This window comes from Cupressus sempervirens, chromosome 8 (assembly GCF_028749045.1).
Source record: "Cupressus sempervirens isolate cs-2001-9-10 chromosome 8, ASM2874904v1, whole genome shotgun sequence".
NCBI lineage: Eukaryota > Viridiplantae > Streptophyta > Pinopsida > Cupressales > Cupressaceae > Cupressus > Cupressus sempervirens.
The window spans coordinates 111696340-112273055 of NC_143125.1; the positions used below are offsets into that span (position 1 = coordinate 111696340).

The following is a 576716-nucleotide window of genomic DNA, read 5'->3' on the forward strand; positions in this document are numbered from 1 at the left end:
TTTCTTCTTTATTTATCATTAAACTTTTATCTAGAAAGAGGATATCACAAACAACTTAATATTTCAAAAGATTTCTAAACTTTCTAAATAAACATTTGTAAAGAGGGCCTAATGAATGCTCAATTAAATAATGTGTCTTGTTAACGCTTAAAAAAAAAACCCTGATAGGAAACACTCTTTTCACACCAAGACATCTCTCTATAACCAAATGCCTTCATTTATTACCCACTGGGAAAAGGGCCATAACTATTATTCATTTAATACCCTCACAGAGGTCCGTATGCAATTGCTTAGCTTATTTTGGGTAGCACCATTGCTCAACTTTTTAAGGAGCAATTTGCAAAGCCACTGACCCCATGAAATTTTAATTTTACTGTATGTTTTGTATTCAGTTGTATTCCAAAATAAATTAGAAATGATTTTTTTTACAAATTGAAGTTGAAAAAAAAAAAAAGCAAAAGAAAGAGGGAGAGAAATTTGTGGTGTCAACTAATAAGCAATTGCTACTTATTTCCAGCCCCCGTATCCCTTAGTTCAATAAAGAAACCAATCATGTGATACCAAATCAACTACAACAAATATGGGTATCTCTTTTGCATGACTATTGGTCTCAATTTGTTTTAAGCTGATTTGGATAGGTTAGAAAAAGCATGCTGATGTAGTACTGAAATCTTAGTTATAAGCATAGGACTTGGCAAGCAATCTTAGTTACATTAAGAAGCACAAAGTTATGGCACTCTACTAGGTCATCTCCCCTAATATAATGAACTTTTCACATCAACATGACAAAAGACTCATGCATTGAATGGAATAGAACACTATAAATCAAGATAATGATATCATCAATAGGTTTATCTTTAGTACCAGACCAGATTCTCATCTACTTCCTGTGCAGTAACTTGGTTGTCCTCTCCTTTTTGCCATTTGAAATCACTGATTGAAGTCTACTACAATGGCTCAAAATTTGCCCTTGATTTCTTTAATTTATTGAATCCATCGATAAATTCTCCACATTTCTCAAAAAAAAAATTTAAAAATCATAACTTATGAGTGCATGACAATGATAGCTATGTCATGAATGTAATCGTGAATGAGAATATGGAATGATATCATCAGTGGATTTACCTTTTAGTTCCAGACTAGATTCTTATCCACTTCCTATGCAGTAACTTGTTGTCTTCCTCTTTTGGTCATATGAAATCACTGATTGCAGTCTACCACAATGGCTGAGAATTCTCCCTTTTATTGATTTCTTTCATTTATTGAATCCATTCTTAAATTCTCCAAATTTTCCAAAATAAATAACATAAATTATGAGTGCGTGATAACAGCATCTATGTCATGATTGCAAATATGTACGAGAATATGGAAAGACATGGAAATGTAAGTAACTAACGTACAAAATAGACAAAGAATTAACAGGATCACGTAACAAAATATTACTGGCAGTGAACAATATTCCCAATGATTACGGTTCCATAATTTGATGGAAATAGCTCGACTTTGATTATCACAAGTGCAAGAGTTTGGATAAACCATCCGTCCTAACCTACATATCAACCATTATTCAAATAAGAAATATTGGAAATTGGAATGTTCTCAGCAGATTCGCATGCAATGTATGATATCTCTAATGATCAAAGGCTTCACAATTCCATGGAAACAGCTTGACTTAGATAATGACAGTTTCAACAGCTGGGGAAAACTATCCATACATAATCAACATGGTTAACCAAGTCACAGAAATGTGAAAATATTGGGAACTGGAATGTTCTCAGCAGATTCACAGGCAATACACGATATTTCCGATGACCATGAGCTTCATAGTTCCAAAGATATAGCTTGACGTTGATAATGACAGGTGCAATAGTTGAGAAAAGTCATTCATATGTGACCAACATGATCAACCATTATGCAGAAATGTGAAATGTACCCATGTACATAGCTTGAGACTTGATCAATCATGTTTATCTTATTCACCATGTCCAATAGGCGATTACAATAAGTTTGCAGAGTGTCTACCTTCGAAGAGTCCCCCCTGAAGGTCATTGACAAATATGTGGAGGAACCATAGAACTTTTGGTAAAAAATTAAAATACAATGGGAACATTCTACCCATTGATCAAGTGTGAACTATGAAATGTATTGATATCTATCTCTTTAGTATTTGCATCATCCCTACAAGATAGATTTGAGTTTTCCATGTAGCCCCGGGCTAAATTTAGCATCAGGTCAATTTCCTTTCTGCACTGAAAATAGTAGAGTTGTGTGAGGTAAATTAAAATTGAAAATTCCAAATAGAGAAAAACTTAACTACAAAAATAGCACACCTCATTGACAGCACCAGCCTTTATCTTAGACTGCATCACACACCATTTCTTGAAGTGTGCACCTGCAAAGGGCATTACCTCTATTACTGATGGCTTTAGAAGTATCTTCTGACAAAGTCAAGGCTCACTAACATTGAAGAGAAATCCAGATCATTTGATTGAATAAATAATACATACCAACTGCAATATCTATTTTACAAGATGACTTCGATATAGTCTCTACCATCCATCTGGCGTGAACCTTCATGGAAAAATTGTTAACAATAGAGAAAACGCTACACGATGAATGATTTGTTTCAAGCCAAGAAATCAAAATATTAATGAGGATAGCAAAAACAATAAAATAAAACAGAGAAAATAGCACTGGCATATTATTTGTAAGTATTTACACCTCAAAATATGAGCCAAAAGGAACATCGTGTGCCTGTTGTACTGTCTCAAATACCTGAATAAGAAAGAAGAAAGTACTGGTATCAATCTAATGAAGCACAACTAAATTTTTGTATGTTAAATAATAATTATAAAACAATCCCTTCCTCACCAAAACACTTTGATTAGCAGTGAAAGCTGCATGTTGCCATTCTGTCATTGCAGAGTCTGGAGGGCACATAGGATTGTTACACATTGATCTAAAGGATAGTTCTCGAAGTAGGCCACCATACCGGTCAGCAGCATGCCACTTCTCCAACTGTCAAATAAAGTAGATCAGTTGTAAAAATTGATTCAGGGATTATCTGTGATATAAAGAATAACATATTTTTCTCAACTTTAGCTGGGGCAAGAAATGTTCATATGTTTTCAGATATACACAATTCACTAGCCACCAACTAATCTGAAAAACCACCACAGTACCCTAAAACTATAGTGAATAAGAAAATACTACTATGGCAAGCTTGAATTATATCACTATATGAAAATTAAATATAGGTGTTCATTATATCCAATGAATGTAACAGGGACACAAAAGATGCATCTTTAAATGTGCAATAGGATAAGGAAGTGTTGCAAGAATCAGCACTTACTCTCCAAACTCAGCAAGTTACAAGGCAAGTAGACCAAAATATGTCCCACAGACTTGGGCCAAAGTATTGGCTACCTTTTTCAAACTCACCGTATCTTGTCACTGTTTTAATTTGTCCTTTCCAAGACAACTCAAAACTGGAATAGTCTATGAGGAAGCTCACTCTTCAAATTTTCAGGGAAGCTCTCTCATTTAACCAATTAATAAAATCTATATGATAAACAAGCTTGCTACTTACCCACTGTACATTTTAATATTTAGGGATTTGCATGAAAATAAAATATTGAAAACAAAAACTGGACATTTTCTACCTCAAAACTTGAAGGACAAGTCTTGCAAAATTCTTATCACCACGAGCTTTTTCCATTTGTGCAATTAAACCACAGTTACGAAACTCAGACTCACCTTGGACTCAGCAACAATGTTTCAGGCTTGGACTTGGACTCAAAGATAAAAAACAAATGCAAAAACTTGACAAAATGAGAAATGCAAGAAATTCGGAGATCTTCAAGAATTTGAAACTAGTTCAATGCAACTCTTATTATATAACTAAGTTGTCGGTTTGGATTCTGGTTCAAGATTCGTTCAGAATTTTTAGGGTTGGGTTTGGATTTGTTTTGAGTTCATTCGTACAAGATATTTCTTATTTACTATGTATATATGCAGCAAATAAGTTCATATACCGCTATGCTAATATTAAAGCAATATAACAAAAATACACCACCATATGAATGTTTCAGTTCAAAAACAATAATGTGAACATTAATAATCAGTCATCACTGATCAAATGAGGCCAAGGTCGTGATTGTTGCAATATTGGAGGCTTCACACATTAATTATCAGCCTAGATGATTCAAAGAGAGCAGCTTTGGCTCAGACTGGATGAAGCCAAGAAAGCATCCTTTGGATCTATAATTAACCCCCGTAAAGATCTCTTCAGATTTTGTTCAATCCATAGTTTCTAAGCATGTTTGGCTATATGCACTTAGTATGGTGTATTACATACATTCCATAATAGATGCATGACACGTTTATACAACCTGATTATTCTTTTAAAAAGCATTTAATTCAACCTAAATATGATTAGTAATTTGAGTATAGTCATGTGCTTGAATCTAATTTGGCAAAAAATATTTTTTGAAAAAAGTCGATAAAAGGTGTTTTTTGACCATATTCTTTGAAATCATGTCCAGGTTCCTCTACTAGAAACCAAAGTTGCCCATAAGTTGTCTAACTTCTGGTACAGTTCCTCTGAGATAATTTCCAGCAAAACTAGATCTCTACAGCACAGTTTTGACAAAATCTGACAAGGACCAGACTTTTGAGAGAATTGTTCCTGGAATTCCAAGGTCCAGGGAAGAATTTGGGAGCTCAGTTGATAACCTTAAAACCAAACCAACATCATCAAATAGAAGCTAATTTGATCACCTATACAAGCAATAATTGAGCACATTACTATAAACACAAATTGTAGGAAATAACATGCTTAGATATATAAATATTGTCAAATGTATACAAAACTCATCAAGTGTGTATAAACACAAATATTGAAACTAAAATTATAAGACTCGCTAAAACATGGTTGCACTACTCATCTCAACATCATGATTAGTCATTCGTTGGCATTAAAGATGAGTCTTAGGTGATGATGTTTGCTTGTGTCTCAATGATTAGTGTGTATAGTCAACTTAGGAATTTATTAGTAATTTGCATTTGAAGCCTTTGATATTGCATGTTTTGTTGACAAGATCAATAACAAAGAGGAGTCACAAGTAAGAAGATATATGATTATTTTTATTTTGACTATAGCTAGGATACTAATAGATGAGATTTTTCTATTAGTTGTCTATGCAAGGCATGATTGATACATTTTGCATTATGAAAAGGGCATTTCTTGCCAACTATGACTAAACTTGTATTGAGTGGTACAAGGACTATAACATGCCAACTTTGTGAATGTCAGTTATTGTATACTTATCAAGAGTCCCCAAACTCGCCACGAGTCAGTCAAGTCTGGCAAGCTAGGTCAACCTAGTTGACAACTCCGCCCGCCAAGTTTTATGTAACTCGACAACTTCGCTCGCCAAGTTTTTGGGCAAGACTCTCCCAACTCATAGAGTCTAAGCATGCCAAACTCGGCCAAGTTTGAGCATACGCTTGCAAGTTTACTTTGCAATTCAACACTTAGCTCAGGGGGCAAGAGGATTTATACAAATATAACATTTAAGTATATGTTACTTTAAGTTATATTTGTATAAACATTGTCAAGATGTTTGAAGCCTTTAAAGACAAATCTTAGGTGATGATGTTTGCTTGAGTCTCAATGATTGATGTGTATACTCAACTTAGGAATTTATTAGTAATTTGCATTTGAAGCCTTTAATATTGCATGCTTTGTTGACAATATCAATAACAAAGAGGATTCATAAGCAAAAAGATATATGATTATTTTCATTTTGACTTTAGCTAGGATACTAATAGATGAGATTTTTCTATCAGTTGTTTATGCAAGGCATGATTGATACATTTTGCATAATGAAAAGGGCATTTCTTTCCAACTATGACTTAACTAGTATTGAGTGTACAAGGACTACAACATGCCAACTTTGTCAATGTCAGTCATTGTATACTTATCAAGAGTCCCCAAACTTGCCATGAGCCAAGCGAGTCCAGCAAGCTGGGTCAACCCAATCGAGTTATGTAACTCAACAACTCAGCTCAACAAGCTTTTGGGCACAACTCGCCCCACTCATAGAGTCTAAGCATGTCGAACTCGGCCAAGTCCGAGCATACGCTTGCAAGTTTAGTTTGCAATTCACACTTTGCTCGGGGTGCAAGAGGATTTATACAAATAAAACATTTAAGTACAAGTTACTTTAAGTTATATTTGTATAAACACTGTCAAGATGTTTGAGATAGGTTTCAGCTTCATAGGAGTCAAGATGCAAATCTAGATTATGGAGTTTTCCAAAAAATTCCAGACTAGGCCAACTTCCAAGATTTGACACACCTTCAAAATTCTAACCCCCCATAACCTATCCTGGTTTTCTCAAACTAAAGCTAGAAGAAGGATTGTCTAAAGGTTTTGAGTTTTTAACTCATTTCATCCAAAATCCGTTTAGTTTCAATTCCATATTCCTGACAAACTTAAACACAATTTACATTTTACATAAATGATGGATTTATCATTTTTGTTTCCTATTTATGTATGTGATGACAAAATAGCTTCAATTTGAAGATGTTATAGTGTCTTTAAATCTTATTCAATAAAGCACGAATGGAACAAGTTTTAAATCATTAAAAATCTCTAAATTTCAAAGGTTTTTTTCATTTTGTTGAGTCGTTGAGCCATAGCCGAGTCATGAGTCGAATCGAGTTAGCCTTGTCAAGTCAAAGCTGAGTCTAAGTTTGGGAACTATGATACTTAGATCAAATTGTCCAATATATGAAACAAGGTAGTTCTTGATTGTAGCTTTGACTATGACTATGCAGAGATCCACACCAATGGATGTGTATAATGTAGATTTTTATGATCATGATTCGATGGACCTATTACTTGCTTAGAATTACAATATAATGAAAGTTTGTGGGCAACACCAAAATAAGGTTGTGGGTAGCTACTAGTACCCCTCGTGGGGATCTAGGTGTTAGTGAGCGAGACATAAAGAGATATGTCGAGATCTTGAGGGAGAGAAAAGAGTGAGATGGAGAAAGGATAGAGAAAAAGTGATAGAGAGATAGTTGTAATGTTCCTAAGGTGAACTCGGCCTATAGGTGATCTCGATCAATAGGCAATTACCTAGGTAGCCTTGTCATGTGCTCCCAGTAGCAAACGCTTCAAGTAGTTCTCCCTCCGTGCTTTGAGTAGTCTTTCCAGTGCCTTAGGTAGTTCTCCTTCGTGCTTCGGGTAGTCTTTCTAGTGCCTGAAGTAGTTCTTCGTGTCTTAGGTAGTCTTTCCAATGCCTTAGGTAGTTCTCCTTTGTGCCTCGAGTAGTCTTTCCAATGCCTCAAGTAGTTCTCCTCTGTGCCTCGGGTAGTCTTTCCAGTGCCTCAGGTAGTTCTCCTTCGTGCCTTAGGTAGTCTTTCTAATGCCTCAGGTAGTTCTCCTCCGTGCCTCGAGTATTCTTTCCAGTACGTCAGGTTGTGTGCCATACGGTGTCAATGTGCAGGATGGAAAGGCCGTATAGTACCTTATTGGTTGTACAGTATGTTGGGGTATGACCGTACGGACAATGGGAGGCCGTACGATAGACAAAGCCAGGAAGGTCGTATGGTGTCAAGGCTATATGGTAGCTTCAGCCGAGGAGGTACAGGATCAGTCTGTATAGTAGCCTTGTTGTGACAGGGTATGTTGCAAGTCGTGGCTTGTCAGGAAGTTACTGTCGATGGGCTATGTACGATTCTGAAAATGAACAATATTTGATAAGAAATCCAGATATGCAAACAAGAGATACCAACAAAGTTGCTCCACAAAATATATCAATATTTGCCAAAATCAAACCAAGAAATACACAGACGGATTAGGGTGAGGGTTGATTCCCACTGAAACTGAGACAAGACAAATAGGGAAGGTCTTTCACTTCTAAAATGGAAAATAACAGAGAACTCCAACAGGAATTCGCAATACATAGAAAATAATCCAAAAGCATACCTAAAGACTGCCTACAATCCGTGCTTGAATACCTGTCGAGAAACTTTCCGAGGGTGTACAAAGATAGCCAACAGGAATACAAACTACGAAAACAAAATAAATATGGGTCCGAGATATATTAAATTAATCGGCCCATTAACAAGGTTTAATTAAATACATTTATTTTATGACAAGGACATTACATTCCTCTCGTCCCAAAATTTGCTTGTCCCCAAGCAAATGCACATCCGGTTCTAGGAAACCTTCCATAATCAGCTCCTTCAGTTTCGAGTCAGGCACTAAGTAGATCTTCCCGCCAAAGTAAATGATGTCATCAATAACTTTGTATCTTTCATCACGTACATAGCCATCCATCAACTCACATGCAAAAGTGTTCTTGGAATACTCGACCAATAGATGGGCCCGTCTATTATCCAAGGAATATGGTGAGGTGTTGACTAACTTGTTTTCACTTGCAGTGTCTGGGACCAAATCCTGTTTAAAAATTGCCTCAATCTTCTTGATTGTGACTTCCCTCGATCCTTTATTTGACATTCCTCTTAGCAGCACCTTCTTGCCATCTGTCTCAAATGAAAAGTCCATCCTTTTGAAACTTTGAGTGTACTGGTCAAGAGTTTCCAACCACTGAATGCCCAAAATGATATCAGTATCAACCAAATCTATCACAAAGAAATCATCTGCCCTGGTATAGTTTCCCATGGAAATTTGTAGGCGTGGAATCACATGAGTGCAAGGTAACAAGGTTCCTCCTACAACCTCAACCTCAAATCCTCCATGCTCAACTACGCGCAGGCCTTTACTAGTGACCAAAGATGAATTGATGAAATTGAGTGTGGCGCCACTATCAATCATGATTGGGACTCGTTTTCCGTGAAGTGTGCTGCGAACCCTAAAGATACCACTTCTAGTCAATGTAGTGAGGGTAGCAATGGAACCCCCTTTTTGTATCAGGGCATTTATTCTCTCCTGCTGGGTAATTTCTTCATTAGTTGCTACAGGTATTTGTCCTTCGTCATCATTAGGCATCACCTCAATGTAATGAATCTTTTCCTTCCCAAGGCAACAATGACCAGGTCCCCATAGTTCTTTGCATGTGAAATAGAGCTTTTTCCTCTGGAGTTCTTGCCGAGAATCTTCATCAATCTGAGGTTTCTTCTAAACTGTCTCCTTGTCCTTGTCTTCTTGTGGGGATGGTGTTGGTGTAGCTGAGTTTTGGAGAAAGATGCGGCCATGTCGCACACCTTCTTAATAGCTTCGTTGAGTGCACACAAGTTGAACCCTTTGATCCAACCTCTTAAAGGCTCTCTCGACCCATTCATGAATAACACAATTCGGCATCTTTCAGAGATGTTTGTGACTAGTACTAACAACCTTTGGAAATCAGTGATGTAGTTGTCTACCGTGCCCGTTTGATTTAGCTAGCTCAGGATCCTTCCCATCGAAACAATCAATGAGTCTCTCAATGAACTCAACATAAGAGGTCACTTGGTTGTGACCGAGAGTGACCAATCCATGATGCCACCACTCATACACCACTCCTTCCAGATGAAGTGCTATGAACTTGATTGCTTCCTCTTTGGGCATTGGATTGAGTTGGAAATAGGTATCTGCCTTTAGGACCCATGAATGTGCAATGATGACTCCAGATCCATCAAATGGCAATAAGTTTACTTTCCGTTCTTTCTCCTAAGATCATCATTAAAATAACTGCAATTTCCTCTGCCAGAATATCTCATTCTTAGATCAACATAGTCTCTGTAAGATATATCACCTTCCATATTCACGTTCTGCCAATCTTCCCAAAGTTTTTCTTGTATTTCCTCAAAAGTGGGCTGTCTTCCTTTGTGTGGTGCTTCCATCCTTGGAAGGAAAATGGGCACTGAGGGTCGAGAGCGAGAAGGTTGAAAGTTTGTCCTTCCCGAAACAGAATCGTCACTATGCCCATTTTGTTCTCTTGTTGTCTTTTCCCTTGGCCAAATTTTGTAGAGTTTCTTGCATAAGCCTTTCGGTTTCGTTGATTTGCATTTGATTTCTATTCAGCTCTCTTAAAAGATTCATGAGTTTTGTCGTAGGATCCTAATGATCTATCATTCTATCAATAGGGTTATTTCGCTTTCTCCGAGTATAAACTTGCATTCACTTCCACAGGCAGGTAGGACCAAAAGCTCTGATACCACCATAATGTTCCTAAGGTGAACTCGTCTTGTAGGTGATCTCGATCCGTAGGCAATTACTTAGGTAGCCTTGTCGTTTGTTCCCAGTAGCAAATGCTTCAGGTAGTTCTCCCTCCGTGCTTCGGGTAGTCTTTCCAGTGCCTTAGGTAGTTCTCCTCCATGCCTTGAGTAGTCTTTCCAGTGCCTTAGGTAGTTTTCCTTCGTGCCTCGGGTAGTCTTTCCAATGCCTTAGGTAGTTCTCCTCCGTGCCTCGGGTAGTCTTTCCAGTGCCTCAGGTAGTTCTCGTCCGTGCCTCGGGTAGTCTTTCCAATGCCTCAGGTAGTTCTCCTCCGTGCCTCAGGTAGTGTTTCCAGTGCCTTAGTTAGTTCTCCTCTGTGCGTTCGGTAGTCTTTCCAATGCGTTAGGTTGTGTGCCATACGATGTCAATGTATAGGATGGAAAGGCCGTACAGTACCTTATTGGTCATACGATATGTTGGGGTCTGACCGTCAAATAGTGGGAGGCCGTACAATAGACAAGGCCAAGAAGGTCATATGGTGTCAAGGTCATACGACAGCTTCAGCCAAGGCCGTATGACAACTTCAGCCAAGGACATATGGGATCAGTTCGTACAGTAGCCTTGTTCTGACAAGGTACAACTTGCAAGTTGTGGCTTGTCGGGAAATTATCATCGATGGGCTACGTATGATTCCGAAGATGAACAATATTTGATAAGAAATTCAGATATGCAAACAAGAGATACCAACAAAGTCGCTCCACAAAATATATCGATATTTGCCAAAATCAAATCAAGAAATACACAGACGGAATAGGGTGAGAGTTGATTCCCACCAAAATCGAAACAAGCCAAATAGGGAAGGTCTTTCACTTTCGAAATGGTGAATAATAGAGAACTCCAACAGGAATTCGCAGTATGTAGAAAATAATCCTAAGACATACCTAAAGACTACCTACAAGCCGTGCTTAAATACCCGTTGGAAAACTTTCCGAGGGTGTACAAAAATAGCCGACGGCGACACAAACTACGGAAACAAAATAAAAATGGGTCCGAGATATATTAAATCAATCGGCCCATTAACAAGGTTTAATTAAATACATTTATTTTATGACGGGATCATTAGAATAGCTAAGTCAAGATTTTGAGGGAGATAAAGAGAGTGAGATAGAAAGAATGTTGATAGGATCTTGTTGATTATTGATATTTGACTGTCAAAAAATTTGTAAGATCTAAAACTTAGAATGTGCATTATAACTCCTACGGATCTGAAATCACTCTCAAATATCATGCCAAAATAAACATGAAATTATAATTTAAAAAGAAAACCACATATTGAAATGTGTTCACATATACTTAAATGCTATATTCAGCGAGCCCTGGGGATGTGTCCCCACACCAAAACCCCCCACCACCCCCCCCCAACCAAATTTTATAGTATTCCTGGAACAAGGGCACCAGAGATGAGGGGCGAAGTCTCGAGATCCCCAACGGTGCCACCACAATTTCCGCTCGCTACCAGAAATGCAGGGACATTCTCGCTCTTAGAAAGCTGAGGGGGATGCACTAGTGTCCATCAAGCATTCTGTTAAAGTGATTTTAAAAAACAGCCTTTTTTTTATTCATTATTTGGTTCTTTTGATACCATGTTGCTTTATATTTCATTCTTTGGTTGTTTTGATATCATGCTACTGAATGTAATAATTTTTAATATTTATCATCAGATACTTTTGTTATCTATTATGATATGATATAATAGAACTCTTCCATTTTCTGATTCAACAATTCAAAACTTTATAATTATGTAATAGAGTATTCTATGTAATGTCTCTTGTCGAAACTTACATAATTTATTTCGATTACTATGACTATTAATGTTTTATCATTTTATATAACAATATTTATAAAATTCTGTTTATTTTATGATTATTAATGTTTTATCATTTCATATTATAATATTAGATTCTCATATTTTAATATTAATGTATTATGCAATACTATAATATGATTAATATTATATTATTATTATTTTATTTATGTGAATCTTATTTTGACAGGGATATCACAGTCCTCATTGAAATTTTGCTTGTCCACAAGCAAGATCATAAATTTTCTCATAGAGCCAATATACAAAGCATATAATTGGATGTGTAAAAACACAAAGTAAATGAAAGATCCCAAAAGGATCCTTTCACTAAACTTTTGTAAATTTTAATTAAAATAATAGATTTTCCTATGCTTTCCTTGTGGTCTTAGAGAATTAGACAGAAGATGGAAAAAGATTGTTTCTTCTTTTTGGTATTTTCCAGATATAAATAAAACAATAATTGACAACAACAACAAATAATATAATATTTAGTCAACAAGAATACCTACAAATCGTACTAGGCAAAATATGTATTCAGTTTGCCAACAAAGGTGTTTACAAACAAGGAATGAAGATGCTAGCTACAAGAATGGACCAGCCATGCACCAAAAAGATGGTTGACATAATCCAACCAAGAAATCACGTCCCAACTGAAAGGCAGCTATACGGTTGTTATAGTCATGCCAAGGTAGCAAGAAGATCCCAATGTGCCAAATAAGACCCTCAATGTGCAATGCACAAGCACCCCCAAATGCTGAACTTAACAATCTTGGTCAACTGCTGAAACAATACTATAGAATGTTGCTAAAACCATCTATTGGGGTTTGTGTCCCAATAGCCAGGCTCTAGGGTTTGCATCCCAACCCTCTAGAATCCCTCTTCAGAGCAAAATCGCAAATACCAAGAATGAAGATGTAAAAGATAATGAAAGAATGAGCCAACATCTCATTTTATCTCCCTCTCAAAGCCAGTCGAACCCTAAAGGGAGAATATGCCCTTCCCTTTATTATAAAATGCCATCTTAATTAAAAGGCCTTTATGTATAGGAAAAACACCCATTTCCTCAAATAACATAACTCTAGGTGTTCGAAGGTCTCCGGATGATGAAAATAAGTTACAATAATTCAAGACCTTTCCAACAAACTATAACACATAGGCCTACTTGACCAGATGAAGCCAAAATCCACTTATTACTCCAATTAGCTATATAAATAGCTTTATTTTAATTTATTTAAACGCAAACTTAGAAGATATTAAAAATATTTCCTTTTATTCAACCGGAAAGCCAAACCAACCAAATAATCAGTGAACAGGTCCTGTCACCTACCTGTGACTAGTGTTGGGCAATGTGGGTAAACTGGCAATCCCATCCCTAAAAACTCGAGATGCACCTAGAAACTAGGGAATATACCCTGTCACCTTGAAACTGAAACCATATATTGGTCCTGAGGAGCCTCAAATCTAATCACTACTGCAACCTCCTAAAATTTAGGAAAATCCCTAAATTTAAGGAACTACCCCAATTGGCACTCAAACTGACTATAGAACCAACTTTGGTCACTAAGTATCCAATATGATTCTCTATCCACCACTGCTAGCCTACAAGACTCAAATAATAGGCCAACTCTCATGACTCTGCTAGTCAGACTAGAGAGGGGACATGACAGTAAATATGTAGTGCATGAAAACACGAATTAGACACATAAATGCATGAAGACACGAAATAGACACATGAATGCATGAAGACACGAAGTAGACACAATGTCGACATAGGATGCATGCATTCTTGATTAATGCCTTACAATTTGCAATAAGTTAAGGTCAAGAAAAGATTTACAAAATTTATTTCTTCAATAGAATTCTGCAACTACAAGTGATCATTAGTACATGTGTATATGTAAGAAAATGTGAGTCATGATAAATTACTCCAAGCCAAACCCATACTAATGTTAAAACTATAACTTCAATCCTCATACTGGTCTGACTGTGCAGATCACACAATCCTCTTATTTCATATAAAATTGTTTTGAAGGCTATTAATACATTGCCCCTTGATTAGGCATGATCGGCGATCTTTGGGGTGACCATAAGTTAGCATTAAAATTAACTAAATTAGTCATGTTTGTTGTTAAAATAAATCTCCTTCTAGGTGTCGATTATGAGAAGCCATTGTGGGCCAACCTAGATAGGGTCATGTCCCTTTAAGGGACATGCCCTTTGGTTATGTTATATAAGGAGGGTATTGTTGTAGTTAAAGGACACACAATAGAATACAAGTTCGCTCCTTTAAGCAACTCTGCCACAAATCAAATACTTGTTGTGATAAACATATTTCAAAAGGACAATTCATATTGTCATCTCATTTCAAGGTCAAACATTAAGGAAGATCAAAACAACAACCAAAAGAAGGTATTATCTTAGATTTGATTATTCAAAATTTGCAAAACTTTACATGGTATCAGAGTTCTAGTAGTCGAATCTAGGCTCTGCATATTAAATAATCAGACTTGATATATATCTAGCATCATTCTTCTATCTTCAATGGCATACACAATCAAACCCAACCCAAGGACAGGTTTGATGGGAAAGAACACTTTGATGCTTGGAAATTCAGAATCACAATGATTCTTGAAGAAAATGATGTACAACAATTTGTTGATTCAGCATTCAGACAACCTGTTGTTGAACCTCATAAAACTATTTGGAGTAAAGGAAACAGGAAAGCCATACAGATCATATTAGATGGAGTGAAAAATGAAATAGTACCCATGCTAACGAAACATCAAACAACATTTGATATGATGAATGCATTATTAAATGCATATGAGGTTAACAAAGCAACTAGAGTTCTCGCACTAAAAAGGAAACTAAATCATATACAAATAAAGAAGGGAGAATAGATGAATTCTTACTTCCTAAGGGTTGCTAGTCTAAGAGATGAATTTGGAAGTATAGGAACCATAATTAATGACACAAAACTAACAATGATGGCTATAGATGGATTACCAGATTCATGGGAAACATTCGCAAAAAGAGTGATTGCCAGAGACTATCTTCCTAACTTCAATAGACTTGAGGGAGATTGTCTTCAAGGAGAAACCAGAAAACTTAAGAAAGGGGGAAAGTTGAAAACTGAAGACGAAGAACTTCATGATCTTAACACAAATTCCTATAAGAGTAAGAAGAAGCACTTCAAGAAGAGGAAAGGTAATCAAACGAGTGATAAACCTACGAAAGATTTATCCAAAAATAAAATGCTTCAAATGCAAAAAGTTTGGACATTATAGATCTACTTGCCCTGAGAATTCTAAATAGCAAGTGAACTGTACAAACATTACTAGGGAAGAAGATAACTATGACCTTGAGAATCGTGTATTGTATTCAGCACTATCAAATGAAGTCTCAAGTAAGGCCTGGGTGATTGATAGTGGATCATCTCGACATATTATAGGATACAGAGAAGCACTAGACTGTATATCAGAAAAAATCAATGGCGAAGTCACCATCAGTGATAATTCAACACATTACGTCAAAGCAATTGGAAATTACACCTTGAAACTAAAGTCGGGTAGTTCTCTTCTTCTCAAAGGAGTACTCTATCTTCCGAGAATAAAAAGGAATATAATCTCGGTTACAACACTTGAAGATGATGGACATTATGTTGCATTCATGAACGGTAAAGTAATGACCTAGGCTAAGAACTCCTCATTTAAGAAAGCAAAATTGATTGGCCAAAGAAATGGGTACTTGTATGAATTAAATTCAGAACCTAGTTGACCTATTCAAGCCTTAATGCATGAAGCTGCTGATATAAACGAAATATGACATAGAAAGTTAGGACATCTAAATTTCAAAACTTTATCAACTTTGGAGAAGATGGTTACTGGTTTACCAAAACTGAATAAAGATCACTCAAGCATATGCATAAGATGTGCTCTAGGTAAGAAAACATCAAAAGTCCATTTTATGATAGCACTAGAAAAACTAAAAATATTTTGGAATTAATTCACTCAAATTTATGTGGATCTATGTCTGTTCCTTCTCTTGGAAGATTCTGGTACTATATACTTTTTATAGATGACTTCTCTAGAAAAGCATGGATTTACTTCTTAAAATGTAAAGAATCAAAAGAAATCCTTAAGAAATTTAAAGAATTTAAAACCTTAATTGAAAACTTATTAGGACATAAAATTAGAACTCTTAGGACTGATAATGGAGGGGAACATACCTCAGATTTTTTTTAAAGAGTTTTGTAAAGAAACAGGATCTAAGAGAGAGTATATTGTTCCTTATAACCCATAACAAAACGAAGTAGCAGAAAGGAAGAATAGGACAATTATAGAAGCTGCAAGCGCTATGATATTTGATCAGAATCTAAAATATTATCTTTGGGCAGAAGCCTTTTATACTGCTATCTATATTCAAAACATTAGTAATCACTCCTATCTTAGAGATAAAACCCCTGAAGAAGTCTTTACTAAGGTTAAACCTAATATAAATCATCTTAGGATTTTTGGGTGTCCAGTATATATACATGTTCCAAAAGAAAAGAGAACTAAGTTAGAACCCTCCAGGAGGAAAAGTATTTTTGTTGGGTATAGTGAAACATCTAAAGCATATAGGATTTTCATACCTAGTCAAAAAAATATTAAACTTAGTAGGGATGTAATTTTTGAAGAAGATTTAGCATTCAAAAGAGCTCTAAGTTCTGAAGAACCCTCTCCCTTACCTAGTTCTGAAGGAAATACTGAATCTGAGTCTCAGAGGGAGAACATTGAAGAAATTGAAGATGAAATTCAAAACCTCAATCTTGAAGAAACCAAAAGTTCGAAGGAAAGACCACTTTGGGCCATTAAGATAGTAGAGGAAGCACAAGACTTCGCTACACCATCTAGAACATTCAAAGAAAGCAAAAGACCCACAAGATTTTCTAGTTATGTAGCAAACATGAATGATTTATCTAAATCAAAACTAACTAATGTTTCAAATGCTATTAAACATATAACTTGGAAAGATGCCATGACAAAAGAATTCCAATCCATTACGAAAAATGATGTTTGGGAAACTGTTCCAAGCCCTGAAGGAAAATCTGTTATTTCTTCCAAGTGGATATTAAAATCAAGCATGCTGCTAACGATAGCATTGAAAAATATAAAGCCAGATTCGTAGCCAGGGGAATCTCTTAGAAAAAAGAAATTGATTATGAAGAAACCTTTGCTCTTGTTGCCAGATACACCTCTGTAAGAACAGTCCTAGCTATTGCAGCATCGAAGGGATGGAAAGTACATCAGATGGATGTAAAAACAACATTTTTAAATGGAAATATTACAGAAGAGGTATATTCGGAGCAACCTGAAGTATTTGAAACTCATAACCCTAAAAATTTTGTTTGCAGGCTCAAGAAAGCTCTGTATGGGCTTAAACAAGCTCCAAGGGCATGCTATGAAAGAATTGATAAGTATCTCACCAACTTAGGATTCTCGAAGAATGAAGCTGATCCAAATCTATATTATAAAAGGGATAAAGAAGATATGGTAATTTTGATACTATATATTCATGATTTACTAATAACAGATGATGATCATCTCATAGATCAATTCAAGAAAGATCTAATCAAAGAATTTGAGATGAAAGATTTAGGACTCCTTCATTACTTCCTATGACTGGAAGCATAGTTGGCATAATTGCCGAATAATCGGCGAGTTTTTCTCAGATTTAATCGCCAAAAAAAATCGCCGAGTTTTTGTGAAAAATCGCCGACTAATCGCCAAGTTTTTGCAAAAAATCGGCGAGTTTTTCAGAAAAACTCTTTTTTAAATTTTTTTTTTTTGTTTTTTTTTTAATTTAATTTTTTTTTTTTTTTTTTTTGGTTAAAAAAAAAGGCAAAAAGCCTATATATATTATGTAAGATAGAGAGTTACAATATGCTAGTAGAGCTAGGAAGAGGAAAATGTGATTGTAATGATGTTTTTACTTCTAGTTTGACACAAATTATTTACTATTATGCTTCCCGCCATCAGCATTCAGCATGAGAATGTGATTTTGTACCCACTATGCATTTATATATATCTAAACTCCTGCTTCTTTCTTTTGTGTTCTCTATAATGAACTCATTAGATGCATCTTCTCATTGAAATTTGCAAAAAAATGTATTTTGAATTAAATTTTAGCGGTTTTTTTAGGTTCCCGAGTTTTCCCGAGTTTTTTTTTTAAATGGCCGAGTTTTTCCCGATTAAACTTTTGGGGGGCTCGGCGAGTTTTTGGATTTGGCGAGTTTTCCAACTATGACTGGAAGTACATTACTTCCTAGGACTTGAAGTATGGCAGGAAAGTAGACATTAGACATCTTGACGAGATTTGGAATGAGGAACTGCAGGCCTATGTCTTCTCCCATGGAGATTAATTTACATAAACTTAAGAAAGCAGCAGCAGAATCACCTTCCATAAATTCTACTCTTTATAGACAAATGATTGGGTGCCTTGTACTTGGTAAATACAAGACCTGACATTTGCTATGTTGTTAATGCATTAAGTCAATTTATGTGTAAGCCAAAGGAGATTCACCTAGTTGCAGTCAAACACATCATGAGATACTTACAAGGCACTCTTAACCTTGCTCAAGTATGAGAAGGTTGAATTGAATCTACATGGATACATAGACTCTGATTGGGCTGGAAGTGTTTCTGAAAGGAAAAGCACTTCAAGATGTTGTTTCAGTTTAGACTTGACGATGATATCATAGATATGCAGAAAGCAATCTTCAGTAGCACAAAGTTCCACAAAAGCCAAATACATTGTAGTAGTGATGGCCTCTCAGGAAGCAGTTTGGCTTAGAAAGTTACTTGTGGGATTATTTGGTCAAGCCATGAATCCTACGATTATTCATTGTGATAATCAGAGTTCAATCAAGCTTTCTATGAATCCAGTTTTTCATGACAAGTCTAAACATATCAAAATTCCTTATCATTATGTAAGAGATATGGTAGACAAGAATATTGTAAAATTAGAATTCATTTGCACTACAGATTAGACAACAGATATTCTCACCAAACCTCTCTCTCGAGTGAAGATAGATCACTTCAAAAAAAGACTTGGTATGGTTGAATTGTAATTCATTTGTATTCTTTAAATTATTAATAAAATAATTTTATTGTCGACTATTGACTGTTATGGGCTCCACCATTTGTATTTCATTATTTTGGAGGTGATGATCTCTAAGATAATGAACACTTGTACGAAAGACATTATGAGAGATGACGATCTCTCAGAGAATGTGCTAAATAGTAGAGATTTACTATCAGATCTAGATGAGTTCAAGATTACATTGTGATATAGACATTGTTATGCATATAAGTCAAAATTTGGATAAAGGAAGAATTTTATTATTCTCCGGAGTTTATCCTATGTTCTAGTAGATCTTAACTCAGGATTATGTTATATGGAAAAATTGAAAGGAAGCAAACCTACTATTACCCGGCAATTTATCAAAAAATGGAAACACAGTAGTGATTTGGTGGGGAATCAGAGGATGGAGGTTGTTAAAGATATCATAGCTGAAGCAACGGGGCTTGATACGGAGGGTATTAACTTCTACCGAGATAGGAAGCTCTCAGATCAGGTGGTTGATGAGTTTGCAGACTTGGCTAAGGAATGTAAAAGACTGGTGAAAATAGGTAATTCCTACTTTAGCCCCGATTCCATTTCACGCCCCTAGAGATTTGTTATGTTTGTGGTGATTGGGTATCTTGCCTTGGTCGTTTCAGAAAGATATATGGTCACCATTTCATGTTGGTTAATCATTTTAGGCATAGGGTTAAGATAAATTTTCCATTTTACCTCAGACAATACCTAGGTAATTCTATTTAGCCTTTCAAGATGATCTTGAGGGAGATCACACCTACCATGAGGGGTTAAGAAATCTCTTGATTATGAGACTGAAGGTAGTGAATTTGAGGAGGAATTTGATGAGGAAACAGAGGATGAGGTTGATACAAAGAAGAGGAAGAAAGGTGATCTTGGAAGCTCTTCCAAGAAGAAAAGGAAGGAAAAGGAGAGTGATTCGGAACAAGATAGTGATTATAAGGAGAAGTAAAAAAAGGATTTTGAGAAGAGAGGATCTTTGAAGGTTTCGGGAAACAAGGGAAAGAATGCTGAAAGAGATTCTATCCCCTCTGATGATGAACTCTTAATTAAGAGGGTAGAAAGGAAAAGAAAGGAGTTTGCTCAGGATGCGGGTGTTGAGAATGATATCAAGGAGGTGGATCTAGATAGGAACAAAAAGGGGAAGCATCAGGACTACTTTGAGCATAATAGGGACGAGGATGACCAAGGGTTCCTAAAGGGAATCATGGGTAACCCAAGGACAATGATGAAGGATATTGGTACCCTAAAACAGCAAATGTAGGATATATCAAGGGACTTTGATCAGCTTAGCAAGACAACAAGGGGGGAGAGAACACTGGGTTAGCACATTGATAGACTCTCTGAGGTTATTGGCAATGTGGAAGAAGTAAAGAATTTGATGAAGCATGTGCCAACAATTGAAACCAAGAATAGGAACTTAGGTTAGTTAGGCAAAGATCTTCAAAAAAGGATGGATGGTCTGGGTACTAGAGTAACATGGAGAAAACAGTCAAGAAACTGGCAAATCAAAACTACATTATTTTGAAGATTGTGGCTGACAACTTCAACACCCTCCTAAACAAGTTGGAACAGAGTTAAGGCCAAAACTCCCATGCTATGAATGAGAAGCAGGGCCCGAGCAAGTGCATAAGGGCTAATTCCAAGAAGAATGAAGGAGTAAAAGCAAAAAAGCTAGATGACATGAAAGCTTTTGTAGAAAATATGAACATCCTGGCAAACCAAGCAGCGGACCTTTTGAAGACTACGTAGCTGTCCGGGGGCTGTCTTTTTGCTTTTCTTTTGTCTTTTAATGCATAGTTGTTTTCTAGCCTCTTGTTGTTTGGCTTTTTCTGTTTGTTCTCTTTTGGCTTTGAGGCCTTCTGTTCTCTGAACTTTTATGTTCTTGCATCTCTGATACTTTGTTAAAGGTACTGAGTCCTTTAAAACCTGTTTTTATGTAATCAAAACTCGGGATCATGTTGTGATATAGGAATGCCGGTACCTATGAGTCACAACTTGAATAAATGAAGAATTTAATTATTCTCCAGATGTTATCCTATATATTGTATTCATTGCAGTATTGTTATCACTAATATGAGTGCTATGTCATATCACAGATATAGTAATATGACATAGGATCATGTGTTCTATATTATCACATGCTAAGAAAAAGATTTAGATAGATAGAGTATCATTCTATGCTTATTCATCGTAATTGATGATGCTAGATACGTTATCTCTGAGTAAGATTATCAAGTTAAGAGGGAGTGTTAAAATATAACTTTGATCCTCATACTGGTTTGACTATGCAGATCACACAATCCTCTTATTTCATATAAAACTATTTTTAAGGCTATTAATACATTGCCCCTTGATTAGGCATGATTGGCGATCTTTGGGGTGACTATAAGTTAGCATTAACATTAACTAAATTAGTTATGTTTGTTGTTAAAATAAATCTCCTACTAGGTGCCAATTATGATAAGGCATTGTGGACCGACCTAGATAGGGCCATGTCCCTTTAAGGGACATGCCCTTTGGTTATGGTATATAAGGAGAATATTGTTATAGTTAAAGGACACACAATAGAATACAAGTCAGCTCTACCACAAATCGAATACTTGCTGTGATAAATATATTTCAGAAGGACAATTAATATTGTCATCTCATTTCAAGGTCAAACATTAAGGAAGATGAAAATAGCAACCAAAAGAAGGTATTATCTCAGATTTGATTATTAAGAATTCGCGAAACTTTACAACCAAGTCCAAGAGCAGAACTTTAGGCCCCCTGGCCTCGATGGTTGTGTTTACACATCCACACGAGGTGGCCTACTTAGCGGGATACTTGTTTTGTTTTTCTCTTATTATTATTCTTGGTCGAGAAAAAAACTTAAGATGTAAACAGATTGCTTAGGTACCAAACTCAACGATTTCCCTCAAGGCTAAATAGTTCCAGGCCCTAAAGCCTTTCTTGGACATGTTCGCAAAGCACTCGAGGATTCTAATCTATCCTTTCCTGGAATAATTGATTGGCTAGATTTATACTAGCATCTCCCTGAATACACCTTTGTTCCCTCTCCTAAGACAACGTATAGATAAGTTAGTAATAAATTATATTCATGCTATCTTGGTTATAACTCTGGCCTAGAAGGAATGCTAAGATACGATAGGTAGCTTTGAGACCAAACTCAATAGTCTTCCTCAAGGTTTATGTGGATCCAAGCTCTTAAGTCTCTCTAGGACATGTCCTCAAGGCATTTGGGGACGCTGACCCTTACCTACCTCAAGATAACCTATTGGCTGGATTTATATAGAGATTTCCCATATTGTATCCCAACTAACTACTTCTAGCTTAGACTTATAATGGGACTGAGCATGGATATTATTTAAATGAATTGATTAATAAATAATATACTTACCTCAAAGATGCATAAGTCTTAATAGAATATCCTTCCTTCTGTGCTTGTGATGTAATATATCTATATATATATATATATATATATATATATATATATGATAGTTGTATATGCCATTTATGGTATTGTATTATAATCTCCATTTATTTCCTCGTAAATGATACAGTAAATATTATTCTTTCTTTTTATGATGGGTCTCCTCGACCCTTACTACATTGCCAACAAAATATACCTATCAAAAACTTTATATTTTTTCCGTTTTATACTCGGTTCCTCTTTACTCTTCAATTTTAATGCTTCCTTAAATCTTCTACACACTTTTTTGGATTCTTATAACAATGGCATTTTTTGTTATTTCCTTGGATGAAGTTACCCGTTGCTTTCTCCATTGTTTTTAAATAAGCCCCATAACTCACCATCATCTTCTTTAGAAGGCCGATTAAATTACTATTTGATGACCATTGTTTATATAATTGCCACTATTATTGGTCTCTTCTCTATTGTCCAAACCTCATTAAATCAATTACCTCTTGTGATATGTCATCTTTGTTGCTTGTTCTTTGTGTATATGGCATCTGTTAAATATTTTAATTGACTCAAATTTAATCATTGTTCACCTGCTGCATATTATGTATGGAAATTGCCACTACTACTCTCAATTACGTTATTTTTATCTCTGTTATAATGTTGATAGGACTATGATGCCATATCCAATCTTTGCTATATATTATATAGACATCTGTCATTAAGTTAAAGTTGATAGTGTTATGGGTTTTCGATATATCCATTAAGCTGTCGGATAGTGTCAAAGACTGCAAATTCTTGTTGACAAGATATTTTGTAATATTTTATTGTTTTCAACATTAGGCTGAAGCACAACATACATACTATATCAAACTTCCCTTATTTCTGGTTCTCAAAATAAGTGTATTCCTTCCAAACCAAGTTTCCATATTAGATGCCTGGAATCTAATTGTTGGTCTTTGGAATTTTTATGATCTGGATGTGTTTTAAGATGACAAGTATTTGTCTTACTCTCTTTCTTGTTAACTCTTGTTTGAATGAAAATGATTTCTTCCCCTCAGGATGACATGAATATGCTCTGATACCAATTGGAATGTCCCTTGTCGGGACTTACATAATTTATTTTAATTTCCTCAAATTGAACTTTTTGCAAACCATAATTTATACATCTCCTATCCATATTTGGCTGATTGATATTTCTTAGTATACATTGATATGCTAAAAGACGTGTATTTTCATTACATTAATTTTAATATTAATTTATTATTATGTTGTTATTTATCATTAAAAAAAATTATTAATATTAATATTAATACAATTCACTTTATATTATGATTATTAATGTTTTATCATTTTGTAATAATATTAGTTTCTCAAATTTTTAATATTAATATATTATGCAATAATATAATATGATTAATATTATATTATTATTTTATTTATTAATTATTTATCTATATTTTAATTATATGAATCTTATTTTGACAAGGATATCACATTCTAATTGATGCATGATGCTCCTGCATCCGATGCAGGAGCATCTTGCATGGGAAAATTAAATTATTAGAAAAAAAAAAAAGAGAGGGAAAAAAAAAAAAGGGAAAAAAAAAAAAAAAATTTGTGGAGGAGAGAGAAAGTGACGAAAATGGAAGGAAAATAATTAAAAATAGAAAATAGGAAAAGAGGAGAAAAGAGGAATCTCTATTTTCAAGGTGCATGGGTGGCATAAATAGAAAATAATAAAAATAGTTGTTATTCCATTAATTGAGGTGTGTAGGTGGCATCATGCATAGAAAAAGTAATAAAAATAGCTGTTATTCCATTAATTGAGGTGTGTAGGTGGCATCATGCATAGAAAAATAATAAAAATAGCTGTTATTCCATTAATTGAGGTGTGTAGGTGGCATCATGCATTTAATATTTGTTGTGATCCACAAAAGAAATGTAATTTTCTAATTGAGCCACATAGTGGTGCTTAGTTGTATTTAGGTGGAAATTCTAGAAGGTTGTAGATATTGTAGAAGGTTGTGGAGATTCTAGAATGTTGTGGATAAATCATGCCTTGGGTGGTAAGTCCCTATTTAAGAAAGGCCTATTATCATTTGTAATGAAGTTCAAGGAATGGAAGCTCTTCTAAAGGAAGTTGGAGAAATAGAAGCTCTTCAAGTGTAAGTTCTTGAATTGTAAGCTCTTCAAATGTAATCTCTTCTAATGAATTTCAAGTATTAATGGAATTGTTATGAAGCATTTTGTCATCTCTCTTGTCTCCATATTATTGCATTTTTGGTTGTTAGTTGGTACTGGTGGTGGTTGGCTCTTCATCAGTGGTATCAGAGCAGGAGTTCCTGAGTGTGCGGACAGATCGCCGAACGTGAGGCAGTTTGCACCAGGACCTTGAGTTGGGTGAAGTTTGTGAAGAAGTTCTTGATTGTGTAGACAGAGCGCCGACTGTGAGGCAGTTTGCACGAGGTTCTTGTTTTGGACAAGATTTGTCTTCTGAAGACTTGATTATGGAGAAGAGACAGACGAAGATGACTTTTGTGATTGGATGGATTCTGAGGATTCCTCGACTTGAGAAATTTAGAGCAAGAAATCAACAATCATTGCTAGTTGATTTGCAGAAGCAAGTGAATGAATTAGAAGCTGAGTTGCGGAAACAAAGAGCATGTCACCAGAAAAGAGATGTTGATAATTCCTTGGATGTGGAAAAGGAAGATGATCCAGTGGAAGAGCAAGCAGATGAAGAGGAAATCATTTGTGAACCTAAAGTTGAAGAAGATGAACGAGACGAGGAAGAGCATAAAGATGACAAGACTTACGAACCTGAAGTAGATCAAGATGATTTGAACATTGCAGCAATGGAGGAGAAGTATAGTGCCTTACTTGGAGATCAAGCAAGTGGAGTAGTTACATGCATTGTTGATGACATAAAAGAGGCAAGCAAAGATGAAGATGTCAAACAGGTAAATTCTTATGAATCATGGGATGTTGTCTTTGATATGAGTTCAAAAGATATTAATGATGGTTTGCATGAGGATCTTGTTCATGATGTATGGTATGCAAAGGAAGATTGGTATGGTGTTGTTGGATTTATTACAGGTGTGATTAATTCAACAAGATTGAATGAGGATGAGATTTATACTTGGATAGAGTTCATTGCAAAGGAGAAATTTCAGCATCGGATACTTGTTCCAGCTATGTGTTGGAGGAAGAGAAAAAAAAATATGTCAACAGTGGCTACTTCATTTTGTGAATCCATATTCACAAAATTTTCCTACCACGGGAGTCGGATGCAGGAGCATCATGCATCAGGAAAAAAAATAAAAATGTGGAAGCCTTTAGTGAAGATGAAGATGGTTCTATATCTTTCTTTTGACATCAAAGTGTGGGGCACACTTTTCTATCTACCAAGGGAGTCTGATGCAGGAGCATCTTGCATGGGAAAATTAAATTATTAGAAAAAAAAAAAAGAGAGGGAAAAAAAAAAAAGGGAAAAAAAAAAAAAAATTTGTGGAGGAGAGAGAAAGTGACGAAAATGGAAGGAAAATAATTAAAAATAGAAAATAGGAAAAGAGGAGAAAAGAGGAATCTCTATTTTCAAGGTGCATGGGTGGCATAAATAGAAAATAATAAAAATAGTTGTTATTCCATTAATTGAGGTGTGTAGGTGGCATCATGCATAGAAAAAGTAATAAAAATAGCTGTTATTCCATTAATTGAGGTGTGTAGGTGGCATCATGCATAGAAAAATAATAAAAATAGCTGTTATTCCATTAATTGAGGTGTGTAGGTGGCATCATGCATTTAATATTTGTTGTGATCCACAAAAGAAATGTAATTTTCTAATTGAGCCACATAGTGGTGCTTAGTTGTATTTAGGTGGAAATTCTAGAAGGTTGTAGATATTGTAGAAGGTTGTGGAGATTCTAGAATGTTGTGGATAAATCATGCCTTGGGTGGTAAGTCCCTATTTAAGAAAGGCCTATTATCATTTGTAATGAAGTTCAAGGAATGGAAGCTCTTCTAAAGGAAGTTGGAGAAATAGAAGCTCTTCAAGTGTAAGTTCTTGAATTGTAAGCTCTTCAAATGTAATCTCTTCTAATGAATTTCAAGTATTAATGAAAGTTTTGTGAAGCATTTTTGTCATCTCTCTTGTCTCCATATTATTGCATTTTTGGTTGTTAGTTGGTACTGGTGGTGGTTGGCTCTTCATCACTAATAGTGATTTTTTATTAGTAACTCAGTATTGAAAACTTCAATGTTTATTATTCAATATTCAATGCAATGTTCAAGTATTTAGTAATTTTTTATTTTACATATTTATGTCTTATACATATTTTCATAACTAGCATTTTAAGTACCATATGTATACTATATAGCATATACCACCCGCCACCCAACCCACTCAACCACCCACCCAACCGTCCCAAAATTAAGACCCCTTTGTCTCCCCATCCCAAATCCCTGACCCCCTATTCCAACATCCCCCCATAAATGACAATAGTGTTTCTATGCTTATATTTCATGTACATAATCTAAGAAAGAAAATTAGATTGGCTTGAACACAAGGATGGAGAGTTAAACATTTTCTTCCATGTATACAATTTGGGGCCTCTCATAAGCCAAGAAAAAATTGAAATTTTGTGAGAATTGAAAATAAAGGAAAAAGTACACAACTAAAATGTCTGAGTCTTAGGCCAAAACTCGCAAAGACTCTGCCAAATTTGACTCTGGTTCCCCAAACCCGACAAGGGTGACTCTTTGAGTACTAATGAGTCACATTCATTGAGTTATTAAATAAATTAAAAACATATTTTCCAATTATTAAAACACACAACATAGATTCACATCAATAATTGGATATATTTGAACAAAGAAAACAACATTGATAACATAAATGAACAAAGCATGAGTTTAAAAAGGAAGAACTTAGAAGCATATAAAGGTACTTTGTAGAATAGAACATGAATGCTACACAAAGTTAATCTAGGATGTTCTTCATTATTAGAATATTTTTAGTATCTTGCTATATTTAGCTAGTTCTAGATAATGTTCATTTGGGCTTTCTATTTAATTTGCTCTTTCAATTCTATTTATAGACATTGTCCTTATTAAGACAACCTCGCTTTTTTGTTCACGCTATTAATAGTGTCTATAAACTCTAATGCAACATTGGTTTCATTTTCTTTGTTCATTCAATCTAACAATTTTATGCTATCAGAGTAGGTCGATGGGGCTTAAAAAAATTGTAGCCTCTTATGATCATTTCTCTAGAAATCAGTTTTCAAAATGTTTTATAATTTTTTAATGAAAAAATATGAAGTTATCTTTTTCAAACTTTGCAATTTGGATCAAAAAACCTGAGCTACGGTTTTTTTGGAAAATTGTCGTCTATTTTTTCTTGTCTTACGATTTTTGGGGTTGTCAGAAGTTAGAAGACTAACAAAACAAAATGAAGGAGCCTACAATTTTTGGCATTTATTGTCTACTGAAAGCCACGCAACTTCCAACTCAACACAACAAACATCCAAGCAAGGTCGAAAAGCCCCAAGTCAATACCACAAAGCTTGGTTTTTTGTTTAGTGAAACCCATGAAAAAATATAAGAAGCTAAAGCCCACACTGTTCACCATCAGCAATTTTCAGACCTCATTATATGTTACCTCAGTAGATAAGGCCAAAATATTTTTGCTTATTCTGACACTTTTCCACACCTGCGACTTTCAAACAAATTCCAGACACCAAAAAATATTGTTCGATTCTTTTATTGGGAAATTGTTAGGCTTGCTACTTCCACCTTAGCTCCAGCTTTCAAGATTGGTATTTTACAAAATATTTTGTAAATTCCAGCTTTCCAAGACTCGTGCACCAACTTAGCAAAAGGATTAGATTTGGAATTTTTGTCATTCTTTCAACTAGGTCTACAACAGGTTGAGTTAGCATTTTTTTGGCATCTTCTAAGACTTTCTGTGGTTTTCTCTTGCATCAACCCTCACCCATTTTTTTTTCACCTCCAATTTTTTGGTTGTAGTCCCTGTTTTTTTCCTCAACGTGATCTTGTCATTGCCCACTATTGTTCAAATGCCATTTTTCATTTTATATTTCTGCTTGATTTTTTTTTAATTCTCTAAACATAGCCAAAATAGTGCCTTACTTCTGCAATTTCCAGATTCTTAAGCATCAATTTTTAGAGCTTTACAAATCACCATCTTTAATACCGACTCTGTGTTTTTCAAGTGTTTTCTTTCTGAGCCATGAATTTTTTTGTGCTTTTCCACTCCGCAATTTTTTATCTATTTTTCGAAAGCTATTCCTATTTTTTAAGTATTTTGGGATTATATTTATTTTGATTTTTTTGAGACTTTCCTCAACAGACCCCTTTTTTTAATGAAACCCTAATATGTCTCTTACAAACTTCAATATTTTAGGTTTAAACAGATCTGATGGGTTTATCAAATTTTTCACTAAATAATTTTGGGAGGGTTTCTAACATTTTTTTCCTAAACAAAGGTTCCCTATTCTATGATCCATATTCTTTAACCTGTATATCTGCTTCTATTTGGTTTTGATTAATTTTTCACCTCAAAAATCATGTTTGGTTTTCATCGATTTTTCTCCTCAAAACTTGTTTCTGATTTTTGCAATGTAACACAGAGACGCGTCCCCCCACCGAAATGGGAGTCGCATTGGAGATGGGGATGCACTTGAGATAGGGGAACAACATCTCGGCATTTCGAGCGATGCCACTTAGAGTGCCACCTTGGCTAGAAACAGCGAGATGTCTCGGCATCCCCTCTGTGGGTGTGGGGGGTCGCGACTGCATCCCCTTTAATGCGGGGTACGTCAGGACGTCTACTGCAGCAACCAAAAGAGGGACAGAGAAAAATAAAAAAATTAAGCCATTATTTTAATGTTTTATTTGTTCTATTTTTATTATATTGGGTTGTGAGGCCCATTCCTTCCTCCTTTGTTCAAAAGCCTTATATTCTTCATTTTTATTCACATTTGCATTTCTCATTGTTTGCAACAAGAAGAAGAAGAGTGAAGAGCTGAGATAAGAGTTTGTGCAAGAGTGAAGAAAGTGTTTGCAAATGAAAAAGGAGAGCCTAGGAGCAAGAAGAAGAAGAGGAGGTGGGTTTACCATCTTGTTGAAAGAGTTTTTCAAGCAAAAGGTAAGGTTTTCAACTTGTTTTTCTAATTTTCAAATGCATGTTTATAAATTATTGCTCAATGTTTTTAGTTCTAAATGTGTGTTGTTTCATTTTGTTATAGTTATCATTCATTAATTGAGTCATTTATAAATAATAGATTAAGATTCATAATCTTTCATTTTGCAAATTCTTGTTATTTAGTTTTAAATTTTAGAAAATTTAAAGTAGGGCATAGGCTGAAAGTTTGTTTATTTTACTTTTTTTTTTTTTTCATTTTGTGAAATGCAATGTCAAAATGAGCTCCCACGTTGATACTCATAGTAATGATAAGATGGAATTTCATTCAGATAGTGGCAGTGAATCAAAATATGAACCTGACCCTGAGGTTAGGGCTAAGGATGATGATGACACCGTTGAGAGGGGTGAGCATGAGAGTGACATTGGGGTTGGGCCAAATCAGCAAGAGGCCCAAAATAGTTCCACTTCCATGGGTACTGATTTTATACTACTCGGTACTCCATCTCCCCATCTTTGGCAGAGTGGGCTAGGGGTAAGTTTGATCCAAAATCTCCTCTAAAACAATTTGCCACTAGAATAACAAGCGGATCAAAAACATGTGGCACAAGAAAGTGGAGATGCAATATTTGTGGTGATGTATGGTATGGTAGCATCACTAGAGTGAATGTACACCTCCTCTTTTGGACAGGTAAAGTTGTCATACCATGTAAGTTTTCTACTAAATCCAAAAACTTGAAGTTTAGAATTGAATTCAACAAGCTTTGGGGAGTTTCAGAGGACTTGAGCATTCCAGTGCCTACTACCTTGGCTGGTAGGCAGCAGATTCAAACTATACAAGAGGTTCATGAGCAACAGATACAGGGGCAACAACACTGACACATGTCTTCTTCTAGACCACAATATAGAGCTTCAGCTACTACATTGGTAGGGGAAGCCTCTACACCTTCCTCTACTTATAGCTCTATGGGTGTAGCAGGAACACAAACAAGAAAGGGTAAACGCAGGGCATAGTCTAGTGACAACAACCCTATAGTAGATTCGTTTGCAGCCCAAACGAGAGAGAACTTAGATGCATGCATCAAGAGAATGTTATTTGCTAATGGCATTCCACTTCATATTGCTTGGTCTCCTTATTTTAAGGAGGCATTTCAGAATGTAGCGAAGGCGGGGTTACCATCATATGTGTCACCAGGTGAGCACAAATTGAGGACTAAAATCTTGGATGATGAGTATTCCAAGATAAGTGAGTCCATGGGGACCATGAGGGCTGTTTGGAAGGAATCAAGGTGCAACATTATCATGGATGGGTGGACGAACATTAGACACCATCCACTCATCAATGTCATAGTCACATGTACAGACGGCCCATTCTTTCTTAGGGCGGTTGATTGTTCAGGGCATTGAAAAGATGCTAATTTTCAACTTCAAATTCTTTGGGAAGCCATTGAGGAGATTGAGCAACAAAATGTGGTCCAAAGAGTGACAGATGCAACTCGTGTGCAGAGCCACAGGGAAACTTATTGAAGCCACATATCGGCATATTTGGTGGACTCCTAGTTGTGTGCATGCTATAAACAATGCTCTAAAGGACATGGGGAAGATTAACTGGATAAAGGGAGAGGTGAGTGATGCTAGAGATGTGTAGATGTATATCTGCAACCACCACACCTCACATGCACTATTTAGGAGCTTCGCCAGGAAGGAGTTCCTGAAGCCATTTGAGACACGGTATGCATCCTATTTCATTCTCTTGGAGAGAATGCTTGAGTTGCAAGAGCCACTACAACTAATGGTTGTGACAAATGAATGGAATGGGTGGGATATTTCCAAGTCAAAGCAAGGGATGAGGGTGAAGGAAATAGTTAAGAGTGATGTATTTTGGAGCAATGCAAAATACATTGTCTCTATTATTAGGCCAATCCTCGAGGTGCGCCTACACTTGGAAATATGTACAAGTGCATTGATTCTATGCTTGGGCAGATGAGGGCAGTTGTGTGAGAGAAGGACCCCACATTAGCCTTCTACAATTATCACATTCGGCCTATCATTCAACATAGATGGGACAAACTTAACACACCCTTACACATGGCTTCATATGCATTGAATCCGAAGTGGTACATGATTAGGCCTGGTAGAGTTACACCACTTCACAATGATGAGGTGATTTATACTATAAATTTATATAACACTTTAAGATGTTGTCTTCAGACTTAGATTATTATCATTTTATAAATTAAAAACATTTAAATTACTAGCATCTTGATTCTTCTAATTGCTAATAATTTGTACTTTTTAATTTTTTTAGGTGAAGGAAGGGTTCGTCAAGTGCATAGATAAGATGTATGACCTTGAGACAGCAACTAAGGTTCACACTAAGTGGACCACATTTGCTACTCTTAGGGGTTACAATCAAGCAAAAAAGGCGGATATCAAGACCATGGCACAAGAGGATCCCATTTTGTGGTGGTCAACTTATGGAGCAAAATCTACAACCACCACACTAGCTATTCATTTGCTGTCCTAGGTACTTAGTTTCTCAATTTGAACCTATTTAAGTTTTCATTGTTCATTGTTAAATGATCATTGTTCAACTTCTAATTTTTGAGTCTCACATTGGCCAATTATTTTTCATCTCAAGTTTCTAGTTCCTCAACTTCTGAGAGGAATTGGTCTACATATAGCTTCATCCACTCTCTTAAGAGGAATAGACATAATTCTTAGACAGCAGAGAAGCTAGTGGTTGTACACAATGTAGTGTATACCAATGACTGCAAGACACGTGTGTACAAGGAGAGCCCAACATCACGATGGGATGTAGAGCTTGAGGAGTCATCACAAATTGATGAGGAGGATGCTTTAGATCTAGCCACAGGGCTAGTTGGTGTTCCCTTTTTAGCTCTTGATCTTGGAGAGACTGATAGTTCCAGCAGTGTGAGTTTCAACTTGCAACCCTCAGGGGATGGTCATTGATCATTGATTTGGCATTTTGATTTGGACTCTTGGAGACTTATAGGTTTTGTTTGCATTATATACTTATTTTGATATCATGATTCATGGCACATGATACTTATTGTAATCGTCTTTATGTCATGACTCATATGATCATTGATTACTATTAGATAGTAGAATCTAGATACTCATACTATTCATTTGAAGACTGATATATAGACTAATATTTATTATTTGTTGATGTTCAATGTTCAATGTTCAATGTTCATTGTTTATTTGTCATTTGATCATAAATCATGATGTTTCAGTTGAAAACTTCAATGCAATGTTCAATGTTTAAGCTTTTTACATCTTTGTATCTTATATTGTATAATTGTAGTACATCTTTTCATAACTAGCATTTTAAGTACCATATGTATAGTATATTCACCCCTGCACCCCCCGCCACCCCCCCGTCCCCCATCAATGTCCCTCCATCGTCCCCAAATCAAGGCCCATTCATCCCCCCGTCTCAAAAACTTGTCCTCCTATCTCGCCGTCCCCCTGTCTCCCAGGGTGGTGTAACTATGGATTTTTGTAATAAACAAAGTTCGGGTGGTTTGTTATTACAAGGTTTTACCAATTTTCCATAAAAAAAATGCTTTGTAAACTTCAAATTATAGAATCTTGCAGTTTGTTTTAGGGCATCCTACTCATATACAAAGTTTGGAGAGTTTGTCGAATTTTCCTCAAAAAAATGCCAATTGTTCCCAATGTATCTTTGATTCAAGGGAAGGATATTTCAATTATCCAACATGAGGTTGATGTTTTTATGATGATTTCTGGTTAGTTGTTTTGCAAATTCTGGGAGGTTTAGTGGAAGAGTCTGTAGAAGGCTCTACTCACACCAAAAAATCATTCTGAAGAAGGGGACCACCTGCTCTATTTTTTTCTGGCTACACTTGCTCATCAACATTGTGTAGATCCAAGGAGGGTCTCAATAGCGGCAGAATGTTCTAAAGTATTTGTGACTACAAGACATGTATTATCTTGTGCAGGTTAGTTCATAAAATGACCATTAAAGGAGAGTATTAGAATACTTCTAATAGTTTTAGTATCTTGTTATATTTACCTAGTTCTAGTTAATGGTTATTTCAGCTTTCCCTTTCATTTGCTCTTTCAATTCTATTTATAGATGTTGTCTATTAAAATAAACTTGCATTTTTGCTCATGCTATCATTAGCATCTATAAACTATATTTAAGAGTTCACTATTAATGCAATATTAATTCCACTTTCTTCATTCATTTAGTCTTTAACAATTTCACGCCTTACTAATGTGTACTATTCTTGCAACTACAACACAATGATCTAGCTTCTTAGATTGAATGAAAAATTATGCGGTTGTGATCAAGACACAGTTATGCCCTCCAAAGATGGGTTTTAGGGCTCAAATAATTTTAATTTTTTTTTTAATTTTTTCTTTAAAACAATGATCATCTTATCATTTTAAAAGAGGCAATATACACTTAAAATTACTAGGTTGCAAGGGTGTCTCAATTTTGACATCACAAAATTGAGGCAACCCTACACAATTTTCACATGAATTCGTAGGTTTAGCTTCTTTGTTTTAATGTATTAATAAGGTGTCATTAAGGCAACTTGTTATCCCCAAATTGTACTCCATGTAGCTTTGTTTATGCATTTCTTTTTGGAAGTTGTTGTCAAGCTTAATCCCCAATGTTTGCAAAAAAGAGTTTTCCTTCTCTAAAGGAGCTTGATTTTTAGACCTTCACAACTTTTGTTTGTTTTTCTTCTTCTTGTAAATAGTATTGAGTATTGTTCTTGCCTTATGTTAATAGCCCTTGCAAACCCACTCGTTTTGAGCTAACTTGGGTCTTAAATGGAGTTTCTTAGCTCAAGTTATGAAAGAAAATGTGAGGTTTTTAAAGTGAAAAACACATCGTGATTAAAAAACCTCCAAAAGTGGGTTTTTTATTTGGAAAAGCATGAATAAAATTACATTTAATATCTAAAGTGGAATTTGGCATCCATTTTTAAATCTCAACTCATTCTTAGTTGATTTGGCCATAGTTTTTAATGTTTTATGAAAATTAGCCTTTTTAAGTCTATTTTCATGCTACATTATTGAAAACTAGTCATTTGATCAAATTTTATTAATGAGACTTTAAAAATGCATAAAGGTGGGGTTTTTATCCCTCGAAGCATATATCACCATGATGAACACTAATTAAAACCCCACTACCAATAAATTTAAGTCTTAAATGCATATAAGTGGGCTTTTTAAACACAAAAACATTTTATTTAATCATTTAAATCACTAAACGTGGGGAAGTTGAACACAAAAGCATGTGCTATAGTGTTTTTAAAGTTTACTAAAGTGTTTATTAACTTGAGTTAGTAAAAAAAAGCACATAGGTGGAGAATTTCAACCCAAAAACACATGCAATCGCCAAAACATGTGTTTTCCTTCCTCAAAAACATGTCTTTACTTCTTTATGAAGGGTTTTTTAATGTGTTTTTGCATATGGTGGCCTTTTTTAACTCCAAAACGTGTGCTTTCAATTAGGAAAACATGCCATTACTCGTGCTAGTGTTAAAATGCATAAGAGTGGAAATGTTTATGCCAAAAGCACATCCTAGTGGTATTATTGAGCACTTTGTCTGCAGTTCCATGCCAATGTGTTTAAGTCAGAAATAAGATCTTGTTGGATATTTCTAAAGCCTAGATTAGGTTGAAGAACTAGGAATAAGTTTTAACGTGGCAAGGCCATTATGTTTCATCATGCAATATTGATATTAATATTTCTACTGTCCAACTCCACAGCAGAGTCACCAAAATTATGTTGGCTAATAGATTTGTTTCCTATAAAATTTATACTATTATCAATGACTCATGCCCCTTTTAGGAAACATGCCTGCACACAACAGTTGGGTAAGCAATCATATATGTTTTCCCTCTAAATTTTACTAGGTACAACTCCCTGGATTGATTTCCAATAAATCAAACTTCTCTAACATTCAAGTATGCTTTTTACTAGGAAGCATGTAAGGCTTAATACATCCAACCACCAATATGAACTAAACACGTGAAATATATGGGTACCAAATTAAATCATACAAGAAAACAACAGTTTTATACAAACACATTTTTCTTCAATAGATGACCTATTAATGCTCAATCGACAATATAAATACATGTTCAGATCCATCTGCATAAACTGGAAAGTAAATGAATTCATCAAGTTCTATATGTGACGCTGGAAGATATAACCATAATATTACACTGATTTATATTATTACTAATTGAAATGAAATTAATCTAACTTGAACACTAGATGAAATTAATCTAATCTATACGGTGATTAGTCATGTGAGTGAATTAATATCCATATCATTAAGTTGATGATATCCCCATCCATATCGTCTCCTTGGCTGCCTCTGTAGCAGCAACATTCTCTGCCTCTATAGACATGTATGCATGTATTCCTCTTTGCATGACACGTGTCTCTTTATATAATATTATCATAAATGTCACTTTGAGTTGATGATGACCATAACAGTCATAACATTTCTATTTCATAAAATCAGAGATAAAGATATCACAGCTACAATATTCAATAGGGGATGGGGGTACTTGGGTACTGTTGGTCATTTTGCCTTCCCGCCAAAATCACCACATTTGAATTGAAAAGAGAAACGGCCACTCCCCATTTAAAATTCGATACCATGGAAATGCAATACCATAAGATCACAGGGCAATTTTCAAGGGTTCACGATGCTTCAACAAGGGATCATCGTAATGTCAAGGATGTGAAACATAAGGTCCTTCGATATTACAATATGGCGTAAGATTGCACAAGTGGAAGGTGGGGTCCTCCAATGCTACAATATGGTCGATAGGTTGAGAAAGTGAAGCACAAGGGTTGTGATGTTACGCCGATGCGTAAGGTCGGAGAGTCGTAAGATCGGGGCACCGTAGCATCAGGAAGGAGAAAAAGAAGCGCTTCGATGCTACGAAGGTCAGAGGATGTCGTCAAATCAAGATATCGTAAGATCAGGGATGTCGAAGGATCGTAGAGCCAAAGATGAAGACATGAGACCTTATGAAGTTGTCGGATCTCATAAGATCGTAAAGGGAATTTTGCTTGGTTCTGATCTTACGCTTGAAAAAATCTGGGGCTAGGTATTTCAAAGGGTGCTAGGTAGGTGCTGAGGTGTAATTTTGTTCCAATTGCTTTATTTTGATCGGTCGAGCCTTTCACATGTCAAGGTCGTGGGCCACATGTTTCATGTTCTACCTTCTACTGTCTGATGCAAACAGATCAAGGGTGGTCACTTTGTCGCTTTGAGATGTTGCTCGATCTTTAATTATAGTGACAAAGTGATGAGTTGCCACATGGCAGGTGGGTCCGTTCCTTTCGTGGGCCGTGGTGTGGTGGGTTGCTATCAGACAGGTTGGCAAGGGGTCATGTTTCTATTGGTTGGTGCACTAAAACGTTGGGTGTACCTTTGAAGCTGTTAGATGGAGGAAGATCGACGTCTCTCGCTTTGTCGCTATGGGAAAATGATCAACCTTTAGCTATAGCGACATAGCGAGGATTCACCACATGTCCCAGCGAGCCCAGTTTGGCAGGTCCAGTTAACAAAGGCAATCACAGTTAAAGCTAACCATTATGTGACATCACGGTTAATTTGGAAAGTTGGCGCGATTAGTAAGTGATATAGTCAACCGTGTGGAGACTTTGCTGGGGTAGCAAAAGGAAATAAGATTATTGGCCCACGTGACCCATCTCGGTTGCAAAATTTAGTTGACTTTTTTACTTTGCTGATTCGTCGAGCCAAAAGCAAGAAGGATGAACTTTGGTCCTTAATATGCTATGATAAATCATCCAATGCTGTTGGGAATTGCAGAAACACAAGCCCCAACTATAACCATACCTCATATCGTTTCCCAACTCAAAACTCTCCAAACATGGATTGAAATGCAAATTTCAAATAGAAAAACAACACACAATTCATTAGCAGTTGTGACTAATTCAAAGTGCAAATGGAATGATGGAAATTCTGAATTCCCAAACACTCAAGCCAAATCCTTGGACTTTCATCAATTTCAATAAACGTAAGTATATAATGAGAGTTCAATACTGACAAGCAATGCATTTATAACATTTTAAATAACAACTTCTTCCTCACACCAAACGCCATGAGTCTTGCATGATACACTTTTCACTCAAAAGTCTTCTACAACACACCATCAAATTAGAGAAGCCAACTAATAAAGTCATTTCTTGATTTAGACTTGGTAAATAACTTTCAATATGCATCACATTATTTAAGCCTCATTGAAACAGTCACATAGCCTGGACTTAAGGCGTCACTACTTCATTGCCAAAAATGGAAACCCCACTCACCTCACTTACGTAGCAAGTCTCACAAACGGATACCCTCAAATCTAGGTGTTAGCTCACAAGGGTCGTGATGATCAACTGAAATCCCCATGCTTGTAGGACTTGCTCTCTGGGGATATTACAATCCTCTATCCCTAAGATTTCTTATCCTCAAGCAATCACAATCTTGCGTGCTAAAGTATATCCTTCTACTCCCAAGTGCCATCTACATTTGGTAGACCTTGCCACTTCACCAAAAACTCTCTGATGATCCGTCGATGCAAATGCCTCTCCCAAGTATCCAATATTGCCTCAGGGATCAACTCTAACCTCCCCTCATCATCCAATGGGGGTAAAGTAGAAGATGGGACAACATGTCTACCTAGTGCCTTCTTAAGGAATGACACATGGAATGCATTATGCACTTTGTTGTCCTCTGGAAAATCAAGCTTATAAGAAACCTCACCCACAAATCTAACAACATGGAAGGGACCATAGTAGTGAGGCTTGAGCTCTTTAGCTCCACACTTCCTGATAGATGATTGCGTGGAAGGTTGCAACCTTAGATACACCATATCACCCACCTAGAAAGAGCGAGCAATCCTTTGTTGATCTACATACTACTAATGTTGTTTCCGAGCCTTTTGAATGTTGTCTTTCAAAGTCCTCATAACATTTTGACTATCCTGCAAAAAATCTCCTGCACTAGGAACCCTATTGTCATTGAATAAAAATCCATGAAGCTTGGAGGATCATACCTCTGTACAAGGCTCTAAAAGGGGACATCTGAATAGCCATAAGGTGAGTGGAATTATAGCAATACTCGCACAAGTATATTCATTTCAGCTAGGCTCATTGTTGTGCTAACATATAGTTCTGAAGATAACTCTCCACCCACTCATCAACAATCTCAGTCTAGCCATCAATCTGAGGCTGGTAACTGTTGGGTGGATATTTTGCAACTAACAGTTTTGGGTAAAATCCAATCATACAATAGGATGACCAGCCACAGCGTGTGAGACAAAGTCTCTCCTACATTAAAGGGAAGGCTCCCCCTTCTCACCATTCCTTGGATCAACTCAAGATACACAAAAAGTTGAGAGATTTTGTAAAGGGTGTTATCAATATTCTTTCCTCTTAGCTTTCAGGAAAGAAACAACTTACCCGTGGAGCAAGTAATGGGAAAGATAAAATCTCTAACTACAGTTCTATCTAATAGCTGACAACGGTGATACCGATAAACCAATAATAATACAAAGGCTAGCTGAAAGTGTACCAATCTAGCTCTAATTCTTGTTTTAACATATTCTATGAGAATAACCTCTACCATTGGAGCACAAAGACTTCCAGAAGTATGGAATTCTAATTGTTTATCATGAATTTGAAATGGTAATACAAGCGACAGTCAAAGCTCCTAGTATATGTATTGTCACAACAGCTCCTAATCAAAACTTTGGCTCCAATTGCTTCTTAAATCACTATGCTCTATTATTGAACATACAATAATAACAAGAATCAAAGACAATAGGCACAAATTACAATCAAAGCTTCCAATTTGCTCTATCATAATTGCTTTGAATCCAATTGCTTCTTTTATTCACTTTTCTCCCAAATTCGTACTACACAATCAAGGTTGTGCTTCCACAAATCTGGCAGAACTTTCTTGCATGCAACAAAAGATGATTTTTACAATGAGAGGACACTCCTTTATATAGGCAAAGGAGTTGAGAAAAAGATGGAGGAAAAAGTGGGAGCAACTCAACCAACTTTGACCCGGTCTAACTAAAAGAGAAATTATCGGATTACATGCAACTCGCATTACATGCAATTGCACATTTTCATATAATACATCCTCTTCAATTACAAACATGAAAGAAGAAGAAGAAAGACAGAAGAGAAATGAAACTATCCTAAGGATTGTTCTAGAGGGCCTTGTACTTGGCGACGCTATCTCGAATGATAACAGGATCGGGAGTTCCTGCATTTCATGTCGCTAAATTCACGTTGATAATCACGGTGTTGGGTCTTTTGAGTACCTCTATCTCTCTTTGATGAATTGTTCGTTGTCATTTGAAAATTTGATGTGATGAAGCTTTTGCCACTCAAGTTCTCGTGAATTCTCCTTTGCAAAATGGTACATTCTAGAATCTATGACACTTTGAAAACCTTCTTCACAGTGTCTGGATGTAAACCTGGAATAACTTTCCATCAACACCTTTAACCTTATTTTTATTTTTTTGAAAGAAAGTGCTTGGCACATTCCCACATGAACTCAGGTTCTCAACAACCATTAGGAAAATGGAGACCAAATGAATTACCGTTCTCTTTAGGGACGCCTTCTTTACTAAATGTCTTCATTCTTTATAAAAATTCTGGCATATCTTGACTTGTTGCAACATGAAAGTTCCAAAGAGATTCAATCCATGAAAGCTTTGAGATTTGAGTTACAATGACAAATTCATGAGGAGTGGGTATTCGAAGTATGGATTAGATACTTATGAAATGCGTGATGGTTGTAAATGAACCGGAAAGCATATGTATTTGGATGGAAAGGGCCAAAGTCAGACTTAGAAGAATGGATATGCTTTGAAACATGAAGGTGGAATGCATGGGAATGTGTGTAAATGAAAATTCTTGACTTTTTAAAAAATGACCTGGGCTTTCAATATGCCATTGCACAGAAAGTGGATTACATGTATATGCAACATGTAATGAGAAACGGAAAGTGAGATGACATACAAATACGGATGGAGGATGAGTTTACATGTAAGTGTGTGTGAAGGATGAGATGAAATGTTTTATGACATGGAATGATGGAATTACATGTATTTTGCTCATGAAGTGTAAGTGCATATGGAAGGAACGAATGCTATGTGCCTTGAGGCAAAGTGAGCTTTATAGATGCCTTTGAGGAAAAGTAAAGTCAAAGTTCATGGGAAAACATGCACATGACATTTTTGACCTTTTAAAAAGTGACTTTTAGTGAAAGACGGGTTTTAGAGATGCAATTACATGTAAAAGACTTTATATGTAATCGTGACATGCAATTGGGTGTGGAAAGTGAGATGAGTGAAAATGGAAATAGAGAATGAGATTACATGTACATGCAGATGATGGATGGAAATACATGTAATAATATGCGAAGAATGAGATGTTAAGTGTTGTGACATGGAAAGATGGAAATAGAATGAAATGATGCTCTTGCATGAAATAGAAAGTGGAGTGAAGTGAAACGTGCTCAAGTTCTTGGAAAAGAAATTGCAATTTCTTCCAAAAGAAGAAAAATGAAAAAGCAAGCACACAAAAGACAAAAACAAACTTCAAGAAAAGAACGCTCCTGTCGCAAAAGACTCAAACATGTCAACAAGCCAACCGCTTCAACATGCAATTTCGAATGTGGAGTTTGGGAAAAAATCAAAAACATGAAAATGAACCATTTCATCCTTTTTAAAGGAAAAAAATACACTTTCCATGGCAACAAAATCAACGAGTATAAAACATCAAGCTAAAATATGCACAAAATCAGCAAGACAAGAAAAAATTAATTAGCAAGAAAGAAAATGTCTACTTAATTGATGATCAAAGAGCCAAAATAGCAAGTTTTATAGACTTGAAGACCAATTCTCCCTCAATTCCGTATTTTCAAACAACTTTTTGACTTCTTGTGTACTTGCATGTAATGGTGGCATTCAATGGTCGAATTTGCCAAAAACATAGTCTTCAAAAGCAATAGCATGCATATAAACTAAAAAAAGACCCCACTTGATTAAAGGTATGGGCTGGAAATGCCATTTTTTGAAACTTTTTTAACAAAAACGTGACATTTTAATGCAAAAATTTGGGCCGTTTTTACAAAAACGTGGCCCGAAAATGCATTTTTTTTGGTCATTTTTGACTTCTGAATGCAAAAATGACTTCACCAAATGCTAGTACATGAATACAAATGTTAAAAAGTGGCTTCAAAATGCATAAAAGTGAATTAAAAAGCCAATTTTTTGGGCGATTTTAGCAAAAACGTGATTCATAAAAGGCATGAAATAAAGCTTTTTTGACATCTAATGGCAAAAACATGTTCTTCAATATCATATATATGAATTTAAATGCCAAAACTACTTCTATTTGAGCCAAAACGATATCAAAAATGCCCCAAATCTGGCTTTTTAACAAAAATGTGGCTTAAAAATGCAAAAATATGAGTCATTTTTGTCTTCAATATGCAAAATCATGACCCCCAAATGCATATATATGCGTTAAAACTCAAAAATGCCCCTCTAGTGATGCATTTCAAGCCATTATATGAGCAGATCAAAACAGTTTTTATGAGAAACATGTTCTTGGAGGAAGAAAACATCAAGTTTTTTGCCCTTGAATCTTCAAAAACGAATTTATGGGATGCAAATGCATATGTTATAAGCAAAACTCACCTTTTTGGTTCCATTACACATTTTAAAATTGACCTCCAAGGCAATGTTCACCTTTTTGGTGTCATTGCACATTTTTGCAATATGCATGTCTTACTTTTTTGGTGTGATTGCATGTTTTAGCAATATGCATTTGCATCTTTTTTATGCACTTACATGCATTTTCATTCAAAATCTCACATTTTAGATGCAATTGCATATTGTTGCACACAACTTTAGTGATCAATTAATGAATGAATGAATGATTTTTAATGACAAAGATTAAGCGCATGTCAATTTAATTTTGATAAAATATTACTTAAGTGGGATATCAATTATATTTACATTATCATATTAACAATATAATATGTAAATATCATTTAATAATTAATATTTAATAGAGCATTTGATTTAAATATCAAAAATTAAATTGAACTATATAGTTAATATAGTCACTTAAGTGAAAAATCAAAAAGCAAACTCAACTTTAAAATATAACATAAAGTGCACTATAGTTACTTTAAGTGAAAATTTAAATGATAAATTAACTTAAAAACATAGCATAAAGTGAATTTAAGTTATATTTTTCAAAAAGTGAATGTCAAATTAAAAATATAACATGATATTTTTAATTTGTGCAGTTGCATCAAAAAGGTTCACTTTTTAAACACTAAAATGGTCATATCTTTTGATTGCCAACTCTAATTAAGTCCTAAGATACATCAAATTGAAGGGAAAACCGAAAGCAATGACTTGAGCAGAACCAAAGGACTGAAAACCAACAAACACACACTAAAAAATGAAGATAAATACATTGAAGGCCTCAAAAATCAAGCATAGGCTCGACAAACAAAAAAATGAAAAAGACTTGCCGAAAGCCTTCCATAAAAGAATTTGCTATGTGAATTGGAGTTGATTGATCAATCAACATAAAGAAATTGAATAACAAATTCAACTTAGAGAAATGTTAAACTAGTTTGAAAAAAAATTTGTATTGTTCCCTGCATTTTGTGGTTTCAAAATGTAGGACAATAGCTGGCTCTGTCTGGGGAGTATTACTCATTTGTTCTTGGAAACAAAGAGTGACATAGAATCCAGTTCTCTAAGTGCCTTCATCCACTCCATTGGGCTATATAGTCAAGCGACCAAAAAACAAAAGCTAATCTAATGCGACTCAAGCAAAACAAATCTAATAAAACAAAAATGTGACAGCGCACTTATTGAAAACAATGAAAATTCTACCTAATTAAAAATAGCCAAAAATGCAAACTTTTAGAAGAAACCATTTACTGGCTCAACAAAATAGCTACCTTTTTCAGTAGCTTGCAATACCTTGTATGTTCACATGCAACTTCATATAGATAGAACACAAATAACTAGAGCAATGATGTCAAGGCCTGATGTAACACCTCTTGGAAGAAATAGAAGAATTCACCTTTCTAAGATGAATCATGTGTACTGTTGCTCCAAGAAAAGTTAATGAATTGAATTGGCTCCTTCAAAACTGAACATTCTTCTTTGATGTCTTCTTAAGTGGTATTTTCGTGTTCAGGTACATGTGGAATCTCTAACTTTCCATTAGCTTCCAACCAAGCAAGATGTCGAATGGGACATCCCCTTGATTGAACAAATTCTGAATTTTTCATGTCAATTACAACTTGCTTAGCTGGTTCATCAATCACCAACACCTCAGAATGATCATGAAAAACTTGCTCATGTGATTTCAGTAATGACATGACTGCACTACCTAGCTCAACATACTAGTCACATACTTCTGACATGGTAAAGTCTTTAGGGTTTATGAGAAGTTCTTTTTTAAGCTTCTAGTTAGAACATTTATGCAAAGTGTTCCCAACTTCATGACCATGAGAAACAAACATATCATTTTCAGCTTGCTTTGACCTTGCTTGCATGTCCACTTTAATGACATGATTATTTGAACATTGGAAGAATTCTTTTTCCTTCACCTTTTCATCACTGGCCTTCTGAGACTGCGTCCACCAAATATAAGAGTCGCCAGCTATGTATTCTTCCTTTTCTTGAAAGAGAATAGCAAGATCACTAGCTTAAGATACAAGATGCCTCATTGTTGTCTTTGCTAATGGTGTGTTTCAATTGCAAGCTTCTTAGATGGTGAAGATAACTTTTGTTGATTCCCAACAATATAACTATGAGGAATAGTTGGAAGAGGCGTCCTTGGTACATCTCCATGAGGAACAAAGAACATGCCTTGAACTATTTTCTTTTTGAGGGAAAGTATCTCATTTGCTAATCTCTGCACCGCATGATCCGTCCTTGTACTGGAAGAAAATGAATTAGAAGAATAATAACTTTCTTCAAACCCACTTGCTTCAATTCTTAACTTTCCAGCAAAATTAAGATCATCTTCAATTTCAATCGCCAATGCCTGTGCAGTTGCAAGAGTAGTCAATGCTTCTCTCCTTAATAGAAAACTGACTTCAGGAATCTAAGCATTGATAAAGAAACACTTCAAATTGGCAGTTGTAGGCTGAGCAGCAAGTGGGATTCTTCATGTCAATTTGTTGAAATGAGCAATAAATTCACGCATAGGCACATGAGATAACTTCTACATCTAAGCAAGTTGGGCCAACAATGCATGAGCATCTTCCGGAGGCTTGAACCTTTCTTCAAACTGGGCTATGAGGGCAGTTCAATTTGTGATAGTACATGGTGGTCAATGGTAAAACCAATCAACAGCCACGCCTTGTAGAGTTTCCACGAACAACCTTATAGACACGTCCTCATATTCTGTAATGCCCCCTATTTACATGATTTAATAGTATAATAAATTAAGAATAGAATAAACCAATAATAAATTATAATATAATTTATTATTGTATTTTATAAATATAATAAAAAATTAGTAACATATAGCATAGATTGATCAATATAATCATATCTATTATATATGATTATAATATAAATGTAATTTAATAAATGGATTAGAAATGGTAAAAATAAACTCAAGTATTATTATAATTAGTTCAATTATTGATAAACATATTTATTATTACAATAAAATAAATGATAGACTCAATACAGTAATATAATTATCAAATAAGAAGTTCATATTAGCAAAAACAAACCGGGCAATAGTATCATCACCAATAGACACGACTAACCAAAGGAAAAACTATAAATAAATAAAATAAGGAGTCGGGGAGGATACAAGAATTACCGACATGCAAGTCACGGAATGGAAAAGGAGTTAAGATGATGATTGGATAAGGGAGGCAAATAGCATTCAAGCATCAGAGGAAAGTGAATAGAAAACTACATAGGAGAGGAAATGAGTCAAAGCATCTAGGAAGTGACAAAAAGAAGGTTTCCGACTCAGACAATCTCCTCCGCTCCAGTGTAATTCCAGTTATTGAAGTAACTCAAGTCAAGGAGGTAAGAATGTCAAACACAAATGATCAAATCTAGAAGTCTAATTACCAATTAAGCAACTACCATAGTTATTAAACTATTTCTGTACCATTGGAAGGGAACCGTGCTTCACACATCAATACACGGCAGTTTGAAATAAAATTCAAAGAACATAGAGGATGGAGATCCAAGTAGGAATATATAAGTTGAGTAAATCATCTTCAATGTATACTTACACAACTATGTTAAGCACAGGGCATCGAACAGTAGCGAAGATTTGGAGAGAATTAGACAATGAACATCTACAAAGAAGAAAAGCCAACAAAATGGCAACCGAAAGTCTCAACCATAGTGGATACAGTCAGCATATATTAGAGCCCAATCAACAATAGTGATAGCAACAACGAGACATACCCATAGATGGATTCAATCAACACAAACAGCTGATAAGAAGGGTTAGACAAGGTGTGGATGAGAACTAATACAAATATACATCGTATCTATGATACTAAGATCTCAAGGATTGTTAGCCAACAGGATCATATCTGTGATATAATAAGAAGACTAGGTCATACTCATAATCATTTAGAGAAAGGAAATAGAACCAATATATGGAAACTACGAAATCAATGAACAATAAAGGATAACGAGATATCAAACATTCTCTTATGAAAGCAGTGAACCAAGAAAGGGGCAACCATCGAACAAAGGCAAAGGGATATATTCCTCTGATAGAACCCGCCAACATGATGATTGTGAAGAGAGGAGGGAGCAAATAAGAAAACAAGCATTGAAAAACCATAAAATATCAAGGATCAAAATCACATATATTAACTTACTACCATCGATCGAGAGAATCATTCAAATGCATTGAATAAGACAAGGCTTATATATATATATATAGTGTTGCAATTATCAGGAGAGGCTATTCAGAAGGAACAATCAATAAACACCGAACATCGACCCAAGGAGCTATTAAAGTCAAGATCAGAATTGAAAGACTCCAACGGATGATATTACCTAAAGCTAAGACCATAAGAGGAGTCTATTTATAGATACATAATTATACGAAGTTCATAGTCATTGAAGACAACGATAAAAAATTGATAAAAAGGAAAAATGTCTTGTAGTTGTAAGGAGAAACCTAATAGATATAGCAAAGGTCTATGTAGATGTAAAAGAGAAACTAAATAGAGATGAAGCATAAGATTGGATACTTCTCACAAGTCAAGCAAAAAGTGTTCAAGACTTCGATCCGCATATTTTCTCATATCACAATGTCAAAGACCATGACTTACAAGAACTCGATTCATAAAAAGAATAATGTAACTATACAGTTCCATCAAGATCAATTAGAGAAATGAATTCAAGTTTTTGGATTGGGAGAACTTGGAGTGGATTTTAGAGTGAATCATCTGAAAACCCAATGGTTGGAGTTAGGGACATTACATATTCAATAGCATGAACACCGCATGCAATGTAGAAACCAGCAATATGATCATCTAGATGTTGTTCATTATCACCAAAGAACTTAGGAAACTTCTTTTGCAAACCATCGAGAAGATCATGTAGAGGTGGAGATAGATTCAATGGTCCAAAAGCATTTCCCCAAGGACCTTGGGCCATTTACATGTCCTTGGTAAATGCATGCAACAAGTTCAAAAAACAAGATTACAATGAATATTTAAAATGAAAAAGGACACAAGTATGCTTCAAATAAAAATATAAGGCTCTCAAATGTGCATCATATCCCCAACGGAGTCACCAAAAAACTATTGGGTGGATATTTTGCAACTGATAGTTTTGAGTAAAATTCAGTCGCAAAATAGGATGACCAGCCACAGCATGTGAGACAAAGTATCTCCTACATTAAAAGGAAGGCTCCCCCTTCTCACCGTTCCTTGGATCAACTCAAGGTAAGCAAGAAGTTGAGAGATTTTGTAAAGGGTGTTACCAATATTCTTTCCTCTTAGCTTTTAGGAAAGAATCCATTTACCCGTGGAGTAAGTAATGGGCAAGATAAAATCTCAAACTACACTTCTATCTAATAGCTGGAAACAGTGATATCAATAAACCAACACTAACTCAAAGGCTAGCTAAAAGTGTACCAATTTGACTCTAAGTCTTGTTTTAACCTATTCTATAAGAATAACCTCTACCATTGGGGCAAAAAAACTTCCTGAAGTAGGGAATTCTAACTGTTTTTCATGAATTTGAGATGGTAATACAATACAGTCAAAGCTCCTAGTCTATCTATTGCCACAACTGCTCCTAGTCAAAGCTTCGGGTCTGACTGCTTCTTAAATCACTATGATCTATTATGAAACAAACAATAATAACATGAATCAAAGACAATAGGCACAAATTACAATCCAAACTTTTAATTTGTTCTATCAAAATTGCTTCCAGTCAAAGCTTCCAATCCAATTGCTTATTTTATTCACTTTTCTCCCAAATTTGTATGACACAATCAAAATTATACTTGAACAAATCTACTAGAGCTTTCTTGCATACAACAAAAGATGACTTTTACAATGAGAGGACACTCCTTTATATAGGCAAAGGAGTTGATTGCATGTTTTACCAATATGCATTTGCATCTTTTTTGTGCACTTACATGCATTTTCATTCAAAATCTTACATTTTAGATGCAACTGCATATTTTTCTCATTTACATGTTACACACAACTTAAGTGATCAATTAAGCACGTGTCAATTTAATTTTGATAAAATATTACTTAAGTGGGACATAAATTATATTTACATTATCATATTAACAATATAATATGTAAATATCATTTAATAATTAATATTTACTAGAGCATTTGATTTAAATATCAAAAATTAAATTGAACTATATAGTTAATATAGTCACTTAAGAGAAAAATCAAAAAGCAAACTCAACTTAAATATATAACATAAAGTGCATTATAGTTACATTAAGTGAAAATTTAAATGATAAAGTAACTTAAAAACATAACATAAAGTGAATTTAAGTTATATTTTTCAAAAAGTGAATGTCAAATTAAAAATAGAATATGATATTTTTAATTTGTGCACTTGCATAAAAAAAGTCCACATTTTGGGCACTAAAATAGTCATATCTTTTGATTGCCAACTCCAATTAAGCCCTAAGATAGATCAAGTAGAAAGGAAAACCAGAAGCATTGACTTAAACAAAACCGAAGGACTAAAAACCAACAAACACACACCAAAAAATGAAGAAAAGGACATTGAAGGCCTCAAAAATCAAGCATAGTCTCGACAAACAGAAAAATGAAAAAGATTTGACGAAAGCCTTCCATAAAAGAACTTGCTATGTGAATTGGAGTTGATTGATCGATCAACATTAAGCAATTGAATAACAAATTCAAATTAGAGAAATGCAAAACTAGTTTGAAAAAGATTTGTATTGTTACCTATATTTTGTGGTGACAAAATGCAGGACAATAGTAACTAGTGCTTGGAGTCAAGTTCATCTTGCACAACCTGAACAACTCCTATCCGAAGTGACTTATCAATCAGCTATCTCGATAACTAACAATACTATAGGCAATACCATGCAACCCAAAAACCTCTCAATAAAATAACTCAGCTACCTGAGTCATTGCAAATGTAGTGGTAATAGTAAAGAAATGTCCATATTTATTGAAATAATCCACCACTACAAAAATGCAATCTCTTCCTGGGGCTTTTGGCAAGCCCACAATAAAATCCATAGATAAGCACTCTCACTTCCTCTTAGGAATGGGAAGTGGCAATAATAAACCAATTGGATAAGTATGCTCTTGTTTGTTTTACTGACAAACAAAGCACTCTATGACATATTGCTAGTGTTGAGCATCTTACTTCAGGCGCCTCCATGTGGATCTTTTCCAAATCTATCTATAAATCTTAAACAACCTAGATGTCCCACCAATGGAGAATGATGAAAGGCCCACAACACAATCTACTAGAAACTCGATTGTGGCACAAATAAAATCCTTCCTTTGTAAAGGATCAACTCATTTACAAGAGTATACTTGCTGTCCTATGTATTGTCATCAACAATACTAGATGCCCATGATAATTGCTACATACTCAATAGCAACCAAGTGTCTCCAATCCTAAGATATCTCTACAATAGTACATAAATAAGGTCTATTTCGGTGGTTTATTTTTTGATGTTGACAGTTCTCATCCTCACATTGATGATCCTCTTTATGAAGGTAATGGTTCATACGCTAAACATTGTCATGCGCATTTGTAACTGTCGTTGCTTGTTGTGGAAGTGTGACAATTCCATTTTGGAGTATTGTCTCTCTTCTATGCTATCGGATTCAAACTTTTGTATAATGTTTTTCATGTTTTAGAGGATGTAGTGTCTGTGCTCGATGTGCTTCATATATACTTGGCTCTAAGAGTTTATCAGCGACGCTATACTTTGTGTTGTTGTAATCATGGAATATTTTGGAGTCCTATGTATTATCACACTCTATACAAGTACTGAGTCTAATATATATTTTTTTGTATTGCAATTTATGGAATTGATTAGAGCGAGATCATTGGGCTGATTCTGAGAATCATAGCACTTGCAATCAGTTTATTTAATCAGAGCCTCTGAGTTTGTTTTTTGTAATAAAGGACAGGCTTATTGATTGGAAGTATTGAAGTCTTCACTCATAAGCAAGAGCTGTGTGATTGGTTTTTATATCTAAAAAGAGTGTTAATGTTTTAGCCCAGATATGATATAAATAGGAACAAAGAATAATACACAAAAGACTCAGAATATTTATCCTCGGAAAACCATTCCACTTGAAGGGAAAAACCTAGCCACACCAGCAAAATATCTTTCATCGATCATAAAAATATTCAAGTACATGGCTTTTCACTTGATTGATTACAATATATCAAGTATTCATATAAATAGATTGCATAAGACTCTTCATCTTACACACGAAAGTCTCTGAGTCTCATAAATAAGACCTTTCAAATTTTGATATATTCAACACTTCATATTTCCATACGCATGTCTCTTTGCATTACGCATGACACATGTTGTTTTGCATAATTTTAACTAAAATATAATCACAAATATCTCTTTCAGGTGAAGATGACCATAACATTTATAACAACCATATTTATATCTCATAAAATCAAAGACAGAGATCTCTATCGAAGCTACAAACTTCAACACTCCCTCTATAATGTTCCTGTCATAAAATAAATATTTAATCAAACCTTTGTTAATGGGCCGATTGATTTAGTATATCTCAGACCCATTTTTATTTAATTGTTTCCATAGGTATGGCCATCGCGTAAACCGTCGGTAAGTTTCTTTGAAGGGTATTCAAGCACGACATGTAGGTAGTAGTAGGTATGCAATTTAGATTATTTCTTTGTATTGTGAAATCTTGTTGGGGTTCTAGATTGTTCGCCATTTCAAAAGTGAAAGATCTTCCCTACTTGGCTTTCTAGTTTCGATGGGACTCAACCCTCACCCTATTCCATTCAAGCTTCCTGGCTCAGATCTAGCAAATCGAAGCATCATCACTTTTTAAAAGTAACATTGTTTTTGGAATCTATCTGTGTCTAGACTACATTTATATCTATCATTGTTATGTGTATTGGCAAGATTGCATTCGAATTATTTCTGGCATAGATAGTGGTTAATCATTTCCGCCCTTCAGCTATCAAGCAATCATCATACAACCTCCAAACTATTCCTGTACAGCCTCCAAACCATTCCCATATGACCACCCCACCATCACCATACAACTCAATACATAACCGTACGACCACCCCATAATCACCATACGACTCAAATACATTACAGTACGGCCACCCCAACACTAATTGTATGACCTCCAAACCATTACTGTACGAACTCTACACAAGCCCCAGTCAAACACCATCAACTACCATACGGCCACCGTACATCACCCCTTGCCCACCGCACAACCTATTCAAGCTACTCCGTACAGTTTCTGTTACCTAGTGCACGCATTGTTAGGAGTTTGATTATGGCGATCGCCAAGCTCACACATGACCAAACCAATTCTTGAAGGTAAATTGGACAATCAAACATTACACCCTCTTAGCAAGAGAGATATCTTTAGACAGGCTTGTACACATAGCTACAACCAAAGATTCACAAATGTTATCTCAGCATAACATAATCCACCAAAGTTACTTCATAAGCGCACAAAATGGAGTCACACACGACTTTAACCATGCCTACTTGCAAAGGGTGGATCAAAGACTTTATCTTAAAACTTCTCTCATAGAAGGATACATTTCCACCATGCTTACTTCAAAAGGGAAGTCCACCATACCTAGTCGCAAAAGATGAACGACGGCTTTCGCCTCAAACTTCTCCCAGAGAAAAATGCATTTCTACCATGCCTACTTGCATAGAGTAGTCCACCGTACCTACTCACAGAGGGTGGAACAAGGACTTTCACCTCAAACTTCTCCCGGAGAAGAATGCATTAAGATTTTGAGATTTCTCTTAACAGAGAATCCCTCTCAACAAGGACAACTTAATAACTAACATTCCCTCTTAGCAGCGACAACTTTAACAATAGAAACTCCCTCTCAGCAGGGACAATTTTCATAATAGTGAGTCTTGAGTAGAGATAGCTTTAATAAAAGATTCCCTTTCAGCGGGAACAATTTTGACTCCCTTTCAGCAGGGACAGCTTTAACAAAAAAGACTCTCTCTCAATCATTGCTTTTCCTGTTGCATCCTAACACAAAGGGAGATAAACTTATCATTAAAAGGCATACTATTTAAAGCCAAAGTAAAAAAAAAACTCTATGCTGCTGACAATCAACAACAATTGTAGCCATCTCTGCTACAATCATTGGTGTCTCATGATATATGTAATGTCCCCATAGGTTACTAGCATCAGTATTTTAGGAATTAACCTAATATTGGATCCTCATAGACTAATGAGGATGGTTAGAGGGTCTTCTAAGGATTGGTTCATCTCCAACATTCAATGATGTATGGATTTGGCCTTTGTCCAATGTCATTTGGACTCTACTTGCCATACTTACTATGTATACTAAGTCAGGGGTAATTGAGATGGACCCTTTCTATTTTTAAAAAGTGTATTTGGTCACATGGGGAATTATGAGGAGAGATTCCTATTCCAGATGGCGTGGCAATCAAACAAGTATTTCAAGAGATATTAAAGTTTAAGTGACTTAAGTGATTTATTTAAATATTTAAATGTTATAAAGTTGTAATTTTGTGTCTTCCCTGATATCGACGCTATAAAGTGTGGAGCTACATTGGGATTAAAACAAGGAATATATGCTTCTATTCAAATTTTAAACTGGACGCTTTAATGTGATTGGGCATTTTTCCAAAGGATGAGACCCCTGAGGAAAGTAGTCAAACTAGACAAAAACCTAGTGGCTCACATTGCGATTTAAGGGACTAAAAGGTTGATATGAGTCTTAAGATAGTGTACAGGTATAAGGTGATTGAGCGCCTAGAATACAGTTGAGTTATCAGTGGACGCCAAGCAAAAGTTACATTCAAATGGTAGCCGAACAATCCTCCTTAAATGCAAGTATTGTTCCTTGGGAATTAGTATTCTGTAGTAGTAATTGGCTGGAATCAGAACAACAATCTTCTATAGTGCAATACTACCATATAAATGTGCAGATTGTGTTAAGTTGGATAGGCATATCTTAGTGGCCAGACTGCAAAGACGTATGTCACCATTATTAGACGTGCTTGGGTGAAAGTTTAAGGTAAAGCAATGGGAGTTAGACAATCCCGTGTTACACAGATCATCAAAGTTACCAGAAAGAAACTCCAGAGGCCACATACACCGAAGAGTATTCAATCGACAGCAAGTTGTATTTAGATTTGCAAACCAGTATGAGTCAACATGTGATTTGAACAGAGTCTGGCAATTAAGTGATACATTATGATATTTACGAGTATGTCTGAAGGTTGCGGGCAAAAGGATTGACTTCAACATCAGCGTTTGAAGATACTCATCAATAATAGATGGCTTACCACGTGAGACACAGCAGTCCGGTGCGGAATAATCACTAGTACGTGGAGTTCCAGTGAACGTGACCATGATAGCAGGCTTATTCCGCATATCAACAAAGCCAACTTGCTAGTGGCATACCAAGTTTTTGATCTGAATTACTAATGGATTGTTATTGAATGTGAAAGACCGTATTTTTGTCCAAACCGATATATGCATCTTGTTTGGTTCAATAGTAAATTGTTATGTGTAATGAACAGTAGGGGAAAAGTATGAAAATCCGGATTGTATGTTAAGAATTAAAACTAAACTTAATACAGTGTTTTGGAAAGCTTTATCATTTTCAGAGATATCACAATTTTACATCCAAGCTGCACACCTATTGTTTGATAAAATTCACAAGTCTAGATTTAAGCTTTTGTTGATCAGTTTTGGCAAGATCATTTCAATGGTATCAGAGCCACAAGACCTGCCATCTTGTGGGAAAATAAAATATTTGCAGACTGATTTTTATCCAAAAATGTCAGCCAGGAATGAGTAAAAGACATTATAAATTCAGCCATCCTATTGGGTATAGTTAGAGGTTCGTTCAAAGTTCAATTATGGAGTTATAAATGGAGTAATGGTGTTTACAATTCTCAAATTTCTATCAAATTGGAGTAAATGAAGAAGTAAAGATATTTGCAAATCTGTAGGTTTCTTAAAATATTTTGGGCTTTCGTATTATATCCTAGAAATTTTGAGTACTTATGTTTGATAAAAGTTCAATCCTCTAGTGCTATTATAAAGTTTGAAAATGGTGCTTAATTTGGTTATGAGCATGGAGTAAGTTTCTAAAGCAGGCAGTAGGAAAGTTATTTTATTTTTAGTTGTTGTGCATTTGGAGTGACCAGCACTCTAATTTTTGTTTCCTATGGACAAACATAGCGGGACTGGTAGTTCTGGAAGCAGGTGGAGTAATGCGGAATTTAGTACGAAAATGAATGTTTTGCAGGAGAGTATGGAAAGACTTAAGCTTCATCAATAGAGGTTGGTAGAGAGCTTGTCAGATCCAGAGATAATTGAGGACATCGAAGTATATAGTTTCTGCCTTTAGAAAGCCGACTTCGAGGTTATAGGGAAGGAAGCTTCAGTTTTTCCCGACAAATGTCCATGATGCAGATGTACCTGTATTTAGTACAAGACCTAATAGTCCTATCTGCAGTGTTGATGGTGGAACCATTTTACAGTGATCAATAGATGTGTCAGTACCCTTCGTGGATAGCGGCACTAAGCTTCAGCACGTTGAGGCCCCTCGAGTTGTTTTAGTTAGTGTAGAGACAATTGATGCAGTTATTACTAGTGATACTTTAGGCTCTCTCGAGGAGGCAGATATTATTGGAGATTTGTATGGGAGTTGTCATAGCGTTGCTCTAGTGCAAGAGGTAGTGGCTTCTTCAGGTGGGATCAATGCATGTATGGAGTCACCCAACTGTGATGGCAGTGATTTGGGGGTTACAACGGAGTCAGTAGATGTGGGTTCATACTCTAGCATTATTGATTCACAGCCTGGAATAGAATCATGTGTGTAGAGTCAGGTGACGGCAGTTCAGACTCTATTAGGTGATAGGGATGCAGACAATGTGGACACCTCTGGTGATTTGTTGGATGATGTTATGATTTGCACAAAGTATGATACCCCTTGTCAAATATTAGGTGACGACTCTTATGAGATTTTGGATGAGTCTCAGAATCAATATTTACAGGATTTTACTATTGAGATGGAAGCTGAGACATGTGTGGAGATTGAGATTACACGGGCTTCTATTTCTTCGGGGGAGTTGTTTGAGGTACATAGTAGTTGTATCTTGGATGCAGAGTTGTGCAAGGACGATAGCACATATATGAATGATCTTGTGGTGGATGATTCTAATTCAGTTTCCTATCACAATACAGTTAGTGAGACACAGAGATTGCATAGGAGTCGGGGGTTACAAAGGCATCATGTGATTTCTCAACTAAAGGTGAGTGAAAGTGACATTTATTCATCTCTTGATCATTATGATGCTATTCGGCATATGCTAGCTACATCTGGTTTGGGTGCCCTAGTGTTAGATGAGCATGGTGATAGCAGTATTTCCCTAGCAGAGGTTCATGCGCTTCAAAAGGCTGGTAGGATCTTGAAGCATAGTTACTCTCAGTTGGTTGATGACAGAGATTACCTTCTAGAGTGGGGTAGCACTTGCCATGAGGCATTGTTAGGGAAAGAGGAGGTGGTTGAGCTCACCCGGGAGCTTGAGGTGACGGTGGATTCTCTTCAGTATACTCAGTTGGCTCTTCAGAAGTCACCGTCACAGTTGGGTGGGGTTACTGTGGAGTTAGAACGGGTACAATCAACACCAGTCCCAGGCCGTGTTCAATTACATATTGTGGTTGGTGGTGAGTTTGCTTCTACGGTTGACGATGAGGGACGTGATGATGTGGCAAACACCTTCATCTAGGATATGAGTGTAGTATGTATAGAGGAAGTGAGAGCATCATTGGAGACGAGATCTCATGGTGATTTGCTTCCTTCTACTGGAAGTGAATCTATTTCTTCTTTTCATATAGTTGGTAGCATGGGACAGTTCGCATTGTCACATTTTCAAAGAGACTAGTTGTGGATTGCAGGGGAGCAAATTGATGCTTCCCCATATAATTTTTACTGTACTGAGCCATTCATGGAATACTTGCTTGAGAGCTCAAATTTGCAGGAGGTTTCATACAGTATATTTGAGGGTGCTCTCATACGTGCTATTCAACAATTGGTGAGGAAGATTGTAGATACCTTGGCTACAATGCTTCCCAATAGCGATTTGGTGGTTGGGCTTGCTCAGGAGGTTACCAAGGATCTTGCCTAACCAATAGTTCAGAGTCAGAGATTGGAGCCATCTTCTAATTTCCAGTTTGATGACGATGAGCCCTTGACAGAGATTGGGAGCTTTTATCGACATTACACTATGAGGAGTGCTCGTCACTTTTCTCTTGACCCACAGGTGGAGGACTTGGTTTTCAGTGTTATGGATGGTGACAGAAGGTTTGGTATTCATTACACCCATAGAGGAAATACTTCTCCGCTAATGGAGGGATATTATGAGACATAAGGTATTGGGAAACAGTTGGATGTGCTAGTGACCAAGATGAATCAAAATCACAAACGGCTGACCCAACTGATTTCAAAGCCAAGATTTGAGCAAAGAATGATATCACTTTTTCTAAGAGCAGAAGGTGATGATACAGTTGTGGCTTTAGATTTGCGGGACATTTCTTACGAGACACTGCATGAGTTGGGCACACTTAAGGTGGATTGTGATGAGGATTTATGTCAGATGATGCAGTTATTGGCATGAATTCCCTAGATCATGTATTTGATGGTGATGCAGTGATAGTGGGAGTACGAGCATGTGATGATACTATCATATCAGCAGCCACTTCTATGTCGCTTGAGCCATCCATTGAGGAGCTTAACCGTATGCATGTGGTCGTATATGTGTGCCCTAATGATAGTACACTTCTTATTATTGATGAGGTGAGCGATGCAATGATAAAGTCATGTTACACTATCGATCAACAAAGTGTTGACGTTCACTTCATGGATAATCCTACGTTTGACATGGATGCAACACTGTCTTATGACAATCTGTTGTTTGAGTTTGAGGTTGATCACTCACCTGAGTGGAGTGGGGCTCAATTTTCATCATCTGTAAAGATTCAGTTTTGTGTTGCGGCAGTTAGTAACGTTCTTATGTCTATAGATTTTGACATGGCTACACCTATGGTTAATAAAGTTGGCATAAATGCATATGGTTCTCCTGTAGCTATGTCTCTTCAAGGGATTGTTGATCTGAATTCCCATCTTGTTTATATTATATGGGTGAGAACTAGGATGAAGATATTTCTTGTGGGGAATTCTCATGGTGATATTCTAACTCCAACATCATTAGCACAAGTTTTGAGTGCTATACCACAGGTTATGTTGTTGGTCCTGATGATGTTAGTGGTATGCAGTTGGTTCAGTGTTAACAAGGGTGTCACGTACTACTTCATTTGGGATCCAGGTGGAGGTTGGAGTTCACAATTATTTTTGGATTGCTTGGGGGCAAGCAATCTCGGGAAGGGAGGACGATAATGTCCCCATTGGTTGCCAACATCAGTATTTTAGGGATTAGCCTAATACTGGATCCTCGGAGGCTAATAAGGATGGTTAGAGGGTCTTCAAAGGATTGGTTCATCTCCAACATTCAGCAATGTATGGATTTGGCTTTCGTTCGATGTCATGTGGACTCCACTTGCCATACTATGTATAGTAAGTCAAGGGTAATTGAGATGGACCCTCTCTATTTTTAGAAAGTGTATTTGGTCACATGGGGAATTATGAGGAGAGATTCCTATTCCAGACGGCATGGCAATCAGACAAGTATTTCAAGAGATATTAAATTTTAAGTGACTTAAGTGATATTTTAATGTTATAAAGTCACTTAAGTGACTAAAAGAAAAAATTGGCTTCTAATCCCACATTGCCTAGTTGTTTGTGTCTTCCCTCATATCGAGGCTATAAAAGTGTGGAGCTACATTGGGATTCAAACAAGGAATATATGTTTCTATTCAAATTTTAAACCGGTTGCTTTAATGTGATTGGACATTTTTCCAAAGGACGAGACCCCTAAGGAAAGTAATCAAACTAGACAAAAACCTAGTGGCTCACATTGCGATTTAAGGGACTAGAAGGTTGATATGAGTCTTAAGACAGTGTATAGGTATAAGGTGATTGAGCGCCTAGAATACAGTTGAGTTATCAGTGGACAACAAGCAAAAGGTACATTCAAATGGTAGCCGAACAGTCCTCTTTAAATGTAAGTACTATTCCTTGAGAATCAGTATTCTGAAGTAGTAATTGGCTGGCATCAGAACAACAATCTTCTGCAGTGCAATACTGCCTTATAAATGTGTAGATTGCATTAAGTTGGATAGGCATATCTTAGTTGCCAAATTGCAAAGACATCTGTCACCACTATCATACGTGCTTGGGTGAAAGTTTAATGTAAAGTAGTGGGAGTTAGACTATCCCGTGTTACAAAGATCATCAGAGCTACTGCATAGAAACTCCACAGGCCACATACACCAAAGAGTATTCAATCAACAGCAAGACGCTGTATTCAAATTTGCAGACCAGTATGAGTCGGCATGTTATTTGAACAAAGTCTGGCAGTTAAGTGATACATTATGATATTTGGGAGTACGTCTGAAGGTTGCAAGCAGAAGGATTGACTTCATTATCAACGTTTGAGGATGCTCATCAATAATAGACAGCTTACCACGTAAGATACAGCACTCTGATTCGGAATAATCACCAATATGTGGAGTTCCAATGGACATGAGCATGACAGCAGGCTTATTTTGCATATCAACAAAGCCAACTTGCTGGTGGCATACCAAATTTTGATCTGAATTACTAATGGATTGTTATTGAATGTGAAAGACCGTATTTTTGTCCAAACCGATATATGCATTTTGTTTGGTTCAATAGTAAGCTGTTGTGTAATGTACAGTAGGAGAAAAGTATGAAAATTCGGATTGTATGTTAAGGATTACAACTAAACATAATATAGTGTTCTGGAAAGCTTTACTATTTTCAGTGATATCACAATTTTACATCTGAGCTGCACACCAACTGTTTGATAAAATTCACAAGTCTAGATTTAAGTTTTTGTTGACCAGTTTTGGCAAGATCATTTCAATATATCCATAAATACTTATCTAACCATGCATACAGATATATACACAAAAGAGATTTTGATATGTGCCTCTATAGCCTATGTAAATGACTTTAAAACACATGAATAATAAAAGCACAACAATACTTATCTTCAAGTTTTGGTGATAAGTGGACAAAATGTACAAAATTATATTCTCCATGATAGATTCTCTCACTTACAGAATAACATCCAATGCTACTTCCTCTATCCACGACAATTACACACTTCAAATTGTATTCTCCATGCAATCACCTTGAACAAGGTAGAAAGAAATTGCTTCGCAAAGAAAGTGATAACTCAACAAGCCCGATGCGCTTGACACGTGTCTATACATAATAAAGCTCCTGCAAATCATATACATTGAGTCTACAATAAAAGACAAACGGAAATCTTTAGTGAAACACTCGTATCTAAATAACACAACACCAATCAATGAAGAAACCTACTGATAATTATGGTGGAGTTGTCAAATGTTATGTCAGCACTAATAGATGGGGCATGTCTTGCATATGCAAGCTGACAAATACTCCTTTGTCAGCACAAACACCAAATACAGGAAATTTCTGCTGATAGCCATGCGCAGACTTAGTTTCCGTCTACGACTCCTCCGGTTGTGATGATTGGAAAATAAGAAATTTCCTCGAGCAGAGGATACAATGGTCTCCATCATCTCGAATAACCACCGAAGATAAAGCACTTCCAAGTGATGAGCAACAGAGTCTCTAATGCATCCAAAGCATTCAATTTCTGACTCTCCTTCAACATATAGTTGCGACCTTTGCAAAGCATGTAAATAGACGCCTTTGACTCTTTCAACACAAACTTGCACTTCTCTCTTCATTGCCATGACCATCACTCGTGATCTTCCTTTTGAGACTCACGTCCAGTGTGAACTACTACCCAATATTCACTTGGGTCATCGAGCTGCAACTGTACACGTTGCCAATCTTATGCATTCAATTAAAGACAGAGCACCCTTCAATGCCATTATACTCTATTATGTACCAAACAATATATCTATTTCAGAATTCAACAACAAAAGAAGCATGTTAACAGCCTAACGCATGGTAACAACCTGACAAAAGAAGCATATGAACAGCCCATTAATCTATCACCCGAGCCCTTTGATCATAACAGACGAAAGAAGGTTAAAACGGAATATTTCAAACAGAAATACAATCCACAATCAAAAGAAGTCCAATTAATTATGTTGATACAGACCAATAAAATGTATCTTGCAACCTATTATAAACATCAAGAGTAAATAAAGGGAAAAACAAAAAAACGTATCTTATCATAGCGACGATACTAAAGATGACGACACACATGATCACCATTATGTTAAAAACTTTCTATTACTTTACCATAATCCAAGATTAAAACTCTAGACCCCAATCTCCCCGACTTAAAAGATTTTGTGGCAATCTAGGTCTCCATCTGATATAGTAGGTGATTATTGGAAGCAATTGATGAAAATGACAAAAGGAATTAAAATTCATAAATATGAGGCTGTTAATAATAATATAACATAACAGTGAATGGTTCTTAGTATGGAAGGATGCATAATGCCAAGCTATTATATGTCATGATAAATAGACAGTGGCCAGTGGTGATGCTACAAAATAGAGCATTAAAGGTGAATAACCACAAGCAGAAACCTGAACGTATGAACAAGTGTATTCACTAGCAATCACAAAGAACACCGATCATCGTAACTGATGTCTTTCAACAAACACAAGGCTTTAAAAGCTCAATAGACTCTCCTCCAGAAAGAAAATCTCCTACAGTTTCTTGATTGAAATTGCAATAAGGATCTAAAATCTTCTTTAATTCAAAAAATGTGAAAATTTTGACTTCAACTTAACAAGTCAAAGAACTCCCTTCCAAACAAGCCAAAGAACTTCCTAACACAGATCGGAGAAGGTTTATTGTTGCTTTGTCGATTTTCACAAAGCTTTTGATTCTGTTCCCAGGGTGGCTCTGTTTGAGAGGCTTAAGGAGATTGGCATTTTTGTGATGTTACGTGCCGCTACTATGAAACTATATGAGATTGTGGTTGGCAGATTCAAGACCCTCGAGGCTTTCTCAAATCCGATCCATAGCACCACTGCGGTTAAGCAAGGTTGTCCTCTCTCTCCTACCTTGTTTGGATTATATATTGATGAGCTCAAGGACTTCCTACAGAGGTCCTCGCTCCCAAGAGATGGTTGTTTTCTTCACCAGGTTTTGATCTCCATCCTCCTTTTTGCCAATGATGTGGTTCTCCTTGCTTCCTCTCCAGACAATTTATAGAGGCTTTTGGATGGCTTGGCTTCCTTCTCTGATTAGTGATAGCTTGTGGTTAACTTGAGTAAGACTCAAGTCATAATTTTCAACTGTTTAAAGACTTCACATCTCCACTTCTTCTTTTCAGGCTAGCAGATCGAGATCACTACATCCTATACTTATCTAGGGTTCATGTTTTTAGGACCACGATTCAGTATGAAGCCATCTATTCAGCCTAGAGTTAATAAGGGTATGGATTCTCTTGCTTTGCTTGAGAAACAATGTTTCAAGCACCATTTCCAGAATACCTCGTCCAAGTTATCTCTCTTGGACTCTCTTGTGAGGCCTGTTGTTCTCTATGGGTCTATGGTTTGGGGCCCATCTCTTCTTGGTTTTGATTGGGCCTTGATCGAGCGAGTTCAGAGTTTTTTTTGAGGCGCATCATTAGATGTCACAGGTTCACTCCTCATAGTATCATTCTTCCGGAGTTTGGAGCTCATTCGTTCAGTCTTGCGGCCATTTTTGATTTGGTTTGGTTCCTCCATCGTCTTTGTGGCTTTGTGGATCATGTTGGCGATTGTGATCAGTACTCCTATTTAGCCTTTTGTTTGTCTATGTCTACTGCGAGTGCTGAGTTAAGTTCTCACGCACATTGTTGGTATGCACAGGCCTCTTCTCTGCTTGGTTCGATTGGGATTGATATTGACCACCTCCCCCCCTTTCAATTCTCGCTAGATGCCCCAATTTATCTCCTCCCCTCTCGACAAGAGTTAAATGAGCATGTCAGTTTTGACATCTACAAACAGTACATTGCCACTACCTAGGTTAACCCTCCTGGCAGGTTATGCCCACAGATGTCCTTTTACGCGAAGCACTTTTTGGAGATCTCTAATGGTATTATTGTTCGTCCTAGCTACCTTTCGTGGAGGTGGTCTCATTCCATGCGTATCTCTTTGGGATTTTTCAGAGTTGGGTCTCATCGTATTTGGGTCTAGACTGACCATCATATTGACAGTGGAGAGTGGATTTGCAGGCTTTGTACTTCGGTTGAGGTGAAGACTGAGACACACTTCATTTTCTATTGCCCCATTTATTATGAGATCAGAGGGAGATTTTTCTATTTGTTTCGGAATTGCTTCTTTCTTTATGATTTTTCAGCTCCTATGATCAGCACTGTCTTGCACTTTATCTTCAAGAGACCACTATGCTCTATAATAGCATGATTCAGTCACTGCTTCCGCATCAACACTCGTCTACTCAATCATTACTGCCTTTTTCACGGCATTATCTCCTTTGTGTGGGGTGAAAAGGCCTTCTAGCTCCACTAGATCTACCAGGCATTCCAGATGTGTCAAATCCCAGACCAGCTATTTGCACCAGCAGCATTCCTCTATGAGTGGCCACAAACAGGGCAGGTTCTTTACCCATCGACATACATATCATTCAGTGACTGACTACTTTTCGCCTAGAAAGGATTCCTAGTCTCTTTCTTGGCCTCCTCTCTGACTCTTTGTTTGCTTTCTCCTTTTGTCGTTTGTATTTATTTTCGGACACCTTTGTGTGATCCTGCTACTATCAGCCTCTTTGATGTTCTCCTTCAGTCCCATAGACCTTTTGTTGTTCTTTTGTTGGACATTAATATCATTATCTTATCTTATCTTATCTTCCAGAATATTGTATCTGCCTCGAGAAGACTAAACATGAGACAAAATAGAGAAAGAACTCTTGATGAAATGCACACTAAAATAAATTCAAACCATCATCACATACATGTCTAATATAGATCAGAAAAGATTATATTTCTTGAAGCAACATAAGTCAGCATTCCTCCTGAGCTGTTGTCAACTTGGCTCTAATACCATGTTAATATTTTGGCACAAATATGATATAAACAGCAACAAAGAAGACTGAAAATAATACACAAAAGACTCTGACTATTTATCCTCGGAAAACCCTTCCACTTGAAGGGAAAAACCCAACCACACGAGCAAAATATCTTTTATTGATCATAAAAATATTCAAGTACATGGCTTTTCACTTGATTGATTACAATATATCAAGTATTCATATAAATAGATTGCATAAGACTCTTCATCTTACACACGAAAGTCCCTTTGAGTCTCAAAAATAAGACCCTTCAAATTTCCACATATTCAACACTTCATATTTCCATACGCATGCCTCTTCACATGATGTATGACACGTCTTTTTGCATAATTTTAACTTAAATATAATCACAAATATCTCTTTCAGCTGAAGATGACCATAACAGTCATAACAACCATATTTATATCTCATAAAATCAGTGACGAAGATCTCGATCGCAGCTACAAACTTCAACAAAAAAGAATCATCATTTTTGTGGGATGGGTTGTTTCCCTTAAGAGGATGGTTTTTCCAAGGATAAGTCTCAAGTCTTCATTATTTTGTGTTTTTTAATTCCATTTGTTACATTTTGATATTCTGGTTCAAATTTTAACAATTGTATGGTGTACTTACAACTAAGTGTTCCAGGTGGATTTTTGTAATAGATATACTTTATTTGGCTACCTTGTATGCACTCAAAAATGTATTTGTTGAATAGTTGATCAACTAGTTACATGAGATATTTTCATCTGGCAGATATATCTTTAGTGTTAACAAACATGGGATTTAATAAATGTATCAAAATCAATGGAGCTAAATACATATAGATTTTTTTCTATTTTGGCTTTCCCCAAATATTCTAATTTGAGAATTTCTATATTTCTAAACATTATCCAAGTCTATGCATGCAAACTTCAGATTTATATTCAAGCTTGTGAATCAATTTAGGATTTTCCTTGCTTACTGGCATTATTTATCACTTTCCATCCTTACATTTACATCTGTCTGTGAGTTCAATACAAATAGATATGGGTTGTCATATATATGATCGCTATCTCATAACCAGGAAGTAAAAAACTAATGCCTATTTTAGCCGTCTCCCCTTATTTCTATTCTCATTCCAACCACCTGTAAAAACCATCAAAATTTTGCCAATCTGCCTTCAAATTTGTGACTTTTGTCAACATATATCTCCTAGTTTCATTGGTAGATATATTCAGTTCTTTGTGTTCACTAAATGAAAAAAGCCAATGGACAGTCATTCAATGCAAAAATGGTACAAATCTGTTCCCAACTTCATCTATGATGTTTGAGGAAAAATTATTGAATATGCCTTACCTTAATGTCTGTATCTTTGCGCTCAGTACGATATTGATTAGTAAATTCAGAATCATCATTCAATAGTCTGTTAAAAAACTGCAAAGATGTACAGGGGAACTCATCCTGTTGCAAAAAAAGACAGTTTATTCATAAATTCAAATCAATATTAGACAAATTAACTAAAATTCTAAAGACATCATATACAAGCAAACAAAAAGTCCTCACTAAATCACCTTTTTTATATGAACTAAAACTTCATCTTTAATGAAAGGCTCAAATGCCTTAGAAGTGTCACTCAAAGCAATATCGCTATTTGAAGCTATTGCCAACTCACTACTTTTGTCAGTAGCCCTAATTGAGCTGCTATGTGCACGTAAAGCAGATTGTTTTTCTTCCTGCATTTTAACACCAAATGTTTGAGTAGGTATTCTCAATAGCAGAGCACAATATTGATTTGAAGAAAAACTTCTAGTTTCTCCATACTGCAAAAATGGACTTATGGCCACGGAAAAATCATAATCTTAACAATTAATATTTTATCAGTTTCTTTCCTTAGTTTCCCTTTCTTGTTTTGTTGCTATGTCCTTTACTTTATTGTTATTTCAGTGGACACCATTTGGTGCTTCCCTTACTGGCATTTTGCCTGATGTACTGTTTCCAGTCCCTTAGACCCTTGTTGGTCTCTTGTTGGACATTAATAAATTTATCTTATCTTATCCTCTAGAAAAAAAAATTGTTCTTAGGCAAGTAGAAACAAAAAAGTATACCAATATGTATGTCTCACAATTAACATTTAATTAGTTTCTTTCCTCCAGGAAAAAAAACGATGTCTTAGGCAATGACAAAAAGGCATCTATATCAAAATGTCTGTCTGTGCAACTGCATAAACATACAGGTGTGGATGTAGGAAAATTTGGTTACATATAGCTATTAGAACTCTCACATTTTAGAATTAAGAAAAACAAGAGTTGTCAAAAAAATTGATCCAGATAATTTGCAAACAAAAATACTAATTTCATAATTAATATTTTAATGTTCTCAAATAAAGATTGAATGCTAATTATAATTCAATAGAAAGTGGCAAGTTTGAAATATATTTCTAAAAACTAACTGAGATGGAATGAAGACCTCTTTTTATCCAAAGTTGAGTCAGGGTCTCAAGAGAGTACTCGATCTGCTCTCTGCTATTAATGAAGTTCCAAAGTCTTAATTGGGGAAGATAGCTCTTCTGACTTTTGCAACAGAATATGAAGATAGAAGCAGAAATTGAGATGAAATGAGTCAGAAATCATGCTATCAGAAATCCAAACAAACTCCTAGCATATGCATTACAATTGATAGATTCAGTTTAATGACAAATTTCACCCTTTAAGGAATGGTCTCTTACATGCAAATTTTTTAGAGCTTTTTCCTCTAAATAATTTCAACTTCAAGATTGCATAATGAACAAGTAGATTATAAATTGGGACCCAGAGGGTACTTCAAAATTCTTTCTGGCTCCAAGTAAGACCAAGTGGCCATTCTTCAGGAATGAAAAAATTGTAGGACAAACCTGTTCGTGAAATACTGGATAATAGGAACTAGTCTCCTAAAGGATCCTCCATTCATAACTCCAGTACCAGTTATATTATTTTAGATTATTCTAACTGAAAAAGAAAAAATATTGGGCAGCCCTCAGAAAACTGGAAGTCACACAGGACAATTTACCTAAATTAACTAGAATCTGTGCCAGAATATAAATGGTGAATCTGCTACCTATGAAAGTCCTGCTCTAACTTTAGGCACACATTTGAAATAAAAGTAGATTAAAAATGATCCAAAGGTCTGACACAAACACATATATCTATAAATAAATTAGCAGTAGCTCTGTCAACGAATACTCGAGCACAGAACTGATAGCTCCAAGCATGAAACAATGAGTCCCACAAGAAGTACCTAATGCATCAACTCCAAATCTCTTTGGGTGTAATGTCCCCAACTTTGAGTTGAAGCAGAGTTGATGGATTCTGTTTATCATTGGGTCCTTGTGGGTTGATACTACTGTTTAGAGGACCTTGTTGTGGAGTTATTAGGTTCTCCAATGGCCAATAGTGAGTTTTGACTCCGTTTTAAGGGACTTGCTATTTATAGTAAGTCAACAGTTAATTCCAATGAGCTTGAATGCGTTAGAGGAGATGAGTGATGCTCTCAATTTTTACTTTTGGCTTCTAGTTTGGGCTCCACATATCTTGTAGAGGACATCCACTTTTAGTAAGTCACCCCGTCAAGTTCATTTTTCGTCTTTCTTCATCAAGATCACTCATGTATTGTCGAATTTCGATTTTGATGCTTCTTCAATCATTTTCTAAGATGGGTGGGTTACAACTATTATTTAATTAAATACTTTAAGCATGCTATTTTTGTTGGTATCGTATATTGGCCACCATAGTGTCATAGCTCATTGGAACTAGGTTGGAAAGTTTTAAATCGTTGGCACACGAAACAATGACCTTGTGTGTCAAAGAATCATGATATTGATGAAAAGGTCATTTTAGGAGCCAAAGGGAGATAATAAATTATATTATTCAAATATGTGACTAAGTATAAAGCAAAGGGGGTTTAAATGAAAAGTGTATTCATGAAGCTCCTGGGCATTTGGCGTGTGGATGAAGTCACATTTCATTTAATGTTATAAAAAGGACTTTCTTATGAAGATTAATCATTCTCTTGGCTATTGATTCTATTACTTGGTGAATTTGTTAAAGATTTTCTACAAGGGTATTGTGGCAACTGATTGCACTTAGAACTACTGGAAGATTGCGGTCAATTGTGCATTGAATGTCTGAGAATTAATTCTGATTGCTCTGGTTGCAGAATTTGGTGTTGTTGTATACTGAATTGTGTTGGATACTTATACTGCTGCAAACATACATGCGGATGCCATTCATAACCAGGTTCCTAAATTTTGATTGCAATTTCATGATCACAGATTGTAATAAATTGCAAGTGCTATAATTGCAAGTCTTTAGCTCTATACTAGCATTGCATTGTCATTGTTAATGGTTGCAAGTTTGCACTACAACTGTTTGTAAAAATGCCTAGAGTTTGTAGGTGTTCATTGGGATGTGTGGCAAGTGTTTGTCTTAATGTCTATTAGATGTAATAATTAATTTCAGTCATGTATATGTGTGCCAAAGTCTCAAAAAGCTAGTCTATCATTTCTATAACAACCTTGCACTGTTAGAAGCATTCAATAATGGTATTTGTAGCCTACAAACTTAAAGAACACAATCTGGAAACAATTACAGCGAGATAAAGGTTGCATACAAAGTGTTTGACGAAATGCCAAACATTCAACTCATAAAGGAACCTGGTCTTTCTCAAGTTAGAACCAGCAGGGGTTCTTACAATGGACATAGAGATATAGAATTGCGGATAACTTTCACAACCAATGTAATAATTGTTAAAACTGGAGCCCAGAAAATAAAGATGAAAAACAACAATAAGAAAGAGTCAAAACTCAAACACTAATCACCGGAAATATCCAAGGAAAACCCTTCAAGAATGAAGCGGAAAACCCAGCAACACACACCAAAAGATCATTTATTGATAATAAAATTTAAGTGTACAATATTCTCTCCAATTTCCCAAAACATGACTCTTTATTACAATTACAATTACAACTCTTTGAATTTCCATGCCTCAACGAATGTCAAATGACACATGTCATTACATTTAATATTACAATTTGAACATAAGTGTCCATCTCAGCTAAAGGTGTCAATAACGGTAATAACATCCATATTTCCAGAGACAAAGATCTCTATCGCAGCTAAAGAAACATGGGTCAATGAGTTTGACTCAAAAACTACACAGTTAAATCCTAATAGCAATATCATAGAGATATCTTTAGTTGAACAATCACACAAAGCTGCAAAAAATGTCAATGATAAATCCTAATCATACAATTTCAAAACATAATTCATGGAATCACTCAACATGAAAACCCTATAAGAAAAGTAACCAGTTTTCACCACAAATTCTCGTAATGTGATAATTTAATGGAATATGTCAATATGCCACTAAGAGTACAATTTACTCATTGTTAATAACAATGGAATCACTCAACATGAAACATTTGTAAGACTCACAACTAAACCTTTAATCACAGACTCTTTCAAAGTGAATTGTCATGGAATCTCTCAACATGAGATGACATCATAGATTCTCTCAACATGATGTTCACTACCGCATAGTGAAAGAGTTATCAAAGCTGATCTTACAATCTCATTTATTCACACAAGAATAGAAGTAGGCATAACAAAATAAGACTTTGTTCCATTTAAGTCTCAAATTATACAAATACCACAAGCATCACAAACACATATGAGAATGAAGCGGATTCCATAAGCACTCCCTCTTAATTATAAAACCTCCCTCTGAAGCTCAACATCTTCCTCTAACTCATAAGCTTCCTCTAAAAGCAAATATAAATCATCTTGTTGCTTCCTGGAACAAAGAGAGATTATTAAAACTTAAACTAAACCATCATCCAAATATATATAACTCAAAAAGCATAATAACTAGTATTAGCACTAGAAATAATGTATGCAATAGTTAGACATAGGCTCTCAATCGATTCCATCCAAAGGTATACTTCCAATCAATTAATACATGCAGCCTCCTTAAAAAAAAATAGATTAAGAATCTATAAATACTTAGCTTAAAGAATTGCGCAAGAACACCTGGAGGCTTTATAGCAGAGAACATATAACTAGACCTCAAATCGTGAGCCCAAGTTTCCTCAATGCCAAGTCAAACCTTCTGCAATGATCGTCACTAGAGCTGTTGAGTCGGGCAATTGACCCACTTCGATTCTCCAGGTACAACTTTTATCATGAAAATTAATTAACCAAGCACTCTCGATATCCTGTCTTAGTCCAATATTATTTATGTGGCATTTCGCAAAGATTCTATCTTTCAGAAGATACCTTTTCTAATCTTGATAACCAATATGTAAAAAAAACAATTGACCTCACGATATATTGAAATCTTAGAGCTTGCAAAATAAATGATGCCATTTTTTCGTTACAAACAAAAACGGTTTTCAAATAAAAGATATGTCAAGAATGAATCAGCGCAATTCAAAAAATATCAATACTGTTCGATTAAAGATTCACATGAAACACATAGGTAAGACATCTTTACTCTCCTCCTTCGAATTGTCATCACTCATGGCCATGAATAATAGAAACGTTGGACTTCGATAATGAACGAGACATCATCATGTCCAGACACCATATAATGATAACAGTATACACCATATAATGAAAACAGTATTCTCCATCACAAGCACAGAACATAGTATTCTCCAATGTGGAACATAAAAAATGAAAAATAAAACCTCTAGACCAAGCTTGAATTTGAATGGGGTCTCCCGATCTACATTGGACACTATGACTTCATTGCCGGACTCAGGAGTCTTCTTTAACAAGCAATTTCTTTAAACCCAATAATCTTGCTAAAGTATTTAATGGAGAGTCAAAGCAAGAAAATGTCATTTGACAATCACTGAAACAAAAGTAACTAAACTGTAACGTAGCCTAAGAGAGTTATCGAATATAAAGAAGATAGAAAAAAATGTTCACAACAGGAGCCTTTCACCAATCAATGAAGACACAAGCCCGATGTGGCCATCACTTTCTCATCTCCTTCTAGGAACGATATGCAAAGAAGCAACCAACAAGAAATTCAACATTAATCTACATGCTTCCCTTGACACTCCTATAGTTATCATCTTGCAGCTTTAGCGTTTTGCGAATATAGCTTTTGGAATTTCCAGCAAAGGCCTCTTGAGTTACTCTGGGAACATGAGACATACAAAGATTTTTCTTCTTGCATTAAGAAGTATACCACAGGGATCTAGAAGACTGTTGTATCGGGATTCTACAAATTCTCTAAAAAATACGCTCCCTTATGCAACACCAAGCCCCTCTTTTAAAGCAACCTAATATTCTCTCCATGTACATCATTTTGACTGCCTGTAAGTATTCACAGCATCATAATTCTCGTCAAGAAGGAATGACGCCAATAAAAAATGGAGCCATGCAATGGGAAAATACTAGACCACTTCTCTCTGCAAACATGATGACAAATTTGGGCTACAAAATTAATATGAATGAATCGGGACAAGATTAGAATAAAAATGTTGAATAAGGAAAATTGAAACAGAAGTCACAGACGATAAATTAAACTCAGACAATCAAAGAGGGCATATACTACAAACGCTTTAATAAACCACAAGAATAAATGAAAGATAAGGGAAACATATTTGCCCATGGAGACTTCTCTCACAAATGTTATGCAAGGAATCATCCAGATATCCTTTAATCATCTCATTCACAAAGTATAAAAAAATCTTACTGAAATTCTGATTGGATACCTGAAGGCAAAGAACTATTCTTTGCAGTATTCTTGATCTCCTTGAAATTCGAGACAAGAAAATAGTGCCATCCATAGAAATTTGAGCAGCTTGGTGAGGAAAAGTGCGATAAACCTAACCTTCAATGTTCCCTTAATTGCTCAAATCTAACTAAGCTCTGATACCATGTTAAAACTAGAGCCCAGAAAATGTAATGTCCCATTTTTGATAGGCACCAGCTACTTATTTTTTTAGCCTTTAATTTTCCCCGGAAGCTAAAAAGGGAAGAAATAAAGGGGAAAAAAATATATTAGATTAATTACCTATATGGTTATTAAAAAATAAAATATTAAAAAGTAACCTTGTATTTAATTAATTTAATATTAAAGTGACTAAAGTAATAAAATATCAAAAAGTCACTTAAAAGAATAAAGTAATAGATTATTCTAGAAGTTTCTTGAAGTTACTTATGAATTCTTTATAAGGAGCCTTTGGGGGGGCATTAGAGACATCTTGAGTTGCATAATCATCTATTGTGCCGAGAGCTTTAGGGCCTGCAGGTTTGCCTGAGGGTTTGAAGACTCTAAAGTGCCAATTTCGGTTGTGAGATATCAACCCTAGTTGGAGGAGTGGAAGTGGTATTCAGCCATTTCAAGTTGAGCGTAATTTGTATACTCAGACTACTTGAGGGTTTGAGATTTTGAAAGCAGTCCAAAAAATAAAAATAAAATAAAACAGATTCGGAAAAGCAATCTGAAAAAAGCAAAGCGAAAAAGCAGATCCGAAGTAGCAAAGTGGAAAGGCAGGATTGGTGAAAATTATTACAGCCATTTACAACCAAGTTCCTTTGTTTATCATTCATGTTAGCATTGCATTTTAGGTGTTATAAGTTTCAGCTGTAGGTGTGCATTATACCAACATTATCATATTTTGTAATCCATGTAAATGGCAAGAGTCTTGGCCATATTTCATGAGCATTGTATTAGAAATTCCATTGCAATTAAGGAGATAATAGTTGCTAGTGTCATTTGAGCAATTCAATATCATTTATTATCAGCTAGTTAGTTTGCATACCAACTGTTTGTAAAAATGTCAATTGGCTGTAGGTTCTCTTTTTGGCATAAATAATATTATAATTTTGCATCCCAAGTGTTTGTCAAAATTACTAGTTGTTGTAGCTGCATATTGCAAGAAGTTTCAGTCACATATATGCATTGAATATTGTCAAAATAAATTGCACATTCATATTAGGTCATTGTTTAGTCAATTTAGAGTCTTCTTGCAAGCATTCTTATTGATGCTAAGTGAAGGAAAGAGCCATAAAAGCAAACTGAAATTTTATATCAGTCATATGACCCTTGTATGCAAAGTTTTTTTTTTCTTGAACCTTTATCAACATTTTGGGAACAGATTTGAGCAGTGTCATTACAGAAAATAAAGATGAAAAACAGCAATTAAAAAGAGCCAAAACTGAAACAATAAACACTAGAAATATCTTGAGAAAATTTTTCAAGAATGAAGGGAAAAACCCAGCTGCACACAACAAAAAATCATTTGTTGATAATGAAATTCAAGTGTACAATACCTTTCTCTTGATGTGATCTATATAACTTAAGGAAAGACTCTTCACATTCCAACCGAAGGTCTCTCCAATTTCCCAAAACGTGACTCTTTATTACAATTACAATTACAACTCTTTGACTTTCCATGCCTCAATGCATGTCGAATGACACATGCTATTACATTTAATATTATAATTTAAACATTAGTGTTCTTTTCAGCTAAAGGTGACAATACTGGTAATAACATCCATATTTCCAGGGATAAAGATCTCTATCGCAGCTACAATTTTCGACGATAATTCCTTCAAGAACCAAAACATCTTCAGCAAGCCATGTGCTATTTGGTCTTGTTTTAAATATCTATTTTTGCCTAGTCAGTACCCTCCACACCTATTGTTGATTTTGAAAGAAGATGAAAGCTAATCCCATTGATCAGATATTGTTGATAATTTGGAGGTCAATATTGAGTCTCTAAATGCAATCAGTTTTGTTAATTTATGCCAAAGAATTCAGGGATATTTTATTGATCTTATGTGCCATTCCATAAGAATCTATGTCGGACATAATCATATATTTTCAAATGTAACACCTGAAATAGTGTGTGTAGCTCAAATAGAATTGCATGCACTGTTGCTACTGATTTGGTCTTGATTTCATTTTAGGAATCTCTAGCTAGTATTGAATTTGTGACGACAACTTGGATGAGCTAACCATAATCTGTTACATATTCAATAGGAGCAATTAAATAAGAAATTACCTTATTACCGAAATCCATTCTTCTCTATCCACTTTGTACATTTCTGCATATTCATGTTACTTCAACTAAACAGAAATTAATGTGAAGTCCCCATTTTCACACCATGTTGTCCTATGAGTGTTGGCCAACTTTCATGGTGAGCTAGGCGAGTACCAACAGTCATGGAGAGCTCAGTTTACGGTTTTCTAAGCATCCAATGGTGATTTGGAATTTGGTTGGCTGAGGTTTACAGTGACGCTCTTTGTAGTGTGTTTTGGACTTTCTCACTTGTTCTCCACAGTTCTTGGAGGACACTACTATTTTAAGTAAGTGCCCACTTTTGCACCCAACATCATTCTTCAATGTTGGCTCCTTTCAATTTCAGTTTCCAATGCCTTGGTGATGTTTTCTGTAAAGTGGTTTAGAATATTTTATTATTTGCACAATAGTTCGCAAACTCAGACTTGTAGACTAGTCAGCAAGGCCAAAATTTTCAACTCAGCAACTTAGCAATTACTAAAAATTAAAACCTCTTAAAAAACTTTTTTGTGGTACATTTCAATTACAAAGTGTACTAAATTAAAAATTGCCATCTCGAAAGAGAAAGTATATGGTAAAATGCATCTTAACAAACATTTTACGTACAACATTTTTTTCCAAATTTTTTTGTGCCTATAAAAATGCAAGAGTTGAACTTGTGAAACTCGCCAAGAAATACGCAGCTACTAAGAGTACTCGCAAAGTTTGCAAACTATGATTTGCACTAAAGTTACCAAGTAACATTTAAAAATCCACCTTAGTATTTAGTTTATATAAAGTGTTATTATGTCCCCAGATTGGTTGTCTAGGGAAATGGCAAGACGAACTTTAGGTGTTCTAAAATGTTAGAGAGGCCTTATTGAAAGAAAATGAAGTAATTTTAAATTATAAAGTGCCCTAATTCTCTCCAACTCTATATAAAGGGATTTTGGTTTACATTTTTATTCATTCAGAGTGGCAGGCATACCGAGATGTTGCTGAAGGGGCTAAGTATTTTTCCCAAGGTTGATTGAAAACAGATGCCCTCATCAATATTCTCTGGTTTCAATGGTGAAAGATCCATCCTAGCTAGTTCGGTGTTGTCACACAAGAAACACATTGGTTTTCACAGTTCTCTTCAGAATCAAGTTTGAAGAAAATGAAAATATACAAGGCTGCACCACGTCTGGTTGACAGGTTATCGACATTCAAAGAAAACTCCAAATCTCTTCTGGATTATCCTTTCTATGATTGGGAGATCACGTTAAATCTTATTTCTGAGGTTATTTCCTGCTGAGTGATTTTATTTTCGAGGGGCTGCCCATAGAGCTGGCCACTCATGTACTAGGGTGTCGGCCTGTTGTTAAAGGTGCATATGGCTTGGCTCTCTGGCACTTTATTTTCCAAAACCACAGCATCTCAACTCTAGTTGCCGTTTCCAGACTTATGTGTAAATGTTTTGGTAGAGTTAAGTGAATTGATAACGAGTTGGTAAAACTACCCCAGTTCTTGCATCATGGCTGAATGGTTGTACAGATATTTCTGGTCATTAAAAGCAGACTTTGTGATATTTATTCCTCACCTTCTGAGTTTGTCTATAGAGATGAAGAGTGTGACCTATTGTTCTAGCTTAGCTGGAGGTGTAAATCAGCCTATGAGTGAAGATTCATGTGTTGCTTGGCCTGTCATTCATATTTGCAGACCTGCTACTATCATTGAAGAATTAAAAAAATATGTTGGGATGACAGTTCATTGTTGGTTCATCACAAATGTTTTAGTTGGTTAGTGTTCCAGTTTATAGAGGTGTTTTAGTCATTTGCCTTAAGCTGGTTGACTTGTGTTAGCACTAAACTGAGTTGGGAAAATGATGGATTTCTTTAGCAGACATGAAAACTGTTAACTATTACTCCCTTTAAACATGCTGGAAGGAGAAGAATGCTCAGAAAGTTCATAACAGCAATTAGTCACCTTTCATGGTGGATTGAAGGTCTCATGAAATTGAAAAGCTCTCATTGCTTGCAATCTACTACAACAGTCCTGCAAACAAACTGCCATTTCCTGTTTTACAAGGTATGTTTCCATAGTGTGTAAGAGATGAACGTTATATTAATATAAAAAATACTCTTTCTTGGATGCAATCTCAAACGCAAGCTTGTAACATCAGAAGGATGCATCTTGCAAGATAAATAAACCTCTGATTTGCACATATATTTAAAATGCATTTAATTGGGCATTCATTGAGGGCCATTTATTGAGGGCCCCATTTGGAAAATGAAATGCAATGCTAACCATAACACTCTTTATAACAGAAAATAGACTTCTTGTGCAAGTGTAGGTTGTGTTACCTAAACAAATACGAATAATTCAAAAGATATTAATGGGTGTTCTTACAGTTACTAACTAAAAATATGTTAAAAACAGACATATAACGTACCTTCTTTTCAGCTTCCTCCATTGCCTTGAAATTTTTCACTGCCCTTTGTAAGGCCTTCTGTGCATTATTTCGATTCCAAAAGGATGCAAACTTATATTTAGCCCTTCCTGGCATGGAAAGAAAACGAAATCTCTGTACCATCACCAAATCATTTTAAAGAAAACATCCAAGATTTTAAGTAATTTTCCACTCTTTTTCCTTAAATAAATGTTCTGAAAGCTTTTGCAGTTTTTTAAATTATCTAACATCCATTCCTGAATTATTACAAGAATCCATAAATCCATATAATCAAGTTTATGTACATTTAAATGATTAAAATAAAATTAGAAAGGATAAATGGTCAAGCACGTTGCATGTCAAAATCATACATTCTGTACACTAAGATCATAGGCATCCGAATTAGTGAAAATGATAAAATCAATATATACAGATATCAAATTAAATTCTCAAACATCTCATACTAATCATTTGTTTGCTGCAATTAAACTCGCAATTCCTCACAAAACTAAACTAAACAAGAAATAGAAAAACTCATATAAAACAAATCCAATATAAATGAATTAATATTATTATAGATGAGCAGCATATCAAGATAAAGTTTCACTAGGAACCATATCTAGAGGAATTAAACATTTCAAACGCAGGGCTATATTGAATCACAAGGCAAGTGTTTTGCATTTACATTTGACCAGTAAAACTACCAGCTTACTCAGCTTAGGGAACACAAAGTAAATTTTCAGTCTCTTCAGATTGACAACATCCCCCAATGAAAACCAATTGCCAACCTTTAATTTCATCAATTACGTATGATCAGCAAGTGTATATTTCTCAATCTTCATCTTATGTTTATTGGGATGTTCCCAAATCGTATAGTTGAATTTCCACCACATGTCACATACCACTACGATATATCCAGGGGGAAATTACCCAAGCGAAAAGTACACAAGGGCAAAGTACCCAAGGGAAACACTCGAGGTAAGTACCTGAGGGTAAAAAACCCCATGGAAGTACCTAAGGGAAAAGTACTAGAGGGAAGTACCCGAGGGCAAAGTGCCCGACGAAGGTAAACAGGGAAGTACCAAGGGCAAAATACCCGAAGGAAACACCAAAGAGAAGTCTTGAAAAAGAAATACTCAACGGAAGTACTTGAGGGAAGTAACTGAAGGCAAGTACCCAAGGGAATATACTCAAGCAAAAAGTATCAATGGAAAAGTACTTTTTACACTCAATCAATAGGACTTAGCACCTTTCGGCACACTTCCAAACACTCTGTATGACAATATTACTAATTGTAGATAATTCCTCCATCATAAAATTATTATAGATGCAAGAATGAATCAACACAGAGTATACACCAAGAGCAAAGTATCTGAGGGCAAGTACTCGAGAGAAGTACCCAAGGGCAAAGTACCTCTGACACCTTCAACTCTCAATCATTATTCTTGGCACCCTTCAACACACTTTCAAGCACTCCGTACAACAAAGATACTTCCATTGAAGGATCTAATCATAGATGATTCCTCTTTCATATGATTATTGCAAATGCAAGAATGACTCGACACAAAGTATAGACCAACAACATTGAATGGCCAAGAGCTAGATAGTTGTAATTTTATTTATGCACAGAAGAGATAGATCTAACAATGAAGTACAAAGTGAAATCTAAAGCGATGTTGAACTTTAACTCAAATTTGCAAGAAAATATCAAATTCCACATTCTTACTTGTAAAAAATTTCCTAAGGTGAAGAATGAACATGCCAAGATCTAGAAGCTCAATAGATAGCACAATAAGAGAGACAAAATGACATGATTCTCAAATGACTTAATTCAATGATAATCAATAATCAAAAATAATAATGGATCAAGATGCCCAATATTCAGATGTGTACAATGTAGATGTGTTTAAATATATAGGCAATGCATGATAACTAGGAGTGATGCAATTGATAACCTATCAATTAGACAAGGTGTGATCACATGTCTACTAAAGGTGGATCATCCTCCATTGTGTAAAAATCTATGTGCAATTTTGAGAGCATGATAATGTGATAAGAACACAAGTTGGATCTCACAAATAACGATGTGTAAGACAAAAACTAAGTAGAAGTAGATTTGCCATACACCATGTGCTAAAATAAAATGCAAACTCCATAGTGTCTCAATGACAACTGATATGCAAATACATTATCCTAAATAAACTTATGTAAAGTGTAATTAGAGAATACTTGTTTACACCAACACCCCCCCTTAAGTGCAACTTTGGGGAATGCACTTAAGCTTACTAAAGCTAGATGGAAATACATGATGGGTCCCGACTGCTAGGCCATGTCAGTTACCCATTACAATCTGTAACCGCAAAGAGATGCAATGCAATCTCTCATAAAGAAGAGAGAGAGGGAAAACCACATGGGAAAAACCCTCCCTCAAAAAGAGAGATGAAAAGGAAAGAAAGATGCATGAATTTATGGAGTACTCATGACCCCCCTATTATGACATACATCATGCATATACAATAAAGAATACCCTTATGGGAAGGAAAAACAGATACATGATATCACCCCCATAATGAATGATCCCGTGCAAGAATGGTGAGTGTTTGAAGACAAAACATAGTCCAATGCCTATAAACAACATTTATCCCCTTAGGAAGAAGATAGACCAAGTATAAACAAAAGAATGCTTCTCATCGTGGATAGGAAGAAGGAAGCAGAATCCAAATGGAAAATGAAGTATCTAAAGTTTATTGATGTATTGTCATGTTCTTGGTTGGTGAAGATGACATAAACCAATCAGGATCAAGCCCAATGGAAGAAGGCAACAAACAAGGAACAAATGATAACTGGACCAAATACAAAAGACAAGGATGTCCCCTCAAAAGAAGTAGGAAGAGAAGCAAATAAGACCCCTTTAATGTAGAATGTACACCCATAATAGACGCTCCCAGAGCAATGCAGAAGTTGCACCAAGAAAATTGAATGATGTTCCTTCATTTATGAAGAAATGATATCATAGGTGTATCGATGAATCCTCCACAATTCAAGTGAAGTTTGAGACTCGTGAATACCAATCTCCAAAGACTCAAATGTCTTCTCTGAAGTAAAAGCAACATCCTACAAATGTTGTAAGAAAATGTCCACAATCATATCAAACTCGAAAGAAGGATCAAGTGGAGGATCATGAGGATCAAAATGTTCCCTCACAACAACTGAAGAAGGACCATCCTCAACAAAGAGAAGATAGATGTCATGAATGTAGTCTCCCAAATCCTCAATATAAGACTCCACAAAAAAATGCAATGTATGTCAAGAAGTCATTTCAAGGAATTGCAACTCGTAGACGAGATATATCCTGCTACACAAAATCACGTGAATTCATAGTTGTATGAATGCAAGCATCATCATGAACAAAAGTAGACGTTATCTCAACAGTAGGAGTTGCAACAGGAGGTACCAGATCTTTTGGGAATGGAGGAACATGTAGATCTCCTTTCATCTCCCACAGATAGATCCAAATGGATGAGTTGCCTTCATGTCATTAAGTGAATCAATAACTTCCATATCTATATGTACAAAAATAGTATGGAAAAAGATGCCCATAGTGTCATCATTGTATGGAAATCCTTTCACATATAAATATGGCAATGCATTATGCTCCCTAAGATAAGTGAGAACTAATTAACTCCATGTCTTATTGTTTCCCTTTGTCAAAGTAATTACATCATCCTCATCCATCAGGTCAACTAATCAATACACCCCATAAAATGCAATGAAAGAAACCCCCCAAAATAGATATTTTTAGCACCGTTTATGTAGTACAAATACAATTGTCACTCGCTAAATTTGCCAAAGTGGACTTCTAATTCTAATTCTTACAACCAAAAAATATGAAGCAATAACAAACTCAATAAACTAAGATACCAGAGCACTCAATCATCTAATTAATTACAAGTGTCAGAATAGGCCAAAAATGACCAAATGTTGAAAGTACTATGCCACTTTGAATTGCACCAATTTGATACCAAATCTCGAAAGTAGACAAAAAATTATGCACTTTCAAAAGTAATTGCACCTAAAAATGTGTAAATATGAGCCCAAACAATGCTTTTGAAGTTGCAAAAATTGGAATTTACGATATTCAGAAAATTTTAGGAACATATATCACAAACAACCTACACCAATGTGTAGATCATGAAATTCTACCCCAAAACAAGAAAAATGCTCAACAAAAGGAGTCCAAATGAGTGAGATATTGATGTTTGAAAATGACCTTTGTAATTATTTATTCTAAATCGCCACCACCACACCTCCAGATTTCGAATGACTAGATTTTGGCCTCCAATGTTCTTTCTGGATGAAACAAAAGTCGACTTAAGGGTTTTTGGACTCCTCAATGTGATGCCAACCTCTAATTTGCACCAGCAAGCTCTAATGTTGACTTGCAACAAAATTCTCTCCAAATAAGCTATTCAATAAAAATCTTATGTCTCTGATAACATGTAAGATTTTGCCTAAGGCAAAGAATGAAAACGCCACTTGATTCAATAATGATCAAAATCAAAACAATAATGGATCAAGATGCCCAATTTTCAAAAGGGCACTATGTAGATGTGCAAGAATATATAGGCAATGTATGATAACTAGGAGTGATGCAAATGATAATCTTAAACTAGGCAAGGTGCAATTCTGTCCACTAAAGGTGGGTCATCCTCCATTGTGTAACAAAGTATGTGCAACATGTGCAATATGGGCAACAAAGAAAGGATGATAATGTGATGAGAACACAAGTTGAATCTCACAAACAATGAGGTGTGAGACAACAACTATGTGCAAGTGCATTTCTCCTACACCATGTGCTAAATAAAATTCAAACTCCTAGATGTCTCAGTGACAACTAATATGAAAATGCATTATCCTATGAAAACTTAAGTAAAATTAGTAAATACTTAATTACACCAAGAATACTACTATGCCAAACTTGACCTTATAAATGGGCTCCGAGAAGTTTCCTTAAGGCTTACAAAAAGGCCAACACGATCAAACTTATAACTGATAAATAAAGAGGGGCCCAAAAGATATTATTATCAAGTTTTAGGGCCATATTAATTTTAATTTAACTATTATATTATTATTTTGGCCCTCCTTTATTTCATATCTAAATTCATTAATTAAAAAAGTTATTTATAATATTATTTAATATTTTGAACCACTTATTTAATTAATTTCATTCAATTAATTTGGGTACATTCTAGATCATCATCAGCTAGAGATTACTTGCTCTCAAGCATTCCACCATCAAACCATTTGACCACTGCAAAGCTCTAGGATCCCAAACCAAGTGCGGAAATTAGTAGTCATATTTATCAAACTCTCCATACTACACTGTAACCGCATGCACTATAATGTCCCCGTTTTGGCTGACATCATTTTGCATGCCGGATCAGTCAATCACGGACTCTCGTAGACAGGTGGTTGTGATAAGAGAGTCATTTTGGCATTTATTTGGTGATTGGATAGCTCATTATGCTCTTGGAGATATTATTTTATTTATATTTTATCATCATTTTTATATGGGGCCTACATGTTATAATTCTAAGTTGAGTTGCACTTTTTTATAAAGTTATTTATTATAAAAGTGCATTATAATGGGATTTTACAATGGATGTTTCTAGAAGTTCTTAGTAACTTCTTAGAAAAGGATGCTTCTAGAAGTCCTTAGTAACTTCTTAGAAAAGTAAATAAATGGAGGGCTTGCGCTCTCATTTGGACAGACGGGTAATTGATGATTCTACTACCATTCTCTTTGAGCATTTGTGGCACCATCCAGGTCTACAAATATTCAGCATAATCCTTGAGGATGATGCCTCTCAACAGATTGCATAACTGAGGAAGTGAAAGACCTTCTGAAGGGTTGCACTTTGGAAGTGGTATTCAGCCATTTCAAGTTGAGCTTAATTTGTATACTCAGACTAGCTAAGGGTTTGAGTTTTTGGAAGCAGTCTGAAAAAGCAAATCCAAAAAAGCAGATCCGAAAAAGCAGATCCGAAAAAAGCAAGTCCGAAAAAGCAGTCCAAAAAAGCAGTTCGAAAAAACAGATTTGAAAAACCAGTTCGAAAAAGCAAAGCGAAAAAGCAGATCCGAAAAAAGCAAGTGAAAAAGCAGATCAGAAAAAGCAAAGTGAAAGGCAGCATTGGAGAAAATTATTACAGCCATCTACAATCAGGTTCCTTTGGATATTACATGCATTGTTCTTATCATTTAGATGCATATTAGGAGGTAAGGCTGTAGGTGAAAGTTGTAACAGATTTAAGCATTATTCATGCGGATGTAAGCCAAGAGTTTTGGCCATTTCATACTAGCATTGCAGTTGACATTTTATGTGCAATAAAGGAGACATAAGTTGCTGGTCTGATATAATATAATTGAATATGTATTTATCATTCATGATCAACTTATTAGTTTGCATGCCGATTATTTGACAAAACGTCAATTGACTGTAAGTTCTTTTTTAGCATAAATAATGTTATAATTTTGCATCCCAAGTGTTTGTCAAAATTACTAGTTGCTGTAGCTGCATATTGCAAGTAGTTTTCAGTCACATATATGCATTGAATATTGTCAAAATAAGTTGCACATTCATGTTAGGTCATTGTTTAGTCAATTCAGAGTCTTCTTGCAAACATTCTTATTGATGCTAAGTGAAGGAAAGAGCCATAAAAGAAAACTGAAATTTTATATCAGTCATATGACCCTTGTATGCAAAGTGTTTTTTTGAACCTTTATCAGCATTTTGGGTTCAGATTTGAGCAGGGTTATTACATGCACATAATTGGATGTAGATGATACAAGTAAATTGTTGTCAAGCTTCCACTACTCCACTCTGATATAAACATTGTCATGTTGAAAATCAAGATAAAACTGAAGCCAATCATCAAACACATCAATGCTTAGATATAAAGCTTTCATGCTATCAATCTCTTCTTCAATCTCATAACTTGGGTAGATCTTGTCGTTTCTGTAACAACATGATTTCCTACTAACTATTTTTCATCATTTAACTAACTGATTTGTATTTCATGTTCACATGTCATACATTTCAAACAAAAATAAACGTCTTAATAACTGAATATCAAATCTACAATCTTTTCTAACAATATTAATTTTCATGATGAGCTGAAAATAAATCTAAACTAATTACTAAAAGAAAATTTCAATTAATATGCTCATACCTAACTAGATTTTTAGGATAACATCTAAATTTTCCGTAGAAGAAACTTTCAGCTGGAAAGGAAAATTACTAACTAAAAAGTTAAAAAGAACATACTGATTTTAGCTGAGAAACATTGCAAATTGGTTGTCCAAGCTCTGACTTTGGTGAGAGAAGAAGCATTATCATAGGCTTAACCTCCCAACCGCGGACCTTTTTACTTATCTCCACAGGTTTTAAATTAATAGAACGGCCCTCCCTACCCTGAGGTCGGGCATGGGACATTCATCGATCCAACCATTAGAGTATTCAGGTGGGTTGAGGTCCCAACAGCTATTCATCGAATAACTGAAGCATCAGGACAATAACGCGATCCATTTGTTGTGGCAAGTTTGCCCAATATCACCTTGGCCAAGGAATTCAGATGTGGTATATATAACTCGATCTCCACCACTCAGCTTGACAACTAATTTTTCAAAGTGGAATTTGTTGTCAAGTCCTAATAAACTTGCCAAAGCGATTTCTAGGTCAAACCTGTAATTTCTGATGATTGAATCTTATGACCATCCCATTCCAATGACCTCGTTTCGTAATGCTTCTCCTCTTTCTCCGATCTTCATCCTGCAACCTTCAAAGCAACATTCTTGCCAAAACATCAATTCATGATTTATAATTTGTTAGATACAATCGTTAGGAAATTTCATCATAAATATTAACTGATTCATCATAAATGTACCATGGCTAAATTTAACTATCTTCATTTCACATGAACACAACGGCTAAATTTAACTGATTCAATTTCATAGGATAATTAGATCGATGCAATGGCTAAAGATAACTGCTTCAATTTCACATGAACATGAATAAATAAAACAACGGCTATAACTATCATAATAAAACAACAGCTATTATGAACTAATTTCACTTGAACATGAAAAATTATTTTGGTTCAACGACTACATTTAGCTTTAAAATTTTAAGGCAAAAATTGGGATGTAACATACCCACCCCCTTAGGTTTTTCATCATCCACGATGAAATAATATCAAACTGATTTTTTTTAAGTTTTAAAAAAAATAAAAGAAAAAGAAATATTCAGTTTCCAGTTTCTGAAAATAGATAGGGATACTTTTGAAAAATATCATGATAGTCTTCCCACATAGCATTATCCTCTGTATACTGGTCCCACTAGACCTTGCACTGAGTTACTTCTCGATTTCGTAAGCGCAACTTATGTACCTCGAGTATTTTGAGCGGTTTTACCTCTACCACCCCTGGCTCTCGCACCTACAATAGTTTCCAATCAATCATGTGCTCATAGTGACTAACAAACTTCTTAAGATAAGACACGTGGAAGACGTTATGCATCCTAGCAAGGGTTGGAGGTAAAGCAATCTTGTAGACCACTGGGTTAACAACCTCCAAAACTTCAAAAGGTCCTACATTTCTGAGGGCCAATTTAGCATTCTTGCCCAATTTAATAGTACTTTTTTGAGGCTTAACTCTTAATAACACCTTATCCCCTACGGCAAATTCTCTCAGTGTTCTTTTCGCATCTGCATAACTATTTTGGCTGTCATTAGCTTTCTTCAACCTCTAGCGGATCTACAGTACTTGTTCTTCCATCTCTTGAAGCATTTCCGGTCCAACAATGACCCTGTCCTCTAATTGATTCCAGCTTACTGGGGTTCTGCATTAACGGCCATACAAGGTTTCAAAAGGAGTCATTTTAATCGAAGACTGATATGAGTTATTGTATGCAAATTCAACCAAAGGTAAGTATGTTTCCCATTGATACTGTCGATCCATGCAATAAACCTTTAGAAGGTTCTCTAATAACTGATTCACTCGCTCTGTCTGACCATCAGTTTCAGGATGATAAGCTGAACTTATATTCAATTTAGTGCCCAAGGCTGAAAATAGTGTCTGCCAAAATCTGGAAGTTATTCTTGCATCTCGATCTGAAATAATTTTCTCTGGAACCCAGTGTAATCTAAAAATTTCTTTTATGAGCTTATGGGCTATCTCGAGTGCTCCATCGGATAAATTCCCTGGAATAAAATGTGCAACCTTAGTCAATCTATCAACCACAACCAAAATAGTGTTATGTTGATTCCGAGTCATAGGTAACCCCTGTACAAAGTCCATGGATATTACTTGTCATTTCCATTCAAGTACCTCATTTGGGTGCAAAAGTCCTGTTGGATATTGGTGTTCCGCTTTCACCCTCTGACATTCTAAACAACTTGCTACAAACTCAATTATCTCTCTCTTCATTCCTTTCCAACAATATAAAGGTTTTATGTCAGATAACATTTTTGTTACTCCTAGAGGTCTTGAATATGGAGCTAAATGATACGCCCCTATAATTAATCTTCGTAACTCAGGATGATTTGGTACATAAATCCTGTGGCAATATCTCAACAATCCATCTTCCTCTAAGTTAAAATCTGAATACTTGGGGTCCTGTGGGTCTCTAATAAGTGCCAAACTGATTTCTGCATAAAAATCATCATGCTCCAAATGTTGTAAAATCTGATCCCTTAATTGAAATTTTACCTTGGTTATGCTGAAATATGTCTTCTCCAACTGAAGGCATTAACCACCTTATTTTCTTTTCCCTTAATGCAACTTATGCCAAATTCATAATTTGCTAAGAATTCTAACCATCCCCTTTGTCTAGCATTCAGATTTTGCTGAGTCAAAATATATTTTAGGCTTTGATGATCATATCAGAGCTCAAAGGGTTTTCCAATTAAATAATGTCTCCACATTTGTAAAGCGTGAACTATGGCTGCTAATTCCAAATCGTGTGATGCATTATTTTGTTCATAATTCTTCAATTTTCTAAACTCATAGGCAACACTTGTCCTTCTTGCATTAACACACCCCCTAATCCTTCACCTAAAGCATCAGTGATCACCACAAATGGTTTCTGCGGATCGGGTACCCTTAAAATAGGTGCAGTAGTTAGTTTTTCCTTCAAAAACTCAAAAGCTGATTGACATTTTTCTGTCCAAACAAATTTCTTTCCCTTCCTCTGAAGTGATGTGATTGGATATGCTATTCTTGAAAAGTTCCTGACAAATTTCCTGTAAAATCCAGCTAACCCCATGGAACTCTTGACTTCATATACGTTTCTGGGTATGGGCCATTCCTTAATCGCTTTAATCTTAGATGGATCTACTGCTATGCCTTGTGCTGAAATTATATGCCCTAGATACTGAATTTCTTATTGGTAAAAGGCACACTTTGATAATTTCCCGTATAATTTATGTTCTCTAAGTCTCTGTAATACTATCTCTAAATGTCTCTGATGTTCTTCTTCATTTCTAGAATAAATAAGAATATCATCTATGAATACCAACACAAATTTGTCCAAGCAATCGTGAAATATACTGTTCATTAAATTCGTGAAGGCTACAAGGGCATTAGTTAATCCAAACAGTAGTCGTGTAAACTCATAATGTCCATATCTAGTCCTGAAAGCAGTTTTATGTATGTCCTCTTCCTTAATTTGCAGCTGATGATATCCTGACCTCAGATCAATTTTTGAGAACACAGTTGCACCCTTCATTTGGTCAAAGAGATCATCTATCCTTGGTAACGGGTATCGATTTTTGATGGTGACCTTATTAAGCATCCGATAATCTATACATAACCTCATAGTTCCATCCTTCTTTCTTACGAATAACACAGGGGCTCCCCATGGTGAGACACTGGGTCGAATCATTTTCTTATCCAACATATCCTGTAGTTGAATCTGCAATTCCATAAGTTCCATGGTGGTCATCCTGTACGGGGCTCTGGATATAGGTTCTGCTCCTGGTACTAAATCTATGGAAAAATCAAATATCCAGGAAGGGGGCAATCCAGGAAGTTCCTCTAGGAATACATCTTGATAGTTCTTCAGATAGGGATATTTTTTTTCAAAAGATTCCTTTAGGTTTTTGTTTAATTTCTCCATCTTCATAAATATAATCACCCCTCTATGTGGATTCCCTTGTATCTTCAACTCTTAATGCGAATATTTCACAGCCTTTTCTTCCATACCTCTTAAGTTGCATTGCTGAAATCTATTGGGTTCTAATTTCATGTTTGATCCCTGAAATACTTGTGGGTCTACCTCAATCATCCACACAATTTACCGTTTTGGCAAAGCAATCTACCTTAGCCTGGTGCTTACTAAGCCAGTTTATTCCAATGATAATATCATAAGATCCTAACGGTGCTACATATAAATTCAGTTCTGTAGAAAAGTTTGGAAAATCAACCTGGGCTTTGAACGGACATTGCTCTACCATGGCCCTTGTCTGGTTTGCATATTCCACTCTCCACGGTTTTGCCATAAAACCAGATCTTTTTGGAAATTTACTTAACAGTTTGGGTGAAATAAAAAATTCTGTTGCTCCAGTATCAATAAGAATAGTCACAGGGTTACCATAAATCTTACCCGGTGTTTCAATGGGACCTATCTATCGTTCTGCTTGTCTGTTATCCAAGGCTGTGTGAATTCTTTGCTGAAAAACCTGTTGTTGCTGCGGTAAGGAGGGGCGTTGTTACTGATTGAGGTTAGGGCACTATCTTCTAAAGTGGTTTCCTTTGCAAATAAAACAACCTCCCGATGGTCCTCTTTTCTCATTATTCCTGTCATTTTTGTTTACATGAAAGTTTCCCTGATTATCCTTGTTTTCGCTTTTGTTTTCAGGTTTGTTGTTCTTAAAGTCCCTAAATTGTTTCCTTGGTGGTCCGGATTCAGTACCTTCTGAATTCCAATTGGTCTCTCTCTTATTGTCCCCAATAGAATCATCCTTTTTAACCTTATGCTCTTGTCAAACAGCTTTTTCCAAAGCTTCTTTCATGGTTTGAGGTGCAAGGACATCTACGGCTCCCCCTATCCTATTATTCAATCCCATGATAAACTTTCTTACTTTTAGATTGGTATCTTGTTGGTAGGGTAGTACGTACTTAAGCAGCCTGGTAAATTTCTCTTAGTATTTATGAACAAACAATTAAACTCCATGAGTTTCTGGTCATAGAAGGTTTGAGGCAGCCCTCGTGTTCTAAATATGTTTACAAATTTTTCCCATGTAATGTCGGTAGATCTAATGTCCAATTCCACCTTGGTATTTCCCCTCCAAGTTGCTGCTTCCCCAGTGAATTGGTATATACCCCAAACTGCATTTGAGGTCTCAAAAAAGTTTCAAATCTCAAAGTATTGCTCCATCTCTGTCAGCCATGCTTCGGCTTCCTCTCTTGAATAAGTACCAAAGAATTTAGGAGGTTTAATTTTCTTAATATTAGCTGATAAGTCAGCCACAATTTCCTTTTTCTTTTGTTTATCAGTTTGTTTAGGGGAGGGAGTCCTATTATATTCTAAGACTTCAATTGCAGCTCTGGGTGTTTCTTGCATTTGCTTGCGATGTTGCCCCATCTGGGCTGCCATCTCACTCATTCTTCTATCCATAGCTTCTAGTTTTAGTTGTGTTTCTTGAAGAATTTGAAGTAATAACGCATTAGAGGTTTGATGGTTCTCTCGAACTATCTCTCGGTTTTCCACATTCTCGTTGTTACTCATATTGTATTTCAAGACTTTCACCTGTTAATTTGCACAGTTAAGTTTATAGTTTAGTTTTTTCTGCTCAACTAAATAAAAGAAAAGTTTTATTCCCATTGTTTGTCAAGATCGTTTTTCAAAACAATATTCATTTTCATTGCTCAACTAAGCAAATCTTTAATTACAATAATCATATCCATTGCTCGACAAAGCAAATTTGCAAATTATATCCATTGCTCGACAAAGCAAAATTACTTAATTTATATCCATTGCTCAACGAAGCAAAAAAAAATTATTACAAAATTTTATATTGCTCGACAAAGCAAAACTTTTAATTACAAAATTTATATCTGTTGCTTGACAAAGCAATCCTTTTTATAAAATTCCTCTAATGAGGTTGCCTACATTCATAGACTATGTTTATTTTTGTTTTGCAACTTTTGGCTCTGTTTGGTACATGTCTCGTACCATCCATGATATATGAAAATGAAGGAGGGGATTGCTCTACTGAGGGTTCCAAATCTGAATCAATTTGTTCATGTACGCTGCCTTCTTGGCAAGGGTCCATCGAATCCTTTCCTTCTTCATACATTGTATGGCTTGGTTCAATGTTTCATCATCTTGAGGCTCGAAACAGCAAGAATAGTTGTACTTAGTCATATTCTTAATGAGGTAAGGGAAAATAGGATGTCATGTTTTCTTGAGGGGCGTTCTACGTACTAGCATCCTGTATTCATTTTTCAACATATTAGATTTCACGAATGTGATGTGCCCTAGGTTCAGTGTTGAACCTAGCGCTCTGATACCATATGTAATAACAGAATTTCCTACTAACTATTTTTCATCATTTAACTAACTGATTTGTATTTCATGTTCACATGTCATAGATTTATAACAAAAGTAAACGTCTTAATAATTGAATATCAAATCTACAATCTTTTCTAACAATATTAATTTTCATGATCAGCTGAAAATAAATCTAAACTAATTACTATAAGAAAATTTCAATTAATATGCTCATAACTCACTAGATTTTTAGGGTAACATATAAATTTTTCGTAGAAGAAACTTTCAGCTGGAAAGGAAAATTACTAACTAAAAAGTTAAATAGAACATACTGATTTTAGCTGAGGAACATTCCAAATTGGTTATCCAAGCTCTAATTTTGGTGAGAGGAGAAGCATTATCATAGGCTTAACCTCCCAACCGTGGACCTTTTTACGTATCCCCACAGGTTCTAAATTAATAGAACGGCCCTCCCTACCCTGAGGTCGGGCATGGGACGTTCATCGATCCAGCCATCGGAATATTCAAGTGCATTGAGGTCCCAACAGCTATTTATCGAATAACTGAAGCATCAAGACAACAATGCGATCAATTTGTTGTGGCAAGTTTGCCAAATATTGCCTTGGCCAAGGAATTCAGATGTGGGTATATATAACCCAATCTCCACCACTCAGCTGGACAACTAATTTTTCAAAGTGGAATTTGTTGTCAAGTCCTAATAAACTTGCCAAGGTGATTTTTAGGTCAAACCTGTCATTTCTGATAAGTGAATCTTATGACCATCCCATTCAAATGACCTCGTTTCGTAATGCTCCCCCTCTTTTTTCGATCTTCATCCTGCAACCTTTAAAACAACATTCTCGCCAAAACATCAATTCATGATTTATAATTTGTTAGATAGAATCGTTAGGAAATTTCATCATAAATACTAACTGATTCATCATAAATGTACGACGACTAAATTTAACTGCCTTCATTTCACATGAACACAACAGCTAAATTTAACTGATTCAATTTCATAGGATAATTAGATCGATGCAATGGCTAAAGATAACTGCTTCAACTTCACATGAACATGAATAAATAAAACAACAGCTATAACTACCATAATAAAACAACGGCTATTATGAACTAATTTCACTTGAACATGAAAAATTATTTTGGTTCAATGGCTATATTTAGCTTAAAAATTTTAGGGCAAAAATTGGGATGTAACAGTTTCCATGATGAACCCCCTTACATAGAGAGATTGTGATCATGCATGCCTCATGCTCCACTGAAGGATAAACTCCATAATCAACCAACTGTAGTTGTTCCCAAGAGATCATTGATAGCATCTTTATGAAGCTAATCAACCACTGGTGGAGCCTGATCATTATAAGTGTCAACTATAGAGCTCGCATTTCCGTCGAGTTAATTGTCAGGTGCTAGTTCAACGAAAATTGTACAAGCATCTTCTTCCTCATTTTGGTTGTCTTGAAATTTTGGTTGGATTACATTTAAACAATGTCCAAATCGCCTTGTGGTTGTAGTAAAGGCTATTGTCAGTAAATTTATAAAATAGCTGACAGGTAGATTAGCATGTAGTCTATAATTGTTATGTAGCCGACTGGCCCCTTCAGGAAGGTTCTTCGAAATGGTATATGTAAAACTTTGGATCATTGTTGTAATTATCATTAGAAGCACTATGTAATCTCTTCAGCATATATGTGAATAATAAAAGGAGTACTGTTGTGTTACATGTTCTTGTGTTACAGAAGAAGGTGCCAATGAAAGAACTGTACAGTGGATTGGAAGGAAGGCAAAGCTCATATGGTGTATGGTACAAGAAGCTAAAGGAACAAAAGTCCCTATGGTAATTTGGGAAAAATAAAAGGAGGCAAAGCATAGGCCGTACTACGTACGATAGAAAAAGAAGCAAAGCACAGACTCCGTATGGTAAGAGCACACAAGCCGTATAGCATACAGTAGACAAGTTAAAGCAAAAAAACAAAACCCATACAACACTGCATTTGTGTAGAGAAGTTAGTATGGCTGAAGGAGAGGTAAAAGATCCGTACGGTCTAAGAATATAAAGGGAGAAGGACCGTACGGTATGCGTAGTAGAAAAGAGAACAAACCATACGGCCGTAAAGAAGAAATCAGAAGCAAAAGAAAACAGGGAAGCGTATGGCCAAGGCATGAAATAAAAAAATACCCATTTTCACACACCATGCAGGAAGCCACTTCAGTTGATGGCTAAGACAATCACAGGAGGAGATATCATTCAACAAGGAAATGTTGTAGCCGTACAAGAGAGGGTCATACAAATCCATACGGACACCAGGGAAGGAGAAGAATTTGTGTACAGAGGGATAACTAAGCTAATTAAGTAAAAGAATAAATGGAGTGTGCAGGAAACTTAGAGGAAGAATCTACAGCTAAAAAAACAAAAACTGAAAAACGACGACAAATCAAAAATGTTCAGAATGATTAACGCGTGATGCCAAAGGGAAGGGAAAGACATAAACAGGTAGTAAAACATAAGCAGTTGCCCCAAGACCTTGCGGGGGCACTACCCCTTGACCCCGCTAGGGGCGATGCCCCCTAGACCCTCAGTCGGTGCAGTTATCAGTCGTGGGAGGTGTGACCAATTGATGAGACCTGAAGCTGCTGGAAGCATAGAGTGTCTATGTACCAGAGGTAGAGAGAGCGCTAAAGCAAGCCTTTCAAAAGGGGTGATACGCTTTGAGGCACTTGGAGTAGGTGTTAGATGTGAAGCTGTCTTGGTGGATGCATAAAGAGCTCGGGAGAAGCTGATCATCCAGTTGAAGGTAGTACAGCAACACTTGGCTCAGTGTACCCAGGAGTTGGAAGCAGAGAAAGCAGCATGGGTGGATATTTTGTAATTGTCATCCGAAGACAACTTTTCTTTTTGGGGGAGATGATGTTGTCGGTAAAGTTATAAAAAAGTTGATGGGTAGATTAGCATGTAGTCAGTAATTGTTATGTAGTCGACAAGCCCCTTTGGGAAGGTTCTTCAGAATGGTATATGTACAACTTTGGATCATTGTTGTAATTATCATTGGAAGCACTATGTAATCTCTTCAGCAAATATGTGAATAATAAAAGGAGTACTCCTGTGTTATATGTTCTTGTCTATTGTTTATATGCATTAAACCGTTTACCCCATACAGTAAACAAAGGCATAACTTCATCCTTTATAGGGCTCACGGTGCTAAGTACCTCATTGTTGATCTCCCAATTGAATAATGTTGTAGACTATATCTCCTTTAGACAATGGGCACCTTAACCTCAACTCTATGTAGTCCATGAGGGATATGTTTGTCTATCATCTACAATCAACACAATCTTGCTTGATTTTCTTCAATGACTCAACCTAATCCTACTTGGTCCTCGCAAGGAAAATAAGCATCATCAATCTTGTATTGGTCTAACGTGTGTGATATATTGCCCTTCATTATTCTATTTTTCATGCACTTGTAAGTCTCACCAATCTACCTTTGTCCTCTTCCTAGGGTCTAGCAAAGCTTCTATTGATTTCTTCTTAGCTCCCTCAATGCATCTTCAAATCTATCACTCAGTGCCATGATTTACTCTGGATTTCCCAATAGGTTGACAAGATCACCAGCTCTCATACCATTGTGATGTTCCCAAATCGTATGGTACCTGAATTTCACCACATGTAATGTCCCCATTTTAGCAGTTGACCAAGCGTGTGTGCGTTAGCCTTGTTCTACATGGTCCTGAGGGCTAACGAAGGGTTTAATGGGATCCTGGAGTGTTTTGGCCTAGTCATTTCCAGTTTGGGCCAAAACGAAGTTGATTTACTCAGTTTCAAGCATACTTACTATTTTTAGTAAGTCGGCAGGACACAGTGCAGGTCAATTTTGGTGATTGGATTTGATACTCCTCGGTGAGAGCTTTTCGATGAGCTAACACTCGCATTATTCGAAGTCCGATTGCTAATACATTTTAATGCCTGAAGTTTTATTAAAGTAACGTCTAATTTAATTGTAAAATATTAAAGTGTTACTTTAATATTTTATTTAATATGAGAAGCATCCCATTGCATTCGAGAGTAGGAAGCTCCGGGGAGTTGAGAAGAGTTATTCTGTCTATGACCAGGAGATGTTGGCCATAATGCATGCATTGGCCAAATTTCGATCATATTTGGTAGGTGGACATTTTGTGATCAAGACTGATCACAACAGTATTAAATACTTCATGAGCCAGCGTGATCTTAATAACTGGCAACAAAAATGGGTGACTAAATTGCAAGCTTATGACTTTGACATAGAGTTTGTCAAAGGTAAGAAAAATGTGGTGGCTGATGCCTTATCTTAGAGACCTCACTTATGTGCTCTGGCAGAGATTTCAGGAGATTGGAGAGATCGGATTATAGCAGAGTATGTCGGAGATGCTTGGGCTTCTAGATTGATTTCAGGTACCATACAGGATGATCGCTATGAGGTGATAGATAGATTGATCAGAGTTCAGGACAGGGTTTATTTGATTCCGTCATCACATTTGAGAGAGGCGATACTGAAGGCATTTCATGATGCACCCACAGCTGGACATCCGGGGGTCTTCAAGACCTACAGGCAGATTTGAGAGCGGTTTTCATGGAAAGGGCTCAAGGATGATGTTCAGAGGTATGTCAGGGAGTGTGTGGTTTGTCAACAAAATAAGGGAGAGCACACATTTCCTGCAGGTTTATTACAGCCCTTGCCCATTCCTGATAGGAAATGGGAAAGTATTTTGATGGACTTCATCACTGGTTTACCACGAGTGCAGGGAAGGGATTGCATCTATTTGGTGGTGGACCGCTTGACGAAGTTTGCTCACTTCTTTGCTATTCTGTCCACTTACACAGCAGCACGGGTGGCAAATCTTTTCTTTAGAGAGATATTCAAGTTACATGGGCTGCGCAGATTCATTGTCAGCGATCGGGATAGTAAGTTTATGAGTGTTTTTTGGCAAGAGTTGTTTATGTTGTGTGGTACAGATCTTACACCTAGCACTAGTTATCATCCACAAACAGATGGGCAAACAGAGATTGTGAATAAATGGGTGGAAGGATATTTGAGGAACTATGTAACTGCACAACAAAAGGCTTGGATCAGATGGTTGCATATGGGAGAGTATTGTTATAACACCACTTATCATATGTCCATCAAGATGACTCCTTTCATGGCACTCTATGGTTATGAAGCACCTAGCTTCATGGATTTAGTTTTGGGGGACAGTAGAGTGCCCAAAGCCAAAAACTTATTGCAGGATAGTCAGGACATCCTGAAAGTGCTCAAAGAGAATATACAATAGTCCCAGAATCAACAGAAATTGTATGTTGATCAGCACCGAATAGAGCGTAGCTTCGAGGTAGGGGATATGGTTTACTTGAGGCTACAACCATATAGACAGTCATCGCTCAAGAAGAGCGGAGCTGAAAATTTGAAACCTAGATTTTATGGTCCCTACAAGGTGATTCGCAAAGTGGGCAAAGTTGCCTATGAACTTGAGCTTCCAAAGGGCAATCGAGTGCACAATGTGTTTCATGTGTCTAGGCTTAAGAAAGCCATTGGTCAAAGTGTAGTGCCTTCTGCAGATTTACCCCCTTTGGATGAGGAGGGGAAGCTTGTGTTAGTACCCGAGGCTATTCTGGACACTAAAGAGAGGAAGCTTAGAAACAGGGTAGTGAAGGAGTATTTGGTCAGATGGAAAGACCTGTCGGAGGAAGATTCTACATGGGAAAGTGAGCAGGTTATTCAGCAGGCTGGACTGAGATTGCTCAACGACAAGCAATTTCAAGGGGGGCGGACTGTAATGTCCCCATTTTAGCAGTTGACCAAGTGTGTGTGCGTTAGCCTTGTTCTACATGGTCCCGAGGGTTAACGAAGGGTTTAATGGGATCCTGGAGTGTTTTGGCTTAGTCATTTCCAGTTTGGGCCAAAACGAAGTTGATTTACTCAGTTTCAAGCATACTTACTATTTTTAGTAAGTCGGCAGGACACAGTGCAGGTCAATTTTGGTGATTGGATTTGATACTCCTCGGTGAGAGCTTTCCAATGAGCTATCACTCGCATTATTCGGAGTCCGATTGCTAATACATTTTAATGCCTGAAGTTTTATTAAAGTATAGTCTAATTTAATTGTAAAATATTAAAGTGTTACTTTAATATTTATTTTATGGGGATGTATACCCAAGGGAGACATAAGGGGTATTTTAATAAATGTTTTATATATTACACATCTTTTATCCCACATTGCCCATATGAGTTGAGCGGACCCTTGGAAATAGAATAAAAGGAAGCATTTGTGGCTTCATTAGACAGGTTGAATATGAGAAGAAATTGGTGTGTGAGTTGCAGCTCTGTTCTTGGCATTTGAGGACGTTTATCCTCTCTTGTAACATTCTAGACGTCATTCCCTTGGGGTTTGGCCTTTGGAATTCTTTGTTATCGGCTTCATTATCAAGCAATTTAGTTGCATTTCCAGCTACAGGCAGATTTGGTATTTTGCTCATATCTTCTTCACTACTTGTCCGACGCTTATGCCGTTTTGAGGAAATGATATTACGAAGGTAGTGGACTGATTGAAGGACAAAGTACTGTAGCAGCACTGTTCATGCGGCACTATTCACGCGGCACTGTAGCAGCAAGTTCGAAAGCATGGGCTGGAGTATTACGTCAATAATGCTGAAGTAATTAGTGAGTTGATAAATCTGCCATGTATTTGGTTTTATGAATTCTGAAAATAACATTTTATTGGCAGCAGTTCATTTCCACTTTGCATATTATTGTAGTTTCTTTCTTGTTTATGTTGTATGATACCAATTCCATGCACAAAACACAACAAACAAATAAACGTTTGATTTCCGGAGTTATAAGGGGTTTAAAACATTAAACGGAGAAATAAGAGGTTGAATGCAAACTATTTGACATAATTCATTTCAGCAATTTGGTTTAGTTTTTTGGGACATTCAAGGGTGCCCATTACACCACATGCCAGATACCATTGTAATGTACCTGAGGGAAAAGTACCCAAGGGAAAAATAATCTAGGGAAGTACCAAAGGGCAACATACCTGAGGAAAGTACCAAACAGAAGTTACCGAGAACAAAGTACCTGAGGGAAGCACCTGAAGACAAAATACCCAAGGAAGCAACTAAGGGAAATACCCAAGATAAACAATTGATGTAAGTATCCAAGGAAAAAGTACACAACAGAAGTACCTGAGGCCAAAGTATCTAAGGGAAGTCCCTGAGGCAAAAGTACCCGAGAGCAAGTACCCTTGACAATTTTAGCAATCAATCAATGGAAATTGGTACCCTTCAGCAAACTTCCATACACTTTGTACGACAATGTTACTTCACATAAAGGATCTAATTGCAAATAATACCACTGTCATAAGATTATTGCAAATGAAGGAATCAATCATCCACACAAAATATACACCAAAAACATTGAATGACCAAGAGCTAGATATTTGTAATTATATTCCACACAATAGAGATAGATCTGCCAATGCAGTATAGTGAAATATCTAAAGTGAAATCTCCAATGCTAGACAAGGGTGAGGAATTACTTCCATCAGAACTGCAAATATAGAATAAGGAGGATCTTACACCTTCAAAACTGCAACAATGTTGAACTCCAACTAGAATTCAAAAATACAAGAAAACATCAAACTCACCATATCTAATACTATGCCAAACTCGGCCTTATAAATGGGTTCTGAGAAGTTACCCAAAGGATTACAGTTAAAGTGATTAGATTTATTGCAGATTTAGACTGTGTATGTCTTTTCAATTTCTTGACTCTTGAATAATATGCTTATTGACTTATGTTTCTCCTTTGCAGGCTATAAGCAGAATGATATAAATATTTCTCAGTTATATAATAGATACTGAAACAATGCAAATGAGCTCTGATTATTGTATTTACAAATCAGAATATATTTACCATAGACAGTAAGTTCTCCAAGAGGCTTTCACTGATTGATTTTGGTGTTCCTCTAGGTCCGATCAGATCTGATATATATATAAATTAAATTCAAAAGAAGGGACGTGCTAATGAATACATGTCTCTAAATAGTGTCATTTCATAACTTAGAACATAGCCTGATAACTATCAGGAGTTTACACAATTGTTAGCAATAACAATTATGTATGGTTGATACCATAATCAACGATCTGTATAAGCAATGACATCAGACTCGATTTGATCAGAATCTCAGCACTATCGATCATAACTTTATAGGAATTATATTAGGAACATGATCAATGATAATCTACAATGTTAAGTATCAAACAGATATGCAGATCAATAATACACTTGGAACAAATATGATATTTTAATTTGGAAATGAATAATAATTAATTTCAAAATGAGGATCAATACGACCATAATATTTCAAGCAATTAAATATGTGTGTGTGTGTGTGTGTGTATCATGGTATTACTAATTATTATTCAAAATCATCTGACCAAAACTATCATTTTCAACACTCCCTGTTAGCTAGGGAAGATAAAAGTCTAACCAAGTATAGGTCACAACAATATCACCTTACTCGTGACATCAGAACATATAATTTAAGAATATAGAGTCGCATGATATTCTTCATAACACAAATATCCATATTATGGTATGTGCACTGACATCAAGTCTCATGATGTCTACCATAATAAATAATGGTATACCCATGGATACACAATTCACCATTATTATCTCTTTAGGTGTAATGTCCCTGGTCCTTTCACTAATATTCTTGATCTCTTGGCTAATCATCTTGGCTAATCAATCTTCAAAAGATGATTAATCCTTGCTTTTGTCAATTAGTCGTTAGACATCTGCCTGAATTTTCAAAGGAATTATATTGTTATCTTTTATCAATTTAAATTTTCTCTTGCTTACTCTTCCTGATGTCTGGCATTTCCTTGTGATCTTCCTGACCATGTTGCCTTAGTGAATGCTAAAGTAATACTGCTACATAATATTGCAATCTGAATTCAATTCTCCTATGTTTGGTAAGAGTGAATTAAGGACTATATCTCTTGTTTCTATGTATGTACTTATCTTACTTGTTGAACACGAATAACTACATGTTTGAGTTGGCACTGGTATGCCTTGTATTTGATAGTCTTCTCTGTTTTTCTCCTCTAGAAGTCTTCTTTCCTAGCTGATTAGATCGATCAATCTGCTGACTCTATTCACTGTGGCTCAGACTCTCTGTCGCCCTTTTTAGGTATTATTCTTTGTTGTTGTTCACTGTCAATCAACTGCGATATGATTATATGTGCTCTAATATGATTACCTCTAAGTTCTTGGATTTTTAACTCCATCGTACTTGATGCCTCGTTCTTATCCCATCTCTACATGGAAGCAGCCAAACAAGAAATATTTTCACAAGTGATATAGTTGCCAAGGAACAAACAATTGGTATAGTTATTATTGTGATATCCAATGATACATCTCATACTGCCAATAAATACCATTGATATTGACTTGTAATTGATGATGTGTTTATAAGATTTCCAACGTTGACTTCCAGTGCTGAATCGTTGCTTAATCTGTGGTTATTTTATTCCCCTTCATCAAAAATTATCAATGAGTAATGCATGAACGACCTTCCTGTGTTTGTTGACAGTGTATTTTGTCTCCTGTTCAGATCTCTGAACTGAGAGTCCCATGATTGATTTATGCCTAGAGCTGAGCTCACCATTCATATCTTCTAAGTTCGTCTAGAGTATCATCCATGTATTATCCTTTCAAATTAAATGCTGACTGTATAATCATAGCTCTGATTTGGATCCTTTTCTAAATAGTATTATTTCTATCTTTGTTTGTTATTTTATGCTGATATCTATAGACTCTCTTATCTCTATGTAATTCCTCTTTTGTTCTCCATTGGCACTTCTTGCCATGTTACTATCTATGGACAACTTCCTATAAAATCCTTTATTGTTCCCTCTGAGAATATTCTCCCTCTGATATGGCTATGACTGCACAAACTCATGCGTAGATTGATACTCAACTTCTATTTGTTATCGTGTATTAAACTGTGACAGCTCTGTATTGACGTCAATGAATAATTCACTGTTAATGTCAATAAGTTGTCTCAAATCTCTAATTGACCACTATTGTAATTATGGACATAGCTGTCACTTCTTTCATTGTCGTATGACTCCCTATATATATTTCGGGTGCAATCAGAGATTCCAACAGGTTCATTATTCTCAGTAGTTGCAGCTGGGCAACGTCCAGCAAGTATCTTCAGAAATTGTCTTATAAAAGAAACCCCCCATATGCTCCTCCTATATTGTTCGCTAGTCTGATGGACAGTTCAGATCAAAGTAACAAGAATCGGAATCGGATCGGAATCGGCAAGGCCGAATCAAATTGTGAATCGGCCATGAATCGGAATCGAATCGGCCATGAATCGGAAAATTAAAAAAACCCTTGAAATTTAGTGAGTAACTTATTTCATAAACCCTTTATCGCTGATTCGATTCACCGATTCACAAAAAATCGTTTGGCTTGAATCGAATCGCCGAATCGCGTGAATCGCATGAATCGCCGTGATTCTTGGAACTATGGTTCAGATAAAGAATTCCACAAGCATCCATTCCATTCTCCTTTCCCCTTCTTGCCTCATGTTCCCCATCATAATCTTATATGTATTTGTGTGCTGTGATGAGTCACGACTCTACATGTGCAACGACTTTAGTTTTAGTTCATTTAATATGTATTTGTTTGTTAGTGAACAGATTGTCCTTCGAGAAAATGTATGCAATTCTGACCCCGAATGCCCAAATGAAAGGACAAACTAGCACCAACAGTTGGATAGGTTATTATTAGATTAATAACCTTCCTCTGAATTTTATCGGGTACAACTCCCCGTGCAAGATTTACAATGAATTAATTATAGGTACTTTTGACCAGAAAGCACGAAAGGATAACATGCATCTATCCGTAAACACAGAATAGACGTGAAACCTAAAAACTAAAAAGAAAGGAAACAGAATAAAACAGATTACACAAAGTTAATCTGCCGTACACTGCATTACATAATGTAAACGAAAATGTATCTTCCATCCTCTTGAGAGAATTTTAAAAATCAGAGCTTTAAAAGACGTTTTGAAAAGATGATGCAACAAGAAAACAACGATATTGAAACGTAATTCAGAGAAAACTGAAAATGACGCAAAGTTCATGATCAGTGGAAGAAAAATACACCATAATCAAAGTTCTGATGTAATTAACCTCCAGCCTCCCTTCCCTGACTGCAAAAGATCGCAAAGTATCTTGTACACATTACAACCAAATCACTATTTCAAGAAAGACGGAAACTTCTTTCACAATGTTACATCAACCATTAAAATCCTATCTCTAAATCAGACACACAGTTCTGGAAAAGAGAAATAACCCATGCTCTGCCTCTCACAGCCTCTCAAAAAAAATGGAATAATTTGCAGAATCTCCTTCCCTTCTGGAGCACAAAGTCTACAGTCGGAAGCAGGAAGAATGGAACCAGAAAAAGAATGGGACCCCCTATAGCACAAAGTCTCAGATAAATCCAATCTTCCCCCCCTATCACTGTATTCACAGCCTTTGTTCTGCTATAGCCCAAAGTCTCCCAGCCAAAACTCAGAAAACTGGAACCCCTGATCTCTCTGCCATTGGCTTATTTAAACTTTCTCCTTCCCGTGACTTTTCAATTTCATAACTGATTCTTGCAACTATCCCCTCTTTGGTTGCTTCTATTCCCATCTTTTCAGTCCTTACGTTCCTTTAAAATTCTCCCTCTCTTTACCTTGTATCTTATTTTAATTAAGGATTACAAAAGATATACACTGCTCCTTGGCAAGTGACATATGGCTAATGACTCATCAAATCTTTTTTTTAAGATTATCAATTCTCTGAGTTAACAATCACTTTAAGGTAAAGTGACTTTTGGTTTATTTAAACTGATAATCTGCCCACTCTCTGTTGCCACGTGTTTTGTATTTTGCATTAATTTGGAAGCTCGAATTGACTCAGCCATCATGATCTCGGGTATCAAATACTGTGGATGTGTTTGAGCATTTGTATTTGAGAAAGACACAGCCTTCTCTTATAGAAGATTCAAACTATCTGCACCAGCTATTATAATGATTGTGTTTGGGCTCGAGGAGGAATATTGTATGCATTGTATTGACCATTGTGTCAAACAGTTCGCCTACATCCTTTGAGCGTTTGATCAAAATGATTGCAAGGGATTTCAAACATCATTAGTTCACCCTTCTTATTTCTATCCACTGCTCAATTAGTTTTTCACTTCATGATGTACTTAGGTGCCACAAGCTCTGAAAAGAAGTCGCCTTGTCCATCCCATCTTCACGCAGGCTCGAAGTCTTTGTGTTTGGTTTGCGGGTTCCGCTATCTCTGTTGGTTGTTTGAGTAAAGAAGTGCAGATAAAAACTCTTTTTCACCACCTTTCATGACAATTGCCTCCCGATATGTGTCGATATCCTGATATATTTTGATAAAGAGCTTCTATTGTAACAGCAAGGTCGCGACTTCATGAACCCCAGAAAGCAACAGCAAGCCTCCAGGTCATGAACCTGACATCACCATCAACTTCTAAAATGTTTATATTTTCCATCATAACAATTGTACTTCTCAGCTCACCATCAGGCTTTCGAATCTCCTTTGTCAAAATATTATATGTATCGTTCATGATATAAAAGCCATAATCAATGGTCATCCATCCCTTTTGAAAAAGGAGAGGTTCGAGCTCACAAATTGATTTATCAATGCCCAAACTAATGTTTATTTATAATCTACATCAACATTCCCCAACGATGAGTTTATACTGTGGAGGAACCCGCGGCTTCTAATACCTCTGTCACTCCTTATATTTGAATGTGCAGTCAGAGACCACGCTCACATTCGAAACTCATTTCATGTCTCCTACATGACCAAATAGCCTTGCATCAAACCATTGACATTTAATTCACAAACTATTGAGGCACCTTGTCAAATGGTCCGTATGTTTCCATTGCATTTACCACTGAAAAGTTGTTTAGATCAATTTCTTCAATCTAAAACCTTTGCAATCGGTGTTGAGACACATGATTTATATATAAAGAACAATCTTTATAATAAGTATCAACTTGAATCATTAAATAATTAAAAGCCGACTCATTATCTTTCCCAATGCATTATGGATGATTGACTCTTCTTATCAATTCAAGTCATTATGACTGTCTTCTGATTTTATATTAGCACTTTCCATGCCTTTGAATTGCAAATGTTGAATTATGAGTCCATATACCTGCGAGCTGGAAGGAATGAATGTTGATTTATTTCATGTTGAACCACTGCTTTCAATGAACTTCTTCATGAAGAGATCCAAATTGCTTCGGATATAATCACAGTGCCCCATTGAACATGTTCTTCCACAGGTGAGTGATCTTGCAGGAATTTAACCTGAGCTCTATATTTTATTATTAGGTGCTCGAAATTCATCGATCCTTCATGATTTGAATTGAATCCCAAAATAAAACCCGATTGCCTTTGATCCTCTTCTTTTTGATGGATGGTTCTTCTTTAATTAAATACCACCATATTTATAATCTGACAATAGTAACACCAAACACTCGAACTGAATTCTGAACCTTTGTAAACTAACCAATATGCATTTTGAAATACCTTGAACCACTGAAAAGAACCTTTAAGGTTTTCTATGATGGTATTTCACTTTTGGGCTAAGGGGCATCTCCAAACTATGACCTCTGAATGTTCTGTCCCAACATCTTGAATCATGGACTGGGGCCGAGCTTTGAACTTTTCTGAATTAATGAATCTACATTTTGAACCCAAGGTTTGAACTTAGCTTGCATTGAACCTGCAACCCGAGTCAACTAAACAATGGAACCACTTTGAACTACTTTGAACAACTTCGAACTTCAGTTCGAGGTGGTTCAAAGAGGTTCAACATCTAAAACTGAAAGCTTTAAAATTGTGACCATATTGAATACTAACATTGTTATTATTTGCTCTTACTATACTTTGATATGAACATTTTATATATATTAAAATTATAATATTCATGATTAAGTATATATATATATCTCTTATAGTTGTCTAAGAAATATTCGATTAAATCTAGTCAATCTTGAGTTTAAAGGATATAGTTTATTTATATCCCAATAATTACTCATTCAATATATTTTAATTAATTATTATTTTATTCTATTTATTGATTATATATTGATCAATATATATTATGTGTTACTAATCTCCTTATTATATTTATAATATATAATAATAAATTATATTTTTGTTTATTATTATTTATTTTCTTATTAATTAATTTATTGTTAAATCTTATAAATATGGGGGCATGACATAAGGATCATAATGATCTTCAACTGATATCAAGTCTCATGGTATTTACGAGAATTTCCAAGAGATACTATCATGACATGTCCATGGATATCAAGTCACATGATATCCATCATTGTAGTGAAGCAAATTATTGTAAAGTCGTTACCTTACTATGTCAAATACAAGTGTTCATTATCAAAAAGATCGTCACCTTTCAATAAAGTCTACAGGAAGCCCATAAAGTCATGGAGTCACACAAGTCACGCACATGACAACAAAAGATTTTACACATTAAACATCTTTTGATTTTTTAGTACAAATTAATAATAATTTTGAGACTTAATTTAATGTTTGACTTACATTTTCAACCATACCAAGGTTATTCCGAAAGTGTTCAACTATTACCCTACAGAGAGGCTTCGTGAGAATGTCTGTTGTCTGATCAATTGTACTAATATACTTCAATCAAATCACATTCCTTTCTACCATGTCTCTAACATAGTGATAAGAAATCTTTGTGTTTTGATCTATCACGGAACATTGGATTCACTAAAATCTTGATACAACTCTGATTATCACAATGGATAATAGTAGGATACAAGGGCTCACAAAATAATCCCACAAGAAATTTCCTAAGCCATACTGCTTCTCTTGCTTCTATAGAGGCTGCAATATATTCGGCTTTTGTAGAGCTTTAAGCAACTCATGATTGTTTCTTGCTGATCCATCAAATCATGGTTGATCCTAGACTGAAGCAACATTCTAATGTACATTTCCGATCAGTTACACTTCCAACCCAATCTAAGTCAGTGTATCCATATAGATCTAGTTAAGTATTTCAGTATTTAAGACCCTAGTTAATTACCTCGAAGGTGTCTAAATGTATTTTGCAGCAGTAAGATGTATCTCCTTTGGTTCACACAGACTAGCTAAGAGCATTCACTGCATAACATATATATGGACTTGTGTTGACAGGGTACATCAATGATCCAATTATCTATCTATAGAAAGTGGTATCTACAAATTTGTAATGTTCCCAAGTTGCTGTGCTACCCAGAGATTGCCCAAACAATGGAGCCATACGGTTTTATGCAGAGAAACAAGTACAGGAAAGCAAATGGGGTGCGGAAACAAAGCATAGATGGCCGTACGGTGGGAGTCTAGGGCCTGCCAATTAAAATATGTACAGTGGAACTCAAAGGGAGTCCGTACGGGTAAGAAAATGTTCATACATCAAATGTGAAGGCCGTACGAAAGATGAAGTTGAAATCCGTACATGGCTTGAGTCTGTACGGTAGAGTATGGGAGGATCTCAAAAAGGCCGTACGGTATTATTGCTTATGAGTCCGTACGGTGAAGTGGGAGGCAAATGAGGAGTCGTTTGGTGGTACAGTGCAGCCGTACGGTGAGAGCAGGGGCTGGGAATTTTGGGCCATACGGTTAGGAAGTGAGTATGGAAGGTTGATCACACAAATACTAAAAATATTTAATTCAATGGTAAACACAGGAACACTAAATAATACCCGTACAAGCATGTAGAGATATTTACCAGTTGAGAATTTGCAAATAATGAGAGCACTCCAATTGCCAGATACAAACCAGATGAACACCAACGGAATAGGGTGAGTGTTGATTCCCACCGAAACCGAGCAAGCCAAATAGGGAAGGTCTTTCACTTCTGAAATGGCGAACAATGCCGAACTCCAACAAGAATCAGCAGAACAGAGAAATGAAATCCAAAAACATACCTATCGACTTCTACGAGCCGTGCTTAAAATACCCATCGGGAAAAGCTTTCCAAGGGTGTACAAAGATTAGCCGACGGTGACACAAACTACTATGACAAAAATTAAATTTTGGGTCTGAGTTAAATTAAAACAATCGGCCCGTTACACAAAATAATTAATCAAATTTGTTTTTCGTCGGGGACATCACAAAATTCTAATTCTACTATTGCCAACTTTAATTTGTGCAAATTAGTTTCATGGGTGTAGACACGGGTCTACAATTCAACATTCCAAACCTCTTCAGAATATCAATAGTATACTTTCGTTGATTAAGGGTGACACCATCTAATTTCTACAAAACTTCCAATCCAAGGAAGTAGTAAAATACCTAAGTCCTTCATGTCAAATTTCGAAACTAGGGCATTACATTGAGAGGTTAGGTGATCTTCTCCTATGATTAGCAAATCATCAAAATATAAAATAAATATTAACTATTAAGGCTAAAATTTTGCACCCTGTTAAACTAAACAAGTTTAACAATCTTGCCTAACATGGGATTCATTTCTGCATATGGGAAATGCGTAACTAGAAATGAAACCTCCGGATTCTAGGCCGGTTCCTATTGGATGATCACTGATAGCTCCAAAAAACTAAGATGAAATTGTGAGGGAAAGGGACAAAAGTTACTGAAATAAACTTGAAATCTTAAACCCTAAACTAGAGAATCTTGTGATGCACCAAAATGATATGAAAGTTCAAATACTAATAACTAGGAGGGATTATTAGCATATCTAAATGAATACAAAAACACTTCCTTTCTGTATAGGCTTGCATAAATATTTTGTAATAAAGTTTGAAAATGAACCAATATAAGGAAGAAAACGGATATTTCTCTTATCAGCTTCACCTTTCAAAACATGAACTACAACCTGCAAACAAACATACTTTTCTGCAACTAGGTGTTTGGGTGAGACAAAACATGGAAAAATGATGATTCACTAGTTGTCTTTATCAGATCACTTGAACATACACAGAATTACGGAAAGAAGGGAAGGCTCCAAAATAGATTTAGATAATCATAAACTCAGCCACTGTCACTTGTATTTGATCTTTCTAAAAAACCGGGTTACAAATTTCTGCACAAAAAAAAATAAGGACAAAAAGTTGTCACATAAGCCTTTTTTTCATAACTCCAATCCCCAAAATGAGTTCAAAAAACTCCCTAAATACAATCCCAACACTTGGGTCGAATTCAGGAAACCAGGCTACAAAAAGGGAGTCAAAACTTATCACGAAGATGACTCACTTCCTATCAACTGCACTAAGTTATAATGAGACCCATGACTCATGTCAAAATCCCCCAAAATGCTCTAACTGGCCATAAAGACCTCCAAAATGCTTGGTCAAAGTCTAAATTCGACCCAAATTAAAAATCCCTACAATCCCTCCTCATAATTCAAAATATTTGAAACACCAAGTCTTCAGCTACTATTTATACTCTTTCTCCTCCTTTAAACACATGTCACAACTGACTTTGAAGAGGTCTATATATTTGCATTTAATTAAACAAGATTATAAAGTGGTTCATAAAATACCAATTAATAACCTTATTTAAAATGCAAATACTTACAAAAACTAAGTGTTAAAATACTAACACTTAACCCTTCCACACCCCATGGTACAAAACTTTATATTTTTCTCCCTTTACAAAACCCACGGCATATATATATTATATTTCATTTTTTAGAAAAGAAAACTTTTTTTTAAAAAAAACTTCTCCCATGTTGGCGGATTTCAAAGATTATCAAAAAGGAGAAAGGCATAATATCATTTTGCTACCCTAAACTCCTCTCATTTTACATTGCATTAATTCTGGAGAGCTTGGGAGAAAACCACGGCTAGGGTTTTGAAGGTATTTTTAACTTCATTTGCGGCCGCCATGACTGGAAGTATTTGTCTCTTTGCTGGAACTGCTATGACTGGAAGTCGCTTATCAGAGAGGTAATATTGTTTGTTTACAACCAGCTGGTAACTTGTTTTGAGCCGCCATTTGGATTTGTTGTAACCTTACTGTGTTTTTTGAAGATTACACTTTAATTCCTTCTTGTTGGGCTCGTTTATTTACTTTGATCTATCATGATTTTAGAGCTGCCAGTGTATAGAAAACTCTTGTTGCTCTCTCTTGACTTCTATCTACTGTTCGAATGAAGGAGTTTTCCTTTAAAGGCCGCCATGTATAAGGCTTTATGTGTATGTCTTTGAGGCCGCCATGTTTGATATCGTTGCTTTATCTACTGTGCATATACATTTATTTGCTTGTCATTTGAAACTATGACTGTACTGTTGTTTCTTCACAAAAACTGAATGCACGATTTTCTGAATTTACATATCAGTATTGTTGTAGAAACAAAAAGAATTTCTAGGCATTTATTTCCTTTCCCTGTTGAATGTCGTTCCTTCTTCGCTCACTGGTGCTGATAATGATTTTTTACAGGTTCCTTCTATAGGTCGAAAATCTTTCTCAATTCAGATATTACGACCATGATGGAGCTTTCCCTTTTGTATTTTTATGGATACACATTCTGTAGAAAAATTGCTTCTTGTTGAGGGTATATTGACTTTACTGTTCTGATTTTGTCTCATAATTTCGCCTGTAACTGCTCATTATGTAATTATGTGTTTTCAGTTTTACCTTTTCTCAGATGGTTTTCACTGCTGATTGCTTTCCATGATGGGTTTCTAACTCCAGACTTAGCAACTCGCTCAAAACTAGTCAAATAAGACCTTCAAGGAATTCTTGCATGGTGTAGGTCTTCATCACAATGCCCATATTGAGTTGCCAATAGGCCTGAATGTTCAGAATGGATGCACAGATTTTAACATATTTTCAGCTACCACTAAAAGGCATTTCACTAATTCTCCTTATCTCTGAACATATCTGATCTATTGCTTTCGGATATTCTATAAGACGCCATCAGTTCTTGATATATTCATAGTAAAAACCAAATCTATAGAAATATGTTCTTATGAGATTGGGTCTTTTACCATTTGAGACTTGATGTTTGGTTAATTTCCTTCATAGCTTAAAATTTGCAGCTTGAACTCTTTTGCTGTTTGGACCTCTCATATGTGTTGCTTTACACAGGGCTTCAGTAAGTTTTTCTTTGTTATTCCAGAGGCATCGAGTTGTAATATATATCTTTCTTTTCAATCCTGACTGATTTCTTTGTTATCATCCTTGTTCAGCAATTGGTTTTCATCCTTAAGCAGAACTACAACAACTTGACTTAGGGCAATAAGTTACAGTCCCTCCCTATGCAGCTGTAATATATCTTTATTGTTGCATTCTTCCAAGCTGAAGATTGCTTTTCCTTAATTGATCTAAACCTATCACAGGTTTCAGATGCCTCTTGTAATGCATGTTTGAAAAATTTGAAGTCAAATCCTGAAATCTGGTCTAACAGTCTGGGCCTCATTTCCAATCAGCAATTTATGAGGTTTGAACACGGGTTCGTGACACCTATAAATTACTTTATGCGATCTGCACCTGTTCCTTGTGAAATCAATATGCTTATCTATGGTTATAATGAAAGGTTTCATATTAAAATAATACGTCCCTTTGACATTATACTTTTTCTGTTTTTTGCATTTAATCACTGTCATGACCCCAAATTTAAGGATATATGCATATTTGAATAACATAGTATATAATGATAATAATTAAGAATAATAACGAATAGATATTATAATTACATTATAAAACCAAAGAAGATGATAATATATTCACATTTGAATATATATGATATTAATAACTAATGATAATTATAATAAATTGATTAATAAATTAATCAATATAATATTAAGGATACAAGAATCCATATAAATACAATATTATATATATAATAAATAAGGATGGTAATAATGGTGACAACATTATTATGTTATATAAATAGCTTATATTATCCATAATCCTAAGGATACACTACAAATAAAGAAATTTAATAATTAATAAATGTTATAATATATATTAATATATATTGTAAATATATGTTAATTAATAGCTATTAAACCTTAACCATAACAACTAGTTAATTGAAGAGATGCAATCTTTCACGACTATTCAATAGTAATAATATATATAAATAGAAGAACAAATGATAGAGAAAGACATATCAGATATGAATTATGATGAAGGCTTAGGGGAATAAAGAAACAAACCAGATGAAAATATAATGGAAACCATACAAATTGGAGAAGAACTGTAAATGTCCTAAATGGGACATTACAATCACTTAGAATACATTAACTGTTTTTATATGTATTCAAAATGAGAGAAATATGACATTTGCGGGTACGTAGTTATGGATAATCAATCATTGCTTAGATCTTTAAGATGTAACTCCGCTCTTTCTTATGCAGGAAAGCGAGAACCAGGAGCCACCAGATCAAGGACCGGACTAGGAGCAGCAACAAAGGACACTTAACCAGTCAAAGGCTCAAAAGGCAATAACTGGTTACCCCTGACTCTTCTCTCATATGTCATATCTTTCTTTTATTTTCAATATGTATAAAAACAGTTAATGAAACTCACGGCTTGTGTGAGATATCTTACTTTCAGCATTTCATTATTTTGTAAAATATCAATTGTATATTCAAGAAATGAATGATACAAGGACATTTATATTCTTTCAAATATCAAATGAAAAGTGTTTTCAACAAATAAAATTTGAATTCTCAGAACTGAATTTTAACATGTGTTAAAATTAAGTAACATTAACATAGCACCATTAATTACCTTAAAATAGACATTTAGATCTACATCATTCTTGCAAAACCCTAGTCCCAAAAGATAGTGATCAATATTCTCATACCAAGTTTTCGGGCCCTGTTTTAGTCCATATGAAGCCTTCTTTAATTTGCATACATGTGAATCAGCATTATGTATTGCAAAGACTTAAGGTTGCTCTAAAAAGACTTCTTCAATCGTCCCATTCAGAAAAGAAGTCTTCATATCCATTTGATGGATCTTCGAACCTTTAGATGTTGCAATAGCTATTATTGCTTTGACTAAGTTGTAACAGGCAACAATTACAAAAGTATCTTCATAATCAATACCCTCTTTCTGTAAGAAACCTTTAGCAACAAAACGAGCTCTGTGTTTCTCTATATTGTTGTCAATAGCATGTTTGATTTTGAAGAACCATTTTCAGGAAACAACAACTCTCCCTTTTGGTCTTGGTACTATGTCCAACACATCATTCTTACAATGGAATGATACCCCTCCGTCATAGCATCTTTCCATACTTGATGTTTGAGAGCTTCTATAGCCCAAGTTAGTTTTGGTTTGATGATCTCCCTCATCAACACAACATAGCTAGAGAATATTTGAGTCTATTACTTTCTCTAAAAGTTCCTTTTAGTGTTGCATACTTTTCAGCTTCCTCAATCATCTTTCTGGCACAAAGTGGACTCCTTTGCTAATTATTAGGTTAATGTACTAAACCTCGGGAGCACAATCCTCCTCCATATCTTAAGGAGAATCTTGTATTTCTATCTCAAGAGAGATTTTGGATCTCCTAAAAGCAATATCTTCCTCAAAAATGAAATCCCCGCTAAGTTCAATCAATCTATGTCGTATATTTTGTAGGCTTTTCATATTTCACTATAGCCCACAAATATCCCTTTCTTCCCAATGGCTTCTAACCATGTTATGGGACTCTAGGAGTTCAAGCAAAACTTTGTGCGTCCGAGGCAGGATCAGCATTACGGAGGCAAATGGCCTCTGGACTCAGACTCGACCAAGTCCTAGCAAAGTCCACATGCACTCACCAAGTCCTAGCTAACTTGCATTTTGTTGTTTTTTATAACATCTATTTGACTTAAAAAGGTCATTCCACCCTTTGCTAATGCTTGTGATAGAGAGGAAAGAGTTAGAGAAGAGCATTGAGGTTTTGAGAGGGAAATTAGCAAACCAGTTGGCTCTCCTATATTGATTGTTGATGGTTTGTGCAACTTTATAACTTGCACTCGCCAAGTCTAGAGACTCACCGGACTCGTCTAGTCCCAAACTCAGGACTCTCACCAGCGGCTGAGACCAAAAAGTGAAAAAAAAAACATTAAAATAAAAAGTTAACTTGCATTTTGTTGGTTTTTATAACATCTATTTGACCTGAAAAGGCCATTCTACCCTTTGCTAATGCTTGTGATAGAGAGGAAAGAGTTAGAGAAAAGTATTGGGGTTTTGAGAGAGAAATTAGCAAACCGGTTGAGTCTCCCATATCGATTGTTGATGGTTTGTGCAACTTTGTAGCTTGCACTTAACCATTGAGAGGAGCTTAAGGAAGCATTTGGAGGAGGCTTCTACAAACTTACTTGCATTTACATGGTTTATGCAAATTTAAAAGAGGTAATCAACAAGTTGCATTTCTTTGTATTGTTTTATAAATTGTTTTACATTCATATTTTTTACTTTCCATTTTGTTTACATTTGTTTTAGTGTCTATTATTTAGATTTATTCTAATTTATCTTGATGACAAACTTGATATGTAGGAAGGCGTTAAAGTTTAAAAATCTGATTTAATGCTAACTTTTTTCTATTTATAATATATTTATATTGCAGCAGCAAACACATTGACATCATGCCTCAGGGTGAGCCTTGTGGAAGTGGAACTAGGGCTACATTCAACCCTGATGCAGACCTAACTGCATTAGCAAGGGATAGGGCTTGGAAACATGTCATCCCCACAAAAAGGGAGTTGTTACATGTTGGCATTGTGGTGTAACATATAACAAGGGAGGCATAAACAGATTGAAGTATCAACTAGCACATATACCTAAGCATGATGCTAAAAATTGCAAAGAAGTACCCCAAGAAGTTATGCGAAACATGCAAGCTCTTTTAGAGGAAAAAATGGAGAAAAAAGAATTGAAAAAGAAGCAACAAGAAGAAATGGCACAACTAGCCCAACAGGGATCTTCTACTTTTTGCTCTCCATTATCCCCTACTCCACCGACTGTTGCTACTACTTCTACAAGTGTGACCATTAGGCCTCGCATTCGTAAGCAAAGATCGACACTTGATTCAATCTTTGTTCCACGCATGGCTCCAGGTGCACAACCATTGCCTAGGAGCATGGGTTTGAACAAGGAGAAGCATGATAATGCAAAATTGGCACTTGGAGACGACTTCATCTACAACAACATTTCATTCAATGCAGCAAGGTACTTATTTATTTAAATTTTAATATATGTCTTACTTCCCTTCCTTTCAAGTTTCAAGAGACAATAATATGTTTATTTTGTTTATTTTAATTTGTTTCAAATATAATAGTAATAACATAATATACTAATTTGTTTAACTTTAAATTTTATTTTATTTGTTTTAGGTCCCCTCATTAGCAAATTGCAATCGATGTTGTTACTATTTGTAGTCCGAGGGTCAAAGCTCCTAGTCCCAATGAGCTAGGAGGCCCTATTTTGACCCAAAGGGTTGCTGATGTAGAAGGTGCAATCAAGGAGCAACATGAGGTCTGGAAGATGAAGGTTTGCACCATCATGACAAGTAGTTTGACTAATATAAGTAGAACACTCCTCAAATTTCTTGTCTCCTCATCAAGTAATTGTAGACATTAAAAATTTAGAAGTAGAACTTGTATTTGAGTGATTAAGTTTATAAATTATGAATTTATGATTGATTATTGATCATTATTATAATTTGTTTCTTTTCCTTCAGGTGCCATGGTTATTTTGAAATCAATTGATGCCTCAGGAAAAACAAAAAAAGTTGAATATCTTTGTGAGGTAATGGATGAAGTGATAAAGGACGTGGGCATGAAGAATGTGGTACAAATAGTTACAGATAATGCAACTAATCATGTTGTTGTAGGAAAGCTTCTTATGGAGAGACACCCTTACTTATTTTGGACCCCTTGTGTTGCTCATTGCATTGACAATCTACTTCACAAGCCTATACATGCAACGGCCTACTTCCTTAATCCAACATACAATTTCAACTCACATTTCAAAGCTAATGATGAGGTGTGGAGTGGCCTTTATGATGTTCAAGAGAGAAAGAGTTGGAACAATTGTAGTCTGTGTGATTGAGTTGTTTAAGAAAGCTCAAGGGGACTTATTTGCACGAGAGTTGTGCAAGAAAAATATGATAGAATTGATGCTTGGTAAAAATCTATGATGCTACATCCTAATTTCTAATTCTATTACCATTTTAATTTGATAAAGTTAAAGTTATTGAATTAATTTAAAATTTTCTTGTTTCAGATGTATTTTTGCACTAAGGTGCCAAATTTACAGAGGATGACAATCCGCAGCTTGAGCTAGACATCTAGTGCATCAAGATGCGAACATAATTGGAGTCTATTCGAGCATATACACTCAAAGAAGCGCAATAGGTTAGCAGTGTGAAAATTGAATGATCTTGTCTTTGTTCAGTGCAACCTTCGCCTTTGCCATAGACAGATCCTGGGCACCAATATATCACTGATTGTATTACAGAATGTTGATCCACATGCAGATTGGAACGCAGAGGTTGTTGATCCTGTCTTCAATGATGAAGACGTGAAGTGAGTTGATCAGGTGGATCGGGAGTTTGAGGCCATAGCGATGGTAGTCAAGGAGGCTACAACACGAGGAGGGAGTGTGCAAGACCCTGAGGCTACGAGTGATGGATCCAAGTCTGATGATGAGGATTATGTGGGTGAGGGTGAGGATGAGGATGAGGTTCAGCCTCAGACAGAGGGAGAGAGGATGGCTCTATAGTCTTCCATGACTTATCTTAGACATACTCGTAGGAGGGCAAAGCCTACTAAGAGCCTTCATCTTCTTCTGTTCCACACTCTTCTCGTTATTTTGATATATGTTTTGAACTTTTGATACCATGGATTTCGTAATCCATGAATATTGTAGACATTTGACACTGCAATGACACTATGGTTATTACTTTAGGTTTATATTGTAATGTGTTATTCAGCTTTTTTCCTTCAGGAATTCGCTTTTATAATTATGTGATCTATGCAAAATTGTGTATGTGTATTAAGTAGCTTCTATTTATCTCAATTATTGTGTATTTGATGTTAATTGACGAAAAGATGCATGAAAATATCTTTAAATCCTTAAAAATCTTTGAATTCCATGGGATTTTCAATTTTCTAAGTCCTTCCCGGCTTTGAATCAGATTTTGACCTTCCGAGCCAGATGCAAGTCCAAGTCTTGTAACTATGGTTCTAACTTACACCTCTTTTCTTTAGGCATGTGAATATAGATAGGACAACCAAAAATCCTTAGATGACTTATGTCAAGTTTGACACCGGTGGATGCTTCTTTAGGAGTGAGTGGGGACTTCTATTTTGAATATAGACAATTGTTTTAAGAGGCTTTGGCCCAAAATGAAGTTTCTAAGTTTTGGTCGTACGACATGGCTCTAGCATCTTCTATAATGGTCCTATTCTTTCTTTCAGCAACTTCATTTTGTTCTAGATTGTAAGGTACAGTAAACTCCATCTTAATCCAAGCATTCACACAAAATTCTTTAAAAGTTTCTAAAGTGTATTCCTTCCTATTACCTATTCTCAATACCTTAAATTTCTTCCAAGACATGTTTATTGCAACAGTTTTGAATTTCTTGAACCTTGTAAGTATTTCTTCAAACTCTTTACATTAAAGAAAGTATATCTAGGTCTTTCTAGAGAAATCATCTATAAATATTATATAATATAAGAATCTTCCCATGGAAGGTACAGACATGGGTCTACAAAAGTCAGAATGAACTAATTCTAGTACATTTTGAGTTCTACTAATACTATTTCTAATCTTTCTTTCATGCGATTCTGCTAGTGTTGCTTATTGCATATGTATTTTCAAGACATTTGAACATTTGATGTGCAGTATCACATTTTGACAAAATAGGAACTGTATGATCCCTAGCTGCATCCACAATTATTTTCAATGCCTTTTTATTGTTCTTGATCCATTGAGTTTTCTCGGGATCATTCTCTAGCTCAGACGTGTTTCCTTTCACAAATGAATCTATTTCATTTTGTATCAATATATTCATAACTCTAAGCTTCCATGATAGTTGCTCCTTCAAGACGGTCCCCAAATCTGATTACACTTGACATTATGAAGAATGGAATGTAATAAAAGAGAATCTCTATTTTAAGTAATCTGAATTATCAAATCTAATCGGATCTTCCTTAGCAAGGCTCTGATACCATGTTAAAGTGATTAGATCTATTACAAATTTAGATTGTATATCTTTTCAGTTTCTTAACTCTTGAATAATATGTTTATTGACTTATGTTTCTCTTTTGCAGGCTATAATATTTCTCAAATATAGAATAGATACTGAAAGTTGAAATAATGCAAATGAGTTCTGATTATTGTATTTACAAATCAGAATGTATTTACCATTCCTTTGGGTCCTATCAGATCTTATATAAATATGAATTAAATTCAAAAGAAGGGACATGCTAATGAATAGACATGTCTCCACTTTGTAACCATTCATTAACATGTCTCTAAATAGTGTCATTTCATAACTTATAACATACCCCAATAACTATCGGGAGTTTACACAATAAATAGCAAAACAATTGTGTATGGTTGATACCACAATCAACGATCCGTATAAGCAATGACATCAGACTCGATCTGATGAGAATCTCACCACTATCAATCATAACTTGATCAGAATTATAATTCGAACATGCTCAAGGATAATCCGCAATGTTAAGTATCAAACAGCTATGCAGATTGATAATATACTTGGAACTAATATATGATATTTCAATATGGTAATGAATAATAATTAATTTCAAAAATAGGATCAATATCATGATATTATTTCAAGCCATTATATATGTATGTATAAATATCAATAAAAAATGTATATTAGTCCTGTTATGGTTCCTATCATTTCCATTGTTTCTGTTATCTACCAGCTGTCCAACGATAAGTGACAGTTCTTCTCTTCCTCTTGCCATTTCATCTCTCAACTCATGTTGCCCTCTTACAAGAGCATTAAGCATTCGTTGGGTACTGCTTTCTTCCATGAGTTCTAAAGGACTTAAGCCCTTTCTTGCCCTATTATAGAATTTATCCAAAAGATTTATGAATGGAACATTTGGAAACTCTTCACTCATAACCCGTACAAGATGGCAGGAACTTTAGCTCTGATAACACTGTAATGACCCTACTCAAATCTTATCCCAAAATGCTGATAAAGGTTCACGAAAAAAACTTTGCATACAAGGGTCATATGACTGATATAAAATTTCAGTTTGCTTTTATGGATCTTTCCTTCACTTAGCATCAATAAGAATGCTTGCAAGAAGACTCTAAATTGACTAAACAATGACCTAACATGAATGTGGAACTTATTTTGACAATATTCAATGCATATATGTGACTGAAACTACTTGCAATATGCAGCTATAGAAACTAGTAATTTTGACAAACACTTGGGGTGCAAAATTATAACATTATTTAGGCCAAAAAGAGAACCTACAGCCAATTGACATTTTCACAAACAGTTGGTATGCAAACTACCTAGCTGATAATAAATCATATTGAATTGCTCAAATGACACCAGCAACTATTATCTCCTTAATTGCAATGAAATTTCTAATACAATGCTCATGAAATATGGCCAAGACTCTTGGCATTTACATGGATTACAAAATATGATAATGTTGGTATAATGCACACCTACAGCTGAAACTTATAACACCTAAAATGCAATGCTAACATGAACGATAAACAAAGGAACCTGGTTGTAGATGGCTGTAATAATTTTCATCAATCCTGCCTTTCCGCTTTGCTATTTCGGATCTGCTTTTTCGCTTTGCTTTTTTTCGGACTGCTTTTTTGGATTGTTTTTTCAAGCTGCTTTTTCAGACTGCTTTTTCGGATTGCTTTTTTGGACTACTTTCAAAATCTCAAACCCTCAGGTAGTCTATGTATACAAATTACGCTCAACTTGAAATGGCTGAATACCACTTCCACTCCTACAACTAGGGTTGATATCTCACAACTGAAATTGGCACCATAGAGTCTTCAAACCCTCAGGCATACCTGCAAGAACTAAAGCTCTCAGCACAATAGATGATTATGCAACTCAAGATGTGTAAAATGAGCCCCCAAAGGCTCCTTATAAAGATTTCACAAGCAACTCCAAGAAGCTTCTAGAGGAATCCAGCACTTTATTCTTTTAAGTGACTTTTTGATATTTTATTATGTTAGTAACTTTAATATTAAATCAATTAAATATAAAGTTACTTTTTAATATTTCATTGTTTAGTAACCTTATAGGTAATTAATTTAATATATCTTTTCCCCCTTATTTCTTCCTTTTTAGCCTCCGGGGAAAATAAAGGCTAAAATAAAATAAGTAGCTAGTGCCTGTCAAAAAGGGGACATTACATAGTATTTTATTTATAGATGTTCTTGAAGTCTTCTTAATATGATCATTTCTTATTGCCTTATAACAGATGCGGATAGGTGAAATTGGTTTGGTTAAAGAGAAGCTTGATTGTATTTTCTGATATAATTCTTTTACTGCTGCTTATTTCCTATAAGTGAATCTTGATTTCTGACATATATATTCTTCTCACAATCATTGTACTTTTCTCATACCTGGTGAATATGATATTGTTATGTCAGTTGATTCCTTTTATTACTCAAGTGAGTATTCAGATGTTAAAGAGAGGTATGCTATTTCTTCTTTATTGATACTTTTCTATCCTCCTCACTCAATGATATGAGTCGCCATAAGAGGTAAAATACCATTGCACTTTTCCCTCCTTTTCCTTTGAACTTATTTTGATGTGCAACTGTTTCATAACCTCTGTCAATCCTTGCATTCAATGTTGTCTTTGTGAAGGTGTCTTCAAATAATCAGTCATGAGAGATTATTTGGTGTGCTATCTTTCTGTGATATTATGTTTATATTATGCCGTCCATCTTTTGGCTCGCTAAGAAACCAATGTAATCATTTCATATATATATATAGCATCAAAATAGCTATTAATTTCTATTCTATCCCAAACATCTGATAATTACAAGACTGAAATATTAGTATATATCCAGCAGGGTTCTGATTTGTTTCCTCTTGTTTTATTTTACTGGTCACTATTCCATGATGTTGACATTTGACTTGCAGAAGTATTTTCTTTCACTAAATAGTCCGTGTACACTCTCCATGCCTATGTACAGAACTATTAATTCCTCGTTCCATTCTTATTCTCTTGCTCATGGGTGCTCATTATTTTCCTTCCACTTGCTATCTCCATCAACTGTTATTCCTGATTCGATAGTACAAGTTGCATCTTTCCAGAACGCAGACTATAACATTTTTGTCACATGAGTCACGTCTTTTCATTATCCATCTACCTTCCACAGCTTCCCGGTCAATATCTGTTATTTATCATCACGTGCATTGGTTGTTAGGATGTCTTTGGATGCCAACATTGCCACTAGCTTGCCATAGATTGCCTGTTTGATCTTCTACCTCTTAGATATCTCCTCCGATAAAGTCTATGTATTATCTGCAATTTTATTCTTTTCTCCTCTCATACTTTTGTTGCCACTTAGGATTGATAGCCTCATGACTCCAACAATATGTGCTGACCAGATCATCGACTTTGCCACATCTCTAATGAGTGTCATTATCAAATAAGAAATATATTAACATGTGAGTACCCTGTACTGTCAGACTTTATCATTTGTTTGTTGAGTCTAATGTTTTTGTCCGATGCTCATCTATTCATCTTCCGTGGTAGTTATCGTGTTAGGCTTTTGGCAAATCTTTGCTCATGTCCCGCTAAATTTAAGTTCTCCATATAGGTTTGATCAAATTATGTTTTTCCTCCTCTCCTTATCAGTTTTTTAGTTTCCATTGATCTCCTCCGATGGTTCCTCTCCCCCCCCCAGATTCCTTCTTGTGTTTTCCTTCTTATAGCTTCTAGATGCGATTAGGCGTGTCTATTGGTAATGACACCATTTATATTTAAGTTTTCTTTTTTATAAACTCGTTTATACTAAATCTTTATATATATTGATGATTATATCACTACCTTATTTATAATTGTTTTTATCATTTATTGTAGTGATATTATTAATGAGTAATAATATTAAAACATCATTTTCATTATTTTTATGTTCATTTTAAAATTCATTTATTTGCCATTGAATAATATCATTTAATATATTATATCTTTATTGCATTATAATATATTCTATAATATTCTTCTATTATTATTATATTGATAATATAATTAATAAGTATTATTATAATTTATTTATTCATTATTATTATTATTTTGTTATCATTTATTACTTAATTCTATTGAAGGCAAATTGGGTACATGACACAATCAAAACTTCGAATCCAATTGCTTCTTTTATTCACTTTTCATCCAAATTGGTACTACACAATCAAAGTTATGCTTGCACAAGTTTGGCTAAGCTCTCTTGCATACAACAAAGGTGATTTTTACAATCGAGGGGGGCACTTCTTATATAGGAAAAGAAGTGAGAAAAAAGGAGTTAAAAGTGGGAGCAACTCAACCACTTTGACCCAGTCTAACTAGGAAAGAAGAATTGTCGTTTACGTGTCTGAAGGACGTGTAATCAGATTACATGCAATTGCATTACATGTGTTTGAGTTGCATGCGATTAGATTACATGTGATCCATCTTTTGCATCTACAAGGTTGGAAAACACTTGAAGAAAATGTTAACTATTGATTCTGAATGAATCAATCTAGCAGGCTATCAATAAAAGCATTGAACTTCGTGATAATTGCGGGATCAGAAATTCTTTTATTTTGCACCATTGCATTATCTTTGATGAGTTTCTAGTTGTCATTTGAAAACTTGATCTGATCAAGCTTTTTCTCGATCAAGTTGTCGTACATTCTCCCTTGTAGATTGGCTGATTTTGAACTCTCTAATACTTTGAAAACATTCTCGCTGGTGTCCGGATATAAACTCGAAGCAACTTTCCATCAGCATCTTTAACTCTTTTTTATTTTTGAAGCGAAGTGCTTGGTGCATTACCACACGAACTCAAGTTCTCAGACAACCATTAGGAAAATGGAGACCAAATGAATTATTGCTTCTTTTAATTTGAAGTACGCCTTCTTTACTGGATGTCTTCATTCTTTGAAGAAGTTCTGACATATCATGAAAAGTACACCGAAACATGAAGATGAAAACATCTTCCAATGAGATTGGATCCATGAAAACTTTGGGATTTTGAATGTGTAAGGTGGGTCTATGAATGAACAAGGTGTTTGGAGTATTGATTAGATATTCATAGAACACGTGCTGGCTGGAAACAAACCAAAAAGTATATGTATTTGGATGGAAAGGGCCAAAGTCAGATTTAGAAGGATGGATTACATGCGGGCAAATGATGGGTTTTCATTTGTATGGCCAAGAATGCAAGCTAGGTGCATAGGGATAAGTGTAAATGACGACTTTGGTATTTAAAAGAGTGACCTTTTACCAAAATCAAGTTCTCTAGAGGTAATTACATATAGTAATTACTTGAGGTATACATGTAATCGGGTTCAGGAATGTAATTGCATGTGTAGGAAAATGGACGTAATACGCATTGACATGGAAAGACGAAAGGTGAAAGGACATGGATGCACTTGCATTCTTAGGTAGAATTTCACAACTTTTAATATCCTCATTTTTGTTAGTATCAAAATTTTAGGGATTAGCCTATTATTGTTATCCTCATAGGCTAATTATTGTGGATAGAGAGTCTTCTGAAGCAATGGCATGGGTTGGGAGAGTATTATTTTTTCCACAATTCAATAAGCTACATGTTGGTCTTTGTTTGACCCAAATTGGACTTCATTTGAGCTTAGTTTTGTGTACTCACTATTTGAGGTAAGTTTGGTGTTGATTAATATGGACCCTTTCTATTTTTGGAAAATGCATTTGGTCACATGGAGAAATAATAGGTGTAACTCTTATTTTAGATGACATATTTAAATGATGAGTATTTGAGGAGTTATTATATTTTGTGGCCAAATTATTATTAAATCACTAAATAGCTTATTATAAAGTTAAATTTAACCTTATAATTTCACTTCAGGGTTGAGTCATAATTGGAAGGGGCGATTATTATATGCCTATGCCAAATATTAAATATTTTAAGTGGTGTTGTGTTGGAAACTTTCAAGAGCTGAGTTCTTTTGGGAAACTTTCCCAGTTTCTGAAGTTGAGTTCTTTTAGAAACTTTTATCAACAAAGCATTATAAATATGAGCACATTTCATTGGAAAAAGCACGCTTGGATATTTCTTTTCCTTTCTTGTCTTTGTGGCTTTTTCTGAGGTTCTGCATTTACGCCCTTGTTGAGGTAAAAGGGTCTGACTTCTGAGTAGTATTTGTGCAAGTTTGTTGCTTTAGTATAGCAAAATTGCCATCATATCTCTTATGTGTTTACTGTGTTTGAGAGATGATAAATATGGAAAGAGTTTGACTAATTTTCAGAGAGAATTTATTCTATTCATTATTTTTGAAAATCAGTGTTTTGGCCTGGTTGAATTTGTGTGCATATAAGAGGCTTTTGTTAAATCCCGAGGCAACATTTGGTCTTTTTAAAAACCCCAAGTAGGCTTAGACAGAATTACCAATGTCAATGAACAAAGCTCTTTTGTTTCTTGATTTTATTTATAATCCAGTAGATAAGATGAGTACCAAACAAATAATGACTCTAGCAATTCACTCCACATTTATTGTGTACATATATTCACGAAGGGGCAAAACATAATCTCATTACGTTTAAGGACTAAATTTCCAGAATTACCCAATGGTGAGATTATATATTATTAAATACCAAATTATAGACATATAAATCAGAACCTGGCTTGAGAGGCAACTTGCAATGGCTGAACCGAGTCCTTACGTCCAGGGTCAAAGCCAATTTGAAATGCCACGGGAAAGAAAATCGGATATCTCAGATATACTACAGGCGGCCAGCAAACACAAACACACGTGCCACTAAATTCCCCAATGAAGTTGCTGCTGGTTGGGTTGCAATACCAACTTTGGCTTCAATCAATACACCCTCCAAACGCCTGTTTAACCATAATGTTGACTCATCAAATGCCCCACGCAACTAAGAGTCTTTCATGCGGCCAATTGCAAATCTGCAGGCCCCGCCTTAAAGCCATCCAACTCCCATTCGAAGACACCACTATAAAACTCAGCCAGAGCTAAGAACATTGCCACTAGATGATATACAACACCCTTCCTGTAATACAATTTGATTTCCCAACCAGCACCTATCAGGATGAAAAGCATTTGAATCTCTTCTGATTTCAGTGTATCACCAACAGACAATCTCCAAAAATACAGTATAAATAGATAGGAGATTTTGCCAATTGTTATACCTCAGCAACAATTGCAACAATACTCAAAACAATAATACCAATCTGTCAGATACAAATAATCATAAATAGGAGATTTAAATGATGAAACCACTATACATCAATAGTGACTTCAAACATCAGAAACCCTTATACATCAGCAAGGGCTCACAATTCAGAACTCAGAAAGAATTCACAAAGGCAACAAAAGCAATTATATTTCCAAGCATATTTTCCCCAATGAAATGAGCTCTCATTTATAAGCTTTTGTTGGCAAAAGTTTCCCAAAAACTCCACTTCTGAAAACATGAAAGTTTTTCAAAAGAACTCAACACTAGAAACTTTCCAACTTGCTTTTTAGAAATATCTCTAAAAGTCATTATTATAATAATATTAACATTATTATAATAATGCAACTCAATGAATAATAAATAAATAAGAGCACATACAATTATTACCCTGATCAACCGTAGGAGATGACCAACTGCCAAGCCATCTACTACGCTATTGAAAATAAATGTCGTCGGTAGATATTGTGTAGCCAACAGGTTGATGTCGTCAGTAGATATTTTGTAGCCGACAGATAGATTAGCATTGTCATGTAGCCGACGGACCCCTTCAGGAAGGTTCAGCGGGAATTATATATAGACCCTCCGAGATCATTGTAATCATCATTGGAAACATTATGTAATCTCTTTGGCATATGCAAATAATAAAAGGAGTACTGCTATTACATGTTTCTGTTTATTGTCTGTATGCATTAATCTATCTACCCATACGGTAAACATTTGGCACCGTTGCCCAATGGACTTGAAACGAAGGCAGAGGAATGAAGATTAATGCCAAATCAACTTAACAAGGATAGAAATAAGATAAAGGGAAAAGATGGAATACACACCGCACAAGAAAATTTAATTTTGGCACAATAGGCCGAGCGTAGACGGAGGTTTCAGAAGATTGTTGACGGACACCGAAGCACCGAGGAATTGTTGAAAGAGACTCGACAATGGTTGGATTTGGTGGAAGAAGCAAGGGAGGAATTTTTGAACCTGTACATGCCAAGGGAAGAGAATTTAACTTGCACAAGCTCGGAGTGCCGAGGGAGCACGAGCATGGAGTGAACTCTTCATCCGCGATACACTTCCAAAACGGACAACTTCAGAAGATCCTTCTTCACCAAAGATCGTAGTTGTTGGAAATACGACACCTATATGAAACAACACTGGTGTGGGAGTGCAAAGCGTCAGTGTGGAAGTGCAAAGCGCTAGTGTGGGAGTACAGAACAGTGCCGGTGTTGCAAGATTGAACAACCCCCATACACAAAATCAAGTAATAATGGCAGGAGCAAAGGAGAAGCTGTCAAAGTTTGATGGTGATGGAATGACCAATCCAACCAGACACTACAAGACATGTGAAACAATTTGGATGGCGAATGGCGTAACTGACACAAATGAATGGGTGCAACAATTTCCAGCAACCCTAAGGGGTGTAGCAGTTGATTGGTTTGCCGACACGGATCCCCAAAAATTAAATACATGGGTGAACGTTAAAAAGGAATTTATCACCGAGTTTCAATTGTTGTGCAACGACAATGAAATTGTAGCAGAAATCTACACCACAAAAGGGAAAAATGAAATTGTTCATGTATATGCCAGAAAGCTAAAAGAATTAATAAATAAAATGGAAAGTAAGTTGACAGATGGGCCGAAGAAGAGAGGGTCCATTAAAGGACTACAGTCGGAGTTGAGGAAGAAAATGAAAATTGTACCATCATCATCATATACCGAAGCATATAATCAGGCGATGGACTTAGAGAGTGAACAAAAAACGAAGAAGAAGAAGAAGAAAAGTAGCTCATCCGATTCAGATGATGCGTCTTCTGAAGAAGATAACAGTGATGAAGAAAAAGGCAGCAAGAAGGTCGAAGCTCTTTAGAAGCATATGATTAGAATGATGAAGGAATCCAAGAATATGCAGAAAGAGACAAAGGGAAATGAGTTGTGGTGCACAAAATGTAAGACACAAGGACACACGAAAGGATCCTGTCCAAAGACCCAGTTCTGTGAGATCTGCCAAATTATGGGACATTCCTTAAAAGAATGCCCCTTCAATATGAAAACAAGAGGACCTCAGCAAGTACTTCTAATGCAGGAGGCTTCCGCATCAGGAGGGAACAGGAACACCAGCAACGAGGGTGCCACGTCGGGAGGGTATAGAAATAATACAAGAGGACAAAACAACAATGCCAACAACAATGCCAAAAACAATAATGGGGGCCGCAGCAGAATTCAGTATGATGCGAACGACCGACCAATGGTTCAATGCCGAGCATGAAATTTGTGGGGCCATTTTGCACAAAACTGTACATCAACAAATACACCAAAGTTGTTATGCCAATGGTGCGGTCCGGGAGATCATGAAGATGCCAAGTGCCCGAAATCAAGAGTCAATTTGATCACCATCAGGACAGACAAAGAGGAGGTTCTGGCAATCACACAGAAACAAGCAAAATTGTACACCAACCCAACGAAAGAAAAGAAGAGGCCGGAGGAAGTGCGGACAGAAATTGAGAAAGCGACACAGGTGGAGAAAGCACACTTGAGCGACACCACAGGTACCTAAACAAGGAACTGCGTGGAACAAAATATCGTATGACAGATACTACAAACTAAGGTACCCGTCAAAACAAACGATTTGCTGCTCACAATGCCTCAACTCCGATCAACACTCACAAACATCGCTCCAACTACTAAATTACCAAGAGAAAAAGGAAAGGAGAAAGAAAGTAGAGCAAGTGCAGAGGACCCAATGCTGCTAGCCCTTACATCCGAACAACATCCGGCAGTGGTCGAGATGGGAATTCTTGGAACGGTTCTAACAGACACAATTGTGGATGGAGGGTCCGGCGTGAATGTGTTATCGGAGGATACCTGGAAGAGGTTGGCACAGCCGACATTGTGGCCACCTACATTACAGTTGCTAACAGTGGACCAACACGGCATTAAACCTCTCAGCATCCTGATGGCATAACCAGTGACAATTAGAAGACAGCCATTCCTATTTGACTTCGTCGTCATTCTAGGCCGAGGATGGCTCATACAAGCAAAAGTTAAACATGATTGGAAGAAGAATACACTATCACTGGAAAGCAAAGGACGGAAATTCATCATTGCTTTACACACGCAAATGGTGGGTGAAGAAGCTCTGTCATTAGATTCCAAATAAGAGGATGAAGGGAAGCAACGAATGGAACCAGATCAGGAAGGAGTCCTACGGTTGGAAGGAGGATCAACAGACGATGATCTGTACTTAATGAATGGCCTTTTCCACTGGCAGATGGAGGACTACAAGCTATTCCAGAGCTACAACATACTAACGATAGAGGAAGAACACAATGGAGACGGATTTCCAAAAGAATTCAAGGAAATAAAAGAGGGAGATGCACCGCTGGATGAAACACCTGCACATGAATTCGGTGAAGGGAAACAGATAAAATATGATGAAGTCACAGTAAAAACCATGAATTTGGGAGATGAGGCAGAAACAAAAAACATACTGGTGGGGGATAACTGCGATCCAATACTAAAAGCAACAGCATTTAAAATATTCCTGGAATACAAAAATGTGTTCGCCTAAACATATAAGGATTTGAAAGGAGTTCTGCCAAAGCTGTGTGTTTACCGCATTTCGATGGTTGAAGATACAGTACCTGTACGGAAACAACCTTACAGGATGAATAAGAACTACGCGGTGTGAGTTACGGAATAAATTAACAAGATGCTAAAGGTTGGTGTTATCTTTAAGGTTCAAACCAGTGAATGGGTGTCGCCCATAGTCATATCCCTAAAGAAGGATACCACCCAAATAAGGATACGTGTCGATTTCAGATGTCTCAACGCAGTAATGATCAAGGACCACTTCCCAATACCATTCACTGACAGTATATTGGAAGAGGTAGCTGGACATGAGATTTATTCATTTATGGACGGGTTTTCAGGTTATAATCAGATTTGCATAGCAGAAGAGGACAAGCTGAAAACTACATTTGTGGTAGAAGACAGGGTGTACGCGTAAACTGAATGCCATTTGGCCTATGCAATGCGCCGGCTACATTCCAGCAGATCATACTACACATATTTAACAAAATATCTGTCGGAAACTTCAAGGCGTTCCTAGATGACTAGTTTGTATTCAACACTGAGGACAAATATCTAGCGGCATTGGGCGAATACATGAAAAGATGTCGAAGGGCACGTCTAGCCTTAAACCCAAAGAAATGCAGATTCATGGTTCCGCAAGGAAGATTGCTCGGACACATAGTCTGTAAGGATTGAAAACATATTCGAACAAAGTCAGAGTCATAATGGAAATGCAGCCATCCACAAATGTAACGGAGGTAAAAGTCATTCCTCGGACACAGGCTATTATAGAAGATTCATCAAAAAATTTGCCAAAGTATCATACCCACTGGACAGGTTAACATGCAAAAGGGAACCATTCAAATCAGACAAAGAACAAGATGAGTCATTTGAAGGGTTGAAGGTACGGTTGGCCATAGCACCCATATTGGCATATCCAGATTGGAACAAGGAATTTCATGTTCAAGTGGACGCATCCAACTATGCAATCGGAGCAACTTTGGCGCAAACAGGTAGCTACGAGTTAGATCAACCGGTATATTTTGTCAATCGACTATTGTCTAAGGCAAAGAAAAATTACAATACAACGGAGCGAGAGGCATTAGGAATGGTCTATGCAATGTAGAAGTTCTGACCATGGTAACGTGACTCGCAGGGAGTCACGCGAGTCAGCAAGCCGCGTTGACCCCGCCGAGTCACAAGGACCAGTGACTCGTGAGCGGTGAGTCACGTGACCTGACTCGCGTGACTCGCGCAACTCGCAAGTTAGAGTGACTCGCCTGACCCGGCAGAGCTTGACCCGACTGCAGCAGGCAAAAATTCAACCATTAAAATTTTTTTTTTTTGCAACTTTTTTAATGTTTTTTTTAAATCTTTCTCACTCTTATAACCCTAAAAGGGCTCCCGTAACACTCTATAGTGAAAAGAAGAAAGAGAGACAGAGGTAGAAGAGAGAGAGTTTTCTTATTTTGCAACCGACTGAAAGGAAGAGGAGAAACGCTTGTATTTGTGACAGTGGAGCTTGCATTTAGATCATCAAGGAGTTTATAAGAGCTCTTCTCAACACTTCCCAAAGCATTTGAAAGAGGTAAGACTTGATTGTTTAGATTTTGATGATTTTTTTCTCTATGCTTATGGGTTTTTTGCATGAATTTTTTTTAGTTGTTTATGAGTTTTGTTTACTTTAGATCTTCATAAAATACAATGTTGAAATGGTAATATTTGGTCTAAAATGTCTTATTGCAGCAACTTTTACATTTTTCCTTACTCATAATGGCTTCTAGAGGTAAAAAACCCAAGCTCTCTAAAGGCAATAAAAAAGATGAGTGTTGGAAGTTCACCATAGACTTTCCGGGTAGAAAGAGAACTCAAAGAAAATGCCTATTTTGCAAAACCATTAATAGTGGGGGGATAAATAAATTAAAATACCATATTGCTGACATACATGGTCATGATACTGAGCCTTGTGGAGCTGCAACTATTGAGGCTAAACGTTTTTGTTATGTAGCCTTGGAAAAATATGAACAAGAAAAAGAATTAAAAAGAAAACAATTAGAAGAGTAAGCTCAGATTGGTTATAGTTCCCTTCCACGCTCATCTGCAAATGTTTCTGAGTCAGTAGGCTGTGTTGGAGAAGGTTCTTCCCGTCCCCCCTATCGTCCTAGTGCTTTTGTTGCTCATTCTTCTTCTTCATCTATTCCTTGCACTTCTAGTGGTGCTACGGTTGCTGCCCCTTCTAGTAATACTGGCTTTGCCTTTCATCCTAGAGTCAGAAAATCTAGTAGGTTGGACAATTTTTTTGTACCGAGTACCACTCCAGGTGCACAACCCTCACTTGAGAGCATGGGCTGGAATAGGGAGATACATGAAGCTAGAGTAAGAGCAATTTGCAAATTTTGATTTTTCTGCAACATTCCATTTATAGCAGCCAGGTACTTCAACTTCATTGATATTTGATTGTTTTACGTTTTAAGTTTTAAAATTTATATTCAATTTTATGCTTTTAACTTGATGTTGAAAATTTGAAATATGCTAATTAAAATATTTTTATAAATGTAATAGGACTCCTTATTGGCAGGAGATGATTGATGCAGTTTCCATCTGTGGTGCGGGGTTCAAAGCCCCCACTGAAGATGAGTTGAGTGGCCCCCTCTTACTAGATATGGTTGAGGAGATGAAACTTGAGTTGGAGGACCATAAAAAGATTTGGAGCCAAAAGGGGTGTACCATTATGACGGATGGATGGACAGATAGGAGGAATAGAACCCTCCTAAATTTTCTTGTTTCTAACAGAGGTAATTCATCATGCTCTACTTCTTGAAGTCCAAAATTTAATGTATATTATTATTGAATAATAAAAATTTTGTTTTATTAACTATTGATTCTTGAATGATAATTATTTTGTTTAATTTTCACTTTCAGGATCCACCATGTTTTTGAGGTCCATAGATGCTTCCTCACATGTGAAAAATGTAACATTCTTATGTGAGACTATTGAGGAGGTCATAAGGGAGGTGGGGGAAGAGAATGTTGTCCAAGTGGTGACTGATAATGCAGCTAATTGTTGTTGCAGGTAAAATTTTAACTTCTAACTTTCTAAGTTTTACTCCTAAAAAATTTGTTTTAGTTTTTCATTAAATTTTGGAAATTAAAAGTCTTTTAATACATCAAAAAATTTCATTGTTTACTAACTAATTTAAAATTGCTGCAAGAAAACTTTTGATGGCGAGACACCCAAAAATCTTTTGGACTCCATGTGCAGCCCATTGCATCGACCTCATGTTAGATGATATTGGCAAGCTTGTACGGGTGAAATCATGTGTTACCAAGGCCAATAATCTTTGCAAGTTCATCTACAATCATGCCTTGGTCCTCAGCACTATGAGGCAATACAAGAAGGGAAAGGAGTTGGCTCGTCCTGGTATCACAAGATTTGCCTCTAACTTTATCACACTAAAATCCTTGCTATCTTCAAGGTTAGAGTTGAGGTGCATGTTTGTCGGTCCAGAATGAAGTTCCTCCTTCTTTGCCACCAGCCCTGCAGGGATAGATGTAACAAAATGCATTTATGATGATGAAGGTTTTTGGGAGCCATGTTCAAAGATTGTGGAGGTAATTTAAATTTTAAATTTTAAAAACTTAAGTCTTAAAATTTTATAAATTAATTTATCTCATACATATTTTTGTTTTATTTTCATTGTGCAACTTTACAAAGTTTTATCATTCACTAAATTGTTTTTTCGTTTAATTGTTTTGTAGATCACTGAGCCCCTTGTATCCATCTTACGAGTTGTTGATGGCGAGAAGCCCTCTATGGGTTACATTTATGAGGGCATGGATAGAGCCAAGGAGGCTATTAAGGCCAAATATGTAGGAGTTGAGGAAAACTATGGCCCTATCTGGGAGATAATTGATAGGAGATGGCAAAATCAGCTTCATAAGCCCATCCATGTAGCAGCCTATTACCTCAATCCAACATACCGCTTTCGTGATGATTTCAAGGCGGATGAGGAGGTTCTTAGTGGCCTATACACAGTGATATAGAAGATGTCTCCTAATCCCACAAATATATTGCTTGAGATGGATGCCTATAATAATGCATCAGGGGCCATTTTTTCAAGTGAAATTTGCAAAAAAGGTCATATAAAAATTGCAGCTTAAGCCTTATACAATCTAGTTTCTAAATTTTTAGCTTTAAACTTAAAGTCCAAATTTTGAAATGAGACTAATATTTTTTTGTTTTCTTTTTTTCAAAATTCAGATAGATGGTGGCAAATGTTTGGGCCTTCAACCAAAAACTTGCAGCAAATCGCCATCCGCATTTTGAGCCAGCCAAGTAGCGCTTCTAGATGTGAGCGCAACTGGAGCATGTTCGAGCACATCCACTCAAAGAGGTGTAACAGGTTGTCTATGGAGAAAATGAATAGGCTAGTCTTTGTGCACTACAACCTACACATTAGGATCAAGGAGATTTTGGATAGTGACACCTCTCTGATTACTCTAGAGGAGGTTGATCCAGAGTCTGAACGGATGACTGAGGCTTCTGATCCTGTCTTTGATGATGAGGACCTACAGTGGCTTGACCAAGCAGATAGAGAGGGCCAAGCTGAGGTTGTGGCTACGGCAGCAGAGGACCAGAGAGCTCCAGTTGTTCCTAGTCGTACCTCACAGACATTGGGAGAGCCAGAGGCAGAGACTACAATTGATCCTAGAGGCACCTCACAGGCTGATGCTATGGCTACTGAGACATCCAGGACCTACCTTAGACACGTTACTAAGAGGCATTTCATAGATTATACTGAGCCTAAGGTTGAGGATGAGGATGACGATGACGATGACGATGATGATGACGATGAGGACTCCGACTAGGAGCCATAGCTATAGACTTATAGTCTTGTTTTAACTTTTTGTTTAACTTAATATAGGATCAGAATTTGGAACATTTGAATTTGATGATGACTATTGAATCTTGATGCGTTGGATTTCATAATACATAATACATATACATTTTGATAGTTTGCATGGATTTATCATTTTATATATGATTCTATGTTTTACACTTTTTCTTTTATTATATTTCCTTTAGGCTTCAACTACTGTTTAAACTTTAAAGTTAAACTTTAAACTTTAATTACTAGTAATATAGTATTTAGCAATTTACCTTTGTAGTATTGTACTTATGTAATCGATGTTTGACTTTTAAGTTTTAACTTTAAGTATGTACATTATTATCAAATTATCTTCTATTTAATGATTTTATTGTGTCTTTACGCTTTATTCAATAATGGGTGCATGGAATGTTCTTTAAATCCTAAAAAATCTCAAAATTTTGAGGTTTTTTCATTTTGCCGAGTCACCGCCGATCCGGGTCACGAGTCAAGTTAACCTTGCCGAGTCCGAGTCTCATTACTTTGGTTCTGACATTACTTGCTAGCAACACCGTTCGTGTTCTATGTAGACCATCAGGCTCTATTGTACCTGGTGAATAAACCTGTCATCCAAGGAAGAATCAGTCGGTGGCTACTTTTGCTACAGGAATTCACCTTCAAAATCATTGTACGGGTCGGGAAGAAACATGTCAGCGCAGACCATCCGTCGCGAATTAAAACAAGTGAACCAGCGGACGGCGGCATGAACGATGATTTTCCTGATGCATAGTAATTTCAAATTGCAGTACTGTCAAAATGGTACACGAGTATTGGGGAGTACTTGTCCACAGGAAACCACCGAGGGAGATGCCAGAGAATGAAACACGGAAATTGGTATTAAAGAGCCATACATTTAAATTGATTAATGGATTGCTATACAAAATGGGGCCGGATCAAATCCTACGACGGTGTGTGTTGGAGGAGGAAATACCAAAAGTATTGAAGGAAGCGCACGACAGACCAGCAGACATATGGGACCTGACACCACTGCAAGGAAGATACTATTGGCAGGATTGTGGTGGCCAACAGTGTACAATGACGCGCGAGAATGGGTCATCAGTTGTGACACTTGCCAAAGGGCCGAGAAGCTACTAAAGAGAGACTTCATGTCGCTTAAACCCTCACATGCGCACGAACTCTTTGAAAGATGGGGCTTGGACTTCATTAGACCTTTGAAGGTGAGCAAAACTAGAAGGTGTCGATACATTGTCGTAGCAACGAAGTATCTGACCATGTGGGTGGAGGCACGTGCACTACCGGATAACTCGGCAATAAGCACAGCGAGATTTATTTATGAGCAAATTATTACCAGGTATGGGATTCCATTGCAATTGACAAGTGATAGGGAAGGACACTTCATTAACCATGTTATCGTCTGCTCACTACTGAATTTAAGATTTATCATTCATTACGGAGCCCGTACTACTCGAGCGTAAACAAACAGGCTGAGGCTACGAACAAGATCCTGGTAGCAATCATCTACAAGTCATGCGCAGTCAAAGGTGAAGACAGTGAGAAAAAACTGCCCTCTGCCCTTTAGGCATACTGCACAGCATACAAGGTAACAATGGGACACACTGTTTCAGTTAATGTTCGGACAAGAGGCAGTGGTACCAGCAGAATTCATGATACCAAGTCTGAGGATCGCACTGGAGAATAAGCTAGGCGACATGAGAAGCCTGAGGGAAAAATTATATAATCTGAACAAACTCAAGGAGAAGTGGCTATTGGCACAATGGGCCACAAAGGTGACACAGAACATGCAAAAGGCATGGCATGATAAATACTTGAAACTGAACAAGTTCCAACCAGGACAGCTCGTGTTGAAGTATGATGGACGGAATGAAATCAAACCAAGAAAGTTTAAAGTCAAATGGGTCGGCCCATACCAGATCCAGGAGGTAGGTGACAATGGAGCAATAAAGTTGTGGACATTAGATGGACAGGAAATACCAGAGGCAGTCAACAGCTTAAAGCTAAAGATGTACCATGTCAAAACGACCCCCTTGTCGTCGAAGAATGACAAAACTTGGAGGGAGAATTGAAAAAAAAATTGAGGAAAAAAGACAAAAAAAAAAAGAAACCCGAAGTATGGAGGCGGACACCTGTCCCAAGGATGAGGTAGTCCGCGGACTTTCCTTCTGCAATTTTCCTTTATCAAGCCCACAGCTAAGTCTTCCACTCCGCAACTTCCCCTCATTTCCCAGTTGAGCCTTCTTCTTCTTCATTGCTAAGTCAATGGGGCTCGCACCAGCATCTACAAAGACACATTCAATCGTGGTTACAAACAGTTATCGACAATGCCAGACACTCCCATTGCAGAAGGAATAGCTACATCTCCAAGAAATCAAAATTGAGGTCGCAATAAAGCAATTACAATATAGTGTTGATCCGCAAAAGCACAGTATTCAACTGGTTGATACTGAGACGGGTAACAAGCAATGTGGAAGAAACAGCAGAGTGTAAAGGAACCATTGTCTGTACAAGTCTTCGCCTGTGATACTTGGACTCCCATTTTCCAACGGGTTCCTCATTGTGGGAGGAGGTCTGGCTGTTTGTAAAGCCGTAGAGTTTAAATCTCTATGGAGTGGTGGCACAGTTGCCTAGCACAGGTGTTTTGCAGTTCCGTGGGTAGTTCGCGATGAAGAATTCTGCAGATAAACAGGCTGCCATTATTTGCCGCGAGAGAAGTTACAGGAAGGTAATTATTGCTGCCGTGGGAAAAGTGAAAGGATGATAGCGGTGACGGAAAGAATGCATTGCGCATACAAATTTATCTAGGGAGGAAAGCTCACCAAGGAAGATCAAGCATCCTGCGGACTCCCTTCATACACCGTGGGAGAAAAAGAAGAATTAAGGAAAGGATATTTTCGGGAAAGTTCGAACAGCTAAGTAGACATTGTCAGAACCTTTGCCGTGGAAGACAGAAGAAAAGAGAAGGAACCCTACATTATAAAGGTAAACCAAGAGACCGTTATTATGGAATCCGCAGGGAAATGGAAGCAGTGGAAGAACCAGTTGAAGACAAATATGGAGAAGAATACAAGAGTCTTGGCTTCTGAAATTCAAGTCGTAGGGCCATCAGCATCCACCAACAAGAAGCAAAAAGTAAGGGCTGAACTCTCACACTATACAGTTCAGTTTGAAGGACTCAATGGCAGGGAATGTCGAAAATGGTGGCAAGAAACTCCGGACACAGAGGTAATCAAACAAATTCTGGTACGATCACAGGTGCATTGGGCCATACAGCTTCCAGTGTTTTCCATTTGATTATTTGAATCGGTTTTGCGAACCATGATAGAATCATACAATAGGCACAGCAAAACCAGTACACTTTTGTACAAGAAGCACCGCATGACAGTTTCTTTCAAACCAAAGGATTTCACTAGGGTTTTTGGCATCCTTGGCCAAGGAGGACGGAAAGTGGAAATGAAAAACCACACGCTGTATCAGCAACGAAAAGAATATTGGGTGAAATTACTAGACCGCGATCTTACGCCAGAAGAAATGGAATCAGTGGTCAAGGGTGCCAAATGCAGAGGGTTTCGGCAAGATTTTATTTGGGAGGGTCACTAGAGATGCATCATGGATGTCATCAAAAGCAAGTTGACAGGGGCAAGTCGGGCTTCGGATGTAGCTTTGCCATAGATTGTATTCATGAATGACATCATGAATGGGAAAGTGTGTGATTGAGCTACGATCCTCACCAACAGGATGCAAAAGTTCATGACACTTCAGCACTGGACATTCTTTATGCCACACCATGCCATTGGCTTGTTTCTGGAGGTAGCCATTACCCAGATACCGCTTGATGATTTTGAGGTTCCACCAGGGGGAAAGTTGGCGCCAAGAGAGCCTCCAATATTCTATTAGAGACATTTGGACACGAGTGGAACAGCAGCTGGGCAAAAGAAGGTATTTCAAGGATTGGAGGCTTATGGAGACACAGATAGCGGATGGGAGGACACTTCAGAGAGCAGCAGGGCCAAGTCCGAGGAAGAGAGTACCTCTACGAAAGTTGGCAGCAACGCAACATGTGGCGGGTCCACATTCTTCACCCCTCAGTTGCCAACTTCAGTGCACTTGACCACTCCCACTTCACACATTCCTCTGTTTTGCCAACGTCATGCACCGATCGTTATGACCCCACCGACAGTAGCAGATGTTGTCCCACGAGCAATAGATGTTGTTGCACTAGTGACCACTACAGATGTTGCTTTCCCGACGGCCACGGCGGATGTTGTTTCTCCTATGGCCACCACTGAGAGCATGCCTTCCCAAGGTTGTTTGCCAGACCCCGTTGCACTAGCAAAGCCACCCCAAAGTTGGTAGAGTTGCCAATGTCAAAGCCAGAACCTCAGGTTTGTTTAGATGTGATTAGCTCTGATGCTGTGGTCACTATTTCATCCTCCTTGTTCGCGGAGGTGCAGCCAACACAGTTAGTACAGTCAGCACAGCAAGATGAGACAATCAAGCTAGCACAGTCAGAGCAGCCCGAGAAGATGGAGGTGATGGACAGAGCAAGCACATTTTTGCGGCAGCAGTTCCGACTCATTCCTAAAAAAATTGGTTCGTCCATCCAATCCCCAAGGAATGGAGGGGTCTCCCTAAGACCAGCCGCCGTATCGGAGCCACAGGAGGTGGCAGTTCCACAGTCCAAGAATGCGCCCAGGAAGGAGTAGGCGGCACCAGATGTGGACATGGTTACCACAGGAGTGGCAGAGACAAGTAGTGATGGGGAATGGACCATGGACAATGTGGCGAAGGAGGATTATGGGTTAGATGAGGACAGATGCAGGGACTACCTCAGAGCCATGTGGGTTGCACTGAAGAAAGGACACACTGTTGCATTGCAAGCTTTGACTCGTAGGAAAGAGTTGCATTTGGTTCGGGCTTATATCAGGGGGGTTGGTCCGGAGCGGTTTCGCTCGTGCTTTGAGGACAAGGGATGGCCAGCAATTGAGACACCTGAGATGTTGGCTGATTGGGTCATCGAGCCTAAGTTGGGGCCGTGCACCACTCTGATGGAGAAGCTGGAGCATGAGATAGTGGGGTTGTATAAAGAAGTCTATTATGCTCACAGGCATGCAGAGGCGGACAAGGCAGCAGAAAAGGTCGTAGCTGAGAGGTCTCTGACAGCAGAGAGGGAGGCTAGAGAAAAGTTAAACGCGGACTTGGCCAGCCAGCAAGCAGCGTGGGCAGCTGAGCGTGCAGCACTTTTGCGAGATAAGGAAGCAGTCGAGCAGGAATTGCGATTAGCTAAGGCCCAGGCTATGGATGCAACGCTTCTTTTGAAGGAAGTCCTAGAGGTTAATACGCAGACTCAGAAGGATTTCCGCATTCGGACAGATCAAGTGTATGAATTGCACTGGCATAAACATTCTTCAGGATCACAACCTCGTCTCTAGTATATATTCTTTCTATATTGTATGTCGTTGTCTCCTATTTTGTTAGTTCTAAAGTCACCAAGTGACGACTTTTCTTTTGGGGGGGAAGATGTTATCGGTAGATATTGTGTAGCCGATGGGTTGATGTCATCGGTAGATATTGTGTAGCCGACAAATAGATTAGCATTGTCATGTAGCCGATGGACCCCTTCGGGAAGGTTCGGAGGGCAGTATATATACACCCTCCGAGATCATTGTAATCATCATCATTGGAAGCATTATGTGATCTCTTTGGCATATGCAAATAATAAAAGGAAAACTGTTGTTATATGTTTCTATTTATTGTTAGACTTACTAAAAATAGTAAGTACTCAACTGAGACCCCAACCCCTGTCAGCTCACGAGGGTTGCTATGATGAGCTAACTATATCACCCACACAGACTTGCCAAAAACGAGGACATTACAGTCTCCCAACACTCTTGTGGGCATTCTTAGTGGCCCTGCAATCTCATTTGAGGAATCTACAGACACCATTGCAGGTCTGCATTTATATATCTTAGGGAGGGTGTGAATTTCCTATAGTAGTGATTGGGGTTTTTTCTTACACCTGTGGTTTCATTAGGATCACCAACTAGAGTCTGTGTTCGTCTCTGACAATTTGCGATTTTCTGAGACTTGTTGGGCAGTATATGTATCTGATTTAATGCTATGAAAATTTGAGCTAATATTTCAAGTTACAAAGTTGCAAAACTTAAACAAGATGGACTACATTTCTTTTGAGTGAATACAATAGTAAGGAGCCAGCAAAGATTATTTTCAGTGATAATAAGTATGCTTGACAAGTGTTTGTTTAAATGTCGAACATCTGATTAGTGAGAAAATTAGTATAATTAGTATTAGCAGGGTTATTACACAACTTCTTCCAAAAAAGGAAAACAAAACAAACAAACAAGAAAACAAAAACATACCTCTTACTATTGCCTAGGACATGACAAACTTCAAGATGTTTTTCTACGGGAAAACTCGTTTTTGGAGTGAGGGAGGATTTTAAAGCATTTGCAATGAGAAAATTTCAACATATTTAAAGATAGATTGCAAAAGATATGGCGTGCTTTTGAACAAATGGACAAAAATGAGTCAAAAAATGCAACATAATAGCAAAGAAAACAAGATATATAAGCAAAGTTGAAATCTTCTACTTACTTGGAGCTCAATGAGCCAAAAGTGGAGGAAAGAGAAGTTGAAATGAACAAGTCTTCTCCAAAATCAGGTTCTCCTAGTGCAAATATACGCAACAACAAAGAGCCTTTGAAAAGTTCAAACATTCAATGCAAGACCAAGATGTTTGTTGCAATCTTTTTTCTTCACACGTTTTTTGAGCAAATCGGATTTAGGAAGCCCAATAACATGGGTATTTAAACTTGCAATCTCCAAAATGTGGTCTCCAAACTTACTCATATCGAAAACATTTTTACAAAATACATGTATATGGGCGTTTTGATGCAAAAACATGCCCTAGAAATGCAATAATTTGAGCCATTTTTGACTTAGGAAAGCAAAAAATGGGTCCGTCAAATATATTTGCAAGAGTTGGAATGGTGAAAACGAACCCTATAGATACTTTCACATGTAAATAGTGCATTCATATCATGGCTGGAAGTGCAAATCACACTCTCATGGAGACATTGCATGTAATGTTTGAAAAGAAATGCATGTGTTGGGTGCAAATCGCACTCTTCTGACCCTCTTACATATTTTAAATATGCATAAAATAATATGCCCAAGGTGTTTTTGGCTTTGAAGTGCAAAAATGGTGTCTTCAAGGGCAATTAAACGAGTTTTGAATGCAAAATTGGATTCTCCAAGGCACGTTACAAGTAAAATTCATTAGTTAGAAGTGCATTTACATGTATTTAAGTGCAAAATCGCGCTCTCCATAGGCCATCACATGTAACATGTTTGGCTGGAAATGCATTACATGCAAATCATGGTCTTGAAGGCTCATTGGATATTTAAAAATGCACTTTTTATTTGCCTGAGTCCACAACTTGGCTTCCTAGAGCAAATTGCACTCTCCAAGTGCTATTGCATGTGACATATTTTGCATGTAAAAGGAAGTTTTCATGTAAATCGGACACTTGGAAGTCCATTACTTATTTAAAATGACTTGCCTTAGCATTTGTTTCCATTCAAGTGCAAAATCGCACTCAATAGATGCAAATGCATGTTTTATTTTGGGCTTCAAGAGCAAATCGCACTCTCCAAGTGCATTTGCATGTGTTGAAAATATGCTATGACTTTATATGCATTTCGATTGGAAAAGGTAAATCTCGTTCTCTAGATACATTAGCATATTTTAGTCATTTGCATTTGCATGCAAGAGGTAAATCTCATTCTCTAGATGCAATTACACGTGACACACTTCAAAAAAAGACATGTTATTGAGTTGCACAACTTAAGTGATCTATTTAGCATATGTCCAATTGATTATTGAGCAAATATCACTTTAAGGGGTCAAATATAATACTTAACACATATATTATATTTATCATGTGCAAATACTATTCAAAAAGTAATATTTAACTTAAATGTTTTAAAATAAAACATAAAGTAAAACTAGTGTAACCCGGGTGGGTGCACCTGGGTCAAAACCCCAGCGCACCCGGTGCGGGTGCGTCACGCACCCGAGTACACCCACCAGTAGCTTTTCCACCGCCGCACCGCTCGAGCACCCAAGTGGGACGTAGTGCTCGGGTGCTTCCTGGGTGCGCAGGTGCTTCTCGGGTGCTCGCGGGGTGCTTCCTGGGTGCTCGCGGGATGCTCCGAGAAGAGGCCCAAAAAAGTTTTAAAAAACAAGTGTTTTTGCATTTTTTTTTGTTTTTCTTTTTTAAGTATGCTAACCCTAATAGGTTGTGGGTCCCATGTGGTCGATTTGAAGGCTTAATAAGACCAATAGACCTCATTTTCATTTCACCATTTTGGAGCAGCAAGGAGCTAAGTGAGAAAGAGTGTTTGGAGGAGCTTGTGAGAGATTAGTGGGTAGTTTTGCAGGGGATTGCAAGATCAAGATGAGCAAGAGGAGCAAGAAGATTTGATTTGGCAAGTGTCTCCTCAAGTTCAAGCCTTCAAGGTAGGGTTTTTTTATTTCACTTAATTTTTTTGGTTTAAAAAATCAAATTATAATTTTTAAATTTAGTATTTAGTATTTCCTATTTAGTTTTACTAAGTTACTTTCAAGTTTCATTCTTGAATCTTGTTGATAGTTGATAGTTCTTAGTTCTATGATTTTTTATTTTATTATCTATATTTATTTTTTATTTTTTTCATTGTTCTTAAAATAAAAATATGGCAATATGGCATATGCTAAAACGTATTTACTAAATACGTTTCACTATATGCCATATTGCCATATTTTTATTTAGTATTTACTTTTAGTATTTAACTTCATTTTTTAATACTTAAAATTTTTAAATGGTAAATGCTAAAATTAAATAGTAAAGTTTTAAGTTTCAAATTATTTTTACTTGGGCTGAAATGTATCATGATCAATTTTATTTTCATTTTGTGAAATGCAGTTTTATAAATGGCTTCTAGATCCGGCCAAAGTGTAGAAGACATGAAAATTAATGAGCCAAGTGCATCTAATTATGAGCCTGAACCTAAGCCTGAAGGAAGTGATCATGGAGCTGATGTAGGTGGTCAATCTGAGCCTGAGGAAGAGCCTCCTTATGTTGCACCAGGGGTGCCTTCTACTGATTGCCCTTCAGAGATTTTGATGAAGTATGCTAGGGGTCCTTATGATCCAAAATCCCCTCTTAAACAGTTTGCTACAAAAATTACATGCCCTACACCTTTAGGTGGTGGCACACGCAAATGGAAGTGCAATATATGTGGACCAGAATGGTTTGGCAGCATTACAAGAGTTAATTCACAACTTCTTTTTTGGAGTGGCTATGGTGTGAACCCATGCATATTCTTGTCAAATCCTGAGAATGTCAAATACAGAATTGAAATGAATAAACTATGGGGCATTCCTGATGATAGTGATGTTCTAGTGCCTAGATCTTTGTCTGCTAGGCAACAAGTACAGCATATACAGCAGTTATAGGGGCAGCAAGATACATCTACTTGTATCTTGCATCAGAGAGCAAGGACTATGTCACCTGCACCATCATTCTCCTCACCTACACCATCATTCTCCTCACCTACACACAGTTCAGCAGGGGAGAGCAGTAGGGGGAAATGGAAAGCAACTCCAAGTCCTAGTGGTAGTAACCCCATTGCTCATTTATTTAACATGCATGCAAGGGACCGGTTAGATGATGTTGTTGGTGATTTCTTCTTGGCCAATGGAATCTCTACAAATATGCCTCGATCTCCCTATTTTGTGAGGATGATGACCATGGCAATGAACAAGGGAGAGTCATCATACTACAGTGTTGGATAGAGCCTATGGCAAGGTTGGGATCTTGATGAAGCAAATGAAAGCATGTCGGATGGAGTAGAGTTACAGCATTATCATGGATGGGTGGATGGACATTAGCCATCATCCACTCATCAACATTATGGTTACATGCATGGAGGGCCCATACTTTTTGAAGGTAGTTGATTGTTCAGGGCATCATAAAGATGCTGATTTTCAGTTTCATGTGCTTAGGGAAGCCATTGAGGAGGTTGGACCACAAAATGTGGTCCAAGTTGTGACAGATGCAGCACATGTGTGCAAAGCTGCAGGGAGGCTTGTTGAGACAGCTTATAAGCATATTTGGTGGACTCCATGTTGTGTGCATGCCATGAACAATGCACTCAAAGACATGGGAAAAATAGAGTGGATTAGAAAGGTGGTTAATGATAGGAGAGAGGTGCAAATGTTTATCTGCAATCACCATACATCACATGCACTTTTCAGGAGCTTTGCAAAGAGGCAATTCCTGAAACCAGTTGAGACCAGGTATGCATCATATTATATTCTCTTGGAGAGAATGATTGAGTTGCAAGAGCCATTACAACTCATGGTTATGACACAAGAATGGAATCGATGGCCTGAGTCCAGAACAGAGCAGGGGAAGAGGGTAAAGGAGACAATGAAGAGTGATCAGTTTTGGAGTGATGCAAAATACATAGTCTCCATCATTACTCCATTGTTTCAAGTGATCAGATATGGAGATGCAGATTCACCTAGCCTTCGAGAGGTTTATGAGGGCATTGATTCCATGCTTGGGCAGATGAGAGCTGATGTGCGTGAGAGAGACCCCACTCTAGCATTCTATACGAAGCACATTGAGCCTATCATTCACCACAGGTGGGAGAAGTTGAACACTCCTTTGCAAATGGCTGCCTATGCATTGAACCCAAAGTAGTACATATCTAGGCATGGTAGAGTCACACCACTTCGGGATGATGAGGTGAAGAATGGGTTCTTTCGATGCATTGCAAAAATTAATGGTACTGAGACTGCTAGTGAGATTCGCACGGAGTGGTCCGAATTTGCTAGTCTTTCAGGTAATCTTTAAATCTTGATTCAGTGCTCTAAACTCTTTATAATTATAAGTTTTTTTAATAAGTAATTGTTACTTTACTTATAACTTTATTTAAGCTATTTATAATTTTAATATTATGTTGTAAACTTTAAAACTGGTAACTTGTAGGATACTCGGATATTGCAAAGGTGGATCTCAAAACCATGGCACAAAAGAATCCCATTTTGCGGTGGAAATGTCAGGGGTCACAGAAGTTAAAGATCACCTCACTAGCCATCCGACTGCTTTCTCAAGTTTGTGATACTAATAACTAATTCCAGCCCTTTATAATCTTAACTTGAAGAGTTCTGCCTTGCTGATTTTAATTTATGATTCATTGATTCAATAATTATTAATCATCGATTTACCATTTATCATTTGTTACAAATTGTATGAACATTTGTAACTTGTAAGTTGTAACTTTCAACTTTGTTATCTCAGGTGTCTAGCTCCTCAACTGCAAAGAGGAATTGGTCCACCTATAGCTTCATTCACTCTGTTAAGAGGAACAGACTTACCTCTAAGAGAGTGAAGAAGTTGGTTGTTCTACATGGTTACTTGCGGCTCAAAGATCGCTAAAGACGTGAGTACAAGGAGAGCCCTACAGCACGATGGGATGTCGAGCCAAAGGATCCAGCTCAGATTGATGAGGATGCCAATGCAGAAGCCAATGTAGGGCTAGTTGGTGTTCCTTTAAAGGATTAGGATCTTACCCACGAGGAGTCTAGTAGTTCCAGTGATGAGGACTTCGGCATAGAGGATGATTAGAGAGCACTTGAGATGATTCCATTCTCATTATTGGCATTTTGTCATTTTGTTGATTATACTCACTTTGATATGGCTACGATACCTTATTATTATTTCACTGTTTCATGCTATTCGGCTCATTGTCATCATGAGCATCTTTGATATATGATATTCATAGAATCATATTTGAACAATGAATTTTGAATCTTGCATCTTAAACTAAGTTAATTTGTCAAATGGTCATTAGTAATGGTTATGAAATTTCAAATTTCAAGTTTGAACTTATGGTTTGTGAATCGCATTTTAATTTTGTCTATTCATTGCAGTCAACTATATTTGGTATGTTAATGTCACATTGTTATATAATATATTGAAGTATCATTTCATAATTAGCATTTTCAGTCATATATATTAATAATATTATATATATATATACTTTGCAACCCCCTCCCCACACTCCCCCTCCTCCCCCCCCCTGAACCCCCCATCCACTCCCCTGCCACCACACCCCCACCGTCCCCCGCCATCCCCAAATTGAGGCGCACCCGAAACTCGTCCCGACGTCCCCCCGCACCACCACATCCCCACGCCAAGGTAACACTGAGTAAAACTCAACATTAACTTAGATGTTTTAAAATAAAACATAAAGTAAGACTCAACTTAAAGTAAAACTCAACAATTGTAAGTGAAAACATATAACACAAATAAATAAACAAAACCCCCCTAAGTGTTTGAAATTTTGACAAAAACAAAAAAAAATGAAAAAAGAATTTATAAAATTAAATAAATAAATGCAAACGAATTCATACAAGGAGACAAAAAGAAATGAACTTACCTCAAATGATGGAGACTTACTTGGTTTTCCTTCGGCTGTGCTCTTCTTCCTTCAATTGTTCACAATTTGCCAATCTTGGAGACAGTTCCACCTATTTTGCAACCTTTACAATTTGCCAATCTTGGGGACAGTTCCACCTATTTTGCAACCATATTGGAAGCATTTCATTTTCCTTCTTTCGGGGGAGAGCAGGGGGAGGCAGGGACTGCACGTGATGTTTCCGAACAAGGACAGCCTGATTTTGGCCGAGTGCGTATCCCCTGATAACACAACGCCTTTCATAAAAGCTACAGTATTAAATGTGCTGAAAACTAAAAATTAGTCACTTAAACAGAATTGCCCTTAATGACAACTATATATTCTCCTTTTAAAAACAATTGATATTAACTAGTGGAATTTTGCCTTGTCAAAAAGCAATTATAAAGAAACAGATGTAAACATATAATGAAATGAATCTATTTAAATTTTTACATCAGTTGGCAAATATGATGTATGTTGCATGGACTATTGTTGTAACCACATTTCATTGTCCTCCAGCCCCCTTGCTTGTCATCCTTCTACTCATATGCATTACTAGCAAATGATATAAAGGGGGATCATCTTCTGATATATGTAAGGAGCTTATTGTGAAAGAGAATGTGTAGCCATGTACAGTTGTTATAGATTTATTTAAATAAATGCATTCTGATTAATTTTATTTCTGTGTAACAATACTTAGATGTCTCATATATGCATAGGTACAATTCATGTTCATGCGAATTGAACGTGTACACTACAACTGCTTTGAAAACTTATTATGACCTCCATCATGATGATCAAACACCTACATCAGTTCAATGACACTCACATATCAATTTCCATCTTATATAATCCATTAACTCATTTACGATGTGACTGACAGGCCTCTTCTAAGACCTAATCTCTCTCCCTTATCAACATAGTGCATAACTTCCAGTCTGAGTTACTTGTCTAGACTCCTAATGCTTGATATGTCATTGTTTCTCTATTGAGCTGATGATGAGCAAAGAAAGAAAATTTCTCAAATGCAAGTAGAATATCAGAAATAAATATTTAATTTTTTATTTATTTGAAGATTGCACTAAACTTCGATTAATATATTTTAAACTATGAGATATGTGTTTACCGTCTGGACTTGCTAATGGAGGTACTCCATGGCCCCCAGCGCCAACTCGAAGAATTATTGTAATTGAAGGGTTGATGACTGCATGCTGACTTTTCTTAATCTGCATATAACAAAGTTGCAGGGGGAAATGGGAAGTTTAGTGTACTACACAACACACCAACAAATGGAAAAGAGGAAAATACATTAAAAGGATTTCTGGAAGTTAAAAATTAACCATTTGTAAAAAAGAATGTAAATTATTCATACCTCTTCAATGTCTTCAAATCTCAAAACAACCTTGATTTGTGACATCCAAAAGAAACAACAGTATAAGTATATAATGATTAATTTTAAATAAAAGAATCATCAATAGCATTCTTGCCTCTACAATTCTGGAAGTTAAATATAACAGATTGTTCTCAATTCATGACCAAAATTTCTACAGCACATCAAAAAGAGCCTACAATACGCAATCTAGTCGTAAACCCTACGACCCAAGATCAATTCATCAGATAGCATTACATGCATCATTACTTTATAATTATGTCATTCACATTGTGTTAAAATAACCAGAGGACCTCTATGGGCAAGGAAGCTGAACCCTATCTCCCTATCCTTCAGCTATGTCTGAGCAGCACATAGCTACATGGAAACAGCAAGAATCGGAAAAAGAGTACCAGTTGAACTCACACCCTATGCAAACCACCTCCTCCTGCTATCAATAAGTGGCAGAGAAAAACTAGCTCCCAGAAGTAGTCTCACATTATGATGGAAAGATCGTCACATACTTGGCTGCATATTATATAAGCAAGAATGGCTTGCACTTGAAGGAACCTCATAATTTTTAATGTCATTATTGTCAACCCAAAAAAGATAACTTCATGGAGTAAGATCACTGCTCCACTGTAGAAAAGGAATTCATGTATTATATGCATAGTCTCTCATCTGAGCCTCACACCAGGAATACTTCCTTTTTAACGAATGTAATAGGATAAAGAATTAAAAGAAGGGATGTCACAGAAAAATAATGGTGAATCATAACGAAATGATCTGAAAATTCCATCTCATATTTATTTGAGATTAATACAAGAAAAGTATACACTACAATTTTCTGAAACTATTAAAATGATATTTGGTTGTCAATTGAATCTTTTGTAAAATGCATTGTTATGAATCACGATCTCTTGTAACCAAAAATATAGAGATAGAATTCCTTTATCTCTAATACATAAAATCAACCCTTATTTGGAGTTTCAAGTTGAGCTAAACATATCTCACAAAAGTGGAGGCTATCAAGAGCTGGTCTATGCCAAATTACGTTGCAGCATTAGGTAAGTAGTAAGTACTTTCACTGACACGATGTGTATGATAAGGCTTTTGAATATTGAAGGATAAGATTTGAGTTTCAAGTTGAGCTAATGAACATATCTTGCAAACGTGGAAGCTATCAGGAACTGGTCCATGCCAAATTAGGTTGCAGCATTAGTTAAGCACTTTCACTGGCATGATGTATATGATAAGGCTTTTAAAATATTGAAATATAAGATTTGCAATGCTCCAATGCTGGCCCTAGCTAATTTGCACCTGCTATGGAATTCATCTTGCTGCAAGGTGCGAAACCGATATGCTACTATTCAGGGGTCATTACTCCAGCAGTGAAGGAGTATCCGGTGAATGATAAGGAGTTGTATGCTTTAGCCCAAGCAATCAAGAAATAATGGCATTACTTAATGAGAGGGAAACAGATGCACACACAGATAATAAACCTTTACAGAATTAGCATGCTCAGAAATGGTTGTCATAAGTATGATGTTACAAAAGGATGGGCAGATTTCTATAACTTCATCAGGTGATCAAATACAAGAATGGAAGTACAAATGTGCTGCCAAACATGTCTATGCAGCCTATAGCAAAGCCCATATCAGCTATAACTCTGATCATGCAATTGGAAACATTTACTGGAGAGGCCTATGAAGAGGAATACGGGGAGAGAATTGGATTTTCTGGATAAGTACAAACAGCTCTGGAAACAAGGTTTTGCAAAAGAAAGGGAAGATTTCTTCCTCAATAATGGTTACTTTATAGGTTGGGCAAACAATCTGTATCTTAATCAGGTAATTTCTATTTTCTAGCTAGTGGAGACGGAATGGCAGTACATTAAAGAGTGTTTGGCCAACATGGATACTTGGGCCAATAACATTGAGATGTGAAATGTGCTCTCCTTGAGTAACTTGCTTGAAGAAGAAAGGATAACAAAAATTGCAGACTTGATCAAGATACACAGAAGAAGATTAAGATCCAAAAGGAAAAGGAGGTCAAGCAGGCACAATGTTGGTAGTCTTCTGGAATTCTGTGATTATCAGTGTTGTTGGCTATTTTTTCCACCATCAGCCCATCACAGATAACAGATCTGAGAAATCTTCATCATGGGCTGGAACTCTACCAGGGCCAGCATATCGTGTTTCTCAGCATTTGTGGCTAACACATCGTATTATCCTCCATACTAGTGGATCCACCTAGCTTTTACTCGTTCGCTCACTGGAGCTTGTTTTTCACCTTGTCGAGCTTTTGAGTTCGTTTTATTGCATTCACATCGGCATTTGTGGATAACACGTCATGTTACCCTCCCTACTAGTTGGTCCCATGGCGTTCACTTGTTGGCTTGCTGGAGCTTTCTTTTCACCTTGCCAAGCATCCAAGTTCCTTTTTACTGCATCAATGTCATGTCCCTTAGTTAGAACTATAATTATAATTTCCTCCTAGAAGAAAGGTTTAATAAATAATAAAGATATTAAATAATATCAACATATATTATTGAATATAATATTATTGACTATTGATATAATCATAAATGAATATAATATATTAATAAAGTATGATATAATATTATATATAATCAAGGTCACCGGGAGACGGGGAGACTTCGAGGTCTCCAGTACTAGTACTGGTACCGGTACGGCAATTTTATTTTATTTTTATTTTTTTAATAGTTTAAAGAGTCTAATACTAAAAGTAATTACAAAATTTGAAAATAGTAATACCGTAAGACTAAAGTAAATAATAATAGTAATGTCACATTAAAAATTAAAATAGACTCATAGAGTCAAAGATTTCAAAACTCACATGATCACAATATTGTATCTCATAGACATATTTGTTCTTCGAATATTGCATATGATCACCATCATATCAGATTGATAATCACTGAGAATATCATTACATATTCAAATTTTAAATTCAAAAAAACAGTTTGATGCTGAATTGCCGATATGCAAACAAAAATGAACACTTTCTACAATAAACAAAAAAACAGAAATATATCTAGTATTAGTATGTCGATGGTACTATCATCTACTCCACAAGGTTGTGATCATCCATCTCAAATTCTTCAGCTATCATGCTCTCCAAAAAATCATCTCTCCAAAAATATTTTAAATGATTTAATCATTTAAATTGTTGAATAAAAATATTTTTTTAAAGTGTTTATAATGGTTTTAAAGTTATTAATTTATTAAATTAAATATTTTAAATGATTTAATCATTTAAATTGTTAGTGGTCTTAATTTTTGTATTAAAAACATTAAAATGAGGGATAAAATATATAAAATTATTTAATATTATATTTTACATTTATATTTTACTAGGAGACTTCGGGGAGACTTCACTTTTTGGATTAGGAGACGGGGAGACTTCAGGAGACTTCGTCATGAAGTCTCCAACCTTTTTTGAGGTCTCCGGAGACGCGAAAAGTCTCCGAGACGCGACTTTTAGGGGGGAGACGGGTCTCCAGGTAACCATGTATATAATATATCATAGTATATATATCAATATATCAATAAAATAAGATTATATATTAATATACATACTAAATAGTAATACATCAAATATTATTATCATATAAAGATATTATGATAATATAAAATAAAATAATAAATAATAAATAATACTCTTGAAAATTATATAATATAAATTAATTCTCTAATAAATAGTTTAAGTAGTATTGAATCATAATATAATAAAATTAAAACTAAACTAAGGACATCTAAAGAGTCACAACCTATGTTCCCCGGGGACGCGTCCCCCCCAAAAAAGCCAGCATTTCGAGGATGGGGACATCCCCGTCTCGGGGACTTCATTGGAGACTTGCATCCGTCCCCAATTTTTTAACACAAAAAATTTTTTAAAAAAACAAAAATGTCACTTTCGTCGTCCCCATTTGCCGTCCCACGCCGTCTCCAAAATTGGCAAAAAAATTGCTGTCCTGAAAACCCGTCTCACTGTCCCCTGCTGTCCCCGTCCGGAAACTCGGGGGAACATTGGTCACAACCCTCTAGACATGATAGCCATGTAAGAGATGTCAAAAGAATTATTTTGGATTATCAAAGATGAACAGAAAATATATATACAAAATTTAGAAGGATGAAATGGGGACATTACAATATCAAAGCTTCAATAAAAATTAAATTGGGGATTAAATATTTCAACCCGATATATTTATAACACCTATACACATAGAGTTAAATTTTGTAATGTTCATATAGTAAACGGAAAAATTTGTGTGGGCCCGATTTACTGCTTGGATGCCTTGTCGTAAGTTGAGACGTCAACCTTTGGGAATTGATTTTCGGCTTATATCATTTCATTTTGAAAAATCACAAAATACATTATTTTGATTTTTTACAAACTTTGAAGCAAGAATGTATTTTGTGCTGAAACTATAGTCCACGCAACAAACTTATCAATTTGAGCATGTTATTGGCTAAGTTTGAACCAGAGAAATGGCGACGAAGATTGGAGTATTGATGGGTTGTCGGAGCTCATTGTAAATATAGAGACGAGACATTCATATTGGACGCATAGTATAGTTTGGGGCATTAATTTTTGGCAAGCACTAGAATATTGCTACCGAATGTGAACTTTTTTGCGCCGAGCCTAAGGTCATATGAAGAGAGCATAGGTTGTGCGTCATCTTTAATTTAATGCACATATATATGACACTACTACTTGGTCGACTTTTCTCTGAAGTATCAACAGTCACCAGAATTCAAACAAGAACTAATCTTCCAAATTACTTGATGATTACATTAATGAATGGAAATATGTCATAGATTGGTGCTCGATGATTGTGGAAGATGTCCTGAATCATAATCATCTTTTAAGTGTGCACAGCATTGAGAAATTTGCATTGCAGGTCGGGAGCAGTTATGGGAGCTAAAAAATAGTTCATATTATTTGAGTTTTTCATAGGTTGAATGGTTACAAGTCATGCAATTAGTGATTAATAGAAAATCATTGTGCAAACAAGGCTATACTAGATTGGGAATCGTTGTTGAAAAAACTCGAGTTCAACCATTTCTTTAATTGGGAGTTTCAATAAGAGTGATTGTTGTATTAGGTTTCAAAAAAAGGCGATTGTATTATGGGCAGGTTTTGAAACGATTGTTCTTGGCTCAAGGAAATCTTGCCGTAACTATTTTTGGGAGAACCATTTCAGAATGTTGGGCAACATGGCATCATCGATACCCATCTGCAACTTTTGCAAATTTGGAGGTAAAAATAGAGTGACGAGGTTGTTAGCTGGAAATGAACATTCTACATCTCAACATAATTGAAGAAGACAGATAGCAAAATAGGACATTGTGGTTGTGTTGTAACAGCTTCTAAAGTAACACCACCATGCTAGAACAATTCATCTTCAAAATTATATTTGACGTGATAGTGAAGTAAATATATTATTTGATAAACATTAGAAAAAAGATTCATTTTTATCGGGCCTCTTGTAATATAAAGGTAAACGACAATATAGATGGAGTTATTTGATATGTCATAGAAGAATACACAACGATGACTCAGCAGTAAATTTTGGGAGGGTTTACTAATATATTTTGTTGGGAGGCATTAGTGAATAACCTCAAACTTGCCGAGTGATATTGTCTTTGCGATGATGCCATATGCGCAAGTGCAAAAAACTCTTCCAGAGCAGGGACAAACTATATTCTCAACTACAACCATATTAATGAACTCTAGAATTGCTATTCTGTGCAAAACGGTGAGTATTGGAAGTTGCAAGTCTTCAATATTTACTGAAATTGAATTTGTGAGCTGAATATTCTAATGTTGTATATTACAGGAGCAACCTTTAAATTTGATTTGTATGTGTTTGGGGGCCACAAGCATTGAGCCAGTCTTTTCCAGCTATTCTAGTGAACTTGAAACGCAAAGATCTTGCAAACAGAAGTCATTCATTTCAGTGGCACAGAAACGGTGGACGTAATGCCTGAACTTTGAATGTTGGAAGTAGAAACTGGAAATAATTTTGCATACAAATTGTTCGAAAAATTCCTTGGAAGGAAAGGAGTGAAGCAGGGTATTTGGAATGGCCTCAAACGATTGACCAAGATGCTCTATGAATCACATGCCAGTATTGAAAATTTATATTTTCCACTATTGTTATTATTTCGATATAAGGTTTATTTGTAGAGTTGTTAGGGGTGCATTCTAGCAGTTTGAAAAATTCTTCAAGGGTATATGGTTGGAAGTAAAATTTGAGAAATGGATGTTTTGAAAAATAGTGTCTTCTCCAAGGAATTTAACAATACATTCAATGATCCTCAACTAAGAGACTTGCAGAAAGAAAAACAATTGGGTTGGCTATACATACTTGGGTTAAAACTAGAACACATGGAATCCTCAAATGATGTTCTCTCCAAACTGGAAGAGATAGAAACATATTTGACCAATGTAGAGCAAGCAAATTGTAGGCTCGCGAATTGGGCTTTATAGCCTACAATGGTAACCTTGGTCCAACTCGAGTTCATGGAACATCCACATAAAGAAGTGAGGCTTGCAGGTGCTTTATGTCTCAACGAGATTATGCAAATAACAGCTCATATAGCAGCCTATAATAATGTTGTGTTGAGGAAAGTTTTGCAATTGGCTGTGGGAAACTTAGAGGGATTACATGATGCCAAAGATTCTACTTTTGCCAAGAAAGTTAAAATTTTAGATACTATGGAGAAGAGAATCATTTATATTATGATTGATCTTGAATGCAACAATTTAATTCTTCAACTGTTAGAATGCTTCTTGTTTGAAATTGGGAAGCACCATTCAGGAAATGTAAACACTTGCATGCGCACCATTATATCCTCAATTTTTGATGCAGATAATAAAATCTGCAAGATGTTGCAGACAACCTTGTTAGCTTTTTGGAGGAGGGTATTAGAATAATCTTTATGTTTCTTTTTAATGCTTACTATTGTATCTTATTGTATCTCTATAAATATTAGAATGTTTCTAATATTTGGGTGTAGTCTAGAATAGAATGTTTCTATTCTATTCGACTCTCCTCTCTGTATATATAGATCATTTGATCTCTGATAATATGTCAAGTATTCTACCATTTACATTTGTAACATGGTATCAAAGCCAATACTTAAATTTTTTTGAAAAAAATTATAATTTCTTCTTGAAATTATTTGTTTAAATTTTTTCAATAAAAATTCAGTTGATTTTCTCTAAAACCCGCCTAGGGGTTTTTGCTGAGAGAAATCTTGAGCTAGGGTTTATTATCAAAAATCGTTTTATAAAAAATCTAGCAAAATCGTGGTCGGGACTGCGCCGAATTTTTCTCTGAAAACTGTGACCAGCAAATCACGTTTTCAGTGGTAGGATTCGGCATGTTTTGACAGCTTTTTCGTACTCTCAAAATCGCATGCAACTTAGTTTGGGTGTTTTTCGATTCTTAGTCTGTAACCCACGATTTGTTGGAGAAAACTTGTGATTTGTTGTTGCATAAACTTGGAAATCCCATGTATCTCTGCTCATGACTAGATCCCCACTTCAGAGGTCGCGTTTTTTATTCTAACATTTTTTTACAGACGGGTTTGCAATTTAAAACCACATCTTCTGCAAAATCCACCACCGTTTGGAGGTGTACTTCGATGCTTTTTGCATTTTTCAGAAGTCAAGACAAGCATTTTGAGGGAGAAAACAGCATTCCAATAACAAACATTTTTACTGGCAACCTCCATTTTTTTTGCAAATTTGACTCTCTAATTCGTCGGCTAAGATTTTGCCTAAAACCCTAATTTTTGGGGGTTGAAAAACTATTTTGAATACATATTCTTGGTTGATTTTCCGAAATATCAAATGGGTTGTCGTCAATTTTTTCTGGGTGCCTTGATTTTCGAGCAAGCAGATCCAAATTCTAACAGCATATTATTTCTAGGTTTTTCGAGCTCTCTTCTAGGTACTCCAATTTTTTTGGGTCTTTCATTTTCTCACCTCGAAGTTTGTGCCATTTGAGATATTCATATATTATGAGCATCAAAAGTCAGACTCAATTAAAAAGCAAGCCAATGCTGCCCAACACTCAAAGCACAAAGAATCTATCTACCATGCCTTTATGACCAGCATACCTGTAGATCATTTAAAATCTTCTGCCTAATACATAGATTTCGGTGCCTCCTAACATTTCACTCACAAGCATGATTGGATTGTTGAATTCACTCGCTATTCTAACTCAATAATCTTTGGAGGCGGCAAAGAATACAATATTGTTGGCAAGGGCAATGTTCAGATTCAGTCCGTAGGAAGAAGACTCGTGTTCCTCAATGTATGTTATGTTCCTAGCATGAAACGTAATCTTTTGTCTGTTAGTTAGATTATGAAGCACTCCCCTCAATTGGATGTCGTTTTGAGTGGAAATAAGTGTTTGATTATTGATCGTGCTTCTCGCACTACACTTGCTGTCGGTCTTGAGGATCATGGTATTTATAGGCTTGTAGATTCAGGCGATTCCCTTGAACGTGCCTTCATCACAAAATCATTCACTCTCAACAGCCTCTGGCATCAGCGATACGGTCACCTGAACATTCAATATCTAGCACAATTTGATCGGGATAATTTAGTCCATGGCCTACCTGATATCCGGACCCAAACCATCGCATTTGCAGAGCTTGCCAAGCAGCGAAGCAACAGAGGACACCATTTAGGGATGGTGACTCATGGCGGGCATCTAAAGTACTCCAGCTGGTCCACGCTGATGTATGTGGTCCTATGAATACTCCTTCTGTTACTAGGAACAGGTACTTCTTACTCTTTGTGGATGATTTCAATCGCAAAATGTGGGTTTATTTTCTTAAGCAAAAATCAGATGCGTTTCCTGTATTTCAGCAGTTTAAAGCCCTAGTAGAAAGAGTCTAGTTCCCCCATCCATACTCTTAGGACCGATAATGGGCGGGGGGGAGGGGGGACGGGGGAATTTTGTTCTTCTGCTTTCTCTGCCTTCTATACTATTCATGGCATTAGACATCAATTTACCACACCTCACAACCCTCAACAAAATGGTGTTGTAGAGCGTCGAAACCATACCATCATAGAAATGGCTAGGGCTATGCTAGAACATAGAAATGTTCCCAGAAAATATTGCACAGAAGCAGTATCCACAACTGTCTACCTTCTTAGCCGGTCACACGCCCTTGCATTTAACCATAAGACTCCTAAGGAAGCCTGGTCTGGTCGCAAACCTAGGATCAACCATTTAAAAGTTTTTGGCTCTCTAGCATATGTATGGATTCCTGATGCCAAACGCACTAAGTTAGATTCCAAAAGCCAGAAACTTATGTTTACAGGATACAGTCACACACATAAGGCCTACAGACTAATTGATGTAAACATTGATCGTTTAACCTTCAGTCATGATGTTGTGTTTGATGAGGAACTTGGACCATTTCAGCTCTCTGCCTCCTTGCCGCATTTCGAGATTCAGTCTTCAACAATCTCTAACTTGGGTCCTTCTATTTTATATGAGTCATCTGATGCTATTGATACACCACCTCAACCACCTCCAAATAATACTGCTCCTGCTCCTACTCCTCATTTAGCTATTCCGACAGCATCTGATATTGGCTCCTCTACTCTTCAACCAAAATGGTGGGCTCAAACGATTAGTGATCTTCGTCCTGATGAACTCATTGAGGGTAGCACCTCCAAAAATAAGAGCATTTAGCACAACACAGTTAATTTTGCTCTTATGGCCAACATCCACAGTATCCCTGAGCCCCAGACATATGCAGAGGCCAAAGGAATTCTAGAATGGGAATAGGCAATGGATGTTGAGTTTTAGAGTCTTCAAAAGAATCACACCTGAGTTCTTTCAGATCTCCCTCCTAGGAAGAAACCCATTAGCTGTAAATAGGTCTATAAGGTCAAGTACCATGCAAATGGTACCTTGGACAAACACAAAGCCAGATTTGTTGCTCGAGGATTCACCCAAGGCATTGACTATGAGGAGACCTTTGCCCTGACAGCCAAGATGAGTACTATTCACCTTCTTCTCGCCATTGCAGCTCAGTATGGTTGGAAAGTTCATCAGATGGATGTGAAGAGTGATTTTCTCAATGGTGAACTACAAGAAGTCTACACGACGCAACCCCCAGGTTTCAAGGTTGCCGGTTCAGAACCAAAAGTATGTAGACTCCAAAAGGCCCTCTATGATCTTAAACAGGCCCCTCGGGCTTGGTACATAAAGATTGATCAGTACTTGGTTGCTCAGGGATTTCAACGTAGCCTATCAGATAGTAATCTGTATATTAAACACTGGTAATGATATTCTTTTTCTTGTTGTCTATGTGGATGATTTGATCATTACTGGGAGTTCAGAACATTTGATTTCATAAATCAAACAAGATCTATGCAGAACTTTTGATATGACAGATCTCGGATTGCTTCATTATTGTTTAAGTATTAAGGTTTGGCAAGCTGACAACAGTATTTTTTTGTCTCAATCCAAGTATGCTAGAAATTTGCTTGACAAGTTTCGAATGCAAGATTGCAAACCTGCCTCCACTCTTATGGAGACTGGTCTAAAATTGTTCACACAATCTGATTCTCCTCCTATAGATGAAACACTCTTCAGGCAATTAGTAGGTAGTCTCATCTACCTTACTACTACTAGACCTAATCTCAGTTTTGTAGTCAGCTACATCTCACGGTTCATGATGAACCCCAAGACTGATCATTGGATTGCAACGAAACGTGTGTTGCGCTATGTACATGGTACTTCAGATTATGGTCTTCTTTACACAAGGAGTACTACTCCTCAGCTCAATGGATTCACCAATTTTGATTGGGCTGGCTCAGTTGATGATAGGAAATCTACTTCTGGCTATGTGTTTAGTATCAAATCTGCAACAGTTACCTGGACTAGTAAAAAGCAACAGGCACAGGCACTCTCCTCTACAGAAGCAGAATATAGAGGCGATGTCAAGGCAGCTTGTAAAGCAGTTTGGCTCCATCAAATTCTTGCAGATATGCATATTCCTCAAGCACATCCAACTTCTTTGTTTTCAGACAATTAGGGAGTACTCAAACTTGCCAAGAACCTAGTGTTTCATGAACGAACCAAGCACATTGAGCTTCATTGCCATTACATCCGACAGTTAGTAGAAGATGGATCTATTCTGTTACTCTATGTCCCTACCTCAGAGCATCCAGCAGATATTTTCACAAAACCCCTTGGTCCTAACAAATTTGTTAAATTCAAAGGATTTATTGGTGTAGTAAATAGATTGAGCATTAAGGGGGGATATTAGAATAATCTTTATGTTTCTTTTTAATGCCCACTATTGTATCTTATTGTATCTCTGTAAATATTGGAATGTTTCTAATATTTAGGTGTAGTCTAGAATAGAATGATTCTATTCTATTCAACTCTCCTCTTTGTATATATAGATCATTTGATCTCTGATAATATGTCAAGTATTCTGCCATTTACGTTTGTAACAGAGGAAACATAAATATTGCGAAGGATTGTTCAAGTTGATGCTCTCGTCAGCAGCCTTCAAGCTTATGGAGGAATTAATTAAGCATAGAATCAACAAATTTCAAGATCGTATGACAGATAGTGAGCTGATTTCCATGCGTTTACCGGCTAAAGGGACTCCTATGAGGCTTTATGGGAATTATAACAGTGAGGTGGAAAGTAAAGTAATTCAGACCAACAATGCGAAGAATATGGATAAGGAACATACAAATTTCTACGTTGGTGATTTGGAGGTTAGCCTTGACAAACATGTTGGAGTGGGTTCTACTCGAAGTAAGAGCATGCTGAAATCTTTGAATGAGGAATGTTTGCATAAGAATGATGTCATAGTAGCAGCTTTGCCTTTACATTCAAATCAAAGGAGCAAGGAAATTAAGGCTTATGATTATATTCTTGAGAGGTGTGATGAACCATGTGTTTCTTATACACATGATATAAATTTAGAGGAACAATCCAAGATGACAATGCAAGACAATGAGTTGTATCAACATGACAATAATGAGATGAATGTCTTAAAGAACCAGCTGAAAGTTAGTGAAGACATGGTTGTAGCATCTTTGGTATGTTATGACAACACTCGCAAGATGATTGAGGATCTCCATATGAAGGCTCAAAGGGGAGTGGAAGGAGATTTACTTATTGCTGACTTACAGGCAGTCGAAACAGCCCTTGAATATATGAAATCAGATAATTTATGTTTGTTTTCCAACAAGGATTATATCCTTAAGGTTGTTGGAATATATGTTGATCAGTTGAGTAAAGGATAGAATGAAATTGTGGAACTCAGCAAGGAACTTAAGGATACTCAAGAGGCATTCGTTGCTACACAGGTTGTTCTTCATGAAGTAGAAAATCAGGGTAGGCTCACAAATCGGACTAGGAAACATGAGAGTAAAAAGAGGAAAGAGTTTTTCCAAGTAATTAATGAACTAGATAGCATCCAGCAGACTTATGACTTAGATAGCTGTCCCAAAAGACCAGGTACCAAATTTTCAGATCACATTCAACTAGTAGACAACCCTTTGTTTGAAGTAGATTCTGATTGGATAATGGAGAATCCACTATTCGAGTTTGATGATAGCACACTCATTGATATTGGTCAGGAGTTTCGGATTGATATTTGTTGCAACCAAGAGGTTGCTGCCTTGATAAAGGGACATAACGCGGATTACAAATCAGCCTTGGTTAGAGATGTGGTAAGCAGTATAGCTAGAGTGCATATAGTGAGATGAGTAGCATTGTGGCAGTTGAGCAGCTAGGATATTCCCCCCATTATGGGCACAAAGCAGCAAGATATTATAGATAGTTGGGAAGGTGGATGGCTTTTTTGTTTGTGGGAACCAAGAGGAACACTCCCATAGTTCATAATGTTTTCAGGAGTTGGTTGGCACACAGTTGAGTTCCTACAATTATTTGACCTCAGTGGTGCTTTTGATCTCAATTGGAGTGACATTCTCAGTCGGATTGAGGATCTTCCTATATATGATGGTAGCACAGGATAGGTTGTTCTGATTGAACATGCATATGGGATGGTTTGGGATCCTAGCATTAGCACGCTTGATGTATTGTTATCAGGGGAAGACGGTGAATGGCTTTGCAGTTCTCAGTCTTCTATTCATATCACAGTAGCACAGCAGATTGTCAAAGCATTATTCATGATGTTGATATAGGACCCAAGTATCGTGGTCGCATGCTTGCAATTGTTTGAAGGCAAACAATCTCAAGAGGGGACAGTAATGTCCCCTTTTTCTGGGACTTTAAAAAATGATAGGCCAATCCAATATATGACCTTTGAGGACTCAATACAGAATTATTAAGTCAATTTTAATTAATAGAGAGTGAATAGGAGATGAGTCGCATGAGGGACCGGGACAAGAATACGGAAGATGAAGAGTCACAGGTTAGGTCTTTAAAAGGCAAAGGAGAAGCTCATTTCTTCATACTTGGTCTATGATTCAGATTTCAGTTTCTCTTTTGAGAGAGTTATTTGGAAAGTTTCAGCTTTCATCTAGCTTGAGGACGTAAACCCTCGTGCCGATAGACAGTAGACGCAAACCCATTGTCTGTGGAGACGTCACATCAGATGTCTCACACGTGCTTACAGGTTCTTTTCTTAGTATTCCAATCTGATTGTAAAACTATGTTTAAGATTGGATTTTTGAATGTTAGTTATTGTACTGCTGATGTATAATACAATAACATATTCTACGGTATTTTATGAGAATCTGCTAATTTATATTGTTGGTTTATAATGCATCCTCATATGTTTATGTTCTGAAAATTATCTTGATATAAAATCAGGCAAATATCTTTTATAAATGGCAAATTGGTTTAACATCTACACTAAATTAAACGTTACCAGCTGCTTGAAATTTGCCCAAAAGTTGTCTACGCTTCTATCAGTCACTTGTATGCTTAAGAAGATAGTTACTACTACACTATTTGTTAAAATCACAATGTTATTACATATAATAAATCCAAAAGTCAGGGGCTTTGAAAAAATTATTGCAAAAGCCAATGTCATTATTAAACATGCAATCTGTAATGAGCAGAATATCAAAAAGCAAATATATGAAAATAGTGAATAACAAATAGTTATTAAAGAGACACCCATGAACACATAAAAAGAATGGATAAGATATTCTGTGGCAACTGCAAACATGAATACCAAAAGGAAGACAAATAAACAAAAAGATGTTTGAAAGGGATGACACTTTGATTTGTCCCTCCAGTATATGCCACAACCAATAATCACGCATCATGTAAAAGAGGGATGAAATAAAAATATGTACCATCAGAGAGTTTTTTAAAAACCAAATAACAATAATAATATATTGCGACTTTCATCCCAAAAAGGCCATCGAATCAGATGGAAAGAAGTATAAAATCAAAGTGATGCCAATCGATAGATAATCATAAAATCAAAGAAATGCTTGTAAGGTGCAAAGTTTTGAAGTATAAAAAAGTGATCAAGCATGCAGATTAAAGGGACTGCAGATAATTAAGGATCCCAACTCATATATTCTTATTTCTCGGAAAATACTGCACGAATGAGCAAAGGGAAAATTGAACACAAGAACTGAAATGGTTAAAAAGACATAACCGAAAGGCAGACATAAATCTATGACAAATGGCATCTCAATTAATACAATAATTGTAGAAGAAATAGATTTGATGATTGCAGCGTAAGTGCGAAAAAAAGAGAACTAGTGAATACTTTCAAAACTTTGAATCAAATGCTTTAGCAGATATGCACATGATATGCACATGACTGTAGAGTCATGAACAAGTAAAGACCACCACAGGCATGCAATGAACAAGTATAAATCTTCCTCCACATGCATATCTGCAAACCATCTCCATATCTATTATGCTTATTGATGAAAATAAAGAAAACAAATAAATTATATTACCATTGCCTGATTAAGGGCCTTGAACAACAAAGGACATATCTGAGGAAAAATTCATGATGAAGCAAAAAAAAAGAATAAAGACTTATAATATTGCCAATTTGAGGGTATATAGCACTGTAGAGGAAAAGTTGCTCAATTGAAAAGTGATAATGACTAAGATTTTAGAGAACAGCTCATATTGAAAGGAACTCTGTACATATCATAGGAGGAGTAATAAATGTGCAGTGCGAATTAAAGCTGATCAGTCATAAACTTGAGTATAAGAATATGGCCATGATCATCCGTTCCATTATAAATAATGTTTTCAGAGGTGAAGTTGTGAGCTTTTACAAAGAATCAATACTGCATGATTTCAAAGCTTTGGCAGCAACTACACAATCATTACCATGCTAAGTTTTATATGACAATGAGAAATCTGAGGAATAGAAGACACACAACACCATAAATAGCATTGACTCAGAAGAGACGTCTGCATATAGAGATATATGATTGTATCTGAGAATTGGCTGCCAACAATAGTCGCTGGAGCATTTGGAGACCAGTACTTCTATCGACTCGTCCTAGTTTCATCTTCTTGTCATGAGGCATATGAACTTACAAATATATGTACATCCATCTTGTATTTTCCCATGAGGATATCATACTGTGAAGAAGGCTTTGCCAAGTTCAGATTATAGTCAGATCTTAGGATATTGTATTCACTGTCACATATATATGTAGCCCATAGTGTCGATGGCATTTAGCCAATACCCAGGATCGACACTAATACAGAGGATATGTGCTACAAGAAATAATGAGATCATCTATGTAGTGATGTCATTCACTGCACTTAAAAAGAAAACTATATATTAAAATGGTTATGTGCTAATAAGGAGACAGGCAACGAGGTACCATGCCAATCGTACACACACAATAATATAATTTGAAGAAAAGCAGAGATACACATCGATCAGGCTCAACCCACAATTACACAGAAATATTACCGTCTGCCAACATTAGCAAGCTTGAACTTGTACATCCACGTCACATACCAAATGTCATATATCTCTGGATGATGTATAACCACCAAATATGGAAGGGGAAAATTGTATGTTTAAGCAAAAGAAATTAACATAAAGTGCAAAGAAATAATGGAAATCACTAATATGTATATACAAAGATATAATGAACACAAAACCTCTCCATGGACTCAGTGCATAGAGAAGTTAAAGGTAATGTTGAAGTAAGCATTGTTTTCTTATTTTATTATGAATATATGGTTTAAGTGAATTCTATATTAATGAATATATTTGGTAATGATAAAGAGATAATATGGTTGAAAACATAGATTAAAATATATATATATATATAATAGGTAGCGTATATGTATATATACTCAAAGAATACATTTAAATTAGATATTTATTTAATGTATTTAAACGATCAAATATTATTATGTGAATTGATTGAACATATAATTACTTTCCCACTCTTATTTACATTTGATTTAAGGGAAGAAGAATATGATGTTACGAAGGAGGGGCTTGTCTAAGTCCAAAAAATTGGATCTTTGTCCCAAGATAGGGTAGGGGTCAGCAATCCGTGATCCTTTGGGCCATGGGCTTGGACTTGTAAACTTTGAGGGAATCCATTTGCACATTTGGCATCTAAGTAACTTGGGTAACATCTATTCCAATCCAAAATTCTGATAATAACATCTACTCTATTGTTGACTGATTTCAAATAATAATGTGACCGGATATATAAGTATCAATGTTTCATCCTATATGGCCAATAAGAGAAGGTAGTGATGTTACCAAGGAGGGGATTGTCTAAGTCCAAGCGATTGGATCTTTGTCCCAAGATAGGGTAGGGGTCAGTGACCCATGATCCTTTGAGACACGGGCTTGGACCTGTAATCTTTGAGGGAATCCATTGCACATTTGGCATCTAGGCAACATGGATAACATCAACTCCTTCCGTCTTTTGAGGTTCACATGGAGCAATTTATCATAATTTGCATTTTTTTAAACTTATTTATACATGTATGTACTAATGATAACTTGTGGTTGCAAGATTCTATCGAAGAAATAAATCATCTTCTTGACTCTAGTAAGACATTAATCAAGAAAGCATGGATTATGTGTCTATATCGCATCTTCTTCGTGTATTCATGCATTCCGGTGTCTACTTTGTGTTTTCATGTGTCTGCTTTGTGTTTTCATGCATTCATGTGTCTACTTCGTGTCTACTTTGTGTTTTCATGCATTAATATCTAAGTTACAAGATTCTCTCCAGCAACCCTCAAAGTCTGGTTCAATTTTTTACAAAGTCTGGTCCTTGTCAAATTCTCTCCAAATTTTCTTGCAAGCCTACGAATTTACTACAAATTCTGTCAGAGGAACCCGAGTTGAATTTGCAGCGAATTTTTAAGAATTTTCTATCTAGAACTGGGCTGAATTTTGTCTCAGAACATTTTTTTAAGACTTTTTTAAAGTGTTTATTTCACCTCCCAACCCTATTGTGACCACTAAAAAGACCAAAAAAGATTTTTATATGTCATTTACGCATTTGTGTATGGAAATGAAAACTTGTTTATAAAGGAAATCCAAATTGACAATAGGTGACATCTAAATTGATGATTATAGCGTGTAATGGGCACCCCTGGATGTCCCAAAAAACTAAACCAAATTGCTGAAAGGAATTATGCCAAACAGTTTGCATTCAACTTCTTATTTCTCCATTTAATGTTTTAAACCCCTTATAACTCCAGAAATCAAACATTTATTGTTTGTTGTGTGTCGTGCATGGAATTGGTATCATACAACATAAACAAGAAAGAAACTACAATGATATGCAAAGTGGAAATGAACTGCTGCTAATAAAATGTTATTTTCAGAATTCATAAAACCAAATACATAGCAGATTTATCAACTCACTAATTACTTCAGCAGTATTGACATAATACTCCAGCCCATGCTTACAAACTTGCTGCTACAATACTTTGTCCTTCAATCAGTCCACTACCTTCATAATACCATTCCCTCCAAGCGGCATAAGCGTCGGACAAGTAGTGAAGAAGATGTGAGCAAAATACCAAATTCCAAAGGCCAAACCCCAAGGGAATGACGTCTAGAATGTTACAAGAGAGGATAGACGTCCTCAAATGCCAAGAACGGAGCTGCAACTCACACACCAATTTCTTCTCATATACAACCTGCCTAATGAAGCCACAAATGCTTCCTTTTATTATATTTCCAAGGGTCCGCTCAACTCATATGGGCAATGTGGGATAAAAGATGTGTAATATATAAAACATATATTAAAATACCCCTTATGTCTCCCTTGGGTACACATCACCATAAAATAAATACTAAAGTAACACTTTAACATTTTACAATTAAATTAGACGTTACTTTAATAAAACTTCAAGCATTAAAATGTATTAGCAATCGGACTCCGAATAATGCGAGTGATAGCTCATCGAAAAGCTCTCACCAAGGAGTATCGAATCCAATCACCAAAATTGACCTGCACTGTGTCCTGCCGACTTACTAAAAATAGTAAGTATGCCTGAAACTAAGTAAATCAACTTCGTTTTGGCCCAAACTGGAAATGACTAGGCCAAAACATTCCAGGATCCCATTAAACCCTTCGTTAGCCCTCAGGACCATGTAGAACAAGGCTAACGCACACACACTTGGTCAACTGCTAAAATGGGGACATTACATAGCGGAATGTCTTTAAAAAGATATGATATCTTTGAATCCAAGACTTCAAATTTGTATCTCAACTTTTGATATAGCCTGGTTAGAAATGCTCTAACCAATACAAAATAAAAATTCAGATAACAGCACTTATCTTTTGACAATTCCTTTCATTCTCAAACTGTGTCCTTGATATAGAAATATGTTCCATGCATGTGACCAAGTGTATCAATTTGTATGTATGGCTAAATGATGCAATTAATGTCCTATTGAACTGAAACATACATTTGGTGGTGTATTTTGCTATCTTCCTTTACTATTAGGAGATTCAATTATGGATTTATTTTTTGTTGCATATATATTATATATACACACAAATACATTTTTTTTAAAAACATATGTTTTTGTATGGATGAACCCAAAACGAATCTGAACCCAAGCCCAAAATAATTTAGACAAATTTCAAACCCGAATCTCAAACCCGCATCCGTTCCAAAATCTAAACAGGCAACTTAGATTAATATATATACTCTATAAATCCTTTAGGGCTTGTTTGTTTTACGGAATTAGACTAGAATTGGGGGTGTGACAAAACCTGGTTTTGTCAAAATGGGTGTTTGGGTCAAAATTATGAAATGGAATTAGAAATGTAGTCTTCTAATTTTGACCCAAAAAGAGGATACCAGTCTTCCATCAAAACAGCAGGAATTGGGAATTGAGTCCCAGGTTTGACATTTTGGGTATTATAACAAAATTGAAATGAACAATTTTTGGCATCTGCTGAATTTTTAACCTAAAAACAAACTGAAACCATCCTGTCGCCACGATTTTCACCATTCGACTGAAAACTATTTTGTGTCATGGTGACTGAAAGTGATTGTATTTTCCAAGTGTCTTCCAACATTTTCTGCGATTTTGCTTTGGCTCTTGGGGTGGGGAGTTTCTGAGGGAGGTTTTTGAAAGCAACTTTTTTTATGCCTACCACAAACCTATTTGGTTTGTCATTGCTGCCTTTGGTTTGTCACTCATCATCATTGCCTCTGCTTTTTTTCACTGACTTGTAGCTGCTCCACAGGTATACGTACTGGCTGTTTTGTTTTGCAGTTCATAGACTGTTTTGTTATTTTTAACTAGTTTTTATAACTTGGAAAAAATAACCTCATTCATAAATAAATTAAAATTTTAATATTTAATAAATAATAAATAAATTTTAAAATAGAAAAATTAATTAAATAATAAAAATATTCAAATTTAATAAATTAAATAAATTTGAAAATTTGAAAAAAAAAATTTCAATTCCAATTTTACGAACCAAACGTGGAAGATGTATCTTCCCAGTCATCTTCCAAGTTAACCAATCAAGACATTGTTTTCTCAAAATCAGATTTCAAAATTCAAAACCCAATTTTGACAAAACCAGGCTCCCAATCAAAACCTAGTTTTGTTAATTCCGCAAAACAAACGAACCCTTTACGTGTCACTACATCCAAATATATGCTTTGTATTTTGAATCTATGACAAATAGTTGTATGAATTGTGATTGCTTGAGGATAAGCAATTTTGGGAGGGAAGGATTGTCATGTGCCCCAATTAGAACTATAATTATAATTTCCTCCTCATAGGAGAAAGGTTTAATAATAAAATAAAGATACTAAATAATATCAACAATACATTATTGAATACAATGTTATTGACTATTGATATAATAATAAATGAATATAATATATTAATTAAGTATAACCAAACAGGGCATTGTTTTCACATCAGCTATTTACTTTTGAGGTTTGTAGAGGGTTTGAAAGGCAATCAAACTTCCAAGAACGAAAACTTTTGGAAGGAGAGGAAGTTGGACAAAACCCCAACCTCCCTAGCATCAATTTACATCACAGATCAAAGTGATATTTGCAGATCTGAGCCTGCAGAGCAGAATTCATACACTTTGGGTTTCTTTTTCCTTGGCCTTACAGCTCAAGGAAAGAATTTGGTGCAGGGGCACCTATTCAAGCGTGGTAAAAACACTCAAATATATAAAAATAGAGTGGAACTGATATAATTGAAGTCCTAAAGTCATTTTAATCATATTTCAAGGTTTTATGGAAAGTTTGAAGTCATTTGGATAATAATTGTAAAATTTGTTCAAAAGTTGTCAAAATTGTAATGACAACTTTTACAACTTGGTGACAATTTTTTAAAAGTTGGTTTGAATATGTTAATGGATAGTTGTAGGTTAGTTGGAGAGTTTAATGTGATTCCAAATTATATAAATTTGGTCTCCAAAACACGAAATGGTAAGTTGGAGAAGTTGGAGGAAGGATTTGGAATGGAAGAAAACTTATTTTGACATTGTATATTTCAGTTTTCTGATTTATTTTTTCTGAAATTTCTCTGATGTTTTGGTTGATACGAACTCATTGTGAATGGTACAGACCTGAGACTTATATTTTCAGAAAGGTATATGAGTTAGCTTTGATTTGGTTTTAGTTTGGATGATTTTCATTACGTTTAAAAGAAGTTAATGGCCATTTTGGTGAAGAATGGTCAGATTCTGTCATAACATGAATAGTTTTAAGGAAATTGCAATAACTTTTATTTCCTTTCTTGGATTTGGCTATAACTTGGAGAAAATGTTGGTAACTCACTGTTATTGAGTCTCACAAAAAAGATTGGTTTCATTCTTTCTTTTATGGAAGTTATTAATGATTGATTAAGGGTTTTAAATTCCGCCGTAATTCAGAAATTGTTATTAAAAGATGCAACATTCTTGCATTCATTTCAATGGTTGGAAAATATTATAAATGTGAATACCTACCTAAGAATGGAGTGGAATAATATATTTTAAGTTTTGGAATGATTCTATGTCCCCATTATTTGGTACTTTCTTTGTAAACCAAACCTAATCAGGCCTATTAGGTTTGCGTACAAGGTAAGGGTTAAGGAGTGCTGGAGTAGAGTTGGTTCTATAACTTTGAAATTTTGTGGAAGGCCCATAAAGCACACTTTTGCTGTGCTACTCTGCACCAGAATTGATGTCATTTCTAGAGGAGAATATTACTTCATCATTCTGGTTTGGGGCAGAATATATCTAGCAGCTGCAGATTGGTAAATTAGTCAGCAATTCTAATCATTTTCTAAACAATCAAAATCGGCCGTACAATCCAGGCAGATCTTACACTACCTCCCAGCTTGGCATTAGGGTTTTGTGGCAGCACTTAACACCAAATTCGGAAATATTCAGTGTAACATGGGGACGCGTCCCCCCCCCCCAAAATTGAGCCGTTTCGAAGACAGGGACGTTCCCGGGACGGGGTGACGGCGTCTCGGCGTTTCAGGCGGCACTACTTAGAGCACCACCACCGCTGGAGACGGTGAGGCGTCTCCGAGATGGCTAGAGGTCTCCGACTGTGGGGGTACGGGGGGACGCCAAGGAGTCTCCTTCATTGAGGGGGGACACCAAGAAGCCTTCTTCATTGTGGGGGGACACCAAGGAGTCTCCATTGATTTGACATTTTGATTTGGACTCTAGGAGACTTGTAGTTTTTCTTTGCATTATACACTTATTTTGATATCATGATTCATGGCACATGATACTTATTGTAATCATCTTTATGTCATGACTCATATGATCATTGATTACTATTAGATAGTAGAATCTAGATAGTCATGCTATTGATTTGAAGGCTGATATATAGAGTTTAGACTAATATTTATTATTTGCTGACGTTCAATGTTTAATGTTCATTGTTTGTTTGTCATTTGATCATGAATCATGATATTCTAGTTGATATCGTATATGCTATACCATATGTATAGTATATACACCCCTACTCCTTCCGCCACCCCCCCATCCCCCGCCGCCATCCCCCCGCCGTCCCCCTGCCATCCCCAAATCAAGGCCCCTCTGTCCCCCCATCTCGAAAACTTGTCCCCCCGTCTCCCAGGGCGGTGTAACTATGGAAATATTAAACTGCCAGCAGCAGGTCGAAGATATAAGATGTCAGAATCAGTAGTTGCAAGTGAAATTCAAACCAAGTATTGCAACTGAAATATTTATCCGAGACATACAGTCTGGTATGGCTAGTTTAGATGTTATTTAAATAAGAAAACAGTTCAGAATCTGTTCTTTGTGATGTTATCTATTTCATCGATTATTTCTTTCAGTATTTTATCATTTTTTGAAGCATTGCATTCATCCTACTTAGAGAAATTCTTCTAATGCTGGTTAGAGAAAATCGAAATCAAAAACATCAGGAAAATGCCTCAGAATCCAGTTTGGGATCTGTCAACTATAAAAACAACACCCTTCAAGGCTCTATGTAGGTAAGCACCATCATCACCTCTGGACTAGGAAATTCAAAAGGACAAGGTCCCAGCAGTGAAGGAAACATTGCAGAAGATACAGAGTACATGGCAACATTTTATTACAATAATAGATAAGACGTCTATTATTAGTTAATGGTTATCTTGTAAATATCTTTAGCTTTAGTTTGCTTTCATTTTTTGCTTTCTCTGGAATAGAATGTTTCTATTCTTTACGATCATTTCCTAAGGAAACATCGTCTCATTCTTTTGTATAAATTGACCTCTTGGTCTCTGTTATTACCAAGCAAGTATTTACCAATTACCTCGTAATATGGTATCAGAGCTAAATACTTACATTTTTTCCGAAAAAAATTATAATTTCTTCTTGAAATTATTTGTTTAAATTTTTCCAAAAATTATTTCAGCTAATTTCTCCAAAACCCACCTAGGGTTTTTTGCTTGGAGAAATTCTCGAATTACGGGTCTGCAAATCGCGTGGAAATCGTGGCCATTTTTTACCATTTTGTGACTAGTATATGCAAATCGCGATTTCTTTTGACCGAACTCCTCTGCAAATCACGGCTTCATGACTGGAAAAAAGCATTTTTTGGAGGTCTGTGTATGGTCAGCCCGCATCTAAAATTGACAGGGAAATCGCATTTTTTGCAACCCACGTGATTTCTTCTGTTTTTTCCTACAAATACAGTCGCGACCTTCACCCAGTACTTGTCGCCTCTGCAATCCCACCTGTTCTTAGTCATTTTTGAAGCAGATTCGACCATTTTTCATCAAGAAATCTGAAGTTTTTTCAAGCTTTTTTCAGCTAGGGCCGTTTTTTTTCGAAACCCTAATTTTTGGGGTCAAAAAAATTTTTTGTTTGCAGATTCTTGGTGGGTTTTTCGAGAGCTCAACTGGGTTGTCGTCCGTTTTTCCTGAGTACCTCAATTTTTGTGCCTCAATTTTCGAGCCAGCAGATTCAGAAAACGACAGCAGATTCCTTCTGGATTTTTCGAGCTCTCTTCTGAGTCATTCTCTGATTCTTCTAGGTCTTCCGTACTTTTGCCTCGAAGAACGTGCCTTCACAAATTTTCACAATTTTTCATTGAAAAACGTGCTATGGCATCTCTGACAAATATTCTGCTTGAGCATAATTCCAAATTCAATGGTCGCAATTATGGAACCTGGAAGCAGCGCATCATCGCAATCTTCAAATATCGAAACACCAATCAACTTGTTTTGGGTGTTAAGCAGCGTCCGACTTCTCCGGGTCCTGACCAAGATACATGGGATCTGAACAATCGAGAGGCAGTAATGCTTCTCAAACTCTCCGTAGCTGATGACCAGCTTTCTCAGATTCCATCCGGCAAGACAACGGCCGAAATCTGGACACATCTCAAAGTTCTTCATGAGACTTCCGACAAGAGCAGAGCCTTCTTTTTGAAAAACACTATGTTTTCTATTGTCATGGATGAGCGCACCTCGCTCCAGGCACACCTGAATCGGATTCAGGAAATCCATGATCAGTTACTTGCCATCGGTCGCAAGATGGAGGAAGAGGATATTGTGGTAATCACTCTTCGGAGTTTACCAAATTCCTATGAGCATTTTATCGAGACTCTCAACATCACATCTACTGGTGTTGATCTAAAATTCACTGATCTCTGCACCCTGCTACTTCAGCAAGATCGGTGAAAACAACAGTTCGGTAGCAACTCCAGTTCCACCTCCACTGAGCAAGCCTTTCCTGCGAAATCCTTTCAGAAGGATAAGGGCAAGTTTCAGCAACCATCTCAGCAGAAGTCTTCTGCTCCAGCATTCGATGTTACCAAAAAGAAGAACATTCAATGCAACTATTGCCACAAGTATGGTCACATGAAGGTTGCATGTCGAAAACGCTTAGCTGCCCAGTCTAAGCAATCAAGTTCGCAACCCAAAGCAAACAGTGCAGAGCACACTGAGCAGGCGGAATCTGCCTTTTACGCCTTCATGGCTAAAAGACCGGCAGATCATGTGCAGTCATCTGCCTGGTATAGTAATTCAGGTGCCTCTCGACATTTCACTCACCGCAAAGACTGGTTTACTGACTACCAGCCTTATTCAGATTCTGTTATCTTTGGTGGTGGAGAAGAGTACACGGTTGTTGGTAAAGGCAACATTCAAATTCAGTCTGTTGGGAGGAAGCTCATATTCCTTGATGTGTACTACATTCCAGGGATGGAACTAAATCTACTCTCGGTCAGTCAGTTGCTGCGACATTCTCCACACTTGGCAGTCACCTTCAGTTCACATCAGTGCACCATCACTGATCGGGTGACTAAGTCTACTGTTGCAGTTGGTCTTGAGGATCATGGTCTTTTCAGACTTACTGATTTTGGTGATTCTTAGGACTTAGCTATGGCTGCTTGGCGATCTTCCATCAGCACACTTTGGCATCAGCGATATGGGCACTTAAATGTGCATTATCTCTCACAACTTGCTCGGGATGAGCTTGTTCTTGGTTTGCCAAAGATTCAAACCCAACACCTTGGAGTTTGTGACGCATGTCATGCTGGGAAGCAACATCGCACACCTTTCCCCAGTGGCGATTCTTGGCGAGCTTCTCAAGTACTTCAGCGTGTTCATGCTGATATCTGCGGCCCTATGGTCACTCCTTCTGTTCTTGGGTACAGGTATTTTCTGTTGTTTGTAGATGATTTCAGTAGAAAAATGTAGGTGTATTTTCTTAAAAAGAAATCCGATGCATTTACTGTATTTCAGAAGTTTAAACCCTTAGTTGAAAAAGAGTCTGGGAAATCTATTATTACTCTTAGATCAGACAATGGGGGGGAATTTTGTTCTAATGTTTTCTCCAACTTCTTGGATACACATGGCATCCAACGCCAGTTCACCACACCCCACACGCCACAACAGAACAGTGTAGTTGAACGTCGGAACAGGACAATCACCGAGATGGCTCGTTCCATGCTCGAACACAGACATGTTCCGAAGCGTTTTTGGGCAGAAGCAGTTAACACTGCAGTTTATCTGTTGAACCGGTCACCCACAGTGGCGGTCAAAGGTAAAACTCCGGAAGAGGCCTGGTCAGGTCGCAAGCCCAGAATCAGTCACCTGAAGGTTTTTGGCTCTCTTGCTTTTGTTTGGATCCCTGATGCTTCACGCACCAAGTTGGATGCCAAGAGTCAGAAACTGATGCTTGCTGGATATAGCAGTCTTCACAAAGCTTACCGCCTTATTGATGTTGAGACATCTCGTCTCATATACAGTCGCGATGTAGTCTTTGATGAGCAGCGAGGACCATTCATGCCTGTTTCTCCTGTTCCTGATCCAGCAGACCAGCCTATGCAGGTTCATGATTTGGGAGTTCGGCTTCCATTAGGTCCACCTGATGGGAGGGCTCCAGTAGCTCCTCCAGCTCCAGTCCTGCCAGTGATACCTATACAGCCACCTCCGGCTTCTCCTGCAGGATCACCTCGTTTTGAAGATGCTTCACCTGAGTTTGATCCAGATTCTTCTGATCAGGATCCTGCTGATCAAGCATCTCCTAGTACTACTGTTGGTCATTCTCCTCTCCGGCCTAAGTGGTGGGCTAAGACACTTGCTGATCTTCATGATGATGAGCTCATTGATGGGAGAACTGCTCGAAAAAAGAGCAAAACTACAGATTCTGTTAACTTTGCTCTTATGGCCAACATTCACAGTGTGTTTGAACCTCAAACATATTCCGAGGCTAAAGGAATTTTAGAGTGGGAACAGGCCATGCAATCTGAACACCAGAGCCTGCTGAAGAACAACACTTGGGTCCTTTCTGATCTTCCCCTAGGGAAGAAACCCATTAGCTGCAAATGGGTCTACAAAATCAAATACAAATCAGATGGTCCTTTGGATAAGTACAAAGCTCGTTTAGTGGCAAAGGGCTTTTCTCAGCATCAAGGCATTGATTATGAGGAGACCTTTGCTCCTACTGCAAAGATGAGCACCATCAGATTAGTCCTAGCCATGGCAGCACAATTTGGCTGGAAGGTCCATCAGATGGACGTAAAGAGTGCTTTCCTGAATGGTGATCTCTATGAATTGGTCTACATGACTCAGCCTCTTGGTTTCAAGGTTGCTGGTAAAGACCATCAGGTTCTCAGATTGGTAAAAGCTCTCTATGGTTTGAAGCAGGTCCCTCGGGCATGGTACATCAAGATTGATACGTACCTCAGTGATCAAGGCTTCAAGAGGAGTTCTTCAGACTCAAATCTGTACATCAAGACTACTGACAGTGACATCATCCTTCTGGTTAGCTATGTGGATGATCTGATCATCACTGGCAGTTCGGCATCTTTGATTCAGGGAATCAAACAACACTTATGCCAGTCTTTTGATATGACTGACCTTGGGCTCATGCATTATTGCTTAGGTGTTGAAGTTTAGCAACAGTCTTCTGGTGTATTCATCTCTCAGTCCAAATATTCCAGGGCCTTGTTAGACAAATTCCGAATGCAGGATTGCAAACCTGCATCTACACCTATGGAGAAAGGTCTCAAGTTATCAGCCAAGTCTGATTCTCCTTCCGTTGATGATACTACGTATAGGCAACTAGTAGGCAGCCTCATCTACCTATTTGCTACTACGGCTGATATCAGCTTCGCAGTCAGCTATATTTCATGCTTTATGACAGCTCCTAAGGTTGATCATTGGATGGCAGCAAAGCGTGTGCTTCGTTATGTGAAGGGCACTTCTGATTATGGACTTCTGTATTCTCGGAGTTCTAATCCTAAACTCAGTGGGTTCATAGATTCAGATTGGGCAGGCTCTGTTGATGATAAAAAGTCAACATCTGGATATGTGTTCAGTTTGGGATCTCGTGCAGTCACATGGACCAGCAAGAAGCAGCAGGCAGTTTCTCTCTCTTCTACTTAGGCTGAATACAGAGGGACTGTTAAGGCAAGATGTGAAGCTATCTGGCTTCGTCGGATGCTTGGGGATATGCAGATGTCACCAGCAGGACCGACTACTCTGTTTGTTGATAACGAAGGCGTTATCAAGTTAGCACGGAATCCAGTCTTCCATGAACGAACCAAGCATGTGGATGTTCATTGTCATTACATACGACAGCTGGTTGAAGACGGGACTATAGATCTGCAATATGTTCCTACCACAGATCAGACTGCAGACATTTTCACCAAGCCTCTTGGTCCTAATAAGTTTGTCAAATTCAGAGGACAGCTTGGTGTGTTAGATAGATTAACCATTAAGGGAGGGTATTACAATAATAGATAAGACGTCTATTATTAGTTAATGGTTATCTTGTAAATATCTTTAGCTTTAGTTTGCTTTCGTTTTTTGCTTTCTCTAGAATTGAATGTTTCTATTCTTTACGATCGCTTCCTAAGGAAACATCGTCTCATTCTTTTGTATAAATTGACCTCTCGGTCTCTGTTATTAACAAGCAAGTATTTACCAATTACCTCGTAATACATTTTAAGGAACAACTTGGCAAATAGTGGTGACAAGATGTAACAATGAGCATATCAACACCAAGTAGAAAGAATTCAAAGTTTGGAATATGTTGTTTGGGCAGTTGCAACCTTATTCAAATATAAAAGTGAAGCATGCATGGAAGTACAAGCATCAAATTAAATACTATGAGCCATACAAAGAACATGAGAAGTTTGGTGAAGTTGCAGATGCACTGGATATAACAAAAATTAAAAGAATGCATGATTTTTTTCATGTATCTTGTCTGAAGGAGACAAGTGAGACAAGTGAGTACAGTAGCGGAAAAGTGGAAATACTTATCACAGATGGAGAATAAAATTTGGCATTGCAACCAAAGAGTATTCTTGGTGATATGGCTCAAAAACTAAGGAATAGTGATCTCAGAACACTAAACATAAAGTGGACTGGGCTACCTGCAAAAAGTGCCACCAAAGAGACAGGAATGTGGAGCCCAGCAGCAAGTATTCCAAAGAGGTTACAAAAAAAGATCCAAAATATTGTATGCGAAGCTTGAGGAGTAAAAAGCGACTAAAAGCCTCCATCTTCATTTGTAGGTTAAATGTATTTATTAGATTTGTTGATCTGAATTGTATCTTCAATTTTGTAATCAAGTGGTCATGGATTCACTTCCCAACATGTATCAATTGTTATGTAGAGGCATAGATTAACTCTCAAGCTTTTCCTTGCTTTGAGGACAAAGCTGCTTCAAGGGAAGGAGGTTTTGGGTACCTAGGCAGGAATATGTTATGTTCTATTTTGTATAAAGGCCTGTGATTTATGTATTAGTTTAGGGAAATTATGGTCTATTATAGTTTGGGTAAGAAAAAATTGAAAGCTGATTTAGTTGTAGTTAATTAAGGTTTGTTTTCATTTTAGTATAAAAAGTGGAATATCGCTACTTTCATCATTTCAACCTTCAATGCAAGAAAGGGCCACCATCATGTGAGATCTTGCGTTACAAACAAATTTCCAAGTGAAATCCACCTACACAAGAGTAGCTGTTCTCATTTTATCTTCATCAATTGCATTCTAGTTACTTTCAGAAATTCATTTTCCATTTTTGCTTTGGATTGCTAGTTTGCATTTGGACTTGGATCATACAGCTGCAATTTAACCAACTTGATTGAACCAGTCTAGTTATGTTTACATTGTTTCTAGTGAGATGGATCACTTATAGACTATAGTAGTGATTTTTGAAAAACATGTTCGATGAATCCTGAAAGTAAACATAAGCCATCATAATTCTCTCACAGTTGCTATTGGGACTGCAAGGCATGTCCAATCTAACCATCAAAAGATGATTGAGTGCCTCAAAATTATTACATGTGAATCCAATTGGCAACAATCGATTAATTATTAGGTGAGGTGCGGAGGAGGATCCATCTATCCACAAAGCATCATCCCATTATATCTTCTTGTACTGCAATGTTGGTGATGACAATGGAAGAAATAAAAAGAACAATGGATGAATTTTGTATACAACTTTAAAAAATGCTGTGATTGCTAGTCATTTAATTATTTTTGAAAATGACCAGATTTTGCTCTTATACTCGCACAGTATTCACCATGATCAAAATTGACACTGCAACATGTAAAGGAAATACCAACTTTGTCTACTGAAAAGCATTTTCCTGACCTTCATCTGCTTTGAAAAGACATTTGAATGAAAGCAAATGTGCCATGCAGAAACATACAAACGTCCATGATACAAAAAAGACCTTTCCAATGCACATGAGTAGCTGTTTTCAACAACCTGCACAAATAAATGTTTAACAATGTTGGAGACCATTATTTTCTTATGTAGTCACTAGCCTCAAGGACAATGCAAGTATAATTTTTCCAAACCTGCTCATAAATGTATTACACCACTAGACAAAGGGTTCAAAAATAGAGAGTGGAATGTCATTTTGAGAAATGGTATGACAGCATATGAATAAGGGTAAAGCTATTTTATATTTAGACATCTGTTATCGAGATATGTGAATACACTTGCCTCATCTGGTGGTAAATCGAAAATTGTTTGAAGAGGCCCAGGTTTCTGGTGGACTACTGTAGGCTCTGGTTTATCGTGTGACATTCTTCGCCGTGCAACAGCTCCCACAAACCCATTAAGACTCCTACAGGAAACCTCCACAGACCATTTTGAATCAGATAACACATATAGCAATAATTTGCGGTTACTAGCAATGTTGTAGAAACCTCAGAACAATAGCCGTGATGGTACACATTTCAGTTATTTCTCCAGTTATTAGAGCAGATTTACTAATTTTTTTCTTGAACAATGTTGATTTTTTCAATTTGTCACCTTCCAATCCATTCCCAGTTAATTTTTTTCATTTTTGGGATCCTTGCCTAATAATAGCCAATGATTTTGGGGGCATTCTTTCCTTTCTTATCAGAAACAAAATACAAAAGGTTTTGGAGGATTAAATCAATTTAAATTCCACGATGCATAAATTTAATCTTGGATTATCTAGCATGTAGACATCATACAAAAATAAGTATAGAGTCAAAAAGAAAACAACTGTCTAGAACACTTCTTGTGCTGACAATGAATAAAAGCATCCTGTGAAGTTTAAAATCTTTACTCTATTGAATATTTATTCAACCTGCAACTTGTTAGATTTATGTCACTCAGTGTTGCTGCGAGCAGCGCATAACTTTATTTTATGCCCTTTTTTTCCCTTGATTGGTCATATATGAGTCTAGTTAGATATAGATTTAAAAAGCATATTTATTATTATCTTATTTTGAGCAAAAGGCATTATTTCAAAAGTTTTTTTTTTTTTTTTTTTAAATCAGTAAAAGGCATAATGCCCTATATATTAAATTAAAATTGTTCAAAAAGTTGTGTCACTGTTCAAAGTGCAGGCACTGGACAAAAAAGAACGAGGAAGAGAAACCCCAATGTAGCCCGGGACATTTAATGTCTTGTACATAATTAATTATAATTGCCTTTTGATTTTATCAAAGGGCTTTGAGGGTCATACCTTCCCTTACAACGTTCTTCCCTAATTGTTGGGAAGGTTTTAGAAGGCATACCTTCCTTTGTACAGATAACATGATTTTTTATATCCGGATTATATATTTTGCTTTGATTTCTTGTATTTTCCATTTGAAATTTATTCAATTGATTCCTTGGTTCTGCTTTCCATGCTATAGTAATGATCATACTATATCATATCCATATCCTTTATGAATATTATTATCTCGAACTTCTAATTAACAAAACCTTCCTTTTTCTATATAGGAGTACTTGAGGGGGCATACCTTCCCTTACAACATTCTTCCCTAATTGTTGGGAAGGTTTTAGAAGGCATACCTTCCTTTGTAAACATAACATGACTTTTTATATCAGGATTATATATTTTGCTATGCTTTCTTGTATTTTCCATTTCAAATTTATCCAATTGATTCCTTGGTTCTGCTTTCGATGCTATAGTGATAATTGTACTATATCATATCCATATCCTTTATAAATATTAATATCTTGAGCCTCTGAGTAACAAAACCTTCCTTTTTCTATATAGAAGTACTTGCAAAAGATCAACTCTTCTTGGCAAGATCGTTGTTAGCTGCAAAATTACATAAAAGAAATAACAATACGCTTAAATCGATAAAGTTGGATATGTCAAAAGGTTTCCTCGATTATTGTTAGATGTTTGCAATCTATCTATATATTACTATGCAGATACTTTAACAATCTTTTAAGATTTGGGTTAAGATATCACTGCCTTTTAAAATTGCATGAAAGTACTTCTTCTAATTTTACTTTAGTATTTACTATTGATTCTTCATGAGGTTGCTAAGAAAACTTGTACATTTTTATTCTGTCCATTGTAAGTTAAATGCATTGTTTATAACTAAAACTTAAAATATTTTAAAATTAAGATATGTGTTTCTTATCTTAATATAAATCCATTGTTTTGAATTTGATTAAGGCTGTTATTTTTCATTTATAATGGTATAACAAAATAGTGGCTTATACAAAGATATAAGAATTCTATTCATTCATTTCTTCTAGTTGGAGTAATATCTGAAAATTGAAGATTAAGGAATCCTTTGTTAATACTTACAATGTATTTTCTCTCCTGTATTAAACAATCTTGGATATATAGATAGCATTAGTTAATACCAACCCACCCATATTTATAATTGGATTGTAATCTATAAATTAGCTGTTTTTTTTAATAAGTAGAAAGTCTTATTTATTAATTTTGAACACAGCTTATATATTTTAGATTATTTGCTATCCATTTTTAAGATATATTTAAAGTTCTGTGAAACATGCTTTGACTGGTATGCCCTTTCTCTCTTCATGCGTTGACTATTTCATAGTAAAATGAATCGAGTTATTATTTCTTACAAACTATTGTTTAAATGGCTCAAATTGACACCTACTGAATTTGAATATAAGTTTGAATTTGTTTGTTAGTTGCTTCAGAATTTTAATTCTTCAGCTTAAAGCCCTACTCTTATTAGGTGGTATTGATTAATATTATGTCTTAAACTTAGTGTCTTAATTTGACCTAATTTACTCAAACATATGTTAAGTTTTATAAGATCGTTTTCTGCAAATGTAATTACATTGTCATCGTATTGATGTATTCCAAATGCAGATTTGAATGACTTATATGTCTTTATGGTTAATCATCATTAAATAATATATTAATAATATATAGATATAGTTATATTATATTATATTTAGATATATTATATATAATATTATATTATATATATATATATATATATATATATATATATGAGTAGATATAAAAGTATTTTCTAAATGATGATTTACCAATAACCGCAAAAGATTTATCTCCAGGTCAATTCAATTAGACTGAAGCTACAACCTTAACACTCCCTCTTAGCCAAGAAGGATTGTTATAGAACACATTATCCTCTCATGTGTATGGACTCATGGAGAGATATCATCTCAAACGAAGTATGATTCAACAAGAAATATCAATCATATGATACTCATCAGACTTATATTCTTTTGGTATGTGCACTGGCATCAAATCCTTGGTGCCTATCAAAAAAAAAAAAAATTATATCTTGGAAAGATGTGTTATCTGATCTCCGGCACTCCAAGACAACAACTGAATGTAGTCTATCAGATAACTATCATGATCTAAAGGACAACCACTTAATGCAGTCCATCATGACAAGTATCATGACCTCCGACACACTCTGGGACATCAACTTAAATGTAGTCTGTCATGATATGTTTATTACCATGATCTCCAGCACATTCTGGGACAACAATATAATGTAATCTATCATGATAATATAACAAGAACAATAAATGTAGTAGCATTAATGCCATGAATTGATGAGAGGAACAATCACACCATATATATTAATATATACATCTCAGTCAAGGCATGATCATAAAGTATTGAACAACGTGCAACATTAGTATGTGACGTAAATCAAACATATACATATATGTATGTATGTATATTTACATATGCATGTATATCCATATACATACGTATATGTATATTCCATATATTGATATCAGATCCAACCAAAGCTATTTCTTTAACATTTCGTCTTAGCAAGGGAGGATATGATCAATTTCTTAATCTCGTATTAGATTTTACATCAAAATGCTTATACACAATTATATCCCTTTAAGAATATATACTATCTAATTTCTAGCACATTCCAGAACACAAACATAGTCAATTAAAGAGTCAATCTTGATCTCATGATTTCTGGCTCAATCCAAGACTATCATGATTTACTTATTGTCATGACTTCTAGCAGAGTCTGGGACAACAAGTTAATGTAGTCTATCATGACAATGGATCAAGAATGCAACACAACCACCACAGTATCATGATTTCCGGCTTACTCTGGGACAACAAGTTGATGTAGTTGATCATGATACATTTTGTTAAAATGATTACTAGCACATTCTAGGGCAACAACTTAATAAAGTCTATCATGATAACATGGACAAGCTATTGCTAAGATCGTCAACTTACAATAGCGACCTCACACATATATCAAATAAAAGATCATCACCTTTCATGACATAAATCAAAACATCCTGTAGTAATTCACATGATATCGACCGCGAAACAAGTCAGAGGGTGGACCCACCATAGCTGCTCCTAGAGGGTGGAACAAGGGTTTTCACCTCAAACTTTTCTTTTGTAGAGAACTCATTAACAAGGAATTGCACCTCGTAATTCTCCCTCTAAAAAGAAGGTCCTGGGAAGTTAGGTCCTCTAATTACTCCTTTAGAAGCTCTCTTCACCCAAGGATGCCTATCAGACTCCCTCTAAATCTGATATCAATCTTTTGACTTTCTAGTGATAAATCATTATTTCCTCATGACGTACACAATGGAAGGCCCATCGAAATCACAAACATGTATTCTGAGTATCAATCTTCTGAGCTCCTACGTTGCCTTTGCAAAAATGCCAGATTCCCTCTTAATGGAAGAATACTCATAATCTCAATCATTAAGAATACTCACTTCAAGAGCCTCATTGATCATTAGATGACTAACGAATTCTAGATCACAACTTCTTTGAAGCTACTATCATAAGATTGAGTCTGCACAATATTTGGTAGCATGTATAAGGTACCACCCTTATTTTCCTACAAGGTCATCTTCAAATACAAAGGAAAAGGTCAAGGAAAATAACTCATATAGTACATATAGAAATACAAATAAGAAAGAGACTATAATGAGGAGATAAATGTAATACTTAAGAATAATAAATACTTATATGTACATCAACATCCTTGATATTAATTTCTCCATTGAAGGTCCATTTTATAGAGTTTTCAGTCTTTTAGGGATAGATCATCGGAATAAGTTAATGTTTTCTTCATAAGTCTTTGTCCCTTCTAGTAAAACATGAGACAAAGATTCACAAGTATATGGCTAGGGCTTTCCCTTTACTGGCCCCTCTCTTATGTCCTTTAGATTCTAAGGCTCAGTACGATGATGTCACAACACTGCTAAACATCTCTATTAGCAACACCAATAAGGCTCTCATAATGTTTGTGTCAGGTGTTACATTGCTCCATACTAAGGAATAACAATGTTTTGCATATTGTTTTTCAAAAATCACTTGAATTAGTGCTAAGAATTAGGAATACACAAAATTTGGCAAGAGATAATTTAAACGGACTGAATCCGTCTAATGCTTCGTCCTCCAATTTCCATTATATTATTGTACTAAGACAAAGCATTTCATGGCATTGGTTGATCACCTTCTTTAGTAATTCCAACATATCTATATTGGAAGCTCTTGCATAGTGTTGAAAACAGAACACCTATGCGTAATCGAGAAGCTACCTTGTGCCATGAACGGTTGAAATTCCTTCTAAATTTATTTCCTTCCTCGACAATTGTGAAACTGTATTGAATCATCTCCATGAGTGTTGTCATCCTCCATTCTTTAGGTGGCCATATTTATTTATTTTTGTACTTTCTAACAATTTTTGGTATCATTTATATTTGATTGAAGAGTCATCGATAAGGCTTGACTGATAATATCCTTAGTGAATCACTAGTTTCATTTTTACCAAGAGACTTCTAGATTCTCCTCTACAATAATATGGATAATCATAGAGCACCAAAATTATGTGACACCCGAACAGTCCCGTCGCATATATCACTCAAAAATGGCACCAACGAATAAGGGAAAGAGCACACGTGTCAATTAGTATTGGTTTCTTTCAATTTATGAGAAGTCCAATACAAAATTCTTGCATCACAATCTTCAAACCCGAACAGTCTTGTTGCATATATCACTCAAAAATGGAACCAACGAATAAGGAAAAGTCCAGTGAGAGCAACCAATGAGTTTGATCACTATGTATTTCCCAACTGCCCTTCCAAGATTCTGGCTTGCCTTTGAACCTGAATGAATTTCCAGAGACGGACAACTTTTAAGTCATTTTTTATAACATATTTGATATTGTTTTGAGTTCTGCAGCCCAAAAAAGTAAAAGTAAATAGGTTATTTCAGCTTCTAACATCATTTGTATTGTGCACATAGGTGCTTTTGTGAGCAAAAAGATGATTGAATGAACAATGATACTTGAACTTGCTATTATGATTCATGGATCATGATTTAATTTTAATGTTTTGAATCTTTGATGTTGAACTTGAAAATTGAAATATATGATGGTATGATCTCGATTCATGATACTATGATTATAACTTACATGTTTAAAGTTTATGCCTATGGTGTTTTTGTTGTTTAAACGATTAAATAATATGATTGTATGATACTCTATGCTTCTAGGCTTCATATATATATATATATATATATATATATATATATATATATATATATATATATATATATATATATATATATATATATAATTTTTTATAATTTTTACACGTTTTTGTGCAAACAAACCCAAAACCCTTTCCAAAATTTTGTCGTACTAGCCAACCGGTTCTTCAAACCCGTATTTCGAATCGAACTCAAACTAGTAACTAAGTAAATAATATATCATGTTTAGTTATTACTTATTTATATTAATCTTTACATCATGTTATCATATTAATAATACTAATAATAGATGATTATATAATATTAACTTGTGAATATTGTATTGTCTATTATTATTTATATTATAATTTGTTGTTATTTATTTAATTAAATAAATATGATTATTATTGTAATTATATTTTATTATCTTATTAGTGTTAATTACTACATAAACTTATATAATTGTTGATATCATTTAATTGTTATTTTTATTAATCATTTATATAATTATTATTATTATTCTAATTATATTTTATTTGTTTGTTTGTTTAATCTTATATTAACTCTATTATTATTAAAATTGCTCTCAAAAACGGAGTCATTACAGCAGCAAAACCACAAAACATATGCATGTTCAGAAATTAAGTACCACTAAAAGCTTGCTTCATATGCTGTGATTTCCAGAATATAAAGAGTCAATGGGAAGGGTTAGCCATTTTACACACGTTAATGACAGTAATCATAGTACTTTCTAAATCTGATAATTTTGGTTTCAAAACTACTTTTAAATAACCCCATCCCAAATTTGTGTTCCTTTTTTTATAAATATTGAAAAGAATTATAAGTAAAAAGTTGGTAATTCTACCAGGGCATCCAATCATCCCTGGACCGGTTGGGGGATATCCCAGGAGTCCCCTATAGTTACCAGGGCAGTCAAACATCCCTGGTGATAGTCCTCAACATCTCCTGGATCAGGGGAAATTTGCTTTGATTTTTTGCAAATCAGAGACAACTCAGGGAGGCCCCCAGGGCAGGAACAGGGGTTTTGAGCCCAGGGATGCCTCCCCAAGTAACCTTGGATATGATAGGTTGGCAGCCACCTTTTGGCTCAATATTTTAGTATTATATCTGATTTATAAAGCTGTGACAGGTATATTTAGAATTTAATCAGATATGACATGGCGTTATCTTCTTTTTGTTTTTTTATTAATTTATTATTTTTTCCCTTTGGTTACCGATAAAAATTACAATATTTTATTATTTCTTTTTCTACCTCATCAAGAAGAGGAACATGACAAAACCCTCTTCCAAAAATGTTTGCCCTCAAGAAATACAGATTTGAATGCTCAGATTTCGGCACCCTCCCAAGTACCATCTTCTTTGAGAAAATTATTCCCTGTCACTAAACATTTGGTAACGCTTTCTTTCTTAACTACCTTTCCTTGATGTCCAAAGCTTTAAATGACACAAGGTGCTGTCCAATCATCTGCTTGAGGCCTGACACATCGAAGATGTTAATTATTTTACACCACTCTAGTAAATCGAGTTCATTAACCAGAGCTCCAACTCTTTGTATATGAGTTTGAATTTTTCAAATCCAGTTGCTCAAAAGGATGATTACTTCTACGACTTCAATCTTGAGAAACCATGTCCCCGAACTCAAAATTGTTCTTAGTTCTTGAAAAGAGGCATACCAATAGACGTGATGCGTTGTATCACAGAAATACTCCCACAAGTAGACAAATTTACCCTGTGCCTTTCACTACACTAAGACATAATTTCTTAAATATCCTTCCACCCATTTGTTCATTATGTTCATTTGGTCATATGTCTATGGGTGGTAGCTCATGCTTGGTGTGAGTGCAGTGCCCACTAACTCAAACAATTCGGACAAAAATATACTATCATAATTACCTACAATTGACTTTTGGCAGCTAATCAAGTCAAAAAAAATTGTCTGAAGCACAAATCTGCAACTCGTGGTGCCTTCTAACCTGCTGAAATGACCACCAAATAATGTTTTGCATTAATATCATAAGTGAATACTAGAAGGTTTACTACCAGATCCCTCATTAATGTTCTGCATTGACATTGTAATGGAGATTCCATATCAAAGCCTACAAGATTTGCAATTTCTTCTTCTGATTTGATAGTTGCATGTTTGCACCAGAAAGGTTGCCACCAAAGTCAACATTTTGCATGAATTGTGAACTGCATAGCTTCCCACCAATAAATGAAATATATACTGGTTATTGTCCACATCCTAGATATACGCTCACCCCACCCATTCTAGGATCGTACCAATGTTACCCAAGGACATATCCTTGGCATAATATCACCCATCTCGAAAAGGGGGACATCCCAGAAACTCCTGTTAAGGTTGTAGCTTCTGTCAAATTAAATTGACCTAGAGATAATTCCTCTATGCTCATTGGTTAATCATAAATTAGACAAGCACTAATATATATCTACTTATATATTATTATATTATATATATAGATATGTTATATTAATATTGTTTAATTATAGATTAATTTATAAATTATAGAAGGGACACACCAATAAAATATTTATATATCATTCAAATCTGCAATTGGAACACACCGATAAAAATGGCAGCGTTATTACATTTGCAGAAAACAATTTATAAACCTCAACATAGTATCAGAGCAGGGCTGCATATGTAATAAAAGATTGTTTAATGAAAGAAATACTATCAGAGAAAAAGAAAAATACATGGCCGGCATAAACCATCGACAAACAGGCTTGTAAGGCACGAATAGTGAAGAAAGAGTGTAAAACATTGAGATGGACAACAAAGTCCAAATCTATTCATTTCATCGAACGAGAATAAGTTTCAAAAGGGACTATTTGCGACATTTTCTCTTCCTCCTAAATTTTGCAATCGAATGGTGGATTGAGTGGTAATATATCTGGTTTTTTAAAGTTGGATATCAACAACACCTTGCTATAGCTGGAACTAGCGCAGATCTACATATTTTTGCAGAATCTCCTTGGAAGTCCAGACTTCATGCATGTGAGGTTACATACATGCCATAAATATATCCGCAGGCTAACAAATTAATCGAAGCGGGATTTTTTATTAAAACCAGCCCTCAACATATATATGAACATGTCCACACAAAATCAATGAATCAATATTTTTTAAGGGCAACCAGTAATTGCTATTCATACAGACAAAGCCACATTCAGACAAAGGAGGTCACCTGCAAACCATAGCTACTCATAGCTACTAACAAAAACAAGCACAGAATGTTGAATCCCAGGTACACATAATAGGAGACTACAAGAATGGGCATCATTGACGAAAGTCATCTAGCTGATGAAAATGAGAATTAAGAAATATAAAACGAAGTAAACCTTGTCAGATAAATTTAAAATGGAATACACAGGATCATCAGCAGAAACACCAGTAATTTAAAAAATACAGTCAGTAATATTCCTCTATTGGCCCACAGAGATGAGTTGAAGATTAAGGGATAGACGGCACACATGAGTAGAAGTATAAAAGAATAGAAACATGGATGATGGTAATTCAAGTCACTTACCGTGTCTAGATATAGACAACACATGATGGAGTTACGCTCAAAGTCTGTATGAGAGTTTCTGTAACACATGCAGCGTTAAAGTGTGTGTAAAGGGTGGAAGAGCGTTCAAGCATGATGTCAAGTTGATTTTGAAGAAAATATTAAAATGATTAAAGTCATTCACTATTTATAATAGAACATATCGAGCCATTGGGGCCTCTCATATAAAGAACAACACCTCTATGAAGACATCACTCGAAGCCTAAAGATGCATCTGATAACCTAGTCAAGAATGAAGGATTATACTCTTCATTTCAGTCGAATTTGTAATTGTCAGCCAAATGTATGATGAACCCAGCAGCTGTATTAATAGACGGCGGCAATAACTAAGAGGAGTACTAGTCCAAATCAAGAAGTTATACCAAGGCGATTTGATTGCAAGAAATAACTAAAACAAACATAATAAAAGGACAAAAATTCTGTGTAAAAAAGTTCTAGACTAATGTGATCTCATATTTACAAAACTGATCAACGGCACCATCGCCCAATCACTAAGACATAAGCGATTGAAAGGTAGAGAGGGGCATTACAAACCCAGAAAAGTAAGGAGTCATCAAATGTATTAATTACCACAGATTATTATTTCACTAGTATGACTATGACCATTAACATCTATTCGGATGGCGGTGCGCGTATTGAGTAATAAAAGAAAAGACTTGTCAGATTGATGATCATGCTTATACCAGGCTTGTATAAGAATCCTGTCAAATTGACAAGGGTATTGTAACTCTTGTGATTATTTAAGTAACAGGTTGGAGAAAAGACTTTCAAGTGGCAAGAAGGAGAATTAAGAAAGATGGCAAGTACAAAGCAAACATCGAACAAGGAAATCCACACATACTGATATCCACCACCTTTTACCACTGAACCAAAGTCTAAGGGAGAAGAATAAGAGTTCATTAACCATCAAATTGGGAAAACTGTATAGCCTCAGGTCCTTAATTGCATGTGCCATATTGGCGCAAGTACCTAAATGAAATAAATCAGTTGCAAGCACATAAGTACAAATCAGAGGTGGTGCCAGTGATTCTAGTGTAAATCAGAAACAGAAAACTCCAATATTTCTTAGCAATCATCAGTCTAAGAAAATTTAGTCAGTGGGAGTATTTCATGCTCGGCAAACACTCAGCATCCTATGTCATTCAAGAGTGAATGAATCAAACATCTGGGCAAATATGATACACTATCAGATCTACGGGTCTGCTATTCTCCAAGCTAAGCAGTCTACATATTCTCTGTGATACAATCACAGTCCTGCAATCTGTCTAAACTAAATGACACCATGGACTGGTTCTTGCGATCTATAACATACATTCAGTGATCCACATAAGAGCGGATCTTCCAGTGAAGCGAGTGTGATCTATACATCAGCAATCTTGATCAGTAATTGAACTTCTCCTCGATCTGATTACCACCTTTGATTCAAATGCAATCTGGTCCGTGATCTACTTCTTATACATTTTTTCATCTGAGATATGATTTGAGTGTTGGAAGTCAGATTCGACAAGCTTTGTGCATCGGTGATCTTCAACAAATCACAATCTCCGAGTTAAAGAGAAAACCAAATGTGCCATTCTGGTGCAAACTAATTGTGCCATCCTGAGATACACAATGGACATATTTATGAGTTGCATTAGAACTGGTGTATGGAATACGCATCTAGTCACAAAAGTGATGAATCAAGATGGAGTATGGTCGGGTGGTTGAATATATACCCAAAGACTCGATGTTAAGTATGTGACACAATATAGCATGTTATGTAATCTGACAAGTATAGTTCAAACCCCCGAAATAAGTGGGAATTTACATTGTTGGGGGGAATAATAACAAATGTTTCATTCCTACTTGAACCATCTTTAGAAAGGAGATGTTCCATTCTATGGACCCTCTTGTGCAGATTAGTATTCTTATCTTTTACATTTTTCTATTCATTGTAGTCTCTCTCCTATTTGTAATCCTGTACATACTATAAGAGTTATTTGCCTTGATCTTTTCTTTTATGTTTGAGAAAGTTCTTGTAGCGAAAGAAGGTTGGTACTTTACACATGCTACCAAATATTGAGCAAACTCAATCTTGCGACGGTAACTTCAAAGAGACTATGATCTAGAATTCATTAGTCATCTAATGATCAAGCTGGATAAAGTAAGGCTCTTGAAGCAAATATCCTTGATAATTGAGATTATGAATATCCTTCTATATTAAGAGGGACTCTAACACTTCTTCAAAGGCAACGTAGCAGCTCAGAAGATTGATATTCAGAGTGAGTCTAAAAATACATGTGTGTGACTAAGTAATGACTTGTCATCAGAAAGTCAGAATATTAATATTAGATTCAGAGAGAGTCCGATAAAATTATATGACTTCCCAGGATCTTTGTTCAGAGAGAGAATTTCGAGGTGCAATTCCCTATTAATGAGTTCTTATCTACAAAATAAAAGCTTGAGGTGAAATTCTTTGTAATACATTCTTCATTAGAGAGAAGCTTGAGGTGAAAGCCCTTGTTCCACCCACTGACTTAGTTTATGGTGGATATCATGAGAATTACTATTTTGCATACATGGATTATGTCATGACAGGTGACGATCTTTCATTGATGTATTTGTGAGGTCACGATTGTAAGGCGACAATCTTATCAATGGCTTCACCGTTATGATGATTGACTACATTAAGAAGTTGTCCTCGAGTGTCATATATCATGATAATGAATGTATCATGATAGACTACATTAAGTTGTTGTCCCGGAGTGCTGAAGATCATGATACTTGTCATGATGGAGATCATGATACTTGTCATGGTGGAGATCATAACATTTTTTTGATTACTTGTTATCATGATAGACTACATTAAGTTGATGTCCCGAAGTGATGGAGATCATGATAAAGAACGTATCATGATAGACTACATTAATTTGTTATCCCGAAATGTGTCGGAGATCATCATACTATATTTTTTGTTCTTGTGTTCTTGCTCTGTTATTTGATAGACAACATTCAGTTGTTGTCTCGGAGTGTTGGAGATCAAATAAATTATATCTTTCTAAGATGTAACATATTCTTTTGGTAGGCACCATGGATTTGATGCCAGTGCACATACCAAAAGAATATAAGTATGATGGTTATCATAAATATCATATTTCTTGTTGAATCATAATTCGGAATATATTGAAAGATAACATCTAAGTTGATGGATATATGTTAATATCCTTCAATATGCCATTCCAGGAATATCATATTGAGATGATATCTCTCCATATGCTTGAGAGCATAATGTGTTCTGTAACAATCCTCCCTAGCTAAGAGGGAGTGTTAAGGTTGTAGCTTCTGTCGAATTGAATTGACCTAGAGATAATTCCTCTATGGTCATTGATTAATCATAAATTAGACAAGCACATATGTATGTATGTATGTATATGTATATATATATACATGTTATATTAATATTGTTTAATTATATATTAATTTATAAATTATCAAAGAAACACACTGATAAAATATTTATATATCATTCAAATCTGCAATTGGGACACACCGATAAAAATGGCAATGTTATTACATTTGTAGAAAACAATCCTTAAACCTCAACAACTTGCCTCCTGACTGTCCCATACTATTAATGTTTGAGAATTGATAATTTGTTTGACTTTGACTCTCATGTGAACTCTCAATTTAAACTATTTAACACAAACATTATGTTTATGTTCTAAATACATGTATGCATGCTTTATCCATGTTTTCATATGAATATTTTTTATGAATAAAATTTCATATATATTTAAAGTTGTTCCTATTACAATAATAGATAAGACGTCTATTATTAGTTAATGGTTATCTTGTAAATATCTTTAGCTTTAGTTTGCTTTCGTTTTTTGCTTTCTCTGGAATAAAATGTTTCTATTCTTTACGATCGTTTCCTAAGGAAACATCGTCTCTTCCTTTTGTATAAATTGACCTTTCGGTCTCTGTTATTAATAAGCAAGTATTTACCAATTACCTTGTAATAGTTCCTATTTTGTACATAGTTCCCCCCTAAGTCATCCCCTTCATCCCCTATAAAGGCAAAAAATAAAATTTCTCCCGAAACCCAATCACCCATCCTAGAATCTTGAGGTAACCTAGGTTTTATCTGGTATAATGGTCATGTAAATAACTTTCTTTCAAGTCAATCAGTTAGGACTTTCTATTCATAAGTTAGTTTTAGTAACTTTCTCTTATGTCTTTAGTGCTCAATCATTTCTGTTATGGAAAGATCTTTTGTGATCTCCTATATAAAGTGTGTTCCTCTCCTTTGTTTGATATCGAATATTCCTATTTTGTAAGCTAGTTTTGGTAACTTTCTCTTGTCTTTTGTTTACAATCATTTCTATTATGGAAAGATCTTTTGTGAAAGGATATTTAGTCCTCTCATTTGTTGGTTGTTTCCTTTCTTTGCTTTCTAGTTCGTTCTTTCTCAGACATTGTATGGTGCTCCCGCGGGGTCGCTCTTCATCCCTGTTATATGTTCCAATCCCTTAGACACTTTAGTTGGTCTCTTGTTTGACAATAATAACATTATCTTATCTTCTCTTATCTCCTTTGTTTAATATTAAATATCACAATTAATTATCATTTCATAGTTAGTATAATGGTCATGTGAGTAACTTTCTTTTAAGTCAGTCAAGCAGTTATTAGTAACTATCTATTATGTAAGTCTTTAGTTAGTTTTAGTAACTTTCTCTTCTATCTTTAGTTCGCAATCATTTCCATTATGGAAAGATTTTCCGTAATCTATTATCTAAGCACTATTCATCTTCTTTGTTCAATATTGAATATCACAATCGATTATCATCTCAGGCCAGTGCACTCTGAACAACAGGTATGATCAAACTTTAAGTTAGACAGTTTGTTTTAAACCCTATAGTGCAGAATCCACATACCATCTGATGCAATCTAACAAAATCCATGACGAGATTTAAATCTTAAAATTTACATATTTCAAAGGATAATACAAATTAAACAAAGACAATTCATTAAGAATGAACAAAGATAGCTGAAGTCATAGTTTCAGATAAACGCATACAGTAGGGGGGTAAACTACCAAGAGCTTTTATAATTCAAAAATAACAAAAATACACAAAACTTTCAATGATAGTAGTGAGTTATTACCCAGAGGAACTAACTCCAAAACGCTTGGTATTTGTTCCCAAGCAAACCTGATAAATAAACGTTATGAAAACTTCATCAACACAAAGAAGAGATATCAAATCTAAAGACATGCAAAAAAAATCCAAAACACAGAATTAAAATAACTGTATCTAGAGTACATGAGAGGCATTTCGAACAGTTACCTGTCCAGAAGAACTGTCTAATGTGTGCCAAATTGGTTCTGTATGACCTTCCTCTTTAATTGTAAGTGCTACTGATCCAAGCACTGTACTTTTCCCAACTATATCCCAATCATAAATTGTTACATTGACCTAAAGAAACAGGCAAAAAGGTTATATCAAACTGAATTGTATTTAGCGCCCAAGAAAGGTAATAATTATAACTCCACTTTCATTGGTGATACCAGTCATTCATTAAAAGTTTACAATAAAAAATTTCAAAAATTGAAATGTTACCATGAAATACTAAAACAGAATATAACATGCTCTGTTAATTCCCAGTCTCAAATTAAATTCATAATCAAAATCTAAAAGAAACAAAATGAATAAGGTGTAGCTCCTAAAGAGGATAGGACCAGTTTTATATTTCAATGTTCTTGGTCTCCAATTAAAATCATTATTAAAATCTTAAAAAGGAATAAAAATGGAAAAGTAAAACCTAAGATGTTGCTCTTAAAGAGGATAGAACCAATTTTATAGTTACATATAAAACACCGAACTAGAATTTTCAGTTAAAAAAGGAATGTCTTGTGGACATAAAATTGCCTTGTGTGAAAAGTTTCTTGTAGAACCCATAGTTTCTTATGAGCATCTAGAGACTATGAATATTGAGAAGATAACTAACAAATGACAAGCTGCAAAGTCTTGGATGGAAGAAGTCATTTCTTAAGGAGTACAGGCAATTGCAGATGCGGCCAAAGTCCGTGGACAAATCAAAAGTGTGGAAGAAATGGTGCACGATTTGGTTGCATCTTTGACTCAAGAGGCTAACATTTTGAAAGAAATTATTAACAATTGGGATGCGATTGCCAAATTTGATCTAGATGCCATGGTCACATGTGATGTTCTTCCATCTTGTGAAATGTTCTATAGATGTCGTGAACTCATGGGTTATAAAAAAGAGACACTAAGAAAGCTTGTAACAAAGTTGCAAGCAAACTTAGAAGATGTCAGGCAATAGAAACTAGAATCAGAAGCGACTTGGAACAAATGGTACGTCAAATTCTTGATGAACATGGTAACAATGATAAGAAAGAATAAGTGGATTCTTTCCTGAAAGCTAAGAGGAAAATACCCTTTCAAATCTCTCAACTTCTTGCTTACCTTGAGTTGATGCAAGGAACGGTGAGAAGGAAGAGCCTTCCCTTTAAGGTAGGAGAGACTTTGTAACACACGTTGTGGCTGGTCATCCTATTTTGTGACAGGATTTTACCCAAAACTGTCAGTTGCAAAATATCCACCCAACATATTCCAAGTTCATCTTTTCTATTATCCAATCTTGTTGTAGTCATTGTATCTATGATTGGATTTGATTATGATTTTGCTGAAGATTGTAGTGTAATATTCACCGTGGAACACTATGTTTTCTGTTGTCAATTTGAATTACTATTGATTAATTGAAAGAGAATTGCATGCAAATCTGTTGTTTCAATTTTGGTGTTCCATTTTAAGAAAAATTAGGAAAAATATCCGGTTAGGGATATTACAATGTTGTTTGGTGATGACTTGTTTGACAATATGCCACAAAAGATGTTTGAGGATACATTGGTTGTACTTTTTGGAGAGTCGATGTTGCTTTCTATTTATTCTATTTCACCTGTATGAATGTGTCATAAGAATTGAAGGAGAAGATTTGATCATTATTGGGATGAGTTTAATTCCAAGAAGATCTGAAGATTCCAAGGCCATCATGTTCTAGAATATCACTTTCAAAATGCAAGTTTGAATGTGATAAGATGATTTTTTAATTCTTTTTTGCCATTAGTCTTTGTTCCAATGTACATTCAGCAGAATTCCAATAGCAAGAAGAATCGTCCCGCTCTCTCTCACAAGGTAGGAATGCATGTAATATGTGGTATTGTAGGCACATGAAATGTTTGATACAATGCCTTACAAGAAGGTCATTTCAATGAAAGATTGCAAAACATGCACAAATAGATTCAGCAAGAAAGATCCAAAAGTTTTGAATTCATAAAGCATTCTTTGTACATGCCTACAGTAGCTATCTTGAGGACATTCCAAATCAATGTATATATCTATTGTTCTATCTATAGTCTTGTGATAATGTTTATGTGGTTTTGCATCCAACTTGTTAATTGATCTCTTGCTGTCTAACAACATTTTAAGCATTTATTAATCTCTACCACCGTTTGGAAAAGCTTGTTTATTGATCTCTTGCTTACGGTTTAACTAGTGAAATAATTTTCCAAGGAAAATGCCTGTTCTCTCTCTTCTCTATACCCTATTTACAGTTAAGATTCTTTTAACTTAGACATGTGTACTTTCATCTATCAATGAAGGTGATGATCTAGAGGAAGACATTGATAGACCATAGAAAGATAGCCTAGTTGTTGAAGGCATCTGTTGGAGCAATAACAGCTTATGTTGGATGCCAGTTTTGCCCACTAATGGGGTAGAGCAAAATTCCACAATATGATTTATGGGTCAGTTGCAAAATATCCACCCAAAATATTCCAAGTTCATCTTCTCTATTATCCAATCTTGTTGTAGTCATTGTATCTATGATTGGATTTGATTATGATTTTGTTGAAGATTGTAGTGTAATATTCACTGTGGAACACTATATTTTCTGTTGTCAATTTGTATTACTGTCGATTAATTGAAAGAGAATTGCATGCAAATCTGTTGTTTCAATTTTGGTGTTCCATTTTAAGAAAAATTAGGGAAAATATCCGGTTAGGGATATTACAATGTTGTTTAGCGATGAATTGTTTGACAATATGCCACAAAAGATGTTTGAGGATACATTGGTTGTACTTTCTAGAGAGTCGGTGTTGCTTTTTATTTATTCCATTTCACCTGTATGAATGTGTCGTAAGCATTGAAGGAGAAGATTTGATCATTATTGGGATGAGTTTAATTCCAAGAAGATCTGAAGATTCCAAGGCCATCATGTTCTAGAATATCGCTTTCAAAATGCAAGTTTGAATCTGATCACTGTCGGGACAGACGAAGAGGAGGTACTGGCAATCACACGGAAAGAAGCAAAACTATACCCCAACCCTGCAAAAGAAAAGAAGAGGTTGGAGGAAGTACGGAACGAAATTGAGAAGGCAACACAGGTTGAGACATCTCAGTTGAAGGATACCACTGGCACCTCAGCAAGGAATGGAGCAGACCAGAACATCATACAACAAATACTGCAAACTGAGGTACTCGTCAAAATAAGCGATCTGTTGCTCACAATGCCTCAGCTCCGATCGGCACTCACAAATATCGGGCCAACTACCAAGTTACTAGGAGAACCAGGAAGAGGGAAAGAAATTGCCGCCGGTGGAGAAGACCTAATGTTGTTAGCCCTCACATCCGGATGGCATCTGGCAGTCGCCAAGATGGGGATTCTCGGAAGTGTGTTGACGGACACAATTGTTGACGGAGGGTCTAGCGTGAATGTCTTACCCGTGGATACCTAGAAGAGGTTAGGACAACCGACGTTGTGGCCACCTACATTCCAGTTGTTGACAGCGGACCAACATGGCGTTAAACCTCTCGGCGTCCTGATGGCACAACCGATGACAATTGGCATACAATCGTTTCTGCATGACTTTGTCGTGATCCCACTAAAGAGAAAAGGATACGATGCCATTCTGGGCCGTGGATGGCTAATTCAAGCCAAAGTTAAACATTATTGGAAGAAAAACACTCTGTCACTTGAAAGCAAAGGGTGGAAATTCGTGATTGATCTACACACCCAAATGGTGGGGGAAGAAGCTCTGTCATCAAATTCTGAAGAAGAAGATGAAGGGAGGCAACATATGGAACCAGATCAGAAGGGAGTCCTGCGGTTGGAAGGAGGATCAACAGACGACGATTTGGATTCTGTCAACGATCTTTACAACTGGTAGATAGAGGACTACGAACTCTTTCCGAGCTGTAATATGTTAAGGGTGGACGAAGGTGAGAAAGAAGAGGAAAATGAATGTCTGAAGGAATACAGAGAAGTGGAAGAATTAAAGGCAGTTACTGAGGAGAAGAACATACAGTACAAACCCAAAAAAAGGAAAGATCCCACCATATGACTACGCAAAAAGAAAATGTAACAACGAACCACTGCTATATTAGAAGGGTGCCGGCAGCAAGGAAAACACATTGTACAGTCTACACAGGAAACAAAGAGAACAAGCTTAATAAAAACTTCATCAATACAGTGTGAAGGTTCTAAAATCAAGAATACAGTTATTGATGGCAACGGATGGCAGCCGATGAAATTGCAGGCACAATGGGCTATGGAGGTGACACAGAATAGACACAAAGCGCGGCGTGATAAGCACCTAGAACTGAACAGGTTTCAACTGGGGCAGTTGGCGTTGAAGTATGACGGATGAAATAAACTAGGAAAGTTTATGGTCAGGTGGGTCGGGCCATACCAGATCCGCGAGGTAGGCGACAATAGAGCAATAAAATTGTGGACTTTAGACAGACAAGAAGTGTCGCAGGCAGTGAATGGGTTGAAGCTGAAGATGGGCTATGCCAGGAAGATTTCATCGTCGTCGCAAAATGGCCAAGTCCGAATGACTCCCTCATCGTCACAGGATGGCAAAGTCTAGAGGAAAAGTTGAGTTGTACTTTATTTTTCAAAAAAAAAAAAAAGAGAAAAAAGTGGAAAAAAGAAAAAAAAAAGTTAAGTGCCTGTTCCCGCGGATATTTCTTGTTTCCCGCGGTTGCCTTATTTTTGTTCAGCGGATGTCTTTAGTTCCCCCACGGATGCCTTCTATTCTCCCGTGGATGCTTCTATCTCCACGGATAGTATTGTTTATGCAGGTTGGCGGACCTTGTTTCCCGCGAACTAATCTTCTCTTCTCCTGCAGATGATATCTCTTCTCCCGCGGATGTGTATCTTTCCTTCTCCCGCGGAGGTGTTATCCTTTTCCCACGGACATTTTCTTCGTCGCTCCAAGCATACTTTATGTCTTCCCACGAGCGAGACCCGTGGTGGAGTTTTCCCGCTGAGTTAACTGCTTCCCCGCAGGTTATCTTGTTTTTCCGCGGATAGGTGGCTGAGGCGTTAGGTTATCTTATTCTCTCTGCGGCTTGGACCTCTTCTTTCCGTGTGCACCATTTCCTCTTTTTCGTGATGGCATTCTATTCTTCCACGGTGGCTGCCTCTCTCTTCCGCGGACTTTGCAGTACGAGTTACCCTTTGTTTTTGCCACGCCTTATTCATTCATTTCCGCGGATGGTCTTCTATATGCTCACGAGTTATCTTTATAACCGCAGCTTGCTTCTCTTCCACAGCGTGTCTCTATTTCCGCGGGTTACACTATGCTTCTGCGGAGCTCTGTTTGAGTTCGACGGTCGGTGTTTAAATCCCGTGGAATGAATTTTCCTCCTCTTGATGCATCTTAAAGCAAAAGGTGAATATGGCACTTTAAACTGAAGGGATATTTTCGGGAAAGTTACGGGCAACTAAGTAGACATTATCAGAATCTATTAATAAATAAAAAAGATGACAGATTGAAACAGTTCGGAATGAGTAACGCATAATGCCAAAGGGAAGGGAAAACATAAGCAGTTGCTAGAAAGAGTGTGGGATCAAAAGAAAATAACAGAAATAGTGTGTTCCATGCAGTTTTGTATGGGTTTCGAAGTGCTAATTTGGTGCCCCCCGACCCCGTTGGGGGCGTTGCCCCCTAGACCCCCAGTCGCTATGGTTATCAGTCGTGCGAAGTGTGACCAATTGATGAGACCTGGAATTGTGGTAGACATAGTGTGTCAGAGGTGGAAAGATCAACGGAGCAAGTCTTTCGAGAGGGGTGATGCGCTGTGAGGCACTTGGAGTAGGTGTTGGGCGTGAAGCTGATCTATGCGGTAAATAGAAGTTGCGCAGGGAGGCGTACTACACTCTTTGGAGGAGTCAGGCAGATCAGGTAGAAGCTGAGAGAGCTCGCGAAGAGTCTGCTGCCAGGTTGGCTTCAGAGAGGGCAGCCTAGCAATCTAAGAGGGCGGCCTAGCGATCCGAGAGGGAAGCCCTGTTAGTCAGACAAAGTCAATTGGCAACAAAGAAGGGGCAGTTGGCAGCAGAAAAGGAGAAAGAGATGGGAGAAGTTGGAGCGATGATGCAGTTAGCGCTGGAGCTTCAGATGGAAGCGAAGGCCAAGTTGAAGGTTCGGAAGGAGCAGGTCTACAAACTTCAAGCTAAGCTAAGCGGTTTGAGAGCACAAACCCGCCCCCCTGCCTAGTATCTTGATTTCTAGTTTGATGTCATTAGTTGTGCAATTTTGTTGTATTGTCATCCGGAGACGACTGTTCTTTTTTAGGGGGGATGATGTAGTCAGTGAATAATTGTAAATGAGCTGACGGGTGGGTTAGTATGAATTATTTGCTATGTGGCGGACGGATTCCTTCGGGAACCTTCTGAAAGGCCCTTCAGTAAGTATATATACCCCCTTTGGGAGCACTGTATTCATCATAAGCATTATGTAATCTCTTGGCATATCCGAATAATAAAGGAAGTACTGTTGTTGTTGTTCTTGTTCATTGTCTGTGTGCATTAATCATTCAATCTATGCGGTAAACAATTTTAAGCATTTATTAATCTCTACCACCGCTTGGAGAAGCTTGTTTATTGATCTCTTGCTTACGGTTTAACTAGTGAAATAATTTTCTAAGGAAAATGCCTGTTCTCTCTGTTCTCTATGCCCTATTTCAAGTTAAGGTTCTTTTAACTTAGACATGTGTACTTTCATCTATCAATGAAGGTGATCTCTAGATGACTTCATCGATGAGTTTCAACAAATCTCTGTTATGGTTACAGATATGACAGATCAACATAAGGTAATGTTGTTCACTAAGGGCTTACAGGACAGAGTCAGAGGTTTGGTCAAGGTCCTTAAACCAAACTCATTGGATGATGCTATTAAGATTGCACATGATCTAGACTCACCTTCTTCGATACAACAACCTCCTAAGAAAACTTATAAGGGGTCCACTTCATTCCAGAAGAACAAGAATCAGCAAAAAACTTTCCCCCCAAGGCTGGACTTTGAAACACGGAATGATTTGAGGAGGAAGAAGCTATGCTTCACTTGTAGGGAGCCATGGACACCAGATCACAAGTGCCTAGGCAAGGGGAAAATACATTATGTCGAAGTCTTTTCGGAAGAGGAGGATGAGTAGCAAGGAGGTAGCGATGTTGATGATAGCGAAAAGGAAGAAAGTGAGGCGCATCCTCCTCAAGAGAGGAAGAAGGAACCCACTCCAAAATAGTCTCCTATCATAGCTTCCCTTTCTAGCAATCCCACGAGTCACCCCTTTCGCTTGAAGGGTGTAGTTAGAGGGCAATGTATTGTGTGCCTTTTAGATACAAGTGCATCACATAATTTCATAAGCGCACGTTGGGTATCAAAGAGAAGGTTACAAGTTGATGATATACCCAAGTTCGAAGTTAGGGTAGTAGGAGGTGATAGATTAAGGTGCATAGCAAAGGTGTCAGGGCTCTCGATTCACTTTGATGACTCTCATTCAGATGCAAATTTTTATGTAGTTGACTTGGACAGGTTAGATGCCATGTTGGGTCGGCAGTGGTTACAAACAGTTCACAAGTACACAATTGATCATGGTAAGATGCAGCTAGAATCTGACAAACTGTAGGCTATTATGAGGCATGATGACATAGAGTGGGTAGCGCACTGTTTCATTTCCTCTAAGGATACATTAGGTTCAAGATAGCAGCTTCATGTTGACATTCAGCTAGTGCTTGACAAGCACAAGAGGGTTTTTGAAGACAGACCCCAAGGCATTCCCCCAAATAGAGGGTTTGATCATATCATTGAGTTAGAAGAGGGTGCCAAACCCGTCATTACCACTCTTTATCGTCACCCCAGGCACTATAAAGAGGAAATAGAAAGGATGATTAAGTAACTCTTAGACATGGGACACATCAGACCAGCTCCAGCCCTTTTGCTTCTTTAGTAGTTTTGGTGAAGAAGGATGGTACTCTTCGCATGTGTATTGATTACTGAGCAATCAACAAGAGGACCATAAAGAATAGGCACCCCATTCCTTGCATTAATGAGTCATTAGACGAACTACATGGGGCAGTCTATTTTTCGAAGATAGATCTTAGATCTTGATGCCATCAAATATAGGCTCATGAGGAGGATGTGCATAAGACAATTTTTCGATGCCACTACAGACACTATGAGTTCTTAGTTATGCCATTTGGGCTCATTAATGCGCCAACCACATTTCAGTCATGTATAAACCATATTTTTGGGAAAACACTTGCGCAAGAGCTTGTTGGTATTCTTTGATGATATCTTGGTTTTCATCAGAACTCGGGAGGAGCATTTGCAACTCCTTCTTAGCATTATGGAAGAGCATTCATTGTTTGCAAAGGAATCAAAGTGTAAGTTTGGATTGACTAAGATTCTTTACCTTGGACACGTGATTGGTGCAGATGGGATGAAGGTAGACCAGGAAAAGATACAAGCAATCCCTAATTGGCCGCCTCCAAAGAATGTATCAGATTTGAGAGGCTTCCTTGGTCTTTGCTCTTATTACAAGAGGTTTGCTAGAGGCCTCTCCCAGAGAGTAACTTCCCTCCTCGATCTCACACCGAAAGGGGCATTCACATGAACAAATGATGCAGAGGTGACCTTTGATAAGCTCAAGAAAGTGATGAGCACATGCCCAATTCTAGCACTTCTCAAATTCTATCGCCCTTTTGTCCTAGAGTGTAATGCTTCAGGGAGTGGAATTGGCACAGTTCTGATGCAGGATAGGCATCCGATAGCTTATGAGAGTCGGAAGCTCAAAGAACAGTGAGAGATTGTACTCCACCTATGACAAGGAGAAGCTAGCCATTATGCATGCCATTACTAAGTTTAGACAGTACTTGGTGGGTGGCAAATTCACAGTTATGACGGACTACAACAACTTGCAATATTTCTTAGAACAGAAGGATCTCAATGAAAGACAGCAAAAGTGGGTCAGCAAGATTCAGACCTATGATTTTGACATCGAGTATGTCAAGGGTAAGAACAATATAGTTGTTGATGCGCTTTCAAGGAGACCTTTTGTAGTAGAGTGTTGTGTCATTTCAAAGATATCAGCAGATTGGAAGTCCCAATTACTGGTTGAGTATTCTAAGAATACTTAAACTTGTCAGATCATGGATGGGCAGCTCTAGTATAGCAAGTATAAGGTAATCAATGATGTGATTTTTTATAAGGATAGGATCTATCTTGTGCCAGAGACTAAGCTCAAGGGAAAGATTATGGAGACTCTTCATGATGCACCATAAGCCAGACACCCAGGTTTCTTCAAAACCTATAAGCAGATCAGAGAAAGGTTTTCATGGAAGGGCCTCAAGGACGATGTCCTACAACATGTCAAAGAATGCCAGACTTGTCAGCAGAAGAAGTCGGAGCACAAGTTCCCAACCGAATTATTACAGCCACTCCCTATTCCAACACAAAAATGGGAGAGTATCTCCATGGACTTCATTACAGGATTGCCGAGAGTGCAGGGCAAAGATTCCATTTTTGTGGTTGTGGATAGATTGACTAAGTTTGCTCATTTCTATGCTATAGCAGCGGATTGGTCGGCCTCTCAAATAGCCGAGTTGTTTTTTCAAGAGCTTTTTCGTCTACATGTTCTTCCTCGGCCCATTGTGAGCGACAAGGATAGCAGATTTCTCAGCACTTTTTGGCAGGAACTATTCAGATTGACAGGTATGGAACTGACACCCAGCACGAGTTACCACCCACAAATGGACAGGCAAACTGAGATAGTAAACAAGTGGGTGGAGAGTTATCTCCAAAGCTTTATAGCTGGACAACAGAGAACTTGCGTTAAATGGTTATATTTAGGGGAGTACTACTACAACTCCTACCACATGTCCATCCGAATGACACCATTTCGAGCTCTTTATGGCAATGAACCTCTATCATTTGTAGATCTGGCCTTACAAGACAGCAAAGCACCGTTAGCTAGAGATTGGATACAGGATCAGCAGGACATCCGCAGGTCTCTTCGAGAGAATATGCTATAGGCTCAGAATGACCATAAGATGTACGTTGATCGCCACCACACTAAGCGGAGTTTTGAGGCACAAAAACGAAAGACCCAGAAATTTTGGAGGATGACCCAAAAGAGAGCTCAAAATAACCCAGAAAGAAAATGTTGTCGATTTTTAGATCTGCTGGCTCAAAATTTGAGGCACAAAAATTGAGGGACCCAGAAAAATCTAACAAAAACCCAATGTAGCTCTTGAAAAACCCACCAAGAATCTAAAATTTAAAAAAAAAATTATGAGCTCAAAATTTAGGGTTTTGAAGAAAACCCTACTTACCTGCAAAACAATGGTGGTTCTGGGCAAAAAGGTTACAAAAACTATCAAAAAATGGTAGTTTGAATTGACGACCAATGTTGGAAGGAGGGCACGATAGTATGGAGGGGGAAGAACGTTTATAAACTTTGAAAAAACAATGCCCAGAGGTCACACAAACAAAGGAAAACGAAGCACGGATTGATCCAGTTTCGAGTATGAAAAACGACCTTCATTTTTCAAATTTGTAGAGTAGTTATCTGGCGGGCAAAAACAACTTGCAAAATCTATTGCTTGACCCTATAAATAACTGTAAAATGCAGAAATATCGCGAGCTCCTTGAAGGTTTCAGACGCAATTTGCAAACGACCAAAGAAAATCGCATTTTGATTTGCAAAAAACATCCAGTCATGATTTGCAAATACTGGGATTAAAAATCCAGTCATAATTTCTCAAGAAAAAACAGAAAACCTTAGACAAGCTTTATAGAAATCTCAGAAATAATTTCAAAAATTCGTAGCAAATAATTTCAAAAAAATTATAAAATTTTCTAGAAAATTTGAAGTGACTCTGATACCATATTATGAAATAATTGGAATATATTGCTTGTTATTAACAAAGACCGAAAGGTCATTATATACAAAAAATGGAACGGCGTTTCCTTGGGAAACGATTGTAAAGAATAGAAACATTCTATTCTAGCTAAAAGAAAGCTAAAAAAACTACAGCTAACTAAGCTAACTAAATATATACAATAGATTACCATTAACTAATAATAGACGATTATCTATTTATCATAATACAAAATATGTATATGCAGACATTAAGGTATAGAACCATTGATACTACTAGATTAAACAGCAAATTGAAATAAATGATGAATTGCCCGAGCAAATATTAGACAAGTTGAATCTAGTCGATCATTCTCCAAAATCTGATGTATGTGCTTTAAATTGATTATGGGTATATCTGTGATGACACGGCCATGCCAGAAATTTGTGATGTCCCAAACTTTGCACCTTGCATAATGCCAGTGTTCCTAGCGGGGTTGGTTTATTATTCGGTTCCCGTCTACCATCAAATTGTGTAGGGGACCCTTTCAAGGACTCAATTGAGACATATCAGCTGAGGGCCAATTTGATAACACTACAGTAGTGTACATTTACTATATTATTTCTGCACACCTATCTCATTACCTAGTGTCATAAAGCTTGCCCGTACAAATATTCCCTCCCACTTCTACAAATCTCAAAATTTAATGAACAAACCTCCAAATCCTTCCAATAAAGTTATTAAGCAGGGTCTTAAAATATATGAAATCATAAAGTTTATTCACACTTTAATATACTTGGTTAGTTATGTGTAGGTTACTTATTAGGGTGGTTAGAGTAGTTACCGTTGTTTCAGCTCTTAATGAGTATTGTTCTGTCATTTGAAATGGCAGGTGTACTATAAATGTAGTAGATGTAATAGTAACTTTCTGATTCTATATATCTTGGTCCTCCTCTTTGTGAAGTCTTTCAAGCCATTTTCTCTCATCTCACATCTTTACAAATAATCACAGAATGGTGCTTAACAACCTTATGAAACACAATAAGTATGCAGCTAGACAATTGTAATATACAATGAAGAATAAAAAACTGTGTTGTATGTTTTACATCATATCACACAAACCCTATGAGGACTGTGTTAAGAAATTAAAAATTTAAACTAGAAATGCTAATTCTGTATAATCTATATGAATGAAACAATGGTAGAGTAGTATACAGAGTCCTTAATGGAAAAATATAACAATACATAAACACAAAGACGACAGTATGTGTACCATGGGAAAAAAACTGATCCTCCACAGCAACACAAACTCAATGTGTTATCTCAAGAATGAGATTACTCTACAGTTACAGAGCTTTTCTTTAGCAACATTAAATAGCCTAATTACACTCCTCAAGTGATCAATGCAAAAGCATACATGTATCACACATCCCACTCCATGCCATCCACAAGATCCTCGACCATACATGAACATTAACATGCGCCAATGGATGTGCATACCATTACTTGTATGCTTCTTAATAGAAAAAAGCTTGAACAAAGTAATGCAATATTACACAAACCATGAGCCAAAAACCTTGTGCTCAAGCGTCTCAAATAAGAATGCCCTAAAATAATTCAATGTTCAAACAGCTTACACTGTAGCATTCCCATGTGATCAAACTTTTAATTGGGTGGAGTTATCATCTATACAAACCCTAAAATGTTCACATATTTAGCACATTTTGATTATATAAAAGATGTCATGAATGAATAAAAGAAATTAATTGTTACAAAACATTCGTAATATGTGCCCTATGTTAGCATATATTACATTTTACAAAGCAAGAAAATTATTATAGGTACCTGTACAGGAAGTTCTTCCACATAAAAATCAAATTCTTCTCCCCACAAAGGATTCCTTGAGCCAGGGACCATGGAACTGCAAACAAACAATAGAAAAATATTAAGCATGAATACTATTCTGAAATGAGGTCACATGGTGTCTCGTCCACCCATGCTTCTTGTATTTTTTCTCATTGATACACAGGACTACAAAAGAACATGATACTTTAAAAAAAGGAGAACTAACTCCTCAAAACCTAAAATTCAATCTCAGAGACTATAATAAATTAGATATGAATGGATAGTTACCAATTACATTTCCAAGTGTTTGAGCACATATACATCTTTTTATCAAGCACATAAAAAATTTATTTTATGCTTACAAGCAATCTGTTGATGTCCAGCAATATTTCAGTCACACTAGAATGCATTTGTTGAAAGAGGTTAAAAGAAAACAAACATTAACTTATTCTAAACCATATTGTTGAGCCCTAGTGGATCCTGTAAACATTCCTCTTCTAAAACAAAATAAACCACATGATTTACTTTGCACATGAAGACGTATTATACAAGAATACAGACAAAGCCTCTTTTTCTGTATAAAAAACATTTAATTTGAAATCATTTTAAGAATCATATAGCATTTGCTCCACAGGCAATGAACAAACATAAATGCAGTACGGACTTGGGTGGGTACCAAGTGCACCTGATAATGCATTAAACTTGACAAAGTATGTTATTGACACCAGAAACAACTGGTGAAGAGACTCTACATTTATATGCACTACACAAGTGGGAAAAAACATCATCAGATAAAGGCATCTAATTAGAATAAATTAGATGATAAAAATGAAAAATTTGACCCGTTTACGTCAAGCGTGACCTGTGATCAACCTAGATATTTGGATGGATGCATCACCAATAGGGCTTAGATTTATACCTAGGTGTTCTTTCCAAGGTCTATGCTACTGAAATGACAACATAGAGCCGTAATAAATGCATTCTGCTTCTTATAGCCATCCCTACCTCATATATTCATTATGTAATCTTAAACGTGCTCATTCATGGCGTTTGATTTTTATACTCCATATATGCTGTTGCTTTAAATTTAAAACTTTTCTATTCACAAGAACAAAAGGTACAACAAAGAGCATTATACCTCTTCGATTTCATCTGAAATTAATAAATTCATTTCCTTTTTGCTCTTAAGGACAAAAGATATCAAGTTGTTTAATAGAAAGAAAGAAACTAAAAGATATCTTGCTTGGCACACAGAATTAAGTGAACCCATCCTCAGAGAAAACTCCACAGTGAGGCCTTCCCTTCTCTTTCCACTATCTCCTCTGGATATTTACAAGTTTACTGACATGTAAGGACTTCAAGGACACTGATCAGCATATTAAAAGTGTCCTAACATTGTAATGCTTTTACAACTTGCTGTAATTGTACCTTTACATCCTAGAGAACTACCAGTCAAGATTCTCTCAATCTCTACAAAATGAATGGATTAAGAAAAGAGCTGAATGGAACATAATTGCTTTGAAATGATTCAAGAAGCTCAAATTCAAAAGAAGCGGAAAAATGAGTCTAGGTAGCCTTGCTCCAACTGTTCATTAATGATATCAGTGACTTAGTAAGATGAGTTTGATAACTTCCATAATTAATTTTTGAATCAGAGCTCTCCTATTAAAACACATTTTCATCCTACAAAAGATTCATAATAGTATGATAGGAATTCACCTTCTAGCTTATCAAATCAGGTGCACTTTACTTCATCACATCTCCACAAGTGAAAATTGGTCTAGGTGTGTGACACCTTCAACCTTGCTAACTAATCCCTGTTTTCATTCTTCAGTGCCTCTGTCTTCCTCTTGCACTCTTTCAATGCAAAAACTTTAACTATTGAATTCTATTGGTACCTTAACATTTGTTTCTGCACTTTGTTGATGCCTTCGCCTCTTCTCCTACACTCTATTGGTGTTTTGGCATTTGGCTATTAGCTGATCCTCTATCTCCTTCGATTATAAAAACAGCAAAGAAACATTTTGTGAATCAATGAAAGCACAATCGCTTAGACATGGTTGCACTTGGGTCTCACAATTCAAAATTTGCATCAACAACAAATGCAAACATTCACGTAATGAGAGTAGATTTTCTTGCAGTGTGTATGTGCCAATCATACATCCATCAAATCGGCAATTTTCTTGTAGAGTGCTACTCACCATGGGTACTCTTCTCGCATTGCTATCAATATCCAGGTGTCATGATGCTTCTCTCTCACCTTACAAGGATCTCAAGAGTTTATGAGTAAATTTGTAGATTCCTATTAATGCATAATATGCTACTGCTATAGAAACATCCATTTTGAACAATCTGCAGCAATTCAAAATTTGCACCAACAACAAATGCAAACATTCATGTAATGAGAGTAAATTTTCTTGCAGTCTGTATGTGCCAATCATACATCCAAGAAATTGGCAATTTTCCTGTCAAGTACTACTTACCATGGGTACTCTTCTCACATTGCTATCAATAACCAGCTGCCATGATGCTTCTCCTTGCAAGGCATGCTAGAGTCCTATTAATGCATAATATGCTGCTGTTATACAAACATCCATTTTGAACAATATGCAGCAATTCAAAATTTACACGAACAACAAATGCAAACATTCATGTAATGAGAGTAAATTTTCTTGCAGTCTGTATATGCCAATCATACATCCAAGAAATTGGCAATTTTCCTGTCGAGTACTACTTACTATTGGTACTCTTCTCACATTGCTATCAATAACCAGCTGCTGTGATGCTTCTCCTTACAAGGCACTCTAGAGACCTATTTATGCATAATATGCTGCTGTTATACAAACATCCATTTTGAACAATCTGAAGCAATTCAAAATTTGCACCAACAACAAATGCAAACATTCATGTAATGAGAGCAAATTATCTTGTAGTCTGTATGCGCCAATCATACAACCAAGAAACTGGCAATTTTCCTGTCGAGTACTACTTACCATGGGTACTCTTCTCACAATGCTATCAATAACCAGCTGCCATGATGTTTCTCCTTACAAGGCACTCTAGAGTTTGAGTAAATTTGTAGATTCCTATTAATGCATAATGTGCTGCTGTTATACAAACATCCATTTTGAACAATCTGCAGTAATCACATTCCACATGCATACAGAAACTCAAATTGCATGCAACAATCTCACCACAGCTACAACGACTTCCTGCATGCATACCGTAGTCATCATTTTGCTTAGCCATTTTACAGCAATTGATGAGTATACAAACATGTGGATATTAATGTCATTTCAAGTATATGTGTTGAATTGCAGGGAGAATGTGGAACCAAAGTGCTCACCATAGTGATTCTTTGGTGTTCCATCTTTAGTTGGAGTGCCTTCTCTACTTACAGTCTCTCTATCTCACCTATCTTTTCATGTGCTAAAACAAGTGGCAGGAAAACATGCATAACTTGCAACAGGGTGGTCATTCCCTATGTCTCAGCCTTGCACCTAACATTGAGTATATGAAACTTGCATGTTCAAACTATAAAATACAAAAACTCAATTCATGGCTACAGACAATTTTTGGGCTCAATAAAAATTCCTAGATGTTTGACATAACTTCCTGGAATGCCTTAAATAGATCATTTTAAGTTCTACAGCTTAAAAAAGGCCCCAGCAACCTCCCAAAATCCAAAGTTATGACCTTTGAAAGTTGGGCCTCATGCACTAGAAGTGTAAAACGTATTACGTCTTCCTAAAAGCAAATACAACATCAAGACATTTTACTTCTTCCTTTTCCAAGCTCTATTTAAAACTAGGGAGAGGTAATAACCATAGGGTCCAGTCCTAGGAGCCTGTTGTGCCTATGCTTCCTCACTCGACATGACAGGTGTTGGCTCAGCCTCCATCCTAGATGCAAATGTTACTGGCACTAGCAATGACTCCACATCATCATCAACCTCCTCATCCTCTTCAATGTCATCCAATGTGAATCCAAATCCACCCCCCTCCTCCATAGCTTGCCTCTCCAAATCATAGATGTCATCCTCAATAAAAATGGAGGCTTCTCCTTCATTGTTCAATGATTGTAAGGACCTATATCATACAAATCAATTAGACCACCTAATATTTCCTCTACCTCCCTTGTGGACAACCAAAGATTACATTGCACAAAGACAAGGTCACTAAGACAATTTTGAGCTAATGCATTGCTCTTCTTTGTGTTGATAGCCTTGAACTATTAATAATTGGTAGTTTTAGTTAGGATAAACTATAGTGCAAATATACTATATTTATATATATAAATATATATTATATATAAGTGTGAGATATAATATATATATTTAATCTATTAAATATATTAGACATTTATTTTTCATTATAGTAATTACATTCTAATGAATAGACATGTCCTGTGAAGAGACATGTCTATCCATACTTCATCCTATATTAGAGAGATGGCTGCCATTTGGAAAGTACATACCAAATACAATGGCAGTACTATTACATTTGCAACAGATCTGGAAAACACTAACATGAACAAGCTCCAATTGCACTTCGAGCTGGATGAACTAGAAATCTTCACTCCTTGGCACAAAATCATTGCAAATGACCCCCATCAAAGGTTGGGAGGGTGCTTTTTCACAAGAGGAGCAAAAGAAATCAGTCAAAATGAAATCCAAATAAGGTTTTTGTATCCCAAGCATTATATTCTACTACTGCTGAGTTTTTGGCAAAAACATGGCAAGTTTTAAAAAAACATTGCTAGCTTTGACAAAAAAAATTGATAAGTCTGCAAGTTTTTAACTAGTTTTGATACTATGGTTTGCACACTACTATTTATAGGAGGCTTGAGATTAAGGTGTTCCATAGTGATTTTGTAGATATTGTTAATTGCTCTAGATCTCTAGTTGATGACACTCCTCTAAAGGTTAAGTCTGCAATCATTTATATTGTTTTTAATTTGCTAAATAATACATTAGGCTGGAAGCATGGGATATTTCTCCCAAAAGGGTTTTCCCCACATTCTCCTATCATGCCATGATTTTGTTACTATAGTTTATGTGTTACTCATTTGTAATTGTAAAGACCTCAAAATTTGCAAAATACTCTCATCTAAGATTAGGATTATATAGGAAGTGTTTCTACTTAGCTTGCTTCTTTTCGCTACTTACTCCTACAAATGGATTTTGTTCCTTTCTTGTTTTGATCAACATATAAAGCATATATAATTTTGGTATGATTTCTTAGGTGGGCTACTCAATAGGAGTGTTATTCATATGAATTCAAACTAAACTCATTGTAATTACCCTAATCTAAAATCGAAAAATTTCTTCTTACCATCAAACACTTGCAAGAAACGTGAAAACTCTTCCATGACGTTGATCCCTCGTGCTGTCTTCTTCTTTAGACAGCGTGGCTTAGTTATTTGTTAGCTCTTCACTACTGAGGGTCTGCACAACCTCCTCCTTCCTGTTTGTAGATGCTTATTCTTGAGCTGGCCTTTGAGTCATGTCCCCATTTTAAGAAGAATTTTTATTATAATCAAATAATAGAGTATTATTAAATAAATAATGATAGTAGAGTTTTAGGTGACTCTACAACACCCCCAAGATCAAATGAAAGACCAAGATAACTTCCACAAGAGAATGGCAAGACAATTGCATGAAGATGCAAGAATGCTATTATTGATAATGGACTTGATTGACATCCAATGGATTTATTTGAAATGTACATAATAGGCCTCCTTATATAGGAGAGGCGATAAGAAACAATGATAAGGAGAAGATAAGCTATCACCCACACAAGGTAGAATCACATGACCACCAAAGGTGGATCATCCTCTATTATGCAATGAAGTATGTACGATGATGAGGATGATAATGTGATAAGCACACTAAAGGTGGAATGAGATAACAAATATGACCACCTAGAGTGGAATTCTCCTACACCATGTGTTTAGTTGAGATGCAAATTCCTAAGTGTCTCAATCACAAACCACTATGCAATGCATTATCCTAAGTAAACTTAAGTAAGTGTAATTAGTAAATATTTAATTACACCAACAATAGTAAACTTGTTAAAGTGATTAGATCTATTGCAGATTTAGACTGTGTGTCTCTTTTCAATTTCTTGACTCTTGAATAATATGCTTATTGACTTATGTTTCTCTTTTGCTAGCTATAATTAGAATGAGATAAGATAATGATATTAATCTCCAACAAAAGACCAAAAAGAGGTCTATGGGATTGAAAGATTACAACAGTTAGGCTTACAACAGCAGGAACACACAAAGGTGTCCAAAAATAAACGAATACAACCAAAGCAATAACCAACAAGAACAGAGAGCGCTAAGAGTCATTCTTGGGCGAGAAGAAATCAGTTACTAAATGATACACATGCCGATGTGTTGAGGCACTAGACTGTCTCTGGCTACTCATAAAAGAATATCGCTGGTGCAAATATCCAAAACGGGATTTGACACATCTGGAAAGCCCATAAGAATGAATAGAGTTGGAAGGCCTTTTTACACCCTGCAAAAGAGATAATGGTGTAAAAAAGGCAATAATGAGCTGAGTAGATGAGTGTCACTGAGGAAGCAGTGACTAGATCGTGCTATCACAGAGCGTGGTGGCCTCATGAAGATAAAGTGCAAAGCATCTCTGATCATAATAGTTGAAAAAGTCATAGAGAGAAAAGCACTCCCAGAACAGACAGAAGAATCTCCCTCTCATCTCATAGTAAATAGGGCATTGAAAAAGGAAATGAGCCTCATTCTCCACTTCTCCTAAAGTACAAAGCATACAAATCCGCTCCCCACTAACAATATGATGATCAATCTGAGCTCGAAGACGGTGGGAACCAACTCTAAAAGAACCTAAAGAGATTCGCAGGGCATGAGACCACCTCTGTGAAAGTTAGCTAGGACAAACAATGATCCCATCAAAAATCTCCAAAAACTGCTCTGCATAAAAGGACATCCGCGGGTGTAACCCGCCAGAAGGGTTAACCCAAGTAGTGGTAATGTAACATCTATAGATATCGAGACAAACATGCTCATTCAACTCCTGCCATGATATCTATTTCTCAATTAGAGAAGAGATACTGAAACAATGCAAAAGAGTTCTAATTATTGTATTTACAAATCATAATGTATTTACCATAGACTGATCATACTCCAAGAGGCTTTCACTAATTGATTTTGGTGTTCCTCTGGGTCCAATCGGATCTGATATATATATGAATTAAATTCAAAAGAAGGGACATGCTAATGAATAAACATGTCTCTAAATAGTGTCGTTTCATAACTAGAAACATAGCCCAATAATTATCAGGAGTTTACACAATAATTAGCAATAACAATTGTGTATGGTTGATACCATAATCAACGATCTGTATAAGCAATGACATCAGACTTGATCTGATGAGAATCTCAGCACTATTGATCATAACTTGATCAGAATTATATTCGGGACATGATCAATGATAATCTGCAATGTTATGTATCAAACAGATATGCAGATCAATAATTTACTTGGAACTAATATATTATATTTCGATCTGGCTATGAATAATAATTAATTTCAAAGATAGGATCAATACAATGATATTATTTCAAGCAATTAAATATGTATGTATATATATCAATATACAATGTATATTGATATACATATACAAGCATATATTTATATCATAGTAATGATAATTATAATTCATAATCATCTGACCAAAGCTATTATTTTCAACAAAACTTATATATTAAAATTAATATTTGAATATAAAAATAAGAAATAATTATAAAATATTATTAAACATGATATAAATAATAACATATGATATAATCTGCCAATAGTGGCATGTTGTGATGGTTAAGTTGTTGTGTTGTTATCCTTGCCATCAAGATTCAAATCTCATGGGGATGAGGTCCCCCATTTGTGGCCTCACTGGTTCATAGCTCAAGGTCAAAGCGTTTACCCCTCTTTAAAAAAAAAAATTTTAAAAACATATGATATAATCTATTATCAATAAAATAAGATTTAAAAATATATTAACAAATAAATAATAATAATATTACAATAAATGGATAAATAAATAAAACTAACTACAAGAAACAATATTGTAAAAAGTATGTCATCTTTCTAAATAGAATGTAATAATAAATGATAATAAACTTAAAATAAATACGTAAATAAATAATATAATATAAAATAATAGAAATTGACTAAATCTAATAAAAGGTCAAGAAATATTTAATAAAGAGTTTTGACTCTTTCAAAATAAGATATAAAAAGGGATGAGAGTTGATTTGAAAGAGGGGAGAAAGGAACACGGGGAGAAGATAGGAGTTAAAAATAAGGATTAATGGAAGAGGAAAGGAAAGAGAAGAATATAGAAGAGATTTTTAAAAAGTTTTCAATGATGAAAGTATGGGATTCTTCAAAAGGGTTGTAATTAAGAATGGTTGTGGCTCTTTGAAAAGGTTGTAATTACGAAGTTTTGTGACCTTTCAAAGGATTATGATTATGAAGCGTTGTGACTTTTCAAGACATAAATGACAAATAAAACACAATTTATAAATTACCATTGAATAAGGAAAAATGGAGAATCGTATCAAAAAGAGGAAATACAATATGATAACAAAAGTGATATAATTGCATACCTCTTGGCATATATTTAACAGAAGAAGCAAGGCAGCACTAAAAGATGATAAAGGTGCCATAAAGGTATGTGTAAAAGCTACGTTATATATTCAAAGTTTTCTTTGCATGCGTCACTATATACATGTTTGACTATATAAATATACATGTATATGGAAACTTACAAAAATGATATTTAAAATTTTGATATAATTTATATTGAAAATTTACATTAATCCAAAACAATGATATTTAAAATTTTGATAATATGTTCATTAAATATAATGAGTTAATTGATATGTTATAAGAGACCAATACAATATCCTTATGGGTAAGTAATTAATCAAGCTCCCATAGTGATAGTGTAGTGATTGAGAGCAGCTCTATATGAATGGCTAAATGCTCATGTAGGGATTGCGATCATCTCTATATGAATGGCTAAACTAGGATTGATGAAATATCATAGTGCCAATGTGAGAGGTTAGTATAACCTCTGTCTAAATGCCTAGATGAGAGAGATCTCTATAATGTTTGCATGAGAGATTGATGATATTTATCTAACCGACATGCCTGAGGAATTTCTATAATGTCGGTATGAGAGATTAATGATATCCATCTGACCGACATGCTTGAGATTAAGGAATCTCTATAATGTCAATATGTGAGATTGATCATCTCTATTTGACCGACATGCTTGAGATTGAGGAATTTTTGTAATGTCGGTATGTGAGATTGGTGATCTCCATCTGGCCGACATCTCTAAGATTTGTTAATCTCTATGATGTTGATATGCCAAACTAATAATCTCCATCTAACTGATATGCCTGAGATTAGAAAAACAATGTCAATATGAGATAATGATCTCTATCTAACCGATATGACTGAGATTAAAATAATCATGTTGTGCCTAAATATTCGGATGAGTCAACATATGAACATGTGATAAGGCCTTGGATAATGAAGATTGTGTAATAACAAAGGGTTGGGAAACCAGATATCAAGATGTCCTTAAGGTTCTGGGTTAGAATTGGGGTAAAATATCATATTTAGATGCGTTAATGTTTGATTCTGACATTTCTTTTGTAGTATCTACTCATCCAAAGCTAACACTAGTAGCTGGGATATTACAAACCTTGCAATTTGGTCGATGAAGTTGAGGAAAAATCATACAAAATTTTGCATCTTAGCGCCTACTAATCTTGCAACAAGTGCAATAACACTTGCTCATATGCTTGTACAATATTTTATTCTCGTCTTTCTCTTCATCACAAACTAAAGAGTGTTATTTGCCACTTGCATGACTTTTATTTCTTTCGAGCTTGTTCTCCTCTATGGTTTCAATAGTGGTGTGAGCTATTTGTCTTGTTCATTAAGTTCTTGGAATGTAAGTGATGAATTCATCTTCCAATGCATTGTTATGGACGCTCATCCCACAAAATCAACATGCATAGATTCAACAACAATTAGTGTCCTACATGTTCCCTTACAAGCCAACCAAAGCAAATAATAGGATTTTCCTTTTCTATATCGTTTCGACTTGCTTATAGATGATTCCATAATTTTATTAAAGTGGCAGTGTTTGACCTTCTTTATTGGGTTGTTTGGCTCTTCTTGGATAGTCTTTGCATCTCATATTTATACTAGCATACTACGATTTTTCTTTCAATAAAAAATTAAAATGTAAAGGTAGATAAGGCAAAGAACCTCGATCCCCTTCTATAAACATTTAGCAACAATACAAATATAATAAACACCCTTATATTTTATAATTTTCCAACTTAAAATAACATACAATGTGATGTCCTCATCATTTCTTGATCACCCAATTCCTCAGATGGGCAAGGTGAGAACATGCAGTGTACAAGACCACACATTTATCTAGAATGCAGCAACTTAGAATAGAACAAACTAGGCGGAAAAATAGCCAATTTCACTTCTTTAGTGAAGTGTAATATGCAAAAATTGAAAAGAAAGCACACTCCTCCACTTATTCAACTGGGATGAAGTTACAATAAACTCAACTAATTCTTGCTTATTCAGCAAGGTGGAATTACAGATCCTCCACTTATTCAATACTGAGAAACTACAACAATTCCACTTATTCAGTGGGATTAGTAAATATTTTCACATGTTTGGTGAGGTGAACAAATACATCAAAGAGAAAGAAAGAAACACAGAAGGTACTACCATCTAGGATAAAGTGTTGATCAAACTTTGTACATTTTCATTCTTAATTTGGGTATTATATTTGTTTATATTTTGTAAGCATATGTAGTCGGAATAAAGTAACTATTGTGTTTAATACTTGTTAAAGCTAGTCAAGTTGGGTAGTTAGGAGGTGAGGGAATGCGTCAGTTGGTTTCCAACCAACCAACCCTTCTATAAGTACTTGGAATATTGTCAATGTACTCATGTTGTTTTTTGGTATTAATAAAGAAACCATTTCCTCGCCTCCTAACTACCCAACCCAACTAAGTTTAACAAGTACTAAACACAATAGTTACTTTATTCCGACTACAGCATAGCATTTGCAAATCTTTATATTTAGTATATGGTTTTTACACATTTTATTCCTTGTTCTTAGTGCTTGTAATTTTTTACTTCTTTTCCTTGTTTTCTCTTGTTAAATTTTTGAGGTATCTTTTTATTTTTCTTTCTTTCTCTTCCAGGATACTACAACCAAGATGTCCCTCTTGGACTCCTTGGTCAAGCCGATAGTCCTCTACAATTCTATTGTCTGGGGGCTCTCTCTCTCTTGGAGTCTGATTGGGCTTTTGTCAAGAGAGTCTAGATCCTCCTTCGGCACATTATCAAATGTCATCGGTCCACTCCTCACAGTATTATCTTGGCCAAGTTAGGGACTCATTCTTTCAACCTCGGGGCCATCTTTGATTTGGTTTGGTTTCTACATCAGCTTAGGGGATTTGCAAACCCCACTGAGGGTCATCATAGATACTCTTACCTAGCTTATGCACTCCAAGATAGTGGTAGGTTCCAACCCTGCTAGCAAAGCTCATGGTTGGTTCGCCCAAGCCTCTACTCTTCTTAGTTCGGTTGGGATCGCAATGGACTGCCTTCCTCCCTTCCCGCTATCTTTGGATCACAACATTAAGTGATCCTCTGTGGGCTAAAAATTGTGTATGTCACTGACCACAACTTACAAATTTGTGACTTTAGGCAAAATTTCATGAGATTTCTCTCTCCTCTCAGCAATTGGGGAGGATCCCTTCTTACCACAGGTGGCTCCAATGGAAACTTAACTGGAAATTACAAATGGGCAGTTCAAAGCATTAAAACTCACAATCAACTCAAAAAAATGTCATCATATAACAGTTTGAATTGGCACAACGTCTCAAAACAAGCTGCCTCTTTTATTGAAAGAAATCTGATTTGCATCCAAGAACAAAGTCTTAGAGTACACATACAAATAGGCAAATTTTTCTTGCCATGTCAAAAGATGATTATTTACAATGAGTTCCCTTCTTTATATAAGAAAAAAGAAGACAGAGAAAGGTGGAAAGAAGAGGGGAAGCCCTCAACCACCTTGTTTTATTCAAAATGAACTCCTAACTAACTTTGACTTATTCAAAGTTGCATGCCTAATGCAGTTGCAACTTGATTATATATTACAACTTTGCATGTGATACTACCACAAGCAATTACATTTTGTCTCTCAATTACATGTAATATGCGAATTACAAATTACAAATACATGATGAAAATTACAATTACAAATTACAAATTAGTCGGAATTACAAATTACAAATACAAATATTTTATGTGCCTGACAAGACACGACTTCTATTACATCATGCTTTATTGGTCCTCATGTTGCTACAAGACGCCCAATGTTTTACGATTGTTGTGCTCATGTCTGGTGGAAGCATCTCAAAGCAGAATATGAATATACATTCTTGACTATTCCATTGGGTGTTCGTTGACCATTTTTTGGCTTGAAAGCACCCTGTGCTTGTAATCATTCTTTCACCTACTTGTAGGCTTCATTATGTAATCATACTTATTTCATGTCCTTTCTTCTTTGCATGCATAGATCCAGCTCTTTAGATGGGGCGTTACACTTAAAACTAGATTTTTTTTGGGAGCATTGCTTATGGAGCATGGCTGGAAACTTTTGAGATAGTGAATGAATGAAGGATTTTAATGACGTCCACGAGATCATCGGTCTAAGGGACCACAAAGAAAAACCATTAATCCCAATTCCTTTCCAGATCCGACCTCCTACTATGAATCTTGACAATCAAGCCAGCAATCTGTCGTATCTTATCATCATCAAACAAACTGTGTAAGCTTATGCCATCCCCTAAGATGACCCTGTATTGACCCTGAATATCCTCATATGCCTTGCAATCAGTAAAAAAGTGGCATCCCGTCTCAACCACTTCTTTTTCACAGACTTTGCGGATCCTCTCCTCCTGCTCCTCTTTAGGCTTCTCCCATCTACCAATTTCGCATCTGAGATGATGTGATCCAGTCCTCAACTGAGCAATTAACATCCTAGCCTTACTATTAATAGCTGACCCAAAATATGCTTGATCCCCATGCCCCTTAGAAGCATTAAAAATTTGATATAATGTGTCTTTTTCTGACCCATGTTAAGAGACCACATGGTAGTTTGAAATTTTCCCCAAACGAACTTCTTTATTTCCGCGTTAGTGATAGGACACTCTTGCAACTTGATATTCCACGTGCTCAACCACTTTATGTTTTGTTTCATCCAAGTTTCTACTAATAGGATTTCATAGGATACAAATGCCTTGACCTTGATATTAGCAGTGATTAGATGTTTCTGGATCCAATCTAGTTGTCTCCACCCACACTTTCTCATGCTGGCCCCCAAACCTCGCAACCATAGAGAACAACTGGAGCGACCAGCAAACCAAAAAGAATTTTATTGGTCTTCTAGTCCCATAGCTCAGTGTTCCTACATCTATTTTGCAGTAGATATAGCACTTTCCATTCCCCCTGTATCCTTTTAACTCTACAAGTCTCCCAACTGAGCCTCTGGCAGAAGTCAATCCCTAAATATTTGTATTCTTTTACCTTTTCTGAAAGATTGTCCTTTCTTTTCAAAGAAAAAATCATGATTTTTGTCTTGGATTTGTTCACCTGCATCCCCACTTCTTGACAAAAGTGTTCTAACGCCTTTAAGTGATCTTTTCATCCATGAGAAGTTTTTGATATTAAGATTAGATCATCCTAATAAAGAAGAATCTTCACCACATAGCCAGTTAACTAGACCCCTTCCCCATCAATTTCATCTAGCCAAGCTTATAGTTTATCAATATATAAGCCAAACAAAGGGAGGGATAATAAGCACCCTTGTTTCACACTAATATCACTCCCAAAACACTCGGAGATTCCCTCTTTAGTTCTGATTTTTGCTCTAACTGCCTCACAAAGTCTATGTACTGCTGCTTTGTACTCATCCAGGATGCTTAATTCTTCCATTCTTTTCCATAGTTTGTCTCTAGGTACCGTATCAAAGGCTTTCTTGAAGCCTACGAAGCAGCAAAAAGGTTCTCCCTCCTGGATGTCCCATACTTTCTCTATCAAATGTTTGAGTGACACAGTGATCAATAATAGAATGTCTTGGTCTAAAACCTGCTTGTCCTTTTGCTCTTTTTCCTTTCATTTCTGCCCATTTGTTGATCCTGTGTTCCACCATGCTCCCAAAATGTTTTTTGAATAGCGGGTTGACCATTATAGCACGGTAATTAGATGGGTTACTAATATCTCTGCTCTTAAATAAAAAGGTATAACCACACTGGTAGTCCAATCATCCGGAAAGCCGTCTTGAATGACCCTGTTAAAGATCCCCTTTATGTGAGGAGCTCGGAGATCAACTCCCCATTTCAAAAATTCAGCTTGCAGCCCCTCTATATCACTTGCCTTGCCATTTGCTAACTTCTTTATTCCAAGTTTGATGTCCTCTACTATGAAGAGCTCAAAAGAAGAGTTCACCACAGGAGGTGGTTCTTTCTCCTCAATGTGCTCATAAAGTAACTTCCCATATTCTAACCAATGGGCAGCAGTGATATGGTTTTCATTTTGTTCTTTCCTTTGCTGTAGTTCTTTCCAAAAGTCTTTGGGATTGTGTTTGCTTAGGGCTAAAAACTCCTCCCGTCTTGCATTTACATAATCTATTTTCTTTGACTCGACCAACTCTGTATATTTCTTCTTGTCCTCTTTGTTTGTATACTTGCCTTTCAAAGATCTCTTGGCTGCCTTGCACTCCTCGTCACACCACGGGTTAGCAGGAAAAGTATTTGCAGCCCTCTTTTTACTGCGAGATCTTTTAAATTCTTTTAGTGCTTTGTGAAGAATTGGGATAACCAAGCTGCTATGTACATGTTCTAGATCCATGTCAATCCATTCATCCGTGCTATTTGTAATTGTCTCAAGGAGTAGTTGTTTGAGAGAAGCCCTTAATATGTCCTTGTTTGCTTGATTTATTAGTATTCTCCCACTACTAGTGGCTGCTTTTTCCATGCAGAAGTCACATTCATTATGCATGTTATATGGGACCAAGTCCAAATTAAAATACAAAGGCATGTGATCAGATTTCATTTCTATAGGAGCTTCCCCAACATTGAAATCTATCACTCTGCGAATCCAATTTTGAGAGCAAATCACATAGTTCACCATGCTCTATCCATTGTATGTTATGCACATGCTGTCCCCAAATGTTGGCCAGCTGCTCATGCCATTGCAAACAACCATTCCAAAAAGACTACACATCCCCAAAAGTTCTTCCCCGAAATGCGAAACATCCCCTTTGTTGTCTTGAGAAGTTCTCTTCCAAAAGTGGTCATCATTTCCTTCTAGCCATAAAGGGTTATCTTCCCCTTCTTCTATGTACAATTGCAGAGATTGATTATTGGTCATCCTAGCATTGAAGTCGCTGACAAGCATAATTGCCCCTAAGTTGCTGAATAGAGATATGTCCTTTTTTAATGAAGCAAATGGGTCTTCGCTGTCCAAGTTTTGTCTCTTGTATAGTTTAGAGTTCTTTGGAGCGAAATAGCAGGCAACCAAACTGAAAATAGTTTCATCTATAGCAATTTGCAGCCATATGTATTGTTTGTTTGGATCTACTTTTAAAAGTTTTACAAATTTGTCCCACTTCTCCTTGATTAGCACTATGATTCCCCCATGACCTTTCCATGTATCCTTCCCTTTGTTCCAAACTGAAAACTTCTCGTAACCATTGAAATCTGAGACCATGCACCCTTCATGCTCGTGTGTTTCAACTAGGATGATAATATCTTTCCCCACTGCTATGGGACCCTGCCCAAGACCTCTTCTCCATGGATAGCCTCTACAATTCCAACTTACTACACTTAAGCGATCCTGTGGGACCCCAAATTCCTATTTCTTATTTGAGAGATGCTCACTAATTTGGGCTTTCCCATTTTTCAACACAGCTCACTTTCCCTCACTTCTGGCTGCCTTTACTTTGTCCCACTCCTTCCTTTGTTCCTCTTGTTGAGCAAAAGTTAAATCTTCATCTAGATGGATATGAGTTCCTCTAAGCAACCCCCTATTCCTAAGGATGAGATTTTTATCCTCTAGATTTTTTAAAACAACTCTTACATGTCTATCTCTTCCACCATCCACCTTTTTACCTATCCTGCCTACTTGTTGAATAGTACTTGTCCATTTCAGCATATCAATAAGAAAATTTCTCGCTAGTATATCAGTCCTTTCCCTTTCTCCAAAATCTTTCAAGCCTTTGATGATGATATTTGGAGCCTTGCCTCGTTTGTCTTGTTCTTCCCTTATATGAAACTTGATTTTCCGCCCAATGATGTCCTTTTGTTTACTTGTTGCGGTGCCTACAACTTGAGACCATGATTTAGCCTCTTCTATCCTTTCCTTCAGCTAGGATTCTTTGAACTCTATATTTGCTAAGGCTGATTGGATTTCCTCCAATTGGGTGGTGCCCACCTCTTTCACGGTTTCCTTTTCTTTATTCCCTATTACCCTCCATAGTGCCATTTCTTGTTTTAATATTTCCAGTTCTTGCTGTCCAATATCCATTTTGGATTTGCATGGTCGAGATTTGTTCTCTAAGGCTTTTGTTTTCTCGTTCTATTTTGCTTGTGTATTCAATTGCTTCAAACATCTTGGTCTCTTCTTCCCAGTTCCTTGTTTATACAACTTCCATCCTTCTTTTTAGATCCATAAACTCTTCAACATACAAATCTGAAGACCACAAGAGTAGTGTTTTAGTTGGGCTGTAATAGATATCCTCATCTTGTTTGCCTTCAATGTTGTCTCCTTTGCTTGTTGCGCTAGTTTCAACTTGAATCATGTTCAATGCGGTGTTCATGTTGGATTCCACCTTTTTTTGCAATCCTATTTTGTTTTCTTCCTGTGATTCTTGCCTCATATTAACTTGGTATGTTTTGTCAGGGATTTCATTGATCCTCGGTAGTATCATAGCTTTACATTTTTGATTCGTTTGTTTGCCCTTCCGCATAAGTCTATGTCTTAGGATACCTTTGTACTACTTTGCATTTACCAATATTAGTTTTCCACTTGTAGTATGTGCCTGATTTAGGAAATCTATCATAACAAATTGACAAACCTCGGTTAGACTTTCTACTATAGTTGAGAACTAAGGTGTTAAAGGACTTGTTGCTCTCTGATTTCAGCCTCCGTTGTATAGCAAGTTAGCAATTGTCCCTATTAACTGGGATTGCAGGTTCCCATTAAAACCACCCCCATCCCCTCTATCCAGACAAAAAATCATGTTCTCTTCTGACAACAAAGTCCCCTCCAGACTGGGTCTGTGGCAGACCATTGTGAGTTTCTTACTTGTTTCCCTAGGTCTGGGCCTTGTAATGTCCCCTTCTCCATGGTAGACCTTATGGTGCCATGTTGGTCTATCTTTCCATCCAGATAGGCTAACGGCACTTATTTTGAGGATGTCAGCCAGTCACAGGAGTCTTTGGTTTTGACAAGGAGATACTCAAGTGCGTACTTCCTACAATTAAGTCACTTTATTTTAATAAGTTGATTCATAAAATAATTTATCATTTAAAGTCACTTTATGACAAAAATGACTTAAGTGACTAAATGACAAAATAGGCTTTTATCCCACATTGCCTAGTTGTTTGCAACTTCCCTCCCATTGAGGTTATAAAAGCAAGTATCTACGTTGGGATATAAACCATGAAATATAATATTGGCTGAAAACAACAAAGGTTGCTTAAATGTGACTGGTTATTCTCAAGGACGAAACCCCTTGGGATAATCTGAGAAGTTGGATGTAGCCCTAGCATCTCAATAGAGACTATATTCATCAATAAGCGTGGTATTATATGAGGATTCATTCATAGTTGTGGAACTTCACTCCAAGTAAGTGGTCTATGTACACACCCAGGAAGGAGTTTTGATATCTTGTAGAGCCCGCAATACCAGTCTACAAGGTGGAATTAGAGGTCACTGCAGATAATGACGCAGCAAGAGGGTCACACTGTTAACACAACATCAGATATAGCAGTTTTGATCGATAGCATAGGAGTTTGAGATGCCACGCAATCCCTGTATTCATTGCAGAGAGAGGCATCGATGTTAGTCTACAGCATGAGGAAGCTCTGAAGGTCTGCGAGTGCATACCAGGTGTGCAATCTGACTCACAACAATAGCGGCCACGTGAGTATTGGAGGTGGGTCTGGTTGGCCACACAACAACCACGAAAGCATTGGAAATCATAGCTATAGGACACCTGAGTCTAACTGGCCATTGCAGGCAAATAGGAACACTACTCAACCGAAGGCACGTGAATAATCTTCCTCTTACGATAACACCAAATGCCATTGCTATTTCATCTTGTAATTTGTTTGTTTGAAATGTCAGGTCTATTGTCCAGTCCATAAATATGCATGTATGATAGTCTCGAATATTTGTTATCACAATCCGTTATGAAATGAAAACTCAGAGAGAATTGAATATTTGGTTGCATGCGATTGGGAGTTTAATGTAATTTTTGAGTCTCCTTTTGAAGTATTCGCATCATTATATTGCTAACTTTGCCACATTGTGGAAGAGTAAAAGTGTTGGGATAGACCCGTAGACACCACTCCTCACCATACCAGGTTGCACACAAACTGTTCGTCAAAATGTCATGAGTCAAATTCTAATTTCTTTGTCAAATCAAGAGTAGGAATATTAATGAATGGTGACAGCCCAAAAAGGTTTTGTGGTTACCTTTTATCTGTTCTCACAAATTTTTCTTTGTAGTTTTCAATGTGTAGTTTAATGTAACATGTTTTAGGTGAGCCCAGAACTGTCTTGATTGCAACGATGAAGTGCAAAAAATAAAAATAAAAATTGTAGACAAATGAGACAAGGAAGCTAGCTAGCACATCTACTAAAGAATTATCGATTCGAATTTGGACCCACTTCTCTACTTGTTTTTGTCTGAGGACCCACTGCTCTATTTGTTTCTTTCTTTGGACCCACTCCTCCCTTTGTTTTCGTGTTGTTCGAACTGGAGCCATTTCCCACTTAGTTGTTCCACTGTTTGATGATCCTCTGTTATCATTCCTGCCAGGTATATCGCCTTCAACCACGCCGAAGCTACTCTGGTCGGCCATAGCTAGGGTTCTTTTTAGATGCATGAACAGGTCTTGAATGAGTGTAGGCACTTTTGATTGTCATCACCCTTATTACTGCAATTTGTGGCACAATTTTAGCTTGCCTATTCCCCTAAGCTGATGGAAGCTTGAGTTGTAGCTCACTTTCATTTGCATTCCTTATACGTTTAAGCTCAAAATGTGCTTATATGGTGGAAAAACCCAAAAACCAGTTTTTGGAGTTCAAAAGCATGTGCGGAAAGAAAGCTTTATGCGTGGAAAATGCATCGCAAATGGATGGAAAGATATAATGAGATTTTGTGTTTTCATCATTAGTAAACATGCATGCACATAGCAACCACCATCACGAGTTTTTAAGTTGCATGGCAATGATATGCAAGGTACAAAAGGAGAGTATGTAAACATGAAAGTGTTCTTTTTGGAAGCAAGAGCATGTGATAGATGAGCTCATTTATGAAAATGTTCTCCGAGAAGGGGTTTATCCCGACTACACGTACAAGCAAGATGAAGTGCTTGCACGTGCAACTTGAAAAATGTTGACAGAAAATAGAAGCACATCATATATACATGCAAATCTGAAAACTGAAATGAAGAGACATGCATAACAAGACAACAAATATATACAAAAAAGCCCTATGAAAAATGACAAGGAATCATATCTTTTTCCTCAAGAAGCAAGAGTAGAAGTCTAACAAACACTTGCAAAAAATCTGAAAATGAAATCAAAGAGATTTCTTGGATTTACAATGATTACAAGATGGAGTGTTAAATAAAATTCAAATTTTGACAAAATCCTTGCAAGAAATGAGTCAAAATTTGTAGCTTGCCAAGTGTATGAAGTTAGAGATTAAACTTGCACCATTTTAGCAATAGTTTTGACCAAGCAATGTGCAAAATGCAAAGCAAAGTCCAAAGCATAATAAGTGATTTTAAAGAGTTGTATGCAAGCTAAGAAGAATATTTAATGCTATTGAGTTTACCTTGAGCCAAATACTTGATAAGTTGATGGTGTCAAATGATCAAAACAAAGGCATTCTTGGGTATTGAGAAAATAGCAAAAACCTGAACAAATTCCAATTTTGAGTAGCTGAATGTGACAGTTGGATGATTTCATGCAAAAACAACCTACAAATCATGAAAAACCACCAAGAAATGCTCAAGACATGAGTGATTGAAGGCTAACAGTCCCATCTTTGAAGAAAAACATGCAAAAAGTGGAATTTTCAAAGCCTAAAACATGTGTCGTTGGGCTACAAATCGCCACTTTTTCATATTATACTAAAAAGCCTTTTATTTGGAAGTAAAGACAGACTTTTAGGTTGCAAAAGCATGTGCTTTTGGACCAAAAATTGCAACCCTCTCCAAACGCATGCATTTGAGAGTAAAGAAGTGGTTTTGAGTTGCAAAAGCATGTGCTTTTGGACTAAAAATTGCCACCCTTGTGCTTTTAACCCTAGCATGAGTTATGACATGCTTTTAGGATTGAAAAGCACGTGCTTCGGAGTCCAAAAAGACCACTATATGCATAAACACCAGGCCTAGAATTTGACGGTTGCCCTTGCCTATCATACAATTTTTCAATGACGGCTAAATTTTTTTCTTGCCTTTCATTTTACGTTTTAAGAAAAAAATTGATTGTCAAATTTTTCAGTTTTAAGATAGTTTAAAAGATCATTTTAAATTTAAATATTTTATAAATGAGAATAATAAATATTAATTAATAATGTGCAAAATTCTTAATAAATACTTAAAATTAGTAATTAGTAATGTATACAAAAATCTCAAATAAAAGAAATTTCTAAATTAGTAATATAAAATACATGAAAAAATAAATTTTTAAAATTCATTATATTCTTATTTCAACAAAGATAATTAATATAAATATACAATCATCAAAATAGAAACATAATTAAATAGAAACAAACAAAGAATAGAAATATATATAAAATAAAATAATACATATTTATCATGCATATATTATACATATTATAAAATTATATTTTTGTATATTATTAAATAAAATATTAAGTTACCTATAACAAGTATTGATAGTTTAAAAACAAATTTATTTGCCATATTGACGGTTCTCTAAAATTTTAGCCTATCAATTCATACGGTCATACAATTTTTCAGCCTGTCATATACGGTTAAAAAGTGCAAAAACGGTCAATACGGCCATCAAATTCCAAGCCTGATAAACACATTCAAAAACCCCTCATTAAAAAGTAATGATGTGTTTTTGAGGAACAAAAACACATGCTTTTGCAATTGCACGTGCTTTTGGCTTGAAATTCCCCACCTATATGCATTTTATAACTAACTCAAGCTAATAAACACATTAATAAGCATTCAAAACACAATAACATGCGCTTTTGGGTTCAAATTCCCCACTTATAATCACTAAAATAATTTTTAAAACGTTTTGTATTTATAAAGTCAACTTATTTGCGTTTAGGACTTAAATTTATTGGCAGTGAGGTTTTAATAGGTCTTTGTCGTCAGGAAATAGTGTATCGGGTGCATCCCGTTAGTGTATCGGGTGCATCCTGTTAGTGTATCGGGATGTATGTCGTCGGTATCGGCCGATAGGGTGTGTATCAAGAATGGTCTATTATTGTAGCCGACATGTTGTATGTGGCCGACGGATACCTTCGGGAAGGTTCCTCGGATAGTATTTATATCCCCCTTCGAGATCATTGTCATCATCAAATCTTATCGAGCATAATGTAATATCTTAGCATATGCGAATAATAAAGGAAGAAGTTCTGCTATTTCCATCTATTGTCTGTGTGCATCAATCAATTAATCTATGCGGTAAACAGTCTTTAGCATAATGATATATGCTTTGTGTGATAAAAACCCCACCGTTATGCATTTTTAATGTCTCGTGCAATTAAATTTAATAAAATAACTATATTTTTCAATAAAGTAACATGAAAATAGACTTTAAAAGGCTAATTTTCATAAAACATTAAAAGCTATGGCAAATCAACTCGGAATGAGTTAAAATTTTGAAATGGATGTCAAGATCCACTTTAAATTTTAAATATAATATAATTTCATGCATTTGTCAATAGAAAACCCACTTTTGGAGGTTTTTTTAATCACGACATGCAAGGCAACTCCGTTTGAGACCTAGATTCAAAACAAGTGGGATCGCAAGGCCTATAAACATAGGGCAAAAACAAGACTCAAAACTATTTACAACAAGAAGAAAAACACACAAAAGACATGAAAGTTAACCAAAAAACAAGTTTCTGTAATCACAAAAGAAAAACTCTTTTTTGCAAACATTGGGGATTAAACTTGACGGTAACTTCCAAAAGAAATGCACTAACAAAGTTACATAGAGTACAATTCAGGGATAATAAATTGCCTTAATGGCGCTTTATCAGTATGCTAAACACAAAGAGACTATTCATACAAACTAATGAGAAAATTGCGTAGGGTTGCCTCAGGACACCACCCTCCAAGGGGGTTCTACCCGAGGATAGCTTTCTATTATGAGGACTACATAGATATCTAGGAGGAGGTCGTCGTGCTTCCTTGGTACCTCACTAACCGTTGGACTTATGCCCTATGCATCTCTTTGGGATATTTTAGAGTGGGCTCCCACCGGTTACATATTCAGACCGGCCACCAGAGTAACAAGGAGGAAAGGATTTGCCGCCTCTATAGTCTTGGGGAAGTGGAGAGTGAGACCCATTTTTTCTTTTGTTGCGCTATTTACTATGACGTTGAGGGGAGGTTCTACTGCTTGTTCAAGGAGTATATGTCTCTTTCCTCATTCTTCAAGTTGATCAATGGTGTCTTGCCATCTATCTCCAGGGGACTATGTGGCTTCTTTATCACACTTTGGAGTTTCAATTCCCATCGAGACAGACTTTTGACCAGCTCGTCACCTCCTCCTTCCGTTTGAGGTCGCTCGACCATTCTCCAACTCACACCAGGTCTGTGAGGCCTCACAAAGAGTACAGTCGACGACATCTCCCTATCTTCAGCGGTTCCTTGAGATGGCATGGGGTTCATCTTCACCACGGTTTGTATCCTTCAGTTTTGGTCTTCTACTCGCCTTTGAGGAATATTTAGTCTTTTCTTGTTTTGTTCTTTCTCTCTTGTATGTTTTTTTCCATGGACACCATTTGGTGCTCTTGCTATTGAATGTTGCCTTGTTGTACATCTTCAAATCCCTTAGACCCTCATGGTCTCTTGTTGGACATTAATAAATTTATCTTATCTTCAACTCTTTTTATTTTTGGTCTCCTTATTCAGCCTTGTCTATTGGCATCTCTAATCCACCTCACTTCAAATGCCCCCTCTCCACACCCCTTCATATACTTCTTGAGCGTGGCTTGCTTGCACCTTGTAATTTTACATCGTTTGCACTCACATCCTAATGATGGATCACAGAGTGTGATCTAAAACATTGATGTCAAAAACACATACACAATCAAAACTAGAAGCTACTACATTCAATTTTAATCAAATGTGAAAATTTCATAAATTTAATCCAAAAATAAGTCAAATGACATAAAATAATCAGCTAAACTATGTAGCAAGATGTGATATATCATAATATTGCTGGTAACAAGATCTGATCAGGTCTAATATGACTGTAAATGCTGACATAAACTATGACCACAAGAATTGGAGAAATACATTAGATAACCCCCGATACAGAAACAAAGGATAAATTGCATTTATAAAACTCAAAGTTTGTGCCCATTGTTGTTTGCTGATAGGAATACCTTCCATAGTATCTCCAAGAACTTGCCAACTGCGAGCTAAGACAACTTCAAGAAGATATTAGGAATGTACCATAAATCATTGAATACATAGATGATGAACAAAGGTAAACAATAATGCATGCACCAAAAGCTCAACCATGCAATTCAAGACTCTATGAATAGATTATACTATGGTTGTCAAACCTGCCATCCATTTCATACTTACCATTATCTAAGCTAAAATCTTGATTATTACTGTTGGGATGTGGCATAGACAGCTTGTAGCATGCATTACTCTAAAACAGTGCTAGAAGTTTCTTAGACTTTCCTTCTTTGTATTGGATCAGCACAATCAAGGCTTAACAATCTAAATGGATCAAATATAATATTCTCACATTTTGCCTTTCAACTATCATTTAGATTACAAATTTATTCTGCTATTACTATTTTTCTCTATTTCATCATCTGATAAAAAATGACTAAATGCAATATGTAATGTCCCTATTTTTAGCAAGTTCCTGCAATTGGCCAAGTCAGTTCACCATCGTGACCCTCATGAGTTGACAGTGGGATTTGAGGGTCTCAGTTGTGGGGTTATAGGCTTTTCAATAGCCTATGGTGTGTTTTAGCTCCATTTGAGAAACTTACTATTTATAGTAAGTCAAATTGTTTGTTGCGATGAGCTTAATTGAGTTTGAGGAGTTGTGTGATGCTCTCAGTTTTTATTTTGGGCTTCTAGTTTGGGCTCCAAAAATCTTGGAGGGAGCGTCTATTTATAATAAGTCACCCCATCAAGTTCATTCAACGTCTTTCATCATCAAGATCACTTTGGTGTTGTCAAATTTTGATTTTGATGCCTCTTCAGTTGTTTTCGCAAGACGGGTGAATTATTATTATTATTCATCTATATATGTTGAGGTTGTTATTTTTGTTAGTGTTGTTGGTTGGTCACCTCAGTATCATAGCTCATTGGAACCAAGACAAAAAGTTTTTAATTGTGGGAATAAGAAACAGTGGCCTTGCATGTCAAACATCAAGTTATGGTGGAAAAGGTCATTTTTAAAGCCAAAAGCAATTAATAAATTATATTAATGATACTTTATTATAATTTAATGTTGTGTAAGTGGAGTTCTTCTAGGAAATTGGTGTCATTTGGAGATTATAAATATGAGGACTTTGATGAGAAAAGCATCTGATTATTTGTTTATCTTTTTACTTCTTGTCTTTGTGACAATTTTGAGTCTGTGGTTTTGTGTCCTTGCTGAATTATAAGGGTTAGATTCTGAATTTCTCTTGCAATTTGCTGCTGAGGTAAAAAAAATTGTAATTGCTTCTCTATTGTATCTATTGTTATTAAGAAGTTGATTGAACAAGTGTTGAAGACTGGATTTTGGTGAACGAATTGAAGGCTGAGTTATTGATTTTATGCTTCTATGCCCTAGTTGGGAGTTCAATATGAGTGTTAGAGGGTTGCCATTTCACTATAGGGCAGCAATTTATCAATTGCAGGGTCATATTCACCTAAGCAGGGCTTGTGTGACATTTTTTAGAGGTCGTGTTTCAATTTTCAAGAGCTGCGTTCAATTATATGGCCTACGGTATATATTATTGGGGTTGTAGATTCACATTGGACTGCAAATTAAAAGTCAAAGCCAATCTATATTTCCAAGTTCTTGGCATTTTAAAATATTTTTGTTGCAACCATTTGTTTGAAACATTGTTGGGAATGAATTAAAGCTGCAGCAAATCCTTTGTCTTTCATAATTATATAATTGCACAATTCGTAGGGCAGAATTATGAATTAATGTTGGCATTCATACAAACTTCTTAGTATTAAATTGATCTGAATTTGTTAATGCCAAATTGCATTCTCTAGTTTAATTTCAAAAATCAGATTATCAAATTTGCAACAATAACAGTAAAGACTGCCAAATGTTAGACTATTGATTAGCAAAGGAAAATTGATGATTGTTAAGGATATAGCCAGCTGGAGTTATTACAGAGGTATCAGAGTAGTTTCCTGTCATCCTATGGGGTAGGAAAATATTTATTATTTCAGATCTGATGTTGTGATTGGAGTGATCAGCACTCTTGTTGTTTCCAACTATAGACAGATACAAGAGGCTTAGTAGTTCCAGGAGTTAGCGGAGCAATGAGGAAGATCGTAGGAAATTATATTCTTTGAGAGAGTGTATAGAAAAACTTAAGCTTCATCAGCACTCTTGTTGATCAGCACTCTTGTTGTTTCTTGCTATGGACAAATACAAGAGGCTTAGTAATTCCAGGAGTTAGCGGAGCAATGAGGAAGATCACAGGAAATTATATTCCTTGAGAGAGAGTATAGAAAAACTTAAGCTTCATCAACAAAGAATGGTGGAGAGCTTGTCGAATCCAGAGGCGATTGAGAGGGCAGCGAGGTATATGGTTTCTGCCTTTAGAAGGTTGCCAGGAAGGAAGCTTGGGTTTTCCCCAACAGATGTCCATGACGCAGATGTACCTATGTTTAGTACGACATTTGCCAGTCTTATATGCAATGTTGATGATGGACTTATTCCACAAGGACATGTGGTTGTGTCAGTGGTAGCGAAGGACAGCGACACTGAGCTTCAGCAAGTTGAGGCTCCAAGAGTTGTTCCTACAATTAGTGCAGAGACAACTGATGCAGTTGTTACCACTAATACTTCAAGCTCTCTTGAGGAAGGGATTGTTATATGAGACTTACATGTCAGCTATCGTAATGTTGCTCCAGTGCAAGAGGCAGTTGCTTTCTTAGGCGAAACCGAGGCATGTATGGATGTGGGTGATCTGGTCGTTATGGCAGATTCAGTAGATGTGGGTCCATGCTCTCGTATTATTGATTCACAGCCTGACGTTGAGTCATGTGTGCAAAGTCAGCTGTCAGCAATTGAGGCTTTATTGGGAGATGTGGTTGCAGATAGTATGGACACATTTGATGATGCTATGAGTTGCATTGGGTATGACACCCTTTGTCAGATATTGGGTGATGACTCCAAGGAGGTTTTGGATGAGTCCAAGGACCAATGTTTACAGGATCTTACTATTGAGGTGGAAGTTGAGACATGTGGGGAGATTGATATTGCGAGGGCTTTCATTTCTTCGGGTGAGGAGTTGACTGAGGTATATAGTAGTTGTATCTCAGATGCAGAGTTGTGCGAGGACAATAGCACACATACGAGCAATCTTATGGTGGGCAATTCTGATTCAGTTTCCTATCCAAGGAGGTTTTGGATGAGTCCAAGGACCAATGTTTATAGGATCTTACTATTGACGTGGAAGTTGAGACATGTGGGGAGATTGATATTGCGAGGGCTTTCATTTCTTCGGGTGAGGAGTTGACTGAGGTATATAGTAGTTGTATCTCAGATGCAGAGTTGTGCGAGGACAATAGCACACATATGAGCAATCTTATGGTGGGCAATTCTGATTCAGTTTCCTATGACATTGCAGTTAGTGAGACAGGGAGCTTGCATAGGAGTGAGGGGTTACAGAGGCATCATGTGACTTATCAGTTGAAGGTGAGTGATAATATCTCGGATACAAAGTTGTGCGAGGACGATAGTACACGTATGAGCAATCTTATAGTGGGCAATTTTGATTCAGTTTCCTATCACATTGCAGTTAGTGAGACAAGGAGCTTGCATAGGAGTCAGGGGTTACAAAGGCATCATGTGACTTATCAGTTGAAGGTGAGTGATAATGGCATTTCTTCATCTCTTAAGCATTATGATGCTATCCGTCAAATGCTAGCTACATCTGGTTGAGGTGCTCCTGTATCAAATGAGCATGGTGATAGTAGTTTTTCCCTATCAAAGGTTCATGCGCTTCAAGAGGCTGTCGAGATCTTGAAGCATAATTACTCTTAGTTGCTGACAAGAATTACCTTCTAGAGTGGGGTAGCACCTATTATGAGACATTGTTAGGGAAAGAGGAGAAGGTGGTTGAGCTCACCCAGGAGCTTGAGGTGACTGTGGACTCTCTTCAGTATACTCATTTGGCTCTTCAGGAAACACAGTCATAGTTGGATGAAGTTATCGTGGAGTTAGAGCAAGTACAGTCGACACTGGCCCCAAACCCTGTTCAGTTACATATTGTGGTTGGTGGTGAGTTTGCTTCTACAACTAGGGATGATGGACATGATGATGTGGCCAACACATTCATCCAGCATATGGGTGCAATAGGTACATAGGAGGTGAGGCCATCAAAGGAGACGAGCTCTCATGGTGATTTGCTTCCTTCTATTAGAAGTAGATCTATTTCTTCATTTCATACGGATGGTACCATTAGACAGTTGGCAATGCCACATTTTAAGAGGGATCAGCTATGGGTTGCAAGGGAATAGGTTGATGCTTCCACATATAATTTCTACTGCAGAGAGTCTTTCATGGAATATCTTTTGGAGAGTTCAGATGTGCGGGAGGATCCATACAGAGTGTCTAAGGGTACTCTCATCCGAGGTTCTCGTGCTATTCAGAGGTTCGTGGGAAAGATTGTAGAAACTTTGTCTACTATGCTTCCCCATAAGGATTTCAAGGTTGGGATTGCAAAAAAGATTGCCCAGGATCTTGCCCAATCGATAGTTCATAGTCAGAGATTAGAGCCATCTCCTAATTCCCAGTTCGGTATTGATGAGCCCTTAATAGAGATTGGGAGCTTTTATCGACATTACACTATGAGGAGCACTCATCACTTTTCTTTTGAGCCACAGGTAGAGGATTTGGTTTCACGTCGGTGTGGGTTGGCTCCAGTTTCATAACATCTATTATGGATGGGTTAGCACCATCTTTTGTAGATGGGATTGATAGCTGCAAGTTTGACCCCTTGCAATATCTACACACCCAGGACAATTTGGCAGAGGTTGGAGTTGATGATAGTGTTTCAAGTACCTATGGTTGTTACCATCTCCACAGTGCAGTTGGGTGTGTGTCAATTTGATGGGGACTCAGGAGTGGAGAGAGTTGGTATTTCAGTTGGGTTGACTTCTGATGAGTTGTTTGCCTTCATTAGTGCCTAGGGTCAGTTTCTAGATACTTCTGATGTTAATGTCCGTTATTTGCATGTGGTGCTATAGGAGTTGCTCATACACAACAAGGATAGTACATAGTTCTACCTATGGGATCCAGGTGGACTGTGATGTTCATTTTGCTCTAGGATTGCTTGGGCACATTACAATCCTCATGTTCACCTAAGGAGGGTTTGTGTGACATTTTTGAGGGGCCGTGTTTCAATTTTCAAGAGCTGCGTTCAATTATATGGGTTGCGATATATATTATTGGGGCTGTTGAAGATTCACATTGGACTGCAAATTAAAAGTCAAAGCCAATCTATATTTCCAAGTTCTTGGCATTTTAAAATATTATTGCTGCTACTATTTATTTGAAACATTGTTGGTAATGAATTAAAGCTGCAGCAAATCCTTTGTCTTTCATAATTATATAATTGCACAGTTCGTAGAGCAGAATTTTGAATTAATGTTGGCATTCATACAAACTCCTTAGTATTAAATTGATCTGAATTTGTAAGTGCCCAATTGCATTCTCTAGTGTAATTTCAAAAATCAGATTATCAAATTTGCAACAATAAGAATAAAGATTGCCAAATGTTTGAAGAAATATTAGAATATTGATTAGCAAGGGAAAATTGATGATTGTTAAGGATATAGCCAGCTGAAGTTATTACACAATATCATAGCATATGCAAAATTCAAGTCAACATGTTTGAAAAGAAGATCCAAAGTCATCCACATTTAACCGACCAAGAGTTACAACTTACAAATCAAGGTTGCCCCTCAAAGGGACTTATCATTTTTTGATGTTTTAGCATTTTGACTATAATTTCTCCCAACAGATTCCTCTGCTGTGATTCTTTTGCTCTATTTCATTGTTTAAAATTCTATTTTTATTCTGTTCGATCTCTGTAATTTCGCTATTATAATACAGGGATATCATAACTAAGTATTATATGGTGAATTCAAGGACAAATCTGTGCTGCAATAGTGATATTTGTCATTTTTTTATTTTACTCTTGGAAATGGACATGTGCTAGTAATGGAGGTTAAAGAAAACTATGTATAGAGCAAAGATTCAAGCAAGACTCCATACAATAACTGCAACAACGAAAGGTGAAAAATCAAAATGAGTTGAAATCAACAGCCTTGCCAAAAAACCTACCTCCCTAAAGGACACGTAAGAGAAATATCAAACTAAATTTATTCTTGGAGATGAGCATGGACTACCAATTAAGGTTGAAGAAAAGTAAACTGATAAAGCCACAACCCAAGCTAGGCTTCATATAATAAATCCTGCAAGGAAGTGTGAAAATTAAGTTGCAATCAAAAGCCTTGCAGGAAAAACTACTTACCTGACAAATACCAATGGACACCTATGAATAATATATGGTCATGAACAAAAAAGAACCCAAAGCAAGCAAAGTCAAGACCAACAGCAAGTTAAATTAACCATCTTAAGAATAGTTCTTTTGCCTGAATAAAATGACTATTAACATTTCCTGATACAGAAAAACAAATTAATACAACACTCTTCAGGTATGAGTCCTAAAAATGCACAACATGAATAAAAGTAACCAACACAGAGCAAGAGTACTCCATCAAAAGTAGCAAGGCTTACATGCCTAGAAACCTAAGTATTAAAGAATGAAAAACAAATCTAGCTTAAGATCTTGACAAAAGACACATCATGGATACCATCATCGATGATCACAATCTACAAGCAGATGTTTCATCCTCTTTTTCCTCTTTTTACAGACACCTTAAAACTAGACTGTCAAAACAACCTTCCCCTGAAAAGAAAATTTTTAAAGCCTCTCAAATGGATAGAACAGGTACAGATAAGGAACCTTAAAGAACATGATGAAACAATGAACAATATAACCTCAAAACTAACACTACTGTAGCTATATACGTGTTCTTAAAATATTATTAACAAAAGCAACTAATCCCAAAACAAACTGCAACTCTAGCTCAAGCAATTGCAATAGATTTTAAACGGAGGGATTCAAAAACCCATTGTAACCCATTCTTCAGCAAAAATAACTACAGATAGTAAGAATTCAACCAACAAAAACCTAAACATGAATAGAAAAACAAAAATCCAACACCATATTTGATTCCTCAACCTAAGCATCTTTGTCTTCAAAAATATGTCCTTCAGAAAACCATTTTACAAAGGGATATCTTGGAACGGAGATAAAAGTTCAATATTGTACTTTCAATGTTATTGGGATTCAAAAGCACTCACATGGTCTTTTCCTTAAAAGATTCAAAACTGAGTCCTAGATTGCACAACTATCTGTGATATGTTATTTCAAACTTCAAAGAGGCCATAACAATCAAGAATGATTAGCTGAAAGAAAATAACATATGAAATGAACATAAATGGAAACAACATACTATATAGAAATTCCACTCAAGAATATTTAACAAGCCTTGTAATTCTACCTCCAAAGTTATTTTTAGAGGAATGCTGTGTAAAATTTAGATGCAACATATTTGATTTATCCAAAATTTGCCTAAATGAAATAAAAATATCATACAACAAATGGACAAATCTTATCTTCTCCACTGTCATGGATTACAGAATAAACATGAAAAAAAAATTAATTGAAGTACACTGCAGTTTCACATACGGGATTTATAATAAAGTAAGACTGTGAGTCTCATACAAACTCATCAACTTTGTCTAATGCTACACTATAGCATTATTGCACCAAATTTTAGATGAAGTTTAAATCTTGCTTTGTAAAGTGTCATAGAGTGTAAGCATGTGGTGATAAATCTTGACGTGCAAAACCTTCAATCTTACCAACATAGTTTAATTACATGGGATATTTTTATCACAACTGGATATTACTAATAACTTTTCATGCACAATAGGAAATAAAGAACACTTGTTGCCTTTATGCCATTCAAATCATGAGTAGAACAGAATGCTCAAACTAATTTTGAGGGCATAAATTATCAAAAAGGTTTGTAGACAAGCACATACAAATATTCTAAATAAGAAAAGCTGGCAGAGTTTAGCACAGCAATCTTCATGAGAGAGAAACTCAGTGATTGCTGAGCAATGACGACAATCAAATCGATGAGACTTGTGAATAGAAAAACATGCGCATAAGGAATTGCAATATATTGGTTTTTTGAACATGTGCTGGTCCAGAAATTATTGACAGAGAAAAAAACATAAGAAAGAGATTGCAGAAAGTTTAAAATTCAAGCACCAAAGAAAATCACCTTAGTTACCTAAATCGTTTTTGTAAGCCACAAGTGATGACAGTGTAAGGATCCGATGTACCATTTAAGTTTGCACTGATTAAGTTCTTTGCTGCCAATAAGTCTAGCTGAAATAGTCAATATAAGGTGATGAATCAAAAGACACTTTTGTGGAATCGGCCAATTTGCAAATTGACAAGAAGAAAGCATTTAACTATAGAATATAAGAATTTTTAAGATCGCAAAGAAAACTTCACCTGTAAACATGACAATTTAAAATAAGAAATTAAAATTTCAACTAACAAAACCAGCAAGGAATGAAACCAAAACCATACAAGTGCTTTCCATAGTTATAGAGGATTTCCAAAAATGTAACATAAATGTGAGTTGCAGACCTAACTCTGTACCTTTATCATGTACACAAATGAGCTTCGCCACTCCACTTTAGAAGGACCCATCTACAAAATGCGTACAAGCATAGCACATCAAACCAGGCAGAGGAAATCAACAACATCAATTGACTGGATTATTAGTATTACAAGAAAAATAAGAGCAGAAAATAAACAAAGTCCAAATCTGTACGAAGAAATCCTTTTTTAAAAGACACGAAATCATTAACAAAGTGAAAGCATTAAGCCATCTATCTCATAACAAAATATGGAAACAGGCAATCTTGCAAGTGAAGAGATGTGATGTTAGCTTGGTAATTAACTTTTGATTTTTGGCTTTGAAAAATTCGAAAAGGCAATCTGAGCAGAAGAATGCAGAAAAAAAACTAAATTTTGGCACCTTACCTTCTGCTCTTTCTTTCCTGTCCCAATTTGGATTTTGATTCATACATTATTATTAATAGATTTCAAGTTTAGGACAAGGCTGTGGTAAATCCTCCATTTGCCAAGCATGGTTTCTGTAGGTGTAAATACGTATTGACTATTTACACTTACTTAAATTTACTTAGGTTAATGCATTATTTTATTATTTTATTTTGTGAGACACTTAGGAGTTTGCGCACCTTTTTGAGTTGTCATGTTGACAACATAGAAGTACGCAACTCTATTTCAGCACATGGTGTCTACAACACTGGAGTTTGCATCATTCACTGAGTTGTCATGTAGACAACACAATTATTCGCACTCCTTTTTTAGCACATGTTGTCTACAACACTGATTTGCATGTTACACCCTTGTAGGCTTATCCTCTCATCATCGAACTTACTTTCGTGCTTAATGGAGGATAACCCATATCTAGTGGACATGTGCCTAGTTGTATGACTTATCATGATGCTGATTCCGAGGCATTCTAGATGTATCTCGAAGGTCTTTATATAGAGGCACTCCTAGCGTACTTTCACAATGGCATATTGAATGAATATATCATCATTCTGATCATAATTTCTCTTTCTGGTCTACAGTTGTGTTTGTGTTTGAGTTCTTAGTTCTTGGGTGAATTTTGCCCTAAGGCAAATTCTTACAGTTTCACTTAAACTATCAGCCAATTGGAAAAGAGGGTGAAATTTTATATTTCTGCTTTCAAGGCACTCCTAAAGTGAAAAAAAAGTGATTGACATGGAAGAGGATGAAGGTCCATCTCATATGCCAAGAACTCAAATTCAATATTGTTAATGTTATACTTTTGGTTAGATTGAATTGATCAAAGTAAGCAAATAGTAGTATCAGTATATATATCATTATGTGTTTGCATTACCCTTGATTAACAATTATTAAAAATACATATATATTATATTATATATAATTGAGTTAGATATTTAATAATTATTAATCAAGGGAAATATACTGATTATTACATTGATTAAATCATCATCATATTCTGATTGATGAGGCATGTCTCATGGAGAGACATGCCCCTACGTGGACTTTGTCCACATAGGGACATGCCTCTCCATGAGACACGTCCCTTGTGATATGTATATAATCTCATCAGGCTGCTCTTGGAAAGTACACAAATAACAACAGTACCATTATATCAACAACAGCATACTATTTTGACAGCCCCGCAATGAGAGTTATATCAACACCATATCAAAGAGCGAATACACATTGATTAAATTTTAAAGGTATTACATCTGATGTCATTCCCTCAACATGTTATCAGAGCGGGTTCGGTACCTGCCTATGAGGCTTCAGGATTAGTGGAAATGAAGAGTTAGTACAGATGAACAAAATGTATTTGCAGACAATGTCATTGATCCCTTAATCCCTTGTTTGGGATGAAGTCGATGGAGAAATTGAAAATTTCCCTATGTAGAGGTGTGGCACTGCATTTTCTATTATACTAGTGGTAGGATTGGTGGTTGTGGTGTGATTAAACACTCAGCACTTGGCTGATCCACATAATAGAAGTAATCTTGGTCACAAAAAACAAGGAGATCAGACAATACATTTTTGCCTCAGATGGAGATAAATATTTGGTGCAATATATATGAAACCCTAGACTTATAGTATCGGTATATCTTGATTGGAAATAGAGATTTGAACGAATTGATGAATCTGAGATTATAACTGCAGAGTTTATATTAATATTTCATCAGAAGTCTTCTAGAGGGCTGCTTGAGTTGGCAAATATTCATTGTTGTCTCATTACGCCCAAGCGTGAATATTGTTGGCACATCTTGAATATTTCTTTGGCCTGATTCAACTTGAACATAGTGAACAAAATCATCGTTCTTGCCCAGTGCTCTCTTCACTGATGACTTTATTCACCTGTGCTAACAGTGCATCAATTTCATATTGATCGAGCTTCTTCATGCAATAACGATGTGATTTGTGTGTCTTTGTCATATATCTTTTGAAGGCCTGTATGAAGTTCATACACCTGTTTTGGCTGCATGTGGTGCATTGAATTGTAGTCTCCTGCAATTCCTCTGGATCATGCACAAACAGTCCGATATTGGTGATTCTGTGGGTATTTATCAGTAGCTTAGATCTGTATTTGGTGGATGGTTTGCACTGAGGCATTCATTTACTTATGCCTTACATAGACTTCATTGCTCAGGCTTCCATGTTTGCAGAACAACAAAGGTACATGACATAATCAATTTAAAGTGTAGAAATATGGAGAGCGTTGCCGCATATATTATAATATGAATTATGTCAACCGTCTATAAATCAATTCCTCTGGATCATGCGCAACCAGTCCAATATTGGTGACTCCATGGCTGCATGTGGTGCATTGAACTGTAGTCTACAGCAATTCCTCTGGATCATGCGCAAACAGTCCAATATTGGTGACTCCGTGGTTATTTATCAGTAGCTTAGATCTGTATTTGGTGGATGGTTTGCGCTGAGGCATTCATTTACTCGTGCCTTACATAGACTTTATAGCTCGGGATTCCATGTTTACAGAACAACAAAGGTATGTGACATAATCAATTTAACGCGCAGAAACATGGAGAATGTTACCACCTATATTATAATATGAATTGCGTCAACCATCTATAATTGATCGCACTCAAAAAATTATCAAATTGAATTTGCAATGTTGTATGAATCTCCCTAAATGCTGGTCAATATTGGATTACTGCACATGGTAATTAATATCAATGTAGTGATATGATCTTCCTCTACTCACAAATAATGGATAATTGTACATGTGCTATCAAAAGTGTTTATAAATACATAGTTTTCTGGTATGGGGACTGCTCCCTATGTTTGATGCGCATGACCTTTTCCCGTGAGGTTATTGAAATTGACTTTTCGTTAAAATCCAACAAATTAAGAGTTGCAAATACATGGAATGAATCTACCAAGTCAACATTTCTTGTGAATACATTTGGAAGGATACTGTGAAGTTGGTGAGATTGTTCAATGAGGGCTTTATTGGGGTGAGATTGTTACATTATACCATGTGACTTTATATCTTTTTAAAGAGAGAAAACATGTGATCATAAAAATGAAGGATGTCCTATCAACATTTGAAGTGGTTTCTATTTGTTTAGATTCAAAACATCTAAAAAAATAAGTTGACAAGAGCTAAGACAATACATACAAATATATTTGTTAATGTAAGGATAAGATATTAATTGGGTGGTTTGGAAACTTATATTCAATTTATTTGTGTGGAGATTTCAGTCTATTGGACTCAGCAATACTTTCTGTGGGCTTCTTGTTGCTCCATTTCCAAAACACACTGTGATTGGCAAACACCCTAGAAAGGTTATCATTGCATGTCAGTTATTGGCATAATTGGTGGAGATTATTGATAAGCTATTTACAGCTGAAGTATTGCAGTTTATTATTTTTGAGTTATGCAACTTCTATTATAAGCTACCTTAGTAATCAAGGGTGGTGATCATTTATATTAGCATCAAACCATCCTTCCTTGTGTGACTTGGAGAGGGCAGACAACTTGTACATTTGGGTAGAGATATGACATTGGCAAGGAAGTTAATACCTTGTTGGGCGATGAAGATTATCTAAGTGATGGTCAATAACATGACTTATGAAGTCCTGAGATCTATTAAATAAAAGGACAAATCGCATTAGATATTTCATTTAAGGAATGTAAGAAATTGAACTTCAGAGGGAGCCACTAGAGGATCCACTGAAGATGACATTTATAAATCTTGGTCGTATTCATTCAAAGGGAGTAGTCCATGTCCAGATGGATTCTCTAGTGATCAAGAAACTGTAGCAGTCACAGGGCTATGATTCATGAGATGAAGTTCCATGTGTGTAAACAAAAATGCCTTTGTGCATATGCCTAAGCCATAGATGGATACTTGGAATGTTATACATTCAGAGTACATTATCAAAAAGACTAACAACCGATATTTTCTTCAAGCCTTCTGCCAAAGTGAAGTTTATACATTATTGAAGACAAGTTTGGAGTTATTGATCGGAGCACTTATGGAAAGGGAGACTCAACATTAGTGATTACCTGAGATGTACTTTAATGAGTTTTTCTAAAATTCCTTGTAATAGTTTTTTTTGGTGAGATAGAAGTTTGATGTGAAAGCCCTTCTTCCACCCTCTAGAATGTTCATGGTGGATGTCATGTGAGTTACTACATGACTCTGTGGAAACATCATGGAAGGTAACTATAGCAAGGTGACGATCTTACAATAGTCTAACCTTCTATCATGATGGATGTTATAATGATGTCCCTAGAGATCACGATAGTGCATATCACATGTAACTAAGTTGGTAGTTACTAACATATTGCGTTAGTCTCTTTTGTTATCATGATGGATGTTATAATGATGTCCCTCAAGATTATGATAATGCATATCTCTCATGTAACTAAGTTAGTAGTTACAAAGATATGGCATGGTGGGTATCGTATACTATGAGACTTAGTATATGGAGACACCATGTGCAAAATATTTTCCTTGGTAGGCATCATGAGACTTGATGCCAGTGCACATACTAAGGGATATATAAGTATGATGAATATCTAATGGTGGATATTCTTGGATACACCATACTTTTGATGATACCATAAGGTAACATCTTGTTGTTGGATAGAAGTTGCTATCCTTGTCACATTATTTCTATGCTATCATATTGAGATGATAATCTAAGAGTAATTGTGTGATTGATCAAGCTCCAGTCCTCCCTGGCTAAGAGGGAGTCTTGATTTTAAAGCTTCGGTCATATTGAATTGATCAAAGTAAACAAATAGTTGTATCAATATATATAAATCATTATGTGTTTAAATTACCCTTGATTAACAATTATTATATATATATATGACCATAGCCATAACCTATTGCACAAGCAACAAAGCAAGCATAGGCCAAGTAGGAAGTTGGTCCAGTTCTATATCCTCCAACACCAGCTTCAGTAGCACCCCTACTATTTTAAGGTCAGGTCATCTGATCAGTAGCAGTTCCATTTCTCGAACTAGAACCAGTCAATCCAGCAACACCATATATATATATATATATATATATACACACTAACTATTTGTTTACTTTGATCAATTCAATATGACTGAAGCCTTAAAATCAACACTCCCTCTTAGCTCGGGAGGATTGGAGCTTGATAAATCACACAATTACTCTTGGATTATCATCTCAATATGATAGTATAGAAATAATGTGACAAGGATAGCAACTTCTGTCCAACATTATACACACACACACACACAGATATATATATATATATAATAATGTTAGATATTTAATAATTATTAATCAAGGGAAATATACTGATTATTAAATTGATTAATTCATCACCTTATTCTGATTGATAAGGCATGTCTCATGGAGAGACATGCCTCTCCATGAGACATGTCCCTTGTGATATGCATATAATCATTGGGCTGCTCTTGGAATGTACAGAAATAACAACAGTACCGTTACAAGCAGCACCCATCTCTAACACTTGCATACTATTTTGACAGCCCTGCACAAGAAGAGTTATATCTACAACACAAAAAGCGATTACACATTGATTAAATTTTAAAGGTATTACATCTGATCTCATTCCCTCAACAAATATTTCTATCATATATAGTTATAATTATGAGCAACAATAAGAGCTAAACAGCTTTTGAGTTCTACTAGGATTTAGTCTTGCATCATGTTGCTACTATGATGTCATCCTTTCCTATAGGATTACTTTGCCACATTTATTGCGAGATTTTTCTTTACTCTACCACTTTCATTCATACTCTATCGATCCCACCAATTTCTACTAGTGTTGAAGGCTGGATAGCTATGGATAAGGGCTGTTCCAAACGAGTTCCCTTAAGAAATTTGTTCCCAATGTATAACATGAGGTATGAACTCCGATCCTCCTTAGATGTGATTTTGCTAATCATGGAATTCAACAGTTACTATAATTGGCTCAAACATTTTACTATAATACATTACTTTGTTGGGAGAATTCCTCTAAAAGCATGCTTCAAGATTGGATCAACAAGAATGGCATCCACCTTAATATTGACCAAGATTCACCAAGTATATTTTTTTTCTCACTTTACCAAAGCTGGCCAGAGTCCATTCTTAAGCATGTCCCATGGCATGTTTATGCATCCTTCTACTAAATCATCCTTGGACTTTAGACTTTACAATTTGTTGGATCCTGAATTAACAACTTTTTAATAACCTAGTGATAAGAACATTTACACCTAGGGCTAGCTATCGCTCATCCTCAATGCACCTATTTGGACACCAGGGCCAACTATAAGGCTATTTAACTCTCCTTCTTCTCTTTAGGCTTTGCAAGACCTAGGCAAGTGGACCTTAGATTCTTTACATGGTACTAGTGTAAAGGCATATAACTGAATCTAGATAACAGATAATAACCCCTGAATCTTCCATGTTTATGCAAGCATTCATGGACATGAAATAGCTAGTAATAGGGCACATGAACCTGATAAACCAAATGAGGGTAACTCTTTCAACTCTTAAACACAAAGGGAAAAGATATTCAATTAATGATTGAATCAACATAACCCGAGTAATAAACAGCAGAGAACATGCAATCTCTAAGCTAATCAGTCCCTTACCCATTGGGCATAAACTAAGTCAAAACATACACATGGTACCTGAAATATGCTCATATATCCAAATATTTGATCTATCTATCTACTTTGCAAATAGACATCAATCATCAAACAAAATTCGTACTTATCAGATCCTCCTATGATCCCTACAATTTTGTCAATGCAATATCAAGCAAATTACTCAAGTCCTTGACCCAACAACAAGACACACAATGGCATACAACTTCAAAACAAGCTGCAACTGGACGATATGCACTTTGGGCATAGTCAGCAGAAAACGACAAACCCACAGCAAAGGAGATAAACTTCAGAATGAAACTGTCAATAAAACTCTATATTCAATTCCTTGAAATCAATATATCATGTATATGCAAAAACTCAGAGAATAAAACAAGGGATGATTGTATAATTATATGCTTCAAAGAACACTACACTGTTGCTACTAATAACAGAGAAAATACTGAGAAATGGTATCACAATAACCAAAAAATGGAACTGGAACCAACTTTGTGGTTTCTCAATTGCAAAAAATGGAACCGGAACCTTATGGCCTCGTAGTGAAAATTGGAACCCTTGCAATGAGAAATGAAGAGAGATTTATAAAGAAGAAGAAGCTCCTGGATCTGAATCTAATCTTGCCATGTGTTCACCTAAGACTCTTCCTGCTGTTGCTATTGAACTCATCTCCCTTCTCCTCTACCGGCAATCAAAACTCATTAATTGTTGTTTGCAAAATATCTGAAATATCCCCTTAAAATGATCAGCAAAACCCCTTCTGAAGGAATATCAGATACATGTCATGATATATGCTGGAGCTTCAAATCTAATCTTGCTTTGTCGCTATCTCTACCAACAAAACACCTTATCCTCTGCATTTGTCGTTAAAACATTCGGTTCTATCTTTATAGCTGCTCAATGCATTTAATCTTATCCAAAGATCATCCAAATCTGATCTTATTCCAAACTGAAAACATCAAAACTGCATTTATAATGAGGATGCCCCCAAATCACAAATCTGCCTGTAGCTTCCTCTAATGAATACCTATGCAAATACTGATTGTAGAAATGAAGAGTACATCCTCTCCCGGTTCCGTCGGTATACCACACTGCATATTTTGGGCAGAAATAATGCCTCTAAGGTGCATTTGAAAAACCAGGCCCCGGGCCATGAACAGAGCAATATAATGAAAATTTTTAAAATGCATATAGTTTTAACTATATAACATCTCAATTTATTTAAATCTTCAACTCTTGAATAAACAGACATCTTATTTAATTTTCTATTTTATATTTTCACCTTATCTCTCTTTCCAATCCCCAGGCACCAAGTGGCGGATTCCCATTGGTTGAATTGTACCCAGATGGGCCCCACACACCTCCTTATAACATTTGAAATACATTTGAATTTTCCCGACCTTACGACTATGTCGTAACATCTCAAGTCTTAATTTTTTTACCTCCTGATCCTACGATAGGCATAACATCATAGCAAAAATTTTACCTTCTCCTGACCATACGATTCCCGCAATTCTATGATAGGCGTAGCATCGTAGCTCAAATTTTTCCCTCTTATGATCTAACTTCACTTCATAGGATCGCAAGCCTTATTTCAAGCTCCCCCGAACTTACAACTAGCCTCCAGAATTTTGCCACGTGGCATCTTGGATCATGCATGCTCGGTCAAAATAAGCCTTTGGTTGCATCCAGATGGCCGAATGGGCCCCTCCATGTAAGCCTTGTGCCACCCATAAAGCATGTGTCTTAAGACACTATAGGATTTGTGTTAATGGGCTTATAAACAACTAACATTATTTCCACGTCCCCAATGTGGGATTAGTATGAACCATGCTCTGACTGTAAAAACACAACCCACAGGACAAAGAGATTTGTAGAGGCATTATAGCACCATTCCTCAACTTCTCTAGTCAGAATGTTTGAATTCATACACTCTTGGCTACTGCAAACCCATTCGTGGGGATGTGTGTGTCAGAAACCACTCCATACATTGTTTTGGAAGCGTAAAACTGGTGGGTGTTCTGCTCTGGCGCCCCTGCTGCCATGTCTGCTCTAGCTCTAAAATTTTGCTAACGTGGGCAGTCTTCCTTCTTGCGTGGAGGTGGGTGCTTCTTCAACGCCGTGGTTGTCTTTCAAGCTACGTGGATGGTTTGAAGCTCCCTTTGTCAAGTTTGTCTTCAACATGGGATACAGCCTCTATCGTGAGATGCCCTGCCCCTATTGCGTCGTCTCCTCCATGCCATGGATGACTCCTCTATGTCATAGATGCCCCTGCTCATGGAATGCTCTCTCCTAGCTGGCCACGTTAGAGCCTCCGTGCCTCTATTCTCTTCATTACCCATGAGTGCTCTGCTGTGGAGCCCTGCTCGTGGAAGTCAATCTAGCGACATTACAGATCCATCTTCAGCTAACAAGGGACCTACACTTACCTCGTCCAAAGGATGGGGAGGATGGGATTTCACCCTTATGTCAGAGCTCCAAAAGGGTGCAGCCGACGAAATCTCTCATAATGTAATTCTCCCTCTACCTTTTAGTTTTCCCTTAAATTTATCAAATGGTTTTAGCCGCTTGAAAACCTCAGAATCATGGTATTGGAATCAAGGTAGCATTGACTTTCCCTAAGTTTTAATTATGTTGAAATTTCAACCAACTCGTGCATGTAAGTTTCCACGAGCTACATTTAGTTTAAAACTGGTGAACTTCAATGTTGAGTTCGCATTTGTGTTGAGTTTCCTCTAGCTTTAAAGACTATGATACATATAATCAAATCACGCTTTAACGAAACCGTCTCTAGCTTTAAATTTGGTGAATATTGTAGTCTAAGATGAGAACCGGGCACAACTCTGTAAGTCGTCTCAGACTCTTTGTTGTTCAAATTTTCAATATTACGTAGACAACAAGCTTCTAGGAATGCCAAATTCTCAAATGGGGTGGGAATCTCTTGGAATCATGAAGCAGGAAAGTTCCAAATACAAGAGAGCATTACAACCAAAAACATTAACATGTGGATCCATCTTCATGCTTCTCAAATCTGCATAAACTTTAAGAAGCATCTTTTTCACTCCTTTTTTGGCTACATGATGAATGATTTGCTTAATGTCAATTTTCTCCAATAAACTCTCAAATGCAGAAAGATGAAACAACTGACACAACTTTTTGAACTGAAATAACTGACACCTCAAATTGATCCACTCAGACTTCAGTACTGACTAGAATCAAATTCGAGCACTGAATCATCATTTAAAACCCGTTTACCCTATTTTCACAAACTATGCTTTTTCTAATAAGAGAGCCTATAGGCCGGCTTAAAAAACTGACAGAAACACCTAATTGAGCCTTGGCATCTGACATACTGCTTCTTTGTTCAACATCCTTGCACATTGTCAAATCTTGTCACATGATGACTTCAGCATCAAAAGATATTGACCGTCAAAGTTGCTCACTTAAACCTGTCTGCAAATAAACATGTTAGAAAACAAGAAAGTGCATTTGGTCTCAGCTTTGAAAACAAGGCAAACGGATACTTGAAGGCTTAAAACTGGGGCGTTAGTTCATATTTATGAAGGTAATATAATTCTGTGATTCGAGCTCATGACGAATAATAGAGCGAGTTTAGCAAGCATGCAAAGTTGGGTACTCAGATTTGCAGAACTGGAAACATTAGCAAAAGTGTGATTTTTGCAAATGGAATGAACCTAGGAAAGTGTACAAACGAATTGGTCAAGACTTGCAAGCTAGCACATTTATAGTATTTTAGGAGTGGAACATAGTGGTGCAAATCATTTGATCTCATCAATCACAGATTTAGAGTTATGGCATCGTGAACAGGGGTACTGACCAATCTGCATCTTATGACACCAAAAAAAGTTATAAATTGCATCTGGAATCCCATTTGAAAACTGATCAAACAGATTCATCACAAGCTCAAAACTGAAACATAACAAGTGTGTGACCTCTACAATGCAATGCAAAAGGAAATTTCTTAGTATGGTCAACTAGGTCAATGTTATATTCAATCAAATAGGACCTCCTGGAATTCAGGGCAATATGCATCAGCATGACAGATAAGTAACCAACTTCGAGGGAATCAAAACCTAGTCAAAACATATCGAAATGATATGAAAATTGAAACATAGGTTCACCGATATGCATACTGAACACTCCCAAAGTGGCGATTCATGAAACATAACAGGGTGTAAGATATTCAAATGAAAACTAGACAAATGTCATTGTTTGACACTTATGCAAAAATGCAGAAATGAACACTGCTCAAAATAGAACTTCATGGAATGACTTGGAATGACACTTTATCATTAATAGTATGTGGATATACTGAATGCAAAGTGTTAGAAACATTAAAACACTTCATAGGCCTCACTGACAACTAGGTACATAAGCAAGAAAATGTGCTTATAGGGCTCAAAGTGACTCAAAATTTTGGAATGGTACTCAAAACAGGAACACAATTTTGAGTCTCATCACAACCTCTAATGAAAAGACTCTTCATGTGCCTCTCTAGATAGAATTTCCAAGTTTACCTTTGCGCTGTTGAAATTTCATAATTACAATTGTTCCCTTCCTTGAAAAATTATGTGTTGAGATTGACAAGTCCTCGTCTTGTCTATAAAAGTGTGGTTATGTTGAGATAGACCTCTCTAAAGGATTGTTTCAAATGTTAACTCTCTTATCACAAATTACAAATTATCCCTTTGGTCCTCCCTTGCAATAAGCCTTTAGCTCAACCTATTGAGCCTCTTTCTTTTAAAACTAAAGGGTGGAGTACAGATGAAAACCATAAAGATAAATAAAACTCCAACTTAAGCCAAAACTTCAACTAATGATAGTACTCAAGCTATTAAGTCATCGTTTGGAGCTTCTTCACACCCTTGAGACATTCCCTCTAATGGTAAGTCATCCACTAAGCCTAAATTTTCCATAACAACTCCATCAACATCTATTTCATCTGCTCAACTAGAGACTATTACTCATTTTCGTTCCTCCCCAAATGGTCTTGCATTGATCTCACAGCTCACCAAGGCGTTTGGAAGAATGAGAGTTTATTATAAAGAAAAGAAGGTTAGAAATTCCTAGCATTCGATTAGAAAGTTTCTCTCAAGATTAACTCTTCGAAAATTGCTATTCCCTCTTGACAAGTTGGATAGTAATAATATGCTAGTGCCTCTTGATTCTTATCAATAAATTGTCTCCAAGAACATTTGATGTCTTACTAACTATATCATCTTAAAATGGACGCACTTGCCTTTTAAGACCTTTTAGCTCCCTACTATTCATGATTCCTCTTCAGACCATGGATATGCTCATGCTCGCTCTCTTTCCTCTTCTCTCTTCCATCTTTCCACCCTATCTCTCTGCCATTTGCCCTAGCTTTCTGTGGCACCCAAGACCTATCCTCCTAGACCAAGTCGACTTAGGTCAACCTTGTCTGGACCAAGTCGACCTAGTCCTCCTAGGTCGACATAGTCCTAGGCTAGGGTCGACCTAGTCCTTGGCAGTTTAGGATCTCAAGACCTGAAAGTCCTCAGGGATTTAATTACTTTCTAACCGTTACCCAGTTGACCTGCATGGTTTTCTTGCCCGAAAACTCATATATAAGGAGACTTGGAGGCTTCATTTTCATATATCTCATCCATATCTCATGAACATCAAGCATCCTGTTTTCAAGCTCTTGCTCTCTAGTGAAGATTTTAGTCTTTTGCATTCAAGGAGTTCAAGCATTCAAGCAAGGAGAATTCTATCTAGCATTGGAGAATCTTTTGTGAGCATTCCCTCTTCAGGATCTAGTGTATTGTTGGCCATCAAGGGAGGAGATCCACATTGAAGCATTCATCCTCTTCATTGATGCATATCCATATCCATGGCACCATGACAGAGTTATGATAGATCCATTGCAAAGTGTGAAGATATCCTACATTCATATTTCAAGATCTATATTACATACACACAGGCAAGGTGAATTCTAACCTTTATCTTGTTCTTTATAGTCACTATAAAGAACAAAATAAAGTGCCTGCTTTTGCATATCTGGGATCTTGTACACCTTGTGTTTGTTTGTACTCGCACTCAGTTATAAAGTGCCATGGGGGGTCATGATGTTTTGCCATTTTGTGCTCATCCACCTTTGTCAAGTGAGCATTCCTTCCACGACATTAGCCCATGCTGTGTGTCGGTGACACCGCCCTTTATCCTGTGCTTGTACTTCTATTGCACTGTTGGTGTTCCTGATTCTTCTTCTTGCAGATGTTTTTGGCATTGCATTTCAGTGTTCCTGTCACCCCTCTCCCTGTTCAGCATTATGGGGGGGTTCACCTGTTGGCTCTATTGCTTCCTTGGTTCGGTTAAGTGATCTACGTATTCAGTTTTTGTTCCTATGTACTAGGCCGATGCAATGGCTAGGCACCTATGCATTTCGGTGAGATGGTTCATCTACTATATAGACACTCATTCATTCCTACTTTTGGAGGTCACCTCTTCGATTAATCAGCTCTTCAGACTTTGTCTTCTCTACCTGGTCATGCAATATTTCAGTGGGGGTTCCAGCAATTTCTTCTGACAGTGTTTGCAGCTTCATGCTTCAGAGATGCTTCATGCTCTTTCTTGTTCCTTTCTTTGGGACATTTCCTAGATTGGAGGCTTTGTTTCCTTCATCTAGTTCTTTTCCTTGTATTGGGTTCCTGATCAAGCCTTGTTGCCGGGACCCATTTTTCCTGCTTTCATAGCTTTGCTAGGTTAGCTTCCTCCCGAGCTTCGCTTAAGGGGGGGTGTTAGAGTAATTATTTTGTTTCACTTATTAATTAGATCATCTTGATTTAATTAATTTATTACTCTAGTTCTTAAGTTTGCTTTTAGGTGCATATAATTAATATTTTATATTAATTATAATGTGCAAACCTAGTTAGGATTTCGTGATTCCTTTTATAAGGATTCACCTCTTTGTATTTTTTCATTCACTTATTGGATCATAATAGAGATTGTTCTTTGCTTCATCCATGTGACAGAGTTATGCATGCAGGTGTTCTTGGGAGATTAGTTTTTCACCTAATCTAACACATGGCACCATGACCGAGTTATGATAGATCCATTGCAAAGTGTGAAGATATCCTACATTCATATTTCAAGATCTATATTACATACACACGGGCAAGGTGAATTCTAACCTTTATCTTGTTCTTTATAGTCACTAACATTTACATTTCTCATTTACGGTTAATTCCTTAACCTAGGGCTTAACCAAGGCAAGCCCTCATCAAAACCCAACCCCCAATCTGTTTGTTTCTATGTTGATTTGCAGGTTGGGAGTGAAAAGAAGTGCAGATCTGGAACCTATAATACGCAAGCTTTCTGGAGATATCAGTTTCAGAGCCATGGATTACATCAACCTGGTTGAAGGACGTCCTTAGAAGTCGACCTAGTCCTTCACTCTAGAATTTCAAGGAAATTTTTGGGTTTTGTTCGTTTCATCATTTTATTTCGCGTTACGCAATCGAAAGTTCAAAAAAGTTTCAAATCTGAAAGTTATTGAGCATAAATACATCTTCCTCTGCACATTTCAAGGTGAGTCTTTTACATTTCATTCATTTTATAACTTTACCCTAAAGTTGTATCTTAATTGGGCTGATTGTATTCACATAGCATCTACATTCACATTTCCTGTGCAATTAGTTTAATTTCACATTCACATTATCCTATCAAAGGGCCAAAGAGTACATTTCATTATAGTGTATTCCTCTAATAATCTAGATTTAGTATTAGCACCCTTCTCCTTTTGAGTCCTTGCTAATCTAATTTAGGTTATAAGTGGAATCATATTTGGAAATTTCCCTCTTTCCCTTTCACATTGCAATTGAAAGGCTTAGTGTCCCCGTAAAGCAGAAGTCTACAGCATTATTAAAGTGCTTTTGTTTTACCACTAAACATTAACCTCCTTCGTAAGTATACTATGAGAGATGTTTTTTAAAGATTCACAACTTTGAATATCCTTTGTTTCCCAGAGGTTAAAGTTGCAAGTTTCTTTCTTTCTGCTATGTAATGTCCCCTTTTTGGTTATGTTAGGAAATTGTGTGGAATTACACAACAATACAGCTATTTGCTAGTTTCAAGTGCTATAATATGAATAATGTGTAGTAAATTGTTTTTAGATATTACGGATGATAAAATATTGATGCAATGCAGGTGATAGATAGATAGATAGATTTTTAACATCCGCGAGGCTAGGAATAGCCTATGGGACAGCCTTCCAACTAAACCAGCTTTAGTAATTCAGATCTTTTCTTGTGCAAGTTGATGATGAGCCCCCAACTTCTCATTGTACTCCTCGTTGAATCAATTGCGCCAAGAGCTTCCAAATATAATATCCGCAAATTTGAACCTGATGTCCTTGTATACATCACATTCTAACATAAAGTGTTGTTCCATTTCCACCTTCCCAATGTTGCAAAACATGCAAATTCTCTCTTCCCAAGACTCTTTTGACATCTTCCACCGACCAGTCTCACATCAAAGTTGATGAGAGTTGGTTTTGAGCTGTGCAATGGGACTTTTAGCTCTCCCAAAAATGTTGGCCCCTATGTATACCTTTTGGAGTTGATCACATGTGGGGTTGAACTCACTGATATAATAAGTTTTTCTCCTTCCAAGTCCATTACCCCAAATCTTCTTATAGAATTTCTCCATAACAAAGAGCATTATTTCTTTATTATTAGCAGAACACATTGTGAAATGGATACTCCATTTGCACAGCCACTTGATGTTTTCTTGCACCCATGTCTTTTTACGTTTGCACAATGTATCATTAAAGACCATTTTAGGCCATCTATCTTCCCACATTTTTTCAGTTCTTTTTAGGTAGCTAATGAGGCAAACCATAGCAATTGCCTCAACAGGTGCAACCCCCACTTCACTTAACATAATATCATATGAGACAGTTTTCTTGATTTTAAACTTGTTTGTGACCCAACACTTTTGAATCCTCTCAATCTGTTTCCGCTGTAAGGCTGAAGTGCTGTTGGCCCATATTTAACATCCATAAATAACAACCGGTAGCATAAGAAGACCAAACAAAGTTTGACTTGTTTTCCAATCCCAAACCTTTGCCTCCCGACACCTATTTTGAAGCGCATAAAATGCCTTCCGCCCACCCAATAATCTTTTCTTTCTACAACCTTCCCAACTTAGACTTTTGTTGAAGTCTATTCCAAGGGATTTATACTCTACAACCTCCTCAAGTATGCTGCCTTCAAAATAGACCCTATGCTGACGTTGTTTTCTGTTTTTTGAAAAAATAATGATTTTAGTCTTGCTGATATTGACCTGCATCCCAACCATTTTGCAAATGTGCTCAAGAGAAAGTAGATGTTCTTGCAAGAATAGAAGAATTGGGGATCCCTATGAATCTCAGAGCTGCTGTTCATAGAATGTATGAAGAGGTAAAAGTCAAAATTAGAACATCAAATGGCATTTCAGAGTGTTTTAGGAGTGATATAGGGGCCAAACAGGGCTGTCCATTATCTCCTACTTTGTTTGGCCTATACATTGATCCCTATGAATCTCAGAGCTGCTGTTCATAGAATGTATGAAGAGGTAAACGTCAAAATTAGAACAGATCATATGTATGACAGGATGCAATGGTGTTATACAAATGTATGAGAATGGATATGATATTGTATATATTTACAAGTCTATTCCAATGCCAATGGAATAATATTACAGGCAAAGTCTGCAGATATCCAGACTTTTTGGTGATGCTATTGTTGTCACTAACATATGCGATTGTGAATCGCGTGCATTCCCTGTTAGCTGTCTCTGATATTACTCTGTAATATTTATCGCTGATAATGGGATGATCACAAACAGTATACCGTCTCTGATACGTGTTTAATATATATGCAACCTGCAATCTCTACAGCTGTCTCTGATATAGAGATATAAATATGCTCAATAGGTGTTGTGTCTGATATATCAATACTTGTATAACTGAAGGGCTGTGTCAGCAACCGTGGTTTGCTCAAGCAGAGTGATAATCCACAAAGGGAGTACTAAAATATAATCTTAATCTATCACACTTTCCAAATCACATGGCATGGAATATAAATATGTTTGAAGGGACACGTTAGTAGAGTCGCTTTATATGATAAACATTGATGTTATTAGTTAACACCACAATGATCTAATGAGTATAATGCGATTAATGTTAATCGTAAGTGATAACAAATGATCAAGTGCAAATAATTATCAATTGTTGTAGATATTTAAGTAATCCGCGAACTTGCCAATATCTGACTCAATCAAAGACACTATTAATCAAGAGCTGTGTGTGCATATTCCTTGAGATAGGGATTGACTAGGCCAATAATATAATCTTGCTGGTTATATCATTTCAATTGCTGTTGTTATTGTTCATCATAGTGATGATCTTGACCAATTTGACCAAGTCACTCCTAGCTTAGTCATGCTGGTGAATTGTATGCTTTCTCATGCGATATGGATTATTAAAATAATAAAAATAATAAGTTCATATCTTTAGTTTAAAATTGTTAAATCTTTTTTTCATTGATATCTTCCAGATCTAGAACAGGGACATTATATGCTACTTGCCATGTTATTTGGCCCAAGGTTGTAAAACTTTGGGAGTACTTGCACATCACAATCGGTTGCAAGTTACTCATACAAAATTTACTTCACTAAAGTTTATGACCACATTGAGCGGGCCTTTTATCCTTACCATGTATAATATCCTTTTTTGGGGTTTAGCTGAATTTAGTCCTAAAACAGTAATTCCAACATAAGATAAGAATTACATTACCTTTACCAATATAACTTGATATTAAAATTACCAATTGTAATGACCTTTATAAGATATTCCTAGTTTAGAGCCTGCAAATAATATTAATTACTAGAAACTGACATAAAAAACATTAAGTATCGAGAATCCATGATAGCATCAAAATTTGTATAAGCATCATTCATATCTAAATCAATAAACCCTAATATAATAAATATTTGGTACAGGGCATATTTCTTAAGTCAACCATATTAGGATTTCGTTGGAAATGCTTGCAAACAGAAATCCAAAGGATGGTTGTCCTTGTATTGCAAGAGCATGGAACAATCTTCGATCCATCTCATCCCTCAGTCCACCTTGGAGGTTAGTAGTCCTTCTCAATCAAGCTGAAGAGCACAAAGAGTATTCTCTCAACCATTCAACCTCTTGCCCCACAAGCACGGCAGGAATTCTTGTCAGTCCATCTCAGGGCGGCGTACTTGATAAGATGGATGAAAACCATCCCCTTATGTGCCAAGCCAAAGAGAACGTGTTGGATTTTTAGTCTATCCAACCTCCTAGCCCACGAGCATGGCAAGATTCTTGTTCCATCCATCTCAGGTCGATGTCCTTGAGATAAAGAATTTTGGGTGCTCCCTCTCTTGTCAACTTGAAAAGTCGGCCATCCTTCATATTTCCAAGACACTTCACAATCCAAGACATGAATCTTGAGGAATTCACTAAACTATCTCCAATTAAATGCATCTCGATAAAATAATAAATATATTCTCGTATGTTTTATAAAATTACATTTCTGAATATTATTAATTTCTGAAATCGGTTTCTATCCCAAAATGATAACTTCCATTCCTAGATGGATTGCTATTGAATGACTGACATTCATATGATCGATTGATTGAACGAATGGGATCCTTTGATTGTATGTTTGAGGCAGTAATGAGTGATGATTAAGTGATTGTTGATTAGATGATTGATGAGTGATGATGCAATCAATGCTAGTTTAATATATTGGTGATTGACAATTGTTTTCTTGATTTGATAATTGATGAGTGCTTGATTGATTCATGAGTGATAATTGATAAGTAATCCTTGGATGCTTGGAATGATATATCTATTATATTTTATTAGTGAAAGAAATACCAGTTTTCATTAAATTTGAGTCACCACTTTTAATTGCTACCTTTAAGAATAATTAGTTATTTTTCAAATTGATCTCCCTTGGATATCCTCCTGAAATGAAAGCTTATCTATGTTATATCTTCTAATTTTTGATAGAAGTCACACCTCTTCATCATAAAAAGTATAACCCTTCATAATTTCTGCCCTTCAAAAGAGTCACACCCTTTCATAACTACATCCCTTTGAAAGAGTACCAACCCTTCATCATTTCTGCCCTTTGCAAGCATTGCAACTTTTTACATTTACCATCCTTTGAAAGAGTACAACCCTTCATAATTTCTTCCTTTGAAAGAGTCGAACCTTTCACAATTACCACCTTTTGAAAGATTACAACCCTTTATCAATCATGCCCTTTTAAGGACTCAACCTTTCACAATTACCAACCTTTGAAAGAGTCAACCTTTCATTGTTTCTACCCTTTGAAAGATTACAACCATTCATCATTTCTGCCCTTTGAAAGAGTCATAACCTTATGTTCTTCATATTCCTTTCTTCTTCCAATAATCCTTTCTTGATTGATGTTTACCCTCTCTAGTCAATGCTTTAACTTACAGAGTAAACAAAAATATAGCAATGAACATATTCAATATTGTTTGATACAATTCTTCTAATTGTATGTTGTCATTGATGTTACACAAATGTCAGTACTAACCGAGTGGTCAGGCATCAAAGGAATCTCAGTTCTAGCCAAGTAGTCGAGCAATGAAGGAATCTCAATATAAACTAATTAATCCCAATGTTAATGAGTATCAGCAAATTACACTTGTTAATTAATTGACTAATTGAGGCCGACTAGTTGGATGTTTAATGACTATTTGAAAAGGCATTCAAGAGGACTTGGCAAAGCTTATGATATATAAGAGAGATCCAAAAGTGGAAGTAAAAAGAGAGTATGAATGATGTGGAACAAGATGGATTTGTGATCAAAGAAAAGGAAAGAGCATGCACGTGTAGAAGATAAGCAGCAAAGAATATTCTTATCATCAAGGATCCAGAGGTCAAGCCAAACAGAGATCTTAATCTACAAAAGTTCCTTCATAAATCGGGTCAAATTACTAATACCTTCTAACCATTGTAGCAGTAAAGAAATCTCATAACAGAGTTGACTTAATAGTCAGATTGTAAATCCTCTAACAAGGTAACATTTCAAGATTGAAGTGTTTGAAGACCTCTAACCAAGCCACTCCTAACAGAGTGAACTAAATTCTCTAACAAGGTCATCCTTAACAATATGTATTGTAACCTTTACCAAGGTTGGCTCCTAACAAGGCTCACTTCTGAAGAGTGAAAATATTGTAACTAGTTGCATGGTGTTTTTCCCAAATTGGGTTTCCACATTAGATTTTGGTGTCATTTGTGTTCATGTTATTTGTTTTATGCTTTATGTTTCTGCAACTAAGTTACTAAAGGTTAAAACAGATTAAAATTCATGAGACTGCTTTGTTAACTGAGTTACAACAAGAACTTAGTCTTAACCAAGCTGGATAAAGAATTGCATTATCACCCCTCCCATCTCAGTTACTCTCTTCATTTCAACAAATATAACACATCAATATGGCAGAATGATATAACTTTATCATCAACATGTAATGTATGCAACACTAATGTCCCAGTTTCCAATACAAGCAAAAAGCATATAGCACTCGACAGTTGGTTAGGAGTACCAACCGCCAGCAACTAACAACTATACGAGAACTATGATCCATTACATTGTCGTTTGTTAAACAAAACATTGTTTGTTCTTATTCACAAGACTGCCACCAAGAATTCAAAGGCTCCGTTATTTCTTCCTTCTATTATATCCCCTCAAACAAGTTCTTCTCCCTTTTCTATCTCATGTTTGAGGAAATCCCAACTCTTCATTCTACACCTTTTATTGTGCTGCCAGAAGATTTAGACATTTTGCTCATTTTCAATGTCTCGGACTTGGCATCCTTATTAGAAAAAAGTGAAGTTCAAACTGATGAGGAACAACTCATCGATTCCAGAAGTCAGATTCTACAGGAAAACAATAAAAGATAGATGCAACCTCCGATAGAGAATTGGTGAGAAAAAAAATGCCGAGACATGAGGAACTTTTGGGCCGTTCAAAAGGAAAACAGCAAGAAAATAAGTGCGGGCATATATAACTTGGGCGGATATGTTTTAATTTCTACCAGAATTGATAAGCCTTAGGTAGAATCACAACAAAAATACAAAAAAATTTCAAGCTTTCTCAATCCATTACTGTTTCAGAAGAAATTCCTGGAAAAATCACACAATTATCAAAATAAAAATTGAAGGTTTAGAAGCACTCGATCGAAACATCTAATTTGTGATTGTCTCTATTCCTACTCTTGCGTCTCATATGGATAAACTTTCAAAGCGAACGAACGAAAAACACCTTTACATTTTTCAAAATTAAAGAGGGAAAAAGGAACCTTAAAAAAACCTTACCTCCTTAGCCCTGTCATGGCTGGAAAGAAACAATTCTGGTGCTGCCACAGAATTTGAAATGTGTTGTACGGCAAAACTAGTTTGAATTGGCAGTGCTTGTTCCCACGAACAGATGCCGTAAATATGAAAAACTGTGAAGACTACAATGACGACGACTGCTGCCACCAAAGATAAACTAAATTCACCCTTTGAAGGCACCAGAATTTCCGCGGCTGTTTGCAGTCCCTCCATTTTATTTATTGATTATTTTGTTTGATCTGCATAGTGTCCATGGTTGAAAAGAAGGTTTGAATGTTGGTTTGTAAAGTATGGCGAAGTTAAAGTACGCAATCTGTTCTGTCCTTGGGTTGCGTGAGCGTGTTCTTGATAGAGTCGTCGCGATTCGAACCTCGGCCGGCCCTCGCGCTGTCAACAACGTTTTATGATTCTTTGGTAAAAGTTGCAGTGGAGTTTTCCCAATACAAAACAGAATTGCAGTCGAAATTTACTCACAAAGTTCAAGTAAGATATTTTTTCTACTTTTACGTTGCAAGGTATTTTTACCTCTAATTAAACGAGTGCCACCGAGTGGCATGTCCATTGTAAAAAATAATAATATAATAGTAATTGAACATTACAAGATTTAGAAATAAGTATAAAAAATTATTATTTTCACTACACATTCTAATATTATAAAATATATTATAAATTCAAAGTCTCTCCAATAATTAGAAAAGAAGGAAAATGGAGATTTATAAGTAGAAAGGAAGGATATGAGGAGAGCACTAAAAAAAATGTGTTATTATATGGACAATTAAAGGTAGAATGATAAAGAGAGTTAAAATCATTTTTAAAATATTAATGATTATATTATTTTAAAAATATATAAATAATTATTATTATTATATTATATGAATGAACTAGTTATTTCTACCAATTCAGTTGAAATATTTGATTTTAAAAAATAAATTGTTGATTACTTAATTCAAATTATTAAAATATGTAATTAGTTTGAGAGGTAGTATCAATTTTACAAATTGTAAAATGGTATAAAAAATTAGAATAAGATTGTAAAATAGTAGCTAGTAAAATATAAATATAGTGTAAACTTGAAGAAATAACATTTTACAAATGACAAAAATAAACATCAATGTAATACTAATTAATATATTTAAAATAAGAAATACAAAACATTTAACTCTATATTTTAGAAAATAGATAGTGGTAATTAATATTGATTAGACATTCATTTGTTAGGTGGAAGATAAAAATGAAGTTTTTTTGAAAAGTTAATTGGAAAAGGTCAAGTTGTAATTAATGCATGATAGACTTGTTAGAAAATATTTGTATTTTCTTACAAAAAAAAATTTTAAAAACATCAACATAAAATTTCAAAAGTTAACCACTTGTCACAATGTGGGAAAGATAAAGTTGTAATTAATGCATTCATATGCATGATAGAATTGTTAGAAAATATTTGTATTTTTGTTGGAAAAAATTGAATGAATGAAAAATGTGATTTAGAAAATAATGAAAAATTAGAAAAAGATATAAATATTTGAATTTTCTTTTAATTTTTGAAATCATTGGTCAATTAAATTGAAAAATTGAATTGAATGAACTAATAATATGAGTTAACTTTAGTTGATTTCATTTTTAAAATAAGGTGTACTTTGTTAATGAATTTTTTTTTTTTTTTCACCATGTAGTATTTAGAGTAAATGAAAATAAAGCAATATAGAGTTTGAAAAAAAGGGTCTCGTAAGACCAAATCAAATGAACTAATCATGATTGAAAGAAATGTTCAAATAATAAATTAATAATAAACTTTATAAATATTTGATTAATCAAAAATCTAGTATAGTGATTGGTCCATAGATTATAAAGTAATTTAGTAATAGTTGAAAGTGAATACAATAGTACTAGCTTACTACAATAAAATAATTTTGGCTAAAAAATTTATGTTTGAATTTTATATCAATTGATAAGAATTATATCAAACAAGGACAATATAATTATACCGATGGAAACGTAATTTTTGTATAAGAAATATGAACTATAGTAACAAATGTTGCAATGTGACATTCATAAGTTATAATATTTTGTTTTAATAAGAGGTGTGAATAAAGTATGTACAATAATATATAACAATAGGAGGGGAATGAGTACAAAGTATTATGCAATACACAGTAATATTAAGAAAATAATTCACTTTGAACTTGATATAATGGATATGAAATATGAATGTTCCATTGTTGTTTCAATGCCACTTATCTATGTTACAACCTCCATTTAAACAAGTGTCACGTAGTGGCTTGTATTATAGTAGTTTAATTAAGTAGAGTAGTAATGATTAAAAATATAAAGAAACAAGTGCCACATAATGGCCAGTACTTGCGTAAATAGTATTTGAATTAATAGATTGTAATATATAGCTAAACTATTAACATAATAAGTAAAAAATATATTAAAATAATTAATTAAAAGGACTAATTAAAAGTTGAATTTATTAGAAGGATAATTATAATGATTTAATATTAGACTAAGAAAATTTTAAAAATAGATTAAAGGATTATTTATTATAATGGGAGATTAATTACACAAAAAAATCAATGTATGTCCTGGTCTTTAATTTTGCAATTAATTTTTAAACATGTAATATATTTAATAATATTATTAGTTTTAGTATATGTTTGCTATCAAAATAATATAGTTTCTTAATCCATCTTCTAAAATCGTGTCGAAGAAAATGAATTAAGGACCTAGCTCGAGAATAAGACAAAATAGAATCAACCAATCAAATTGGTGAAAAATAATTTTTACAATTTATAAATTCATTATAAAAAAATTAAAACAGATCGAAAAAATTATCTTTGTATTTTTTTAAAGCATTTCATATAGATATTTAAAAAATAAATATTTTAAATATAAGAATAATATCATTGTTTTAATATGTTAGTGTATCATTAAACACTTTATAATTTATCTATACTCTTTATAGCATAGTTGTATGTTAGTGTATTGATATTTTGCTTAATGTTATTTAAATTAAAAATTTATTAAATGTGTTTTATCTTCTAATGTTTATCTCTCCATGCATCCAAAAATATGGCATTAGAATATGGAATGAAAATCCATGTATCATCCATCTCACAAAGAGTACCTTTTGAGAGAAGAGTGGTGAGACTCAATCCTCACTAGGACTCTTAGTACAAGTTTCTCACGAGTCACCCTAGAGCAAGTGAGACAGCTTGACCATCCACTAATTTGTATGGGAGGTGGCAAGGACTTTGTCAAAAAGAGGCAAGTGTCCCTAGGAATAATCATGCGAGGTTAAGTGTCCTTATGACTCATCCCTTTGATGACAACTGATCCTCTTTGATCCCATAAGAATAGAACTTGTGTGTGATGACAAATAGGGATAATTATTAATTAACTAAAATTAATTATTGGTGCAAGTTTGACGTGTCATGTGACTTGGACAAGGGATGTGGACTAGGAAACTTAGTTACATCATGAGTGTGTAACTAAGTGATTAATAAAATCACTTAATAGGACTAGTTTAGTATACTTAGGATAGTGTGATATAACCTAGGTGAATTAACTTTTAATAAATTCAATAATTTACTATAGTTAATATAAGAATGATATTAATTAAATATTAAAATATTTAATTAATCGATTTGACAATTTTTAAGTGATACATGTCACCCCTCTTTGAAATAATGTGTTTGTCACATTAATTCAAAGAAAATAACATTGTTACCATGTTGGCCTTGCCCCAAGACTTTGGATAATGTAGAATGGCGGGATGCCCCCTCAAGAGATCGACCAAAGGGTTCTTTTTATAAATTAAATGAGAAAATGTTAATAAATCTCATGATAAGAAGACATGGAAAAAAATTAGAATAATGGATAAAAGCAATAAACCATTGGCCAAAATATTACATCCCCGAGAATGTAGGGTTCCATGAGTTATACGTATGGAAGGAATAGGGGAAATGATTTATCACTTACACACTTGGAGATTGGTAATTGTTTATTGGAGGGAAAGTATAGATAGCATATGTCATTCATAATTTCTAATCACCAATTCCAGATCGTCAGGTGATACCAGAGGTCGATCGATTACGAAAAGTCAATAGGTTATCAATCCCCCTTCATGATTTTATAGATTTAGCATGAATTTTAGTTATATTTGTGATAGATTGATAGATTTTTTATATTATTTGTAGATAATTTGTAGGAAATTTATAAATTTGAAAATGTGTACATAGATGTGCAGTTTTGGTGGATAGATTCTCAACAAGAATACACCAATGCATAGATTTTTAGACAAATGTGCAACACTTGGAACTTTGATTTTTTTTGTGCTTTTGTAAATTAAATACACACATCTATTATATATGTGTTTGTATTTAGGGATCATGCACATGTATTAAACATTTCAGCGCATTTATGAAAAGTGTGTTCTAGTGGAGTGACTGATGCATTCAGTTATGACTATGTTGTCATTGATGTCAAAGTAGAGAAGAAATGGTGACCAGTATGGAGCTATGACCGGTGAAGAACATTTAACTTATTTGTGTGACTTTAGTTTACGAGGGTGATCATAGAAAAGAAATGCCAAGCCCAATCGAGGTGATAATGCAGAGCAACCGCTTAGATGGAGTCATGCTAAGTAAAGGAGGATGATAAGTCTACAAGGAAGACATAACAAATGGTAGCCATAAAAGAGGAATTAGCTAAGTCAACAGGAGGAAGCATGTAGAAGGATACCCATGACTGTCATGTTACGAAGGAGGTAGAAGTGCATTCATCATTTCATTTAATGGCGATAAGTATTGTCACATTATGGAACAATTGAAAAAAATCAAATTCAAATTTTTTCCAACGATGCAAGCAATCAAAGTCACATAGTATCTGCGACTTCTATTTGACAAGCTACATATGATAAGAGGGGAACATACTAGTGATAGGAGGATAAGCTAGGAATAGGCTTGAGAATTCAAATTTTGAATTTGCATATTAGGGTTTTGAATCAAAATGAGCACTATAAAAGAGAATGATGCTTCAAGAGATAAGGTTATGTTGTAGATCAATTAGAAAGAGATCTAAGAGGGCCAAGCTAAGTGTAATCTTGAAGTAAGAAGGGGTGGCAGTGAGAAAGAAGCTGGTATGTTGAAGAGAAGCCAGTGAGCCCAAACAATAGAAGTGAGAAAGTGTGCAAGAGAGAGTGATGCCAAGCATTTAAGTGATCATGTCTATAGTTGAAGAGACAAAGGAGGGAAGAGCATAGTTATAGATAGGTCCAAGGAGAAGTAAAGGGATCTTCTCAATTTAAGTGTAGTAGCTACTTTATTAGATCATTAATTTGTCATTTATCAACTCTGCAATAACAAATCTTGTCGAGGGTGGACCCTAATAAGTTATTCGTACTAAATCCCTTACTAGAGTGACAGATTAACTTGTGTTCTGAATTCCTTTAATCAAAATGCTCCTAATAGGGCAATACTTTCATGGGTCTTATTCAAATCCCTTAACTAGATAACACCTAATAATGTCTTTGTAATATTTTTACATAGATAGTCTCTTGATCGGACACACTTCATGAGGGTGCAAGCTTTGTAAGGATCAACTCACACACTGTTCTTTTTACCCTATTTGGGTTTCCACAAGTTAAACATTGGGTTATGCATTGCTATGTTTTCCTTCATTTTTTTTCCTAATCCTAACCGTTTAAGTTGTAGGTAGCACTAACCTTAAAACTAGTATGAAGTCAAACATAAGAAATAAGTTGAAATTACCTAGTGTATACTAATTCCCCCCCTCCCATCAATATATTGACCTATTAGTGGACCAACAATTGGTATTAGAGCCTAGGTCCTCTAAAGAAACGAGTTTAGCATCTTGAGGTAAAGATCGATATGTTGAAAAGAGAAGTACCCAAGTTTTCATAGGAAAACTACAATTCATGGCACAAAAAGATGAGGTTGCATCTAAGAAATCCCAGACAAGTATACTAGACTCATGTCGAGACATAATGTACACAGAACCTACTACTCAACTTACCCCTGACCATATAAAGGAGAAGGAAACTTACATATCTACAATGGATGATATAGACAACACACTTGAATACAAAGATGTAAGAGAACTATAAATGGCATATGGAATGTGGGAAAATATTTGAATCATCTATGGTGGTGGCAAGCATGTATAGAAGGCTAATGTTGAAATCCTAAGAGGAAAGTGTGATGACATGAGGATACAGGAAGAAAAAAACATTAAAACCTGTGAAAAATAGGTGAAAGATGTGATGCTAGTTGTCAGAGTAGCTGGAGGCACACTACATGAAGATGAATGTGTAAACAAGATACTAAGAACCTTCCTATCCAAGTATGGCATAAGGGTATCAACCTTTTAGGATCTGAGAATAATAAAGAAAATGGATGTATCTCTTGATGCATTGATAGGAAAGCTCATTGCACTTGAGCTAAGTAACTATGACAATGGTCAACCTAAGGTTGGAGTGACATTCAAAGCCTCAATCACACCTTTGAAACTTAAAGAGGAAGGGAGGAAGAAAGTACCTCCAAATACAGAAGAGAAATCAAGAGTCTCTATGCTAAATAAGTTGAACAAGAAGAATTGGAGACTTTGTTTGCAAAGACAATGGTATGAGGGAAGGGAAGTACAAAGGCAATCTTCCATAAAAATTCTTTAACTATAAGAAGGTAGGACACTATGTTGTAAGATGTCCATAGAATTTCAAGAAGGAGACTAACAAAGGATTGAAAAACTCCATAGGAAAAGAGAAGAAGTGATGCTACATTGTTGAGGAAGGTGTAACTGATGAAGAGTTAATTAGTGTTGGTTAGAGGATGAGGGTGAAATATCCTTTATCACAATCATAGAAGAAAGGGTGGAGAGAGCCTTGATAAAAAAACATCAGTATCCACAAGAATTGACAATGGTTGCTCTTACCGCATGTCTAGTGACAAGAGAAAATTCCATGACATGAAAGCCTATGATGGAGGAATAGTGAAGTTTGGCAATAACTCACCAAACATGGTGACAAGCAAGGGTATTGTAGCCCTAAATGAATCCACTAACTATAAAAATGTTTGCTAAGTAAAAGGTCTTAAATATAACCTGTTGAGTGTAGCTTAGCTATTAGACAAAGGTTATAGGTTTGAGTTTACAAAGGGTCTTGCAAATATTTGACAAGATAAGTAAACTTTTAGCTATGGGAAAAAAAGAAATGGTAATCTTTGTAGCCTCATTATTAATGAGAACAAATTATTGGTAGCTAAGAATGATAGCAATTGATTTTGGCATAGGAGATTATTTCACATAAAGTTTTAAAGCTTTTTTAATGTAGGAAAGAAAAAATGTGTAAGAGGTTTACCTCCTATTACTAAACCTGACAATGTGATGTGTAAAGATTGTTAATGAGCAGAGTTAGCTAGCTCTAGTTTTTCAAGAAAGTCATTTACCTCTAAACAAATTTTAGAGTTGGTTCATATTGACTTTTGCGGTCCTATGAGGACTAAGAGTATATTTTGACAACAAATACTTCATGTTGTTTATTGATGATTTTTCCATAATGATGTGGTTTATTTATTTGAAGGAAAATTCAAAAGCCTTCCACATGTTTAATGCCTACAATAAAAAGGTGGAAAGGGAGATCAGTAGAGAATTGAAGTGCTTGAGATTAGACCAAGGAGGTGAGTTTACCTTGCAAGATTTTGAGAGCTACTATCAGGATCACAAAATCAGAAGACAAATGTTAGCTAGTAGGAATAGAACAATCTTAGATTATGCTAGAACGTTGATGATTCAAAACAATATTACATGGATCTATTGGAGAGAAGTTGTGAGCATAACTATGTACACCTTGAATAGGGTACAAGTGAAGAATGGAATAAAGAAAATGCCTTATGAACTTTGGATTGGTTACTCACCTTCGGTGACTTACTTCAAGGTATTTGAAAGTAAGTATTATATCAAACAAGATGAATATCAAAGAAAGTTTGAGCCAAAGAGTGATGAGGGTATCTTTATAGGATACTCTACCAAAATCAAAGTGTACTAGTATATGAACCTCCAAAAAAACAAGATAGCAAAATCTACTAGTGTAAAGGTGGATGAGTTCTTTGAGAAGAATGAAGAGGCAAGAAAAAAGAAAAAGAATACTACAGATAATTTGGGTATTCCTATAAATGATTTAGTGGAAAGAGTATTGGTGGAAGCAATAGTTGTACAAGAAGTTGTACCAGCATAGGTAGAGGTAGCTTAGCCTGAAGAAACAAGAGTGGAAGCACTAGAAGAAGAACCAATGCTAGAAAAGTATGTAAGAAGACACTGCTCAGCTGATCAGATCATTGGAGATAACGATGTTGGAGTGATGACCAAGAGAAAGGCAAGAGAGACAATATGATCTCTCTCACACATAGAGCCCAAAGCCACAAGGGAAGAACTCAAGCACATAGATTAGAGAAAAGCCATGGCAGAAGCAATTAACCAAATGTAAAAAAATGATACATGGAACTTGGTGACCCATCCAGAAGACAAGAATTTTATTGGCACATAATGGGTGTTCAGAAACAAAATGAGCGAAGATGGAGAAGTTAGACAAAGTATGTCAAAGAGATTTTGAATACATTTAGTATGGAGGAAGTTAAACTAGTAGGCACCCCAATGGTGACCAATTGTAAATTATCAAAGGAAGACAAGATCCCAGAAGTGAATAAAATGGTTTTCCAATCTATGATTGGTAAACTGTAGTATGTTGTGCACAACAGACCGAATACTGCACAAGTAGTTGGTATAGTTTTCAGATTCTCGACCAACTCAAAAGAATCCCACCTGGTACCTATAAAAATGATCTTCATATATCTAAAGGGTACTAAAGAGTATGGCTTATGATATCCTTATAAGGGAAACTTTGAGCTCAATGGCTTTACTGATGTTGATTAGGCAAGGAACATAAATGATAGAAAGAGAACGATCGAGGATACATTCTTTCTTGGAGGAAGAGTGGTTACATGGGATAGAAAGAAGTTGAACTACATATAAAAGTCAATAGTAGAAGCAAAATATGAAGTTGCAAGAATTAACAACACTCAAGTTGTTTGGGTCAAATAATTACTTGAAGGAATTCAAGAGAAGATAGAGGAACTAGTGGTTATCAATTGTGATAACACAAGTGTAATCAACATATCAAAGAACCTAATCATGCACTCAAAGACAAAATACATATGAATAAATTATCATTTTATATTGTATCAAGAGCAGGAAAAAGAGATAAGGTTGGAATATGTACCAACCAAGGAGAAAGTAGTAGACATATTCATTAAACCTATCCAGAAGGATATCTCTAAGTATCTAAGAGGGAAGTTAGGGGTATTACCCCTATCGAACTTGAAGTGAAACAAGAAGGAAGACATCAATCCACGTTCCAAAATGCTAATATCACATGTCTAGATTGATGAGAAATGGGAACTAATCCAATGGGGAGTAGTCACAGAGTCAAGTTACATGCCTTTGGAATTATCATTTAAGGGGGAGAAGTTCCAAAACGGAGAATGAGAAGAAAAGCATAGGACAATTTGAGAAGAAAAGGGGGATAAGTCCCAAAGTAGAACTGAAAAGGAATGAAGTTGTGAAGAACCAAGTGAATCCACAAAAGGACTCAGAGCGATCAAAGGATATGGATGCATCATCTCAAGGGGAGATGTTGAGAAAAGATGAAAAGATAAAGGTAAAGAATGTTACAAGTAAGCCTAAGTGTTTAAAGTATTGAGGTGTTGTCATCAATTCAAAAGGGGGAGATTGTCGACATTCCTAACTTAGAGCCTAAGGAAAGATCGGTGGAGTGACTAGTGCATTCAATTATGATGATGTTGTCATTTATGTCAAGATAAACAAGAAATGATAATCAATATAGAGCTATGAGAAATGAAGAACATTGAACATATATGTGCGACTCTAGTTCACAAGGGTGATCAGAGAAAAGAAAGACCAAGCCCAATAGAGGCAATGACAAACAAAAACCACTTAGATGGAGTCATACTAAGTAAAGAAGAATGATAAGTCTGCAAGGAAGATAGAACTATCGGTAGCCATGAAAGAGGAATTATCCAAGTCAATCAGAGGAAGTGTGTAGAAGGATAGCCATGAAAACCACGTCATGAAGTTGGTAGAGGTGTACTCATCATTGTATTTAATGGTGATAGGTATTTTCACATTGTGGAATGGTTGACAGAGTTCAATGACATAAGCCATCAAGGTCATAGAACACCTATGACTTATATTTGTACACGCTACATTTTTACAAGAGAGACACATAATAGTGATAGGAAGACAAGTTAGAAATAGGCTTGAGAATTCAAATTTTGAATTTACAGATTAGGGTTTTTAAGAAAAATGAGTAAAGACTATAAACGAGAATGATGCTTCAAGAGATAAGGTTAGATTGAAGATGAATTAATGAGAGAGCCAAGCTAAGCATAATCTATAAGTACGAAGGACTAATACTGAGGAGCCATGAATAGTGTGAAGAAGCTAGTGTGTTGAGGAGAAGCCAATGAGCCTAAACAACACAAGTAAGAAAGTGTGCAAGAGCAAGCAGTGCTAAGCATGTAAGTGATTGTGTCTGAAGTTGCAGAGTGAAAGGAGGGAAGTGAAAAATTGTAGATAGGTCCAAGGAGAAGTAAAGGGATAAATACTCAAGCTAATAACAATAGCTACTTCATTAGATCATTCCTCTAGTGTTTATTAATTTCTAAAACAACAAATCCCATCGAGGGGGGACCCTAAAAGGTTCTTTGTACTAAATACCCTAACATGGTGACATATTAACTTGTGTAGTGAAGTCCTTTAATTAGGCTTCTCCTAACAAGACAATACTTTCACAAGTCTTATTCAAATCCCTTAGTTGGGCGACACTTAACAGTGTCTTTATAATCTTTTAACATAGATAAACTATTGATCGGGTGCACTTTAGGAGAGTGCAAGCTTTGTGAGGATCGACTCGCATACCATGGTTTTTATCCTTGTTGGGTTTTCAAGAGATAAATATTGTGTTATGTGTTGCTATGTTTAATTCATTTTATTTGATTAATCCTGATCAATTAAGTTGTAGCTAGCACTAACCTAAAAACTATGTGAAGTCGGGCATAAGATGAAAGTTGAAATTACCTAGTATATACTAATTCACTCCCCCCTCTCAGTATAGTGACTTGTTAGGGGACCAACAAAGTGTGTTTTACTCAATGGTTTATGCACATTTATAAAATTGCATAATAATTTAAGGTTATTACACAAACATTTAGGGATATTACGCAATTTAATTTTGATGATTTTAATGATGATTTGATAGGAAAACCTAAAACATATTGATATAGACTGCTCAATATTTTAATTGGACTATTTTTTGGTTAAAATTTAATTTGTCTAGATTAGGAAATATTGTCACAAAGTATGCTAGTTACATAAGGAGTCAAAGACAAATGATAGATTTTTCTAATAAAAATGTGATAATATTAGTTGTAGGATAAAGTGGTTAGAACATGAGTTGATTTCTTTCATCATAGGCTCCCTTAATTGATTGATTTGATAATAGGCTTCCTTGATTGATTTCTTATGCTTTTGATGATTGTAGGAGGTTATCACTTATATTTTGATGTTGAGGGAGAGGTATCTGTCAACCCAAAGTATAAGACCAACCCTCACCGAGAGTGACAAAATTCTAATTGCAAATTGTAGATTACATCATGTCCTATATTTTCTAGAGATAAGGGAAAATCTTGGTTTAATGAAATCACTTGCAAAGAGATGGAACTTTAAGACCAACACTTTCCATCTCCTGACTATGGAGATGACCTTGATATTGGAGGATATATATCACATTCTTTGTTTACTTATCATTGGAGAGATAGTCTGGTATGATCAACATGGAGGAATAACAAAGTTCAAAGATTTATTTAGACATGATGACTTGGATGAGATAGAGCTTAATCGGGAGGACAAGGTAGAGTTATATGAGAGACTTATATTCATGTTAGTGAGCATGATTCTTGGATACATATGACCATATAGAAGATCACATGGATCCCACGTTGGATAGAGAAGGACTATTTAGAGGATGATGGATGAGGGCACTCAATTTTCTTGGGGTTTATGTATGTTAGCACATCTCTACCATGATTTATATTAGGTTGTGTACCATGGAGGGGCATCCTTGTTAGCAAGAGTTACATTACTTCAAGTTTGGGTGTGGGAGAATTGATCGGTGACACCACTAATTACAATGAGATTTAGGGGTGTAGGGAATCTCTATGTTTATTTATATGCATCTATTCAATCCCAGTCTAAGCTAGGATACGTTGAGCATTGAAGGCATATATTGGACACAGTGGTATGGAGATCATATTTGGATTGTGAGTCTTGGGATTATGAAAGACAACTAAGATACTATTTCAAGAGTAGATGGATAATTGGGAGGACATTGCATATCCTAGAGAGACAATTAGTGAGTTGGGTTACAAGATAGTTTGGATGCAACAAAGGGATGCCCTAGGGAGTGACATGTTTTCCTTATACCCATCAAGAGAGAGAATATTGGGGGTCCATGGCCTTGTATGAGATTTCCTGACATGTATTCCTACACATGCCATTATGGGCATGGACCATGAGGAGGGATATAGTTGATCTCGATATGACAACCAAGTACAAGAGATAACTAAGAGAGTTATAATCTCCATATGATCTGCCACCAATAGAGAGAGCAGATAAGAGAGGATGTAGGAGGAAGCATAGAGGTAGAGGTGGTTAGGCACCACCTCCTAACAAAGGTGGAGGTATAGGTGATGGAGATAGGGACAATAATGGTGGTGACAGAGGAGATATGGGCGAGGATAGAAGAGGGTCAGGAGTAGAGGTGGAATTACTAGAGTAGATGTTTAGAGACTAACTCCCCATCCTCTAGTACAAAGACATGCAGAGAGATGTACCTACTAAGGTATATAGACCACCGAGATAAGTTGAGGAGGTGAGGATGGTCGGTGTGGAGGTAGATAAACTAGTGTACAAGGATCTAGTAGAGGGATTTTCTCAAGACATAGAGGTGGGATAAGATGATCCCTATATTCAAAGACGTGATTGGGAGGAGGAGTTGGAGGAGCGGTTTGATGTAGAGGGGATATTGGCAAAGCTCATTTTCATTCTAATACAAGAAGCTATGGTTTCACAATTGGAGCAGAGGATACAATAGTTAGAAACTAATTTGGAAGAGACAATTAGAGAGAGAGATACTAGGGAAGATTGAGACTCTATTATAGGAGTTGGAGAGCACACAGACCTTGGATCCACATGTAGCTAGTCTAAGACTAATGTTGAGAGTCAATAGGGATATTTCCTAGTGGAAGGATGTTAGAAATAGATAATACAAAGAGGGGGGGGGTGAATCAATATTCTACAAACTTTTGCCCAATAATGTTAAACAATAAATAAAACTATACACAAAGGGAACTCATAACACCATTATTTTTTAACTAGGGAAACCCTGGCTAAGGGAAACCTCTAGTGAGGATGGTACCCACAAAATGATCTACTAAAAAAAAGAATTGCATTAAGGATATTGACCTTGTTAGGAGTTTGTGAATTAAATATAATGTCTTAGTCCTTGTTAGAGGACTAGGACCTGTTAAAAGTCTCAAACTTGTTAGGAGTTGCTTCAACCCTGCTAGGAGTTGGTATTACAATTACAACTGTATGCAAGAAGAGCCCACTACCCTAACATGTAATTATACAATATAGTGCCTTATACAAAAGAGACATATACAAAAACCTCTTAATCGATGACTTTCATACTTTGCATAGTTTGATCTGACATCAGAATTTACATCATAGATCTCTTAGATAACTTTGCATGTCATAAAGATAGTTCACATATATAACATAAAAATTGAATATTCAAATACATCAGATATCACACACTTCACATTACTTCACATAAAGTAACTCTTTACTTATAACATTTATTTTCACAAAACTCTTCTAGAGTTGGCTTAATGTAAATACATGTTTCCCTAACTTAGGTAAACATCTAGGATGTTGTCCCTACAAACATAAGTAATTATTTCATGACCAAAATAATTCCTTAACAAGTTATACCTCTTTTCCTGCTATATTATGTTTTCTTGTGCTATCTATTTTTTCACTAGTGTTTAGCATATAACTATGTCTGTACTGACTTGTGAACTTAGGTACATCATCATTACACTCTAATATACCTTCACTTAATTTTGCATGTGCCAAATATCATTGTGGCTTAAATTAAACCAAAAACAATCTCTACGCTATCTCTAAAACTACCTAATACTTAGACAATTTTCTATCTCTAATTGCAAAACCTTCAGCAATATATATTGTCCTTACATCATAAAATATATGTTGCCATAAATGATAGTCATAGCTCACCTTATCTAGCCATATTTCCAACAATCTCCTCCTCTGGCATTGATGGCAACATATCGTAAAATTGGCTAAGTCCCAAAATGTTATACAAAACAATAATAAGCATTAAAATAAACTTCTCAAAACTTGGCCTTCAAAACTTCAAATTTTATTCATGTCTTGATAGATCATTACATATCATATTCCTTATCTCTCCTTTTATAATGGTTTCCTATATACATAGCCAAACTCTCCTTTACATATGTATATAATTTTCTTACCATATTCTTCTCCCCCTTTGACATCAATGACAAAGGTGTCAAAATCTATTTACATGTCAAAATTTGTGTCCCATACCTCTTCTCAAGTTGATAGGCAAGAAATGAAATCAACAAAGTTGATTGTAAGACTCTTCATATTCTTCTCCAATGAGTCCTTGACTCCTTCTGAAATGTTGAGGAGAGCGCACAAACCATATGATGCTATCTCTACTAAATTCAAATCTAAGTATACAAAACTATCAAAATATGTCTTCATTGACATACATTCTACCAACTAACACTCTAATGTGCTCAATATCATTGATAAGTGATCTCCTCTTGGTTATCCTTTATTTTCTATCTTCTAGTAAGCTTATCTCATCATAAGCCTTACTAACATGTGCTTTAATTGCTCTAATCTACACACCAGGTTTACTAAATTGACTATCCAATGTTGCCACTTCTATGCATTCAGCATTAATCTCTCTATCAATGTCTTTAGTGAAGCTTAAAGACATTGCACACTTTGCATATAGGGCTTTTCCTTCAAGCTCACACTTTCTTAATGACTTGATGCAAGCATCAATAGTCAATAAGTCATTCATTATGTTTTGACAAATAATGTCAAACATATGTGCATCATGGTTTGTTTAAGCTTGCACTACTGCAAGTTTTGATAACTTGTGAATTCAACATCAAATGCCTGAATCACAACTTTTTCTCTATCCCCATGGTTAGGATCAAGTGACTATTGTTATAACTCCCTACAACTTTTTAGTAACTTCCACTAGAGTCTTATGTAAACTCTTCACCTATTTATTCTTGTTGATTATGTTGCTTAGAGATGATATCAAGTTTGATTATCATCTAAACTTGTAAGAGAAACTAAGGTGAGAGATGTGTTGGGTGCACTTGACTTCTCATCCTTTTGTACCTTTATCTTCCTCTTTTCCTCATCCTCTTTCCTCTTTTCATTTTCTTTTCTTCTGATCTCTTCATTTTTCTTCTTATCCTCTCCTTCTTCCTTTTTCTTCTTTTTTTCTTCCTTCCTTTCCCTCTCTGCTTCTACTACCTTCTTCTTCTTTGCATCTTCTTCCTCCTTCCTCTTTTTATCTTTTTCTTCTTTTCTCTTCCTTTTTTCTTCTATCTTCTTCCTCTTCGTATCTTCTTCTTCCTTCTTCTCTACTCTTGTTGTTCTTTCATCATTTTCTCTTCTTTCTCTTTATTCTCTTCTTCTTCCTTCTATCTCTTTTCATCTTCTATTTTTTGTATCTTCTTTCTTTCTACTTCTCTCCTTTCATCTACATTCCTCTTCTTTTCTTTGGCTCAATTTTCCTCTTCTCTTCCTCCTCATCAGAATTGGAGTAGTCAATGATATTGCCAAAAATATTTGACCCAAGATCCTTGAAAGGATATTCTATGATGTTTACTAATATACTTGCAGTACCAATTTTCATTGTATCTACTCCAATGGAGATCTACAAAGATAGATCTGCCATATGTGTATCCTTAGCTTCCACTATTATTGTTGTTGGATTACTTTTTTCAACAAATACAAGGCTTTCTCCCCCTGACTTTGCACTTTCTTTCTTTGGTATAGAAGTCATATATCTAACTATGACTTTTTCTTTTTCTCTATTAACTTCTCCATAATTTCCTCCCATCAAGAGAATGTGTCTTCTCTTATTTCACAACAAGGGCTCAATTACCTTCAATATCTCTTGCAAGTCTTCCTCATTATTAACTTCACAAAGTTTCTTCACCATTTTTTCTCTTATTTTCTTATCTTCTCCAATGACTCTTCTTCTTTTATTAATCAATCTATTGTACAAGTCTTCTGGAATGTGTCTTTGAACATCTTCAAAGCTCTTATTCTTAAGAATCATATTTCTTACAACTACATTTTATAAATGGATTCTATCCATATTATTGTACAAGCTATAAGACTTATTCAAATACATGAAATTATTATCATTAATAATTTTCATGTTAAAGTTCTCTACCTTTGGCATCCAAAGCTTCTTTCATGTTGTTGTCTTTGCTTCTTTAACTACATATTTAGTAGGTCTATCTTCTTCATGAGATTCATCTGATACAACCATTTGTAGTGTCTTCCTCCTCTTTTCGAGGCCAATAGATAACTACTTGGTCCTTTTCTTACTAGGTGACTCAACTTCTTGCTTCACCTTGGTTAGTCTCTTTGACTTTCTCTTAGTTGGAGGAGTAAATGATTTTCCTTCAACAATCTATATATCCACTTCATCAATTTTCTTCAAGGGTTGTACAACAATGGGTTATACTTGAGAAACTGTGACATAAGGAGCAATAAGTATCTGTGAAGTAGATCCTTCTACTATCACTCCCTCTAAAGGTGTTGCAATGGCAATAGGAGTAGCTATCAATAGCTCAGTCTGTCTGCTAGCCTTCATTTCCAAGGCTATACCCTTAATCTCATTTTATTCTTGCCTTGTCATTTATGAATCCTTAAGAATTGATTCTATCTTCTTCTCAACATTTTTCTTGATCTCTTTGTTGTAGAGCTTGCTCTCTACTTCTTTGATCTTTTTAGCAGAAATACCCCATCTAAGAGTATCCTTGTCTACCTTAGACTTGAGTATGATCTTTGCATACCCTTCAATGATTTCTTGACTCAATTCATAACCCATGGGGTCTATGAACTTGACTCCAGGTAAAACTACCTCCATGCAAGTCACACATGTTTCAACCATGAAACATATGTCCTCCTTGTACTTTGCTACAAGTGAGGGTGGAATTCTATACCTCTGCTTCATTGCAAATTGAAATTATTTCATCGTCCTATTAATATCTTCCACAACCTTTTCCTCTAATCGTCTTTTGAGATGGTGTGTCACCAAGCTCATGGTGCACTAATTCCTGTTATCCCATTCCCTATCTATAATACGAGGGAATTGCCTCATTACTAGAAAGAATAAGTGGATCAATAATGATTCAAACCTAAATACTGCACTTCTAGTCTTCTTAAGTTTCACAACATTATCCAGTAATTGGTGTCTCAATATGTCACACATATTCACCTTCTCATATTCAAATTTCATCATATAACCTACATGTAGAAAACTAGTAGGTAAAGAGTTCAATCTCAAACTATAATTCATATTATAACCTATGATCTTGTTGATCACTCTCACATATGTCTACTTAATCAACTTAATTCTCATATTTTCGATATCTGATTTGGTCCTTAGATTTGTCTCTACCATCTTCTTTACATTATTTTCATTAACTAGGTTTCTTCCCTCATTACATAGACCAATTAACTTGTGAATCATATAATTGTCAAACATGATAGGTACTTCTTCAATCCAAAACATTCCTCTGTGAATGTGACTCAAAATAATTTTGGTTCATTCATGATTGTCGAATTCTATAAAGAACACGTGGTTTATGACATTTAGTTCTTTTAAATGTGTGAACTCTTGTTTCAATGATAAGTGACCCGAACATACTAGGTCAAGGTCCTTATGTATATCATTGTCTCCAATGCTCTCAAATTTACAATGGATATATGACCTGATACCCTCTACATGAAGAATATTTTTTGGAACTTGCAGAAATGCTCCTAAGGGATCATCCACTTAAGAAATAAACATATTCTTCTTGAATACATATCTCAGCCTCTCACTGACATTGCAAATAGTAGGATTCATCATTTTAATTGATTCAAATACTTTACAAACTTTGTAAAATACTCGAGTTTTGTAAAACTAGGGCATTTTCAACTTCACAATCTAAATGCTTTGAATTTTCCTTTACTTGTTGTCAATTCACTCTGAAATGCTCCTCAACTCTTTGGATGATTGAAAGATACTCAAAATTCTGATTGTATCCTTTAAATCTTTCAAATCAAACTTCGCATTAATTGTACATCTACCAAAATTTGTGAAATTTCTACTCTATTAACCAAAAAAATTTTTTGACTTCGTTCTCATTCATTTGATCACCAAATGACTTGCACTCTTAACTCGAGCTTCCATAGTGCCTTTTCTACTTCCTGTTAACTTCATAACTCTCAACTTGACTTCTAACTTTTGTTCCATTTTTTTTATGCTCTGTTCTGATATTAGGTGGTTAATTCAAATGGGTTGAATTGCACACTATAGCTTATTTCATTCTTCCTTCAGGTGCATCAAAAAATTGTTCTTCCAAAATTGTACATGAACTTTGTGGATTATTTTCTTTCACAAATACTTCCTTAAATTCTTCAACATGCTCTTTGAGTGCTTCCTTCTGACTGTTAATGCTATCATTATCATTTCTTCTATCATTTATGTTGTTTTTCCTCCTTTTTAAAGATTCCTATTGAAATTCCTTCTATCAATTCTACAAAATATCATTGTGTGTCCAAAGTTATTGCATAACTAACATACAGATCCATTCCTCCTTTGATTGGTTACATTCTAATTATCTGGTACTATGCAATTCCTTGCAATATATCCAAAGTTGTTACATTTTTAACTTACAATCTAGTTCCTTCCTCCATTAGGTCTTTCTCCATCATTAGATCTAGTTTTGATCTCCTTCTTTCATTACTTGCAGTGTTAGTATTCCTAAACATTCTACTATTTTCACTACTACTATCAAACTTAGGTTTCTTACAATATACTACTTTATGTTTATAACCATGACAATTATAACAATAGAAATTAGTGATAGGTTTAAATGAATTACATGTGCAATCACTTTTCATGTGACCGACTTCATTGCATATAAAACATCTGCCTTTGAATTCATGTCTAGTCTCCTTAGGTGATTCAACTTTCTCTATTTTCTTAGGTTCATCACATTTCTCAGATAAATTAACTTGCTCAACTTCTTTAGATACTTTTTTAGATATGTTTGATTCAATCTTATTTTGATCAATTTCTTTACGCTTGGGGTTTTCAACAACTGGATCTGGTTCTTTCCAACTTCAGTTTTATTGGCCAATTTCTCTCCAATAAGATATCCAAGACTTGTCTTATCATAAGAGTATCTTTGGTAAAATAGCTCCTCATCAATTTTCTCACTACTGGAATAAAGCTTCTCTAACTATTTTTTAGCTTGTGTCAATTCTCCTTTCACAATAGTATTTTACTTTTCTAATTTTGCAAGCTCTATTATAATAGAATCTAATCCAAATGTTACTGGAGTTAGCTGAGATTTTGGATCTGCATTCTTAGACTTCAGATCTAGTTCAATCTTACTGTCATCCTTCTCAAGACTCAACTTAAGTTTAACAATTTTCAACTCATGTGTCAAGATCTCATTTTCTTTCTTGAGGGTTCCTATTTCATCATTGTCACTAATATACTCTTTTGATTCCTTTCTAGATTTTAGGTAATCAATCTTGCCTTTCAGTTTACCAATGTAATCTTTTGCATCTTCATAACTATCTTTTAGGTTGTCTCTTTCTTTTGTAAGAAGATAAATTTGTTCTTCAAGATTTCTCTTTAACTGTTCCATATCCACAGGGAACTTACTCAATTGTTAAGTCTCTTTTGAGTAACTAAGTTCTGATACCGATTGTTAGAAATAGATAATATTGCGATGGGGGGGGCGGGGTGCGAATCAATATTCTACAAACTTTTACCCACAACTGGATATTATTAATTACTTTTCAGGATGCATATGAAAGTAAACCAATAATGTTGAATAGTAAATAAAACCATACACAAAGAGAACTCATAACGCCATTATTTTTTAACTAGGGAAACCTTGGTGGGGATGGTAGCCACAAATAATCTACTAAACAAAAGAATCTTATTAAGGATATTGACCTTTTTACTAGTCTGTGAATTACATATAGTGTCTCAGTCCTTGTTAGAGGATTAGGCCCTATTAAAAGCCTCAACCATGTTAGGAGTTGGTATTGCAATTACAATTGTATGCAAGAATAGCCCACTTCCCTAACATGTAATTATACAATATAGTGCCCTATACAAAAGAGATAGATACAAAAACCTTTTTAATTGTTGACTGTTGTACTTCACATAGTCTGATCTCACATCTAATTTCACATCACAGATCTCTCAGATAACTTCACATGTCATAAAGATAGTTCGCATATATAACATAAAATTTTCATATTCAGATATATCACATATTGCACACTTCACATTACTTCGCATAAAGTAACTCTTTACTTATACCATTTCTTTTCATAAAACTTTTGTAAAGTCAGCTTAATGAAAATACACATTTCACTAACTTAGGATAAACATTTAGGATGTCATCCGTACAAACATAAGTAATTATTTTTTGACCAAAATAATTCCTTAACACGTTATACCTCTTTTCTTGCTATACTTTATTTTGTTATGCATACTGCTTTTTACGGTTGTTTAGCTTGTAACTCTATCTGTACTATCTGTACTAACTTGTGAACTTAGGTAAATCATCATAACACTCTGATATACCTTCCATTAACTTTGCATGTGCCAAATATCACTGTGGCTTATACTAAACTAAAAACTATCTTTGCGTTGTCTGTAAAACTATCTAATACTTAGACAATTTTCTATCTCTGACTATAGAACCTTTTGTAGTATATATTGACCTTACATCCTAAAATATATGTTTCCATAAATGACAACCATAACTCACCTTACCTAGCCATATTTCCAACAAAGGATGCATATCATTAGGCAATACCCAGTGTGAGCTTTAGAGAGAGATGTTATGCAAGGAGGTCATTAGTTAGGCCTCAGGGTAAGAGTGGTGATATGACATCAAGACCACTGAGACCAAAGATAGGGACAATTAGAGCAGAGGTTGCAAGACCTTCCATTCAAGTCCAAAGACAGAGACATACAGAGTCTTGTGGTAGTGCTATCTACCAATTTGTATACACTTTGACATGGTCATTATATTATGATGGATTGACATTTTGTGTCAAACACATGTTATTATTGTACATTTGATCTCATTAGATGTTGGACATTAAACATTTGATATTATTTTTGATGATGTATGGATACTATATGATGGACATTTGACATTTTACGATTTTTATGATTATGCTTTTCTATTTATGATGATCTATGGTGGATGTTGACTTGTGTATGGTGTTTGTGACATGATTATTGATATATGTATTTAAATACATGCTTTATATTTCTCTACAATGTGACGTGTTTATCCTATGTCATTATCTATCTCATGCATTCTTTTATGGATGATTAAACACAATATATAGTCTACGATGTGCATGTTTCTAGATGATGATTTTATTAATGCTTTATATTAGATAAATGAATATGAATGCATGTGATGTACTATGTAAAGATGCATTTTTTATTATAAATGATATCTAAAATGTTGTAATGTCTCCTCTTCGAGATTAAATTTGAATGTTGTAACCTGCAACCATTCGTCATTATAATATAGAAAAATTATATGTGAAACACATTAAAATATTGGATTAAGTAAATATTAATCTAAATAGTACCCCTACTCCCTTCCTAATCCTTCAAAAGAGATCCTTCTCAAACTACCTAACCCTTTGGTGAGAATTGCATCTCTATTAGATAATTATCATATAAAGAACATCTTCCTTAGGTCTCTTTGGGATCTCTAGTAACACTACTTGGTAGAGATCCCACCTCTAGCCAAGTCTCTTATCTCTAACATATGCATATGTTTGACCACTACAATATATATTGTCTCTAAGAAATTCTCTACAAATCTCTCTCTGGGTTCCAATTCAAAATCCCGACATTCAATCAAGAATGTCCTCTAATCTTTGAGTTTTCTTAAAATAAACTTGAAATTCTAATGAATTCCCTCCACCAAGTTCTTACTTGATCTCTATGAGAACTATAAAGTTCTCATCTCAATCCTTGATCTTGATAATTTTATCTACCAAATGATTCATATTTATTTTTGAAATAAATATATCAAATGAACACACCTCTCGTTCCCTTTAGTTTTTCATTTTATAATCCTTCATAGAATATATATTACATCAATTCCCAACATTAAATATATATTTGTTTAGTTTATTTACTTTCTCTACTCCGATGTAGTTCAACTCTCTTAGGCATAATTGTTTTTTTAATCCTCCCATATTTTATTTATCATATGTGTCCTTTTCAAAGATTTGCAATCCTTCATAATCACAATCCTTTTGAAAAGTCAAAACCCTTCATAAGCACAATCTTTTGGAAAAGTCATAACACTTCATAATCAAAGTCCTTTGAAAAGTTGCAACACTTCATAACCATAAAAAGTAGCAAAAAGTTACAACACTTCATAATCATAATCCTTCTGAAAAGTTACAACTATTCAAAATTAAAATATTTTTGAAGAGTCACAACCATTCATAATTACAACCCTTTCAAAGAGTCACATCCTTTCATCATTGAAATGTTTGAAAAAAAAGTCACTTTTTATCTTCTCAATTCTTCTAATAATCCTTCTTTAACTCTTCTCTTCTTCTCCTCTTCCTTCCTCTTTAAAATGAACTCTCCTCCCTTTTAAACCTTAATTTTAAAGAGTCACATCATTTTGTAACATCTCTTGACTTCTTTTATTAGATTTAGTTAATTTATATTGTATTATTATTTACTTATCTATTTTATATTTATTATCATTTATTATTAAATCTTATTTAGAAAGATAATATGCTTTCTACAATATTCTCTTGTATTTAATTTGATTTGTTTATTTGTTCATTGTAAATTTACTATTATTTAATTATTTTAAATATTAGACTAAATATTATTTTAATGATAATATATTATATATGTAATTTTTATTTCTTATTTCTATACTTGAGTATGATTTTCTTATCATTATTTATTTAATTGTTATTAAAATTACATCTTAAAATGGGGACATGATAAATGTCATGCATGTAAAAGTTGATATGATTAATGTAAAAGTTCGAAATGTTTCCAAATGAATGAATCTAAAATAATTTATGTTAATAACACAATATGTGATGATGAACTATGTGATGTACATTATAGTGATACCAATGATGGTAAAATAAGGTTGGAAAGATGATAATAAATTAAGGATTACATTAATCATGAGATTATGACATGATATGCATTTATATTTGTTTATGTCTAATAGATTCAATTATATTATTAATAAAGTATTTCATCCTAAAAGACCTAATAGAATATTTATTAGACTTAGAAGAATGGGCCCGTAACCTATAAAAAGAGTATCAAATACAAATGATATTGATGCTAATGAAATGCAACAACACACTAACATGTAAAAAACAACATTGGAATTCATAACCTTCATATTTTAGAAGCATATTGAATCGTGGTTACATATTTGTTTTATCAACATTGAGCTCTTTATTGTGGTAAGAAAATACAAGCATCATGGTATTATTAAACTAGGATTACTTGAGTACTTCTTACATGGATTTAAATATAGAAAGCTTGATAAATATCTAGGTATAATTAAATCGAGATGACCTGAGTTTCGCTTGCTTAATCAATAGACAATAAATTTTTTCCTCTTCATCTATGAACAGATGTTTGAAGTCAAAGTGTTAAGGGGGAAACATGAATCAAGGATATAAAACCCTAAGTTCATCACATAACCACACTTACATAACTCAAAGAGGGAGTCAAAGAGATTGATCCTTTCAATCCCAACTCTATGGTAACTAAATCTAGGAAGATTAGTTCCAACTGAGTGATAAAGGAGCATTGATAAAAACAAATATATAATGGTTATAGGATTGGACAAAGAAATCAAATAATCCTTAAAACCCTAATCTAGCAAGATCTATGAATAAAAAACAAGTGCATGTGCAATGTAGAGCTAAGATATGTAAAGCAATGATAAAGTGTATCAAAATGAAAGAAGGGAAAAGATATACCTTGGGAAAAAACTAAAAAATGGGATGTAAAATGACCTCTAAAAGAAAGGATTGACTCCTAGTTAATGGAGTGAAAATTAAATTGCAAACAAAACCTAGAAATAGTTCAACGAGAAATCAAGGGCGACATAGGTAAATTAGGGCTGCATTGTGACCCTAATTAGCCCATTAGGGGTGAACTAGAATCTTCAGGGGTGAAAGAAAATATTTAGGGGGGAAATAAAATATTTAGGGATGTACTGCACCCTAATGACAGTGTGGGATGTTGATTATGATTTCATAGTTTAAATGAAAGTAGAAAGGGTACTCAAATTTGTAACTTGTTTGTCAATATGAGATACGTGACCTGCAAATAAATGGTTTTTGTTTGTTGATGGGTGGTTTTCCTTGGTCAAGCCCTAGTTTAGGAATTAAACTTGAATCAAATTAATTGAATTGCAGAAAATGTATAGTAAATGTACGAGTTCACCTTACACTAGTGGGATCTCTCAAATTGAATGTAGTGTGCTCACTTCACCAATTGATTTGAATCAAGAAGATGAAGGTGAATTGATGTAAGATGTAACAAATGATCTTGTATGGATTGAAGGATATCTTGAAGATGACTTCCACAATCGCTTGAATGTTTGAATCCTTGCTCTCCAAAGGAGAAATTACTTGAATGATGCTTGAAGGCTTGAGTACTTGAGTGCTTGAATGTGAGTTCTTGATCTTGTGAATGCTTGGATGTGATATGATGTGAAAATGAAATGAGAAGGCTCCCTTCTGTAGAGATCTCAAAGTGGCCAATGCCTTGAACTTTATAATGAGGTGAGACCCATCTTAAAGTAGAGAAATAAATGATATTTCTTAAGGGAGTAAATTAAGGATTATTAATTTGAATTAATAAAGGTCTACCCCAATTTATAAAATAAAAGGAGACACATAATATTATTTCATAGAGGAGATAAAATGTTATCTAAGACATGACCAAAATTAAATATGAATTTAAATTAATTGATTATTGAGGATACAATATTTAAGAGAAATAAAGGCCTAACCCATTTATATTAATTCTAATTTAATAAAAGGTCCAATGAGATGAAATTAATTATTTAGGAGAATGCAAATAAATGATAGAATCACATTAAATGGGCACTAAACCTCCATTAAATTAGAGTGCTTCCAAATTAAGATAGTACAAAAGGTATGTGTGGCACATCATAATCCAAGAAAAGGTGTTAAAAAGTGTGTCAACATCATGAAACAATTATTACATATACAAATACACTTATACACATACACCCCAAGTTAACTATTCATTCAACTTCAATAGAAACATCCCAAAACAACAATAAAAATATTTATAATGTCCCATATTGACTATTTTAGTCACATGATATATGTGAGCAATTAATTCATACCAATAAGACATTCTAGAATAGCATAGGAAGTATGATAACAATCAAATTAAAGGACAAGTGCATGCACTATAGTATTCAACCAAAATTGTTACCAAAGATATAAATTTCTTTCTAAAGATTTTGTTTTTTTTTATTGTTTATTTGTATCGATTTTGATAAGTTGAACCTTTGATATAGGTAATTGTTTTTGTTTGATATGTCACAAGTGTTGATTCACCATTTTGATTCTATTATGAAGTGCAGTTTGATTATTGTTTTTTGTCTCAGAGTTATTAAAACATGATCAAATTTATTATCTTCTAAGTCAATATCGTTAAAGATCCACTTCTAAAACTAGGTTGACACAACCCTAGATAGCTCTTGGACTAACTTATTATGGATGGATAAAGACACAAATAAACATGGATGAAGACTAAGTACCAAACCAAACTATGATGAGATTATATTATGGTCATGTACAAAGGAATAGGACATTGAAATAATCCTAATGATATAAGAGTTAACTTGTCACAAATAGCACCCATTGTCAGGTTTTCACTACTTATTTGTATTACACTTTTTGTTTATATTTGATTTTTTTGTATTTTTCATCCCTTGCATTGGGATTTCAAAAAAAAAAAAATTAAGGCGTTGGAATTCTTTAGAATAACTGAGAGGGAGGGTGAATTAGTTATCTAAGGTCTAGATGTACAATTAAAAATTTTCACAACTCAATGAACCCATATCCATAAAACATTTTCATCATGCATACATCCATTAGATCATACAATCACTTAAACTTGTAAGTTACTGTCAAATCAACTTTGCAGAAATGTAACCATGAAACAGAACATATTCAATAACACATTTGACACAATGATTTAAAGTCGACCAGTAACATGCTACTCATTCCCACTCTTCTGAAGTGATGCCCTCTGAAAGGCCAACATTGCTAAAGGTTACACTGCACGCTATTAAGTGTGACCTAGTTAAAGGATTTCAATCACCCTGTTAGGAGTGAGCCTTGTTAGAGAACTTTAGATCATTCACTTGGAATGTCACCTAGTTAAAGGATTTATAAATGACTATTAGGTCAACCTTAATCTAAAGGATTTACCCTAGACTAGTACAATGATTAGAAAGTAACAATAAGGCTTACTCTGATAACAACTTACAATAAACTTGCAAATTACAGATCTTTGTTTTAGTCTTCCATTTTGCTTGGCCTTTGTACATGTAAGCTTTGATAGCTTGTTAACCCTTCAAGCATCTATACCTTGTTGGAAATCTAATTGAAAAGATCATTGATGAAGAAGATTGATTCAAAGAGGGAGATTGTTGTTAACAGAATATTTTCAATCATTGTTTTGTCATTGATGTCAAACCTACTATTTGTAGGAATGACATTTTCCTATAAGATCCAAGTACTATCACTTATTTGATTGATGAAGAGGATTTGATCAACAAGATGTAACAAGAGTACCTAAGGGAAAGGTTGAGTTATGATGTTGTAATGAAGTACAAGGATCAGTTAAGACAATGGTTAAATGATGTATTTATAACATACTCAAAGATATAGAGGTTGGTTACACTTAGAAACATTGGAAGAATAAGTTGTAATAAGGTTGACTGCAAAGCTTAAACTAAGTTCATTAGTGGGTGCTGAGCAAGCTAGTTGAAGCCGAGCAAATTCTTAGTTAGAGCTGAGCAAAAGGAAAATCTAGTGTGTGTCGAGTGATCTTTAGGTGCTCAGTGAAGTTCAAGTGTTGAGAAAAGTATTAGGTGTCGAGCATCAAAAAATATTAGTTGGTGCCGACTGAAATTTAGGTATCGAGCATCAGTAAAAATGTATTTGATGCCGAGTAACACAGTATGTGCCAAGCATCAAGATTTCAATAGTGTCGAGTTGCTGCATTACTTGAAAAATTGAAGATTCGCCAAATTTGAGCCGACATAGTTGTTACCTTGAACTTTGTGAACTAGTTGGAGGATAAGGATGATGAGCTGGTGGCACATAATTCTTTGTAAACCATTTTTGGGCAAATTCAAAAGGATTATTCAAGAAGTTTCTAGAGGAAATAAAATATGGGTTAGATATAATGAATCCTACCTAATCCATAAGAATTGAAATCAAAGGAAGGAAGAATCGAACGAGAAAAGAAGTTCCAAACTTCTATTTAAGGAGTCACACACCAAGAAGCAAATGTTGCTACTGGAGTGCCAAAATTATGAAGTGGTTTGAAGGGTGTCAAGGAGAAGACATTTAGGAGAAGGAAGAATAGAGCACAGAGGCTCTGCTTCTACAAGTGGTCAAGAAAAGATGGTTGCACTGGTACATTGAGCATGGAGATTCAAGAAGACAAAGCTTGAAAGGAGGGCAAGCTGACAGAGTTGCAAAGATTGAAGGCCAAGCAATGTGAATAGCTGAATGGTGATATGAGATCTGCAAGTTGAGTTGTATTCTGTAATAAGGTCAAAATCCCTTATTGTTACTCTCTAGCAATTGTGTTAGTTAGAGTAAAGGAAAATCCTATTGACTTAGGTTGGCCTAATAGCCATTTGTAAATCCTTTAACAGAGTGACATTCCAAGTGAATGTTCTAAAGTCCTTTAACAAGGCCCACTTCTAATAGGGTGGATAAATCCTTTAACAAGGTCACATTACAATGTGTTGTAAGCCTTTAATAGGGTAGGCCTTTCACAGGGCATCACTTCAGAAGAGTGAGAATTGAGTAGCATGTTACTGGTGGTTTTTCCCAAATTGGGTTTTCATGTAAATCACTATGTTATGTGTTGATCTTTTATGTGTTATTCTTGCATGTTGATTTATAGTAACTTGCTAAATAGGATTATTAAAGCTTGGATGAATGAATGGTCAAATGGGCTCACTACACTTAGTGAAAAAGTTTGAATTGGACATATTGGACCTTGAATAACTGATTCACCCCCCCTCTCAATTATACTAAAGAATTTCTAACATACCCTGAAATCTTCTTGCTTTGCTTGCTAATCTAGTCTCTTCTCTTAGGTTACTAAATGAAGCAATACCCTAAACTCCTTGTCTTCCTTAGGTTCTTGCACATGACAACCTTTGCTTCTGACCGACCATCTCTATAATAGAAAATTAAGATCTTTTGTCATTCATCCTCCATCCTCCATTTTAGGGTTAGGTTAGATTAGGTAGGATTAAATGAATCTACCCATAATTTCATTTCATTCTCTTATAGAAACTTCTCTTTCAATATTCTTTGAATTTTCCTCAAAACAGTTTACCATGAATTCTATGCCACCAACTCATCAATCTTATCTTCCAAATGGTTCACACAATCTAAGAAATCAAACTTGTCAGATCGGATTCATCAAATTCACAACCTTTCTCATAATGCTAACACCTGACATTAACTTGCTTTTGATGCTTGGTACATACTGTGTTGCTCAATATCCACTATCAAAACACTCAGCATGAACTAAAGTTTATTGGTGCTTAAAATTAACTAAACTTTACTTGACTTACACTGTATCACTCGACTTACATTGAAGTTGACTTTACTTGGCTCCAATTGATTTTTTGCTCGGCTTACACTAACTTTCCTTGGCATCTACTGTGCAGATTGTTAAGCTTGGAAGACATACTTTGTTTAACTTGATCTTATGAACTTAATCAATGTAACCATCATTTGCAACTTTAAGTATATTATTAATGCACTATAATATCACTATCTTAACTAATCATTGTACTCCTTTTCCATATTGTAACTCAACCTTTCCTCTAGGTGCTATTGTTACCTCATTTGATCAAATCCTCTTCATCAATCAAACAAATGATGATACTAAAATCATCTAAGCAATTGTCTTACCAGCAAGTAGTAGGTTTGACATCAGTGACAAAGAAACATATATTCATACTTGTATCAATCTATTTTCAACAATCTCCCTCTTTGGCATTGATGGCAAACCAAACTAACCAAACTTAATCAATATAACCAACAAAATACCAAAAAGAAAATAATTCCTTGTTATTGAAATCTCTCCCTCTATCAATAACTTTTCATCTTCTGAATAGGTTACAAAATTTGGTTCTAATCAACAGACAATCAATCAACTCATCCTTATGACTCCCTTTGGTTCACTTCTTATATCTCCTTTGACATTAACTCCCTCTTACTACGTATTACTATCTCTTTTGTGTTTCCTTTCATCTCCTTCTTTGACAACAATATCTCCCTTAGTAGTCAGGATTTCTACCTCAGTAGGATCAGGCAGATCAGGATTTCTCCCTCATTTCTCCCTCACCAGGATTTCTCCCTCTTTAACAATAATGCCAAATAATTTTCATCTTAATATGTAGATATGAACATTTTCATTTTCTCCCTCTGTCACCTAGCTTGTGACTAATTTGTACTTCTAGCTCTTTGATTACTTTAGGTAGCTCCTAAAGTAAGATACACTACATCAATGTTTAACATATCAATCAACTTATTTAATGCAGGGCACTTCTCATGCTTCTTAGCTATCCTTTGATAGGGGTATCACCCCTAGTTTACCTCTTAGATTCTCATGTGCTGTAACGCCCCGCCAAGGGATCCAAAAGAATTAACCTAAAGTTTCACTAAGTTTGCTAAACATTTTTTTTTTTTTTAAAAGTAAGAATGTATAACATACACATCAAACACATAGTAGCGGAAGCAATAACATGTAATCATAGACAAACATACATCACAAGTTACATTTCTTAAGGATCCCAAGACGTTGAGTCATGTTTAAATTTAATTAATTCTAAGTCTAACAATTACCACATATATATGAAAGAACAATCAGAAAGTCCCATGTCCATAATATACATTTGATCCGAATGCCTCTTGGCAATTAATTCGGAATGCTCAATCATCCACTGTACAAGTCACAGGGTATGAAAGGCTTAAAAGAATATACATATGTAAAAATAGAAATGCATCAACCTCTACGAATCCATGATACAAAGTACAGTAAAAATATATAAAACTATTCACCATACATGATACATCCATACATCCATAATGATAAAACATCTATCATAAAATCTAACCATCCATCATAATAATCCGAGAACATAGTGAAGGTATATGCCAATCACGAAAACTCCAGCCACGGTGACCACGGAATGGATCTCAATGGTAAGAGTAAAAAGCACTACCACCCGACCGCGTGGAACCTAAATGGTCCACTCCCACCGCGCTGAGGAGATAGTCTCAAGTCCCAAATTGGATAACAAAACCTATAATCATAAATACTCTCTAAGTCCAGGAAATCCTATAAGTATGCTAACTCAAGGGTTCCTAAAAAGATCGACATCTAAACCCAGAGGTACCACAAGACACGTAGGAAACCTAATATGCAAGCGGGAAAGTGTCATTGCAAAAGTCATGTAGAATTTACCCGAGCAATCCCTTAGGAATCCTGGGTCCCTACTGATCCTGTGGTCACTAGTATCCTCTCGTACTGACGAGGCATACTACGAAATGCAAGGTCGTAACCAAGCGTCCTCTCTACCCCATCCTAGCCTGTACTAGCACTCAAGTCATGGGAGAGAACATACAATTATCTTGTTAGGTTCATTTTCTCTCATTTAGTGTAAATGTTTTCACTTATTAAAAACAACTTACAATGGGTTACTCTAGGCAGCCTCTTAGGGCCCCGATCCCCATTGCAAGCCACTTCCCGACACTACACATAGATAACCTACCCTAGGCTCATGAAATCACGAATCAAAGAATCATAATAAAATCACCTCAGTCCTATACAAGCAACTGAAAAACATCATAAAAGATAAGCCGCAAAATTACATCAGTTCTTCATGAGCAACAGATAATATCAAATAGTAATCATATGATCACGACAGTTCTCTATCAACAACTGAAGGCATCAATGATAAGTCACAAAATCCAATGGTTCTCCAATGAGCAACTAGAAAGTATCCCAATAGTAAATTACAATACTGATCGAAGACTCCAAAATGGTCAAGTCAACACATGACATCATCAAGAACATAACAAACACTTCAGTCCTCTCAAGCGACCGAAAAGCAATCCAAGTATAACTGATCGAGACTCAAAAATGGTTATCAAATATAACTGATCGAGACTCGAAAATGGTTAAGTTAGGTATCTCAAATACATACACCTCAGCTTCACACAAGGAAATTGGAAAGCAATAACAAACAGTAAATACAATCATGCCATAGAGTACTTCATCACATTACCATGGTCGGGTTAAGAAAGATCGAGACCAAATCATCATGACATCACATTCACAACCACGAGCCTCTGGTAACAACCTAAACTGGTTAATACTAGAACAACCTCAAAATACAGAGAACACATAGAAAACATCAAAGTCTCAGAGATTGGATTTGAAAGTATATAAATGAGTTAAGGTAAGGTTTATGTTTCAGTTTAATGTCGAATTCAAGTAACTAAGTTTTCATAACTACCCCTTACGATCAACCCATTTCTATAATAACTTCCATTAAGTCAATCTTCCAAATCTACCATTTAATCAGATAATATTCATTATTAATTAACTTTAATTAAACTAATTTTAATTAAATTAATGAATAATTACTTGTTCTAATTACTTATTTTAATCTATTCATTAATTGTTAATTTATTAATATTTAACCAAAATTATTAATAAATTAATATTCACAAACTATGTTAAATGTATTATTATTTAACTATTAAATATTAATAAAGATTAAAATATTTATTAATTAAAATATATTAAAAATTTATTAATTGAAAATTTTAAATAATAATAAAATTTGTTTTTTTATAAATAATAAAAATTATATATATAAAAAAAATGAATTTAACAAAACCTTTTAAAACGTTTTAAAGCCTGTCGGCTTAATCTGAGACCCTGCGGTCTGCCGCAGGTCTGCAGTCGCAAGGCTTGTGGTGGCAGGTACTCTGTACCTGCCGTCGTAGTACCTGCGACGCAGGTACTGTCAGCCCGCCGACAGTGGGGGTGGGTACGGGGTAAATCCCTCCCCCCCACTTATATATATATTTTTGTTTTATATATATATATATATTTTTTAAAGAATACCATTTCGTTTATAATAAGATTTTATTAATAAACCAATTAATTAAGAATATATATAAATTTATAAATATATATATATATATTAAAATAACTTCTTTTAATATATATATATATATATATATATATATATATATATATATATATATATATATATATATATATATATATATATATATAAATGCATTGAAAAATAGTTTCCTTCTTTAAATTGATATAGAAAATATAGTCAACCATTCGAACTTCTAATTTAGAATTTTGGTATTAGATTCAACCCTTCCCATTTAAATCTCATGTATACAGAAGTTTATAAACAAGCATCTGATAAATTCCAATATCTTTATGTTTAAACATTCCTCACAGAGAATTCAGATTTACAAACCCCAGACATGAAGAAGACAGGAAAGGATAATTGCGTAATAAATCGATAATCAAAAACACAAGACCCTACCTGATCCTGATGCTATTATGCAATCTCCAGGAACTGTAAGAGAATTCGCTTCCCTCAATAACCTTCCTCTGGAAAACTTTCTTGGTCTCAGCCTTCTGAAATTTGCTTTCAAAAGTAGTCTCCCAAAAATTCCCATCCAAATACGTGTTTTTTTAGAATGAACCCCCAAAGTTGTGATAAGCAATTTTCTCCTCAAATCGGGGCACTAATTGTGCGTTCACCCGAGAAGACTCTTTGCACAACTGAGTTAACTCCAAATTAACCTTTCTTATCTTTTCTTTTAATTTGCATTCATCTTTTATGCACATTAAGTTGATTTATTAAATAACTTTATTTAATATTCCACTTGACTTCTATTTTAAATTAATTTATTACTTTAATCTCATGTGCACTTCATGAATTTAAAATAACATTATTAATTTCTATTATTTAATCTTTTAATTTATTTCTCATATTTAAACTCATGCTTAGATCATGCGATCTAGAATTCTTAATAATTTTATATCTTTCAACTTTTAATTTATTTTAGAAACCTAATTGATAACATATTTAATTAATTTAAATAACAATAATATTTAGCATTTATTTAAAAATGAACTCCAAATATATTATTATTAAATTAACTACATATTATCATGTTCTAAATTTATCTTTGAACTTCTATCTCCAAATTTAATTCTTTTATTTAATTAATTTCTCAATTAATTAAATATTAAAGATATCATATTAATTCTCTATTAAATTAAATCATTAATTAATCTTTTTAATTAGACTTAATTAATAGAAAATACATCAAGGACTCATACAACAATATACGAAAACCCTACATAGAAAAACACATACTAAATCAAAACAAAAAGGTTATAATCCCAAAATTACATCATTTGATGCATTCGGAGGGTACTTAACTCAGATACTTGTCCTAATTATCAATTAGGACAATTGGCTAAAGGGTTTAGGAATTGGACTTAAGAGTTTATCTCCCCTCTCTTACCATTGAGACAATGCGATAGGGTACGCTCATCCTGACAATTCAGGGAAGTCGATACCCGGTACCTGCAACCTGCATAAAATCCACGCATGTACAAACACAATATTCTAAGCTAAACAGACAATGGCAGGAAGTGGTGCATCATGTAGATCCCGACTAGCAGGTGACTACGACTCCCTTCCTTAACCACATCAGAAACACCATACATAAATAAAACAAACACGCACACCATACACATGCAGTATGGGGTAAGTATCCATAAGAAGGCACATGTGATAATAAACCATCTAACTAATCGTCGTCGATAACTGAAAACATTGAATAATCATCATACATGCATGAAATATAGAGTACCAAGTAATCTCATCATATAATAAACTAAGTGTAAAACAACATCTGATAATCTCTAAAATAATAATACTAATCATCAAACATAAATTGGCCTAAAAGAGTTTGGCAATGATAACAGAAATGCGACTTAGGGGTAGGCACTACATGTGCATCCTTAGGTAATGTTTTTATGAAGACATCAACTATTTTCTCTTTTGTGTTAACATATTCCATCTTCACCTCTTTATCTTGAACTAACTTTCTCAAGTAATTATACTTGATTTCAATTGGCTTAGTCTTTGTATGCATCACAAGATTCTTTGATATATTTATAACATTTTAATTACCACAATAAAATATCACATGTTCAGTGATTTCCTCTTTCATACCTTTGAGTAATTGTTTGATCCATACAATGTTTGTACAATTTACTATAACAACAACATATTCAGCTTCAACAGTAGATTGAGAGATGCAATTTTGTTTCTTGATAGTCCATGTAACTAGCCTTTTTCCTAAGAAAAATACTCCTCCACTAGTGCTCTTTTTGTCATCAATATTTCTAGCTCAATCAACATCGGTGTAGGCTCTCAATTCAAATTTCTTAGTTTTCTTATGGTATAGACCATAGTCTTTTAATCCTTTCAGATATCTCATTATTCTCTTAACTACCATCAAATGATTCTCCCTAGGATTAGCATAGAATCTTGTAACTATCCCAATAGATAATACAATATTAGGTCTGTTGTGTACTACATATTGTAATTTGATAATCATAAACATATATAATGTTTGACTCAACTCAGCTAAATCATCATTCTTTGACAATTTATGTCTTATCACCATAGGTGTGCTTACTGGCTTGGAATCCTCCAATCCAAAAGTTTTCAATATCTCCTTCGCATATCTTGACTGAGTGATATACCATACTTCATCTGATGTACTTGCAAACCTACAAAGAACTTGATCTCCCCAAACATAGACATCTCAAATTCTTTCTTCATTTTATTTGCAAAATATTTACATAAAGTATCTTGACCTCCAAATATGATATCATCAACAAATTTTAGATAATAGTACACCTTTTCCTTTCTCTATCTTCAAGTGCAAATTGTTGTTATCATCAGTCCTCTCAAATCCAATCTTCACAAGATAATTATGAAGCCTTTCATACCATGCTCTTGGTGCTTGCTTCAAACCATATAAAGCTTTGTGTAGTCTTCATACCATGTTTTTATTGTTAGCATAAAAAAATCCTTCTAGTTGTTCTATATAAACCTCATCTTCTAATATACCATTCAAAAATGCAAACTTAACATCCATTTGATAAATTTTGAAACCTTTGTATGTAGAGTAAGCAAGCAAAGTTCTTACTCCTTCCAATCTTGCAACAGGGGCAAATGTTTCTCCATAGTCTATCCCTTCTTCTTGTGCATATCCTTTACAAACTAATCTTGCCTTGTTCCTTGTGACTTCACCATTTTCATCTAACTTGTTTCTATATACCCACTTAGTTCTAATCACATTTTTATCTTCTAATCTAGGAACTAGAGTCCATGTCTTATTTTTCTCAATTTGTTCAATCTCTTCTTTCATGGTTTTACTCCAGTCCACATCTTCTAAGGCATCTTTCATTGTTTTAGGTTCTTGAATGCTCAACAAACATGTGTCATTTCTCAACTTGTTCCTTATCATTGGTCTAGCATCTTTATCTCTGATGATTTGTGCAATAGGGTGATGTCTCTTGACATACTTAGACGATCTTGGTTTTTCTCTGTTTTCTTCACTTGGTCTCTCAACTTCTAAATTGCTATGTACATCTTTGTTAGGTAGTTCAACATCTTTTTGATGTACACTAATCTTAGAATTAGAATGTGCCTCAATTTAATTTTTTAACTCGGCACCTGAATGTAGCTCAATTCCTGAATGCAACTTGACATTCGTAGCATGTGACTCGGGAGTCACTAAAACTTGTTGTTGATTTGCAACTTGATTTGTATATAAATCAAGTATACAAATGATTTGTATTCTTTTGGTTCCTTCATAGGTTTAGCCTCATGTACTTCTATATATTCATCAAATTTCACATTTGCACTTTCCACAACTTTTTTAGTGTTAGTATTTAAACACTTATAAGCTTTACTTCTTGTGGAATAACCAAGGAATATACCTTCTTCAATTTTTGCATCTAATTTACCATTCCTAAAATCCTTGAGAATATAACACTTGCTTCAAACACCTTAAAATATTTTACATTGGGTGAGTATCCATACTATAGTTCAAATGGTATTGAATGAGTACCTTTCTTGACTTGCACACGAATCAAGGTATAGACAATTGTACTTATAGCTTCTCTCTAGTATTTCAAAGCAACATTTTTCTCCATCATTAGTGTTCTAGCATAGTCCATTATAGACTTGTTCCTCCTTTCAACAATTCCATTTTGTGGAGGGGTTCTAGGAGCAGATGTTTGTCTTTTGATTCCTCTGTCATTACAAAACATCTCAAACTCATTTGATGTAAATTCTCCTCCTCTGTCAGATCTCAAATATCTCATACTTTTACCTATTTCCTTCTCAACTCTTTCTAAGTACCACTTAAACATTTGGAAATCATCATATTTATGTTTCAGAAACATAACTATCATCATTCTAAAATAATCATCAACAAACAACATAATGTACTTATTGTATATGAGCAATGTTAGTATGCTAATAGAAACCAAATTTAAATAAAGCTTCTACAAACTAAAAAAAATTCATAAACTTCAAGATAGACTAAGATGAACTCTCAATTGAGAATATGAGCCATTAATGGGCTCTCTCAATGAGAAGCTCTCTTGTTGAGTAGCTTTGTCTAAATAGATAGGATGTATGCTCAAGCTTATGCTTCAAAAAGGGCTTCAAATGGAGTTGGAATTTGGGTGTGAGTGTATGGTTTTGATGTAAAATGGCTTCTCAAAATGGAATTATGACTTTACTTCATGGATTGTGTTAAAATGACTTGGGAGAGGATTTCTTAAACAGGCAAAGGGCTTGAGGGATCAAGGGCTAGGATGCAAGGATGTGAAAAAGCTTATAGAAGGCTCAAATTGCATGAGAGGAGAGCACATGGATTGTGCTTCCTTACAATCCATCAAGGAGTGACACATGTCACATGGTGAGAGGATGGAGGAAAGGGGGAGGATGAGTCAACAAAGGAGGCTCAAGGGATAAAATCTTCATAAAGATCCTCATAATGACTTGTAAGAGCAATAAAAGGGCTTGGAAGAGTCATTTATGGCCTAGTGGGCTTCATAAAGTTTTATGGTTGAGATATTTTGAGGGTGATGAGAGCAATTTCGACTTGGACTTGATTAGGAGGGTTTTAAGCTTGCTTAGGCTTGTGCAAATGATTAGAGGATGGATTAGGATGGTTTAGGATTAGCTTAGGGATAGGCAAGTGGATGGCATTTAATGAGGGTGGGTGAAGGAGGAGATATTTGTTAACTTTGGCTTGGGTTAGTAAGTCTTAACCCATGTTTAGGGAATGTGACAAGGTTAGGAGGGGATTAAGATTAGGGTTAAAGACATCTTCTAGAAGAGTCTAGGCTTTGGATGAGGATGAAGAGTTTCTAGAAGAGTCTAGAACTTCCTAGGATAAGATTTTATGAAATAAATAAAGTTTTATTTATTTCAAGGGTTTGGGTTGAGGAGATATTTATTAAAATATTTTTAATAAACATGAGGATTAATATTTAATCTTAATTAAATATTTTGAGTTGGGATTAGGGGTAGGAAATGATGGGATTAGCCTTTAATCAAAATTAAAGAAGGATTAGAAGATTTTGGAAGAGGTTATTGGTCATAAGAAAATTGGCCAAGTTTTGGGCAAAAAATAATTTTTTTATTTATTTTAGGATTTTTGGTCAATTTATTAATTAAATAATTAATAAATAAGGAAATAATGTTTAAATAAGATTTAAACATTTTTGGGAGGGATTCTTTAATTAAATATTTTTAATTAAGATAAAGGGATTTAATGGCATAAAAATTAATTAATTAATTAAATAAATAAATAATTAATAAATGATGATGTCATCAGGACTTTTTCAGAAAATAAAAATACTTTATTTTCTAAAGGTTTTTAGGTGTCTACACTTATCTCCTTTGTAGCTTTGTACTTCAATTGGTCCACACAAGTCAGTGTGAACAATCTCTAATATTCCTTTAGATGTATGAGTCTTACTCTTAAAACTTGACTTTGTCATTTTTCTTAACTGACATTGTTTGAAAATTATATTGTCAAGCTTCTTCAATTTAGGCAAACCTCTGACTCTTCTCATGTTACTGATACTAACCAAGTTATCAAAATTAACATGACATAACCTCGTGTGCCATGGCCACACATCATCACATCTACAACTAAACAAGTAGCATCCTCTATATCAAGGTAGAATAGATTACCTGTGATTTGATCACCTTTTCCAATTAGTTTTCCATCAATATCATATATCTTAGAAATCTTGTTCTCAAACTCAACCTTACAACCTGAATTAATTAGTTGTGACACACTCAACAAATTATAGTTAAGTCCTTCAACATAACAAACATTTCACATAAAATATTTTATGTGAGTTTGATAGAACCTTTTCCTTTTATTAGACATGGTGCATCATTACCAAACCTTACACCATTTCCATCATAATAATTCAAGGTAATGAACTTACTTTTATCTCTAGTCATGTGATGTGAACACCCACTGTCAATCATCCATATGTCATTCTTGTTCACACAAGACACTAGTGTGATTGCCTCTTCTTCATCAAATTCATCCTTCTTTGCACCATACACCACTTCATCATCATGATTGTTAGATTCATCTTTTGTTTCCTCTCACCAATGTAGCAAGACTTATTGCTTTTGTCTTTGTAATCTTTGTTGTCTTCATCTCTTCTACTTTTGTACTTGTTTCCAACTCTGTAATTCTTCTTCTTTGGACATCTAGCAACAATATGATCAGCCTCATTGCAATTGAAACACATGATAGATAATTTACCTTTAAACTTTACTTTACCTCTCTGAAATCTCCTTGTTAGTAGTGCTTCAAGTTGATCTACATCTTCCTCATCTGTATCACTGCCACTAGACACATATTTTACCTTTTTCTTCTTCTTCTTCTCATTAGGTTCCTTCAATGATAGCTTGGCTTTGAAAGCAAATTCAACATTGTCAGGTTTGAAATTATAAAAATTAGATAGCTCAAAAGTAGTGAGCCTACCTACTAGACCTTCAAGATTTAGATTAGAATCTAGTATACATCTCAGTTCTTGTATTGCAGAAACTCTAATAGCATAAATGGGCAAAAATGTTCTCAAAACTTTTCTTAGTATGTTCTCATCATCTATCTTACCAATAGCTCCTCATATTTCATTAACATCTTTTATCCTAGAGCAATATTGAGCAATATTATCACCTTCTTGCATTCTCATATCATCAAACTTACTTCTAAGACTTTCAAATTTGGCTCTAAGAACATTTGTATCACCTCCATAGATAGTGTATATAGCATCCCACATTTTCTTTGCACTATCATAACCCTTGATATTGTAAAAATCAACATAACTAAGGGCAAAGGCAATCTCCAACATTACTTGGTTGTGTTCTTTCTTCTTTTTCAAATCTTCATCAGTTAGGGGTCCAACATGATCAACATGCTCTATGGTGATGGTAGATTGTGCATGGTCTTCAAGACCTCCGAGGTGTAGATTCATCAAACTTTGCCATGCAGGAAAGTTATCTATATTAAACTTGGGTACCTCTCTTTTTGACATCTTGATCTTTTGCTTCTAGTACTTTCAAATTAGTCCTCTTAAGTAGATGGCTTTGATACCAATTGTTGGAATTTTTTAGAATAACTGGGGGGGGGGGGGGGGGGTGGGTGAATCAGTTATCCAAGGTCTAGATGTACAGTTAAAACTTTTCACAAATTAGTGAACCCATATCCATAAAACATTTTCATCATGCATGCATCCATTAGATCATACAATCACTTAAACTTGTAGGTTACTATCAAATCAACTTTGCAGAAATGTAACCATGAAACATAATAGATTCAATAACACATTTAACACAATAATTTAATGTGAAAACCCAATTTGGGAAAAACCACTAGTAACATGCTACTAATTCTCACTCTTCCAAAGTGATGCCTTGTGAAGGGCCAACCCTATTAAAGGTTATGATGCACACTGTTAAATGTGACCTAGTTAAAGGATTTCAATCACCCTATTAGGAGTGAGCCTTTTTAGAGGACTTTAAATCATTCACTTGGAATGTCACCCAATTAAAGGATTTACAAATGACTATTAGGTCAATCTTAATCCAAAGGATTTATCCTAGACTGGTACAATGGTTAGAAAGTAATAGTAAGGCTTGATCTAATAACAACTTACAACACACTTGTAGATTATAGATCTCTGTTTTAGTCCTCCATTCTTCTTGGCCTTCATACACTTCAACTCTAATAGCTTGTTCACTCTTCAATCATCTATACCCTTAAGTCTTCTTGCTTTGCTTGCCAATGAAGTCTCTTCTCTTAGGTCACTGAATGAGGCAATACCCTAGACTCCTTGTCTTCCTTAGGTTCTCACACATGACAACCTTTCCTTTTGACCAACCATCTCTATAAATATAAAATTAAGATCTTTTGTAGTTCATCCTCCATCCTGCATTTTAGGGTTATGTTAGATTATGTAGGATTCATGAAACTTCTCCTTCAATATTCTTTGAATTTGCCTCAAAATGATACACCATGAATTTCGTGCAACCATCTCATCAATCTTATCTTCCACACAATTCACACAATCTAAGAAATCAAACTTGTCAACTCAGATTCATCAAATTCATGATCTTTCTCATAATTTTGACACTCAACATTAATTTTCTTTTGATGCTTGACACATATTGTGTTGCTCGACGTCCACTATAAAAACACTCATCACGAACTAAAGTTTACTGGTGCTTATCATCAACTAAACTTTACTCGACTTACATCATACCACTCGACTTACACTGAGATTGACTTTACTTGGCTCCAACTAATTTTTTGCTCAACTTACACTAACTTTGCTTGGCACCTATTGTGCAAATTGTTAAGCTTGGCAGACATACTTTTTTTAAACTTAATCTTCTGAACTTAATCAGTGTAACCATCCTTTGTAACCTTAAGTAGATTATCAATGCACTATAATATCACTGTCTTAACCGATCATTGTACTCCTTTTATATATCATAACTCAACCTTTTCTCTAGGTGCTATTGTTACCTCATTTGATCAAATCCTCTTCATCAATCAAACAAATGATTGTACTAATATCATCTAAGCAATTATCTTAACAACAAGTAGAAAGTTTGACATCAGTGACAAAATAATGATTAAAACACGTATTCATACATGTATCAATCTATTTTCAAGATAAGGTGCATGTTGTTAATGGGTTCATCCAACAAAAAACCTTAGATGTATATAACTAATAAGCCCCAGATTCATATGCAGCTGTGATCACAAAAGGACCTAACAATTTGGTGCAAAATTTCCTTTCTTTTCCCAATCTAATTGATTCTTTGGATTTTCCTCTAAGGACTAGGTCACTGAATCGATTGATAGAGGTATAAATAGGAAATCAAGATACTTTGGGGGGGGGGGGGGTGGTGGGGGGTGAATCAGAATCTTAAGCACTTTTACTTTTCACCAATTCATTCACATTTATCAATTAACATGTGCATGTAAAAATTGTAATAATAAATAATAATTTTTTTCTAATCATGTAAATCTGATCCATCACATGCATGAAAATAAAGACATAACACAATATTTATCACTCAAAAACTCTCCAAAGTGAAGATAAAACTAGGATGGGGATGAAACCCACAAATCTTCACTATTGTAGTAATAAAGTTAACTTGCTAGGGTTATAATGTTCGATCATAAAATATGATCTACCTTGTAAGGGGTATGCCCTGTTCAAAGTGTTTGAGACTGCTAGGTTTCACCTTGTTAGAGGATTTAACATCTACAATAAAGTAAGGACTCTATTAAGAGATTTACAAAGATCTGTTAAGACCACTTTGTTAAGAGATTTACCCAAATCCAAGTTGATTAAAACTAATTCAGTACCTGACTCATGGCATACTTTGTAAGATGATCTTGAGTCTTCTCCTTGCTAACTAATCCTCTCTTTTGATCTAATAAAACTTTTCTTTCTTTCTCACTGCCCTGAATAGGTCACTTGCTCTATTAAGAGATAACATAACTATTCCAGAGACTTCTTATCTGATCTCAATCTTTTACTCCATCACTCATTCACATACACACTCCTCTCTTTCATCTCATTGCCACATCTCACACACATGATCTTAGGACAAGATCTTGTCTATTAAAAGATTCCCATAAAGAGTTTTCTAGATAATTCCATAGGTTGCCTCTTCATTTGAATTGTTGATCACAAGACATAGGGATTTGTGATTCATGTCATAAACACATAAAAATCTTTGTAACAATCTCTACATATTTTAAATGTTACTTACATGTCGGCTAAATATGATTTACCTTAAAATATATTCCATTTTTGACTTGTGTGTGTACTCTACATTGCTCAACCTTTACTATTTTTTGATACTTGACATTGATGTTGCTCAGTTTGTGTTGTGCTCAGCACATGCTATGTAACTCGAGACTTGTATGCTTGGAAATTATTAGTCTCTATTGAGCACTACTTGTACAGAAAATACTTGATGATCTTATACTTACTTAGCTCCTATAGAGCTTGGTACATACTTATGTACATGACTCGACCTATATAGAGTAGCTCAGTTGTAGTGATGACCATTTGACTCTACCTTGAAAATGACTAAGTATTTAACACTAATATAAAACAATAGTTAGAAATACTAACAATCTCCCCCTTTGACATTAGTGGAAAAAACACTTTTTCATATTTACATCATTACAAATACAATCTAATAATGAGCTCTCCACATAAGTCTTATGATTGTTGCCAAAATGAAAAATGAATAAACAATATGCAAAAAATAAATATAACAAAAAATTTATTCATTCCCTAAAAAATCCATTTCCCCCTTCAAAAAAATTCATTTCCCCCTTGTTTTTGAACACTTATGTCATGACTGCTAGGGTTGAATAGGTGGAAGCAAGCCATACTTACCAATGAATGTCTTATGAGCTCGGGTGATCATTGATAGTGCATGATCGTATGTGGTTCTTATTGCCTCTAAAATATGATTTTGCAATAGTAAGCTTGTAGCTAAGTCAATTAAGCTATCAACCACTGAAAGATTGTGATATTATTTGATAAGATCTTGGGTCGATTGTATCTCCTATTGCATCACCTCCAAATGAGGTATCAACATTGCTTGAATAAAGATTAATCTGGATCTCATGTTGTTGTCAGTTGTCTAAAGCTCGACCAATGTGCCTTGAAAATTCAATAAATTATTGTAGTGATCAATACTAGATCCTCCTGACTGTGAAATAATGTTGTTTGATCTCTTCATCTCAGCTTGAATTTGATGTATTTGTACCTAAATATCATTTGTGAATCCTGACACATTTGATAAAATGTTGTACAAATACTTTACTTTTTGTGTAAGTTCTACTATAACCTGTACACATTCTTGTAATTGCACTTTCTACTCACCAATGGTTATGGAAACTTTATCGACAACCTTATTTTTGAATCTTCTAGCTGACCAATCCATCAAATTTTCATTTGATTCCATATTACCAACATTTACTTGTTCAACAATATTTACAAGTTGGGTAATGATAGGAGCTTCTTCATTGAAATTTTGAATATAAAAAGCATCAACACAAATATTTTTTATAGCTTAAGTCAATTAAGTTGTCAAGCACTAAAAGATTGTGATATTATTCGATAAGATCCTGGGTTGATTGTATCTCCTATTGCGTGACCTCCAAATGAGGTATCAACATTGCTTGAATAGAGATAAATTTGAATCTCATGTTGTTGTTAGCTATCTAAAGCTCAACCAATGTACCTTGAGAATCAGTACATTATTGTAGTGATCAATACTACATCCTCCTAACTATGAAATAATGTTGTTGGATCTCTTCATCTCATCTTGAATTTAATGTATTTGTGCCTGAATATCATTTTTGAATCTTGGCACATTTGACAAAATATTGTACAAATGTTGTAATTTTTGTGTAAGTTCTGTTATAACCTATACACATTCTTGTAATTATACTTTCTGCTTAGTAATGGTTATGGGAACTTTATCCACAACCTTATTTTCAAATCTTCTAGCAGACTAATCCATCAACTTTTCATTTGATTCCATATTACCAACATTTACTTGTTCAACAATATTTACAAGTTGGGTCATTATAAGGGCTTCTTCATCAAAATTCTAAATATCAAAAGCATCAACAAAAATATTGTTCACATCATAGGAACCTTCTTTTTCTTATGCTCTCTCCTTAATTTTTCTCATCATTTCTTTTTCATTAAAACCTCTTGCAACAAAATTGTTTGTTCCAAGGTGAGATTTTCCAAATCTAATTGTGGCACCTCAATGATTTTATCCAAAATGACTTTGATATCTGGTGAAGTATCCTTTATTACTTTCCATTTGCTTGGTGAAGGAGTGTTTTTGATAAGCACTATTTTGAGACTTGGTAAGGGAGTTTCACCACTTGGTCATGCTTGTGCATTGGTGCTCTAGACAATAATGGTTGCACTCTCGATTCAACTCTACTTATCTCTTTATTTTCCTCAATGTGAGGTGTTGAAACCATTTGACTAACTATACTTTTATCTTTTACCTTGGTCTCTGCCTCTATATCTGTGTGTCTTGATTTCTGAGTCTCTAAAGTGTTAGGGGTGTCAAGATATACTGGTGACATGCTACCTTGTGGACTTGTCACGCTTGAAATTTCTCCATTGTTGTGACCATTTTCGATGGTCACAGTTTTAGTTCCTTTCTAGGTCTCTTTTCCATTGGTTGATAGCCCAAAAATGCTTTTCCAAAGAAATTCATCATATTGTGCTACAACTTCCATTTTATTTTGTGCAGTAAAAATATTCTATATTTAAGAACAAATTGGCTCCTATAATTTACCAAAAATATTTCTTGTTGATCCTGGGACATATCAGACATAACTCTAACTAAGGTGTCAGTCCTTATCTTTTTCTCTTCTTCCTCTACTTGTTGTATATGAGCAATGTTAGTATGCTAATAGAAACCAAATTTAAATAAAGCTTCTACAAACTAAACAAAATTCATAAACTTCAAGATAGACTAAGATGAACTCTCAATTGAGAATATGAGCCATTAATGGGCTCTCTCAATGAGAAGCTCTCTTGTTGAGTGGCTTTGTCTAAATAGATAGGATGTATGCTCAAGCTTATGCTTCAAAAAGGGCTTCAAATGGAGTTGGAATTTGGGTGTGAGTGTATGGTTTTGATGTAAAATGGCTTCTCAAAATGGAATTATGACTTTACTTCATGGATTGTGTTATTTTGCAAAGGGGAAGGATCCAATTTATAGGCAAGAGGCTTGGTGGATTGAGGGCTAAGATGCAAGTGTAGAACAAGAATTAGTATGCAAAGAACATTAACAAATAAAGTAAACATTCACAAACCAAAAACTAAATTCACATATATGCTTAGACAAAGAAAGAGAACAAGAAGTGCAAACCTCACAAGAGAAAACACTCCATGGTTTCTTGATTCTGTAGGTGTGTCCTTTTGCTGTGGATGTATGCTCAAGATGCTCAAAAGCTGCTTCAATGGAGATGGGTAATGGCAAATTGGTAGCTTTGTGAGCTCTCAATTTGGCATTATAAGGGTATGGTTGATGGCTTTGGTTCTCAAAATAGCATGGTAACTTTAGCTCAAAGATTGTTGATGAAATGGCTTGGGAGGGGATTCAATTTATAGGCTAAGGGTAGAGGGATGGAGGGCTTAGATGCAAGGAATGATGAAGGCTTAAGGAGGGCTAGGATGCACTCAAAGGAGAGCACATGGATTGTGCTTGTTTAGCACCAATGGGAAGGTGACACTTGTCACAAGGAGGATGAGTGTGAGAGGGTAGGGTAAAGGGTTGGTTAAAGGCATGATGAGTGGGGTTGAGTATGTAAGAGGGATGTAAGAGGAATGAGTGTGGAAGAGGGAAGAGTGTGGAAGATGGGTGTAAGAGTCATGAGTGGGCTTGTAAGAGTCTTTATGTTTTGTAAGAGCACTCATGACTTAGTGGTTGGGTTTTTTGAGGGGAGACTTTGGTTTGGATTAGGAAAGTCTTAAACTTGTTTAATGAATGTGACAACATTAGGGGGTGGATTAGGCTTAGGTTTAGGATTAGATTAGGGATGTTAGAGATGTGCAAGTGGATGGCATTAATGAGGGTGGGTGAGTTAGTGGCTAAGCTTGTTTAGTATGGGTGGATGGGGTGGATTAGGCTAAATGGAGGATTAGAGATAGGTTAGGGGTTTTTGAATTTGAGGATTTCATTTATCAAATAGATTTATTTAATAAATGGGGATTTTTGGAATTAGATAGGAGAAAAGGATTTAATTGATAAATAATAGATTATTTGATTTATCAATTAGGACTATAGATGATTAATTAAATTAATCAACTAGGGGATGACAAAGGATTAATTAAATAGAAATTTAATTAATAATGCCTTTTTAGATAACTAAATAGGATTACTAAAATAGTGTAATCAAATTTAGGTGTCTACATTTTGCCCCTCTTTGACATAGTGTTGAGACAACACTATTTCAAAGAAGTTTGAATGAAGACGACACGAAGAAGATGTTTTAGCAACAAGGTTGCCCCAGTCTCGGATAAGAAGAGGAGAGACTAGACTTAGATGATGCCCCCTCAAGAAGGTGGCGGGGAGAGAAATGAGGCTCGACGACTTCTTGAAAAGTATAAGAAATTGAGATCAGCTAAGACACAGGTTGGCAAAGAGAAGGGGCTGAATTAGCTCAAACTCTCACTATGGGAGAATGATAAAGGGAAATCAGAGGCACAAAAGTAAAGCAAGCTTAAGACTTTCCAGGATTGGGGGGGAGATGAAGGAGTAGAGCGCTATAAAAGGAATCCAGGATGGAGAGATGGATGAGGGGATAATGGAGATGAAGGGAATCCATTGAAGCTTTTTGAGCGGGGGGATAGTTCAAAGAGAAGTACCACCATGTAGTTGAGCACTAGATTTGCTATAGGACTATTGGTTAATTGCCAAGGTTACCAAGAACATCAAGGCCTGTTCACCAACTATCCAGAGGACTGACGAACTCACTCAAAACAAACACACAAGGATTGCCCCAGTATCACACATGAATCCCAAAGGAAGCAGCGTGGAAATGACACTAGGTAGCCCACAAGCAGAAAAAGAAAATAAGCAAAAGACCTGATCAAGACCTTACGCTCTAATTGCCCCATTCGCAGCATACCATGATATGGAAGATCATGGCAACCTTGAGGAGGGAACAAGGAGATTGCTTGGAAAAGATATTTCAAGACCCAAAAGGGAAGATCCCAAATCAAAAGAAAGAAAAAATCCAAAAGAGAACTGTTTGCCAACGAGATGGGTAGGACGAGGTACTAACGGACCAAGATCAGACATGAGGAAAGCTATATCCTGCAAGGATCTATCAGAGAGCACCTAAGTTGATGGATCTGGATGAGTGATGTGTCTGGCAAGCTGAACTAAGAAGGATAACACTTTGGTGACATGAGATCTAGCTAAAGGATGCATTGGAATATCTAACTAAGGTGTGTGACGTGTGCAAGATGTTGACCAAGGATGAACTAACACGAAAGTCGGATAGATACAATGATACTAAGCTAAAGAGGATGTACAAGCTGACAGACCAAGATATGTTACAAATGTACAAGTTTGTTCATGTTTTGGTTTTTTGTGAGATGGAAATTTTTGTGAAGGATGGGATGTCTATAATAGTTGATAGGTGGATACGTAGATGGTTTGTGAAAAGCTTAAGGAAAATGGGATTCTGTGTGTGCATGTGATAGGATACAGGCTAGGATACAAGATTATTTACAAGCTGGAATATGCTACAAGCTTTGGACAAGATTCAAATATATACAAGGTATGGTACAAGATTTACAAGGTATAATACAAGCTTTGGTACAAGATTTACAAGCTGTACAGGAGGTATTGACAAGCTCCATCAGATTTTGGATATTTGATTGGAACACCAAGCGAACAAGTAGGTGTTTTATGGGATGGTGGGTGGATGGATGAGGGATAGGATAGTGATAGATAATGGATTAGTCTTTAGCACACAAGGCGCCTAAATTACCAGGTTTTCACCAAGGTACCTATCCAAGGCGCTTGAATTGCCAAGTTTTCACCATTGGACGCTTATTTCTCTTTACTATTTTTTTCTTGTATTTTTCAAAAGCTGGGTATACCAAGGATCTTCAAGCATAGAACTTCTTGAGATGAATGATGTTAGTGAGATCATTCAAGAGTTCTCCTTCTGGTGTAGATAATTGATAGGCTCCGGAGCCAAAGGAGGTAGTAACCACATAGGGACCAAGCCATGTAGGTTCAAACTTGCCTTTCTTTTCTTGATCTGCTTGGACTTTCATATTTTCTTTGAGGACCATATCACCTGGCTGAAAGTGTCGTGGGAGCACCTTCTTATTGAAATTCCTTTTGAGACGAGTTTGGTAGACCGTGAGATGGTCATAGGCTTGTTGTCTCTTCTCGTCTAAGAGATCTAGCTGGGTGAGTCGAGCTACTCTGTATTCTTCATCTGAAATTTGCCCTCGCAAAGATATGCGTAGTGAGGGAAGTTCAAGTTCTATAGGTAATACCACTTCGGCACCATAGACTAGGGAGTATGGAGTTGTGCCTGTGGATGTACGGAAGGAAGTTCGATAGGCCCATAGAGCCAGATTTATTTGAAGGTGCCAATCACGGCCGGAATCATTGACAACTTTCTTTAGGATTTTGAGGAGGGTTTTATTAGTCGCCTCTGCCTGGCCGTTACCTTGTGGGAAATATGGGCTAGAAAAGCAGTGATGGATGCGGAGGGAAGTGCATAATTCTTCCATGTTGAGATTTTCAAAGTTACCTCCATGGTCAGTGAAGATGGTGGATGGGATACCGAAGCGGCAAACGATGTGGTACAAGATGAACTTGGAGACTTGAACTCCTGTAGCTGAGACTAGGGGGACTGCTTCCACCCACTTAATGAAATAGTCTGTGGCTGTTATTATCCATTTATGTCCATCAGATGAGAGAGGTGTGATAGTTCCAACTAGATCAAGGCCCCAACAAGCAAAAGGCCAAGGTGGTGCAATAGGCTGTAGATCCTGTGCTGGAGCGTGCACAAGATTTGCATGCTGCTGACATGGGAGACACTTTCTGAAAAAGTCACAAGAGTCTTCTTCAATGGTAGGCCAATAGTAGCCTGCTCTAAGGATTTGTCATGCTAGGACAATACCACTTGTGTGGGCACCGCAAAGTCTGGAATGTACTTCTTTTAATGCCATCGCGGCCTCATTTTCATCTAAACATCGAGAGAGAGTATCGTGATAACCCCGACGATATAGGGTATTGGCTATGATAACATAGCGGGATGATTTTCGAATGAGGTTCTGGCGTTGGGTACATGTGAGGTGAGGGGATATGATACCATCGTTAAGGTAAACGTGAATTTTATGGTACCAAGGGGATTGGGGACCAACCAAGATACAAACACGATTTGAATCCTCATTTGCATAGGCAGGTGTGAGGAGCTGCTCAACTAAAAACTCATACTGCATAGCTTCTTGGGGAATTTCCAAGAGCGAGCCGATAGTGGCCATGGCATCTGCTGCCTTGTTCTGCATTCGAGGCACTTGTGTAAACTGAAGCTTTGTAAAATGCTGGGTCAGCTGATCAACTAGCTCTTTGTAGGGTAATAGCTTTTCATCTTTGGTTTGATATTCATTTAAGACTTGTTTGATGATGAGTTGGGAATTACCAAATACTTGTAACTCAGTGATATTCCATTCTGCAGCTATCTTTAATCCTGCTACAAGAGCTTCATATTCTGCTATATTGTTGGTGCTAGGGAATTGTAGCTTGAAGGCTTTTGGAATGTAATCTCCTTGAGGTGTAACTAATAATATTCCTGCTCCTGATCCATGAGAGGTGTATGAGCCATCAAAATAAAGCTTCCATGGGGGCTGTTCTTCAATTAGGCAGATATGCTCATCTGGAAATTCTGTGAGCAAAGGATATGCATCTACTAGAGGTGCATCAGCTAGGTGATCTGCTATAGCTTGCCCTTTGATTGCCTTTCTGTCCACATACTGGATGTCAAACTCACTTAGTAGCATAACCCATTTGGCCAAACGACTGGTAAGTGCTGTTCTGGAGAGCATATACTTGAGAGGGTCAATCTTGGAGACTAGTTGGATGGTATGACTTAGCATGTAGTGGCGAAGCTTTTGAGTTGAGAAAATAACTGCCAAACAAGCTTTTTCCATAGGAGTGTAATTGAGAACATAACCAAATAGGGTTCTACTAATATAGTAGATGGCTCTCTCTCTGCTATAATCATCATGTGATGCTAGAAGTGCCCCTAGAGCAGTAGGTGTTGCTGATATATACAAGATCAAGGGACGACCAGGAACTGGTGGAACCAAGATAGGGGGATTGGTGAGATACTGCTTGAGCTGATCGAAGCTGCGCTGACATAAAAGATCCCACTTGAAGTTCTCATTCTTCTTTAGCAAGTGTGAAAATGGTGTACACTTATCTACAAGTTGGGAGATGAAGCGCCGGACAGATTGAAGTTTTCCCTGAAGAGAGCGAAGCTGTCACAGTGTCTGGGGAGGAGGCATGTCTAAGATAGCCTTGACTATTTTGGGGTCAATCTCTATACCTCGTTTAGAAACTATGAAGCCTAGAAGCTTGCCAGATGTGACCCCAAAGACACACTTCTTGGGATTTAGCATGAGATGATATTGGGCCAACCTATCAAAGAATTTTTCCAGGTCAACAAGATGATCCATGAAGGTGTGAGATTTGACAAGGATATCGTCCACATAATCTTCCAAAATGCTATGGATAAGATCATGGAAAATGGCTATCATAGCTCTTTGATAGGTAACCCCAGCATTCTTTAGGCCAAAAGGCATCATGGTGTAGCAAAAGGTTCCCCAAGGGGTAGTGAATGCTGTCTTATGCTGGTCCTCTTCTGCAATCTTGATCTGATTATACCCAAAAAATCCATCCATAAGGGACAGAATTTCATGTCCAGCTGTAAGATCTACAATCATATCTATGTTGGGCAAGGGAAAATCATCCTTTGGACAAGCTTTGTTAAGATCTCTAAAATCAGTGCAGATTCTGATGTCAGCGGAAGGCTTAGTGACAGGGACCATGTTGGAGATCCATTTTGAGTAGTCGATAGGTCAGATAACCTTAGCAGCTAACATTCTTTCTAGTTCAGCTTTGACTAGTAATGCCACCTTGGGGTGCATTTTTCTAAGCTTTTGTCTGACGGGCTTGATCTTTGGATCGACTGCAAGATGATGAACTACAAGCTTTGGATCAAGTCCTGGCATGTCCTGATATGACCATGCAAATCGGCCAATGTTCTCTCGTAAAACCTCAAAGAGGAGGTCAGCTTGGTCTTGTGATAGGGATGCAGCAATGTGAACAATTCTAGGGATCTCTGAAGAACCAATGTTGACTTCTCTAGTATCCTCTATTAGAATAGAAGACACCTCTGGTCGATTATCTTGAGGAGGCAATACTAAATCCTCATGTTCTGCTTGTGGCTCTGGATTTTCTTGCTGAGGGGTTCTCTTTGCTGCCTTAGCTAGTCCCAGATTTACCTTAGTTCCAGTTTTGGGTGTATCGAAACTAGGTTGGGGATTTTCTCCAAAATACCCCTTGGGATCTAGCTTGTAGATGTAGGCAGAATTTGGCTTTGTCTTCTTATGAGGAGTTTCAGCTCCCATGAATCTTAGAAGCACTTCCTCTGATGCGAACTCATCAATATGTATGACACTTGGTTGGTCCCAATCTATGAGTTGTGGATGAGCAAGTGGTAGGTCAATGAGATGGATGGATAGTTCTTGGAGAACAGAGTCTCCTAGGAAGATTTGGTCTGGGATATCGTCGTAGGCTCTCTTTTCAACTTCCTCAGGAATGTCTTCGATTTCGACAAGGTCACGGTGAATGTTCGAAAAAGCGTGACCGTTCTCGTTGGTGCCCCCAGTTGTGGGTATGCCAAAGCCAAGACCTGACTTTATTTCCCAATTATGTGCTTCGATGGGACATTGCATGCCCCTTTCTTCTGGTCCTAGTCCACCTCCTTGATAGTTCCATTTTTCAATGATGAGCTTATGTTGTTGGGGATACTTCTGGCTGAAGTGATCAAGGCGTGCTTGATTTCTTGGAGGTGCATCCTTATGTAGCCAATTGTTGATATCTGGAGTGAGCTCCTCATGAAGAGGGGTTTTTGAGGACACAAAGGTGGTTGGGCCAAATTGTTTGTATCGAGGAGGTGGAATCTCCTTAGCTTTGTGATATGTTGGCCGTCCATGGGTATGTGGATCAAGTGGGATTGCTCCGACAACAAACGCATCTGATAGACTATATTCTCCACAACCTTTGTTGTTGATCTTTACAGTAGATAGGGTGGAGGCAAGGATGGTTTCTGCATCATTACAAGTGTGGGATGAGCTGGCGATGGCTGTGCCAATGTCTATTCCAGGGAAATGGTTTGTATATGAAGCTTCAACCGCATTCAGTAAGCAAAGGGTTCTGGATCGGCATGGATGGTTACCTCAGTGCCCTGATGCGAAAATTTGATGCACTGATGGTAGGTGGATGGAACGGCCTTCATAGCATGAATCCATGGGCGACCGAGGAGGATGTTAAATGGTAGGTTTAGATCAACAACATGGCAAACTGTCTCTTGAATGACTGGCCCAACCTTGATTGGTAGCAAAATAGTCCCTTCTGTGGTCCTTTCCAAGTTGTCATAAGCTTTGATGGTGATAACCTCACTAATCATATCTGCCTCAGTATACCCAGCTTGTTTTATGAATTTTAGGGTGCAAATGTTCAAGGCTGATCCATTATCTATCATTACTCTTTTCACAGCAAAATTGGATACCATGATGGCTATGCGAAGCGGAAGGGTGTGATTTGGCTCAACCGCGGGTATGTCGGTGGGTTTGAAAGATAGGGCACATGAGGATGAAAGGTGTCCAACAAGATTACAAAAATCAGTAGCATTGATATCAGAAGGGACACAGGATTCTATGAGAGCATTGTCAAGGATGTCTTTGTACGTAGGACTAGTGCGGAGAAGGTCTAAAATGGATATTTGGGTTGGCATATTCCCAAGGTGTTCCAAGATATTGTACCAGCTTTTTGATGGAGCTGATGGTGCTGATAAAACTGGTGGGCCTGCGATGTTAAATCGCGCTCTTTGAGTGGTGACCGCACACTCATTGTCTGGTCCTCGGATATTGATAACATTGATAGAAGGCTCTTTCTCAGATATACAACCTATAAGGCTACCATAGTCTATATAGGATGAAGTGTGCTCATTATTCTTCCCATGCTGTTGGTTTGGCTGGCGGTTGTTGGTGTTGTTTTGGATAGGTGCTTTTCCAGTATTTTGGTTGTTGTGTGGAGGAAAAGCATTTTGATAAATCTGTAAGCCTGCATTGGGAGAGGTTTGGGCACCAACAGTGATTTCCTTCCGATCAATGAGGTCCTGCACATAGTCTTTCAGTTTCATGCATCTGAGGGTGGTGTGACCGTTTACCCTATGGAACTTGCAATACTCATTGTCCTTGTACCATGCAGCTTTGGATTGGCTTGGATCAATTTTCTGGGTAGGTGGAAATTTGATGAGGTTTTCCTTAGCCAATTTCTCAAAAATAACATCCAATGGCTCACCAAGGGGTGTATAGTTTCTAGGTGCAGGTTGGAATCTGGGTTTTTGCCCTGCAACTACATTGATGGCATTAGCTTGATTGTTAGACCCTTGAAAGTTGGGTCTTGTATTGTGGTTTTGATAGCTTTGGTTATTTTGTTGTTGGTAATTGGTAGCTTGTTGGTTGTTTGTTTGATATGGTGGGTTAGACTGGTTTTGAGAAGGACCAACGATATTCACATGTCTGGTGTCAGTAACCCCATCTGTTGCAACATGCTTGTTTTTGTTCCAATACCTAGACTTGTCATTGGAATGTGATTGATTTTGGTTGGCCTCTTTGTAAATCTTTACCACACCATCTTTGATGAGTCCTTGCTCAAGGATCATTCCTTTCTCTTTGATATCCTTATAGGTCTGCAAACAGTTCATGGTCATGTGGTGAGCCAAGCTGGGATGTGCATTATCAATAAACATTTTCACCACATGGCGTTCTGGCAAGGTGCAGGATATGCGGGCGGTAAGGGTTTGCCATCTTTGCAGGTATTCGGCAAGGCTTTCTCCACCTTTTTGCTTGGTGTGGACAAGATCAACTATTGATAGCTCTGTTTCAACAAGATGGGCATATTGGGCTACAAATGCCTCAGATAATTCAGCAAAGTTTTTAATTGTGCCATAGGGGATTCTATAAAACCATTCAAGAGCTGGTCCAGCCAAGCTTTTGGGAAAAAGGCGCAAGAGGAAGACATCATTGTATGCCACGTCCTGGCAATGCATGTAAAATTCTTTGATATGTGTGACAGGGTCTCCTTTTCCTCTGAATTTGTCAAATTTAGGTACCTCAAAGTGTTTGGGAAATGGTGTCGTGGTAATGGCTCTGTCAAATGGGTAAGGACACACATTCTCAAACTTGAATGTCTTTGGATCATTCCCTTCTTGGATGGCTTTCAGAGCTGTCTTCATTTGCTCCCACTCTGAATTGATAGGTGATGGTTGGGGTGCCCCCAATGTAGGAGTGCCTTGAGGTAGGTATGTGCTGGATGGGGCCACTGAATATGGATGGTTGTGAGGGATTTGCTGATAGGGATTGTACATTGTTTGGGAAGCTGCATGGTGGATGATGGGTTGTTGAGGGGGAGGTGGCGCATATTGCTGCATGTACTGCGAGGCTTGTTGTTGATATGGGATTTGAGGTTGGGATTGAGGAACATAAGTTGGCTGTGGGATAAATGGATTGCTTTGTGGAGGTAAGGTATAAGATGGTTGTGAGGCTTGGGGAAAGGATCAGAGGGCTTGTGGGGTTTGACCAATATATGTGGGTTGTGCCCCCATTTGGGATGGTATCTACAAATAATTGGTGGTTGGTTGGGGTGGTGGATTACCTCCTAGAAGTGGCATTGAAAAGTAGTTGGTAATTGGAGGTAATGGATTAGTTGGTGGTGGAGGTGGTGGGAATTGAAAGCTTGGGAATGGAACTGATGGGGTTTGATAGCTTTGTGGCTAGATTTGGAAGCTTGGTAGAGTGGTGGTGGGAGCTAGGGTCACTTGGGAGCTTGGTAGAAGATTGGCAGTAGCTTGTGGGTTTTGATAGCTTTGTGGAGTGAAGGTAGTAGCTTGTGGATTTGTGGCTGGTGGTATTAAGCTCTCAAGACTTAATGGAAATGATGGGATTGTACTTTGGGCTATGGTGAACAAGCTGGGGGCGATGAAAGGTTGATTACTTGGCCCCATGGGTGGCATCCCTGTTGTATATTGATGAGGTTGGCCAAAGATGCTAGCACTGATTTGGGAGATTGGTGGATTTGGAAGGCTGGGTTGGGGAGCAGCAGCAATAGTGAAGGGGGTGAACGGTGAGGTGTTTTGAGTAAAGGGGGTTTGGAGCGGAGAGGTATGAACCAAGGATGGAGTGGTGGTGGCTGGGTTGGCTTGCGGCATGGAGATTTCAACTTGGGTGGATGATGGTATGTTTGGGTCTGTTGGGTCATATGGATTGGCTGGAGGCTCTTCTTTTGGAATATATTGAGGATTATTTGGATCATAAGAGCCTATGGGTGGTGGCAGCTGCCCAAACAATGGGTGAGATGGATCTGATAATGGAGGGGGTCTTCCAAAGTCAAAGGTTCCTACATTGTCCCTTCGAAAATTAGCCATGATTGTCTCTTTGTTTTTGTCTATAATGGCGTTTACCAATACTGCATTTCCTGGTTGGTTCATGAAAGCTTCAATGTCAGTAGGTGATGGCATAGCTTGCTCTGGGCTGAAGGATGGCTGAGTGCTCAAGGGGGGTGAGGCTATTCGATCCAAATGATAGGGCTCCATTGTTTCTTTCTTCTTGGCTAAGCGAGTGACGAGTGGCATGAAAAATGCTCCTAGGGATGAGATGCAATAATGCTGATGGATGCAAAAGGGGGAAGGCTTTTCTATGCAAATGATTTCCTAGGTTGAGGCAAAGCTATATGACAAAACCTAAGGAGGATTGGGTTGGGGATTCTAACTTCAAAGATATGTTGTCAAAGCACAAAAGGTCTGCTTTTCTATGTGCAAGCTTGGTGGTGATTGTGTCAACTTAAGGATAGACTAATGATCCTTTAGGAAGAACACGAGATTGACCACTTGCGAATCCCAACCTTTAGCTCAAGGTGATGAGGGATAACAAGTGACAAAGCTAGATTACCGTAGACAAAGCTCTGTCAAAGGGATAACCTTGGTGAGATTGGTGGATTTGGAAGATTTTAGGAATGGCAAACTTTTAGCAAGGTGACAACAATTTTGAAAGCTTAGATGTGCAGATTTTGGATTGCTGGCTAGATGGTTTGATTCTAAATGAGATGGATGAGCTAATAATGCTTAAGGGGATAACCTAAGATGGCTGGCTTTTCTACAAAGATGACTCTAAAGTGAAGCTTATCCAAGAAGATGTGGAGAAACAAGGGTGTCTAATCATAGAAATCATGCCTAGTTGGTAAGGCATAAGCAGGATTAACTCCTGGATGTTGGCTATATTTGATGGTGCGCTCTAACCAGGCCTCTTGAAGTGCTTTGTCGGTAGCTTTGTCCTCTGCTTTGTGGAGTTTGGCAATTCGTGGGCTTGGTGTTATTTCTTTTCTCTTGGCTGAAAGTTCTTGGTATGCTAGAGATGGCTTGAGTTTGACCTTGTGAAACTTCTGTTTGGGTTTGGGTTGTTTAGACATAAATTCCTGAATTTGCTTGGCTTTGGGAGATTCTGGTTGTTTTGCTTCAACTTGTTCAACTTCTAAAATAGGCAGTGACTACGCTAAGTGTGCCCTAAGCTAGGATTGACCAAGTTTGGCAAACATTCATTCAACAAGTAAAATAAAAACAAGCAATAGATAGGAACACCCAGATAGAAGTTTGTGGTTCTCAGAATGTGATACTTGCGCCAAGGAGTGTGTATGTTCTACAAATGTTTCGATCAGTCACTCCAAACACATTAACATCCCTGATGGTTTTCTGCAAGGCAGACAATTGGTTTAGCTAGGGAGTCCTCGATATACGCAAGGTACGTGAGGCCCAAATCCATAGATGAGACCAAAAGGATGTCACACAGCCGAGAGGAGCAGTAACCCACTTCTCCTCTTTCACTTCTCAAGGGTATAAAGTTCCTTGAGGCTTAGCCCGAATGACAAAATCTTGATCCCAAGAGAGGTGTCTTTCGATTCACCTCCCGATTCTTATACTCCGCCGAAACGCTGGAGTTGAGGTCGTCCAAGGGGTGATGAAATCCCCAAGCAGGCCTCCTAAAAAGAAACAAGGTTTTGGATCCTAATCTTATGCACCCAAGATGGCCTCAAAAGACGACAAGGGGAGAGAAGACTTGGATGACCTTGGGCTAAAAAACACGCTTGTTCTTTTACCAACTGACTCTTATGTGTGCTAATCTAGACTTTGCAAGCACTCATGTTTAAGAGACAATGTTCAATTCCAATTTGAAGCACCAACAAAAGTAAATCGATCGAAGAATGCAAACAATAAGAAGAGTTAGGGTCAACAAAAGCAAACTCATGTGCCCGGAGGCCCTCCACGTCAAGTATCGATCAATTTTCTTTAAGGCATTCAAGATTGAGTGTGAGTTTGTTTTAAGCCCAAAACAAAAGTGTGTGAGATTCGATTTCAAGCGCGCGCTCGGAGGCTCTCCACGTCAGTTGTTGTTCAATTTTAGTGCCCAAACTTGAAGTGTGATCGATTTAATCTAGAGTTTTGGCCATTTAAGAATTTTGATAAAGTTAAAGCAAACGTTCAAAGACCAAGTGAGTGAGTTAGATTGTGGAACATTTAACACCTTTTTCAAGTAGACCCATCCCCATAAATGGCGCTGAGATTGCAACCAATGGTTAATATTTGATGGGTGATTAGAAAAGAGGTGAGTCCAAGGAACTACTCAAATTGATTTTTGTAAATTTGTATTTTAACTTAACAAAGTTTTTTAAATGTCCAAAAATCAAACTTTACCTAGATTGCATGTGAAAAAGAGATTTGTTTTGTTCAATTTTAGAAGCTCCAAATGAAGTGTTTGATATTGTAATGGTTAATTGATCCTTGGCATTCAAGATTGGATTTTTTTGTTTTAAGCATGCATTCCAAGGAAAGTTGATTTTAATCATGACATTCAAGAGTGTGTTTTGAGCAACATTCATTCAATGGAAAATGTGTTTAATCATTCAAGTTCATTTTTTTAGCAACATGCATTCAAAGACAAATGGTTAAACATTCAAGTTCATTTTTTAGCAACATGAAAACCTGCAAGAAACATGGTTAGTGGTTCCATATGTGCTCCAACCTGCAATGAGACCAAAAAAAAAATTTAAAAAAAAAAATAGCAATTTAATTAGTTAGCCAAAATCTTCAAAAATGAGAGCTTAACTATGGAAATTTTTTTTAAAACTTTTTTTGTTGTTTTTTCTACGCGTAAAAATGCTTAAAATGGTCTAAATCCTACCGAAATAAGGAAATAAGGAAATAATGTTTAAATAAGATTTAAACATTTTTGGGAGGGATTCCTTAATTAAATATTTTTAATTAAGATAAAGGGATTTAATGGCATAAAAATAAATAAATAAATTAAATAATTAATTAATTAATAAATGATGATGTCATCAGGACTTTTTCAGAAAATAAAAATACTTTATTTTCTAAAGGTTTTTAGGTGTCTACACTAGCTACCATATTCTTTCCAGTCTCTCACATAAGTCTTTTAGTATCTTCTTCTCAATTTCACTAGGAGCTAGCTTATGATTAATAATCATATCTACCATATCCTCCTCAATTTTATTTATGTCACTATTATCTAGTGTATCATATTTTACTAATTTAAAGTTGGATAATCCTAAAGATCTTCTTAGATCTATACATACCTCCTTAATTGACTTTGATTTCCCTTTAGGTGGTCCTCTAACTAATCTCCTTCTCTTAGGTTTAGTGGCATTGGGCTTTGTAGTTCTACTACCTTCTATCTTGCAGTCTACTTGACATTAGCAGTTTCCCTAGTTCTTGACTTAGTTGTTGGTGGAGGAGAGAGGGGTGTCACTATAGGTTTCTTCTTAGTTCCTTGAGCCTTCTTGCTTGGTGGAGTGAAAAAAAATAGGGCTTTACCCTTGTCACCTTATTCTTCTTTCTCTTTCTCATCACCACTGTCCTTTTCTTCATCCTCTCCAAGACCTTGTGTTAACTGTAATGTTTCCTTTCCCTTGCCTAGGGTGCCCATTTTTGCTTCTAGGTCTTAAATCATTATTTTCCTTTTCTTCTCCTTAGAAGATATCTTAATACTTATATTTATTCTTGCCTTAGCTTTCTTGTATCTTTTGAAAGATTCAACCTCAGTGTCTATTTCCTCTTTCAATAGTGCAACAATGTTTGCACTTACTAGATCACTAGTATTTTTATAATCAAAACTTTGTAGCCATGCATTCCTTGGCTTCACTGCCTACACAAATGTGTATATGTATCTACAAGAAAATATATGTCTTTATAATACCTTGTGACCAATTCTTCAGGTATCCTCATCCTCATCTTCATTCTTTGCTTGAATTTCTCAAAGTAAGCATCCATGACATTCTCAATATTTGCTCCTAATTGAATAATGTAGTCATTTATCTATCTAGTCATTGGTTTGTTCTGATCCTAAACAACATCACCAACACTAGGAAAATATAGCTAGATATAAAAGAAAATACATACAACAAGGTATCCAAACTTACATATTGAATTCTTTTCTTTTCTTATAGATAACAGATTCTTTGTTAGTTGTAGCCTTTACAGCCTAGTAAGGTCATATTCATGTTCTTTCATCACTATCTTCCATGCTTGATCCACAACCATACACAACACACTATTTAATCTATTTGATTGGTAAAACTTGTGAGCTATAACCCTCACAAAAAATTCAATTAGTGGATAAAAAATGTTTGTAATGGACAGTCCCCATCCATTCCACTTGGCACCTGTGTTTGCCTCAATTTCCTCTCGACTTAGGCATCACATGGTTTTCTTCTTGTCTAGGGTTGGATAGCGTATAAATCTATGAATCATTTCCTTTGTGATCTCCATGGGTCCATTTTGTAGCCAATAATTCATATCATGGATTATGCTAAAAAAAAATTTAATCCACTCAATCCTAAATTTTCATGGAAAATCTAGGGCACAAGTTAACCCTTTCCTTTCAAGATTTTTAAATTCATCCTTCAATATTTTCATTACATAACTTCGCATATGATTTTCTAATCTCATAATCTCCTACTTTGATTTTATATAACAACTTCTAACATCATGAGTCATGATAAGTTTGGGTGGCATCGAGGCTACTGCACCCAATGAATCTCCTTTCACTAGAATTTATGGAATAACATGAAATTTTTGTAGAGGACAAGTATCACTCTTCACCAGTTGGATTTTGCTAAACTCTTGGCTCATTCCAATGGTAGATGAAGCTACCATTTTTTCTATTAGGGTTTGAAGTCTCTCCTTTCTTCTCTAGATTACTCGACATAGTTTAGATGTTCACTCTTGAAATCTTTTGCTAGTCACTCAAATCACCAAATGGCTCTATGCTCTTGAAATATGCATGCAAGGTATGAGAGAATCTCTTAAAAATTCAATATATACCTTCTTTTGATCAATTTAGGGTCTCCATTAATGTTGTATATTCAAGTAGGTGGAAGCTAGATGTCTTGGTCGACTTTAGTGTCTTTAAACTAGGTCATTTCTTTACAACTCAGTCTCTTCCATATCACTCAGTCTCTGCCATTTCATTTAGTCTCTATTACTTCACTTCTAGAGTGCTCAGTCCATGTTACAATGCTCGGTCAATATAGACAATTTTACTGACGTTTGACAATCCTTCATAAATTTGTTCATATGTATCTTTATATATGCAAATATGAATTTTGGAATGTTTTATGTAAGGAACTGATGTATGATATATCAATTAAATATTTAGTTCCATACATACCTTTCTTGCTTAGTTTGAGATGACATGATCACCTTCTCCATTGGATTGGGTGAGCTCTTCTCCATTTGCTCCACTATCTCCATCTTCTACTTTCTTTTTCCATTTTTTATTCATCTCCTTCTTTATTTTCTCAATGCATACTTTTCCTTTTCCTTTGTCCTTTTTTTGGTTTGCTAAATGTACTTGAGTCCTACAATTCTTTCTTATATGTCCAAACTTGTGATATTTGGAGCATGCATTGTTAGGTGCATAATTTTGCCTTCAATTTGTCCAATAAGGTTTAGTCTAAGATCTGCATTCATATGCTTTATGCCCATACTTTTGACAATTATAGAAATATCCTGCAAATCTAGGTGTAGAAGATGCATTCCTCATTCTTGACCTACACTCATGTATTTGATATCCTTGTTTCTTGCAGTAAAAATAGTAACCAATAAACTTAGGTTTAGGATTTTGCATACCATGTTTTCTTCAACAAATTTTTGTAGCATGTCCAAGTTTTCCACAGTGATAGCATGTTGGTTTGTCCTTTTACTTTGCATTCCTCAATTCTCCATTCCTGGATGATTCTCCTTGCTCAATGTGTGAATGTCTGTATCCATCAATTTCGCTAGATGACTTCATGAGTTCTTTAAATATTTTATTGCTTCTTTGGTTTGTTGAATCTGTCCATAGATTCTTTCTCAGTTTTCATTTCATTTTTTAGTATGTCCTTCTATGATTTGACATTTGTACTTTCCATATCCTTATTATTCAATTCCCAATTTTTAAGAATTAGTTGATTCATTAAGTCCATTTGAGTGTTTGTGAGCTTCTGCACATGTGATATCCTTTCTTCAAATCTAGTAGCCATTACCCTTTTGTCTTCTTTAGCCATAGTCCTATCTTCTTCATCTTTCTTCTTTTGTTTAGTTACTTCACATAATCTTAATGATTGGATTTCATGTTCTCTTTCCAGTCCTCTTATTTCTTCATTCAGGAGTTTGTTCTTTTCAAATAGATTTGTAGATGCCTTGTCATTTGGATTGACTGATTCAAATAGTCCTTCAGTCTCAACTCCTTTATATCAATTTTTTTTTATCCAGATAGCCAATTCCTTTCTCCTTCTTAGGGATTCCTTCAAATCTTGTCTTGATTGCTTAAGTTTTTGCACTATAAGTTGGATGTCAATCACTTGATTGTCAATGACCTTCTCCAGTTTAAAAGCCTCCATCTCTAGATCTAATCTCCAAGCAATTAAGCTTCTCTTAGAGAATCAATGCTCTAATACCAATTATTGATTAAAAAGGGATAAATAGGAAAAAGGGATACTAAGGAGGGGGGGGATCAGAATCGTACGCACTTTTATATTCAACAATTCATTCACATTCATTAGTTAACTTATGCATGTAAAATTTGTAATAATAAATTTATTGTAAACTTCTAAATTTGATCTATCACATGCATGCTAAAAAACACAACACAATATTTTTTATTTAGAAACCCTCCAAGGTGAAGGTAAAATTTGGGTGCAGATGATACCCTCAAATCTTCACTACTGTAGTAATAAAGTTAACTTATTAGGATTGCAATGTTTGATCATAAAATATGATCTACCCTATGAGGGGTCTGCCCTATTAAAAGTGTTTGAGATTGCTAGGTCTCACCTTGTTAGAGGATTTAACACTTACAATAAAGTAAAGAATCTGTTAGGAGATTTTCAAAGATCTGTTAAGACTACTTTGTTAAGAGATTTACCTTGATTCAAGTTGATTAAAACTAATTTAGTACCTGACTCTCAGTTGTTTGAAATATAAGAGGAGTAACTGAGAGGGGAGGGGTGAATTAGTTACTACATAAATAAATCCTAGATCCCTTATATGTCAATACAAATCAAAACTTTGATTAAACTGTATTCTACTATAACTCGGCAAACACACATGCACTCGATTTACACCAACAAATGCTGTAACTTGGAAATAACTAAATATACTAATCTTAATGTGATTAACCTTAAGTTTAAATTAGTTGCATACATATAAAATAAATAACATGAACACAAGTGACACCAAGATTTAACATAGAAACCCAATTTGGGAAAAACTATCAATTTCAACTAGTTACTAATTTTCACTCTTTTGTAGTGAGCCCTGTTAGGAGCCAACCCTATTAAAGGTTACAAAACACACTATTAAGTATGACCCTATTAGAGAATTTAATCACCATGTTAGGAGTGGCCTTGTTAGAAGTCTTTAGACACTTTGATCTAGAAATGTCACCTTGTTAGAGGATTTACAAATAGTTGTTTAAGCCAACTTGGTTAAGAGATTTAGATCACTACTACAATGGTTAGAAAGTAACAATGATATAACCTAATTTTTGATGCAATTGAATTGCTGATTATAGATCTCAATTTTGGCTTGAATACTCAATCCTTCTTGATCGAATGTGTCTTTGTAGCTCAACAATGATATTTTTCTTATCCTTCTAATTTGCTTCCTCTAAGCATCATCAAATTTTTTGTTATGTTCCACACATTCAATCCTCAACTTGACCTTATATTTATATCTTACACATTGTCAAGTCGGCCCAAATACAACTTAGAATACTTAATATTAATCTCCTTAGTAAGCTAGAACTAACAATTAAATCAATTGAACTCAATATGCCAAAATAAGAAAATCCTGTGTTAACCAACCTTGCTCGGTGGACACTGACTCAGAAATGATTTTCCTATGTTAACCAAGTGAACTCGGTTAACACTACATATTCACAAAGTTCCTTTGGTAACCAAGTGAGCTCGGTTAACATTGGTTCCATCCAACATTTTATTTATTAATCGAGTGAGCTCAAATTCTTTGTTGGATTGCAGATCCAACATAAGAAAGATGGTATTTACATTACTAAATCCAAATACATCAAGGAAATACTAAAGAAGTTTGGAATGGAAGATTCAAAACCTGTTGGAACTACTATGTCTACTGGACATAAGATTTCCAAAAATTATGATTCCAAAGAGGTAGATCAAACCACATATAGATCAATGATTTTAAAATTGCAATATGTAGTGCACACAAGGCTTGATATTGCATTAGCAGTTGGTATGGTGTCAAGATTCTCAGCAAATCCCAAAGAAAATCACACGATAGAAATCAAAAGAATCATGAGATATCTAAAAGGTACTAAAGACTATGGATTATGGTACAAGAAATGAGGTAATTTGCACTTGAAAGCATTCATAGATGTTGATTGGGTAGGAAGTGTCGATGACAGAAAAAGCACAAGTGGTGGAATATTCTTTCTTGGTAAAAGACTAGTATCTTGTACAAGCAAGAAGTATAATAGTATTTCTCAGTTCACAACAAAGGTAGAATATGTGGTAGCAATAGTTAATTATTCTAATGTTATTTGGTTCAAGCAACTGTTGGTAGGTATGAAGATAGAGATCAAGGATCTAGTGGTTATTTTCTGTGGTAACACCAGTGCAATTAATATATCTAAGAATCCTATGATGTACACCAAAACCAAGCACATTTCTATAAAATATCATTTTTTGAGAGAATTGGTACTTGAGATAAAGAGGTAAGATTGTAATATGTGAATACTAAAGAGAAAATTGTAGATATATTCACTAAGCCATTACCTAAGAATGCATTTTTGTATCTAAGAGGTAAGTTAGGGGTCATTCCCCTATCTGAAGCTCACTAAATGCAGTTTAGTGATGCATCAACTAGAGCATGTTGAAGATCAGACAATTGATGTAGCATTGACAAGGTACATTGCAAATGACTCAGTACATGAGGTACATTGATATTCACTAAACATTGTCTTTGGCATGAGATGTCAAAGAGAGAGAAGTTTGTTTTCATATCTCACAGAAATTTTATTACTTTAGAGATGTCAAAGAAGAAGAACTTCATTTGATATCAAAGAAGGAAAGTTTGCTATCATAAGAAGATGTTGAAGATAGAGTTTTGCTAACAGAGGAAGAAACTGAAGGTAGGGAGAGTTCACACTGATGGAGGGAGTTCTCATGGATGAGAATCAGAATGAAATTAAGGATATGTTCCTTACTTTACTCTTGCTCTAAAAATTTCATTTTATTATGACCTATTGTGTTTCCATCAATGCTAAAGAGGGAGATTGTTGAAAATAATTGATTAATTGTGTAGTGTCTTTGATGTTACATAAAATGTCATATCATTGCTAGTCAGTGTATGCCAAGCTCACTTGGGTGATGAAGATAGTTTCCTATGTTTACCATGCATTCTAGATTTTGCCTAGTTCAAAAGTCAGTATCTACCAAGTTCACTCGATCATCAAATAAAAGTTTGTAGAAGTTGAATGTTAACTGAGCTCACTCAGTTGATGAACAAAATGTTGGATGGAACTAGTGCTAATCAAGCTCATTGGGATACCAAAAGAACTTTCTGAATATGTAGTGTTAACCGAGTTCCCTTGGTTAACATAGGAAAATCATTTATGAGTCAATGTCTATTGAACATGGTTGACTAATGAAATTTTTTCTTGTGTTAACCAAGTGAACTTAGTTAACACTGCATATTCACAAAGTTCCTTTGGTAGCCAAGTGAGCTCAATTAACACTAGTTCCATCCAACATTTTTTTCATTAACTGAGTGAGCTTGGTTAATACTCAACTTCTAAAAACTTTCATTTGACGACTGTGTGAACTTGGTAGATACTAACTTCTAAACTAGGCAAACTCTAGAATGCTCAGAAGACACAAGAAACTATCTTCATTGCTCGATTGAGCTCGACATACACTGATAAAAAATGATATGACATTTCGTGTAACATCAAAAACAACACCCAATTAATCAATTATTTTCAACATTGATATGCTATGTAAGCTGATCTCAAGTCTTCTCCTTGGTAAATGATCTTATCTTTTGATCTGATAAAACTTTTCTTTCCTTCTCACTTATCTGAATAGGTTACTTGCTTTGTTAAGAGATAAAAAAACTCTTCCCAAGAATTTTGATCTGATCTCAATATTTTACTCCATCACTCGCTCGCATACACACTCTTCTCTTTCATCTCATCATCATATTCACACACACACACACACACACACACACACACACACGATCTTATGTCAAGGTCTTCTCTATTTAAAGAGTTTTATAAAGATTTTTCTAGATACTTCCATATTTTTCTTCTTCATCTCAATCATTGATCACAAGACATAGGGATCTATGATCCATGTCATAAATGTGTAAAACCCTCTGTAACAACCTCTACATATATTAAATGTTCAAGTTCCTTTCGGCTTGAAAATGATTTACCTCAAAATCTGTTACATTCCTAACTTTTATGTGTACTTTGCATTGCCTGACCTTCACTATTTTTTGATACTTAGCATTGTTGTTAATTGGTCTATATTGTGGTCAGCACATACTATGTAACTCGACACTTGTACTCTTGAAATTATTCGATCTTTATTGAGCTTGGCTCATATAGAAAATACTCAGTGACCATATACTTACTCAGATCCTATACAAATTGGTACATACTTATTTACATGACTCAGCCTATATAGAGTAGCTCGATCACAATGATGATCATCTTACTTTGCCTTGTAAATGACTAAGTGTTTAACACTAATAAACAATAATAGTTAGAGATACCAACACACCCATACGAATTTATTTGGGTTTCACTTTATTGTTATATTGATGACATTTTTTTTTTGATAAGTCTTCAAATTATCAAAGGTTTTTGGTTTTCTCTCATCTAATAATTCTAGTTCTTTTAACCTTAATACTTTGTATTCATAATTTCAATAAGATCTCTTAATGACACTCTGAGATATGGTAATTCAACCTCAAGGTGAAGCATAGCTTATGAACCAAAGAAAAGAGAATGTGGTATAGCCCTAGTGGAAGTTTGGATGGAAGTACATGTTGGATACAATTGTTCAATTGTGTGTTGTCTTTGATGTCACACAAATGTTATATCAGTCATCAGACAGAGTCTACCGAGCTCAGATGGTCAGCAAGGCAAAAGATAGAGTCTACCGAGCTCAGATGGTCAGGAAGGAAAAAGATAGAGTCTACTGAGCTCAGATGGTCAACAAGGCAAAGGATAGAGTCTATCAAGCTTAGATGGTCAGCAAGGCAAAAGACAGAGTCTACCAAGCTCAAATGGTCAACAAGACAAAAGATAGAGTCTACTGAGCCCAAAAGGTTAGTAAAGAAAGTTTGCAGTGTCTACTGAGTAGACAGTTGTTACCGAGCTTTCAAAGTTAATCAAGGAAATTTAGTTATTACCGAGCTCACTTGGTCATCAAAGGGAATTATGGTAGAAATAGTTCTTACTGAGCTCTCACAGACAGAGAAGGAATTTAGTTCTTACTGAGTCAACTTGATAGCCAAAGGATTTTGCAGAAGTTGCAATGTTAACCGAGTCAAGATGGTTAACTCAGGAAATTTTTGGAAGCAGTATTTACCGAGCAGGGTCGGCCAAATGAAGAATTTCATTAATTTTTGAAATAACGTCTATTTGTTTAAAGTAATACATGTAGCTGACTGATGTATGGATTATTGGTAAATGTAACATGAGAATGAGCCGACTTGATAATCTAAATGGTATAAATAAGAGGTCAAGTTGCAAATTCTTAGCGTGGAAGTGGAATTGATGTGATATGAGGACTGATTATTGTGGAAGTGAATTTGAAGGATGATTAGAGATCATTGAGGAGCAACAAAGCCATATTTGATCAAGGAGGATCTAATGATGTAGAACAGAGACCTGTAATCAGAAAATTCAGTTGCATCTTGTTCAGGTCAATTCATTGTTGCTTTCTAAAAATTGTAGTAGTGATTTCAAATCTCTTAACAAAGTTGGTTTAATAGCCATTTTGTAAATCCTCTAACAAGGTGACAGTTTAGTTGAATTATTCTAAAGACCTCTAGCAAGGCCACTCCTAACAGGGTGATGAAAATCCTCTAACAGGGTCACACCTAACATTGTGTATTATAACCTTTAACAAGGTTGGCTCCTAACATGGCTCACTTTAGAAGAGTGAAAATTGGTAACTAGTTACTTGGTGGTTTTTCCCATATTGGGTTTCCACGTTAAATTTGGTGTCTCTTGTGTTCATTTTGTTTTCAATTGCATGCATGATTGCTTGAAGATAAGCAAAAATTTAATTTACCGAGTTACAACATTTTTGTTATGTTTACCGAGTATCCCCCTCCCCCCTTAATTACTCTATCTTTAATCCCAACAATTGGTATAAGAGATTTTGGTACTTCCAGGAAAAGATTTCAAGGATCAAAGCTAAAGATCAGGATGTCTTAGAAGAGGGAAATTCCAAGACTTGACAGGGACAACTTCTCAGCATAGCAAGGATTGATGAGACTTCATCTGGCTTCTATTGGTGATTCAAGACTGAAGTATCTTGATGAAAAATATGCAGAACTTGCTGGTACATTATCTATCAATGATATTGCTGAAAAGAAGACTCACAATAACATGATGATAGATATTGCATCTGCTTTGAGTTATGAAGAATTTGATGACATCAAAGATTGCAAAATTGCCTTTGAAATGTGGAACAAGTTCAAAGAGATCTAAGGAGGAGACAGTTATAAGTAAAGTTCTTAGAACTCTACTTCCTATTTATGCAATCAAAGTTTCTACAATTCAAGAAAGAAGATGTGAAGCAAATCATAAGATAAATTTAGAGGCCATAGTTGGAAGATTGACTGCATTTGAGCTAGATAACTATGATAATTCTGTTCCAGCTGCCAAGAACATTGAATCAGCATTTGAAGCCAAGCTTTCACTCAAAGAAAAAGGAAAGAAGATAAAGGACCCACAGTCAGACAGTGATGAAGAATTAGAACAAAGTTCAGATAGTGATCTTGAGGTGGTTGAAGCTCTACTAACAAGGAAATATTCAAGAGGCAAAGGAAAATACAAAGGTAAGGTTCCTCTAATCTATTTTTCTTGTGAAGAAATTGGACATATTGCTGCTGGGTGCCTAGATAAGATGAACAAGGATGAGAAGAAAGGTCACAAGTACAATGGCAAGAAAGACTTCAAATCATTCAAGGATAAAGGTATGAAAACATGTTTCATGGCTAAAGATTCTAATGATTTTGATGAAGAAGAAGAAGATGAAATCCTCTACATTGTTGTGAAAGATGAGTCTGATAATGATGAAGAAATGGCACTCATTTCTCATATGAGCAGAAATGATACATGGGTCATAGATAGTGGTTGTTCTCATCACATGACTGGTGATAAAACTAAGTTTGAACACTTTGCAGACTATGATGGTGGCAGTGTAAGATTTGGTAACAACGAACCTTGTTGTATAAAAGGAAAATGAAGAATCTCTTTGACCAAAGAACTTGTATGTGATAATGCATATTGGGTAGAAGGACTAAAGAACAATCTATTGAGTGTGGCACAGCTACTCAATAATGGATTTAAAGTAGAATTCATGCAAGGAAAAGAAAGACTGCTGAATAACAAAGGTAAGCTGATTGGATCAGGCACACAAACAAAAGGTAACTTATTTTATCTTGAACTTAGTGAATGTTCATGTTTCATTATTCAAATTAAAGAGAGTTGGTTATGGCATAGGAGGTTATGTCATGTAAACTTTGAAAAATTGATAAAAATTAGTAAATTTAGGAAAGTAAGAGGCATTCCTAACATAAATAAACCTAAGGTTGGTCTATGCAAGAATTGTCAAATTGGTAAAATGGGAAAGACTAGTTTTAAAAGCAAGAACTACCAGACTGAAGAAGTTTTAGAAATTGTGCATACTAATTTGTGTGGACCTATTGGCATTGAAAGTTATATTGGTGAGAAATTTTTCATTCTTTTTGTTGATGATTATTCAAGAATGATGACTCTCATGTACCTAAGAGAGAAATTAGAAGCATTTGAAAAGTTCAAGTGGTATTTGGCTAGAGTAGAAAAGGAAACAGGAAAAAGACTGAAATGCTTAAGGTCTGACAGAGGTGGTGAATTCATTTCACATGAGTTCAATAAATTTTGCATTGAAAGGAGAATCAAAAGACAAGTTTTAGCACCTAGAACTCCTAAACAAAATGGAATAGCAGAAAGAAGGAACAGATCTATCATGGACTGTGCAAGAACCTTAATGATTGAGAAAAACATTGCTATCAAATACTGGAAGGAAGCTATCAACACTACAGTTCATACCTTGAATCGAGTATAGCTGAAAAATGATTCATTCAAAACCCCCTATGAGTTATGGTATGGCTACAAACCCAATGTAAGTTACCTAAAAGTATTTGGAAGCAAATGTTACATTTTGAAAGAATCTAGAAAAGGTAAATTTGATGTAAAAGGTGATGAAGGAATATTTTTGGGATACTCTTGCAAAAGTAAAGCATATAGATGTTTGAACTTATCTACTCACAAAGTCATAGAAAGTGCACATGTGAAAGTTGATGAGTTTGCAAAAAGAACAGAAGAAGAAAGCAAAAGGGAACCTAAAGACTACACGAGATTTGTTTACATTGAACTTGATACAATACCAAATATATCTACCAATCAAGAATCTTCAACTCTTGAGTCTTCATTAACCGAGTCACAGGAAGTTCAAACCGAGTTAGTACCTACCGAGCTGCAAGAACCTGAGTTGCAAACAGAAGCTATCGAGTTAGCATCTGTCGAGCCTGAGCAACCAGAATTAGAACCAGAAATTGAAGCACAAAAGGTTAACAAAGAAAGTCACCTAAAAGGCAAGGAGCCTGTGTTAGCCAAGTATGTCAAAAAATCATACGTTAGATCAGATCATTGGAGATAAATTAGAGGGAACAATGACAAGAAGTAAGTTGAAAAGCACTTGTTTACTTGCTGATTTTGAACCTAGAAATGTCAAAGATGTAGTAGACAATGAAAGTTGGATTGAAGCTATGAATGAAGAGATAGAATAGCTAGAGAAAAGCAAAACATGGACTTTTGTACCTAGACCCAATGTAATATCCTCCCCTGATTTGAACTTTGACTTGCAGAAATTTTACTTAAGGAATATTGTCAAACACTTTGTATGCAAACTCATAAAGCTGATTTCCTCAATAAATTGCTTTCCAATGAGTAGATTTACGAACAACTATGAAGTGACATTAAAATACATAATACACATCATAACATTTTCACAAACACTTGGCACACATTCAATAGTATATGAAAAATCTGGAAACTCTTTCAATTTGCTAATAAAGGGTGATTTTTAAATGTAGATGTGTACTTACAGCTGCCTTAAAGGCTCCAAAACCTATTCAGACTTGTATTCAACAATTATTATGCAAAATATCAAAGTTTGACAGAAGAAACCTGGAATTAGTTGCCGTAGTATTTTGTAGATGTAGTCGGCCAACCCTCCAAACTTCTAATCAGCCGAAAAAAAAGTAAACTTGATACCAACACTGTTCACACCATACTGTAGCAAAATACTATTCATGCCGGCTGTAGCAAAATACTGTTCATGCGGCACTATAGCAATAACTAACTTCAGATCTGCACCTCAAACCCTTGTAAATTTTTTTATGCAAACGCCCCAAATGAAACCTAGTGTGTTTCCTGAAGTGAAAACACCCTTGATCCTCCTGAATGTGTCTTCCAACAGCGAAGAGAATGCTAGCAAAGAGGGATTCCATCCTCCAAGCCCGATAATCAGATATCCAGCAACATAACATTAATCTTCATCCAAGCATACAAAAAAAAAACTCTTCCATTTCTTTTATAGTGTTCTCACAAGAGCTCAATCCTTCATTTTCTCAATGTGGGATAAAACATAACTCCCTTTATGTACCTTATGTCTTCAATGTGTTATAAAAATAAAGGGAACTCTTTTAATTTAAATATTTTCCACAAACTATAGTCTATGCATTAATAAAGTTAAATATTTAAATTTAACTTTATAAAATGGCTTTATCAATGCATAACAAATCTTATCAATGATAAATAAGTTTTCCTGTCAATTTTAAACAATTACCATCGACATACCACTATGACTGAATGTCCGGCCATGTCCAAGATGACTTACTATAAATAGTAAGTATGCCCAAAGTTGCCTCAGAACCCCTCAGAAAGACCTGCAATTGAAACTGTCTAGGCCAAATGGCCTCTAAGCCCCTTTAATGTCCTAGTTAGCCTACAGGACTGTGGGGAAATAGGCTAACGACAACATCATGCTATGAATGCTAGAAAGGGGACATTACACCCAAAGACAAGAATGTGATTGGAACTAAGTGGGTATTCAGAAACAAGCTGAATGAAGATGGTAAGGTATCAAGGAACAAAGCTAGATTGGTATGCAAAGGATACTCTCAAGAACAAGGTGTAGACTATGGAGAAACTTTTGCTCCTATTGCAAGATTAGAAGGTGTCAGAACCTTACTTGCATATGTGGCATACAAAGGATTGAAAGTTTATCAGATGGATGTTAAATTAGCATTTCTCAATGGCATATTGGATGAAGAAGTTTACATTGAACAACCTGAAGGTTTTGTTGATCCAAAAAAGGACATGGTCTACATATTGCATAAAGTATTATATGGTTTGAAGCAAGCATCTAGAGCATGGTATGAAAGACTACATAACTATCTTATTCAGATTGGTTTTCAAAGAACTAATGACAACAGTAGTTTGTACATAAAGGAAGGACCAAATAATAAGATTGTTTTGGTAGAAATATTTGAAGATGATACTTTGTTCATAGGAAATGATGATCTTTGTAAAGAATTTTTAGAACAAATGAACAAGGAATTTGAAATGTCAATGTTTGGAGAAATCAAATTCTTTGTTGGTCTTCAAATTCATCAAAGTAAGAATGGTATCTACATTACTCAATCCAAATACATCAAGGAGATACTGAAAAAGTTTGGTATGGAAGATTGCAAACTAGTTGGAACTCCTATGTGTACTAGATTAAAACTTACCATGGATGATGAATCAAAGGAAGTAGATTAAACATTGTATAGATCTATGATTGGAAAATTGCAATATGTGGTGCACACAAGGCCAAAAATTGCCCTTGCAGTAGGAATTGTAGCAAGATTCTTAGCAAAACCAAAAGAAAATCAGATGATGGAAATCAAAAGGATCATGAGATACTTAAAAGGAATTGAAGATTATGGATTATGGTATAAACTTGGAGGAAATATGGATTTAAAGGTGTTCACTGATGCAGATTGGGCAGGGAATGTTAATGATAGAAAGAGCATAAGTGGAGGAACTTTCTTTCTTGGAAAAAGGTTGGTTTCTTGGACAAGTAAAAAGTAGAATTGTACATCCCAGTCCACAGCAGAGGCTGAATATGTTGCAGCAACAGTAAACTGTTCAAACATTGTGTGGTTCAAACAATTATTGGAAGGTATGAAGCAAGAAATCAAAGAACCTGTTGTTATGTATTGTGATAACACAAGTGCAATTAACATCTCCAAGAATCTAGTAATGCATTCAAAGACCAAGCATATTGCCATAAAGTATCGCTTTGTTAGAGAATTGGTACAAGAAAAGGAAATCAGATTGGAATAGGTCCATAAAAAGGAACAAATTGCTGACATATTCACAAAGCCTTTACCTAAGGATGCATTCTTGTATCTCAGAGGTAAGTTAGGGGTCATTCCCCTATCTGAAGCTCACTAAAATATAGTTTTAGTGATGCATCAACATGAACAGAATTGAAGATCTATCAGCTGATGCAGCAAACCAATGAAGACATTGCATATGAATCAGTACAACAGGTACAATGCTATTCAGTTGATTTGTGTTATCTTTGGGATGTGTTTTCAAAGAGGGAGAGTATACTGTCATATCTTTCTGAAATTTGCAAAATAATAAGAGTTTGTGTAAGAGGGAGAGACTATTATGAAAGAGGGAGTTTGCTGTGTTTGAAGAAGAAAGTGAAGTATTATGTTAATAAAGACTTGTTTTCAAATTTCATTCTGTTATGACATGTTGTGTTTCCATCAATGCCAAAGAGGGAGATTGTTGGATACAATTTTTTAATTGTGCGTTGTCTTTGATGTCACACAAATGTCATATCAGTCATCAGACAGAGTCTACCGAGCTCAGATGGTCAACAAGGCAAAAGACCGAGTCTACCGAGCTTAGATGGTTAGGAAGGCAAAAGACAGAGTCTACCAAGCTTAGATGGTCAGCAAGGCAAAGGACAAAGTCTACCGAGCTCAAATGGTCAACAAGGAAAAAGACAGAGTCTGTCGAGCTTAGATGGTCAACAAGGTAAAAGACAGAGTCTACTGAGCCCAGAAGGTTAGTAAAGAAAATTTGCAGTGTCTACCGAGTAGACAGTTGTTACTAAGCTTTCAACATTAATCAAGGAAATTTAGTTATTACTTAGCTCACTCGGTCATCAAAGAGAATTATGGTAGAAATAGTTCTTACTAAGCTCTCACGGATAGAGAATGAATTTAGTTCTTACCAAGTCAACTCGATAGCCAAAGGATTTTGTAGAAGTTGCAATGTTAACTGAGTCAAGATGGTTAACTCAAGAAATTTTTGGAAGTAGTATTTATCGAGCAGGGTCAACCAGATGAAGAATTTCATTGATTTTTGAAATAACATCTATTTTTTTAAGTAATAGATGTAGCCAACTGATGTATGGATTATTGGTAAATGTAACATGGGAATGAGCTAACTTGATAATCTGAATGGTAAAAATAAGAGGTCAAGTTGTGAATTCTTAGTGTGGAAGTGGAATTGATGTGATATGAGGCCTGATTATCATGGAAGTGAATTTGAAGGATGATCAGAGATCATTGAGGAGCAACAAAGCCATATTTGATCAAGGAGGATCTAATGATGTAGAACAGAGACCTGTAATCAGCAAATTTAGTTGCATCTTGTTCAGGTCAATTCATTGTTGCTTTCTAACAATTGTAGCAATGATTTCAAATCTCTTAATAGAGTTGGTTTAACAACCATTTTGTAAATCCTCTAACAAGGTGACAGTTCAGTTGAATTGTTCTAAAGACCTCTAGCAAGGCCACTCCTAACGGTGATCAAAATCCTCTAACAAGGTCACACCTAATAGTGTGTATTGTAACCTTTGACACGGTTGGCTCCTAATAGGGCTCACTTCAAAAGAGTGAAAATTGGTAACTAGTTACTTGGTGGTTTTTTCCATATTGGGTTTCCACGTTAAATTTGGTGTCTCTTGTGTTCATTTTGTTTTCAATTGCATGCATGATTGCTTGAAGATAAGTAACAGTTTAATTTACCGAGTTACAACATTTTTGTTATGTTTACCGAGTATCAGCAGTAACTAGATCTTTAAGACATCTAAGGGATATGAGGATTAATTTTTGTTAGTAACTGATTCACACCCCCCCCCCCCCCCCCCCCCAATCAGTTACTCTATCTTTAATTCCAATAGTATAGTAAGCCCATAGTGTTGGAATAAGTTGGATAGGCTAATTACTACTGACATCATTGGAAATATTTTTTAGAATCTTTCTAATGGTTTTATTAGATGCCTCTCATTGAATGTTTCCTTGAGAGTATTAAATAGTGGAATAATGATAGGTGAAGTGAAATTTCTCACATAGTTCATCAATATCAAAAATTTGGAATTATTTACCCTGATATGTGATTATAAACATAGGGATATCATATTGACAAATGATATAATTAAGGATGAAGATAAAGATTTTTTTGACGATGGTGGTTATTAATGGAATGACCTTGACCTATTTGGTAAAATATTCAATTGTAGTATGATTTATATATGGTCATTAGAGGAGGATGGGTGAATTTCCCCGATAAGGTTGAGCTTGCACCCTTGTCCAAAGTTTTTACCTATGGACAACCATGTGGAACATGGAAACAACCTCAAAGCTATGGGACTTGCACTATGAGGTTTAGTCTCCAGAGAAGGCCAACTTCCTTTAAAATCAAGATGCACCTAACTACTCTTGGAGAGGAAAAGGGAGAAGGAATGCATGAAAGCAAATCTACCTATTCTAACCTCAGGGGGTGATGCACCAAAACAGAGTGTTCAATCCTATCTTTTCCCATACATGCACAGTTAACTATCATGACACCAAAAGATATATAGATTTAGACATGTTTAAATCCCAACAATTACATGTAGATCAAATAACTAGAATGAATAACACAAGGAAGAAGGGAGTTCACATATATATCATTCATAGGTCAAAAGAGATAAAATCATGCAAATTGCAGATAGCCAAAAAACATTGAAGAGAGGCAAAATAGATCTTGCAAAGTTCATCAATGGCTGAAAGAGATAAGGAAGAACTCCATTAGAGCCAGAATAAAAGGGGATTTATGGTGAACTTGTAGAGAAATATCAAAGAAAATAGAGAAGAGTCAACCCTAACAAAGACTACAAAAATTGCTTTTATATTGCAAGCATAACTGAGATAACTTCAACTAAAAGTCACACTACAACCACTACCTTTAAGGGCTCAGAGAACAGTCAAGGCAATCCAAACAATAAATTTGATTTTAAAATCATCAAACCTTGACTGGAAGAAACCTTGAAGTGATAGAAACGACACCATTTAATGCATAACCAAACAAATGGATAACCCAGATGGTGTAGAGATGTCCTTTGCATTTTTTTTATCCCTACATTCATTCAAGGGTTGTTGGAATTGATCATGGGGATCAGATTGTGCGAGAAAACCCTAACTTTATCCTTCCTAGCTCAACAAATTATCAAAATCAATAGTCAAACTAGGTCCTACAACTAGAAAGCACCATGTGGACCAGTAATATTATTTCATTTAGCTAGCTTGCAAAGTCTTCTTGCTTTGACCACTTAATCATCTTGATTGCATCACCCTTTCAACATAATCATGACTATCTCACAAAACTACAACCTAACCGTGATGTGACTGCAGTTGTTACCTTTCAAATTGGGCCTGTCATGTATACATGTCAAGTGTTGCACGGAATAACTACCTTGCATCTTTGAAAAGTGATAAAGAAATGACCATGGATCCTATCCCATTTGACAGTTTTGAAAATTCATTGATCCTATCATCATATCAACCAATAGGAACATTGGTCCCATGCTAACTCATCTGACACCTTGTCCACTTCGCCTGCGGCCCATAATTTAAAATAGGACCCACAATCCATGTGTCACCCACTCAATTTCTCACATAATTTAAAATCCTTGCATCTTGATAAAGTGAGAAAGTGACAACCCTCAAATGATCTTGATCCGACGGTAAACAAAAACACTAAAGAAATATTGGCCCACAAAGCAAAGAGTGAATCAAAACTTGCTAGCTCAATTTCTTGTTAGAAGAATTGCTAGCTACAAAGAAAGAAGGCCCACCCTAGACACATGGCATGACATAACTTTGTCACATGAAATAAAGAATGAGCATTTTTATAAAGCGACAAAGTGATGATCATTGATCACTTTTGATCTAATGGGTAGGAAGATGCAAGCCTATGAAATAATTAAAATGCAAAACACTTAGGATAAGATATAACCTAATTTCTTAAAGATGTATTTTTTGCATTCCCAAATTCAAATATTTCAAATATATGAATGCTGAAGCATTTGAATTTGAATCATTTAGTTTTGGTGGGAAGGCATTTTTGGTGAACAAATTATGGTGACTCGGGGGGGGCGGGGATGCAAGCCTGCTATGCATGGACCTATAACATGCACATCCATTGGAAAATAGAGTCATATAAATCATGAAGATCCACCCAAAAAAACCCTAAAATCAGAAAAAATATGCCCAATAAAACCTCAAAACTACTCTCTACAATTGTAAAACAGGAACCAAAACTCTCTGCAAAAAAACATGTGCTCGTGCACTTCTTGGAAAATAGGAAAGAATGGGAATTAAACTAACTATATACATGAAACATTAATTCATATAAAAAACAAGGCTTGAGGTATATTCCATTGTCTGGAATAGGCAAGATTTCACCATTAGGCCTGCTTAACTAGAAAGCATTAGCTTGGTTACAATTGATAATCACATAGGGACTACTCCATAGTGCATCAAATTTTGAGTGTCTCCCTGGTTTTTCTCTATTTGCATCCCATTTCAACATAAGATCACCCTCTCTAAATTTTTTAACTTAGCCCTTTTGTCAAAGCTCTTCTTCATCTGTTATTGATGTGCTTCCAAGGTTTGCATGGCCTAATTTCTTTTTTCTTCTAGCTCCATCAACTTTGTTATACTTATAGACATAACATCATTTTCGATTAGTTCCAATTGATGGGCTAATTCTAAGGATGGAAACTCCAATGAGATAGGAATCCTTTCTTCCCTGCCATACACAAACATGAAAGGTGAGTTGCCAATAGCCCTTTTAGGTGTTATTTTGTTAGCCCAAAGTGCAGCTCTCAATTTCTGGAGCCAACACCTTTGATTATCTTCAATAGTCCTCTTAATGATTCTGATCAAATTCTTAGTGGAGGACTTAACCAAGCCATTACCATGGGGTTAGTAATTGGAAGAAGTTTTTAGGTCCATGTCATGATCAATCACCCATGCACAAATCTGAGCACCTACAAATGATTTTGCATTGTCTGAAATTACAATGGAAGGGGCACCAAACTTTTTTAAAAGTCCATCTAAGAATTCAACAATTGAATTCTCAGTAGCATCTTTTAATGCAATTGCTTCTAACCACCTTGTAAAGCAATCTGTAGCAGCTAGAGTCCATTTATGACCAAAACTAGAAGGAGGATTAATAGGACCTATGAAATCTAATCCCCATTGAGCAAAAGGTTGGTCAACTTGGATAGCATGAAGTGGAAAGGCTGAAAGCCTTTGCTTACTTGAAAAGAAAACATAGTTTTCATACTTCTTGACATGCCTATGACAATCATGGCCAGTAGTATCCTACCCTCATTATCTTCATAGCAACTATTCTTGCTGAAAAATGGCCACCATTAGGAACATCATGAATCTTTTTAATCATTCTCTCTACTTGATCTACACCAATACACCTTAACAAAGCTCCATTAAAGTCCTTTCTAAAAAGAACACCATCAACAATGGCATAAGGAATGGACTACAATTTGAACTATCTTCTTTTTCCCCTATCCAATCCCTAAGGATATCCATTGCTTGACAAGAAGGTCATCATGTCATCTATACAATTCTTTGGATTATCATCTCTCACCTCCTATTTTTCTGTGAATACCAAGGAAAATTCCTTATCTGATTCTTGAGATGAGACCATCTACTTAAAAAATCCTTTACCTCTTACCAACTTGGTGATCTAGATTTCCATGTCATATTCCATTACCTTAGTGATCTAACCTGCCCTTTTCTTATTAATATCTTTGCTCAAAAGGAAATCCTTCACACTGGCATGAGGCATTAGCAAATGGATCTTTCTATGTGATAGAAGGTTCCTAAATTTCTTCAAAGATATTATGGCTACAAGGGCTTGTTTCTCCATGTAACTATATTTGTCTTCATTAAGCCCTTCACAAAATAAGGCTATGGATTGCTCTTCATTCTTGTTATTTGATTGAGTCAAGACAACAAAAATGATTGATTCACCACCCAAGGTGTAAAGAATAAAGTCCTTCTCAAAATTCGAATTGATGAGAGTAGGGGCGTAGGGCTCAATATGGTGGAGGGATAAGGGCTCTACTCTAATTGAAGCTTTAGTTCCATATCTTGTTCTAAATAACATGTATGACCAGTCAGAGGATATGTAGCCACCTATTTGGGCAATAAAATCTCTTGAAATACAAATGGAAAAATGTGGCCTAACTTCAACAACTGGTATATCTTGAACTACAGTACAACCAGGGCATGCATGCAGGGCCATTTCAACATTCCTTAAGGATTCCTATAGTCTTGATAGTACTACCATCCAACTACAATACATCCCTAATAATTGGTTCATATTTCATTTCTAAGACATTAACAACACATTTTCGCATCAATGAACTACTAGCGCCTAAATCAATCATGCAATTGTTGAATAACGTATCCCCTATAATTTAAAAAACATAAAATGGAGGACGTCTAACCTATGTACTCATTTCTACCTCCTTTGATGGTTGTACAAAACTTTTGGCACTCTCTATACTAGGTGGTTGATCCTTTGGTTCAATGCTTTCTAATTCCTATAGCAACAACTTCTTGCATAGGTATGGTAGCAATGACATCGCACATAGAAATGTTCACATTTGTTTTCTTCATTTGTTCTACCACACAGAATGATGCATTAGGTGTTTTGGTAGAAAATTTGGGGGGGGGGGGCGTCATTCACATGTCTTCTTCTATTATTTTGCCTTTGGTGCTGAGAAGCATTAACAGGTTGATTAGCATTGTGTTGTTGATTCACTACTTGTACATGAGGTATTGTGCTTGATGTTGAAGCTTGACTGGGAAAGGGAGGAATAACATCATCAATAGCTCTTCTTTTTCTCCTCGTATTGTGAGCACAAGAATCTTGGTTTACATTACAATTTTCCTCCACCTAATGATTCATGAAGGAGCAATCATCTTGTCATTATAGATGTGAGGCATCTTTACATTGACTCTCCTTGTATGATTTCTTTACTGCAAGCTCTTGAGTGGTCAAAGCTAAATAGGATTCAATCTTTTGACACATACAATAGGCATAGGATTAATTACATGAGGGATAAAAATCTCGATCTTGAGCCATATTATTTTGAGGGGCTAAGGCCCTACTTTGATTTGCATTTGAAGTAGAAGTGTGACTATTCTGCCTACTCCAATCAAAAGAAGTATTCCCACAATTATGATTTGGAGGCCTACCATTGTTTGAGGTTTGATATTGTAGCTAAGGAGCCTTATTACCTTGAGCTTGTTGCATCTGCAACATCACCACTTTTTTGCTCACAATCTATATCACAAAGAAGCTATCATCCAACTTCTTCTCCCGACCTTGCAATCTCTCATCTACATTCAACAACATAGACTACATCATCTCCTTAATTTCACCCATTCCATTTGAAGTTGTGGAAGCTTGAGGGGTTAGAGCATAGGGTTGTGATGTGGAAGGTGGGGGAATAGGGGCTATTTTTTGTTGGTGATTTGGGATATCAAGGAAGAAGGGCATAGGATGCCTTGGGGCTAACTTTCCTCCTTGTATCAATATGTTTTCTGCCCTTATTGTTATTTCATAAGCATCAGGGAATGTATCTCCTCCCATGGTTTGGATTATAATAGCAATATCACTATTAAAAGTTCTGAGGTAATGTAAGAATGCATTACCAGGGGTAAGCTTCACTATAGTAGGTATTCTATCCCATGTCTTTTGAAATTTGTAGTTAAAATCAATCATGTATTCATGGGGGCCTCTTTTTATAGTAGTAAATTGTTCTAAAAGGGAAAGGTGGTCACTCTTATCCTCAAAATGTTTGCATAGGGTTGTTCCTAACCCATCCCAATCTGTTATAGAGTTATGAGGAAACCCTATATACCATTACAATGCATTTCCTTTCAAGGATTAGGCTAGAAGCCCGACTGCAACATCATCTTCAGATATTCCATGTATATTACACACATTTGCAACTTCTTGGATGAGTTCTAAGGGGGAAATAGAAGTTTCACCAATAAACTCAGGTATACTTTTAAGAGTTGATATTGGTATATTATGTCTTTGGGCTAATAGGATAGGACTTCCACATTAAAGGTGGCAAAAGCATGAGCTCTAGCCATGTAGGCAAGTGATCTATTGATATTAGCAGATGGTATTCTACATTGAGATCTAACAATAGGAGTGGAGATAGATCTTATAGGTGTACCTATTACTACTGCACTCCTAATTGGTGATAGAGATACCCTAGTCTTTCTTCTTCTAGGATTTAAAAATGAAAGCTCTTGGTATTGAAACTTACCTCTAGAAGATTCCCTTATTTCAGCTTTGGGCATGAATCACAACAACTTTGGTCTAAAACTAGATGTGAATGGAGTAGAGTCATCAAGTACTTGGATATGAACCGCTTGAAGGCCTAAAATACTAAGAGAAACACTGTTTCCTCAAAATCAATCTTGAAATTCTTCTTTGACACTAGTAGACTTGAAATCTTCTTGAATATCTGTCCCACTGGGCATGCCAAAAACTGTTGTAACAAAAGCTTGAACCCTTGTCCAAATTTTTTACCTAAGGACAACCTTGTGAAACATGGAAACAACCTCCAAGCTGTGGGACTTGAACTATGAGGTTGAGTCTCCGAAGAAGGTCAACTTCCTTTACTATCAAAATGCACCTAACTACTCTTGGAGAGGAAAAGGGAGAAGGAATGCATGAAAGAAAATCTACCTATTCTAACCTAAGGAAGTGATGCACCAAAATAGAGTGTTCAATCCTATCCCTACCCATACATGTATAGTTAACTATCATGACACCAAAATATATATAGATTCAGACTTGTTTAAATCCCAACAATCACATGCAAATCAAGCAACTAAAATGAATAACATAACAAAGAATGGAGTTCACTTATATATCATTCATAGGTCAAAAGAGATCAATCATGCAAATTGCAGATAGCCACGAATCATTGAAGAGAGGTAAAATAGATCTTTCACAATTCATTAATGGTTGAAAGAGATAAGGCAAAATGTCATTAGGTCCAAAGACAAAGGGGATTTACAGTGAACTTGTAGAGCAATACCAAAGAATACAAAGAAGAGTCAACCCTAAAAAAGATTGTGAAAATTGCTTTTATAGTACAAGCATAACTAAGATCACTTCAACTAAAAGTCACACTATAACCATTGCCTTAAGGGATCATAGAAAAATCAAGGTGATCCAGATAATACATTTGATTTTGATACACTTGCAGTGTCATGAAAATCGTCAAACCCTTACTAGAAGAAATTTTGAAGTGATAGAAACGATGCCATTTAATGCATAACTAGACAAATGGATAACTTGGATGGTGGAGATATGTCCTTTGCATCATTTCTATCCCTATATTCATTTGAGGGTGGTTGAAATCGATCATGGGGATCAGATTATGCGAGAAAACCCTATCTTTCTCCTTCTTGGCTCAACAAATCAACAGTCAAACTAGGTCTTGCAACTAGAAAGCACCACATGGACTAGTTATATTATTTTATTTGGCTAGCTTGTGAAGTCTTCCTACTTTTACCACTTAACCATCTTGATTGTTCCACCCTTTCAACTTAACCGTGACTGTCTCACAAAATCGCAACCTAACCACGATGTGATTGTAGTTGTTACCTTCCAAATTGGGCCTGCGATGTATACGTGTTAACTCATCACTTTGCTGCATGAAATAACTACCTTTCATCTTCACAAAGTGACAAAGAGATGACCATGTATCCTATCCCATCTGATGGTTCTAAAAGTTCATTAATCATGTTAGCATATCAACTAGTAGGAATGTTGGTCCCATGCTAACTCATCTGACACCTTGTCCACTTCACCTATGGCCCACAAGAGAAAATAGGACCCACAATCCATGTTTCAATCACTCGCTTTCTATAATAATTTAAAATCCTTGCATCTTGAGATAGTGATAAAGCAACAACCCTTGGATGATCTTGATTCAGTGGTGCACGAAAACACTAAAGATATACTGGCCCATGAAGAAAAAAGCAAATTAGAACTTGCCAGCTTGACTTCTTGTCAAAAGACTTGCCAACCGCAAAGAAAGAAGGCCCACCCTAGACATGTGGCATGATGTCACTTTGTCACATGAAATAAAGAACAAACATTTATGTAAAGTGACAAAATGACAATCGTCAATCTCTTTTCATTTGACAGGTAGGAAGATGTAGACCCATGAAATAATTAAAATGCAACAAGACTTAGGAAAAGATATACCTAAGGTCTTAAAGATGTATATTTTGCATGCCCTATTTTGAATATTTCAAATATATGAACATTGAAGAATTTGAATTCAAATCATTTAGTTTTGGTGAGAAGGCATCTTTGGTTAACAGTTGAATCCCCACTAACTAAAAGGACATAAATTTATAAAATGATGGAGATCTTGAGATGGTGTCTTTATAAGATTCCCATGTATTTGGCTTCTACACCTTCTACCATATTGAAAGGAATCTATATCCATTATATATAAATAATAACCCATATGTGTGAGCTTCTTAGCCAAAGAAGAACCACTTGAGTCTAACTCACACACACCCTTGTATACCTCACATAAATTAGTTTGAGATTCTTCATATTGAAGACATTGTAAGATAGTATCTTTGAAACCTCACCAATACATGATGTCTACAATTAAGATACAACAAAATGTTTGGAAAAAGAACTTATGCTTTTGATTTTTAGATAGGTTTAGGGATAGAGTATTATCTTTCTAATAGAAGGTCAATTTTTGCAAATTGGTGAATCTTGTCCCACAATATGACATATAATTCTCACATTGAGATCATCATATGCAAGATAAGACAAGGATTCTACTATGAACTCAAAATGAAATTTTGCATATTCCATATCTAAGAGTGAGTCAATAGTTTCCATGATATCCGCAACTTTATCATTGTCTTGGGATCTCTTCAAAGGTGATCATTGCAAAATATTATATTAATTCATCCACCATGTATTTATATTGTAATAATTTGTCATCTTTAGTCTGATGATCATCATTTACTTTTTTGGTGATCAAATGAGAATCTCCATAGACATTCAATTATGTTGTTTTCCACTGTACTTCCATATCGAATTGTATCATTAATGCCTCATATTCCAAAACCATGTGGAGTGTATGATTTATCAAAGTACAATTTCCATGCTTGTGTAGATAATGTCAAGATTGATCTGCATTTTTGAATTTAGTATGTATAGGATGCTCATCTAATAGTAGTGCTTCTTCTAACTAATCCACAATAACTTGACCCTTTATGGCTTTACCATCCACATACTCTATGTTAAATTTGCTTAAAATCAATGCCCACTTTTCTAATCTTCATGTTAATGCTTATTTATTGAAATGATACTTTAGAGTATCTAATTTTATGCTTAGTTTAATAGAATGAGATAACATGTAATGTCATAGTTTCTATGAGGCAAAAACTATAGTAAGTCATACATGCTCAATTGGTGAATAGTTAAGCTTATATCCAACTAAAGTATGACTGATATAATATATAGCCTTTTCTTTTCCTTCATGATCTTGTTGTGCTAATAAGGCTCCCAAAAATACTTTAGTTGGTTATATATATATATATATATATATATATATATATATATATGTAACAAAAGTGCTTTTCCTGGCATCGTTGACACTTGAGTAGGAGGATAATATTACTTTATTTTATCAAAGGTTTCTTTAAAATAACCCATTCAAATGGTATATTGATATGTAGTAAGTGCACAAAAGGATGGCTTTTGTCTACCAATTGTGAAACAAATCTTCTTATTGATTGCAGTAATCCTTGTAGTAATCTCAATTGACTTATGTTTTTTGGTTGTGACATCTCCATGATTGCTTTAACCTTTTTTGGATCAACTTCTATCCCTTTTGTTGAATCCATGTATCCCAACAATTTTCCAGAGGTAACACCAATTGCACACTTCTTGGGATTCAACTTGAAATTGTAGTTTTCCATCCTGGTAAACATCTTATCTAACACTTGCAAATAATCTTTCCTTACTTTTGATTTACCTCGAATGTTATCTATGTAATATTCCATTATGGTATGCATCATGTCATGAAAGATTATGTCATTTACACTTAATAAGTAGCTCTTGCATTTTTTAGCCCAAAAGGCATAACATTCCAACAATAAGCTCCCCAAGGACATGTGAAAGTAGTTTTATCTTGGTCTTTAAGTGCAATCTTGATTTGGTTATAACCAAAGAACCCATCCATTAAAGACAAAATTTCATGTCCTCATAGAAGATCTAGAATGATATCTATGTTTGGTAAAGGAAAATCATCTTTTGGACAAGCCTTGTTAAAATCCCTAAAATTGATACAAACTTAGGTAGACTTGTATGGTTTTGAAAATGGATCAATATTTGACATCTACTCTACATAGTCAATTGCTCTAATAAAGCCAACACCCAATAATTTCTTCAGTTTTGTTTTCACTAGTAATACAATATGTGGATGGATCTTTCTAATATTGGAAATTCAAATGGGAAATGTTTACTTTTGAGAGGGGTTGGGGGGGGGGGTGAATCAGAAGTACTAATCTCTAATCAATCAAAATTTTAATCCTTAAAACAATGCATTCATAAACATATTGAAATAACATGTAAAGTAAATGCCTCCACATAAAAACATAACACCAGATATGATTACCCATAAACCCTCCAATGAGAAGGTAAAACTGGGGTGGGGATGACACCCACAATTCTTCACTACTATAGTAACAAAGTTCACCTATTAAGGTTACATGATTTGACCATTCTCATGATTTGCCTTGTGAAAGGCCTGCCTTGTTAAAGGCTTATAAAGGATTGTTAGATCCTACCCTATTAAAGGATTTTAACACCCTATTAAAAGTGTGCCTGGCTAAAGGAGTTTAGAACACTCACTTGGAATGTCACCCTGTTAAAGGATTTCTCAATGATTGTTAAATCAACCTTAATACAAAGGATTTCATCCTGCTGATACAATTGTTGGAAAGTACAGTAGAATGTTTGATCTAATAAACTTACAATCTGATATTGATGATTTTAGAGCTCAATTCAGTTCTTCTTAATCCTTTCTAACCTAAAATGGAATTTTTGTATCCTTAATCCTCTGTTTTGATAACTGATTTTGCAATTTTGTCCTTCTAAGTCACCTTGAATGTATGATGATCAATTCATCCCTTTCACTGCTATCATCACCTTCTCGCATGCATTCTCTAATGTTCTCTCATATTCATACTAAATTATGGGGCTTTATCTCCCTTTAAAAAGACTTTTGGTGGCTTAGGGTTAGGTATGAATCTATGATTGAGATTCATCCAACTTTCTCGCTCAAATCCTTCCATTTTTCTAATTGGTTGCATGTTGATCATATAGGGAATCCAAATAGATTTGATCTTATCTTCAAATCTTTGAGATCTATCCATATGTCAGCTCAAAAATGGTTTACATAGTTATTTGTGCCATCACAAACAACTAGGCCAATTCTATGTTACTCAACACTTGTTGATACTGATGCTCGACACATACTACAATTATGTCTGGCTCAACACTTGAATTGCTTGGCATCTATTGTTTACTCGACACTTGAACTGCTTGACATTTATTATTTACTTAGCACTTGATTTACTCGATACATGAGTGACTTGACGCTCATTGCAATTTGAAATCTATACATATTATACTCAGCATATGTTACTAGCTTGGCAAAAACTATGTAAATTTCTTAAGTGTGTTGACACTCAGTTGTCAAAACCAATTTTGAGATCAACAATCTCCCCATTAACATGAGTGGAAAAAACACTTAACTATATAAGATGAACCTAATCTCCTCTAGTATAATATACATCCAATTTGGCATATATACAAAACTTCAAAAAGGTGTTCAAAATTTTGTAAAGAACAATATACCACAAAATTTTGTGACTCCCCTTGAGTTTATGTGGCTTTTCCATATCCAAAATCTCTCTAAGTAGATTTTCCTCTTCTGTAACTCTTTGTATTCATTCTGATACTCTTTATCTAATATGTTTCCTATTGTTTGCTCCCCCTTTCTTCTCTTTATTTATTTTGTAACTCCCCCTTTTCACATGTCTCCCTTGCATAGATGTTTCTCCCCCTTTAAATATATCTCCCCCTTTTTGACACTGATGTCAAAGGGTTTATACACTAAGTGTGTATTTATCTAGGAAGTTCTTATTTACTTCCATTACAATATTGAGAGCAACATCCCAGTTATCTATTGCAACACCTAGTGATTTGATTTGGATGGTTGTCTCTGCTACAAGGTGAACTAAGTCATCCAGTGTTGAAAGATTAGGATCTTTCTTGAGTATTGTCTCAGCATAGGCTAGTTCTTTCTGTAGGATTTCCATGTGTGGGGTTAGGGAGGCTTGAATTTGAACTAACTTGGCTCTTGTATTAGCCTCTTCTGGTGTTAGTACAACTAATTCCTTTTGTGTGTGAAGCGTGGAATGAAAGTGCTTCTCACTTTGAGCTAGATTTTGTGGTAACTGCATATTAGATATTTTCAAGTTTTTCTCCAGACTCAAAATCCTTTGGCTCATTTCTTGTGTGAAGAGTGTGGGGTCACATAGTTTAGTGTATAGTGAGAATATATTCTCAAGTACTTTCTTCACTTTTTCTATTTTTTTAGCTAATTCCACTTGTGACAATGCTATTCCACTAGATATCTTCTCATTTACCTTTCCTTGAAACTTCTTTTCAGAACATTCCATGAGTTTTGCATTGGTTTCTTGGTCTTCATTTGTCACCTGTTCAACAATTTTTGACAATTGTTCCAATATTGGCTTGTTTTCATCAGGTGTTTGCAAGTTGAACATATCTAGAAAGATGTCTTTGATTTCCTGTAATTCTTGGCTTTGCTTATACTCCTTTTTGAGTATTTCTTGGTTCTTCTTCCTTTCCAATGCCTCTTGCATTTTAGTGACCTGTTCAAGGTTCATGGTTGCATAATCATACTTTGGTATGACAATTTATTCATCTAATGTTGGGTCTCCATAGTGAAGTACCCTTGCAACCTTTGTGGAGCTGGAGCCTGGTGCTGAAATTTGGAGTGGCATTGCATCAGTGCCTAGTTTCTGAAGAACTTTTGTAGGAGTACCAGTAGTTGGTAAATTAACCAATGTTTGAATTGCTTCCTACTCATTTTCTTTTGGAATTTTCTTCTCTTCCTCTATTCTTCCTTGATCAATCACAATGATTGATGGTGTACCTTATACTTGTGCAATAGGAATAGATACCTTTGTCTGTCATATTTGTTCCTTTGTTGGCTCCTCTACAGTTTGAGTTTGTTGTTCAGTTATCACAACTTTCACTATGGTATCAACCTTAGCTATTGTATCTTTTGATGCTTGCTCTTGAGGTTGTCCACTGGTAGTTGTAGGAATGGTAGAAGGTGGTTCTTGTGTATTCACCTTGTCCCTAGTTAGGTCAACTACTACCTTGTATAACTCATCTACATTGACCAATACTGGATTGTCACACAACTTTGCCTGTACTATAAATTGGTCAAGGATCTTCTTTAGATCCTCTGTAGTTAGTGGATTGATGTTATGAGCTGAGCTATTAGGAACATCCTTTACTTTTACTATCTCTGTAGGTGTGTTTGTGTCATGTGGAGGGATCAATGGTGGCAATTGTGAGTCTTGCACACTTTGATCTGTTTGTTGCTCCTCAACAGTTTCCATTTCATCTCCTTTTTGTTGTGCCTTCTCCACTGTATTATCTACCTTTTCTTTCTCTATTTCACCTTCTTTTCCATTTTCTTCCTCTTCTCCATTATTTCTTCACTCAAAGGGATCCTCCTCTCCTTCCTTAAGAATAGTTAGCCCATATATCAGTTTCCACATTTGAGTGGACTTCTTGACAACATCTTCAATCTTATTTTGAAGAATGCTAAAGGCCTTGTACTGGGTGTAAACTTGCTACCATGTTTCTTATTTGCCTTTGTTATTGGCCTTTTGATAATTCTGGCACCACTTGTGCCAATGTGGATTCTCTTATTTCCTTCTCCATGTTTAGGCAATAATGCAATTTTTTCTCAACAATGGAATATAGATCCTTGGGCATTGTAGTATTAAATTCAAGCGAGGTATTCTTGAATTTTTCCATCATGGCATACACTGATTCCTCAATCTTATTCTGATCTTCTCTATTTAATTTATTGAATTCAATACTTTTCAAACCATTGGTTTTGACAATTGAGTGTCAACATCTAAATTTTTGTTTCACTAGTTTAACCCTTGGAGCTATAGATAAATGATGCATTATTAGATTGGGTCTAAAATAGGCATATTAATGTATGACCTTAGAAATTTTATTTTTTTCTCTTTGAAAATTTGTAAAAATTCTTCCCTATTTGTCTCTTTCAATGATGCACCTACTTGAAAAATACATATAGATTCCTTAGTTCCAATATTGATAGGCATAGTTGGTTCAATTAATATTTCTTATTTCTACTAATAGAAATAATTAGGAAGAGTGTTGGTCTTTTCATCCATAGGTGCCTCAAAGAGGTTTTCAACCTTTAGGTACATCTTTTCATTTTACTAATTTAGGATCTAATACTACCACATAGTGCTTTTCACCATTAGATTTATTCATTATTTTCACATTTTTATGACTATAAGAACTGGCACCTGCACCAAAGTAAGCCATGTCATTAAGCTCATTAGGAAACCTTGTCTTATGATCTCTTGACCAAAAGTGATCATAGATACCAAGGTAATTAATAATTTCATTATCATTATGGAAAACATCTGATTTATGAAGAGGAGGTAAATCTCAACCTATGAGCTCAGGATGTACAAGAGGTAAGGGATTATTTGGATCATGTTCAAAGGTGGTAATGAAATTGATAGAGAAGTGGTGATGAAGTGCAAGGTAGAAGAATCCCAAAAGGAGATGTCCTAGCCCCCAAAAAATAACCACACAACAACAAAGCAACAATAATGCAAGATCTGATACCAAATCACAACTCTTTATTCATAAATAACTAATTACATGCAATATGCCCAGCTGCAAGGCCTTTCGAGTTAGGGCCAAATACAAATAATAATTACAATATCAATTTTGCAAGATCCCACAAGATCCACCTTATAGTCCCAATCCCAACTAGTCCAGATCCACAACTAGACAAGAACACCAAGAATAATCCACACTTGTACCCTCAGGTCCACCAAGAAATCCTCTAGTTCTTAAGCTGCAACTACTAGCCCTTCAAAGTTTGCATCCTCTTCTCCAAGAAAAATCCTCCACCGCACCTAAAGACTCTACAAGACCCCCTTACTTGTACCCAACTAAGGCACAGGTCAACCTAGTTCATTACAAATTAAATCAAATCCATTACATTAAATATATGTTGAGACACAAGTCGGGTAAAACATAAATTAAATACTCATACATAAATTAAATGCCAAAAGTCAGCTCACATACAACTTGACACCAATAGGAACTAAGACCAAACTGAGTGTCAACAAAACCAAGCCAAGCACTATTAAATTCACAAGCATCATTGAGCTCCAAGACATTTTCGAGCTTTATAGACATCGTCGAGCTCCAAGACCTTGCCAAACACCAAGACCATGTTGAGAAGAATAGTGCATGTCAAGCTCCTAGAGCATGCCAAGAATCATAGAGCATGCTGAGCTCCATAGTGTATGCTAAGCTCTCAAAGTATGTTGAGCTCCTAGGCATAACGTATGTCTAGCAATGACCAAGAACCACTTATTTGTTGACCTATTCTATAACTGTAAACCAAAATTCCTCCAACATGTAAGATTTCAAGAAAGCTTAGGATGCTCCTACATTAGACACCCTAGGTTCAAAAAGATGTTCTAGTAACTAGAAGAACATCTTCTGGGATTCAACACATAAATTCCAAACTGGTTGTTCACATACATATCCTCCAAGTCTTCAACTTGTACACTCATTCCCTTGTTCTTCTACTTCTTCATGTCCATCCTCAGTGTGCTACAACTCTTCTTTCCATACTGATCTCCAACCTTCTTAGAATATGCCAACTCAACTCAACAGCCAATACTCAGGTTCCTTCTACTGATTTCTTCATTCTACAAAGGAATTAGGGAAAACTTCCTACCATCTTTCTCAATAGTAAACACATTCTTGACACAATCATGCACAACCCTGCAATCATACTACCAAGGTCTACCAAGTAACACATGACAATTTTTCATGTCCATAATATTACACAACACTTGATCCTTATACTTCCCAATCTAGAAATAAACAAGGCATTGCTCCCTCACTTCCAAAGCATGCTCCACTTGCAACTAGGCAATCCTATAAGGATAAGGATATCTCACCCTCTTCAAACCAAGTTTCTAAACCATCTCTTCAACAACAAGGTTATCAGTACTACCACCATCCACAATTACCTTTCAAACTTTACCACCAGACTTACAAGAAGTCCTAAACAAACTAGTCCTCTAACAAGAATCTAGTGTCTTATCACCGACCAGTACTCACTGAGCTAGCAAATTCTCTCCTTGCTCAAGTTGACTATCTTGTACTACAACCTCATTGACAACAACAACTATCCTACTATGTGGAAACTCAAAATATCTATGCCCTTCTTTCCCACATTTGAAACAATTACCTCTGAACACACCTTCACCTATCCTCCTTTTCTGGAAAATAGGTTTTGGTTTACCTTCAGCACTCAGTTTAGCTCGTGATGAGTTATCTTTCTTCTCCTTCCCTCTAGCATTACCTTGACTTTTCCTCTTCAACTTATCTTCTATCTTCAGGGCATATTGATAAGCATCCTTAACTAAAGAAATATTCAATGAACCAATCTCATCCTAAATATTGGATCATAAACCATTAATGTACCGAGAAGCCTTTTCTTTTGATAATTTTCTATGACTAGACTAAATATTTAGCTTGTAGAACTCCTTGGTATAATCTTTCATAGTCATATCTTTCTACTTTAGATTCTATAATCTCTTAAACAACTCAAGTTCATAATCAATAGGAATGAACTTAGTCACCATCAACCTCCATCTAGTGATCTTCATGTCACCTTCTTCTTCTCTATCTATTTGTAATTATTTCCACCAAAGAGAAACATGTCCTTTCAACTTAGTTTGTGTCAACCTCACTCTGAGTGGATCCTCAATATCCTTAAGCTGAAAGTAGTTTTCCAATTCACCAATCCAATCAATGAGGTCTTTGAGAGTCAAAGTACCCAAGAAATTAGAAAGCTTCATCTTATGCTTCAACTTCAACTGAGATCCAGGTCTAACAAGCTGACCAACCCTAGTTCCAATAGGTGTATCCACACAATTAGTTCTATCCTTTCCACTAGATCTAACAATTTCAAAGTCTTCAACAACTTCCCCATAACTACCTTCAGTACCCACATGCATAGGTACACCACCTAAAGCACTTAAAATTTCGGCAATCGTGTCACTCTTCATCAATGTAATCTCAGACCTAAATTTTGCTCTAATATTTTATGAAATCCTTTCTTCTACAACATCACTAAGATCATCAATTTCCCTAGGGTCCAATCTTCTTGGAGGTATCTTCCAAAATTTTTGCAAACCTAAAGTAATAGATCCACCAATCCAGAAGATCAATCAGCTCCACAAGATCAACCTTCTCTGCAATTCTTGATGCAAACTGCCTTAGCTTCAATATTCTGTCTACACACTCAAGAACAACATTTTCTCTAATACCACCTGATGCAATGCAAGGTAGGAGAATCCCTAGAGGAGATGTCCTAACCATGGTGGAAACACAACAACAAAGCAATAATAATGCAAGATCTGATACCAAATCACAACTCTTTATTCATACATATTTGATTACATGCAGTATGCCTAGTTGTAAGGCCTTCTAGGTTAGGGTTAAATGCAAACAACAATTACAATATCAGTTCAACAAGATCCCACAAGATGCACCTTACAATCACAATCCCAACTAGTGTAGATCCACAACTGGATAAGAACACCAAGAAGAATTCACACTTGTACCCTCAGGCCCACCATGCAATCCTTTGGTTCTTAAGTCACAGCTACTAGCCCTTCAAAGTTCACATCCTCTTCTTCAAGATGGATCCTCCACCATACCTAAATACTCTACTAGACCCCCTTACTTATACCCAACTAAGCCAAAAGTCAGCCTAGTTAATTATAAATTAAATTAAATCCCTTACATTAAATATATGTTGAGCCATAAGTTCGCTACAACATTAATTAAATACCCATACATAAATTAATGCAAAAAGTTGGCCCATGGACAACTTGATACCAACAGGAACCAAGACCAAACCAAAGTGTTAGCAAAACCAAGCTGAGCACCAAAAAATTCACAAGCATCACTAAGCTCCAAGACCTTGCCAAGCTCCACAAACACCACTGAGCTCCAAGACCTTATCAAACACCAAGATCTTTCCAAGTACCACAGTGCATATCAAACTCCTAGAGCATGCCGAGCATCATAGAGCATGTCGAGCTCCATAGTGTATGTTGAGCTCTTAGAGTATGTCAAGATCCTAGGCATAAATTATGTCCAACAATGACTGAGCACCACTTATTTGGCAACTGATTCCACAACCACAAACCAAAATTCTTGCAACATGCAGGATTGCAAGAAAGCCCAGGATGCTCTTGCATCAAGTGTTTAGGGTTTAGGATTGTATCGACAAGGTCTATTTCCATTATCTCTTTTGAAACATCTTGCTTATGATGAATCTCTTATTCATCATGATTGTTGTAATTAACATAATATGGGATCAATTCTAATGACTTTGTATTTAAAATCTCCCCTTCATGGTAAGAGATACTATAAGTCTTTACAACATAAATTTTATCGTCTTTAGAGATGCCTGATGTCTCTTTCCAGTAATAAGCATTAGAATAATTACCATCACCATTGTCATCTTGTTTATCTTTGAGTTGGTTCAAGAAATGGGGTCCCCTTTTATTGTTACCTCTTTTCCATTATAGTGGAACTTCAAACATTGATGGTAAGTAGATAATATTGTTTGCATAAAGTGAATCCAAAGATGTCCGACAAGAATGTTATATGCTAGTTCCATATCAAGTAGTTGACAAGGCACATCTTTGACCATAGGAACAACTCTGATGAGTAATAAAAATTATCCTTTATATGACCTTTATTTCTCATCATAGGCTTTTATTATGATTTTATTCTTAGGATCTATGAAAAATCCCAATGTAAGGACTAGTTGTAAAGTACATATATTCAAGCCAACTTCTTTGTCTATGAGAACTCTTTTGATTTCATGAATTTGAATAAGGACTTAAATGGAAAGGAGAGAATTATGAGGTTGGTGAATTTCCATATTATAATGTACAATAAAATATGTGAAATGTAGAGTAGTCAAACGTCCCACCATAGCTTGGAATCAATCTTGATGTAGATTTGTAGGGACATTGGTTTCTAGTAGATAATTTTCAAGAATTTTTCTATGGGATGATGAAAAATATAAAAAATATAGTATGGATATTTGTGCAATTATTCTCTTCAATTGATACAGAAGGTTGTATTATTTTGAAACTTCTAACATGGACTTGGGTACATAGACAAAAACATTTGAGACATGGAAGGCTTGGATGAGACACCTTGAAGAGTGAATTTTCCTTGACCTCTAGTAGTAACATTGATAGGTTCAGACTCATGTTTCTCATTGATGGTAATCACATTGGCATAGTACTGATATGGATCACATTCAAATATGTGGTTACTATACTTATAAGATGTCTCATTATAGCTGGTTTAATTATCATGATATTTAAGGAACTTCCTTTCTCATGGTCAAGAAGTGGATCTTTAAAAGTAACATGTGACTCATTTGAGGTATGTCCTTTAGTATTTACATCATCATTATATATAAAGTCTTTAATTACATGTTTAAACCTTTATAAATCATTTTTTTGTGTCCTTTTCCTCTATAAAACTCGCAATAATCATTATCATTCCACCAAGATGGTTTCAATCTTTGTTCATAGTCTCTAACTCCAAGAAGTGTGATGAATTTCATTGTGATTAAATTCCTTAAAGAAGGTTCAAGAGACTTTCCAAAAGGAGTGAATGCTCATTTATTTGGTATAATGTTAATCTTGAAAATGATTCATTGTTAGGTTGATTGTTTAGAAAATTTTCTATAGTCCTAATTTCTTGAGGAGTAGTGGACTTGTTTGTAAGATTCAGAATTGGTTGTGTTGATTCAACATTTTGATTGTCAAAAAATCCATCATCCACAATTTTCTTGTTATTATTCTAATATTTAGATTTATCATTGTTGTTATTGAAGTTATTGTTGTTGTTTGATTTTGAAGAGCTAGCATTATCTCTAGAATAGAGCTACATTTTACTTTTTTAGACCATAGTTTCCTCAATTTTGAGACTATTTTCTATGAGTTATTAGAAATTTGAGGTACATTGAATTTGTATTCTATAGCTCATTTTAGGTGTGAGGTTATGTACAAGGATTTCCGTCTTTTCTTGTTATAGTTCTTGGATACTTTGAAACTAGTTGATGCCATCTTTGCAAGAAAGTGAAAAATGGTTCCCCATTAATTTTTTGTACATTGAAAAGATCATGGATAGTAACCTCATTACTAATGTTGTAGGAATAATGTGTCACAAAATTATCATCTAGTTCATGGAAGGACTTAATACTAGGTGGTAACTTAGAAATCCATTCCATAGTTTGGCCTCCCAAATTTATTGGAAACAATCTCATAAGATAAGTCTCATTGTGAGCTACTTTAATGCAAGAGACATATAATTATGTAACATAATCTCGAGATGTATTTCTCAAAATCTAGCACCTCAAAGTGATGAAGAAATGGAACCATTTATAAGTTTTATCAAATGGATATGGACATATATCTTCTAAGGTGCACCTCTTTGTTGAAGATCCAATTTGAATATCATTGATTTTCTATTAAGGCATTTGGATTCATTTTGTAAGAAAGTCAAAAAATAAAGTAGGTCCATATGAAGTGTTACCTTGGATATTTGGTTCTTTATTTCTTTACATCTTAAATCCTTGGGTTTTTATTCCTTGGGTTCCTTGTGTGTTTGATCATTGGTATTGGAACTATATGTGCTTGAACCATATAGTTTAAAACCTTGTTGATTAGGACCTTATTGGTTGGAACCTTATTGAATAGGACCTTTTTGTATTGGATCTTGTTGAATAGGTCATTTTTGTATTGGATCTTTTTGAATGGGACCTTTTTGGGTAAAACCTTGTTGAGTAGGAACTTGATGAGTAAAACATTGTTGAATAGGACCTTGTTGGTTTAAATCTTGTTGAGTATGATCATGTTGGGCTAAACCTTGTTGAGTAGGACCTTGTTGAATTGAATCTTTTTCACTTTAGGTGCTTCTAAGTTGAGATATATTGAAATCAATTGGTAACTCAACACCTTATTGAGCAAGTGTAAGGAATTACCTTTCTTTGTCTAGGTCTAAGAATTTTTTTTGTAGTCTTTTAAAATCTTGGATCTTTCATGGCTTTGTTAATCCATTTTTTAGTTGGTTCATTATCCATATAATACGTAGAGATCCCAATTTTTTTTGGCCATGGATTCTAATTGTTACTTGTTCCTTGCAGGTTTTCTTGCTGTTTATTTTCCTTCATTTTTTGTGACCTAGTTTAAACTACCATAAAAAAAGTGAAAATGGAGATTTTGGTTGGATGAATCCTAGAAGGATAAAAGATAATTCTTTCTAAAATTTTGAATCAATTTATTTGATAATGATATTGTAAGTCTATAGGAGATGATAAAATTACTATGATATTGACAAAGATTATCAAAATTTGAGCTATGTAAATTTCTAACTTGAGGATGATAAATCATGATAGGAAAAATCACTAAGATGTTGTATGTTCAACACTAAAGGTTTGATTTTGACAAAATGATATTTGGATATGGAAGATAAGAAAGATGGAAAATTAAAATGAGGTTAAAATCAAAGTTTATATTTACCAAAGGTGTCTAATGTTTATGAAAATAGAAAATAGAGCTAAATGTGTATCCAAAAGTGTGTTTGTTTTTTTACTCAAAATGTCCCTAACTATTCTCTGTTGTAAATGTGCATGAAAAAATATGCAGACATATTTGATAGATGCATAATTATATAGAACACATGTGCAAAAATGTTGATTATAAACATACCAAAATTGTGAATGTATGTACAAGTATAACAAATAGATATACACGTCCAGTGGATTCAAAGTATTTTCCTAAAAACTAAGGTTTTTAATTTTTAGTTTTTCTAATTCTTTTGATGGTTTCTATTTTTGGAAATAAATATATATGCACACGTGTAAAATAGTATGAATGATCCTAAAATTGATTATAAGATGCAATGAACAAACATGCTTACAATAATATGGTAGACAAGGATGATATATATTGAATTCCCACTTGGTGTAGGTTGACTCATGCTAACTCAATGCAGATCATCTAGAAGCTTAAAGGCATAAGATCCCCCTTATAGTGCACTCTCTCCTTGGGCACACCAAGCTTTGAATTCCAAGGGCAATGGAATCCCAAGGAACCACTATCTCTACAGTGAGACACGAGTAGTGTGGGATGACTTTAGAAACCCTTGACACTACTAGATAGAAGGATTTTGGCCTCTAAAAATTTTTTTTTTAGTAATATCTTAAGATCAATATGTTACGAGTGTCCAACAACCCACTTGAGGGTCTAATCAAATCTAATAGGGGTCTAATATACGCAAGGTACACCCCTTTTCAAATATGACACTGTATGATAAACAAAAATACTTGTTAAGACTTGTCTTTGGCCTTATCCCATTTTCTATAGAGGACCAAATTGAAAGCACTGCTTGAGATTTATCCCTTGGGGTGACTCCACCTTGGTCCAAGTCATGCCTCTCTAAAAATTTGATACAAATTTCTCTTACATCCAAGATCTATGAAGGTGAGGGGAGGGGATACATTTGTACCAAATTTTAGTTACAAAATAATTTAGAGAAATGCATAATAAACACAATAATCTACTCTAAAGAAGATAGATGAATTTGAAATGCATGCCATATTTTAAGCCTAAATGAAGGTTATGGTTTTCACTTAACTACCCTATAGAGAAATTTGTAAAATAAGGGTTAGAAATTTCTAAATTAGGGCCTTCAACTTACAACCTATAATATAACCTAGAATCTACCAACCAAGACAAAAACTCATTATTTTTTTAGAAAATAAAAGAAATAATGGAGATTATAAAGAAAAAATACGAAACATAACAAATGCACAAGTATATAGTGTCGATGTTAGATTGGTTTTGACAAATGAGTATCTATGCACTTAAGTCATTTACTTAGTTCATGCGAAATAAGTAGCATATGCCAAGCACAACATGTATAAGATAGAGCATGCCGAGTTAACAATGAGTGCCGAGTCACTCAGATTCAGGAGCTGAGCAAACGGTGCATCCCAAGTAATTCAGATGCTAAGTTACAGTATTGAAATTAGTATATGCCAAGCATCAGGGACTTCAATTGTCGAGTAACAAAATTTTGTCATAGTTATTTGTATTGGCACAAACTACTATGTAAACCATTTTTGAGCTAACTTACAGATTGAATTATGATATTTTGGTGATAAGGATGAATCTGAACTTTGAATCTCTATGCATTAAATGCATCCAATCAGGTAAAAGGAAGGTTTAAAAGGAAAAATGGGTGAATCTCAACTATTGGTTCATACCTAACCCTAAGTCACCAAGGTCTTCTTAATGAGGAAAAACCCTAAACTTATTATGAGCATGAAAGGGAATGAATGAATGATCAAGGAGAGTTTTTCATGTGCAAACCAGGACATTCACAGTGACTAAGGTATTATGATTTGAAATTGCATTGCAGAATTAGTTAAAGGAGAACAAAGGAAGAAAATAGTGAACAACAAAAAAAAATCTGATTAAGAAGGATCAAGTACACAATAGGATAAAGGTGATCTGTCATCAAGCATACGAGTGCTAATCATAGGATTAATGTTGAGACATTATAAAGGGTGAATCAATTAAATCTCTTAATAGAGTAATCCTAACAAGTTGTATTGAAATCCTCTAACCAGGTGCTTACTTAATTGTGAGTTGAAGTCCTTTAATAAGGCACACTTTTAACAAGGTGTCGAAACCCTTTAACAGGGTAGGATTTAATAATCTTTGTAAGCCTTTAACAGGGTAGGCCTTTCACAAGCTAGATCATGGTTCATGATCAAACATTGTAACCTTCATTGGATACATTTTATTACTGCAGTAGTGAAGATTTGTGGGTGTCATACCTTCTGATTGGAGGGTTTCTAGGTAATCATATCCTGTGTCATATGTGTGAATGTTTATTTATTTACATGTTTTAGATGTACATGCTTTACATAGTATTTAAATTTACTTATTGAATATGTGAGATGGATGTGTGGTAAATATTTTATGGGTCAAAGTTTGAAGCACTAATTCACCCCCCTCCCCCTCTCAGAAGTTTACCTTTCCTATTGTAATTCCAACAATTGGTATCAGAGCATTGGTTCTCTAAAAGAGAAGCTTTGCAACTTTGAGGAAAGATCTTGGAAATGGAAGTCTACAAGTTGGGAAAGATCATTGAGAATCAAGGAATTGAAATACAACTCATTCTACATCAATTGAATGAAGCAAGAGATAATCTAAAGAAATCACTGAAGAGAAGGAAGGAAATCACCATTGAGAAGAATGACACACAATATAGAGAGATGGACACTACTAAGCTATTTGAAAATGGAGACTCGAATGAATTTGATGCAACAATTGTAGATCTTATGGAAAAGAATAGAGCCCAAGCTGAAGAAATAAAAAATCTCAAGTTAGTGCAAGAATTACAAGCCATATTACTATGTGAGGTGAGCAAACAAAAAAAGAAAGCAGTGGAAGACAAAGCCATGATTGAAGATGAAAAGAATTTTGACCAACAGATTGGAAGAGAGATCATCTGAGGTGACTAGGATTGCTAACATGCACTTATAAATTTTGGGTCAAATGATGAATGCCAACCATGAACCCAATACCAAGGACATTTAGATAACAACACTAAAATTATAGAATGAACAGTTGAGCAATGACCTAAAAAGAGAAAATGAATTTGTTGAAAGTTTTAATAAACCTAGTGAATCCATCAAGTACTTTGAACAATTGATGAAATCCCCTAGATCTAACAATGATACATTTGGACTAGGATACACAAGTACTAAAGAAGGAGAATCATCCAAAAGTGCTGAAGAAAGAAGTAACAAAGGTAAGAATTCTAAACCTACTTGTCATAATTGTGGTAAGAAAGGACATACTACCAATGTGTGCAGGAGCAAGACTATAAATCAAAATGATAAGCAAAAGAGCATGGGTCACTGCCACGAGTGCAACAAATAGTGCCATCAGGCACATGAATGTAGAACCAAGGCCATGCACACTCAAATATTTGAAGGATATTGTTACAATTATCAAAAGTATGGACATGGATCTCATGAGTGTAGAGCCAACCCAAAATGGTCATGAAAAAAGCAAGCAAAGGTAAAGAATAATGACAACTTTTACAATTGGGACTATAATACAAGGTATAGTTGTCACTACTGTAAAGAGTATGGACATATTCCTAAGAATTATATTAGAACACACTTCAAGAGTGACTACAAAAGGTGGTTGAGTCAAACCACATGTTTTAGCTATTTGAAGACTAGTCACATCAGCTGATATTGTCCAACAAGGTCAAAGACACCAAGTTGCGAGTTCAATAAAGGAAAAGGTAAGGCTAATATTGAAAATGTTAGAAATGAAATGAATAAGACATGGACGACAAAGGAGGATTACAACACATCAAGTGGAGAAGGGATCATTTCACCCAATGGGTCAGGTGATCACACCTCATCAAACTAAGCAATCAAGAGGTATGTGGAACTGATATTCAAAAGTTATACCATACATCATTTCCAGAGGATTTAGTTTTGAAAGAATTACATATGTGTGAATAAAGATGCAAAGTGTTATTAGGAATAAAAGAAAAATCTTTAATTTTTTTTCAAATCTTCATGTTACTACTGAGCATGAAAAGTTTCCTATGGTTACCAAGTGAAATTCTAGTGAATGAAAAGCTAATAGACTGACTAGTTGTTCTCAAGCTTGTAATGGTTCTTGAATGAATGAAAAGTCAAGTGGATGCCAAGTGAGCTAGAAATTAGTTGATGTTGAGCTTACAGTTGTGTAAGCACTTAGCATTAATTACAGTATCCTAAAGGGGTATTTGATCAATTTCTACTCATTTAACATCATTCAAATTTGAGAGAACACAAGAAGAGCTAAAGGAAATCTAGAAATTTCATTCAATGTGTTTGAAGGAGATTTGAGTAGCTATTTGACATCATTTCATCAGGATTTATATGGTATTTATCATGTGCTGAGAAACACAATTTCAAATTTTGTAAACCCTAGATTTGTAAAATGGCATCTAGTTCTTCGAAAGCAAAAGGTATAGAGGGAAAAGAGGTTTTAAATGTTCAGTTGGTTAGCAATGAGGTAAAACAACCTATTCTCAAGGCCATTCTAGACATAGCATATAAACAAGATCCCTTTAGAAGGCTATCTATTATACCACCACAAGTTTTAATGATTTAAGATGTTAGAAAGTGTTAGAATTGTAAGATTGGTAGTTTTGGTGACATGGAAATCAAAGAAGCATATGGAAAACTACGTGAAAATAGTGTGTTGAGGGAAGAATTCAAGATAGTAGAAAAGAAAGGGTTAACTCATGCGCTAGATTTCCCTAAAATTTTCAAAACTGAGTGGATTATGATTATTTTGAGTAGAATTCATGATAGCTCAATGTGGTTAGAAAATGGACCAATTAAAATCACAAAGAGAATAATCCATAGGGTAATAAGGTATCCAACCCTAGATCAACCAAAAACTAAGATGAGTGAGTCTAAAGAAGTTATTGAAAAGAACACAGGGGCTGTGTGGAGCAAGAGATGAATGACCATAGATACTATCACAGATCCTCTAATATCTTTTGCAGTAAGGGTATTTGCACATAAGTTTTATCAATCAAGTAGATTGAATAGTGTACCCTGCATTGCAGTAGATATGGGCTACAAGATTGTGAAGAAGGATCATACACATGATCTTGCCTTGCTACAACTACAATAATTGATTGAAAACCTAGGAGCAATAGGGAAAATAAAGAGTGCTCAGTGTAAATTTGGATCTATTTTAATATGTATCTTCTTTTATGTTCAGAACACATTTCCTACATTTGGTATTATTGCATGGAAGACAAATAGGTCTGTTGCAGTTCAAATAGGAGTTTTTATTGAACAATTAGGTGAAAAAATTGAGTCAGTAATAACTAGTTATTTTGAGGATTTCAAACAATCCATGAAGAAGAGATTAAGGATTCCAGTATCATTAGTGGAAAGATATTATGATGATGTTTGTTTCCTAGTTGATGTTGATCACACATTTGTTCAAGCAAAAATTACTAGAGTAAGATGGCTAAGGCCATTAGGTTATGAAATTAATGTTGATGAAGCCTCTACAACAATAACAACATTACTTGCAGAGGAAGTACACAAATATGCCAAAGCCTTTGGTAACTAAGAGATGCCCAAGTCAAATATTACTATGGAGTTGAAGACTACCTCTGTCATCAAAAAGAAGGATAAACTGGTAAAGAAGCTCAAAGAAAAATTTGGTGAAGGTGCCAAGTAGGAAGATGAAGAGGAAGAAGACACTCATATTCAAGCACCACTTGCATTGACACAAGGACAGGGTGAAGATCAGCAAGAGGAATAAATAGAAATTGTAGAAGGTGTCGAGGAAGAAGCTGAGGAAGCACCTATTCCTACTGATCAAAAGAAGAGAAAGGCTAATGTACAAGTAGTGACAAGACCTAAGAAGTTTGCTAAACCAAGCCAGCCCAAACCAACAACACCTACCACAAGGGCCAACACACATGTCATTACGCAAAAGGCTAAAGAGAAAGCCAAGCCTACAAAGCAGGAAGGTGGAGCACAGAAAAGACCAAGGAGAAAATATTGTTAGGATAAACCACGAACAGAAATAAAAAACTACATGCAAATATAACCAATAACATAAAATAATAGATCACACATAAATGAACACAAGGCACCAAGATTTAACGTGGTTCACCCAATCTCTGGGCTACGTCCACCAAATAGCAAGTCCAATCTTATTACAATCCAATGACTACAACCTGATTACAATCTGTAATCCCTTACAACTCAATACTGCCGCAAGAATAAAATTTGCATCACAACATAATGAAAATACCCAATGCTAAACCCTTTTATACAAGTATTAAACCACTTTAGGGTTATAACATGTCGGCCATAAATTAGCCATAACTTTAGTGGCGAATCTACGAATAGTACCAAATTTTTTTTTACCACTAATTATGAAGTATGTACAGTACTTTCCTGATCAGTCACCACAATCTAACAAATATATTGCTCAAGATGAAACTGATGAGGAAAGGATTGAATCTGATGATAATAGCCAATTCCAAGTGGTGAGTCATAATCCATCCTTAGATCTGGAAAACTTATGTGAAAATGTTAGAAACAATGTAGATTTATCAAGTTTTTCTCATATTGATTTTGAAAATCTTGGAAAAGTTGAAAAGAATCAAGTGAAGGAGGCAATATATGCCATGATGGCTACTTTTAAGCAGGCTCTAGAAATTGCCAACTCCATACCTAAAAATTTATATGAAAGAATTGAGAAAAAATGGCATTATTGTTTGAACTTAGAAAGGCAAATTAGGGAGACATCCCTCGCCCAAGTCATGCTAGAACTCAACAAGGCACAAATATACCAAGCCATAAAGAAATATGTTGTTAGATTTATTTCTAAATATAAGGCATTTAGCATACTGCAAAACAACATTAAGGATGTTGTAGAAAAGTCCAAACAGATGTGGAAGATCACATATGGACTAGCTATAGTGAAAGAAGGTGAACAAGAACCTATTGAGGTTAAAGATGATGAAAATGATGAAAATGAAGAAGCCACATTTGAGGGAGGCATTGATATGCACATAGATGATCAGGAAACAACTGAGGTAGAGTAGCAACAAGAACAGAGTGTAGAAGTTACACAAATGTCGAGTGTCAGCCCTCCATAGGTAATAAGTGTAAATACTAAAACTGTTATAGTCAAGGATGTTTCTAATTTTACTACTCATAATATCAATCCCTTAACACATGAAGACTTGGAGAAGATACTTGACCAATCTACCCTATAGTCCAAATAGTGTAACAACCCTATATTGGTGAGTGTAGATGAACTTCAGAAATCAGTGACTAAAACTACAAGGGAGGAGGTGAAAACACAAGAACCACCTATAGTCACTCCTCAAATTAGTAGTGTTAGTACACACACATATGGCACTCCAATCTTAGAAAATGTAACAAAAGATGCAAAAAATAAGGTTGAGACAATTGGAGAGGATAAGGTGGAGACACAGAGTCAAACAGGTCAGGCAGATGTACCTGCACCTACAACACAAGATCTAGGTACAACTGAAGTCAACAAGGTAGAAAAGGACAAGCCTAAAGAGCCACATTTGATAACCAAGTTGAAGGAGATAAAAGAAATTCAAGCTTTGGTAACATTACTGGTATTTGGAACTCCTTCCATTCAGACTCTTCAACGGCCAAGCACAAATGCAACACCTTTACAATTCTCAGTACTAAGTCCTAATTCATCAAAGGTAGAAGAGGTAATAACATATGGAGATGTGAGCCTAGATGAAGAAATTGTTTTGCCAAAATATGATTATGCAACAATAACAATTGAGCAGATGGGTATACTTCAAGAATCCCTAGCAACAAAGAAACATCAAGAATTTCTTTGAAGGGAGCATAGGTAGAAGCAAGTTTTGCTTGATATCAAAGACATCTTCTTACATGTATTCAGTTTGCCTACTCTAGATGAAACCAACCCAATTATTGAACAATTGACTAACATAGTGGAAAAGGTAAGTGATATAGACCTTGACACTAATGCAAAATTATTAGAATGATCTAAAAAGAAGTTTCAACATAAAATGAATGAGAAGATATCTAGTGAGATAGCACTTACACAAGTTGCATTGGCAACTAAGATGGAAAGTGTGAAGAAGGTACTAAAGAATATTTTCTCTCTGTACACCAAACAGTGTAATCCTACACTCTTCACACAAGAAATAAGGAATCACATCCCGAGCTTAGAAAGTCAAATGTAGTCATCCGGAGCCAAATTTCTCGTGACTCTAGCTCAAAGTGAGAAACACTTTAGGACACTATTGCAAACCCAGAGTCAGTTAGCAGTACTGTCTATAGATGAAGCCAACATAAGGGCTAAAGTGATAAGCATTCAGACTACATTAAATCCTCACATGGAGATTCTACACAAGGAGTTAGGCTATGTAGAAACTCTTATGAAGAAAGACCCCAATCTTTCCACATTAGATGGCCTACTTATTATTGAGTTGGCCATTCAAATTAAGTCTTTAGAGGTAGCTTGTGACAATTGCAATGTCGCTCTTAAGATTATTCTTGAGGTTCATAAATATTTCTTTGACAAACACACTATTAGTGTATAACCCATTAACATCAGTGTCAAAAAGGTGAAGTAAGAGCATGAGAGAATAAGAGCATGAGGGACCAAAAATGGGAGAGAAAGAGCCAAGGGGGAGTAAGAACAAAAATCAAGTGAAAGAGTATCAGTTGAGGCAAATCTACTCAATAGGAGAAATTTTGCTATAGAAATACAAAAAATAATAGATAAAACAACTCAGGGGGAGTTCTAAGATTTTTTTTGAGGTATAAGTTGTTGCAAAATTTTGATATTTTGAAATTTTGTACAAAAGCTGACTAGTTATGTTATGTTATGCTCGTAAGAATAAAAGTATTAATGCATGACCAAGTGTTTTTAACACTCATGTTAGAGGGGGAGATTACTGATCTCATATTGGTTTTGGCGAATAAGTGTCTATACACTTAAGTCATTTACTTAGTTCATGTTGAATAAGTAGCATATATCGAGCACAACATGTATAAGTTAGAGCATGCTAAGTTAACAGTGATTGTCGAGTCACTCATGTGCTTAGTCACTCAAGTGTTGAGTAGACAATATATACTGAGTGATTCTAGAGCTAAGAAAACAATGCATGTCGTGTCATTCAGATGCTGAGTTATAGTATTGAAATCAGTATATGCCAAGCATTAGGGACTTCAATGCTGAGAAACACAGTTTTGTCATAGTTGTTTGTATTGGCACAAACTACTATGTAAACCATTTTTGAGCTGACTTACAGATTGAATTATGATATTTTGGTGATAAGGATGAATCTTAAGTTGGAATCTCTATGCATTACATGCATCCAATCGAGTAAAAGCAAGGTTTAAGAGACAAAATGGGTGAATCATAGCCATTGATTCATACCTAACCCTAAGTCATCGAGGTCTTCTTAAGGATGACAAACCCTAAACTTCTTATGAGCATGAAATGGAATGAATGAATGATCAAGGAGAGTTTTGCATGGGCAAACCAAGACATTTGTGGTGATTTAGGTACTATGATATGAAAGTGCATTGCATAATCAGTTAAAGGAGAACAGAGGAAGGAAATAGTGAACAATAGAAAAACATTTGATCGAGAAGGATTAAGTACACAATAGGATAAAGGTGATGTGTCATTAGGCATAAGAGTGCTAATCATATGATCAATGCTAAGACACTCTAATAGGTGAATCAGTTATCTCTTAATAGAGTAGTCCTAATAGGCTATATTGAAATCCTCTAACCAGGTACTTACTTAATTGTGAGTTGAAGTCCTTTAACAAGGCACACTTTTAACAGGGTGTTGAAATCCTTTAACAGGGTAAGACTTAACAGTCTTTGTAAGCCTTTAATAGGGTAGATCATGGTTCATGATCAAAAATTGTAACCTTCATTGGATACACTTTATTACAGTAGTAGTGAAGATTTGTGGGTGTCATCCCCACCCCAATTTTACCTTCTCATTGGAGGGTTTCTGGGTAATCATATCTTGTGTCATATGTGTAGACACCTAAAATCCCTTTGAAAATAAAGTATTTTTATTTTTTGAAAAATTCCCTGATGACATCATCATTTATTAAATAATTAATTATTTAATTAATTAATTTATTTTTATGCCATTAAATCTCCTTGTCTTAATTAAAAATATTTAATTAAGGAATCCCTCCCAAAAATGTTTAAATCTTATTTAAACATTATTTCCTTATTTATTAATTATTTAATTAATAAATTGACCAAAAATCCCAAAATAAATATTTAATTTATTTTTTGCCCAAAACTTGGCCAATGTCCTTAAGACCACTAACCTCTTCCAAAATCCTCTAATCCTTCTTTAATTTCGATTAAAGGCTAATCCCATCATTTTCTACCCTTAATCCCAACTCAAAATATTTAACTAAGGTTAAATATTAATTCTCATATTTATTAAATAAGTTTTAATAAATATCTCCTCAAACCAAACCTATGAGATAAATAAACTTTATTTATCCTAACCCTAAGCCTATCTCTAAACCCCCTTTTTAGCTTAATCCACCCCATCCACCCATACTAACCAAGCTTAGCTACTAACTCACCCACCCTCATTGAATGCCATCAACTTGCATATCTCTAACATCCCTAATCTAAATCCTAAATCACCTCTAATCCCCCCCTAACCTTTTCACATTCCTTAAGCAAGCTTAAGACTTTCCTAAGCCAAGCAAAGTCAACAATCTCAACTCCTTCCAAAATATCCCAACCACTAAATCTTGAATGCTCTTACAAAGGCCATAATAACTCTTACAAGCCCATTCATTGGTCTTATAAGCCATTATGAAGGGTCTTTATGAAGATATTATCCCTTGAGCCTCCTTTGTTGACTCATCCTTCCCCTTTCCTCCATCCTCTCACCCTGTGACATGTGTCACTCCCTGATTGGCTGTAAGGAAGCACAATCCATGTGCTCTCTTCTCATGTAATCTAAGCCCTCGATAAGCTTTTTCCTTTCCTTCCATCTTAGCCCTCCATCCCTCAAGCCTCTTGCCTATAAATTGAATCCCCTCCCAAGCCATTTCATCACAATCCATGAAATAAAGTCATAATGCCATTTTAAGAAGCCATTTTACATCAAAACCATACACTCGCACCCAAAATCCAACTCCATTTGAAGCCCTTTTTGAAGCATAAAGCTTGAGCATACATCCTATCTATTTAGACAAAGCTACTCAACAAGAGAGCTTCTCATTGAGAGAGCCCATTAATGGCTCATATTCTCAATTGAGAGCTCATCTTAGTCTATCTTGAAGTTTATGAATTTTGTTTAGTTTGTAGAAGCTTTATTTAAATTTGGTTTCTATTAGCATACTAACATTTCTCATATACATTTTGGCACACCCGGTGGGACCCCGCATGGGTCATCTTCATTAGCTTTTTTAGTCAATTTTTGTATGTCATTTGCTAATTTTGGCTAATTTTGCTTGTTTTTGTGATTGGTAGGATTGTATAAATTGGTTTTGTAGGTCCACATGAGCATGAAGAAGACAAAGGAACTCATAGTCTATCCCATAGTGTTTGCAAATTTTTTAAGCTTATAGGTGGACAAAGCACTTGGAATTCTTCTTCCTCTTCTTGTCTATATTCTTCTTATTCCATCTACTTCTTCTTCTTCTTGTGGGAGATCTTGGCCCTTTTTTTTTAAGGAAGTAAAATCATACACACTTCTTTTTAGTTCTTAAAATGAAACCCCAAATCATACTTAAATCCATTAAAAACTAAAAATTTGCAAAAAAATAAATTCTTTTAACAAGTGAAACTAAACCAATCCAATCATTTGCATCCTTGCAACATCAAGGTTTTAGATGCATTCATGCAAAGTTAGGAACAATTCATTTTTGGGAATTTAAAAAGAACTTCAAGTTTCCATTTCAAAAGGTTCAAAATAAACACTAAGTGCACACTAAAATCTAAATCAAACTCAAAGCATCAATCAAGGATAAAATGAACCTCATTTGCAAATATTTTAAAGTTCTTTTAAAAATCTCATGAAAACTAAGAGTCCTAAATGGTTGTCAAAATTGTCCTAAAAGCTTTCTTATTTGTTCCAAACAAATGTCTTGTTGCAAAATCTTGAATGTTTCTTAGGTTTTTCATGCATCAAAACAATCTAGGAATATCATTTTTGGGCTTAAAACATGCAAACTAGAACACAAAATCTTGAATGAAAACCAAAGTCCAAAGAGTCATTTTCAATTTTGAGTCCAAAACAATCTTGAATGATCTAAGGTTAAAACAAAGCACTTCAAAGTTCTTAAAACAACACACAAAATCTCAATCTTGAATGCTCAAAGGAAAAAACTTGAATGTTTAATCACTTGTATTTGAATGCATGTTGCTAAAATTACTCTTGAGTGCCATGGATTAAAATCAAGTTTTTTTTTTTTTATGAATGCATGATTAAAACAACAAATCCAATCTTGAATGCAAAAGGTCAATTAATCATTACAATATCTCACACTTCATCTTTTGGGGTATAAAAAGAATCTACATTTTAAAAACTTTCTAAGTTATAAAAACAAATAAAGACACTTTGAGTGAATTTGTTGTTAGTTTCACCCTCTTTAATCACCCATCATTCTAACCATTGGTTGCAATATCCACGCCATATATGGGGATGGGTCTACCTAAGAAGGTGTTAAGTGCTCCACAAAAATCAAATTCCACTCACTTGAGTTTTTATTGGTTTTTCTAAGATAGAAAATTTTTTGAATGCACATTAGTCTCGCTAACACTTCATCTGGGCATAAAAATTGAACAAATCTTGACATGGAGGGCCTCCGGGTGCGCGCTTGAAACCAAGTTTTACACATCTTTCTTTTTGGGCTTAAAATAAACTCATACTCAATCTTGAATGCCCTAAAGGAAATTAATCGGTACTTGATGTGGAGGGCCTCCGGGCACGCAGGTTTACTTTCTTGTTGACCCTAACTCTTCTTCTTGTTCGCATTCTTCGATCAATTTTTCTTTGTTGGCGCATTTCAAAGTTAGAATTAAACATTGTCTCTTAAACATGAGTGCTTGCAAGGTCTAGCTCAACACATATAAGAGTCAGTTGGTAAAAGAACAAACGTGTTTTTAGCCCAAGATCATCCAAGTCTTCTCTCCCCTTGTCTTTCGAGGCCATCTTGGGTGCATAAGATTAGGATCCAAAATCTTGTTTAAGTTTTAGGAGGCCTACTTGGGGATTTCATCACCCCTTGGATGACCTCAACTCCAGCGTTTTGACGGAGTATAAAAATCGAGAGGTGAATCCAAAGACACCTCTCTTGGAATCAAGATTTTGTCACTCGGGCTAAGCCTCAAGGAACTTTATACCCTTGAGAAGTGAAAGAGGAGAAGTGGGTTACCGCTCCTCTTGACTGTGTGACATCTTTTTGGTTTCATCTATGGACTTGGGCCTCATGTACCTTGCATATATCAAGGACTCCCTAGCTAAACCAAATTTCATCCTTGTAGAGAGCTGCCTAGGATGTTGGTGTGTTTGATGTGCTTGCTCCAAACTTTTGTCTGCTTGTTTGTTCATAGCTTTTGAATGAATGTTTGCCAACTTTGCTCAAAATCCCAGAAAAGCAAAAATTTCCCAGCTTAAGGCATACTTAGCGTAGTCACTGCCTCATCAGAAGATCATCCAAGCTCCCTCAGTTCTTTGCTTTAGAACAATCCCAAATCCAAAGTCCATCCAAATCACCCCCCCAGCCAGCTAGCAACCCAATCCAAAATCACACCCAAGCCTTTAAAGAGTTGTTTTCAATCTGCCAGAATTTGCTATCCAATCAATCCTACCAATCAACCAATCTCACCAAGGTTATCCCTTTGACAGAGCATTGTCTAGGGTAATCTAGCTTTGTCACTTGTATCCCTCATCACCTTGAGCTAAAGGTTGGGATCCACAAGTGGTCAATCTCGTGTCATGCCCATAGGATCATTAGTCTATCCTTAAGTTGACACAATCTCCGCCAATCCTACACATAGGAAAGCAAAACTCTCACTTTTTGACAACATGCCCTTGAAGTCTTCCATCCACAGGAAAGCCAAAAATCTCCAGCCAATCCTCCTTAGGTCTGTCATGCAACTTTGACTCTCCCTAGGAAATCTTTCATCAGCCAATCCAAAATCTGCACTTAATCCAAATCCAACCATGAGCTTTCATGTTCATCCATATGTGAGACCCTATCCCCATCCAACTCATCATCAAAACATGAAATCCAAAACCTATCATGATGTGTTTGGTCATATTGTCCTTTCTCCCGCTACATCCTATTCCAATGATGATGAAAATCTTGTTGACTATGATGGGTATATAGAGAGCCTTAGACATCTTCAACCAACCATCCCACAAAATCCATGCATTCCTCCAAACTATCTAGTCATGCCATCTCATATCCCAACTTCTCCTCCATCACCCAATCAACCAAGCTTCCAATCTTCCACCCCCATCACACTAGCTATTCCTGTCAATCCACCTCCACCTCTGACACACGAGTCTCCAAGGAATTTCCTAGAGGAAATACAAGAAAAACTGCCTCCAACAGTCGATAAGCCATGTCATCTAATCCAACCATGTGAAGTAGTCAGTGATGAAGCTTCCCCATCTATAATATCACCTCCATCTCCCACAACTATCATCCCCATACCATCCATCAAATTTCTTAAAATCCTTCCACTTCTCACGAGCATCAAAATCCCACCATCTGTCAAATCCCTCCAAATCCTATCCACATCCCCTCCAAGCATTTCCCAAATCTCCCGTAATGACCCTTATGCATCCATCTTCTACTCACCCATCTCCACTACCGAATCTCTCATCTATCCATCCGCTACCTTTGAAGAATCCATCCCTTTACCTCCTATCGCACCATCCACTCCAATCCAACCCTATCAAGATCCTGCCCAAAAGCATGTTGACATCCCCCAAAGCATAAATGAAGATATCATCGTACCATGTCTTCCATCCATAGTGCAGTCACTATCCCCTCCATCTCCAAAACCTCAAGCCATACCTCCTCTACTATAGGATATCTTTTCATCCCATTAGCTAAATCAAGATCCTATCCTACCATTTCCTCCACTCCATGCTTCCATCTTACCACCTATCTAAGCTATTCCACCATCTATAATCTACCCTCTTGATTCACTTACATTCATCCATGGTGGCCTCCTCTCAACAAAAGAATTAAGAACAGTATCTCCCTGTTGTAGTACATCTGATAAAGCACTTCTACCATTTTCTACAAGAAAAAAGTTTCCTTATCTCGTTCAAATGCTCAATCGATGGCATTATCAGGGTCAAGGTTTAGGACCACAAGAGCAAGGAATCAGAACGCCTATTATTGCACAAAAGAATCCAGGATTTCATGGTCTTGGATATTAATCCAAAGGCTCACCATCTAAAAGTGTTAGTACATGCCATCCCCCAACCAAGCCTATCTCTAGGCCCACCATGCCAGCCTCACATCACTCCTTCAAGAAATCTTATGTCATCCCCCCTCCACCATCTTTGCAACCCAAAACAACCTACCATATCCTCCCTTCATCCGCTAAATCCATTTTGGGTCCCTATGTCCCAAAATCTACCATTCTCCATCCTCCTATCAGCCATGATAAAAATCCTATTCCATCCATTCCTACGCAAGATCAACAAAGGCACATATCAGGGCACATCATCCATCATCATCCCCCTACACGCTCTTCCATATCCTCTCCATCTCACAAAGCTTCTCCTAACCATCTTCCCAAAGCTTACCACAGTAATGTAAATGCCAACTTCAAAATGCATAAAGCTAAAAATCCACATCCTAGGCAATCATATGTCTATTTTAAGAGACATACTCCAAAAAGGCAAAATCCAATCAAAGAATGCAAAACAATGCAAAAGCCTATGAAAAGAAAATCCAAAACCATGTGGATCCCAAAGAAAAAAGTTGAAACCCAATGCATAATGGCATCCACCATTGCTAATCCCCCATCTAGTGATTCATGTCCCCCATCTCCTAACTCCATCTTGGGTGCCTATATCCCTAAGCTCACTTCCACAAATCCTCCATCAAGCTCGCATCTACCATCTACCCCACATATGCTCTTTTCACACCCATCCCAACATGTGCCAATGTTGATCCTTCAAGCATCCCCATCTCATGCTCCTTTCTAGCCTTTTCATCCCTCCATCTCCTACCATCAATCCCATCTAATCCAATCTATTGCATAAATCACACATCCGGTGTACCAACAGCTAGCAACAAAATTGAACATTCTAATAGCCAGCGAAAAATCCCAAAAAAAAGCCAAAAATAGCTAAAGAAAGCCAAAATCATTCTAGCTAAGTCCAAAGTCAAAAAGTCAAAAAATAAATGAAAATAAAGTGTCCACTGGTGAAAACTTGGCAATTCAAGTGCCTTGGAGAAGTACCATGATGAAAACTTGGCAAACAAGCGTCATGCATAACCCAGCCATCCCCAGCTTAGCCTATCATCCTCATGCTTTTGGTCACATCTTGCCATCCAGCTCCATCTTCCAATTTATCCACCTATCTTTCATCCTCCAGCTTTTATCTATCACTATCCACTTATCTTCTACAACCTCACCCCATCATCCCTGCTATCATCCATCTCCATAGCGCCTTCAACTTTTCCATCCTAGCTTCAATCCTATCACATCCATTGTAAGACCCCATTTTGTATGTCATCTTCTGACTGGGGGCACTATATTCCTTGGAGATCTTGTCTTGTAATCCTCCCTTATCATTGGTATCTCGCTCTAGGCTATCCTCATGCAAATCCAATGTCATCCTCTCATTAGCCATTCACTCTAGCACCATCTATCAGCTTAGCTACCACCAACCTTAGCATTGTCCCCATCCTTGGTCGCATATCTATCATCATCATTGGATGCATCCTACCAAATCCATATCTTTCACTATCACCTCATCCTTAGCTTCTGCATCTTGCACCAACTTGAGCCATCCCTCTATCTTATCATCCAGAGCTCTTGTACAGCTTGTAAATCCTGTACAGCTTGTAAATCTTGTACCTCAACTTGTAAATCTTGTACCCCAGCTTGTAAATCTTGTATCATCCCTTGTATCATAGCTTTTATATCCAAATCTTGTCCAAAGCTTGTACCATATTCTAGCTTGTAAATAATCTTGTATCCTAGTTTGTATCCTATCACATGCACACAAAGAACCCTATTTTCACTTAAGCTTTTCGCAAACCATCTACCTATCTGCCTATCAACTATTGCAGACATCCCACCCTTCACAAACATTTCCATCTCACAAAACCAAAACATGAAAAACCTTGTACATTTGTAAGATATCTCGGTCTGTTAGCTTGTACATCCTCTTTAGCTTAGTACCATTGTATCTATCCAGCTTTCGTGTCAGTTCCTCCTTGATCAACATCTTGCACACATCGCACAACCCTTGGTTAGCTATTCTAATGCATCCTTTAGCTAGATCTCCTATCACCAAAGTGTTATCCTTCTTAGTTCAGCTTGCCAGACACATCACTCATCCAGATCCATTAGCTTAGGTGCTCTCCGATAGATCCTTGCAGGATATAGCTTTCCTCATTTTTAATCTTGGTCCGTTAGTACCTCATCCTACCCATCTCATTGGCAAATGGTTCTCTTTTGGATTTTCGCTTTCTTTTGATTTGGAATCTTCCCTTTTGGGTATTGAAGTATCTTTTCCAAACAATCTTTTTGTTCCCTTCGCAAAGTTGCCACGATCTTCCATATCATGGTATGCTGCAAATGGGGCAATCTGGGCGTAAGGTCTTGATCAATTCTTTTGTTTGTTTTTCTTTTCTGCTTGTGGGTTACCCAGTGTTGGTTCCACTCTGATTCTTCCAAGATTCATGTGTGATGCTGGGGCAATCCTTGCGTGTTTGTTTTGAGTCAATCCGTTAGTCCTCTGGACAGTTGGTGAAAAGGCCTTGATGTTCTTGGTAACCTTGGAAATTAACCAACAGTCCTATAGAAAATCTAGTGCTCAACTACATGGTGATACTTCTCTTTGAAGTATCCCCCCGCTCAATAAGCTTCAATGGATTCCCTTCATCTCCATTATCCCCCATCCATATCCAGCATCTGTCTCTCCTACCCCAGCTTATGCATCAGTATCTCTTTGAATCAATCATCACTCTTAGCTTTAGGGATCCACAATCCTAGTCATAGGGATCTACCAATCCAATCAATCCACTAAGCCTCATCTTTCAAGATCCACAATCCTAGTCCTAGGGATCTCTAAAACCCATCTTTCGCCAATATGACTCTTTGAAATCCTATTGCATCAGCTTTATCATCCCATCATCCATCTCCCTATCCTGGATTCCTTTTTATAGCGCTCCACTCCTTCATCCTCTGCAATCCCTGAAGTCTTAAGCTTACTTCCTCTTGTGCCTCTGACCTCCCTTTATCATTCTCCCGTAGTGAGAGTTTGAACTAATTCAGCCTCTTCTCTTTGCCAATCTGCGTCTCCCTACTCATCCTGGATTCTTGATTTTTTCAAGAAGCCGTCAAGCCTCGCTTTCTCTTCTCGCAGCCTTCTTGAGGGGGCATCTTGCAGTCAATTCCCTCCTCTTCTGCTCTAGCCTTGGGCATCTTATTTTCTTATCTTTGATGCCATGCCACTTGCGGCATCACATCAAAGAGGGGCAAAATGTAGACACCTAAAATCCCTTAGAAAATAAAGTATTTTTATTTTCTGAAAAAGTCCCTGATGACATCATCATTTATTAATTAATTAATTTATTTTTATGCCATTAAATCCCCTTGTCTTAATTAAAAATATTTAATTAAGGAATCTCTCCCAAAAATGTTTAAATCTTATTTAAACATTATTTCCTTATTTATTAATTATTTAATTAATAAATTGCCCAAAAATTCCAAAAATAAATATTTAATTTATTTTTTGCCCAAAACTTGGCCAATTTCCTTAAGACCACTAACCTCTTCCAAAATCCTCTAATCCTTCTTTAATTTCAATTAAAGGCTAATCCCATCATTTTCTACCCTTAATCCCAACTCAAAATATTTAACTAAGGTTAAATATTAATTCTCATATTTATTAAATAAGTTTTAATAAATATCTCCTCAAACCAAACCTATGAGATAAATAAACTTTATTTATCCTAACCCTAAGCCTATCTCTAAACCCCCTTTTTAGCTTAATCCACCCCATCCACACATACTAACCAAGCTTAGCTACTAACTCACCCACCCTCATTGAATGCCATCCACTTGCATATCTCTAACATCCCTAATCTAAATCCTAAATCACCTCTAATCCCCCCCTAACCTTGTCACATTCCCTAAACAAGCTTAAGACTTTTCTAAGCCAAGCAAAGTCAACAATCTCAACTCCCTCCAAAATATCCCAACCACTAAGTCTTCAATGCTCTTACAAAGTCCATAAAGACTCTTACAAGCCCATTCATTGCTCTTATAAGCCATTATGAAGGGTCTTTATGAAGATATTATCCCTTGAGCCTCCTTTGTTGACTCATCCTTCCCCTTTCCTCCATCCTCTCACCCTGTGACATGTGTCACTCCCTGATTGGATGTAAGAAAGCACAATCCATGTGCTCTCCTCTCATGCAATCTAAGCCCTCGATAAGATTTTTCCTTTCCTTCCATCTTAGCCCTCCATCCCTCAAGCCTCTTGCCTATAAATTGAATCCCCTCCCAAGCCATTTCATCACAATCCATGAAGTAAAGTCATAATGCCATTTTAAGAAGCCATCTTACATCAAAACCATACACTCACACCCAAATTCCAACTCCATTTGAAGCCCTTTTTGAAGCATAAAACTTGAGCATACATCCTATCTATTTAGACAAAGCTACTCAATAAGAGAGCTTCTCATTGAGAGAGCCCATTAATGGCTCATATTCTCAATTGAGAGCTCATCTTAGTCTATCTTGAAGTTTATGAATTTTGTTTAGTTTGTAGAAGCTTTATTTAAATTTGGTTTCTATTAGCATACTAACATTTCTCATATACAATATGTGTGAATGCTTATTTGTTTACATGTTTTAGATGTACATTCTTTACATGGTATTTTAGTTTTCTTATTGAATATGTGAGATGGATGTGTGGTAAATATTTTATGGTTCAAATTTTGAAGCACTAATTCACCCTCCCCCCCCCCTCCCCTCTCATATGTTTATGTTTGAAGCACTAATTCACCCCCCCCCCCCCCCCCCTCTCATAAGTTTATCTTTCCTATTATAATTCCAACATATTTAACACATGCATAGAAACATAGAATTAATGCACCAGAATTATGGAGGTGCAACATACAATACAAAAGCATGTAAATTCTTAACCAAAGTGCAATAATAACATAAGTGTATTGGAATGAAACATATTCACAAGAGCCTTAGATGAATGTGCAACAATAGAAACTATGACATAAAATAGTGAAGAGATGTGAAAATATGTTGAATGAAACTAGAGAAAACATGGAAGTGGAAATGTGTAAGATAAATGTGCAACAGGACTAAAGGAATGCATAAGAAGGCCTCATAAAGCTGATGAAAAATAGATGCACAACAAGAATGAAAGAAAGTGAAACTATAAACAATACATGCACAGAATCAACCTAGAAAAATTTGCACACATGCAAGATAAAAACAAAATGCTACATTTAGGGGCTAGGCCCCATAGCGGTTGCCAAAAATGTATGCAAAAATGTGTACAAATGCTATAAAAGAAATAAATTATTACATATAATCTATTTATGTACACCTAATGAAGAATACAATTGATAAATGAATAAAAATTCAATTTTTTTACCTTCACTTATCAAATGCAACTTATCTCCATTGTCTTCCTAGCTTTGAGTTCTTGATTTGGTTAGCTCTTAGACTTGAGCCAACTCCTTTTTCAAGATTATTCAATGTGTTGGATATTTTAGAGATTCTTATGCAATTACTAGAATGCCAATCATGGGATTCACTATGAAATGATGGATTCCAAATTGATGAACTATATTCTAATGAAACTATGAATATATTATGCTAATTCTATGAAAATTTTCTTTATAATGCTAAAATGTTTGAATTTTCTCGATGATTGCTAGTTGCTCAAAATTAATATAATTTCCTTTTGCTCAAGTTTTTCTAATTAACTTGTTTATGGAAATTGATGCTCCATTTATAGACTTTTGGGAGACCCTATCCTAAGTGAAATAATCTAATGCACTAGTAAATTTAGGGCTAAATTTCGATAGGAAAAAGTTACAATTTCGACATGAAAAGGTCACAATTTCGACAAGAGTAGGTCAATAAAGCCACGAAACTTGCTGTCGGTCTTTTTTGGTTGATTTTCTGCCACATTCATTTTGAGTCACAATTTTTACTTTATAAAGGTGGACTTATCGACATGAATTTCGTCGATTTCTCTAGTCAACTTAAACTGTTATTTTCTCATTTTTGGGCACAGGTGGTTGCAATTGCGATGTAAACTTACATCAATTCGACGTCTGAATTTTGACCAAAACCCCTTACTTTTCTACGTCGATTCCATACTCGCGATGTCAAAGGCAACCAGTTTGGTGTCACAAGTGAGACCAAGATATGTAGAAATTTTGACATGCTATCCCAATTATTTTGAAAGCTTTGCTCTCACAGGAGCCTTCAAAACTGCACAAAACTTGATTCTAAAGCATAATTGCTTGATGCATGAGAGTCAAGGTATCATGCACATTTCTACCTCCACACCATTGTTTCGTTCGTCAAATGATTTATTTTATACAGAACAATGGGAAGGAGGAAGAAATGTTCACAATATCCTGTTTCCACTGAGCAATTATGCTTTACAACTCAAATTTTGTGGAGTTTAGAAGGCTCCTATGAGAGCAAAGCCTTTGCAATAATTGGCACAACGCGTCTAAATTTTGGTTCCTGCAGGGAAGAATAAAATTAGGAAAGAATTATTTATCAGGAACAAAAGCCAATAATTTCATCTATTTTTCAAACAGATAAACGTGACAAAAAAACTTACAGTCCCAATTACATCATCATAAGAGTGCATATATAACTATGTCTAAAACCAAAAATGTACAAATATCCATAATTCAAATATTATCCCTTGATGTTTTCTTTAATGCAAAGTTTTAAGTCAACTATGTTATCACCCTGGACGTAATACCAAACTATCATTAGGCTAAAGATTGCAGCAAGATTTATGATTTACAAATGTAAGGAGAATTGCCCAACCAAAGTAGAAAATGACATGAAAAGTTAAGAATCTATCAATTAACAATCTAGATGAAATATTTCTAGCAATTAAATTGTACATTATAGAAACAAAAAATTGCCTTAAAATTGACACCTCACCAGTTGTTCATTTGCATCCGTAATGGCTTCACAAAAGTTGAAAGCTTACGATTTGTCAAGAACACAAAAGGCACTCATAGTTCAGCTGCATCAATAAAAATAAAGTGGTTCAGTTGCACGGTGAGGGAAAGAGACTGTCAATATCGATTGTGGAGTTGCAGATAGGTAAGTGATAAACATAAAAAGGTAGTACAAGATTTTAATAGCAATTGTGACCTTCACAATTTTTCTCAGTAGTTTTGAGTCATTAAATTGGATAGAAAATTGATAGAAAAATTTGAAAGAGAACACACATAATGTCACATCAAAATAAGTTTGCATCCTACATATGAGTATGCATCAAAACTGAATTTTTACCTCCTCAATCTATCTATATCAATAAAGAAATAAGACATTTTTGTAATACAAAATTCTTGAACCCTATTCCACTATAATCTTTCAAACCTACAAAATAAAACAAAATCCATAAGAACTAAAATAAAAGGATTTATTTCTAACAAACTATCACAGATGCTTTGTATATACCTTAGGACATGATACAAGCTATTTCATAAGCAACACTTAACATTCCAATTTTTTTCTTGTTTACTAGAGTGATGATAAACTATATGCAAAGTAGAAATAGTGCAGCATAATAGATGATTAGTATCTACAATTTTTAATACTGAAAATTATAAAGAATGTAATACTCACAAGTGTCATTGCCTAAGAGAATGTAACCCAAGTTTATCATGATCTCTGCAGCATTCATTGCATTGGGAATATCCTACTTATTTGCAAACACCAGTAACACTGCATCTCGTAGTTCATCTTGCAAGAACAAGAAACTTAAATGATAAAAAAAATTCTATGGATAACATGAAAATAATTGTTAAAAGAATGAGGCCAATTTTACACATAATAACCAAAGTTTCCATGAGAAAGACATGAAATCTTCTTGATCCATTTTCCAATTGTGTTTATTCACTTTGATAGTTTTGACTAATTATTGTTGGAAGGATTTTATTTGCTTCATCAAACGAGTGTATATTGTAGTCTTGGCTTCTTGTATTTTTCAAGATAGTATTATTACTCGTCTATTATTGTTTAATCTGAAAGGATGATATTGATATGTTGTTTTTCTATAATAGCCAAAACAAGGGGTTGTTAACCTTTACACAAACAAGGGATGAAAGCATAAACATAGGGCATCAACAACACAACAACAAAAACCTCTTCCTATGCACTTAGACAAAAGTCTAAGCAACACTATTGTTAAGATTACAACAAAGGAAACCCCACTACAACCTGTCAACAAGGCGCAAGAGTGATTATTTAAGAGTCAGCATTATCAGTGGAATTTTTTTCAAAACAAAAGTGGAAGCAATAACTTCAACAACATAGGCCACAAGGCTAGCGGGCATCGCACCTGAAATACGATCTAACATCCAAAATTGTAACAAGAATGGAAGCGATAGAAGTCTAGCTTAGACCAATAGCATGAGAAGCATCAATATAATCAAAAAAAGTTTCTTCTTCATTAGAAAAAATTTCCTCAAAAGGAAAATCTAAAATAGAATCATAAGCTCTAATTATCAAATGGTCATTTTTCACGGCCCTCCATCAAGTGACAGCACCTATCCAACACAAAATGGCAATCATTAGGCATGTATCCTATAGAGATGCAATATCTACAACAAAATGGAAAACCCTCATATTCAATGCTTCACCCATGGCCTCTCATCAATCATGATTGAAGTGGAGAGATCTCTATTTCAACTAGAATACAAACATAGAATAGCCCAAAATTGTATTAGATCCATCCAATTTTAGGAACTAGCAAAGGGAATTTCCAATGGCCTCAGGCAAAACAACTCACAAAAGTGAAATGAAGATGAGGAAGGAAAACCCAAACATAACTCACATAGGTATAGCTCAATGTCACCAAACATTAGGGACTTCAAAGAATTAGTCACCCAACGATGTAAATCTTAGGGGCACCAGAGACTCTAAGAATTTAAAGACCATACTTTTGCACTGATAAAAGTCCATGTTATCACCACAAAATAGGACAAACTTTGCATAAGACTTGACAGCCCAAGCATAGCTCCTTCAACCAAAATTTGACAGACAATTATCTAGAGCATTCAGCGGGTCTAGAACCACCAACAAGAGAAAATATCCTAGCACCTAGAAGCCTAGCTTAGGACTACACCAGGAGAGTCAAACCCCAACAAAAACCATCCAATGGATCTCTTCTGATGGGGTGTGTTATGAGTATATTAAGTTCCCCTCTTTCTCCAGAGTGGCAAAAATCATGAATTTTGAGTTCAGATCTACGTTATGTAATACTACTTTACTCATGTTTAGAGATCCTTACAGTATATTTAGAGATACTTATTATATCTACTCTATAATAAATGGCAGTGTAATAGCATACTAGCATCAAAGTTCATAACCCACATCAAAAGTGGTTAGTTACACAAGAGGAAGCATCCAACATGGGACATGAGAAACAAATTCAGATTGATTTCTCCTCTATTATCAGAGGATCACAGTAAGGCACAACACAAATTCTCAAATATAAACAATAGTCAACTATCATTTTACTTAGATCCCTATGAAAATGTAGCACTAAAATACAATATATATTGGAGTTAGGAATTTGGTTGACCGCCAAAATCAATTGAATTGAAATAAGAAATTTCACCAAAGAATCAACTAAATATGTAATTTTAAACATATTTTGTTACTCAAAATGTTACGACTTCTTCCTTCTTGACCTTAAACTCGTGACATTTTCTAGTTTTACGAGGGGAAACACGATCTCTCCAACTGTTAGTTCTAAATGGCTTCCACCTTAGGCACATAGAGTCTTTGAACTAGATAGATAAGATGCACAACCATGCTGAAGACCATGGAAATAGAGGATAACATGAAAAATACCAAACAACAAGTTGGATGATGATGACGACTACAGTGAAGGTAGAAGATCCCAAACATCATCAATTAATACCAAACTACCAAATGGAGTATACAAACTTGAAAGATAAGACACACCTTACAACTAAATGAAACTCTAGAAGCTACCATCAAATGGCATGACATTGAATCATTACCAATAAATGAATACAACATAGAGAATCTACTAGATATGGTATTTCTATTCATTTTTCAAAAGAAAGAGTGCAGTAGGTATGTAACCATGACTAAGGAAAGTGCAATTTCACACCATTTTCCATGTTGATGTTGAGATACAAACTAGTGCAATCCAATCTCCCAAGGAATAGACAGCACCACGTATCACCATCTTTGCCAAAACAGGATTTTTCATAAAGCGATGTTAGAATAGTTACTAAAATGGTCATAAATTATGTTGTTATAGTAAAAAAATACTTTAACTTAAGAAAAAAAACTATAAAATATTAAAACATGATATCGTGCTTTAAAAACTAAAAAGGTACCTATAACAAAGAACTTCATTTCGACTTGCTAATTGGTTGTCACTATTAACTATAAGCATATCTTTAAAGTTTGAGCTTCACTTGGTTTCAAGAATAGTTAAATATTCTCTACTTAATAGGGCCAACCACATGAAGGGGGAAGCTCATTTGGCCCCTCTCCCCCCCCCCCAACATCACTCTAAATTCCCCATTAACATTTAATAACATTCAATTCATCCATTTTTGAAATATAACATTCAATCATTATAATCACATGATAACATTCATTAACACATAAAATTCATAAACACACAACATTCATGAATAATTCAAGAGTAAGTCATTCATGAATAATTCATTAACACAATATTCATTAACACCCAACATTAATGAATAATATTCAGTAACAATATTCAAGAGTAAGTCATTCATGAATAATCATATCTTTTTTGCTTTCTTGCTGTTTCTTTTTTTAATAAAATTTCTAAGAGGAATATCAATGTCCTCGTCATCCTCCTCCTCTACTGGTTCTAACACATGTCTCCTCCTCATCCGTTCAGGAACATCATGAGGTCGTTACACCAAAGGGGGGTCCGCTGCAATAACAAGTACTTAATGAGTTAAATTCGCACCATTTTATATTAGTGAATTATGAGTTTTTATTTAAGTAAAAGAACTATAAATCAAAAAATTAATTTAAAAGAACAAAACATAGATTTTCTTTACTTGAATGTGCGACATGATCTACCTGCTGATTAGTTTGAACATCCTCCGGCACTCATTCAACACGACATGATTCTATATCCTCAACACAAAAAGGTTACACCAAGTTCAATTAAAGATTTTAAATTGTATTAATAATTATATAATTAGTTTTAAATAACAAATGAGCACCTCCATCGATAGTACAATGCACATCAGTGGCTTCATGATGTTGCGTATGATCTATGTCACGATTAACAGGCTGCATTGCAATGTCATGCACATTATTATTAAATAAATTGTTGATCAAGTATTCAATTTCTAATATATATTTTGGCATATTTACCTGTGCACATGATGCAGGAGACTGTTCGGTTGGGGCAATGGAAGTTTGCCATAGGCATTCAGCCACCGCTGCATAGCCTTGCTTGAAGGCAATTTTTTTGTGTTCTTCTGTGGCCTCTAGATTAAAATTAGTGCCCTAAATTTTTTTATTAATTAACAAAATTATTTGCATTTTATAAATAATTTTTCTTTTCAATTCATTTATTGCTCCTTACAACGCGTGCTTTGACTTTTGAATATCCCCTAGAGCCAAGTTTGTGCTGCCCAACCTTTTCCAACCTCGCCTTTGTTGCCTTTGATGTGTCCTACAACCTATGAAAAGTTTGAAATATGTTAGATGATATAGATATAAAGATCAATACTAAATAGTGGATTATTATATATTGGTATGAAGGTTTTAGCATAAAGTAGCATGTTCCACCAAAAATATGAAAAAAGGGAAGAAATTATAGCATCATACCTTTAATTGACATGTTTAATCATGCTATTTATCCATGGAGTTCATGCTATTTATCCATATTCTAACATGCCTCTCCATAAAATTACACATCAATTTCGACAGTCTATATTATCCATTGTCACACAAAGTAAACGATAAGTTAAAAGTTCAAACAACTAGTAGATTTTATAGATTAAATTTTTTTTCCATCAAAGATAAGTCAATTTAGTTGAATGGGATGTGAACATATTTGGTAAATTTGGGGGGGGGGGGGGGGCGGGGAGTGGGGGCGCTTCATGGAGGAATCACTGGTTCAAACTGCAGTTTAGAGTCTATATGCTTAGTGGAAAGGCACGAGTCTGGTAGCATTACCTTGGTATCATTACCTACTGGTTCTTGATGTCCTATAGAGTATCCATAGGTTCCACACTCAAAGTGTTTTTATCCCCAAGGCTGCAACATGTATAAACTTGAGGGTGAATGTCATATTTCAGATTGTTTTAGTAGCATTCCTTTTTACCTGTAGCTGAAAAGTAAGTATTTTTTTGTTTTCAATTTAAAAGACATCATCTTTGTGCATCAAGTGCTTCTTTAGCCTCCACACTGCATGGAAATAATTTTATAAATGGTGGTTGTAACTGAAACAAAATCCCCACTGATTTGCTAAGATAACTAAAAAACTAACAGAAACTACCTAGCATTGTTCCAGCAAAAGACTCATGACTTAAGACTTGTCTTAATCTATGTTTATTTTCATTGATTCTAGCAGTGGAGCACCATTCAGAATGTTTGAGAAGATTAGAAACATTACATCATAGTTTGGAGGATGTTTCATATAGTCTACATCCACAACAAACGATTTCAAAGTTGATAGTTGGATAGAAAACTAGTTAGATAAGCTTCAACTATTCTTAAAAGTCACACAGTAAAAGAAGAATTAAGGATAGAAAAAAATAAAAAGTCAACTTTAACACTTTTACTATAGAAATTAAGAAGATTAGTATGTGATCATGTTTAAACCATTCACTTTAATAATGCCACATAATTTTGATCCTATAAATAAGGTATAAGAGTTTAAGAAATAGTAAATTTCATAGAGTGGAAAGAAATAGTAGAAATTATTAGCATTATTTATAAGAATGAAATTTGGGTTAGAGTTTTCCAAAAAAAAATTCATAACTTTAAATGCTTGCAAACAAATGCTTTCATGCAAATTAAAATAAAATAAATGCTTACACTTGTAGGGGACACGGCCAATAATGGAGAATGCACACACAACTCCTCCAAATAAGGAAAGCATTGTAGAACTTTGACATTAGCAAAATCTTCATCATCAGAACAGGTGATTTTCCTAATCAATTTCACTTTTGCAAAATGTTCCAAAAGTTGAGTGTCAGTTTCCAAATAGAGACATTTAGGTAAACAGAAGCTCGCCATTATCTTACTGGGCAAACTACAATAATAATTCTAATGCTTTCTAAGAGTGGACAATTCGCAACTAGTGTCATATATATATCATTGACATGTCGGAGGGGTGATACAATCAAAAGATCAAAACTAAGTGCTAATCAAAGCACTATCAATATCTCAAGTCTCAAAATGATACATCAAATATACAATGAATCTCATGATCAATATAAAGATACAAAAAGGAACAAAAGATAGCATGGACCTAACTATAGCCTTCCCCCTCATCACCAGGAGGAGGAGGAGGAGTAACATCTGCACATGCAGGAGGCACTACACCATCAGAAGCTCAAGCATAATCAAAGAACCTTGAGACATGTTGAGCTAGAGGTACTGCATTTTCATATACTACATAATAATGAGTAGCCCAAGAGGTATGATGATAGGTCTCATCTCACTCTAACTCTATCTATCTCTTTAGCTCTATGATCTCAGACCATAGATCTACTATCTCACAGTTCCCCTCTTCTAGCTAGTCATGCATCTCTAACTATAACTTGCACCTGTAACTTGCCCACCTACCTCTAAGAAGTCCTCAATCTCTCCCTCACATGTCATAGAGAATCTTGAGTTTGTGCTAATACATCTCCTATGGGTGAAACCTGTGGAGGCTAATTTGGCATGTCATCATCCCCTCCTCCACCCACATCATATTGTGGTGGCTCCTTTACCCTATGTCTCCTAGCATCACCTCCTACTACACCCATGGTGCTCATCTCTCTGTGAGTTCTCACATGAGTAGGCCTATGTGCCTATTCATTGTTGTTCGATCTAAGATCCAATCTAACAGTATAAGAAGGAATTGTAACAAGAACTACCAGCGGCCATTATAATGGTCTCTCCTCCCTCAAAGGATGTTCTTGTGGTTTATGAACATTAGGGTGTGGTGCCTGGCTAACTACCCCTATAGGATCAGTTATATGAGGAAATGAATGTGTGGCCAAATGCTCTATGTACTAGGGAGTGACACCATCATTCACTACATCTAGAAAGTAGTCCCACCTATAAATGGTAAGGCCACTAACATCTTCCATACATCCAATTGGGTCCAATCTAGGAGAACAACCTTTCTTTACCTCCTTGGTGAAGCAGGTGTAACTATAGTACTCCTGTGATATACTGTGTTGATAGTCGAACTGTCTCTAGACATGGGTTAGCGAAAATCTCTCTATCTTCAATGAAGAATGGCCATTTAGTGGCTAAGATACCAACATGAATCCTAGCTAGGAGAAGACATCATCTTATGGCTCTATGCCTAGCCATGGTCTATAGGTAACATACATCATGTCATCCAAATGAAGTCTCAAATAGTTTGTCTTACCTAGTGTAGGCTGGATCATCTCTCCACAATACCAATAAATATAAATCTACAAGGGTTGTTGTCAGTCCTCAAAGATAGGAATGTGATTGTTGTCATTAACTTGTGTTTTTGGCATTGAATGTGATGCTTATTACTTTTAGGAGACTGACCCTTAGTAAAATTCTTGCAAAGTTTTTCAAAAAAATTGTACTTGTCATTACAATTATTGAATATCATTTATCACCTATACTGCTAATACATACAACTATGGTACATGTAGTTGAGCATTACTATATTTTCAAGACATAATATAGCTATATGTGAAGCTATAAGTGCACTATTTATATCTTATGTAGGATTTATGCCCAGATTGAGATATATACAGTTGTGTCAGCATTAAGATTGAGATTTATAAGCAATTGTGTCAGCATATGAATTTAGGATTTATAAGCATTTGCATCAATTATATCTTATGTAGGATTTATGCCCAGATTGAGATTGAGATTTATAAGCAATTGTGTCAGCATATGAATTACATACCTTTCATCAATAGATAGATTAAATTGAGCTAGTTGAAATTGTTGATACTGAAGTTGAACCCTAAATTTTCTCATTAATGTACTAGTAGTTAATACTATTGCATACCTTTTTGGATTTTATGGTGTACTTTATTTTGGACGTTCCCCTTTCTCCTTTGCATCCAAAATGAACTCATTCCAATCCCTCATTGAAACAAAGGGAGGACGCTCGTACTTTGGGTTTAGGATGAGGCCCTTTCTATATGTGTCCCTCACAACCTTAAGATGTCTAGAAGCTTTATGTAACAATTTCTTATGATAAAAAATATTACTACCAAACTCATGCTCTATATCTTTGATGAGCTCATCTTTTAATTTTTGATCTCGGTAGTTCCACCTTTTAAAAAAAAACACAAAATTGTTAGATATAGCTAGTATAAGAAAAGACCCGAATGAAAGGAAAAATGTTGCACCAATTAATGATATGAAAAAAAACAATGGGATAAATTAGTTCAGTTGTGATGTTCCACCTTTTACGTATGGTGGGCCCGAATCTTTGCAGCGTGAGGTCATAAAGCCTCCTATAAAATGTATCGTTTCTTGCAAAAAATGTCATGGGATAATTAATAGTAAGAACCATTAAAATGAATCATGCAAAGAATAATTTTCATAGTGAATAAAAAATACATAAAATGAGATACATTTCATCTTTTTAGTGATCTATTTCAGGGTTGGCGGGTCATCTTGACCAAAATTGACCAAAAAAGAAGTTTGGAAAAAATTTTAAAATGTCTAAAACCAGTCAAACTCTACCAAGGTTTTGTTGCTGATGTTCTGAAACTAAAAAATGTACTGTGACTATATTAATCAGTATACCTTGAAAAAAAATATAGTGCATAATACATATAACTTTCCATGACCTTCATTTTTTGTCATTCTTAATTGATGTTGTCACTGATCATACCTGGGATATTATGGAAAATAAATATTGCTAAAATAGATAGTGAAGCTGAAAGTGAGCACTCTAAAACTCTAACAGGCAATAGCAATGATGTGGGAAATCATTGAAAACTAAACATTGAATATAAAAGTAGACTCCCACTTTTGGTTCTTTATAGAAAAATTGGTTAGTATCTTCTACTGAAAGCATGAAATTACAATGTACTGAATTACTAAACTAGAGAATTACTAGTATAGACAAAAGGTCATTGATAATTTAGATGATCCTACCAAACCCCTAATAAAAAGGAATACCAGAATAATTAAACATCTTGCACAATACGACATACTAAAGAAGGTCATGAGGCATCACTCCACATCAAAAGCCCTTGCATTCACCACTTCCTATCATGTTTACGTCTTGCAAGAAAATCCTTATTACAATATAAAAAATAATTATTTAAAGTACTTGGAATCATAGGACATTTCAAAGGCATTGATTCATTATCGTCAATCAACAACGATGTCTGCATAGCTCCCGTGCTAGAAATACGGGTAGCTCCAGGAAATGACAGTGAATTATCACCAATACATGCACTATGATCTGCATTTGGCAGCGTACCAAACGGTGCATCTCCTACCACAAAAAAAACAATACACTATGTGATGCACCCAAGATTAAAGTACATATTATCAACTCATAATTAACACAAAACCAAATCTAGAAAAACAAGGATTTACCAGCTAGACATCCCCTTGTTGCCGACATTGTAGTCGAAAATCTCGTATTGGCGTCCGTCAACCTTGTAGGAGTTTCTTGCACTGGATGACTTGAACAATACATTGTTAGCAAAGACATTCTAAAATAATAAAAGTAAGAGTCAAGAAGTTTTGAATGTTTGAAATAAAAAATTCCTTCTAACTTGTCAACTAAAAGATTATTTTACCAGTGGTAGTTGGAGCTCTGCTACTACCAGCCTCACCACGTTGTCCTTGACCAAGTTGTGGATCAGTTGCCAAAAATTCCTATATAACAAGAATTTAGTAGTTAAAGTTTCTTACAACTCTTTAAAAAAATTGCATCAATAAATTATTCTTGCACATATTACATATTTTACTTCACAACATAAAAGATTATAAAATATAAATCTTTATTGAACTTTTGTTATAACTAAATATTCATTGGAGCTTACTTCATAACGACAAGCTTGCGCTTTCAAATCTGATAGCCTCTTCATCATCTCCTTGGATTCCATATTTGCCTCATCCAAAATTTTCATTGCTTCTAAATTAATTTTTAAAATTTTTTTCTTCAATATTTTTATGAAATTGGGAGTTTCAACAATATCCTCATCAGAAGGCATAGCTAGTGGCTTGATACTTACTGATGCTACTTTACCCTTATCCTAAACATCAAATTGTGAGAGGAATATTAGTAAAACTATCATAAAAAATAAAAAATCATAAATAAAATAACGTAATAATATAACATTTTTCAACTATCTAATTTGTACAATTTAAAAAAGGTTTACCCTTGTTGAAGAAGGGGTGGGAATAGCATCCTGGTGACCTCTATCATCTGTTGGATCCATATCATCCTGTCACAAAGATTAAACATAAAAAAAATCAGCTAACTAAAAGCAATAGACAGCAAAAAAAAACTTATTAACAAAATGGTAAATAGTACTTACAACCCTCATGATAGTAACTTTATTTGTATCTATGCGATTTAAATGGTAATCGATTAGCAATTCTTCCCCTGCACTTATTGATTTTATTGCACAAACAAAAACTTCATTCCCCTCATGCACCTCAAATATGCAATTGGGTTGCTTACTAGTTCAAGAAGTTCGTGTACTATTTATAAAACTTGCAATATTACCTATTGCTTTTGGTCTTCCATCAATGTACATAGCAAATCTTTTACTTTGATCATTTTCTTTCTGTTGTATATAATTAGCTAATACCCCATACCTACGCATACTTTTTTTATATCGAACAATGTGCATCCAATCATTGTAATTGTAACATGGACTAACATACTTGAACAATTCGACAACTTTGTTGTAACATATCTTTATCCCATCCATGGAAAATAGGTCCAAACCATGTAAAGAGGATGGAGCAATGCGATATATCCTCTCATTAACACAAAAATCTATGTTAATTGGAGGTAGCTCATTGGGTACCCATTCTTTCTCAATGTGTGAGTACCGAAAGGGCACCTTGATGTCCCCTTTGGTCTCATCATCATAAGAACATGACCCCCCATTAGCAAGGAAAAATTGCATGTGTTTATCAAATTTTTTTCTATTCTTTTGACCTCTAGTTGATCTCCCTGTTTTAGCCGCACTACATGTAGAGCTTTCATCTACCAGTTCCTCATTTCCCTCATTTGATGTAGATAGATCTGACAAGTACCTATTTGGTGGGTCCTGCAATCCATCAAATGGAAAGTGAAACTAACAAATGTAAAATGTAGTAAGTTGAAAGTGATTATACAATTATATTTCTATACGGACCTTCTTTGTCTATATATACATTATATGATTATATAATATGTCTATTTATAACATACGTGCTCAATGATAAACAAGAAGAATATAAGAAAATTATGTCTATTTATTGACTTATACTTGCTGATCCATGTCACTGTGCACAATTCACGTCAAATGGGTCAAATTTCTTGTAGTCAATTGACTGTTTGCAAAAAGGGTGACAATCAAACATAATATAAACATTGGTAATTATAAATAACATATGTTGTAATCATTAGAAATGAACACAATAAATATGTAATCAAATTTCTTGAATATGTTAATCATTTACCTTAAGTTAGCTAAAAATGACATGATACACGTTTGCTACAAATAACTTAGAAGACAACATGAACAATAGGCAACATCGCAAACATGAACAAATTTCCCTTATATATGGAATGCAAGATTGTCAACAGAAGGGGTGACGATGTACCTGTAGTCAATTGACTGTTTGCAAAAAGGGTCATAATCAAACACAACATAAACATTGGTAACTATAAATAACATATGTTGTAATCATTAGAAATGAACACAATAAATATGTAATCAAATTTCCTGCATATGTTAATCATTTATCTTAAGTTAGCTAAAAATTACGTGATACGTGTATGCTACAAATAACTTAGAAGACAACATGAACAATATGCAACATCATAAACATGAAATTTTTTACCTTATATATGGAATGCAAGATCATCAAAAGAAGGGGTGACGACGTTTGTAGTCATTGATTATCTTCTTCTTCTTCTTCTTCTTCATCATCATCATCGCCATCATCGCCATCATCGCCATCATCATCACCATCATCACCATCATCATTGCCATCATCACCATCATCATCACCATCATCACCATTGCTATCATCATCATCATCACCATCATCATCATCATCATCACCATCACCATCATCTTGATCTTCATCATCTACTTCTTCACCATCTTCAATATCTTCTTCTTCCATAACATTATACTTTATCGACCTTCCTCTTGGATCATGTCTAACAACAAATGACCAACCCTATTTATGTGGAACCTCTGAGTAAAACACTTGCTCATATTGGCTTCGAAGAACATAGGGCTCATCTCCAACTGGCTCAAATGACCTTGTATTGATTATTGTAAATCCATTATCATGTTGAATAATCATTCTATCTGGATCATTTTGATTTAGTTGTAACTTGTACCATTTTATGACGAATAGAACTACTTTGAAGGTGTTAAATTCACACTCAATTATATCATCCAAGATGCTATAGTATTGATTTTGAGATTGTTGAGGATGTATGTCATTTCTAGATGATATATTGGTGACCTCAAAAATTGCAGTTATCCTAGAATCACAAGTTTTCTTTGTGTCATCCAACCTTTTTATGCGAAATTTGTGGCCATGATAATACATAGCTTTGTGGTGCTTGACTTGCAATTTTTGAAGTGTGTGTAAATTATTTGCATCGTGAGTTGATACGAAACATATGTTGAGTTATGATCATTAATAAATTTCTATGTACCTCTCCACCTCTTAAACCCTTTACTAGATCAACTACATAACATTGGAATCTTCATTATGATGAGCTTCTATAACCAATGAAGCAACACCTTCCCATGTTAATGAGCAACCATTTTGTTGACATCGTTCAATCCATTTCATCATCCAATCAAGATTGTTCACAATATACAAATGTATTGCATCCCACTCTCGACCGCCTGTTTCAAAAAAATACACCAATTAAAAATAACTTATATTGAAGATTTATAAGAATTATTTAACTACAATAACATATTAGATTTACCTCTCACTTTCCTCAATCTACCTTTTCTCATCAAGTACTCCCCTTCAAATTTGTTAATTGAGTTGGATCCCAAATATGATCTACATGGATCTTTGTTGCAAACTTAGGAAGATATTCACTAATGTACACCATGGTTTGGTATACCATATATCCCTCCACCATAGAACCCTCGGGATGTGCTCTCTGTCGAACCAAGCCTTTCAAAAATTTCAAGTGCCTCTCAACCATCCACATTGACCTAGTTGGTATAGGTCCACACAATTCAGTCTCCTCAACTTGATGTATGAGGTAGTGTTCTTGTGCATTGAAAAAACTTGGACGTAGACACTTTTGCATTTCACACATCAGAAGAAGAATTTTTCTCTTCCAATATTTGTATCTTCTTTATTGATTTATTTAGATGAAAACCACCTCATGTATTTGCCAAGATCATATATAACCTGTTTGACATTGTTGGTGAAGTGGCATGGGAGAGATAGAGATAGAATGTACTGCAATATTTGTAAAATGATATTGTCAATATTTTATAAAAGAATGCAATTGAAACTACATCCAGTATATAAATATATAGTGAATACAAAATAAAATGAATTACCTTAATAAATGTATGCCAATCATGTGTTTTCAACCCTGGCCCAAATTCACTTTTATTTGATATGACATTGTTTATGTTCACAGCAAATCCTGTGGAAAATCATATTTTTTTTATGACTTCTTTTATAGCATTGCTCTGCTACTCTGACAATAACCAACTAAGGGCACTTGTATCAATCTGGTCTCCATTGTTATTTGATCGAATGCCATTTTTCATTGCATGGTTGGATTCTTCAATGTCACTACAAGTTTTGACAATTTGATCTTTGTCACACCTTCCATCCAAGATTTTCCATAATGTCTCTGCTACATTCTTTCCAATATGTATAGGATCAAACAAATGCACAATTGGGAGTTTCTCGTAGTACGACAACCTAGTAAATTGCGTAGGATAAATTTTTAGTCCTTTTGGAAGTTGGTCATTGATGTCTTGACGACCTTCACAAGCATCAGTCACATCATCAGTAAACAAAACACAATATCGAAATATAAATTTGAAACAAAAACCATCAAATGGAATGACATTACCTCAACAATTTATTTTATTGTATGCCAACTTCCATAGGCGAGGTGTCATTCTTTGTGGCTTTGACGTAGTCTCTTCTAGACCATTGAAAAGATGTTTTTCGGTACTTCGGTGCTTATGATTTCTGTGCAGAAAGTGTCTATTCTCATCAAACACCTGCTTTCTTAAACTTTTTGAATGACAAGATTCATCTTTGGACCATAAACTAGACATGCAAATTTACCCTTTGTCTGAAGACCTACAAGGTCATGTATAATTGGATTAAATGTGTTAACTTTGACATACCAAAAAAGAGGTGTCAAGAAGAGAACATACCACAAAAATGTGTTAGCCCAGGGGCATCGTGTATACAAATGTCATACATAGTAACCCCATTCCATAACACCACCAACTCGTCGATAAGGGGTTCAATATATACGTTGATATCTTTAACTTGGTACTTACCTAGTTGAATGAGAAAAAACATTACATAATTTTTTTGACCATTTGCTGGATTAGTAATAATAAATTAATTTAGATGACCACTAAATCAAAAATTACCTGGAACAATAAGTGTCAGCATTATGTGCTCTCTCTTTATGGAAAACTAAGGAGGTATGTTATTGTTGATAACAAAAACAAGCCATACCGAGTAAGTAGATCTCATCTCTCCATAAGGATTGACATCTTCTACTGCCAATGAAAGCTTGAGATTACGAGGTTCTTCTTTAAAGTGTGGCCATTTTTCCTCTATTTCCTTAAATGTTGAACCATCTGCAGGCATTCGCATAATGTCATCTTAACTTCTATTGCGTGCATGGTAATCCATAAATTGTGCCAAGCTATTGCACTTGAATAATCATTGTAGATGTGGAATAATGGGAATATGTTGAAGAACCTTGTGAGGCACCTTTTTTGTTAATCGATCTGATTGATATCTACTAATATGACAAGTAGGGCATTGTGTTGCAAATTTATGTTGTTTATGATATATAATATGATCGTTCGAACATGCATGTATTGTTTGATACTCTATTCCAATATCTTTCATGATGGCACATAATTCTCAGTATGAGCGAGGTAGAATGTTTGATGGTGGTAACAAACACTCACCTATCAACCTATGACCAAAAATATAATTTCTTAATTTAAAGAATATTAATTGGTACACAAACCCAATGTTAATTGTAACAAAAATACGAGTAAAATAATGAAAGAAGTTGGCATACCTTAACATACGTGTCATTGCTATGTTGGATAAACCATTCATAACCTTCAAGTTCACCAATAGCAATACAACAACAAGAAGAGTTGTTTTGGAGCCTTCATATAGGGACTGGTGTGCCTTCTCAAGTAAAGGTACATCAAGCTTTGCATCATCATCATCATCATCATCATCATCTTGATCATCGTGATCTTCATCATCCTGGTCTTCTTCCATGATATCATTACCTTCTACTTCAACATTCACACCTCCATGTTCCCTCGTTTGGAAATTCGCATTCTCTGAATTGTCATGGTCCATAACATGAAACTCAAGGATGTTGACCTATATGAAAATGATGACGTTATATTAATAATGACACTGATGTCATCATCAAATCATGTCTTATGTAGTTTATAAACTATTAAAATACATACCAATGGGCGATACTTGTTTCCCCCTTCAATCTGACCATGTTGCCTACAATATTGCTCAGCTATTGTGATTAGATATCTTCAAGTCTTTAAGCCCTTACACATTTTGAAAGGACAATAACATTTTACATCACCTTTTATTTTTAAGTTAGACCATAGTCTAGCAATTGTCTCCCTATTTTTTTGTGAGTTGATATCATCAGACATGGTCTTTCTTGAATGGAATGACTTGTTGGTGGAAGAAGGATGATTTTTTTGCAACCTGCAGATGGAGTAGTAAGAGGAAGACACATATAAAAGGAGAAAGGTCTTTCAACCAAGTAGGAGTTAGGACATGCTGGAGTGGGGTCAGCCCAAGATATTTTGGAATCTTGAAGAACCTAGTAAAGGGTATCTGGAAAGGTGAAAATAAACAAGTATTTTAACAGCTACAAAGGAGGAATCGAGAGCATTATAAATAATGAAGAAGAAACTTAAATCCACACAACTTCACCTCTATTTAAAATTTGACCTTTCTGCAAGTGAAATATGACAATATACAAAATTTCCAATCACATTTTCACTTAAAAAAGAACACCAAATATACCTTTGCTACAATATCGTCTTCAAATTCTTCGCTTTCAGATTCTTCAGAACTACAAGCTCCTGTGCAAAAAAAAAGATGAGATGTACTAAGTAATTTTTGATGGGAAATATTTAAACAAATCAACTATCAAAAAAACAATTTATGAAATTCAGTTGCTTTATTATGTACTGAAGACTTGGCAAGATGTTCCCAAGTCTATCTATAGAATGCCTATTTGCATGGTTGTTTGCAAATAGTTTAGTATTGTGCCGCTTTTGAACAACAAAAAATGTCACTGGGGCTGGTAATTTGGCTCAAGAGATGCACAAGCCTGTTGACACCACATAACTTTTAGTTCATATAGCATTCAACTGTCTTCTTTAAAAAAATCCAAAGAGAATACAAACTAACTAATGAGCCGTGTCTATCTCAATTGAATAGCAAGTACTATAGTGAGTATTAGGAAACTGACCTTGCGAATAGCATCTAGTTCATAAAGTATTAGGAAAGTGACCTTGCTAAATAGTTTAACATAGATTGGTGAACAAAAAATTCATACTAAAAATCTAATTTTTTTCCACATTTGTTCAAACCATATAATGAAATGACAAAAAATGAATTGTATACGAGTCACTCCAAATCCTTAGCTTTTAATATGCTTCATAGATGAGATTGCTTTATATGTTTTGAACAAGATGTGGAAAAAAATAAAATGACATAGATATAAGCATTCTCACACCATGAGTGAAGCAACAATTGCATAAAGCTTTGTTGTAAAAAAAATTGTCAATATTATTTACATTGTACATACTTGTTTATATAATGATTCAATTCCTAAACTAAGAAACTATAGCTAGTGTTCTAACATGCATAAAAATAAAATTATAGTGCAGATGTATGAAATTATATGCATAACTACTCCTATACTGGTTTATAACTACTATGGAAGCACAACACTGCAATCACAATACCAAATCCAACTCCATAACCTAATCCCAATCCCACTGCCCACCATCGACTCTCCATTATATCTTTGTTGCTACCAACTGTAATCTTATTCCATTCTGCTTGATGCTCTCTACAACCTGAACCACAACCCAATGTCATATTTTCAAGGGGAAACCCATGAAGGTTGGGGTTTCTTAAAAAGGAGGAAGCCTCAAATGTTGCGAATTTTTTTCCCTATAGTATTAATCCTAACAACATGTTCTTTGAAAGATTCAATACTTCGAGGAAGGTTAGATTTGAAAATTCGAAAGGAATTTTTCCTGACAACTTGTTTTTTGAAAGATCTAGGGACTCTAAACGAGCCATGTTTGCCAAGGATTTAGGAATTGAACCACATAGCTGATTATTTGAGAAGTTGAGAGAAATTAAACCTTCGAGGACTCCTAATGTTGGAGGAATATTGCTTGAGAGGTTTTTATGTGAGAGATGCATGAACTTGTCTACATAGATTATCTTCTCGTATGTTTGAACCCTTCCTTTTATCCAAATTGATACTTCATCCTTGAACTTTGATTCATAAGGAGAGTCTAGATTTAAATCAGTGAAATAAGAGAAGGTAAGTCGTTCATCAATAATTTGAGATTGATTGACCATAGCATATAGATTACTTAGATCTTGAGGGATACTTTTTGATAAACAATTACTCGATAAATCTAGAATTTGGAGATTCTGCAACCTCATAAGTAGGGATGGAATTTTACCTTTGAAATTATTAGAGGTTAAGCTCAAAATTTTCAAATCTTTCAACTTCTCAATCCAAACAAGAATTTTACCTTCAAATTTATTATTTCCCAAATCAAATATTTTGAGACCTGTGCAATTTGAAAGGGACGGAGGAATATTACCTTGAAACCTATTGCCATTGAGATTTAGTGCATGAAGAGCTGTGAGATTTCCCAACTCCTCTGGAATATCCCCTTCCAAATCATTGTGAGCCAATTTTAAAACCACTAATTGAGAACACGACCTGATAGTTGCAGGGATCTTGCCTGTCAACTTGTTATTTGACAAGTCCAAAATGCCCACTCTATCTGAATTTGTGCAAGTAGAACTTGGAATTTCTTCGGAGAGGTTATTTCCTGAAAATGACAAAAAGATCGATACCCAAATATCTGATGGAGGTCTAATGTTTGGAATCGAGCCATTAAACATATTATTTGATAGATCTGATAGGAATGAAAGAAAATCCAGAGTAGGAAGTGTGCCATACAATCTATTCCCTTGCAAATCCACTGCAAAAAACTGATGGGATATCTGACAGGGTAGAGAACCTTCCAGATTGTTATCTGAAAGAATGAATGTATCAAGATTAGGAAGATCCCACAACCACGAAGGAATATTTCCCACAATGTTGTTACTTGAAAGATCTAGTTCCTTCAATTGATATTGTTGGGACAAAAATACAGGGAAAGCACCTTCTATATTGCAATACCTTAATGCCAAGTACTCCAAATGGTCAAACTGTGGAATCCAACTTGCAGATATAGTAATAGATAACTAATTTTCAGAAAGGTCCAATCCTCATAAGCGAGACAGATTTTTGAGCATCTGAAATGAAATGATGCCTCTTAATTTGTTGGAAGCAAGCGCCAACACTTTTAAACTGGCCATCTTCGAAAGAGAATCTGGAATTATTCCTGACATCTGGTTATTTCCCAAATGCATCTCACTTAATGTTGAAAGCTCACATAGAGAGGGTGTAATCTGGCTAGTTAGATGATTATGGCTAAGTAACAATACTCTTAAACTTGCCAGATTTGAATTGGAGTCTAGGATTCTTCCTAATAGCTGGTTGTTATTGAGGTCCAGATGTGAAAGGGATAAAATGTTGTCAAAAGAGGATGGCATAGTTCCCTCCAAATTATTACAAGACAAATCCATGGTCTCAAGTTTCAAATAGTTTGCAGCAGAGTGGGGAAACTCTCCACTTAAATTGCAGCCAGAAAGAGATAGAGCAACAAGTGATTTGGAATGGCCTAAAATGAAAGAAAGGTTTCCCTTCAAGTCATTATTACCATTAAGGTCAAGATTTATCAATTTTGAACGGGGCATGAAATTGGAAGGGATGGATCCATTTAGATTACTGTAGCTGAGATCAAGTGAAACCAATGAAGACGCATTCTCAATCCAAGAGGGTAGTTCGAACGAGAATGAATTCCATGATAAATGCAGATGGGACAAAGAGGTCAGATTTGATAGATCTAGAATAGTACCTGACAGCCCACAACTAGATAGTTGAATCTGGGTGAGATTGTGAAGACCACTGAGGGGCTCACCCCAACGCTTCGAGTCCATTATCAAGTTCACTTCATTCATTACCAAGAATTCAAGGCTTCTCAGACCTCTAGCCCATACATCAAACTTACCACCCTTAAATTCCCAATTATATGAAAGATCTAGATGATGCAAGCTCGACATATTTCCCAACACTAGAGGAACCTCACCACCAAATCTAGCATTTGACAAGCTAAGAAATGAAAGCCTTTGCAATTTTGAGAACTGTGGAGGAATAGAAATACCTTGAAAGTAATTCTAGCTGAAATCCAAGTGTTGCAGGTGCTATAGATCAAACAGTGATGGATGAATTTCACGACTCAACTAATTGCTTAGATCAAGGGTAATCACATGCAATGTATGATAATCGTAGTCAACGCCCTCCCACTCACAACAATTCAATCCACGCCAAGAGGATAATTGACCCGAGGAAAGATAAAGGCCACCCTTGAAATCTAACAGAGAACTTCTCTCATCTTCGATACATGCTATTGAAATTGACATATTAAGTTATGGAGTTGGATTTGGTATTGTGATTGCAGTGTTGTGCTTCCACATTTCTAAAAATTACAGTGTAGATGTATGAAATTATATGCATAACTACTCCTATACTAGTTTATAACTCCTATATTGTGATTGTTTAACTCCATCACCCAAGAGGATGCCAAACAAGTTTAATTTTTACCAGAGATGTCAAAAAATTACATTTAGAAAAATCTAATTTATAGAAATAAATGCAGCAGGTAAAGCACATTTGAAAGATAAAAATAGACAACTTATGTATATAAATCCCAGAATTTTTATGATTCAAAATATTGCTTGACTTATAATTAATAATTATGGAAGGTTTTATTTTCACTACAGTCAAAATCTGTTAACAAAATGGGTGAAGGTAAGGTAGGGATATACCAAACTTGCATTGTAACGTGGTTCCACATTTATAAGACACAACAAAAATTGGTTCCACATTTATATGACACTTTTGAAATATTAAAAATATATAAGTAGTTCACCATAGTTTTTAACTCTCAAAATATTAAAGAAATGATATTCTATGATGCCAGTGTTTTTCCTAAATGCTAAACAAACTACATTAGTGATGTATAGTATTTCATATACTACTACTCAAGAGTTCTAATCATTTCAAATTGTAATAGAATAATTACTATATATTAAATGTACATTTATCTCACATGGCCTTTACCTTATTGTTCACTTGTTGTAATGCTTATTTATGGATCATGTGCAAATGTATTATGAGTTTTGGAAGATATTACCTTATCTCATAGACATCCTTGGTATCAAGACTACCTTAGTTGTATATATGCAAAGCATATTTTCAACATTTCCATTTAAAAGGATACTTCTACATTTTCCATTATCTCCTCACTAAAACACAAAACACTAATTCTAAGCCATAAGTTTCCATCAATAAAATACAGATGTATTGATAAAACACATATCAATGCAAAAGCAAAGAAGAAAAGCTTGGTGAGATAAGGCCACATAATAGAAGGAAAGAAGTATAGGAGAAAATTGTTAAATAGGCACACTAAATTGCTCCTGGAGAACATTAAAATAAAGTCAATGAATTGAACTTCTATGATGCCCCCAATCCAACTGGTCAATGCACCACTACAAGTGATAAACGTGACATTTTTAATTACCCTTACAAATACCCATAACTAGTTGAAAAAGCTAAGATTTGTGCATCTCAAATGCAACTAGAAATTTTTTGCTAACACTATTTTGTAACCCTACGAATAACATGCAATTAGCGAAAGCACCACACTTCCATTAAGTTTCAAGAAGATTCTATTTAATGTAGAAGAAAATAAATCTCAAACTAGTCAACATATTAGTTTGCTGATTTCCACCAGTTCTAGAGGGCCTATAAGCAAATGAGAGGGAAATTCCCTTAGTGATGTAACATGAACAATTATTGTTCTTGGCTCTCAGTTGAAGAGGTTTTAGTACAAGGCTCACACTCCCATACCAAGTAAAAAAGACAATTGGTGTTCTTCACTACCAATTAAGAATATCCCAATCTAAGGTTTGTGCTCTCATATCAAGTAACAAAAAAAAATTATGGTTCTTGGTTCTTATCAAAGAGGTTTTTCAAGCTAGGTTGTAGGCTTCCATACCAAGTAGTGAAAACAATTATTGTCCTTGGCACTCAATTGAAAAGGTTTCAGTTTAAGGCTCTTGCTCCCATATAGACTAGAACAAAAAACATTATTGCTCTTAGCTTACAATTGAAGAAGCTCTAATCTAAGACTCATTCTCTCATATCAAACAATAAAAAAAAATATTATTCTTTATTATTTGTCCAAGAAATATTAATCTAAAACTCATACTCTTATATCCAATAAAAAAAATATATCATTCTCAACTGTCAATCCAAAAAGTTTCACTCTAAGAATTCTACTTCCATATCAAATAACAAATATAATTACTGTGTTGCTCCCAACATAAAAAGTTCCAATCTAATGCTCATGCTCCTATATAAAATATTATTAAACAAGCTAAGATTTCTTCAATCCATAATAACTTCTCCAAATACAGAATATTATTCATCAGTTTTACCAATAACCAAAGTAATTGGCAGACAAAAGGTCATAGGCTGCATATTCAAACCATTGGAGTGTCTAAAAGAAATTGCATTGTATAGCTGACACAAAACATGAGCCAAATTGTTGCATGAAGCATAAAATAGTGAAATAGTTGAAGTCAATGAAGTCAATCATAACGTAGGTTCAGAAAATCTAAATGGTTTTGGTAGAACTTGCTCAGCACATTGAATTAAGATCTAAATTGTCAATTTTTCAGCTCCCCAAAAGTAGGATGCCACAACAAAAAAATTGCCTTGTCAGAATAGTGTAAATGAATATATCACCAAGCCACTTTCCACATGAAATCAAAGATTATCTTGGTTAATTTCTTTGTTCAATTCAATGGGCTCAATATAACTTCAATCTCTTTTCATAAGTACTGTTGTTTTCAGCTGTTATATGGTACATAGTATTACAATTGTTTGAAAGTTTTTGTAATGCACATTCAAAGCCCTTCTAACGGACAGTTTGATGGACTAGAAGTTCCACAAGATGAATACAACACGTGGTTGCAAAAGACCAGGATGCACTAAGCAGTCAGTACTGCAAAAGTAGCACAAGATTAATGCATGGAGTGCTCAAACCACTAATTTTGGAGAAAATGCCGCCAACATGGAGTCCCTAAGCGCATTCTTATGAAACCCCTTATAGTGTGGTTGAATTGACACCACATGGAAGAGAAGGGAACACTTTCTATTGTTGAATATAGGAGGATAATAAATCATGTAAATCATGTACCAACTAACAATACATAATCAAGGGCTTGAATGCAGAAAAAGGCACGATCCAAGGCTTGAATGCAGAAAAAGGCACGATCCAAGGCTTGATCGTGCATGAGGAGTTGAGTGCTTGGAAGAGGGGATGAAGCCATTCATGGTGAATCTGTGTGGAGTCTGGAAAAGATAGAGGGTGACAAAACTAGACTGTGGGAGTTACCACCAAAAAAATGGACCAACAAAAAATGACAGGTCACAGAGCGCCTATAGCCCATGTTGATCTTCCTTGCCATCTAGACACATAGCTGCAGCCAAAAGATTGATTGCAGCGAGAGTATCATAACTAAAAGTCCCATAGAAGGTCAAAATGCTCCCTTCCTCAATTGAATTTAAGTCATACAATTCAAGAGTTTCACATTCTTCACTACTGAGTGGTGATCGTTTGGAAAAATTATTCCCATCCTCATCTGAAGAATCCTTCTCTGATCTCTTTGAACACATGTATCTACCAATCAATACTCCAAATGTACACACATTTATGAGAAAAAAATAGTTAAACATGAGAGTCTTATTAAGGGTTTGAAAGCCTGCAAGGCTTTTAATAACAAGTTTCTATGTTCGGCCCTGGGTATATATGGGAAGTAATCAGTGGTTAACCCTACACCTCAGACACAAGGATTTCATACATAATTAGCCAAACAAAAACCTTATCAACTAAAATTTTATTTATTACAACCGTACACAATGTTGTGGTAAAGAAAACCATATAGCGCTAAACTCTTACCTGTTACAATGGTCCCTACACAATACCGAGTCCTCTCTTCTAGAACCCACCCTTGAAAACCTATGCCCTCCTACAAGTGAAATGCTGGAAGTGAAGGAGTTGAAGTGGTGGGTCAATGGAGGTCGAGCACTGGCACATCAAGAAGCATTCCAATGATTGCCATACAATTCTATGCCTATAATTATATGGAAATTGCAAACCATCGAAAGCTTGCCCTTATGTTTTGTTCTCTAGACTTGCAGCAACCCTCGCACCAAATGAAATGTGTTATATTTTTGCCCTTTTTTTTTGTTTTATGTTACGGTGCGTGTCGCAATTGCGACAAAAATAATTTGTTGCAATTGCGACCAATACGGGCATGTTATAATTTTTTTTTAAAAATTTGCTTTATAACTTGACCAACTAACCCATTTAAAATACTTGGTCGCAATTTTTGGTTGCAATTTAGGGTAAAATGCACTAGTGATGGTTATAAGTGAAAGTTGGACAAGTACAGAGTTGATATTTACTTGGTTGGAGGAATGTAGAGAAAAGTGGGATTGGTTGGAATGTGAGAGGAAGAATAGGGGTTATGTTCCTCTCACATTGACACTAAATATTTTGATGTGGAATGGGAAGTGATGTGTATTCTATCTCACAAAGAACTTTTGAGAGAAGAGTGGTGAGACTCAATCCTCAATGGGACTCTTGGTACATGTGTCACTCTTGAGTAAGTGAGGTGGGTTGACCATCCACTAAATTATAAAGGAGGTGTAAAGGACTTTTTTCGAAAGAGGCAAGTGTCCCTAAGATGAAGTCACGTGAGGGAAAGTGTCATTATGACTCATTCCTTTAAGGAGACACAATCCTCTTTGACCCTTCAGGAATAGGATTGTGTGTGTGATGAAAAATAGGGATAATTAATAATTAATTAAAATTATTTAGTGGTGCAAGTATGGTGTGTCATAGGACTTGGACACGAGATGTGGGGTAGGAGACTTAGTCACATCATGACTTTGTAATTAAGTGAATAATTAAGTCACTTAATATGGGTAATTTAGTATACTTAAGATAGTGTGATATAACCCAGGTGAATTAACTTAATAAATTGAGTAGTTTACTATAGTTAATAGAAAAATGATTTTAATGAATATTAAATACTTAATTAATTGAATTAAAAAATTTTAAATTTATGCAATTATGATTCTATGTGACTAAGTTTCATAGAATTATTATGGTTGTATGTTATAGAGTCACTCTCTTTATGAGATCTTGTTGAAGTGAATTCATGTCACTCGAACATATGTGTTGTTCCTAAGAAGTTAGTATTGAGAGCTATGCACCCTAAATCCTATTAAAATTTTTTTGTTAACCATGATTCCTCTTCAGTTATGCCTAACATATAGCTCCATTCATCAAGCCACCTCGTCTAGTTATTTAGGACATATTAAAGGACATTCATCTCCTCTTTGATGATAGATTTAGCATATATGTTATCCCTTTTGGAAGGATTTGATGGAAAACAAAATATTGAGGGGGCGAAACAAAATATTGAGGGTGGGGGGGCGGGGGGTGTTTGGGGGGGTTGTGTGAATCAGGATCTTAAACTTTTACTTACAAAACCAAATTACTGATTTCACACCTAATTCATCTCATATCTCAAATGTAACATAAAAATGTAATGCTAAAACCACAACATACATGAAAAGATTCAACACATAACATAAATGATTTGGTAACTTAGAAACACTTCAATGTGAAGGTAAAACTAGGGTGGGGATGAAACCCACAAATATTCATTATTATAATGATAAAGTTAACCTGTTAGGGTTATAATGTTTGATCATAATATACGATCTACCCTATGAGGGATCTGCCATGTTAAAAGCTTCAATACTATTAAGTTCTACCCTGTTAAAGGATTTTTCACTTACAATTAAGTAAGGACTCTGTTAGGAGATTTACATAGATCTTTTAGGATCACTCAGTTAAGAGATTTTCCCTCACTTAATCCTGTTAAAAACAGATTCAATACTTGATCCTTAATTTTCTTTGTAAGCTAATTTTGGATCTCCTTTGTATAATGTGTTGATCTGGTCTCTCAATCTGATATCTCCATTCAATCCTTCACTTCTTGGATTGTCCTTGTCTGATCTGATTCTAGACTTAGCCTTTCTAGCTTTGTTCTATTCTTGTTCACTTCTTCACTTGCACATTCACACTTTCATTCATCCATACATTCAATCTCTCTGCTCTCACTCTATTTTGATCCTAGTGTTAGAACCCTCCTTAATTATATGCTCTTCAAAAGTTCTAGATCTTAACCAATAGTTTACAATTCATCATCTTTTGTCATTTCTTTTTGATTGGTTGATTTACCTTTCTCAGGATCATTACCTTCTACAATGACATGTAATCTCCATCTTAACTATCTCTACAAACATTAAATATCATATAGGAGTTGACCAAAATAATTTACATAGTTTTTTGTACAATTACAAACTCATATGACAAGACTAGTTTGCTCAACATCTAAATGTGCTAAAACTCAGTCTTGAATAACATTCATACTGGCACTCAACTTCTATATACATGTTTCTTACAATTTTATTGGCAAAAACTATATTTCAGTTTACTTGGTCTCTACTAGAATAGCTCAACTTACATATGCACTCGACCTCAACTGGGGTGCTTGACAATCACTGACTTGCTTGACATGTAATGCAAAATAAACAAGTCCTTATATGCTTGGTATTTACTAGATAACTCAGTTGCAGTGATGACCCTTCATCCTTTCCTAGTAAATTACTACGTGTTGGGACACTAATAGGCAACATAGGCATAGAGATCAACAATATCATCCTTTGACATTAGTGGAAAAAAACTTTGTCATGAATAGTCATATTATTCATAAATACTCCCCCTGAGACTAGAATCTGAATCTATAATATGATTTTTTTTAATGTTGTGACATCTAATGTCTTTGAATCTAATTTCTTCTTTTATTTCCCCCTTAATTTCATGATTATTTCCATTTCACAATATTAATTTCCCCCTTGTTTTTGTCACTGATGGCTTGGGGTTGATGGGGTTAGCTTGTTCTTATCAAGAAATTGTTTATGGCTTGCCAAAATTTCTACATAGCCTTTATTCCATTGGTCCTTTATTTTCTCCAAAACTTGAAATTAAATTTCTAGCTTGACAACTAGATCAATTAGACCTTCAATATGTGAAAAATGTGTGTCTTTCTTCAAAATAGTATGTACTATAGACACTTATTTCTAAACTATCTCCAAAGGTGGTAACAACTGGAATTGAATTAATATCAACTTATTCCTTATTTCATTATATCTAGTCATGAACTTGGCTAACCTCTACTGACTAGATGTCATCTTATTATATGAGAATGAGCTTGAAATTGTGTTCTTGCCTAATGAAATAACACTTTCCCTCATATCAACATGTAATAAATCAATAGAACGTTGATTTTCCAATGTAAAAGCCTTAAGATCACACAACTTCGTGTATAATGAATAAATAGTCTTCAAAATTATTTCTAATTATGTAACTAGGTTGGAAAGCTCTGTTTGTCCATTTACAAGTTCACAAGAGACTTTCACCAATACTTTATGCTCAAATCTTCTCTCAGACCACTACATCAATTTACCATTGGTCTCTGTATCTTCTTCTTGAACCTTATCAACTATATACACTAGATGATCTAAAATTGAATGTTGATTATCTAAATTAGTTATGCCAAATGCATCCACAAAAATGTCCTTAACAGTATGAAATACCTATTTATTTTTGTGCTCTCCCCTTAGTTGTTCTTGCTTTGTCTTGCGGCTCAACAAGGTTTGTAATTCTTGCATTTTCTCTAGTGTCAAATTATTCAATTCATACGTGGGTAAAGTAATTATCTCATCTAGACTTACTAACTCATACACCATCTCCTCTAATTGAGTCATGATCTGAGATCATGGGGTTATATCACTAAGTAGTGATATTTGCAGTTGTTTACCCTTATTAATTAATCTTGATACCTATTATTATCTCCCTTGAGTAGGTATCACCTATTGTTTAGGTGTTCCAATCAATGATACTAAAGGCTTTGCACTCTCCAGCTGCACAAGAGCTTGGCAAGGTTCTTGCCCTTTTGGTGTCACCTCTTCTTCTGTCGACTTTGTGCCTTTGACCTCTTTTATCTTCACATTTGTCTAGAGAATATGCATACAATTTAATTGTGAAAACAGAATTATAGCCTTACACTATTGTTCGATACTTGTATCCTCTATAATTGATGTAACCTCAACATTATTAGTCTTTGCATTCTCAATCTTTGGATAATCTACAACTTGTAAAAAATTTGGATTTGTGCAAGGTAGAGTTGTATCTGACATTAGTTTCTACATGTCTTCCTTAGGTAGTATATTTTGATTCTGTGGAGGTGTGTCAAATACATCTTTGATGGTAACACCCTCTTGCTGTTTACATTGACCTACTAGTTGCCTAATTTCTTTTGTTATCTTAGAAAATTCTTCCTTATAGGCATCTTCAAATTCTATTGCATCTTTACCATTTCTAATTTCTTCTATTGGAGTAATTTTATATGCCCTATCCCTTGGCATGAATTTCTTTACAAAATCTTTTAGGGATATAGAAATGTGTGTCTTCCCTAAATTTCGCATTGCTTGTGCAAATGTAGTTTCTCTTATTTGCTTTTCTATGGATAATGCCCACTTCCATTTAACGTCTATTTGTTTATACAAGGCTATTGGGAATCCATCTCCCATTTCTAACTTGATCATCTTTATTCAAAGAATCATAAGTAATATCCTTGAATCCTGCAATATTTGTTGATTCTCTAATAGTTTCACATACCCATCCATAATCATTGGAGGGAGTCTTTTCACAATTTCCAATTTTCTTGGTTCATCAGACTTGGTTTCCTCATCATCTTCTTCCTCCTCTTGTGATACAATCAGTTTCCTCCTTGACTTCTCTTGTAGCTAGTTGACCTCTTCTTGGATGGACCTCCTTTTGTTTTCACAATTGGGTGCTATTTTGTCTTTGACCTTGTTACGATCTTTTATTTTGTCTTCTGAGCTATGATAACCTTCTACACATCTCTACTAAGATCAACTTTCACCTTTAGATCAATAATTACTACTTTCCTTTGCTTGCTTGCCCTTATATAGCTGTTGACCCAAAATTTTCAAAGTGCTCGAATTTGCGTAAAAATCACCCCTTGGCTAATTGGACCGTTCTGGATCCGTTTTCGGGATAAAATTCAAAATTTGACACACCTAAGAGCCTCAAAAATGCATTTTAAAATTTTGGGGACCGACGCGATCTAATGCTTGTGCAACCCAAATCTTTCTGGTACTTTGTGATTCTTGGAATCCTTTCAAATTTACATTTTCCATATTTTCAAAATTCATTTTGAAAATAGTCAACTCAAGTCAACTGTGGCTAAATCTGGTCAATTTTTGGTCAACCTTGGTCTTTACGACATCGCAATCATTTCAAATCAACCCTGAATCTTCTTCAGATCGTTCTGATCTCTTCTAGATTCTGCTGAATCTCAGATTTCTTCTATATCTCATGATATACTACTTCAAATCATATTTCTGGTGTGTCATCTTTCGATTTCACTCCCGAGGGGGCAAGATGATTACATCATTAAATACTTATTGCTCGGGGCATCTGGTTCCCATCTTATGTCCTTATCACTTGGGGCATCTCATCACTCGGGGCATTTTGTTCCCTTCTATCTGACATCTTTGCCATCTATCTTATCTTTTCATCAATTGATCAACCTTATAACAACTCTTCTCAAAGTTTGATGGATAGGTATTGGGACAGTTTAAACCCCTTCTCCTGAGGATCAAGCCTCGTTCTGAGGATGATTCTATGACTCATGATTGGACCTTGTTATCTTTCTTTTATCAATCTTAGGTATCTAGGTGTTCTATCTGGATCCTTGAAGGTTAAGCTCTGTTCTAGAGATAGTCTTCTAAATGCTTTCAATCTCAGGTATCTAGGTATTCTATCTGGATCCTTGAAGATTACACTCTGTTCTGGAGATAGTCTTCTAAATGCTATTATTCTCGGGTATCTAGATGTTCAGTGTGGATCCTTAAAGGTTAAACTTTGTTTTGAAGAAACCTTTTAAATACCTATCAATTTCAGGTATCTAGACATTCTGTCTGGATCCTTAAAGATTACGCTTTCTTCTGGAGATAGTCTTTTAAATGCTACCAATCTTAGGTATCTAGGTATTCTTCTTGGATTCCTTGGGATAAAGCTCTGTTCTAGAGATAGTCCTTAAAAGCTTATTAATTGGTTTCCGTGTAATCAACTCTGGAACCAATCTCATGTTCGCATCATGCTTTTTGATTATCTTTGAATTGAACGTGTTGCTCGCACATTCATTCAAAGAGGGGCAAAATGTAATACCCCAAAATTGGCTCATTGCCATCTTAACCAATTCTAGTCTCTTTCTGATCAATCCTAAGACCTATTTTAATAGGCAATTCTCATTTTGCTACTTGCTACTTGACTTAATTGTCAGATGTAGAAGACCCTAATCTGCATTCATCATATTTCTTATTTAATTCCTATAGTACGTACTCATGTTAGTCACATTAAACCTACTTTATTTAATTATAATTTAATTTAAAGTATTTATACTTTAATTAAATTAAATTATATCCTAAGGCTAATGTATTATGGAATTAAATTTATTTAATTTAATAAATACACCTATCTTGATTAATTAAATGTAATTATTTAATTAATGGGAAAGCTATTTCTAATTAATTAAACGAAATTATTTAATTAAATGGGAAAGCTATTTCTAATTAATTAAATGAAATTATTTAATTAAATGGAGTACTTACTTCTAATTAATTAAACAAAGTTATTTAATTAATGGGAAGCCATTCCTAATTAATTAAATGAATTTATTTAATTAAATAAGAAGTGTCTCTAATTAATTAAAGGATTATTTAATTAAATAGAAAAGGTAATTATGAGAGCATATATCATTTTATTAAATTAAATATTTCACCAAAATCTCTTTTCAGTTCAAAAAAGGAAATTTCCAGTTCACTATTGATAAAAAATGAGTTAAACTAGTTAACTCCTTATTTTACTCAAATTAAATCAGTTAACTCCCTTTAATTTGGGAATCTTCCTTTATGACTGAACTTCACCTTTAATCCTGACTGTTGATTGAAATCGATCTCAACCGTTGATGGATTCTAGGAAAGTCTATTTAAGAGACCCTCATCTCTTCATTTTGGAAGAGGTTGAATGAGAATTTGCATCGAATTTTTGTTGGATTGTGCATTCATTTGAGCTCCCTACTTTCATATTCATTTTCTAGATTTGATATGCATACATTTAGTATAATTTCTTTTACGTGTTCTTAGATTAAACGTGCATACTCCATTCTAGATTAATTTGCATTCTCATATAGATTAGTCACATTTCTTTCAAATCCTTCGTTCTTACAAGGTCTGGTTGCTTAAACACCTCGAATCTGAGGATATCTGACAAGAAATTCCCTTTAGATAGAAGGCTACAGGTCGCCTTGCTGGCTGATTTTTGGATGAACAATCCAATGTTCATTCCGGGATGAATCCGCATAGAATGACCGTGTTGAAGTGTGTCTGTTAGCAGAGGCCGCATATTCACACATACATTTCTGGTGCCCACCGTGGGGCTCAAAAATCAATTTTTCTGGCCTCTTTCTGTATTTTTTTAATCAATTTTTTGTTTTATGTCCGTACTGTTCCATACAGATTCGGGAATCTTTGCGCGAGACTGTTCATTTTCGCGGGAGGATCTAGAATCTTTGCGCGAAGATTCTTTCCGTATCGTGCGAGAAAGTTCTTGGGCACGCGAGACTTCACGCAAAACTTGTTTCTTTGCGCGAGCCGAATATAATTTCGCGCGAGCTGTAAAACTTCTTCGTGCGGACTGTCAGGAATTTCGCACGAAACTCTGTTGATAGAGGCAATTTTTTGCATTGATTTTTGTGTTTTCTGGTTTTTCTGCTGACTATTCACAGTTTCTAGTTTTTTGTGTTTTCTGATTTTTTTGGAACAGCATAACAGTGGTTTGCAGGACAATTGGAAAAGCATGATAAAGTTGCTAAAAATAGGTAAAATCTACTAAGCGCGTTGTGAGGATTACTAGGTAATTCTCTTTGACTGATAACACCTCATTTGGAGCTAAAATGAATATCTCTTGTGTCAAGCTTGTGTGTATTTCCTTCCATGTTCTCATTTTACAACACATGCATAATATTGATACTAGGTTGTGATCTCTATTAGTTTCATCTAGCAGGCATAGTTATTAGTGATAGATCTAATTAGCTATCTTGAGTTATTGGACTCGCTAATCCACCGGCCCCTTGTTCCACCCTGTGGTTGCAAGATCAACACCACGTTAAAGGGGAGGGGTCTACAGGATACAAGCGTTAAAGGCTCCACTAGGCAACCCTTTTGTGCTTTCTAGAACTCACTAGTTTTTGAGTTGTGGACTCATGTTAGCTTGTGTGAGGGGTTAAATGTTCCACATCTTTGGACTCACCTCACATTAGTTAAAGTGTTAAGTGTACCACCTTGTGCTCTTTGATTGCTTTTGTATAGATTTGCTTTCGGAAATTAACATCTGTACACACATAGTAATTAAGCCCCCATGAACACTATTTGTGGATCTTGAGGGAGTGGATTCCTAGTGAAACTCCTCTCTAAGACAGGTTCCTTGTAGGTGGGGAGGATACTTCGAGCATCTCGCAGATAGATGAATCTTCAACTTGTTGATTAAGGCATCCTTTTTCCGAAGAGGTTTATAGATCACTAGGAGATGATATCATAGATCTTTAAGAGATAATCTTAGTTTAGTGTGTCGGATTAATCTATTTGGTTTGATTGGGCTAAAGGTGAAAAGGTTTCAAAACCTTGAATTTGGAAGCTAAGTCCCCTTGTGGTATACTACTGTGATTCGATCACCTTTAGAGAGGGTTAACCGTAGCAGACAATCCCTCTACAGGGAAAACTGTGATGACGAAACTTCAAGCAGTAATAGCCATTTTTGGCATGGTAGTGACAATCTCTATATAAATGTCCTTTTGGAAGAAATCTCCATGGGTGTGGTTCATTGTGGGTTGTCAGATCTCCCTAGCAGCTCTTGAAGATTAAGTTCTCGAACTGTGTTAGAACCTCGATGCGTCGGGATTGGAGGTCACCCCTGTGATTCATAAAAGTTACAGAGTCAAGCCATTACTAAAAACCTTAGAGAGGCCAACTTTTATTTTCTAGGGATGTATGCGTGATTGCAAAAAACTTTTTGAAAACATACACAAATAGCTCTCCTAGGGATTAGCACAAAACTAAGTCACTTGATTGTTCATGCGCAAGATTGCTTTTGTCCTTGCTCATTATTTTCAGACGTGCTTGAAATCACTTGCTTGTTGTTCTACGTGCCTGTTTATCTGCCTGGTTACTGAAACAATCAAAAAATTTGTCAAAATCAGTCGCTGTTGTAAAACTAGTCTACCATTTCGCACGAAATCATTTTGGTCTCGCATGAAATTATATTCTCCTCGCGCAAAATCAATTTCTTGTCACGCAAAATTAAATTGCTATTGTGCATCTTTGCACAATCCTGTGAACTTCTTCGCACAAAATTAAATTTTTGTCATTGACTTTCACACAAGATAGAAACTTCTTCGCGCGGCCTGTAAAACTTCTTTGCGCGACCCATAAAAGTTTTTTGCGTGAGACTTTGTATCAGCATTACCAATTTGGATTTGTTTTAGCTATTTGTAGCCTACACGTTGTCCTTTTTTGCATCCATTTATCGCTCTCTATTTACAAACAGTCCTAAAACAGTGACACTTCGCTTAGCTAAAAGCTTGTGTCTTACGCCTTGACTAGTCTCGTCTCATAAGTATTTTTTTGGTCTTTGTCTTAATGCTTGTCCTACTTTGTGTCGCAGTGGTCATAATCTCTGGCTGTTCTAGCCTTTAAATTAGACCATTTGTGCCTTAGTGAACAACATTCTTGCTATTATCTTGTCCTTTTTGAGACTCAGTCTTAGTGTAGTCCTTGTCCAGGTTCTAGCTTCTTGTCCTTGCCTATGACTGTCACAACCAGAAGCGGCAATGTGTTTTATCCCGATAACCTTAGACGTGGTCGTGCTAGGGGTCATAATCATGGCAGAGGTAGCTTACCTTTCACTATGCAATCTGTATCCAGTTTGGCTAGTGAGGCGTCTTCACGGTCTTCCTCACCTGCCAGGTCATCTCAAGTTCAACGAACATTTTCCAATTTGCAACAAATTAGGAATCCTTTTTACCAAGAGGATACTGAGATAGGTAGAGGTCCTACATTCCCAAACACAATCTATGATCCTTTCTCCACAGACCCTTTTGAAACACAACGTATAGAAATTGAACACGTTCCTATAATGACTAATCGTGAACCTGAACATGGTAGTCATAGTCGATATCAAGAACCACCTAGGGATGACAAAGAGAAAGAGAAAGAATATGACACTGATGAGGAACAAGAAGAGGTGGAAATCCTTCCTAAACACATAGCAAAATGTTGAAGAGACAAAAAATTTCAGAAGGTCATGGGAATCCTACTCAATGAAGAGAAAGAAAAGTACTTTCTCAAACTTGCCCAAGAGGGAGCTAAACTGCCCACACATTTCGATGTGGAAACCATTATCACACATGAAGAAGAAACTGAGACTTCCAAAATCCAAAAACAATTGAAAATTATGCAAGACCAATTGGCTCAAATGATGCATGAGAAAGAGAAACCCACAAAGACATACACATTGGATGCTCTTTGTTCATTCCCATTTGACAAAAGTATAAACATGCCACCTTTCCCACGAGGTGTAGAACTACCCAGATATAACAAGTACTTTGGTACTACTGATCCCCAAGATCACTTGCGAGAATTTGGTGCTTTGTCTATGGAGTTTATACACAATCAAACGTACCTTATGCGTTTATTCCCTAGAAGCCTAGGTGGTCAGGCTTTGGAGTGGTTCTCACATTTACCTCCTGGTATCAAGATGTTTGAAAAAATTGATAATTCATTTGTTATGCAATATTCTCATAACATTCAACATCCTGTAAATATTCAAGATCTATGCAACCTTAAATAGAAGGTTGGTGAGCCTTTTCTCACTTTCCTCCAATGGTGGAGACAACTATACACTAAGTATTCTTGTAAAATCCCAAAAACAGAGAAGCTCGACATTTTCACTGATAACCTCTTACTTTATTTCAGGTATAGAGTCCAACTACAAGGTCCATGTACCTTTGAAGACATGATTACATAAGTTATCTGTATCGAAGAATTTATGGTCAAGAAAGGTGACCTCACTCTTCAGAGAGACACAAAACAAGGTTCCACTTCCAACAGGGATAAAACCAAACATGTCAACAAGAATCGAGAAATTGTACATGATGGGGTTGTTGATAATGTCACACCCAAACCTGCTAAAGCAACATTTAATCTCACAGATTTCCTCAAAGCGGCCAAAAATGCTGAGAAACCTCCTCCTGACAATAAGATGTTTGGAAACAAATCGAGAAACTCATGGGTAACACGACCCAAGCGAGAGTATACGCCTTTGGGAGAACCTTTGGATGTGGTTTACAAAACATTGCTACAACACAAGCTTATCTCACCAATGGATAACCCTCGTCCCTATGATCCACAACCACGTCCACCATGGTGGAATGAGACCTCATTTTGTGAGTATCACCAAAACAAGGGACAAAAAACCAGCAACTGTATAAACTTCCGTCATAAAGTCCAAGACATGATTGATGCTAGTGACCTTGTGGTAGATGGACATAACAAAAACTCAGACCACAAGGCGTTCAAAGAGCCTTTCCCAACTTATGAAAAAGGAGAGACTTCAAAACCAGAACCCTACAATAAGGTCAACTATACATATTCCAATCATGACAATGTCATTCACATGGTTGAACCTGTAGATTCTGAATACTGTGATGTTATTACCATAAAGGGGAAGCAAGATAATGACAAACCCAAGACACCATTTGTCTTGAGAGGCCCTACTTCCAATAACATGGATAATGCATCTTCGCAACATTGTGCTAACGCTGTTACTCGCTCTCATGCGAAGTTGGTGCTCAAAGGCCCTGCACCTCCTATTTCAAATCTTGAGCAACACAAGGACAAAGCCCTTGCTGGTCCATTCGATAAAGGTGCAAAACACGCGATGAACTTGATTGCAACCATTTATAGTGTTCTAGATCAGTTGAAATGAACTAATGCTCACATTTCCATATTTGAGCTGCTTAAAATCTTGCCTACTCATAGGAAAATTTTGGACAAAGCCCTCACTGAGGAAAACATTCCTCAAGATCTTGATCTTGAGTGATTTCAATCCATGGTAGGTCACCTGACCTCACCTCATCTTATGACCTTCTCCGAGGAGGATGACAACTCACTAAATCACCCACACAATCAACCTCTACACATTGAGGTTATGATCCACCAGACACGTGTTCATCGGGTACTCATTGACAATGGCGTTGGCCTAAATATTGTTTCTGCTGCTCTGCTTAGATAATTGGATTATTCTGAGGACTCTGTTGATCCTTGAAAAAAGATCACTATTAAAGCATACAATGAAGTAGAATGAAAGTCACTAGGTCTTGTGACTTTACCAATTTGCATTAGTCCTGTCGAAAGGGATGTCACCTGTCAGGTGCTTGACATTCCCTTAGCCTACAACATTCTATTGGGATGGCCATGGATACATGAGATGTGCATTGTGCCATCCACATACCACCAATGCATTAAATTTCCATTTCATGGCTCCGAAGTTACTATTCCTGCCACTACTAGCTACACCTGCAATATGCTCAAAGCTGTTGATTCTTTCATCCCTACTAACAATGAATCTACTGATTGTCATGACAATAAGCTGAAACAAATTGAGCAGTCATTTAAACTAAACGAAACTAGTATGGGAGAGTACCACATGGAACCAGTGTTTTCATTAACATCTATTCCAGAGTCCCCTCGACATTATGGGAGGCCCTCAGAAGCAAAGAAGCCATTCATTCTGACACCTTAGACCAAGTTTAATGGCTCTTTTGTCAAGGCTATAGTTCCCTTAGAAGGAAAAAGTGAAAATAGAGCCATTGTTGCATGGCTTTACAAAGAAGAAGCTCCAGTGGACCTAACAGAACAAGCTCGAGAAATCAATCCTAAGAAATATGGACTTGGTCTTAAGCTTATGAAGTGTTTTGGTTACAAGGGAACCGGCCCTATTGGGTGCAATAACAATGGTCTAATAGATCCTATTAAAGCAACAACTCGAAGCAAAAATGACACAACTAGCCTAGGGTTTAAGAAGGTCCCTTTCCATTTGGGATCCAATAAATTCATACCCGTACTTGAAAGTTCATCTGAAAATGAGTCACAATCTGAGTCAGGTATTTGAGAAGAAGGATCTAATGATGAGGATTCCTACCCTCATCCTATTCCTTATGATCTCACTAAATTCTTTGCTGAGCCAGATGACTTTGTGTCATGTGTTAGCACTGTGGATGATACTAGTGATTCTTCTAAGGATAATACTGAGCAACTCAAATATCATTCAGAAAAGGGAGAATCTAGTCAGTCATGCCGTATTGAGTATTTGTGTAAGAATCCAGAGGTTGAAGGAGATTATGTCCCTATCACTGTTGGGGAGTTCTATAGTCTCTCACCATGTAGCACCGATTCTCATGAATATGAGTTTGACAATCTTTCAGAAGCGACTACTGATAAAGACATTGACCAAGTGCATGTCTATGAAAATCAAATCGAAGTGAGTGAAATGTCTAGGGTTAGGTCACGGGGGTCTGATCTAACTAGTGTCCTAGAGTCCTCAATTACTTATGTTCGTACTTCGAGGCATTTGAATACACCTATGGATGAGGTCGCCGTAGGTCTCAAATTGCTGGTCCATGCACTTAATGACTATAATGTGAACGCCATTGAACCAGCCACTACTCTCTCACTCGCACATCCGGAGCTTATAGACTGGAACCCCAATGCATCTAACGAAGTCCCCACATTTTAGAATGACTATGCTCTCGCCTGTTACCTAAACACTATTGAACTTGTAAAGTCTTCCACCAATGAGCAGAGTATCAACATGATTGAGGCCGACATCAAATGTCTCAGTCACATAATTAAAAGGAAAAAATGCAAGAGGTCAGATGGTGAAAACCACATTGTGGCAGTGTCGGATCCCAAAAAAGTAAAAACAAAAGACGTATCCAAGGGTGAAAACCTCTCTGAGGTGCCCGCAGATGAGATATTTGATGTCCTTCCCAGTCACTTTCAGGAGAGATCTTCAGTGTTAATAGAGCTGACGCAGCCAATTAACCTGGGCATAGAAGAACATCCTCATGTGGTACATCTGGATCAGTCATTGTCACCTAAAGAGAAGGAACAATTCATTGCCTTTTTCAAGGAAAAGAAAATAAATTTTTCCTGGACATATTTTGACATGCCAAGATTGGATCCTGATCTTATCATGCATCACTTATCCATAGCACCAGGCATCAAACTAGTTAAACAGAAGCTTCAAAAAATGCATCCTCATGTTACATTGCTAGTCAAAGCAGAATTAGAGAAACTTCTAAAGGTTGGTTTCATTCGTGCAATTGATTATGCTGAATGCATATCCAATATTGTTCATGTTTCCAAGCATGATAAATCTATCAGAGTTTGTACAGACTTTTGTGATCTTAACTTGGCATGTCCTAAAGACAACTTTCCACTCCCTAATATAGATATGATCGTGGACATGATGGCTGGCTATGAGATGTACTCACTTATGGATGGTTTTTTTGGATAAAATGAGATAAAAATTGCGCCAGAAGATCAAGAGAAAATGGCTTTCACATGTGCATGGGGAACCTTTTGTTGGAATGTGATGCCATTTGGTTTAAAGAATGCTAGAGCTACATATCAACGGGCTGTTACTACAATTTTCCATGACATGATGCATAGAACCATGGAGGACTACGTTGATGATACCTTGGTCAAAAGTGTTAAACACAATACTCATCTACAAGATTTGGGTCCCATCCTAGATCGTATGGAAAAATTTAGTCTTTGGCTCAATCCTAAGAAATGCGCATTTGGTGTCACATCAGGAAAATTGTTAGGATATATTGTTTCTGCAAAGGGAATTGAAGTAGATCCAAAAAAAGTACAAGCAATAATGGACATGCCACCACCTCGAAACCTCAGTCAGATGAGAGGACTACAGGGAAGGCTTCAATCTATTCATAGGTTTATTTCACAATTGGCGTATAAATCACAACCCTTCACAAAGACCTTACATAAAGGTATGAAATTCAATTGGAGCCAAGATTGTGAGCAAAGCTTAAAACAGATCAAACAATATCTTGTCAATCCACCGATCCTGATGCCTCGTATGCATGGAAAGCCTTTGCTTTTATATATTTTAGCCACTGAAAGATCTTTGGAAATCCTATTGGCTCAGGAAGACAGCATTTGACAACAAAGAAAGAGCTATTTATTACTTGAGCCGAACATTGGTCTCTTATGAGAAAAACTACAACATTATTGAAAAAGCTTGCTTGGCAGTTGTCTTTGCTTCCCAAAAATTGAGACACTACATGCTTGCCCACACTACACGGCTTGTGGCTAAAATAGATCCATTAAAATACTTGCTCAGTAAGGAAGCTCTCACAGGAAGATGGGCTAAATGGGTCATGATACTAAGTGAGTTTGACATCCAATATGTTGAACACAAAGCTATAAAGGGACAGGCAATTGTAGACCAGCTAGCCGAGGCACCCATACAGAGTCTTCTACCAATAAACATTGATTTCCCAGATGAGTCAATTCTAACACTCACTCACCATACATGGGTTATGTTCTTCGATGGGTCCTTCACGCAACAAGGATCAGGTGCTGGATTACTCTTCATTACACTATAGAGATACTCATTGCCCAAAGCGTACAAGATTTTGTTTCCTTGTACAAATAACATTGCTAAATATGAAGCTTTGATCAATGGTATGAAAATTGCAACTGAATGGAGAGTAGATCAGTTGGACATCTTCGGTGACTCTCAACTTGTCATCGACCAAGTAAATGATGTGTATCAAACAAAGGATGAAAAACTAATTCCTTACAAATGTATCGTTGATGACTTGACAAAATATTTTGTACACATCACCTTCCAACAAGTTCCACGCGCAGATAATAAAGCGGGTAACACCATGGCCACTCTGGCCTTCTACAAATGCCAGAAAATGATATCCGACACGAGTTCTTGGTGGAAGCGTTACACTACCCAGCCTATGACACACCTGATTCCAAGATGATTTGTTCTATTATAGGACAGGAATCATCCCGCTACCATCACATCTATTCCTACCTTCGTAATCAAACCATTTCGGAAGGTCTGACTTGAAATGAAAAAAGTTACCTAATCTGTAATGCTTCACATTATGTCATTATTGCTGATGATCTGTATAGGAGAGGTCTTGAGGGAACACTCCTTAGGTGTTTAGAACCCGAGGAGTCCAAACGAGCACTAATTGACGTTCACGAAGGCATTTGCGGATCTCATTCCAATGGCTTGACACTAGCTCGCAAACTTCTTCGTGCTGGTTACTACTAGCCTAAATTGGAGCAAGAAGCTGTTAAGTATGCTAGGTGCTGCAAACAGTGTCAGCTACATGGGAATCTCATTCACGCTCCAACTAGAGAGCTGATTCCATCTACTACAACATGGCCATTTCAACAATGGGCCTTCGACTTGGTGGGGCAGATTCACCCAACCTCTTCCAATGGACATAAGTTCATTATCACAGCTACAGATTATTTCATGAAATGGGTGGAGGCAGTCCCTCTCACAATTGTTGATGGCAAAACTATAGTGCTCTTTATCACAAACTACATCATCTGTAGATATGGTATACCATCCTCAATCATTACTGACAATGGAGGACAATTCAAAAATAAAGACCTCAAGGAACTGTGCAAGAAATTCAAGATTACACAACATTGGTCTTCCATTTATTACCCCCAGGGTAATGGCCAAGCTGAGGCATCCAATAAGGTGATCCTCAAAATTCTTCATCGCACAGTCAGTAAGTCAGGGAGAGATTGGCATCTCCAGATCAACCCAGCCCTATGGGCATATAGGACACGCATTAGAACTCCAATGGGTACGACTCCATTTTCGTTGGTGTATAGGGCGGATGTTGTGTTTCCAATAGAGATCGAGATTCCTACCTTGAGAATCTCTATGAAAGGCCTTATCACTGATGATGACTACAGGATAGCTCAAATTCAAGAGCTTGTGTTACAGGATGAACGATGACAAGTGGCATGTGATCATTTACGAGCATATCAACAAAGAATGGCATAAAGCTACAATCGGAAGATCAGGCCACGTGACTTCTAGTTGGGTGACCTCATTCTGAGAGAGAACCCTAAGAATCAACAACAACGAATGCAAAAGGGAAAGTTTGAACCAAACCGGTTAGGTCCATACATCATTACTGCAGTATATGGATCTGGCACTTATCAGCTTTCCACAACTGAAGGAGAAGTGCTTAAAGAGCCTATCAACACTCTCCACCTGAAGCAGTTTTATAGTTGATTTAATCTCAACAAGCTCTTTATACATATTTGTATGTCCTAAAAAAAATCTAAAAAATCAGAAAAAGTCCTAAAAAAATTGTTACCCAAGTGAAAACCTAGCAATAGGTGCCTTGGTAACACCAAAAAAAATTGAAAATTCCAAAAAATGCAAAAAAAATAAAAAATGAGAAAAATACAAAAAAAAAATTGAAAAACAAAAATAGTGCCATTGATGAAAACTTGGAAATAGACATCATGGTAGCAAAAAAAGAGAAAACTTGCAAAGAAGGTGAAAACCTGGTAAACAAGCGCCTCTTGTTCCCAATGCCTCATCTTACAGCATATCTTCTAGCTATTCTGTGCAGTCACTTTTGCGCTTTCGCTTTCCTACTTCCTGCTCATGTATCCATGGATTGAGTCTTGTCACAGCTCGGGGGTATTCCCCCTTAGTGTCACTATTTTTGAGATTCTCATAGAATCTCCTTTGCGACAGTCATAGTCATTTTGACTGCATCTGCCTACTGTTGCTAGTGTCACTCTTTTTAAGATTCTCCTCGTAGAATCTCTTTCGCAACAGTCACCAGTTGTTTCAGCTGTGTCTGTCTACTGGTGCTAAGTCATGTCTCTAGATTCCTTTATGGAAAATCTCTTGCATCAGTCACCAATTGTCCTGGCTATGTTTGTCTACTGTCGCTTAGTTCATCTTAGGTTCTTCACCATGAAGATTCCTCTTTGACCTCAGTCACCAGTCATTCTGACTGCGTCTGCCTACTAAAGAGATTTCTTTCAAACATGTTCTGGACACTGATACTTGACATCAATCGCAAAACATTGAAATCGAAAATGATATATTTGTTTGGATATGCTGAGCTTCTTTTTTTTTCTTTTTTTGCTTTGTTTTTTCTTTATCATATCTCCTCGAGCAACTCGATGATGTCATCTTCGACTAGAGAAGTAATGACTAGGGGCATGATCTTTTCTTTATTTTTTGTTTGTGGTTTTGTTCCAATAAGTTGATCTATTCCTATAAGAGGGGTGTCCACTATAAGAGAGTCTATCTCATATTGGATGGCCGTGTGTACCTCCACTCCTTTTATATGAATATGCCAATAATGTTGGTTCTTCTCCTTGTTTGTTGGAGTAAACTCTTCATGCTACAGTAAATATTGATACTTTTCCTGCTAAGTGAACGTATGGGTCACTGCGAGTATATCTAGCACACTTTTGTCTCAGGGTACGAATGCAAAGGTCGTTGCAGACATAATGAATACTAAATACTTAGCATAAGAGGGATCTCCTATGTGTTTGGTGTGCCTGTCATGCAAGCAACATTTAGGTCATCTTAGCATTTACGCTCGGATGCTTATGTTAACTTGCTACATTAAAAGGGACAAATGTTCTGGTCATTCTAGCTTCTTGTGCCTCGAATGCTTATATTTAATCTTGAAAAACCAATAACGTATGTTATATTCATATTTCCATGATTGCAATGTCAATGGGAATTGTATAATATACCAGCTTTATTTTATATCCAGTGATGATAAATCGTCGAGGCTTCATAACTAGACCTAGGGTTGCATTTAATATAGTCTTGCATTACATACTTTATTTGCATAATTGTGCAATTTGATGGTCATTCTATTCATACTCCACATGCATTAGATTTCTCCATGGTTGCACAAGCATTTGGTTCTTCGATTCACACTCCTCAATGGAATACCTGTGACTGTCAAGCAAAAACATGCAACACTACATGAGATGTCAGTTCATACATATGCATTCTATCTAAGTACAACATACATCTCATGTACATCAAAGTAAAACAAAACAGACAATGACATGTACACAGGAATACTCAGCTCAAAATCTCGTATATATATATATATATATATATATCAAAAGAATGGGTCAGTACAAAAATGGGCGCTACTCGAGCGCAATCGATAAAAAATGATACATGTAGTGCTGGCAAACCAATCGATACATAGCCAGGGATCAAAATCAAAAATCAGGCACAGAGCATCTAACTCTGTCTCAAACTCTTGCCTCCAGGAGGAGCAGGAGGAGCAAGGGCAGCAGGTGGCAGAGGCAGTGGTGGCATATCTAGCCTAATAGGAGGTCATGCGCCTCCAGACTCTCGTGCGTACTGAGAGAATCGCTGAACCTGCAATGTCTCATCTGGTACCGCACTGGTATAAGTAGCATAATAATAAGCTGCTCATGTTGACTGAAAGTGGATCTCATCAAGCGCTAGCTCCAGCTTCCGCTCTGCAGTCTCTGCATGCTCCCTCTGACGATCTATCTCCCACTGTCTCTCCACTAGTTGTGCATCCCTGACTGCTACTACAATCTACAACTCTCCCAACTGTCGGGAGGCCACACGAACCTACTCCTGGTACCTCCGCACCATGTCCTGCACCCCACCTGCCGGTTGATCTGGCATGTCCTCATCTACCATCTCTGGTGCCTTCTATTGTGGAGGTACCTATGGCTATGGAGGCACCTGCTGTTGTGGCACCTCCTGCTGAGGGGCCTGCTCCTCTGTCCTCTGCCTTCGCTGTCTACTGTGTCCTGTCCCACTGCCCCCAGCACTTGGATCTGATCCCATCTAACATGGGGGAATAGGCATCTATTGTACTCGATCCTGGACCTATGGCAGAATCTGTGGTTGACCTGGCAGCTGTGGCTATGCCTGCTACTACTGGGGCACCTATCTCTGTGCCTGCCCTACCATCCTTAGTGGATCTGTGAAGCGTGGAAATGAATGGTTGATAAAAAATGCTTGATATGCAGGTGTCATCCCTACATCTACTACCTATGGTAGGTAGTCCCATTGAACAGTAGCTAGACTGCGGATATCTATCATGGATTGCCCTGGATCCATCCGTGGAGGCCATCCCCGCTCAATATCCTTCTACATCCTGGCATTGGCACAGTACTCATGTGAAATGTCCTGTGGTCAGCCATACTGCTGCCACACTCATGAGATCACAAATCTCTCTATGACAGATGTAGTCTTGCCCGCCAGAGGTTGAGAACTAAACATCCATGGCAACTCTCTAGGGGCATCATCCCAGTCCTCTGTCTCTCTCCAGGGTCGCCATACAACGGACACCAGGTCATCAAGATGCATCCGCCAGTGCTCAGTCTTACCCAGGTGGGCCTAGGTAATATGCCCTTGATATCTACATATGTAGGGCTCCATAGGCTCCCAGGCATCCTCAAAAATGGGCCTACATATGGGAAGATGCTCCCAGGCCCAAATCTAAAAAACATAAACTCCCACTACCATGGTCTTCTTCTTGTGGAAGACGACCTCGTGCATCTCATCAAAAAGGTGAGCCAACATGCATTGACCCCACCCAAAGATCTCCAGTGCCTCTACCATCGTGTGGAGCATGGCACCCCACCCACACTCCAAACAATGTTGTCCTCTCTCAGGACATAAGAAACAGCTGACGAATATAGCTAACACAGATGCCAGCCTGTGTGTTGGTCCATATGTGTGCATGAGCTCATCCCAGCTGATGGCCCTACCTCTCGGTAGCTCTCTCCTGAATATAACTAATAATGCCTCTATCCCTGCTCAGGGCACTGTATCATAAATGACTTGGGCACCGTGAAAGGGAATTCGCAAGATCCTCCAGATGTCCTCTAGAGTGATGGTCATCTCACCCATCGGCAAATGGAATATGTTCGTCTTCAAATGGAAATGCTCTACCAATGCAGTGAGAAGGTCGTGATTCACCATCATGGTTGGAATTCGGCACAAAGAAGACAAACCCAATCGGGCAATGTGTGCCTGATCTACGTCATCTAGACTTTGCAATAACTCTCCATATGGTGGATAGTGTGATCTAAATGAAACATCTCCAAAGACCTCCTGTACACACAACAAAAAATGACAAATGAACGATCAGTATCAAGTCGAAACGAAGCATCAAAACGAACTAAAATGCAATTTTTAAGTACGAAAATCAAAACTGTCATGGAATTTCACGTGAAATTCATGAAATCTCGCACAAAATTCTACCAGTTTCGCACGAAGACATTCTTTCTTCGTGCAAAGAATCATGCATTCACGTGAAAAAAGAGTTGCTCGCACGAAGAAAGCAATGTCCGCATGAGAAAAGAGGATTTCATGTGAAAACCGAATCGTCTCGCACGAAGAATCTATTTCTTCGCGCGAAACCAAATGCCTCCTGCATGAAGATCCTCATGGCGCATGCGAAGAAACAGACAACCCTGAATCTTCGCATGAAGAAAGAAGATCTTCGTGTGAGAAGAGATCGATCTCGCGCGAAGAAAGATTAAAAAATCCTAAAAGCATTCTAAAAATGCAATAAATGACCTTGAAATACGTGAAAATAAAAGTACGAAGATGGGAAATCGATGACTCACCGGTGGCCCATAGTCTGCTGGCCAGCTGTGTTGTTTGGAGCGCTCAAAACAATGATATCTCACATTCACTGCCATGTCTCTATTAGAGCTCAAAATCACTACAAGACAAAAGCACAAATGAATTGAAAATGACCCTTCGAGCCCTTATATAGCTGTTGACCCAAATTTTTCAAAGTGCTCGAATTTGCGTGAAAATCACCCCTTGGCTAATTGAACCATTCTGGATCCGTTTTCGGGATCAAATTCAAAATTTGACTCACCTAAGAGCCTCAAAAATGCATTTTAAAATTTTGGGGATCGACGCGATCTAATGCTTATGCAGCCCAAATCTTTCTAGTACTTTGTGATTCTTGGAATCCTTTCAAATTTACATTTTCCATATTTTCAAAATTCATTTTGAAAATAGTCAACTCAAGTCAACTGTGGCTAAATTTGGTCAACTTTTGGTCAACCTTGGTCTTTGCGACATCGCAATCATTTCAAATCAACCTTGAATCTTCTTCAGATCGTTCTGATCTCTTCTAAATTCTGCTGAATCTCAGATTTATTCTATATCTCATGATATACTACTTCAAATCATATTTCTGGTGTGTCATCTTTCGATTTCGCTCCCAAGGGGGCAGGATGATTACATCATTAAATACTTATTGCTCGGGGCATCTGGTTCCCATCTTATGTCCTTATCACTTGGGGCATCTCATCACTCGGGGCATTTTGTTCCCTTCTATCTGGCATCTTTGCCATCTATCTTATCTTTTCATCAATTGATCAACCTTATAACAACTCTTCTCAGAGTTCGATGGACAGGTATTGGGACAGTCTAAACCCCTTCTCCTGAGGATCAAGCCTCGTTTTGAGGATGATTCTGTGACTCATGATTGGACCTTGTTATCTTTCTTTTATCAATCTTAGGTATCTAGGTGTTCTATCTGGATCCTTGAAGGTTAAGCTCTGTTCTACAGATAGTCTTCTAAATGCTTTCAATCTCAGGTATCTAGGTGTTCTATTTGGATCTTTGAAGATTACACTCTGTTCTGGAGATAGTCTTCTAAATGTTATTATTCTCGGGTATCTAGATGTTCAGTGTGGATCCTTAAAGGTTAAAATTTGTTCTGAAGAAACCTTTTAAATACCTATCAATTTCAAGTATCTAGACATTCTATCTGGATCCTTAAAGATTACGCTTCCTTCTAGAGATAGTCTTTTAAATGCTACCAATCTTAGGTATCTAGGTATTCTGCTTGGATTCCTTGGGATTAAGCTCTATTCTAGAGATAGTACTTAAAAGCTTATTAATTGGTTTTTGTGTAATCAACTCTGGAACCAATCTCATGTTCGCATCATGCTTTTTAATTATCTTTGAATTGAACGTGTTGCTCACACATTCATTCAAAGAGGGGCAAAATGTAATACCCCAAAATTGGCTCATTTCCATCTTAACCAATTCTAGTCTCTTTCTGATCAATCCTAAGACCTATTTTAATAAGCAATTCTCATTCTGCTACTCGCTACTTGACTTAATTGTCAGATGTAGAAGACCCTAATCTGCATTCATCATATTTCTTATTTAATTTCTATAGTATGTACTCATGTTAGTTGTATTAAACCTACTTTATTTAATTATAATTTAATTTAAAGTATTTATACTTTAATTAAATTAAATTATATCCTAAGGCTAATGTATTATGGAATTAAATTTATTTAATTTAATAAATACACCTATCTTGATTAATTAAATGTAATTATTTAATTAATGGGAAAGCTATTTCTAATTAATTAAACAAAATTATTTAATTAAATGGAGTACTTACTTCCAATTAATTAAACAAAGTTATTTAATTAATGGGAAGCCATTCCTAATTAATTAAATGAATTTATTTAATTAAATAAGAAGTGTCTCTAATTAATTAAAGGATTATTTAATTAAATAGAAAAGGTAATTATGAGAGCATATATCATTTTATTAAATTAAATATTTCACCAAAATCTCTCTTCAGTTCAAAAAAGGAAATTTCCAGTTCACTATTGATCAAAAATGAGTTAAACTAGTTAACTCCTTATTTTACTCAAATTAAATTAGTTAACTCCCTTTAATTTTGGAATCTTCCTTTATGACTAAACTTCACCTTTAATCCTGACCGTTGATTGAAATCAATCTCAACCGTTGATGGATTCCAAGAAAGTCTATTTAAGAGACCCTCATCTCTTCATTTTAGAAGAGTTTGAATGAGAATTTGCATCGAATTGCTGCTAGATTGTGCATTCATTTGAGCTCCCTACTTTCATATTCATTTTCTAGATTTGATATGCATACATTTAGTATAATTTCTTTTACGTGTTCTTAGATTAAACGTGCATACTCCATTCTAGATTAATCTGCATTCTCATATAGATTAGTTGCATTTTCTTTCAAATCCTTCATTCTTACAGGGTCTGGTTGCTTAAACACCTCGAATCTGAGGATATCTGACAAGCAATTCCCTTTAGATAGAAGGCCACAAGTCGCCTTGCCGGCTGATTTTTGGATGAACAATCCAATGTTCATTTCAGGATGAATCCGCATACAATGACCGTGTTGAAGTGTGTGTGTTAGCAAAGGCCGCATATTCACGCATACAATCTCATTATAATATTTATCTAGACTAATTTGGGGATTCTCATTATGTTTCTCATTTTGATTTTGAATTCTTCAAAATTATTATCCATTATAGCCTCAAAAGTTTCTCCCAACCTATTAATCAAGTCATTTATCTACTCCATAGTAGGTCATCTTCTATCCCATGCAATTGTCCCAACTGGGAATATTTTTGTATAGAAAAGTATACATATTAGGAAAGACTTGAACTTACATGATGTGTTCTTTTCTTTCCTTATAGTTTCCAGGTTCTCTAATAGTCGTTGCAGTTGCATCTTGGCAAGGTCATAAGCATGATCCTTTTTGATAATTTTATATCCCAAATCTACTACAACACACAACACGTTGTTCAATCTATTGGATTGGTAAAATTTGTGTACTGTCACACAAATTGGGAATTCAATTACAAGATCTTCAATCCCATAAATTGTCATCCCTCTACCGTTCCACTTCAATTTGGTTAATTTCTCAATTTCATTCCTTACTGCACTCCTTATGCTCTTAAGTCAATCCAAGGTGGGGTACCTAGTAACTCGATGTATTATAGCCGTGTTGATTTTGATTGGTCTTGCCCCTAACCATATCTTCATGTCATGGATATGACTGAGAATGACTTTTATCCATTTAACTTTGAATTTTTTTGAAAAACCTAGGTCACAGGTAAGCCCTTTCTCATCAAATTTTTTGTTTTCTTTCTTTCAATACTCCATTTGTTGCATAGCTTCTCATAAGCTTCCCTTATCTCAAATATCCAATCTCTGCTATTTGCACAGATAGTAGGATCTTAATCCTGAATAGTTAAAAATTGGGTGGAATTGATGACAAGGAGCCAATATCATCTTTGGTGTTCTCGACATTTACATTGTTCCTAAAATTTGGTAGAGAACATTGATCATTCCTCACAACTTGAGTGTTGTTATCTTTCAGCATCTTGCTTGTTAATGCCATTTCAGTCTAGAGTTTTGAAACAATTAATCTTCAAAGAACAATTTACTTCGCATTGAAAGTAACACTTACTATTGTTATCAAGTTGGCCAATGCTCCACTATAGTTTGCTTGCTTCACTACTAAAGTCACCTTAATCACCTTTAAATCACTTGTGAGATCTTTAATTGATTGGTGAATTAAAAAAAAATCTCAAATTTGACAAATACCTTCAAATTTCCATTTTAGGTATGCAATAAATGCTCTTGTACTTGGTAGGTTTATGACAACTGGCTCAGTCTTCATACTTACTTGTTCTAGGTTACCTTAATCGGACAACACCAATTCATTCGGTCAATACATCCCTTTAGTCAATCACTCGGTCCAGACTGCAATGTTCAGTCAATACGAACTATACCACTAATACTTGGTACTTCATGTTGCAAATGATTCTCTTTTACTTTTCTCTTTATAGATCTATTCTTGATGCATCTTTACTTATGCAAATATGAAATTTTAGAACATTTATGTTAGGAATTGATGTAAAATATATCATTGAATATTTAAGCATATATACCTTCTTCATTTAGTTAGATGTGGTAGGATCACCTGATCCATTGGATTGGGTGATCTCAACTTTACTTTCTCCACTACTTCCATCTTTTACTATTTCTTTCCATGTTTTCTTTATCTCAACTTTGTCTTTTCCTTTGTCATTTTTGTTGTTTGGTGCTAGTGCTCTAGTTTGTAGTTTCTACTTATATGTCCAGCTTTGAGACAACTGAAACATACGATTTCTCCATTCAGCAACTTCTTGTAATTTCCTCTGAAATGTTTCTTAATGTGATTCTATAGAATGTGTCTGTACTCTCCACAATAGTCACAAGTATATTGTGTTGTAATCCCAATTATAGGAATTCCCTTTTCTTGATGTTTGAACTTATTTCTCAGATGTCCAGTTAGATTTTGTTTTGAATCTACACTCAAAGCTCTATGTCCATATTTCTAATAGTTGTAGCAATATCCTCTAAATGTAGTGAGTGAATAACTTTTCTTTGATTTGCATTCACATGCTTGATGTCCTACCTTCTTGCATTTAGAAAAATTACTAGTAGACTTACATTTAGAAGTTTGCATACCATTCTTGCTTCTGCATATGTTAGTTGTGTGTTCAAGTTTACCACAATAATGACATGTAGGTCTACCTTTGGATTTTATATTTCTTTGTTGTCCACTCTTTGATGATTATCCTTCTTCAGTAGATGAAAAGTGCCTTTTGTATCCCAATCCAAAAATATCTCTTGTTGATCTAGGTGATCTCATCAGGTCTTCAAAGTATCTGATAACCTCACTTGGTTGGTTCATTCTTTCTAGAAGTTCCTTTTCGTTCCTCAACTTCTTTCTTAGTTTCTCATTTTGTGACCTTAGGTTTGTGATCTCCATGTCCTTTATGTTTGCTTCCTAAGTCACAATTATCAGTTGATTCATCATATCCAATTGATTATTTGTGAGCTTCTATACCTCAAATGACCTCTCTTCAAGTATGATTTCCATATGTATTTTTTCTTCTTCAGCCATGACTTTCTCTTCTTCAACATTCTTCTTTTGCTCTATTACTTTACATAGTCTTACTGATTGAGTTTCCTATTCTCTCTTGAGTTCTTTTTCCTCTTTGCTTAGAGTACCATTCTTCTCCAATAATTTTGTTATTGCTTCATTGTTATTACCAGTCTTTCTATTGTCAAGTAGTCCTTCGGTGTCTACTTCTTTGTATAGTGTGTCATTTTTCTGAATTGCAAACTCTTTCCTTTTTCACAGTGATTTCCTTAATTCATTTTTGCTTCGTCAAGTTATTACAATATGATTTAGATTTCAATCATTTGGTTCTCAATGATTTTTCCCTATTCGTATTCTTCCATCTCCAAGATCTTATCCTCTCAAGTTGTTAGGCTTCTCCCAAGAGAACTCAACTATGATACCAATTGTTGGAAGGATTTAATGGGAAACAAGATATTGTGGTGGTGGGGGGGGGGGGGGGGGGGGGAGTGAATTAGGATCATAAACTTTTACTTACAAAACCAGATTACTGATTTCACACCTAATTCATCTCATATCTCAAACGTAACGTAAAATTATAATGTTGAAAACATAACATACATGAAAAGACTCAACACATAACACAAATGATTTGGTAACCTAGAAACACTTCAATGTGAAGGTAAAACTAGGGTGTGGATGAAATCCACAAATCTTCACTATTGCAACAATAAAGTTAGCCTATTAGGGTTACAATGTTTGATCATAATATGTGATCTGCCTTGTGAGGGGTCTATCCTATTAAAAGATTCAAGACTATTAAGTCCTACCTTGTCAAAAGATTTTACAATTATAATTAAGTAAGGACTCTATTAGGAGATTTGCATAGATCTGTTAGGATCACTTGGTAAAGATATTTACCTTGATTCAATATTGTTAAAAATTGATTAAGTATCTTATCCTCAATTTTCTCTATAAGCTAATTTTGGATCTCCTTTGTACAATGTCTTGATCTAATCTCTTAATCTGATATCTCCTTTCAACCCTTAACTACATGGGTTTCCCTTGTTTGATTTGATTCTAAACTAAGCCTTTCTTGCTATGTTCTATCCTTGTTCTCTTCTTCACTTGCACATTCACACCTTCATTCATCCATGCATTACATCTCTCTCTGTTCTCACTCTTCTATAATCCTAGGGTTAGAACCCTCCTTAAATAGTTGTTCTTCAAAAGTTCTAGATCTCAATCAACGGTTTACAATTCATCTTCTTTTGTCATTTCTTTCTGATTTTTGAATTGGTCGATTTTCCTTCCTCGAGATCATTACCTTCTGCAATGACATGTAATCTCCATCTTAACTATCTCTAAATATATTATATATTATATAGAAGTTGGCAAAAATTATTTACATAGTTATTTGTGCAATTACAAACTCATATGACAAAACTAGTTTGCTCGGCATCTGAATGCACTAAGACTTGGTCATAAATAACATTCACACTAGCACTCGGCTTCTATATACATGTTTCTTAATGTTTTCTTGACAAAAAAAGTCTTTCAATTTACTCGATCTCTACTATAATAGCTCAGCTTACATATGCGCTCGGCCTCAATTGGTGTGCTTGACAATCATTGACTTGCTTGGCATGTAATGCTCAACCTTTACTAGATGAATCAAACATAGTGATGACCATTCATCCTTGCCTAGTAAATGACTAAGTCTTGGGACACTAATAGGCAACATAGGCATAGAGATCAACAATCCCACATTCAATTGTGATTCTATTATAGGATTCTCATGTGTTATCCTTTAAGAAAAAGACCAAATTCAAATGTCAAAGTAGATTTCAAAAATAAGATTAAAATGTCAAAGTAGATTTTGACATGTTTAGCAAAGTACAAAATACATTTTTTCGATTACTGGTTCATGGCTCCTTATGATCTAAATGATACCTATATTTTCTAATAACTGCATTGATCCAAATTGCAAGATATTTTCTTCCCATTTTGAATTTGCATATATCCAATCTTTATTTACCACCTATTTACTTATGTTTGTAAGAAATCTAATAAGCACATCCCATATTTCAATACAAAATATACAAGAATTATATTTGGATTATATATCCTCTCTAAACTAACGAGGCTACCACAAATTAGACATATGCATGCATTAGCAATGTTGTTTCCTATGGTTGTGGAAAAATATAAACACCATGACTAAATAATATGTCACGATTCACATACGAATATAGAACTAATATTGAATGGATTTGATGTACTCTACCCATTTATAGAATCAAGAACATAGATAAAGGATCCAAAACTATAAAAGTAATATTTATTTATAGAAATTATTAAACTCAATCACACATTTGTTTCAAAAAGAATCTTGAATTTTATTTTGAATAGATGTTATACAATCTAATATAACATTACCTATATGTCATATCACAAAAAAACTCAGATTTTCATTAAAAAAATGCTAGCCATTTATAATAAATCAAATATAAGATTCATATTTATATGTTCATTAATATATATTAATCTAATCTTTCATTGATCTTACCAATTAGGATTTATCCCTTGAAATTAATTCTATAAAATTAATAATATAAATAATTAAGTCGAGAGACTTTCTACAGTGACATAATTCTTCAATGTAAACTATTTTGCTCTTTGAAAAAAATTGATGTGGAACAAAAATCAACATGTACAAAAATATAAAGAAATATTAGCTGTTATAAAATTTGTTTATTTAAGCCAAATCTATGGTGGCATCAATTGTCACACAATTTTCAAATAAAATTGGCATTCATTGACAAACATATGACATGAAGAGAGAATATTAAATAGTTGTCAGTTAAAAATGCATGGCTAGGGAATATCAAACGAAACAAATGAAAAGTGAAACTTGATACATAACTATTTGAGAGCTTCATATAAATTTGATTTTTTAAGATTCATAGAGAGGCATTCAACTTGTAAAGAGGCATTTGAATCATCGAGTAGTGGATTATAGAATACAAACTACAATTACACATTGCCACAAAATTATAAATGCAAAAGAATAAGAAGAGCAGATTTCATGGAGGAAAATATTTTTAGTTTTTGAAATGTTTTGATTCATAGTATTAAATGGGGTTGCATCTAATGTCATAAGAAAATTGTGCCAATGATTTGGTACACAAGGTACACAGACATTGCACGGTTGTTGGGCAAATATTAACCAATTTTCTTGATAATTCTAGGGATAAAAAATTATAAAAAACTAAGCTCGAACAATAACAACATCATGTTTCAAATGATCCACAATGCCCAATGAACATGCCACTTCTGAATAAAAACAATGGCCAAGACCATTGATAGTTACAATGTGTTATGTAAGTTGTAGACTTGTAGTCTAAGTTGATGGCATTGATGATGACTAGTGATCCTTGAGCTTTAGCATTCCCAAAGGTTGATAACATGTTCTCATGGGTTGGTATGATAAATGGTGTACAAAATACTATTTATGAGGGACTGACATATAAACTTTTATTACATTTCTCAACAGAATAGCCGCTTAAGAAACCTAAAGTGAAAATTGAGATAGATTACTACCATCCAAATATTGATCAAGTTTGAAACATTTGTCTTAATATTTTTCAGGATAAACAGCCATCAATATATGATGTTCCAACTGTGCTTTTGTCTATTCAAAGTCTATTGGGAGAGTCAAATAATGATTCCCCATTGAATATCCATCCAACATTACTAGAAAAGAATCAAGAAGAATTTAAGAAGACTATGTTGAATCATCAAAAGCATGCCTGTGGTCAATAATTTTCAATTCCAGCATATATCATCAATTCAACAAATGATTCTTCCAATATGATGCCATCAATTATTTTAAGCTCTAGGTCATTTTCATGGAAATTATCTGATGGCTTGAACATGTTTGAATTGATATTCAAAGGGGCCTCGTCGAGCTTCTGTAAGCTTCTGTAACACATTACCAAATGCAAGCATCTTGAGTTAAGCATAGTGAGGATAGTGATCCATCACAACGTAAAGTCTATTAGTTTTCATCATCATTTCATTGGAAATCAATTAGTTTTGTGTGGATTTAATCTAATGTATCACTTCCCAGAAAGAAATATCAACGACTTAATAGATATCAAATGCTAGACTTGCATTCCAGGATGTTGGTGTTAATACTACTAAACTATTGCAAATCGAATTCCATGTTTTGATGATCGATCTCCCAGTTTTGGTGCCCAGACATTATATTTTTTTGTTGAGTAAATGCCATTCATTTCAAAATATATGTAGAGCCTACATATTTTTATATATTCTCAACATTTGGAAACTTGTAAGCGTTGGATTACACCTGTGCTTGCCCTGTAAGTGTTTTTCAGCTCTCACTTCACGGTGATATATATAAAATTTTGGTTGGATTCATGTTAAGGTGATGCATCTTTTTTTCTTTCTCTTAGAAGCTCTTTTCAACTATATGGTTCCCCACTTTTATTTAAAAAAAACTAAAGATAGTAACAAATATATAATATGAAGTTAAAAAAAATATAAGTTTAGAAATGCTATTAGATTCTACAAGTGAATTTTATCATGTAATATTTATAGAAATTTGTTATAATAGAGTTATTACTTAAATCTGATTAAATAATTACAAAATGTAATTATTTTGTTCGAACATTTTAGGTGATGGTTGATTTGATGTTAATAAAAGAAATAATAGTTACAAAATAAAGAGGTTTCTAGACTAATTGATTGAAAAGATATGTTGCAATGTTCTTTTTTTTAATATTAGAGTTAAGAGTTATTTTTTTCAAAATAACGCATTATATTTAATAAAAGTGTAAAAGATATGCAATGTGCTAAACACATCTAAGTATGTCAATATATGAATGAGGGTTAAATGAAAGTAATTGCCAATCTTCTCCAAAATGATATCTCTCAGCTTATTTTAGTTATAGTTTTTCAAAATATAGGTATGCTAGTTTATTTTTTGTTGTCCTCCATTTTTTCATCACAAAATGGAGGTAACAGTATGAACCTTTTTCAACCAAGTTTCACATATCTCTCAGTTGATTCACTATTTAATTAGCCAACACTAATCAACCAGTCGTTCCCAATTTGCGTAGTGAATCATTTTACTCATTTTTCATTTTATTGAGCCTATGCTTAATTTTAAAGCCTTCAAAGTCCTTATTTGCATTTTCGAGTGATTGTTTAGTTTGCTTTAAACTTTTTGTTTCGCTCAATCTCTTGCTTTTGGTTTTCTCTTTGATTCAACATATCTTAGGACTTAATAGGGCTTAGTTGTCAAAATATATGACCATTAAGTGCCCAAAAATTGGACTCTCCAGGCACAATCACATATTTAAAATATGGTTGTTATATTCTATTTCGAGTTTCACTTTTTGTAAAATATAACTTAAAATGACTTTATGTAATGTTTTTAAGTTACTTTATCACTTTTAATTTATCATTTAAGTGATTTAAGTGACTATAGTGCACTATATAGTCTAATTTATTACTGATATTTACTTTAAAGTTTTGTTTAAAATATCAAGTAAAATGTTGCTTTTAAATAGACATTTACACAATATGTAAACTATATAGTTTAAATATTCAATTTTAACCCATTCAAAGTGAATTTTACTCAACATAGAATTAGACATGTGCTAAATAAGAAATTTAAGTTTTTCCACTCAACATCATGACCTTTTTCAAATATGCTTCGTGAAATTGCATCCATAGAGTGCAATTTTTCACTTGGATAGAAATGTTGACAAAGGAAAATGCTATTTCTAAGTCATTTTAAAAATGTAAAGGGATTCCAAGAGTCCAATTTACATGAAAACTTCCTCTTAAATGCAAAAATCTCACATGTAATTGTACTACTAGAGTGCAATTTTCACCAAAAGACTCCAAACATGTAATTACTAAGTATATAACATGCAATGACCTTCTAGAGTCCAATTTGCATGTAAAGACACATTTCTAGCCTAGGCGTCACATGTAATTGCACTCCTAGAGTGTGATATGCACTTCCAACTCAAATAAATGCCTATTTTAAATATGTGTTTGCATGTTGAGGGTTCAATTTTTCTCTCCAAGCAAAAATTTGGAGTTTATGGAAGAAATAACACATGTATATAGACCTATAGAGTGTGATTTGGCATTTACATACATGCAACACATTCAAAGGACATTTTTCTCTCATTTCATTCCCAAATGTCTCAAGTAAAGGCAAAAAAGGAGCACATTTTCTCCAAAAATACCCAAACACATCCATTTTTCCCTATGTCTTTTCATTCAGATGGCACGTTTTGGCATTTGAATGCATTTATATGCATTTGAAGTCCACATCTTTGACCATTTCAAGAAAAAATAGTTCATGTTAATGCATTTTTAGGACACATTTTTCCCCTAAAAATACCCAACCTAATATGTATTTTACCAAAACATTTTGCATTTAAAGGGGATTGAAGCCCATGTTTTGGCATCCAAATGCAAAAGCATACACACATTTGACTTTGGAAATTTGCAACTTTGAATTTGTAAAAGGCACTTAGTTGTTGCATGCATTTTCACTTGAAGTACCCTATTTTGGAGAAGACTTGTTCATTTAAACTTCTCTTTCCTCCATTCTTGACCCATTAAGCTCCAAGTAAGTAGAAGGTTTCCTTTTTTTCTTGTATTTCTTACTTGTCTTGCTACATTATTACATTCTTTGGCTCATTTTTTCCATTTTTTCAAATGCAACCTATGACTTTTGCATTATTTTTCTTTAAATAAGTGTGAAATCTTCTCATTTGGAAATGTTAAAACTCATCCAAACTCCAAAAATGAAAATTGCATGTAAAGGGATATCTTGAAGTTTTCCATGTCTGAGTCAATAACAAGAGGTATGTTAAAGTTTTGCTCTTTGTTTTTCTTGTTTATTTATTTCTTGTTTTGTTTTGTTTTTGGAATAAAGTTGAGGATTACCACCCAAGAATGCTAGTACATATACATGCTTTCACCAATACATGTCAATCCATACTTTATCCATTTTTCAACACATGCAATTACATCCTCTAAACCTGATTACATGTTTACATTAAGTAAAGGTGATTCATTTTTACCATATGTTATTACCTCTAGAGAATCCAAATTTTGTAAAAGGTCACACTTTTAAATACCAAAGTTGTCATTTTGCACATATTCATATACATCCAACTTGCATTTTTGCTATACAAATGAAATCCCATCTTTTTCCACATGCATTTCATTCCTCTAAGTCCAATTTTGGCCATTTCCATACAAATATTTGTGCTTTCTGGATCATTTTCAGCCTTCACATGTGTTCTATAAGTATCTAATCAATACTCTGAACATCTTGTTCTTCATGGATCTATCATTTCCAATCAAAGTCTAATGCCTTCATAGATCCAATGCCTTCAAATAATGTATTTATTGTTTGGAATTTCCATGTTGCAATACAAGATATGTCCACACTATCAAAATTCAAGGGAAGATAAAATACTAGTATGATAAGGAGTTGGCTCATACAAGTGCATCACTTGTTTCTAGATCAAGTATTAGATACAGAGATTGGGCATGTAGACATGGCTAATTTGTTGCAGAGAATCAAAGCTCTCGCTAACAGGGAAATGAAACACATCAAAAGGAGTAGTATTCATCTAGTGTCCACTTTTCCTATGACAGCCTTGGAGCATGATTTTTTTTTGGGATGTGCTCATTTTTTCATCACTAAGTCAAAAAAAATTAAGGATGTGGATGGAAAGGTCATTATCATCCTAGATTTAGATGTTATTGAGTAAATTTTCAAATTTCCTTAGACTTCAGAAAGCATGGATTTGTCTAAAGAAATATCTCTGGAACTATGGAATTAGAGAAAATAGGGTTACCAGAAGCATACAAATGAGGTTTGATTGGAGAATAAGAGATCCTATTTCTCTAGATGGCCTAGAACAATACACAGATCTAACTTCTACGCAGAAGTTAATCATTTGATAACTCTCCTTATCAAATTATGAGGCCTCAAATAATTTGGTAACTTTAAACCCTGGATGTATAAGTTTATCATTCAAATATTTGATAACAAAGAATCCATCTATTAGGGAGAGCTTATAATCACAACTCTACAAGAACAGTTGGTTTGTGTGGGAACATCAACACCATTCTGCATGAACTCATACTTGGTCTATATTGCCATGACCATTGGAACATTCTTAGGAATTTCCACCAAAGGAGATCGGTCTACAGTTCCCATATGGAACCGCTATGACAAGATTACATTGACTCATAGAAAGCATCATTATAGAATGGTTTAGGATGCATTCTTTGGACATTTTAGGTGTCAGATTGAGAAAAGAGTTAGTATTCAAAAGAGTATCAGAAGAAGCCTAGAAAAGGGTAAATTAGTTTGGTTACATTTTCTTACAATTCCCAACTTTTACCTATTTGAGAGTTGGTGACTTTCAAGGAGAACCATATACCATACCAAGATATATTGAGTTGAAAATATTAAGAAAATATTAAAAACAAAGTTGGAATACATAAGAGGAAATAGAAAAAGAGATGAAGAACTAGTAGTTTAATTTGATTGAATAATAGAGACCTATTTATATAGAAGAATGAACAATCAACATACCTAAATGATTGCTCAACAGATTGACAACAAATTCTGAAGAATTTGACAACACACTGAGAGAAATAAACAATTGGACTATTCTAGACAACTAACTAGATCTAAGAGATAGATATATAGTTAGACATTAGATCAAACTAGAAATCTATGACATAACTAAACTCCTACTGCCAGCAACTCAGAGATGAATTGCCACATGTGAAACACTTATATTCATTACTCTAATTCTTCCCCTTAAGGAATAACCAAATTTTGTTTAACCACTAAAATCTCTCTAAATGTTACAAACTTTTTCTTCCAATGACTTAATGAATATATTGGCTATATTGTCATTGGTATTACAATAGTTCAACTCTATCTCTTGAGACTAAATTTTCTCTCTTATAAAATGATGTTGAGTTTCTATATGCTTTGATCTTGCATAAAAAATAAGATTGTTTGCAATCTTGATTGTACTTTGATTATTACACTTGATTAAAGTAGACCCTTCTTTCTTTAGTCCCATATCTTCAAGAATCCTCCTTAGCCAAATTGCTTCACAGGTAGCATTGCATAATGCTTTGTACTTAGCTTCAATAAATGAAAAATAAATATTTGGTTGCTTCTTGTTGCTCCAAGAGAAAACACCTAATCCTATGTTGAATTCATAACCAGTTGTTGATTTATAATCACTTGGATCTCCTATCCAATCAAAATCATAATAATCTAACAACTCAACATTCAAATGGTTAGTATATTCAATGCCAAAAGATATGGTTCCTTGTAGGTATCAAATAACTCTTTTTTGTTGCACTCCAATGAACCTTGAGAAGATTAGCCATGAATTAGCTAAGTATACTGACATAATATGAAATATTAGGTCTTTTAGTGCTCAAATAGTTTAGACTTCCCACCATTTGCATATACAATGTCCCATTGACTTCTGAAGTTTCACACCCCAAAGAAAAATTGAAATTTTGTTCCAATGGAGTACATGTTTCTTTACAATATTTCATAAAAAACTTTTGGATTTACTTCTTTGCATAATTACTTTGAGTAATCATAGTCCTACCATTTTGTCTCCACTCTTTGATTCCTAAGAAATGATGCATTTTTCCAAGATCCTTCATTTCATATTCTCGTGATAGAGCTTCATTGATTGCATCAATCAACTCTATAGAACTTCTTGTTATGATTATGTCATCCACATACAAAGAAATCAAAACAAAATTCCCATGTTCATCATTCACGATGTATAAATATGTCTCATTTCTACTCTTGACATATCCTTGTTGAAAGAAGAATTTATCAATTTTCTCATACCATGATGTTGGTGCTTGTTTGAGACCATACAGTGCCTTCTTTTAACCTAAATACCAAATGCTCTTTTCCCTATTTTAAAAAACTTCAAGTTAAACAAGATAAATTTATTCTCTTAAATTACCATTTAAAAATGTTGATTTCACATCCATTTGATGAAGAACCCAATAAAATTTAGTAGCAAGTGCAATCAATAGTCTAAATGTATTCATTTTAGCTATTGGTGTAAAATTATCCTCATAATCAATTCCTTCTTTTTATGAGTACCCTTTTGCAACTAATCTAGCTTTGAATTTTTCAACAGTGCCATCAACATTAAAATTAGTTTTGAACAACCATTTACAACCAATAGGTATTTTACTTGCTAGTAATTCAATTAGTTCCCAAGTATCATTATTCTTAATTGAAACATATCCTTCTTGCATTGCATTCATCCATTCTTTATTATCCTTATCTTCTTCAAAATTTTGAGGTTCATCTACACCCGTTACTTGAGTCATTCAACCGTAATCATTATACCTAATTGGTGTCTTGATTTTTGTTGGAGATCTTCTTACTGCTTCATTATGGAGTGGCCTCATCTTGATTTCTCTCGTGCCTACTTTGATCATGAGTTTGTTGATCTACAATATCTGAACTTTCAGTATCTTCTTCAATTATTTTTAGTGAAATGGTTTTGTCCACCTTTTCTTCTTCTTGAACATCATTTGTAAATTCATGAAATATAGCATCTCTACTAGTAAATACATTATGAGTAGTAGGATTATACATCCTATAGGCCTTGTGATCAATACAATAATCAAAAAATATACACTTGAATTACTTTGCATCAAGTTTCCTTTTATTCTCTTTTGGAATATGAAAATATGCCTTACTTCCAAAAACTCTCACATGACTAACAATTGCCTTAATTTCGAGAAGAGCTTCATAAGGAGTTTTATTTACAAGATACTTGGTAGGTATTCTAATTTAACAAATAGACAATTATATTAATTTCTTCATCCCATACATTATTAGAGAGATTCTTTTCTTTCAGCATACTCCTAACACATTCAACAATTTTTCTATTTTTTTCAACTACACCATTTTGTTCAGGACTATGGGCAAATGCATATTGCTTAATAATTCCATTATCTTTGTAATATTTCACAAAATTTTCTAAAATATATTCTCCCCTTCGATTTGATCTAAGAATATTAACATTGTGAGTTTTTTTTTCTACCATTGTTTTGAATTGTTTAAAATATTAAAAAAATTCACTCCTACTCCTTAAGAGATACACCCAAGTGTATCTAATGCAATCATCAACAAATATAAGAAAGTAAGATGCCCCCCAAAGTGATTAAGTTTACATAGGACCACACACATTTGAATGCTTTGATTCAAAAATATTTTTTTTATTTATATTGGTTCTTATTGGAAATTCATTTCTATGTTGTTTTCCTGTGCACATCCATCACAATTGGTTTGTTCATCCTTAAATATAGGAAGAGCTTGAACCATATCTTTTTTGTTGTAGAGAAATCAGATCTTTTAAATTTAAATGACCATACATCTCATGCCATATATCTTCAGTAGATACACATGTAGTAGTCATTGCATGATGACTTTTCATTTTGACATCAAGTTTATACAAACCTCTCATCCTGATTTCTTCAGCAATCATATTATTGTGATTTTCCATATCTTTAACTTGACAATCTCTCTTCAAGAATTCAACTTTTAAACCTTGTCAACAATTGTTGAAACTGAAATCAATTTCTTCTTAATTCCTAGGACATACATAACATTAGAAAGTTTCTTTACATGACCATTAGGTAGTTGTACACTTATATCACCACATCATTTTACATTGTGTGACCGATTATCTCCTAAGTAGATCTTTCTACCATCATCTTTCTCTTGAATTTTTTAAAACCAATTCCTATAACATGACACATGGATTGACTCTCTTAAATCTATAAACCAATCATTACAATCACTTGATTCAACAGAAAGAGCATAATAAAAAATAAATAACTTTAAATCATGAAGGTTATCACTTATTATATCCTCAACATTCACAAAATTACCCTCATATTTGTTGTTTTTCTTTTTGTAACATTCATATGCATAATGACCAATTTTTCCACAATAATTACAATTTATATTTTTCTTTACATATTATTTGGATGCTTCCCCTTCATGATACCTTTATTCTTATACCTTTGGTTGTGAAATTTACCCCATCCTTTATTCTTTGACCATTGCTTTTCTTTATACAGCTTGTTGTCTTTCACCATCAAAGCTGACTCTACACTCTAAATTTTTTTATCCTCCTGTTTCTTTCTCTTTTCTTCTCGTAGAAGGATACCTACCAAATTCTCAAAAGAAGGTGTATTTTCCCTTACAACCAAACCAGTAATAAAAACTTGATAGTCGCTAACCATTCCATTCAAAGTAATTGTTACTAGATAATTACTAGATACTTGTCCACAAACATTAGCTATTTTATCCCTCAATTCCTTAACTCTTGATTAAAAAATACTAACACTTTCATTTTGATAGAAAATAATTTTCTCTTTAAAAAAAAAATTCTATTTGAGTTTGTAATCTCATACAAACCTTTCAAAGTTGTCCATGTACCACTAGAAGTGGTAACATCTCTTATATGAGGGATAATTAAGTCTTTTACTAACACATGCAAGAGAATCTTGGCTTTTCATTCTCTTTTCTCCTAATCTTGGACAACAACTAGTGGTGTTGTAGGTTTGGCCTCTTTTCCATTTACAATGGCCCAAACATCATGCCCCTCTATTAGATCTGCATCTTAAGATTTTAATTAACATCACTGGAACCATCTAACTTATTTGATTTAGTTAGATATAAGAATCTATAAGATTGGCCATAAAAAAAAAAAGAGAAAACTAAAAAGATTTTTTAAGCAAAAAATTCTTACACTTGAGAGTACTGTCATAATGATTACTCTTCCAAAAGAAAACCAATGATATCAGCTCACTAGCTGATATAACTTGCAACAACAACCTCTATCACACAACTCCTTTTGCAAACATATTGCATCTTCAATACTCCAAAGGATTTTGAAAACATCACTAAATGAATCTCAAACTTGGCTCTAATACCATGCTAAAAAACAAAGATGAAAATATTAAAAATGGAGTTGAAAAATAGAGCTGCAATATACAAGAGAAAATAAAAAAGAGATGAAGAACTAGTAGTGTAATTTTCATTATTAATAGAGGCCTATTTGTTAGGAATAGAGGGACATAAATAATAATTACATGCAAATATATTCAATGTCATATTATAATAAAGCACACAGAAGAGAAAACAAGACACAAAGATTTAATGTGGTGCACCCAATCCCTGGGCCACGTCTACCAACAATGAGTCCAATATTCTTACTATCCAGTGAAAACAATATGCAATCCCTTACAATTCAATACTGCCACAAGAAGCTACTATCTCATCACACATTGTAAAATCCCTAACCCTAAGCCATTTTTACAAGCTTTTTGTCACTTACAAAATTAGGGCTAGAATAATTACATGTCAGCTCCCAGAAAAGTAATTGATAAAATAATCTCAAAAAAATTCTTTGAGGGTTACGTTTCCTCCCCCAAACCCCTACTTGGGGCTTGATCCAACCCTAAATCCTGACAAGGATACATGGTGACTGTACAATACTTTCTTGATTAGTCACCACAAGATAACAATCTCCCACTTGGTGACTAATTAGACTCCACACTAAACAATAACCTACCACTTGGATACTAGTCTTGGAGCAATACAACAACCACATGAGGATCCCACTAGATCAAACCACCTTGGAATCACTTGTTCCTTTAATCTATTCAGTCTAGAAGACCAATTGAATCTGAAGAGGAGTTCAAAATCTCCATTATCACTACTTTTGTAAACATATCTTCTAGATTATCATATGTATGTATCTTGTCTAGCTTTAACTATCCATCATCCAAAACTAACCGAATGAAATTGTACTATCATTGTATGTGTTTTGTCATTGAATGCAGGGTAAAATTCTTAGAAAGATGAATGGAACTCTGAATATATGTTTACTTATTATTATCCGTATGTAGATGTACCAATTCTTCCATGAAGAATTAAAGCCATATCATCTCTTGGTTGCCTCTATAGTAGCAACATACTCTGCCTCTCTAGTGGATAAGGCATTCACCTTTTGTAACTGAGAAACCCATCTCACTATTGTCCTACCAACAATAAATATATAACATGTAGTACTATCCCTGGTATCAAGATCCCCTACCAAATATAAGTCAACACAATCCTATAAATTAGTAGTAGAGTCCCCAAAATGTAAACATGTACTAGATTTTCCTCTAAGATATACAAGAATCCATTTAATTGCATTCCAATGCTCAATCTCAGGATGACTCATATACTTACCAAAGACTCCCACAAGATGTGCAATATTTGGCCTAGTACATATCATAACATACATAAAACTTCCTACAACTATAGCATAAGGTACTTTAGACATTTTATCATCATCTTCTTATGTCTTTGGACACATTTCCTTAGTCAATTTCAAATTACCAAGCAAAGGTGTGTTGACAACTTTGGCATTTTCCATAGAGAAATGTTACAACACCTTGCCAATATAATTAGCCTAAGATAGAGTCAATTTCTTGTTTTTCCTATCTCTATAACTTTTCATACCAAGGATTTGTTTTTCTACCCCCATATCCTCCATATCAAATGAATGTGTTGACTTTTATTTCAATCTCTTAATGTGTTCCATGGTAGACCCAGCTACAGGCATATCATCAACATATGAACATAAAATAATGTAGTTTCCATCATCCAACCTCTTCAAATAAACACAATGGTTTGAATGACATCGAGTATAACCATGTTCATTCATAGAATTGTCAAGTTTAAGATACCATTGCCAAGGTGCTTTCTTCAAGCCATATGAATATTTCTTCAATCTGCATATCAAATTCTCCTTACATTTGACCTCAAATCCCTATGGCTATTCCATATACATTTCTTCATCGTGATCACCATCAAGACAGGTTGTTTTAACATCAAACTACTCCAAATGAAAATCTTTAGTAGCCACAATACTTAAAACAATACAAATAGAAGTCATTTTAACAATTAGAGAAAATATCTCATCAAAATCAATTCCCTTTTTATGTGTAAATCCTTTTACAACTAACTTGTCTTTAAATGATTTCCTACCTTCATCCTCTTCTTTTGGCCTGTAAACCCATTCATTTTGTAAAACCCTTTTAAATGCATACAACTTACATAAATCTTGAATGTAGTTTTTCATTTAGGAGTTCATTTCTTTTGTCATTTCAGACTCTCACTGAATCTTTGTATCCACCTGCACAACTTTATCATAACATTTTGGTTCACTAACACCTGTTAATTAAATAAAATACAAATAGGGAGAAAATATTTCTAGAGGCCTATTTAACCTTGTTGATCATCTAAAATTCATTGGGGTCTATGGTATTTATTGTTGGTGTTGTTGTGGAGCATAAGGAATTGATCGACCATGATCTTTTGGAGTATCATCCTTTATTTTCCATGAAAATTTTTTTTCATAGAAATCCATATTGACACATTTTAGACTTGGTAAAACTTTCTTGAATGAAGTAATTTCATACCTTTCTCGCTCATGTGCCCGAGTCTATTGTAGTGTAGTATTGTTTTGGAATCTCCAACATATGTTTGATATTTTTCCTACTCAATTGCAACAGTTGTTCCCAAACATTCATTTTTCTTTGAAAAAATTAAAGTAGAAGGAATAATATGATTTGTACAAAGATATAAGATGCCTATTTTCACACTGTGTAGGGGTAAGATGTGATCAATCACCCCAACACATTTAGAAGGGAGAAAAACAAGATCCACCCCTTGTATTAGATTTGATTGATATAAGAGGAAGTACTAGTGCAAACCTAATGGGAAAAAGAAGAATGAATAACTTGGATTTATTTCCCTCATACCTCCACCTTAAAAGAGTTTAAGAAAGAAGATATGCAATATAAAGATGAGATATTAATATATGACAAATTGATAAAGTATATAGAAATGAATGAGGAAGATGAAATGCCTTATGAGATACAAACCTAAACATGTATTTTCAAATGACCTTCCCAAAGAGTTTATTCTCACCTCCCAAATTGAAAATTGTGTTACAGACAAAACTCATAAAATTTTTGGCGATCTATCATGGGCAAACTAGATCTTCGGGGGTGAAATGGAGTATTAGGGGTGTAGTGTGCCCCTAATAAAAGGTGTATGATGCTAATTCTAATTTTATAGTTCTGATAAATGATGAAAAGGGTATCCAAATTTGCAACCTTTTTGTCAATTCAAGTTTCAAAACTTGGAACATTAAAAGATTTATTTGTTTTTTTTGTTGTGGGGGAGGGAGGTTTGTTTTAGTCAAACCCCAGTTTAGCAATTAACCTTGAATTGAAATAATTGAAATAGAATCCTAACAAGTATTAGTGATATATCTAACATAAAAACAATATAAATCTATGAATATGCTCTTGATTTTGGAATGTTGTCAAGTATGTAGTTGTAATAGCCTTTGAATCAACTTCAAAACAGAAGAAAGGAAATCAAAGTGACATCAAAAACTTCATGAATGAATGTGCTAGAAATCCACCTTAGGAATGTATGTAGATGAATGTATGTAAAAACCCTAACTTGGCCCAAACCATTATATTGATGCACAAACTGATATTTTTATATGTTTGGATAATTTTTTTTATTTTTTAATAAAATACATACCACTATAAAGACCCAAGCTGGCTATAATTCTACACTTCTTATCATTTTTGCAATTCTTTCAAAGTTTTGTAATTTTGGTATGTAATATTCATTTGTAAATATAAATCAACAAACTTCAAGTAATTTAAAATAGATAAAATAGATAATCCGACTGAAACTGAAGATATGTTTTGCATTATGTTGTTGACAAACATATATTAGCATAAAAATTAATTCATCGGCACTTGGAAAGCAAGTGTTTTGCCTATTCGTACCATAAATGATGCTTTTCTTATTAACATGTGGCTCCTCAAACCAAACAGAAACCACATATGAAAGTTACTGCCCACTCCAACACCAATCGCTACCCAAAATGAATGTATAGGTTAACCACCAATATGAAAGGATAGGATAAATGTGTGACCTCCAAATGAGCATCTATAGGCAGTAACTCCATGTCAAGTAGCTAGGTAAAATGGACGCAGGACTGGTATCAAGTTGTCTGTAGTCTCCAAGTTGCAATGTTGTTTTTACAAGCACAACTTTGATGTTACAAATTTTACCACACCAAAAATTTCATCCTCAGAAAGTTAATTGCTCTCTTCAATTAGAATTTGCAGCTGCCAGGCAATTTGAATTACTGTGATTTTGAGATGTCTACCATTCTCTCCTTAGCCATAGGGATACAATAGGAGATTATCTAACAAATGTCAGATCCACTATACTTCAGTAGTGGAATGAAAACACTCCTCAGATACAATGATGATAGTAGAGAAGTTGGGCAAACTTAGCTATACCTTAGTAGCTAGTTTGCAAACTATTTCCTACCCTTATACATCAACAAGGGCATATAGTTAAGAACCCAGGAAAAAAGTCACAAAGGCACAAAATCAAATAAATATTCAAGCATGGTTTCCCAATGAAATGATCTCTCATTTATAAGCTTTCATTGGCCAGAGTTTCCTTAAAACTCCACTTTAGAAATTGTGAAAGTTTCCCAAAAGAACTCAACACTAGAAACTTTCTAACTTGCTTTTTAAAAATATCTCTTGAAGTCATTATTATAATAATATAAATATTATTATAATAATGCAACTCAATGATTAATAAGTAAATAAGAGTTCATGAAATTTATTGCTTTATTAACTGCAAGTGATGACCAATTGCTAAAGCCACCCACTGCACTGCCAAAAATAACAACTGCCAAAAATAGACTTACTAAAAAATAGTAAGTCCACAACTGAGATGCCCAAAACACCTTGTCATTTCATGAGGGTGACTATGATGAGCTAACTCCATCAACTATGTAGACCTACCAAAATTGGGGACATTACAGTCCTCCCTTCCCAAGATTGCTTGTCCTCAAGCAATCCAACATCATATGAAAACCTCTACCGGGACCCCATAAGTAACAAGTGATGTCCCTATCCTCACTGAGCTAATAGAATGCCAAAACTATCAATAGAACCAATATCATGACGAAAAATATAACACCAAACATTTGTGCCCAAGTTTCACTTGTAGTCAGATCCATAAAAGGTCCCAATATGTCCTCCACACTAACCCAATCATTAGACTTCTGTGCAACATACAAATCCTGCACAAAGTTGAAGTAGTACAAACTCCCCATAAAATATACCTCACTAGAATCTTGATCATCTCTAGTAACCTCTGTAAAAGATGAAGCCATAGGAGAACTAGGTGCAGTATATGGTTCTCCGTTGCTCCCAACAAATGCACTCACCTCCATTGTATCCACAATGCCCACATACTCATCAGAATCAGAAAATATATAAACACCACCAACTAGCACTATAGGAAATTGAATTGTATCTACCAATGGTGTAAATTGAGCCTAGCTCCACTTAGGTGAGTGATCATCAACCTCAAAATCAATAACATGTGTAATATCAACAAAACACACCTAAATATATAAGGTACTACTGCTAAGTGTCTCACTAGATCACTAATTTATCATAGAAGTAGTTGTAGATATATCATCACACATTTACCCCCATTGCCTCAAATTTTGCATCCCTAGGTGAAGAAGTACACCTTCTGTGAGTATAATATCTACCTAGAATGAATCTCCTATCACCATCCATGTCACTTTACCAATCACAAATTTATTTGACAATCTCAGAAGTAAGCACCGACCAAAATAATAATTGAGTCCAATTCTTGCAGGCTAGCAAGAAACTGCTCTGATACCATTGTAAAAATCCAAACTTTGCCCAAATCATTATATTGATGCACAAATTAATAATTTTATATGTTTGGATGATTTTATAAATTTATAATAAAATACATACCACTGTAAAGACACAAGTTGGCTACAATTCTGCACTTCTTATAGTTTTTGCAATTCTTTCAAAGTTCTCTAATTTTGGTATGTAATATTCATTTCTAAATATAAATCAAAAAACTTCAAGTAATTTAAAATAGACAAATAGATAATCTGACTAAAACTGAAGATATACTTTTCATTATGTTTTTGACAACCATATATCAACATAAAAATTAATTCATTAGCTCCTAGAAAGCAAGTATTTTGCCTAGCCATACCACCAATGATGCTTTCCTTATTAACACGTAGCACCTCAAACCAAATAGAAATTGCAAATGAAATTTTCTACCCACTCCAACACCAATCACTATCCAAAATGAATTTGTAGGCTGACCATCAATACAAAAGCACATGATGAATGTGTGACCTCCAAATGAGCATTAGCAGGCAGTAACTCCATGTCTAGTAGCTAGGTAAAATGGACGTAGGACTAGTATCAAGTCATCTATAGTCTCCAACATGCAACATTATCTTTACGAGCACAACTCTAGCTTCACAAATGCTTCCACACAAAAAATGTTGTACTCAAAAAGTCAATTGCTCTCCCCAATTAAAATTTGTAGCTGCCAGGCCTTTAAATTACTGTGATTTGGAGATGTCCACTATTCTCTCCTTAGCCATAGGGATACAGTAGGAGGTTATATAACAAATATTAGATCCACTATACTTCAGGAGTGGAATGAAAACACTCCTTAGATACAATGATGATTGCAGAGAAGTTGGGCAAACTTAGCTATACCTTAGCAACTAATTTGCAAAGTATTTCCAACCCTTATACGTCAACAAGGACATATAGTTAAGAACCTAGGAAAAAAAACACAAAAGCAATAAATCAAATAAATATTCAAGCATAGTTTCCCAATGAAATGAGCTCTCAGTTATAAGCTTTCATTGGCCAAAGTTTCCTTAAAACTCCACTTCAAAAATTGTGGAAGTTTCCCAAAAGAACTCAACACTAGAAAATTTTCAACTTGCTTTTTAGAAATATCTCTCGAAGTCATTATTATAATAATAAAAATATTATTATAATAGTGCAACTCAACAATTAATAAATAAATAAGAGCTCATGCAATTTATTACTTTATTAACTACATGTGATGACCAATTGTTGAAGCCACCCACTACACTGCCAAAAATAGCAACTATTGAATATAGACTTACTAAAAATAGTAATTCCATAACTAAGACCCCCAAAATGCCTTGTCAGCTCATGAGGGTTGCTATGATGAGCTAACTCCATTAACTGCGTAGACCTACCAAAATTGGGGACATTACAACCTAGATCTTGAGAGGATGAATGTAAAAGATGCAACAAAGGACTTGAATGTGTGAATGGAGATCTCAAATGTTGGAATAATAGATCTTGCATTAATGCCTTTTATTACTTGAATACATGTATCTTTGATCTTAAATGGAGAGATTGCTTGAATGGCTTGAGAACTTGAAAGCTTAAGAAAGTACGCTTGAACTTGTGAATGCATGATGTGAAAATGAGGAAATGAAAGGATTTATAAATGTTAGTGTAAATAAGTATTTACTTATTACACTTACTTAACTTTTACTTAGGTTAATGCATTATTTAATTATTTTGCATTATTTTATTATTATTTTAGGTGAGACACTTAGGAGTTTGTGAACTCTCATTGAGTTACGCAACTCTAATTATGGACATGGTGTCTACAATACAGGAGTATGCATCATTCACTGAGTTGTCATGATGACAACACAGTTTTTCGCACTCCTCATTTAGCACATGTTGGCTACTCCACTGATTTGCGTGCTACACCATTGTAAGCTTATCCTCACATCATCGCACTTAATCCTGTGCTTAATGGAGGATAATCCATATCTGGTGGACATGTGTCTGGTTGTATGACATATCATGATGCTAACTTATATGCATTCTAGAAGCTCTCCTGAGGCCTTTATATTCAGGCACTCCTAGTGTACTCTTGAATCCAATTATTGAATGAATATTGTCATTCTGATCATACTCTGCCTATTTTGGTCTACTGCGTGCTTGTGTTGAGTTCTTTAGTTCTTGGGTGAATTCTGGCCTAAGCCAAATTCTTACATGGTATCAGAGCTGAGGAGGATTCTCATCATGTAGTCGTTCGAGACTGTTCATGGTTCAGCAGCTCGACTCAAATTTGAAAGATCTGCAAAAATTGGGAGTGTCTAGAGCCAGATCTGACCTCTTCGTTGCATCCAAAGCGTCAATTCAGTGAAGATTGACTATAAATTTGCCTATATTGGGTGAAAGTTGATCGTGAGGAAAAAAAATTTGCAAACCAACACTCGAAGGCACTAATTTGCAATTGGGTATGATCGTTTTAATTGAACTGATTAGTTATTTTTCAGATCCAAATCTCTACAATTTATTTGTATTTTCGGATTTTATTTTTGAATTACCAAAATTTTTTTTTGCTGAACCGGGCAATGAAACATTGGCTCGGCTCATATATTTTTGGTGGCTATTATATCAATTTTGCAGGTTATTATATTATTTTGCGGGCTATTATAGCATAGTCGGATTTACGACAGCTTTCATAATAATCGACGATAAACATCACAGATATCAAAATCCATATTAATCGACGGTTGACCACATAAATCCTTCTCTCTGGCGGTGATTAATATTCCAACGGCAAATTCCATCGGTGAGCAAATCCCGTCAACCCAGTGGCATTCTACATTAAGCTCGCGGCCTTTTGCTTTGTTACTACGACAATCTATATTTAAACAACGCCGGTACCTATTTCTCATGAATGTGGGATTAAACCCAACACTCTAGCACCGATATAAAATCGAGCGTCGACAGTAAGATTTTTGACACCTCGACGAACCTCCACTGCGTAGTAATCTGCCAGCGCCATGTGGAATTCCTTCCTTCGCTTGCACACCTCCACCGTCGCCACACGCGACGAAAATTTGTTCGCCCGCAACAATAGTGTGCAGAACACATCGAGTTCCAACCACATTAGTGCTCCACATATACGCACAGTCAGCATTGACTATCTAGCACTACATCAGATCCTTATCACCCTGCCACGTCATCCAGTGGCAAATTTTTTGCTAACATCATCAGATCTACAAGCCTAAAATTGACGCTCGTCTGGACGTCATCATAGGCCCTCTTTCAAATGTTGTGATGACTATATGACTGTCAAATTTAACCCCATCTTTTGCTAGTGCAACCCCTCACCAAATTGATTTTAGTTTTTGCAGTCCGACTTCAAGCGGCCATAAGTCGCACATCCAGACTCCAAATCAAATTCAATTTTTTAAAAAATTGGGTAAAATTTTCTAAATTTTTCAGTGGTGCAACTATTTTTTGTTTTTGGTGCACGGATTGTTCAAAAATTACATTTTTTGATGACTATACCTGGATAATACTGCATTTTGCAACTTCAAACGCTCCGTACGAGCACATCTGGAGTCGAAAACAGGTTCTATTTTTTTGAAAGTGCATATTTTTTTGTCTACTTTCTAGATCTGGCATCAAATTATAGTGTTGTGTGGACAAAATTTTCACTTTCAGCAATAGAGCCTTTCTTTGCTTTGTAATGCTTCAGTATTGTAGCACATTGTAAAGTTTCAGATTTGTACTCCATCAAGAGGTTGTAACAAGCAAAATCAAAAGTCCACAAAGGCCAAAATTGGCAAGTGGCCCATTGTAATCGCACTACTGATAAATTGCCCAAAGCATCTATTTTGGGGGGGTTTCTTGATTTAGTGAAAAGGGGGGGCATTCTTGGTGTTGTGTTCTCTCTTTTCTGCAATTTTCTATCATTTTCTACATTATGGGCAACTTTAAGTTTGCTAAATTAACTCCTCATAACTATGCTTCGTGGTCAATCAAAATGTCGTATCACTTAATGCATAATGGAGTTTCACAATATGTAGATGGTACTCTTCCTAAACCAGCAGGTGCTAATGTATCAACAAGTGAAATTTCATATTGGGTAGCCATGGATAGGAAAGCCCTAGGTGATATATGTTTGGGGGTAGATGATAAAATCATGTATCAAATCAAGAAATGTAATACATCCAAGGAAGCTTGGGATACCCTCGAAAGCCTTTATAGTAAAGTATTTGAAGAAGATGTGTTCAAAATTGAAGATGAGCTTGTTTCCTTAGATCCTAAGTCATATGACTCAATATAAGACTTCATCATCAAGGTGAATGAATTAAGGACAAAGCTTACTGATTGTGGGAGTTCTATCAAAGATGATAGACTGATTTATCTCATCCATAACAAGCTGCCTTCAGAATATTCCACATTTGTATATTCTTTTAACACCTCAAAGACAACCTTAGGGTCTGCCTACAAGAAAGTCACTTTTGATGAATATGCTAAACTGTTGGATGATGAAGAAAAGAAGTTGAAAAAAATGGGGATTCTCAAATCACCTCAGTCCAAAGCATTGGTGGCCAATGAGGGTTCTCAACATTCAGCTGGACAATCTTCAAACAAAGGAAAGGGTAAGAAGAAATGGAAGAGTAAATCTGAGGATGCAGAAAAGATAACACCTCAATCCAATCAACAAGGCAAGTCCTCAAATTCCAACAAGAAAGGGGACAACAATAAGGAGAAGAAGAAGTGTGCTTATTGCAAGAAATCAGTTCATGAAGAGCATGAGTGTTATCTTAAAAAGATTGATGAATTAACCAACATCATGAAGAAACATAGTGTTCCATTGCCTAATGCTTACAAGGAGAAGGGATCTTCTTTAGATTCAAAGGGCAAAGGGCAAGTATTCATGGCAAATGCAAACTCTTCAAAGGAATGGATATTTGACTCTGGTGCCTCATATCACATGGGTTCTTCAAAGGGGGATTTTTCTTCATTGAATTGCTCAAGGGTACCGCACATCTTCATGGGGAATGATAGCAAAATGGAAGTTGAAGGAAAAGGAAACATGAAAATGGAAAATGGAGAGTTTAAAGAGGTTCTCTATGTTCCAAACCTAAGTTCAAATCTCCTTTCAATCTACCAAGTCACTCACTTTGTAGATGGACATAGAGTTGAGTTTCTTTCAGACTTGGTTCAAGTGCACAGTCTTCGAGATAATTCCTTGGTTGTAGTGGGGAAAGTGAATGATCACAAGAGGTTGTACTCTTTCTCTCATTTTTTACCCAAGACTCCTTCAAAGGCCTTGTTATCTCAATATCATTCAAACATGCAATTATGGCATGAGAGGTATGGTCATCTTCACTATCACTATCTTTAGCAACTTTGCACATACCAAATGGTCAAAGGTCTACCTCAAATCAACTTTTCTAAGGGTAAATGTTCAACAGATTCAGTGGATATGGATCCAGAGTAGAAGTTACAAAGAGGGAAGTCTTCTAGAGCAACAAGTGTTCTTCAAATGGTTCACATGGTATTAGTAGGTCCTTTTGCATTCAGCCAGGGCCACTACATACTTACCTTAGTTGATGACTTTCCAAGGTTCACTTGGGTCTACTTTCTGCATAGTAAGGGTGAAGTGTTGGACGCATTTCTAGCCTTCAAGGCTCATGTAGAATGAAAATCCAGAATGGCCATCAAAGTATGCTGAATGGATTATGGAAACATGGATGTGAACAGAAGACTTAAAGACTTTTGCAGACATGAGGGAATTGATCTTCAGACTCCACCAACATTCAGCCCACATAAGATAGATGTTGCAGCATTGAGGATTCCAACTCTTAAGTCTATGGCAAGTTGCATGATTCATTCCAAGTCTCTAGATCCTTCATTAGAATTCAAAGCAATCCCCAGTGCCACTCACATTCTTAATCATTCTCCTCATCCAGCCTTAGATGGCAAAACTCCTTTTGAGGTATGGTGTAGTAGAAAACTTATTGTGACACACTTCAGAGTCTTTGGTTGTCCTGCATGGGCAAATAGATCTTCCAGGGGTCACAAGGCATAGACATCTCAGCCTTGTACCTTCATTGGTTATGAAGATGGTGTGAAGGCATATAGACTGCTAGATCTTGAGACACATTAGATATTTGTAGAGAAGGATGTACATTTTGAGGAAAGTTCACCAAGCTTGTCCTCTACTCCTCTTCGCAGATCATACAGTGTGGGTACTGATAGTGACACCAGCGATAGTGCTTCAACAGCTTCAGATATGTGGAGTTTTTTTGACAGATACAGTGAGAGGTCACTTCATCAGTTCAGTCCACATGCATACATCGCCACAGTGATAGGTCCAAAATAGTAGGGTACATTAGGTCTTCCAAATACAGGTTCAATGACAGATTTGGGAGATAGTATTCATGATTTGCCTCTTCTTCTTGATGCAGAATTACCTTCTTTAGTTGTCACGAGAGCTTCATCAGACTCTCTTGTTCATTCTCTACATGATCGATCCTCACAAGTTGAAGTGATTGTGGATACTTATGATCAGCAGTTGCAACAGGCTTCTTTTTCAGTTGCAGAGACAGACAGCTCTTTGGGATAGGTTCTTTAGTCAGTTCAGCAAGTTTCAAAGAAATCACTTATCCATGGGATTCTTTCCACACACAGCGAAAGCATCTCATTTGTACCTTTGGCATTGTTTCTTCCTAAGGGGAGGAACACCATTCTGTAGTCTTGCATCAGCTTCTTCATCGGAGCAATCACTGTTCTGCATTCTTCTTTGTGGGGGGGGGGGGCGCATCCTGTCTCTCTTCCTCTTTCTCTTATATATATATTGGATGGATGTCATAATGGGGGGGTCTTGATTACTCCATCCATCCATGCATCTTCTTTATCTCTCTTTTTGGGGGAGGGTTTTTCCCATGAGGTTTTCCCTCTTTCCTTGCTTTATAGGAGATTGCATATCATTATATACATGGGTACCTAACATGGCCTAGTAGTCGGGACCTATATTGCATCTCATCCTAGATTGCATAAGCTTAAGGGCATTCCCCTAACTTGCACTTAAGGGGGGGTGTTGGTGTAAATAATTATTTACTTATTACACTTACTTAAGTTTTACTTAGGTTAATGCATTATTTAATTATTTAATGCATTATTTTATTATTATTTTTGGTTAATGCATTATTTAATTATTATTTTAGGTGAGACAATTAGCTATTTGTGAACTCTCATTGAGTTATGCAACTCTAATTATGCACATGGTGTCTACAACACAGAAGTATGCATCATTCACTGAGTTGTCATGATGACAACACAGTTTTCCACACTCCTCATTTAGCACATGGGTTCTACTCCACTGATTTGCGTGCTACACCATTGTAGGCTTATCCTCACATCATCACACTTAATCCCGTGCTTAATGGAGGATAATCCATATCTGGTGGACATGTGCCTGGTTGTATGACAGATCATGATGCTAACTTCTATGCATTCTAGAAGCTCTCCTGAGGCCTTTATATTCAGGCACTCCTAGTGTACTCTTGAATCCAATTATTGAATGAATATCATCATTCTGATCATACTCTGCCTATTTTGGTCTACTGTGTGCTTGTGTTGAGTTCTTTAGTTCTTGGGTGAATTCTTGCCTAAGCCAAATTCTTACAATAAAGTGCTCATAATAGATTACTCCAGCAAGCCGACTATTATGACTAACCACAAATAGCAATAATACTTGCTTGCAAATATGACCAATATCAGAAAATAAATCACACTAAAGAGAACACAAGACATAAGGATTTAACGTAGTTCACCCAATCCCTGGGCTATGTCCACCAACAAAAAGTCCAATATTATTATTATCAAATGATTACAATCTGCAATCCCTTATAGCTCAATACCACCACAAGAAGCTGCAATCTCATCATACATTATGAAATCCCTAACCCTAACCCATTTTATACAATATTTTCTAAGGGGAAACCATGCAAAATAAACCTCTGAGTCTAATTATGCTCCACAACACAACAATCTCCCACTTGGAGATAGATTAGACTCCACAACAATAACCTCCCACTTGGAGACTGATTATAGCACTACTAAACCTATAGCTCCCACTGGAATGTCAAGCCACCTTGGACTCTATTGTTCTTTTATTCTATTTAGTCTAAAAGACCAACCAAAGCTAACAAGGAGTTTAGCTTCTCCCTTGTTACTTCCTTCATAAACATATCTACTAGATTATCATATGTACATGTATTTTTTCCATCTTTAACTATCTATCATCCAAAACTGACTGAATGAAATGGTACCACAACCGTATGTGTTTTGTGTTGATCTCTAAGCCTATGTTTTTTTATTAGTGACCAAATACTTATTCATGTACAAGTTACTACTAGGAAAGATTACAAGGTCATCACTACAACCGAGTTATCTAGTTAAGGTTGAGAAAATTAATACTTATATCAAGCAGAATGGTGATTGTCAAGCATTCAGAAGAGATCGAGAAGATATGTGAGCCGAACAATATAGTATGAGCTGAGAAATATTGATCCGATGGATACTTTTAGGGAAAATTGAAGTGTCTTCACATCTCCAAATTTTTGCACCATCAAAAAGATCTCAGCGTCCTGATTCCAACGCAACTTGAACGGAGCAAAAAGGAGTCCGTTCGTGCAAGTTATGCTCGATCAAAGTTCTGGTCAAAAAGGGGCAAAATTAGACCATCTCAAAAGTGGTCAACAATGTATTTCAAAATGAAGATCTCGTCACAAGCTTTCTGACAACATTTGTTTTGTCAAAAACGGACTTCATATGTGAAAGTTATGTTTGTTTAAAGTTGGAGGCCAAAAAAAAAAAGTAAATGGTGACATCATCATGACATCAGCATAGTAACGTGGCATTTTTGAAATTTTGGTGGCAAAATTTTTGGTTATGAGATTCAAACTCATAACCCTTTTCAACTAAAACCTCCTACTGTGCCTCTAGACCATGCATTTGGTTTGTTATTAATAGCGGGATTTTTAATTTAAACTATTCCAGCTGCCAATGGTAGAGGAGAGTTGGTGGGAGTTGAACTCCCAACCACAGACGTCCCAAAATAACATTTGGCCGTTGCACTATTAATAATGTTTTTAGTAAATTTAGCCCATATTTTATCTAACCCTTAACTAAATCTTGCCTTCCTTTTTATTAAAAGCAATTTGTTAAGGGATGTTATTAATTTTAACCCCGATTTTGTTTAGCCGAATCTTATAAAATGGCTAAGGGGTATTTTCAGAGGGTAAGGTCCTAAAAATAAAATAATTTGTTTTAGCCTATTATAGGCTAATATTTTGTATAAAAAGAGGGTTTTGGGACCCTTTCAAGGGAGAAGATATTCTGGTGGGCATCAAAGTTGGAGAATTATTGTAATTCTTGAGGGAGACTTGTAGAGAAATTGGTCTTGGTGAAGTTTTGAAAAAATAGAAAGGTCTTGTAAGGAGATTTTTGAGCCATTCTTGTATATCAGAGTTTTGTTGCTGTCAAAGTGCTCGAAGGAATGGACTTGGTGCATTTATAATTGATTTTGGAGAATAAACAGATCGGTCTCACTCTATTGGAGCGAACCCGGAGACATAGTCATGTTTGTGGCGAACTTCGTAATCAAGCTCTGTTTGCATCTTCTTATCTTATTCTCTCTCAATTGTGTTTCTTACCTTAAGTTTTGATGCATAATTTCATTTATGTATAAATGTATTAAGACTTCCGCTAATTTGATTTTATTTAAACATTCAATACCGCAATTAGTCTAGATCCATTTACAAATCAAGTGGTATCAGAGCCAAGTTGACTAGTATTGCAGTTGTTTTTTTTTTTGAATGCTAACAAGATCCAGGATTCAGAAGGGTGAAGGCAAGCTTGAAAAATTTAATCCTGAGATCGAGAAGCGAAGAACATTTTTGAGGGTGTCTATTTCTAGAATGGAGGTTCCTAATGAGATCAGTGAGCAGGAATTTCGAAGAGCATTCCTCGAGATGAAGGCTAAGGTGGACATTCTTTTTTGGGAGAGACAAGAGCAGAAAGAACGTGAAGAAAAGAAATGGAAACATCATGGAGATGGTGACAAGAAACCAGATCCACCCTCTTCTTCTTCTCCTCCCTCTTCTCCTTCTTCTCCATCTTCTGCTCATTCTACTTCTTCTAATCCTTTCAAGAGTGGGTATAAGCCTAAGACCAAACTGGATGTCAAATTTGATTTTCCTAAGTATGGTGGTAAATTTAATGCTGAAAAATTGGATGATTGGATTCAACAAGTAGAAGTCTGTTGTAGATTCCAGAACCTATTAGATGATGTTGATACGATTCAATTAGCTACTCTTCGGTTAGGAGGTACAACTTTAACCTGGTGGGAGATTAAGACTAAGGCAGAAGTTTCACAGCATGTTAGAGTCAATTTAACTTGGGCAAAGTTTGTTAATGCTCTTAAGAAGCATTTTTATCCCCTAGGACATATGCAACAGTTAATGATGGACTGGCAAATGTTTAGGCAAGGGAAAGGTCAAACTATCCAAGAGTACACCCATGAATTTAGGAAAAGGGCTATTGCTTTGAATGTTCCTTTGTACACCCAGGATACTTTGTTGAAGTACATAGGAGGTTTGCATTCCTACCTTAGACATTCTATTTTGGTATTAAACCCTTGTAATTTGGATGAAGTGTCTGTTCAAGCTACACACTTAGAGTCAAGGGGTAAAGGATCTTTTATTGATAAGTTTGATAATGATGTAATGAAATCTTCTAAGAATGTAGAGACAGAGAAAGGAAAGAAGGCAGCTACAGTCAAGAAGGATGAGAGACTTTCTTGCACTCATTGTGATGGGAAGGGTCATGATGAAGAACACTGTTGGAAGTTGCATCCTGAATTGAAACCTAAGTGGGCATAGAAATGTGATCAGAAACAAAAAGGAAAGGAGAAAGTCGCAAATGTTGTTATGGATCTTGGTTCAGATTCAGATGATGAGACTAAGATAACAGCTATGGGTTTGAAAGGTAAAGCTCCTATTTCTAGTGTTTTTGTTCATAGTTGTGCTTCTTCATCTACAGTTAATGATTTCCCTAAAGATAAGAAAAGGAATGAGTTGTTTCATTTAAGGGTTGTTGCTAAGAACACTAAAATTGATGCACTCATAGATAGTGGTTCTCAAGTGAACTTGATTTCTGAAAATATTGTAAGGAACTTGGGATTGAAAACTACATTACATAAGAAACCTTATCCACTAGGCTGGATTTGTAAAAATGATAAGTTGGAAGTAATAAGACAATGCACCTTAAGATTCACAATCACTAGTAAGTTTGTGGATGAAGTATAGTTTGATGTGATTCCACTGGATATCTGTGGGATAGTACTTGGTAGCACTTATATTTATGACAGAAAAGCAATTTTCTACAGGGAGAAGAATCATTTTCACTTGTTTAAAGATAGCATTCAGTATATTGTACATTCTCATCAGATTAAGACTAATCATTCTTTTGCAAACACAAGGTAGTTAAAGAGGGTAATTAATGCAAGTAAAGAGTTAACTCTTATGTCTGTTAGTACAGGTGGTTCTACACTTGAACTTGGAGTAGCTAACCAAGGTCAGATGTTGCAGAATGCACCTGCAATACAGCATGAGGGAATGATGATTGAAAGCATTGATGGTTCCTTGGGTAAAAATGTTCACGTTGTGAAAGATCAATATGTTGTTGATTTATTCTCTTTCATTTATGCATTATTGTTCAGCTTGATGCTAGTCAATGTTTGTTGGTTAGTGGCTATGACAGTTGATGTAGATGCTTATGGAAGTGATAGAATAATGTTTAAGATCAACAATGTTGTTGCAATCTTCATTGTGCTTGTGAGCCAGATATTTAGATGTACACATGATACGAGACAAGTGGGGAGGCAAAGTCCTCACTTATTATCATAGTAGATGTCACTTTTGGAGGTCCAAAAGGTCTTCAGTGGGGAGGCCTGATCTAGTGGATACTTTTAGGGAAAATTGAAGTGTCTTCAAATCTCTAGATTTTTGCACCATCAAAAAGATCTCAGCATCTTGATTCCAATGCAACTTGAACGGAGCAAAAAGGAGTCTATTTGTGCAAGTTACGCTCGATCAAAGTTTTGGTCAACAAGTAGACCAGAGGGCTAGATAAGGGGCAAAATTATACCATCTCAAAAGTGGTCAACAATGGATTTCAAAATGAAGATCTCGTCACAATCTTTTCGACGGCATTCATTTTGTCAAAAATAGACTTCATATGTGAAACTTATGTTTGTTTGAAGTTGGAGGCAAAAAAAAAATTTAATGGTGACATCATCATGATGTCAGCATAGTAACATGCCAATTTTTGGTTATGAGATTCTAACTCATAACCCTTTTCAACTAAAACCTCTGACTTTTCCACTAGACCACGCATTTGGTTTGCTATTAATAGCGGGATTTTTAATTTAAACTATTCCAGCTGCCAATGGTAGAGAAGGAGAGTCGGTGGGAGTTGAACTCCCAACCACCGATGTCCCAAAACAACATTTGGCCGTTGCGCTATTAAGTGTGTTTTTAATATATTTAGCCCATATTTTATCTAACCCTTAACTAAATCCCGCCTTCCTTTTTATTAAAAGCAATTTGTAAGGGATATTATTTTTAATCCCGATTTTGTTTAGCCGAATCTTATAAAATGGCTAAGGGGTATTTTCAGAGGGTAAGGTCCTAAAAATAAAATAATTTGTTTTAGCCTATTATAGGCTAATATTTTGTATAAAAAGAGGATTTTGGGACCCTTTCAAGGGAGAAGAAATTCTGGTGGGAATCAAAGTTGGAGAATTATTGTAATTCTTGAAGGAGACTTGTAGAGAAATTGGTCTTGGTGAAGTTTTGAAAAAATAGAGAGGTCTTGTAAGGAGATTTTTGAGTCATTCTTTTATGTTGAAGTTTTGTTTCTGCCGAAGTGCTCGAAGGAATGGACTTGGTGCATTTGTAATTGATTTTGGAGAATAAACATATCGGTCTCACTCTATTGGAGCGGCCCCGAAGACATAGTCACGTTTGTGGCGAACTCTGTAATCAAACTCTATTTGCATCTTCTTATCTTCTTCTCTCTCAATTGTGTTTCTCACCTTAAGTTTTGATGCATAATTTCATTTATGTATAAATGTATTAAGACTTTCGCTAATTTGATTTTATTTAAACATTCAATACTGCAATTAGTCTAGATCCGTTTACAGATCAAATATAATTGAGACCAATCATATTGAGAAGTTACCAAGAGCCAAGAAAATAGACATATAGAAGCCAGGTAACAACATCAAGGTTTATGCATGACCAAGAGTTAGAGCATTTAAGTGTCGAGTAATTTAGTTTTGATATGAGAGTTTGTAATGGAACAAACTCATATGTAAACCATTTTGGCTAACATTTCTATGGCATTTAATATCTATTGAGCCAAAACATATGTTGATTACAAATCATTACATAAGGTATGATCCCTAGGTGTACACATCAACCAATCAAAAAAGGGATGTAAATGACAAAAGACGATGAAGTTTAAGGTGTAGATCAAGATCTAGAAATTTCATAGAAAGTCTATTTAAGGAGGATTCTAACCCTAGAATTATATTATAAAAGAGAGAGGAAATGCATGAGTATGCACATGTGAAGGAGTGAAAGCGAACTTACAAAGACAAATCCAATAGAGAGAAATCAGAGTAGTGAAAGATTGAATAGAATTATTAGATTAGGAGAATCAAATCAGAGATATAGGAAATAGGAGACCCAATATAATTTTATAGAGCATATCGAGGGTCAGGTAATGAATCAATTATTTTATAATTAAGATAAGGTAAATCTCTTAACCCATTGGTCCTAACAGGCCTATGTAAATCTCCTAACAAATTCCTTACTTAGTTGTAAGTGTTAAATCCTCTAACAAGGCGAGACTTAACAATCTCTTAAGTCTTTAACATGGCATACTTTTTATAGGGTAGATCATATCTTATGATCAAACATTGTAACCTTAACAAGTTAACTTTATTGTTGCAACAATGAAGATTTGTGGGTTTTATCCCCACCCCAATTTTACCTTCATCTTGAAGTGTTCATGGGTAACCAAATCATTGTGTTATGTGTTGAAATTTTATGGATGTGATATATTTAATTTATGTTTCAACATTACAATTTTATTGATAAATCTATGTGATGATTTGGATATGAGTTAATGAAATTAATTTTGAAGTCAAAAGTTTAAGATTTTGATTCAGAATCCCACCACCCTCCCCCCCCCCCCCCGCTCTTAGTATCTTGTTTCTCATATACAATTCCAACATTTTGTCTTTGAATGTAAGAAAATTTCTTGGCAAGATGAATGACATTTTGGCTATCTATAAACAAATAATTATCCATTTGTGGGTGTCCCAATTCTTCCATGAAGAACTAAATCCATCATCTCTTTGGCTACCTCTGTAGTAGCAACATACTCTACCTTTGTAGTGGATAAATCATTCACCTTATGTAACCGAGAAACCTAGCTCACTGTTTCCCCACCAATAGTAAATACATAACCTATAGTACTTCACCTAGTATCAATATCCCTTGCCAAAGTTGAGTCAAAATAGCCCTATAAATTAGTAGTAGAGCCCCCAAAATGTAAACACTTACTAGATGTTCCTCTCAAATATTCGAGAATTCATTTAACTATAGTTTAATGCTCAATCCCTAGATGACTCATATACCTTCTAACAACTCCCATTGCATGTGCAATATTTGGCCTAGTACATACCCATGGCATACATTAAGCTCCCTACAGTCAAAGCATAAGGTACCTTGGATCTTTTAGCCTCCTCTTCCTGTGTCTTGGGACACATCTCCTTAGTCAAATTCAAATGACTAGGTAAAGGTGTGCTGACAGCTTTAGCATTCTCCATATAGAAATGTTGCAACACCTTTGCAATATAATCATCCTAAGATAAAGTCAATTTTCTATTTTTCATATCTCTGCAAATCTTCATACCAAGGATTTTTTTTCTTCTATGCCCAAATCCTTCATAGAAAATAAATGTGCTAACTGTTGTTTTAACCCCTTAATGTGATCCATGTTAGACCTAGCTACAAGCCTATCATCAACATATAAACATAAAATAATGCAGTTTTCATCATCTAACCTCTTAAAATAAACATAATGGTTAGAATGACACCGAGTGTAACCATGCTCACGCATAAAACTGTCAATTCTAAGATACCTTTGTCGAGGTGCTTTCTTGAATCCATATAATCTTTCTTCAATCTACACACTAAGTTCTCCTTACCTTTGACCTCAAATCCCTATGGTTGTGCCATATATATCTCTTCATCTAAATCACCATGAAGAAAGGATGTTCTAACATCAAGCTGCTCCAAATGTAAATATTTAATAGCCACAATACTTAAAATAATGCGAATAGAAGTCATTTTAATAACAAGAGAGAATATCTCATCAAAATCAATGCTCTTTTTATGTGAAAATCCTTTTACAACTAACCTGCATTTAAATATTTTCTTACCTCCATCCTCTTCTTTCAACTTGTAAACCCATTTATTCTATAAAAAATTTTTATCTGTAGACAACTTTCATAAATTCCATGTCTGATTTTTTAGCAAGGAGTCTATTTCTTCTTTCATTGCAGGCTCCCACTAAATCTTAGTATCCACCTATACAATTTCATCATAGCATTTATGTTCACCAACATCACTTAGTAAAATAGAGTACAAAGAGGGAGAATTTTTTTTTGGAGGTCTTCTTAGCCTTGTCAATTGTTTGACATTCATTGGGGTTTGTGGTATTTGTTATTGTGGTTGTTGTAGAGCATGAGGGGCTGCTGTAACATCATCTTTTGGAGTATCATCCAACACTACATAATTATTTTCTTTCCTCTCATGTTGCTGCAATAGATTTTTGTACAATGCTTTCTCATTGAATATGACATCCCTGCTTCTTATAATTTTACAATTTTCAAAATCCCAAAACCTATAACCAAATTCATCAATACTATATCCAATAAATATAAATTTCTTTGACTTAGCTTCCATCTTGGTTCTATTTTTAGAATTAATATGTGCAAATGCTTCACAACTAAAGGTTTTGAGAAAATAATAACTCGGCTTCTTACCAATCCATGCTTCCTCTGGAATACCACAACCCAAAGGAGTAGAGGGGCCTCTATTAATAAAATATACAATAGAATTGATAGGATCTACCCACATATTTAAGGGTAACCCAACATGCAACCTTATGCTCATTGCACACTCCATTATTGTCTTGTTCATATGCTCAACCACTCCATTTTCTTGTGGAGTCCTTGGAACTATTTTTAGTCTACGAATACAATTATAGAAAAAATAATCTTCAAATTATTTTTTGCAATACTCACCACCATTACCAGATCTGAGGCATTTTAGTTTTTTACTAGTCTCATTCTCAACCAAGCATTTCCAATTCTTAAAAGTTATGAATACATCAGATTTTTGTGTAAGGAAATAAACCCATATTTTTCTAGTTGCATCATCAATGAATGTATCATATTAATGAGAGCCACCAAGAAAAGATATCTAAGCTGGTCCCCATACATCTGTATGCACAAGCTCTAATTTCTCATTTTTCTTTTCCTTCCCACTCTTCACAAAACTAACTCTCTTTTGATTTCCATACACACAACTTTCATAGAAGTCCATATTGACGCATTCCAAACCTAGTAGAATTTTCTTTGAATAAATTAATTTCATACATTTCTCCCTCATGTGTCCAAGTTTATTTTTCCATAACGTTGTATCAGAATCTACAACAATTGTTTGTTCTTCCTACTCAGCTACAACAACTATTCTTGAACATTCATTTTTATCTCAAACAATTAAAGTAGAAGGAACAATATGACATGTATAAAGATATAAGGTTCCTACTTTCACACATTTTTCTACTACAAGGGAACCTTTTCAAGCCTTCCAATTTTTATCATTAAAAGTAACTACGCAACCCTCATCACTAAGTTGCCCTACTGAAATTAAATTCCTACTCAACCTTGGAACATGTCTTACCTCATGTAGTAGTAAATTATTCCCATTCTGCAACTTAATCTAAACTTTCCCCTTTCCAATAATCTAACAAGGTTCATTATCCTCCAAATAAACAAGCTCAAAATCCCTTGGACATAATCAATAAAATAACCTCTATGGGGTGTAGCATGAAATGAAGCCCCAGAATCTAAAACCCAAGAATCATCAACACTTTCTAAAGAAATAAGCAAAGCATCCTCTTCGGATTTGTTATCACATTTTCCTCCTTGTTCCCTTCTAGTTTTTCTCCTTCATTTTTCTTTCTAATCTAGCAATCTTTGTTCTTATGCCCTCATTTTCCATACTACCAACAATCTCTTGGTCCGTTGGATTGAGACCTCTTCCCCTTTGATTTTCCTCTTGATTTCCCATGATATTTGGAATTGTTTCCCCTCTCAGTCATTTTGTCTCTACTTTGTGCATTCAAAGCATTTCCTGATGTAGATCTGCCTAAGGTTTTCCTATGTGTTTCCTCACCTAGAATTACACCAATCACATCATCAAATTTTAGGGTAATAGATCCATAAATAGAATTACTCACAGCCATTACCAATTCATTCCATCTATCAAGCAAAGAACACAAAATCAAGAGAGCCCTAATTTCTTCATCAAAATTGACATTCACAGAAGATAACTAACTAGTAATTATATTAAACTCATTTAAATGATTTGCAATAGATCCACCTTCTGCCATCTTCATATTAAATAAACGCTTCATGAGAAATACCTTGTTTCAAGAAGTAGAGGGTTTTTCATACAATTTTGCTAAGGGTTGCATCAACTCTTTTGTCATCTTCATTTTTGTAATGTTAAATGTCATTGATGGTGCCAAGCATAATCGAATACTTCCAAGTGTCATTCTGTTTTAAATCTCTTAGTCCTCATTTGTCATAGTTCCTTGTTTCTTAGATTTTCCTTCCAATGACTTCCATAAATCCTTCTAATAAAGATATTCCTCCATTTTTATTTTCCATAACTAAAATTTGTGTCCATTAAACTTATCAACCTTCGGCTTACCCTCGTTTGCCATCACTCTCACTCAACGGTGAGACCTTCCTATAGAGAATAGCTAAAAAAAATGATGACATTCTATCTCTAATACCACTTGTTAGGATTAACCACAAACATAAATAATAGTTACATGCAAATGTAATCAATATTAGAAAATAATAAATCACACAGAAGAGAACACAACATGCAAAGATTTAACGTGGTTCACCCAATACTAGTTGGGCTATGTCTACCAATACCAAGTCCAACATTATTATTATTTACTGATTACAATCTGCAATCCCTTACTACTCAATACCATCACACAAAGCTACAATATCATCATTCATTATGAAATCCCTAACCCTAAGCCATTTTACACAAGCTTTGTCACTTACAAAATTAGGGTTAGAATAAGTTGTCCAAGACCCTACAAGGAGCGTTGCTCCTTGACCCTGTCTTGGGGGTGCTGCCCCAAAACTCCAATAGAAATAATCTAAGGGGAGGTTGCACTAAACAAACCTTTGACTTTGATTAGGCTCCACATCACAACACTGACCTACCTAGAAGTTTTCTCCTCAAAAGTACTCAGACATAGGATTCAAGAAGAGGACCCAAAATAGGGTCCAATTAGGCATGCACTACAACCCTAGTTGGCCCATTAAGGGTGTACTACCACCTTTATGGATTAGGGGTGTATTGCACCCCTAATTACTAGAGCCCAGAACCTTTCAAGATCCCAAAACTGGTCTGGATCCCCTAAATCAGGTATAGAGTCTGAGATATAACCATTTTGGTGTAGAGAGTAGATTCCAAGTGGATAGATGAAGGGAAGGGAGGACCGAGGGGAAATAGATCTCACCTTGAGGTTAACACCATGAAAATAGGAGCTTTAGAGAGGATCTATTAGGTTTTATTCAAATTCCACCTAGGAGAAAGGACAGAAAAGGGAAGAAGAGATGAAAGAGAGGAGGAGATTGATGATCTCAAATTAAAAAGGTGTTAAACCTTCATTAAATTGGAGTGTTCCCAATTTAAAATAGTACACACACCTTTTTCTACTACTAAGGAACCTTTTAAAACCTTCTAATTTTTATCATTAAAAGTAATTATGCAACCCTCATCACCTGGTTGCCCTACTAAAATTAAATTACCACCTAGCCTTGGAACATATCTTACCTTATGTAGCATCCAATGATTCAGGCATTATGAAACTTAATCGTAATTTTCCCCTTTCCAACAATTTTACAAGGTTCATTATCTCCCAAATAAACAAGCACAAAATCCCCTTGTACATAATCAAGAAAATAACCTCTATGGGGAGTAGCATAAAATGAAGCCCTTGAATCTAAAACTCATGAATCATCAATATTTTCTAAGGAAAGAAGCAAAGCATCCACTTCACATTTAGTACTTACCACATTTGCTCCATTTTTTTCTTCTTGATTGTCTCATTCATTATTCTTTCAAGTCCACCATTCTTTCTTCTCATGTCTTAGTTTCCCATAGTAGTAGAAATCTCTTGGTCCCCTAGATTGAGACCTCTTTCTATTTGATTTTCTTCTTGATTTCTCATAATTTCTAGAATGATTTCCTCTCTCATTTGTTCTAACTCTACTCTATGCATTAAAAAAACTTCCTAATGTAGATCCACCTGAGCTTTTCCTAAGAGTTTCATCACTTAGAATAAGATCAATACTATCATCAAATTTAGGATGTTAGAACAAAAAACAAGATTACTCACATTCATTACCAATCCATTATATCTTTTAGGTAAAGAAGATAGAATCAAGAGAGCCCTAGTTTATTCATTGAATTTGAAATTTATAGAGAATAATTGACTGGTAACTATATTAAACTCATTTAAATGATCAACAACAAAGAATTTTCTTCTATCTTCATATTAAATAAACACTTCATGTGAAATACCTTATTTGAAGTGGAGGGCTTTTCATACAACTTTGCTAGGATTTGCATCAACTCTTTCATAACATGGGCTAGGATTTAGAATTACTACTTCTAAACCCCTCATATTTGGTAAATATAAACTCAATTTAGTGTATAAAGAGAAATCTATGAAAGCATAACTTCAATTCATTACTCTAAAGAAGTTCAAGGCTAGATTTGACTTTGACTACTAAGGGATGCAGTTGAAGATCAAAATAGCATTCACTCATGTTCATCGCATGGAGGATGTGTGGATTGACTTACACATAGAGATAGACATCATAAAAATGGACTACTACATGCTTACATTACAATAGATTATCAACCTCAACATGGTTGAGATCCCTAAAGACTTTGGGATTGAAGATGGTGGCATAATCCTAGATCTAGAATATCACAAAGCCTAGCTTGACAAGCTTGGCCCTTTTCTATTAAGTGGAAATAGAAGGAAGGACATTTGATCTTTGATAGATTCTAATCTATCTTATTGAATACTAACAAGTAGTTGAAAATCAAAGGTCCCAAGAGAGTACATCCAAAACTCAAGATAAATTCAAATCATTGTGGGCCTATTGGAAGGAAATCTCATGTGGAGATTACAAAAAAGGATAGTTCATCCTCTTTAGGGCTAGCTAAAACCTTTGAGTGTGAGCTCAGAGGTGGAGAAGGATTAAAAATGCCTTTAGATTATTCTCAAGTACCCATGTAAGCTCAAGAATTAGAGGAAGAAACAAATGAAGAAGATGAAAATGAAGAGGGAGAGATAATAATCATATTTCCCCCACAACCAAAAAATAACTAGGGGCCATGTACTCATGAGAGACCTTTCTTGAATGTCATAGATAATGATGTGGATTCATTCTCCATTGTATTTTCACCTACCATTTTCATCTCAGAAGTGAACATGTCAGCACTCCCCATCTCTTTGTAAGCTCCTCCTATCCTCTCAGTGGAGAAATGTGATAGCTTGGGAAATATATTTGATGATTTTCCAACTCTTATAGAAGGTCAAGTTTCCCACTTGATACCTCAGTTGCAGGATTTAATATGTTGGTGATGGAGTCATCTCAAAGGACATCAATGGTTCTAGTGATGCAAATTTAAGCATGCATAGTGGCAACAAATATATAATCAGGATCAATGTCTATAGTAGCCACTATCTCTGTTTTAGAAGATGAAGGTTTTAGCCTACCTACATGGTTGGGAAAAATCAGCATGAAAAGAAGAAAGATTATAGTACCCCCAGATAATCTCCCTATCAAGAAGAATGAATCTAAACCCTCAAAGGCCAAGGTCATTTAAATAATTATTATTGATTTTGAAAAGAACACATAGGTTGAGATTATAGAGCCTTTGGTAGACAAACTAGCTAAGGAGCTTAACCACTTAGATTATGAATTCACCAAAATTGAGGTTGGTAAATAGTCATGGCTAGGGTATTCGCAGGATACCCAAGAAATGCTCACAAATTTATCAGAAATCAATCACAAGCTATGGAAAAAGAAGTACCAGCTAAAGTAGGAGGTTGCACATCTTCATGAGATCATCTACCAACAATCCTTGTAGCCTATAGTCATCACATCTCAGAAAAACTAGGTGAATTAAAGAGTTGAAGAATCAAAGGCTTGGTTCAAAGAAGTTATCTTAGAAGCAATTAAATTGATCAAAGATGTAGTGAAATTCCTTGAATGTATCAGAGATGTTGAGGAGAGACTCCATGACATGATTGCTTCCTTCAACCAAGAGACCAATACCTTAAAAAATAAATCTCAAGTATTTGGTATCAAATGGAAGATTTTGATTTGGATGTCTTGATTTTATGTGACTTCATCATATCCCCTAACATGTTCTATATATATCATGGACTCATGCATCATAAAGAGAAGGTACTGGGAAAGCTTTTGACAAAGTTACAAGGAGCCTTAGAAGGCTGTGAGATGGTGGAAATGGAGCTCATGAACAATTTGGAGTAGATGGGATGCAAGGTCCTTACTGAACATGATAACTTGTTCACTGAAGATGAAATGACCTCAAGCTACACCGACATAGTTAATGTTGATTTTGATTCTAAAGAATTTAGATCACATACGATGAACAAGTTCACTACATACAAGTTTGTGGCAAAACATTTGTAGAGAATTACAAAGTTGTAAAATCGCCATATGCAATGCAGTTAGAATTGAATCCATTTCAAAAACGATGGAGATCTCATATCTTCCTATGGTCCATGACTGTATTGCCAAATATAAGGATTTCCTTGACAATCTCAAGAATTGAATCAACTTTCTCCACCTTCTTCTTCTTCTTTTTTAGTATTTCATCTTTGTAGTTATAGAAGATGAATTGCATGTAATTTGATTACATGTCCTTCTAACATGTAATCCAATAATTCTTCTCACCTAGTTTTACTAGGTCAAAGTGGTTGAGTTGCTCCTACTTTTTCCTCTTTTTCTTATATAAGAAATGTCCCCCTCATTGTAAAATCATCTTTTATTATATGCAAGAGAGCTCTGATAAATTTGTGCAAGCATAACTTTGATTATGTAGCACTATTTTAAAGAAAAGTGTATACAATGAAATAATTGGAGCTGAAACTTTGATTGAAAGCAGTTGCGATAACACAAATTAGACGCTTTGACTATGATTTATATTTTTTAATCTTTGATTTATGTTGTCATTGTGTGCTTATATAATTGAGCATAATGAGCTAAGAAGAAACCAAAATCGAAGCTTTGACTAGGAGTGATTGTGGTGATACATAGACAAGAGGTTTTAACTATAGCTTGTATTTTTGTCTTAATTCATAAAAATTATTAGAATTCCATACTTCTTCTAGTCTTTATGCCCCAATGGTAGAGGTTATTCTTAAGGAATAGATTAAAAAAAGACTTATAGCCAAATTGATACGCTTTCAACTAGCATTTGATTTGGTGTTTGGTATTAGTATCATTGTTTCCAACTATTAGATAGAAGTATAGTTAGAGATTTCATCTCGCACATTACTCACTCTGTAGGTAAGTGGATTCTTTCTTGAAAGATAAGAGGAAAGAATATTAGTAACATGGTCCCTTACAAAATCTCTCATCTTCTTGCTTACCTTGAGTTGATCCAAGGAACGGTGAGAAGGGGGAGGCTTCCCTTAAATATAGGAGATACTTTGTCTCATACGGTGTGGTTGGTCTACCTAGTTTGCAATTGGATTTTAATAAAATTGTTGGTTGCAAAATATCCACCCAACATTTTCAATTACATATATAATAATTTTAACATTTAAATATTAATTTTTTTAAAAATGCTAACCATTTATTTTAATTCAAATTTAAGATTCATATATGTAAATTCCTTTATTTAGTTTAGTCTAATCTTTCATTTCTTGCCAATTAGTGTTTACCCCTTGAAATTAATTCTATAAAATTAATAATGAAAATAGTTTATTTTCAATTACATATATCACAATTTTAAAATTTTAAATATTAATCTTAAAGAACTTCAATCTAGGGGAGAATTCTCTTCTCCTCGTAAAAATTGAAGTACTTCAAAATAAGAACAATAAAATCATTTGGCTTGTGTATGCTAAAGAAAAACTTTCACAAGCGAGGTTACAAACTTTTTGAGATGAAATCTTAACACTAAATGAAGAAAGTCATTTAAGCACCCATTGAAAAAGATTAGAAAAAATATTGTTTTTACCATTTTTAATTTAGGAGGTTCCTAAAATATTGAAAGTAATATTCAACTAAGAATTAATAAATTATATTTTATATGAAAAACATTAATCTATCAAACAATCTTGAATGGAAGATTGATTTTGGCTTTTTCAAAATAGAAATAAATAAAACTAAAAATTTAAGATCTATTTTCACAAATAGTTGATCCATAAATAAAATTTATAAATTTTCTTATTGTATAATAAAAATGTTAAAAAAATGAAAAAACCATAAAAACAAATTTAAAAATGTTAAAAGAATAAAATTAAGATTTAAAAAATTGAAATATATAAATATGTTAGCCTTCTATGTGGAAGGCTCAAATATACTAAAGCCTTGTATTGTTCTCAACTTTAAATTTATTAGCTTGAAACAAAATATCCCAACCTCCACCTTAGACTTGCATCATTCAATACTTATCTTCAATATCTGCCACTATAAATTCTGGTAGCTAACCAACATCTAAAAAACTCCATTATGGGTTAAAATACTTGAAACCCTAGCTTTCTACAAACCCTAGCTCATATAATATATGCTTGCAAAGAATAAAATGTCATAGATGATAAAACAACACACAAAATTCTTCTAATGGAAGCAACTGGTTTAAAATTCTTAAAACACCGACTTTATGTTTGTCTCTGCATGTGGTGAATTTTGATTTTGACAATAAAGAGAAAATGCCACCAAAAGTTTAAAAAATTAAGAATGACTTGTATGTTAGAGTGGCAACCTTTAGACATCACACACTATGAGATAAATTAAGCTTGGAAAAATTAGTCTTTTGAGCATCGTCCAAGCCTTCTAGTTTGACCTCACATTTAGGGTTTTCATCTTCTTTTTTTCCCTTTGTTTCTTTCACATTGGATCCACATTGGTTTGATCATTGAAACAAGGGTTTTGTCATTTGGGAGGGGTTTGGGGGGCTTTGAAGCCTTAAACCTACCTCATATGGGGGTTGTAGTTTTTTGTACTTATGGTTTTGAAAGAGTCTCTTGAGACATTGCATTTGCTATTGTTGCCACATATTCAGCTTCACTCTTTGATTGAGAAATGCAGTTCTGCTTCTTGCTTGTCTAAGAGATTAGTCTCTTTCCTAGATAGAATACTTCTCCACTTGTGCTTTTTCTATCATCAACATTTCCTACCCAATTAGATTTAGTAAATACCTTCAGTTAAAACTTATCATTCTTCTTGTAATACAATCCATAGCCTTCCATTCCTTTCAGTCATGTGATTCTCCTTAGGGCTTGTAGAAAATCTTGCAACTATCCCAATGGCTAATGCAATATCAGGTCTGATGTGAACAACATATTGTAGTTTTCCAATCATTGATATGTATAATGCCTAGTTCACATCAGTATAATTGTCATTCTTAGATAACTTATGTCCAATAGACATAGGTGTACTAATTGGTCTTTAATCTTTCATTCCAAAAAAATTCAGTATCACCTTGATATATTTGGATTGGGTAATGAAGATACCTTTCTTCATTTGATATACTTGTAAGCCAACAAATGATTTTATCGCAACAAATATTGACATTTCAAATTCCTTCTTCATTTCATCAGCAAATGATTTGCATAATGTTTCCTTGCCTCCAAATATGATATCATCAACAAAAAATTTAGATAGCAACACCTCATTGTTCTTACCAAACTTCAAGTGTAGATTAGTGTTATCGTTAGTTCTTACAAATCTAATCTTCATCAAATAATTGTGTAGTCTTTCATACCATGCTCTAGAGGCTTGTTTCAAACCATATAGATCCTTGTGTAGCTTACACACCATGTTCTTCTTGCTGGGACCAACAAATCCTTCAGGCTGTTCTATGTATATTTCTTCTTTGAGTATCCCATTTAGAAATAAATTTTTTACATCCATTTGATATACCTTAAATCCTTTATAAACAAAATATGCAAGCAGTCTTCTAAATCTTTCTAGTTTTGTTACAAGGGTGAATATTTCCCCATAGTCAATACCTTCTTCTTGTGCATATCTTTTGTGTACCAATCTAGCATTTTCCTTGTGACTTCACCATTTTCATTCAGCTTGTTCCAGAATACCCACTTTGTTTCTATAATGATTTTATCTTTAGGTCTAGGTACTAGTGTCCATGTTTTATTCTTTTCAATCTTCTCAATTTCTTCGTTCATTACTTGTATCCATTCCTCATTCTCCAAAGAAACTTTTATAGATTTGGGCTCAAACTCAAAAAGTAAGCATGTATTAGTTATGAGTCTTTTTCTTGTCATAACACCAAATTCATCATCTCCAATAATTTTTTTAGGTGCATGATGTCTTCTCACATATTTAGCTAGTATTAGTTTTCTTCTTCTTTGTTCTTCAGCAAGTTCATCTTGAAAAATGATTTCAAGCTCATTAACTCTTTCTTGTTCAGTTTTAGGTTCCTGTTCAACTTGCTCGACATTTTCTTTCTAATGTTTGGCTCCTTTTGCCTATGACTCAACATCATTTTGATGTTGCTCAACACACATAGTCTATTGCTCAGCAATTAGCTATTGCAACTCAACATTTCCATTATTTTATTGATTCACAACTTTTTTTTCTTATTCAGGTGGGGTATTGGAAGCACTATCATTCACACATATGAATGAACTATAGTCTTTAGGTTCTATTTTGCATTCAACTTCGTTCTTTTCTATATATTCATCAGCTTTCACATTTACAGCTTCCACAACTTTATCAGTGTTAGAGTTCGAACACTTATAAGCTTTGCTCTTAGTGGAATACCTAGGAATATGTCTTCATCACTTTTAGCATCAAGTTTTACATTTCTATTATCCTTTAGTATGTAACATTTTCTTCCAAAAACTTTGAAATAGTTTACATTAGGTGCATACCCACACCATAATTCAAAAGGTGTAGCATTTGTACCTTTCTTGACTTGTACTCTATTTAGAGTATAAATTACTGTACTTACACCTTCTCTCCAATAATTATGTGATACATTATTATCCATCATCAGTGTTCTAGCATAATCCATGATTGATCTATTTCTCTTTTCAACTATTCCATTTTGAGGAGGGGTCCTAGGTGTTGTCATTTGTCTTTTGATTCATCTGTCATTGTAGAATATCTTGAACTCATTGGAAATGAATTCACCATCTTTGTCAGATCTCAAGAATTTCAGAATCTTTCATGTTTCCTTTTCATCTCTGCCTAAATTCCACTTAAATAACTAAAAAGCATCAGATTTTTCTTTAAGAAACATCACATTCATCATTCTAGAGAAGTTATCAACAAATATAATGAAATATTTATCTCCACAATAGCTTTGGACACCAATAGATCTCAATAAGTCAGTATGAACCAATCACAAAATATCATTAGATGAATATGTCTTACTCTTGAAACTAGACTTTGTCATTTTTTCCCAATTGACATTGATTACACATAACATTGTTAGTTTTCTTCAATTTTGGCAAACCTCTTACTTTTTTCATCTTACTTATGCTAACCAAATTGTCAAAATTTTAAATGACATAACCTCTTGTGCCATTTAACCAAATATCTTCATATTGAGTAAGAAAACATGTCTCACTAGATAAATCTAGATAGAAAAAGTTACCTCTTGTTTGATCACCACTTCCCATCAGATCACCATCAACATCAAATATCTTGGCCTTTTTGTGATGGAATTCAACTCTGTATCCTAATCTGTACAGTTCTGAAACACTCAACAAATTATAGTTAAGTCCTTCAACCAATAGACATTGTCACATCTCATCTTATCATTCAATTGTATGTATCCTTTATCTTTCACAAGACATGGTACACCATTACCAAATTTAACATAGCTACCTTTGTATGGTCCAATGTTCTCAAATTTACTTCTATCACCAGTCATGTGATTTGAACAACCACTATCAATTATCCATCTATCACTTTTTCTCACATAAGAGATTAATGTAGTTTTCTCATCTTTATCAAAATCTTGTGTCATAGCAACATAGACTACTTCTTCATCATTACTTTCAGATTAAGTATCAATTTCTTCTTCAACAATGTAACAAGATTTCTTACCTTTATCTTTGTAGTTCTTGTTCCTCTTGTTATCTCGGTCATCTCTTCTCCCTTTGCACTTTCTCTCCTTTCTTTCATCCTTGTCTTCTCTGTCAAGAGATCTTGAAGCAATATGACCAACTTTGTTACACAAAAAAAAGATTATAAGAAGTTTACCTTTATATTTTCCTTTGCCTCTTGCAAGTCTTCTAGCCATCAATGCTTCAAGTTCATCAAGCTTATCATCAAAAGCATCACTGTCAATTTTCACATGTTTTCCTTTTCATTTTTTTGTAAGAACTAGTTGTAATTTAAAAATAGATTCAACAATAGGAGGAGTGTAATTATCAAAATTAGACATCTCAAAAGCTGTAAGTCTACCAATCACACCTTCTAGGGTTAGGGAATTACCTAGAGTGCATCTTAGTTCTTGTATTGCAGAAACCCTAATAGCACAAATAGGAAGTAAAGTTATCAATACCTTGAATATTACTATTTTATCCTCAATCTTTCCATTTACACCTCTAATAGCATTGACAATTTTTTGATTCTTGCACAATACTGAACTATATTCTCGCCTTCGGTCATTCTCATTTCATCAAGCTTACCTCTCAAGGTTTTTGATTTGACTATCATGATATTATCATCTCCTCCATATTTGGTCTTTAGTTTATCCCAAATTTCCTTTTCATTCTTATAATCTTCAATATCATCAAACTCAACATAGCTTAGGGTTGATGCAATCTCCAACATTGCCTGATTGTGTTCTTGCTTTTCTTTCAATTGTCAAGTGATAAGAGAGAATGTTATTATCTCCACAAATGCATTTTTCATAAACTCCAGTGCAACATCACTAATTACAACTATGTGTAGCCTCATCAATAATTTCCATGTAGGAAAATTCTCTTTGTTCAATTTTGGTACCCCCTTTTTGTACATCATGATCTTTAGCTTTAAGTCCCATCAAACTTTTCTCTACAAGCATCACTACTTTGATACCGATTGTTAGAATGTTTAGAATAACTAGGGGTGTGTGAATCAATTATCCAAGGTCAAGATGTACCAATTGAATAAACAAACACTTAAACAACTTCAAATCTAACATTTAATAGCTTGGTCTCTATAGTCAACTTTCAGTAACACAAACTAGCCGTCTACTGTCCCAAATATAACAGACTTACATAATGTAAAATTTAATAGCAAATCACCACGTATAATATCCACACAAGTTTGACACTAGGATTTAATGTGGAAGCCCAATTTGGGAAAAACCACTAGTAACATGTCATTAATCTTTTACTCTTCTGAAGTGAGTTCTATTAGGAGCCAACCCTATTAAAGGTTACAAAAAACGTTGTTAAATGTGACCTTGTTAAAGGATTTAATCACTCTGTTAAGAGTGGCCTTGTTAGAGAACTTTAGAACATTCCATTAGAATTCCACCTTGATTAAAGAATTTACATATGACTATTAGGTCAACCTTGATTAAAGGATGTTAAATACTGATACAATGATTAGAAAGTAACAACAGGTTTTGATCTATCAAGTACAACTCACTTTGTATGTACAAATCTTAGTTCAGCTCACAAGTTGCTTCACTTGAAGAATTTGAGCAATACACAATACAAATCCACAAAGCCCGAAGAATACATACATGTAAAAACCTATCATAGAGAAGAAAAAGACAAGAAGAGGCAAGGGTTTGCTCTAAAAATATGCAAATTGTATTCTCATAAATGAAATAGATTATAGATAATTACAAAAGATATATCCTTATAGAAGGAGATTGAAACCCGAAAAAGAGTAACCTAAAAGGTAAAAGCCATTTAATAATTACTAATTAATTATTAAAAGTGAATGCAAAAGTGTATAAAGGTGAAATCTTATGAAGGGAGAAAAGGTAATTTAATAAATTAAATAAAATTAATCTTTTTCTCTAACACCCCACCCCCCACCCCCCTTAAGATGAGCAACAATGTAGATGCAAACAATTCAAGGAAACTACAATGTGGGAAGCAAACTTGGGTCCTGACAACAAGGCCTAATGAGGTACCCAATCACAACCAAATATCTATGAAATGAAAAAATAGAGAAAACCTAGGGGGAAAAACTCTACTCCAAAAAGAGATAGAAAAATGAGGCACAAATGAAACATCTCAAGAGAATATCTCAAGATCATAAGTACAATGAAAGCCTTTGTGATGGAAGCTTGAGACTCCATAGCCCCCCCCCCCCCCCCCCCCGGCCCTGCCCCGCCAAAATGTTAGAACTCCTATGTCGATGAACATACCAATGTAGCTCCAATTTGAAGGAAACAAAGATAGTGGACAAGGATGATAAAACCCATGTATGTAAGGTGTAGTTGGAAGTCCTAGTTGATGCTCAAAGGAGAAAACATGAGAATCCTAAAATGGAATCTCCAATAGAGGTGGAATAATAGGTGTATTGAATCTATCATCTAAGATGAGATGTGTGTCCTTTGATATATCCTCAACAACTATATTAGGTGGCTTAATGACTAGAGCTACAATGGTAGGCAATGTTAAAGAGTAATCTTGTGCAAGAGATGGAATCTAAATAGGAGGTGGAGGTGTAGAAGTCACAACACTAGTCTTAGGAATAACACATAAGTTCAAGTGACTTGACTTCACCTCAGTAGACTCTCATGAAAAAAAAAGAGCGAGTCTTTGATAGTGGAAATAGTAGACCAAAATTTGAGAAGAAATATAGGTGGGAAGCATGATCCATAGTCCCTATAGCAATAATATTGTTTGTCTCACTATCTCTGATGTGCACTGAATCTTTTGCAAACTCAACTGTCTTCCCTGTCCCACTGTGTGTAATCTGATAAATAGAGAGAAGGTTATAGGAAAAAGATGGAACGTAGAGTACATCATGAAATGTACCATCATCAATGTCAATAGAACCTTTCCCACATACAGTCATAACAATGTTGTTCCCCGTCAAAATGTGTGAAGTAGGAGAAGCCTCAAAAGAAGATAACAAATCCTGAGAAGATGCCATATGGTGTGAAGCACCTAAATCTAGTAACCATCTAGAAGAATGAGGAATTGCAGTTGCATATAATGCATAAGCCTTTCCTATATCTTTACCATTTGACTGAAATGATAATGATGAAGAAAGTATATGAGAAGTAGAAGGAATATTAATGTTGCTCTTCTGAAGGAGAGCTATCAAATCTGAAAGTTGTTTGGCATAGCCATCTAAATTATTCTCATAGTAATGTGACTCATCATGATTAGGCTTATTACAATAAGAACACTTTGGTCTTCCTAGCTTTGGTTTACCCCCCTTAGGAGGAGGTGGCCTTGATGAACTATAAGTGCTAGAATCAGTCTGAGACTCTATAGAATGAAATTTATGTGTCTTCTCCTTTGTCCCTAAAGATGGTCAAGTTACCAATGCATAAGTTTGTGAGCTTGTGAGAGAATCCAACTGAGAGAGATTAGATTTATCTCAATTCAAACAATCACAAAAAACCTCAAAGGATGGCATGGTAAATCTATTACCCAAAGCATCTTTGGTGGAATAGAAGGTAGAAGCAAAAATTTGAAAGTTTCCATGAAGCTTAGAAAGAATCGGGTAAATACACTCAGTGTCAGTCTTTCTCTTTCCAAAACCCTACAATAAAGATCTTTGTTGATTGAACTTCATCAAGAAGTCCTCAATGGAAGGAAAATAATCTAGTATAAGAGAGGTAAGCTCTACCTCAATCTAAAGTGCCCTAAACTCATTCACTATACCAAACAAGCCTTCAATCTTAGTCCACCTAGCTAGAGGGGTATTGCACCCATCAAGATGAAACTATAAACTGTCAGAGACCTATAAGGAAATCAATCCTATTGCCTCATTTGTCTTGTTTCTATGTTGCATGACCTCAAAAGTCCCCTATAAAATTGGTTGCACTGCATCTAAACAAGACCACAACACTTTTGACTGGAGAAGTTGTGTCATCGAGGTCTTCCATATGTGATAGTTATGAGAGGTCAGAAGTTCTAGACAAGAAGAGGTCTCATCCGTTGTTTTAGAAGGTGTTGAATTGTTTTTGAATGTAGTTCTAGTTTATATAAGTAAATAACATAAATAATATGACAAAACACCCCCCATAATGTAAAAAAATTGAACTCTGCTTGCTAAAAGGAATGCATAAATGAGTGAAGAGAAAAAAATCTTTAGACATGAATCACAAATACCTTGTATAAAATACTAGTGAAATGAGAGAGAATCTAGAAAGTGCTCGAGAAGACCTTTCTAGCCCTTTTTTCATATTGAAAAACAAAGCTATAATGAAGAAGTTATGCCCCCAGGAAGATAGAAATCATCAATATACTTCAAGCTAAAACATAGGTACCAAACTAGAAAAAAAATCCAAAAAATACCTACTCCATCATCTCTGTCTCTGAACTAGCTTTTTGGCACTTCTTTTGGATTGAAAAAAGTCCCTTGTATGCTCAAGATATCGCAAAAAAACCAATAGGGCCTCTGATATTGCAATAAAAATTAATTTATTCCTTTTTAAAGGAAAATAAGAAAAAATAATTGCACCACCACTAGTGGTGCGATGATGGCCATGAGGAGGTGCCATCGGAAGTGGCAGTGGGTGGGTAGAACCATTCGAAGGAGGCGAGGGTGGGAGGTAGTGGCCGAAAAAAATAGCGGTCACCGGGAACATGAAGATAGCATTGGGAAAGTGCAAGCATCACTGGAAAAATTGTTGGATGAGGGAAAGGGGGAAGCAGTGCCCGAAGGTTTTTGTGGTGCCAGAAAAAATGGGTTTGTAGGCCAGAAAATGGCTTGTAGGCCATTTTTAAATTAATTTTTTTAAAATCACATTGTAATGCATGCAGGAGGTCATACAACCCTGCTAGGCAAAAAAAATTTGCCTTTCAGATCAACATTTACTGAAATGGACAAACTTTATATGAAAATGGGGGTTTTGACGTCTTCTGAATCCAACTATGAAGTGTTTGGCCTCAAAGTGCTCTAAAAATTAGAGACCCTTCTATTTTCAAAAATAATAACTGAAAAACACCATATCTGGTCTGTCAAACCTTCATTCTCCTTTTTCTCCAAATGTCGAACAAGTTACAGTAGATCTGACCTTGATACCATAAAGGATTTGAGCAATATGCAGTACAAATCCACAAAGCCCAAAGAATACCTACATGTAAAAACCTGTCATAGAGAAGAAAAAGACAAGAAGAGGCAAGAGTTTCCTTTGAAAAATGCAAATTTTATTCTCATAAATGAAAAAGATTACAGATAATTACAAAAGATCTATCCTTATAGAAGGAGATCGAAACCCAAAAAAGGGTAACCTAAAATGTAAAAGCTATTTAATAATTACTCATTAATTACTAAACGTGAATGTAAAAGTGCATAAAGGTGAAATGTTAAGAAGTGAGAAAAGGTAATTTAATAAATGAAATGAAATTAACCTTTTTCTCTAACATCATTTTCTAGCCTTCATTGTCATCTCAGTCTCTAATTTTCTTAGCAACCCTTCAAGAAATCACACTTGTACTCTTCTCAACTCATCCTTCTACTTAAATTCACCAGTTAATAGCATCAACAATTGCTCCAACCTTTTACCTTTGCTAAAATTTATCCCTTGTACCTCCTTAAATAGGTAATTCAAAACTTTTTCCTCTTAAACACCACCATAGATCTTAGGTTTAAGTTAGATTGATCGAATCCTTCATACTTTTCATCTCTTCCTTTCTATTCTAGAAACTTCTCCAAACTTCTCCTTGAATCCTTGCATATAAATGTGCAAACATAGTTTCCCTTTATTTAAATGTTCTAAGTTATCCATCCTCATCTTCAACACTCTTTCCATATTCCAAGAAATCAACTCTATTAACTAAAAATTACAATTTCTCGTAAACTATAAAATGTTGTTCCTCAGTCATCACTGGGTTATGAGATTGCTACTAAATTTGTTTTTCCACACATATGTTGTCATTCGGTCAAGATTGATATTTGGTCAATACTATTTTTGCTCGACACTTACTGTGGTTTGATCGACATTAGCATCGCTTGACATATACTTCAAGTTCCTTAATCTTCTACTTTGTTTCTTGGTCAAGGCTATGCATTTGGTCTATCTTTGATCACTTCTTCAAGACTTCAGTGTAACTCTCTTCTCCACTTCTAGTATGATGTAAATAATCTATTTATCTTTTCAAAGTTCAACTAGTCAAGTGTTCATTTGTAGTTTCCTCTTCATAACTCAACCTTTCCTCTAGGTTCTTTTTTTTATGACCAACTTCTCAAATCCTCTTCATCAATCAAATAGATATGACACTCAAATCGGATAGCAAATTGTCTCACAAATAAGGTTTGACATCAATGACAATATAAAAATTATTCCAATTGTAGTTCCCAATAATTTGTACCTTTCTTCCATCTTTTTTTTAGGATTTTTCCCGATTTGGTTTTGTTCTTTTCTCTACTTCATAGACATTTGATTGTGATTGGATACATCATCAAGCCTTATGATTGGGACTCAAGTTTTCATTGTTACAAGTAGTTGAATGTAATGCACTAAGTTTTTTAGCTACTCCCTAAGTTTACCTAATTGGAGTTGTTAGAGTAAAAAATTTATTTAACTTAATTAATTTAATCATAATAATTAATTAATTGAGTCATCTTTTTATTTTAAGCTAACTTTAGGAATGTTTTAGTTCATATTTAATAAATATGCATTCATCCTAGGATTTTTAATGCCATCGCTTTCTGTAAGATTAATGAATCCCTTTGTATTTTTAACACAATGTAATATACAATATTTGCTTCATGCTTTCAAAATATTTTCTTTGTTGAGGATTTCCTCTTGTATGTGATAAATTATTTGCATGCAAGTGATTATTGGGTGTGTGAGAATTCACCATTTTGAATTCTAATAATTACAACTCATTAACTAATCATATCCTTAATAGTCAACTTATTTAGCCTTTTGGAGAAATTCAACACTATGTGCTCCCACTAACTAACTTCCAATCAACCACATGCTCTAAAGATCATTTAGTGAGGAAATCAACCATGCTCTTCCACTCCCTTGGGATGTATATAAATGAAACAAAATCCAAGGAAATTCTAAACCAAATATTATTTTGAGCCACCAAAATTAGTTGCCAATTTAAACGATTAATATTATGATTTATTAAACTATTTACCAAAATTTGGGAATTTAAACCCAAACAATGTTATGCAAGCCAGAAGTACATCCCCATTCCAAACAATATAAATAGGAATGGATTTTGTAACACCCCGCTTTGAAATCCAAGAGAAATTAACATACAATGTTACAATATTTTTCTTAACTTTTTTTCCTTAAAAGTTTATACAACATCAAGATAACTATGCAAAAGCGAAATACACATACACATTAAGTGCACATAAGAAATTACAAATATGATTTCCATTCCCCAAGGGTTCCTTCACATTGAGTCACATTTTTAAAAGTTTTATTAATCAATTTATTATTAAGTACAATATCCATAATCATAAATAAATAATAGATACATAATCTCATAAGAAGAAACATAAGTACAATTGATACAATGAAGCACATCCAAATAGCATCCACTACACATGTCGCATGGTATGTAATAATAAATACAACTACATCAAAATACAATACATCATCCCTTAGGATCTTAAGATACAAAATTTATTAATACATAGATACATCATCTGAATAAAAAGTCTCCAAGATAAGAATAAGATTAATAATGGTACAACTACGTCAATGGAATATCCAACATCTCCCAATATGAGGGGGAACCCAAATGGTAAGACCCAACCACATGGTCACCTAATCAATTTCACACTCCCACCGTGCAGGGGAGATAATGTATGATCCACACACAATTAATCAAACCATACAATAAACAACACAAATCCTAGGCAAGGATCCTGATAACTCTCTACAACAAGTGATACTACTCATGTGAAATGACAATCTTAGAGGCAACCCAAAAAAAAGAGATAAATATAAATATAAATATAAATAGGAAACTAAGATTGTTTAATCTAATGCTTTATATTATTAACTAAGTCTTTATGGTCTAAGATCATTTAAATAATTTAAATCAATAACATGATAACATGTTATAGTGAGTATCCATTAAATATTAATATAGTCAATATTTAATTAAGAGATACTTTTTGAGTTGAATATTAAATTGTTTAATAAATAATAGAAAATAATATCATTATAATATTTATTTAAATAGAATATATTTATTATCAAAATAATTATGTTTAAAAAAGAATATATGTGAATCAATGTAGTTATGCATGTAAAGGAACAAATATATTTATGCAATGAATAAATGCATGTTAGGAAAATTGATATAATAATATTGTATGTTTAAGAGTAAATAGGCATATGAAAATAATGTATGCAACCTTGTTTTATATATATATATATAACACATCATAATTTATTTATTTTGCATGACACTTTAAGAATCATAATTTATTATTTAATACTTTAATTATTATTAATTAAATAATTATAATAAATCAATATTTACTCTTTAATATTTTAATTCTCTTTTTACTCTTTTTTCTAATTTTGACTTTCAAATCAAATCTTTTAAATTAAAGCACACATTTAATTAATTAAATATCATCATATTTTAATAATTTCCTTTTTAAAATCAAATAATATTTAATAATTTGAATATGATAAGTGAAGGATTTGAGCAATACAAATCTATAGATCTTGTAGAACACCTGCATGCAAGAAGCTGTCATAGAGAAGGTAAGGGTTTGGCTCTGAAAATATGGAAAAATATATTATAAGACAAATAGAATAATAAAAAATATACAATGGATCAATCCTTATAGAAGGAGATTGTAAAACCTAAAAGGGAAACCTAAGAGGTAAAAGGTATGTAATAATTAATATTTAATTAGTAAATGACAATGCAAGTGCATAAAGGGAAATCTTAAGAAAGGAGTAAAGTTAATTCAATCAATGTAATTAAATTAATTATTTACTGTAATGTTCCCAAGTTTTAGTTAGCCTTCACGTTCTCCAAAGTCTAAGTGGAGGATAAGAAAATTAAAGTCATTCAATTAAAATTAAAAAGTGACTTTGTATTAATAGCTTCTAAGGTATGTATTAATTATTGGAAGGATGGAAGCTTCTTGTGATTTAATTAATTATTGTCAGGGAGAAATTTCTAGGGTATGCATTAATTATTGGAAGGAGGAAGCTTCTAGCTCTTGCAATTAATTAATGTTTAGTTCCTTCCAGAAGGATGAAGAAAAGGATAAATAGGGTTGAAAGTCTCATTGCTGATCATCGGATGATTATAACTAGCATTTGATAAGAGCTTGGATGTGTGAATCACACTCCTTTTTGGGCAATAGAGGATGTTCATTCTCTATTGTAACATTCTAGATTTCATTTCCTTAGGGTTTGGCCTTTGGAATACATCTCTTTGTACTTGATTGTAGCATTTTTAGAATTAATATAATTTCAGCCTTGGTTCAACTTTTGGGCATTCCTGGGTGTCCATTACAGTGGTATCAAAGCTACAAGTCCTACCATCCTATGGAGATCTTCAACATTTATGTTTGAGCATGCGACAAGGGCTTTATAATTTTCACAATACCAGAGCAAGACAAAGTAGGAGTTCAGACTCACTTAACGAACGGGATAGTTCATTTGTGCAGAGGGACATACAATCCATTCATACAGACACAGAGGAGACATTCTTTGAACAAGACAATAGCATGGGTGATCAAGATGATAGAACTATCAGTTCTGACCAAGAAAATGTAATATTCAAGTTACTGGGTACATTAGAGGAGCAAAATAAGCGAACGGATATGATGTTGCAGCTAATGGCTAGACAGATGGGCATCAATATTAATCAGGGTGATGCCAACAATGGAAACAACAATAATAGGGGTAATGATAATGGAGGCCAAGACAACATTAATGGTAATAATGGACATGACAACAATGGAAATGAGGCTGATAACTTTAGACATGTTGCACGACAAACTCGAACAACTAGCTCAAGACCTCTTCTACCCACCTTTCCACCCAAAGAACCAATTCAACCAATTAATGAACAATAGATTGTAGAGGTACAAGATCAGTTTATGAGGGATTGGGAGGCTAGTGGGCCAGAGTTTCAGGCGGATATCTCTCTTAGAGATTACTTGGATTTGAGGATGAGACACATGCCCAGATCAAGAGGATGAAGTCAAAACTTTGAGTTGAGAAAGAAAGTGGGGAAACTTTCTTTACCTTATTATGATGCTTCAGGGAAGATGACCGCACGAACTTGGGTGTAGAAGATGGATACATACTTACAGCTGAATCATATGCCTGAAGAGGAGGCTATAAAGTATGCAGTTATTCACTTGGATGGACCAGCACATGAGTGGTGGCACCATGGCATGGTAACCTTGGGACATAATCGGATCACATCATATGAGGAGTTCGCTGACAAGCTCATAGAGAGATTTGATACTATGGATCTTGAATTACAGTTTAAGGAGCTAGCACAACTCAAGCAATGGGGATCAGTTGAAACATATATCAGTGAGTTTCAGAGGTTAGTTGTGTTGGTCACAAATATTTCAGAGAGGAGGTTAGTAGTATTGTTTATGGATGGACTCTCAGAACCCTTGCGAGGTTGGGTCAAGGGACATGACCCAGGTACATTGTAGGAGGCCACTAAAAAGGCTCATGATTTAGCACCTTCTTCATTTAGGAGCAGATTTCAGCACAAGGATTCTTATATGAAAAAGGATAAGGAGAAGGACAAAAAACCTTTTCACAAGGATGCTCGGCCCAAAAGAGATAAGTTGGATAATGACACCTTGAATGATTTAAGAAAGAAAAAGTTATGTTTTCATTATAGAGAGCCTTGGGATTTATCTCATAAGTGCCTTCTCAAGGCTAAGGCAAATCAAATGGAGTATTGTAGAACAAGAATTTTAGTGTGCAAAGAACATTAACAAATAAAGTAAACATTCACAAACCAAAAAAACTAAATTCACATATATGCTTAGACAAAGAAAGCAAACAAGAAGTGCAAACCTCACAAGAGAAAACACTCCATGCTTTCTTGATTCTGTAGATGTGTCCTTTTGCTGTGGATGTATGCTCAAGATGCTCAAAAGTTGCTTCAATGGAGATGGGTAATGGAAAATTGGTAGCTTTTTGAGCTCTCAATTTGGCATTATAAGGGTAAGATTGATGGCTTTGGTTCTCAAAATAGCATGGTAACTTTAGCTCAAAGATTGTTGATGAAATGGCTTGGGATGGGATTCAATTTATAGGCTAAGGGGTAGAGGGATGGAGGGCTTAGATGCAAGGATGGATGAAGGCTTAAGGAGGGCTAGGATGCACTCAAAGGAGAGCACATGGATTGTGCTTGTTTAGCACCAATGGGAAGGTGACACTTGTCACAAGGAGGATGAGTGTGAGAGGGTAGGGTAAAGGGTTGGTTAAAGGCATGATGAGTGGGGTTGAGTATGTAAGAGGGATGTAAGAGGAATGAGTGTGGAAGAGGGAAGAGTGTGGAAGATGGGTGTAAGAGTCATGAGTGGGCTTGTAAGAGTCTTTTATGTTTTGTAAGAGCACTCATGACTTAGTGGTTGGGATTTTTGAGGGGAGACTTTGGTTTGGATTAGGAAAGTCTTAAACTTGTTTAAGGAATGTGACAACATTAGGGGGTGGATTAGGCTTGGGTTTAGGATTAGATTAGGGATGTTAGAGATGTGCAAGTGGATGGCATTAATGAGGGTGGGTGAGTTAGTGGCTAAGCTTGGTTAGTATGGGTGGATGGGGTGGATTAGGCTAAATGGAGGATTAGAGATAGGTTAGGGGTTTTTGAATTTGAGGATTTCATTTATCAAATAGATTTATCTAATAAATGGGGATTTTTGGAATTAGATAGGAGAAAAGGATTTAATTGATAAATAATAGATTATTTGATTTATCAATTAGGACTATAGATGATTAATTAAATTAATCAACTAGGGATGGCAAAGGATTAATTAAATAAGAATTTAATTAATGATGCCTTTAGAGATGGCTAAATTAGATTACCAAAGCAGTGTAATCAAATTTAGGTGTCTACAAGTATTTCTCAGCAGAAGAGTCACAATCAAAGAGAGAGGATCAACACTCAAATTTAGATGAGGATAGCACTATAGAGGAGAGTAGCATTTCTTAGGATGAGAAGTCATTAGCATGATTAATGAGGGCTCAAAAGACAATCACATTTAAGATCAGAGGTACTATCCAAGGGCAGAAAGTGATCTCACTCATTGACACTAGGGCTACACATAATTTTATAGATGCACAATTTGTAGCCAAGAGAGGTCTACAAATTGAGGAGCACGCCGGATTTAGAGTTATGGTAGATAATGGTGAAAAACTATTATGCACTCAGAAGATATCTAATCTTCACATCAAGTTTGGAGATGGCTATGAGTTGGAAGATGAGTTCTATGTGGTAGACATGGGAGACTATGATATCATCCTTGGCATGGTATGGATGGCCTCGCTAGTAGAGTTCACACTTAACCTAGCAAAATTGGGGATGAAGTTTCAGCATGAGGGAAGAACTGTGGTACTTAGAGGACTTTTAGATGGGAGTTGCAAAGTAGTTTCCCTGAGGAGAATGCAAATTTTTTTTTGGCATAGTAACATAGAGTGGACATCAGAATGCTTCACTATGCCAACTTCACAAGAGCCACAGGTGAAGAGTCATCCACCAGAGATTCAGGAGATACTTGACAGGCACACTAAGGTATTTGGCAAGATTCTGCATGCGGTTCCTTCTAATAGAGGGATAGAACATGTTATTGAGCTTGAAGAGGGAGCCAAACCAGTTATGATTACTCCCTATCGTCATCCTAAGAAACATAAGGATGAGATAGAGAAGGCAATTAAGGAGTTGTCGAAAATAGGGCATATCAGGCCTAGTAAGAGTGCCTTTGCTTCAGCAGTAGTGTTGGTAAAAAAGAAGGATGGGACAATGCGCATGTGCATTGATTATAGGGCATTAAACATGAAGACCATTAAGAATAGATATCCCATCCCACGAATAGATAAGCTAATTGATGAGTTACATGGTGCATGCTTTTTTACAAAGATTGATCTACGGTCAGGGTATAATCAGATCAGGATGAGGGAGGAGGACATTGAGAAGACAACTTTTTGGTGTCACTATGGCCACTTCAAGTTTTTGGTTATGCCATTTGGGCTAACCAATGCCCCTGCTACATTCCAGAGTTGCATGAATCAGGTATTTAGGGAGCAACTTAGGAGATTTGTTTTGATTTCCTTTTATGACATTTTAGTTTTTAGTAAGAATTGGGAGGAGCATTTACAACATCTTGAGATGGTGTTGTCTACTTTGGAAAAAGAATCATTGTATGCCAAGGAATCTAAGTGTGAATTTGGGATGACCGAGCTACTATATCTTGGACATATTATCAGTGTAGAGGGAGTTCGGGTAGATCCTGAAAAGATTAGGGCTATTGTTGATTGGCCGACTCCAATAAATCTTACACAGCTTAAGGGATTCCTTGGTCTCTGTGGATTTTACTGGAGATTTTTTAAAAGATTTTCACAGCTCGCTACACCCTTGACAGACCTTACCAAGAAAGGGGCCTTCACATCGACAGAGGTAGCTCAGAGAAGCTTTGATCATTTCAAGAAGGTGATGTCATCATGTCTAGTACTAGTTCTACTAGATTTCACAAAGCCATTTGAGCTTCATTGTGATGCATTAGGAGATGGGATCGGAGTGGTCTTGATGCAAGAGAAGCATCCCATTGTTTTTGAGAGCAGGAAGCTCTATGGAGTGGAGAGAAGCTATTCCATATATGATCGGGAGATGTTGGCTATAATGAATGCATTGGCTAAGTTTAGGTCCTACCTAGTTGGGGGAAAGTTTGTTATCAAAACTGATCACAACAGCATCAAATACTTCATGAACCAACGTGATTTGAATGATAGACAACAGAAGTGGATGACGAAGTTGCAGGCTTATGACTTTGACATTGAGTTTGTCAAAGGTAAGAAGAATGTGGTTGCAGATGCCTTATCCAGGAGACCTCATATTTGTGCTCTAGCTAAGATTACAGGAGTTTGGAGAAATAAGATCACAAAAGAATATGCGAGGGACACTTGGGCTTTTGGAGTAATTGCAGGAACCATACATGATGATCGCTATGTGGTGATGGATGGGTTGATGAAGTTTTTGGATAGGATATACTTGATTCCTTCATCATAATTTAAGGAAGTAATACTGAAGGCATTTCATGATGCACCTACAGTTGGACATCCAGGGGTCTTTAAGACCTACAGGTAGATCCGTGAAAGGTTCACATGGAAAGGACTCAAGGATGATGTTCAAAAGTATGTCAGGAAGTGTACAATTTGCTAGCAAAATAAGGGAGAGCACACATATCCTGCAAGGTTGTTATTGTATATGAGCAATGTTAGTATGCTAATAGAAACCAAATTTAAATAAAGCTTCTACAAACTAAACAAAATTCATAAACTTCAAGATAGACTAAGATGAGCTCTCAATTGAAAATATGAGCCATTAATGGGCTCTCTCAATGAGAAGCTCTCTTGTTGAGTGGCTTTATCTAAATGGATAGGATGTATGCTCAATATGCTTCCAAAGGCTTCAATGGATGATTGTGGATTTTTCGTGTGGATAGATGGCTTTAGTATGGATTTGGCTCTCAAAATAGCATTATAACTTTACTTCATGGATTGTGTTATTTTGCAAAGGGGAAGGATCCAATTTATAGGCAAGAGGCTTGAGGGATTGAGGGCTAAGATGCAAGGATGGGAAAAAGCTCATGGAGGGCTCAGATTGCATGAGAAGAGAGCACATGGATTGTGCTTCCTTATAGCCAATCAAGGAGTGACACATGTCACATGGTGAGAGGATGGAGGAAAGGGGAAGGATGAGTCAACAAAGGAGGCTCAAGGGATAAAATCTTCATAAAGACCCTCATAATGACTTGTAAGAGCAATAAAAGGGCTTGTAAGAGTCATTTATGACCTAGTGGACTTCATAAAGTTTTATGGTTGAGATATTTTGAGGGTGATGAGAGAAATTTCGACTTGGACTTGATTAGGAGGGTTTTAATCTTTCTTAGGCTTGTGAAAATGATTAGAGGATGGATTATAATGGTTTAGGATTAGCTTAGGGATGGGCAAGTGGATGGCATTTAATGAGGGTGGGTGAAGGAGGAGATATTTGTTAACTTTGGCTTGGGTTAGTAATTCTTAACCCATGCTTAGGGAATGTGACAAGGTTAGGAAGGGATTAGGATTAGGTTTAAAGACATCTTCTAGAAGAGTCTAGACTTTGGATGAGGATAAAGACTTTCTAGAATAGTCTAGAATTTCCTAGGATGAGGATGAAGACTTTCTAGAAGAGTCTAGAACTTCTTAGGATGAGGATAAATTAGATTTTTAAGAAATAAATAAAGTTTTATTTATTTCAAGGGTTTGGGTTGAGGAGATATTTATTAAAACTTTTTTAATAAACATGAGGATTAATATTTAATCTTAATTAAATATTTTGAGTTGGGATTAGGGGTAGGAAATGATGGGATTAGCCTTTAATCGAAATTAAAGAAGGATTAGAAGATTTTGGAAGAGGTTACTTGTCATAAGGAAATTGGCCAAGTTTTGGGCAAAAAAATAAATTTTTTATTTATTTTAGGATTTTTGGTCAATTTATTAATTAAATAATTAATAAATAAGGAAATAATGTTTAAATAAGATTTAAACATTTTTGGGAGGGATTTCTTAATTAAATATTTTTAATTAGGATAAAGGGATTTAATGGCACAAAAATTAATTAATTAATTAATGATGATGTCATCAGGGATTTTTTCAAAAAATAAAAATACTTTATTTTTTAAAGGATTTTTAGGTGTCTACATTTTGCCCCTCTTTGATGTGATGCCACAAGTGGCATGGCATCAAAGATAAGAAAACAAGATGCCCAAGGCTAGAGCAGAAGAGGAGAGAATGGATTGTGAGATGCCCCCTCAAGAAGGCAGCGGGGAGAGAAAGCGAGGCTCGGTGGCTTCTTGAAAAATACAAGAATCTGGGATGAGCAAGGAGACTTAGATTGGATTAAGAGAAGAGGTTTAGTTAGCTCAAACTCTTACTATGGGAGAATGATAAAGGGAGAATCAGAGGCACAAGAGGAAGCAAGCTTAAGATCTCAGGGATTACAGAGGATGAAGGAGCAGAGCACTATAAAAAAGAATCCAGGATAGGGAGATGGATGAAGGGATTATAAAGTTGATGCAACAGGATTTCAAAGAGTTAGATTGGCAGAAGATGGGTTTCGGAGATCCCTAGGACTAGGATTGTGGATCTCGAAAGATGAGGCTTGGTGGGTTGATTTGGATTGGTGGATCCCTAAGACTAGGATTGTGGATCCCTAAAGCTAAGAGTGATGAATGATTCAAAGAGATACTGATGCATCAGCTGGGGTAGGAGAGACGGATGCTGGATATGGATGGGGGATAATGGAGATGAAGGAAAACCATTGAAGCTTTTTGAGCGGGGGGATACTTCAAAGAGAAGTACCACCATGTAGTTGAGCACTAGATTTTCTATAGGACTATTGGTTAATTGCCAAGGTTACCAAGAACATCAAGGCCTTTTCACCAACTATCCAAAGGACTGACGAACTGACTCAAAACAAACACGCAAGGATTGCCCCAGCATCACACATGAATCCTAGAGGAAGCAGCGTGGAAATGACAATGGAGAACCCACAAGCAGAAAAGAAAAACAAACGAAAGACCTGATCAAGACCTTACACTCAGATTGCCCTATTCGTAGCATACCATGATATGGAAGATCATGGCAACCTTGAGGAGGAAACAAAAAGATTGCTTGGAAAAGATACTTCAAGACCCAAAAGGGAAGATCCCAAATCAAAAGAAAGTGAAAATCCAAAAGAGAGTTGTTTGCCAACGAGATGGGTAGGACAAGGTACTAACAGACCAAGATCAGACATGAGGAAAGCTATATCCTGCAAGGACCTATCGGAGAGCACCGAAGCTGGTGGATTTGGATGAGTGATGCGTCTGGCAAGCTGAACTAAGAAAGATAACACTTTGGTGACATGAAATCTAGCTAAAGGATACGTTGGAATAGCTAACCAAGATGTGTGATGGGTGCAAGATGCTGATCAAGGATGAACTGACACGAACACTGGATAGATACAATGGTACTAAGCTAAAGAGGATGTACAAGCTGATGGACCTAGATATGTTACAAATGTACAAGTTTGTTCATATTTTGGTTTTTGTGAGATGGAAATGTTTATGAAGGATGGGATGTCTATAATAGGTGATAGGTGGATAGGTAGATGGTTTGCGAAAAGCTTAAGTGAAAATGGGGTTTTGTGTGTGCACATGATAGTATACAAGCTAGGATACACAATTATTTATAGGCTGGAATATGGTACAAACCTTGGACAAGATTTGGATAGACAAGGTATGGTACAAGATTTACAAGGTATAATACAAGCTTTGGTACAAGATTTACAAGCTGTACAGGAGGTATTTACAAGCTTCATCAGATTTTGGATATTTGGTTGGAACACCAAGGGAACAAGCAAGTGTGTCTTATGGGATTGTGGGTGAATGGATGAGAGATAAGATAGTGATAGATAATGGATTAGTCTTTAGTACACAAGGTGCCTGAATTACCAGGTTTTCACCAAGGTACCTATCCAAGGTGCTTGAATTGCCAAGTTTTCACCATTGGACGCTTATTTCTCTTTACTATTTTTTTCTTTTGTATTTTTCAAAAGCTGGGTATACCAAGGATCTTCAAGCATAGAACTTCTTAAGATGAATGATGTTAGTAGGATCATTCAAGAGTTCTCCTTCTAGTGTAGATAGCTGATAAGCTCCGGAGCCAAAGGAAGCAGTGACAACATAAGGACCAAGCCATGTAGGTTCAAACTTGCCTTTCTTTTCTCGATCTACTTGGACTTTCATATTTTCTTTGAGGACCATGTCACCTGGCTGAAAGTGTCATGGAAGCACCTTCTTGTTGAAATTCCTTTTGAGACGAGTTTGATAGACTGTGAGATGATCATAGGCTTGTTGTCGCTTCTCGTCTAAGAGATCTAGCTAGGTGAGTCGAGCTACTCTATATTCTTCATCTGATATTTGCCCTTGCAAAGATATGCGCAAGGAGGGAAGTTCAACCTCTATAGGTAGTACAGCTTCGGCACCATATACTAGGGAGTATGGAGTTGTGCCTGTGGATGTACGGAAGGAAGTTCGATAGGCCCATAGGGCTGGATTTATTTGTAGGTGCCAATCACGGCCGGAATCATTGACAACTTTCTTTAGAATTTTGAGGAGGGTTTTGTTAGTTGCCTCTGCCTGGCCGTTACCTTGTGGGAAATATGGGCTAGAAAAGCGGTGATGGATGCGGAGGGAAGTGCATAATTCTTCCATGTTGAGATTTTCAAAGTTACCTCCGTGATCGGTGAAGATGGTGGATGGGATGCCGAAGCGGCAAACAATGTGGTACAAGATGAACTTGGAGACCTGAACTCCTGTAGCTGAGACTAGGGGGACTGCTTCCACCCATTTAGTGAAATAATCTGTAGCTGTTATTATCCATTTATGTCCATCAGATGAGAGGGGTGTGATAGTTCCAACTAGATCAAGGCCCCAACAAGCGAAAGGCCAAGGTGGTGCAATAGGCTGTAGATCCTGTGCTGGAGCGTGCACAAGATTTGCATGCTGCTGACATGGGAGACACTTTCTGACAAAGTCACAGGAATCTTCTTCAATGGTAGGCCAATAGTAGCCTGCTCTAAGGATTTGTCGTGCTAGGACAATACCACTTGTGTGGGCACCGCAAAGTCCAGAGTGTACTTCCTTTAACACCATCGCGGCCTCATTTTGATCTAAACATCAAGAGAGAGTATCATGATAACCCCGACGATATAGGGTATTGGCTATGATAACATAGCGGGATGATTTTCGGATGAGGTTCTGGCGTTGGGTACGTGTGAGGTGAGGGGATATGATACCATCGTTAAGGTAAGCGTGAATCTCATGGTACCAAGGGGATTGGGGACCAACCAAGATACAAACATGGTTTGAATCCTCATTCGCATAGGCGGGTGTGAGGAGCTGCTCCACTAAAAACTCATACTGTGTAGCTGCTTGGGGAATTTCCAAGAGCGAGCCTATAGTAGCCATAGCATCTGCTGCTTTGTTCTATATTCGAGGCACTTGTGTAAACTGAAGCTTTGTAAAATGTTGGGTTAGCTGATCAACTAGCTCTTTGTAGGGTAATAGCTTTTCATCTTTGGTTTGATATTCATTTAGGGCTTGCTTGATGATGAGCTAAGAATCGCCAAAGATTTGTAGCTCAACAATGTTCCATTCTGCAGCTATCTTTAATCCTACTATGAGGGCCTCATATTCAGCTATATTGTTGGTGCTAGGGAATTGTAGCTTGAAGGCTTTTGGAATGTAATCTCCTTGAGGTGTGACCAACAATATTCCTGCCCCTGATCCATGAGATGTGTATGAGCCATCAAAATAAAGTTTCCATGGGGGTTGTTCTTCAATTAGACAGATATGCTCATCTGGAAATTATGTGATCAATGGATAAGCATCTATTAGAGGTGCATCAGCTAGGTGATCTGCTATAGCTTGCCCTTTGATTGCCTTTCTATCCACATACTGGATGTCAAATTCACTAAGGAGCATAACCCATTTGGCCAAACGGCCTGTAAGTGTTGTTCTAGAGAGCATATACTTGAGAGGGTCAATCTTGGAGACTAGTTGGATGGTATGACTTAGCATGTAATGGCGAAGCTTTTGAGTTGAGAAAACAACTGCCAAACAAGCTTTTTCCATAGGAGTGTAATTGAGTTCATAACCAACTAGGGTTCTACTGATGTAGTAGATGGCTCTTTCTCTGTTGTAGTCATCAAGCTGTGCTAGAAGTGCCCCTAGAGCAGTAGGCGTTGCTGATATGTACAAAATCAGGGGACGACCAGGAATTGGTGGAACCAAGATAGGGGGATTGATGAGATACTGCTTGAGATGGTCGAAGCTGCACTGACATAAAGGATCCCACTTGAATTTCTCATCCTTCTTCAGTAAATGTGAAAATGGTGTACACTTATCTGCAAGCTGGGAGATGAAGCGTTGAATAGATTGGAGCTTTCCTTGAAGAGAGTGAAGCTGTCGTAGTGTCTGGGGAGGAGGCATGTCTAAGATAGCCTTGACCTTCTTGGGGTCGATCTCTATACCTCGTTTAGAAACTATGAAGCCTAGAAGCTTGCCAGATGTGACCCCAAAGACACATTTCTTGGGATTCAGCATGAGATGATATTTGGCTAACCTATCAAAGACTTTCTCCAGGTCAGCAAGATGATCCATGAAGGTATGAGACTTGACCAAGATATCATCCACATAATCCTCCAAAATGCTATGGATGAGATCATGAAAAATGGTTGTCATAGCTCTTTAATAGGTAGCCCCAGCATTCTTTAGGCCAAAAGGCATCATGTTGTAGCAAAAGGTTCCCCAAGGGGTAGTGAATGCTGTCTTATGCTGATCCTCTTCTGCAATCTTGATTTGATTATACCCTGAAAATCCATCCATAAGGGACAAAATTTCATGTCCAGCTGTAAGATCTACAATCATATCTATGTTGGGCAAGGGAAAATCATCTTTTGGACAAGCTTTGTTAAGATCTCTAAAATCAGTGCAGATTTTGATGTCACCAGAAGGTTTAGTGACAGGGACCATGTTGGAGATCCACTCTAAGTAGTCGATAGGTCGGATAACCTTAGCAACTAACATTCTTTCTAATTCAGCTTTGACCAATAATGCCACCTTGGGGTGCATTTTTCTAAGCTTTTGTTTGACGGGCTTGGTCTTTGGATCAACTGCAAGATGATGAACTACAAGCTTTGGATCAAGTCCTGGCATGTCCTGATATGACCATGCAAATTGGCCAATGTTCTCTCTTAATACCTCAAAGAGGAGTTCAGCTTGGTCTTGTGATAGGGATGCAACAATGTGAACAAGTCTGGGGATCTCTAAAGAACCAATGTTGACTTCTCGAGTATCCTCAATTAGAATAGAAGACACCTCTGGTCGATTATCTTGAGGAGGCAATGCTAAATCCTCATGTTCTTCTTGTGGCTCTGGATTTTCTTGCTGAGGGGTTCTCTTCATTGCCTTAGCTAGTCTCAAATTCACCTTAGTTCCAGTTTTGGGTGTATCGGAACTAGGTTGGGGATTTTCTCCAAAATACCCCTTGGGATCTAGCTTGTAGATATAGGCAAAATCTGGCTTTGTTTTCTTGTGAGGAGTTTCAACTCCCATGAATCTTAGAAGTGCCTCCTCTAATGTGAACTCATCGATGTGTATGACACTTGGTTGGTCCCAATCTATGAGTTGTGGATGGGCGAGTGGTAGGTCAATGAGGTGGATGGATAGTTCTTGGAGAACAGAGTCTCCGAGGGAGATTTGGTCTAGGATATCGTTGTAGGCTCTCTTTTCAACTTCCTCAGGAATGTCTTCGATTTTGACAAGGTTGCGGTGAATGTTCAAAAAAGCATGACCGTTCTCATTGGTGCCCCCAGTTGTGGGTATGCCAAAGCCAAGACCTGACTTTGATTCCCACTTGTGTGTGTCGATGGGGCACTGCATGCCTCTTTCTTCTGGTCCTAGACCACCACCTTGATAGTTCCATTTGTCAGTGATGAGCTTATGTTCTTGGGGATACTTTTGGCTGAAGTGATCAAGGCGTGCTTGATTTCTTTGAGGTGCATCCTTATGTAACCATTTGTTGATATCTAGAGTGAGCTCCTCATGAAGAGGGATTTTCGAGGATACAAAGGTTGTTGGGCCAAACTGTTTGTATCGAGGAGGTGGAATCTCCTTAGTTTTGTGATATGTCAGTCATCCATGGGCATGTGGATCAAGTGGGAGTGCCCCGACAGCAAATGCATCTGACAGACTATACTCTCCACAACCTTTGTTATTGATCTTCACAGTAGACAGGGTAGAGGCGAGGATGGTTTCTAGGTCATTATAAGTGTGGGATGAGTTGGCGATGGATGTGCCGATATCAATTCCAGGGCAATGGTTTGTATATGAAGCTTCAACCACATTACAGTAAGCAAAGGGTTCTGGATCAGCATGGATGGTTACCTCAGTGCCCTGATGCAGAAATTTGACGCACTGATGGTACGTGGATGGAACGGCTTTCATGGCATGAATCCATGGGTGACCGAGGAGGATGTTAAATGGTAGGTTTAGATCAATAACATGGTAGAGTGTCTCTTGGATGACTGGCCCAACCTTGATTGGTAGCAAAATAGTTCCTTCTGTGGTTCTTTCCAAGTTGTCATAAGCTTTGATGGTGATAACCTCACTAATGATATCTGCCTCAGTATACCCAGCTTGTTTTATGAATTTTAGGGTGCAAATATTCAAGGCTGATCCATTATCTATCATTACTCTTTTCACAGCAAAGTTGGATACCATGATGGCTATGCGAAGCGGAAGGGTGTGATCTGGCTCGACCACGGGTATGTCGGTGGGTTTGAACGATAGGGCACATGAGGATGAGAGGTGTCCAACAAGATTACGAAAATTAGTAGCATTGATATAAGAAGGGACACAAGATTCTATGAGAGCACTGTCAAGGATGTTCTTGTACACAGGACTAGTGCGAAGAAGGTCTAAAATGGAGATTTGGGCTGGCATGTTCCCAAGGTGTTCCAAGATATTGTACTGGCTTTTTGATGGAGCTGATGGTGTTGGTGTAACAGGTGGGCCTGCGATGTTAAATTGCGCTCTTCGAGTGGTGACTGCACACTCATTGTTTGGTCCTTGGATATTGATAACATTGACAGAAGGCTCTTTCTCGGATATACAACCTATAAGGCTACCATAGTCTATATAGGATGAAGTGTGGTCATTGTTCTTCCCATGATGTTGGTTTGGCTGACGGTTGTTGGTGTTGTTGTTGTTGGTTTGGATAGGTGCTTTTCCAGGATTTTGGTTGTGGTGTGGAGGAAAAGCATTTTGATAGATCTGTAAGCCTGCATTGGGAGAGGTTTGGGCACCAATTGTGATTTCCTTCCGATCAATGAGATCCTGCACATAGTCTTTCAGTTTCATGCATCTGAGGGTAGTGTGACCTTTTACCCTATGAAATTTGCAGTACTCATTATCTTTGTACCATGCAGCTTTGGATTGGCTTGGGTCAATTTGCTGGGTAGGAGGAAATTTGATGAGGTTTTCCTTGACTAATTTCTCAAAAATGACATCCAATGGCTCACCAAGGGGTGTATAGTTTCTAGGTGTAGGTTGGAATCTAGGCTTTTGTCCTGCAGCTACATTGATGGCATTAGCTTGATTGCTAGACCCTTGAAAGTTGGGTCTTGGATTGTGGTGTTGATAGCTTTGGTGATTATGTTGTTGGTAATTGATAGCTTGTTGATTGTTTGGTTGATATTGTGGGTTGGACAGGTTTTGAGAAGGACCAACAATATTCACATGTCTGGTGTCAGTGACGCCATCTGTTGCAATGTGCTTGTTTTTGTTCCAATACCTAGACTTGTCATTGGAATGTGATTGATTTTGGTTGGCTTCCTTGTAAATCTTGACCACACCATCTTTAATGAGTCCTTGCTCAAGGATCATTCCTTTCTCTTTGATATCTTTGTAGGTCTGCAAACAGTTCATGGTCATGTGGTGAGCCAAGCTAGGATGGGCATTATCAATAAACATTTTCACCACATGGCGCTCTGGCAAGGTGCAAGATATGCGGGTGGTAAGGGTTTGCCATCTTTGCAGGTATTCAGCAAGGCTTTCTCCACCTTTTTGCTTAGTGTGGACAAGGTCAACTATTGATAGCTCTGTTTCAACAAGATGGGCATATTGGGCTACGAATGCCTCAGATAATTCAGCAAAGTTTTTAATTGTGCCATAGGGGATTCTATAAAACCATTCAAGAGTTGGTCCAGCCAAGCTTTTGGGAAAAAGGCGCAAGAGGAAGACATCATTGTATGCCACGTCCTGGTAGTGCATGTAAAATTCTTTGATATGTGTGACAGGGTCTCCTTTTCCTCTGAATTTGTCAAATTTGGGTACCTCAAAGTGTTTGGGAAATGGTGTCATGGTAATGGCTCTGTCAAATGGGTAAGGACACACATTGTCAAACTTGAATGTCTTTGGATCATTCCCTTCTTGGATGGCTTTCAGAGTTATCTTCATTTGCTCCCATTATGAATTGATAGGTGATGGCTGGGGTGCCCCCAATGTAGGAGTGCCTTGAGGTAGGTATGTGCTGGATGGGGCCACTGAATATGGATGGCTATGAGGGATTTGCTGATAGGGATTGTACATTGTTTAGGCAGCTGCATGGTGGATGACAGGTTGCTGAGGGGGAGGTGGCGCATATTGTTGCATGTGCTACGAGGCTTGCTGTTGATATGGGATTTGAGGTTGGGATTGAGGAACATAAGCTGGCTGTGGGATAAATGGATTGCTTTGTGGAGGTAAGGTATAAGATGGTTTTGAGGCTTGGGGAAAGGATCAGGGGGCTTGTGGGGTTTGACCAATATATGTGGGTTGTGCCCCCATTTGGGATGGTATCTGCAAATAATTGGTGGTTGGCTGGGGTGGTGGATTACCTCCTAGAAGTGGCATTGAAAAGTAGTTGGTAATTGGAGGTAATGGATTAGTTGGTGGTGCAGGTGGTGGGAATTGAAAGCTTGGGAATGGAACTGATGGGGTTTGATAGCTTTGTGGTTGGATTTGGAAGCTTGGTAGAGTGGTGGCAGGGGCTGGGGTCACTTGGGAGCTTGGTAGAAAATTGGTAGTAGCTTGTGGGATTTGATAGCTTTGTGGAGTGAGGGTAGTAGCTTGTAGATTTGTGGCTAATGGTATTGAGCTCCCAAGACCTAATGGAAATGATGGGATTGTGCTTTGGGCTGCAGTGAACAAGCTGGGGGTGATGAAAGGTTGATTACTTGGCCCCATGGGTAGCATCCCTGTTGTATATTGTTGAGGTTGGCCAAAGATGCTAGCACTGATTTGGGAGATGGGTGGATTTGGAAGGCTGGGTTGGGGAGCAGCAACAGCAATAGTGAAGGGGGTGAACGGTGGGCTGTTTTGGGTAAAGGGGGTTTGGAGCGGAGAGGTATGAACCAAGGATGGAGTGGTGGTGGCTGGGTTGGCTTGCGGCATGGAGATTTCAACTTGGGTGGATGATGGTATGTTTGGGTTTGTTGGATCATATGGATTGGCTGGAGGCTCTTCTTTTGGCATATATTGAGGATAATTTGGATCATAGGAGCTTATGGGTGGTGGTAGCTGCCCAAACAATGGGTGAAATGGATCTGATAATGGAGGGGGTCTTCCAAAGTCAAAGGTTCCTACATTTTCCCTTCAAAAATTAGCCATGATTGTCTCTTTGTTCTTGTCTATAATGGCATTTACCAATACTGCATTTCCTGGTTGGTTCATGAAAGCTTCAGTGTCAGTACATGATGGCATAGCTTTCTCTGGGCTGAAGGATGGCTGAGTGCTCAAGGGGGGTGAGGTTGTTCGATCCAAATGATAGGGCTCCATTGTTTCTTTCTTCTTGGCTAAGCGAGTGACGGGTGGCATGAAAAATGCTCCTAGGGATGAGATGCAATAATGTTGATGGATGCAAAAGGGGGAAGGCTTCTCTATGCAAATGATTTCCTAGGTTAAGGAAAAGCTATATGACAAAACCTAAGGAGGATTGGGTTGGAGATTCTAACTTCAAAGATATGTTGCCAAAGCACAAAAGGTCTGCTTTCCTATGTGTAAGCTTGGTGGTGATTGTGTCAACTTAAGGATAGACTGATGATCCTTTAGGAAGAACACGAGATTGACCACTTGTGGATCCCAACCTTTAGCTCAAGGTGATAAGGGATAACAAGTGACAAAGTTGGATTACCCTAGACAAAGCTCTGTCAAAGGGATAACCTTGGTGAGATTGATGGATTTGGAAGATTTTAGGAGTGGCAAACTTTTGGCAAAAGTGACAACAATTTTGAAGGCTTGGATGTGAGGTTTTGATTGCTGGCTAGATGGTTTGATTCTAAATGAGATGGATGAGCTAATAATGCTTAAGGGGATAACCTAAGATGGCTGGCTTTTCTACAAAGATGACTCTAAAGTGAAGCTTATCCAAGAAGATGTGGAGAAACAAGGGTGTCTAATCATAGAAATCATGCCTAGTTGGTAAGGCATAAGTAGGATTAACTCCTGGATGTTCGCTAAATTTGATGGTGCGCTCTAACCAAGCCTCTTGAAGTGCTTCATCGATAGCTTTGTCCTCTGCTTTGTGGATTTTGGCAATTCGTGGGCTTGGTGTTATTTCTTTTCTCTTGGCTGAAAGTTCTTGGTATGCTAGAGATGGTTTGAGTTTAACTTTGTGGAACTTCTGTTTGGGTTTGGGTTGCTCTGACATCAATTTCTGAATCTACTTGGCTTTGAGAGATCTTGGTTGTTTTGCTTCAACTCGTTCAACTTTTGGAATAGGCAGTGACTATGCTAAGTATGCCCTAAGCTAGGATTGACCAAGTTTGGCAAACATTCATTCAACAAATAAAAGATCAAGAAATAGATAGAAACAACCAGATAGAAGTTTTTGATTCTCGGAAAGTGATACTTGCGCCAAGGAGTGTGTATGTTCTACAAATGTTTTGATCAGTCACCTCAAACACATTAACATCCTAGATGGTTGTCTACAAGGCTGACAGTTGGTTTAGCTAAGGAGTCCTCGATATACCCAAGGTACGTGAGGCCCAAATCCGTAGATGAGACCAAAAAGATGTCACACAGTCGAGAGGAGCGGTAACCCACTTCTCCTCTTTCAATTCTCAAGGGTATAAAGTTCCTTGAGGCTTAGCCCGAGTGACAAAATCTTGATCCCAAGAGAGGTGTCTTTCGATTCACCTCCCGATTCTTATACTCCACCAGAATGCTGGAGTTGAGGTCGTCCAAGGGGTGATGAAATCCCCAAGCAGGCCTCCTAAAAAGAAACAAGGTTTTGGATCCTAATCTTATGCACCCAAGATGGCCTCGAAAGACGACAAGGGGAGAGAAGACTTGGATGACCTTGGGCTAAAAAACACGCTTGTTCTTTTACCAACTGACTCTTATGTGTGCTAATCTAGACTTTGTAAACACTCATGTTTAAGAGACAATGTTCAATTCCAACTTGAAGCGCCAACAAAAGTAAATCGATCGAAGAATGCAAACAATAAGAAGAGTTAGGGTCAACAAAAGCAAACTCGCGTGCCCAGAGGCCCTCCACGTCAAGTATCGATTAATTTTCTTTAAGGCATTCAAGATTGAGTGTGAGTTTGTTTTAAGCCCAAAACAAAAGTGTGTGAGATTCGATTTCAAGCGCGCGCCCGGAGGCTCTCCACGTCAGTTGTTGTTCAATTTTTGTGCCCAAACTTGAAGTGTGACCGATTTAATCTAGAGTTTTGATCATTTAAGAATTTTGATCAAGTTAAAGCAAACATTCAAAGACCAAGTGAGTGAGTTAGATTGTGGAACATTTAACACCTTTTTCAAGTAGACCCATCCCCATAAATGGCGTTGAGATTGCAACCAATGGTTAATATTTGATGGGTGATTAGAAAAGAGGTGAGTCCAAGGAACTACTCAAATTGATTTTTGCAAATTTGTATTTTAACTTAACAAGGTTTCTTAAATGTCCAAAAATCAAACTTTACCTAGATTGCATGTGGAAAAGAGATTTGTTTTGTTCAATTTTTAGAAGCTCCAAATGAAGTGTTTGATATTGCAATGGTTAATTGATCCTTAGAATTCAAGATTGGATTTTTTGTTTTAATCATGCATTCAAGGAAATTTTGATTTTAATCCATGGCATTCAAGAGTGATTTTAGCAACATGCATTCAAAGACAAGTGGTTAAACATTCAAGTGTTTTCTTTTGAGCATTCAAGATTGAGATTTTGTGTGTTGTTTTAAGAACTTTGAAGTGCTTTTTTTTAACCTTAGATCATTCAAGATTGTTTTGGACTCAAAAGTGAAAATGACTCTTTGGACTTTGGTTTTTATTCAAGATTTTGTGTTCTAGTTTGCATGTTTTAAGCCCAAAAATGATATTCCTATATTGTTTTGATGCATGAAAAACCTAAGAAACATTCAAGATTTTGCAATAAGACATTTGTTTGGAACAAATAAAAAAGCTTTTAGGACAATTTTTGGCAACCATTTAGGACTCTTAGTTTTCATGAGATTTTTTAAAAGAACTTTAGTGTGCACTTAGTGTTGATTTTGAACCTTTTGAAATGGAAACCTGAAGTTCTTTTTAAATTCCCAAAAATGAAGTGTTCCTAATTTTGCATGAATGCATCTAAAACCTTGATGTTGCAAGGATGCAAATGATTGGATTGGTTTAGTTTCACTTGTTAAAAGATTTTTTTTTTGCGCAAATTTTTAGTTTTTAATGGATTTAAGTATGATTTGGGGGTTCATTTTAAGCACTAAAAAGAAGTGTGTATGATTTTGATTCCTTCAAAAAAAAATGGCCAAGATCTCCCACAAGAAGAAGAAGAAGAAGTAGATGGAATAAGAAGAATATAGACAAGAAGAGGAAGAAGAATTCCAAGTGCTTTTTCCACCTATAAGCTTGAAAAATCTGCAAACACTATGAGATAGATTATGAATTCCTTTGTCTTTTTCATGCTCATGTGGACCTACAAAACCAATTTATACAATACTACCAATCACAAAAACAAATAAAATTAGCCAAAATTAGCAAATGACATACAAAACTTGACTAAAAAAGCTAATGAAGATGACCCATGCGTGGTCCCACCGGGCGTGCCAAAATGTATATGAGCAATGTTAGTATGCTAATAGAAACCAAATTTAAATAAAGCTTCTACAAACTAAACAAAATTCATAAACTTCAAGATAGACTAAGATGAGCTCTCAATTGAAAATATGAGCCATTAATGGGCTCTCTCAATGAGAAGCTCTCTTGTTGAGTGGCTTTATCTAAATGGATAGGATGTATGCTCAATATGCTTCCAAAGGCTTCAATGGATGATTGTGGATTTTTCGTGTGGATAGATGGCTTTAGTATGGATTTGGCTCTCAAAATAGCATTATAACTTTACTTCATGGATTGTGTTATTTTGCAAAGGGGAAGGATCCAATTTATAGGCAAGAGGCTTGAGGGATTGAGGGCTAAGATGCAAGGATGGGAAAAAGCTCATGGAGGGCTCAGATTGCATGAGAAGAGAGCACATGGATTGTGCTTCCTTATAGCCAATCAAGGAGTGACACATGTCACATGGTGAGAGGATGGAGGAAAGGGGAAGGATGAGTCAACAAAGGAGGCTCAAGGGATAAAATCTTCATAAAGACCCTCATAATGACTTGTAAGAGCAATAAAAGGGCTTGTAAGAGTCATTTATGACCTAGTGGACTTCATAAAGTTTTATGGTTGAGATATTTTGAGGGTGATGAGAGCAATTTCGACTTGGAATTGATTAGGAGGGTTTTAAGCTTGCTTAGGCTTGTGAAAATGATTAGAGGATGGATTAGGATGGTTTAGGATTAGCTTAGAGATGGGCAAGTGGATGGCATTTAATGAGGGTGGGTGAAGGAGGAGATATTTGTTAACTTTGGCTTGGGTTAGTAATTCTTAACCCATGTTTAGGGAATGTGACAAGGTTAGGAAGGGATTAGGATTAGGTTTAAAGGCATCTTCTAGAAGAGTCTAGACTTTGGATGAGGATAAAGACTTTCTAGAATAGTCTAGAATTTCCTAGGATGAGGATGAAGACTTTCTAGAAGAGTCTAGAACTTCTTAGGATGAGGATAAATTAGATTTTTAAGAAATAAATAAAGTTTTATTTATTTCAAGGGTTTGGGTTGAGGAGATATTTATTAAAACTTTTTTAATAAACATGAGGATTAATATTTAATCTTAATTAAATATTTTGAGTTGGGATTAGGGGTAGGAAATGATGAGATTAGCCTTTAATCGAAATTAAAGAAGGATTAGAAGATTTTGGAAGAGGTTACTGGTCATAAGGAAATTGGCCAAGTTTTGGGCAAAAAATAAATTTTTTATTTATTTTAGGATTTTTGGTCAATTTATTAATTAAATAATTAATAAATAAGGAAATAATGTTTAAATAAGATTTAAACATTTTTGGGAGGGATTTCTTAATTAAATATTTTTAATTAAGATAAAGGGATTTAATGGCACAAAAATTAATTAAATAATTAATTAATAAATGATGATGTCATCAGGGATTTTTTCAAAAAATAAAAATACTTTATTTTTTAAAGGATTTTTAGGTGTCTACAGTTATAACCTTTGCCCATTCCAAATAGGAAATGGGAAAGTATTTCCATGGACTTCATCACCGGGTTACCACGAGTACAAGGGAAATATTGCATCTATGTGATAGTTGACCAACTGACGAAGTTTGCTCACTTCTTTGCTATTCCATCCACTTATACAACGGCACAAGTGGCTGATCTTTTCTTTAGAGAGATATTCAGATTACATGGGCTACCTACTTTCATTTTTAGTGATAGGGATAGTAAATTCATGAGCACTTTTTGGCAAGAGTTGTTTAGGTTATGTGGTACTAAACTTACACCTAGCATTAGTTATCATCCACAGACAGATGGGCAGACAGAAATTGTGAATAAATGATGGAAGGATATCTGAGGAACTATGTGACTACACAACAGAGGGCTTGGGTCAAATGGTCACATATAGGAGAGTATTGTTATAACACCACTTATCATATGTCCATTAAGATGACTCCATTCATGGAACTGTATGGTTATGAAGCACCTAGTTTCATGGATCTAGTCTTGGGAGATAGTAGAGTGCCCAAAGCAAAAAACTTCTTGCAGGATAGTTAGAATATTTTGAGGGTGCTCAAGGAGAATATACAGCAAGCCCAAAATCAACAAAAAATGTATGTTGACTAGCACTAGATAGAGCGTAGTTTTAAAGTTGGGGATATGATTTACCTGAGGCTACACCAATATAGACAGTCATCACTCAAGAAAAGTGGAGCAGAGAAGTTGAAGTCTAGGTTTATGGCCCCTACAAAGTAATCCGCAAGGTGGGTGAGGTTGCTTATGAGATAGAGCTTCCAAAGAATAGTCAGGTGCATAATGTGCTTCATGTGTCAAGGCTAAAGAAAGCCATCAGAAAAAGAGTTGTGCCTTCAGCAGAATTACCACCATTAGATGAGGAGGGAAAGCTTGTATTAATTCCTGAGGCTATTCTGGATACTAGGGAAAGGACTCTGTGAAGTAGGTTGATCAAAGAATATTTAGTCAAATGGAAATATCTGCCAGAGGAAGATGCTACTTGGGAGAGTGAGTAGGTGCTACAACAAACAGGACTAAGATTGCTTGAGGGAAAGCAATTTCAAGGGGGGCAGACCTGTAATGTTCCCAAGTTTTAGTTAGCCTTCACATTCTCCAAAGTCTAAGTGGAGGATAAGAAAATTAAAGTCATTCAATTAAAATTAAAAGGTGACTTTGTAGTAATAGCTTCTAGGGTATGTATTAATTATTGGAAGGACGAAAGCTTCTCGTGATTTAATTAATTATTGCCAGGGAGGAATTTCTAGGGTATGCATTAATTATTGGAAGGAGGAAGCTTCTAGCTCTTGCAATTAATTAATGTTTATTTCCTTCCAGAAGGATGAAGAAAAGGACAAATAGGGCTGAAAGTCTCATTGCTGATCATCAGATGATTATAACTAGCATTTGATAAGAGCTTGGATGTGTGAATCACACTCCTTTTTGGGCAATAGAGGACATTCATTCTCTGTTGTAACATGATAGACGTCATTCCCTTAGGGTTTGGCCTTTGGAATACATCTCTTTGTACTTGATTGTAGCATTTTTAGAATTAATATAATTTTAGCCTTGGTTCAGCTTTTGGGCATTCCTAGGTGTCCATTACATTTACTCTAATAGTGCCCCCCCCCCCCCCCCCCCCCTCTCTCATAAATGGGTCCCGACACATGGCTTAATGAGGTACCCAACACAACCAAATCTCCGACAAATCAAAAAATAGAGAAAATTGTGTAAAAAATCCTACTCCAAAAAGAGATAGAAGAATGCTAAAACAATAAAGAAGGGAGGAATGAATCATCACTAAGACCCCGCAAGGACAACTTCCTTCACCCCAAGGATAGAGTGCAACTAAAGATATCGTGGGGGTGCAAAAAAATTAGTAAGAATTTCAGCAATCTACTCAATCTAGCTAAGAGAGCCCTCCTAAATCAAATGCATGATGAAGTGCATATGAAGCTCAATGTGCTTGGTCCTCTAATGCTCAACTAGGTTGTGATAAATGTGTATAATACTCCTATTGTCACACCAAAGAAAGGTGGAACTATTAGGGGGAAAACCAAACTCTATCATCAACTGTCAAAGCCATAAAACCTCTTGACTAGCTAGCACAATTACCCTATACTTTGCCTCTATAGATGATAATGTGCGATCATGTTGCTTCTTGCAATACCATGTGATAGGACCATAACCAAGACGCAAAACAAAGCCAGAAGTAGACCTCTGATTAGTAACATCACTAGCCCAATTTGAGACTATGTAACCAATAATGTGAGGATCCCTTGATGGATAGTGAATGTCATAACATGTAGTACCCTAAATGTACCTCAAGATATGTTTATCATATTTCCAATGACTCTCATGAAGATCATGTGAGAATCTAGGGATAAGTCTAACCAGAAAGGAAATATCAAGATGTGTATGAGTAAGCTACAACAAACTATCCACAAGTTAACTATATAAAGTGGAATCTAGTGTGGTAGTGAAGCAAGTGGTAGATAAAACAATACCCGATTGAAAAGGTTTGGGAGCAGGCTTGCAATCAAGCATGTTGAATCTATGAAGCATATCAAGAGAATACTTCTACTAGAGTATGTTTACTTCATTTGAAGATTGGACAACCTGTAGACCCAAAAAATGGTGTAGAGGTCCAAGGTTTGTCATCTCAGACTACTCTCTCAAAGCTCATTGAAGACTTTGAATCATAGAGGGTGAGATACCTATAATAATGAGATCATCAACATATAACACAAGTATTAATAGATTATCCCCATGATGCTGAATGTACACTATAGGAATAGAATGGCAGTATGTGAAGTGTGATGCAAGAAAGAAGGAATCCATTTTTTTATACCAAGCCCAAGGGGCTTGTTTGAGACCATACAAAGACTTCCTAAGTGTGCACACCATAGGAGAGTCCTGCACAAAACCTTGAGGCTGCTCCATATAGATCTTATGTAGGTATCCATGCAAAAAGGCACTCTTTACATCGATTTGAATTATTGTCCATCCTTAAGAAGTTGCAAGAGAGAGTACAAGGCAAATAGAATTAATCTTGGAAACATGAGGAAAGTTATCAGAGTAATCAATACCTCCACCTGTGACAAACCCTTCATAACAAGATGTACCTTTTACTTATCAATAGAACCATCTGTAGCATACTTAGTATAGTATCAACACTAAACCAACTTTCTCCCTTTTGGAAGATAACAACGATCCCAAGTGTGGCTCTTCATCAAAGAAGAGTACTCCTCATCCATACCCCTAACCTAATATGGTGTCCTTTCGCCTGTGAAAAACTCTATGGATCATCTGAAATGGCATGACTCAATAGTCTAGTACTAGATGTCTTGGCATGAGTGTGGCAAGAATGTGAAGGATCTACAACCATTGGTCCAACCGCATCAATATTATCACGAGCCCACTTGTGCACTTGTTGAACATTTGGCAAAGGTGGGGAAGGTGGATCATCACCAAGATCATCCTCAAAAGATAAACAATCCTATAGAAGAGAATATGAAGTATTAGGAAGTAAGGGAAAAGCTAGTGATGGAGTCTCCATTTAAGGATAATGCTCATCAAATAGTATATCTTGTCAAAACAATACTGCTTTGGAATTAAGATCAAACAACCTATATGCTTTCACATCCTCATAGTAACCAAAAAAATGAGTGGTTGACTCTTCCTCTCCATGGATTTCCTTTGAGCATCTAGAACAAATTCCCAAGCCTCACTACCAAAAACATGGAATGTAGAAACATCAGGCTTGACATGAGTCCAAGCCTCCTCACGAGTCAAATGTTGCAATGCCTTGTGAGGCATCCAATTTTAAATATAGTTGGCACAATCGATAGCCTTAGCCCAAAATAAAAAAATGATAGCTTGAGAGTGTATCATACAATTAGTCACATCTTGTAATGTCCTATTCTTTCTCTTAGCAACCCCATTCTATTGAGGGGTATGAGGAACTAGGAATTGATGTTGTAAACCATGTTCAGTGCAAAAATATGTGAAATACTGGTTCACATATTCCCTATCATTTTTGGTGCATATATGCTTGACAAAAAGACCAGACTGCTTCTCTACATATTTCTTAAATATTCAAAATGAATCAAAGACATCATACCTATACTTCAAGAATTACACCCATGTGCATCTAGAGAAGTCATCAATGAAGGTAAGCACATATCGAGCAGCTAGAAAAGATGGTGTGGGAAATGATGTAAGATCATTTTCTATCAAATCAAATGGTGCCTTAGCATGTGTAGATCTACTTGTTAGAAAAGGATCTTTGTGATGTTCGCTAAGTGCACAACCCTAAAAAATGCCGTCAATAGAAAATATTTGAGGTTGCTTGGTCACTAGCTCCTCTGTACTCATATGTTGTAGATATCTGTAGTTGATATACCAAAAATGCTTATGCCAAATTTTTCTCGCTGTGTTTGCATGAGAAACAAGAGAAACACATGTAGAATTGAATCTCTCAAAGCCATCAAACTAAAATAATTGAGAATATAAATCAACACTCCTTGTAGCAACAATCAAGTTACGATCACAGAGGTCTTGAATAACCACATCATGTGGTGAGAACTCAACTATCTTATGAGAACCAAAATGACAAATCTGATAGACATACACGAGGTTCATAGAAATGGGTTGAACTAATATAACATCTTGTAGAGAACCACCCTCCAAAGAAATAGTGTCAGAACTTGAAATTGAAAGTTGTGCAGAGTCACCAAGTACAATCTGTGTAGTAACACTCTGAGCAAGTGAGGTAAGCAAATCAGGTGAGTGTGTCATATAGTGTTAAGCACATAAATCAATGATCCAAGTAGAAGGAAAAGAAAAATCTCATGCAAAAAGAGCATGTCATTTCTCTAAAGGAGGAGGTGGTGGCTTCAGAGAAGCCATAATGTGATGTTGCATGGCCTCCTCTAATGCCTCAAGACATTTCCAACACTGAGAAATTGGATGTCCTTCCTTGCCACAAAAAATGCAAGGATCGCTTGTAAACTCCTTAGTATTGGGGGAAGACTCACCAAAATTAGAAGGTTTACCCTTTAGAGTGGATTTCTATGTATCTGATCTAGGAGATGGCTTGGACAAATTTTCACTGCCAACTAAATCTATTTTGGGCTTCAGTTTCTACTTTGGCTTCCTTGTAGATGTTTGAGCAACCAATACCTAGCTCTTTGATCTTGTTAGAGAGTCCAATAGTGTAAGCTTGGCCTTCTCTCTATTCAACTAATCACATAATACCTCAAGTGTGGGCATGATAAATCTAGGACCCAAAGCATCCATAGTGGAATGGAAGGTAGATGAGAAAATCTAAAAGTTTCCTCGAAGCTTTGACATAATCATATCAATGTATTCCTTATTAGTCTTCACTTTCCCACAACCATGTAACAAAGATCTATTTTTTTATAATCTCATCAGAAAGTCCTCAATGGAAGGAAAAGAATTAGGTACAAGTGATATAAGCTCTTCCTCAATTTGAAGTGCTCTAAAATCATTAATGGTACTAAACAAGTCCTTGAACTTGGCCTACATCTCTCAAGGAGTATCACATGCATTAAGATGAAACTGCAAGCTATCTGAAGCATTCAAAGAAATCAAACACATAACCTCATCCAACTTATTCCTATGTTGCAAGGTCTAAAAGGAACTTTAGAAAATTGATTGTACTTCATCTAAACAAGACCATAAAACCTTTGAATAGAGAAGTTGACTCATGGTAGTTGTCTATGTGTGATAGTTATGTGGGTTTAGAGGAACTAGACAAGAATAGGTCTCAACTAGTTTTTAGAAGGTGTTTTTTTTTCATGTAGTTTTGGTTTACTAATGTAAATGAAAGAAACAAAAATAAAAAATACCCCCCACAATGCAAAAAATTGAACCCCAATAGCTAGAAAGAATGCCTATACAATTAGAAGAGCAAAAGAACTTCAAATGAGTATCATGTGTACCTTTAAAAAAAAAATGAAAATAATAGAGAATCTGGAAAGTACTTGAGAAGAGATCTCTAATGCTTCTTTTGGATAAAAAAATTGGAGCTAATTTGAGTAAATTAACCCCCCTAGAATGCAAGAATGCTCAAGTGGTTTTGACTACAAAAACATGTACCAAGATGGAGGGAAAAAAAAAAGTAAAACCTAAACCATTGCATCCATCTCAGAATCAAATTAATAAGCCCTCCCAAGCCTGCATATGATTGTGAGCTAGGAACTTTGAGGTTGGTGGTGCAGTGGTGACATGTTTCAGTCATAGTGGTGGGTTGGCCAAATAGAGGTGGGCCACAGGTGGTAGTAGGGTGACTTTGAGGTGATGCGGTGATTGTTGGGTGGTGCTCAGGTGGTTGCTTGGCAACAAATTTTTTTAAACACAACATGTTAATAAAAAATATAATTTTTTTTTGCAAAAATTTGCCTTGGGATGCACATAGAGAGTCGTACGACCTTGACTGACAATTTTTGCCTCTTATGTCAATGATGTCCAAACCATACATGTTTTATATCAAAAGGGGTTTTTGGGCACTGTGAGCTCATCAGTGAGGTCCATTTTTTTTCAAAGTGCTCTAGAAAATAGTGACCTCCTATTTTTATAATTTTCTTTTTGAAAAATACTATATCTAATTCAACAAATCCTTGTTCCTATATTCTTCAATAACAAACAAGATGCAACAGATCCGACTTTGATACCATGAAGGATTTGAGCAATACAAATCCACAAATCATGTAGAACACCTACATGCAAGAACCTCTCACAAAGAAGCAAAGACAAGAGAAGGCAAGGGTTTGGCTTTGAAAATATGGAAAAATGTATTTTCAAACAAAAAGAATTATAAAAAATATACAATGGATCAATCCTTATAGAAGAAAATCGTAAAACTTAAAAAGGAACCCCTAAGAGGTAAAAGACATTTTATCATTAATATTTAATTATTAAATGACAATGTAAGTGCCTACAGAGGAAGCTTAAGAAGGGAGTAAATTTAATATAATAAATATAGTTAAATTAATTCTTTACTTTAACAATAAGATTAACCCAAGCATCATAATTAAACTATTTATCAAGCAAATCACAAAGTCAAACCCACATAAAAATAACATAATCAAAATCGATCAAAGTCAAAATCAAACAACACAAAGAAAAACTCATGCATTTAAAAATGGTAACATGTCCTCCTTCTTAGGACAATTAATTAGGCTTTGGTTGGGATTGGACCTGAACATTATCTTCCCATTCTTACCATTGAGTTATTATGATAGGGCGCGCTCATCCTGACAATTTGGGGATGTCGATGCCTGATACTTGCAACCTGCATAAAAGATGAGCATGTACATTTGCATATATCTAAGCTAAATATGCAATGGCGGCAAGTGGTAAATCATGTAGATCTTGACTTGAAAGTGACTATGACTCCCTCCCTCAACCACATCAGATACATCAAACATAAATAGATACACACACCATACATATGCAAGCATGGAGTTCAGTATAATCAATAAATCATGTGTATAAAGTAGCATTATATTCTAATATAAGAAACTCATCATCATTTGAAGCCATATCATATGACATCATTATGGAAGCAATTACATTTACTAACTAAGAGAAATTTACGAAGGTAATCACAATCATCAAATAGACACATGAAAGTATAAGTAACCATTACTATTATTGAGATTATGGGTGTTACGCACATTGCATAATAGCGTTTATATTGTATTATTTTATTTTATTGTGTAATGTTGTATATAGGAGCAGCTAGATGGATGTGCAAAATGTAAAGATTCTCATGGGATATACTTGATGAGTTGTATTGTAACATTGTGATAATATTTCATGTAATTATTTAATATTGAGGAAAAGAATTAAATTTTCAATATTAAATGTGGGGTCAATGGGTTAGGTAGCACATAGTTTTAGCACATGGTTTATGTAATACCACTTGGTGATTTTGTGGGACTCGCTACTATATAAGCAACCACAAGGGTAGTTGTTGTGTGAAAAGAAGAAAGGAAAAAGGGGAAAGAGTTGAGCAGGACAAGGTTTGACAGGTTAGCCAAGGGAGAATTTGTGAAGGTTGGAAGCATGTCATGGAATGTGTGGATTCATACTTGTTCACATAGATTGCTTGGTGGTGGCTATGGCTTTGAATGCTTCCATGGTTGTATTGCAATGGTATTTTTGCTAAATAATACATGGTGATGGATACTTTTGGAGGTTTTCCTAGGGTATATCTTATGTCACATTTTTGTGGGTATGTTGTATATTCTCTTATATGTGGATTTTAATTGCATATTTATTTCAGATATATTATGGGTTATGTGGAAATAGTTATATTCTTTGTTGCAAATTTCCTTACAAGTGGTATTAACACTATGGTTTTATTATTGTAACCCTGGATTGAATCCATGAGAATGTATGAGAGGATAAAATAAATGACAAGATATATGAGTTGTTTATTGTAGATTTGAGAGTTTTGGGTTTATTGTTATGATGGAATGTTGGTAGATTTTGGGCATGTGAAATTGTTGGAGAAAATGATTTTTTGGATGTTTCATTTAAATGAGGGTTTTAGGGGGAGCTTGCAGAAATGACCTCCTGGATAAAAACAAACCTCACCATTGGATCCGGGTTGATGTTTCTAGAAATTTTGATATATAATATACCCTAGTTTGACCATGTTTAGAGGAAATAAAAGAGTTTTTTAGTTTTAGTCTCTGATGGTCGTCAAATTTAATCTCGTTGGAATTTTTGTCAAAAAAAGTCATAGTGAAAATGGTAAAAAGACTATCTTAGTAAAACAACCATAACTTTCTCTTAAGATATCAGATTTTAGACTTCTTATAGGTGTTGGAAAAATAATTCAAAGCACTTCAACTTGGTGTAGATTTGGTTATGTGATTTTGACATTTTGTTAGGTTTTAAGAGCTTGAAAGTAAGATGTTATTTATTTTGAGCACAAATTAGGACATAACTTGGGCATATAGAGTCAAACTCTGGACTTTGAGTATTCAACAAAAAGCTCTTAGAAAGATCTATACATTGGTTTAGATTTGGTGGAGGTTTGACATGGTTCATTTGGTGATATATTAATCTAAACAGTTTATGATATATATTGACTATGATGCATTGTGAGTTTATGACATTGTATGTTTGGAGATTTAAGACTTGATGTCATTGTATACTTAGTTCATATTTTGGATTTGTCTCAAGGTGATATGGTTATCAATGTTTTGGTTTGGATATGTATGATGACTTGTTGGGTCTACAAGTTGTGCAGTATTGTAAACAGTCTATACTTACAGGTTACATTTATGGCTTGGATATGGGTTGTCTTTGTCCATTGATCTTCCATTATTGATGCATATTCAGATTGGTGGCTTGGATTTGAGTTGTTTATGCCCTAAGTCACATGATTTGTTGATTTTTCTTCATGTAGAAGGGATGAGATGTTACCAAGTATAGTCATGGCAGAGGATTGTGGTTGACTATGTTATGCTGGCAGGTTGGACATATTGAGGGTCAAATGCTCGATTCATGGATGTGATCATGGTGCCATAGATTTTGGCATTACATGATTGGATATACAATTACATCCTTTATGTTCATTGGTTTGGATTCCTGATTTGGTTATAGTGGTATATCTTCTTGGTTGAGGATCATGGTTATTTGGTTTCTTTTGAGGAGCTCATGATGTACACTTTGAGTTCTTTGATATTTTTCTACCTTTGTTGATTCTCATGGTTAGAGGATGGTTTTCTCATCATGATATCATGGATAGCTTGGATGCAAGGTCTAGTTGGAGCTTGTGACAATGATGAGGTGATAGTGTAGGATTAGTTCCTAGTTTGAATTTTATCTTCTTGGTTTGGTGATCTTGGGTTCACTTGGTATTGACACTTTGGTTGTGTAGACCTATGGGATATTCATGTAGGAGATGGGTTTTATGATGCCTTGGTGCCATGGTTGAGAGGGAGTTGTTGGTATTGATATATTTATTGAGTGTTTGCAGATGTTGGAGGTTTGTCTTAGATCTTGTTGCTGCAAAAGTATATTTGACATTTGCATGGTGCACTTGTTATCTCCATGGTGTGTGAAGATGGTTAGATCTTGAGAACTCGTGGAGTTCTTGGTTATCTTCATGGTGTATGGAGATGATTCTTCATGGTGTATGGAGATGGTTTTCTTCATGGTGTATAAAGATGGTTGAATCTTGAGGACTAATGGGAGTTCTTGGTAAAGGTGTGGTTTATGCCTTCATTTGGCATGTTATCCTTGGAGTTAGGATGGTTTCATTTTTATGTCATGGTATACTCTTGATGTACGTGTTTAGAGGTGTGACATGTTATGGTGTGTTTATATGGAGCATGTTATCTCTTTGGTTGAGATGTTTTAGATCATGTTGTCATGTTTATGTTCCTAAGGCCATGGTTGGAACTTTGACATTGATCTTGGTTTAGTTTCTTGGTATTGAGTACATTGATCATAAGCTGGATATTTCACAGTATTGCTATGTTGCATTTGGAGTTGGCATGGATTGATTGGTTACAAGTGCTCATGCATACTTAGAGACAGTGGTGATGTTGATTTCTCTTAAAGTAGAGAATTATTTTTTGGGATAATTATTTGGTTTCAATAGGAAGTCTGAGGGGCATTCACCTAATATGGACTTGAGAGGAGATTATTCTTAGTTGAGTCTTGATTGAAGACTTGGATACCTTGATGAGCATTCTCATTCCCCACTCTTATTCTACTTGACGGTTTGCTACTTGAGAGGTATAGCCCATTGTTTCTCTTAAGTGCATTATGTTTATGCTTGTCTTTCATGGATATGGATCTTGAGCTATGGTAAATGAGTTAGTTCTAGAGGGTTCATTTGAGAGATGGTTTAGCATTGGTTATCTCCATTTTCATATGTTGTTATGTTGGTTGAGTTTGGAAGATGGTTTTATATTGGGCATATTCCTTGGATTAGGAATGGTTTATGAGTTTGATCTTCTTGTGAGAGGCTTACATCTGTGATTAGTTATATTGTATGGTTTGGGTGTTGTTGAGGCTTCTTGGTTGGGGTTTTATGGAGGAGATCATACTTGCACAATTTACATCTAGAGGTGTGTATAGATGGACATGGTACAGGTTATGATTTGCATGGTTTCTTTTTGGTCTTGGTTATCTTCCTGGATGTTTAGTTTTGCATACACTGGATTTGAGATTGGTTAGAGATTGTGGTCATTGGTTTGTGCTCATTTATGTCATGTGAGAGATGACATGGTTATTCCTTTATCTATTTCCTTTGTTAGTTGTGGAGAGCTTGGGAGACTATTGGAGATTGGTTATGAGAGTTGTTCTTGTAGGTTATTGGTTTATGTGTTGTGGATGTCCTTGAGACTACATGGATTCACTTCTTTGAGATGTTGTGAGTGGATTGATTATAGATTTGACATTATGTTTTGCAATGGGAGCTTCGTGGTATATATGTGATAGGTATTGCTCTTGAGACTTGTGATTGCAAGTTATAGATTGGATATGTTGATGATGTAAGATTTACTTGGTATACCTTTGGAGGTATGGATAGTTGGATGGGTTTGACACTTGTTGTGGGTGCTATTTTAGCTATGGATATTTTGACAACTACGAATACATGTGATTACCTTTGGATCAAGTTTTTGTGCTTGGCATTTCAATTGGTACAAGATTTTATGATCTTCTAATGCAACAAGTTGGGTGGCTTTATCTTTGGATGGCTTCTATGTCTGGTGGCAATGGCATAATAGGAGGTAAGATCATTCATGTTTGAGATGTTGGATACTTTGATTTTGTTGTAGGTACTAGGATGGAGCACTTTGTTTACTTTGATCCATGATGGTGGATGTGCTAGGAGGGATTGTTCCCTTGTTCATTTATGTGGCTACATATTGACACTAAGCATTGTATACAACAAGTGGGAGATTGTTGAGATTATGGGTGTTGCACACATTGCATAATATTGTTTCTATTATATTATTTTATTTTACTATGTAATGTTGTATATAGGAGCAGCTAGATGGATGTGCAACATGTAAAGATTCCCATGGGATATACTTGATGAGTTGTATTGTAACATTGTGATAATATTTCATGTAATTATTTAATATTGGGGAAAAGAATTAAATTTCCAATAGTAAATTTGGGGTCAATGGGTTAGGTAGCACATGGTTTATGTAATACCACTTGGTGGTTTTGTGGGACTTGCTACTATATAAGTGGCCACAAGGGTAGTTGTTGTGTGAGAAGAAGAAAGGAAAAAAGGGAAATAGTCGAGTAGGACAAGGCTTGACAGGTTAGCCGAGGGAGCATTTGTGAAGGTTGGAAGCATGGCATGGGATGTGTAGATTCATGCTTGTTCACATAGATTGTTTGGTGGTGGCTATGGCTTTGAAGGCTTCCATAGTTGTATTGCAATGGTATTTTTGCCAAATAATACATGGTGATGGATGCTTTTGGAGGTTGGGTTTTTCCCTCAATGAGGGTTTCCCAGGGTATATCTCGTGTCACATTTTTGTGGGTATGTTGTCTATTCTCTTGCATGTGGATTTTAATTGCATGTTTATTTCATATCTATTATGGGTTATGTAGAAACAATTATATTATTTGTTGCAAGTTTCCTTACAACTATCTATTATAATCAATTACCCTATATATCAAACTATCATGTTTTAAATACCAATTAAGGGCTAACATGTCCACAAAGAGTCAGATAGAAACTTAACAACAAAGTTTACAATGATAGTAAAGTGGGTGTATTATAGACTTTGTAATATTATTATTCTATTGACCCTTCTATATTGACTACATGTACAATATTGGCACCGATTACAATGTCATAACTACATAGGTATGTTTTTGAATTGGCATGACACAAAAAAGTTTGTGGGGATTTTGTTGCAATTTAGTTTGATGTTTAAGGTTGTTTCTTATGTCTTTGATGCTTGTTTTGTTTGTTTAATTTGTTTGCAGATATATCTAGAACATTTTAGGAAATATTTATTTGGTGTTTAAGTCATGCAATTATAGGATTATTCTCTTTGCTATCACATATTATACATTAGTAATGTGATAATGAGTTTACATGTTTCAATATTTTGATTATATTAATTATGTGATTTTTAAGTTCCATATCCTATTGACAATAGTGAAGTGAATCTTTTATATTGTAAGGGTGAAGGGGATAAGATTGAAAAAAAATTGATATTACTAATTATTTGGACATCAAAAACAAGAAAGGAAAGAGTGTTGTAGGTTCCAGTCAATCGAGTGGTAGTAGGTCAGGTCATCTTGCCATGGTTATTGTATTGGATAAAGCAAAAGACAAGAAAGTCAAAATCCACATTCAATAAGATAAGTCTAAAAGGTATAAGTTGAAATCTCATAATGAGGAGGAGATCCTAAAGAAGGAAAATAGTGAACAAAAAGAGTAGTAAGAAAAATATATCTTGGAAGACTTAATTACCTAACATTATAAAAATAGAGAGGAGACTAACTATAAAGAGGAGAATGTTGACAAATATTATGAGATAGAGACCAGATAGGAAGATGAATACATAAATAAAGAGGAGTTAAAATTCAATGTTTATGTTGGGAATTACGTGACAAAGAGATCAAGGGTGATATCATGGTTCAAATATTTGATTTGTATGTTCATATGGTGACTTGAGGGCAAGGTTTTATGTGGGTAGTATGATGGAAAAACTCAAATTTATGAAAAAAGATATGGGTATCCTTATCTTAGTCACTCATAACGTTATAAAAAAAGTAATGATAGACACTGTCTCTATTTAGTCCAGGATAAAAAATAAGAAAGTAGGAAAGAAAGAAAGAAAGAAAGAATGGATGAATGAAAGATAAAGAAAATGAAGAATCAATGCAAATATCCCAAGGTTAGTGCAATATAAAAATGAAGAAACATTAAGAGCAATGTTAGATGGATGGATTCGCTAGGTGCTATAACAACAAACTAGATCCTTATTTATGGTTCGAAAGATTAGTGGTCCTTTTGCCTTATTGGTGAACTTTTATTATTATTATGGGTTGTGTGCCTTATGATATTTTATTTGATACCCAAATCAAGGCTTTCATATCTTTTAATCCCCAGTTCCTTGATAGATGCACACATCATGTTTCAAGATCTTTGATTTGGCACACATTATATACATGTATATCATGCACACATTATATACATGTATATCATGCACACATTATATACATGTATATCATGGATTATTGCTACTATAACATCAAAAATATCTTCTACTATTCATGCATTGGTGAATGCCATAGTTTGCTCATAGACCATGATATTTTTTGTTTCTACTTTGTTGATATGTTCATATACTATTTAGAAGCTTTCACATCACACATGCTAGGAGGATATTGCCAAAAGTTATAAAAATTGGGAATGAGATAAAATTTGCATTCATTATAAATATTATAACTTGTTTTCATTGAATCCAAGTTGTTAAAACACTGTACCTAGTTCTAGAACATTTGAGTCATTATATACCCATCAATTAGAGCCTGAATAAGGACCATGGGTCCTAGGTAATGAGAGGTGCGAGAAAACAAGATATAGCCAATTCCAAGGTTGAGAAAAAGTATAAATCCCATAAATGGTGACATAGGGATTAGGTAATGAAATGAATTGTAAGATTAAAGGAAAAATAGAAGAACAGACTTGGACAAAAAAGGATAACCTCAATTTTGAGCAAGTTGAAAGGAGTGAGAACATATATTTTAATTCAAGTTTCCATCAAGTGCCACACGAGGGATTGCTATAGAAAATATGCTAATGTGGGTGCAAAACAATCGTCAAATTGTACACTAATTAGGTGCTTCCAATTCAAGATAATACAAGTTTGTACATGTTTTTTGTGAGATTCCAAATACTCTATTGCTCTACTCGATATAGGAATTAGTATGGTGCCCATTCCTCTCCACCACAATCCTCAAAACACTAAAATTTTTCCATCAAATTAAACATATTAAAAGTTTTATTGTTTAGTGTGTTTTACCCTCAACTGTTTTAAATTGCATAACAACTTAAGGCATTATCATAAAATGCATTTTAGTTGTTCATATGGAAAATACATGTTCATTGGATGCTTATCATTACATGTTCAAATTGACAGATTTGTAGAAATTGACACCAATATTGGTACATACACTATGCTCAAGGTATAATGAGTATTAATAGAGCATTCATGTTGTTTATTATCAAAACCTCTTACGAAAACCCCCTTTGTCTTGTATAATTATAATTGGAGAAGGTCTTACCCTCCTTAATAATCGATCCTTAGTTTCCTAGTTCAAAGATAATTATGTGATTTCCTTCTTGAGTTTGAGACCTTGACACTTGAGAGATTACCAAGTCTCAGGAAATTGAGACTTACAATTCATATCACTAGCATCAACCATTGAATAACTTGTCTTGGTCTACAATAGATGTTTTTCCATGGACTATGAGATCGTCTACATACACTTGGACACATGAATTAGTTAGATCAACAAAGGTCTCAAGGAGAACTTGTAGTAAAGTGGTTTGGACATTACATAATCTAAGGGGGGGAAATGTAGTTTTATCTTGACCCTTGAGAGATGCATGCATTTTATTATAGCTACCCAACCTACCCAAAAAAGAAAATAAACAACTATGAACTAGCTTAGCCGAGACTTGTTTAATAAAGGAAAAAGGAAGATAATTATTTTTGATTGCTTTATTTAATTTTGTAAAATAAAGGTAGACACTTCATTTCTCATTCTTTTAAAGGAAAATTGCTAATAATGAGAGTCATTGACTATTACATATGAATAGATGAATCTAACCTACAATGTATTTATTTTTTCTTTACAATTTTTTCTTTTCACCTTTTTCTCTTAATCTAGGATTGATCTTTTCAAGGTTGTCTCATAAGTTAGACATTCAAAGGTTCTAGAATAATTATGTTAATTGTGTTTATTCTTTGTCTATCAACCAATTATAATCATATAATTGCTTAATTTTTGAGTCATTAAATGAAAATAAATATTTGATTTTTAATGACATGGGGTCAAGACCAAGCAATCTAATAGACCAAAAGACACATCCCTAACTCATTTTTTGAAATTCTTTCTATGTCGACTCCTTTATTATGTACCTTGACCAATACACTTTCTAATTGTTAATGCATGTCTCCTCAAAGAGCTTGTTTAGATTGTCCACCTTCAAAGGGTTCTTGAATTCCTTAGGATATCCTCATCTGGTAAACACTCCGTGGTGAAGTGTCAGTTGGGTTCACCCACATCTTTGCTAAAAAATGCACAAGTTATTTGCTTCCGCTTTTCTTTATCAGTTCACATCCACGGTGATGAGAGGCAGTCCTAGTTGCACCAATAAAAATTTACCCTTACCCTTTATTGTAGCCCTCAAGCATGCAAGTATGTTTTTCATGATTTCAATACACAAAGTTGAATTCTATAACATAATGTGTTATTTTTTGCCATCATGTTTTGTCTCACGACAATTTTATACTTTTTAAATACCATCTTTTATATTTTAGTATTAGTGTCAAGACATTCAAGCCAATTAATATCTTATTTGTTGACTACCTATTTTTGTTTCCTCCAAATCTTCTTTCGAAAAGAGAGTTTGCACTTCTTACAATTTAAAAAGAGTGCATACTAAAAAACATATTATTGTAGAGGGTGATGCCTACAAGAATAAATCTGTGAATATCCAAATTGCTAGCTCATGGTATAACATATCCAATAAGGAGTACACTAAGAAGTTGGAGGCATCCATCATCAACTTGCATAAGCTGATATTGGCTTGATTTAGCATACTGTCCCACAGGCTATGTTTAGTCTTGTGGATGTAAAAATTGTCTTCTTCCACTTTGTACAATTTAACCCCTCTTCACCAATCTAAGTTTGTTTAGTTTAGTTTGAAATTTATCATGACATGCTTCCACCCCATACAATGCATATCTTAGGTTTGATGAGACGTGTAGCAACAAGATTCCATCCAACACATTCCATCTTTAAAAAAAAATAAAAAAATTGTGTGGGGACAATCATGCCAATTACATAGGGTCCCATAAGGGGGGCTTAAGCTCTATTTTGAGAAGAGGGTGGTCCCATAGGAAAAAAAGTTTGGTTCTAAGATTATTTCAAATCTTCTCCTTCAAAATAGGAGCTCCTACTTTATAGCAAGTGGGTGGGGCTAGAAAAACTTTTCAATGTATTAGGATTTTTTTTTGACATTTTCAAATTTTTTCTAAATAAGACTTTTGGTGGGAAAATATGTTTTTTTACTTATTTTTCTTATGCACAACCAACATTCCTTAAATGCTTAAGTTCAAAATTTAAAACTCAAGTAGATTACAAAATATAAGCTCCTACTTTTTAGAAAGCAAGAAACATTTTAAATGTCTTTAACTTCAACATTTCAATTTCTTATTTTTGCTGAAAACTCTTTAAGAAGGAAATAGATTACTTATTATTTTTTTCCCACAAAGCATAAAAGACAAAATTATTATTATTTATATCATACCACACCCTCCTTAAACTTTAGAACTTAAATTTTACTCAACTAGATTACATTATTCATAGAAAGTTAAAATAATCTTAGCCACAATTCTCAAAATATTTTAACTACAATTTAGGTCCTCTTCACAAATCCAAATTTATTTTGCTTAATTTTTTATGTATCATGACATGGTTCCAGCCCATTTAATAGATATGGGACCCATACAATGGACATGTTAGGTTTGATGAAGCATTTGGCAAATGATAATCCATCCAACTCATTCCCTCAACCCAACACATATTCTTCATTTTTGGCGCTCCACACTTTTGAAAATTGAATATACACGCCAAAATCAGCGTGATTACCGCGTTGGTTTTGGAAGTGACAAGTGGACATCCCTCGCAAAATCAGGTAATTATTAAGCAAACGCGCTAACTTCCAAATAAGTCAAGGCGAGGAAGATGACAGAAAAGTTTCCAGCCTGGAACACGGCGTCAATTAACGGAATAGCCCAAAATATCTAGAGAAAAATATCAACGGTAAAGCGGCGAGAAAAACCCTAGCGCTAATCCAATCACGTTTATAAACCCATTTCAGCGAAGTTCTGGATTGTTGTGGAGGTCGAAAACCTCGTCTGGGGAAGAATCAAATTTAGTTTCGATTCAGATCAAGTCTGTTTGCTGAAGAAGAAATTTTAGCTTCAATTTATGTCATTTTTGTTTGCCTAAGAATCGATTTTGATTTAGATTTGCGTTGGTTCTTCTGTGATGGAAGTATTGAAGGGCAATGATGAGCTAAATGAATGGTCTCGTTCGGCGTAATGGCGAAAAATCCTTGACGACAGTTCATATATATCACCACCCATAATCTGAGTCCTTATGCAACCGTTCTTGTGAGGCATTTATTTATCTTTTACTTGTCAGGCTTCATTGTTGATTTGATTTTGCTACAGGTTTTTTTCTGTTTGTTTTTTCAAGGTATTTTGTGATTTTGTATGTGATGTAGTGTATAATCGCTTATGCTGCTGTCGTCCTTGATCATCTGTTAGGGTTTGTTTGACAATTTCTTACAATTACAGCTTCGAGATCAGAACAATAGCTCATGGGTTTGCTGCTTTTCTTTGGCTTAATTCTACTGTTGACATGTAAAACGATCGGCAGTTCTGTGGGTTATGTATATTTCATGGGGATCTTTATGATGCATTAGCAGCTAGATATGGCGAATCTCTCAAGATTTATTTTCCTTACCTATTTTTATTCCGTGTTATCCATTTTGGATTCTTTCTGGGGTTTGAAGATTTTTCCCTCCAGCATTTCTTTTTGGAAGGTGTTATTTATATTGGAATTGTCCCGCTGTGCCTTCTTTGGAAGGGTTTTTAAATCCAATTCTTTTGATTTCAACTCACAGAGATTGCCCTGGCCATGGATCTCGATCGATTTCGAACTTATTTACTCTGAAACTAATGGTGTTGCCTACTGTAAGTGAAGATTAATTCTCATTCAAAGGTCGATGCAGGTGTTTTTTGGTTCAAAAATTTACTGTGCTAAGGCGGTTGGAGTGGGTGGAGGGGGCAAAGCTAATCACCATGAGAGGGCTTTTCCCTGTACCACCCATTCCTCTTGCCTTCATCACACGTATCATTAATGGAGGAGCGTCTCACTTGATTTAGGGAATGAAAGGGATATCAGATTTCCTTTGCAAGATGATTCTGGATTCGGTTCACTGTTTCCGGATTTCAATTTCGTGAATACATTTGCAGGATTGTAAGTAATATGTGAACCATACAGATGGGAGAAATATGTCATCACTATTTGCCTAGTTTTCTTCCAGATTCGTTGCGGGCGTTATTTCTCCAAGACAAGATTGGATCACAATCTACAATTGTTTAAACAAATCAAGGTCTGTAGCTGTAGCATCAACGTCTCAGATCATTTCAGATCAGCTACAGGAGATTGAAATGAATCTGATTATGCTCATGAAATGTAATATAAGTTGCATGATATTATGCTTATGAAATGTAATATCAGCTGTCTGATATTGAGGTCTGTAGCTGTGGCATCAACGTCTCAGATCATTTCAGACCAACTACATCAACTACAGCAAATTGAAATGAATCTGATTATGCTCATGAAATGTAATATCAGCCGTGTGATATTATGCTCATGAAATTTAATATCAGCTGTGCGATAGTGAGGAACGCCGGTGAAAGTGGAAGAAATCTGTCGGAAGTGGGTCCTAAAGTGGAGTATTTAATTTAATTTGAATTGAACTATCTTAGTTGTAATGATCATTATTATAATAATAATATATATCTGTTTTGCGAGTAAAACAATTTTCTGATAACAGTATGCGAGGAATTAAATATATACTTGTTACAAATTCATAAACATTTGATTGTTATTTCAATTTTATTTTGATGAATAGTCTTTTCTATTAATAAATTAATATGCTTGTTACAAATTTACAAAAAGAAAAGGTGTAGTGAGAATCAACAACTATTCATCAAATATTTATTTCAAACATACTACATGTTAAATTGATTTTGTTAAGTTATTTAAAAATAAAAATTTAATCATTATATTTAAATTCATTCAATGTTTGGTAAGCAATATTTTGAAAATGGTATTCTAGAAATTACATGTAAATTTTTGAGAAATTTATATTAAATTAAGTATTTTTAAAGATATTTATGTTAAATTAAGTATGTTTTTGAGATAGTTATATTAAATTAGGTATGTTTTTAATTAATATTGTTTAAATTAAAACATTAAGGTAGTGACATAATGTTGGAGGAATTTATGTGTTTAAATTTTGAACTAACTAAACATACACCCACTTAAGTTCTGTTTTTAATTTATTTAAAAACAAAAAATTAATTGGTATATTTCAATGTTTGGTAAACAATATTCTGAAAATAGTATTCTAGGAATTAAATATATATTTTTGAGATATTTGTATTAAATTAGGTATATTTTAAAGATATTTATATTAAATTAATTATATTTTTGAGATATTTATATTAATTTGGGTATATTTTTAATTAATATTATTTAAATTAAAACTACAAGGTAGTGACATAATGTTGGAGGAATTTATATGTTAAAATTCGAAGTAACTAAACATTGTTTGTTCAGGTCAAATTGATTCTGTTTTTTATTTATTTAAAAATAAAAACTTAATAGGTATATTTAAATTCAATGTTTGGTGAGCTTTTTGTTAGCATTTTTACATGTACATTTAAGTCAAATTTTAATAGGTCATACCATCTTTAATTTATGTCCCATAATGATTTTTCAGCTTTGTATCAATTGGTGGTCTTTCAATAATATTGGATGGAAGAAGACATCTTATCTTGTATGGTCCATATTCATCACGATGCCTCGTATTCAACTTTCCTTTTGTCAATTCCCTTCATTCAAATCCTAGTGTTATATGGCACATACTTTCTAAAGGGCCTATTTATTTTTGTTAATGTTGTTGCTTCAATTTGATTGAATTGACTAGAGACAATTTCTCGATGGTTTTTAGTCAATCATAAATTAGACAAACCTTCTTATGTCTACTCCTATATTTATGATATATATAATATTATATTATATTATATATATATATATATATATATATATATATTAATATTGACTAATTAACCATTGATTTGTAGAGACATGTTTCTTATATGAATATTTATAAGTCTTCAGAATTTGCATTTGGAGATACACCAATCACAATGGCAGTGCTATTCACATTTGCAGAAAATGATTCATGTTTCTCAACAATTTTGTCCTAATGTTCCTTTTTCAAATTCTAGTGTATTATATGGCACATACTTTTCTACAAGGCCATTTTATTACGTCCTAATGTTCCTTTTTCCTGTGGTTGCCATCAATGATAAGAAAGTCTTCCAATGAACAAATTTTCCGATTCAATTGTAGAGTCAATGCTAAGAAAGTCTTCTAATGAACAATTTTTGTGATTCTTCAATTGTAGAGCAAAGTTATATGACATCTGAAGTCTTCCAATGAACAAATTTTGTGATTCCTCTATTGCAGAGTGAACTTTTATGACATCCATACTGAAGTTATTATCTCTAGGCATTTATGTTGGAAATTGTTATCTCCAAGATATCTACAATCCATATGTGGTTGTTCAAATTTGAATATGTTTTCCTAGCTTTTTCCACACAATTAGTGGCAATATGAAAGTGTATTGATATGGATAAATGCACAACAAATTGTATCTTACAATGGTAGAAAGGATGGAGTGAGATGTGAGATGGTGTGAGTGTTTTAATGTTAACATTTATCTTTATAGATTAAATTTGACAACCATTTACATGTCAAAATCTTAATATTAATTATAAACAAATATAAATAATTTTAGATGTAAATTAAATTTCAATCATTGTATAATTATATTAGTTTAGTCGATCTTACTCTTAGATCTCTCAATTTGCATAATAACTTAGGTTATTAAAGAAGACATTTTTAGATGTTCATATGACAAATACACTTTTAGTAGCACATATATACTATGCTTGAGGTATAGTTGGCATTAGTTATAATCCAATTTAGGGAAACCCCCCTTTGTCTTATAAAGTCATTATAAAATGTTTCACCCATCTTTGTCATTGGTGTTATATTTACCAAGTTCCAAGACAAGTGTGTGATTTCTTTCTTGAGTTTATATTCTAATATTATGCACCAACCATATAAGTAATTGATACACGTAATTTGACCAATCCCAACCATTTAAGTAATTACCTCAATTCATTTTAGGCTTAGACACATGTTTTCCCATAGATGCTTGGACACATGAATTGATTAGATCAACAAAGATTGCAAGGACAATTCATTGGTAAGTGGCTTGGGCATTGTAGAATCTAAAGGTTAAGACTCCACATGCATGTATCCCCATGACAAGTGAAAGGATGGATGATTTTTTATGACTTTTAGTTTAAGCTAATTCTAAATTTCTATCTAAATTTAACCTCTTATTATAAATCTTGATGTATTTTATTGATCTTTGTCTCCGTCGAATAAACTTTACAATTAACATTTCCAACTAATTAGAAATTGAAAGTCTCAATCCCTCAATTAAAATGCTAACAATTTTACTTTCCCTTTAAGATAGATAGATAGATGAGATTTTAAAGTCCACGAGGCACACTTTTCCCACTATACCAACTTTGTTAATTCGGTTCGCTTTTTTGTGTAGGCTTATGATGATCCCACCAAACTTCTCAATGTTCTCCTTGTTGAATATGTTAGAGTAATTATTTGTTTGCACTTATTAATTAAATCACTTTGATTTAATTAATTAAGTTGCCTATTACTCTATTTTTTGCTTAAGCTATCTTGTAGGTGCATTATTAATTAATTATTAATTAATAATGTGCAACCTAGCTTTTTAGTTTAGGGTTTCTATCTCACCTTTATAAGGATGAGCATTGTACTTTCTTCATTATCTCTTATGCATTTTCATTTGAGAGCAACTTTTCTTCTATCTCCATTTTTTAGCAAACCCTTGCCTCTTCTTGTCTTTTTCTTCTGTGACAGGTTTTTGCATGCAGGGATTCGAAGGCTTTGTGGATTTGATTGGCTTATTTGCTCAAATCCTACATGGTATCAGAGCCAGATCTGCTGCAGCTTGTTCGTTATTTGGAGAAAAAGGAGAATGAGGGTTTGACAAAACAGATCTGGAATTTTTTGGGTATTTTTTGAGAAAACAGGGGGTCACTATTTTTTGGAGCAGGTTGAGGCCAAACGGACGTCACGGATGGATTCAGAAGGCGTCAAAACCCCTATTTCCATATAAAATTTGTCCGATTTGGACAACGTTGCTCCGGGAGGCAAAATTTTTTTGCCCAGCAGGGCCGTACGGCCTCCTTCACGCAGATCGAGGCATTTTTTTAAAAAAAAAATTTAAAAAAAAATTGTTTTGGGCCACTCCGCCCCGGCGCCACCTCGCAGCCACCGGAGCACCGCCCGCGCCTGGCCGGAGCTCAGCCGCAGCCGGCAGACCACCCGCGGCGCAGCCTCCGCTCCACCGCCACCACTACTGGTAGCGCCACTGGCGTTTACCGCCCGGGCACCACCTTCTCCAGCGGCGCCACCAGTTGCACAGTCTCGGCATGACATCATCTATCCGGTTGATGATGTCATCAATACGGCAGCCAGATTTTTTCCCGGTGACTGGCTGTTGACGGCCATACGGCCGTCAAGTTTTTTCGCATGTCTGTATTTTTCCAGAGAGCTCCCTTCTTGGACCTGCAGTTGGTTTTTTGGCCTTAACTTGGGCATACGGAGGTCTTTTTCCGATCCAAAAGAAGCGCCGAAAAGCTGGTTCAGAGACGGAGACAATGGTACTAGTTTCGTTTCATTTTGAGTTCATTTGAGCTTCCAATTTTAGCGTTGAAGTAGAGACTTCTATTTCCCTCTTCTCTTCATCCGAAATCCAGGTTCTTTTCTCAATTTTTATACTTTCTATAGTTGTTTTCTTTGGTATTTGAGGGATATCATTATATATTGTGGGGGGGCACTTTCTTTTCTGTACTTTAATTCAGAATAAGACTCTTCTACTTCCGTCTTCATCTCTCAATGGCGGACTCCTATGTCGCCTGCCTTACACCACACAACTACCATACTTGGAAAGGACAGATGACTAGATTGCTTATGGCAAAGGGGTTATGGTCATGTCTTGATGCGGCTCAGCCAGTTCTACAGAGGCCTTATGAGCTTCTTATGCAGCGCAATAAAATGGATGAGGCAATGGGCCTCATTGCAATGAATATTTTAGAGGGGTTACTGTTTCACTTAGATGGTTTGAATACACCCAGGGCTATGTGGGACAAGTTTTCAACCTTATTTGGCACAATGAATCAATTCAGGATTCTACAGATAGATGCGGAGTTTACCTCCTTGATTCCTGAATCATTCACCAGCATTGAGGATTTCTTGATGAAATTCAAGTCTCTTCGATCTATGTTACAGGTTGCAGGAAAGACAAAATCTGATAATGAGTGTATCTTTCTGATACTGTCCAAGCTTCGAGGACCTTATCAGATTTTCACTTCTACCTTCTACTCCACTATGGATGCTCTAGGTGCACGACATGTTATGCCCTCTTTTGAGATTTTTTGTGACCGGTTGACTCGTGAGCAATCAAAGCTCACTAGTATGGATTCTCTTACAAGTTCACAATCACAGGCATTAATTGCCAAGCCACCTCCGAGCACACAGAAGCCGAAGCAGTTATCAGATTCCTCTTCTCAACACTCTACTGGCCCACCATCTTCTTCTAAGAAGGAGAAACAGAAGACTGAAAGACCTACATGTTCCTATTGTCAGAAGGGAACACATGATGAGTCACTTTGTTATCAGAAGAAGTTTGATGGTTATGAGAAACAGATAGCGGATTTGCAAGCTCTTCTTCAGAAGAGCAATCTTTCCTCTCCATCCTCTTCTGGCTCACAGGGGTCTGCTTATCAGTCTTCTTCTATCAATCCTATAGCTGAACAGGATCTTGGAAAGGGTCATGCATTGCGGGCTTCTTTCACATTCCCTTCACAGGTTCCTTGGATACTGGATTCAGGTGCTTCTCACCATATGGCATCTTCTCGAGAGATCTTCTCTTCTTTTGAGGCTTCTCCTATTCCCCATATTATCATTGGGAATAACACTATTATGACAGTCTGCGGGAAAGGCACTGTATGCATTCAGGATGGCACATTCAATGATGTGTTGTATGTTCCATCTCTGTCTGCAAACCTTCTCTCGGTTTATCAAATTTCTCACAGTGGGTCCGGGAAGACAGTTGAGTTCACTCCAGATTCAGTTTTCATCCGAGATAGTATGACAGGAGGTATTGTTGCTACAGGGACAGTTGATCTTTCCACTCGTCTCTACTCCTTTTCACACTTTGGTCCACCTTTGCCAGAGCACGACTCTCCTCCTTTGAGAGAGCATCATGTGGTACAGTCAGGTTTCTTGAACCTCTGTGTGGTTCCTGAGACTACTGTTGTAACTGCCTTGTCACCTCCTCTTGAGCTCTTTTCTGTTCAACAGAGTTCTTCTTCAGCACTGCTTGATCCTCCAGCTCCATTTCTCAAGCCACTAGGTGTAGTTGTTGAAAATTCTACAGAGGACATTCATCTCCTCTTTGATGACAGTGTCAGCACACCTGTCATACCACTTACATTGGGGATTCCCTTTCAAAATCCTCGTGTCTACTCCTTTGAGCATCAGCTCGGCCTTCCAGTGACACCTCAGCTTTCGAGGTTCCCTCTATAGTGTCCACTACCTTTCACTCCTCTGCACTGGAGTCACAGTGGTTTGTTTATTCATCCAGGAGTTCTTTCATTCTGGGGGGGCTTTGGAGCCTTGGCCCTCTCTCACGGGGGGGGGGGGTTAAAGTCACGCATTGTACTTATGGCTTTGAGAGAGTCTCTTGAAGTCATTATATCTCTTTTTGGAGAGGGGTTTTTCCCACTGGGTTTTCTCCTTTACTCCAGTTTATAGAGATTTCCTTGTACTAGGTACCTGATTTGGCCTTGTTGCCAGGACCCAATTTTCCTGCTTTCATAGCTGTGCTAGGTTAGCTTACCTCCTGAGCTTCGCTTAAGGGGGGGTGTTAGAGTAATTATTTGTTTGCACTTATTAATTAAATCACTTTGATTTAATTAATTAAGTTGCCTATTACTCTATTTTTTGCTTAAGCTATCTTGTAGGTGCATTATTAATTAATTATTAATTAATAATGTGCAACCTAGCTTTTTAGTTTAGGGTTTCTATCTCACCTTTATAAGGATGAGCATTGTACTTTCTTCATTATCTCTTATGCATTTTTCATTTGAGAGCAACTTTTCTTCTATCTCCATTTTTTAGCAAACCCTTGCCTCTTCTTGTCTTTTTCTTCTGTGACAGGTTTTTGCATGCAGGGATTCAAAGGCTTTGTGGATTTGATTGGCTTATTTGCTCAAATCCTACAGAATAGGTTGTACCAAGCATTGTGGAATAGAAAATCCACAAATTTAAGCATTAGGGCAGGTATTAATGCTGAAGTGAATATAATTAGCTGATAGGCTATTAGGTTGGAGTACTATGAGCACCTGCTTCCTTAAAAATAGAGCGGGTGCCGCTGAGAATTTTTAGGAATATCTAAGAGAAAGTGGTCCCATGAATTTTATATATGAATCAGCTTTAAAAAATCAACTCCTAAATTGAAGGAAGCTTGGTGGTGTTATAAATTTTTAAAATAATTTTTTATTGCTTCATAAATTTCTTTGGTGGGAAAATGAATAGTAGGTTTTGACAAGTGGCGGATTTTTTCCCTAAGCTGGTGCGGCTATTTCTAGCCCCACCACATATTTACCCACTCAAATTGAGGGGGCTAAAAATTCGGAGCTCCTATTTTATAGGAGTAGATTCCAAATAAACCTGGAGCCCCCCTTAAACAATTATCATGGGGTCACCCGCTCCACAAAAATAGAGCCCAAGCCCCTCCCATGGGACCCTTGCCTTAAAGGTGGGCATTTCAGCCCAAACCTGTCCATTCATTCAAATCGAAAACCAGATACTATTGGTTGTATTGATAGTTGAAAACTGCTCAATGAACAATCAATATGGATCTTCTATCAATTTTCAACACCGACTACATTTATTCGATATATCTCAATAGATCTTTTAATGATTTGTGAGATTTGAATATTGACTTCTTAATAGCAGAAATGTTTTGTGAGTTGTCCTTGTCAATTAGGTAACTCCACAAATCTTGAGTATGTTTGTCAGCACTCACAATGGGTGTCTACTTCATTGATTTTAAATCTCTAATAAATTTATGCCAAGAAAATTTGTTTTCATATAGACAAATGTAGCTGTATTTTCCATAGGTGATTTTATGCACTTTTGTTGTAAGACTTTTTCGATGTTTACTTGATTAGAATATTTAGGTACTTGAAATTTGCTCACTTTATTGGCCAAAAATTCATTTTCTATTCGCTAGAGATAGAGTTGTCAAGAACAAGGTATTTGTCTAGTTCTGTATTTGGTCATCTCGGTCAAATGTCTAGCCATAGCTTTTGGAAGCTCCAATTATATTACCCCTTAAATCGCTTTGAATTAATTTAAATTAAATATGCAATTTTAGTTTACAAATTGCGTTCTTTGTTGAAGATTAGGATATTTGAACATATTAATATGGAATCTCATGAAATGTAATGATTGTAGATGTGTGTAATTTAAATCAAAACATTAGTATCAATGATGATTCTTATGATTTTGAATTAGATGTGACCTGGAAATCCTGCATATAAGATGGGGGATTGTGAGTTCTTATGATAGAGTTTCTTCTTTATCTCTCATTGAAGTCCAACATCTTTGCAGAGAGAAGGAAGCAATATTTCAACAGAATGTCCCAAAGACATGTCACTTGTGAAATGTGCATCATAAAGACCAACTCTTCAAAAATTATGGGCAATATACAAATTTTGGTTGAGAGGAAGTTGCAAAATCATGTCATTTGATATAATGCTCTATCCACCCGTATGCTAACTGTGGAACAATACACATGGTATAGGAGTTGTTAGGCTTGGTGCCCCAAATAGAATTCATCTTGGGAAATGCCATGGAAATTTGAACTACAATAGCATAGCAAAATTTCAATCTTCAAGGGAAGTTTGGTCTTTGTCTTTAGCATTACTATTTGTGTTTCATCTAAAGGAGAAGAAACTCCTCAAATGCATTTTGTATTTGATTATCTATATATATATATATATATATATATATATATTTGATTGGGTTTTTCTTCTACAAATAGGAGGTTTTCGATGATAACTTGTTGTGTATACTTGTCTTGTGCATCTCAAGTTTTTCATACTTCTTATATTATTTTTTGTAAATCAATTTTAATTATATTTTCTCTTTGTCATTTTGAAGGTCAACCAAATCCCAACTTTTCTTCTTCTTAATTTCTTCTTTCATTGCTTCACACTCAAGAATACATCTTCATAAAACTACATTTTCTATTAGATTTTTATAAAAAATGGTTGGCTTAAATTTGAGAATGCAAAGTAAAGTTAGCAAAGAAACCAGTACATACAAAGCAGTTGTAACTTTGCAACTCCACTTTAGATATTTAGGACTACTTTCTAAATGGCAACTTTTGTGCACTGATCTTCTTGTAATTAATTTCCTAATTACCATTCCAACTAGAATCTCCTAAATTTTACAAAAGAAATTTAATATTTCATGGGATCAATTCATTAAAATTATTCCAAATATTTTCCTTTATTCTCTGTGAAATGAACCAATTTGAATTATTTGAAAAAAGACTCAACTATATTTTCTAAAAAACTAGCACTTGCACCTGAAGGAGTTGCAATGGTTATGCCAATAGGAAACTATTTGTGCTAGATTGTATAAACTCAGAAATATATGATACTTTCAAAATAGAGGTAGAAGCAATAAACTAGAAGCTTAAATTTGTAGAATTGCAATTGAACTATGAAAAACTTATTCTTTCTTGGAAAAGAATTGATAATACCCTAAAATCGTTGGAGACAATGTTGTCAAAATCAGTTGGATCTTCAATGAGATTGAAAGCCAAAATTGTTGGATCTATAATGAGATTCAAAGCTAAAATATGAGCAAATGATGCCAATGCCCTAATTATGCAATATGTGGATATTTCACCCTGAGCTAGACAATTATCACTCCAAACAAATTTAAAATATACACACAAAATCAAGAGGGTTTCATCACTGAAATTTGATATTCAAAAGACAAATTTACTAAAACACATTTACTTCTACCATAAGATCCTCCAAACACAACTATTAGTGATTCCTTTGCTGCCAAATTATTTTTGAGATCTGTAGTCAATATAGAAAAAATTGTGAAAATTTGAGAGGCATTGTTGTATGCTACATCTTGACTCCCATATGGCATTGTTTTACCATAGTAATATAGTTGAATTTAAACCCATTCAAATCTTCTTTGCCTAATCGAAGAAAAACATAACTAGTTAGATCTCCACAATTTAATCTCACAAAAAAGTGAAACTTTTTGCAATTGTAGGTTTATTTAAAAAAACATTCTCCATCTCAACGTACAATTGTTTCGTTTGACTTAATCTTTGATCTATTTGAGTGACCCATATGATCAGAAATTATCATGTGACTATTATTATATGCACAATAGTCTCATTTAATTTTTTTTGTAGCTTTTTGACCATATCTCTTCCCCTAATGTACATTGGAATTTTTAGTAGCATCCATTTAAAGTATCAGTTGTTCATAATGGGTCATTCTTTTCTCAGAGCTACTAAAGGACCCCTTATAGATTCTTGAAAATTGGGGAATGCAAGCCTATCATCTTCTTCTAAGTGCACACTTAAACCACTGTTAGCATCATGATTTCACCACATATAGGACATAGAAACAACAATTCACATATCATTTTAATTCAACTAAATTCTTCCAGAGCCTCAAAGAACAAATTAAATCTACATTTGAAACACATTTAAATCGCCCAAAGGCCACTCTTCCCAGTGGATGAGGTACTTATTTAGGTTAATTAATGCCAAAGAGCCTAAGTGATAGCTCAATTTTTGTGTTTCTCCAGAGTCACAATGGATGAATTGATGAAACATGTTGCATGAGCATGCATGGTTGCACATGAGAACATTAATTGAAGGCACTTCAAAAACATACTTTGAAACTTTGAAGATCAAATAAAACATTGTAAGTCGTATCACCTCAAAACTATGGGAATTAGGATGTCTAAGCTCAATATGCAAAAACATCTTTACAAGCCAAAGGAAAACTTGATTTTGAAAATGAAATATGCCACAGCCAAAGTTCAACATCAAGAAAATACAGGATTAATAACCACAAAAGCTAGAATTACGTGAAGTTATAAAATGTATGTCAAATGATGGTAAATCGTTGCAAGACCTGTACCCTAATCTTGCAATAAGCTATTGGTTAGATATGATTGTAACCTAGAATAATTTATTTATTGCATAAAGTAGTTGTGAAATCACCTTTGGAAAAAAGTTAATGCAAAATCAAATAATATATTTGCATTAAAACTACTAAAGTCCTCATCATTTCAATTCACTATTTGAAAAAGGCAATTCAACATAACTATTGAAATTAGCAGACATATTTTAGCTAAGGTCACCGATAAACAAATTGTCAATTCAACATAATTGATCTGCTATCTAAAATTTTATAACTATTAATATTTTTGAAATAATTGATAATAATATTTAATAGAGATAATTTCAAATTATTTAGTCTGTCTTATTTATTAAAAAACTCTATAACTAAAATCAATATACTATATTATAACTATCTAGAGAAATTATTCTTCTTTTATTTTTTATTTAGTTAATAATAATATTTAATAGTGATATTAGCTAATTAATTAAATTTTTATTTTATTTTGCAAATAAGTCTATAACTAACATCATCATACTATGTTGTAACTAGTATAGATATATGTGTCTTGTCTTCACTCTATTATAGATCATAGATGTGATCCAATATTGATTTGGGATCTTTTACATAATTAAATTTTTAAAATGTATTCTCTTATTTCATGAATAGTGCAAATGTTACATTTAATTAATACATGATAACCTTTCTAATAACTTATTGCATAAGTTTTGTTACAAACATGTAACCTTGATTTAGTTCTTTCATATTGGTGAGAAGACTACCAACAAAAGCTTTCAAAACAAATACCTTTCCTATAATCCTTTTAATCAACAACCCTAGATATTCATCTACACAATGCTTGAAATGATGTTTCATACTATTTTCATATATATATATATATATATAAAACTATACTTTTAGGTTAGCTATGATTTCTATGAGATTTGCACATTCACAAGTTCCATTCATATTCTTTAAATCTAAATACTTTTTATGAAATATAATTTACAAACTAATGGTGGGAAAATTTGTCATCCACTTAACTCTATGTCATTGTCATTGCCTCCATGTTAGGAGGGCAATGAAAATTATCACAAGAAAAATATTAGAGAGATTTATCAAATTGTTGAGAGGTGATGAGCCATTTTTATGTATTAATAAACTTTGATGTATGGAAGTAGTGTTGAGAAGGGTAGCATGGTAGTTACTCCCCATATCAATGGGTTAGATCACTTTGTTTGTTTGCCGCAAGAAAAATCTTGATGACGACATCCCAAACTCCATTGAAAACCAACATTCCCTTGCACATACAATAATTTCCCAACACTCAATTGACTAAATAATTATTGCACTTTGGATTTTCCTTGAGGGGAACTCATGTGTGTTGGAGTAAACATCACAGTGAATTTTCTGATATGATCAACAAGATAGGAACCCCTACTCTTTTCTTCACATTTAATACTGCAAATACTGAAGGCCCTGAATTAAAATGACTCTTTCCAAATAGCCTTCCATCTATCCTTTGAACCAACAAAGAACATACAAACATTATCAATAACCCACATACTACTTCCCTATTCTGCCATCAAAGGTTCACAATATTATGTGAATAAGTAATAGGAAAAATCTTTTGTGTGGCAAGTTACTAATGACAACATAGGGATTAGGACATATACATGGATTCATTTGGATTCGTGGTTTACCTGACATGGACAAACTCAAATGGCATAATAAAAAAGAAGTAGAAAAAATGATGTTATTCTTTGACAAATATGTGAATGCATGGAATCCCTGCATTCCATCTTGTAGAAACAACACACGACATCAATCTTTGCATAAAGATTGTTTATTGTTGGAAACAACTTTTGTCTTCTCTAGAGATATGCATGTTGGCTATTAGGAATTGATAAATTGTATCCAATGACACACACAATGTACTTATGCAAATGAGATACTATTTTAGAATGTCTCTACAAAGCCCCTTGATCTAAAAGTGCTAGCTCATCCCTAGTTTGTGACAAGTCTAGAAAAAAATGTATGTTCCAACATGGAATGATGATAGGTCGAATGTACACAACCCATATATGATTTCAATATGGAGAGAAAATATGGATTGCCAACCAATTGTATAAAAAATGTGTGTCCTTAAATATATAGCAAAATACCCATTAAAGGCAAGAAGGAAATCATAGAGTTGTATTGATATGCTAGTGTGCACATGCAAACAACAAACAAATGAAGACCATACACTATTAAAATATCATAGATTTATGTATGATATTATTGCAGATCATGATATTAGTATGCAAGAGACATTCCATATGCTACAAAAATTATGACTTGTTGTTTGTAGTCACTTTTTTATAATATGAAATGTTGGAGAAAAAGTTCTCCATTAGATTAACAAAAATCTAGGCGATAATACATTACTTGTGAGTTATCTGCAATCCTACATAAAATGACCTATTGAGATGGAACAAATGCCATTGATTAAAAATGCTAGATTATTTTCATTTTCAACTACTCGCAAAGGGTGCAAGTGGAAAGCTAGAAAACATAAGGCAATTGTTAATGTTTTCCCTCATATCTATAGAATTCGTGATGAGGAATCTGAACAATTCGAGATGTTTTGTTAGTGTTAGATTATTTTATACAAGCATTAATATAGCATCTCTATAGATATTGGTCTAAATAAAGATGACATTATTACAAATTGGAAACAAATGAAATTAAATAACTACCATGTTTGGCATGTAGACTGCCTGGTAGATATAGAGGTTGACCATGAAGAGGGTTTAGATGATACAAGTGAAGTCGATGCAAGACATACAAATGAAATGAATGAATGGGATTTGCTATCACGAATGGGGCTTATTGGTGGTGAAAACTTGAATGCCCTTGAAATTCTTGGCCGATGTGACTTTGATAATATCAACAAATGAGATGAATGTTCTATACCTCCACATTTGCACAACATTTTTAGAAGTACAAACAAGACATCCCAGAGAGATAACCACTCCATATTACAAGAGCACGCTCCACTATATCCATTATCTCCCAAACAATAACTAGCACTTGTCTCTATTAAAGAGAATTATAATGATATGTCCTCCAAATAATCTCTCCACATGATCATACAAGGAACAACATGATTAGGAGATTCATACTTGATACATTGCATCAGACATGCACTTTGGATGTTAGCGTCGAGGGAAATTAATCCACTCCTTACTGTTGCTCCTATAGACACCCAAAAATTGGCAAAGACTCAAATTACGAAATTCCAATCAATCAATGCAAATTAAGGAGGAAATTAGGAGAACACAAAAAACTTTCAAATCAAAATCACATCAGGTCATTAATTATCTATCAAATTGACAAGACCTAAATCAACTTTAAAAGAGGAGAAAAATAATTCAAATTCATAAAATGAAATTCAAAAAGGGAGGAAGAAAAAGACAAAGTGTTGGATATAAATAAACATTTATTAAAATCAATTATCCTCACAAAAATGGAAATCTCTCTTTTTCATTTAAAAGAATTAAAAATATCTCCATTTATCCTCAAAACCAAGTCTGTTGGATTCTTCCTGTTGGTCTCTTATGAGATATTTTCAGTTTCACTTTCATCCACCAGTTAGAGGTGAAAATCCTGATTCTTACCCCAACCACTTTTGAAATCTTATAAATAGGAGGGAAATCCAAGAGCCAAAGGACCCAAGTTTTAAGCATCTACACTATAGGCACACTCTGAGTTATCAGTTTAGCATTATCATTCTAGAAAATTCATAGCATTTTAGCATTGTTTTTATGTCATTTAGTATCATTTATTACATGTTAGCTTATTGTATGTCCATTGTCATAGAATTCTAAGGGTTGTTATCTTCATATAATCTACATTATAGTCATAAAGCTTGCATGCATTCTTGTAGATTTGCATTCTAAGCATACTCCCATTCTAGAACTATCACTGAGATGCTGGTTTGAGAGCTTTCTTAGTAGTTGTAGTTAGGGAAACATGAGACACTCGTAGAATTTATATTTTGAGAACAATTTCTTGGGTTTAGTCTAGTTTGTTGTCAGTCTATTTGCATTCTACATTAAAGTTTCATGAATACACATTTATACGGTATACAAATTGGCACCCATCGTGGGGCTTGAGCTCAAAGCCTCTCTATTTTCAAATCTCTTAGTCTAATCTTTCATTTTTAGTATAGATCTGTGTTTCTTGCTATTTCCTTGTGCAGATTTGATTGATTATAGGTTCTACGACATTCTAGAGGCTTCATATTAGCGAGAGTAAAGTCCCAAAGTCTTCACCAAACACACAAGAACTGGATCTGAATCTTTTGATGCTTTTGAGCTCTGTTTTAATACTTTCGAGAGATATTCTAAAACTTCTAAACTCTGTTTTAACGCATTTAATCTTTTTAAAGTGCTTTTAAATAGTTTTGTAACACATTTAAATCTTTTTGTAGTGCTTATAAAGAATTTTGTAACACATATAATTATTTCTGAAGTGCATATAAGCTATTTTACAACACATTTGATTTTACTATAGCGCATTTGCTAGATTAAATAATGCATATGAGACTTTCTGTAACGCATATGGGTATTTTTGTAATGCATTTGATAAAAAATATAGTTTCCTAAATCTAACTTCCAAATCTAAATATCGTTTTCTTACAAGTCCCTTCCAAGTTAACAAAAGCTCTCAGATTGCAAACAACATGCAACAGGAATGAAGACCCTCCTAAATGTGCCTAGCCTTTGTTAGCTACGAATCAGGTAAGTGGACCTTGGCTCTTGTTAATATAAAGTGTAGCATTTCAAAGTTCCAAACATAGCTTAATAGAAGCATTCAATCTCACTAATCTAAAATAGAAGTAGGTCTATGCTCTTAACTCCTTTGAGTTGATTAGAATGCCTGACCTTCTATAAAGATCAGTTACAATTGAACGAGGAAAGAATCCACACACAACTTAACTAGGAGCTCCTCTGTCTTCAGTAGTATAAGGGTTGGTGATTAAACCTTTGTGTTTGTTGTGTTTGGGAAGCCAAAACAATAGGGATATGCTCTCACTCTTCTCGAGTGATTAGATTCCCAAACCTATTTGTGATTTCTATTTCTTGCTTTCCACTAGGTACACTTATCTAGCCATAGAAAGGTCACCTCTTGAGTTGCCTTAGCAGGGCCGATGAGAGGATTGCCTCCCAATCTTGTATTCCAAATCGAATGCAAGCCACCTGTGCTCAGAATAGCCTTCCTCTAGTAGTCCCCTAAGGGATTGTGCTAAACATCCTTAGTGTTGATGGGAAGCTCTCTATCACAAGAGATGTAAATCCAAACATAGTTGGTTAAACACTAAGACCCACTAGTCATCATCTTTAGATAACCTTGTTAGGAAGCTCTTTCCTTTCACTTTATAGGTGTGTGCGGTTTTATGTTTTACTTTGATTTATACTGCTATTTTTCTTGGGTGTGTCTTAAAAATTTAATAAGGAACACCAGCGCGGATCAGTATCCTTTCGAAAGATGCAACTTCAAACTGGACATTGAGAAACCAAGTCCAAAACAAAAACATTGTTGAACAATCCTGAAGTAGCACATATAGTGCATGAAACAACGCATTTGAACACTCCTATGATGCTTTTGATCTGTGTTATAATGCATGTTCCTACAAAACAGGGCATTTGAGCCTTTAAACAATGCATTTGCACAGTCAAAAAACACATCTGAAACATTAAACAATGCATATGACAATTAGAATACCGCATCTGAGCATTTAAAAAGTGCATATGATCAGTCAAACAACACATTTGATCAATCCTGTGATGCATCTAAGAAAAGACATAAAACTGGGGCCATTCGCATGCATGCTAATTGCGAACAAATAACAAATTTGGATACCCTTTTCCTCACTGGTATTTTACAAATCTAAGAGATTCCATAATTGACCAAAAACATATATTTGAAACAAGCAAATCTACAAACATCATTATCAACCCAACATTTATCATTGCTTCATTTCACACATCAAGCCAGAGATGTTTAGAGACACACATCTGTCACTTACCTAACTTCACAAAAGTAAAAACTCATCCTATCAACATTGGTAAACACCTTGTCCAACCTAGCTTGTTACTATAGATGAATTGCGGTGAACGAAAACCCTCACATTTCAAAAATGCCTAAGAACTAAAGGAATCCAATTCACATTTCATGCCACCACATAAAACTAGTATAGCTACAAAATCAAATGATTGCCTATATGAGTGAGTGCTAGAATAGCAAGCAGAACCATCAAATGCACAAAACCTCTAAATCTCCTCGAACCTACTACACCAATAGATTGCTCAGAAAACATAGTTATTCACAAGTCACCCTCGTTCAATCAAAATTCAGAATCCTTAGCCACAATGGGTTCATCTAACATATGGGATGACAAGAGTATTGAAACTAAAATTGAAGATTTTCAACAAAATCCTGAACTTGTCGACATCATGGACAAGATACTCGAGAAACATAAGGAATGTTTTATACTAGCATTAGCACAACAAGGTGCAAAATCGCCATCCAATTTTGATGTGACCAACTTGAAAAGAGATGAAGAAGAGTCACCCCTAGATGTTGTCACACAAAAATTACAAGACCTACAAATAGAAATGGAAAGAATGAAGAGAGGAAAAACACAACCCACAGAATTCAGGCTTGAAAAGGTGTGTCCTCTCCCTTTCGATAAGAACATTACCTTCACACCTTTCCCATAAAATGTACAAATACCAAAAATATGATAAATATTATGGTACATCAGATCCATAAGATCACCTTGAACAATTCTATACCTTGAGTATGGAATTTTTCCATGACACGACATACCTAATGGACCTGTTTCCTAGGAGCCTTGGACGGCAAGCCATAGAATGGTTCTCCAAGCTACCCTCCAATATCAAAACCTTTGACCAACTAGCTTTTGTATGCATCTCCCAATATTCCTACAATATCAAAAGGGAAGTCACAATGATTGACTTATGCAACACGAAACAACTCCCCGATGAGTCATTTAAGACCTTCCTGCAATAGTGGAGACTCATGTTTGCAAAGTATCATAGAGACATAACAGACAAAGAGAAGACTGCCATCTTCATTAATAGTCTCTCCAAACCAATGAATTACTGGCTCCAACTCCAAGGGCCTAAAGATTTCAAAACTACCTTAGAGAATGTTGCTAAGGTAGAAGAGACCTTACTAAATAATGACATCATTAAACTATCAAAAGATGGTAAGGGCTTTTTCAAACAACTCCACATAGACTCATAATTTCTCTGATCGAGCAACCAATAAACAAAAGTCATGGTGGAGAAACAACAACAAGAACATCATTAACGACAGGATGGCCGAAGCTAACCATGTCAAACCCCAAACCAATCTAAGTCAGTCATATCCCGTCATCAACAACACCAACTCCAACACACCTCGACAAGACAATTCTTGCCCATTCTATCAACGTAATGCAAAAAATCCCTCGACATCCAATCAAAAAGTTGCTTACAATCAAGCTCCTCCTCCCCATAGATATCAATCCTTCGATATACCCAAGGAGTACACTCCTATCAGGGTGTCTTACGAGAGTGCCTTGCAAACCCTCTTGGTTGATGAACTCATTGTACTTCCTGAGGCCAAACCCTATGAACCACAAGTCAAGCTGAAGTGATGGAATGAAAAGCACGTTTGTGCCTACCATCAAAACAAGGGGCACCTAGCAAATAATTTTTTTACCCTTAAGGGATTAATACAACAATTAATCAATGATGGAACCATCGAAGTGAACAACCTTAACAATAATGAAGACCACGTGGCCTTCAAGAACCCTTTCATGAGTCATGAAAAGGGGGAATCCTTCAAAGCTAATCATACTAAGGTTAATTATGTGCATCATTATGAAAACACCATTAACATGTTCTTCAGTTTTGATGATGTCGTGAATGTTATCATAGTTAAGGATAGAAACAAAAAATAATCCTCAAATGCCATTACCTGAGGTCAAGCCTCTAAAGTTATCTTACCAAGACCTATGACAAATCTCGATCATGCAGTTGCAAGTTCCTCCTTGCCCAAGTACAACTTGGTCAACCAATTACTTGAGACTCTAGTCCACATCTCCATTTTTGAACTATTGCAAATCTCCCTAGAGCATAAAGAAATACTCACCAAAGGCTTAGTGCCAAATGACTTGGATGTGAGTAGATTTTAGATCACGGTCAACAATCTAGTTGCCCCTCACTACGTATCATTTTTAGCCCAAGATGACATGTCTGTCATTCAGTGAAAAAACTCTCCTTTGCATATTGAAATCTTTATCCATAGAAACAAAGTTAAAAGAGCATTGGTCGATGGTGGGGTAAGCATCAATATTTGTACACTCAATTTAGTAAAAGCCCTAGGGAATTCAGAGAATGATGTTGACCCAAGAAAGAAAATCACTATCAAAGCCTATGACGATGAGGATAGATTCTCCAAAGGCATGGTTATCTTGGCAATTAGAGTAGGACCAGTTGTGAAAGAAACTATTTATCAAGTCTTAGACCTACAATTGACTTATAACATCTTGTTGGGAAGACCGTGGATTCATGACATGTAGGCCATTCCCTCTACTTACCATCAGTGTCTTAAATTTCCTTACATGGGTCAAGAGGTGACCATACCTGGAGATCAACATTTTGCCCAATATTGTAATTCCCTTGTCCCTCATATCAGGGAAGAAATTGGCACACTAACAGATAACATCAGCCAGTCCACATCTACAGATATTTCATGCTCTACCGGTCGAAATGAAAACCACTCATTGTCATCTATAAATATTGTGTAGTCGACAGGGTGTTGTCGTCAGTAAAGATTTTGTAGCCAACAGGTTCATGTCGTTGTTAAAGATTTGTAGCCAATGGATAGATTAGTATTGCTATGTAGTTGATGGACCCCTTTGGGAAGGTTCGGCAGGTAGTATTTATACCCTGTCCGAGATCATCATAAATGATCTGATCTTATCTTATCATCAGTAATGTAATATCTTGGCATATGCGAATAAAGGAGTACTACTATTGTTGTTCTGGTTCATTGTCTGTGTGTGCATTACTCAATTAACCTATGCGGTAAACATTTGGCACCGTTACCCTATGAACCTAGAGGGAGGGAGGAATGAAGATTAATGCCAAATCAGCTTAACAAAGATCAAAATAAGGTAAAGGGAAAAGATAGAATAAGTATTGCATAAGAAAATTTAATTTTGGCACAACAAGTTGAATGCAGAAGGAGGTTCCAAAAGATTGTTGATAGACATAGAAGCGTGGAAGAATTGTTGGAGGAGACTCGACAATGGGTGGAGTTGGTGGAAGAAGCAAAGGAGGAGTTTTTGAATTTTTATTCATCGACGAAAGAGAATCCAGATGGAAGAGAATTGACTCGCATGACTCAAAGTGCCAAGGGTGCAAGAGCATGGAGTAAAATCTTCATTTGGGATACACTTTCGGAAGGGACAACTTCAGAAGATCCTTCTTCACCAAAGTTTGTAGCTGTTGAGACCATTAGTGTGGGAGTACAAACCACCAGTGTAGGAGTACAAAGCCACAGTGTGGGAGTGAACAACGCCAGTATTGCAGGACTGAACAACACCCGTACACAAAATCCAGTAGTGATGACGGGACCAAAGGAAAAGCTACCAAAATTTGATGGCGATGGTACGACTGATCTGATCTGACACTGTAAAACATGTGAAATAATTTGGAGGGAAAATGGCATCACCGATACAAATGAATGGGTTCGGCAATTTTCGACAACCCTATAGGGTGTTGCAGTGGTTCACCGATGCAGATCCCCAAAAATTAACCGCTTAGGATGACCTCAAGAAAGAGTTTACTGCAGAATTTTAACTACTCCATGATGATAATGAAATAGTAGCTGAAATATACAACACAAAACAAGGGAAAAATGAAATAGTCTGAGTCTATGCCAAGACGTTGAAGGACTTGATCAAAAAAATGGAGAATAAGCCAGCTGAAGGATTATAGAAAAGGTGGTTCATTGAAGGCCTACACCTGAAATTGTGAAAGAAAATGAAGATCGTGCTGCCATCCTCATACAATGAAGCATACAACCAGGCACTGAACCTAGAAAGTGAGCAAAAGACGAAAAAGAAGAAGAAGAAGAGTAGCTCCTTTGAGTCAGATGACGATGCATCCTCAGAAGAAGAAAGCAACAATGAGGAAAACAACAGAAAAAAGGTCTGAGCTCTCCAGAAGGACATGATCCATGAATTTAAGAACATACAAAAAGAGACGAAGGAAGCGAGCTCTGATGCATAGAATGTAAGGCAGAAGGTCACACAAAGGGCTCTTGTCCAAAGAATCAGTTCTGTGAAATCTGCCAGATCATGGGACATTCCACAAAAGAATGCCCCTTCAATATGAAAATAAGAGGACCTTAACAATTGCTCTTGACATAGGTAGCTTCCACGTCAAGAGGGAATAGAAACAAAAACATTGATGGTGCCACTTCGGGTGGGTACAGAAATAATAGCAGAGGGCAAAACAACAACAATGCAAATAATAACAATAAAAATGGCAGCCAAAGTCAAATTTAGTATGATGCGAATGACTGACCAATAGCTCAATGCCACGCATGCAATTTGTGGGGCCACTTCGCCCAAGATTGTACAATGGTGAACACACCAAAATTATTATGCAGATGGTGTAGGCTTGGTAATCATGAAGATGCCAAGTGCCCGAAGTTTGGAGTGAATCTTATCACCATTGGGACAGACGAATAAGAGGTGTTGGCAATCACACAAAAATAAGCAATACTATACCCTGACCTTGCAGAAGAAAAGAAGAGGCTAGAGGAAGTATGGAAGGAAATTGAGAAAGCAACATAGGCATAGACATCTTAGTTGAAGGATACCACCAGCACCTCAGAAAGGAATTGCACTGAATAGAACATCATATGACAGATACTGCAAACTGAGGTATCCATCAAAATAAGCGATGTATTGCTCACAATGCCTCAGCTCTGATCGACACTCACAAATATCATGCCAACTGCCAAGTTACCAGGAGAACTAAGAAGAGGGAAGGAAATTGCAGCCAGTGGAGAAGGCCCAATGTTATTAGCCCTCACATCCGAACAACATCTGACGGTCATTGAGATTGGAATTCTTGGAAGTTTACTGACGGACATAATTGTCGATGGAGGGTCTGGTGTGAATGTCTTACCCAAGGATACTTGGAAGAGGTTGGTACAACCGACATTGTGGCCACCTACATTCCAATTGTTAACAGTGGATCAATAGGGCATTAAACCTCTTGGTTTATTGATGACACAACCGGTGACGATTGACACACAACTATTCCTACTTGACTTTGTCGTGATCCTGCTGAAGAGAAAAGGATACGATGCCATTTTGGGCCGCGAATGGCTTATTCAAGCAAAGGCTAAACATGACTAGAAGAAGAATACCCCATCAATGGAGCACGAAGGCAGAAGATTCATAATTGACCTGCACACACAAATGGTAGGTGAGGAGGCAACATTGTCAGATTCTATAGAAGAAGATGAAGGGAGGCAGCGTATGGAACCAGATCAGGAGGGAGTCTTGCGGTTGGAAGGAGGATCAACAGATGACGATTTGGATTCTGTCAGCGATCTTTACCACTGGCAGATAGAGGACTACAAACTCTTTTTGAGCTGTAATATGTTAAGGGTGGATGAAGGTGAGAAAGAAGAGGAAAATGAATATTTGAAGGAATATAGAGAACTGGAAGAAGGAAAGACAGTTATGGCTGAAGCTGAGGGGAAGAACATATAGTACGAACCCAGAAAAAGGAAAGATCCCACCGTATAACTATGCAAAAAAGAAATGTCATAATGAACCATTGATATATTAGAAGGGTGTTGATAGTAAGGAAAACACATCACATGGTTTGCACATGAAACAAAGAGAATAGGCTTAATAAAAACTTTCGCAATGCAGAGTAAAGGTTCTAAAATCAAGAATACAGTTATTGACAGCAAGGGATGGTAGGCGAAAAAATTGCAGGCACAATGGGCCATGGAGGTGACACAGAACAGACACAAAGTGCGACGTGATAAGCACCTGGAACTGAACAGGTTTTAGTGGGGGTAGTTGGTGTTGAAGTATGATAGACGAAATAAACCAGGAAAGTTTAAGGTCAGGTGGGTTGGGCCATACCAGATTTGGGAGGTAGGTGATAATGGAGTAATAAAATTGTGGACCTTGGACGGGCAAGAATGTCATGTCCCCAATTTTCTGGTGACAGTTCGATTTAATTAATTTAATTAATGGTTGTCCAAGGACGACTAATTAGTTATTTTAATTAAATAAATAAATATTAAAAGATGACCTTTATATTTAATAAAGTTACTTGGAGTATTTAATAAAGTCACTTGAGGGATAAGATCAAAAAGGTTCTAGAAGTCTCTGGAGAGGATGGAGAAAAAGAATAAATAGGCACCCCGGGGCTCCATTCGAATCAGGCAGTTGATTATCTCTCTCTTTGTTTTCAGGTTGTGATTCAGTCATGGGTGCATTGTGGAAACCTAGGGTTTTCGGCAATTGTCACAGTTGGCCATTGAGAACGATAACTCTCAATTGGTACGCAATTTTGAGGGTGTGAAATATCATCCGAATTATTGCAGATTGGAGGTGACATTCAGTCATTTCATCGGAGCAATCATTTGTGGTTCGTACAGCACTACCTTGGAAGGATTTGGTACAAATTATTAGGTTAATAGCACAATTAAGAAGTCTGGCATCAAGTGGGTTTCAGAAGAAGTTCGATTGCTGACTAAAGAAGAAAAGGGTTTTGATATTCTTAACTAACGAGCTCCAATCGCAAGTTGTGAATCATATTAACTTGCTCCTAATATCCGATGGCAGCGATAAACTGATAAGGGCAGATTAAATTGGGATCTATCGGCTCTGAATATTCCAATAAGCAGACCCGACGGATCAGAGGACAGAGGTGCATTGGATTTCTCTTCCAACCAACTTTGATTTAACACTATTACAGCCGAACACCAAATAAGGAAGAGGAGTCGCATCAGTCCAAGGATGTTGATCTCAGTTTAAGGTTATTAACTTGCCATCTGTATGAATCCATGGGTGAGATTTGACAAGCGAACTTATGAACTCCGATTCATATAAGAGGTCCTCTACGAAGGGGAGAAGGCTTTCGCAGGTGTAGAGGACTGTGACTGAGTTTGAGAGGCTGGTAAAGATTGTAATCATTTACCACACGTTTTTTTTAACGAGCCCGATTGGAGTATCATCCCCGCGCAGAGGTTAGGGCAGGACACGGGCCCGATTGGAATTGCTTTGCCACGCGTTGAGCGGACATCCCAGGCCGCACCAGAGTTGGGGATTTGCGGTGATAGATTTAGTTAAGGAGATTAATTCGCTACCGCTTGAGCCACCCGATACCAGATCAGTTTGGTCCAACACTAATGCTTTGCAATCCGCCGGTTGGCATCTCCATTGGACGCACTTAATAATCACCATTTTGGAGAACGATTACAGATAGAAACCCGACCAGGATCCTCTCCCCATTAGCTGTCGGAATCACCATGAACATGAATGTTGACTATAAGAACCAGTAACGACATAAGGAGGGAAACAGTCTGGTCACGAGCTAGTGGAGATTGTGGATCGACTTCTGCCCAGGAAAAAGGAATGACAAAACAATAAGGTACGGGTGCCAGTTGAAGTATCGACCCAAAATTCCATCTAAGATAGCAACGTATACTCCAGACACCGATGCGATTCATGGTAACCGCAGTTGTCAGGTCGCTCTCTTTTGACATTATAAGTCAAAGACCTTAGCTATTCGGATTGTTTGCAATAAAGTGACTTTTAAACTGTGGAAGCCGCAAGCGGGCTCTGAAGGAACCAAACAAAACCATTGATGGTAGAGGGGTTAATGCAAAACTTGCAGCCGAGGGTCAGAAGGAGAAACCGGCATCACAACCTACAGCATCTCCACAAGCACAGCCACTTCCACAAATTCAGACAGGTTATGCAGCTGAGTATCCGAGCATGATGTCATATCATAGGACACCATTGGCATTAATAACTACTGCTTGTACATCTACTATTTGAGATACTCTCCTGAGCATACTGTTTGACGAAATGTCAAACCTTTGAAGTTTTAGTATTTTTTGGTGTTTAAGAGGCAAATATCCTGTCGGGGTTATTTCAGTGGTATCAGAGCGGTTTTCTTGCCATCCTGTGGGGTGAGAACTGACTTACATGAGTGATCAGCACTCTACTTCAACCAAGATGGACAGGTACAGCACAAAGTCTCCAAGGACACAATCTCGGACAAGTAATAGACGCAGTATTCAGAGTCAGAATTGTGGAAAGGAGGACTATTCAAGCATTCAGGATGAGCTCAGAAAAATCAAACATAACATGTCTGAACTGTTGGTTAAGCACCATCGTATGCTTGACAGGCTGTCCGTCCCAGCTAAGGTGAGTAAATCAACTGGATTTCATTTTGGCAAATCTTCTCACGAAGCGTTGACAGATACAATGAGAGATGCTACTAGGAACCTTAATGAGGAGTTCGAGAAACAAGTGTGCAACCAGTCAGAGGCTTCAGTTCGGTCACAAGAAGAAGTGGTGAAGGATACTACGCTGATGGATAGTAACTGTCAACCTGACACTCAAGTTGAGACAGTTGAATACGAGCTTTCCAAGGGTGATGTCTCAGATACTCAAGGTAGTTTGGTTCCGACAAGCAATGATTACAGTAAGGTGAGTTTAGATGATGATGATGTCATTGTGCATGATGATGAGATACCTAGTGGAAATGAGCAGACATCGAGCATTCATGATATTGCTGACAGAGAGTACCAGGCTCAGTTAGAAGCTTCGTCACATGAGGATGAGAATGGCAGTACTTCACATGATTGGTCCAGCCAGCTGAAGGTAAGCAAAGATAGTATTGTGGCTTCTTTATCTCATCATGACAGGATGCGGGAGATGTTAGAAGAGCACATCCAGATGATTCAGTTACAAGGAAGACATAAGGGAGTTCAGGCAAATTCTTCTTGCTGTGACTTACATGCAATTGGTGAAGGAATGGGAACGACTAAGTTGAGCTATTTACATCTTCTATCAGATCGTGACCATCTTCTAAGCCTCACCAAAGACTATTCAGATGCCTTGAGGAGGAAGGAAGAAGAAGTTGTCAAGCTTTCTTGCGAGCTTGAGGACACTCGAGCAACTTTGGCATTACAGAACTGGGAGAGACATAGGAATGAGCACGACATGGAGCTGAGCTTAAGTTCATCTCGCACTCAGTTTTTGACAGAAGAAGGATCATGTGAGGTTGCTGATAATGCTATGAGTTCATCTTGCATTCACATCCGGGATACAAGGACAATGGCAGACAGGTATGTGAAATTAGCTGGTATTGGTCACATTACTCAGGTAAGTAGTTTGCTTGAGTTACCAGTTGTTTCTTGCATATGGATTCGGGAATGTTTCAGCAGCATTTGGGATTCAGTCAACCGAAGATCTTTAGCACTTTATGATAGCCATGATTGTTTGAGTACTATCATGGACTTGATTAGCAGAATATACGGTGTTATCTTTCCTTGTGCCAGCAGAACATCCGATGTTGGTATTAGTTTTTATACACCGGTATTGGGCTTGGTTCATATATGTAGACGACCATCCTTGCTGAAAGGTGTTGAAGGTTTTTCATATTTGGAAGCATGTACAGATGAGTCCCAGGATCATTTTGACTTTGATGACATCTGGGAGAATGAAGTGAACAGTTTTGAAGATTCAGCTTCCTTGACAGTTTCTTTAGGTACAGAAGAGCTTGACAGCAGAACTACAGATTTTGACACTCTGGATGTTGAAGTTGATTCCAAAAATATAGATGGTAATAATCCAGAGACCAGTATCTTTGAAGAAATTCCTCCAGTCAATGTGTCAGAGGGAGTTTATAGAAGACAGTCTAGCCAGAGCCATCATGTGGTTAGCCAGTTGAAAGTTAGTGAGCAAGACATTGCTATTGCTTGTGAGCATTTTGATACTGCTCGTCATTTGTTGGCCATTACTGGTTGGGGTACGGCTATGACAGATGAGTCCAGTGGTGGTTACTTTTCTTTGGCAGAGATTCATGCCTTGCATGAAGCTGTTCGGATATTGAAGCAGGATTATTTACGATTGGTAGCCGACCGTGATCACTTAGTTGAGTGAGGGAGTACAGCATATGAGGCACTCTTGGATCGTGAAGAGGAGGTGAGTGAGCTTTCCCAAGAGCTCATAGCGACTACTGAGGCGTTAGAGGACACACAGCGAGATCTACAGAAGTCGCAGTTTCAGTTGAAGAAGGTGACCGTGGAGTTGGAGCATTTGCGGTCAAAACCAGCCCCAAACCCAGTTCATTTGACTACTGAGGTAGATGACGGTAAGTACACTCCTACAGTTGCTTTTGAGGAGTTTATTGTTGAGACTGACATACATGTTCAGGGTTTGGAAGAAGTTGGTCATAATGAGTTCGGGATACCGGTAGAGTCAAGTTTCCAAATTGATTCTACTCAGACAGTTGACAGTGTGGTACAGTTGGGTATGCCACCTTCACAGGAGGATCAGTTGTGGTGTGCAGGGAAGTATATTGATGCTTCCTCGTATAATTTTTACTGCACTAAACCGTTCATGAAGTTTTTGTTGGATAGTGCGTGTGTTCAGTTAGACTCGCATAAGGTGACAGAAGGTGTTCTCATCCATGATACTAGTGTTATTCGCGGATTGGTTGAGAAGATTATAGGGGTCCTTTCTACTATGCTACCTCACAAGGATCTCGAGGAGGAGTTTGTTGAGCAGAATGCATGGGATCCTAGCCAGCCTACAGTCACTTGGAGTCAGAAAATGGAGCCATCTGTTGATTTCCAGTTCAGTGATGATGAGCCGGCAGCAGAATTTGGAGGTTCTTACTGGCATTATACGGTAGGGTACGCTCATCATTTCTCTTTTGACACAGAGGTAGAAGACTTTATTTCACGCAGATGTAGATTGGCTCCAATTTCTTATCATCCATTAGGGGATAGATTGGCACCTTCTTTCGAAAAAAGAAGTGGTAGTAGCAAGTTATTCAGCCTGCAGCATCGACACACTCAGAGCAGTTTTTCAGAAATTGGATTTGATGGCAGTGATTCAGGTACCTATGGCTGTTGTCATATCTACAATCCAATTGGGTGCAAGTGTATTTTTGACAGGGGCTTGAGTTTCGATAGAATTGATGTTTCAGTTGGCTTGAATTCTGCAGAATGTTTTCTTCTACTGACATCTACAGTTGGTTTTCAGATGATCTCATTAGAAGTGTCAGTTGTTTGGATGTTGGGTACAGTTTCTCAGTTACTGGTATTGATGACTTCTCCACGGGAGTATGATGCGGATTGGGATGATACACAGATTTACATTTGGGATCCAGGCAGATGATTGGGTCATGGTTCAGCCATTGCTTGGGGACAAGCAATTTCAGGAAGGGCGGACTGTCATGTCCCCAATTTTTTGGTGACAGTTCGATTTAATTAATTTAATTAATGGTTGTCCAAGGACGACTAATTAGTTATTTTAATTAAATAAATAAATATTAAAAGATGACCTTTATATTTAATAAAGTTACTTGGAGTATTTAATAAAGTCACTTGAGGGATAAGATCAAAAAGGTTCTAGAAGTCTCTGGAGAGGATGGAGAAAAAGAATAAATAGGCACCCCGGGGCTCCATTCGAATCAGGCAATTGATTATCTCTCTCTTTGTTTTCAGGTTGTGATTCAGTCACGGGTGCATTGTGGAAACCTAGGGTTTTTGGCAATTGTCACAGTTGGCCATTGAGAATGATAACTCTCAATTGGTACGCAATTTTGAGGGTGTGAAATATCATCCGAATTATTGCAGATTGGAGGTGACATTCAGTCATTTCATCGGAGCAATCATTTGTGGTTCGTACAGCACTACCTTGGAAGGATTTGGTACAAATTATTAGGTTAATAGCACAATTAAGAAGTCTGGCATCAAGTGGGTTTCAGAAGAAGTTCGATTGCTGACTAAAGAAGAAAAGGGTTTTGATATTCTTAACTAACGAGCTCCAATCGCAAGTTGTGAATCATATTAACTTGCTCCTAATATCCGATGGAAGCGATAAACTGATAAGGGCAGATTAAATTGGGATCTATCGGCTCTGAATATTCCAATAAGCAGACCCGACGGATCAGAGGACAGAGGTGCATTGGATTTCTCTTCCAACCAACTTTGATTTAACACTATTACAGCCGGACACCAAATAAGGAAGAGGAGTCGCATCAGTCCAAGGATGTTGATCTCAGTTTAAGGTTATTAACTTGCCATCTGTATGAATCCGTGGGTGAGATTTGACAAGCGAACTTATGAACTCCGATTCATATAAGAGGTCCTCTGCGAAGGGGAGAAGGCTTTCGCAGGTGTAGAGGACTGTGACTGAGTTTGAGAGGCTGGTAAAGATTGTAATCATTTACCACGCATTTTGTTTAACGGGCCCGATTGGAGTATCATCCCCGCGCAGAGGTTAGGGCAGGACACGGGCCCGATTGGAATTGCTTTGCCACGCGTTGAGCGGACATCCCAGGCCGCACCGGAGTTGGGGATTTGCGGTGATAGATTTAGTTAAGGAGATTAATTCGCTACCGCTTGAGCCACCCGATACCGGATCAGTTTGGTCCAACACTAATCCTTTGCAATCCGCCGGTTGGCATCTCCATTGGACACACTTAATAATCACCATTTTGGAGAACGATTACAGATAGAAACCCGACCAGGATCCTCTCCCCATTAGCTGTCGGAATCACCATGAACATGAATGTTGACTATAAGAACCAGTAACGACATAAGGAGGGAAACAGTCTGGTCACGAGCTAGTGGAGATTGTGGATCGACTTCCGCCCAGGAAAAAGGAATGACAAAACAATAAGGTACGGGTGCCAGTTGAAGTATCGACCCAGAATTCCATCTAAGATAGCAACGTATACTCCAGACACCGATGCGATTCATGGTAACCGCAGTTGTCAGGTCGCTCTCTTTTGACATTATAAGTCAAAGACCTTAGCTATTCGGATTGTTTGCAATAAAGTGACTTTTAAACTGTGGAAGCCGCAAGCGGGCTCTGAAGGAACCAAACAAAACCATTGATGGTAGAGGGGTTAATGCAAAACTTGCAGCCGAGGGTCAGAAGGAGAAACCGGCATCACAACCTACAGCATCTCCACAAGCACAGCCACTTCCACAAATTCAGACAGGTTATGTAGCTGAGTATCCGAGCATGATGTCATATCATAGGACACCATTGGCATTAATAACTACTGCTTGTACATCTACTATTTGAGATACTCTCCTGAGCATACTGTTTGACGAAATGTCAAACCTTTGAAGTTTTAGTATTTTTTGGTGTTTAAGAGGCAAATATCCTGTCGGGGTTATTTCAAAGAAGTGCCTCAGGCAGTCAACGGGTCAAAGCTGAAGATGTACCATGCCAGGAAAACTCTGTCATTGTTCCAGAATGGCCAAGTCCAAACAACTCCCTTGTTGCAAAATGGCAAAGTTTGGAGGCAAAATTGAGGTGTTGTATTTTTCAAAAAAAAAAAAAAAAAAAAAAAAAAGAAAGAAAAAAAAAAGAAAAAAAGAAACAAAAAAGTGGCCTTTATAATTTGCAGCTTATCTTCCCACAGACCCATCCAGCAACTCCTTTTTCCACGAACCCCTTATTTTCCCCTGCGCCTGACCTTGACTTGCGATTTGTGTTTAGCCTGCGGCTAGCTCATGCCACGGGTCTCTTGAATTCCCTGCGACACTTATTTGTTTTTAACCCACAGCTAGCTCATCCTGTGGGTTTCCTTTCTTACCCGTGCACTATTCTCTCATGGCCATCCTATCTCCTCTTTCCTGTGGATGTTTCTACCCCATGGCTATTTTTCCTGCAGATGGGTTTGTCTTACACAATTTTTTTCCCACGACTACTTTTTGTTTCCCTTGGATGCTGCTTTTACCTTTCTGCGGATGACTTTTCTTATTTCACGAATGTCATTTCTTATCCCGTAGACGTGTCTCTTTCCTCCTCCGGCGGATGTGTATCCTCTTCAATAGACAGTGCTATCTCAGTGAAGGTGTTCGACAGGGGTGCTTTATTCTTTTGTGGAATGAATTCCTATGGATGATGTTCTCGTGAAGGTTAGTAAATTGTTGCAATCAGGCATTTGGTTAGGAGTGAAGGTGGAAGGAAGTAGTCAGAAGTGAAGGAGCAAAAAAAATGATGATAGATTGAACCAGTTTGGAACGAGTAAGCATGATGCCAAAGGGAAGAGAAATACATAATCAGGTAGAAAACATAAGCGATTGTCAGAAAGAGTGTTGGATCAGAAGAAAATCACAAAAATGGTGTTTTGCATGGCTTCAGAAGTGCTATTGTGGTCTTGGCAGTCGCCTGTATTGCAATAGGGAGTGCACCTGGGGCGCTACCCTAGGACCCCGTGGGGGCGCTACCCCTTGACCCCATTGGGGGTGTTGCCCCTAGACCCCCAATCGCTATGGTTATCAATTATGGGAAGTGTGACCAGTTGATGAGACCTACAGCTACTGCAGACATAGTGTGCCAGAGATGGAAAGATCAACGGAGCAAGTCTTTCGAGAGGGGTGATGCATTGTGAGGTATTTGGAGTAGGTGTTGGGCATAAAGCTATCCTGGTGGATGCATGGAGATCTCAGGAGGAGCTGATCATCCAGTTGAAGGCAGTACGACAACACTTGGCTCAGTGTACTAAGGAGTTGGAAGCTGAGAAAGCGACACATGTAGCTATCCAGGTTAGCTTGACTAAGGAGACGGTATTGTCTTAACAAGGCTACAGATGCATTGTGGGTTGGAGACCAGTTTGGTGCATGCATAGGATGAATGTGAAAGTGATGTGATAAAAACAAATCTATCTTGTTGTAGTTAGTCAGTTATTGTATTTTTTTAATTTATCTCAGATATTTTGTAATTGTCGTCCAAAGATGACTTTTTCTTTTGAGGGGGATGCTGTCATTTGTGAATATTGTGTAGCCGATGGGGTGTTGTCATCGGTAAAAAGATTTTGTAGCCGACGGGTTCATGTTGTTGGTAAAGATTTGTAGCCGATGGATCAATTAGTATTTTTATGTAGTCAACGGACCCCTCCGAGAAGGTTCGACAAGTAGTATTTATACCCCATCTAGGATCATTGTAAATGATCTGATCTTATCTTATCATCAGTAATGTAATATCTTGGCATATGCAAATAAAGGAGTACTGTTGTTGTTGTTCTGGTTCATTGTCTGTGTGTGCATTACTCAATTAACCTATGCAGTAAACACTGATCAACATCAACTAAGGGAAAATAGAAAGTTGGTTGTTTGGGTCCTTCCCTTCCTTCACCATCATCATCTAAAGACCCTAGATAGTCACACTATGAAGAAATGGATAGATTGATGAAAGAATTTGATAGAAAGTGTAAATTGAAATGCAAAGGGGTGGGCCAATACTCAGTCTCCTTATTTGATCCCTCACTTTCTCTAAAATCTAATGGGAAACTGTCGTCCGCCACTAAGCCTTATCATGCACATTTTATCAAAGCAAGTGGAGCACGTCCAAATTTAGTAGAAGAAATTAGTTAAAGAAACATTCACATCTCTTCCCACCTATACAGAAAAGTTTTTGATCTCATGAAAAAAATGGTATATACAAGAGATGGTCCCTTAGGGAAAGGGATAGGCATCGTCGAACCTCTAATAGCACAATTCAGGTCCAACAGGTCCAAAACAGGGGTAGGGTATGATGAACAAGATAAGACACAAACCTTTTTTGAGGCTCATCCTAAGAATAGTGATTCCTCCTCTTCCACCTTGGTGTGGGTACCTAAACAAAGAGATGGTAATAACTAGAAAACATCTGACATCATAAATGTAAATCTATCCCTCTCAGGTTCATATCCCACCTCTAATGAAGATGATGATGATTCCATTAAATGGGAATTTGAATCATTATCCGAGGAGTCTCTCCACAACAAAGAATGTGATGTTGTTCACATACCTGCATCTGACAATTTAGCTATGCAAGGAACAACCTCTTGTCTGAGACCCAATTCATCGAGATTTAGTGTACAATAGAGCAACTTAGAAGATGATGAACATGTTGAAGGTTTTCAGTTTCAAACCCTATTTCTTGACTTCTTTCCAATAGAAGTTGAAGATGACTACTACGAGCCTCTCACAAGCTCTACTTTTCCAAATACTCTAGAAGAAGCTCATGTCATAGATCTAACAGATACAGTGTACGAGCCATCCAATGAAGTCATGTCTTTAAACCCCACTGAACCCTTTCCATATTGCAAACCACTCTCCCTATTCCATCCCAAATTTATTAGCTAGGATACAACTAAACCTCACCACATTCCTCATTTTGACACTGACCATCACATTTTCATCTACCTTAACATGGTTGAACCATCTCGTCAATGAAGAACAAAAGAGATGTATATAGTTGGGTCTGATATCAATCACCTCAGTCACACTAGAATAGATTAGGAATTTCATGGCCTTAATGATCACTACCAATTTGTCGTTGATCTTGAGAAAAAAATGGAAACAAATAGAAGTGATGCATCCCAAAGTGAAAACCCAACTGTGGCACCCACAGATGGGGTGATTGATACCTTACTTGAACACTTAGAGGAAAGATCTTCTATTTTTATTGAACCAACAGAACAAGTCAATATTGGCACAGAGCAAGAACTGAGGGTCATTTATTTAGCACAATTCCTAAGCACAAAGGAAAGAAATGCATTTGTTCGCTTCTTTGAAGAAAGACATAAACTTTATGTGGTCTTACGCAGACATGCCTGGATTAGACCCAACTTTAGTCCTCCACCATCTCAACATTTCTTCGAAGGTCAAGCCAGTGAAACAAAAGCTTCAAAAGATGCATCCCCATATAGCTCTACTAGTCAAAGCAGAGTTAGAGAAGTTAATCAACACCAATTTCATCTCACCCCTAGCATATGCATCATGGATATCCAAGATTATTCCCATATCGAAGAAGAATGGTAGCATACACATCTACATTGATTTCTGGGATTTAAACAAAGCATGTCCCAAAGATGACTTCCCTCTTCCCAATATTGACACCATTGTAGACTTGACAATAGGCCATTCCATGTTTTCACTCATGGATGAGTTTTTAGGGTATAATCAGATCAAGATAGCACCAGAAGATCACGAGAAAACAACCTTTACCTATGCGTGGGGCATGTTCTGTTGGAATGTGATGCCCTTTGGGCTAAAGAACGCTGGGGCCACCTATCAATGGGCCATGACTACTATCTTTCACAATATCATGCATATCTTTATGGAAGATTATGTGGATGAAATCCTCGCTAAATCCCATAGTCGCAAAGAACATCTCCCCATACTAGCCAAGATATTCACCTGCCTAGAAGCATTCAAAGTTAGGCTCAACCCCAAGAAATGCACTTTTGGCATCAAATTAGGCAAGCTTATGAGATACATTGTCTTAGCCAAAGGGATAGAAGTTGACCTTGAAAAGGTCCAAGCCATAATCAACATCCAACCTCTGAAAAACCTGAGTCAGTTACATTCTCTTCAAGGCAAGCTTCAATCAATTCATCAGTTCATTTCTTAGTTGGTGGAAAATTGTGTACCTTTCACCCACTTGATACAGAAAGATATAATTTTTTAGCGGGATGGTAAATGTCAAAAAGCTTTTGACTTAGTCAAAACCTACTTGATGAATCCACCCATGTTGGTACCTCCAGTATCACACAAATCTTTGTTACTGTACATCTCTCTAATAGATAAATCAATTAGAGCCCTCTAGCACAAGAAAATGACTAAGGAAAAGAATAAACCATCTATTACATCAGTCGTACCTTGGTCAATTATGAGCTTAATTACTCTTTTATTGAAAAGGCATGTCTAGCCATAGTTTTTTCTTCCCAAAAGCTATGTCCTTATCTTTTAACACACAAAGTCAAGCTTATCTCCAAGATCGACCCCCTCAAATATATTCTTAGCAAAACAACATTAATAGGCAAATTGGCCAAATGGGTGATGATCCTAAGTGAATTTGACATTGAGTACATTGATAGGAAAGCAATAAAAGGACATACCATTACCGATCAATTGGTAGAGACACCTATAGAGAGTTCAAATCCTATCCTAGCTGATTTCCCAGACATGCACATTCTTCAGACATAGCTAGTAATGTGGAAATTCTATTTTGATGGTTCCTACACCCATTATGGATCAGGCACCGGTATTTTGTTCACCATGCCACTAGGTGTTACCATCCCTAAGTCTTACAAACTACTTTTCCCTTGCACCAACAACATGGAAGAATATGAAGCACTGGTCTTGGGTCTCAAACTAGCTATAGAATGGAAACTGGCAGCACTAGAGGTTTATGGAGACTCCCAGTTGATCATCAATCAAGTCTCTGACACTTGTCAAACCAAAGATGAAAAATTATTGCCTTAAAAACACATGGTTGACACCCTCAAGGCATGTTTTGCATATTACTTTTGAAAAATTCCTAAAGATAAAAACAAAGCAGCAGATGCTATGGCCACCTTGGCCTCCTTACTCTAGCTCCCAGAGCAGCATGAGCGGCATGAGTTCTTAGTAGAAGAGATGGTTCAACCTGCATTTATTCAACCTGACTCCCTTATCATTTTCCACTTAGATGCTCTTGATTCCCTTTGGTATAACCCCATCATCACTTACCTTTGTGATAACACCATTCCATTTGACCTCTCACGTAACCAAAAGCAAAATTTCATATGATAAACCTAACATTACACTTTGGTGGCCGATACACTATATAGAAAGGGTCTTGATAGTACTTTATTTAGATGTCTTGAAAATGATGAGTCTAGAGTCACTCTACAAGAGGTCCATGTAGGAATTTCTGGGTCACACTCCAATGGGTTTACACTAGCAAAGAAGATTCTTAGGATGGGCTATTTTTGGCCAACCATGGAAAAGGATTCTATCAACTATATTAAAACTTGCAAAAAATGCCAAATCCATGGTAACCTTGTTCATGCACCAACCCAAGATCTTAACTCTTTGGCCACATCATGGCCTTTTTATCAGTGAGGCTTTGATTTGATTGGAGCCATCCATCCACTTCCTCTAGCGGGCATAAATGGATTATCACTGCCATAGAATACTTTACCAAGTGGGTCGAAGCAATGCCACTTATTGACTCTATGGGAAAACAAATCTCTTCCTTCATTCTCAACCATATCATTTATCGGTTTGGCATACCTCATGCTATTCTCATGGATAATGCCTTGTACTTCAAAAATCAAATAACTGATGAATTATGTGAAAAATTTCACATTATACACCACTCCTCGTCAATTTATTATCCCCAAGGCAATGGCCAAGCAGAGGCCACCAACAAAACCATAATCAATATCCTCAAAAGGACTGTCAATGATATGGGTAGAGATTGGCATTTATAGTTGAACCTCACCCTCTGGGCCTATAGGACGAGTGTTAGGACACCTACAGACACAACACCCTTCTCCTTGGTTTATGGTTGTGAAGCTATTCTTCCTTTAGAAGTTGAGATCCCATCCTTGAGAGTTACTCTTCGGGATGTCATGAACATCTCAAAGTGTATCATAATAGGTTGTCAAGACATTACAACAAAAAGGTCAAACCATGTGTTTTCTAGATTGGTGACCTAGTGCTCCGAGAAAACCCTAAGAACCAAGTGGCTAGAGAAAAGAAAGGTAAGTGGAAAGCCAATTAGATTGGTCCTTACATTATCACAAAGTCCTTTGGGACTGGTACTTATAAACTTTCAGATTGTGATGGCACATACATAACAGAACCCATTAATAGAATCCATCTCCAGAGATTTTATGTCTAGAGCCTTGAGAAACACATCAAAAATACCAAAAAAATAAAAAACACCAGAAAATTCCAAAAATAAAAAAAGAAAAAGAAAAAGAAATTGGTGCAAAAGAAGTAAGAATGCCGCCCTTTGGTTTGAAAAGGAGTGAGAGATAGCACCTTTGGATTTCCCTAAACAAAACAAGTCCTTTAATGCTGAAAAAAATCAAGACAATACTTGACCAAATGTCTCTGTGACAAATTTTTCTTGTTTAAGGCTTATCTAACACAATCGAGTTAATTTCACACATACCCAATTGAGAAACACCTGTGGGTTACAATTCAGTGGCCCCTTAGCATCCAACACAACTTGTAGTAGTGGAGACAGCTAGTATAATAGCAACAATGGGAAGAACTGCAAATTGGGAGGAACAAGGAGACAAATTATGCATTAAGATACCATAGACATGAATTACAGGAAAATCAATGCACATCTCAGCTATCCACCTCGACTAACGATCCCCAATGTTTATTTTAGACCTCAGTCAACCCATTTGATGTCCCAAAATCCTTTCATTGCCTCTTTAAGTGCCTCACATGGTCTTGGTTATCCCCATATTCCAACAAATCTCACTCACATCCTCCTTCCAAATCCCAAAATTTGTCAAAAATTATACAAAAAAATTAGAAATTGTCAAAAATTATTAAAAAATTTCAAAAATTGTCAAAAATTATTTTTTTAAAAAAAAGGTCAAAAATTATTAAAAAAATAAAAAATTGTCAAAAATTATCAAAGAAATTCAAAAATTGTCAAAAATTATCAACAAATTCAAAAATTGTTAACAATTGCCAAAACCATTCAAAAGGGGTCATAATTGCCAAACACAGCTACAACAGCTCGAAAAATTAACAACACCTCAAAATTCCTATAAAATGTGGCTTACTTTACCTCAATTAGGCTAACAGGACATAAAATGTTTGAATCCGGCATGCATCATTGATATTAAGAAGTAGCGCAATAATGTCCTAAAACATTTGGCAAGACTTTGGAAAATCTGGCACAATGCAGATAATGCAAGAGGTGCCCCCATTTCCTTCCTCTTATCACAAACAACAATTCCCAATGGATCATTAGTCTTATTTATGTTGCAGTGGCCACGATTGGTCTAGCCCCCTTCAACAAATATATCAATGGTATCTTGAAAGCCCAGATATCCGTCGGACTCTTTTCATCCTTACTTAACCAAGACCACAGAATAAGTAAGTGTAAGCATGAGAGCTTGGCTCCCCCTCAAGCGCCTTTTCAAGCCCAAGCACCTTTTTTAAGGGCCCTCTAGCATCTTTTTAGGAACAAGCGCCTTTTTTAGACCCCTCCAACACCTTTTTAGGTCCAAGCACATTTTTCAAGCTCCTCTAGCACCTTTTTAAGCCCAAGTGCCTTTTTCAAGGCCCCTTTAGTACCTTTTTAGGCCCAATCGCCTTTTTCAGGCCCCTCAAGTGCCTTTTTAGGCCCAAGCACCTTTTTCAGGCCCCTTTAGCACCTTTTTCGATCCAAGCACCTTTTTTAGGCCCCGTCAAGTGCCTTTTTAGGCCCAAGTGCCTTTTTCAGGTCCCTCTAGTGCCTTTTTCAGCCGAAGCACCATTTTTAGGCCCCCTCAAGCGCCTTTTAGGCCCCAAACAACTTTTTAGGCCCAAACACATTTTTCAGGCCCCTCAAGCACCTTTTAAGGCCCAAACACCTTTTTTTTAGGCCCCTCAAGCACCTTTTTTGGGCCCCCAAACTCCTTTCCATAGGCCTTGAGAGTATCTTTCTCAGAACACACCCAGAGAAACATCCCAATATTGGATTTGTAATCATCCGTAAAGGCTATTAACATACGCAAAATTATGCCTTACATATCACAAATCTCCAAATTTTATGCAAATCTCTCCTCATCTTTCATCACAAGCCCACATGGACATTTAGTTCCCCCACAAATAAGTAAAGGTTTTCCTTCCTCTACGGATCATATTGTTCCCACTTTTATAGAGATTAAACCTTTCTAACATTTTCCAAAAATCACAAAAACATTCAAATATCTATCAAAAATCCCAAAAACATTCACATATTCCTCAAAACGCTAAAAACATCCAAATATATTCCAAAAATATAAAAAACAAACATGAAAATATATTACAATCAACATCAGTTGTCCCTTTGCTTGCCACAACAACAAGCCCAAACTTTTATTCTACTATGATAATAATGACAACTTTACATTCGATAAACATTTGGCAGATTATTTATTTTGGCCTCCTTGGAGGAGGTGGCAAGACATGGTGTCCAACTAATGGTGTTTCTACTGACCCAGCCCTAGAAGAGGAAGTTCTTGGCATCAGTCCTCTATGTACCCACATCGCATCCATGGGAATTCGAAACCTCCCACCATGTAATTGTGAATTTAACAGTTATGTGAATTCCCTATCCACAAACTGCATCTCTTGTCAGTCCTCATTCGGGAACACCTGATGAAAATGTCCCATATAATAAGCGACTTCTCGGTGTACCTTTATCATCTAGTGCATTTCCACAAACACATTCTCCACTAGCTTGTTTACTCCTAATGTAGTGATCGCTCATTGGGCTACATCCTGCTCCTACTACATTTGATCAGTCGCCATTCGCCAGTGCTCCATGTCTACTTTTGCCTTGCCCAAACACTACTACAACTGTCTAATGTTCCCCTCACTTAATGCTAACTACTCCTACAGCTTCAATGAAAGAGAGTTTTCTTTCGCAATCGCCTCCCTAAAGAGTCAGACTATGACTATAACAACACTAGCTCATTCTGTGCACTTTCTAAACCTACTTGCACCATCTTCAAAGATTCCTGCAACCTCTAAGCCTGCGACCGCTCCACCTACATTCCTATGCCATTTCCCTCTGCCCACGATTGCTCCACACATAGCTTTACTTCTAGTGATTGTACATGCACCCATTCTACATCCACCACTGCTTGCAACCGTCTTGCCTTCATTTGCGCTCCATCTTCCCATGCCTTCTCCATCAATCCCAACAAAAATGTAACTTCCTACTCTGCATTCTCCACTCGGACTCTCTCTGCAACTAGCATTCTCCATAATTCTTCTACATCACTTGATGCTTGATCTCCATTCCCTGCTTCTAGCCAGGGCTCTTCCACATTTACACTGCTTGCCTCCCCTTCCATTGACCCTTGTCCCGAAATCCCAAGGCTAAGTAACTGATGTAATCCATGCCTCACCTCACTAATGCCTCCTGAATCCTTTTAAGCTTCTCCCATGGAATTTTCATGAGATTTTATCTCCCCCATCTCCTCCTCTGCTCTCGACATACTCTTTGTCATCCCAGGTGAACTGTTTTCCACCTGCACCATTGGCTCATCATCCAATACCACCTGTAATGCCTATTGTGCTGTAACCCCTAACAACATTATTAATGTCGACAAGGGCATTTCTTCTGCCCTAGTCCTGTATGACTTGCTTCACCTAGCTCTGGAATTACCACTTGTAGTTCTGACTGATACACCAATTCCTTGGAGGTTCATCGAACGTGCTTCACTGTTCACCCTTGCCTCGTCCACCTTCCCTAGCTAGCATCACCCTCCTAGCAACTGATCTAGTGAGCCCTACATACTTCCACTTGCACGCTTCCTGCAACTTCTCAATATATCCATTAGCCACGTTCTACTTTCCACCTCGCCTTGTTCCATTCCCATGATATCCACTTACTTATAGCCGTCACTCACTTAAGACTTGTTCTCTATTGGTCTTACCACGTATTTGTTCTCTACATCCTGTCGCACTGGTACTAAGTACATTTGACCCTTGGCTTTGACACTTAGAAACCCTAATTCTCACCGATGCACATTGCTAGAGAAAATCTACTGCTAAATTATCGTAGAAACATCCCACACTTTCTTATCCAGCTAGTACAACAGATGCTCCCAGGCAGAACTGAACTAACTCAACGCTGTTACACACAACTGGCAGCACACCTGGTCTACAAAAAATGGTTTTTTTTTCTTTTTCTCTATTATGTACTTCTAGTGCCTCGATGATGTGTTTTACTAGAGTTGTCGCGATGAAGTCATGATATTTTATTGGTTTTTCCTTTGACATGTGACTATTTGCTTGCCTATTTTTATTCTTCTGTGGATATAACTTTGTTTTCTAATAATTTTCATATTTTTCATATACATTATTCACGTTTGCTAGTACTCCTCGACATGACATAGTATTCATATCACCATAGCTGAGCTAGTGGTGATTGTACTTAGTCACTTTTTATTAAATGCTCTATGATGACAATTAATTTTGCATCTCTTTACAAAGTGACAGTTGGTTGCATTCATTTAGTTTGCATTTTTCATCCTAGATTCTTTAAAAACAAACGGTTGGCACATAAATCAGGATTACACAAGAAGACCTTCACACATTCCTTCAAAAAATTCACGACAGGTTATCCAATAATAGACAACAACATCAACATCAAGGCGAGCTTTTAGCACTCAACTATCATGGACTTTGTCTCCTCACAATATCACCACCATGCATCACACTTCATTGTTTCACATCATCGTCTTATATTTTCATTCCACCTATTGCATTATGTGGCTTTTGAATCTCAAACAATTTTAGTCACTATTGCCTTGTATCAAATTTCATTCCTCATCACACCCCATTATCTACTGCATTACATGGCTTTTGAATCTCATTTCATCACATCCCATTTCATTCCCTTTTCATTTATCATAATTCACTACATCAAATGTCATTCCCCCCCCCCCATTTCATTTCCCTACATATCACAGTTTGTTTCATTTTTATTATATTTCACTTTCCCTATTTTTCTACATTTGTGACTTGCATTTCATGTTCTTCATCACATTACCTTTAATTCGTGCATTTCATCTATTTCATTTCATTGCTTTTGAAGCTCAAAATTTGACATCCCATCTCATAATTTTTGAATCTTAAACAATTTCATTTCCTTCCATTTTTCACCTTCATTCACATTCCATTTTTCACATTACATTTTATCACATTTTATTTCATTACATTCCCATTACATTTTCCCATAATTTTATTTATCAGTTCATGTCATTACATCCTATCTTCACATTTTTATTCTCATTTTATCATGTTCCATTCCATGATGCTTTGGCACACATTCGTTCATTTACATTTTTATTTTCCTTTCAAATTTCATTTCATTACATATCATTACATTACATTGCATCACTTCACAACAAATTTCATTTCATTACATATTACCTTACATCGTAGTACATTAATTTTTATTCCATTACATACAATCTTATTTTATCATACCTCATATCATATTTCCTCTCATTACATCATATTAATTCCATTTCCTTGTCGTTTCATCAAATTCTTGATTCACTTACCAATTTCTTTTCATTTCATTACATTAGCTCTGATCATTTCATTCCCTATCATTTTAGCACATATCATTTCTTTCATTAGACATTTTATTTTCATTTCATTACCTATCATTTCACCACATATCATTTCTTTCAATTAGACATTTCATTTTCATTTCATTGCCTATTTCATTTCACCACATATCATTTCTTTCCACATTTTATCAAAATTTCATTACATTACCACAACATTCATCCCATTACAATTCATTTTTCACAATTCATTTCATTAAATTACATTACAAATCACTTTATAACATCACATTACATTTCATTACATCATGTTACATTACACCAAATGTCATTTCATTATATTCCATTTTATTTCATTCCATTACGTTTCATTTCATTAAATCCAATTTCATTTTATCATATTTCATTTCATGTCATTACACTCATATTATCACATCAACTTTTCATTACATCTTTATTGCCATGTCATTTATTTTAATCATTATCCATTTCTCATTAATCATTCACATATATACACATCAACATCTACTACTACCATATACATTAAATCAAACCATCACATGCATAAATGAGTCCATGATATAACAAGTGCACACATCTGAACATCTATAAGCTTGGATATCTCATAAAGAAAAAACAACAATTGGACAATAGATCCATAGGCCAAAATCCGCATGCATATAAGATAAACTGCATCAATGAGAACATCCAACAGATCTAATAACATGAATGTCAATAAATCACAACATCTACCCACATGAACATCCAAGGATCAACCAAGTACATCAACATGAGTATCAAATGAACATAAAAATAATAATCATACATAATGAGGAATATAGTCACAACACATAATATCAACTCATCCATGCGATGGTGCCTAATCTGATGGTCCTTGTTCACCGGGGCACTCGTATCCTCTTGGGGTGCCTGCCCTATCACGTCTGTCATTGGTGTGACATCGACTGTTTGACTGGTCGACACCCCATCTGTCCTCAGTGGTGGCGGTGGTGGCTTCGATGTCACTGCAGCTATAAAGGCCTATAATGTACTCAACACCTCACCCATACAAGCCTCCATGGCACTAATCCTAAACTCCAAATCACTTGATCCCCCTAGCCTCTCCAGTGGTGGTTGTGCATATGGTGGCACCTATTGTACCCGTGGTTGTGCACCCGTGGCCTCTGCCACGGGACAAACTACACAACCTTAGGAAACCTAGCCTTGACCTACTTTGCTGCCAATCAAACTATCTCACCACCTACTTGAAACAAAACCGCTCTATCACTATAGGTACTCAGCCCAACAAATAGCTCAGACTAAAGAAATATACCATCTCATCATCGTCCTCAACCCATGGCTCTGTGAATCGGCAAGGTCTCCACACAACCTCATTAATGTCATCCAAAATTCACTGCCAATACTCTGTCTTGCCCAAATGGGGCTGCATGATCACACCAGAATAAGTACACATGTACAGCATACCTTGTGGCCATTTTTGCACACACACCAGATGGGTAATGGGAAAGTGCTCCCATGTCCATACCTGTAGCAAAATCACCCCTGCCGATAGCGACGAGGTTCCATAATATACAACCTGATGTAAGTCATGATATAAATGGGCCAAAATGCAACTACCCCATGCAAATCTCTATGGCTGATCAATCATATCCTATATCAATTGGCCCCATCCAACTGGACATCCTCACCCTCGTCAGTCTGGCAACAAAAATTCTCCTATCAAACTAGCCAAAACTGTTGGCAATGCCTCATACTACAGCATCTGAAACCATGATACATTATCATCGCCAATGCTATCATCCCCAAACAAGTCTCAAAAAGTAGTACGATCGGCACTCTGATCATAGTACACCAAATCCCTTACTGTCGAGATCCCAAATATCTGGTATACATCCTCGGGAGTCACTATCATCTCCCCCATTGGCTACTGCTCGACCATAGCTATCAATAGCCCCCTGTTCACTCAGAACTAGGGCATCTATCATAAATGCGTAAACCCTCATTTTTCTATCACCAGACGGTCTGTGCTTGACAATCGGCCTACTGCCTCTAATGGCCATGGATATAGTCCTCATGCCATGAACTTTCACCCACATACCTATTTTCATCAAACAAACAATAATGTGATCATCATACATCAGTCTACTATCTAACTCTAGCTACTCAGCTACTAGTTCTATCTTGGACCTGTTACTCATCCCTCTCTATCCTGATTCAGACTGGTTTATTTTCCCTACTTTGTATCCTTAGTTGGGGCATCACTCTCTACCTATCTATCATCAAAACTGATCCTGCAACATCACTTTAGAATACCTAATCCCTATGGTTCACTTGTTCTGACGATCCTTGGTTGACAGCCCTAGAATCTAGCCTTTTGCATTATCTTACGCTCAACTAAGGCCCTACACTTAGTTTTCACACTTCAATAATCATTTACGCTATTTCCTAGGACATACGTGCTACCAAATCAATTAAATGTGTTAAAATAGGTAGATGCGCTACTTTAACATTCAAAAGCACTCTTTTCCACATGATATGCACTATAATATGTCTATGCGGTATTAAAATGATCATATGCACTATTATATAGGGAGGAAGCGCTATTCTACACAAATGCGTTGAAATATCAGACACATGCACTATAAGACTAGTCGAATGCGCTAAAACGTGCATATGCACTACTAAAACAACTAAATGCGCTACATTTTCCCTATATGTGCTAATTGGCCTCAAAACTAGGTTTTTGAATGCATTGTTTCGTCTTATGAATGCACTAAAATATCATTCGAATGTGCTAAAAGATTTCAAAAGTGCTAACAGAAAAGGTAAATGTGCTAAAAGATTCAAACTACCACATATATCATAAAAATTCGGGCAAAATCCTAAAAACATAGGTACAAATGCAAAAATATCAAAAACAGAAGATCTCGATGACTTACCGGGGCATCATAGTCCACTGGACACTCGTACTTGCGACCCCTCTCAAATTTGTGCTCTCTTAAAGGGACCACCATCCTCGCTGATTCATAGCTCCAAATCACCAAATGAAAAAAGGGAGAGTGAAAATGACAAGGGTAAAAGGTCTTGTGACCTATTTAACCCTCCTTAGGGGCATTTATATCACCTTTTCACCCTATTTGCCCACATTAGAACCTTTTTGCTCCCTTTCGTGAATGGGGTATTGCACTAGATCAACTTGACCACCTTTTACCCATCATTTCAAAAATAAAATTGGAACCTCCTATTTTTCACAATTTCATTTTTTTTCCAATTTCATTTCTGAGGGGGCAATATATCCATATCAAACTAGGACATCCAAGCTAGGGCATCAAAACTTTCTGAAAAAAATAAAAAACATTCTACCCCAGCCAAAATTTCAAACATCAAATTAACCAAAACCAAGGTATCCAAGTAAAAACATCACAACATCAATCATTAGAATCAATGACAATCAAGACATAAAACCATCGATGATCAAACATCATATCAACCTCAAAACATCAAAACATCATCGATGAGACATCATTTAATCACCAGAATTTGACCTAAAATCAGAAAATCAAGACAGTCTTTGAACTAATATGCTTCACATATTAGCTCAAAGAGGGGCATTTGTAGACACCCAAAAACTGGCAAAGACTCGAATTACACAATTCTAATCAATCAATGCAAATTAAGGAGGAAATCAGAAGAACATAACAGACTTTCAAATCAAAATCACATCAAGTCATTAATTATCTATTAAATCGACAAGACCTAAATCAACTTTAAAAGAGAAGAAAAATAATTCAAATTCATAAAATGAAATTCAAAAAGGGAGGAAGAAAAAGACAAAGTGTTGGAAATAAATAAATATTTATTAAAATCAATTATCCTCACAAAAATAAAAATCTCCCATTCTCATTTAAAAGAATTAGAAATATCTCCATTTATCCTCAAAACCAAGTTTGTTGGATTCTTTCTCTTGGTCTCTTATGAGATATTTTCACTTTCAGTTTCATCCACCAGTCAAAGGTGAAAATCTTGATTCTTACCCCAACCCCTTCCGAAATCCTATAAATAGGAGGGAAATCCAAGAGCCAAAGGACCCAAGTTTTAGGCATCTGTACTATAGGCACACTCTGAGTTATCATTTTAGCATTATCATTCTAGCAAATTCATAGCATTTTAGCATTGTTTTTGTCATTTAGCATCATTTATTACATGTTAGCTTATTGTATGTCCATTCTCATAGCATTCTAAGGGTTGTTATCTTCATATAATCTGCATTATAGTCATAAATCTTGCATGCATTCTTGTAGATCTACATTCTAAGCATACTCCCGTTCTAGAACTGTTACTGAGATGCTGGTTTGAGAGCTTTCTTAGCAGTTGTAGTTAGGGAAACATGCGACGCTCATAGAATTTACATTTTGATAACGACTTCTTGGGTTTAGTCTAGTTCGTTGTCAGTCTATCTGCATTCTACATTAAAGTTTCATGAATATACGTTTATATCGTGTACGACTCCTACATAAATTACGACATTCAACATACATGCTACCCTTCAAATTCCAATAAGAGAAATGTACCCACTATGTGGACAATCTCTATTAGTCTTCTAGGAAGAGATGAGGCATGTGAAATACCCCCTTATTAATGAATTTAGCTTCATAGGACCAAAACTGATTTTGAAAATAGATAATAGATTGAGCGAAGCTTTCCTCCATCAACAAAAAATGTGTTTTAGAGGTACATCTATATTCTTGTTGGTGACTTAGCGCAACTACCCAATGTCATGGATAAATCAATCTATGCATCACACTCAAATGTCAAATACCTTTGGGAGCAATTTACAACAATTATGACATTGACAACCATATTTTGCCAACAAGGTGACACTCAAACTCAAATTAACTTTCATTGCATGTTGCAAAATATATATATGCACAATGTAGAATCAACTGAACAAGATTGGGAATTACTAATGCAACATACAAACAAAACACTATGTGTTTATGAAAAAACCGCATTTGACTAGACAATGCACCTTTACTCTACAAACAATTTAGTCGAGTTGCACAATAGAAAAATGCTTAAATTATTCAATATTCCCATTGCACTTAGTATTGTAGTAAAAACACACATACAACCAAACCTTGATAGTAACGTTGATCGACTTCCAAAAGAAACCTTTCTATGTAAAGGCCAACGAATAATGTTAATAACAAACCTTTGATTCAAACGAGCCTTACAAATGGGTCACTTGGGGAGGTCGTAGATATTGTGTATATACCAAGTTGTAAACCCCTAGAACTACCCATAATGTGGTTTTCCAACTTCATAATTACAATAGACCACCTTGGAACCAAGATGACCCAAACCATTTACCTATAACACCTATAACCTTGGGTAATCATAGCAAATATCACTATCCATGTCATGGGCACTCGCCATACATAATTCCCAAGGATTGGCACTTAAGAAAATGGCAATTGATATTGGTACAATGGAACGATGAGGTTTTACTTTTACAACTATATCAAGAGTTAAAATCACTAGACAACTCGTCCATCTTCTCAGTAACATCTTTGATCTGTTTAATTTTAGAAAAGGCCACAACATACATTTTATTTGTAGTGGCCTTGGTCCTTCTTCCCATACCTTATTTGTTCTCAATTGCAGGTCCAGGGTCATCAACAACCGTGACAATGGTTTTCTCCCTCGGATTGCCCTCCATCTTAGTGGTCATAATCTTTATATGTTCATTGTAGGCTTTGATAATTTTTTAGCTTTGTTCAATGAATCTCTTGGGGGTACCTTCAATACCATTGACTTGGTTTTCCAACTCCATCATATGGGCTTCCATTCTATAGAAGGTGGCCAAATCAATCAAGGAGCCAGTGGGGGTATTATCCAAGTTAGCTGCATCCTAGTTCTTATTCCCACCAACCCGCTCCTCAACACTTGTCACCGTATCCTTCAGATCTAGATCTGATTAAAAATCTATTTTATTGACCTCAGTTATCAAGAAGGTTGTTCCTGGAATTGTTGAGAAGGTCAATGTCTTCCTCCTTCCTCCTATCCCTAATGTATAAAGTTGGTGTGTTATAGGTATGCTGAAAAGATGTGTCTTCTGGCGATGCGATGTAGTTTACTAATTTATGCATATTTTCTTATATCTAATGTCAACTATAAATTTTGGTGTTTACCATATTTCTATTGTGTCTGATTTGTATTACATTGTGGGTATGCATTATATTTATGTTGAATGAAACTGATTATTTAATATGTGTTTTGTGGAGAAACATTGGTAGCATGTTTTGTCTACACAACTTGAATTATAAATATGTTAATTGTAACCTGATGAAACTTGGTGATCTTTAACGACAAATTAGAACATCCTTCTAACCTTTGACAAAACTCAGCAAAAACTTCTTAAAGAACCTAGTTGATGAAACTAAAAGGGATATCAAATTGAAAGGTGTAGACTTTATGCAATTTCTATGGAGGGACTACCATTCATCCAAATTTTTAATTAATAAAAAATGAAGGAAAATAATTGTATAATGATTTATTTTGATTTATGTATTATTAAAAAAATCTCGTGAACATGCAAATTATGACCAAGAAATTAAAAAAAAATCCACAATAACAACTAAAGATTTCCTCATTGTGACAATGGACAAGCTCCCTCATCCAAATAAGAAGCCACTCTAAACAAG

General features: G+C 35.8%; 1 protein-coding gene, 1 non-coding gene and 1 pseudogene across 7 annotated transcripts; 1 reads left to right on the forward strand and 2 right to left on the reverse strand.

Annotated features, from left to right (window-relative positions):
- Window positions 1-1482: 1482 nt before the first annotated feature.
- On the reverse strand, window positions 1483-258761 carry LOC149541831 (BAG-associated GRAM protein 1-like). 6 transcript variants are annotated; one of them, XM_089796903.1, is made up of 18 exons: window positions 258239-258761; window positions 236748-236798; window positions 236371-236468; window positions 204115-204190; window positions 191391-191519; window positions 191209-191255; window positions 176194-176317; window positions 175837-175953; window positions 145759-145788; window positions 145513-145612; window positions 76268-76374; window positions 65351-65512; window positions 65136-65240; window positions 2872-3018; window positions 2722-2775; window positions 2508-2571; window positions 2331-2392; window positions 1483-2249 (listed from the first exon to the last, which is right to left on the reverse strand). In XM_089796903.1, the coding sequence occupies exons 1-18, from the start codon at window positions 258467-258469 to the stop codon at window positions 2112-2114; spliced, it is 1842 nt and encodes a 613-aa protein (XP_089653029.1). In that variant the 5' UTR covers window positions 258470-258761; the 3' UTR covers window positions 1483-2111. The 6 variants fall into 6 exon arrangements, with proteins under 6 accessions (XP_089653029.1, XP_089653030.1, XP_089653032.1 ...); XM_089796904.1 differs by having other exon boundaries at window positions 1483-2244; window positions 258239-258740; XM_089796906.1 differs by having other exon boundaries at window positions 236362-236468; window positions 258239-258713.
- Window positions 258762-397230: 138469 nt separating this feature from the next.
- On the reverse strand, window positions 397231-400095 carry LOC149541832 (uncharacterized; annotated as a pseudogene).
- A 126313-nt stretch (window positions 400096-526408) lies between these two features.
- Window positions 526409-526503, forward strand: LOC149541833 (small nucleolar RNA Z43). The gene has a single exon (XR_016355818.1). It is a non-coding gene; the product is annotated as a small nucleolar RNA Z43 (small nucleolar RNA).
- Window positions 526504-576716: the final 50213 nt, after the last annotated feature.

Coding starts and splice junctions, on each gene's coding strand:
- LOC149541831 (XM_089796903.1), bottom strand. CDS start 258,469: ATGGAGGGACTGCAAACAGCCGCGGAAATTCTGGTGCCTTCAAAGGGT. Junction 3,019..65,135: donor GCAAAGATACAGACATTAAG/GTAAGGCATATT, acceptor TTTATTTGACAG/TTGGAGAAGTGGCATGCTGC. Junction 2,776..2,871: donor CTGCTAATCAAAGTGTTTTG/GTGAGGAAGGGA, acceptor TTTCTTATTCAG/GTATTTGAGACAGTACAACA.